The sequence below is a fragment of the Squalius cephalus genome (genome assembly GCF_949319135.1).
Source record: "Squalius cephalus genome assembly, chromosome: 21".
NCBI classification, from domain to species: domain Eukaryota; kingdom Metazoa; phylum Chordata; class Actinopteri; order Cypriniformes; family Leuciscidae; genus Squalius; species Squalius cephalus.
Genome location: NC_137142.1, coordinates 23,210,145 through 23,772,007, shown reverse-complemented (window position 1 = coordinate 23,772,007; position 561,863 = coordinate 23,210,145). Strand labels below are relative to the sequence as shown.

The following is a 561,863-nucleotide window of genomic DNA, read 5'->3' as shown; positions in this document are numbered from 1 at the left end:
ACCTATTAGCTGAATGTCGCAGCAGAAACCGAGACTCAGACCAGGCAACGTTTTTCCAATCTTCTATTGTCCAATTTTGGTGAGCCCGTGTGAATTTTAGCCGTTGGCTTTCTGTCAGCTCGAACCAGTCTGGCCATTCTCTTCTGAACTCTGGCATCAACAAGGCATTTTTGGACAAAAATCTCAGAAAAGTTTCCAGCATCTAGTTGAATCTATGCCACAAAGAGTTCTGAAGACAAAAGGGGTCCAACCCGGCACCAACAAGGTGTACCTAATAAAGTGGCCGGTGAGTATGTGTTTGTATATATAGCCTATAAACATACACTCCTTATGACTGTAACACATCCTAGATTTAAATAACAGAAGATCTAGCCTTACTCTGCCCAACCGACAGATTTATTTATATTTAATTATAAATTAATTAAATATTCACTTGGATTTCAGACTTATAGTTTTTAATCAGATAGTAGAATGTTTACAAAATGTTTATTTAGTCTCCTAATCTCAATTAATTAAATTCTTTGGCATATTCACCCACTAAGTGAAAAATCAGTTTGCAGCTCTTTATTAATAAAGAAAATGAACATGATTCCATTAAATTATTCACAGATTCAAAGAGTAGATTGAGGAAGTTGTCTAGATTTTAAGAGTTCCCTGAAGAATGATCTGCGCCCGACCGCTGATGTTGAGTCGACCGTCATCCCTGAGCTCCAGCTCCAGTTCCCCTCCACGACTGGAGCACTGGTAGGCTAGAAAAACAAATATAGAAGGGATAAGTACTTTATTGTGATGAAAAATACAGTATTTTATGCATTTTATTCAAGCTTTTGAGAAAACTATTAACTTAAATAATTTATGTGGACTAGTAACATTATCAGCTTCATTTTAATGTGGATTCTGGTTTTTATTCTAGCACAATAAAGGGGAAAAAAGGCCTTTACCCAACATTTTCTTTTTATTCAGCTTTTCAGACCAGTAGCCAGCGAGAACTGTGTGTGCAGACCCTTTTATAAAAGAATTATTAGTCTTTTAAAGCATGAATCAAATTCATATGACATTATGATGACTAGGTGTCATTGTACATCCATTAGAATTCATGGCTTTACATTCACATGTGGAAACTACTACATATTTCTCAACATGTATTGTAGTTTTTGAATTTAGAGACCTATGTTCATTTCAGCTCACCACAGACTGGATCTTCAAGGACTCCAACCCAAGGGGCAAAGTAACGGGAATAGAAGTCATATCCAGGCTGTGCAGTCGGAGCTCCTTTCATTGTTACAATGACACCTTTAAGCTTCCCAGTAGATTCACTTTTCAGCAGAGCGTCCGCTTCCGGCCTCAAAGATGTAAGTTCAGATCTGCCAACAACAAACAGTCAACGACCTTGCAGACACTCTTAGAAAAAAAGGTTCTATATAGAACCAAAGAATAGAGTTCTTGACTCCATTTTAAGGAAGCCTTTATGCCAAAAAGGTTTTATATAAGGAGAAATGTCTTAAATGATTGCATAATACTTGATGTGGGTAATTTTTTATTCTCTAGTGATAAAGTATGTTTACAAGCTGCTTAATTCATACGATTTAATTACAGCTAAATAAATCCCTAAAATTATCCCATAATTTGAACCCTTAAAAGGCTCTATATGAAGCACCTGGCTGAACCATTCAGGGTTCTATATACAGTGGAACTTTTAGATACAAAAACTTAACTTATACAGTACTTACTGAAACTTATTTTTGGAGAATGTTACCAACATACTACAAGTTCTTGTCTCTAGTTGATCGTTGCTTAAAAAAAATTGACATGTGCTTGACAAACAATTTTCAATAGATTCTCTCTTTTCTGTTGCAAAGCTGTTTGCTTTGATTTAATTTTTTTCTTTGAGCTGGTCGTCTTCTATTTCTCTCTTGACATTAATCATCTCATCTAACAAATACAATGCCATCATCAGTCTTATTTTCTTTCTTGTTATTTTCAGAAATGCCTGAGAATGTCCAGCATTACCTGTCGCAGGTGTCAGCTAGACGAATCATTAGATTCCATGTTGCTGGACAGTAGCACACATCCTGAATGGGTAAGTCTCCAACAGCAGCCTGAAAATGAACATAAAAGCTTGTTTTTCCTTATGTTATATTGGAAACCTAATATGATGCTAAATTATGCCCTGGAAAACCTACTTTCAACAGATCCTTGAATTCATGTTGGTCCTGCAAAATAAAAAATAAAAAATCTATACATTTAGACCAAGAGCAACTATTTGAATGATCATGAGAGTCTACATTAGTTTTATTGAAGAAAGGGTCCACAAGGTGTCTTTTGGTCATACCTGGGGCTTTGGTTTGTTTAAGGGGAAGTCCATTGTTAGAGATTCTTCATGCTGACGCACATATAGATCCCCACTCATCGTCTCAAACACCACAACAGGGTTGATATTCTCTGTGTGATGATATTGTGCTTTTAGAAGAGTCATCAGTCCATTGTTTTTTGGTAAAAGATTAATGTCAGGACGAGCGTTTCTTACTTTTAATGTAAAAGAGCACTGCTGCTGAGGCCAATGTTGCATGTCCACATAGTGCAACCTCAGTTTTGGGGCTAAACCAGCGTAACCCAAACTTCGCACCTTTCAAAATACATCAAATCAAAAATGTAATTAAGAGTTGTTTGAGTATTTCAACATGCATCTCAGCTGCAGAATACCTGAGGAAAAATCCATAGAATTCCGTCTTGTGATGAAAGCAGTCTGTGATAAATTCATTTCAGCGGCAATGCTTTGATAAAGCTCATCTTGCAGCTCCTAAATGTATTAGAGAGAAACATTTTATAAAACTGTAACATGCTAACACATTTACATTTTATTACTATGAATAACTATAAGTTAATATATTTAGAAGACTGTCTTGTGATAGTGTAATACTTACATTCTCCATAAGACATATTGCAGCAGGATTACCTTTGAAAGGTACATTGGTAAAAGCATCAACCGTAAATATTGGAATTTCCATTGATTACCGCTCTTCAGCTCTCTGGGGTTTTTTCTTGTACCTTTTAGGTATTCTTAGAGCAGTTTTTGAAATCAACTTAGTCTTTGAACCTTATATAACAGCTCAGGTTAAAGGTACAGACTTGAGATTTCAAAATTTCTTTTTAGATTAACTTTTCACTCTAAGCCCTATTCGGACGTGAATAGTTTAACATGGAGAGGTGGGGACGGGTAAAGTAATTACCAGAGCTTTTCAGTGATTTTTAGTCCTGTCAGAATGTGCCATCTCAGTAATCATTACACACCCAAAATTAAACAATAGAAGACTGGAAAAATATTGCCTGGTCTGATTCTCGATTTCTGCTGCGACATTCAGATGGTAGGGTCAGAATTTGTCTTAAACAACTTGAAAGCATGGATCCATCCTGCCTTGAATCAATGGTTCATGCTACTGTTGGTGGTGTAATGGTGTGGGGGATATTTTCTTTGCACGCTTTGGGCCTCTTAGTACCATTTGAGCATTGTTTAAACGCCACAGCTTGAGTATTGTTGCTGACCATGTCCATCCCTTTATGACCAGTGTTCCCATTTTCTGATGGCTACTTCCAGCAGAATAATGTGCCATCACAAAGCTCAAATCATCTCAAACTGTTTTTTTGAACATGACAATTAGTTCACTTCACTCAAATGGCCTCCACAGTCACCAGATCTCAATCCAATAGAGCACCTTGGATGTGGTGGAATATGAGATTCGCTGCATTCGCATCATGGATGTGCAGCCGACAAATCTGCAGCAACTGCGTGATGCTATTATGTCATTATGGACCAAAATGTCTGAGCCTTACTTTGCTCAACAGACAGTTTTATTAATATTTTGCAACAAAATGATTGAAACATTCATTTGATTTCACAAACTTATAGTTTTTAATCAGATAGTAGAATGTTTACAAAAAAATGTTTGTCTCCTAATCTCAATTTATTATATTTTGGCCATTATTTACCCACTAGGTGAAAAAACATGAGTTTGCAGCTCTTTATTAATAAAGAAAATGAACATGATTTCATTAAATTATTCACAGATTCAAAGAGTAGTTTGAGGAAGTTGTCTAGATTTTAAGAGTTCCCTGAAGAATGATCTGCGCCCGACCGCTGATGTTGAGTCGACCGTCATCCCTGAGCTCCAGCTCCAGTTCCCCTCCACGACTGGAGCACTGGTAGGCTAGAAAAGCAAATATAGAAGGGATAAGTACTTTGTTGTGATGAAAAATACAGTATTTTATTCAAGCTTTTTGAGAACTATTAACTTAAATCATTTGTGTGGACTAGTAACATTATCAGCTTCATTTTAATGTGGATTCTGGTTTTTATTCTAGCACAATAAAGGGGAAAAAAGGCCTTTACCCAACATTTTCTTTTTATTCAGCTTTTCAGACCAGTAGCCAGCAAGAACTGTGTGTGCAGACCCTTTTAAAAAGAATTATTAGTCTTTTAAAGCATGAATCAAATTCATATGACATTATGGTAACTAGTTGTCATTGTACATATCCATTAGAATTCATGGCTTTACATTCACATGTGGAAACTACTACATATTTCTCAACATGTATTGTAGTTTTTGAATTTAGAGACCTATGTTCATTTCAGCTCACCACAGACTGGATCTTCAAGGACTCCATACCAAGGGGCAAAGTAACGGGAATAGAAGTCATATCCAGGCTGTGCAGTCGGAGCTCCTTTCATTGTTACAATGACACCTTTAAGCTTCCCAGTAGATTCACTTTTCAGCAGAGCTTCTGCTTCAGGCCTCAAAGATGTAAGTTCAGATCTGCCAACAACAAACAGTCAACGACCTTGCAGACACTCTTAGAAAAAAAGGTTCTATATAGAACCAAAGAATAGAGTTCTTGACTCCATTTTAAGGAAGCCTTTATGCCAAAAAGGTTTTATATAAGGAGAAATGTCTTAAATGATTGCATAATACTTGATGTGGGTAATTTTTTATTCTCTAGTGATAAAGTATGTTTACAAGCTGCTTAATTCATACGATTTAATTACAGCTAAATAAATCCCTAAAATTATCCCATAATTTGAACCCTTAAAAGGCTCTATATGAAGCACCTGGCTGAACCATTCAGGGTTCTATATACAGTGGAACTTTTAGATACAAAAACTTAACTTATACAGTACTTACTGAAACTTATTTTTGGAGAATGTTACCAACATACTACAAGTTCTTGTCTCTAGTTGATCGTTGCTTAAAAAAAATTGACATGTGCTTGACAAACAATTTTCAATAGATTCTCTCTTTTCTGTTGCAAAGCTGTTTGCTTTGATTTAATTTTTTTCTTTGAGCTGGTCGTCTTCTATTTCTCTCTTGACATTAATCATCTCATCTAACAAATACAATGCCATCATCAGTCTTATTTTCTTTCTTGTTATTTTCAGAAATGCCTGAGAATGTCCAGCATTACCTGTCGCAGGTGTCAGCTAGACGAATCATTAGATTCCATGTTGCTGGACAGTAGCACACATCCTGAATGGGTAAGTCTCCAACAGCAGCCTGAAAATGAACATAAAAGCTTGTTTTTCCTTATGTTATATTGGAAACCTAATATGATGCTAAATTATGCCCTGGAAAACGTACTTTCAACACATCTTTGAATTCATGTTGGTCCTGCAAAATAAAAATAAAAAAATCTATAAATTTAGACCAAGAGCAACTATTTGAATGATCATGAGAGTCTACATTAGTTTTATTGAAGAAAGGGTCCACAAGGTGTCTTTTGGTCATACCTGGGGCTTTGGTTTGTTTAAGGGGAAGTCCATTATTAGAGATTCTTCATGCTGGCGCACATAAAGATCCCCACTCATCGTCTCAAACACCACAACAGGGTTGATGTTCTCTGTGTGATGATATTGTGCTTTTAAAACAGTCATCAGTCCATTGTTTTTTGGTAAAAGATTAATGTCAGGACGAGCGTTTCTTACTTTTAATGTAAAAGAGCACTGCTGCTGAGGCCAATGTTGCATGTCCACATAGTGCAACCTCAGTTATGGGGGTAAACCAGCGTAACCCAAACTTCGCACCTTTCAAAATACATCAAATCAAAAAATGTAATTAAGAGTTGTTTGAGTATTTCAACATGCATCTCAGCTGCAGAATACCTGAGGAAAAATCCATAGAATTCCGTCTTGTGATGAAAGCAGTCTCTGATAAATTCATTTCAGCAGCAATGCTTTGATAAAGCTCATCTTGCAGCTCCTAAATGTATTACAGAGAAACATTTTATAACACTGTAACATGCTAACACATTTACATTTTATTACTATGAATAACTATAAGTTAATGTATTTAGAAGACTGTCTTGTGATAGTGTAATACTTACATTCTCCATAAGACATATTGCAGCAGGATTACCTTTGAAAGGTACATTGGTAAAAGCATCAACAGTAAATATTGGAATTTCCATTGATTACCGCTCTTCAGCTCTCTGGGGTTTTTTCTTGTACCTTTTAGGTATTCTTAGAGCAGTTTTTGAAATCAAGTTAGACTTTGAACCTTATATAACAGCTCAGGTTAAAGGTACAGACTTGAGATTTCAAAATTTCTTTTTAGATTAACTTTTCACTCTAAGCCCTATTCGGACGTGAATAGTTTAACATGGAGAGGTGGGGACGGGTAAAGTAATTACCAGAGCTTTTCAGTGATTTTTAGTCCTGTCAGAATGTGCCATCTCAGTAATCATTACACACTCAAAATTAAACAATAGAAGACTGGAAAAATATTGCCTGGTCTGATTCTCGATTTCTGCTGCGACATTCAGATGGTAGGGTCAGAATTTGTCTTAAACAACTTGAAAGCATGGATCCATCCTGCCTTGAATCAATGGTTCATGCTACTGTTGGTGGTGTAATGGTGTGGGGGATTAGCCTGACTACGTCAGACTTCTTACTTCCGCTCAATTTCATTTCGCTTCTGTACGAAGCAAAGCGAAGTAGCAGAGTTTGGTATTACCAGGCTAGTGGGGGATATTTTCTTTGCACGCTTTGGGCCTCTTAGTACCAATTGAGCATTGTTTAAACGCCACAGCTTGAGTATTGTTTAAACGCCACAGCTTGAGTATTGTTGCTGACCATGTTCATCCCTTTATGACCAGTGTTCCCATTTTCTGATGGCTACTTCCAGCAGAATAATGTGCCATCACAAAGCTCAAATCATCTCAAACTGTTATTTTGAACATGACAATTAGTTCACTTCACTCAAATGGCCTCCACAGTCACCAGATCTCAATCCAATAGAGCACCTTGGATGTGGTGGAATATGAGATTCGCATCATGGATGTGCAGCCGACAAATCTGCAGCAACTGCGTGATGCTATTATGTCATTATGGACCAAAATGTCTGAGCCTTACTTTGCTCAACAGACAGTTTTATTAATATTTTGCAACAAAATGATTTAAACATTCATTTGATTTCACAAACTTATAGTTTTTAATCAGATAGTAGAATGTTTACAAAAAAATGTTTGTCTCCTAATCTCAATTTATTATAATTTTGGCCATATTTAGCCACTAGGTGAAAAAACATCAGTTTGCAACTCTTTATTAATAAAGAAAATGAACATGATTTCATTAAATTATTCACAGATTCAAAGAGTAGATTGAGGAAGTTGTCTAGATTTTAAGAGTTCCCTGAAGAATGATCTGCGCCCGACCGCTGATGTTGAGTCGACCGTCATCCCTGAGCTCCAGCTCCAGTTCCCCTCCACGACTGGAGCACTGGTAGGCTAGAAAAACAAATATAGAAGGGATAAGTACTTTGTTGTGATGAAAAATACAGTATTTTATGCATTTTATTCAAGCTTATTGAGAAAACTATTAACTTAAATAATTTATGTGGACTAGTAACATTATCAGCTTCATTTTAATGTGGATTCTGGTTTTTATTCTAGCACAATAAAGGGGGAAAAGGCCTTTACCCAACATTTTCTTTTTATTCAGCTTTTCAGACCAGTAGCCAGCAAGAACTGTGTGTGCAGACCCTTTTAAAAAGAATTATTAGTCTTTTAAATCAGTAATTTTTAATCAAATTCATATGACATGATGACTAGTTGTCATTGTACATATCCATTAGAATTCATGGCTTTACATTCACATGTGGAAACTACTACATATTTCTCCACATGTATTGTAGTTTTGGAATTTGGAGACCTATGTTCATTTCAGCTCACCAGTGACTGGATCTTCAAGGATACCAACCCAAGGGGCAAAGTAACGGGAATAGAAGTCATATCCAGGCTGTGCAGTCGGAGCTCCTTTCATTGTTACAATGACACCTTTAAGCTTCCCAGTAGATTCACTTTTCAGCAGAGCGTCCGCTTCCGGCCTCAAAGATGTAAGTTCAGATCTGCCAACAACAAACAGTCAACGACCTTGCAGACACTCTTAGAAAAAAAGGTTCAGTGGTTCAATATAGAACCCTAGAGTTCTTGACTCCATTTTAAAGAAGCCTTTATACCAAAGGTTTCATTTAAGGAGAAATGTCTTAAATGATTGCGTAATACTTCATACAGGTTTTTTTTACATTTTAATGATAAAGTAGTTTACGAGCTGCTTCATTCACGTTCTATATATGAAGCACATGACAGAACTCTTAAAGGTTCAATATACAAGTGTGAACCATTTAATGGGATCCCGGGGCATGCTCCCTTGTGAGATTTATTTGTTTGTTTATTTTTGCAAAATGGTCTTTTGTGGTATCATCCACACATGCAAAGTTGGTTGTTAACATAACTGCAATTAAGTAATACCCTAGTAAACAAATACTTGTTTATGTAGGATATGATTATATAGGACCTAAAACCTTCACATTTTTTTCAAATCAAAGTGCTATGGTAGGTCAAACTAACTTTACTTAAAATTTTCTCATACTGAAAATGTTGATTTCCTGTCATCTCTTGTAATATCTGAAAGCCAGGTTTTTCCTAAGTCATTATTAGCAGAACACATTTTACACATGAGTAAAACCAATTGTTTAGTTAATAATTCAAGAAGGTCCATACTTTAAAGCTCTTGATTCTAACTTGTACTTTGCCTTATGAAAAAGTAACATAGTTCTTGTAATTGTTTAACTATAGGATTTGTTACAGTAAGGATATTACAGGTACAGCCAGAGAAAAACGAAAAAAACAATCAAGAGTCAAGAGCCCAACTATACAGGAAACACTAACCACCACAATGGTGACTTCAAATGTTTGTTCCTCTTTCCTTCAGTGTGTCATCACTATTAGATTATTAAATGATGATTGACTATTAAACCCCAGCGCTGCTTCAGTGTTACAGTTAACACTATAGTGTGGACACATATGAACATTGAGAGGTGTTAATGAAACACAGGGGATTTTGCTGTGTAGCATCCAACCGTAAAGCCAAAAGTTAGTGATCTTAATATTTAACCGACAATTGAAGAATGTTGTTCAAAGAATGTTTTCTGCCAACATTATGAGAACATTCATCAAATACTAATGACAATATACTGATTTCATGACCATTGTTTTGAAAGTGTTTAGTTCTAACACTTGCATAACCTTTACATACATTTAAGAGAAAAGTTAGAAATAATAACAATGGGACAGGCTACAAAACTTTTCCACATTCCAAGGATGTTCTTTTAAAACAGCACACACAAACTTATTCATTTGAAGTTTGTTGTCATTCTACATGTTTAAAAGATGTAACAAGAATGTTGTTCTATGAACATTTTCTCCCAACATTGAGGACATTTAAAAACTCTCTACAAACAATATATAAATAATGTTTCTGTGCTAACCTTTTAAGAACATTATTGAAGACCAGACTACATTGAACAAAAGTTCTATTAACGTTACTGGAAGAGCGTTAATAGAACATCCCTTGCTTGTTTTGGTTATTGGGGGGTATAACCAAAGCAAGCAAGTACAATACCCCCACTCCCCAATATTCATCAACAATGTATTTGTAAACTACGCCCCTGCATAAGTGTTATTTCCTTTCTTGTAATTTTCAGAAATGCCTGAGAATGTCCAGCATTACCTGTCGCAGGTGTCAGCTAGACGAATCATTAGTTTCTTTGTTGCTGGACAGTAGCACACATCCTGAATGGGTAAGTCTCCAACAGCAGCCTGAAAATGAACATAAAAGCTTGTTTTTCCTTATGTTATATTGGAAACCTAATATGATGCTAAATTATGCCCTGGAAAACGTACTTTCAACAGATCTTTGAGTTCATGTTGGTCCTGCAAAATAAAATAAAAAAATCTATAAATTTAGACCAAGAGCAACTATTTGAATGATCATGAGAGTCTACATTAGTTTTTGTTGAAGAAAGGGTCCACGAGGTGTCTTTTGGTCATACCTGGGGCTTTGGTTTGTTTAAGGGGAAGTCCATTATTAGAGATTCTTCATGCTGGCGCACATAAAGATCCCCACTCATCGTCTCAAACACCACAACAGGGTTGATGTTCTCTGTGTGATGATATTGTGCTTTTAGAACAGTCATCAGTCCATTGTTTTTTGGTAAAAGATTAATGTCAGGACGAGCGTTTCTTACTTTTAATGTAAAAGAGCACTGCTGCTGAGGCCAATGTTGCATGTCCACATAGTGGAACCTCAGTTTTGGGGGTAAACCAGCGTAACCCAAACTTCGCACCTTTCAAAATACATCAAATCAGAAATGTAATTAAGAGTTGTTTGAGTATTTCAACATGCATCTCAGCTGCAGAATACCTGAGGAAAAATCCATAGAATTCCGTCTTGTGATGAAAGCAGTCTCTGATAAATTCATTTCAGCGGCAATGCTTTGATAAAGCTCATCTTGCAGCTCCTAAATGTATTACAGAGAAATATATTTCATAGTCTTATATTATATTTTAGTAACACTTTACAATTATGTCTAATTTGTTAACATTAGTTAATGCATTAACTTACAATTAGCAATATATTTGACAGCATTTATTAATGTTAGATAATTAAAATGTTCTTGTTCATGTTAGTTCACAGTGCATTAGCTAATGTTAGCAGATGCAACATTTGATCTTAAAAATGTATTAGTAAATGTTGATATTAACATTAGCTAAGATTAATAAATGCTGTAGAAGTATTGTTCATTAGTTCGTTAATGTACTTAACTAATGTTAACAATGAAACCTTATTGTAAAGTGTTACAGATATTTTTAAGTGCTAACATATTTAAATGGTAAGAAACTAGTTTGTGAAAAGAAATCAAAAAAACATGTCTTGTAATAGTGTAATACTTACATGCTCTATAAGACATACTGCAGCAGGATTACCTTTGAAAGGTAAATTAGTAAAAGCATCAACAGTAAATATAGGAATTTCCATTTGTTTCAGCTGTTTTAAAGGCAGAGTTTTGCACGTTTAGGAATTCATAGACCAGTGCTTAGAGGCTTGCTGAGACTTTGACCCCAGTAGTGTAACACCCCATTTTAAAGTTACAGGCAACAAGTTTTCAGAATGTTTCTTTAAGGTGATTTATCATTGAGTGTTAAAGCTCATTAAAAACAATTAAATGTAAACTATAGTAATTTATCGCTATTTTACTTTTGACCTTTTTACTTTTTACCTTTTTAGGTTTAGAATTAACATGAATCAGGGACAGGGTCACTTTATATTGGGTGTCTTTAATTACTATGTACTTGCATAAAAAAATAGTTTGGTACAATGTATTTATTGTGTTCATGCTGCATTGCAAGACACTTGTACTGCTACGTGAAATATGGGTTAAGTAAGGGACACTTTTATGTGTGAGTTAAGGTGTATGGTTATAGGGTCAATAGTGTAATTACACAGTAGGTGTAAATATGGATGTAATTTCATGCAGATATATTTTTTAAAATATGAATACAGCATAAACATCTATGTAGCCTACTCAATAAGTGTATTGTATCAAATGATTAATTTAAATGTTAGTACATTGTAATTAAATACCTTTAATATAAAGTGCAAATGTATCATGATTCCAGTCAGTTTCAATATTATTAATAATTCTTTCATAATAAACAATTTTGCAAGGTTGAAATTTTCACTGTCAAAAACTCATTTATTTGCATGATTTACATTTTATTTTTTTTTTTTCTGCATTACTGTGTTATGGATATTCGTAACGTATATTTAAGGGGGAAATCTAAGTGGAATTAGCTTCACTGGCTTTCTTTACTTCCCACAGCTGTATTTGTTTGTATAGAGCTGCAGATTCTCTCGCGGTAGTACACATGGCTCTATTATGAGTCTGGGGCGTTCGAATGTGCCACCCTGCAGTATTATACAGAATTAAATATAAGCCTAGTAATTATATTTGATGATTCCTAAATCCTCAATCCTCCGTGGCTCGTGCCACATGCGCTTGAAGCCTCTGCTCACACGTCAGGCCGTTCTGCGTGCCTGCAGCGAGGTCAATGTCCTCTGACAGGCGCGTTCTCGCGAGACTTCGACAGTTCGACACTATCTGGACTATCCGTCCAGGGTTACCTGAGAGGACAGGAGCTTGACGGTGAGAAGTTATTCGATATTCATGCACATATGGCTTCATATTTAACTTTGTATGTATAAGTTGATCATTTACATTTAATAGTAAATATATGTTGTGTACTTTGTATCGCGGAAGTGCTGGTTTTCGTCCTAGAAACTGATAACTTGTCGTTCGTTAATTCCTGTCAAGCGAATATCTCGCCAATATTAAAGTCGTTTTTATTAAAGTTCACATGCCAGTTTCGGTTGTCGGTTGCGGTTAACAGCTTAGCTTGACACATGACCGACCTGCTTTTGGAATGCTCTATATAACATTTGCCATATTAGCTTGCTCTTAAGTTTAAATAGCTACAAGGCAATTGTATTTTGACATACCGGGTTTGTGGTTGTCTAGCTAAGTTAGCTAACTTAATTGACGTTTAATATAAGATGCCAGTTGGTTTATACTAGTCAGTACTCCTCTAATTTCACCAAAACGCTGCATTTGTGACATGTTATTTTTGTTTGTCTTTTTATCTATTGACTGAAGCTTCTGACTTTTGACAACATGGCTGTGTCTCAAAACATAGTGACCTGCCTAACTAACGTTAGATAGCATTTTTGGGCGTGATACAAGCGTTCTAACGTGCGGACGAACTCTCCTGAGATGCCCAAAAATGATGTTTGGGTAGGCAGCTTACTGGGTTTGATACACTGTCAAGTTGTCAAGACAGAAAAAAACCTAATACAAACTATTTTGAATGAGTAGTGACTAGTTAACACAGTGCTGTCTAGCTAGGCAACTCACTAGGTTTGATACACTGCCAGGTTGTCAAGACAGAAAAAGACAAATGCAAACTATTTTGATTGAGTAGTGACTAGTTAACACAGTGCTATCTAGGTACGCATTAGGCAACTCACTGGGTTTGATAGCACAGCCCATGTTTTACATTAATTTATTTTTCAGATACAGACCTGACCAGGTAAACATGTCTCATAATGATGAAGGATATGTGGTGCGGATCCGTGGTTTACCCTGGTCATGCACACAGGAGGAAGTGGCCTCCTTTTTCTCTGGTATGCAAACACTCAAACTGAAAGCATCTTTTGTAGCGTTCTGTGTTTGAAGAAAAAGAGATACAATTGCCATTTTCTTTGTTCATTTCCAGATTGTGACATTGTAGGGAAAGTCAACGGGGTGTGTTTTACCTTCTCCAAAGAGGGAAGGCCGAGTGGAGAGGCATTTGTGGAGCTGAAGACATCAGAAGACTTTAAAAGGGCTTTGGCAAAAGATCGCAAATACATGGGTCACCGTTATATCGAAGGTACTCTCTTGTCCACAATGTTGTGTAATCCTTATTTTTTATGGAATAACATTTTTACATTCATGTACTCTTATTATTTTATCAAAACATTAACGTCCCCTCCTCCTCTCGGCTCCAGCAACCTGTCACTCACATTATTTTGCAGCAATTAGCAAATCACAATGAACCAGACAATTCCTGATAAACACAAACAAGTACCGCCCTACATTTTTTTTCTCATTTGAGAAGCAAATCGTGAAAGCAAATTTCATACCGACTTTAAATAGCACAAGTTAAACCAGATGAGATGTCTGCACATTTGTACTTGTGTTAAAATATAACATATTGTCTGCCTCTTGACCCTTCCCGTAGTGTTCAGGTCAAACCGTAGTGAGATGGATTGGGTGCTGAAACGCTCAGGTCCCACAGACTATGACAGCGGCAGCGGTTGCATGTTGCGTCTCAGAGGACTGCCGTTCGGCTGCAGTAAAGAAGAAATTGTACAGTTCTTTTCAGGTACATCTGTTGTTTCACTTCATCTCCTCCTAGACTTGAAGGTATAGTTAGGAATCTTTGAGTTGTGTTTTCTGGGTTGTGGTGTTTAAATTGTGTCAGTGCTTCCTGGAAAAGTTTATCATGCCTTTTATACAGTCAGTCAGATCATATTTTGAAGGTTTTTCTTTTTATATACTCTTCTAACTCTCATATCAAACTATTATTGAGCATGTTCTGGTTGTTTTTATGCTATTTATATATCGCCAGCAACCTTGAGACAGCTGTGCTATGATTTCTTGATTGATTGTCTTATAATTTCATGGATTTATCCTTTGTGTTGTGCTCTAGGGCTTTTTTTGTCTGCCATAGGGAATGATTTAGGGGCTCAATTGGGGGGGATGTCTTTTCTGCAGATGAGAATGTTGCGGCTCTTTAACATGTCTCCCCATGTGGGGTTATTTGTCCTTGGGTTAAAGGGTTGAAAATCGTGCCAAATGGGATAACATTGCCGATGGACTACCAGGGGAGGAGCACAGGGGAAGCCTTCGTGCAGTTTGCCTCAAAGGAGATAGCAGAAAAGGCTCTGGGGAAACACAAGGAAAGAATAGGGCACAGGTGGGGCCGGCAAGACTGGGCTGGGCTGGGTGCTAATGCTATCTCTAAATGTGGGGTGGGGGGGTCATGCATCTTTCTGCTCTGGAAAAAGATGGTTTGATCATGTTATCACTCTTGGAATGTTTAATTTCACATTACACTGTCATAAGGGGGGCAAAAAAAGGCAATCAGCAGAAATATGATTTCATAATGTCGTTGGGCAACACGTACTGCAGAAGCAAAGGAGCCTCTTTTAATAACAGGCACTTTAATATATTTTTAAGATTCTGTTTCAGTCTAAAAATGGCCTTTAGATGCAGTTAAATTTAGATACAGTTGAATGTAAAGCCCGTTCACATCAAGAACGATAACTATATTGGTGTCCACACCAGCAGACGATCGATTCTTTGTGCCGTTATTGTTATAGTTGTGATGTGGACTTGATCTTTACCGTTAGCATTATAGTTATTGTCCTTGGTGTACACGGCCCTTTATAGTACTGGCAGCATTTCAGACATTTGTTACTTTTCCCTCTGGGCAATACCTGACAATAAATTGTCAGTTATTGTGATGAAATTAGTCACTGGGCCCCAAATACTGTCTCTCCTCTCCTCATTTCTGTTAAACATTCAACAAGCCTGAAAGTTCATTAACGTGTTACATTTCAAAATAAACTCAGGTACATAGAGATATTCAAAAGCAGCCGAAATGAAATGCGTGCATACTACGAAGTACCCCGGAGGATGATGGGACAGAGGCCTAGTCCATATGACAGACCCATGATGGGACGAGGGAGCTTCTTTGGGACCGGGCCTGGAAGGGGAGGTGCCGTCCTGGACCAGATGCGCAGTGGAGGTGGTTACAGTGGCGGTATGCTACTTAATTAGTCTTTAATAATAATTAACAGATGGGTGGTAACCGATAGAAAGGCTAATTCACAAATGTTTTTTTTTTTTTAAATTGAATTAATACTATTTAGCAAGGGCGCATTAAATTGACCAGAAGTGACAGTAAAGACATTTTTAATGTTACAAAAGATTTCAAATAAACGCTTCTTATTTTTTTTATTCATCAAAGAATCCTTAAATGTATCACTCTTTCCACAAAAATATTAAGCAGCACTACTGTTTTCAACATTGATAATAATTAGAAATGTTTCTTGAGCAACAAATCAGTATATTAGAATGATTTCTGAAGGATCATGTGACACTGAAGACTGGAGTAATGATGCTGAAAAGCTTTGCATTACAGGAATAAATTAAAATGTATTGAAAGTGTTACTGTTTTTACTGTTTTTGATCAGATAAATGCAGTCTTGGTGAGCTTAAGAGACCTACTGCAAAAAAAACGTTTAAAAAATCCCCCATTTTTGAATAGTTGCGTATTTGCTGACAGGAAGTGATTATATGTGACTTAGCTATTATTGACTGTCTATTGTTTCAGACCTTAAATTAAAGTATTGAATTGTCTCTCCTTCATAAGGATATGGTGGGTTTGACAACTACAATGGCTTTAACAACTACTGCTTTGGTAACGGCGTGTTTGAAGAGCGTGCGCGTGGTGATAGAGGAAGAAGAGGAATGGGGGATCATGGTTACAGCAGCGATTCAAACTCAGGCTTTCACAGCGGCCATTTCGTGCACATGAGAGGCCTACCGTTCCGTGCTACGGAGGCAGATATTGCACATGTAAGAAACACCACAGTGTTGCCGTTTCTTATGGAAATACCCTTACAATATTTTAAAGTAAGGTTTTTATTGCCCTTGTGTAAATGTTATTTTCTTTTTCAGTTCTTTGCCCCTTTGAACCCTGTGAGGGTGCACATTGATGTAGGACCCAATGGAAAGTCTACAGGAGAGGCAGATGTTGAGTTCAGATCTCATGAAAATGCTGTGTCTGCCATGTCAAAGGACAAGAATCATATGCGTAAGTTGTTTTCATTTCCAAATGAATGGCACATCACTGTCCTTATGTTTGTTTGTTTTTTGCATCATCCCATTTATCATTGCATCCTCTTTGTAGAGCATCGTTACATTGAGCTTTTCCTGAATTCAACTTCAAGTGGGCCGTCTGAAATGGGTTAGTATGACTATGTAGAGGTTTTTATTATGTAATAGTTTTGTTGAAGTTTATGGATGAGAAGGTGTGAAGCAAACATTCAAATGTGAGTCTTTTGTTTTGGGGCTATGAAAACTGCAGGCCGCGGAGGAGGTTTCTATGGCAACTCTGGTGGCATGGGCTCTCGAGGAAGTGGACTAAGGGAAATGTACTGAGGATGCTTGCAATACATGCACTTTTCAACCCAAAGTTGGAGCTTCCAGCTTGGAAGATCTTTTTGTACGGATGTTTCCACATGTTCCTGAGAAAATTAGCTGTTGCATATATATATATGACCGGCTACTGTACATTTTGCTTATTGAATTTTATATTACATATTCTGTGTTGGTCTAAGATATACTCTTTGTATGTATTTTAACTCAAAAATGGTTATGAATAGCTTGATTCCCAAGTTTTGAGTGTGAGATTGCACTTTTAAAGCAATAACATCATTTTGGATGTTTACCTGTTTTTTGCTGCTCAGTAAAATTTCTAAATGAAACCTGTGAAATGTACACATCCATGGAATAAAACCTTTTATTGGTATATTTTATTTTTAACCAGAGAATGTTCATTGAAGACAACTGTCGTGTAAGAATAAAGTGTGATGTCTTGGTTTTGATTAGAGCTAGATCGAACAAATGGCAACAATCATTTATATATTATATTTTCCAGTACACAAGAAGATTTGTGTAGCTTGTTCAAATTTTGTTTTCTAGTTTTTTACACTACCGTTCAAAAGGTGGGGGCCAGTAACGAGTCTCTTCTGCTGGTCTTTAGTGTCACTTTTGATAGCTTTAACCCTATAAAGCCTACTTCATATTTCCAAGGCCTCTAAACGATCAACATGATCAAAATTTTCATCAAAAGTTGTTCACAATCTATTACATTTATATTATTGGGAGATATAGAGTGATAACTGATATTCATATGCATGTTATGCAAGTCTGCTATATTAAAAAAAATATTGATTTACATTAAAAGCTATCAGAATCTCACACTTTTTGGGAATATAAATATCAGCAGCTGCACCAAAGTGCATATTTTTTTCTCAGTTTGGGCCTCAATAAATTTGAGGTGTTTTTTCCTCAAGTTCAAACTCTAAATTATCCTATATCTTAGTATTTAAGCCACAAAAGCCAACAAAAAACACATACAGCTGTAATAGAAAGGTTCACTAAACTCTTACATTTAAAAGAAATAAGATTTTTCTGTCAGGCTTCACAAGGTTAATGTGTCCTTGCTGAATAAAAGTGTTAATTTCTTTCAAAACAAACAATGTGTTTTGCACAAAAAAAAAAGAAGAAAATCGTACTGACCCCAGATTGAAGGGTAGTGTGTACAGTATGTACCTCAGCACCAAAATATTAAGGTCCTATAAGATACATCACACAAGAAGTGGAATTATAATCAACTTTAGTGGTTTAAGGCATATGTACAGTTCATACATAAATCTCACATTTAAGTTAACAGTTGTATTTTGAAATTTTTTAGACAAAAGTTATCAGAAATACTCAAAGTGAGTAGTGTTCCAGTTCTGTACCAAGGAAAATCTGCAATTGTGAAATACAGAATTGCAGACGAGAAACCTGAACACCATATTCAGAACATCATTTCTGTGCTATTTGACGTGAATCTGTCTCAGTCATGCTTGAGTGGCACTGACAACATTTTTACTTGTATATACACATTTTTTGACCATCAAGATTCAGGGAAATGTGTCAAATCCCTGTTTATCAGTTTGGCTCGTTATACAGGCACACATGAATGTAAGGTTCTTTCAACTGGATTTGAAATATAGTTGCTCAAGAAATGACATCCCTTCAAATAACTGCATTTGCTTACTTTTGACTTGTGAGGAATGAAACCTGTTCACCCTTCATATATCAAAAGTGTATTTACAATGCATGGGAGTGTTATACTAATATAAATAATCTAAATCTGTCTACTTGCAGCCCAGATGGAGGGATTCAGAGTCAGTAATCCATTTGTAAACTCGTTTCTTTCATTGCGCACAAACACTGCATTGGCCATCTGCACAAGTGCCATTAAGTTTGCTCTGTGTCAAAAGGCTTTTTCCTATGTGAAATGTAAACTTCAAACAGAGAAACGGGTGCATCCATTTTGGTCACTTCGACGATGCGGGACAGTGTAGTGTCTGATTTAAAGCTGATTTTGGCCTTGTGGCGATGTGCTGTCATTTCCATCTTATGTTGCATTGGAGGAGCAGCGCTGGAGGAGCAGAGCGTGGCAGGTGTCGCAGACTCTCACGGGTTTAGGTGAAGCGGGGAGCGGGAGCTCATTATCTGAGCAGGCATTGCAGAAGATCTCCCCACAGTTCCTGCAGTGATGCTGTTCAAAGACAAACAAGAGATCATGAGGGCATTCAATTAAAGGGCCAGTAGTGTTTGGGTTTTTTTGGGATGAGACTCAAAATGAATCTTCACAAATGATAAACTGGGATACATCTAAACAGTTGCTCTGGGGAATTACTTTTTAGCTGTTTTTCATGGAAGAAAGAAATATTTAATGCAGAAGTTTTCAGAGTAAAGGCAATCACACCAAGGATAAATATAACGCTAAAGCTTTGTGAATTCTATGAGAATAGGGACATCCACACTACAACTGTAACGATTCACTAGTTCGCCTGCCCGTTCAGCCTTAAAGATGAATAGTAAACTAACTTGGCTTGCTGTCCTTGGAGGAAGCTCAAACCCAAGGCTCAGCTTGAGCTCCCGAGTTAAAAACCCCCCAAGGATAGAATTGCGCATAAGAGGACAGAGATAATTTACTGGAGGAGGAGGGCTGCCAGAAGAATTTGTCAATGAGATGGCGTGGTGTCTGCTGCTTATATAGTATGCTCGTAATTATGATTGACAGGACTGAATGTTTAGTCTCCTCCCGAACCTACGTTTTGACCTTCATTTAGTGTTGTCAAAAGTACAGACTTTGGTACCAAGTCAGTACTGAAATTTAAAAAATGTGACGATACCAGCATTTTGAGTGCTGTTGAACGGATTCTTAAAAGAGAACTCCGGTCAATTTTAACATTGAGCTCATTTTTTTGTACATTTGGAGTGCTGTCAGTACAGAGAACAACGACAAAAATCGGTGTTGCCTATACCGTGTTATCCTCTTTTTAAAATTTGCACCCTGTTGACTTAAATGGGGCAAGTTTTAAACCTGCTTTTAGCCTCTTAACATCCTTGATGTGTCATTACAAGTGCACAGCCAATGTGAATTCCTTCAGAGTGAACACGAGTGAATCTGACTGCAGTAGATGTGAAAGATATGAATAAAAGTGATGTTATTTCAGCCAGCACACATACCTGTATTTACATACTGTTTTCGGTCGAAGTCCATAGTAGTCGATTGTCGAGTTCACGCGCATAGGTTTAGTAAACTCGTGAACTCGACAATCGACTACTGTGGACTTCGACCGAAAACAGGAAGAATGTAATGACACATCAAGGATGTTAAGAGGCTAAAAGCAGGTTTAAAACTTGCCCCATTGAAGTCAACAGGGTGCATATTTTAAAAAGAGGATAACACGGTGTAAGCAACACCGATTTTTGTCGTTGTTCTCTGTATTGACAGCACTCCAAATTTACAAAAAAATTAGCTCAATGTTAAAACTGACCGGAGTTCTCCTTTAAACACCTCTGATCTGATCGGCCATTGTGTTCACGCGCTGTGATTGGCTACAATGATCAACGCTTCAAAAACCTGTCTTCACAGATGGCTTACACAGATACACAAGGGAGCGTTTAAAAGCAGGCGTCTATCAGTGGATCCATAATATAGATTCACAATAAGATCTATAACATGCATTTAAAAAAAAAAAAAGATTTTTCATTTCATGATGACATCAAGGTTTGTCAACTTAGTCTTTCATTCAAGTGTCATCTAATCTTCATCTGGAAATGTTTTCAAGTGCTTAAATCCAATATCGTCTTCGTGCCAGTACATTTCTTTATTTAGCGCAGTTGAATTAGTGTGGATGTGTGAGAACTGACAGCAAGCTGTTGTGTTTTACAGAACTGCATTTTGATTCAGACCTTTCTTCTGGAGATTGAAAATTCCTTCTCACAAAGCTTGCAATGCGTAGCATCTTTGTCCTTCAGCCAGACCTGTCCACCCTGAAATAATTTGTTTATTAATATGAACATGTGGGACAAATGGACTGATTAAACTTTGATAATTATCTTAAAAAAGAAACACTGTGGTGGTTTCAGATTACTCTGATATATAGCATGGCACATGTCCATAAAAACATTTAGTTTGTTTTATCTGAAACAATGATTAAACGCAAACCTGAAGTGCCTTGTTGGCTTCTTTTATATCTTCAATTTTCAACTTTGACCTGAACAAGAAAAATGTGTGCATCAGTAAAAGAATAACATGATTTGAAGGCTCCCAAATGGCACTGACGTTTAAATCGTACATACTCGCTGAGTTTGCAGCCCAGTTCCTCCAGCGCATGTTCCTGCTCCACACAAATCCCCTTCAGCTGTGTGTTTTCATCCTGCAACCTGTGAAACTCCTGAAAGGACATGAACATACATCAGAGCCAAAAACAGGCATCCACAAAGAAGAATATTAAATGATACAAGCACCTTAGTCCTCATACAGATTTATTGTGGCCTTAAAGAGAAAGTCTGTCATCAGTTACCCTCAAATTGTTTCAAACCTGTATGAATTTCTTCCTACTGTTGAACACAAAAGAAGATATTTTGAAGAATATGGTTAACCAAACAAAAGAAAATACTATGGAAGTCAATGGGGACCATCAACTGTTTGGTTACCGATATTCTTCAAAATATCCTCTTTTGTGTTCAGCAGAAGAAAGAAATTCATACAGGTTTGAAACAACATGAGGGTGAGTAAATGATGACACAATTGTTGGGTGAACTATCCCTTTAATGGTTATTAGATTCATCTCTCTCGCCATAATTGAGACAGGGGCAATTCATCTTACTTTTTTGAGTCCGTTGATTTGCTGTGCTTCAGTAGCGAGTTGGGTGATGGTCTCTCGTTCTCTTTCTAATTCATTCTGTAACGTCTGCCGCCAATCCCTCTCTATTTTCAAGTCTGTTTCCAGCTGCATCCTAAACAGAAAGCGTCAGCTAAAATCATACTATTTTCCACTTCAGCATCTTAATAAATGAGACACAGTGATTCATTCTAATGTGAGCCACATGGACTTAATCGTTGCAAAACGTACATTTGCTTCTCTCTCTGGACTATCTGCTTTTGAAGACTGTCAGCTTTGTTCGTGAAGTCCTGCTTGAATTTGCGCACCCCGTCTTCGGCACTGGCGCGTTCCCTCTCGGCATCCTGCAATCTGGTGTAATTCAAACCAACTGGGTAAAACTACGGCTCTGAATGTAATGGAATGGACGGGGATGTATTGGAACATATGGGATACAAAATAAAAAGATGGCCATAATTCAACAGCCAAGACAGAGCGAGAACAAAAACAGAGCCAGATGACAGAAATGTTGTGCTGCGGGAAAAGCCAGAAAGCTGAAATGAGTTTGAAATTTCATACGGGTCGAGGTTATTTTCGATTTTTAACTTTTTTTGACAAATAATTCACCAAGTAAACAGGTACGAGTAGTTGAAAACATCAAATTTATTGAAGACTGTGATAAAAGCCATGTCATATTAGTGGTTTCTTTGACTGTTAAATGTTACAGGTAAATAATTATGCTATAGAACCACAAGAAAGATTTGCTCACTAAATAGTATGTGGAAAACAGTAACCATCATCAAATAAAACTTAAAAACAGGCTAGTGAAAACGATCAACTCGTCACTTTTCAAGAACACTGCATATCGCCACACAACTAGTGTTAAGTAACAAAGAGTAAATTTATCTTAATATCAGAAGGAAATATCTTTGACAAGTTTGTATTGGTGCTCGGTATCTGTGCTAGCACATTTTACAAATGACATAGCGAGAGTTCTCGTCTGGCTGAGTAGGTTTTTGTCGCTATTCGTTGATTGAGGCGAAAACATGGAATTAGAGGAAGGGAGAAGATGAGAAAAAAAGAAATGAAAAGGGGAACAAAAAGGGAAAGAGGATGTAAATATCAGTGAATTTCAAATTCATCTCAAAGCTTTGAAAACTTGTTAAGCAGTGCAGTCATAAAACATCAGAAATACGATGGCGATAAATCAACGGAGAAGAAAGGGAAGGATGATTTATGTGGACAGAGAAGTGGACATGACAGCACCACATCACCACAAGAAAATAACACAAATGCTAAAGGATGAGCGGTTAGATGAGAGAAAGCCATTCAATGAGCCTTCAAGTCAAATCAAGCATGCAAAAGTCCTTTGGATGCTATCAGGTATCTAGACACTCAGAAAACCAGTTCCACTGATGAAACAAAAGCACTGATGGTTCTGACACCATCAGCGCACACTAATTTGATTTAGTCTGTAAAAGCAGATATCATCATATCCTGAAATACATTTACACTGGTCAAACGTTTGGTGTCTGTAAAATTTAAAAGTAATCTCTTCTGCTCACCAGTACTGCATTTTTTTCAGAAAAACAGTAAAAATATTGTGAAATAATATTGCAATATAAAAGAACTGCTTTTTATTTTTTAATACATTTTAAAATGTAATTTATTCCTGTGATGGCAAAGCTGATTTTTCAGCAGCCATTACGCCAGTCTTCAGCGTTGCATGAAATCATTCTTGGTGTTTTTTTCAGGATCAAGTTCGAAAAGAACAGCATTTATTTGAAATAGAAACCTTTTACGACATCATAAATGCTTTTACTGTCACTTTTGATCAATTTAATGTGTCCTTGCTAAACAAAAGTGGTCAGCCGCATGATTACAGACCCCAAAAACGTCTGAACGGTAGTGTATATTCTATTATCTGCAAATAAAAACCTTCATTTGAATTGAACTGAAACAAAAGATTCCTTAAACTTTAAACTGACCACAAATGTTTTGAATAAAATTTGTTATATATATATATATATATTGTATTAATTAAGGTTGGAAATCAGGCTATTTAAACACTTGAAACACTCAAAAATGATTAAAAATGCTCTTAATGCACTTCAGGAATACGATGACCAAACGTTATGCTCAACATGATCGAAAATAAATCAGGAACTGCTTCTTACCTTTGCTCTAGTTGTTTCATGGTTGCCGTTATTTGATTGGTCTTCTCCTCCAACCGTGCGATCATGTCATTTTTTTGTCTCATGCCGTCATCTGAAGACTGTTGATTATTATAAATAGCTTGATTACAACATATTTTAACCACAAATTGTGAAGAACACTTAATAAATAAACGGAGCAATTCCAATAGGGTCCTCACACCATCGGTGCTCGGGCCCCAATTATGTTTTACCTGCATTTTTTGGTACATCTCCACATTGATGGCTTTAACTTCATCTAACTGGTGCCGAAGTCCAATCAGAGTGTCTTGTTTTTCATGAATGTCCTTTTCCAACAGTTTCATGGCCATCTCCATCTCCTGCTTCATGCTCACCTGCACAACCAGCTCGTTCTCCACATCCTTGAAGCCACAGATATATTCAAAAACAGGTTTGACCTCTTTAAGTGCCACCGCACAATCTGAACATCAAGTACATTTTTATATAAACACAGACCTGTCTGAGCTGACATTCTTCTTTTAGTTGGCGTCTTGCCTCGTTGTACATTTCATCCAGGCCCTGCCTTGACTGCTTGTATGTATCCAGCTCACAGTTCAAATCTCCTTCTGCAAGCTGAATAGAGAGTACATAATATATATACATAAATACATGAATATAGTGTATGGCTTGGAGGAGTTGAAAAGGTGGGGGGGGGGGGGAGCTCATGAAATATACTTAGAAAAAAACTAAATATTTTTCAGATTTATACACATTTATAATATTCTCTATAATATGGGGTGATTTAGGGGATCATAAAAACTGAATTATATTTTTCAGGGACACATTAAATATTACAAAATGTGCACATTAACTACTATCTGCATCTCTTAATGCCCACTGTATACAATATGTATAATACAGACATATAACAATACCTCAAGACGCTGTTGTGCTTTCATAAGAATTACAGAATTTTCTGTTCTGAGTTGGTGGTTCTCTTCCTGTAGTTTAATGATGTTGTTTTTTGCTATTGCCAACTGTAATTTAAAAAAAAGTTAGTATTGAGTATTTCTATTCCACATATCAGACTTATTTTTCTGAAATCCAACAGTACCTCTTCGATGAGTTTGGAGTTGGACTTTTCTAACGACTCCACGCGTCCCTGTAAGCCGTGAACTGTAGAACTTAAAAGACAAAAGTTATAGATAAACTTAATCTGTTTTGAAAAGCAATAATCACTCATCTTAAATACAGTACATCACAAAAGCTTTAGAAATTGCATGAACTTACTTCAGCTGCCTATTTAATTCTTCGACATAATTCTTCTGATCCAAAATAGCTGCAATTTGTCCATTTCTATTCAAAACATATTTATGATGGTTATTCATACTGAATAATACATCAAGGTTATTATAATGATTTCATGTAATAAATTAATACAACTTTTATTCAACTTAAATGTCCTTTCACATTAAAATATGTTGTCTACAAAGTATACTTTTTTACCTTTCTTCACTTCTATAGTCATCGATGTCATTCTTTAAGTACATGGAGAAGTCTATTACACCAACCTGTGGATTCCAATACAAGGCATTAATATTTCTCAAACAGAAGCCAGACAGCAGGTAATCAAAAATGACCAATATACAATGTTCATACTTGTGTATCGAGGTCCTCGCCCTTCACACATAAGTTGGCATCTATGACGTTAAGTCCCACCAGGAGACCAACGATGACGGCTCCCTCCTCCTCCAGCATCACTGCTGAGTTCTCATAGAACTCACTGAACACACACATAAACAAAAATAAAGACAATTTTCTATTATCTAAATTCTGGCTCCATTTTTTCATAATCTGAAACCTCAAACCTCTGAAGAATCCACACGGTCTATTAAAACATAAATATCCTTGCCTCATATTGATCATGTGTTGTTTTTCCATTGTAAAAATTGCATTATGTTGAATTTGTTGTGTTCCTGCGACGCACAATGATATTACATTTGATATTACGATGACATTTAACTGTTTCATTATTTTAGTTCTGACAGAATGCGCAAAGGTAATACATTTATAATGAATATTTATTCTTGTCTTTTAATAAACCATTCGGGTGTTTGCAAACAGTGATAATGTATTTTGTGGGCGGAGCCTACCGGGTGGCAGAAAATGGCAGTTCAGTTCTGCAGTGGCAGTCTATGGAAGCCACGGAACAAGAGTAAAAAAGGTAATAATTTCGAGTTCATAACTCATTATTCTGAGAAGAATAAGAATTGCGAGATATAAATTCGATATTCTGACTTTTTTCCTCAGAATATCGAATTATATCCTGCAATTCTGACTTTTTTTTTCAGAATTGTGACATATTATTCGTTGCAGCAGGTTTCATTAGTCCAGTCTGTCCGTTTAATGGCTTGCAAACATAAATGTCTGCGTTTAGCTTCAAATATATATATTAATACTTTTATTTAGCAAGAATGCTTAAAATTTACTAACTGTGAGATTTTTTTACAATGTTACAAAAGTTTTCATCTCAAATAAATGCTGTTCTGTTGAATCCACAAAAATACTAAGCAGCACTACTGTTTTCAACATTTATAGTAATAAGAAATGTTTCTTGAGCAGCAAATCAGCATATTAGAATGATTTCTGAAGGATCATGTGACACTGAAGACTGGAGTAATGTTGTTGAATATTCAGCTATGCCATCACAGGAAGAAATAATGTTTTAAAATATGTTAAATTAGAAACCAGATATATTAAAAAGTAATAATATTTCACAATATTACTCTTTTTACTGTATTTCGGATCAAATGAATGCAGAAATATTAAAACATCTTAATGACCACACACTTTTGAATGGTGGTGTATGGTCGAACATTATTAAAGTTAGAGCTTATTTAGAGATATCAGCCGAATGGCTTAGTGCAGGCGCTAATGGATCCAAGGTTCTATCTCGTAAATTACCCCACTAATAATGCCCAGAATGGTACCAAACTTTTACAGTAGTACAAATAGGCTCTGTACTCATAAAACGAGGCATTGGAAAGTTTGTAAGTACATCGGGAGTTTATTTAAATAACACTTGCCTGATGGCTCATGCTACCGCTAACCCGGATGTCGAGGTAACTTCCGTGATTTGGGAAAAGCCTGTAAAAGTCCTTTGCAAAACTCACAAGTTTAAGGGAAAAGCTAGTGAATTTAACACTCCATAGAAATGTATTGATAACTAGATGAGATTCGAAATACTTTTTAAGTGTTGATCTGAAAATACAAGCATTTATAAAACTTTCACAATTCAGCGAAACGTTTTTATACTCTGGGCGTCGTTACACTACATCCTTATGCATCGCGTTCTGCCAGGACTTTTACGGGCTTTTCCCAAATCACGGAAGTGACCTCGTCGTCCGGGTTAGCGGTAGCATGAGCCATCAGGCAAGTGTTATTTAAATAAACTCCTGATGTACTTACAAACTTTCCAATTCCTCGTTTTATGAGTACAGAACCTATTTGTACTACTGTAGAAGTTTGGTACCATTCTGGGCATTATTAGTGGGGTAATTTACAAGATACAACCTTGGATCCATTAGCGCCTGCACTAAGCCATTCGGCTGATATCTCTAAATAAGCTCTAACTTTAATAATGTTCGACCAAGGGAAAAAAAGCTTCTGGGGGGGGGGGTGTTTGGCTCGAGGTCATGGTGCAAAGGACCCCAGGTTGAAATTCCTCCGAACCATCCCTTTACATCTCAGTCAGCAGAAGTGCTTTTATTAGACAGCGACATGTGATGCACACCCTCTAGCAAGCACAGCTCACTAAACTCTGATACACTGAGCAGGAAACACAAAACTAGTTTGTCTCAGGCATCTTATTACTTCTCTAATCACCAATTCTCCCCCACAACTATTGTGACAAAGGAAGAAAGAAACAATTAAGGGTATAGAAAGGAAAAAACTAACCTAAGTATATCTTTCCTGGTGATGAGGAGACGGAGGTAATCTGCCAATTTCTTCTGCATCAGTGCCAGTCTCAGCCATGCTCTGGCTCTGCCCAGTGGCGTCCTAACAAACACATACAACCATTTTCAGGATAGATAGACAGACATACAGACAGTGATATGCATGACTCTGGAAATAGGCTTAACTTGCAGTTGCAAGTTTCAGTTTTATCAAGGAACTAGAACTGAAATTAGCACTTCCCTATTTTGAAAGGCACCTCTTAGTGTACTGGAGAATGAGTGCGAGAAAGCATGTGTATATTTATAATATAGTGGACTTGATTGATAGTGAATCTGCTTTTGTATTAGAGTCTTTGAACGATTCATTTAGACTTAAATAAAACTGCAGATTTGCATGCAAACTAATCAATGTAACTGTAAGGCCGTAAATTATATTTATTTCTACACATACTTGAGGCCAGGAAGGTCCCGTACACTGGCTGCGATTTCGCCTGCTTCTGGGCACAGCTTCTCAACCATCTCCAGAGGCCCCCACAACGACTTGTTGTACCCAAGAAACGATTTCTTCACTGGGAGATGAAGACAAACGTGTTTGTTAAACAACTCAGGGCTACGATCTGGCATACAGAGCATGCAAAGATTTTGATGAAACGCCATTCAAAACAGTATTCAAATTATGTGGCAGAAATAGTTCACTGGACAAGAACCTCAGATGATCTGACAGCTGAGAATGAGTAAAAAAAGCATTTCCTCATTTAAAGCTACCATTCAAAACTTTGGGTGTTGGTACTTTTTTATGCAGTATTTAATGGCTGCTTTTGTAAAAAATACAATCAAATCAAAATAATTGTGAAACAGTATCACATTGTTAATACATTTTAAAATGTCATTTATTCCTGTTATGACAAATTACTGAATTTTGAAATTTCGGCAGACATTTCTCCAGTCTTCAGTGTCACATGATCCTTCAAAAGTTATTCTAATATGCTGATTTGCTGCTCAAAAAACATTTCATATTATTTATTTGAAATAGAAATCTTTTGTAAAATTATAAACACCTTTACAGTCACTTTTTGTCAATTGAATGCATCCATGCTAAAAAAAGTTATTCATTTGTTTTCCTATTATAAAGTTACAAGGCATAACATTAGCTGCTATCAGTAGAATAACACTAACATAGGCCTCTGGAAATATATAAGAGATATTGATAACAGAGAATATTTAACTACATCAGCAATCCTACCAAAAAGCAAGCACATAAGAACTTTCAATGATAATTGGTTAACAGATGGTTCTCTGTGGCTGGCTGTCTGATGATGGTTGAACATACCTTTGAGACCGTGCTTCAGGCAGTGCTCCATGACAACAAAGAACTGTTGTAGAGGTGGATAGTCGGAGTCCAGAGTTCTTCCAAAGCTCAGAGCCGACTCGATCAGGCCTTTGATGCTAAGCTTAGCCATATTAAGCAAGTTTGCCCGTTCCATTGTCATAGGATCTCGTAAGGCTAGAAGACACAGCCCACAGACAAATATATATCATATAAGAAACGACATCATTATAGCCAAAATCAAGTTCTTGTGGTTAAGAACATTTAAAACAAAAAACAACAGTTACACTAAACTCATCACAGCATTAACCTCTGGCTGTTTTCTTAGGACTAACATGTGACCACACTTTGAATTGTTGAGTTTAAATTTTAACAAACCCTTAAAGAGCTTTAGCTGGTTTTGACTGCACTGTCATTCACCAGGCCTTAACAGCAACACTGTTAATAAGCAGTACTTTTTATGTTTTGTGTTTACTGCACAAATGAAAGTAAGTTGTATCCTTATCAGTTTTGACATGGTGATACATTGGACCCTGTTTTTAACCATCAGGACAATCAATAATTCTTATGCAAACATATTCAGACAGGCGCTGTCTAACAAGCATATTGGCACTGGTAATCTACTTCCCGCTTATGTTGGTTCCCATTGCCACTTTATTTGGTCTAAGAGAATGAAGCTTTATTCTATCAGACTTCTGGGGTAAATAACTTAAATAATAATACATCACTTAAATAATTTATCCTCTGTTTAATAACCTCTTATAATATAATTATTATTATAATTATTATTAGTTAATCCATTCACTATCAGTTTGGCTATTTGTCATTGGGGACAAATACCAATCATGAAAAATCAACAGCATAATGATTTGACATGCCTATCTCAAAAACAAAAAAACATTCTGCACATCAAGTGTATGAATGAGTAGTTATAAAACACCCAGATTTATTATGCACAAATGAATACAAAACAACAAGGCACTCTTCATGACATCATGCCATTATGACATCATTCGGAAAATGATGTATGGCAAGCCATTTTAGCATGTTTCTTGAAAATAACTATTATCTATTTTTGTTTGACTATGCATGTGGAAATTTGGCTAATCCTTGACGCAATCAAGGAAAGCGATTTTTTTTTTTATATAATTTTTTTTTTTTTTTTTTAAATGTTGTAGATTTATGTAGCAAATGGGAATCTATAAAATTATTAGCCCCTTTCACACACCAATCCAGGTAAATTACAGTAAAACAACCAGAATGACTTTATCGGTAAATACTCAAATATGCTGTTCACACAAACAGCAACATTCTGGCTTTTTACCGGAAAGAGACCAATCACACATCAGCACCAAAATACCAGTACCAAAATATCTTTAAATGCCGCGCCGTTGTCTTCATCCGCCCGCATGAGGAGAAGCACTTTAGTTTCACTATCTGTTCAATTTGACAACATTATTTGACATCTGAGTGACACGCATAAAGGGAGGATCAAACAGAACGTGTGTTTGCTCTTAAAAACACAAGATGCGCATAATTGTATCCAACTGCAGAGCCACAACGCTGATGAATGGAAAAGAAGGCTGGGTATTGAGCGCGACATGTTGAAAAAGCTGCGAGATGTGGCGCAACGGTCAAATATGATCATCTGCCGCATATTTATATAAAAAAAACTATTAGAAAGCTTTCTGTAAACAGCACGGAGTAATCACAACATCTCCATACATATGTATGTGAGAAAGGGGCTATTGACTATATTTTGAGACAAAGATCTTGTTAATGTTTTTTTCAGTTTCATAATTAACATGATAAATAGCTGGCTGAATTTTCCATTTGGTGACAATGATTCAGACGATAAATATCATATATTAATTTGGGTGTCCACCTATATAATCAGATAATCACCATATTTCTAATGAAACCCTCACATTTAAAAATATGATATTACTCATATCATATAATAAAATATATGTTTTGTTATTTCTGTAAAGCTTTATTAAATTATTATGGCATCTCTTTCAATACTTTGAGAATCTTTACTTTTTAAAATAATTTTGTTTCTGTATAATGATAGTATATTTATTTGAACACAAATAAATTATTTAATTTATCAAAATAAACAGAAAACAGTATAAACTGCTAAAGTGATTGTTTTGATTAAGTATTAACTTACACGTATTAATTAGCAACAATTACAATACAACTGTATTAGAAATGACAACTAACTGGAAAATAATTAGTTCTGTAGGCCTATATTAATTAATAAATCAATTCTAAAATTGTATTCGAATTTTTTTTTTTTTTTTAGTCAATAAAAATAAGCACTAGAAACCAAACAAAAAAAAAAACAAAAAAAAAAAACATTTCTAAGGGTTTTTTTTTTTTTTGTCTTGGATTTAGTTTTCAGCAATAAATGTTTAAATGGCTTGCCATACACCTAGGCTACGTATGAACAACACGGGCTTTAATGTCATCTATAACCTACCCTTGGCACCCCATTCTTCTGAAAAAGGCGATGTTTTAGGCTCTATCACTTTGGGCAGGACGTGAATGCCACCCGAGAAGGTTTCTGACGCTTTTCTGGCTAAAGCGAATATGGGCGCCTGCCATCTCCCGTCTCCAGATTTCATGGCAGCGCTGCTCGCTTTCTCACCGGCCGCTTTATCCTCCTGCAATCTGAGGATACCGAACACTTGCGCTCTCTCTTTGTTGCTCTCTGCTTCCGCCAACACAAGGTCCTGTTCTGCAGGTGTCGCCATCGTTAAAGTGAATATCATACAGTTTAGGATAATGCTTCACCTAACGACCACGGCTGTGATGTGTTGAGCGGCATTGATAAACTGTTAACGACGAAATTCAAGCGCTTTCCCATGTGATGCTCCTTGTCAACGCCCCAAAGGCGACGTTTGTTTTCCATTCATATGGTCATCATATCTTTGGAGAACAAATGGCTAGATTGTAGATTTGTTTACACCCGAGCACTCCTGCACGATCCGTCTGCAGCAAAGGGGTGGTGTCATAATATTAAAAAGACGTAATTCAGTGGAAGGGTATGGATATACTACCCTCTACCGCTTGTATGTAACATTGTCCTGGAAAATTATGAAATATTCACTGGTTACCACTTACCAGTATTTCTTAAATTATTATGTTTGTCGTAATGGGGGGAATTAAGGAAATTGGTGGTGTTTCGTTCGTGAAAGAATAGGCTTGTTCTTTTGTTCTAGTTTCTAGGCTTGTGTTTTTAAACAAATCTTTTAAGTGTGGACACATTTTTCTCATCTGTGCACTTCCATGCACTGACTCACTATCAATCCTTTCTTCAAAGACAAAATCGAAACAGCATCGCTTAAATTAAGTCTCTTAGTAGATTTGTTAGCACACATATTTAGCCTAAATAAATTATAGGCGACTCGTTTCACTCGTGCTGCCTCGATACCTAGTAGGCCTACTTCTATATAGGCTATGTGAAAAACACTAGGCCCCAAGAGTAGTATTAGTGGGTTCCATTTGTCCTCAAAAGTGGGAAATTCTTTGTTCCCAGTGAAAACCTTTAACTTGAACGTCCCTCAAGTTGGAGTTGCGACTGCAACTCGGGAGGACAGCAACAACCCCAACTGTAGAATCTAATATGGCTGCTCAGAGCATAAACCATAGTGAAACAGTAGTAATATATTGTTTATTAGCACTTCTGTTTGCCTGTGTCTCAATAAACTCAGTGGTGCACACAGTAGCCTACTATCCAACCTCTATTTGTGGACATGATACTGAACATTTCTGTGAAAAAATAATTATGGGTTTGCATTCCAAAAGAGCAAGAACAACAACAGTTTGACTGGACGCATCCATCTTAGTTTTCCAACCTGTTTACTGGAAGGTCAACTCGAGTGTGACATCATTCCCAGCTCCAACATCCCTCTTCCGAGGTAAATGGAATGCAGCATATGTCAGAATTCAAATTATTAAAAAAACATGAGGCAAAAAGTAGCCTACACTAATGACGGCTCACAGAAGTCACTTTCAAACCAAGCACCTTTCTGTTTGTCAATGCTTTTTGACTAACTTGAACCCAACCCAAATTCTTCACCCTCACACAAAATTCGTGATCGTGTGGATTCCTATTAAAATGACTGGATTTAGTCCATGAAAGTTCACCAAACAACATTAAATGTGTCCGCACCTTAAAAAAGTAACCGAAAGGGCCACTGAACAAATCAATAACTCTTTTTCGTGAATACTCTCTAGTTATTCGAGTCACTGGGATGAAACAAAAGTTAATGAATATAAAAGTAGCTGCTTTTTATTAGTGCAAGTGTTCTCACACTGAGGAAATTAAAAATTGTGCTTTAAAATGAATGCTAACAACAACCTCTGCTGACCTCACTAGTGCTGAGTCATTACTATTCTCCTTGTAGACTATGGGTGTCACTATGCCAGTAACAAAAGTGTAGTTTTGCAGTTCCAGACAACTATAACTATACACTTTGTATATTTTAACTTAGTATATTAAGCTCTGGAGGCTTACCTTGACTGTAGGCCAACCGCTCCATACTTTCGCTATGTGTGATGCCCCATCGGTGAAGGCTCTGAGGGGAATACATGTCTGGATCCACTGAACACAGACAACATACTTGGTTCTGAATGGATGGATATACATGTTTAACAGAACTAATAGCACACCTTTTAACTGATTTAAATGTTGCAGGAAATAAAAGCTGATTGTAATACAGTTGCTGACCAACAATACATTACAAACTCAACATGTCTCAGTTGTTTACTGCTGATCTGCTCTCAGGGTCTGGCTATCATATGACTCTGATTTCCTGCACCACTGTCCCGCCTCACATGGAAGGGAATGTATACACATTCAGTCTAAACAGACAAAACACCTTACCATTTCAATGCACATAACATTTAGAGCTAATCACAACATGAAATCAAACATCTTCTGTTTTGTCATCTTGGTTAGACTCTGACTTCTGCTTTAAAATGTTACTGAATCACTCAGAGGTGCTGAGCAAAATAGTACACACTTACCCCTGTTAAACCTACACCCTTTGCTGGTGTTCTGCTGGTACTATTGTGTCGAGAGAGCTGACCTATGCCTGTTAGGTGAGGTGCAAGCATTTGCTGCATTAGCGGGCAGTTGGGAGGAGGAGATGTCTCTCGCTGGAACAGAACAGTGCATTGGGTGCAGGGTGGCAGGGGTGGTCAAACAAAGGGGGCGGGACATGTGAACATGCTGGCCGGCCAATAAATGTGGAGCTACAGGCTATTCAGGAAGTGGGATTCTGAATGAGACTGCACTCACTGCCAGGATATGAATGAGCACATCAATGTGACAGGCATGCCACTGGCTATTATGCATAATCCTTTTTAGCATATTTCAACTGCATTCTGTGTGATGATTTTATGTAAATGGGTGCACATTTTACAGAAAATAATGAATATATACTACTATTAAAAGTTTTGGGAAAGAAACTAATGCTTCTATTCAGCAAGGATCCGTTAAACTGATATATATATATATATATCTATATCTATATCTATATATATATATATATATATATATATATATATATATATATATATATATTAGGGCTGTCAAAAGATTAATCGCGATTAATCGCATCCAAAATAAAAGTTTGTGTTTACATAATATATGTGTGTGTACTGTGTATAATTATTTTGTATATATAAATACACACACATGCATGTTGTATATATTTAAGAAATTTTTTGATTTTTGTATAATTTATATATAAAAAATTATATTTATATATAATATAAATTATATATAAATATATAAAGTATATGTATGCAAATATTTCTGTGTATTTATATATACAAAATAATTATACACAGTACACACATATATATTATGCAAACACAAACTTTTATTTTGGATGCGATTAATCGCGATTAATCTTTTGACAGCCCTAATATATATATATATATATATATATATATATATATATATATATATATATATATATATATATATGTATGTATGTATGTATGTATGTATATATATATATATATATATATGTATATATATATATATATATATATATATATATATATATATATATATATATATATATATACATCAATTTAACATCATCCTTGCATTCTATTCATCAAATAATCCTGAAAAAAATGCATCACAGTTTTCACAAAACAATTAAACAGCACATAAGAACATAAGAAATGTTTCTTGAGAACCAAAATCTAAATATTAGAATGATTTCTGAAGGATCATGTGACACTTAAGACTGGAGTAATTCAGCTTTGCCATCACAGGAAGAAATTACATTTCAAATATATTAAAACAGAAAATGTATTTTAAATTGTAATAATATTTCACAACTATTTTTACTTTCTGATTAAATGAATGTTTTGTCTTGGTGAGCATAAAATACTTTTTTTATAAAACATTTAACCCAAACTTATTAAAGGCAGTGAAGGGGTTTCCACAAGGTTAATGCCATCTGTTATAAGCATGTTTTTTTTTTTTTTAGATTTGTCAAGATATGACTGCAAGATATCAGGGGAGAAATTCTCAGGTTGGCCTTAAACAAACCAATCTGATCTTGTACCTACACAATCTTACTCTGTTGTTAATAAATGCCATGATTTTATTAAAAGACTTCCATGAAATTCAATATTAAAATCCATCTCCTTCTATGCCTAATATTTAACCAGGAGATGGCAGTGTCCTCCAAAAACAGTAGAAATCTAATGTCTCTCAAATTAGATCTTGCAATGAACTTTATTATTAGTAGTAGTAGTATTAAAGTGAAGTGGTATTTTCACACATTTCCACACTGATGTGTTTCTAAGACATATCTACGTTTTGTTATGTCTACCTTAAAGGAGGAAAGGTCATAGGATGGCAGTGAATTATGAATTATTAGGTGAACCTTATATCTCAATGTGCAAAATCATCATTAATGATCCATCACATTATTACTTCTTCAGTTTCTTCAACTACTTCAAACTTCTATTTAAAATAAAGTTCCACTTCAGACTTGATTGAAATCTTCACATGTGGATTTAACACTTGTTATCCTCTTGACATCAGAAGGTTGTGATGAAAGGGTAAGTGGTGGTGAAGAGCTTTCATCTGATCACTGTCTTGAAGTGCTGTGCATTAAACTCTTACAGCTTGACTCTGTGGGGTTGAAACAAACATTCAGCCTCAATGCATAGGATAAACACTAAGATATATGGCAGTGGGTCTATAAAGATACTCACTATCCAGTAGATAAAAACAACTCAAAATAATAGCCATTATTCAAGGGCACTCATTCACTATATGTGATGTAATATGGTTTTTAATCTTGGATGGCTTACACTTATTCAGACCTCAGCATCTCTAAACATAATTAAAGAATGATTCAAAATTATGCATTCTTTACAATAATTAAAAAAAAAAGATAAACAATGGGTAGCCATACCTGAACAATATCAGGTATACAAGGTACACTATTACTCTTAAAAATAAAGGTTCTTCACCGGCATCTATGGTTCCATGAAGAACCTTTAACCTCCATGGAACCTTTCCACTGGAAAAAAAGGTTATTTATAGTATAAAACGTTTCTTTAGATTATTAAAATGTTCTTCACACTAAGAAAAAACTGTTCACTGAAAGGTTCTCCTATGGTTCTTCTATGGCATTGCTGTGAAACCCCCCTTTTTGAAACTTTACTTTTAGGTCTAGGAACCTCAACACCATTCATGGGATGTTTCAAGCATTAAAGTGCCTCAAAATTTACATGTAATTACACACTTTAGCTTTCCATCTAGGTAACAGAAATACAAAATCTATATTATGTAAAAGTAGTCCTCACAGACATAATTATGAAAGGTTGTCAATGTCCTTATCACACAAGCCTGCAGCATTGGTGCCTTCCTGATGTGAAAATCACAAAAACCATCAAACTGTATTATTCTGCTTTTGAACAGACTCTACCCAATGGTCTTGTTGGATTTGGTTGCATCCTTCACGACACTCGACATCGGTTCAAAGCCTCCCAGTAACTGAAAAGATGCTACAGGCGCGGAAGCAAGAATCATCGGCTCCCCATGCATATGAAATCACATCTGATTGAGTTTGAAGGGTTCTTCCGACATTAGACCAGGCAACAACATTTGATTAACTGCTGGCTCCTCTGCGCTATCTCCGGACGATTCTCACTAAAAGATTTTGTTTGGTTATAAATAGCATTGATCTTTCACAAAAAGGAATCCTCAGTATAATGAGTGCATATTTAGTCCCTCTATTTCTTTACCCTTGAAGATTTACCAATGGACAGGCACTCGATCATCACAGTGAAGCTGGTGATATGGTGAAGGTGGTCTTGTTGTTTAATATTCAAAGTTGCTGCAATGTGCACACACCATGATGATAGGCATAGTGTAACATTTAAAACCTTAGCAGAAGTGGGAACTTGTTGAGCACAGTGGTGACTTTTGATCTTAGACTTGAAATTTATATCTCACAAGGATTTGTGTGTCTGCAGATACTGATATTGAGTAGGCTAATACTTTAATTCGTCTGCCATAGGACATGCTAAATGATTCCAAGAATCATTTTAAATCAGCGAAGGGTGAAGACAAGATGTACAATCATTTTCTACTTCATTATTAACTGAGCCCAAGGAGGTAATTATGATCTTGTCTATTTTAAGAACATGCTCAAATGAGGAATGGCCTCATCTTATTAAATAAATAAAGACCTCCTGGAGAATGTGGGCTAGTCTGGCAATGCATAGCTATTGTCTTTTGATTTTCAGATACTGTGTGGGGTTGCTTGGTTCTGTGAGTCTGCTGTTGACTGGATTTTGAAGTGGGTGTTGCACTCAAAAGTGGAGGCAGATGAACATGAGCATGCAGGGGCAGGGTTAAAGCTGACTAAATTATTGGAGAAATCCTGCATGTGTCACCAGAGAGAAGTATAGCCTAGGCTATGTCATTTTTACCGGAAGGTCCAGTTATGACATTTTGATTTAACATTACGAGCAGTGCTACTCCTCCACCGGCACCTTTTTTCCCCACTTCAAGCACTGATTACGAGGTCAAAACATAAAATTCCTAGTTATTCATTTCATTTAATCTCTCAGAATGTGTATTCCATGTTTGTAATTTAACCATTGTAATACCATAAAATATTACTGAAGTCGGAACCATCGCTGCTCTCTCCCGCGAACTTGTCGAATCTGCCGCTGTAATTACCGTTCAGAAAACTGTGCTAAAGTGAGTCTTAAGGAGAGAGCTTTGAAGCTTAAAGTTAAAAAAAAAATCAAAAAGCGCAAAGATCAACTGTCTCTGTCGAATGAATTAAACATATGCAAAAGGGAACTGGAGCGCTGCTGGTATCCCTTGTATCCTCTGGTGCTCATGGAAGGGTTAAATGTTGCCAGGGTTAAAACCAACCCCCTGATGAAGGCCAGTGGGCCGATACGCGTTGGTGTTTTAATGCTTTAGCTCTTTTAAATAATAAAGGCTTTTTAATTTTTGCCAGAGGCGGACAGAGTACACAGCTTCATTATTTGAGTAAAAGTACAGATACCCCTTGCTAAATTTTACTCAAGTACAAGTAAAAGTACTACAGTCAGATGTCTACTTAAGTAAAAGTACTTAAGTACTTGTTTTTAAAAGTAGCCTACTTGAGTATCAAGAGTACAAGAGTAGCCTACATTTTCTAAATATTGCATTACTACTGCCACAGTGCTTACATTGGTAAACACAGCAAACACTTGAAGCGAAAACTATCATTAACTTGATCAGAAAATTGAAATAGTCTGGCAAGGTGGGGCCACGGGTTGGCACATTTCCGGGATGGACCTGCTGCATCTTCATCCATTGTTTCGTCCATGCTGGTTTCGTCTCTTATCTAAATCTGACCATGGAGTTGACTTTGGCGGAAAGCTGAAGGTGATTGCTGATAGGCTGTCCCAATCAGTGGCGCCTGCACAATCCAATCACGTTTGAGAGGGAAACAACAAATTGAGGGTTTCCGAGAATTTTCTTATTTCCTTTTTTTTTTTTAGAAGAAGAAGTAACGGGTACTCACGGTTATGGATAGAAATGTAGCGGAGTAAAGAGTACAATATTTGCCTTTCAAATGTACTTGAGTAAAGTCATGAGTACTCCCCAAAAATGATACTCGAGTAAAGTACAGATCCCTCAAAATTGTACTTAAGTAGCCTACTGTACTCAAGTAAATGTACTCCGTTACTGTCCGGCTCTGATTTTTGCATCCTACTGAGTGCATCCAAATTCTTTTTTATGAATGTAACATACGTTTGTGATGCCCTTTCATTTTAATTTCACTCTTTTTTTTTTTTGTTCATTTTATCTTATTTAGTTATTGCTGTTACATTGTACTTGCAAAATTTGAAAATTGTGAAATGTCTCAAGAACATGTAGGCCTTAATTTAAAAAAAGTGAGGGGGAAAAAAAGAGAGAAAGTGTGCTGGAGAGAAAGAGAGGGGGATTTTTGTAAATCTTTCAGTTATGACTGCCTTTCTGTTATTGTTCAATAAGTTTAAGTGTGTGTAAGTAAGTAAGTAAGTAAGTAAGTAAGCAAGTAAGTAAGTAAGTAAGTAAGTAAGTAAGTAAGTAAGTAAGTAAGTAAGTAAGTAAGTAAGAAAGAAAAAGAAAGAAAGAAAGAAAGGAGAAAGAAAGAAAGAAAGAAAGGAGAAAGAAAGAGAAAGAAAGAAAGAGGGGACTTTTGCCCACTTGACTTTTGGGGACTTTTGTTGGTTAAAAAAAAAACCCCAAAAAAACTAATCCTCGTGGTGTATTTGATTAATTTCAGCGGTTAGTTTTGAGAAAAACATCTTGCAGAGAATGCAGCTCTTCACTGACTTAAGACAAAACAATCTAAATAAGTTATTTGCTTAAGATCAATGTTTCGATGTCACTGTTTATCTGTCATGACCTTAAACCACAGAAGGAATGAGTTGTGATTTTCCATCACTAGGCTATATATGTCATCTCTTTTGCCAGGACATTTTTATATAACTTCGATTGTATTAGTCTGAAAGAATAATGTCATATACACCTAGGATGACTTGAGGGTGAGTAAATCATGGGCGAATTTTAATTTTTGGGTGAACTATCCCTTTAAGTAAATTATACAGTATAAACTGTGATCTAAATTACAATATGAATGGGAGCCATCCAACATTTTATCATACACATTCTACAAAATATAAAAAGACTGAATATGTATGAGTAGGCAACTGAACTGCCTTTTCACATAAAGCCTGCTTGATACACATATTTTGAAGGCGTCTAAAATATCAACATGATCCAAATTTTGCCGAAAAAACCTCTTGTACACAATCTTACCTTCAGTCGTCTGTTTGACAGTTTATACTTTTTAGCAATTAAAGGCCTTTTAGTATAGTTGTAAAAATGTGAAAGATAAAAAAAATGTTTGTAAAAAATTTTTTTAATCAAATATTTCTCAATAATCCCTATTCCATTCCACTATCCCCCCCATTAGTCCATGTTTAAAGTGCAATATTCAGAGTGACACAGTCCCCTTGCAAAGTCAAACCAGCATGACAGAGAACAGATAAGAACATCCACTGAAGCAGCAGAACACAGCGCTGTAAACATCATTTATTCATTCATTCAGCAGGACACTCACTGTGTTCAGGGCAAAACTCCAACTTTAATAGTCAAGTCAATACATAGACAGAAAAGACATCAGTAAAGCCCAAAAAAGATTAAAAAGAAAAAAAAGAAAAAGAAAAGATGTTAAGACCTAAGTCATGTTAAGTCTTAATATTCCCTTCAACCTGTTTGTTTGCAATGATTTTTCTTTAAATAATGACACTGAAACTAATGTATAATTTAGTGCAATTTACATAAAAAGGTAGAAACTTTAAATAGACCATCTAATGACTCTCCTGTCATTTAAAACAACCATATTATGCATTTATCATAAAAACAAGGCAAAATATACAGTTTAATTGGATTTTTAAATGTTTATACAAAAAAAGAGACAAAATAGAGGAGAATATAAAAGCTACAACCCTTTGGCACAAAACAAACTTTAAAAGATATACCCAAAGATGTATACCTGCAGCTCTGACTGAAATATGTTGAACTTAAAAAAGAAAAAGAAAAATATTATGAAAAGGCAACACATATTCATTAAAACTCCAAGATTAGTAGATTACAAAATAATCAGCTCATAATTAGTATCTTTATGGATTAAGAGGAATAAATGCTGTTTCGGGTAAAGGCCCAATTTGGAATGATGTGAATATGGTGGTATGGTGGCAACCAAGGCATTGGATTTACAAAGATTTTAGTGTGGAAACTCATACTGTTACTCATCTACAAACATCTCATCTCAGTGTACAAAAAAAACAGCAATCTTATGACAAATGTAGTTTTCATAGAAGTTATGTGAAACGCACTGTTAGCACAGGAAAAAAAAAGAAACCGTGCACTTTATCACCTGAGACTGACAGGGTGCCAACTGTCAAATCAGATGACCGATTCCTTGTCAAACAGAGCTAAACTGTGTAAAATTCTGACTCAGTCAACCTGATGAAAATATATAGCATCTTCGGTCTAGGATTCATGTGTGATTTAGTAGAAAGAACCTGAGACGGAAGGTCAGTCCAAGCATCAGTTAATTTCGACACACAAACTACCCATTTTCAGCTGACAGGTTAAATAATAAATCCTGAGAGTAACTGTGAAAACAATATTGACAGTACAAAAATGACTTGCTTGCATCAGTGTATCTTTGGCTGATATTACAACAGTAACAGCACAGTTGTGTGCAGCAGAGAGCTACAAAGTTATATTCATCCACAGCAGGTGATCGTACCTGCATAAATCCTTTATGTAGTATCCGACATAAGGCTTTCTGTTAGGAGTTGTCACTCAGTCCATCAAAGGCATACATCTGCAGCATTTGGCCAGCTTGCTTTGGCTCTTGGTCTCCAGGAGTTTGTTGTCTAGCAGACCATCCCTATAGTGACCGTACTCCTCGATGGCATCTTCCACACGGGTGATATAAAGCCAGGTAAAGAGCACTCCAAAAAACTAACAACAAAAAAAGAGAGCAATATTTTGTTCAACATAAATAAAAAATCTTTATGTGTATTGGAAGGGTTTATTGCATATATTGCCTAATTCAAGTTCTCCCACAGCTTTGATTGGCCCTTCCTCAACAGATGACCATTTTGTACAATTTGTGCAGCCTGTTTCTAATGGTTGTCTGATGAACACTCATTAACTGTCATCAACTGACTGCAAATGGGACCCTGAGGTTCCTTGAGGTGTCAAGTGGCTCTTTTGGTCTTGGCATAATGGTGACATGTACTTCAACGCTTATGATAGAACAAAAGCTTCTTTCAAACAGTACACTTTTGTACCTTATTTACTCCCAAAGGGTGGATAATAGTACCTTTACGGAACATATTAGTACCTTTTGAAAGGATACCTTTTTTTCTGAGCGTGCAGTGATAAACAGAGATGTAACTTTTTCCACACACAGAATTGGCCTTTCTGCTCATTGAAGCTGTACAAAACATAACAAAATCTACATTGCAAGTGTAATTTGAACAATTATATCACCTTTTATTTATTAACTGACATTGGTGAAATGCCAACCCAATATCTTTTCTCGTATCTTTTTCACAGCACTGTGTTAATCTGCGCACTTCATGCTGCAGCTACACTATTTGTGCAGTAATCTAAATCTTGTAATAAACAACTGGGGTGGCTCACAGTGTAGGGAGACTGACTAATGACTCTGAATCAACCGTGAATCACCATTTATGGAAAAGAACGATGTAACTGATTATAAAAGCTTCTCGGTTTCAACACTTTTCTCTTTAAAAAAAAGTCCCGCCGCCTCCTCCTCCAATACACATACACATTCTTGCTCACAAGCACACAAGCATAAGACTGAAGAATGTTCAACTGGAAACATTATAATCCAAAATGAATGTCACTGCTAAAAAAAATATATATATATATATTGACAGTATCCATGTCTTTCTGAGCAATACCTGTGCTTATCACATATAACACTATATCTTCTTGTATCAATTCCTGTGAAACTACAGATAGAGACTGTCTGACCTGATAGAAACTTAGCCCTGTTCTCAGCACCTCTAAGAGTAAAACCTTATAAGAGTAAAGACTGAGATTACTGTTTGTGTCCATGTGTTTTTCTCTGTGTTGGTGGGTTATCGAAGTTGCAGTATTATTATAATGGCAACATAATGGACTCAAAATGTATGTGATTATGATAATCCACATCTGCGACTGGTGTTTTTCCGTGCATCAAGGCACCTCTTTAAAACTGGTTAAAATGGGGGGACACACAGTAACAGCTGCACATTAGAGGATGCTTTTGAAAGTGAGAAGGATTTCCAGACTGCTAATTTGCTAAAAACCTGTCTATTCATGGTACTCTTTTGAGAAAAGTTTAAATTCATTTAAACCATGTCTCTCTCAACCAGGCAGCCACCTCTTCATCAGTGCGGAAAACACTTTACGGGGGGATATTATGTAAAGAGGCGATTTAATTACACTGAACTAATGAGTTGGCACAGATAATGATGAATAAAGACGAGATGAAATATCTCCATAAAGCCAAATTCTTGGCCTTTTGAAGAGAAAAATGATTGGCACTTTTTGCAACGGCAAGTTTTATCAAAGTAAATATATAAATATTAGGGTTGCCAAAATTCAACTTCTTGAGCTAAGGAATAATTTTGCTTTTAATTTAACTACTACTATTACTAACATGTATTACAACTTTAAATATAGCACATTTACACAATTAAATCTAATGTCCTACCACTCAATGACTCGTTATTGTCATAGTTTAAGCCAATTAATTACATAAAATGTTCTTATTTATACATCACAGTAGATGTGTATGCTCTTGTCACCGTTATCTCTAATATCCTATTTGAATCTGAGAAGAACTGACCAGATGAAAGTATGATATTTGTCTGCCATGATTACAGGCTTGAATGACTGTTGGATAAAGAGGAGCTCTGGAAGCAAGGTTGTGCTGTAATAACTAATAAACATGAATAGTTCTATTTGAATATATAAAACACAATAGGATGGGACATTAATACACTGCGGTGTCATTTTTAAAATGTGAAAATGAAGAATGGTTTGCCAGAAATGCTAAAATTATGGCCTACACTACAGTAGGTTGACAATAAGCACTGTCGTTTTTGAAAAGGACATAACCTTCTCATTGAGTTTGAAACATGTTTGTTGTTGTAGGCTGTCCAATTAGTTTTTCTCATCATTCAGCAAAGAAAGTGAGCAGGATGACATTTATTTCCAGAAAGATTTAATGAGTTTAAAAAAACAATATTCCCCACACAACCCCAACACACTTGAGAATAAAACATTTGAAACGGCAATAATTGCTGTCACAACTTTAATCTCGAACTCTTCAAACACTTTGAAAGGTTCTTACAACCAAAGAAAAATGTCATTTTTGTTCTTGGCAAGCTTGCAAGGGATAAGAGCATGTATGTTTTAATAAAAGTGCATAATTTGTAATATTAAAACTGACCGGCAATCTGAACCTTCTTCTCTTACCTGAGGTAGTAGGATGCCCAGAAGAAGACCAGCCATGACTGTATAGTTGTCCACGAACCAAATAAAGACTGCATCAGTGCAACCGCGGACGTAGATGACCTCTACATTTTCTAGCCTCTGTGGGCAAAGGTCAGGCCAGAGAAACAGATGTCATGATCAAAAGTCATCTTTTCACTATTCAAATTCTAAGAGTGAAAAAAACAGCCCTCTTCGCATCTCTTATTAACAACCAATATAGCGAAGTAATTGGTGTGTTGAGATATGCGAATGTAATGTATTGAGGGATAATTGGATGCTGTTATAATGCAGATCATCATTCATCTGTGCGTGCTGCATATTCTCACAGCCTGTTAAAATTCAGAGGTGGTTCTCATTGCTCTTCCCAGATGATCTGATTACAGATCAGACCTTTGACCCCTCCAAATGACTGTATTCATACCAGGTGGATCGACACAGAGAACTTTTCAAATATCAGAATGCACTTATAACCTACTCTAACTTTCTTTTTCGTTCGCAAAAGCAGATCTAACCAAAACGTCATCAGACATAGAAATAGAGTTGATCAGGGAACATACCTCGTTATTCAGGGTATTGTATCCACACATCGTATTAACAACTTCAGAAGGCTGTAAAACACAAGCAAATGCAGTCTTACAATTTTCATAGTAGTAGTAAAACATGTCCTGCATCTCTCTTAAAAACTAAGATTGCAAACAAATCTGGCAAACAGCAAAACCTATGGGGGAAAATGCTAAGAATACTAAGTTTTATAAATGAAGCTGAAATCATTCTGTGAGTAACTGTACACATTCTGATTACATTTAAATGGATGGTTCACCCAAGATTGAATATTCGGTCATTAATTATTCACCCTAATGTCATGCTAAATCTGTAAGACTTTGGTTCATCTTTGAAACATCAATGCAGTTATTTTTAATGTAATCTGAGAGATTTTAGTTCCTCCATAACTTTCAACCCATGTTCATCATATAAAGCGATCGAGTCTCTTCAGAAGATGTGGATTAAACCACTTGATTAATATCGGTTTCTTTTACAAACTCCTTATGAACTTTGTAAAGAGTCAAAGTTTTGGCTGCATAGACTTTCAGTGGAGGGACATAAATATCTCAGATTTCATTTAAACATCTTCATTTGTGTTTTGAAGATAAACAAAAGTCTTATGGGTTTGGAAAGACATGAGGGTGAGTAAATGATGACAGAATTTTCATTTTTGGGTGAACTATCCATTTAAATCAGCTCTTTAAATCAGTGCAACATGACCTCATTAAAATGGAAAAGGTTCCTTTATATAGATTTTTCAGACTGCATCAATGTAGCCTGTTTGCCTGATAACAACACAGAATAAGCTGATGACAGGACAAACTTACATTTAAAACGACAAGAACATCTGGTGACAACCCAAAAAGATAAACTGATAAGTGGATTGAATTTGATAATTTAATGCATCATTGGAGCAACAAATTCAAGGGAATGTAAAAAGCAGGGATATAGGGTTAAATTAAGCTAAACATTCCTTTAAACAATATATGGAGTTTTATTAATATGAGGTTCACAAACAAAAAGGCAGATACGTTTTCAATATCTTGTTTCATTTTGAAACAAAAGTGTATTTAAGATAAGCACACAATTGCAACTAAGACATCTTGAAGAAATTCAGCCGGAAGGGCCTGATGTGATAAAGATGTCATAGGAACCATGCCTCAAGATAATAAACTTAAATCACTTAGCAAAAATATAGCAAATTAAATATTATTATAACAAATGTTGTTATTCTCTGATATCATTATTCATACAAAAAAAAAAAAAAAAACCTGCATTGTTTGTTCAGTATATATTTGTATTTGCACTGGGATTTTTGTATTTGGAAAATACATCAGCCATATTGGTCCTACTATTTTTTGAGCTGGTTAAGTTGTATAAGCTATTCTTATATTGGAATAATACGGTTAGAAGCAAAGAACAAACAGATCTCCATCAGTCTTAATAAAGTGGGATTAAAGATCACTTAACTGGTATTAAAGTCAATATTCACCAGATTAGATTCTGATATTCAATTTCAGACAAAACCTTCTGATGTAATCTTCACATATTGAAAGCATTTTAGTGTACTACTATGTCTTAGACCGAGGTAATGATGAGGTAATGCTTGTCCATAGGTAATCTTCACACAGCTGGATGTTGGCAAACAAACTCTGTGCTTGTTCCAAAACTAATGAAAAATGAATGTCCTTTTGACTGCAAGACCTGTTTTAGTGTTGCAACTCAAAGGACCTATTTTTCAACTGTCCTATGCAACTTCAAAAAATTTGATCTTTTAATATTCAGGTGAATCTAATATCAAACTGCATTGACATGTTACTAACATTCTGTCTTATGTTTGACAGGTGACAGTGTTTGACAAGATTATAAATGTGCAAGATACAAACTAACAAACATAGCTGCCATCTTTATCGTAACATGGCGTAACAATATCTTCCTGACTAAAAATCTTGCAGATACGTCATTCCTGCTATGCAGTACATTTTCATGTCCCCATCATAAATCACATAATGCACTTTATAAGAAATATTCTACAAAGAAAATGAAAAATTCTTGAAAAATGCCTATTTTTTCCAATAGAATGAAAGTGAATGGAATCTAATGGTGTTTGGAAACCACAAATCATCAAATGATCTTCTTTTATGTTTCACAGAAGAAAGAAAGTCATACAGGTTTGGAACAACACGAGGGTGTGTAAATTATGACAGAATTATCAACATTATTTTGTGAATTATCACTTTCACAACTATCACAGGCCCCTTCCATCAGGAAATGACATCATTTTTGGCACAACAGCAGCAGCACAAACATTCCACCCTAAATTGACACTCGTGTAAGCGGACTCTCAATCCCTCATTGAACTATGGTTAACTCTAGCTCTTTATTTCCATCCTGTTAGACAGTTTGTACATGTTATTGCCATTGTGTAAATAATCAAGCTTTCAATCAGAGCTTCATCAGAGCATATTTTCGAAGGTCTGGGACCCTTTTATAGAAATACTTCTTAAATTACAAAACAAGAAAATTCACTTTTAGCAGTTACAGATTTCAAAAGGTACACAAAACAGGAATGACCCAGATAACACAGGATCATTATGAGCTCAACGTTTCCATAAATGAACAAATGTAAAGCAAAGCAACTGGCTGTTATGGAAACTGGAAACCCTGAGCAGAAAACACATCATATTCTACATTTCAAAAATATGACATGGACAAAGTTCCTGATGTAGTGGCATTATTTTTGAACCTGTAAAATTTGAGCAGAGCTCAAATAGGACAGAACAAAACTAGCTGAGGAATGCTAAAGCACATAAAGTGACAATTTTTTCTTTTGTGTGTTTCATCTTCGCCTTTTATGTCTCCTTTCAGGTAAGCAAACAGTATAAGACTTGCTTTCAAAAAATAATTGCTTTTGGTTTGAACCAGGGCTGGTCTAAATTAAAAAATGGAATTCAATTTAGGAGTTCACATAAAATACCACATAATATACTGTAGGATTTTGTTTACCCCAGGATTATATATAAAAAGCTGACATTACTCTAGTCTTCAGTGTCACATGATCCTTCAGAAATCATTCTAATATGCTGATTTGGTGCTTAAGAAAAATGTCTTATTAAAGGGATAGTTCACTTTGAAATTAAATTTTGGTATGTTTTAGCTTACCTCAAGGGCATCCAAGATGTAGGTGTCTTTGTTTCCGCAGTAGTTTCAATTTTGATATTTTTAGGTCAAACCGTTCTTGTCTGTCAGTCGTATAATCCAGGTCTATGGTCACTGTCTCAAAGAGCATGCACAGAGTCCAAATTAAAACAATTCCCCATCGTCCACATTAAACAATTCCCCATCGTAAGTACACATTGATGGCCTAAGACACCAAACGAGCAGTTTGTGTGAGAAAACGAACAGTATTTATATAGTTTTTTAACTCTTGTACACAGCCACGTCCAAGTGATCTGAGAGCGCTCGCGCATCCTAGTGTGTGACGTGTACGCAGACTGGTGCATAGAATAGATGCCGCCTTGCCTACGGCATTCGTTCCAATGAACTGCCGTAGCCAAGGCGACATCTAGTGTATATATATCTATACACCAGTCTGCGCACACGTCACACTCAGATCACTTGGACGTGGCTGTGTACAAGAGTTAAAAAACTATATAAATACTGTTCGTTTTCTCACACAAACCGCTCGTTTGGTGTCTTAGGCCATCAATGTGTACTTACGATGGGGAATTGTTTAATTTGGACGATGTGGAATTGTTTTAATTTGGACTCTGTGCATGCTCTTTGAGACAGTGACCATAGACCTGCATTATACGACTGACAGACAAGAACGGTTTGACCTAAAAATATCAAAATTGAAACTACTGCGGAAAAAAAGACACCTACATCTTGGATGCCCTTGAGGTAAGCTAAAACATACCAAAATTTAATTTCAAAGTGAACTATCCCTTTAATATCAATGTTTAAAACAATTACGTATACAATATTTTTGTGAAAACCATGATAATTGTTTTTTTCCAGAATCCTTTGATGAATAGAAAGCTCAAAAGAACAGTTTTTATTTGAAATTGAAATCTTTTGTAACAATTTAAAATGACAAACTTTTGAACTTTTGAAGTGGAAACTGCTTTATGACAAACTGGACTTGATCTGTGTATAGGTTCACACTGCAAGAGGAATGAAAAGATATTCGTAGACAAACCTTGTTAATACAGCAGGTGTATGGCACTCCACACGCTAGCGGACCAGGAGCAGAGCAATTATGATACATGTTCACCTTCCAGTCCATGTACTCCTTTCCCCCACAACATTTGAACTGGAAAAAACAAGAGTCAAAGCAGTAAAACCACTTACCAATGGAAATATCAGCATAGCTTCAAAGGAAGTCTATTATTTTTGGTAAAGCTGGTTGTTTTCTCATCTAACACTGCTGAAGATCTGTTGAGGCTATGCTATGGTAGAACACAGTGGTTCAACAGTCATATACAAGCCTACCGGAAGAATATTTGTACATTGCATTTTTAAAAAACAACATTTGTGCAAATGATTGAATTTGCAAGCATGTCATCTGCTAAATTGCACCTAGGTTGACAGGGCATGAAACAAGAGAGGTGAATGAATAATCTGAGCTGCTTTGTATTAATTGATTGAGCCTAAAGCTTTCAGAGGACAAGCATGAATAAATATTAGGCTCCCGTCTTCCCTCACTGAATAGCACAATTCATATTCTAGCACATTAGCTCATTTAAAAGGCAGTGAATAACATTTGAGGAAATTACTAAAGAAATTGGTGGATTCCCTCAAAAGAAACGCATATTCACTGATGTACAAGAATATGACAATCAGCAAAGAGCATAATTGTGTGATGATATCCAATTGCAGAAGGCAAACAGAAATTAATGCAGCGTAGGATGTCAGTAATAAAAACAAATAAATGAGGAATGACCAGGACCCCTCAGGGAATGAAGCCTCTCTCCACATCAGCCTGACAGAAAACACTGACTGTCTTCCGATACACAGGCTCCTGTGCAGTGTGTACTGCTCCTTACAATAATGATAATGGGACAACTACAATAATGATCAACTTCACTTGACAAAACCCGCTCATTTGGAACGCACTCCAATGTAACACTTAAGCCGCACAGATTAGCATTTGTTGTTACCTCATTTATGGTCAGATGTTTTGGCAGTTTGCTGGTCTGGAGCATTCAGGTGTGTGTTAACACAATGCCAAGGAGGAAAGACATCAGCAATGATCTTAAAGGAGCAATTGTTTCTACCCATCTATCTAGGAAGGGTTATACGCCCATTATATGGCCAAGAATTTGAAGTCCATCATTCTACAGAATGTGTACAGAAGTGGAAAACATTCAGAGAGTTGTCAATCTTCCCAGGAGTGAACATCCCAGCAAATTCACCCCAATGTCAGACCGTGCACTGCTCAGAGAAATCGCAAAACACCCAAGACTCACCTCAGACTCTACAGGCCTCAGTTGACATGTTAAATGTTAAAGTTCATGGCAGTTAAATTAGAAAAATACAGGACAATTATGGCATGTTTGGAAGGGTTGCCAGGAGAAAGCTTCTCTCTAAAAAGAACAAGACAGCACGGCTTAGGTTTGCAAAGTTGCAACTGAACAAACCTCAAGACTTCTGGAACAATGTCCTTTGGACCGATGAGACCAAAGTGGAGATGTCTTGCCATAATGCACAGTGCCATGTTTGGCGAACACCAAACACAGCATATTAGCACAAACACCTCATACCAACTGTCAAGAACAGTGGTGAAGAGGTGATGATTTGGGCTTGTTTTGCAGCCACAGGACCTTGGCAACAAAATTCCTCCAGAATGATGTGAGAGACTGATAAAGTCATATAGAAAAGGATTACTTCAAGTTATTTATGCTAAAGGTGGTTCTATATATAGATAGATAGATAGATAGATATAGATATAGATATCTATCTATCTATCTATATATATATATATATATATATATATATATATATATAGTATATATAAGTATATATATAAGTTTAATAAGAGATATTATTCAACTAAGCTGCCTTTAATTGATCAAAAATATACAAAATACAGCCATGTGAATTTATATAAAATATCTATTATTTTAATTCACTGTTCTTGTATTTTATATTACTGTTGTGGTGAAAATATGATTTGGTGAATTTATTGAAGGTTTCTTACATCATTTTTTATGTGACCTTATTAAATGTTACAGTAATAGCTTTTTTTGTGCAGTTTATAACTTGTGAAGAAACTACCACAGAGACAACTTAAGCTCAAGAAATAACAAAAATGACTTTTCACAGCTTATTTTAGCCAAAGATTGTGAAGTACTGAGGGGTTGCAAAATGACTGGTTTCTTTCTCTCTCTAATCTAGAGAATTGATATTTCGATGTAGACTTGCTCCCTGTGCTGTTTTTACTGCCTATCAGACTAAACACATTTTCCCTCTATGATTTGGAATCTCACTCACTTAAGATAAATATTCTGTGAAGTCAAGATCAATACCTGCTGTGTCATGTTGATTTTGGCTACTGAATGAATACTGTTTGACAGCAGCCTTTGCACACAAAAAAAAACCTAACAAAATCAAATTAAAATAATATAAAAATGAAGGATGAAAAACAAAAATCATGCAAACCACATTTGTGAAAAGGACTGAAGGTGGTTTAAACAGAAAATAATCCCTTTATCTTTACAATATACCAAACTAGAGCTAAACCTTTTCCCTTCGACCATCACACTGAGTGGAATGATTACCTGGAATTGACTAATTTTAGAGCTGCAGCTTTAGTTTATTTATTCCTATCCTAATCAAGTCAAAATATCTAGTAAAATGAAATTGCTGTAATATATTTGTACATAATTGAGCACTGCTAAAACAGCTCTCAGTAATTACTCATATTAAACAGTTTCATGCAGATGCTCAGTGTGAGATTGTGTATTTGAAGGACTAGAAGATATCCTCAAGCACTTGAATGCATGGGCTTTGACTGTGTTGCCATAAAATGCCTATGCATTGAATGTTTTGTAGATGTACTTGCAAATTACAATTAGAGCTCTTTGAATGGCCTCCTCCTACAAAGTCTAAATTCCCACTTGGTGGGATTTATTTACTGTAAGTCTTTATATCATTTCTCACACATAAAAGTAAATACAAAGGAATTTCAAAAGCAAATGGTTGATCTCAATCTCTTACCTGTGCACTAGAGTTGTTGTATCTAATTTATGGTCATTAAAACCCACTCCTTATAGTCACTGCTCTTTATTGATTTAACTACTGTATAAAAGGGACATCTGAATTGTCACCATCTGACATCTGAGTTGGATTATAGGGCCCTATCATTTCCACGATGCAGAAAACACGGATGAAATTGCGGAATCCAGACATTAAAACAAGATATACTGTATAAAGCTGAATATCATGGAATTTGGACATTTTTGGATTAATAAGTCAAAAGTAGTACTGTACACTTAATCAAATTCACTATCAACCTCCAAATTTTTCTGCAAAGGTATTCACTACAAACCATCAAAATAAATGTTCCATTTAACTTTAGGAATTTATGACAGAATTTATTACTAACAAACAATTACAAAGAAAAAAAACTGTTGTGCAGCCTATTTTGGACAAAAAAGGATTATTTACATTTTTAAAAGATTGATTAAATTGTTAGGTTTTATGATAAATTTGAATTAAATCAAAAAACATAAAATCCAGAAAAATGTTAACAGAATTTAGGACAAAAATACAATGGAATTCGGTCAAAACAACAACACAGATTTCATATGGCCCTATTATTGTTACAATTTGAATAATTATTAAATTCAATTGATTAGCTATTACTTATGATAAATCATATTTTATTAAAAATTATTTAATTCATTAATTAGAAATATTTAGTAAAACCATTAAAATGGAATCCAGAAAAACAAAAACAAAAAAATGCAAAATAAATAAATAAATAAAATGGATTTCATAGGACCCTAGGTTTCTTTTTTTGCAACAAATGAGTATCAGGAGTATAAGCAGAGAGGTCTGGACTGACATTGTTTCATATAGGATGAACTATGTCGACAGACCGAATTCAAAGATCTTCAAAAGTCAGCATACCAAATATAAATCTCTTACCTTATTCTGAACAAAGTCCATGATGTTTTTGAAATCAAGGTCATCATAGTAATTCACTATGCCTTTACGAATGTTTTTGTTGAGAAGGTCCACTGTCTATTGGACAAAGAAAGGCCAGTGTTATAACAGGAAGATGTTGTTTTTGCAAAAACATTTCACAATATTTCATATGTACGATGTCAAGCCCTTGTTGTTTTCAAAAAAGAAATAGTGCGCACATCCCAAAAACTTATGGCAGGTGCTTGGTGTTGACAAAAAACTTTTTTTTATGTATAGAAATTACTATTTTTTACAGATTAATGGAACCGCTATGGGAAGTACAATGGCCCCTAATTATGCAAATTTATATGTTGGTCATTTTGAACATGAATGTGTATTGAACCCTGGGGCTAATCCTTTTTTACCTAATATACATATATGGCGTTGGTACATCGATGATATTTTCCTTATATGGTGTGGCTCGGAAAGTGAATTACGTGAGTTTCAACAATTTCTTAATCGTAGTAGCGAACATCTTAAATTCACCATTGATTATGATGAGTGTCAAGTCAGTTTTCTTGATCTACTCATCATTAAAGATAATGATAATTAGTGACAGATTTATATAGAAAGCCCACTGAGAAATACTGGAAGACAGTATTGAATACAGAAGACAGTATATAAGAATACTGGAAGAAATACATGGTCAGAGTTTTCATACTACTCGTTTAAAGAAAAGTGTTCCAATTAGTCAGTTTAAAAGAATTCGTAGGATTTGCACATCTAATGAAATGTATGAAACACAAAGTAAAGATTTATGCCAAAGGTTTCATGAGACCCCCTCTCATGAAACCTTTGGCATAAATCTTTACTTTGTGTTTATGCAGATTATTGGATTGGAGAGGCTGCAGCGCATTTTGAAAATATTGATCAGCAAGAATGCCTTGCTAAAACCTGCTCTAAGTCTACTGATAATAGGTTATCTTGCATTATTCAATATTCTGCGTTGAGTAAGGAGTTTGCACATATAATGTGTAAACACTGGCATATTTTAAGTTCAGATCCCACAATTAGTAATTTTTGTAAAGATCCTCCACAATTTGTACATAAACGAGCTCCTATACGGCATATGGTGGTGAGAGCCGACCAAGGGTGTGATCGTCCAAGCAATCCCTTTTCAGTCTCTGATGGTAATTATAGGTGTGGACAATGTGCACAATGTAATTTCACCAAAAAATGTCACACTTTTAGCCATCCTCATTCTGGGAAACAGTTAAAAATGAAGGGAATAATTTCGTGTAACACCAAAAACGTCATTTATATGATCAAATGCCCATGTGGTTTAGCATACATAGGTAAAACGCAGCGTTATTTGAAAACGCGCATTGCAGAACATAGAAGTAATATGTTTGAATGACCAATAGAACCCCATTGCTGTTCATTTCAATGTTTTTAGACACAATTTGTCGACTCTTCGCTACTTTGGTATAGAACTAGTAAGAGTATCCAGAAGGGGTGGTGACATTAATAAGATCTTACTACAGAGTACAGAAGGAAGCCTTTTATATACATACACTTAATACTCTTTCTCCAAAAGGTTTGAATGTGGATGTTGGTTATTTTTCGGGGTTTTTTTCTCTCTTTTTTTTCAATATCATGTTGGTTATTTTTCTGTATAATTTTTTTTTTTAGTGGTTATATTTGTGTTTGATTAGGTCGTTACTGCATTGGATGATTGGGTAATTAGTTCACTAATGAGGTCACCTGTGATGGTTCACACTGATATAAATTGTACCTTTCTATGATTGTTGCTTTCCTGACGAAGACCCTTTGGTTCTTTTTAATAAATTCTTGGGAGCGGCAGTGGCAGTGTGCCGATTCTTGTTTATTTTAAGCCCTTGTTGTTTCTGATCTATTTTTGAAGCACTTAGAAACAATCTCGATAAAATAGTAGATATCAGGGACTGGTACAATTAGGTTATTAATGAATATGACTGAAATGAAGTTCACAATGATGTTAATTATGCTCTAGCATTAATGATTGCTGAAGTGTCAAGAAGCCAAACAAATTTTCACTTCCAGCTGACAATGAAATCGCACAATCTGTTACTTGGAAATGACAAAGAAGAAACACGTACTTTGAAAAACAAGGCAGGAATTTTACACATTTGTCAAGAACATAATACAACAAACAAATAAGAAAAAAAAATCTGTGATAAAAAGGTTTGTACCTGGGTCCTAAAGATCAGAGCAACAATCCCACCGACGAGCTCCAAAATGAGACAGAAAGCCAGCATGTAAAGAAACTGCAAGGCAAGAGTAAAAAGTGAAACAGAAACGGCACATTACTCGGAATCAAATGAAACAACAGTCGAACATCTCAATTTCTGCCCTACTTGGGAAGTGAGTCCATCCATGCATGTACAGCACATTTTCAGAAGGCAAAAGGACCAGTGAATACAAATAGCTCAAAACATGATTCAATTCCCATAAGTTTGTTTCCTTGCTATTGTGTGCCCCTTTACAACCTTTCTTTCTTCTGTGGAATGCAAAAGATATTTTGAAAAATGTTTTTGTCCATCCATCCATAAATGACAACACTGGATATTGACTTTCACTGTACAGACAAAAACAAAACATGTTCTTTTGTGTCATAAAGATTTGGAATGTCATGAGGGTGAGTAAATAATGACTGGATTTTCCTTTTTGGGTAAACTATCCCATTTAAGCTTATAATATTATGTTTTTTCAGTTTTCTGCTTCAGTTCAAAAAGCATTATTATAAAGTAGTATATGAAGTGTTTTGTTCAGAAAATCAATATGGTTAACAGAAGCGATATGCTGAAGTACAGCGATTGTGATGTAGGACACTACTATATGCAAGTGTCTGATGGAAAAATTAAAACTTACCACTTTGAGAAGACTCAAGTTGTCTCTGAGAGACGCCAGAACCCCGATGAAGGAAACGATGAACATGACCACACCGAGCACAATGAGGATAATGGCGGGAGCCAGGAACACTCCTTCCAGTGTTTTGTACCGTTGCCTCTCCACCTCCGCATAGATGCCGATGGCCAAAATAAAGCCCCCTATCAACTGAAACAAATCACACAAATCAGATCAGACCATTTGGATTTAAAGCAAAGATTACAGGTGGGATAATCAACACTATTTTAGTTATGTTACTACCTTTAAAAGGGAGATGGGTCAAAAGCAACACAAAAGAGTTCATGAAATATTTTAGTCAGGGCCTCAAAAAATCTAACAAGGATGGTCATTATTGAACCTAGGAGTATTTTAGTTTTCATATTTAAATGTATTACGGTTAAAAAAAAGAGCAAAGTAGAGCTATTTGAAATTGCGAGCTCCTGAGTTAATGTATTCTGACCTTGAATCTTAATGGCTCCCCTGATGCGCAGAGTGTGATTTCCATTTGGAAATATTCTAAATGATTATCATACTCTACTGATCTGAGCCGTAGTTGACTTATTAAAGCATGTGGTGTTAACCCCAAACTGCATTTCTGTGTCAGACTAAAGAGAAGTAGAAAGTAGATGTAGGAGAAGCAGATGATAGTTGAAGCTGTACAAAAGTGACATAGAACAGCAAATGCACTTCTGTAACCCAGGGAAAAAACTATGGAAGCATATGTGTAGCAATATTCAATTTGAAATGTATATGCAAAATGACAATACAATATGTAAAATGGCAATGCATTTCTGTATTTAAATTGACATTTTCCATTACATTTCAGCAACGTTTGGTGCAAAATGAAAATTCAATTATATAATTTACATTTGCCATTTCATACACTAGTTTTAATATGTAAATTGAATACATATTTTAACGCTTTATAAGTTGCAAAACTTGCCGGTTAAAGGTTTGTTTGTGCTGCTTCAATTTTTTAAATATTAAACATTTAATTACAGGTGATGGCGTCACCAGCCCCCGACCTGCTCCACATGCAATGGGCCATCTTCTAACCATATACATACTGGGAACTATATTCTCAGAAGGCGAAGCACTGCTACTTGGGCGGAGTGATTTGCTCGCAGCGCCTGAGAAGCCCCGTGGTGAGGAGCAGAGAGTTCGCTCAGAGTTGGAGTAAATCACTCCGCCCAAGTAGCAGTGCTTCGCCTGAGAATATAGTTCCCAGTATGTACACGGTTAGAAGATGGCTGTGTCTCATGTGACCTTGTTATTTGTACACACTGTGACTATACAAATCACAACATGTAAATAGGAAAATGTTGGCGTTATTTTGTCACTTATTGGGAGCAGTATGCTAGCTGGAGCCGTTTACCTCCAGTCTTTGTGCTATGCTAGGCTAGCGGTGGGTGCGTCAGACAGAGTTACGGCACGCACGGAGATGAAAAGGGTATTTATGGACTTATCTAGCTTTGGGGGATATGGTGAATAAGTCCCAAAAAGTCGCCGTGTTCCTTTAATGAAAATGCAATCGCAAATGTCTTAACTGTGAGTGTATAGAGGAAAAATAACATTTAATTATAATTTTGCTAAAGTTTTTGCTTGAACATGTTCAAATATCTAATCATTTCTGTAATACATTTTCATTTTGCAACTTATAAAGCGTTAAAATATGTATTCAATTTACGTATTAAAACTAGTGTATGAAATGACAAATATAAATTATATAATTGATTTTTCATTTTGCACCAACGTTGCACAAATGTAATGGAAAATGTAAATTCAAATACAGAAATGCATTGCCATTTTACATATTGCATTGTCATTTTGCATATTACATTTCAAATTGAATATTGCTACTCATATGCTTCCATAAAAAACCACCGAGCTCCAGTGATATGGCTTAATGGCATAATCAAATAATAACCATTATAATGCTGGGCTGGTAAATTGCAGCAAAACCACTTCATGCCTGTTAACTCATTTTGTGTGTGTGTGTGTGTGTGTGTGTGTCTGTGTGTGTGTGTGTATATGGGCTTTACAACAAATTTGTTGTGCTAATGCATTCCTTCTGTCCCTGAACCTCCCTTCTCATTCAACACCACACCAAGATGTAGTCTGTATGGATAAGTAAGTAGTAGTAATCTTCTTCCTTAAATAGAGGCATAATCGGTATGTACTAAGGGCAAAAATCATTGTCAGTGCATCACTAATATTATATTATAAATAGTGTGTAAATCACTAATTGTTCTAAAATGATACTGAACTGTTCAACAGTACAGAGGATCAAATTTCAGAGGGAGGCAGCTAGGCTATATTGTATGGGGAATGCGAGGGGGTGTAAACAGGTCAAACTGGTGAAAATGAATGGACTAATTAGAGTAAACGTCACCCACTTGGACCATTTTTATTCTCGTCCAATTGAAATGAACTTGAAACACAAAATAATCTGCAAGAAATCCGGTTTTTAGTAACAGTCCACTCAGTTTGGTTAAATTAAAGCTCCACCTCTGTGTCTGCCATCATCATTAGTTTGCAGAGAAAAGAGAAACGAACTGAAAAGAAAAGATGGATATTGTTGAAGCAATATAAAAACGTTAACTTAGTATCTTATATGCTCTCCAAAGCTGTATTTTGATCATTTATATGATCAAAAACTTTTTGTGAAATATTATTACAATTATCAGTTTTAAAAACTGTTTTCTCTTTTAATATATTCTACAACAGTAATTTATTCCAGTGATGACGAAGCTGAATTCTCATCAGTTGTCAGAATTTTTTGGTCTTCTTCAGTGTCACACAATCCTTTATAAATCATTTTAATATACTGATTTGAAGACACCTGTGAAGAGATGACTGATGCAAACTATGAATCAACATGCACTAATGCTACATTTTTTCATATACTGTAATCATTATGTCCACAACTAGTAATAATTACTTCAATGAGCTTACTGTTTCTGCCTTAAATTATACATTGTTAGCTAACTGCGTGATTTGTATATGTACATTTCTGAAATACATTACTTGGACACAGCCACCTCTGATAACATAATGCTAAAGGTCTGTAAATTTTGCCAATAAGCCTGATTTCCAATGAGGGTTGAATAATTTCAATTACAACTGTACATCCTGAATAAAAGTGTTCAATTATTTAAACAAACAAAAAAAAACATACTGATCACAAAGTGTAAGTTAATGAGACTTTGACGTGACTTGATTAAAAAAACAAAAAAAACAGCATGGTGGTAAGTTGCTTGGTGATAGACAAAGGTTGATTGTTTTCAATACCATTCCAATTCCATTAACCCGGATGTGTGAACAATAGATGGAACATGAATTTGAACAATGAAGACGCAAAGCACTCTCTGCATTTCAAAAGACCGCCACTGGTAAGAAGTCAGAGTAGCCTGGTTAACCGTTATAATTTTTGTACTTTATCCTAACGTGCGTTTTCAAAATCTGCACAAGAAAATCTAAAATATTGACTAATGTTACAACCACAGTTAGAGAAAGTATGAAACTAACATTATCACGCCACTTATGCTTAGAAATATGTTTATGTCAGTGACTAAATCCTAGCGGGAGATACTGATAGACTGGAAGAGAAACTGAAACAAAAAATGCCTATGTTTAGGTATGTCATAAGGTTTCAAAGCCTCCTGGGAAATTGGCTGGAAAGTTTCAACCAGTTATGACCTTTGGCTGACTTTAAAAGGACTGAAAGCATTAAGGTTGATGGAGTCCGAGACCAACACCACCTCATTTCAACAGAAGCCGGTACTATCTGGTCAGTATAATTCATTTATTTTCATGTAGGCTACCTTTATTCCAAACTGCATTGTTTAAACATTTTTATTACTTGAAGGTATATGAAAACAAAGATCATCCTGATAGCAACTTACAAAATGTCTAGAGGTCTTCAACTTTTCTCATGGGGACAAACTGTCCTGCAAAATTTATTTCCAACCTACTTCAGCACACCAGCCTATTTGTTTTCAAGTGATCCTGAACAGCTTGATGAGCTGCTTCATGTGTGTTTGACTAGGGTTGAAACAAAGGGGCCGTTTACACAACACCGTTTTCATCTAAAAATAGAAAACTTTATGCGTCTTGACCTGAAAATGCAAACTTTTGAGGGGCTGTTTACAGGACACTGTCTTCAACTAAAAACGTAAAACTTTTAATGCGTTTTGGCCATTCGTTTACACGACAATGCCGTTTTGGTTGCCTGAAAACGCAAACTTTTGAAAACGTGTTTCAAAGTGCACGTTTTTAAAAAAAGTCTCCATGTAAACAGCAAAAACACGAATCTCTGAAGACGACGACATCATGTACATGCGTATTACGTGTTCAGTCTATAGAGTTTCATCGCCATCTAACGGCCTGGCAGAAGAATACAGGGTTTTTAGTTGTTTTCGCGGATCCGTGTGAATGGGGATCGTTTTGACAATGGTGTCGTCTGTACGCGGTAAACTCAAAGGAAAAACTTCTCTGTTTTAAGCATATCATTGTCGTGTAAACGTGCCCTTAAAGTACAAGTTTTTGATAACGATACCGGTATCGTCTCCATGCAAACTACAAAAACGTGAATTTGTGAAAACGGTGATGTCATGCGCATGGGTATTACGTGTTTGGTCTATATGCGTGTAGTGTTTCTTTACAAAGTGACATCGCCAACTACTGGCCTGGCATGAATAATACAGTGTTTTTAATAGTTTTTGTGTGTTGTCTGTATGCAACAACAACAAAAAAAATGCAAAGGAAAAACTTTGCCCTTTTTAGTTGTTGTCGTGTCCTACATTGTTGTCATGTAAACGTACTCTAAACTCGCCAGGACAGCGGGTCCCCAGGAGCACTTATCTGCAAATATATGCAATTCAGAACCATTTCTAAACATCCCAAACTACCATTTAGCCAATCAGTAAAGTTAGCACCTTCAACCTTTTCAAGTCAAGTAAGTTGTACGCACAAAAAATAAAAGACAGAGACATGAGTGCACATCAACAGAGATGGTAAGAATAAATGTACGCCCTTGCCTTTGTGAGCAGAATAGCCATCCACACATAATAATTTACCATTGTAGTCTTGTGTGAAGCACATCCACCAGGTCTCTTGTGAAAGCCCTGATGAGAGCAGCATAAAGTGTGCGCTAGGTCAGCCAGTACTGTAATACTGCTGCCAATGGGCCACCAAGAGCCTTGGCTGGTGGCATAATGGTCTGAAATAGCGTCCTGTGGGGCCCATTGTTTATGCTGTCAGTGTGATAGGTTCAATATGTGCAGTCCTGCTCTTGACAGAAAGCTATGGGAGAAGCACAATGGTGCAGCCCATAGCATTTCAAACCCCTTTCACACAATAATCTATTTTAAATACCAAAAACAGATGAGGAAAAAAGATAGCAGAATGTCATAGTGCATACGCCATTAGAGTGCCTCAAACTTGAATAATAATGAAAAGCATTATTTGCAAATAAAAGGGTATTATCAAAGCATAAATGTCACATTAATGTCACAAATGTGAAATGTATATAAAAGATTATTATATGAGTTTATGAAAACATGACACAAATGGATGACAAAATAATATGATGCAAAAAAAATATAATAAATAAATAAAGAACATCAAATGTGGAGAATAGAAACATTTAAGAACAATTAAACTGAACAATAGGAACAAACATTGTATCGTAACTATAACTTGTAACTGAATTTATGCTTTTAATTTTAATCAGATCTGAGTCTGAACTGTTTTCAAATTTAAAACGCCAAATTCCAGGGCTTATGTAATCCCCAAATGACTCTCTAGTTTATCTTTTAGTAGGCCAAGTCACAGTTTGACAACAGTAAATAAGAGGTATTAGATAAATTGAGAACTAAAATACAGAAAGACTGACTTTATGATGTTTGCTTGATAAAGCTTGATAATGTTTTGCATTAAAAGCACTAGATTAGAATATTCACTAATGGCTTTTAAAATACAGTACAATTAGCATATGTGTGGTTATATGTATAGATAGACAATATATTAAAGGATCAAGCATTCAGGACACATTCAATCTATTTTTATCTTTCAACTGCTTTAAAGAACAAGGTAATCCAGGAAAACACACAGAGTCACACACACATTAAGGAAAGGTCTCACAACAGACTTTTATCCATAATAATTTTATATTGTAATATAGGCTAATAAAAGCTTTTAGTTAGATATTGTAATCCAATAAAGCATACCCAGAGAATTGATCTTACTATTCAGTCTTATGGTGAACAAATCTGCGCTCCGACTCTTGAATTTTCTGTATTATACTGTAATCCTGGGTTCAAAACAGGTTTGACCGTAAAAATAAAGGTCCACGGATAACAAGCATTCTTCATACTAATGACAACAAAAAGGATACTGCTCATACAGGTGGGAAAGAGTCCTCAAGTGGTAAATTCTTAAATAACTAAAAATTTATGTTGCACATGAGCGGAGTGATTATGTGCAAAATAATATTAAATTTGAATGATGGCTTTAGTGGCATTTTACTCCATGGTCACAACGATTTTTTTATTAATTTCTTTAGTTCACAGCATGATTGCACAGTACACAAAAAATGTTGGGTCATCTGATAGTCATAATGCAATCAATAACAGAAGCAAGATAACCACCAACCACTAAAATGTGTCTGTTTCAGTTTCTATCTAATGCTATTCACTTATGGTTTTGTGCCCAGATGAACATATCAGTTTAACAAGAAATGTCTTATTTAAAGCGTAGCCTGTACCTACTTTAATTAGTCATTAGCCTACCTTAATATTTCCGCTTAGTATTTTCTACAGCGACGACGTTGCATACACACATATATTTATTAATAAATCAATTGATAAACACATGCAGCTTCGTAAAAATTTTTTTAAAAAAGATGTTTTTAACAGCAAGTTAGCCTACTCTACTAAAGAGATCGGTAATTCAGTAACAAACTCTAAACTAGTAACGTTAGGTAGGAGGAGGGTGGGGTCAATAGCACTGGAACAGGTTAATGGGCGTCATAATAACATAATTAAAAAATATATGAACATATACAAAATGTTACTTCTATCAGATTTCTGATATTCAACTACATTCTTTTCTTTCTCTCTGTTCTTTCCGACTTTTTAAACCGCTCTTGTGCGCATTTGCTGACTATAGCCTCATGAATTTATCACACCGCTCTATTATATAGGAGAGAGAAAAACAATCAAACTCACCCAGAAAATTGTTGCATATACGATTAACGAGAACTTGAGAAAGATGTACGAGCACCTATCGCAATATCGGACTTCTTTTGACATGTTAAAAAACGTAAAAATGGCACGGAATACGTTCCCGTAAACACTTCCTGGTTTGTTTGTATCGTCTACCTGAGCGAGCAGAGCACGCGCTCCATCATCACTAACGCCGACATGAATTACAATATTTTGATTGATGGGTGGGTTGTCCAATGAGAGAGCGGAAGGAGAGTTTATTGTTTTAGAGATCTGAAAGACATTAGACTCTTTAACACTAGGCTACAGTTAACATGAACAAACAAATAAAATAAAAATAAAATATATTAAAATAAAATATAAATATATAAACAATAAAAATAAAGTCATCCAATTTAGAATAATTATAAACAATCAATAAAACACATAAACACAAAACACATTATTGTAATTATAGATTTACACATCGCAGAAAACTTTAGTGTTTTGTCATAATGAAGATACGGTAGGCCTACCCTTTATCTATTTTTATTTTGCACGAGATGAATCTCAACAGACTGTGCCAGTAAAGTTACTGGCAGAAATTCCAATGAAAAGTCTTTTTATAATTCGCACACTTAATGAAAATGTCAGATCTGCGAAAACCATCCTGAAATAGCCTTTGGTGATTCGAAGTGTCCAAATAAGAGTAATGTGCACTATTCACTACATCCTTCTCCACCTGCTGACCTGTCTCACTCCTCAGACAAAATGAACAATATCACCTCACACAACAGAAGAAGTCAGGGGTCTCTAAGCAACGTCTCAGCAGAACAAGTAGAGCAGACCTAACACATGCTCTTAAACTGTGACATAGACACTTCCATTAGTGTTCGCTGCATGGGGAGTTGCACTTGCAATTAATAATGACAGCAAGCTGTCCATTGGTATTAACACGTCAATTGCATGCCAATTATATTTATTATTGATATTGCCAGATTTTAGGAGAAGGAGCGCAAATTTCTGTGCGTCACAATGCGCGTAACGCGTTGGCAAAAATGTGTATCAATCAACGTCACTGCATCTGAACCGACACACCTCCAACACTTGGCACACACATTCCTTCAGTTTTCCAGTGCTCGATCGCTGCGGGCACAATAACGCACTTCAGCTGGCAGTTTGGACATGATCGGCAAGAGGCGCACTGACCGCGCGCTGTTTGGAAAATGAACTGCTGCAAATGTCCAAAATACACAGGTTTACCATGTCGTAGAGCTACAGAAGAGTGAGCCACTAACTGGAATAAGCACACTGACTGATTTATGCCCTGTGACTACGGACAACTACAATGGATATCACTTTGGACCCCCTTTCAACATCTGTTCTTTACGACGAGGAAGATGGAAACGAAACCTCCACCAATCTGTTCGAGCAGCCGGACTGGCAGGTGGCACTATGGGCGATCGCATACTCTTTGATCGTAATTGTGTCCATCATTGGCAATGTCACTGTTATTTGGATAATTCTGGCACATAAACGCATGAGGACAGTGACCAACTACTTCATTGTAAACCTCGCCTTTTCTGATGCATCTATGGCAACTTTTAACACTGTCTTCAATTTCGTGTACGCTTTGCACAATGACTGGTATTTCGGTTTAGGATACTGTAAATTTCAAAACTTCTTCCCAATAACAGCAATGTTCTCAAGCATTTATTCAATGGCGACTATTGCTGTTGACAGGTAAGCGATATCTATCTATCTATCTATCTATCTATCTATCTATCTATCTATCTATCTATCTATCTATCTATCTATCTATCTATCTATCTATCTATCTATCTATATCAACATATCTGGTGCTCTCAGTGAATATCAGTAAACCTTAACATGATGTTCCCATGGATTATGATAATAATTAATCACCATCCTATTGAGATACCATGCCATAAATCATGTCATAAAACAGTTACAGCCTGCAAGTTCATGAGAGCCTAATTGTAGCTGTAATATAACACATACATTAACTAAGTTTACCCTTCAGATGGCAGCTGGTTTTATGTGTTTTTTTGCTGGTCATAAATGGTTAAGAGCAGGTCCAAGCTGATCTAAATTCTGGGTGATGGATCAGATGGTCTTCCATCCACCTAGACCTTGATGAAGCTGGTTAGAGCTATTTATCGACCAAATTTTAGCTTTTGCCACTGTGCTTAGAAATAGCTCTAAATGTATCAAGAGTAGGCTATAAAGTAAAATCCTAAAATCCACCACAAACGGGCAAAGGCAGTTCATATTTACTATTAAAAGATGCCAGATGAATATTCATTTTCATGAAGTGATAATTTCAGTGTTGGTATAAGAACCAACACTGCCGGACTTATCACTTTCCATATTGTGTTCTGAGTGACTAACAAGTAGATGATGATAGTAATTAAGCACGCACGGGAAATAACGCAACCAATCAATTCTCTTTCTAGAAGTGCTCCAGTAAAACATTATGCATGCAGTAAATTTATCCAAAAAGCCCTCTAAAACATTGAATGTCCATAGAAGGGAGAGTAAAAAAAAAAGTGGTTTTGCATTTAAAGGTAGGTAGCCTATAGGCTACCGTTCACTTTCAATAAGATGTTGTTGTCTGAAATCCACAGATATATGGCTATAATCCATCCCCTGACGCCCAGGCTCTCCTCCACTACTACTAAAGTTCTGATCGGGATCATCTGGACTGTGGCTTTTTCACTGGCCTTCCCTCAGTGTTATTACGCCAGCACCAAGTTCTACTTCCCTCGGACTGTCTGTATGGTGGAATGGCCTGATGATTATGGAGGGAAACATCAGCTCTCGTAAGAAAACTAGACAAAAATTACTAGCAATCAAGAAAAAAATGTTAATACATTTCATTTGATTATCCAATGATGCCTATGATAGCTCAGTTTTCTTGAATTATATAATAATTTTTTTGTTTTTATTACAATATCATATTTTTTTGTGGCACAGATTTGACTTATGAAGTGATGCTTGATCTCACTAGATATCAGATTGCTGTGATTATCCTGATCTACTTGCTCCCTCTGCTGGTGATGTTGGTGACCTACAGCCTGGTGGGACAGAGGCTGTGGGGCAGTGAGATTCCTGGAGAAGCGTCAGACCACTACCAGAACCAGATGCAGGCGAAACGGAAGGTAAACGATGCCAGTATTTACTCATATAACTTTGTTAATGATATTTATTCCAGTTACTCTGCACAGTTATCTAACTAACCTATCCACATACACAGGGTCGGTGACATAATGTGGCAAAATACATTTCTGGGCTTTAAGACAGTATTGCATATGATGACTCGACGGCAAATGCTAGACTAGGACACTATTCTCCGCTCCTCAAATACATAAAACATTAGCCTTTATATATATTGGTTTTTGAGTAAAGAAAACTCTTTACTTATTCAAAGATCCAGTTCAGTATTTACCTTTGCAAACAAGAAGAGTCGGTCCAAACTGGGGGGAGTTATGAGGTCTGACGACAGTTTGAGGATCCAATGGAGTTACAAGGTTTAGTCACGAGGTCGACAGGCTACTCACTGCAGAGCAAATGGGTGGAGCTTATGCCTAGCTCCTCCTCGTTTGAGCGCTCCAGCAAGGAGGAGCTACGCTTCCAGCGAGGAGGAGCTAGCACGTAAGCGCCACTCATTTCGCCACCTAGTGGCTATTAACGTAATGAAGCTCTTCGTCGGATCGAAATTTTAAAGGCACACTATGCAGTTTCCGTTTTTCTCAAACAGCGACCCCTAGAGTTAGTTTACCATCGAAATGATTTTGAAGCTGTTATATTAAAGGTTGTATCAGTGATTTCAGGCCCCCCCAAAAAATGATCACATTCATCTAATCTTTCCTAATCAATCACCGACAGGGGGAGGGTGTTGTGAGGTTTTGAGCCAGCTTCTTCTTCAGCTCCGACTTCACGTGCAGCCGTACACGAGCACAAAAACTCACAACACCCTCCCCCTGTCGGTGATTGGTTGGAACACTATTTGTTTTGGTTTTGGAGTGGTTGGTGAAACCAACTGTTTTTGTGTGCAGTTCTCAGAGCCTAGGCTGCCCACAGAGACGCGGTTTTTTGACGGCATGCTTATGGGGCGGACAGCTAGCGGATCGTTAGGAAAGATTAGATGAATGTGATCTTTTTTTTTTTGGGCCTGAAATCACTGATACAACCTTTAAGGTACAAATCTTGTATAGTGTGCCTTTAACTCAATGGGGACATTTTTTGTATTATTATACTGTTAGTATACTTTAAAATATGTGGTGAACACACATTACAATGATTTTCTATCTGAATTGTTTGTGCAGTACACATGTCAAGTCAAAAAATGTTTTATTTTATTTTATTAATTAATACATTTATTTGTTTATTTCTATAGCACATTTAAAAACAGAGTTGCACCAAAGTGCTGTACAGTAAAACAATGAGCATATCAAGAAAGCATAAAAAGAAACCATGCAGAATACAAAATATAAAAACATTAAGCACAACACAATAAAAAATCACAATAAATATGGTTTGCCATGATTCTCATCCCAACTCACACGATGATGCTGCAACCAATGATTTTATTTTACTAAGAAAACATGAGAAAAATGTAAAAAAAGACTGAGAGTCAATGTTCAGAGATTATTAATTATTATTATGTTTTGAGCTGTATAGCTGTGTTTTCCGGTGTGTTTGTTGTCAAACTCAAAACTTTGTTTATTTTTAATTATTAAAGAAATGCCATTATTTTATATGAAAAGGTTAATAGTTGTATTGTATTGAGAAAATATTTTAGTTTGTCTTGTATATTCTTTTTATTAGATCAGATAACATTTTAAGCTGTCATATGGTCATGTTACAATGTACCCCACCTATGGGGCATGTTGTCACATTCATCACGTTAATAGCCACTAGGTGGCGAAATGAGTGGCGCTTACGTGCTAGCTCCTCCTCTCCAGTAGCTCCTCCTTGCTGGAGCGCTCAAACGAGGAGGAGCTAGGTGTAAGCTCCACCCATTTGCTCTGCAGTGAGCACCAAATGTTTATTTATGATAAAAAAATTAGGGCTGTCAAACGATTAATCGCGATTAATCGCATCCAAAATAAAAGTTTGTTTTTACATAATATATGTGTGTGTACGGTGTATAATTATTTTCTATATATAAATACACACACATGCATGTATATATTTAAGAAATATTTGCATGTATATACTGTGTATATATATTTATATTATATATAATTTATATTACATATAAATATTTTATATATAAATAACACATTTTTCTTAAATATATATGCATGTGTGTGTATTTATATATAGAAAATAATTATACTCCATACACACACATATATTATGTAAACACAAACTTTTATTTTGGATGCGATTAATCGCGATTAATCGTTTGACAGCCCTAAAAAAAAATGCCTGACAGGAACAATGTTATACATTTTTATCAATTTCTAAAGTAATTGCCGTACAGAGTTTTAGCATTATAGAGAAATAATAATTACCTTTGTGCATCAATTAAAAGAAGTTACTAAGGTCCTTAGATGGCAAAAATGTCCATGTCAAAAAACTGTCATAAAAATTTGAAGCTTTGGAGCACAGACTTAAGTTTGGTCTCATGTTAAAGAAGACCCTCGGCTGATTTTTTTTTTTTTTTTTTTAAGTTAAAAACAAAAGTTACAAAAAAACTGAAACAAAAAGTTATAGAGGTTTACTTTTATGAAAATGATTTATGAACATTATTTTATATAAAATATATAGTTAATAAAAACATGTTGAACTCAAAAACTGCTATCAAAGCCATAAATCTATAAGTTGTTTTTCAAATTTGAAACTGATATCTCAAAAATGTACCTTTAAGTAAGATTTTGTTTGGGCGCAGTGCCAAATTTTCCCCATTAGATGCCAGAAAAGATCCACTGGTTCCAGTGGTTGGATTTGTGATTTGCAGTACAGTAGAGTTTTTTTCTCTCAAATATTACACGAACACACACAAAACATTTTATTACACACATGCAAACCACACTCTAATATCCATACCAACACACCCACACAATTATAGCTGCATAATTTATCCAGTTGGCTCATGCAGAAGCAAAAAACAGGAATAAAGTGAGTATTTGCTTTATTGGCCAAACCTAAAAAAAAAAAAAAAAAAAAAAATGGCACCATCTGGTAAAAAATAGTAAAAAAAAATAAAATAATTTTGAAGCCTTGCCAACAGAATGAAAGGATATTAACAAAGACTGCATAATTTTATAGTTAAATGGCCCTGGGATGAAATTTAAAAAAAATGTAAGGACATTGAGTGTAACTATGTGTAACTAATAGTGTAACTATTCTGTGTATCTAGTGTAAAATAGATTTATTAAAGGAAATGGGGGTGAAATAGTACAATTCCATTGAAAATACACACTTGTGCCAAAATTTATGCAGTTGGCATTAACGCAGGCAAAAAAAATGAAAAAGACAAAAATATCCATCAGGACGCACAAGGGATAATAATTAAAGAAAATTGTAATTGCAATTGTAATTGTAATATATTTCCAATTCTCCTGTTTCTAAACCCTAGATAGATGCATACATTTTATTTTAAGTTAACATTTTTCTTATTTTAAAGGGTTTTTTATGTTTTTAATTTCAGTTTTAGTTAACTAACCTAGCTACATCTGAAAAAAACCTGATATTATCATGAATGAATGAAATTAAGTTCCACAAAGACTCAAAAGTAGACTCAAAGAACTCTACTGGGGACATACATCTTTTCTTCTGGCAGAACAGGACATGCGCTTTCACTTCTTTCACATTTTTCTTTCTTTTGTCAATAATAATAAGCCTCTTCAGTGGGACATTACATTGATGGCAGCAGCTATTTATGGTTTTAGATTATAGTTCTTTGTGTAGAAAGCAAAAAAAAATAAAATAATAATTCATGCCATTTTTGCAATTTAATAAAGGTTGTGAAGATGATGATAGTGGTGGTGACAACCTTTGCAATATGTTGGCTCCCCTACCACATCTACTTCATTCTGGGGAGCTTCAACAGGGACATATACAAGCAGCACTACATCCAGCAGGTCTATTTGGCCATCTTCTGGTTGGCCATGAGTTCCACTATGTACAACCCCATCATCTACTGCTGTCTAAACCAAAGGTAAATGCACATTACATCTAATGTAAGACTAAGACATTTGATGTAAACACATTAACGAAGATATTTAGTACAGCGATTGTATTAATGTCATTTAGGACTAGTCTTGGTCTGGCAATCCTAGAGTTTTACTGCAATACTATTACTCTTTGTATTTACTCACTATTAACCTTGTCCATATTTAATGCGCAAGAAGTTTGCATGTTGCATCATGCTGTCTTTCTGTAGATTCCGCTCAGGTTTTCGCAAAGCGTTCCAGTGGTGCCCCTTCATCAAGATTTCTGAGGAGGACAACATTGAACTGCAGCACATGAGGACCTTCCACATGAGACGCAGTTATCGCACCGAGACCACCAGCATGGTGGTCCGAAATCATGCCAGTGATCCAGAAGACAACACATCCAAACTAATCAAAGCTTGAGTCTATAATATTTCAGTGATGGGTAAACAGAGAGGGAAAAACACTCTCGTTGGCTATTCTTAAAATCAAGCACTAATACCTCACATTGTGCTCTATGGTGGATTCAGTGGGCTTTACAGGCGGAGAATTCGTCTATCCATATGGCATAAGCACCAAGCCTTATTTGTTTCTGTGTTGCTGCTTAAAGTACTAGTCCTAGTATACATCTAGATCAGTATGTTCTACTGTACACTACTGTTCAAAAGTTTGTGTTTAGTAAGATTAAAGAAATTAATACTTTTATTCAGAAAGGATGCTGTAAAAGTAACAATACAGATATAAAATATTACAAAAGAAACCATAAAATGTATCCTGGTTTCCATAAAAATGACAAGCAGCACAACTGATGTCAAGATTGCAATGTTTCTTGAGCAGCAAATCAGCATGTTAAAATGATTTCTAAAGGATCATGTGACAGTAATGATGCTGAAAATTCAGCTTTGCCCTCATAGGAATAAATTTAATTTGAATATATATTCAAATAGAAAACATTTTAAATTGTAATAATATTTCACCAAATTACTATTTTACTGTATTTTTATCAAACAAATGCAGTCTTGATTTTTATCCAAAACTTGGTTTCTCTAAAAAATATTACCGACCCAAAACTTTTGAACGGTAGTGTACCTTGTTGTTTTATACAAACATAGAGAAATTAATGTTTTAGACTTTCAATATTGGTTGAATGTCAAGTGGTGCCTGTAAACTAAACCAAAAAAATAAATAAAAAATCGACATTAATTTGGTCAGTGCATCTGTACCACAGGTCAAGGGTACGGATTGCTTGAGATATACCGTCAAGTGTAAACAGGACGATGACTGTTGTCTTAAATTGACAGTGGTGGAAAAAGAGAGACAAAATGAGGAGGGAAAGATGTGTTGCATATATATATACACTGTATATAGTGGTTGAATACATTATGTATATATTTATAGACAAGCTAACATATAAATGAAACCAAACAGACATTTCCACGTTGTAATTGCACTGTAGAAAAGCAAGCTCACATTTCAGTGGTACTCAATGTTTCAGCATGTATTATCTTTAATATAGCCTAAATCTGCATGTACATCCATATATTTGACTGATTAAATTTGATTTCAATGCCAAATAATATGTATTTAGTTTTCTTTCTGGTACAGCATTCAACAAATTCCAAATCTATACATAGATTCTGAAATACAGTTGATTAAATAATTAAGCTGTATGTTTTACATATAAAAATAATTTTGTTTGTAATGCTGTCACATACAGTATAATGGCAGTGGTAATACAAAATTTATATTCTTTTGTTGATTTTGTTGGTAAAATCTCTGTTAGTTTTTCTTTTGTATGATTATCTAAGATCTGTTTAAATGTATGATTGTTCTGTGTTGAAATTGAAGTAAAGTAAATAGTAAAGAAATCTGACTTGAAGTTCTTTACTACACCTTGCAGCTTCCAATTGAAGAAGATTTTATTATTATTATTTATGATTGGTTTTCAGTAGTCCAAGTGAAAATTAAAAGAGTACTGTAAGAAATGTCATAAAGGGAATATTTATTAGCCTGTGTGATTGGAAAATATCTACAATATTTAACAATTTTGTTCATGTGCTTTTTACGCATCACCTGGCAAATGAATCATCAGTGCATTCATTCAAGAAATATAGCCTATCTCCCTCTCTCTATTATATATATGTATATTTCAGGATTTTTTTTTAATTGAACATAAAATTATCACACAGGATGTAAATACTGAACAAAATAATGCAAATTTGGGCAAATAAGAAGGAAACCACAAAACACAATTTCAGTTGATCAAAATATGTTTATGGTTTTCTCCTATAGGTTTATCCAGGAACATCTATTTATATAGTGCAACTATGAAATAGTACAAAATCAGTGGATGCTAGACCAGTTACCAAATAAGGCATGCATTCATCAGAAGATCTCTGAGCCACAACACAGATTCACTCACATGAACTACACAGGATCACTCACAAATAACCAGCCAGAGCACACCAAAGGACATTTACTGGGAATCAGTACCGATAACCTGCATTCCTGCACACACACACACACACACACACACACACACTGCAAAAATCTGACAAAAGCAATACGCATGATACAATCTGCTAAAGTCTATTTCAGAAGGGGTGGATCTGCAAAGGCAATAGGTTTTCTGTCGTTCATTTGTATGGTGACAAGTATAAGGGGCTTGAATTCTGCAGGAAGGCAGCTGTGACTGCGAGACTGAACTTGTACGTCTTCTTCACTTCAGCCATGACAATACCAATGTGGAGCAAACGTTTCTCAAATGTTTCGCAATATTTACAACACAGAAAACTGCCACACAGACAAATGAAAATACGCAGAGATTTGGAATTAGCTTGGCATCTTCTTAACAAAATACCTTCTTTCCCCTTTAGGTATCCATTCCTGTTGCGTCTTCCATCAAATATAAAAATAAAATAAATAATATCTTCATATACTTGGTCAAATATCTTAACTTTAATGTTTGTAATGAGAATACATTTCTTCCCTTTTTCCAATATACATCCATAAATACTTTAACCACAGTTTAACATCTTTATATAGTTTGGGTGGACACAACCCCTAACAACACACATAGACACACACAGAGAAAAGGCTGACAGGAACATGTAGGCCTAGGATTGAATTACAAAGCAAAGGGGTCACAGCTCTGGGAATGAGTAAGAGGATGTGCCGGGTCGTGGTGAATGAGAGCCGAGTCACAGCTGCGAGTGGAAATGTATATGCTCCGAGAGAGCTAGAGAGTGGATTGAGGGCTTGTTCGATGAAGGGTTTAGCTCTTTTGTTCTTGCTGGCGCAGGCGGCACCCAACAGCAGTGATCAAGGCGGCGCCTTTCCCGCTTCCGTCTTCTGAGAGGAGGAAGGTGACGTTGCACTTGGGGGCGAGCTCCTTCACAGTTTGATGCATTATCCGTGAAAAACTGAAGAGAAGGAGAGGATAGGTCAGATTTCACAAAGAATATGTACTGTACGGAATCATAAATACATCCTTTCTGCAGGCACTTACTGTGGATGGAGCTTATACAGGGTGCCATCCACCCCAACTGTGATGTCCAGATGGTCCAGGCTACGGTTCTCCCGGATTTTGTCTACAACAGCAGCCATTCCCGCTCCACAGAGCTGGGCAGCCCGGCGGGAAACGGCTCCACACACTTCCTTGACGATAATACTGTCATCACATGTGCTGTCCAAGCCCAGATGCTGCAGAATGGACCTCACTTGCAGTAGCGCCAAGCGGTCACTAGAGGGAAGAAACAGCATGTTAAACCATGACCATTAAGCAATCTGAAGTAAACTATATAAAAATATTGGCCTATATAAACAGCATTCCAGTATGTCTGGTTTTCACGATGAAACGTGGAAAAATAATCTAAGAAAGTGCTGTAGTACCTCTCAATTTGGGAAAGGAACTTGGTTTCGAAGATACCCCTGGTCTTCAGGGTCTCAGAGATCTGTCCTCTGAAGAGGAAGCCACGCTTTGTCAAGTCAATCAAGATGTTCCGCACAATCTCACCCAGGTACATGCCACTGCACATCTTCTCATATCTAAAAGTGAAAAAAACAAACATTTAACATTTAGATCTCTTTTTCAATGATTTTGAATAATGTTCACCAAAGCTGCATTTATTTGATAAAACAATACAGAAATATTATAAACAGTAATATTGTGAAAGTATTTTAAAGTTCTGTTTAATCCTGTGATGAATTTTCAGCATCATTACTCCAGTCTTCAGTGTTACATGATCCTTCAGAAATCATTCTAATATGCTGATTTGGGAACATTTATTATTATCAAGTTTTTTTGTGTGTGTGTTGCAAACCATGATACATTTTTTCAGGATTCTTTGATGAATGGAAACGGAAATCTGTTTTAACTGTCACTTTCACTGTCACATCCTCTTTTCAGGATTTTATGGATTTATGGCGAATCTCAAATTCCAACTCTCTTGTGTGCACTAACACTGTGAGTTTTTATAGTATCTGCATTTACATTCTTAAATTACAGTAGCAATACAAACAGTAAGCACCTCATTTCACTAATTCTTCAAGACTAGCTTTCTGACATTCAAATATTTGCACCAGCTACATTTGCATCAATTTATTTTCAAAACATTTTTCTTTTCCTCACACGCGACTGGGTAAAACTGCTCACTTTTGTTTGCCGGCATTGAGGGAGAGATCATCCACAGCATTATCATACTGAGTCCTGATGTCATCCAGGCAGCCATTATCTCCAAATCCTCCCCACTCCATGTTCACACACATCCTGCCCTCCAATCCATCAACCGTCTCAATGTTTTGCATTTCCTCCATGTAGCAGGCATTGCTGCCCGTTCCTAAAATCACAAATGAAAATATCTTAGCATCCTCTGCTGAGTAAAAACACTTTTTAAAATTAATTCATTTTTATTAAAGGTGCTCTAAGCGATGTCACACGTTTTTTAGGCTGAAACATTTTTTGTCACATACAGCAAACATCTCCTCACTATTCGCAAGCTGCCTGACCCCTGAACACACTGTAAAAAAACGCGGCCTCTGTAGACAGCCCAGGCTCCACAAACGGCAACAAAAACAAACTGGGCCAACCTGGACCACGAAACATAACAAACAGTGTTCCAACCAATAACCGACAAGAATGATTTGGGGGTGGGGGTTGGGTAGTTAGTGCGCGTGCACATGAAGGGGGGTGTGAGGAGTGGAGGAGAGAGAAGCTTGAAGAGGGAAGTTAGCTAGAGGAGAGATGTCCTAGACAACGACAACGACTAACGTTAGAATTATATTCTCTTGAATTTTGATATGGCCGACACACGACCAAAGAGACGATGTTCCGATGAACAAATAGCAAAGAAGAAGGAAAAGGAGACGGAACACGTGAAGTCCCAAATTTAAATCGGAAAAGCGTGTTTCAGGAAGCCTGGACGGGATGAGGAGAAGGGAGGGTCGAGCTAGCCTCCATTTTGTTTGACAATACTTCGAACGTCAACAAGAAGTGACGTCACCCAACATCCCTTAAGACTTAGAGCACCTTTAATTCTTGTCACATTGTACATATTGTACTAGAGTGTGTAATACATAGTATAATACTGAATTTACCTGCGATTAGCCCAACCTCACATGTGGGCTCCTCATATGCACAGGTCATCATTGTACCCACTGTGTCATTCACTACGGCTACAACGTCCAAATCAAACTCCTGTGCACAATATAGCATACCATTTTTTTTAATAACATACACACATCTGTAATACACAGTCAAAGTAACAAGTATCAAATCTAGATTTAAAAACCAACAAATCATGTCACCAGTAACAGTAACTCACCTCTCTCCTTTTGATCCCATCTCTCAGGAGGCTGACAACATCTTCACCTTCACAGTCTGTGGCTTTAAAGCCCTTTGTCCAATTTACCAGAATTCCCTGTATCCATCAAAGCATGAAAAAGTCATCAGGATTTCATTCAATAGATGAGCAAAGAAAGTTTAAAGAAACAGTCAGCTCACCGCATCCAGACTAGTTTGTCTGCAGGGGAAGGAAAAGGTAAATCCTAGAGGCAGACGGGCGTTCTTCATCCCCATATAGTCCAGGAAGTCAGATATGCAGTACACAATGTGATCAAAGAGCTGCAGGTGACAATTAAAATCATTTAGGGTTGCAATATTTGCTTTATTTAAAGATGCAAATTGTACTCATTAACTATTAAAAACACACTTTGCCCATCTGTGTGTCATACTGCACAGAGCAATGTACATACACTATACTGTACATACACTACTATTTAAAAGTTTGGGGTCAGTAGGATTTAAAAAAAAGTTTTTTTTAAAGAAGTTTCTCATGCTCACCGAGGCTGCATTTATTTGAACAAAAATACAGAATAATACTGTAACATTGTAAAATTTTATTTTTTTTAAATAGAATTTTTTGTAACAATGTAAAAGTCTTTTCTTGTTAAATTTAATGCATCCTAGCTGAATAAAAGTATTAATTTCTTTCTAAATAAAAAAAAATCTTACTGACCCCACTTTTGAATGATAGCATATGCTATAAAAGAGTTTTTTAGTTTTTTTTTTTAAATCAAGTCTTTTAACTAGTTGTAAATATGCCATAGTGACTACACACCTCGTCTCCGGTTCCTTGCATTACTTCTATGGGAATGGCGTATATTTTATTATGCATCTCCACAGTTCGTCTCTTGCCACTGCGAATCTTGACCAAAAGCACTCTGAAGTTTGTACCTCCAAGATCCAGAGCCAGAAAGTCCCCATTTTCTGGATAAAAGAAAAAATACAGAAATAAGGAGAAGTCATGAATCCTGCTGCAAACAAAAATGTATTAAAATAATGATGGAAGGCGAAAGATGGATAAGAATTAGAGGAATAAAAACAGAAGAAAGACAGTTCCTGTGCCATCCTTTCATTTTATTGCTATAATTGTGAATGCAGAAGGTTGTGAATTTTCTGCTCATTTGCTCAATATTGATATCTGAACACATCTGCATGCACTATTCTTAACGGGGCTGCATTTTAAAACACTTCAGCTTAAATCATCATAATACAATGTCTGTGTTTGCCTGTAAGCCAGGGATTATACTATTATATAATGATGCTATTCAAAAAGGATAAAGAGAATTTAATTTGGTCATAGCAGGGGAGCAGGTGGTTTTCTAAGATGATGCATGACTGCATTTAGCTGAATGTGATTATGACATTGCATTTTTTTCAGTGAGGAAATTACAGATTATATCTGGGGATCACATCATATCTTGGATCTTTCCAGTTGTCTGAATATTGTCCATATAACTGTAGATTTCTTACCTGATCCATCTGGGGTACTCCGCACATAGGTGGGCAGCATCTTGACGGTGGCTGTGTTTTGAGTATTCTTGCTCAGTCCATTCTGGATCTCAGTTCTCATCCTCTTTTTCACCTCGAGCAGTTGGTCTTTGGTCAGCCGGAACTCTTCCAGCGTCTCTGCAATCTGACGTGTCTGATCGGACAACCTGTAAGCCCAGGCTGTTACCAGTGCAGCTCCTTTGCCACTTCCACTCTCAGAGAGCAAGAAGCGAACATCAGACTCTGGCACTAGACGACGCACAGTTTTGTGCAAGCGCCGGGAATACCTGGCAGAAACAGAGGATTGTGGGTTCAAATGATGAGATATCACTGCACATTCTAGACATGCACATGATAGGGCTTTAGGGCCACATTCTGTAGGTTACATTACACCAGTGGATGGCAACATGTGACTGTCTTTGATACATTTAACTATTAATTCAACTAATTCGTTCAGGGATGCAACAAGTGACTTTTTTATGAGAGGGTCAATGAATCAGTTACTCAACCCATTTGTTAAAAAAAAACACTGATTTGTTGAAGAACGAAACAAGTTCTGAGGGGCCGTTTACACGATACCATTTTCAACTAAACACAGAAAACTTTTTTTTGCGTTTTGGCTGTTCATATACACCATTATGGCGGTTTGGGGGCCTAAAAACATGTTTCAAAGTGCCAGTTTTTTTTTTTTTACACGTTGTGAAAATGGCATATGACGTTTTCAGTCTATAGGTGTGTAGTGTTTCTTTACAAAGTGTCATCGCCAATTACCGGCCTGGCATGCTAAATACACTGTATTTAATATTTTTTCCAGATCCGTGTGAACGGGGATCGTTTTGACAATGTTGTCGTCTACACAAGAAAAACGCAAAGGAAAAACTTTCCATTTTTAGTACACTGTTGTAGTGTAAACGTACCCTGAGGGAGTTATAAATCATTCACTCAACAGATTTGTTCAGAAAACTAATTCATTGAGGAATGAAACACTACTTCCGTGACTTTCTTTGAGACAGTTAATTCCTCTGTGGCCTGTGGTTTATTATAGATTAGATATTTGTTGATGGAGCAAAAATACAAAAGTATGGTATGTTGTCTAATATGTAAGTTAAGCAATATTAACTTCATTTTTTAAGTGTTGAATAAATATCACCGTTGCTCTAGCAATATTGCCTACATAAAGTCTGAAACGGGATACTACTGGTTGCCAGACATTTGCAGTTTAGAGATAATCATTATACAAATATATTTAACCTTAGGTTTTATGGAGGGCGTGGCTAGTCAGGCCAATAAGAGACAATTAACTATACTCTTATTTTTTTATTATACAAATGTGTCATTACAAATGTCTACAACTTTATAAAATTGATCTGAGTTCAGGTAAATTTAGACACTGGTTCCAGGTGTTCACTGAGATCGCCCACTAGGGTGATCCCTTGAAATTGTTTAACTTTTTGAAACGGGCATGACTTATCTAAGCCTCGTTTAATGAAATCACATGACTTTGGCAGTTTGATACATGCTCCGAACCACTGATTTGAAACAAAAGATTAACAAAGCAGTGTTTCGAAAACGCCTATTACTAGTGCTAAATTCAACCTTTAAAACAGCGCATGTTTACGTAGAAAAACAATGAAAAAACAACGCAGTGAGATGCAAAAATGAAATGTCAAGCAAAGTAATATTTGACAGTTATATGTTTTAAGGCCTTTGTATCCAAGATAATTTCACTAATATGACCATTATCGTTAAAGGCGTTTGAAGGACAGTGTTCTTGTGCAACACACTGTCCTGTAACATATCATTTGCTCTCTCTTTTAAGTTTCACTAAGTATAGAACACTGCTATGTCTTTCAGGTTTTCTATTTAAAGAGTATTCTGACATTCAAAGAGGCCTGTGAATTGTTGTAAATAGGTGCCATAGAATTGATATCAGCCTTAATTTTATCATCCACTTCTCTAATCTTTCAACTAATCTCTCTGTGACCTTTAACGTCCAGTTTAGTGTCCAGATAAGGTCAATGAGTATGTCAAGAGTGTCACAACAAACAGAGCCATAGCTGCCCCTATGGAAACCTACTCAATGTATATTAATAGAATCCTCTTTGTCTCAGGGGGCCTCAGGAGGGTTCAGTGCTCGCTCAGAGTGTCACATGCACCTACAGATTTATTCCCAAGATGCTCTATGATGACTTACTAAGCATGCTGGGAACATACTATTACTGATGAGTCATGTTTTAGTCTGATTTTAACCTGATGACCTGAATGTAATACTCACTGTGGGTGCATCTTGTATAGGGATCCATCAATGCCCACTGTGGTGCGGAGGCGCGGGGCGCTCTTATTGTCCTTGAGACGTGTGAGGATTGCACCCAGAGTGGCAGCAATTAGGTTAGCAGAGCGAAAAGAGACAATAGCGCAAACATGCTGTACGGCAATGCAGTCGTCTTCAGATGGCTCTACACCCAAGCGTGTCAAAATTTCCTTGGCTTTGGTGAGTCCCTCTTTGCTCCTAGAGAAAAAGTGGTACTGTTGTAAGGTTGGAAATATCATGATTTTCACAGTCCAGTTGTATTAGCTTTAATTTTAGTCCACTAGTGAAAGTTCTTCCATTAATAAAAATGAATCTGAACCAAATAAAAACTAATCTTATTTTAATCATTATGGAATGAATTAAAAAAAGACTGGTAATGAAACAAATGACGACTCACTTCTCAATTGCAGAAACATGCTTGGTTTCAATTTTTCCTTTTGTAAGCAGCTCTGGGGTGATGCGGCCCTCAAACAGCATGCCTTCTTTAGCCATCTTGACCAGGATCAGCCGCACCAGCTCACCCATGTACATCCCACTGACCATCTTCTCAAACCTGAAAACATCCAACACACACCTTAACCACCTCAAAAGTTATGATAAAATACGCTTTTTGAGAGCTTTTGAAATTCTGTGGCTTACAATTGCTTGCCGGGGTTGAGGGACCCGCGGTCGATCTCCCTGTCAAACTCAGTTCGGATATCCTCTAATGTGCCGTCGTCTCCAAATGCCCCCCATTCAGTATTAATACACATCCTGCCTTCATCTCCTTCCACGAGATCAATGTGTCTGAGCTCCTCCATGTAACATGCATTAGTGCCGGTACCTGAAGGGATCACAGCAGAATATGCCATCACAGATGTTCATGAATCCACAAGCTTTGATTGAGCATGTTTAGAATATAAAATATATTTATGGTATTCACTTTCCATCTGAGGGATGTTCTACAATTCTGCATTTGAAACTCATCTAACTTCTATTTAAGAGTCTATAGGGGCAATGTCACATAAAACAGAAACTAGAAAGAGATGTGTTTTTTTACCGATAATAATACCGACTTCACAGCGCTGGTCATCAAAGCCACAAGTCATCATAGTTCCAACAGTGTCATTGACAACAGCCATGATATCTGCATCATAGTCCTGTAAGTGAATCATTACACCATTAAATCCCTCATAAAAATTATATCCACCTGTATACCATCCACATGATAAAAAAGTAAAGGTTGATAAGACTCACCCCACGTTTTTTGATGGCTTTATTTAGAAGCTTTACTACATCCATTCCCTCCACCCCACTGGCCTTGAAGCGTTTCGTCCATGTCAGCAAAACAGCCTGCAATCATACAATAGTAACAAATAAGGTGTCATAAATATGTAGGCAGGATTAAATAAATAAAAATATTCAAATAAAAATTCTCAGTTGTGTAAATTGAGTTTACAAACTGCTTTGTTAACCTAATAGAATGTAATGCTACATTACCTCATCCAGCTTGCTTTGTAAACACGGGAATGAGAACGTGAAGCCCACAGGAAGCTTCTTGTCTTTAATTTTTTGTTTCTCCATGAAATCTCCAAGACATTCTGCAACATGGTCAAACATCTGCAAGAAATAATGAGCATGTACAGAATGGAGACAAGTAAGATTACAGACAAAAGCTGTATGACTTGGACCGCAGATCAAAACACCATTTAAGCCATCTAACTTACAATACACTACTGTATATGACATTACACAAAATGTTTGAATGTAAATACTTCATCTCTCAGACCCCAAACATATCGGTTGTTAAAGAAGACTAAAGAAGTTCAATATTCATGTATATACTATATTCTACACATATTTGTAAGATTTGCTATATAGTGACAAATATGGGTTGTTTATGGTTTCAGGTGGATGAAGAACTGGTGGTGTACCCGTGATCCACTGCCATGGATGATGTCCTCTGGAGTCTCATATATCTGACTTTCCATCTGCACTGTCTGTTTCTTCTCATGAGACACTTTCACCCGCAGAATCCGGAAATTAGAGCCGCCCAGATCCAGGGCAATGAAATCTCCTTTTTCTGTGAGTGAATTAAAGAAATCATCAAACTGTATGAAGTATGAAGACAAGAGTTCACAAATATTTAGCACTTAATATTCAGCAATATTACTGTTTTGATGATATATCACAGAGCTGCTTTATAGCTAAATTGAACTCATTTCATAATTGATTAACTTTACACAGTTATTGAACCGAACTGAATCAACACTGAACTGATTTCAACTGAATAATGACTGTACTATTGTCTTTTTAGAGCTGATTTACCACAGAATTGAATTTGTTATGTTCCTGTTTATCACTGTAAAGCTGCTTTAAAACAATCTGTACTGTATAAAGAGCTATATACAGTAAATAAAGGTGACTTGGCTTGACTTAAATAAAATAACAAAAGGATAGTTCAGCCAAAATGACACGAGATTTTCATTTTTGGGCGAAACATCCTTTTAATGATACTTGATAGATGTAACATTAATCTAGTAAGAATGTTTCCCTTATGGAAATTGCTTTATTAAGCAACTGCCGCTGTTATCCATATGACACCCTGGCTGAAACTTGACTGGGTATAGTTTACCATTCTTGTGATGGTGAGACTGCGCATCAGCATTTATTTTGGTCGTGACCAAGGGGGCTTAATCTGGAATGCTTTACTGAGCTGGCCAAAGACGTAGACAAATCAACTCAGGCAGCACTCTCACAGCGAGAAAACCCACTTAGCCTTGAATTCTTAGGAACAGATTCTTCACAAAATGTCTATAGTAAAATACTGATTAAGAAGTCTGTTTATGCCTTAGATTAAACAGAGAAAGAGTAATGGCAAGAGATGTTTGCATTAGGCTAAAAATGCTCTCTATAACCGTCTTTCTTGGTTTTTGAGGCTCCTCGACGTGTCAGGATTGTCGATTTTATGTGCAGTGCTTGTTGCCAAGCAACGCTGAAAATCAAATGGCTTTCTTTTTTTCTTCCGGCTGTCTTTTGTTTCTAGGCTGAATATAAGGTGTCTGAGAGTGTGAGGATTTTTAATACTGTAAACTCAGCATCAACTGGAAAGGTCAGATAACTGGAGTTCCAGGTTACTACAGTAAAATGTTAAGCGTATGAACGGGATACATATCAAAACGGTTTCAGCAACTTAAATGTATTATTTTGATGACTTTTTTTTTTATTTAATATGCCATTAAAAACATGTTTAGCCATTCCTGGAAAACTTTATAGTTTAAATGACAGATGAGTACACATATAAAAGGTTATGTACAGTAAAGCGAGACTGAAACTATTTTATGCTCTATTTCACTAGAATAGGATTAAATCTCAGATATTATTTGTTTTATAACGTGTAAAATTACAGCAAACCACAAGAAATCTAATCACAAGGATTCTTTCAAATGCAGGTGAGTGTTTGGCACAGACTTGCTATAAACACTCAGGCATTTTATCATTGAGATGTTATTAGGTCAGCCTATACAATTGTTTATACTGTACTGTCCAATACTTTAGGACCAGGGAGCTGTTCTAGACAAGTTATTCTGGACTTGATATGTATATATGCTATGCTATATACAATACTATGCTACATATTGCAGTGATGGATGGATTATTGATGTGGGCACAAAATCGATCAGATTTGTTTATGTCCATGCTGTCATAATTGCATTGAATTACTTTGTTGGTACAAGAGCAGTGAATCTGCCATCCTTAACTAGAATAAAACTGCCTTGCAAAACATCGTAGTAGGGATGCTAACAAATTGCAATGAAGTCAACTTTCACATTGCAATCTGACTGGGATTACAGCTCATATAATCTGTGATGTAACCTAATGCTTTTGATTGGATGCTGCAGGTCATGTAGAAAAGCTTGAGCAGCACACATCGATGCAGCTCTGAATGTGTTGTAGCACAGGGAACAATGGTTCAATATTGTGACCACTCAGTAGTAGATTCTCCATATGCTATGGTTAAGGCTATTTAAAAGAATGTAACCAGATTGTGATTTTAAAATGTAACCATTACTTAGCTTTGATGCAAATTCTTGGGGAATGAGTAAAAATGTGCAGTAGGCCTATACAGAATATCCATTTTAAAAATGGAATAATCAAATGGTTTATCTGAAAGTTCAATAACATCGCTAACACTATCTTTTTGTGCTATAAATCTACACTTGCAGCAATACTAGTTAAACTAGTTTTCTTGACAGCTTACAAACAGCTTTTAATGAAAGCCTTCTGAGGTTTAAAGTTACCCTAAACTCACATTATAACATGCAATGGTATATCTGAGTGCAGTACGTGAAATGAAATTAATGAAAAAATGAAATCATAAGCTAATTCAAATTTAAGCATCTGATGATTCAATGATTTTCGTTTCAAAAACCAATATTTTGGTAAAATTTATTGTTCTTCTCTTGTCAGAGCATTTAAAAGAAGTACAATGAAGGAAGCTGAAGTTTCTTTTTGAGACTGATTTGCCCTGACGGACAGAACTGTAGACACCACAGTTTGCTTGACACTATGGGAAGCCCAGGCAGATTCTTATTCCATGCTATATTTGGCATGTTCCTTTCACGTTGATTTCCAAAGCAAGCATTTGGACTTATTTGGCCATTTAAAAATCTGCTTTCGATGTGAATTTATATGTATAAAAACCATAAAAGTTGTAACCATAAAAATGATAAGCTCACCTGAACCATCAGGAATGGACCTTACAAAGGTGGGCAGCATCTTGACGGTAGCTGTCGGGTTGGTGTCTCGTGCCAGTCCGTTCTCCATTTCCCTTCGGAAGCGGGACATGATGTCGCGCAGCGTCTCGTCAGAGAACCGCATGGCATACAAGTATTTGTCAATCTAAACAAATGGACACACAATAAAAAAACTAATTTGTAAAAAAGGACTTTTATTTTGTTACAGAAATTCTATTTCAAATAAAAGGCAGTTCTTGAGCTTTCTATTCAAAAAAGAATCATGGTTTCCACAAATATATTAAGCTACACAGCTGTTTTAACATTTTGAAATGATTTGTGAGATGATAATAATGAATTCTTCAATGACACTGAATACTGGCATAATGGCTGCTGAAAATTCAGGAATAAATTCTATTTTAAATATATTAAAATAAAAAAGAAGGTAAATTTTAAATTTTGTAATATTATTTTACAATATTACTGTCATTTTGTATTTTAGGCCCTACATTTTTGAATGGCGATTATTCAAAATACCCTAAACAATGACCTTTGACCCTATTTTCCTAAAGCACCCAGGTGTTTGTTAGTAATCAATATTGATGAACATGATGAATGCGGTCAAGTCATTGCCTGTCACTTGTTAGGTCAGTGTGTCCTTGAAATATGGCCTTATTGGCCTAGACTATGCAGACATAGCCTACCTGAATATGGGAAATACAGTTTATAAACACAGATGATATTCATCAGAAAAACGGCTAGTGGAAGATGTTTCACTGAAGTCTAATGGAACGAGAGTGAATTGAAACTGTAAACATGAGCACCTTCTCTTATGCTGATTCATGATTAAGTCTTTAACTGTACAGGCTTTGAGAGATTTAGGCTGGCCTCTATGGTGAGATGCCATTGATGGAATAATTATTTACATTAGCATATAAAGAACAACACTTTGTATGCTAAATTAGCATACAAAGTGTTGTTCTTATATGCTGTAGTTTGGGATACACCCGTTGCTTTTAAATATGAAAATGTGCAATATTGGCCTATAGGTTAATAATATGCTTACTGGAAGAGATTGTACTTTAATAGGAATATTACAGGGTACTTTAGGTCTTATGCGGCCCATATAATTTAGTAGTAGTTTTGATGCTGCTGCTGCTAAGAAGAAGGTGTTACTTTTGAGGTCATTTAACATGACCTTTTGTGACCTATATTTATTTATAGGCTACAATTTTAGTAATTTAGTATAAAAATATTTTTAAATCATGTATGCTACGTACACAATAAAGTTTCAGCAATGACAACCGCATAAATGCGGGAGTGAGTCCCGTAAATTATCGTTCCATGTGACCATGTCTCGCGCATGACACGGCAGATTTGAATTTGCGCCAGTCGCGCATAGAACACAAAACTGACGGGAGCCGTTCCGGTGGAGAACATAGAACCTTCAGATGACATACACAGCTCATATCTCCGTCGATGTAAGTCACCGGAATCAAAACCACACACAAAACCTCGTAGAAGAGCGTCTCTCTAGCACAGTATGACGTGACTTCCTATTAGACATTCTCTGCTGACAACTAGTTGTCCAGTGCATTTCCGTTCACACAGCGCGGGTTTTCCGAGAATGCGGTTGTTGTGAGTCCTCAAAATGTACGGGTCTGAGGCTGAGCCCTATGTCGTCTCTCTATGAGTTTGGATATAGAATGCGGAAGTAACCGTACTCTGTTTGTGAACGTAACCGCATTAATGACTTCAGGACTGACAACCGAATTCTGATGCTGTGTGAACGTGGCCTAACGGTGCGTGTCCACTGGCACGGTTTTCAAGCGTTTTCACGCTCGCGCAGTGCATTTTGGGATTGACAGCGAACCGGAGAAAGCATTGAGAGCGACCGAGAGCGTCAAAAGGTTGGGCAGTTCTCGACTTTATGCAAATATCAAGCGAAAAACGCGGTCTGCAGCCAATTGCTGAGAGGTTCGGGATGTGACGTCTGTTTTGAGAGTTTAAAGATGTGCAAATTGTGCCGGAGTTTATGCTGGATTTAATGCGTAAATCATTTTGTTTACAAACTAGAGGCTTTGCAGTTGTTATATATGTTAAAGATTTTAATTTGGATGTGTTCATTGTGATTATATTGGCTAGGTTTATAAAAGTTTATAAAACTGAAAGGATATCTTTGCTTGGGGCTTTTGGAAACAAAGCTTTGTCTATTTCTAAATGTAATCGCGTGCATTGCTGATGATTATACTGTCCGTGTGTTGAAAAAAACTTAATTGTTGTTGATTAAACACACTCGCAACAGACACACCCCAAAGCGGAGACGTTACAGCGTTACCAGCGGCACTGAGCGGACTGTTGCCGCTGTAGTGGACACGCACCGTTGACTTCCAGGTTCTTACGTCATACCTGTGGTGGGATGGAACCACTGACCTATATAGAATGTCATTATATAGATCAGTGGATGGAACACACATAAATATACCAGTTTTAAAAGTTATTAAAAATGCAACAGGTTACAGGTCCCTAGCCATTAGGTAATTTAAGCTTGACGTTTTTGTAAGGATAGTAATTCCTTCTAATGGATTTGGTAACACTTGAGTCATTTTTAGTGGGTTACCATGGTATTCACTTGAATACTGATCCAAATGATTAGTAATTCCTTAAGAAGGATGCAGTAACACTATCCAAAACTTTACAAAAACCTCAAAAGCTTACAATGATTTCAGTCAATACTATAGAGTTATTATGTTTTTCACTTTAGAATACTGATCCAAATAATTAGGCTATTAATTCACTCTGAAGGATTTGGTAATACTTGAGTCTTTACTAGTGGGTACCATGATCTTCACTTTAGAATTAATTATGCATTATGCCTTATTTATGTTAATTATGAACCTGTATAGTTCTTATTAGTCCTCTGGGAGGTATGAAAATGATAATAGTTATTGATTAGCTAATGTTAGTAACTAGCACACTCAACTGAGCGCTATTACTCATTCATTAATCAGAGTTTATTGTTAGTTAATAGTAATTACTAGAATGTTAATAGTGTGTTACTCATTTGTTCCTGTGTAGTTATTCATTAATGACAGAACCGGTTTTTAAATGTGTTTCCATTCATTTTTATGAATCCATTAGGCTACTTCTTAAATATCCCATATTTAAGGATCATCATTTGCCAGTAAAATGTCTATGACATTTGTGCATAAAGATGACCACAATCTCTTTTAGTTCTTGAATTTGGTTTGTTAAAACACACTCTTAGGAGAGTGTGCAAAATGGGTTATTGTGTAACTGGCATGAGTATCATCCAACTTCCTCTTAAAAAATATCAGATCAGTGGTAAAGCTGCCAAAACAGTCTAAATGAGGGTGAGGTGAATGGTGGCTTTAAGTATGCTAAAAGCACTGACATTTTCTTCTGTCTGCATATTCATAAACGTCTTGTAATATATCTTCTGTTATAATCAAATTACATGTATGACATCTATGGTCATAAAACTCTTATCAGAGAGAGAGCAGCACCCAGGTGAACAGCTGAGTCACAGGATGGATTTCATTTCAGCGTGTCACAACTATTTGTCATTACTTGTCATTACTATTTATGAAAAATGGGGAATTTATTCTTTCCTAAAAATATTAGTATCTGATCATATTAATACATAATTAGAGTTAATATTTTCTGGAAATGTAATACTGAATATATTAACATGTCCTGAAAATATTATCAGTCCTTAACCACGTTTAAAATGGTATTCAAAAAGCCACCCTTTTTTACTGACACAGCGTTAAAATATAAAGCCTGCATATCCTCTAAGCGAGACACACAGACGTGTGCATACACGCAGTCCCGTTCTGTTTACACATCTTTCCCCCCTCCACAACTGCATTCAAACACTGTCAAAAGACAAGCTGGCGTAGACACACTGTCAGTCAGCTGTTGTAACCCGACACTCTTCCTGCAGGGGAGGGGGGGGGCTTTAGATGCTCATGACCACCTTCCCCCACACAGAGACATACTCTCCAATGAGCACGTTCACATAGAGGCACAAAAAAAATCGTTCCTCTGTTCATGGCAGCTCCATGACGCCCCACATCCTGCTTTCAAGGACACTGCAGCATAGACCCGACGGCCTGTGTCGTCACTCGCAAGGGTATACCTCGTCCTCTCATCCTCGCCGTCGCACGACGAGTGACGTAGAAGCTGCAGCCGGAGAGACGTGAGACGAGGCGCATCTCACGACCCTCTGATCTAAAATGAAGGCCTGTGTCACCTGTTGTCATGCGCCTCGAAGAGCTCGCAGGCGCTCGCAAAGGGCAAATGAGGATGCATATGAGAAGAAGCACTGTTTAAGACAAATGATGAAACTCACCTTTTTGACCTGATCATCCTTCAGTTCAGTGAAGTAGTAGGCCAGAAGCTGTGCCGCTATCATTCTGCTTCACCTCTTTTGGTGAAAAAGCAACAGAAGAAAGAAGATACAATCTTACGATCCTTTCCAGTGAGGCAGGAAAAACAACTTGAGCCCAGAAGCAACGGTGGTTAATTGTAAAACGAGAAGCCGGCACGTAGGGGTGTTCCCTCGCAGCGCTATAGCAATGTCTGACTCTCCTCGGCCTAGGAAGTCAAGCTGCATATAATGCGCTTGCATGAGATGCAGTAGAGGCTGGGATGGGGAACGGCTAAAGCCCTGCCCACTCACTCTGCTCCTATTGGCTGAGTTTTATGGGCAGGCTTGTGAGGCAGAGCACAGCTGACAACCGGCCCCCTCCTCCGGCTCTTCTTCTTGCTTCTGTTCCTCAGATTCCACCTCCCGCTTCCATTCTCTTCATTCAGTCCTTTTCAGACTTCCTTCTTCCTCATTCTCAGCCACTTTGAATGAAAGAAAAAGGGGATTTTACTTAGAGGCACTTAGAGCACGTCCCCAATTCGTCACATACTCAAAGCCTCAAAACCATTTAAAATAAGTGGATTTGGGTGGAGAAGCAAAAATGCTGAGTAATGCTACAGCACAAGTCATATCAGCAAACACGTGTGTGTTTCCTGTTTCTACTGTTCAGTGGCAGGACCGTTATGAAGACTGGATGTGTGAAGCTGGAGGAAATAAGGAGACTCGTGATTTGTAATTTCGGGGGGAGTCAGTCAAATGGATGGCAACAAAAAACATCAGGGGGTCAAACGTGAAATGCCCACCCTAAGATGTGTGAACAGCTGGGGAGGATTAAATATTTACATCAGAAAACAAGAGAGTATCTGCATAACGTTGATGTTAAAACGCACAATGCAAAGGAAATTAATTCCTTGTCTTACATTATCCATGTCATTATGTGATTTAATGGTCATTTAAAACGTTCATTACAATGACTGAGGCTTTAAAATGCTTATTATGTGTTACATTGTTTTGAATATTCTTCACAAACTCTTGTGGTTACATTTTGTTAATTTTCTGAAAAGTACATAAATCAAAAAAAAAAAAAAAAGACTTTAAGCTTTAGACATAAATGGTAGGCCATGTCAAAATAACTTTATAAAATGTTTCAAATTTAAATATTTTTTTAAAAATAAAATGTATAAAATATTTAAAAAAAAATTTAAATTAATTAAACAGTTGGTACCATTTTATATGTGCTGGATAGTAAATGCTTATGTACTAAAAAAAAATAAAAAAAATTGATACCCTTTTATATATGCTGGATATTAAAAAATGATGATGTGATAATTAAAAATGACCCTTTGATAGGATATTAAATACATATGTAGGCCTATTAATAAAATACATACATAAAATGTGGTACCCTAATATAAACTGGGTATATTGAATGCTGATGTAATTATACATTTTAAAAATAATAACAAATCAATACTCTTTGATGTGCTTTACATTAAATGCTGATGTAAGAAAGTAGTTTTAAATGTGATTTTAGCCATAGTGGAGCTGTTGTAGTTACATAGAGCTTATTTTACAGTCTCACAGAGGAATGTCACGGAGGGAATTTGAGGTAATTGCGAGTGAGGTGATGGTAACACAGGCCAGACGAGATTATTGTGGGTCGTGCTCCAAGGCACGCGCCATCCTCCCCCCTCTCAGAAGCGCGTGAATGTGAGAGCGTAACATCCTCTTTCCGAGCAGAGCCAATCAGAGCAGAAATTCACTGAGATGCGTCACAGGAGCAACGCAAATGACAGATTTTGCTACATTCATATATTTTAGCTCATATTAGAGCACATATCCATTACTTTACCGAACTGTGTTACATTATGATTCATGATGACAGATAAAACACACCTAAGTCCTTCATGACAATAATACTTGGAGGTGCGTGCCTTAAAGATAAGTTTTCCTGGAAGAGAGCTGGTCATATTTTACAGGATATGCATCTTACTGGCAAAAAATTTCACTGTATATGGCACACATTCAAATGTCTCCCATTCATTTACAAGGGAACAACGTCCAGCCAGTAAAGTACTTTGCATTTTGGAGCAATGACATCATTTCCTGCCAGATTTACTCACTGTGCTGGGAGTGTTTGTGTGTTTACTTAGTGTATGTTACAGCGGAAATATGAAATATAATAAATAATGTCCTACCCCGTAGGTGCAACAGTCTTTGACTGCTGAATGTTCATGCATGAATAAGCAGTCATAAAGGCAGATACCATGACAGAGCTCAGATTTGTTCAAGGACAGAGAGCTTAACTAATATAACAGAACTTTAGATCCATTTTTAGATATGTTCTTTAATATTTAGATGATTCCTCATCAGGAGTGGTTGATCCAGATCAGTAAAAGAAGAGTTTCATAAGTCAGTTCATCTCATTTTCTTTGTTTTAAGGTTTTGCTTGGAAAAAAACAGTATCTAAAAATAGAAGATATACATTATTTATACATAGTATTTTTACTAGTATTTTGAGTTATGACTAACCTTTCAGAATGCATTTCACTTTTTCATAATAATAATAATAATGATGATGATTTTTCTTAAAATATGACATTGAAGTAGATGTAAGATTGACTGCTGAGATTAGCTAAAAATTATTTAAGAATCAGCATAAAGTGTGATTTGCTCTGTTAGACAGTCCCTTGGAGCTATAATGGTGAAGTGATATGCATCATTAGTGACATTTTAGTGCAAAAAATGTTAATCCCGACATTTAACAGCTGCTTTCTAAAATGCTTTTAGAAGTAGGATAATTATACCATATCCTTAGCAGAAATTGCAGTTGAACAGGAATAAGCTGAATGTCTGGTCTTTTCTTATATACTGAAGCGGAGCATAACACATCCCCCTACCAAGGGTCAAAGAAATTATTTTGATTTACACTAACATAAAATGCATTAGGCCTAAAAGTAATTGTCAGGAATTTGCCTGTGAACATGGATACATGATTTGTGATTTTACTGTATACATATATATGTCAGGATTGACAAATAAACAATTTGTGTGATGTACAACTCAACACTATGTTAACACAGGGCTTTTGCTGAAATTTACAGGGCCTGGGATAACTTTAAGGTAACAAACTGTACAAAATATTCTCTAAACAGCTATTTTACCTGCTCAGATCCAGGATGTAGAAAGTTTCAGTCACTTTCACTTTCCTTAAAGGGATACTCCACTTTTTTTGGAAATAGGCTCATTTTACATCTCCCCCACATCTCCCCCAGAGTTAAACAGTTGAGTTTTACCGTTTTCGAATCCATTCAGCCGATCTCCGGGTCTGGGGGTCCCACTTTTAGCATAGCTTAGCATAATGAATTGAACCGGACAAGACCATTAACATCTCTCTCAAAAAAATGAACAAAGAGTTTTGATATTTTTCCTATTTAAAACTTGACTCTTCTGTAGTTACATCGTGTACTAAGACCGACGGAAAATGAAAAGTTGCGATTTTCTAGGCTGATATGGCTAGGAACTATACTCTCATTCCTGCGTAATAATCAAGAAACTTTGCTGCCGAACCATGAGTCCAGCAGGCGTAATGATATGACGCAGCACCTGATAGTCCCCAGCTCAGTAGCCTATTATCAGGCGCATGCACTGCGTCATATCATTACGCCTGCTTCACCCATGGTACGGCAGCAAAGTTTCTTGATTATTACGCAGGAATGAGAGTATAGTTCCTAGCCATATCAGCCTAGAAAATCGCAACTTTTCATTTTCCGTCGGTCTTAGTACACGATGTAACTACAGAAGAGTCAAGTTTTAAATAGGAAAAATATCGAAACTCTTTGTTCATTTTTTTGAGAGAGATGCTAATGGTCTTGTCCGGTTCAATTCATTATGCTAAGCTATGCTAAAAGTGGGACCCCCAGACCCGGAGATGGGCTGAATGGATTCGAAAACGGTAAAACTCAACTGTTTAACTCTGGGGGAGTTGTAAAATGAGCCTATTTCCAAAAAAAGTGGAGTATCCCTTTAACTGAAGGCAGGTTCTAAAAAGTGTGAGAGAGAATCTCTGTCAGCTGAACTACTTGGCTCCTTGAGATCAGGTTGGATTAAATATGTGCTCTTACATAACACAACAATGCCACCACACCGAGAAGAGTCCAGTTGGATTGTTTCTGAACTTGTCCTTTTGATATTTTACTTATTGATGTGGAACAAATTGTAAAATAAAATTCTTGCATGTACAGATGCAATATGCATATTGCAAAAACTGCATATTGCAAAAAATGCATATTGCAAAAACTGCATATTGCTTGAGAGACAATATGAATCAGCACGCCATTATTTTATTAAGATTGCTAGTAATGTTACCAGAGAAACCTCTCTTTCATTTTTATTTTGCTTAACTTAGCATTTTACCCTTAGGTGACTTATAAATTGCACTTAGTTAGCCAACTTAGCTAACCTAAGAACTTAAGTGTACACTTACAAGACTGTAAAGCTTACATGTGAAGATGTGTGCATGATATGTGCAGGTATAGTGACGTGCTGGTGTGCATGGCAACTCTAGTTTTAGCTTACTATTGTTCAGCTGAGAAGCTATAGCTAGCATTTGCGGGAAGGATTACGATGAGTAAACTTTTCCCTTCCTGCTCCATGAGGATTTGTGAGCAAGAGCTGGCCTGATTTAACTGCTTCATTAAATCCCCTGGAAGCTTAAATTAGCGAACACAAAAGGGAAATGTGCTATGTTACCCCACATGGATCTATTAAATCACCTTTTGTCAAATAGATTTCAATCCTACATAGTGATATACGTTTCCAAAGAACGTAACTAAAAATTACATATGTAGTGTTTTTACAACTTTGCTGTTGTCAATAAAGCAAAAAAAATGTTAAAATATGTCTACTTAAAGGGATAGTTCACCCAAAAATTTAAATTATGTAATTTACTCACCCCTCATTTTCCAAACCCATATGATTTTCTTCCTTTGTGGAACACAAAAGAAGAAACTTTGAAGAATATTCACTACCGTTCAAAAGGCTTGGGTCAGTACGTTCAGTTTTTTTGAAAAAAGGTCTCTTATGGTCACGATTTATTTGATCGAAAAATCCACAGTAATATTGTGAAATATTATTACAATTTAAATTCTCTATTTTAATATATTTTAAAATGTAATTTAATCCTGTGATGGTAAAGCTGAATTTTCAGCATCATTACTCCAGTCTTCAGTGTCACATGATCCTTCGGAAATCATTCTAATATGCTGATTTGTGCTCAAGAAACGTTCTTATTATAATTAATGTTAAAAAACAGTTGTGCTGCTTAATATTTTTGTAGAAACTGTGCTACATTTTTTCAGGATTATTTGATAAATAGAAAGTTCAAAGAACAGATCTTATTTGAAATAGAAATCTTTTACAACATCATAAATGTCACTTTTGATAAATTTAATGCATCCTTTCTAAATAAAAGTATTAATTTCTAAAATCTCATAATAAACTTTTTTCTAATTTTACACTAATTCGGCTCTACTAGTCAAATAAAGACATTGCTTTTGAAAGTACAGTATCAGGTCCTAATTTAATTTGGGTGTTTGGTCTCCAAGCTTCTCAGACCGAATCACAGAGCACTAGAGCAACATACGGTCATGACATTCCATCGCACACAGCCACCGCCCCCTTTAGTTTGGCCTCTGTGAGTCTTTCACTCTGACTGCCCATGCAAACTGTTCACTGAGTCCGAACAAAAGGACAACAAGAAAAAAAGCCTTCAAAGAGCCAATGTACAGTGAGAGTGAAACCATGCTGAACACAGTGAATGTGAAAGTGATGTTTATTGCACTAATTAATACATTAAAAATAACAATAACAAAAAAGTAATAAATGAACATCTCTGTCAATGCCCCTGAATGCACTTATTTTGATATGCAAAAAATAGATACAATTTCATATGCAAGCAGCAAAGTGAGATTTCATGAGTGTCATCATTTAATAAATCTATATAATTACTTATAGAAACCCTGTACTCTTAAAACCACAAATGCAACCCTCTGAGGAACCCAGTCTGAGCGTCTAGCGAGGTTCTTGTTTCTCACTATGATGCTGCCGTGCTACAGCCGTGATCAGGGCCGCCCCTTTCCCACTGCCATCCTCTGATAGGATAAAATCCACCTTACAATTGGGAGCGAGCTCTCTGACAGTGTCTTTTAAGATGGTGGAGAAGCTGTCACGAAAAGCGACATGTCAAGATTAGGATATGAATCAAACACTGATCAAATGCAAGTCAATGTTCTGCTAATTTTTACTTACTGTGGATGTAGCTTGTATAGGGTGCCGTCCACTCCCACAGTAATCTCCAAATGCTCTAGTCCACGGTTCTCCCGGATTTTGTCTACAACAGCAGCCATTCCCGCTCCGCAGAGCTGAGCAGCCCGGCGGGAAACGGCTCCACACACTTCCTTCACAATAATACTGTCATCACATGTGCTGTCCAAGCCCAGATGCTGCAGAATGCACCTCACTTGCAGTAGTGCCAAACGGTCACTGAGTAAATGGAAGAATGGAAGCATGAGTCACATTAAGTGCATTATATTACATTTATTCACTAACTTCTAGTTAGAAGTTTTTTTTGAAATGCCTATTATTAAAGGTGCTCAGTATTTTTTTCCCCTCATTAAACAACCTGATGAAGCATACATGGATAAATAAGTTACAGAGTTCACCTTTAATATGAGGTCTTGGTAAAGTTAAAAACAACAGTAGATGCCAAAATACAGTGCTATGCATAAGTTTAGACACCCATGCTAAAGTTGACTAAAAAGAGGAATAAAAAATCATCTTTTGGAAATTGAACTTAATGCCTTAATTAAAAAAATTAGGAAAAATCCAACCTTTAAGGACACCAATTTTCTTTGTGAATGAATAATGTATCGTAAATAAATAAATGTTCTTCCTTAAAATACAGGGTGCATAAGTTTGGACCCCCCTATGTTAAATTCCCATAGAGGCAGGCAGATTTTTATTTTTAAGTATTTTTTTTTTTTTTTTTTTAGGATACTATGCATCCTGATAAAATTCCCTTGGCCTTTGGAATTAAAATAGCCCCACATCATCACATAGCCTTCACCATACCTAGAGATTGGCATGGTTTTATTTCAGTTAGCCTAATAGCTAGTTTGATTTGCATTGAGAGATGATCTTATGGAAAGTACCCCATGCCAATCTCTAGGTATGGTGAAGGCTATGTGATGATGTGGGGCTATTTTAACTCCAAAGGCCAAGGGAACTTTATCAGTATGCATAGTATCCTAAAAAAAAACAAAAAACAAAAAAACTTAAAAATAAAAATCTGCCTGCCTCTATGGGAATTTAACATAGGGGTGTCCAAACTTATGCACCCTGTATTTTAAGGAAGAACATTTATTTATTTACGATACATTATTCATTCACAAAGAAAATTGGTGTCCTTAAAGGTTGGATTTTTCCTAATTTTTTAAATTAAGGCATTAAGTTCAATTTCCAAAAGATGATTTTTTATTCCTCTTTTTAGTCAACTTTAGCATGGGTGTCTAAACTTATGCATAGCACTGTATTTGGGAAGCTGAGCTCAGTCATGTGACCAATATATTTGAATGGCCTATATGTCAGAGACGGTTAATGTACCTCTCAATCTGTGAGAGGAACTTGGTCTCAAAGATGCCTTTGGTCTTCAGTCTCTCTGTGATGCGTCCACGAAACAGAAGACCACGTTTGGTGAGATCAATGAGAATCTGCCTTACAATCTCTCCCAAATACATTCCACTGGTCATCTTTTCAAACCTGTAAATGAGAGGATAACTTGACACATTGCCACAGCTTATTTATTTTATATAAATACTTCTTCCTCCTCTTATTCTTCTTATTAATAATATTAATAGCAATAATAAATTATTTATTTTTATAAAAATATTATTATTTAAAATCAATAAATAAACTATAATATTCTCAAAGCATAAAAATGTAATTTATTGCTATTTAAATGCCACTTATTTTTGCTTTTTTTGCTGTTCATTACAACAGGTTGCCAACACTGTTCCTATGCTTTGAGAAAATCTTTATAGTATACTGCCTCCATGTGGACAAATGCAGAAAACCTGCATTGCATTTGTCTTTCACAACTTTCAGATGACAATCGAAAAATAATATCACTGTCTAAATCGTCTAAAAATGGTAATCTTTACCTTTGTTTTCCTGCATTGAGTGAGCCTTCGTCCACCTCTCGGTCATATCTGGTCCGGATGTCCTCAATATTATCATTTTCTCCAAATCCACCCCACTCAGTGTTTATACACATCTGCCCTTCATCACCCTCCACAAACTCGATGTTCTTCATTTCCTCCATGTAACACACATTGCTGCCCGTTCCTGCAGAGTTAAGATTCATACGTGTTGACATGCTGAATACTGTAATGCTGCTTTTTTGCGTGTGTTGGTTTATAATCAGCAGTGATTGTCAGTTAAAATACAGCTTCACTGAAATACCACAGAAACACCTCGGAAATACATTAATACTTACCAGCAATAAGACCAATCTGACATTTAGGGTCCTCGTATGCACATGTCATCATTGTGCCAACTGTGTCATTCACAATAGCAACGATATCAAGGTCAAATTCCTAAAAGAACAAATTAAATCATAACCACGCCAATACAAACATCAGTAGCACAAAATAGTTTCATTCAAATAAGAGTATTATTAGGTACAATTTAGTTATACGCAAAAATATAAGCATTGAAGCCTGAATACTCTTATTATATGACAATAAAACATTAATATTGATGATGGTGCTTCTCTGTAAGTGGATGAGTGTGCCATCTGCAAAAACTACGTAATGTTTGCTTTCCCCTCACATTTCGTCTTTTGATGGCCTCTCTCAGCATATCCACAATATCATAGCCCTCACAATCTGTCGCTTTGAAGCCTTTCGTCCAGCAGACCAGATCTCCCTAAACAAGTAGATGATGCAAATAGCAACGACTATTAATAAAGAGTAGCATTTGTCTGTGCTTTAAGTTTGTTTTAAGGTGTTTGAAGGGTTAGTTCAACCAAAAATTCTGTCATTAATTACTCGCCCTCATGTCGTTTCAAACCCATAAGACTTTTGTTCATCTTCAGAACACAAATGAAGATCTTTATGATGAAATCTGAGAGCTGCCTGTCCCTCTGTTGACAGCTACACAACTATGACTTTGATGCTTCAAAAAGTAATTATACAAACTTCGTAAAACGAATCCATATGAATTGTGCGGTTTAGTCCAAATTTTCTGAAGAGACACGATCGCTTTATTAAGTCATTAATGACAAAATTTTTGGGTGAACTAACCCTTTAAACCTCGTTGTGATAATTATATTGACAATTGAAGTGACCTCTGATAATCCAAGGTAGATGCTTTTTTACCTTATCAATACCTGTCTGACTGCATGGGAAAGAGAAGGTGAAGCCAAGAGGTAAACGAGTGTTCTTTATTCCCATATAGTCCAAGAAATCCGAGATACACTGAACTATGTGGTCAAACAACTGGAGGGGGAAAAAATCAAAAAAATGTAATCAGTTTAAAATGTCTTAATAATTTTTTGCACTCTCTATAGTACATTGATGTTAAATATGTAATACTAATGTATTAATTTGCACCAAAATGATTGTTTTTTGTTCATAGTGCTTCACCTCCTCTCCTGTACCCTGCATGATCTCCAGTGGGATGGCATAAATCTTGTTGTACATCCGGACTGAATTCCGCATACCAGTTCGAATCTTAACCACCAACACACGGAAATTGGTTCCACCAAGATCCAAGGCAAGGTACTTTCCTCTTTCTGTGAAAGTAACAACATTCAGTGGCATAAAAAGTTTCTTAATTAGTCAATTAACATGTTCAGCCTTCAAATTTCAATTTAAGTTTCCTATTGATTATACAAATAAAATCAAAATAATAATAAAAAAGGTCTTCAACATCCCCTCAACCCAACATAGGACAAGAAGTTTGAAGAAGGAATGGATGTATAATATAATATAATATAATATAATATAATATAATATAATATAATATAATATAATATAATATAATATAATATAATATAATATAACAATAATACAACAATATTTAAAAGAGATAAAAATATCAATAGTGATAACAATAAATAATAACTCTGAAGTCCCCAAAGATGTACTGTTTACACCATGATTGCTGTAAATATGCAGTTTCCCCTTTACCTGTCCCATCTGGAGTCCTGTAAACATATGTGGGCAGCATTTTGACTGATGCGGTGGGATGGGAGTCTTTCTTCAAGCCTCGTTCCAACTCCACATGCATCTTCTTCTTCACTTCCTGGAGCTGTGTGGAGTTCAAGGCGAAGGCCGCAAGGGTATCGTCAATCTCCTTGCGTTGGGAAGCTAAACGCTGAGCCACTGCAGTCACCATGGCGGCACCTTTTGCACTGCCACTTTCAGACAGCACAAAACGGACATGACAGTCTGACACCAGATGGCGGACCACCTTGTGGAGCCTCTTGGGGTACCTTTAAAAAACAGATACAAGTATTAAACATTGTGGATTAAAAAAAAAAAAAAAACTTCTTCCATCCAATTTCGTACTAAAAACCTCCTTGGGTTTTACGTGTGAAGGTGAACTGACGTACTGCGGATGTGTTCGGTAAACCGTCCCATCGACTCCTACAGTGGTCCGAAGGGTCTTCAGCTTTTTGTTTTCTCTGATCCGTGTCAAGATGGCAGCCAAAGCGGCAGCAACCAGATTAGCTGACCTGAAGGACACGATGGTGCAGACATGCTGGACAGCAATGCAGTCATCATCACTGGGATTAAGTCCCAGGTCTTCCAGGATCTCCCTGGTGTTCTCCAAACCACCTTTATACCTGGAAACATTCTCAGTTAGAATATGTACATTTAAACCCCGTCTACACCTGCGCCAGATTATCACAAACCACCAAAATCCAGATTAAGACAGCATTTATGCTGAATCATGGTAGTGTTTTTTAGCAGGGAAAATTCCTAATATTCTTAAATAATCACTAACTTAAAACCAATAGGTTGCCATAGGATTCCTCATAGCTAGAAAAATTATATTTCTTATTTTAACCCATCTAATATCGGTTTATATTTGTGATCATGTAATCTTACTGTTCAATCAAGCAGATATGGTTGGTCTGGAATGTTCCTTTGGTCCTGAGAGCATCACTGACTTGGCCATGAAACAGTAGACCCCTTTTGGCCATCTTCAGCAGGATGAGTCTCACAAGCTCTCCCATGTACAACCCACTCACCATCTTTTCAAAACTGGTTACAAAGTTACAGAGTTAGATAATACATAGACTACAAAACGTGAAGAAAAAAAGCTGTTAAGTGCACAGATCATTTGGGAATAACCTTCAGTAAGAGTGGAATAAATCAGAAATGCCCAAACGTTTTACTACGAAGGAAGGGTCAAAAACAAAACTTGATAAGCTGAAAGTAAATGTTGCCCTGATTTGGGCATCCCTGTGTTAAAGCAATCTAATGACTTGCCCATCAATAAGGACTTACAGCTGTTTTCCTGGATTAATTGAGGCGGCATCAATTTCACGGTCAAAACTTGTGATGAAATCATCAAGCACACCATCATCTCCAAATGCCCCCCATTCAGTATTAATACACATCCTGCCTTCATCTCCTTCCACGAGATCAATGTGTCGCATTTCCTCCATGTAACACGCATTAGTACCAGTACCTGCGGAAACAGATTGCAGCATTAAATCAAGCCTTTCATTATCCTTATTACAAGAGACAGCTTCCTTGCCCTCTCACTTTTGCAGGATTCTTTTTAGGTCTTTTAGTTTGTTGTGGCTTATTTAGTTTTAGAGGTATTTTACCATATGAAGCAATACATATTTTGTGTGTTTATATTTCATTTTAAATCTATTGAAAGAAAATTGTCCAGTCCAAAAGTGTCCAATGAGGTCTTACCTATAATAACCCCCACCTCACAGTTCTGGTCATCATATCCACAGGTCATCATGGCTCCCACTGTGTCATTGACCATAGCCAGGACATCCACGTCAACATTCTTAACACACACACACACACACACACACAATAAGTTTCACATTTAGCTGTGTTCCGAAGTAAAAGTTTGATGCAGGGTTTTTACGCAGTTTGGAAAAGTATGGAATTTGATTTGAGTAATTTGCAGGTCTGGATAAGTATGGAAAAAAAGAAAACAGTGTATGGAAAAATGTTTGTTTTAAGACTATTGCCCCTATGCAGTTTTCTAACAATAAAATTAAGATTTTCTAAAAAAAATATAGTGATCGTTTAGTGATTGTCGAAAACGACTGAATGAATTCCAAGGCGCACATTTTCATGTTTGTCTTTACTATAAGCGAGTCTCGTTTGAACCACACTAAACGTATGAAATGTGAGTCTGGAAAAACTCTGAGGAGCGGTAAAAATGACCGTTGTGCTGCAATTTTTAGCAGGCGAAATTCAGTTATTTTTAATAGGAATTCACGCGATCTGGAATTTTATGTGAGGGTGAAAGATTTCCACATGAAGATTTCGCAACAGCTTCACGCGTCACGTGAATTTGCAGTGTTGGCAAATGGAAAGCTGCTTGGTTTGAAACTGATTGTGTGAGCTGTGCTTCATACATTGCTACACTATTGATAATAGACAATGGAACTTTGTTGCATGTGAAATTTTGCTAATGTGACCGTATCTTTAACTCAATTGCAAGTAGAAGTCACGAACACGAATCACCAATACCAGCTGACTACTGTGTTATGACTTCTACCTGGAGTAGCACCAGTTAGTTTCTACTTTCTACTTTTGTTCATTGAAAATGATGAGCAAAGAAAATGGTATTCATACCCCAACTTTATGAATGGCTTTTCGTAATGACTGCACCACATTGGTCCCTTGAACACCTCTCAGCTTGAAATTCTTGGACCATGACAGTAAAACACCCTGTGTCAACACAGACAAAATGAGTCAGAGGAGATCAACTGATATGAATGTCTATTTCACTGGTTTATTGATAAAGAAAATCCACTCAATCTCTCAATGACTTGAGAACCATGATCCAATTAAAACGGTTAATGTTAAATTTGATATAAACACGTCAGAGTTCAGTTGTACCTCATCTATTTTGGACTGCGCACATGGGAAGGAGAAGGTGAAGCCCAGAGGTTTTCTTGTGTGATTAATGTGGTGTTTCTCTAGAAAAGACTTCAGAGATTCTGCCACATGCTCAAAAAGCTGAAGAAAGAAAGAAAAGAGAGGCATTCAAAACATTTAATAAAAAGGTTTAAATATGACATTAGAATAATCTGCCCTCTATCCATGTAATTATCTACAGTGACTTAGATCCTAAGATCAGCTGACGTTATAAATACTATAAACAATAAGAGAACTCACACCAAAGTTTGTTCAGTCTTTTCTTGTTAACATCATAATCATAATCCACTGGAAACAACTTATAATCTGCAATGGATTCCTTATTGTTATAACTCATATTTGTGAAGCAGTAATCACCTCTGTTCCTCTGCCATTAAGGATCTCTTCAGGGATGGGAAAAGTTTCACTTTCCATCTGGACTTTCCCTTTCCCATCTTCTGAAACCTTCACCTGTAGTACTTTAAATTTTGAACCACCCAGATCCAGTGCCAGAAACTCACCCTTCTCTGCAGGAGAAACATATGGAATAGAACAGATGTAAAGCTATCATGAACATTAACAGATTTGAATTATTTAATATTACTCAGATGCAGTGATTCTACAGCTTTTTTTTGGTGTGAAAATGGTTACAAAAGTAACCATGAAGTGGCCATGTGTCATGTAAATGTACCCGAGCCATCGGGTGTTGAATAAACGTGGGTCGGGAGCATCTTCACTGCAGCCGTAGAGTTACTCTCATTTGACAGTCCTTTCTCCATCTCCAGCCGAAACCGAGATGATATGTCCACCAGCTGTTCATCTGACAGGCGCATGGCATACAGATATCGGTCTACCTGTTGAGAAACACAATTATTTTAAACACTCTCTTCTGTTGCCTGGGGTCGTTTCCTTCACACTTTCTTATTACATACATTCAATGAAACAAAATACTGGGGAATAAGTGACTGAATAAAAGGGTAAACAAAACTGGGAAATAAAAATATTAAAAATGACATTAACACATTTTGAACGATTGATAACATAAAAATCACCAAGCAAAAAATAATACTAATATTATCAGTGACGCATGCAATTATATGTCACAGTGAAAGATAATGTAGGCGTGTTTCTTGAGATAAAAATGAGACCGCTATAAAATAACAGACTCAACTATCCGTGAAGAATGTGGACATACATCTGATCCAAAGGCTTGCGTATGAAATTAGTTTAGCTTTTTTTTTGCTTTTTTTTCAATATAGTAAAAACCATAAGATTGAAAATATTATTACAAATTAAAATAACTGTTTTCTATTTGAATATATTTTAAAATATAATTTATTCCTGTGCTGGCAAATCTGAATTTTCAGCATCATTACTCCAGTCTTCAGTGTCACATGATCCTTCAGAAATTCTAATATTCTAATATGATGATTTGGTGCTCAAGAAACATTTGTAGGTGGAAATGTAGGTGGTGCGAGTGAATGAACAGCAGTCTCTTCGACTCTTATTAACCACAACTTGAGCAAGGCTCAAAGAAGCCATTTGCAAAAAAAATGGCTGCCAACTGCTCCGGGTGTGTGTGTTCAATACTCACTGCTGTGTGTGTGCACTTGGATGGGTGAAATGCAGAGCACAAATTCCTAGTATAGGACACCATACCTGGCCACACATCACGTTACTTTATGGAAAATATAATAATATTCTTAAAACGTTAGCACAAAAACGTTATTTATACATTGTTAATGGAGCATTCAGAGAACATTCAAAAGTAACATTACCATAATGTTTGGTAAAATGGAATGTTCCCTTAACGTTTGTGTGTTAACACACACCCAAGAAATTTTCAAAAACATTTAAAAATAACTGGTCATTTTGAACATTCAGAAGTAACGTTTTCATTATTTAATGGAAACATTATCAAAAAGTTTTTAGAACATGCTTTGTTAGTTACAATACAGCTTAAAAAGCATCCCAGGATGTACCTTTGCTCCCTATAATTCCCATCCATCCATTTGTGTTATTTTATCGCTTTGATGACTTAGTAAAGAGCAAGTAGGCGTGTCCAATTCTTAACTGGAAATGTGTAATAGATAACTTTATAGTAAACTATTGAAAGAATGGGGGATTAAATACAAAACAAAACATTAAAAAAAATATTTTTTAAAATGGCAAAAAAAGTCAATGGCCAATAAGCTACAACAAAATAGTCCGTTTAAATTATAGCTCACAAAGGTGTGAACTTTCATGGAGATGAAAATCAGTTCAATAAATGCAGATGAGGAGGTCAAGGTCCTTTCTTTCATGCTGTCTGTTATCTGCCCACAAAAGGCATGTGTGAGAACAGTTAATGATTCCACAGGGCACAGTGAAATCACATTCATCATCAACACTAGGCAGCATCTGACAACACACTGACAGAGTTAGACTCTTACTGTCAGCGCAGAAAAACACAAAACAGAACATCACGGAGTGAATACATCTATACTTTATCAAGGAGTACAGGGCATTATTTTGTAGATATCATATTCTGATGGAGAGTTTGTCTAAAACACATTTGAACAAGTACAGAGGTTTATGAACAGTTACCTTCTTGATCTGATCCTCCTGGAGCTTTGAGAAGTAAAATGACAGCAAATGGACCGCAAACATCTTGACTTCCTGAAGCAGGTGGTTTACCTCAGATAAAATGTGATTTATTATTGAAAAATAAAATGAATGACCAGATTTAAATGCGTACCTAAAATCCCCCTGAATCCTCAGGAGTGACTCTAGTATGAGAGAAACTTTTCTTCTGAGCTTGTATTTCACTGATCCGGAGTTGCGTGCTTGCTTTCCCCTCCCCTTTCACGGCTAAATAATTAATAGCTAAGCCTCGTCCGGCCCCTCTGCTCTCCAGTCTCTCCAAGCAATGTGTTTGGATCCACTCCAAACAGCAGGAGCACCTTAAAACAATCATGAGCGAAACAATAGATCAAAAGTTCTTTCTGTTTGGCTCGAGTTCAACATGTAAACTTCCTTCATAAGAAAGTGAAAGATACAGAGAGAAAAATATGTTAAATGCCTTATCTGCAGTCACCAGGACAGATCTGACAGGATCAATGAGAGGATATTTCTGCCCAGACGATACCAGGCCTTCTGCTTGTAACTGGAAGGTATTAAACATAACCTAAATGTGCTGAAGTTATAGCGACAATATTTTTTTTCTTTCTAAACCCAAAGGAAAATGTTCAAAGATTAAGATGTTGCTCAGGCGTTCAGCTAATGTGGTTACCATAGTAACAGACTGAGATTAACTGGGGCCTTTAGCAAACACTGAGCAAATTGATCTACCTAACATTTTGAACACTTCATTTCTTTGCTGAATCATTCATCCTGAAATAATGACCCAGCATCACCTGCAAAATCATGCTATCAGCTGTTCCATTTTAGTGGATGGTTACAATGGTAATGGTAAATGTATCAATTTGTAGACCAAACTGCCCTAATTGCCTAATTGTAATTTTCACAAATAGGGCACAAACAGTAGTCCCTTTACTTAAAGGTATAGTTCACCCAAAAATAAAAATTCTGTCATTATTTTCTCACCCTCAAGTTGTTCCAAACCTGTATGAGTTTCTTTCTTCTGCTGAACACAAAAGAGTATACTCTGAAGAATGAAGAATGTCGGTAACCAGTTTATGGACCCCATTGACTTCCATAGTATTTTCTTTCCAACTATGGAAGTCAGTGGGGCCCTAAGTTGTTTGGTTTCCCATATTCTTCAATATATCATCTTTAGTGTGGACAAAATCTGCAGTCATTTCCCATTCTGGAGCATTTTTTAAAGTTTATTTTTTACAACCTTTAACCTAGAATTACATCAATATGTTATTACATTATTATTATTAGTGGACTTTATGCTTGTTTAATTGTTATTGAATGTTTATATATAAAGTTTATAAAATGTAATAAAAAGAAAATCATGGATGATCCTTGACCTGAATCTTTTTCTGAGACTATAAATAATTAAGAATATCCATTTTGTTTTTAAAAAAAGAACAAAAAAAATTGACATCAGTTTAACTTTTCCTTATTGGTAGAAGGAAATTACTATAAATTAACCCTATTAAAGTAAATTTGTAACATATGCACTGATATTTTTAAACTGACCCTTACACAAGGCTGTTGCAGTTAGGTGTACAGTGACGAAATCACTCCATGTTTCAGCTTTAGTCATTCATTGGTCAAGTAGGTTTCCTAAAATAACATCAGACTGCATTACCCTGCTAAAAATAGAAGAGAGTAAATACAAATTATTGGTTTTTCAACAACAGGTTCAATAGACTGACAAGAACTAGGTCATGTGCAGCTTTACTTTTTTTGGGTCATGGGAACCTGAATTTCCCTCTTTTTCTGCATTTTTAAAATAACATTCTGTCAGCAAAGAAACATTTTTCTGTGGTTAGGCAACGGAGAGCTATTAAAAATATCAATATAATTTTATTGTAACATCTAAAAGTGTGGGACAGTCCTCTTTTTGACACTTGATTATACATTACTGTGAAAATTGCAACTTTTTTTAGTAAAATAGATGTCAAACCGCTCCATAACTGGAGATACAACCTTTAGATCCAGTTCAGAACATCAGCAATACAGCCACATTGTTCTCTTGATCTTCTAAAAGTAGGCTACAGAAAAAGTCCATGTTACACAGTGTTAGTGTTCACTTTTTCTTTCTTTTCCCTTTATTTGTTGAAACGAAGTCATCTCCATGTTGGCTCTGCTCTCTGACCCATTCTTTTTGCAGCTGCTCTAACAGCTCTTTTGTCAGAAGTCCATCCCGCAACAACCTGGAGCTCAGTGAAGAATCCGACGGCCTGAGCTCTTTTCTTTGATTATGGGCTTTTAGCACTCGTCCCCTCCTCTGTGGCAGTGTGTCTGAATCAGGAAGTCTTATAGAGGCTGTGGTTTCTGCAGAGTGATTCTCTGTGGCACGGATAAGCCGCGTGATGTTACGCACGCCAACCTGAATTATTCCGTCCAGTTCCTGTTGGATCTCACGGATGAGGTTAGCGTCTGGGAACATGTCCATGAAGCGATAGCTGCAAAAGGGAATCAGTCCAAGAGGATTCAAATTATGGATGACATCAGGGGAAAAGGGACACTTATTTATTGCTTTCTGATTGAATTCATCTTTAGGTTTAGGTTTAGGTTCATCTTTAGAGAAAAAAATATATATATACCTGAGCCAAAGGTAAAGATCTAGCACATCATGGACAGCCTCCAGGTGAACCAGGTCCTTGATGTTTTTGGGAGGGGCCAGGGGCCAATTCATATTTCGACACACCCAGTCGAACGTCAGAGGCTCATCTCTGCTGAACTGTCTGGCAAACTACAGAGGACAGATTTTTACAGCATTTATTAGACATTTATATACTATTAATATTTTTCAGAGTTGCTATGGTTAACTAAAACTACAACTATTAAAAATAATTTACAGTAATTGAAAAAGTGAAATAATTAAAATATAAATAAACATTAGATGAAAAACTTATTAGATTGAAACTAAATGTGTTTATGTTGAAGTACTAAAATGACTAAAACTGAAATAAAAATGAGAACTACAGAAATATACAAAAAAGGGAAACCCTTTACAATAATTCTCCATTTATTAAATGTTAGTTAACGAACTAACAGTGAAAAATACTTCTAAAGCATTTATTAATCTTATTTGATGTTAATTTCAACATTTACTAATAGATTATTAAAATAAAAAGTTGTATCAGTTAATATTTAAACAGTCTAAACTAAAAAATATAAGAAAACCCAATTCAAAATATTAATAAATATTACAATAGTACATAATACCTAAAAAATTACTATTAATATTGTTAATACTAAAACTTGAACACAAATTTGTAATTGAAAATGTTACAATATTATTAGTATAAATAGAAATAATTAACTGCTAAACATTTCTATATATTGTTATTTTCATATAAGCTACTGCTATAACTAATATAGAACTAGTATAATTTCTAGAATCTTACTGCAAAGTGTTACCACCATTTTAGATCATCAAATTTTTTTTATACACTTTAACAAAGTATGCCATTAAAAGAAAATTATATATAATAAAAGACGAAATACTTCCAGTTAAACAGAATTGCTGTTTCTACTGTGGCACAGCAGCCATGTTAGTGACAGGGTTCCCTCACCATTTTTCAATTTAATATCCATGAATTTTCAGGTTGTTTGTGATTTTTTATTCTATAAAACGTTATAATAGAAATTACCGTTTAAGATTTTATAAATTTTCATGCTGTTTGTAAGTCTGAAAAATCACCATTCACCAAAGTTTTCTGGAAACTTTGCAGTGATAATGTAAGCACAATTCCGCTGTATTATAAGCCATTTCCGCTGTATTATAAATAATTTCTAATCAAACCAAATCGGACAAATGGCTTCATTTGATATTACTCCTCAGTAATCCGTTTTCCACTGTGAGTTATTCAGGTGGTTTGCTCACCTTGAGAAAGGATGTACAAACGAAGGGCTGCTTCTTGTTGATGGGGGCCGTGCAGAACACGTAGCGGGAACGCAGATTCAGAGGGATATGCTGAATCATATCCGCCAAGAATTTGAAGTCATCGATGTTACAGACAAAGTAAAGTCCATCCACTTGTGCAAGACTCACAAATATATCCTGTACAGAGGAGCAGAATGGAAATGGAGTGTTTTAAATGGTGATTACCACCAGTCAGTAAAATTATAATGTAAAAATGTTGAATATTTAGACCTACAATGAGGTTTGAGAGAGTTGCATGGGGAAGATGGTAGGCAAACATCTCTATCTGCTCCGCAGTGGGGTGTAATCCTGCCATCTAAGAGGAGAAATTAACAAATGATAAAACCTTTTTCCAAACAACATAAATTGTTTACTTTTATAATAGATAAAACTAGCCTTACCGCAATAGGGTCAACAGGCTTCCCCAAGATCTCCTTTAAAACAAGCAAGTCATCCTTTTGCATAGTAGTGACCTCACCCTCTTTAAACACAGAGCTGAAGCGTCCCGCTCGACCAGCGATCTGCAGCGCCTGTGACGTGGAAATAGTGTCTAGCTCCTTCTCCCCCTTTTCATTCACACTGGGTTTTACCAGAGAGTTAAAGATGATTCTCCTAATACTCCTAAAGGAAGTACAGTATCATTATTAGTCCTTAGAGTCAAAAAGTTTGAGAACCACTGATTTAATTTTCAGGGTCTATAAGAAAGTGGGAGAGAATCATGAAAAACTAAAATACAAAACATGTTTACTAATATTATATATATATATATATATATATATATATATATATATATATTAGAGGTGGGCATAGATTAATTTTTTTAATCTAGATTAATCTAGATTAATTTTGAAATTAATCTAGATTAATCTAGATTAAAATGGCTCATTTGAATTCTGCCGAAGGCATTCAGAATATGTGTGCTACCAAAATAATGACTATAAAAGTAAGTCTTTGAGAACGGGTTTCTCAAGCCAGGTGGCGCATTAGACCAGGGGCTCATCTCCTGTTTCCAAAATGCATCACAAACTGCTTGAGAAAGCTGTTCTACTCATAGACTGTAAAAGGTTACTACTGTACTGTTACCGTACGTAGGCAACATTAGGTAGGCCTATGTTATTATCAACTACTATAGGCAATCAATTAGGGATGGGCGATATGGCCTAAAATCCATATTGTGATATACATTGCAGCCTCTTGCGATAACGATATTAAAATAAAACCATTTCAGAACAGGTTACACAGACCCTGCTAAACAACTGCTAAATGTGTTTATTTTTTTTTATTTTTTTTTTTTTGAAAGGGTGTATGTAGTTTTGAGAACATATATTGTGCAAAACTGTAAGTATACAACATAATTTTGCAGATAAATAAAATTTAAGTACACTAGCTGCAGAGACTTAAGTAGGCCTAGGTCTAATGTTTATTATGGCTTGGAGCTTATGAAACCCCAAATTTAAAATTAGAATATTGTCTAACTGATGTCTTTTCAGTTAAAAAGAAACACAACAACGATTCTTAAAATCGGGCGCTTTTAATAAAAAGAGATTATGTGCTACACCACTCACTAAGATATATTGGGAATAATACGCGCGCGCTGGTATTCAGTGATATGTTTCGTTTTGAATTTGAGGTGGTAGAACGGATTAGTCGTGTGTTAACTTACCGAACTGTTACCCCACACAGTCTACGTCGGACGGCTTAAATCCGAACCAAGTCCAAATAAGGGTTGCACCGATCTTTTTCACCAGCTTTCACTTTCAGCCGTGTTTACTTAAGATGACGACGAATATGATGCGTTGCAGCCGGGTGTTCCTCGCGGCCGCGGGTAGATTGCGTCATCATAGCTTGTGTAGCTTGAGCCAGCTCCCAACCCAACTTGGAGAATAGATTAACGGCGATATTTTTTTTATCGCGCGATAAGAGTCTCGCGTTAACGCAGCGCGTTAACGCCGATAACGGCCCACCACTAATATATATATATATATATATATATATATATATATATATATATATATATATATATATATATATATATATATATATATATATATATTAGGGCTGTCAAACGATTAATCGCGATTAATCGCATCCAAAATAAAAGTTTGTTTTTACATAATATATGTGTGTGTACGGTGTATAATTATTTTCTATATATAAATACACACACATGCATGTATATATTTAAGAAATATCTGCATGTATATACTGTGTATATATATTTATATTATATATAATTTATATTATATATAAATATTTTATATATAAATAACACATTTTTCTTAAATATATATGCATGTGTGTGTATTTATATATAGAAAATAATTATACTCCATACACACACATATATTATGTAAACACAAACTTTTATTTTGGATGCGATTAATCGCGATTAATCGTTTGACAGCCCTAATATATATTTAAGAAAAATGTGTTATTTATATATATATAAAATATTTATATATAATATAAATTATATATAATATAAATATATATACACAGTATATACATGCAAATATTTCTTAAATATATACATGCATGTGTGTGTATTTATATATAGAAAATAATTATACACCGTACACACACATATATTATGTAAAAACAAACTTTTATTTTGGATGCGATTAATCGTTTGACAGCCCTAATATATATATATATATATATATATATATATATATATATATATATATAAATTCAAAATATAATTAATGATCACCTTAAACCTTTATAGTTTGATTAAGTGTCAAAGTGTAAGATAAGGTTACTGGAAGGAAGTTACTCACAAGTTCAAACCCATTCCAATTGCATCCGTGGCAACAAGGATTTTGCAAGGGTCGTCCGGATCATTAAACTTTTTTGCTTGAGCCAACTTGGTGCCTGTTGACCAATCAAAATATTAGTTTAGTTTCCAGATCAAATAAAACCAATTATTGAGAAATGATTGTGATAGGAAAGCAATATGATATTAACTATCCCCGCGATTGACTAATTTACTGTTATTACCATAGTAAGTACATGTAGTAACATGTAACTACGTTGACTTAAAAATAAAGTGTTACGAAACGTTCTTGTTGTTGTTGCTGGACAGGATCGGTTCTTTCTTTTGCATGTTCAGATATTCATACGGCAAAATATTCTGGGGGCCATGAAAGTTGTGTGAAAATGATCAAAAATGCTGGTGGCGGCTGGCGACTTTTTTTTTTCTTCTTTTTTATTAACGATGGCGGGGAACAGTTAATACAGACAGTTCAAGAAAATAAAACCAGATCATAAATTTACCATGTGGAACTTACCAGGGGGCAAGCTGCCATAAATGACGGCACACTCCAGGCCACGGACTTCTATCTGTCGGCTGATTGAGTAGATGTCGTTTTTGCTGAAGCACACGATGCAGTCACCAGGCTTTAGGTTATCTAATGATTCCACTGCATGATTTGAGATTGAAAAGGGTGTCAGCCTCTTATAATTATGCACCTTAAAGACAAAAGAGCATATTATGTCAAACCACACTAATGAGCTCAATATCTTACAACATTGGGCAAACATTGAAATATTTCTTCAAATCAACAATTTCACCAAGGCAAAATAAATATCACCTTGCATTTACTAAGCAGTCAGTAACTAACTAACATAACTAAGCAGTCAGTAGTCTTTCCAACAATTCTGTATCTCTCAGACTCACCTCAACCTCTTCACCAGTGGTGAACATGAGTTCAGTGACAAAGTCAACTGCTGCAGATTCTCCACACACATGGATCTCCTCAGCACACAAACCTATTCAGAAAGAGAAATGCGTCTTTAACATACCTCATTCAACATGTTCATAATATGAAACTATGCAGATGAAAATTTGTATAGTATGAAAATAGTCGGTGAGTTTAATATTTGTAAAGTAGCAGGCATTTAAATATTATTAATAACTTGACACTAAAGATTAATATGAGTAGGCACAATCCAACTGAGAAAATAAAGTGATAAATAGGCTAGAAAAAAATGGGGTTAGAAAAAAATCGAAAACAAGACCACTGATGAAAATGCTTCTAATTTGCATTATTTACTCATTTAATACATTCGTTTTCATTACAAATTATAATATCAATTTAGTGATTTGGGTGAAAAGAACCTCGTTTCATTTTGATGAATTTCAGAATTTCTTAGTCAATGTCACGAATTTGCGTAAATTTAATTAGTGACCTAGAATATGATACATTTCTTATTTATTTTGACAAGACCAAGTTTTAAAAAAATATCCAAAACTTGTTTTTCCATTTTTCCATGCTTAAGTACCGGTAAATGCCCAATGATTAATATGCTCCCAGACTTTTGAAACCCCACTATATGTGTAAATAAAAAGTGTTTCTGCTGAAAAGTCAAAGTCAACCTACCAAGAAGAGCTCTGGTCCAAGCCCAGCCTCTGGAGGGATCTTTGATCATTTGAATCTCATCAATGACTGCCACTTCATCTAAACAAAATATTCAAACAATAATAATAGTTTTCATTTATACAGTACTTTTCAAAATCCAGTCAATGTATGATTAATGAACAGTCAAGTTACACAAAAAACTGTATATTTATTTTTAATATTTATTTATATTTCTTTGAATATTAAAGGATATTTTATATTTGTTTATATATTAAATTGCTTAAAGAGGCTATACATAAGAATTTTCATGTATTAGTCGCTTTTTTATAGACAACGTGTGAACAGTTTGTAATGGAACAATAAAAAAATAAATAAAAAAAGAGACCTTCCCCGACTTTCTAGGTTGTCTATTTTTGTCGGTAAAATCAAAAGGATGTGACGTTTGTGTGCGCTCCCGAGAGACTCTCTTCCTATGTCACATGAAACGAATGCTTACAATCAGGATAAATCGCCAAAAGAGCCATTCTGTGATTTCAATGTGTCATTCAAAGAAAAGGGATTAGTTCAAACTATAGTCTCACATTGCCAGATTTATATAGTCTATAGTCTCAGATTTAATTTATAATCAAATGATCGGAACCGTCTAATTTTGTCAACATGATGGTGGTGAATTAAAAAAAAAGTAAAAAGAACTTTGCTGTGAGTATATCGGGGCCTTGAATCCTGTTCAGTCTCTTATACCTTAGCACGAGTGCGAGCACAAGCAAAAGTTGCTGGCTGCAATTCACTTAACGGCCACTGGTGTCACTAATAACAAGGGTTTCTGAATTCTACATACAGCCTCTTTAAGATTACCATCAAGACTCAAGTATTCTCACGTTCAAACGAGCATGTTCTCCATACTCACATGGAGTTGTGACACTGCACATCTCTATCGTAGAGGCAATGTGGCCAGATGGTCTTCCTTGTGGATCAACAAATTTTCTCTCTTCTCCTGTCACCAGATCACACGGCACTCTCTAATGGGAAACCACACATAAGCGGCTCTAACATCCACGACTAATGCAATTACATTAAAAAGTCTAAAGAATGAAACTCACTGCATCATTACTCTTCTCATAGATTTCATGGGCCAGTAGCTTTAGTGGTCCACAGTAAACTCCAGACTTGGCTGCTAGGTATCTCTGGATGGCATGATAGGTCTTACCACTGTTGGTGGGTCCTGCGTGAAAAATGATCTTTCTTTGAATAGCTCTGGCCTCTGGATACCTGGAACACACAAAGTTTTGTTTAAAAGATTGTATTGGTAAAAATACTAAGAACTGTAATGACCGTTTCATGGCATGGTGTCAGAAAACTATGGTTTACACTATTGGTAAAATCAGAGAATGAAACTCTCAGTACCAGTTTGCTGGGACCCGTAAGTCACTGATCTTGCGTAAATCGTCCATACAGTCCAACATGGGAAAAATCTGTTTGGCATGTCTCATAAAGTAAGGGAAAATATCATCTATGTGCCCTGGAATGAGGAAAAGGAAGATTAATAGATGGCTTTTATTACACTGTAAAAAATGACCGCAATTTAAACAGTAAAAGAAAAATTATACGGTAAACACCTGTTCACCGGTTAACAGTCAGTTTTCTGTCTAAATACTGTAAAAACATTAATAAATCTAACAAGACATTTCATGTAATTTTACAGTAAAATACTGTCAATTTTCTTATGCACATGTTGTTTTATGCAACATCTTATGTTGTTAAAGGGATAGTTCACCCAAAAATGAATTAGCCCATGAGACGCGTGGAGCACTTTAATAATGAATAGATGTGCTTTGATGGACTTCCAAAGACATTTGATGAACTTTGATCATGTAGCTTTTACAGTGTTTTTTGGTGGTTGTTAGTGTATTATAAGGTCACAACACTGATTTTAGTACTTAAGTAGGTTGGTGTATTCACATTATCAGTTAACAAAGAAAGCATACAATTATTTTTTAGTTTTTACAGTGTGTGGATATTGTCAGTTAAAGGTCTTAAGTAAATACTCACCAGCTTCACAGCAGATGTCACTAAGAATGATGTGCAAGTCAGCATTTAGTGCGTTCATTTCCAGCACATATTTCCTAAAGCTGACAAACGCTTGATGGAAGAGACGAGCTGTTGAAGACCAAATAAACAATAATGAGACAATGATGCAACAAACCAAAATGCTTTGTAACAAACAAAATACAATAGTATCCCTGACATACTGCTTTGTGTATATAGTTTTTAGATGGGCACAATGTGACCGATCATGGTTGACCAATGTTAATTATGTAAGATCAGGTAATAATAGTCATGGGTCCATGATTCTCACCATCAAGTCCTTGGTCAGCTGCCAGTTTTTGCATCTCTTTCCTTTTGTAGAATCTATTCAGTACTTTGAGGATTTCACCTGTTAAAACCAGTAGATAAAAAGATCAGATGTACTTCTGTTGCAATAGTTCACCACATGTATAAAATCTATAAAAACACCAGGACAGAATGGCTTCTCGCCAGATCCTTAACGCGATTATACAATATTCTAATAGCATAACATACTTTTGTCCAGCGGTTGCGTCAACTCAGCACCGATTGCCGCATCCCAGACTTCTTCACTTTTGACGCTAAGCGGTATAAACAGTGATGTGTCCAGGGGTCTCGATGAGTTGTCTGAAGATGAATGTCTCCTGGAATTTTTTTCAGACGTCCTTCTTGTTGGATGCAGTGAAGTGTTGTTTGCTACTGCAACAGTGGAGAAGCTTGTGCTAGCACATACCCGGTATCGGATGTGGCAACGCGACAACAAGTAAACACAGCGATTTACTGACATTTTTAGCTTCCGTTAATCACGTGCAGCTGGATGAACAGAGTAATAAAAACTGGCAGTAGCACAACTCATTATAAACTTGATGTTAAACATAAGTTCATTTCAGCTACAGCAACTGTCCCAGAACCTATTATGACAAGGAGGTCAAGTTCCCCTCAGTGATGACAACGTGTAGAAGGACCCAAGAATTTGTGGTGCCCGAAGTAATGCCTGTTTTTTATTTCAATATTTATTCAAGTCTTAAAATCAAGATTGGATAAATTTAAAGGAAATGGATAATATGTGTATAGTAGACTACAATATCATGAGAATACGTTCGCTATAAAATGTGCAATCTTGAAGGATAATCATTTTTGGATTGTGGGTATGACAGGCATGTGGTACAAACAGTTGTAATGACTGGTGACTTTCGCAGCGCAACCGAAACTGGCTCGTTTTAATGATGTTACTTTCTCATAGCTCAATCACAGCAGCAATGAAATAACTAAGATGACAACGTGGAAGCAAAAACTGAGCACTTGCAGTCCTTTTAGCATGTTATGTGATGATGACGTGAAGGATCGTTTTGGTGCAAACTGATTCAGGAATGAATCATTCAGACACCTTTGTAAACTTGTTCAAACTTTACTTGTGCAAGGTTAACGCTACACAATACCATTATGATCCAGTTCCCTTTTAAAAATAGATTAACCATAATAATGTCCATGACATGGATTTGACGTAAAACGCACAATCGTACGACTGTACAATTTCCCCGCCAAATCCGTCCCGAGAGCTTTAAAAAATCACTACATAGGCCTATAGGGTTTATCAAAGGGTATTTCTGCAAAGACCTGGTTTGGAATATGGATTTTTTTTTTTTTTTTTTGGACCACTTATTAATAACATTGTTATTTTTTAATAAAAAAAGAAATGTAGCTGTAAGTATAAACTGGCATTTTTATTTGACATAATGGCAGATAAACAAACTATGGCGGGATATGTACAATCTTCATGATGTACAAATTACTCGGTTGCCGTAGTACAACTATTTCACTAGTTCTCCAAACACTCATTATATCTTTACCATTGGGGCACTTAATAGTTTTGTACAGACATTTTCATTTGTAACGTAGTGTGTAAAATCAAAGCAGTAGGGAAAAAAAGAATAAATGTAATGTTTAGAGTGAAATCAAAAAAGTCCAAATAAACACATTTACTCCACAAACCACATAAAATAAGAACGAGTACATTTGCGACAGTGAAATATTGTTAACATCCTTTTGTTAGAAAGCCTTAAAGCAGGATGACATGCAAATTATACAACAAAACAATCCCATCATTTCTCTAAGGTGTCTAACAATTTAGACAATATGAGATGTAAGTTTGTAGCAGAGATGATATTTAGCAGTGTATAGCGATGCTGATGAATCATCTCAGAAAGCTTATTAGGAAGTTCAAGTGGCCCTCTTTTACTACAGTGTGTTCAAAACGGGGCTAACAAGTTGAATACATGTGCCCAATATAATTACACAAATTGCCATAGTTTTATAAAGCTTCTAGTCCAAAGCCTCTTTAAATATTTTATATATAGACATATACTTTTTTTTATTTCAAGGAATATTTAAGAAACAAACAAAAAAGAGAAGATGCTAAATAAGTTAAATAGAAATGTTAAGTGGATTGCAAATACAGTGTGGCCTGGGTGCCATTCCATTTCTTGACCTTTTTTTAAAATTACCCCATAGCCTTTATTAACTTTTACTATGAACTCCAATTCACCAGCTAGCATGCATGATGAAGCTCTTTAAAATGTGTTTCTGCTCTATTATTTGGAACATAGAGGATAACAGTGAGTGCACTTTTAAAAACATTTCTTCATCTAGGGATGCGTGCAACCTTGAAGATGTGCTATATGACTTAAATGACCGTTTCCAGTGCTTTCTAAAAAGTGTCCTTGTGTAATAACAGATTGCTTGCTGTGGACAACAGGGAGGGCAGAGCCAATTCAGGCACAGTTTATCACCATAAGCTGTGAGGGGTGACCATGTGAACAGCGATCTGCATGTATGTTCAGTGGAATTTGTTCTCCTCTCCTGCGACTGGTCACTGAGAGGCACGTGTGTCCCTGGCTGGTTGCTCTCCAAACCCCGCTCACATTTCCGGCTGCTCAGCAGAGAGACTCGGCCGGTGCTCAGGTGACTCGTAGCGCTGATGGAAGTTCCTTTTCCGCATTTTCTCTGGTGCCTTCCTCCACAAAACTATTTCCTACAAAAGAAAAGGACAAATAATCAAGTCATACTGCTTATATTATTATATTTTGCATGACAAATGAGACACTGAAAGTAATTTTTTTATATAACAAGCATTGCCACTTGGGACATTCAAAAGGAACATCATTATTTATAACTGTACATTTCATTACAACTGCATTTTCATACACACTGTACCTGCTGTTTGAAGTATCTCCTATCTTCTTCATCTACAAGCACCAAGTTCAAAAAGTACCTCACAGAGAACTTCTTGTTTACATCTCTCATTGTGGGTGTAAGGTCATAACCAGCCAGGAAAAGGCGAATGGGAATGGATTCACCTGGAAATATATTGTCAGTCCAGTAACAAAAGTCAGTTTAGGAATAATGAAACTGCCAATATCATACTATGTTCAATGCGACCAGCACCACAATATTAACTACTCTAAATGCTTATAGCACATCAAATGAAGTGTGAGCAGGCTTTCTCAGAAACACTTTGGGCTTAAGCAGTTGACCAATCACAACACAATCAGAGGGCATTGTGCTTTTCAGAAGGAGGGGCTTTATAGTGTGAAGTAGTGGAGTTTCTATACAAATCAATTATAAATCAAAGTAAACTGTAGCACTGAGATACTATTAGAGCTGCACAATTCAGAGAGCATGATTCTCCCACAATTCTGAACAGACAACAACAAAATAACATGTAATTTACTAGAGGTTCTGACAAATGTTATTTGCTGCAGTCTATTTAAAATTCACTCAGATTCATTAGACAGTATCTAAAAAAAAATGTTTTGAATGAATGATTCAATGATTCACTGCATTGTTAAACAGAAATTTGTTCTGCTTGTGTTTCATGATTGAGGCCCATTTTTTATGTTCTACCTGACATTAGTACACTTTGTCTTCAGTAGTAGTAAAAAACTTTTTAAAAGACTTATCTACGCTCATATCAAATATAATATCTAACAAATAAATACAGAAAATATGTGGAGTAGCTGCTCACCCTTGACTGGTGCTCCATCCATAATCTCATATTTGGCCACAGTCTCGGTCTCAGTAGTTGTGCTAGGCCCTAGAGAGGCATGTCACATGACGCACTTCATAATAAATAAATAAAATGCAAATCAAGCTGGACTACAGTAAAACGTTCTTTAAAGATTAATAACTTAGTTTTTAATAACTTTGGTTTTTGTGACTTACAAATGATATCCTTTCAAAACAATTATTCATGAATCATACAAGAGTATAAAATCTAACATACAAGGAGATCTTACCAATTCCCGTCATTTCTTTCTTGATCAACTGAAGCTCCATGTGTTGGATTTTAATTCGTACAAGTAAGAAGTAGATTTTACCCACAATTACGTCTTTGAGGTGATACCTGAAGACAAGAAGACTTCTGTTAGCTCAAAATCAGTTAGACTGACAAACATGTTTAAGCCACTGAATCCATACATACTTAGAATTACTCAGCAGCTTAGAAACTAGGATTGAATCAGTGGCAAAGTTAAGTGCACTTACTTGGACTTATTGTATTCAAACTCTATATGCAGGCAGTCTTCAATGCCCACTTCCATTTTGATAGAGTTGTTGACGTCAGGGTAGGTGGCCAGCTGATGGACAATGAGGTCATACTCCTTTACCAAATCAGACAGCCTCCTTACAATTGTAACTTTAAGGAAATACCTGCATAGACATGAAAAGCACATGAAATGAAAGCTGAAATTAATTGTGAAAAGAATAACGTGTCTTAAGCAGCAGTCATATGACAAGTATTGGCATTTTTAACATCTCAGTGTTTGTTCCAGTGTTTGGCTTTGTCTCGATGCTGCAAAAAACAACAACTCCTCCACAAAGCGTTTACTAACCTCAGTCGCACATTCGCTCCGACATAGGACTCGTATGGCTTTTCCACCTGCATGAACTCGAAGTCATAGCTGCGGTTCTGTGTCAACTCCCCCGGCAGAGCGAGCTCCTTCACAAGGTTTACAAACTCATGCGTGTTGCTTTTATCACTGAAGAGCTCTGCATGAGGGAAAAAAAAAGACACGCTCTTATGTAGTGGATGGACAATTTTTTTTTTTTTTTTTTTTACATTGCAAACAGCAATCTTGTGTTTGTTGAGACCATCAGAATCACTAATACTAGTTAAAAATTAAGAAATAAAGTAACTAGGGCACCATAACAGATCGCCTCCCTTACAGAAAATGTGTAGAGCAGTCTAGCTTTCCATGTGACAACCACATGCTCTCCTAAGCTCTCAGCACACAAGAACAGCAACACTGAAGCCAGTTTACTCATGAACGCCTTGAGAAAGAGAATAGCGGAGTCCATTGTGTTAACTTACCGATTTGTCCGACAAACTCAATGCGGATTCCCAGATGTTCAAGCCTTTTGCTTGTTTGTTTCACATTGATATTTACCTTGGGGTGGCAGAAGACAACATGCGTCAATTGTCTTTCAAAACCAGAGACTTGAAGAAATGACTCACACGGGTCACTCACCTTTCCTGAAACCGATTCTCCATCATAAAACATATAATGCTTCTCCAATTTCCCCTCCTCCGTCTTCAGCTCTGCAGTTTTCCTGCTTTCAGCATCGTTCAGAATGACATCGATTTCACACACAGGACCAAAAAGACCTCCAAGGAAACTCTGAAAGTATTACATAATCTCATTTAATTTTTTTTCAGTTCACCGTTATCCAGGTAGTTTCAGATCTATTCTTCTGTATTGTGACATATAGCCATGTTAAACAAATTATTTATAAAAAAGATGATGGGGACTCAATTTACAATTCTTTTTTTTTTTTTATGGAATATTGCATTTTAATTTCATGTCAATGTTAATACATTTCACATACTTTATTTAATGTTATAAAAAATAAAATGCTAGAACTTAATTCCCAAATCAAGGTTTTAAACTGTCTTTTGACATTTTTTTTGCAGTTTGCAAAAAATAAATATAAAATAAATAAAAATAAATTTCAGGCATTTGTACCTAATTTGTCCGAAGTGTAAGGAAGAAACCTGCTTATCAGCAATAGTATGATAAGAAGCAGTCAAATGATCATCCCTCACATGAACAATTTGACATAGCTGGTGGTGCTACTACTTTATCAATTGGGTGAAGACGACATCACACTTTAATCTTAAAGCATTACACCTAAAGCGACATTCCTAGTTAATCTGTTTTCCACGGAGAAATCCATCACATCAATTCATAATTCAAAAATGCTTGTCGGTTAAAACATCACTCCCAATGCAAGGAAATGCTGACGCAGTGCGAAACATTTAACTATCATGTGCATTGCATTGCTCAATATCCATACGGAGCCAGGAAGGACTGCAGAAACTTTTAACAACGAGTGTAAAATTGAAACCTTACAAACAGCTTAATTTTAGTGGAAAACAGAATAAACTCGGTATCTAGTTTGAATTCAACCTTCAGCTTTACAGCTGTTGTTAAAGGTCCTGTAGGATTTGCGTTGGCTACGCAAGCCCAACACGTACAGATTCTCCATGAGGACCAATTTGTAAGGCCACAAGAATCCATTTGTTGTGTTTTATCAGTGTTTAATCGCTGACTGATAACGTTAATGACCAGCCTCCCCACCCTTATCCTTCACGACTTCCATGGCCTACTTAAGGCTGAATAAACTGCAAACATGTTTGCCGGGATTGGGGGGTTTTATTCCAGAGGGAATGAGGCAAGTGTTCCGTGAGTTCAATAATATCACCCATTAAATGTAGTCTGATTGAACGCTCACCATTTCAGCTCCGTAGCTTTAGCTTGAACACAGTTCTCCTCAGTACAACTTCCGCTGGATCCCTGTTCCTCTGAGCTGAAGAGACTGGGACTGACAGGAACACAAAGCGAATGAGCGCTGAAACATTAAGAGAACGCGGCTATCGAATTTCAAAATAAAAGTTTTAACTTTTTTTCTTTTTTTTTTACTAAATTTCATTGTTATGTTGATAAGATTTTAAACTTAGATTTTAGATATTACGATTTTAAATACAAAGTTGAGTATTTTTCCTATAGGCCTATTATGATTATTATTACATTTAAGATACGTTGTACAGTTAGTTTTAAATGTATTTCTAGAATATTAAAAAGCTAGAATTGCTTTTAAAATCCCCAAAATTAGGTTTATAAACTATCTTTTGACATCGTAAACTTTATATAAAATGGAGCAAAACAAACAAACCAACAAAAAACAGGTTTATTTAAGTGTATGGTGGGATTTTTTTGAATTACAATTAATTGCAATTTCTGCTGGCCAAAACAATTATTTGACAATTTTGTATGCCACATTTTGCATTTGTGCCATTTCATGAATTGTTCAATTTTTCTTATTATTATTTTAAAATTTTTAACTGAATAGACTATTCAGTTTAAATAGGAAGCCTTGTGGCAATGCCTCGTCACAAAAGTTTAAGGTATGTTTGTTTATCACAGGGGAAAAACTGTCTACAGAAATTAATCTACTCAGAGAAACCTATTTTCTCAGACTATGTTGTAACGTAATATTTTAAAACATGATTTTCTTTCTTCTATTTAAGTTATGTTATACTGTTAAGATGGAATATAGCCTATAAGAATCCAGAATTGTATTAAAATTAGGGCTGTCAAACGATTAATCGCGATTAATCGCATCCAAAATAAAAGTTTGTTTTTACATAATATATGTGTGTGTACGGTGTATAATTATTTTCTATATATAAATACACACACATGCATGTATATATTTAAGAAATATTTGCATGTATATGCTGTGTATATATATATAAATAACACATTTTTCTTAAATATATATGCATGTGTGTGTATTTATATATAGAAAATAATTATACTCCATACACACACACATATTATGTAAACACAAACTTTTATTTTGGATGCGATTAATCGCGATTAATCGTTTGACAGCCCTAATTAAAATCCCCCCCCCAAAAAAAAAAAAAATTAAAATCCAAAAATTTAAAATTAATTTTGGAGAAATGTTCACCCTAACGGAGTGAGTTTTTGACTTTTCCGCAAAGCTGAAGTCTGGTGTTACACAATGGATGAAACGTTGCTGATATCAGGCCATCTATTAAAATTCAGTGATGGCAGAGGTGAATGAACAAAAGGCCAGCACTAACACTACTGGTGCAGAGCTCTTTGGCTGAAAGAAACTGTGGATATATTGATCTCTTCTTGTGAGAGTGGCTACCACTTTTTACTACAAGTTTGCTAAAGCCACGTGAAGCTTATTTTTTTTTTTTATGTTCTTTTAAAAGTCAAGCCTTGACTCAAATTGAAAATCTCACATAAGATTTGTTGCTAAAACTATGGGTGTAAATGCTTTTTTACAAGAAAAAACAAAACGTACCCATTTTGGCGTCATTAATGCTTTTGAAAAACTGTTATTTAGTGTTGAACCTGGAGAAAAATATTTCAATGTGCTGAACTGTGGAGATGTAACAGGAACAAATGTGGGTGTAAAGTTTCTGAAGGGAGTGTGTGTGTGTCATCTTAACCGCACTTTTGAATTTGCACATTTGCACCTTTTGCATTGTCTCATCTTTCTCTTTGTCTTGATCTTTTCAATGTTGCTCTAAATACAGTATTAACTGTATGTCTGTGCACTTGACACTGAGAAACAGGTCATAAGAAGTGAGTCCGGAAACATACAAGATATAGTCAGCCGAAGTGTGATAATAGACTTCTGGTAAAACAGGAAGCCTAAATGGCTGACCTCATCTCACATCTAGAGCTTTTGTTGAATAGAGTTCATTCCTTTTGCTGGTTTGAAGAGTTCAAAATAAGACACAGATTGTTTTTTGTATAATTTTTTATTTAAGTTGTTTTTTGAAATTCTAAATATTATACAATAATGGCAAAAAAAGACATTTAAATGTTTACAAAATGTACTCCTTGCTATCCAAACACTTTATTTAAATTGTCTCTGTTGCATTTAATAATATTTCCATTCCAAATTAATTCAAATGGTTGTTTTAATAGTTAAGTTAGATCATGGGTCACACTATGGACATTAAGAGTAAATAAAATAATAAGTTTCAAAAATGAAGAGCAAATAAAATAGATCCTTACAATGCAAATATGGATATAATTAACTTTTGCAGAGCATGGCACAGTTTCTGAATATATTAATTACATCTGTGACCAAAAAAGCAGCATCCCGTATGTTTCACATTGTACAAAAGAAAACAGAAAAAGCACATGAGATGTTATGCAGCGCTTTATGCAATAATGTTGTCCTCTTTCAAATCCTTTGAAGAAAGCCAATCTATTTTCTGAGGTGAGGCATACTCGGTGTAATCAATGTCTCCACTGGACTCCATCCAAGTCGATGCTTCCACTTCATTCTTGTTGACTTCCTGCTCTGGACCGTCTCTCATCCACTGTTGATCCATGTTGAGAAAAGGGGCCAAGGTGTCTGAGTTACCTGAACCCTCTCCTGACTGCTCCTCACTGTCAGGAGTGGCTTCCTCTACTGGGACTCTGTTGAATACAAAAGCACAAAGTCATTCAAAAGCGCTCCAACATCCTCTCAGCCCTTCCTGTCATTTTGTTGAGAAATTAAGGGGCCAGTTCATTAAAGATTTTTTTTTTTTTTTTTTTTACATTTTCAGCTTTCAGTGTATAATGTTGCAGTTTGAGCATGAAAAAGGTCTCCAAAGTTCCAAAGCACAATGTCTACTCCAAAGAGTTACTCTCTATATCAGTAAGCCCTGTTTCTGAACTCCCTGAAATGCTTCGCTTGTAGTCTTAAAGGTGCTGTATGTAACTTTTTCACTCTACTAAAGCATACAAATACCATAATATGTTTGCAGATACTTAGGAAACATGCAGAGTTCACATACTCGTTTCTCTGAAAAACACTTCTACAGCCAGTATTAACTTTGAAATGTGCGCTCTCTGTTGGAATGTCTGTTTTTGTTTTGGTCTGGGCGATCTCGCCCACTGCCAATTCACCCAATAGTATTTCAACACCCCGGGATGCCAGTTGGCAGGAAACACAGTATTGCAGCCAGCAAACAAACTGGGTCAGAGATTGCAGATTCTACCCAACCTAAAAAGCCTCGGTATCCATCTAAAAAATCTCTATGATTGAGAGCATATTAAAATCTGGATAAATCAACTCATCATCTTACAGTGTGTAAGTCTCCTCGGCTTTCATTGTCAATTGCGCTCGTTCCTGTTGCGTGTCCTCAAACTGTAAACCCGAATGAGCTTTGAGTCAGGAGGAGGGGCGGGCAAACAACGATCTCCGATATTTTGAATTTGGACTGCAGTACCTATTTCGACCACTAGCTGTTAGGTTTTCCTCCAGGAACATCTTTCACAAATTATTTTCCTCATTTAAATAATTCCCAAGAAATATGCAAAGGGGGGAATGGAGAAGAGGGCTGGTTGAGTTGCCTCAGGAGTATGTTGAAAGCTGCGGTTACAGTAAATGTGGTGACATTTCTGAAACACACTTGAAGCAGTTGACCAATCACAGCACAATCAGAGGACATTGCGCTTTTCAGAAGGAGGGGCTTTATAGGGACCAGAACTAAACAAAGCGTTACTGGCAGACTGGAGAGAGAGGTGCTGCAACAATGTCAAATATGTGAAAAATAATGTGTTTTTGAACATTCTAGCATATACAACAATTCTACAAGACCCCAAAAACAAAATCAAGACTTTGTAAAAGGGCAGGGCATAATAGCCTCTTTAATCATCCCGCTGACCTCAACACTAAACTTAGTCAACATAAAACAGAAGTTGCAATAGAATTGCCTTATTGTGACATATATTCAAGTGACATGGCTTTTCGAACTGAAAAGAATGTAGGCAGTGACTTAATTTTGTCCATCGGGAATTGTTTGGATTGTTGTGGTTTGCTATTGCTTTGATCTCATGTGATTGACAGGTTGTCCCGTTCTCACGCCACTAAACACGTCATCAGAGAAGAGAAGAGATGGTGTTGCAAGAGGGAGGAGAAGTTATTTTGATTAAAGATTATGAGAGCATATGAATGTTTTAGAAATCATAATGTGCTCATAAATAATTTTATTATAAATACTCCTTAAATATAAAAATAAAAAAATAATAATATTTTATACATTTTATTTCATGCTGACTTTCAAAATGTCTTTTTTGTCATCCCTTTATAAGTGAAAGGAAGACATTTTGTTTCTAAGTATGTGTAAGGAAGATATTGTGAACTATAACAATTCAACCAAACAGTGAGTGAATAACAGGAACATCATTTTACTTTTTCAACATTCTAGTTATCTCATTGATCTGTAAGATATCATGTTTTCAGGGTGAAGTTGTGAAAAATTATAAGGAAGATACAGCTGACGTGACGTCAATATGATTGATGCGCGGAAGGAAATGATTCAGCATGAGAAATGCTGAGTAGAAAAAGATACAATCTACTAATTTGATTTAAGTAATTAAATAAAAAACACTTATGTTACATTGATTTCAATAAGACCATATGTGACCCTGGACCACAAAACCATAAGTCATAAGTCGCACAGGTATATTTGTGGCAATAGCCAACAACATTTTATGGGTCAAAATTATCGATTTATATTTTATGCCAAAAATCATTAGGATATTAGGTAAAGATCATGTTCCATGAAGATATTTAGTAAATTTCCTACTGCTAATATATAAAATTTATATTTGTGAGTGGATGCAGCAACATCGAGGACTTCATTTGGACAACTTTTTGCAGCCTCAGATTCCAGATTTTCAAATAGTTGTATCTCGGCCAAATATTGTCCTATCCTAACACACCATACATCAATGGAAAGCTTATTTATTCAGCTTTCGGTTGATATATAAATATCAATGTCAAAAATTGACCCTTATGACTGGTTTTGAGGTCCAGGGTCACATATTCTCATATTGTCTAATTAGCAAAATCAGAACACTTGACACTTTAGCTAGTGCCTTTTCCAGTTATATAACACACAACAATTGTAGTTCTAGCATAATGAGCACTAAAACGTGTATTTTACAGTGACAAAACCTTATGAATATATATATTGCAGTGAAAAGAAACAGTCTACTACTTTCAGCAGAAATAATCAGCACTGCCAGGAAAACGATAAGAGATTTGAATCATGTGGTGAAACTTCGCATTCAAAATGTCAAAACATATAAGCAACTCTGGAAATGCCCCTGACGTTGAACAACATCAGCATATTTTGGTGAAAATGTTTCCACGAAACCAAATTCAGTAAAACTTATTGCATTTCTTTCATTTCTTAACCCCATTTTCTATGCTATCATATCTGAGGAAGCAGTCAGTACTTCCTGTAGGTCGAAAAATGTCTCTCATAACACTTTCTCTAAAAACTTTAGCTTCCACTGCAGATAGTATTGAAATTATTGATGGATGATTAAGCTGTAACACGACTCCACTGAATATTGGTTGTGAAAATGCTATACATAATTTTTCCAAGAAAATATCAGGGATTCAGGTATGACAGGAGGGATAAGATTTTCTGCAATCAAATGTCTACAGTTTGCAGTAGTGAAATGCATCATGTTACAATACAATACATTTCCTAAACTCTTTAGTTTTCATTAATCTAGACATAAATAAACATGTCAAAGTAAGTGAACAGAAGTAAATAAACAGGCAACTTACATGTGTTTTGCAGCAGAAGGTGGAAGTCGGTTGCTTAGCCCTGACAGGGGCACCCTCGGGCCCATCTGTTTGACACAGTTTGCGTTCTTATCATCCGGGGTGCATTTCAACCACATATACCTGCCTTTGGCTGGGGCTCCTGAGTTCAGGGATAATACAGAATGACAGATGAGGGGCTTGTCAGACATTCACACTATCCTCAAACAATTTCTGGCATGATATTGTATGAACTGACCAGTGTTTTATTATGTCTTTTGTCATTAATTTGTGAGCAAAAATTGTATTTATTTATTAAATAGTTTTTTAAGTAGCCTATTTTATTTTTATGTAGCCTATTATCTTATGTAACCTACCTATTTTATTATTATTATGTATTTGTTTTTATTGTGTATGATGAATAAATCCCGCCGAAGAATAGCCTATTGCACAATATGGCACAATTTCACTGTATAAAACTATTTCCTACTCTTTATAGTGAATCAAAACCAAGCTGCGCGTTGTAACCAGTTCTCCGAACGGATCATTCTAAAGAGCCGGTTCTTTTTAGTGAATCAAAACTAAGCTGCGCGTTACAATGTAACGTTAGCCAGTTCTCCGAAAGGATAATTCTAAAGAGCCGGTTCTTTTTAGTGAATCAAAACCATACATCGCGACCATCGGCAACGGGCTGCTGAGTTCATTATAAGCAACAAGATTGTTTTTCCAAACATTTCTAACTAACAACTACTAAAAGATTGATAGAACCGTTAAATAAACCAGAGTCGTTAACGCGATTCGGAATCGAAGAGTAAGCAAATTCATTATTAGTATAGGCCTATATAAAATATTGTATAATTAGGCTACTATTTAATGGTAGTATAGGCAAAGTCAGTAGTCAGTTCATTAGCGTGAAAACTCTACTTATAGGCTAGTCTAGTGAATTAATTAAATTAAATTAAATTAAACAACGACACATAATGTAAAAGCATAACGTTACGCATAAATAGCGGTAAAATACCCTTAATTGTGTAAGAGATGGATGTATTGATATTTTTCAGTATAACGGATGATTTGACAGTCAACAATCGTAGCTGACAAGTTAAAAAAAAAAAAAAAAAAATCATAACAATATCTTGCGAAATTTTCATGAAGATACGCAGTTTTTATAACCCAGAAACACCTTCCGTGACGAGTTTACTATCATCTAGGCAACTTCAAAACCTGATTTTAGAATGCTTAAATATAAAACTTACCTTGTCCACTCTCCCCAAAAAGGCATATTATTGCCAGTGCCAAAGTTATTCTGTAGTAAAATCTCATCTTATTGGTCCTGCAAAGCAGAAGATGCGAAAGAAAATGTCTTCAAATGAACTTCTGACAAAAACTTCTCCCAGTTCAATAGCTATGTAAAAGACCCTGCCCCTCTGTGCGTCATTGTTTCCTGAAATCAGCCCACAACAGCTCGCTTTGGCAAGGTTTCTCAATCTGAACTATTACTAATATACAAACCGAATTCAACCGTCGTTTTAAATATACACAACAGGAATGCCAAAACAAGTCAGATTAAAACTAAACAAAAATGTGAAAACGTATGATGGAACAACAATAAACTCTCTGTTTTTGATTTACAGCCAGAAAAAGAAAAGAAAAAAACTATTTTAGAGCTTGTTGTGTGTCCATTAAACATATTAGTGGTAGGCTATTGGAAAACTGAACTTAACTAAAAGTGAGTGACAAAAATAGGCTAGTAGGTCACTAGACAATTACTATTAATTTTTAAAAAGTTTTATAACTGAAGTGATGTCAGGGCATGTTCCTTTAACAATTGCTAAACATACCTTTGTGTTCAGCAAAAGTGGGACATCAGCTGAAGTAGGAAAACAAAACACTTAAATAAAACTGCTGTCACACTTACTATTTGTTCCAATGTAAAAAATGTTTCAAGTGAAATCCAGGCTACATAACTAATAAATCACATGTCAGGCCTAGACTTAATCTAGAAATCATCTAACATCCTGGAAGTGACTGTCTCATATCATGGACACTGTCAGTTTCTATAATTAAATATTTTTTGTTGTTGCAACATGCCATGGGACGTTGAGCAATATTAACTCACAGAATATGATTAACAAAGTTAAGGTTAAATTCTGCAGAATCACCCATAAATCACCCCCCAAAAAATGGGAATGGATTGGTCCAGATTAATTAAAATAACGTGAATGTTAAATTATACAATAGCCTACTTAATAAAACACAATGACAGCATTAAAAAAAGACAGATGAAAAAGTAAAGAGCTACTTGATGCAGATATACATGTTTTGGATGATATCATTCTATTGCAATATGTTTTTAGTAATGTGTATTGCTATCCACATGGTGATAAATGAACCACTATAAACGGCTATCTAACAAAAACAAAATGCCTTTTTGTTAAAAAGAGGGATGGATATGTTATATGTTATTATAAATACGAACATCTAAATACAATAATGTGAAAAAAGACTGTATAGTGGAGCAGTTTTGTGTGTTAAGATAAAAAGCTGTCATAGCTTGCAGGAAGTGGGTTTGCTCAAGCAGGAAATGACAAGGTTTCTCCTTTTATTAGCACACAATATGGCAAGACAGAGAGGAGTTTTCCATTGCATGCATAAGCAAAAGGAAAGTGTGGGAAATGTTGTCTTGTACTACAAAGAATATTCTAAGTACTGTATACTGGGGAGTTTTGTTAGATTTCTGTTAAAATGGCTAATTTGGCCATATGTAGCAGTCAGACAGATAACTGTTTTTTGGTACATTCTTAAGTATGCTTATTTTAAGAACACTGATTAGTAATTCAAGGCTTGATGACTAAATAATTAATAGTGTTCCATCTAATATATGGAAATAACCTGACATCGGATTCAGATAATAAAGGAGTCCCAGGTAAAACATCACAGGTTGTAGATGAGAGTGTTTCACAACCTTCACACTTTAAACGGCACTAAGATGGAATGTACATCAAGTTTGGTGTCAGTCAAACTATACTTAACACTTGGCTAAGTTCAGGGTCTGAAGTTTGTTTGTCTCTCAGGCCGAGAGAGTGTCCCAAACACACAAGTCACACGACATTTACTCATATTTCAAGTATAATGATCAGATGCTAAATCTCAAGAACAAAAGAGTGTGTAATTTTGGCTTGGTAGAGCTTTTTTCGGGATTGTGTAATATTTTCTCCTCGCAGAGACTTGACTAAAACATGTAATGATCATGGTTACATCTTATTGCCTTTGGGAAAAACCTGCACTCTCAGCATTTGCTCTTCTTTATAGTTACTCAAGATGAAACTAGGACACCATTTCGTGTATTTCTTCTTTTTGATTGACAAATAGCAAGCTAGCAAGTTTCTTTGATTTAACTTAAATCAAACCTTTCTTTTAATTGATCACACTTACCAAATTAGTATTATAGACACTTAATAAAACTGAAAATGAATTTAATCAACTTTTTTTTTTTTTTTTAAAGCTATAATTGTTGATATCAAATTGTATCTCAGAGTAAAACTTGGCACACACCCACAGTCAGTTATGTATATGCACCAACTATCTGTGCATTTATTTGGTATTGGTTATTTGTCATGAATATAGATAGAATACAAAAAAGGGAAGCACCAAAATGGTATTACTGAAATATTTAGAGAAGGAAATGCAATAAGTTTGGGTTATACTTTGCGGGTCAACCGTTGGTTACAACCGTTATTTACACAACTGACTCTTCTACATAATGATTATCACCAAACAAGAACCACATGCTTGATTAAAAAGAAAGAATTAGATGTACATCAAACTTGACTGCAAAAAATTTCTCACCTTCCTAATTTTGCTGCACAAAGTCAATTAAATGTGAAATTGTCCTGTACTTTCAGGTACTTTCCTCTTTGCATTCAGCAGGATAATTTGCCAGCTATAAATTGCACAACCTTGGGCTGCAACTAAACTAAGCCCATTTTTGTGTACGTGTGTTTAAAATGATATAAACTGAAAATAAATATACTGTGATTTCGACAGAATAAGACAAACTAAGAACTTTTTTTGGCTTGTTTATTGGCATAAAATGCTTTAATATTAGTACAGTGTTATCTTTCATATTGGGCTTGCTAAACATACCAATCACAATATTTAAAATAAAAAAAATTGCACAGCATGAAACAAAATTGTGCATAGTACTTTGCAAATAAATTAATGACTGTAAATCATGCAGTTACATCAGTTCACATCAACGTTTTCAAAGGCTGAACGAGTTTCTTACAAGGTGGTCCTGTGAAGGCTCATTAGATACATTTATGTGTGTTATGGAACAAGGAGTAGTGTGTAGTAGTCAGTTGTTAATGCGAGGTACCACAATACCGCGTTTTCAACAGCGTGTTAGTTGGCGGAGGCCATTGTGGATTTGATTCTGTTGATCTTCAGAGGAAGCAGGTTGACCATCTCCACACTCAGCTCTAGCTCGGTTTCAACTACATTCTTGGCTTCCGGATTCTCCTCGCAGTATTGCACTACGAACTTGTACGACTCCAGCGAGAGGCTGAGATTCTCCAGTTGAGAAGCCGGGTTACTGGAAATAAGCTTGGACTGCAATCTGGCGACACGGAATTTGGCCACCAACGCCGGCCTCAGCAGGTCATCCTCGAGCTTTTCAGGAAACTTGCCCTCTGGTGAGCGGATGGAGTCGAGGAACATCTGATAATACTTAGTAGAGGAGGAACACAAGAGGTTAAACTTCTTTATGGTGTGCACGTCTGGCTGATCCTGCTTGTCGGCTACAGCTAGCTTCAGGTCCATCATCTCATAATAGGTTTCTGCAAGTTCAAACTGCAGCTGCCGGCAGATTAACAAATAGTACTGAGCATTCAAATCCTTGCAGACTGGTTCCAGCATGTCGACGCGACGTTTGTGCATCTTGCAGCGCCGTTCCAGGTCCTCTTCAAAGAAGGCCAGGACCTTGAAGAGAGCGCTATGGTCCTGCAAGATCTCAATGTGATCTGTCACGTGACCATCCATTTCGAAATACTCTTTGGCTTGAGCTACGTAGCCTTGACCCACCAGGAAGATGCCACGTGCTTCTTCAAAGTCCAGCGGAAGCATGCTGCTTACTTTCTCTTCCAGGCTGCAAATAGAGTCGAAAGTATCGCTTGAACCAAAAAGGATGGCACTCTTTCTTCCCTTCTCTTTCTCTTCCTCTTCATTCCGACGTGCTCTTTTCAGTTCTTCCTGCCGATCTGAGTCTAGTTCGCCGACGTTATCCTGTGCAGCAATGGAAATTGCTCAGATAAGTCAAAATAATAACTGTCAATTTGTGTACATAGGCTCTTGAAATGTAAAAAGAAAAAGGATGGCTACCTCAAGAAGTTTTTTCGCATCTTGCAGCAGATTAAGGCAATATTTGATCCAGCATCTAGCAATTTCGGCTCGCTTCTGCAGCAGCTCTTCACGTTTTTCAAATTCAGCCTCACCTTTGGGAAGATTAATAATAATTTATTGTAAATTATCATATACTTAAATACAGAGCTACGTGTAAACATTTGAAATAAAATACAAAGTTCTGTCATGAAACTCTGGTGGCGCAGGCTAATAGGTCCTTAACTCAATCTGCTTGCAATCACTTCATTCTCTATAGGGCACAGCTGATTGGTTCCTATCGGTAGCCAATGAGCTCGCTGCTCAACCTTCAAATACTTGGGTAGCATTGCCTTAGCAGTGCAGCGTGCTTTCAGAAACCCTCCACCTTCCCCAGCTCCACCTGTGTAGGTTTGCTACGGGTTATTCATGTACGCTATATTGTACAGCAGCAGCATGTCTCACTTGCTCACAGCAGTGTGTCATGCATGTATTGGCAGTAGCAAGCTTGCTCTGTAGTAGAAATAACCTACAAGCAGCATAGCAGATCTATTCCGCCAAGACCAAACATATCAACATTGTCATAACCATTACCATACCAAAAACTCATGACAGAACTAAAGCGTTGTAAGAAAAAAAGTATAGCAGGAAAATACTTTATTTGGGATCGTTTCTTGAGCTCACCTAGTTGGTATTTTATTTGATAAAAAAAACAAACAGTAAAAACAGTAGTATTATGAAATACTATTACAATTTAAAAGAACTTATATATTATATTATTATGATATATATTAAATATATTTTAAAATGTAATTTATTCCTGTGATGGCAAAGCTGAATTTTCAGCATCAGCCACATGAGCCTTCAGAAATCATTTTAATATGCTGATTTTCTGCTCAAGAAACATTTCTTATTACTATCAATGTTGAAAACAGTAGTGCAGCTTTATATTTGGAGGAAACCGTGAAACTTTTTTTCAGGATCGCCTGAAGGATATCATGAAATAGAAATATTTTGTAACATTACAAATGCCATCACTGTCACATGATTAATGCATCTTTACTGAAAAAAAATATTAATTTATTTAAAAAAAATAAAAATACTGACCCCAAACTATTGAATGGTAGATTACATTATTAATTGGCTCAGTGTTTGTGAACACCATTAGTCTCATGCTTCAAATGCAGCATTTAACACTTTCAAAAAAGTTTAGTATATATAAAATATATTGTCTCTGGACAAAATTACGTGGTATCTCTAAGTTAGAGTTTATGTGTAGTTGGTCAAAGACTCTCTTGCTAAATATCAGTGTGTAGGTTTGTACAACCTCCGGATCTCATGCAATGTATAACGACTGACAAGCATGAATGTTACAATAACAGACAGATTGTCTTAAATACCATTGTTTCAGTTATATTATGAGTGACACTAAGGCCTTCTGTGAACTGCCTAAAATAAGGGAGTTTTGTTTTCAATAATCAACCACCAATTAGCATTCAGTAAAGCAAATGGAAATAGGGATGCACCGAAATGAAAATTCTGGGCCGAAGCCAAAAACATTCAAGATGCACTTGGCTGAAAACGCTTTTTAAAAATTATTTATTTATTATTTTAAATGAGCTTTTTTGTAAACGTGTATTAATATTAGACTTTTTAGTGAAATTCAATAATTTTAATGATACTGAATGATTTTTTTTTTAAAAGCCAATAAAAAAAAAAGCAACACACTAAAATTGGACAGGATATATATAAATATTAAATATCAATGTGTTATTCTTTCTTTAGTTCTATGCAACAGAATCAGATTTAACAGATTTATTTTTTAACCAATTATCCAAAATGATGAATAATCCTACAAAGACATTTATCAGAGCATGTGAACGAGATCAGTGAACGAGAGGGTAGCGTAATAATAGCAAAGCAGGGCTATTGCAAACAGAAACAATTATACTAATACATAGAAATTTCTTGTCGGAGCGTTATTTGGGACTTTGTTTTTCCGATGAGCGGTACATGAGCAGTGATAACGGTTAGAGCGAGAGTGAAACCTGAGCGCTGAACACTGAGGGACGGGGCAGCATATATTTTCAGCTGTTTGACTCTTTCGGCCAAAACCCGAAAATGCTATTTTCGGACGATACTTTTCGGCTGCCGAAATTTTAGTGCATCCCTAAATGGAAATGCAGGGAAATACACAATATACAAGGACTGAACAGTCAAACACCAAAAAAACCCACTTTCTTTGGCAGCTGCCTCTGAGGGGATTTCTCCAGCAAGGGAAGCAATGACACTAGCCGCAGCCAAACAGTGACGAGCCTCCATGTACCGTGTCTGTGATACAGAGACAAGAGAGACATACCACATACATACAGTGAATTCCTCGGGCCTTGACCGCAGTCAAGATAATACGCCCAAAAAAGTACTGAAAAATAACTTATGGTTGAAAGCTTAACACACAATGAAAAAAATCCACTGAGCTTGATCATAAACTTCATGGACTACACACTGTATCTTGTACTTGCTAATTACTTTACCTTGGTGATATAGTACTGTGACAGTGTGGCTGCATTAATGGCCCACTCGAGCGGCACAAACTGCTTGTACTCCAGCTGCCTCTGTAGTGTACTGTGACAGTACTGTCCAGCTCTTTCATACTGCTGCAGATTCTTGTACACTTGAGCCAAGTAATACAGTGTGTGCGTATAAGCCATTTCAAACCTGTTGGCGCATAAGGGGATAGAGTGGAGTTAAAACATTTCTGGAACCACGATAATATTTTATAAAGCAGATTAGGGGGAGGGATATTACCTTCTTGTCTTCTCTTGCTGGGATAATTCTTCTCCCTGTGGTACAAAAAAGTCTTGAAGATCCAGTGGTGGCTGACCATCCTAATATGTATAAAGGGAACAAATGTCAGCCCAAAACATCATCGTATTTTATTAGTAGTTTGTAGAGACTGCAGAGAGACAGAGTTAAAATAGAATAGAATAAAATCTTAGCTAATGCTGTAAACTATATGGGGAGCCCTTTATTACACATTATTTGTGTTTTTACACCTTATTTTACAAAAATTGAGGTGCTATTTATTTTTAGATATAATAATAATAATAATAATAAAATAAAATAAAATAAAAAGTACTGTAAATTGCACATAAGATAGTATAAATGCAGGGGTGAGCAACTCTGTCCACCGAGATCCACCTTTTTTCTTCTTTTCACTTTTCTGCTCCAACCCTAATTAAACATAACTGTACAAGTTAATCAAAGGCTGCATCCAAAAGCTTAAAAATGCTGCCTTTGTAGGATGCATTCCAAGATAGGAAATCACTGACTGATTTTTGAAGGCAGCGTTGATGTATCCTTCCCTGCCTTTGATATCCCACAATCCTATGCATTCCATTCTGTGACCATTAAGCTAAGAAAGTTGTGGTTGGTGGTCAGTTTGTGTGTAAATCAGGGATGGGCAACTCCTGAAGAGCCACTGACTGTCCTGCTGAGTTTAGCTCTAACCCTAATCAAACACAACCGAACAAGCTAATCTCTTGAAGGTTATTAGAAAGTTACAGGCAAGTGAGTTTTTATCAGTGTTGGAGCTAAACTCTGTAGGACAGTTGAAGTTGCCCATCCCTGGTGTAAATGTTTTTGTTTTTTTACCAATGTTTTCCACATTTAAAGGTCCCGTTGCATGCGATTCCATGTTTCAAAGTTTAGTTAGTGTGTAATGTTGTTGTTAGAGTATAAATAATATCTGTAAAATTATAACGCTCAAAGTTCAATGCCAAGCGAGATATTTTATTTAACAGAAGTTGACTACAAAAAACAGCTGGATTGGACTACACCCCTCTACTTCCTTCTTTAGTGATGTCACTAGAACCGTAACCTCCGCCCACAGGAACACAGGCGTATTGATGGCGAAATGTCAACAGACGGTTGATGTTTATCTATAATCGGATACCGCAAAAGTTTAATTCGAAGTTGTTAGTTTGCTCTGTCCATTTCACCACGGACTGTTTTTCTAACCTGGAATAATATCAAGCAGACTTCTCTCAGCGTTTCATACTGACGAAGGGGGCAATTTCAACTATATTCCAGCAAGCGGTAAGTACAAGTAGTGATTTAATATGGAAGTAGCGATCAACTTCACATCGTTTCTCTTAGTAGGATGAAAATAATCTTACTTAAACTGTGATTAATATACAGAAAGCGATCACAGAACAATCCCTTTCCAATCGGCCAAGCTGTGACACACAGCGCGAGTTTATATGGACACTTGCCAAAACTCGTTATGAAATCAATGATGCTGTTACACTGCACAACGAAGCTCTTACTGTATTTATATGCCTCATGTTTGCATTGGTGAAATCATTAGTGAGAGTGCAGGAACTGCGTTGCAATGATAAGATCTTTCACGCGATCAACAGGCTGTCATCTGCTCAATGCTCATCATCACTGCAATTTTCTATGTGATTGAAATAGATCTAAATACTTAAAAAACTTCTCATGATTCGTTAATCCCGATAGCTGTAATAGTAAAAACGTATAATAGCTGTAATAGTAAAAGTTTTCCAGATAGTTCCACATGTAATGCCAGATATTTCATATGCAAGCATTTCAGCCAATCACAGCAGAGGGCGTTTACACTGAAGTCTCACAGCAGACACGCCCCTTCAAACAGGGTGTTCAAACCAGGGAATGAAATCAGGCTAGGAAATATGCCTTTTACTTCTAAATTATAAAAATTTTTGATCTAAAAAACATACTAACATTATAAGGGCACCCCTGGAAACATGATAAAATAATAAAAATAATCCATGGAATGGGACCTTTAATATAATTTCTAGTGAGAAATTAGTATTGTATTAGTAATTGAATATTTGCTTAGTTATCACCAAAGCTCTCTCTGTTTTGTTGTAGATCATTAAACCGTTATGGTGCCTCAGAAGCATGTCTTAAATTAGTTTTGTGAGGTACCTTCGTGCACAAGTGCAAAATCATTGACTGATGGGGCAGAGAGCGTGCTTACCGCGCGCCTACATTTGAAATAACAAACTTGAGTGCGCGAAAGACGCGATATGTGAACGACCCCTAAGCTTTCGGACGCAGCAAAGGTCTTCAGGATTAATTTACTAGTAAGCTACAGGCATGGGAGTTTGATCAGGGTTGGAGCTAAACTCGTCAGGAAAGTGGATCTCAAGGGCCAGAGTTGCCCAGGCCTAGCAGGGTGGCACATAGTCTATTCAATACCATTTTATAGTATAGTCTGTGTTGTGTTCATACTGAAAATTCCCAAAAAAAAACAAGTACACTTAAAAAAATGAAATATGCATTAATTAACCGGAAAAAAAGAGAGAATGTTTAATGTTGAATGCCTTCTTTACATTTATGGAGGGGGAGGGGCCATCAGACTCTGATGTTAGATGACAAAAATAATCTTATAAAATTCATACACTACACGGTTGAGTAGTACACAGTGCATGTCATTTGGGACAAAACGCTCGTGTTTTTTTTTATTAAAAAGCAAACTATCAGACCATGCAAAAAGGACACGTCACAGTGACGTCACCCGGAACTAGCATCTGATGCCCAAAGGGAGTTGTTTGTGCCAGCCAAATCCGTGCGGTACCCACACACCTCTTTCATGTAGAGCAAATACATTGATTCAGCAATCTCCAGAAATCCTTGAGCCTTTTCAATCTCATCTCTTCCCGCCCACAAAATGCCGAGCTGATTCTGTCAAAAAAAAAAACACAATACGCATCAGAATACACCATGGCGCAGAAGTCAAAGAGTAAGCTAACGTTACAATGCACATTTAGTCAACTATATGAAACTTTTAGAAGGAAATGCTCGGATACGTAGTGTATATTTACCCGGGCCTGTATAAACAGCGAGACATTCTCTCGTGTTGTTGTGCACTTGTCAATGAGTTTCATGCAGGTCATCAGATGCTCCTCTCCAGCTGAGAGCTCCTCAGTCTCTATGTGGTTTACGCCGAGATGGTACTGCACCACCGCGAGCCTCGCTACTCGCAGACCGGCTGGAGAGTCTCCAGCATACGCTTTCCCAAAATCATTCCCCGGTTCTCCATCCACCGTCTGACTGGACTCACTATCCGCTCCATTGTCAACCTCGCCCTCCTCCTCGATTTGATTTTTTTTCAAAGAACAGTGGATTTCCTTCAACAGATCTCTAGCTTTGTATTTCGATCGGAAAGGGTTATTCTCAGGATCTTTTTTCGACTCTATTTCGGAGAGTTCATGGGCCAGGCGAAATTTCTCGCACACCGCCGTCCACTCTGCGCTCTGGTTGTCAGCCATGTTTTCCCCGAGCTATGACAAGTGTCCACCAGCAGAGGTCAGTGATGAAGGCGATACAACGAACTGGTTCTAGTAGTCGTGTCTAGATTAAAGCAGAGAATGTCTTAAAGTCACCATGAAATCACGATGAATGAACTTTTTTGTTTTTAAAGGGTTAGTTCACTCAAAAATGAAAATTATTCGATAATGTACTCACCCTCAAGCGATCCTAGATATATATTACTTTCTTCTTTCAGCCAAACACAATAAGTGTTATATTAAAAAAAACATCCTGGCTCTTTTAAACTTTGTAATGAGAGTTAATGGTAGGCGTACCATGAATTTTGAAGCCCAAAAAAGCGCATCCATCCATCATAAAAGTAATCCATAGAGCTCCAGGGGGTTAATAAAGTCCTTCTGAATGGGTTTTTGTAAGAAAAATAGCCATTTTTATAAATTTATACACTATAATCACTGGCTTCCGGATGGTAGCCTAACAGCCGTACGCAAGTCGAGTTCCGGCGGAAGAGTGAACTCGGACCCGACATATGAAGTGGGATGTAGGAATAGTGTACTCTTAGGTGAGAGGAGACTAGACGCCTCTCACGTTTCAAACAAATAGGGCTGGGCAAAAAACTCAAGCTCCTCTTCTTTTATATTGAAATCCTTCGACATTTCTCTTTAAAAACTCTCGTCTTAGACTTCCAATTCGTGACTGGTGTTTTGTTTTGCTCTAGGCCTATCCTCTGCATTCCGCATACATCATGCGTTTTGATTTCATGGTGACTAACTATTGATATTTTTTATTAATTATTTTAAAATTTCAGATTTATTCTGTTGTTATGTTGCTAACTATGGAGTGGTGCAGTATTTTGTAGGCCAACCCGGAAGTTATCGTCACCCTCGACCAAGTATAGGTCTCTGCAGGACAGTAATAGGAGTTACCAGATCAGTGGGTGAGGCCATAAACAGAGGGCGTTTTTGACTGTGTTCTCTGATTTGCCCACGCCACAGTGTGGGTAGGGTTTAGGGGTGGGGTGTGTGGGTAGGGTTTAGGGGTGGGGTGGGGTTGGGTGAAGGCCATCATTTTCATTGCATGATTTATATACACCCACCAGTTTGAAAACACCCACAAATTTAAAAACGCCCACTTTTGTTCCGCAGAGACCTCTATCTCACCTCGACAAAAACCCAACTGGATTTTTCCATTGGCTTTTGCATTATTGGAGAAAATAAGAGACAAAAATAATAAATAAATAAATAAATGTGACAAACAAAAGCTTACGATTCTTACACGTTTTGTTCATCGTGATAATCTTTACAAATGAACACAACTTTTATGAATTTTGAAGCTTCAATACAGTCGGCAGAAGTTAAACGCTAAACGTAGGCCACGGTCGCATGACTTCAACGTCACCATCACTAAGCTTCCGACAACTCTTTCAGTCTTTTCCCTGAAAATTTGAGTTATAATAGTTTGCAAAAGTGTGATGACGTTTAATGCCTCTGATAACCTCTGTAGTCCCATTTAGCCACTTGTTAGCAACTGCCTTTTACAAGACAAGCAAAAGCTTTAAATAAATAACAACAGGGTATTACTGATGTATTTAATAGAACCGGAAGTGTTAAAATGTTACCTCGTTTCTAGTTTTCATCCTACAAAAATACGTCATCCCTGCACCACTCTATTTTATTCTTATCATCAACTCTTGATGTGCACGCCTTGGTTCAGTTCAGTCACTGTCGCTCTCTCTCTCTTCCAGACACTCTGGCGCTATCTACAGGTCAGTGTATGTCACAGACAAGCAGCCTTCTACTTCCTGTGAGTTGGCGGAAATGACAGGTGAATTATTTATACATGGGGCCTGTCCCAATACCCATACTTGTGGTCTTTGTACTTGACCACTGGCCTATTTATTTATATGACACATTTCCTGTATTTGGCCCAAGAGAAGTGTTCAACTAGGCATGAGGACCGCAAGTGTGTGTAGAACTTCTAAATAAACCAATGGGACACACTGCAAGTAATGTTTTTACAGAGCTTTATTTACACATTTAGATTTTCAATACTTTGCACTTTAAAATAATTGATTAGTAGTCCCCATGTAACAGACGACACAATGAAAGTGTGAGCTGTTATACAATAATACATTAACACCGTGTGATAACCCTGCTGGCAGGTTTAATGCAAGACACTATACAAGTGTTTAGGGTAAAAAAATGAACTAATAGATATCACAATAAGTAAAAAAAATCACAGTACATACAATTGTCCTGTAATACAAGTTGTCTGAAAAGTTATGTTTAAAGATGCAAATGAGGCATTATCTGATTACATATGCACTAATTTTCATACATTTCCAGAACAGAAATCTGAACATTGGATAAGTCAGGTTCAAAATCAATTTCATTTTGTTAACATTTTAGAGTTCAAGTTTTTTTTTTTACAAAGGGGATTGGATATCTCTTATTATCACTCTATAAATCAGGTAATGCTGTCAAACAAAATCATCATGTGTATTGGCATAAAATATTTTATAAATCAGGTGACAAACCCCTCTAAAACCTTCAGAATATAGATAGGAATAATCCTGGAAAGTTCGGTGTATGTAAGAGCTTCTGAAGTGGAGATTTTTGACTTGTATGCGGCAAAACTGTTTTGTAATTGAAATCTATAACTGCAAATGGATAAAGCATAATAACATTAATGCTTAAATGTTTTTTTTGGACTGTCAAAATTGACCAGACAGTTTACGGCACCTTCCATAGTAAGAAAAAAATACTATGGGTGCTGTCATCATTCTTTAAAGTCACCCTGTGGTGAAAATTTAAAATATCTATTTTGTGTTCAACAGAAGAAATAAACTCCCACGGGTTTGGAACAACATGAGGGTGAGTAAATGATGACAGCATTTTCATTTTTAGGTGAACTATCCCTTTCTAAAATTGAAAGAGAATACAAAGTATATTACAACTTGGCACTAATTGAAATTAGCATGTGGCAATTATACCTGTCTATGTGGTTGCCACTTTTTGAATATTTGGCTGGTCAAAAAGTGCAGCAGCTGTTGGGTTTTGTTGAATTGCTGAGTTTACCTTGTTGGTGTTAACAGCAGTTAACATGAAAATGACACTTATGTTTCCCAAAATTATAAATCTAACAGGCAATATTATAAGTTTGAACAACAAGATGAGCTAGACACTTTTTAATAGCGTTTGTGTCTGTTATACTATTAATATGTTTCATTCATAGATATTCTTTATAATGTTAACAAGCCTCTAATATTTGTCAGTTAAGTTTCTTGGAACTTGGAACTTTCTTCTAACACCTACTGTTCTTGTTTTATGTCACTAAACTAAAGAAGTTCAAAATTCTGAGAATAGAAAAGAGCAGAGAAGACATCCTGATGAAACCTCTCATAGGGTCAGTGACACTTGCAAAGGTTTCTGGGCACTGACCTATCAGAACTCATGTTGCCTGACTGTAGACAAATTATAGAAATGTTGCCTATATTGCCTACTTGGGAATCTTTATTCCATGAAAGTGTGGTTACTGCTTGTGTCTTAATTTATCTCCACTTCAGTCTCACAATGTATGTTTCACTTCAACATTTGGCTGTAACCTGACTCAAATGTACCTGGAACACTGCAGAAACTGCAGTGTTTTATTTCCTCCTTTTAGTCAATAATAGGCTGAATAATAACATTAGCAAGCTTTTAATAGGAACTTTAGAGTGGTTTTTCATTGCTTCTGTATTTGCATACATAGTCAAACAATTAAATGCCAGTTACAGTAGAATTGGAGACTTCCAATATCATTAACAGCTAGGGCTCCGAATCATAAATTAAGGAAACACTTTACAACAAGGTTTCATTTGTTAACATTAGTTTAATATGAACTAAGATTGAACAGTACTTATACAGCATTTATTAATCTTTAAATTTATAGGGACAATATCAGCAACACTTGTGAAATGGAGAGATCAAAATAGTCAGAAGATAGTCGGCGCACAAGCCTTCATCAGGGCTAAAAATGCCTGAAGAAGCCCCGATGAAGGCCTCTGCGCCAAGACGCATTAGCTAAAAGCCTACATTAACTAATTTGAACAAATGAGACCTTATTGTAAAGTGTTACTGAAATAATAAAATAAAACTGGTGGTTTAAACTGGTGTAAATTTCAGACAGAAGATAAAATTATGCTAAAATGAAACATTATTGAGATGTAATCATGATATTTTGCATGCATGTCTTTCTTGAAAAACTCAAGTGGCAACTTAAAAATGTAAACTGTATAGATACTACGCTGTGGAAGTTTTATGAATGGTCTGGCTGTTTTAAATAAAGGTGATACAGGAAAGTTTTACTTAACTTCTGCATTTAACTTGTCTGGGAAATTTTCTTACTGTTTTATAGAGTCACAACGGCCTACAGCAACTCTGTCTGTGATGGTTTAGGCAGTTGCAGAGTATTTTAGGAAGTGACGCCACCGCCCACCATCAGGAAATGGACTGTTTCTTTTAGTAGATGTAAGTCATCGGCTGAAGGCAAATCGGTCATGTACCACAGTCAAATACGAAACATATTTTGATCAGAAGGCTTAGACAGAGAACGTGGGTAAGTGGAAAGCCGCCGTGGGAAGGTGCAGCCACTGTACGGGTTCTGAAACAAGGCACTGTTTATTACAACCCTGCAGTCTAATCACAAAAAGCAAGGTAAGTCATTTTTAAATCAAGAGCTCATTTTATTGACATTAAAATGTTACGCCGGAACAAATAACCTACAGACCAAACTAAGAAGAAATCAAATTGTAGTTTTGAATTACATTTTTTGAATTTGAATTGGTTATTTGAATAGATTGTTGTCAGAAGGTTTCTTAATATCTTGTTTGAAAATATTAAAGATGACATGTAAGCAGTTTTGATGCAAAATAATATAGTTTTGGTGAGAGCAATAAGGAAGTTGATTAATAAATCTTCCTGTAGTTGTGCTTTAACATTCAATGTTAAAGCAATCAGCTTTGTGGGGGAAAAAAATATAAAATATATAAAGTTATATAATCACATTTCCTTTTCTGCATATTTCTATTTGAAGTGTGTGCTCTAACCCAATGCAAAGTCGACTGGATTCAGAGCAGTGCTGTACAGTAACTAATGATGTGGAAAACCTAAAGAAGTTTCCTGAGAAAGCCTATGGAAGTGAATTGATCTCAGATTACATTATAAGCAAGACAGACACACAGATATGTCGATAGTTTCACATTGTTATGCTATTTGCTGAACATTTGATTTCCTCAGTAGTGTTGATGTGGGTCATAGTGGATGGTCCTTCTTACTTTTATATGAATTCCACTGGGAAATTCTGCATTCATATCATGTCTTTTAGATTTCACATTAATTTGTACACAGACACTATGTCAGAGTTATTTATAGAGCATTTTTAGGAGACAAAAGATGACTAATTTCAATGTTGATGTGTTTTTGGTTGACCAAACCAACTTATTTCTTAATCATCATTATGACAAAATGTGTCTGGCTTAACAGTGTAGCCTCTGCAACATGCCAGGAGTTCAGTTCTGCATTAATTCATTAATAAGCAAATAAACCAGTTGTACTTTGTTTTACTTCTAACTTGTTATATTTTAGCATTTAAAAAAATTAATCAGTTTTGGTGACACACCACTGGTTTAGATTTGAGTGCAAACATAGTTCAATTAAATGAAACAGTTTTAACCCTCATGTGGTGTTCAAAACCCTATAACACCTGTGGTCTTCCCGGGTCAAAATGACCCGCCTATAAAAAATAGCTTATAAATCACTCATTATACCATATTTTCACCCAATCTTGGATTCAATCTTTTTGTCAACTTGTTCTCTTTCAATTAGGACTGGTTTTATATTTCTATTTGCATCTAATTAATCGTAGGCCTCATTTATTTGACAGTAGGGATCACATTTTTTGAGTAAAAAAAACATTATTTTTGAATAATAAAAAGTATAGTTCAATTAAATGAAACAGTTTTAAATGAGTTCCTTTCACATTTGTAGTTGATTAACCATCAAATTGTTTAAATTATGAAGAATTGTTGTGAATTTTTCTTTTGTTAAAATTAAAAGCATTTATGTGCATTTATTATCCATTCTTTTGCAGAAAAACCTGGATACTCCACGATGTGTGAGGTGTTAGTTGTTCACACCAGTGAGGCCAGCGAATGGGCCGAGTATCTACAGCAAATCTTGGCCACATCATGTAACTTTCTGGAGGGCTCCGTCATTCTGTATGATGTTAATGAACAGATTTGCCAGAAAAATGATGAGCTGTTTGGCTCCAGCAAGTGTATCATGCTTTTGCTGTCTACTGCGTTCTTGGACATGCAGCATGACCCAGACTTGCAGGACATTTTCCGGGATCTTCTTCAGCCTCCTCACAAAGTTGTTGCTTTTTTGTGTGGTGTATCAGAAAGGCAAGTGTCATCAGACTATTTTGAACACTGGGAACATTGGAGAAAGCTCAACTCAGAAGATGAACCATCAGTATATGTGTCTACTGTCCTTGAGTGCATAGATGATGGTAAGTATAAGTCTCATTCAGCATAAGAACATATTAATAATTCCACTTTTGTTCACCTACAACAACAACAACAACAACATCAACAATACAAAGATGGCTTAAAAAGATTTTTATATTTGAACATTAACATAACTGCAAAAGAAGTGCACATGAATATAATTTTAAGGATTATGTGTTGTATTCAACTGTAATTTTTAAATATTTGATTTATATTTGTGTATTTACATATGATTTATTTATATTTTAATAACTTAATTTTTTTCTAATACATTTATATTTTAAGATGGTCCACCATGCAAAATCTTACTTAACATAGAGAGGTTGGCGTAAATGAACGTTTACTCTGTGGTCAGTATGGAAGCTTGTTTCCGCCACAGAATAAAATATAGAAAATGTATTTGTGACTTTTTATCTCAAAATTAGGACTAAATCACAATTTCAAGAGGTAGAAGTCATAATTGTTAGATAAAAAAAAAATCGCAATTAACTATTAATTTTTTATTCCGTTGCAGAAACAAGCTTCCTGTGGTTTATTTTATTTTTTATTTTATCCATGGTGGTTCATAATTTATCTTACTAAACATAAAGAGGTTGAACTGAAGTAAAGTTTAATATATATTTTTTCATTTTAGAATCCATTAGTGAACATCATTGCCAGAATACATATGAAATTGAACTTGAAGAACGCATGGATGAGTTCACAATATCTGAAATTCCTGACACCTTAACTTTACCCGATGAGACTGAACATCAGCAGATGAACGGGAATGATCTTTGTCCCACTGAGCAGACTTGTTCAAATGTGGTCGCTGAGCCACAAGACGACCAAATCTGCCTCACCGTCCAACCGGACAGAATACCATGTGGGGTAAGTGCATGGCATGCGTTGCATGCAGAGCCTAAATGTGAACCTTTTCTAAGAATATTTAGTTGTTAATGTCAGCATGAAGCTCACATGGTTTGAGATCACACTTTTTTGTGTTTTTCAAGAGAGACAGGAAGTCCGTTCTGTATGAGCCCCATCTAAGCTTGATTTAGATTAAATAAGCCATTTTTAGTTCAGTGGCATGATGAAATAAGGATGATGTAGCAGCCATGAGGGATATGACTGAAACAATTGCTGCCGATGCTGTTCTTTTTAAATTGTGTATTATTTTCCAGTGAATTACGTTTTCTTCTTTTGAAACCTACAAAGTTTGATCCTGCCCGTTGGGTGTTTTTACTAAACACTTAAATTCTCCGTTCAGTAATTTTGTACTTTTAAATCAATCAATTTGATTATGTGAGAACATAATGAATCAAATTATGCCTAATTTAATTTAATTTAATGGCTGAAGAGACATTTTATATAGTATGCCTCATGGTGTGGACATTTCAACATTTTAGTGTAGTTATGGCTTGACAGATATACTGTCAGTGTTGTTCATATTTTAAAACTATGTTTTGACTCACTATACTCTACATTGTAAACTATTGTTACTTTTGAAATTTGTGAAATCTGTTTACATTGTTAAAAACTATAGTTTCAGCATTTCATTCAAAAACATTTGCTGACATTTGCGAAATCAACACCAATCATCAGCTAGCATTACTCAATGTCATTTACAGTATTTAACTTGGTGTCATGACTTTCTCACCGTTTGTTTGTTCCCATAAAGAATCGTGTGAATATTTATATAATTATGGCAAAGAAATTTGTGGATGAGGGCAGCCTGGAGGTGGAGTTTCACTCTCAGCACTCGACACCGCAGCGAATGCCTGGGACTCTTGTAAACGACTGTATTGTTACTGTACAGTCACCTGGTAAGACAAAAACGCAGAAAGAGGAACTTTTCATGTCAGTTCCTCTATGCCTTTTCACTTTCAACTGAATTTGCATATTGTTTCCTGTTAATGTGCTCATTTATTATAAGAGAAGCTTTGTCTTTGAGGTTTTGTCAAAAGTTGTTTTCTTAACTATTTTTTTTCTCCTAGATATGCCTTCTGGGAAAGTCTCATTGACTCTTTATAATAATGAGTCTGTGGTCTATTCAACAACAGTGACATATTTCACAGAAATGGAGGAAATCTGCAGGTATCTAGAGAAAGCAACGGATCCAATGCAGTTCATGTGTCAGGTAATGAAAAAAACAATCGGTTAAAACAGAAAAAAGCTTCATACCAATAAAAGAGATCACGTACACTGAAATGAATAAACGTGATAACGGAGTTAAGTCATGTCATGTTTATTTCTTTAGTGCTTTTCACAACATGTATCATTTCAAAGTAGCTTCATAGAAATGTACATCTCATATATGATCATATATAAAAAGGATAAACTATAGAGAAAAGCTTGATATTTTTAATTCCTTTAGGATACATTATGGTATTGTGAAAACTGTAATATCTCATAATTATTTAATATTATAATCTATTATATTATTTAATATAAGATATATTAAAATATGCAGTCATTTAAAAAATGTCAAATATCTGTGACAGTGTTTCAGCCCCACTAGTGGCCTGATATCGTACAGATGCCTGAATAGCAGCCCACAAGCCTGAACTCCGTAATGCAAGATGCTTGACGTAATTTGTTGATTAGTCGATAACAATAAGAAACAAAAAGTCTATTATAGACATTTTAGTTTGTGTGAGGCAACAGGAGAAGTAAACTTTTCAGATCAACAGAAACATTTCATTATCATTCACAAATTACAAACAAGCAGACTACAATGTTTGCTTTTTTAAAAGTTTAGTTACAGAAAAGGACCTTTCAATTAAAGACAAATATTGAGCTGATTTTTTTTTTTAATTCAATTTTCAGGCATTTGATATCACATCAAAAGTGCCCGAGTCACTGGATCATTTGCTCGCAGACTCTCTGGAAGAACATATGCCTATAAATGGACTACAAGTATTTGGAATTAGTCAGATTGCAGATAACACAGAAGCAAGTACGTGGTCTCATATATATATAGTTTATAAAAAGTCTAGCTTATGATTAATATCTTTTATGGTGGTAGATTACTTAACACCAAGTGGTGTGGTGTTTTTCAAAGACAGGAAACATTAACATTCAATTGAACAATAATAAGAAGAGATCTCTTTGTTTTCAGATAACCGTAATGTGGAACTCCCAACACTGCTTCACTTCTCGGCCAAATATGGCTTAAAAAAATTAACGTCCTTGTTAATGCGGTGCCCCGGAGCCTTGCAGGCCTACAGTGTGATGAACAAAGATGGGGATTACCCTAACAAACTGGCCGAGAAGAATGGCTTCTCTGATTTAAGACACTTCATGGATGAATATGTTGTGAGTTCATTGCGTAAATATTCTTGATGACTTTTGTAACTGGCTACGAAGTGTAGTAAACAGAGCCAGCCATCATTTCCTGAAATGCTGTGGGCACACGGATTTATTAATGCACGTATAACTAAATATCATTGCACTGTAAAAGTGATATGGGCAATATCATTGCACAGAACATTGGTAATGGAAATGCAATGATGTAATTATGTTATTTAGGCTATGTTAATGATCAGCATACATTTGTACAGCAGTATTGCCTTCATTTCCAAATAGCAGTGATGATGCTGATTATTTATGTAAACTTTCTTTCTTTCTTAAAACCAAACAGGAGACAGTAGATATAGTGAAGACCCACATGGAGGAATCTCAGAGCAACCCAGACAATGAGGATATTTATGAGGATATGTTGACAGCTTCCCAAAATTTCATCACAAATTTCGATAATGAGGATATTTACGAGTCTATGATGAAACTGAATCCTGAGATGGGTTTGTACATGGCATTTTCTTTCAAAACTCTAGTGTATTTTTTCTTACACAAAACGGTCGTTATTACTGAATAAAGTTGAAGCATTTCTATTGTTTTTTAGAGGTATATTTTTTACTAGGGCTATCCTATAAATATATGAGAATGAAGTTACAATTGTAAGCATTTAAAGACTTGTTTTACTGGCCTATTTCCAGATGTTGAAGATATAAAATATGTATACAAAATCTCTGTTTCTACAGATGATGATTTGGAAGGTGCTTTGGAGGACTCCAACACGGAGACAATGCTGAGAAAGTTTTTTGAAGGTACATTGATGAGAAATGAAAGTAAAATATGAAAGAATGAAAGAAAATAACAGTTATTTGTGTGACTGTGACTTTTTGTCACTTTTCCCCATGTGATAACAACACCCTTCAGCTATCTGTCTTTATGCATTTATGCCAAAGCTGTCTTTATTAAGCCTTTTATTAAGTGTGCAACATTTCTGTAAAATTTGTAATGCAAAATAGATAGATAAATTAGCTATGCCATCTTATCTTACTCTGCTAGTATGTGTATTTGAACCTGCGATCTCTGCTACAGGATGTAGCATGTTTGCACACTGTGAAAACAGAGCAGCTTGCTAATATATGACGTTTACAAAAATGTAAGCTAGTATACAAGCGTTGTATATTTTGCAGTTGTCAAATAATATGAATCCTTGGTTTTCGTTTAGCACAACCTGACAAGCATTTACAATCCTTGCAACATAATTCAACCAATGGTGGATTCCCTGAAATGGATGATGAGGATTATCATGACATGGGCATTCATGCGGATATCTATGGTGATGTAGAAGAGGAGGACCCGTATAACCCGTGCTGCCCTGATCAGATTTATGACACGGTGGAGGCACATTCCAACCCTGAAGTGATGAATCGCCCACCTGCACCGATTCCCCGGCCAGCCAACCTGCCAGAGCCTGAAGAGAACACAACCTACATTTCCAAAGGTTTCATTACGGTTATGAACATTCTTCAAAATATCTTCTTTTGTGTTCAGCTGAAGAAACAAATGCATACGGGTTTAGATGTGGGCATGAGGATCAATAAATGATGACACAATTTTCATGCCTTAATTGCAAATCTTAACAGTCAGTTTAATTTGACCTGTTTTGCAGTGTTTTGCCTCAAGGAACCTTTATACTCACTCAGCCAAAAGGCAGAAATGGATTCCTCTCTAGGTACCTAGTGACAGTGTCTTTCTTGAGCCTAATTGCGAACCTTTGGTGTATATGAACAGATAATGAATGCATTAAATTGAAAGTATTTCCTTGCTGGAATGATCTATTCTTACAGCACCTGTACGGCTGGTGAGAGACAGAGACATGAGCAGTCACCATGACCCCTTTGCAGGCATGAAGACCCCTGGGCAGAGGCAGCTCATCTCTCTGCAGGAGAGGGTGAAGGTGGGAGAGCTGACTGTGGAAGAGGCAGTGCAGGAGTTCAAGGCTTGGCAGGTTGATCAAGATAAAAGATGCCGCTCTCTCCGCTTTCAGCAGGTAACAAGTAACTCCATGATACTTCGCAAAACAGAACGTTAACAAATGAAATGAGTGTCTCTGAGGTTTCTGTAACCATCTCTCCATTTACTTCTAGGAAAACTTGCAAAGATTAAGAGACAGCATCACACGACGCTGTAAAGGCAAAGGGGCAACTGGTAATACCACAATATGGTTAACATGCCGTGCTATTAAAGTGTACAGACCAATGGTCTGTGGAAAGTGTAAAAGTTTCAGGTCCCATCACATACCATTTATAACCGTCATGAAGTTACTTAACTGTATAGTTTCCACCTATTATTGCATATAATAATGCAAAAGAAAGTTACTTTTGTGTTTTTTAACTTACAAATATACAAACAAATATATTTAAAAAATAATATAATTTTGTTTCAGGCACATACAAAAATAATACATTTATGGTGGGGCCATTTAAAAATGAATGTTACATCTTGTGACATTTAGCAAGAATTTAGCATGTAGCTAAACGTTTTTTTTTTTGTTTGTTTTTTCATTAGAGCTTATGATTACAGCACCGATGCAAACAAACGTTCAGTGGGGTTCTCAAATGAACGTGAATTGCTCCGTGTACGAACCCACACCTCATTCGATTGCCCAACCCCCTCCTGTTAGTAGACCGCTGCAGAGAGGAAGCTGGCAGACAGGAAGCACCTCCAGCACTTCTAGTATGTTAAAAAAAAATTACTTCTTTAATATCATGCAATAACATGCCTTGGAGTGTGATCTCAGACATTCAGTTTACTATGGAACTTCCATAGGATGTTTTGGGGAATGTTAGCATATGAGGTCTTCTTAAAACTTAAGTCTTTTTGGGGTGATCCCACACAAATGTACACTTGAACTGATGAAGTCACTGAACTATGTTTACAAGTATGGTTGCGTTTAAACAATGAAATTGTAAAGGTTTGACTTGTGCAGGTAGCAGCAGTCACAGATTGAGTATTCAGAGCACCATTAGCAACAGCAGTGGGATGGACGGTGAATGTGAGGTTAGTTTTTTCCTTTAATCATTTTTTAATTTGGGTTATAATGATCATTATCGGCTCCATCCTGTCATTAACAACACTTGTTCTGAATCAGAGTCCTATAATGTATACAAATTTGGGATTATTAAGATTCTTGTTTTAAAGAAATTAATACTTTTATCTGCAAGGATTAATTAAATTGATCAAAAGTGGCAGTAACGACATTTGTAATGTTACAAAATATTAATTTTTCGAATAAACACTGTTTATTTCTATTCATCAAAGAACCCTCAAAAGAAGTGACACGGTTTCTACAAAAATATTAAGCAGCACATGTTTTCAACATTGATTATAATAAGAAATGTTTCTTGAGCACCAAAATCAGAATATTAGAATGAATTCTGAAGGATCATGTGACACTGAAGACTGGAGTAATGGCTTCTGAAATAAATACAATTTTTAAATATATTAAAATAGAAAACTATTTTAAACTGTATTGATTTTACTAACTATTTAATTGTATTTTTGATCCAATAAATGCAGACTTGATGAGCATAAGAGACTTCTTTCAAAAACATTCAAAAACAAAAACCTCAAACATTTGAATTTTAATGTTTGGTTGTAACGTTAAAATTAACTGGTTTAAAATTGAAAAAGTGTTTAGATTGTGTCATAGTAGAGACTAGTAGAGTATGTGTCATAGTAGAGATTTTGCATCAGATAATTTTATTTAAAGGCAAATAATAAAACCATGTAAAAAATTGTTTAATGGTTCAGGAGCCTCCAGACATTCCGCTTCCTCCACGGCCTATCCGGCCTACAGTGAACACTCCACCAGTACTCCCTCCACCCCGGGTCCCGCCACGTGTAACGGAGAGGTACGTGTTTAAAATGCATTGGTAAAACCAACTGCATTGAAATCAATAAAGACGGTAACACTTCATTTTGATGGTCCCTTTTGAACATTCTGTTGACTAGAAGTAACTTTGCAACTACATGTCAACTTATTCTAACCCTACCAGTCTACTAATACTCTACTAAGACTCTAATGAGAGGAAGTAGACCAGAGACCATCAAAATAAAGTGAAACCATAAAGATGGGCATGGTTTCTGTTTAGCTCTATTGCGAAGTACATTTCTAACTCTAAATAAAAAATACATTTAACACAGTTATTTTACACAGCTAGAATAGAAGGTGTACAGAGAAAACATGTACATATTAGGTTTGTGGCTTCAGCTAGTTTTATTTTTGAAAAGTTCACTGCAAGAATGTACCAGATGACTGGATAAAGGTATGTAGATGAGGCAAACGTGGTTCATGTATGAAACTCTACGCCTCCCCATGTGACAAACCACAGCATCAATCGCAAAACACTCTTAACCACAATGCCGAAGTTTGTGAAGCTTAACTTTCCATCAGTAACTTTATCGAATGTAGAAGTATGTATCAACCTTTAAATCTGGAGTGTGGGTTCAGAATGCACTACTTCTTTACCAGCTGATATACACAAACACCAACGCTTTAGTAAGGCGTGAAGAACATCTGCCCTCTGATGTGGGCTCCACATATCCTCATCCAATTCTCACCTTATGGGCACTATTTGAGAGGTGTGCACATCCAACCCAACTCAAGAACAAGATTTGCATTTCTCTGGAACAAAATACCAGTGTTTGCAAATCAGCAAAGAATCATACAAAAACATTTACGCTTTAGTTTAGTGCAATTTCTTAATTTTAATGTAATTTCTGCTTAACATAGTCATTGTGGCGTTAGAGGTGGCTATAAATGGTGAAATATACAGTATACAACAGTATGCAAGGAAGACCAAACCAATCACAATTCAGTTTTCGAACGTTACGTTATTTCTGGCAGTTACATTTTGAATGCTAGCAAACTTTTTTATTTAAAATTTCTTAAAAAGTGAAAAACAAAAAAAGATGCATTCTGTAATTGTTTATTACAATTCAGCTTTGCCATCACATGAATAAATTTTAAATTTAACCCGCTGTGTCTTAGGGTTCCAGAGGTACAAAACGAGCGATACGTATCGAGTCCATCCCGTCCGGTTCCTCAGAAGCCTGCACAGAGGTCTATGCCAGCTCCACCTATACCAAGACGAACATGGTGATGGCCTGCTTCAACATGGCTGGCTTTCGTTCTTTTTGACTGTGCACTTTTCTTGTTGAGCCTTTGAGATTTGTAAGTCTCTTCAAGATGGAGGAAAAGATACTGGCTGTGTCTGAAACAGAAGACATGTGCTTGGCTGTACTGTGATCTTACAGAGGTTCGTATGAAGGCGTCTCTTAAGGAAGCTGGTTTGCCATCTATATTATTTTTACCAACTGCCAAATCTGCACAGAATTGTGCAGCATATGCAGCAAAAATATATATATGCTCAAAAACTATCCAGTTAGCACACAGGATAATATGCAAACATCAGATTCAGAAGTCTTGAAGCTATCTTACCTTTTATATGCTTCCTGTGAATACAGTATTTTTTTTAGGTCTCTGTTACAGCCAGTGGATCAGTGATTTGAATTGATCTAGACTCAACTTGCAATGCAAACACTCACCTTAATTTATAGGTTTTAAATGATAAATTTACCACTGAAGATATGTAAGGGTCTTTTCATATGGTCACTTGTTTGCAATTTAGCTATTTGGTTTGTACACTCTGAGTGCCGTTAAAGGGGACATATCATGCTAAATCCACTTTTTTCCATGTTAAAGGGGACATATCATGCTAAATCCACTTTTTTAGCCCTTAAATGCATTTAGTTGTATATTTGGAGTGTTTAGAAGTACAGAAAAGTTGAAATTATTCTCTTCAGGTGCTTCGTTGATATCTTTATATTCTGTTTTGGCCTTATTTTTCAACCTGTTCAGATTTTTCTGTTCTCTATGACGTTTTGTGAACTATTACGTCACAGTATTTGCAGCGGAACTGCCAAATAAGGACATTGACTTCCAGCCCAACACTTCGAGCAATCCGCCATTTTTATTTCTCGCTGCAATTTTGTAGTCCAAGCTAAAAGATGCAGAAGTTACGAGAGGGTAAGTTAAAATGTTCGGTTGTTGGATGTAGTAACCCACACGCTTCATTACACCGTGTAATTTAGATGAACTGCCACGCTTGTGACAGGGCGCATGTTTAACTGAAAGAACGAGCAGAGAGAGAGACCCGGTCGCGCGCACGCACTCTTTCTCTTCGGAGCCAGGCGAATGTGTAAACAAGACACCGTCTCCAAACTAGACGCTGTCTTGCTCTCTCTCCCTCGCACATATTAATCAAAATAAATCGACACGGTGGTAAAAGGTTGGAAGACCAAAGTTTCATGTGTAAATACAGTAACACACCATTGCGATACATCCATATGAAGACGTTGTTCTGCAGGTTCGTCGTCTTCATTTTCATCTCGCTCCGGCTCCGACTCTGGCTCGAACATATAAGGCTGGCTGGACAAGTCTTCAGTTGTTGACATTATTTTTGTTAATAACGTGTGAATAAAAAGTTTCTGTGCCGCTAATCATATCTCTGCTATCAAACTACAAAAATGGCCGAACGGGGTGGAGTTGAACCGAGTGTCACCTCTGCATCCTGGAGAGGGGGTGGGGTATGAAGTGTCTCAATTGTATTTAAAGAGACCGCACCAAAACGAGTTGCTCTCAGACGCACATCAGAAAAGGGGTAGAAAAGGGGCCTGTGGAGCTATAATAAAGAGGAATTCAGACCCAAGCATTGCAGTTCCGCTTTATATAGACTACAAATGTATGATTTATATGTAAAAAGGAACAATTTAAAAGCATGATATGTCTCCTTTAATTATAGCAAATAGCAAGCTCAAGAACGTGCCTACTTTTTTAATTAGAACTTTTTTTCTGTTTAAAACTGCAATTAAGTGTAGCTTGTGTTGGCTGTGATCAATGCACATAAGATTTAAAGTAGCATATTTGTCTGGATTTTAAAAATATTTATTCACTTTTCACTGCTGGCTACGATATATGGAAACGGTGTATTTAAGTGTGAAAGCACAGTGTGACAAGGGCAGATGTGTGTGTGTGTGTGTGTGTGTGTGTGTGTGTGTGTGTATGTGTGTGTTTGTTTTGTCAACCATGACGACAACTGATTAAAGTCCCAATGAAACTGAAGTAGTGAGATATCTTTTCTTCCGTATTGTGTCATACAACTGAGTGTAAAGGGGTATCGAATAAGAATAAATGTAGGTCTGGGGACTTTTGACTGGATTTTGCACTCAAAAGTGAAAGCAGATGAGCGAGTGCTTTCATATGCAACTTATGCTTGCATTTGCTTTCTATGAAAACTTCAACAGCAGTATGAATCTGCAGCGGTCACATGGTACAAGTTGGAGCTCTCCAAAGATTCAGTTTACAAGTTGTAATTACGAGTTCTACGAGGATGTGAAAGTTGGGAACTCATAATTACGGTAATTACAACATAATGTAAAAACACCTATATGTGGTTTTGAAGATGATTATATGATTGGAGAACTCCTGCATATGCCACTCAAAAATGTATTTTCACTGGTAACTGAAACATAAACAGTTATGATTGTTACGAGGTCAAAAAATTTTACTTTTTTTTTGTCTGGAGTGGAGAATGGATAAACTTAAACTTTTTATAAATTGATAAAACAAACAAATAAATAAATGTTGATAATACTGTAGATCAGAGGTTCTCAATTCTGGCCGTCAAGTTCCACTTTTCTGCATAGTTTAACTCCAACCCTAGTCAAACACACATGAAATGTGGGCCTTTCCAAATACCAAATACCTGCGCTTGCGGTCTTTGCACTTGACCACTTGTTTACTTGCATCACAGTTGGCTATTTCCTGTATTTGGCCCAAGTGTTCAAGAAGGCGTGAAGACTGCAAGTGTGTGTAGAACTTTTAATTACCCGATGGGACATGCAAAAGTTTAGTGTTGCAAAAAAAAAAGTGTTTAGTCTATTTTTTTCTCTTTTTTTTTTTTTTTTTTACAGTCTATGGTGTTTACGGAGGGTTTTTTCTTCTTTCAAATGTTGTACAAAATACACAGCCTACTCATCTTTGCACCAATAAAATGACACTTTAACAATTTGTTTTACTACCAAATTACATATAAAATCTAATTAATTTAACTTCCAGTTGAAAGTTTTCCTCGCTATCTCGCGATTTCCCTAATGCATGATGGGATACACTCCCCCTCCGATGCTTTTAGTGTGCATTCAGGGCACTGCGCTTTGGCTTTTCTTTTTTTTTTTTGACATGGGAGTCTCTTGCGCACTTACTTCCTGCCGCGTGCACGCGCTTTTAAGTGGCCAAGACCGTAAAGTGTTGGTAATTGGAAAGGCCCAAAGTTAAAGGGAGGACAGTTATCAGGGTTGGAGCTAAACTCAGGAAACTGCAGCAAAGTGGAGTTGAGAACCCCTGCTGTAGCTCAATATGCAAAGTTCTACGTGTAAACATTGGCCTCTAGCGGATGTTTTTAGTAAGTTCATATTACCTGCAGACAGTGCACATTATACCTGCTAAGAAGAAAGTATTTAGTAGTGGTGAAACGATTCACTCGTTTTCTCGATGCAGCGATTACAAATTTCAGTCAATAATAGATTAAAAATCTTAAGAGTCAAATGGATAGCGATTCAAATATTTAAAATATATAAACATTATATTATTAATTGGAGACGTTGTGCGGCGTTTTTCGCGCCTTCAACAATGTGCGGCTCTCTTTACCGCGTTTTTCTTTATCTGTTAATCATGCGCATGAAGCTTGTTCGTTTGTAGACACTCAGTGTTTATAAAATGTTCTGTATAAAGCGGTATAAAGAGAACAAAGAGGGCTTTTCTTACTGGGAAAGTGCATGATATTCTAGGGTAGTCTATCCATGGAAGCATATGTTTAATACACATGGAACACTAATAACTATAGGTCCTTCACAATATCTCTGACCCTGAAAGTCGCAGTGTAATTCGCACCCAGACGAATACATTAGGGGAAGCATTTAATTAATCCTATGAATGCACTTAAAAAAATGCAGAATCACATCGTTATTCGAATCGCATTGAATTTTATTGCGAATCGAATTAGCAAAAATCGCTCGTCTTGAATCAAATCGAAAACATGTGAATCGTGAATCGAATCAATTTGCTGTCTACCCAAAGATTCTAGTATTTAGCCTACCTAATGCACATGAAACGCGTTTTATTTATTTTTTTGCTTTGATAATATGCTGAAAATTCCAGTCATTTATTACTATTTAATACCCTGTTTCTCACAAAATCATATGAATCTTATTTATTTGGAATATGGTTATAATTAATAAACTTAAGTATGACTCTTTTACTTTAAAATGAATCTATATTTTCTGTCAATTCGTTTTTGATGTTTAGCTTCTCTATGTTCTCAACAAGGGGGTCGACGTAGCCTACCGCTAGGGGGCCTCAGCAAACTTCCCAGGGTTGGCTTAAAATTATTTAAAATAAGTTATATTAACATAATACAACTTAATTAAAGCTCAGAAACTGAAGTAAAATATGCCTAACCTAGGCTAGTATAGTTTGTTGTTGCAGTTTAAATGAGGAAATAATTAACGGAATGTAATATGTTTTATTTAAATTTATTATTATTCATTCAAATGTGGAATGCAAATGCTAAATTAGAATATGAGTTTTATTAAACGTCTGTGGCTCCACGGAACGCCCCTCTCTCTCTCCACCCACCCCAGTGATATTGTGATGAGAGCGTGAGAGGCTCGACGCACAGGCGAGCGCGTGCGGTGACCGTCACTGAATTGTGCAGCGTGCAGCAGCCTTATCAATACGGAAACCTGGACTGCTTCCTTAGAAAGGTGAGTATTACACAACGCATACTACATTCTCCGTCATATCCACGTTATTTGAATACCTCAGTGATATTTCACATCAAACTAAAACGTAAAGTTTACGTGTTTACTTCGTTTGGAGGCTATTATTTGGCTCAGGGTTTATTACAATAAACCGCAGCGGCCATCCATTGCAGACAAATGTGCAGTGCAGAAGTGCGGCAACGTGTGTTAGTGTTTTAGTTACTTCAGCACTATTGATATTATTATGTAGCCTAGTGTCACATTTATGGCTATATTGTAAAGGGTGAAACTATAAATTGCATTCTTATTGAAGAGCTCAGGCGTTTATAAGATGAGATGAAGGAGACGGGATGGAGATAATTTGTATTCCGCAGGAAAAGAGCCCTCCTGACTTCGACTACTCTTGACATCCAAATAAGGAATAGGATTGACTGGATATGCGGAGGGAGCAGGACAGTGAAACGAGACTTCACGAGTTCAATCCACTGCATTGTAGATGGCTTGAAAAATGAAACGGGACACATAAGACAGTTTATCCAGATTTTAGTGCCAGAGTGCAATGATATAACAGCCTGTATTTACGAAGATGAATGTTAGGATGAGTTCTAATGCAGTGCGATTTATGCGGCTAAGTGCCTTTTGTATATTTAAGTCTTCAAGTATATCAAAATAATATTTAATGCAATTTCTAAAGACTTTAGAACACCGTTAGGTAGCCTACTGCTTTAACTTTTTTAAGTTAGGACATATCAGCAAGAGCATAGTGATTTTATGTGCTTATGATTGTATAGCAAATGTGTTTGCTGCAGTTGAAATAATACAATGATGCATTTAAAATTTTATTTTATGAAAAGTGGCAAAAGGCAAAGTGGCTTGGCAAACCATGCATGTTATATCAGCCTAAGATGTTTTTTGGAACTTGTCTAAGGCTTTATCAAGGTCTACCAGGTCAACCTCGATCTCACCAGCTGGTAGTCATCATCTCTGGACCATAAATGACAAGGGCTGTGTTTCTCAAAAAAGCATTGTAATCCTAAGTAGATCGTAGAACCATGGTACCAATGGTATACTATCAGCTTAGGTCACGATACTTTTAAGAAATGCCGGCCAGCATCGTCCAGCTTTAAAACAGACAGTTTTTCAGTAATATATTTTGTTAGTAACTGACCTTCCAAATAGCATTTTAAAGATCCCAGTAAAAGTATAATGAAGGTGATTTCTATTCTTTATGCAGGCTTATGTTTAAGAAGAGCATTCTCAGTTCTCAGTTATTCAATTGTGACATTTATTTGTCCCATTTTTGCTTAACCCTAACTTGCCATAATAAACCGTGCACCATTACAGTAACCAACATTTTATATTCCCTGGAAGAGTTCTTAAGAAATTATATTATTTAAATTGAAGATTTAAGCATTCTTAAAATGAATGTTATTCCGTTATTAGTTAACCCAGTTAAATATAGGATTTGTTTTTAGAGATTTGCTTAAAAACCAAAAAGATCTGTGCAAATACTGTATTATTCACGGGTTAAAAACCCTGTTTTACAATATTATTCTAAGACTAAAAATTGAAGTGGAGCACTACACTTTTAGTTCTAGTGCAAACTTTGTTTGGTGTATGAGTTGTCTTGTGGCCTTTGGAAGGCTATCCAGGTGCATAATCTTAAACTTTTAAACTTAATTACTTTTCCTGATTTAAAACTATAGTTTATTGGCATTAGAGACTAAAGTGATATGGGCTGCTAAAATGTCAACTTGATAAATGTTAAATAAATAACCAGCAGGTTTTACTGCAATTGTTAACACAAGCCAAAATGTGATAACTAGTCTGTAAATTCTGTTATATTCCTTATTGTTGCTGTAATCCGATTGAAGTATTCACTCCTTAAATCTCACACCCTGTGAAAAAGTTGTATCTGTGTTTATAGATGTTTCAGCTCAACACTTTTGCCATACATATACATGATGTTATCATTGTATTCTGGCACAGGAGGTATATAGTATTTCAGCGAAGAGGAAGTGAACAGCATTAAAATCTTAAGTAGGTGAGAGACTGCAACATTCGGGTGAAGTTCCTGCCAGCATCTTTGGAAGCCGTCTCCTTACAAAGATAATGAATAATTTGTGTTGGGTGCTTAATATTTTATAAGCTTTGTGTAGAATCATGTTACTGTCTAGTGTGGTGAACAGGCACCTATAAGATTGGTGGTGAGACACTGTTTAAATTAGTTCTCATTTGAATTGACAAATGAACAGACAAACTATAACACTTTTGACATGGCTGATCTTAAATAGCATCCTCAGGTTGATACATTATACATATTTCAGAATAGCCATGATACCTCAGGATTTCTTTTTAAGTAGCTCTGTAAGCACTGATAATGGCATAAAAGTTGTTGTTTTTTTGCACATTAGTCATGCCTTTTTGTAGCACTGCAATTATGCCCAGACATGCTTTGACTGCTAATACATGTCCATTATTCCATTTCTCCCAGTGTCATTTGCTGCCACTTCACATTTCCCTGCTGTTTCAAGCACTTGCTAACCAAAAATTAAGCCTTTATATTTCTCATTGTATGCTTTTAAGGCACGTTCTTAATTTTTCATCACTCAAATTGGATGCAAAGAGCCAAGAGAGAGCGGGCAGGCGTATGACAGCCGATGGAATGAAGCACTGGGCTCTGGTAGTGGAGAGAGGAAGTGCTCTGAGGGGGATTAAAATTGCAGGCTTCCCATTCATTCACAGAGCCCCTGAGTCACCCACATCCATAGGATTGAGGGGATTACCATATTAATAGCATCCCCTGTTTTTTTATTTTTTTTAACAAGTGGTTATAAGTACTTTGGCCATTAAAAAGTCATCTGTTATGTTGTCTGAGTCGGCGACACAGATGAAATTTAATGGTGTTGAAAATCCCAAGCAAATGTATGTAGATTTTTTTTATCTCTGTTATATTGTATTTTACAACTGGTAGTCATGTACATGTACAATTACAAATACTTCAACACATATTCATGTCCAATGTCCAGATAAAGCTTTTGATTGAGTTGCCATTAACAACAGCATCTATTTTGCAATATACAACAATTCATCCAGCCCATAACTTGATTGGTTGAGCAGCATTTCAGAAGATACAGTCCAACAGCGCTGGGACTTTTCACTGTATTTTTCACTGTTCGCATTTCGCATATAGTTACAGTCTTAATGGCATGGTAACACTTTATAATAGCTTTCATTAATAAATCATTGACAAACATTAAATAATGATTAACAGATCATTATTAATATATATTCACATAGCTAGAAATATGAGATAATTTGCTTGTTAATGTTTACCATTGAACTTATTAAACATTACATAATGCAAATTATTTTGACAGATGGTTAGCATTATCATTAAATGAATCAAATCATTTACAAACATATAATGCTTAACGAATCATTAGTTAATATATATACAAATAGCTATTAGACAATATGCTTGTTAATGTTTAAATAAAATTAAACTTTACATAATAATTAACAAATCATTATGTAATGTAAATATTAGTTAAATAGTAAAATAATGTTTAATTGGTATTTTTAAGCACTTTACTCACTATTCATTTGAACATATTATTCATTAACTTTGTTGTTGTGTATACAGACTTCTACTATTTACACATAATTATTTGTTCATGTTTTTGCAGTACCCAATCTTAAGTTAAATTTGTAGATGTTCATAAACGTTTACTGAACTTTTAGTACCTTGATGGGCACTAAATTTACACATCTGTAAATCATTTATTAATTATTTATTCATGTTTTTGCAGTCAAATCTAAAGTTGAAACTATTCATTATTTGTAAATGTTTATTAATGTTTACTATTAATCATTTTGTACCTTTTAGTACTATTAGCACCTTAGTACGTTTTAGTAAACATTAACAAGTACATTTTCATATTTCTAGCTATTTTAATATATATATATATATATATATATATATATATATATATATATATATATATATGAACTAATAATACATTAAGCATTATATGTTTATGAATGATTTATTATTGAAAGTTATTATAAATTGTTACCTCCTTTCAAGTTTAACAGGAAAATTATTTAAAATCATGAAAATTAAATATTTATTTGGTAAAGTCAAGTAACCCTTTCTGCAAGTGACATTATGTACAAGTGACTAAATAGATTTCACTAAATAGATTTGATTTGTTTGAAAATTCTGAATATTCATGAATGAAACATGCGAGTGAATCATTGAATCATTCACTCAGCTGATTTGTTCAAAAACATTGATTCTTCCAATAACGAAGCAACACTAGTTTGTTGCTTGATGTGGATGGAAGTCACGAAAAGTAGCTATGGCATTACTGTCTAAAATGTATGTAAATATTAACATATTATTTATTTAATGTTGTATAAAAGCAATATTACACTTGCAATTGTGCTGTTGGTGTGAATGTCTGCATGTTTGTGGTTATGGTTGACAATGATTTGCTTGAGGCATCTTCGACAGATGTCACATAGCATCCATTCCCATCCAAATTGTTTCAATGTTTCGCCATGTTGCTTAGCAACCTTCATCTTACCCCATACTTTCCTTCTACCCCATTGACTGCAGTGTGGCTTTGAGTGGCACTTAAAGTGTGTGCGAGTCTGTATGTTTTGTTTGCGGCGCTACAAATTTCAAGGTCTGTGTGCACAAAGCATCACATTATTGCAAACAAGAAGTTGAACAGACCGTCTCTGCTTTAGATTGTGTTATGCTGACAGATTTTTCTTTTCACCTCTTGCTGCTTTGACAGATTGTAGACCAGCTGGCTTGAGGTCAGTGTTGGGATGATGTTTGTCTGATGATAGTTATTGTGACAGAATGTGACAATGATATGTCAGAGCTTAAACGCTATTTTAATTCATTTGCCATGTGTAACACATAGCTGGAACATGGTGGATCTTCAGATAATGTAATTATATTGTGTTTTTTAGATTGCTGTGAACTGTTCACCTTTCAATAGAGTGTGAAATCCAAGTGTGTGTGTGAATGTGCATGGCTTGGCTTGCTTTATAAAGGCCGTGCCTGGTGGTGTTGCTCAGCACTGAGATTTGGGGTCCTCCATCATTAGGGAAGCACTTGAAATGTCTGGATTATCATAGAGCTGTTTTTAGGTGTGGTTAAATAGTCTACATCACCCTGACAAAATTATCAGGCACCAGCCACATAACTGAGAGGTCTGAAACAGTTGCCTCTGTCTGCATTGCAAGTGGGGTGCCTAAATTCTCTGTTGGTTGGAAAAATACTGACGAGTTGTTGGCCAGTGAGATTTTCTTAGTGCTTAATATCTTCACTGTAGAAATATTTGTTTTCTTTTTAGAAAAATGGATAATGTCCCGGCAGAAAATGACCAGTATTGTTGTTAATCTATACGGACATTTTCTTCAACCCTTAAGCACAACACAATGGAATATGTAAATCAAAATATGGGTAAAACACCTGTGAAATATCAGCACAGAAAGTTCCTTAATATTAACATTGTACTTTTTTACCATATTTTAACAGACTTGTCTTAGAGCATTTTGCATTGTACACTGTGAAAGCAGTTTTTGCATAACATAAAGCAACTAATGTAGAGTTATGGCTACTGTACATGCATTTAAGGGACAATGACACTTGCTGCTTTTATGTCATGTTTATTATTTTAACCCCCCCCCCCCCCCCCCCCAAAAAAAATACAATTGATCCTCTTCTATGATGACCATGGCAGCATCCGAAATCGCATAGTCGGCGAAATCTGTATGTGACAAAAGAAGCATGTCCGAATTCTAGGGCTGGGCGATATATCGCATGACATTGTTAGGCGCATCTCATCAGTAAAGCCAGTTCCTTGATTAGTAGTAAATCGCCATCACCTGCTTTCAGATGGAGCGGCATTCACTACAAAGAGCCGTAGTTAACTGACAAGCTGAGCCATATCGCATTAATTATCGGTGGCGATTTACTACTAATCAAGGAACCGGCTTTACTGACGAGATGCGCCTAACAATGTCATGCGATATATTGCCCAGCCCTACCGAATTCACAGTAGCCTACTCATAAAAGAGTTGGCAAAAAGTTCCCGGATGAACTAATACTACTGGTGAGATTCTTAAGTGTGCATATGATGAACACTTTACTATCCCATGAGGCCACAGGAGAGGATTTGTGAATGACATTGAAGCGATGCAACTGATCATGATAATGAAAACATGGCAGATGTAGTAAGTCGGGATTACATAAAAATTATATGATCAATAAGTTATGACAACATATGTTTTTACATTGCTTAAACTCATTAAAATAAGTCAAACAATATTCAACTTTTTTTTTAATAAGTTATACAAGATTCAACTAATTTTATTAAGTCAGTTTAATGTAATTTAAGTTGAAATGAATTAAACATCCAAATTGATTGTACTTAATTTAAGGCAGCAACTTTTTTTTTAAAGTTGTACACACACTCATACTATATATAGAATATACTTTCTAGCGGCCGTGACGTAATTACTTATTCAAAATAAGTACTTACTCAAAAGAGTATGTGATTTCGGATACAGCCCACATTTTTAACTTATGAATTTTTTTTTTTCTGTGCATAAAGTCAAAAATGTCATGGTGATACAACTGTATAAAGCCTCATTAGATATAAGGATGCGCTTATATGTCATTGACCCTTAAATGTCACATCCTGAGCTGTTCACTTAGGCGCCAAAATTCAGTATCCCAAAGCTCAGTCTGGTCCATTTTTATTTTTATTACCTACAAAATAAATCCCTCATGCCTTATGAGCTTTGTAAGTCATTTGATATCAAAAGCCACCTCATTACGCACTGCTTTGAATCTCAAGTGTGAAACTCATTATCATTTGCCCCATCTGTCCTTCTAGAACATCCATGCTGCGCACAAAGCTCTTTTTTTTTTCTGGCTTGTGCTGCGGTTGATGCTGTGCATGCGCCGTGTGCCCCTCCCTCTGTCAGCCTGTGAGGGCCAGGCCAGGAGACTTTGACTCATTTATACACAACTGTGCACTAGAACATCTTCCAGACATAATAGGCTTCTGTATTCCGTGACGTAATGTCAGATGTTTTTTTAAGTATCACTCTATTTTAGATGGCATGATCTCTGTTTTAACGGTATGTTTGTGATGATAGCTCTCAGTAGCCATGCTAATAGTGTGTTATGAGCTACCCGACGGTAGCGGTTTCTGTACCGCTACCAATATTGAATTGGTAATAAAACCAGGTGATTTTGGTTGTAATATTAGTAATTGGTAGTCTCTGCTGAGAAACAGTTTTGTTAATCAAGGAGATCTATTTAGTGTAAATATTATACTGTAAAAAAATTACATTAAAAATTATACTGATATATTATTACTCTTATTAGCAATAAAATAGTTATTACTGTTATGATGTCACAGAATATGTATTATATTATTCGTTTACAGTTGAGATGCTTAAATAATTTAAAGGAATGCTGCAGTTTGCATGGCTTTTTAATGAGTTTTAAATTAGTTAAATTAATCTACTTATTTACTTTGTATTTTACTTATAATTATTTATTTATAATCATTAACTAATTATTAGTACTATTATTAAGTAAATGACCTGATGATGTTAATCTAAATGGTCTAGCTGCCAGAACACAATTTGCTGTCATTATAACAGATATCCATTTATGAATATGACTGATGAACTAATCGTTCAAAAGGTCAGTAAGATTTTCTTTTTGAATGTTTGAGATGTTTTTGAAAAAAGTCTCTCATGCTCGCCAAGGCTGCATTTATTTGGGAAAAATGCAGTAATAGAAATATTATAAAATATTATTAGAAATTGAAAATGATCTATTATTATATCAATGTTGAATCCAGTTGTGCTGCTTAATATTTTTGTGAAATCTGTAAAACGTTTTTTGGTGAATGGAAATTTCAAAAGAACAATACGTTTTTAAGTCTTTATTGTCACTTTTGATCAATTTAATGCATCCTTGCTAAATTAAAGTATTACATTCTTTTAAAAATGTGCTGACCCCAAACCTTTAAAAGACAGTGTTTATCACTTAATATAACAAGGTACTTTAAATGTGTACCTTGAAATGCAATGTAAGTCGCTTTGGATAAAAGCGTCTGCCAAATGCATAAATGTAAATGTAAATATAAGTTGCATATATATTCAACTGTAGAGCATGCAAGATAAACCTAAAAGTATGCAAAGTTGAATGTTTCCCCTTATGTGCATTTTTTATTATTATTAGTGTTATGCTCTTTTATTTATCAATTAATGTACTTATATAAACACTCTTGATGGGGAAAAACACTCAATAATCAACTAACTGTTCATTTTAATAGAGGAACAAACTTCTGATGCTGCAAGACAAGAAGTTACTAATAATATAGGAACAGAATTTACGTAAATAAAACTGGCAAATGGTCTATTTGAAATGCATTAATCCAACTCAACAGCTAAGCAACTTCAAAAATCAAAGTATTTCATAATTTAAAAGAAGATTTGAGGTGCATTACTTATGTTCCTAAAAGTTGTAAGTTCATTGGAGGTCAGAATAGTAAGTAAAAAGAAAGAAGTGCACAAATCTTTGGCTATTTTTAGCATTATTTACTTCATCTGAGCATCATTTTACAGTGAAACCAATAGACACTATGTAAATCATACACAGACTGTCCCTTTGTGCCATATTTGTTTTTTTGTGAGCTATTATTTCCCTGTCTGCAATGCATGCTCTTTTCAGTTGTTCGGCATCTTTCCCAGAATATAACTGAGAGGTTTCACTGACAGTAGCTATGTTTCCATCCACCTATTTTTGTGTGCATTTTGGGATATCAAAAAATAAAATAAATACGCTGGATGGAAACGCCAAGATGTGCATAAATTGTAAAAATTGCATTTACAAACACCAGGCATCTGAACATAAGATTACATGACAGCGTTTATTGTGTTTAGTCTGTGCGCTCTGAGACATAAGTCATTTATGATATAGGAGAAAGATTACAACAAATTCCATTTTTATTACAGGTATTTTGCTCCAAATTCCTAGGAAGTGTCTATTTTGTTCTCTTGAACACGTGGGATGGAACCACTGCTTTATTTGCAAATGTTTTTTATGCAATATTCCAATTTGTGTGCGCAAGTTAAATTCGCAACTTTGGTTGGAAACCGCTAGTGGTGTCATGCTCTGAAATAAGACATAGGCAATAGATGAATAGTGGTTGAGACAAATACCACAGTTAAATACATTTCCTTTTATGATGCCATTGTTTAAATGTGTTGAGAGTGTGACGGTCTAGGCCTCCGTCCAGTATGTCTGCTGAAGATGTTTACGGTACTGATGGGATATTCTCTATTAAACACCCACGGTTGTTCTTCTACAGCGCTGCTCTCGAGCCATGTTTGGAGCTGTTTGCTGTGATCCTGGTGAGCTCTCTCTCTCTGTGCCCCCCTCTGCCATTTGTTGACAAAGCAGAAGTCAAACTGTGTTATGTAACGGCCCCCCTCCCCTCCAGTCCCCTCGCTCCGGCTACAGCAGGCCCCTTGTAGATCTCCTTTGTGTATTAAAGCTGCGCTCTTTAAAAGCTGTCATGGAAATAGAATTAGGCAATCCCCAGAGATTCTTGGGTGGAATATCATGGTACTTTTTCTTGTGTCACCCTCCTTTATTATTTTAATGGGGCTGGCATAATAGAATGGAAAGCACCAAAGGATGTACATGATGACCTTCTGCTGTGCTTTAGAATCTAATGCTGTGACTTTTTAACTTTTATGGATATTTTGATGGTTGAAGAGTTCTCACAGATTTTATTTGAGATGTCTTTTTGTGCCAGTAGTTATCTGCCATCAAAATCCACAGTAGCCAAGTTCAGTTTTGCCAAGTTCTTAAATCAAATGCTTCCAGCAGCTTTGCTGTCATGCAGAAAATTGTGGTGAAAACCGTGGAAGGGAAGTCAGTAAACAATGCCTACCAAAGGGAACACTCTTTTTATGTTTTCTACACACAAAAAATACAACTACAAATGTGCTTAATGTCGGAATGTCTTATATATATGTATTTCTATCAGACAACTCTTTGTTAGAAATTTTTTAGCATGGTAATTGAAATGACCATGTTAATGTATTTGGTCTTGGAGGAATAGATCTTCTATGCTGCTGCTGCTGATTATTGCTGCTGTTGTTGAAGATTATTGTTGCTGCTGCTGCAGAGCAAGTACAGGAACTTGCTACTGCCAATACACACGCTGATTTGCTGCTGTGAGAGTAAGACATACTTCTGCTGTACAAATAGCATATAAATGAATCACCCATTGTAAATCTGTACAGGTGGAGCTGGGGAAGGTGGAGGGTTTCAGAGTAACTCTGAAAGTGTGCTGCGAACTGCTATAGTGAATGCTAGCCAGCCATTTAAATGTTGAGTAACAAGCTCATTGGCTGCAGCTTGTGCCAAGTAGTTAACTGTGAATATTATCAGTTTGCGTTAAGGACCCAACACACACACACACACATTACTGAATCAACCAGCAACAACAGTTACAATTTACCACATTACTTTTTATACAGTTTTTGTGTACAGTTTTTGTTAACATTTTATTATTAATTAAAGAATTATATATTATAAATGCTATTATGATTTTATTGAAATTACTTTACTGTGTTGTCATATTTATTTTATATATATATATATATATATATATATATATATATATATATATATATATATATATAATGCAACATGTAAATGCAATGTTATATTTAATAATTTATAATTTAACATTGCTGAATTAACCTAAATACATTACAAAACAAAAATGTAAGGGTTAGGTCAGTTAGAAAAAGTAATAAGTTGACACTTATTACAGTTTGATATATATAATATTAAAATAAAGTGTGTTATAGATAATATAAAAAAGCTAACAAAATGTGTATTGACAGCATGAGGGATTTTATTAAATCATTTTACACTGTAAACAGAAGCCGTGGTTGCATAAAACCCTAATGTACATAACTGATAACAAAGAAGATGAAGAAACATATTATTTAAATGAAAAACCATAAGTGTTATAGGGAATTCTGGATATGTCAATTTATGGCTTTTTACTGTAAATTATAAGATAACTTGTTTTTCACTTAAAAAAGCTATATTTAACAGTATTTCATTTTACTTAAAAATTCCATTAAATGTTTTTACCGTATCATGTTTTACTGTTAAAATTATGCTGTTTTTACAGTGTACAATAACTGTAAAGAAGGATTTTCATTATTGTCAAAAAATAATAAATTAAACACTAATGGTTTGTATTGGGCTTTCAGTGCGCTGAATTGTTCAGAAATGTAAGAGACTCCGTGGATGAATTGATTTATTGAGCTATCAAGTGCCCCTGCAGGAGGCCCCTTTTCTCACTACATGAGCCAAAGTTGTAGACCTGAGATTTATAGCCTGGCCTTGACTGAGGTTTAAGCCAGTGTTTTGATTTTGAAACAAAGATTTGGACCCATGTCTGACATGAGCCTTTCCACTGTTGCTCAGTTTTACAGCTTTGCCTGGAGAAGGCCTGCTGGACTGAGTACAGCAGTTACTAGGCACAATGCAACAAGATTCCAGCAATTTGTTTGTTCACACGATTTGCCTGTTTGTTTGTTTTTTTGCTGCACGAAATGACAAAATTACAGCCGATTAAAGATGAAGATTTTTGACTAATAGTGGTCATGGTCATGGCTGGCCTGGACAAATATTAAGATTTAGATTTTTATTGTTTCTTGTTTTTTTTTTTGTGTTATTCGGATTTGAGGCTGAATCTTGATGAAATTTAAAAGTTTGTGGTTATTTCTTAGGACATTTCTAGCATGCCATTTAAATCTTTTGAATTACTTTGTTAGAAGTATTTTATTTTTAGCATGATGTAGAAGACTGTAATCATCATAAGTGTCTCTAATACACTAGAGTGGCCCGAACGGTCAGTGTTCATGCCCTTGACCATGATAAGACCACTCAGATGACTGTTTACTGTGAGAAAAAATGTGTCTGGTCCAACCAATATGGCCCATGCCCTGTTCTGATACTTCTTAATATAAACCACAATCAATAGTCTGTCAAATATGTATGACACCAGATTTATAACATATTTGGTCTATTATCTTAGTTATCTTAATATAGTTTATAGCCTCATGAGGTGCTTGTCATGCCAGACAGGGATGGAGAGGTGGATGGAAAGCAGGATGGTGTAATTCGTTCATCACAATGCTAAGTGGGTGCAACATTCCCAGGTTGCTGGTGCTGACAGGTCCATCTTGGTAGTTGAAAGAGGTAAAGCATGGTTAAGGTTCAATTCTTTGAAGAGAACAGGACATGATAGTCTGGATTTGTATGATAGGCCACAACAAAGGACATTTAAAAGGGCACCCTCCCTGTTTAGGTGTTTGTTAGGACTTTAAACCAAGTTAAGCTCAGCTGAAGGTCCTCACAAGGTAAGCTGCAAAATTTGAGTCGGTATAATATTATTAAGATTAATATGCAGAAATAAATCTGTTGCATATGTTTATTTACTAATTTGGCTTTGGATGTATTTACTAAAACGCCACAAAGCTCAAGCTAAATCAGGATTAGTAGCATAACTTCAACACAGGCTACATATTGAGCAATCCAGAGTATTAAGGATCCTCAAACCGTGTGACTCTTGACTGATGTATTGATGCGTGCAGCTGTTATTGCTGGACCTGTTTTTAATTTTACAATGGAAAATGATTCCCACTTATCTAATTCAGTATGTGGTATAAATGTTTATTATAAACAGCATATTTGTGTATTATAGAATTACAAAATTGCTGTTTCACAACTGCACAAGTCTTCTAAATTTAGAAGGATATCCATTTTCAAGGGGATAAATCCAGTTATGTTTCTGTATATGTTTCAGTACTTTATCAATATTTTTTATAGATCACATACTTTAATTCAGATATAGGCTCTGTTAAATGTTCTAAGTTTACTTAGCTGGCTAATTAGCGGGTTCTGATTTGTATAGACTGTAACTGTTGGCTAAAATAAGTCAATGAGACATGAGCCATTGCATAGAGACAGATGGTTAATGTTTACAGTGAGATCCATTAGAAATGCAACAGAAATATCTGCAATTATCCACTTTGATGCTATTTTGTATCTCTAAAGAAAACTCTGCTTTAAAGTCCCTCACTTGGCAAATAGTAATTAGCATTTAAAATACTACCCAGCAAGCAATTTTGCATTTAAAAGATGTCTAATAGGCGTCCAAAAACAGCCCTGACGTCTAGGCTAAAAAAATGCAAAATTTGGGCTGTCAGTGAAAATATAATAGACATCTAACTAGCCCAAGAATAGACTCACAGGCTATGCATAGAACATGTCAAAGAAATGAAACCAAACACAAACAATCATGTAACCAAATTCAAGGTTATCTTGGCTAGAAGTGGGTTACTCATAGCCAGACTATATTGGGTCTATAGTTAACCTAGACGGTGAAATGACGGCTATTGCTTGCTGGGTAATCACTATCAAATTAGTTATTTGGAAGATACTTTTATCTAAAGTGACTTACTTATTACTGGGCAGAAACATCTGTTCAAGGGAGATATCCATTGGCAGCTACTGAAACATATACATTTTCATTGACCCATATTTTCTTACTTAGTCAATGTTCTATAACAGGTCACTTTGTATCTTGTTTCAGTGAACCACAGCCAAAGGTGTGACACGTTAGTTAGAGGGGTATTGAGTCTCCTCATGCATCAGCACCCTCACGCTTACCATATTAGAAGGATTGTTTGTAACATTATTCCAGTCAAAATTTCACAATCCCGTTAATCAGATCTTTGTCAGATCTTAAATATGAGTTCAGGTCTAAATATACTTATACCAAAGCCAAGCCAAGCAGGCAAATAAACAAATAGGCCAGTTTTTTTTTCTTTTATGTTGGTGACTAAGGTTGTATGGTAGGATTTATTCAGATATAGGCTCTATTATACTTTAATCAGCTGGTACTTATTTCCTATACACAGTAACTGTATCTATCACCCACTCCTACTTTTTGCACCAGCTTTTTTGCAATTTAAAGACCAGTTGTAAACATGCTTAGGAACATGTAATAGAGGTGAGTAGGATGTGTTGTTGTTGAGTTCTCTTGGATTGCCAACCATTTGCCTATTCTTTGTTCTCTTTCCTAATGACATTCTGAGCAACATTATGTCTTAGCATCTCCCTTTATCTCTCCTTTCACCCATTCTCATTTGCAGGGCTCTCCAGCAGAGGGCACAGGGAAATTTGATGCAGGCCCTGGTAAGCATGCCACACTTTCAGTATCTCCTATCTCCATCAAGTTTTTTTAGGTTACACCGGCCTGGCTAGCCTTTATTTACAGTTACATGGGTATGAATGAAACTTACAAAACAATTGCAACACAGATATAGACAACAACATCAATTAAGATAAAACCGCAAAACACACCCATTTTCTCAGCATGCCAGTTTTAAATCTGTGCTTACAGCCTCATATAATGCACAACTATATGATATCGTTTAAGCCTGTCAAATCACCTAGCCTAATCAAAACACTGTAGTAAATACTACATAAGAATAATAGCAGTCTAATGTCTTGATGCAGGAAGCTCATGAGTAAGCAATCACAAACAGACTCCCTCTGTTTTCCTCTCTGGCTTGAGTCATTGTTGAATCAGTATTCTTACTGCCAGGCCCCCTATTTCCTTCCGTTCATCCATCTTTCCTTGATATTTGTGCCAGCCAACAGAGAACACTGTGATTATAATCTTCCTAGAATTTAAAAAGCCCTCGGGTCTCTATGTGACCATTATTAGTGCTGTTGTTCTCAATTTCTAACAATAACTCAGTATGTCACAACCCAAAATGTCACAGACGATGTGAAAAACTGCAAATATGCAATTATAATAGATTTTTTTTTTCTGTTCTCCCATCTCACTTATGGTTGTATGTGTCTTGAAGCACGTCCACCCTGTCGGCGCACTGTATCTGCTGTGCGAGTAACACCATTGAGGATCATGAAAAGTTCACCTGATCTCATGCCTACTGGTAAGACCAGTATTTTTAGGATTTGGGGGTCTAACGTTTGAATAATGTAAAACGAATATGGTTGTTGGCATCATGTACACTTTATTTAGTGCTTTGAAAAGATAATCAATTTAGTTGCTTTGTATTTTTGCAGAGTTGGACCCTACCCGCGTTTGCAAGGGCAAGGGTGCTGTTACTTTGAGGGCCACACTAGTGCACATCGATGATGAGGACGGCACGGGCCAAGAGCTATCAGTGAACTCTGCCAAAAGTGAGTTGGAAATGGAGGATGTGTCAATAGGAGAGTGCTCTGAATATATTGCACCAAGCAGTACAGTGCCAGATTAATTGTTGTGTGCTGAAATAATGTTACTAATGATATGTGTAGCTAATGTACACTAAAAAGTGTTCTTGTTTTTTATGAGCGATCATTACCTGGAAAGATCTCTGTTTACAGGAATGGTGCGTTCTTGAGTTTCCTCTTCACATGTTATTTTGACCGTCAATGAGTATGATGTGGTTAGTTGCTAGTAAATTATAAGGAAAAAAAAAGTATGTTTTTGTGAGGAACTTTTACAGCATTGTCTGACAGTCAACTTCATTGTTCAAATAACTTTCAGTGAATGCTCATACTTACAGAGGTTAATCAAAGACGTCTTTTGTTCACACCCACTTTGAGCTCTGGAAACGGAGACCTTCAGCGTGGACGTTTTCACCATCTCCATGTTGGAACTATCCTGGCTAACTGCCAGCACTTGGGAGAGATGCCTTAATTGTTGTTGTGCCTGAATAAAAAGGCCATTGGAACAAACACTTCTTACAGTGGGTTCAATGGTCTCCTTGTTCTCATGACAAAGTTCAGAGAATGGTTTTTTTCCCAGTCATAAATTAGCATCTCTGTGGATGAAGACTTTCTGTGGGGTTCAGTTCTGACAGATTCTGGCTGGTGATTCGTTTAATGGAGGATTAAGGAATCTGTTGTGGCATAAATTGTGGTTAGCGCTGGAAACAAACAGGTCTGCTGCCAAATGGTTGCAGCTCTGTTTCATGTTTATGCCTTTTTAGGTTTTAAAAAATTCCATGGAGATTCCCTGATCCTTTGAGAATCTAAACTGTTTGGATTTGTTACAGGTGGATGGCTTGGTGCAGTCAATGGAGATGCCACAGAAACAAGTCTGCCCGAAAGAAGTGTAAACAACACCAGAGCTGATTTAAATTCAACTCAAGTCAATGAGACACCAACAAAGGTGAGTCACCATGTTTGAAGCTCATTACATTTTAGCAATGCTTTGCTTTCTTGCGAAAATATAATTTAGAGATCTATATCAGTGCTAATTAAACAGCTCGATCCTAAGATCTCTGGAGACAACAGTGAGGAAAATTCTGAACACTTCACTCTTAAATGAGTGTAACGACTGAAATGTTGTCAGTATTTCACAAGCAAGATGACATTTGTAGATCTGTTTTACATTTACATTATCTTCTGTAATGGTATATAGATCCAAGGGATTCATGAAGGTATTCTAGGGCGTCAGTGGAGAAGATACTGTAAAAATGTATGACATTTTTACTATTAACTAATTTTTAACTAATGATTTGTTGAGCCAGTTTTGTATTGTTAACTAAAACTATTAAAATGTTTTTGCTAAGCTGAAATAAAAATATTAGATGAAAAACTTAAACTTAAAAATAAGTTTAAGCTGAAGTACCTAATTTACTAAAACTGAAATAAAATAAATTAAAGCTAAACAAAATTCTAAAATAATTTTAAGCTAATAAACCGAAAAATGCACAAAGTATTATTATTATTATTATAACACTTAAACTTAAATGAATTCCAAACCTAAAAATACTAAAACACTGCAAGCATTGTAAAAATATTCTTAATAAAAGTTATTATAAAGTATGGGTTGAATACTCCTGGTTTAGATGGCCTCTTCAAGACCAATGACACACAGTAATTAGAAGAAACCAAAAAAAAGTGCTGTATTGTTGTAATTGTCACTATCTTCAGCAACATCACAGAGGAATGCAAGGAAAGTGAATGCAAATTCCATGCAAATTTCTGAGAAATTCAAAGTTGTCTGTATTTCACAACCAATATGTGACACCAGAGTCAGTGCTTTTGTGTGTTCTCCTCAGGTGGACTCGCCTGTAAGTGAGAGTCAGTCTCAGCTCACATCCTGCCTTGATCAACCGAGTGCTATTACCTCATCAGCCAAAGTGTCCTCTTCATATCCCCGCACCAGCAGTGTGAACCCAACAATCGTCTTGCTGCAGCACAGCAGAGGTAAATACCAGCAATATTAATACTTTCATGATATGGAAAGAAAAACTGCATAGAATATTCTTTCACATGCGATTAGTTTCCAAAGTTATGTTTGAGTTCAAATTAATATCAGACGTTTATGATCTCATGCACTGATTTGGACAGAATCTCAGTAGTCATTTTTAGAGTGCCTCTGTTATGTTTTTTGGGGTATTACCTTTCAGGTAGTGTGTAATATAGCTGTTTGGGAAGGTAAAAGGACTGCAAAGTTTCAAAGATCAAAGTGCACAATACATTAATTTATTGTCCCAAAAAAGAAAGAGTCAATTCCGAACTGCCAGAATCGATTGTCTTATTTCATGAACAAACCTATATAGGTTTATAACAAATTTGCTTTAGAGAGCAAAACTTTGCTTTAGTTTCGTTTAGAGAGACTGAAACCTTCATCGAACTGTTTCAGACACTGTGAGAAAAGAGGTGACGCAGCAGTGTATGTTATGAGAAAATTAAAGTGTTTTTTTACTCTTGGATGCATGTAAACCTATTGTAGGAGACCTATAAAACAAAATTAAGAACATTTAAAATTGCATAATAGGGGCACTTTAAGGTGGGAGTGTCTGTTGTATGGTTGTGGGCATTGTGTATATTAATTATATAAAAATGACACTACCATTCAAAAGTTTGACCTTAGTATGATTTTTTTTTTTTAAAGAAATAAATACTTTTATTCAGCAAGACACATTAAATTACACATTAAACCCACTGATCAAAAGTGACAGTATATTCACAGTATCACCGTTTCTACAAAAATATGAACCAGCATAACTGCTACCAGAAAGATTAGCAGCAGCTTTTGAGATTGGACTTACTTTTTCTCTTTCTGTCAGATAGGATGTACATGTCAGAAATACTTGAAGCATCAACTGTCATTTTACCCAGAAAACTGGCAAAACGGTCTAAATCCATAATAAAGGTGCATCAGTCAGTGCCACGAGAAACATTTACGGTATTCAACTATGGTTAAAATAAATGAGAAGTGTTGCAAGAAATGCAAATCTATCTGACCTTCCTAGGAAAACGGTCTTTTCTAATAGATCTGTAGCCATGACTTATTCATTTAAATTGAAACATTAAATCGTTCAGTGATCCCTTTGAAGGTATTGTCCTAGATAAGTGTCGTCTGAAAGTACCAGATCAGTGTGTTTTTCATCTTGTGTTCAATGATCTGACTTTGTGGTCGTGTGTTTCAGAAGCTGTTGCGGAGCAGGGCAGTGGCCCTAATCGGAGCCCTGCTGTCAGCCAGAATAGATCTTTCTCTGAGAGTCCAGCAGACATGGAAGGAAAGACAATGAGACTGTCTGAATATTCAGCTGTCCCGGTACCCAGAGTCCCAGTACGGGTAAATAAATGGGTTTTTCTCAAGATTCACCTGTGTTTACTTTGACTAAAATAAGTACATCCAAAAACGTATATAAATAAAAGACCATCTGCATATTTTTCTCTTCTAGAACACAGAGCTATCAAAGGACTGGTACAGAAACATGTTCAAACAGATTCACAAAATCCCAGGTAAAGACGCTGCTTGAGAATTACATGCATTCAGCACTTTTCTATGCCATCTTTTTGTGTATCGATTCCAAATCTGAATATGTCCAGATCACATCTCACTACAGTATATGTGTGTATTCATCTTTGTCAGTGTGTTTTGTCTTTCACCCACCTTATACTCAGAGACTGTCGAAGAAAATCCATATCGTCCCACCTACATATTTCCAGAGAGCAATGACAGGCCACTGAGAGCCAGAGGTACCATGGTTATAGTTATAATCAGATCTTTAATTAAACATTCCTCCATGCCACTCTTTTCTGTCCTTTAGCAACACCTTTTAACCTTTTGTATGTGTTAGGTCATTTTATATCCAGTTCATGAAAAACAAATGAAATGGATATGCACTACCAATGAAAAGATTGGGGTCGGTAAGATTTTTAAAAATGTTTTGGAAAGAAGTCTCTAATGTTTACAAAGGGTGCATTTATTTGATCAAAATAACAGTTCTATTTTAATATATTTTACAATGTAATTTATTCCTGTGATGCAAAGCTGAATTTTCATGAATGCTCAAAAGAACAGCATTTATTTGAAATAGAAATATTTTAACAATATAAATGTCTTTGCTGTCACTTTTTATCATTTTAATGCATCCTCTCTGAATAGAAATATTAATTTCTTTTTTAAAAATCGGATTTTACTGACCCCAAATTTTTAACGGGTGGATAGCCGCAGTGTATATAATATAAGGTGTTAAATATGTGGGATAGTTCGCGCCATCTACAGTCAATTCTTTCACAAATCCCAATGTGCAATAGATGCTGCTTTATATGCACACAGTGTCAACACATTGGTTGTCCTAAAGAGGAAATCATAACACTCAAGGTGAGCTGTGGTAATGAAGCTATTTCCAAGACCACACCACCATGTATTTAAAACTCATAGATTGATTACCTCCATTTTAAAAGCTTTCATACCTTTGTGATGTGTTTCATGGCTGTGCTTTTAGCGAACGATTCTGCTGAATTATTAAAGCAGCCACAACACAACTAATGGGCTTTGTGTATCCATTGGATTCTTAAGAATGCAAAGTTAGCAATGCCATGGGCTGGTCTGACTCTGAAGTATTTATTTCAGCTTTTATTTGTTGCATAACCACTGAAATGCCTAATTTCTGTAGATTGTGGTGAAAATGTTTTATTTGTACTGTAACTTACCAGCTAGGTAGAATATTCCAGCATCAGAAGAACACACTGATGTTGTTATAGCGCCATCTACTGGTTAGTTGTCTTGGAGCTGCTCTTTAGTTGATCATGACTGCTACATCACACTAATCTAATCCCTGTAATTTTCACATTCTATACATTAGATGTTTAGAATCCCCCATGGAGTTGCTGCTTTAGAGCACAGGCTACACTAAGTAGAGCACAATAAGAAAATGGGTTACAAACTACCGTAGGAATACATTTGATATGTGAAATAAATGCAATATGTTGTAAGTTCCACTGTTTTCTAATAGTTTCACAAAAATATGTCAGCTGTATTGCTTCATCACTGATTATTATTTACTATTTGCATCTAACAAGTATTTTCTGACTCTTTCAGATGACAGGCCAACACATGGTGGTGAGGATGGTAAGTGTTTGTGCGTAATTTAAAAAAAAAAATTCTGTCATTTACTCACCCTCAAGTTGTTCTAAACCGGAAGAAAGAAAGAAATTCAGGTTTGGAAGAATTTGAGAGTGAGTAAATGATGACAGAATTATCATTTTTGGGTGAACAATCCCTTTAATTTAGCTAAGGGATAAAAACGACATTATGCATTCTTATTTAAAGGAAAGCTGTGTTTCAGTTCTGTTAGTGTCTGTTATTTGCATTTATCCTGAAGTGCGGCCAGTCCCTCGCTCCAGGAGTGCAGTAGACATGGGGAGCTCAAGAGGACAGCTGCCTGTGCCAACACGCACATCTTCCCTAAAACCTCAGAGGTGAGCCATGACACTATGAATGAAACAAATATTATGATTTATGGAGATTCTAGCACATTTATTGACTGAATTCTGAAACTTTCATATTAGAGTGTGAATTCTTGCACATTGCTAGTGTTGCTCAACATAGAGATGATGACATTTCTTCACAGGACCTCAATATGTGAAACACTGTATTTTAGCATTTGTCATGCTGCTTAACAAGCATGTGTTGGGTTCGAGATGTTGCTGTTTGCTGCTAGAAATCATAATGGAGACCTGTTTTTTTTTTTTTTTCAGCCATCAGTGTTCACCAGCAGAAAATAAATAAAGTGCCTTTACTTATATCCTTGTAGATCATTTTAGGTTATAAATATACAGCCCAAAAGACTGAGATCACACTAAAAATAAGGGATTTAAAATGTAAATTAAAACTGGAGATTAAAATGGTTTTAGAATTTTGAAAACAAAACATTATGACATTTAATGAATAATAAATATTTAAGATTCTTTAGATAATATCAGGATCTGCACAATAAAGAAATACTGAAGTTAATGTAAATTTTTCAATTAATTAATATTAGTCAATGACTAACAAGTTTCTGTAATTACAGCATTTATTTATCCAGGTGAATTTTTATTTCCTTTAATGCAGGTAATTAGTTTATTATGAACATGAATTAATACTATGAACAATAGTATATAATAATAACAATATCATTATAATAGTTGTATACATTTACGGAGATTAATAAATGTTAAAAAAATCGTGGTATTATTTATTAGATAATTACAGTCGAAGATTTGAGCCTAATTGTAAAGTGTTACAATAATTTGTAATGAAAAGTTTGTATTAAATCAAAATTATGCAAAATAGGTTAGTGAATATGTATGTATAACACTGCAGAAAACACTTCTCCAATTAGATGATTAAAGTGCTTTTATGTGAGATTTTATATATACTCAAGCTGCATGTATGGGAACGCTTAACTAAAACTTGCCCTTGTTGGTTGCCATGGCGACTCTCCACCTCCCTTGCTGTATCACTCCATCTCTCCCCCCATGCATCCCTGCAGGAATGAGTGGGAGCCCCCTGACAAGAAAGTAGACACCAGGAAGTACCGTGCTGAGCCCAAGAGCATATTTGAGTACGAGCCAGGAAAGTCTTCAGTGCTGAAGCAGGAGAGAAAGGTATGATGCTCTTTATACACGCATGTTTTCTGAGTGCTGTTGCCGTGCATGCCGTTTGATGCTGCAAGAGCTGGTTTCTGCCTGTTTCACTTAAAAGGACACAGCACACTCACAGCTTGGTAGGCTTAAGTGACCTCGGTAGGTGACTTGTGCTAGTGATGTTGTGATATACTGTACTGTGCATAGCATATATGACATGATCATTGCGTGTGTTCATAGCAGTGCACACACTACAGTAAGGTTAAGTATAGAAGATAGAAAGTAGGAGGACCTTTTACTCAGCTATAAAAAGATCATCAATAAGTGACACTTGCAGTGTCCAGACCCAGTTAAGAATAGAGACTCCTGCTGGGGCTTGAGTGTGTCTGCAGTCTGGTCATTTTCATGGGAGGTTTGTTACCATGACATTCAGTGATTCAATCTTTTTAGCATGACTCATTCTGGGAGCTGCTGGTATTACATAATGTCTTTCTGATGACATACCGCTGAAATAGGTTTATTGTAGAAGCCAAGCAAAGCACGTTGGATCCTGTCAGTGAAACAACTGAAGCAGAAAAAGTGCGAGCTGCATTAGTTCTTTCTCTTTCATTTTCTGCTAATTGTTAGGGAAAGTAATTAAATTGGCTCCAGGTCAGGTCCTATCTAGGGCAGAAGATAATGTGCTGCCTGTGTCTCTTCATTGATTTAGCTCTGCAGAAACAGTCCTTTTCTTTTGGAAAATTTTGTGTCGTGGAATATTTTAATTATTTTTAAATGATATGTACACTACTGTTCAAAAGTTTGGGGTCGGAAATATTTTTGAATGTTTTTGAATGAAGTTTCTTAGTTTCTTACGAAGACTGCATTTATTTTATCAAATATACAGTAAAAACAGTAATATTGTAAAATATTATTACAATTTAAATTGTTTTCTAATTAAATGTCATTTAAAATAAATGTAATTTATTCCTGTGATGGCAAAGCTGAATTTTTCTTCAAAAAGTCTTCAGTGTCACATGATCCTTCAGAAATCATTCAATATGCTGATTTGCTGCTCACGAAACATTTCTTATTATCAATGTTGAAAACAGTTGTGCAGCTTAATATTTTGATATGATGCATTGAATATGATACATTTTTCAGGATTCTTTAAAGAATAGAAAGTTAAAAAGGAAAAAAAGATTTCATTAGAAATCTTTTGTAACACCACATGTCTTTATTGTCACTTTTGATTAACTTAGTACATTCCTGCTGAATAAAATAATTATTTCTCAAAAATAGTATTCATTTATTTAAAAGAAAAATCTTACCGACCCAAACTTTTGTACAATAGTGTAATATCATGTTAAATATAGCGTAATTATTGTTATTGATTTTTAAAACAGTGTTGAAAATATTTGGCAGGATTTTATAAGCAAACAATAATGCAAAAAGATTGATATTCATATCAGAAGTGTGAAATTATGGATTTTGAGTATATGAATATGTGTTTATTTTCCTTGTTCGCTTGTTATATACATTAATGTATAAGACCTATGATCTATGGATCCCTTTCGATCATCATTACTTTGTCTTTATGAGATCTTTATTTTCTAATTCCTGTTTCTTTGCTGAGATCAACCAGACGCTCTTGCAACAAGTCATCAAGCTGGAAACAAATCCAATTCATGTTTCCTCTGCTGTCTCAGCCTGGAGCCTTTTTTAACTTTACTGTCTGAGATCATGACATTAAGAGAGAGTTCATGTAACATCATCATTCAGTCTCATTGTCTTTGTATTCTGAAACTTCCTCTTTCTCTTTCTCTTTCTCTCTCTCTTTGTCCTCCTTTCCTTGTTGCCATATTTCTGTAGACTCAGGACGTAAGTCCAGAAGATGTAGATTTAGTGAATGAGCCTTGGTATAGGTTCTTTTCCGAGATGGATTTTGGCAAAGCGGTAAGTTGGCAGTATATTAAAAAAATGCATGTCATCCTTTTTTTTTGTGTTTAGGACCCTAAATATATATTTTTTATGTCTGTCTGTTAGAACCATTGTTATGTCACTTCCTTTCTGCACTGACCTTTCATATGTATGTTCCTTATCCATCCCATTTTAGCTCAGTGCATAGCAATACAAAAGCAATACAGAAAGTAACATTACAGTGAGTGGAATAATTCTTCTAAATGTGCATCAGAAGCCACATCAGAGAGCGATAGGTGATAAAATGGTGCAAGCACCTCCTCTCAATTTCCCAGATGCTTCCTGATCATCTTCTGAAGCCCTTTTTCACCAACTTTTCCATCTCATATTTGTTTTTTTCTGACTGTAATTCAATTTGAATCTCAATATATTATCTTTTGCACTGTGATTAAACAATGAATTGCCATCTGATTTGTAGTTGGGGTTCGTCTGACAAAAAAGACTTCAGTCTGTGCCTCGAAAAATCTTTTTTGAGTCTTTTTTTTTTTTGAGAATCTGCCACTCATTCTAGGTGTTGACACAGATGACTTTGAGAAAGTATTCATTTTTATGTAGTGCCAAGACTGGAAACAGACAGCAAGCTGTGATGATGCAACTAGTTTGGTAAAGATAATGCTCAACATTGGCCAAACTGTTTCTCCTGTGCTGTTGCCTGTTTTCAGCAGCATTGCCTGGCAACATTGACTGAAAAATTGGCCTCTGCATCATCCGCTTCTTGGTTGTCAGATTTGCTACATGCACCTTAACTAATGCGAAAGTGCATAACATCCTGCTGGTAGCTATCCAGTCATGGCGATTACATTTTTGTAGTGTAAACTTGTTTTGTCTGACCATGACGCATTAACTAAGCACTGTAAAGTACCACTGGCCTCCTGTCACTAGGTTCAGTGAGGGATAGGAAGGCCGTCACTATGTTATCAGTGGCACAGAGCCTGTGCAGTGTTGTCATCAACTCAACACCTGTGAGTAAATAGCACATTCGTTCACACTTATTTTCCTAGAGACACGTACCATGATACACCCCTGGGTGATCGGTTGTTTAACCTTTCTTTTTCCGAAACTCACTCTGATTGTTTCCATGGGCGACAGTTGTAAAATTAGCCAATAGTAGTAAAATTGTTAAATTAAAACTTTTATTCAGCAAGGACGCATTAAATTAATCAAAAGTGAAAGTAGACATTGTTACAAAAAAACTTTTAAATAAATGCTACTTTTGAACTTTCAATCCTGAAAAAACTGTACCATGGTTTCCACATAAATATTAAAATGTTTTCAACATTGAAAATAATAACAAATATTTCTTGAGTAGCAAATATTAGAATGATTTCTAGAGGATCATGTGACACTGGAGAGTGTCCAGCTTCAGCTTTGCCATCACAGAAATAAAAAATCTGGTAGTGAATATATAGTATAATATCAGAGGTTGTATAATATATAATATAGTGTAAAATATCAGAGGTTATGATACTACATTGCAATTTCTCGTAAAACATTGTTGCAGGTCAAGAAGGTCTCAACACTAGTCTAATGACATGCTTTCTAGAGGAAAAAAAGCACAATAAAATTATCACCAGAAAAAATCATGACAAATATTAAATATATGACCCAGTCCTACTCTTACTGCCCATGCATGGCTTTTGTGTATGACAAGTCTTTAGAATTAGTTCTTCTGACAGTGAAACCAAACCCTTGAGTATGAGTCACTGAGTCACAGGCTGCATTCCTCATGGGTAGACTCATAAATCTGAACATCAACGTCATGGCACCAGTTAATAGAAGGTTCCTGTCTCTTTCCAGATTTCCTTGTTTAGAGATGAAAGTGAGGAGTCACCTCCCTTGAGAGCGGGTGTCTTGAGTCAACTGATGCGGCCCTCTCGCTGTGTTGATAAGGCAATGATAAAATACTCATGGAGTTCTAGTTTCAGGAGCCAGTGTGAAATTCTCATTGGCTTAGTAAGATTCCCATAAAAAGTCAGATGCAAAAAGTCAAATTAAACACATTTCTAAAGCTATGTAAACACTCTTGCAAAAAGGGTTGAGATATTTTGTTAGTGTTAGAAATATTAACAACAGTATCCATCATATATCCATCCTGCTTTGTGTAGACTGATGCATACTGTCATACCTGCGACTCGGTGTGAGAACGCTAGGAGCGCTTGTGCTGCCGCTTCACGCTGGTACCTGTCTGTCTGCTATGGTTGACTGTTACGTTTGTTTTTGGATATGTTTTTTCTGGGAATCGACGTTCTTGGATTATTTCCTGGACTACTTTACACACTCAAAAAGTTTTGGATAACTGACCCGGCAGTCTCCGTGATCCTGTCACACAGATCGGCTGCAAGCCCTCTCCGTTCCTATCCTTATATCCCTCTCGACATCTGATACAGCGAGTCTCCACTCTCTTTATCTTTTTGTGGTGTCAATCCTTGGTATGGTTGGGTAGCCTTCCCTTCTGTGTAATGTGTGGATTGTGGATCCGATATAGTTCTGGCTAACATAGTTAAACCATTAAATTGATGTATGGGTCACATTAGTCATCACTGGTCATGTCATTGCGTATCCACTTGTAGGTTTTGTTTTTTGGTCTTTTTGTGCTGTTTTTGGATGACGATAATCAAATTACTTTTCCCGAGATGGCTTTACAATTTTCTACTTGAACCTTTTAACACCACCTGGGTACATCTATTTCTCTCATCCGCGTCTTCATCATAGAGGTGGAGGGCTGGCTGTAGTTTGACTATTAAAATATCCAAGATCGAGTTTCATGATGTTGCAACATTTGAATACCTAGTGCTGAAAATGACTGGCCAAACGTCACTGGCTGTAATCTTAATTTACTGACCTCCAGAATTTCCCTCTGACTTTTTACTCTGAGATTAGTGAGTTACTTACTCTTGTTAGTCATTCATCTGTTATTTTGCTTGGTGATATTAATATACATGAAAACACTGCACAATGCAAAGAATTGATGTCTGTGCTGGACTGTTTCAACTTAACTCAAACATGTAACTTTTGCTACTCACTCCAGGGGTCATATACTGGATGTCATATGTACATCTGACTTATATAATATTCTTGTTAGTGGCTCAGATTTTGCTTTCTCAGATCACAAACTCATAAACTTCAGTTTTAGTTTTCCAATATCTATATCACCACTGAAGAAAATGCTCACCTATCGTAAAATCAATTCTGTGAATCCATCTTCTTTCTCTGTTTCAATAAGGGCTTCAACCTTGTCAGAATGTTTACTATCTAACTCCATCAGAAATCTGCTGTATTTACAATAATGCTTTTTCTCAAATACTTGAGAGTCATGCTCCTGTTAAAACTAGACTGGTTCCATCTACTCGTGCCTCACCCTGGTTCACTCCTGAACTTCGAACGATGAAAAATGAGGGTCGCCGCCTAGAAAGACTATACAGTAAAACTGGACTCATTGTGCACTCTCTGGCTTTTAAAGAACATTTGCTCAACTACCGTACAGCCCTCAACGATGCAAGATCCTCTTATTTCTCCTCTACCATTAGGAATTCCACGTGTGTCCTCGAGGTTGCACCCTTCATAACACAAACTGTAGTTTGGCTTCCACCATTGTCCCAGCAGAATTAAAAATGGCTGCGGTGACCCCCATTCCTAAAAAAACACGCCTTGACCATCTAAATATGGACAATTATAGGCCAATATCTAATTTAACATTCTTAAGCAAACTCCTTGAAAAGGGTGTGGCTTCGCAATTGCGATCATATTTAGATGTTAATGGTCTTTTTGAACCTTTTCAGTCAGGATTTCGCCCATCTCATAGCACTGAAACTGCTCTTCTTCGGGTGGTTAACAACATTCTTTTGTCCGTGGATTCAGGGTTAATAAACATCTTGATGCTTCTCGATCTAAGCGCTGCATTTGACGTTTGCCAAGAAATACTGATCTCTCGGCTCTCTGATATTGGCATCACTGGTTCCTCTCTTTCCTGGCTCATATCTTACATCAGCGACAGAAAGTACTATATCACCATACAAGGGTATAGATCTGCCACTGCTTCGCTTACACAGGGTGTTCCTCAAGGTTCAGTTCTTGGCCCACTATTGTTTATCATCTATATATATCCACTTGGTGACATCATACGCAGGCATGGAATTTCATTGCTATGCTGATGACATTCAAATTTATCTTACCACCAGCTCCGATAGGCCATCCCTGCCTGACTCACTCACTGCTTGTATAAGGGACATCAAGCATTGGATGCCCCTGAATTTCCTCAAATTAAATAATAAAAAAACTGAGATATTGGTGATTGGCTCTGCTGCCTCAGTCAAAAGGATGGACCTGTTCTTTGATATTGATGGAGTTCATGTTAAGCCTTCGTCATCTATTCGAAACCTTGGTGTCTTAATCGACTCAACTCAGTCTTTTGGCTCTCATACTTCTTCTCTTGTTAAAAACTCTTTTTTCCATCTTCGTAATATTGTACGTCTTCGATCTTCTCTCACTTTAGCTGATGCTGAAACCTTAATTCATGCATTAATCACATCACGTCTGGATTATTGCATTGCTCTATTTCTTGGTCTGCCCCCCAAAAAATTACAGTATGTTCAAAACTCAGCAGCAAGAGTTCTCACCTCCACCAGGCGTTCTGCTCACATTACTCCTCTGCTTCATGACCTTCACTGGCTACCTGTGGCATCCCATATTCACTTTAAGGTATTACTTCTAACGTTTAAGGCATTAAATGGTCTTGCACCTCCATATCTGTCTGATCTACTTTACTCTTACCGCCCTGGTCCCTTTGATCAGCTGAACTTGGTTTATTGTCCATCCCTCGTTTCCGGTTGTCTACTGTAGGTGGAAGGTCATTTAGTGTTAATGCTCCTAAATTATGGAATTCACTACCCCTTACACTTCGTAATATCTCATCTGTGGCTACATTCAAGACTCAGCTAAAAACATATAACATGTATTTTGGATAATGTGACTATATGTGTCCTTATGTGATTGTAATGTGTGTACGGGTGTGTAAATGTATTGTAATGTACAATGTAAAGCGCCCTTGAGCTACGGAAAGGCGCTATATAAATAAAACTTCTTCTTCTTATATATACCATCTTAAGTTATGAGACTGTCACAAAAAGTTCCAGTAATAGACTTGTTGTGCTTGTTGACTCCTATCTGGGAGCAACTTTAAGTATGAAGCTGCGTGTGTGTCCGTGTCTAAGTGGGTCGAAGGTTATTGGAGACTGCATGTGACCTGGCTTCCTCAGTGATTAGCACACCATACTCTATGACAGTGACAAACACAATCAGCCCATCTCCTATATCCTATGTATGGAATGAGACATATGTACTGGCCTAGCAGTCCGTATCCATTATGTGTTTGTTTCAATTAGACACAACAATGTTCCTATGTACAGTAGAAACAGTTTTTTGATTATAGCAGTTTATCAAAGAACGAAGGAAAAAGGTTGCATATAAAGTACTTTCATAAGACTTTCGTAAATGAGCACATAAGCCCCATTTGCTCATGTGGTTAAGTTGCACAGCACCCTCACTCACATTGTATGCTATTTATATAATAGAAAAGTTGTAAATTTTCTTGAGTCATCTCCTGCACCTGTTAGGAAACTAGCACATGAAAATGAGCAAACATTATTAACACACTGTTCCACTGACTAGCCTTAACAATCAGGGGAAAGGAATTTACATCCTAGGAAATACTGTGGTAAACATCTCTTGATCTTTATTGTGGCCTCTTTAGGAAGAGCATTTAGACCATTGTGACTTATCTTAAAGGGACAGTTCACCCAAAAATTATCATTTACTCAGCCTTATCATTCCAAACCTGGATGATTATTTTATTTTATTTTATTTTATTTTATTTTATTTTATTTTATTTTATTTTATTTTATTTTATTTTATTTTATTTTATTTTATTTTATTTTATTACCTCAACATTCATATCTTCATTTTTGTTTCAGAAATAAAAGAAAGTCACATAATGACATAATGGTTTAATGACAGAATTGTATTTTTGGGGAAAACTGTGCCTTTTAAGGATGGATTCAGTCTGAATTCAATAAATTTAGTGTTGTATTTTAATTGTTCATATAGTCCTATATGCTGAAATTAGACCCTGTAAACCCTGATGTGACAAATGGACGTGTACCAGACGAGACGATGGGAAATTCTCTAGGAATACTGTCTCAGCATTATTACTTTTAAGACTGAGATGTCATTTCCTTTAAAGTTAATCACCTTATATGAGAAATTCTATTTTGGTTGGCATTTCATATAACGTAAGGCTTTGAAACGGTATCCTCTGTGACATACTGTGCACGTCACTTTCACCCACCGTCTCCATGGGTCATGTCAAGAATCTCAAATACCCAGCTTAAATCTCACTTACAACAGTCCTGACTTTACTGCGGTGGCTGTTTGTAAGTGTATTTCCTGTAAACTCAAGGGCCCTTTAGTCCTTCTCACATACAGTTAATGATAGACATAACAAAATCATCTTTTTAGTTTGTTTACACAATTTTTTTACACCATATACTTTTTTCTTCTGTCAGATATAGTATATGAAGCTTCCTGTACTTTATAATGCCAGCAACAGTGTTCTAAATTCATTGCATTATTTCACTTTCTTATCTCCTCATTTTAACAGCTGCATCACACTAAGGTATTGTACTGGCTGTCACAAGTATTTAGATTAAGATTGCGTGGCACTTCAGATAAGGCTTTCATGCATGCTTCCTGTTTGCTTATTCTTCGCATCTGAGCCAAGTCTGGTGCGAAAGCCTCTTGGGATGCTGTGCCGGCTGTTTTCTTGAGAGGAAAAAAAATGGTATGAATGGAAAAAAGGGACAAAAATACTAGAGGTCGCTTTGCAGACGTAATAGCAGCTTATGTCACTGGGTGTTCCTCAGGAAACAAAACTTCTAGAACATGACGCTGTATAAATAGAGCGATATTCTCACACAAAGCCTGTATTCATTCGCGAAGGTTATTCGTGATCCTCTTTACCCAGCAACCAATGGGATGAGCATGTTGCGGTCAGGAGCTGAACTTTTCTTCTGTCGGTCAGAAGAGGGGGCCGTGGGGTGCTGGCACGCATGTGGCATACCTCTAAAGGGACAGCAGCAGGCTGGGATTGTGCAATCGTATTTGCAAACACCACTTGTGCTTTTTTTTTTCTTTGGAGGTGTGCTGTCATGCTATTTTTACCATCTGTGACGTGCACTTTGGGAAAAGCAACAGAAACAGCAGCCTAAAATTAAACTTCTCTAAACCATTCCAAATGCAAGGGGGGCACAAGCCGTCGCAGTGAATGGCTCTTTCTGATCTGCCGTCGGGAGTTGCTGCCTGGCAATAACAGCTCCTTATTGACTCAATGCTTGCAGTGCTGGGTATTTACTTACAAATTGTAGTCTGTTACTGATTACAAATTACATGATGAAAATTGGTAATTAGTTACGAAATCTATTGGATTACACATTTTATGGAATCTAATCTGAGGACTTTTTTATTACTTTTAGGTTACTTTTGACCTAACTCGTTTATCACATCAATTTGAATTAGATCATTGTGCACCGCATTGATATAAAAAAATACAAAGAGAAAGAAAATGTATTCTATTCTTTATTATCAAAAACATTAAGTGCATTAAGTTGTGAAACATTAAGTTGTGAAGGAACTGCAGTGGATATGCGAGTTGAGTGGAAATCTAATTAATTAAATAGTAAAAATGCAAGCTTAATGAAAACATAATTGCTTAAAAAAAAAAAACAATACCTGAACACTAGAAACTTCATTTGTTTGCCTGTGTAGTGAGAACATGTGAATGTGTTGTTAAAATGAAATAATACCTTAAAAACTCAGGGAGACTTCAAGTAGATATTTTAGTTTAAAATAATATGTGAATAATATTTAATCATATAATTCATTAAAAGCTAACTTTAATGTGATTAAAAGCATTTTAAAATGTACTACTTCCTTTTTGGAATCTGATTACATAATCCAGATTACATGTAATCAGTTACTACCCAGCACTGGACGCACGTTATGTGAACTTCCTTTGACGTACTAATAATATCAGTCCTGTGATTCTGTACAGCATGTCCGATCCGATGCTCATGATATTCTTAATATACGTGTGATCCGTTTGTGTGTGTTTATGTGTATGTGTGTCTGTGTCTGCCCATGTAATTTGGCCCACTTCCCGCACCAGCTGGTTAATTGTCTCCCTGTCTGGCCGGCCAGTAATGAGAGTGACTCAATAGAAGACAAAAGAGAGCCTCGGTGAGAGACAGCAGCTGATTGGTGGAAGCGCTGACAGCCCCCTCCCAAAATGGGCGCCCCTCACAGCCCCTGCTAATCCCACCCCTCGCTCCCAGTCGCTTGTTTTCCCCCCTAACTTGCATGCAGGCCAAAATACTTGCTTACTTCTCCACGCTACGCTTCGTCCAGAGGACTTAAGAGTTTCAGAGCTTTGGACACGGCAGACGTTCGCAAGCCTGACTGACTAATGCGCCTTCTCCCTTTCCAGCTGCCAGAGAGTCAAGCCTTTGGAGCTATCAATGACTTCTTTGTTTGGTTTGTTGCAGAGTGCCCCCTCTTTCAGCCCATTGGAAACATCTTCCGACCTCCAGCAATAGTAAGTCCATGCTTCTTTTTCCCCTCACAAATGTTCCTTTCCACCATTTTCTGATGGTGTATGCCTTGTTGTATGTGGGTGTGTTTGTGCGCCTGTCTTGCTCTCCAGTCATCTATTATCAGGCAGAGCTGTCACGGGGCTCTGGAGATTTCCCTCGTTTCCTTTTTCTGTTTCCTCAACGACCATTTGCAATGCAGGCTGCCCAGTGTAGGCGTCCGTGTGATGTATGTTTGTAAGCATGTGTGCGTGCGTTCGTGGAGGAGAGGCCACGGATGGTTGTGATGATTTGTTTCGTGCTGAAACTAGTGTCTGAAAATAAAGCCTGGATGTCTTTTTAAGAGAGATAAGAGACCTCGAACATCCACCCATTCTGTTAGCAGAAATCCCCCAAATTTTAATGTGCTGTTTGTGAAGCACACAGTAAAGTGTCTTTTTTTTTTTTACTGACAGCTTTCACTGTGGCATTTACGTGATCATGCCTTCACAATAACTGACATAACAGTCATATTATGTCTTTAAATTTGAAGACTAAATTTAAAGATTTTTTTAATGTTTTTTTATCCAAAGCAAATATTAAGGAATACAATAAGCGATTCTTCTTAAGGAGCCAATATGATACAAAGTTTCAAACACTGTCCAGAATAGTACAAGCTAGAACAGATATATATACGATATAGTGAAAGCATAGAAGAATTTAAAAAAAAAAACACATTTATTGATTTTGTATTATTTTGATTCAGAAAAACATCTGAAGTATCGTCTAAAGCATGCGCAACAAAAATAGAATCAATTTAATGTCATGTAAGCTTTCTTTAAAAGCATTCTTTAACATAACTCGTTTTTTTAAACAGTAAATAAACGTATTCATTAGTTAAATCAGTTTAACATTTTTTCCATGCTTCCTTTGCCAAAAATGTAACAGTAAAACATACAAAAGAATGAATCTTTTGTGGTATTTACATCTCTCTTAAGAATCTGTGGCATCTTTAAGCCTAGCGGTCTTCACTTTGGTGTGAGGATCTTTGTGATGTTTGGATGTGGTGTTTATTGTTTTATCAAAAGCCACATGGTTTAGTGATAAACCAGGAGGCCAACTAGTGTTCAGCCAAAACACTAAACCAAAAATATGCTCTCATGACTTGAGGAATGTCTGAGAGACAAGCCCTGTGTAAGTGTAATCCTGAGAGAAACATAGTTTTGCCTTATGGCTAACAGATCCTTGAAAAGGAGCTGAACAGCATGAACATACTTCAGCTTTACTGATGGTCAGATAAATCTGGTAAGACCATCTCCGCTCCAGCAGTTGTCAGGCAGCTGCTCAGGTTCCTGAGTTTGGAGCCAGTGGCGTCTGGAATGACGTGTGCTCACTTCTTCTCCAGTGGAAAGCATCCCAATGGTCATGTCATTCTTGGGGACTTTATTAAGTGTACAGTATAATGGAATAATTCACAAGAACAGTGTCTTGTACGCACACATCATTTTTGTTGAATAATGGGTATTTTATTGTTTCCAACTATGAAAAAGTAGGAAAGTATTCTAGGGCCCTTAAGATTTTATTGGCGAGTTGGCTGTTACGGCCCAAAACTGTAACTGTAACTGTTAATATGATTCCCTCCGAAAAAGAGCTGCCGATGTATAGGACGATTGTCTGTGCATTTAAAATCCTTGTCATGGATAAATTCCCTCTCAAATCACTTAGCATGTAGGCCATGTGAGTCTGGTTTGTTAACCCTGTTGGAAAAACAGTCTCATTCTGGTCAGGCTGGGCTGGTTTGGGGTTTTGGACACTTGTAAGCTGGTCAGACCAGCTGGACCAATTTAAAACAACTAAGACCATCATGCATTTTTGTTTTTCAGCAGAGAATAGTCTGCTGAAAACATAGCATGGCCTTACTGGACTCAATATTATTGCTTTATTGCATACAGCAAAGAGTCATAATGATAAGAAAGCATGATATACTTTCATTTTCCCTATACCAACATAGACTACAGCTCATTATATGGGAAGACCTAACAAAGGACAACTTATTAAAGGTGTGCATCCTTAAAGAACAACTTACTTTCATGAAAGCACATACTTTAGGTTTATATGACTAACTGCTACATGTGGAAATCTTCAAGCATGTTTTTTAAAGGATGCCACACAGGCCTCTGAGGAATGCTCTGATAAGGGCCAGAGCAGCTGGCGCTGTCCCATTTATATCAAAGAGCAAACACTGGCTGACTAAAAACGTCCAAGTTTTAAATTGTTTAGCAACATTAAAAGTAAATTGAATATTATAATTTTTTTTATCATGTATTCATTCTTTTTTTTTTTTGTAATTAGTAAAATAATGTAAATATATATCACTTTAAAGCATGTAAAAATAATAACAAAAATAAACACTTTTTTTCCACTAGATATTTCAAAAGTATGAGCAGGTTTAGTTAGTGTGCTCAATAAATCTTCAATTTACAATTTTTAAAAGAAATCCAAGGCAAAGTATTTTCTGTAGTATTGTTTTTCCATAATATTTTATGTTTTCTATATCTGCTTTTAATAATAAAAAAAATATTTCATATAAACACGACACTAGAATTCTGTTCAAACATGTTGCGTGAATATGATGATTTATGTAAGTCACAGCCTCATCTCTATTTGTGCCCAGCTCGACCTGTAAAGCAGGCGACAGTGAAGCGGAGAAGGACAGCTTGTCTGCCAGCGGGCAGGCAGCTCCAGAATGTGATCGACACACTTACAAGAGTGTCCTGGAGGGCGGCGACATCCCTCTGCAGGGCCTGAGAGCGCTTAACAAGCGCCACCCCAGCACTTCTTCTAAAGGTAGGCTTCCACTCTGTTTTTATATAAGTTTAATTCAGGTTTGAATTGATTTCTAATCGAAATATGATTAAAATCATACTACATTATTGTAAAGCTGGCTCATTTGTTGCCCGTTGAGCCCTCTTCATCAGCATTTTCTACATTCCTTCCTTCACAATACCACACAAATAACACAGCTCATTTGTCTTTCTGTGTTTTGTTAAAGCTGGCCATTTTTCACAGTTGACACATAACAGATGTCCGGTTTGACCTTTAGTCATTCACTTGACGCCGGCCTGTTAGACAGAATGGGCACATGAGGTTCGGCTCAGTTGGGTGTCCAACTGCTTTAGAAGTGGGCCATGGTGTGCGGAAAGGGGGTGGACGTAGAGATTAATAGGGGGATCTGATGGTAGACACTCACCCTGCAGAGGAGATAAACATGCAGCATGTTCAGGGGTGGTCAGGTATGAGGGGGTCAGCTGTCAGAGTGAGGTCATGAATGGAATGCTAGCACATTTGACCCGGAGGATGGGCCGCTCGGGTCGGCAGGGGGTGGAAAGCGGAACGCACAAGGGTTGAGGATGATGACTGTATCCGTTAATAGTTAACATGACCCACATGTTTAGACAAAGGCTTTGTTGACCACTGTGTGAAGATCTTTTTTTAACTCTTGTTTCTGTCTGCTTTGACTTTCCAAGGCAACATGTTTTGCATACAGAATATACAATGCAGTGTATCTTGTTGTGACTTCATAAAGTTATGCTTCTAAATGCATAATTGAGTATAAAGAAATCAAATTAAAGCACATTGCAAAATTTTGTTTCATCCAAATTATGTGAGTTTCCCTATTTCCCCCCTGCTTTTAAGTAATCTTTACTATCTATTCCATGTTTCTGCTGCATTTTTGGCAATATACTGTAAATATCTATTAACATTCTGCCTGTAATTCCTGTGGATAGCAGCTGGTAACTTCACAGCACACTAGAGGTTTCTTTGGTGAGAATTCCCAAGACTTGTAGTGCTTACATAAGTTAATGACCACAACGTGAGTAAGTGCCTGTCTTGGAGCGGTTTGGGGGAGTCTGCGATAGATCAAAAAGAAAAGCATATCGGCACATTTGGACAAACCTTCACAATAGGAAACAAATGGTGCATTTGGTTGGACCAAAAAACGTATTGGAAGTCAGAACACAAGTAAAGGAAATGCTACATTTTAGATGCATTGTCTTTCAGCGCATATGACTTTTTAAAACAGTTTTTAAACATAAAAGAGTTACTGAGCAGGTCAAATGAATTACTATGGATGTCACATGCATATTGGAGGAGACGTTCCAATTAGCAGTTTAGTGGTACAGTATTTTGATTCATTGTCAGTTGTAAGTTAAAGCAGAAAAAAAATATTTTCTTCCTTTTTTTTTATAACAAGGCCTATACTAGCATTTATGGATTTGAAACTTTGCTCACACAGGACTCATTGAATATTTTTGTTTTGTTTTGCAGTTTGCCAGGAGTAAAATATCTTAGTTGTTATATGATTTATTAATGACTTTAAACCATTTAATACTGATAGATTTGAATCTGAACTACCACAATAACATATTCCAAACATACTATTCTTTTATATGTTCTTTTTAGTACAATTAAGTTTATTTGATAAATGATCAAAATTATTAGATTATTTATATTTAATATTTTTAGTTTTTATAGTTTCTATATTAGCTGTTAAATTATGAAACTAGCTAATTAAAGTAAATATTTAGTTTCATGCTTCATTGTAATAGTGATGTTTTATAAGTACTTGATGTACTGCCGTGATTCCTCCGAATATAAAATAAGGCAATGTATTGCCTTCAAGATTAGTTAAACTCAGAGTTGAACCTGCTTGAATGCTCTAGATAAAATGGACTGACAAAATAGACTTAAGTTGGAGTATTTATTTAGTAATTAATGTAACATTTCTTACATTATTTGCCAGTTGTGTGATACTGTTGTGTTCGTGCTTGTTGCAAGTGTAATCTAATGCACTCTTTGTTCTGTTACCCTGCATGCCTGCCAGTGGATTATAAAGGTGGGAATGGCTGTATGATTTCACCTTGCTCTTCTGTAAATACTCACTCAGTTCTTGCCACTAATGCACTAGCTTCTCAATACAAGACTAAAAAGTCCTTGTCGGCCACCAAAGCCTGCATCCCTCAAATCCTTCCTTCCAAGTTTAAGCCCAAGTTATCGCCCTCTACCGATGAGAGCCTGGAAAGACGGACCGAGCAGACGCAACAGCGGCCCAAAGCGCACAGCTGCGAGGATCTGCATCCGGAGGCCTGTGGCTCACAGAATGGAGATACACAGAATGGCGATCACAGGTTAAATTCAGCCTGCAAGGGCAATGGTTCACCTGAGAGCAGGAACCTTCATAAAAATGGACCTGTTGTGGGATCTGTGAGGAGCACTGCTGAGTTCTCTGCCCTCTATCGAAACATGCATAACATTCAGAGGCCGAGCTCCTTGGGCTCTAGCCCCAACGGTAGTGTCCGCTGCCTGGCTTCATTTTTCGAGAAGCCGGGGGGCGACATTACCTTGGATAGGACTGAGTTCATCCCCCGGGAGGCCGTCACTTTTCGGGTGATGGAGTTTGAGCGTATCATTCAGCGTTCGAACTGTGCGCCCACTCGCTCTGCCTCGATGCCCATACTCCCTAGTAACCCAAGCCCTTCCCACAGCCCTGCGCCGGCCTGCTTTCTCCAGTCTGCTCTGTCAGCTGAGACTCTAGTCATGCCAGAGCCTGCACATACTGAGGACTGTCCAACCATGAATACAGAGGCCCAAACACCCAAAGAGGAAGCTTCTGTGTCAGACGAGTTCCTGAACACCTCAAGAATTGACTTACCTTTGGAAAATGAGGGCAAATCGGAGAAAAAAAACAGTTGCATTCATGATGCTGCCAAAGAGACGCCCTCCAGCTGTACCTCAGAACCCACAGGTAACCATCACCATGATCACTTCCCCTTCCACACCAAACAAAGCAAGTGTAAAGGCACCTGCCCGGCTTCCTACACACGTTTCACCACAATCCTCAGGCACGAGCGGCAACAGGCCAACACCCTGCAGGAGAAGAGATGTGCTCCCCCAAGAAACTTTCTTCTGATGGGACCAGCCCCTTTCTCCTTACGGAGGTCCTTACACAGTCAACAGGCCAAAAAGACTTGCGCTCTCTCCGCCATGAAGCCCGTGGCCGGAGACCTCTTCTCGGCCAGGCCGAAGCCTGTGATTCCCCAACGCCTGTCCTCTTTGGAGGTGCTGGAGAGGCTCAGTAACGGAGAGAGCTCTCCCTGTGAGGGGTGCAACTCGGATGACCTCATGGATGTGGAGGGCTCAGAAGCCAGTAAAGATCACTCTGAAGGTGGCTATATTGAGAGTGTCATGAGTGTCAGATTGTCCACACTCATGTTCGGGCATGACTATGTCTGTGATCACTCATCTTCCTCCAGCCTTTCTCTCTCTTGTCTGCTCCTCTGTCATCACTGAGTGACTTTATTTTTTCCATTTCTTCCGTGTGCACTGTGTGGCCAACTTTGTGTGGTTTGTAACCAGATTGGCATATTTCTGTTGTGTTGTGTTTAAGTGTGTTATTTCACTTTTTTTTTTTTTTATTCTCAGACTTTCACTTCAGCCATTTAGTATTATTTTTTATTGCCTTTGTAATACATTGTCCAGATAACGATGACCAGACATAAATATTAAAAAAAGAACAGAACAAAGTCAAAAAGTACCACCCATCGAGTGCAACAGTGACTGAACCTTTCAGCTGCCTGGGTTCTGAAATTGTTGTTCCAAAGGGATTTCAAGGCATTCTTCAATAAAGTATAAGCAATTCTTATGTGTTTATTTTTAATGCTTAATTTTAAGCAAAAGTGTATTTGAAATTTAAGTCAAAACAACAAAGGTACTGCACTTAAGTTGTTTTGTGAGGGAATGATCTTCTACGCATTCCATGAAACGTTGAGACTTATCTAATCGAATCATAAACAGTGGTATAATATAAAATGATTGACTTACAGTCAGATTATATACATATACAATCATGTATATATAAAACAAGTTTAGATATACAGTGCAATGCATAAGTTAATACACCCATGCTAAAGTTGACTAAAAAGAGGAATAAAAAATCATATTTTGGAAATTGAACTTAATGCCTTAATTTAAAAAATTAGGAAAAATCCAACCTTTTAGGACACCAATTTTCTTTGTGAATGAATAATGTATCGTAAATAAATAAATGTTCTTCCTTAAAATACATGGTGCATAAGTGTGTACACCCCTATGTTAAATTCCCATAGAGGCAGGCAGATTTTTATTTTTAAGTATTTTTTTATTTATTAATTTTTAGGATACTATGCATCCTGATAAAGTTCCCTTGGCCTTTGGAACTAAAATAGCTCCACATCATCACATAGCCTTCACCATACCTAGAGATTGGCATGGTTTTATTTCAGTTAGCCTAAAAGCTAGTTTGATTTGCATTGTGAGATGATCTTATGGAAAGTACTCCATGCCAATCTCTAGGTATGGTGAAGGCTATGTGATGATGTGGGGCTATTTTAATTCCAAAGGCCAAGGGAATTTTATCAGGATGCATAGTATCCTAAAAATTAATAAAAAAAAATACTTAAAAATAAAAATCTGCCTGCCTCTATGGGAATTTAACATAGGGGTGTACACACTTATGCACCATGTATTTTAAGGAAGAACATTTATTTATTTACGATACATTATTCATTCACAAAGAAAATTGGTGTCCTAAAAGGTTGGATTTTTCCTAATTTTTTAAATTAAGGCATTAAGTTCAATTTCCAAAATATGATTTTTTATTCCTCTTTTTAGTCAACTTTAGCATGGGTGTATTAACTTATGCATTGCACTGTATATACAGTATAAACAATTTTACAAAGTTTATTACAAAAATTTAAAGGACAGTTCACCCAAAAATGTCATAATTTCCTCATCCTCATGTCATTCATTAAAATTTCTTCTTTGGAGCATAAAAGAAGAGTTTTTGAGAAATGTGTTCCACTTAAGAAAGAAAGTCAAACAGGTTTGAAATGACATGAGGGTGAGGAAAATGACAGAACTTTGATTTTGGGGTGACTATCCCTTTAATGTTCTCTATAATGTTACTTTTGTAAAAGCCAGATTCCATTAATCCATTATCAAGTATTACTACATACCAGAAGTTCTGTTTTCACCCTACCATAGAATAATGATAAGAGTTGAAACTGAGAGGAATTTTGGCGCAGGATTCACCCACTTGTCATTTAGCTTCTTGTCAGCTTGAGAAAATATTTCAGGCCTCAAACGTTATTGAACAGATGCATTTTGTACATTAAACAGACATTTAAAATTGTTTCATGCACATACAACTTTCATCATACTGCAAAGCCTTTCACAGATTTGATCTGAAATTAAAAGACACATTTCATAGAATAGTGTAAACGTGAGTCAGTTTTTACTCTGTTTAAGGATCAGGACCAGTGCATTCAAATGGCTATTATGTTTTTTGTTTTGTTTATTATTATGTGGTTGTCACTCAATTTTCTATTTTTTAAAACTGCATTATACATATTACACTAGACATTTTTGAAAGGAATGTCAAAATGTGTATTTTTACCATACTTTTTCATGATATTAAGTTTTGATGCATGCAACTTTTTAATTTTGACTGACCATGGCTTATGCTTATCCTGCAGATCTCAAAATACTTGCTTTATGCATAAACTATTCTAATGTTAAACTGTAAGATGTGTAAGCCATTTTATGTTCATGTAATTTTATTTATATATTTTATATAACATCTTTTATATTTGAATGTCAGAATGTCTGTGTCTATATCATCCCCATTGACATGCTCTATAAATGGAAATTTCAGAGATATGAAGTGTTGTGGAATGTTTGAACCAAGACTGACTTGAATCATTGCACTTACTCTTACTTTATGTAATTTTGGCAACAGAAAGTGAATCCTATGTTTTTTCAAACAGACTCCGATTCTTCACATCCATTAGGCCACGGGGATCATGGAGAGAACCCAGACGAGACTGCCCGGAAACGCTATGGAGATAAAGAGGTGCCATATCTGTTTTGACATTTTCTTCACACTGCAAACGAATAAACATCCTTAAAACAAGATAAATTTACTTGAGAAGGAAAAATTATAACTTGTTTTCAGAGAGTATATCTTAAAATAAGTTACATTTTCTGCCCCGTGGACATAGTTTTTTAAGCATATACCTAACACTAAAAATAAATGTGTATATATCCCTAATGTATTAACATTAACAAAATAGATAAATATTTATTAATTTGTAAATTTAAATAATATAATGTAATATAATATAATATAATCTTCTGAATATACATACAAGTGCTGATCTATGGGTCCTCTGGTCATGAGTAATTTAACAGACATATGGTGGATTTTAAAGCATGTTTTTTGGAGACTTATTTTGCTGCTGTACAATGTGGTGAATTTGTAATAGGCATAATGAGTGAATTAAAAGCCTGTTTCTTTTTAAAGAAAATTCTGGAAGAGCAGAGACGGTTAAAGCGAGAGCAAGAAGAGGCAGACACAGCCGCTCGGAGACACGCTGGGCTGGTTGTGACTCATCAGCAGTTCATTACTAATGACCGCTTCGGCGACCTGCTGGTTATTAATGAGAAAGAGAAGAGAAAAACCATAGAGGTGACATATTTTCTCTCGTTATGCTTCAAACGATCTTGTTTGATGCTGACTGTCTTTTTATGTGACAAAGAGAGTTGCTGTGATTATAAAAGATTCATTACTGTAGAAATGATGCTAATGGCCTCTTATTGTCTGCAGAGAACTCCTGCTTTGGCGCGATTTGACTTCAGAGCAGAAAGTTTAAAGTAAGTGTCTCACAATTCAGTTCTAAGGATGCTAATGAGATCATCATGTGTTTGTAAATATCCGCATGTCTCTTGACATGTAGAGTTCTACATTATACAAGTCTAACCACATTCTGTTTCCCCTTAATCAGGGAACTACCATTTCAAAAGGGAGATATTGTATACATCTACCGGCAAGTTGATCAGAACTGGTTTGAGGGAGAACATCATGGAAGAGTTGGGATTTTTCCACGCAGCTACGTTGAGGTACATTATTTTTATCAAATTTTTTTGATTCTAAAAGAGTTTTCAGGTGTGAAGTAACATGTCTTACTTCTGTTATGCTGTTTTTCCAGCTCTTGCCGCCAACAGAAAAGGCTCAGCCCCAAAAAAGTGCTCCGGTCCAGGTGTTGGAATATGGAGAGGCTATGGCTCGATTTAATTTCACTGGCGACACTGGTGTTGAAATGTCTTTCAGAAAGGTAATTCACACTGTTTCTGTAATTTAATGAAGATGACGCTTAAGTCCAGCGGTCAACACTGTTGATATGCGAACAACAAGAGATAGAGAAATCAGTATTACCGTATATGTTTTATTTAGCTTTTTATATTAGAAATATGGAATAATCATTCATTGTCCAGCAGCCTGTTTTATGTATTTATGAGCTGAATGTGAAGCCAAACGCTTTTAAAAGTGTGATGAAACAAGACAAGTAGAAAGCTTTCAGAAGAAGAAAATAAAAATTAAAGAAAAGAAAAAAGTCATCAGCCAGTAGAATAAAATAATGGTGTAACAATACATCGATATGGATCGATGCATCGATCAAACGTCTAACGATACGATGCATCGATACCACACTTAAAATATTGATATACGGTACCTTTATTTTGACACACTCCACATTCTCACGTAACTTTTCTCAGCTGAAATAGACGCCTGACAAGATTGACTGAACCCTTTGTCACAAAAGCCGGTATTTTCCACTGTCAAGGCATCGCAAGTTCATGTTTTACAGCAGAAACGACAAGCCCCGAAAAGTCTGTTTTAGCGAATCAGTGCGCAGTATTCAGGTCAGGTGACAAGGCTGCTTGCTTGTCACTTTGAAAAGTTTCGTCAAAGCTGACTAAAAGTGATCGAGGATGGATTTCAGCGAACTTGATGAACCCGTGATATCTTCTTCGGGGTGTAAAAGGAAAATAAAAGCATAAACTTTTTCACGGAATCTTGCTAAAACAGCACGTTAGTGGTGAGGGAAAAGCTCTCTGTATTGGGTGAACGTTGATCACAACAACAAAGTTTGTCAGGCGTCTATGTCAGCTGAGAAGATTAACGTTACAAAGATTAACCAAGTGTTTTATTATGTATCATAGCAATTACTTGGCTTTGTTTAACTCTGAAACATGAAATGTGGAGTTATCTGCTTTTGCCCCCCCCCCCCCCCCAAAAAAAAAAAAAAAAAAAATATATATATATATACTTTCAATGAACTTTCATTTTATAAGTTGCCTGTATTTTTTTTGTTATTATTACTTAATCAAAACAACCCAGCTGCAGTTTGATTGATATTCAAATGCACAATATAAAAAAACATGATATATGAAAATGAACAAGAACGGAGTTATCTGTTTTTGCAAATGAACTCTTCTGTTATAGAGTTCATTTGCATAAACAGATAACTCCATTCTTGTTCATTTTCATATATCATGTTTTTTTTAAAACTTGTAACAAACAACTTGTAAATGTCCCAATTGGGAGAGGGTGTGCAATTTTCAAAGAGTTTAATTAAACTTTCATGTTATATATTTTTGCATGTATTAGTGTGAGTTAATAAATGTAACTGGTTGTGTACACTTGGCACATAATATCTAAATATCGATTAATCGATCGATATAGCCCTGAATCGAATCGTAATCGTATCGTAGAATTTTTTGAGGTATCGGCAAATATCGTATCGCTGGCTGAGAGAATCGATATCGTATCGTATCGTGATTAACTGTCCGATTTACACCCCTAGAATAAATTATGCTAAAACTGCAGTGAATATAAGTAATTAATCAACAAAATTATTATAGATGCAGGTGGATTCACATATGCATGTCTGCATCAGACTTTGTTTTGCCGATTTTGTTACATGTAAATTAATAATAGAGATTATGAAAGTGAATGTCAGAAAATGAAAAAAAAAAAACGTATTTTTAATTAAATAAATATGTGTGTGTTTGTTGTCTATGTTATGATTGCAGGAGCTAATTCAAAATCTTTTGTCTGCCTGTAGGGGGAGCGAATAACACTAATTCGCAGAGTAGATGAGAACTGGTATGAAGGCAAAGTGTCTGGCACTAACCGGCAGGGCATCTTCCCGGTCACCTACATAGAGGTGCACAAAAGACCCCGGGTGAAAAATGGAGTGGACTACCCTGATCCCCCTATCAGCCAGTCACCTCATCGGAGCACAAATGCCTCTCCACAGGTAAAAACTTGACAAAATCCGTGTCCCTTAGATCATTTTTATTCAACTTATGTGAATCGCTTTCATTTTCCCATTTGTTGTTTTTTGTTTTTATTTATTGATTGTCTCATACAGTGTTTTCATCATTTCACCTCTCCCTTTCCTCCTTCCTCTTTATTGTTTCCTATTATTCCTCCTGACACCCGGCCTTGCCCTCCAAAAAGCCCATTCGTAATCGGCTCACCACCTCCCCTCTCCCTCTCCCCCGGTCTCCCCGCCGCTCGATCTCCCCCGAGGTCCATGCCATCTCCAACGAGTGGATTTCTCTCACTGTGGGCGGAACCAGCAGCAGCCCCCCAGCCGCCCCCACTCCACCCCTCCCCCCTCTGCCAAGCACTTCCTACCGCTTGGGCGAATATCTGCCCCCTTCCATGTCAGCCAGTCCTGTGCCTCCCATCAGCGGCAGCCCCTACTGCATCTCCCCCATGGCCTCTCCTTCCTCGTCTCCTTTACCCCCGCCCTATCCACCCCGGCCCTGCTCGGCCACCCCGTTCCTCACCTTCACTCCACCTCAAAGCGAGGACTTCCTTCTTTCTCCACCATCTCCCCGCCTCTCCCGCAGCCTGAGTCCCTGTGGGGGTGCTGGGCTTGAGGGTTGGCTTACTAGGGGCAACAGGCTGGATCAGGAGTTTCAGGAAGGGGATGGGTCTGAAATAGACAGGGCTGGCAGCCTCCGCAAGGCTCCTTACAACAGGAACTATAGCCCAGCAGAGGTATCTTCTGCATGGTGTGGTGTGTTTGTTCAAGGTGCCCATCATAAGATGACTAAGTTCCGTTTCCATTGGCACGAGTTATAGATCTAGCAGGCTGCAATAGGGGACAATATCTGACCCATCTGATTATGCTATTGAGTTATACTTTTGAGGCTTTCACACTGTTGAGAGAAACACAGTTAAAAAAGAAACCGCTGCATGAACCTCTAACATGATTAGCATGAAGCTTGGTTGTTGATTTTTTTTTTTTTCAAATGATGCATGGCTGATACAAATCTAGAGATTACACAGTGTGTATACCGACTTGATTACCTGTCAAACCCAAACGGCATGTTGAAATTTATTAACATTTAAGAGAGAAATGTAAAATTAACAGATTTATTAAGATAGTCAATGTAACTTGTTAATTTAGTAAAATAAATTAAATAAAAAAAGAATTTGAATTTAATCGTGCATCCCTACTCTTAGAAGGATGCATTGCTGTGGACTGTAGGCCAGTGAAAGTGTTATATTCATTGATAAGAAAATAAATGATACTTTGACTTCTAAAGCCACTTTCTATAATGTCTATTTGGTGATTTATTTGGAGGTTTTTCTTAGCAAATATTGATATATGGGATTAATTGCGGTTTTACTTGATTAAATGTATGTAATTAATCAGACAAATCTTTTTTTTTTTTTTTTTGATTGACAACCCTAATTTATGTTAATAGTATTTGGTTAATTCTATGTAACTGCTTGAAGAATTCCAGTTTTGTATCTATGTTCAAGTGAAAATATGTGTTAGCTTATAAAAAGTTATGTTTAAAGTACCATTCAAAATTTTGGGGAGATTTTTTTTTTTTCTTTTTTAAAGAAATGAACACTTTTATTGAGCAAGGACACATTAAATTAATCAAAAGATTGATAAAATTTTTAAAGAAGCTTACCAATTCTCCAAACTTTTGAATGCTAGTGTATAAGTTACGTTTAGAATTATAGAAGGAGCATCCGAGCATGATGTGACACTGTTTTAATGATTGTTTGATGTTTTATAGGAAATGTGGTGACTGCTACTAACTCACAGTCTCTTTCCCGTGCATTATGTGTTTGATGTACTGTAAGGTTGTACTGCCGTCCTCTGCACAGAGGAAAATAGAAATGGACTGATCAAATGCCAACTGTACTGTTGTTTGTGCATACTTATTTCAAACTTGAACCCAAACCTCATGGATGAACATGAACCGTTGTGGACTGACATGTTTTAAAAAGAGGCAGATTATTTCATCAATGTTCTTTTTTCCCCCACAGCCATTAAGAAATGATGTAGAATATTACGGGCGATCTTCAAGAAGTCCTGTCATGCTGTTTGACATCCAAGACAACAACATGAATGCCAATTCATTTACGGTAAATTAATTTTCGTGACATAATTACTCTTAGATGCACATACTGCTCCATACTTTTTTTTTAAATGTCATTTGTATTGATTTTGAATGGTGAATATCAGCAGTTTCATATTCTGCACTTATTATCATACCCTTATGAGACGCATCACAGTCAATCATTAGGCTCACCTCAATGTTTTATTTTATGTAATATCTAATCCTGAAACTCACCCACATAATGCATGACACCTCTGTACCCTGCAAGTGAACCTGTCCTATATGATTGTGGCGTATGTTTCACTCCTTCCACATGCACTCACTCTGTTGTCTCACTCTTCCATGCTTATCCTCTGGACACTACCATCCCTTCCGGCTTTCCTGGTATTAATGGACATTCCCTCCTTTCTGTCCTGTTACTATCTTCTCTAACCACACTGCCCCTTCCTCAAACTCAATTTCCATCTGAATGACTGACCCTACTTCCTGGTTTGTGGCTACATCTTGTGCCGACCCACTTCCACCAATAGGAGGCAGTGTGTAATGAGATCATGAATATTGCAGAGACCTCAGTGAGGTACTGCAGCACTTTGTCACGCCCTATAGACTCCGCCCACCGACTCCTGCCTCCTCCCAGTAAACACTCTCTCATCATTTCCCAGCAACCCCTGTCCCAGAGCAGCAGTCCTGAGCCTGGACGCATGAGCTGTGGGATGTAAGTATGATCTACAGTACCTCTGTGTATTTCTGTGTGGATGCACCTGTGCTTTTCACTGACATGCACCTAAAAATTAGGCAGGACGTCCCTGCACTATAAAACCATATTTACAGATGCATAACACTGAGTTTTGAATGATGCTAAATGTTAAGCATTATAGTCTTCAAAGTACTTGATGATGTTAATTTCAATCTCACATTGAAAGAATACAATTCTCTCAAATAATTGTACTATGCTCACCAAGGTTGCATTTATTTGATCAAAAATACAGTAAAAACAGAAATATTGTGTAACGGTATTACATTTTAAAATACCGGTTGTCTATTTTAATATTTTTTATATGTAATTTATTCCTGTGATGGCAAAGCTGAATTTTTTCAGCAGTCATTACTCCTGTCTTTGGGATTTTTTTCAGGATTCTTTGATAAATGGAAAGTTCAGCATCTATTTGAAATCGAAGTCTTCGGTAGCATTATTTACTGTCACTTTTTATGAATTTAATGCAGCCTTGCTTAATATATATATATATATGCTACCGTTCAAAGTTTGGATCGATACGATTTTTTTATGTTTTTAAAAGAAGTCTCTTCTGCTCACCAAGGCTGCATTTCTTTGATGTAAAATATGGCAAAAACAATAATATTGCGAAATATTTGTACAATTTAAAATAACTGTTTTCTATTTGAATCTTTTTTTAAATGTAATTTATTCCTGTGATGGCAAAGCTGAATTTTCAGCATCATTGCTTCATAGTCTTCAGTGTCACATGATCCTTCAGAAATCATTCTAATATGCTTATTTGCTGCTCAAGAAACATTTATTATTATTAATGTTGAAAACAGTTGTGTACAATTTTTTTCCCCAGGATTCTTTGAGGAATAGAAAGCTTGAAAATTGTACACAACTGTATGTACAGTGTGTATATATATATATATATATATATATGAAGCTTTCATACTGTACACACAAACTGTATTTCATGTTACTGTGGAGGGTGTCTGACTGCAGGCACACTGAACCCTAACTATGGTGCTCTGCCAGATGTGCAGTGTGACATATATAGTGTCAGACAGACAAAATTGTGTGTAGTGCCATTAACTTCATTTCCATTTAAACTGAACTGAAATACGTTTTTACATTTAGTCAATACAATGTGATTTGTGCAGTCGCTTCCTCTTCCATGTGTAATGATGTTTTGTGTTCTTGTGTAGATTTCAGGCTCTGTACAATTACATGCCTCAGAATGAAGATGAGCTGGAGCTACATGAAGGAGACCTGGTCAATGTCATGGAGAAATGCGACGATGGCTGGTTTGTGGGTATGTGTTATTGATCGATGTGTTAAGTCATCTCTCATACTAAATCCATACATACAAAACTACAGCGCTACTAAATCAGTGTATTCTCAGCTAGTGTTACAGAGTTTTCCTTTTATTTGCATCCAGACTCTTATGCACGTATTGGTTTCTCTGTGCAGGTACATCTAAGAGGACGAAACAGTTCGGCACGTTTCCAGGAAATTACGTGAAAGCTGTTAATTTGTGACATGATACAGTTAAAGAAATGATGGTTTATATGAAGAGATTCTAGCACTATGCTTAAGCGGCCTAATCAGCCTGACTTTTCCTCCCCTCCAAAATGTGGTCTTTCCCAGATGAATGTCCAGGTATGTGATCAGTAAGGTGTGAGGCATGTCAGTGAAGCTGTACTACAGTGGCAGCATTTGTTGAGTCACTGAAGGATTTAAAGGAAGAATTAATGTTTTACCATTTATTATTTCACATTGTTTTTGAAAATGCTAAAAGCCATTAATATATAATATCAGACTGGGAAAAGGTGTTTAAGTTTACAGCTGCAAATTGTACTGAAGTACAGCGCAAAATACTTTAACTTCATCACATACCTGACATTACTGAAAAACATGAGATTCTACAATTTATTTTTGCTATAAATGTTTGATGGACTTTCAGTGTGGCAGTAAGAGACGACAGTTTATTGAAAGCACCCGAAGGTGTCTGTGTTAAGGGTTACAGGTCAGAGAAACTGTGAAAGGATCCTAAAAGTTAGGTTTAGCCATTTTAAAAAGTGTTTATATTACCATTTACACTCCCGTTTCGTTTAAAAAGAAATGCTGATTTATGGAGCACTCTTATAAAGAGTATGATTTCAGTTTCTATCCAATGAGGGCTTAAACGATGAGACAGCAACATTAGTATTTGCAAAGCCATTCGTAGGATATCTTCTTCACAGCACTTACTGTACTCTCAGATTTTTTACATTTTACAATAAGCTCTAATTTGTTAACATTAGTCAATGCATTAGTTAACATGAACTAACTGAGCAATATATTTTTTCAGTATTTATTAATGTTCTTTGTTTGTTCGTGTTAATTCACGTTGCATTAACTAATGTTAACAGATACAACTTTTGATTTTAATAATGCATTAGTAAATGTAGAAATGAACATTAACTAAGGTTAATCAATTCCGCTGAAGTATTGTTTATCAGATCACTTGTTAACAAATGATACCTTATTGTAAAGTGTTACCAAAATTTCTGGTAATTAAATTACGATTGAGTGACCAACTCAAGAAACTCCAGATCTAACAAGCTTAGTAGCGAAAAGAAACGAGCTTTGTTTGAACGCTTCGCAGTGAGGTGAAGGGCTACAGCTAAACCCCACTAAACGGATCAGAACTTATGTTGATGCTTTGACTCAAAATGTACTATTTATTTGCTTGAGTGATGCATATTTTTCTCTTTCAGTCATCCATTTTTGAATTGGTTGTTCTGAAGAGTGTATTATTAGTCTGAGGCGAAGTATTTACCTCCTTTAACATGAGCCTCGATAACATCTTAACCCAGGTACCATTTGACAGTGACATTTATGACAGGTAAAATGGTTGCGTGTTGGGAATGGATGATCCATATATAAGATTGCCGTACCTCATTTTCAAAGTGCCATTCACAGTAGAGGATGCTACGTTACACGTGGACCGTTGTGTTCATTTCATTAGCTTGTGGTCTTCCTTAACTGAATGTAGTTCACATCTACTCCAGGTTGTAGACTAGCTTTTGCTTCCGTGTGAGAAGTAGAACGGCAAATTTGAATTTCTTCTGATGAAAATTGTGTCTTTTTGAATCTCCCCTTTAGTTTTATACGGTCCATTCCATATAATGCCAGAGAACGTGCTGCTAGAGAGCATGAGGGTCGCCTCGTCTGCGACTCGCTTTACCAGCCTTCCCTCAAAACAAGAATTAGGAAAAGATCATTTGGACAGAAATGAGTAATTAAATGACATATTTTTCATTTTTTAAACCAGTGGCTGTTGCTAAAACTTTTGTCAAGAAGTAATCACATAGAAGATCGACGAGGAATTGAAATAGATGCGATCTCTATATGGAATATGAACTTGAAGATGTATGTTTTGGCCTTTTGAACCATTATATAATAAATAGCGTAGCATATCTGAATGTAGTGCTCTGAGAAACTTTTAACTTGGATGTGAACAAAGTCGAAATTCACACACAGTTTTCCTATTCTAAGTTGTAAATATGTAAAGTATAAATGAATGAAAGTGATTGAAGTTACAGCAACCTCTATAAATATTACAGTTTATATTAAATGAAGAATATTAGGAAAGCACAGAGACTTGCGTAACACAGGCTGTCTCATATGAATGAACGAGCGATTCTGACACTGTGTTGGGATTGAAATGCCTTTCTGTCTCATGGCTTCATTGAACTGTGCCTCATTTTATTATTATTATTATTATTATTATTTTGCCTTGAGGTAAACATGTTACTTTTTAAGGACGTTTAAAGAGTACCATTTTGGCCCAAGTGTCACACAAGACAATTACTGAGTTCTTTACCGCAATCACATGATTGATTGAAGAGTGTGAGATGACACCTGAGATGTGTAATGTTTAATTATTACTTTGTTGTCTGTATGCAGAGGCGAATTTTGCATTTTTTTGGTTTGTTTTTGTTTATTTGCAGTGCTGTTACAATTACAATAAATTTAAAACACTATTTACTGCTGTGATTGCCTCATTATGCAATATTTAATAAACAATATTACAGCTTTTGCCTGATCCTGTTTGTTTATTGTCATGACGTGCAAATGCCAGCCGTGACCATTTCATGTGGACACTGTTATTAGTCTAATATTTCCGTTATAGGCCTACCTAACCCTATATCTTCTCATCAGTTCACAACAAAACACTTTACAATCATTTTCTAAAAACGATCAATACATTTGTTACAGTACTTATTCATCTTTATTAATGTTAGTTGATAAAAGTACAACTGTTCATTGTTAGTTCAATGTTAGCTCAAGTCCACTAAATAATATTAAATGATACAACTTTTTTAATTTTAATAATGTACTAGTAAAAGATTAATAAATGCTTTAGAAGTCATTTTTTTTATTGTTAGTTTATGTTAACAAATGGAATCTGTATTGTAAAGTGTTGCCACAATATCCGGGTCAATGTCACAAAGTTTCTTAGAATGTATGTGAACGTTTTTCCAAAATAATAATGATAAATATAAAACTTAAATGAATCCCAGGCTGCTTTCAATCAATATATTTCTAAAAATGAATAAATATGCAAAGCCCACAGACAAACTTGCTCCACTCGCTACCTATTTTTATACATTTATTGCAATACCGCGTAGTACCACTAAGTGGCAGCACAGGTAAGGGAAAATCTTTTGTCCTTCGTTAAAATGCACAGCAGTGCAAAAACAAGCTCATCTGACTGCCTGTCATATAGGCCAGCGACAACATTCTAATGAAAATCACACAAATTACAATCTAATAGAAACACAACAACACCATCAAAAAACAATAATGCATTAGGCTACCAATAACACAAAAAGTCGATCCAAATAAACCATAAACACGAGTGAAGTGCTATACTGTAAAAGCACCTGCAGTCTAAGATGTTTGCAATTATAGATCTATTTGAAAAAGAAAATTGGGATGAGGGAAAAAACACTCAGTAGGACGTTGATTATGTGACACTGAAACACTAGCGACTAATTTTACCAAAACACAGAAGGTAAATTCTGTTTGTTTAATTTAGCCATTTAACTCCAGTTGTGATTCTATTGTTTGTTAACGAATGATTCTGTTGAAACAGTAGAAGGCAACCTGTATAAACCTGTATGTTGGTTATAAACTAGTGAACTGTTAGCTACTGAACTAACAGTCATATTAGGCGACTTTTCTCTTTTTCTTTTTTGTAATTCTACATTTAACACACTTGTTGGAAAGACAACATTATTTGAGTGGGGTTTTATTCCTTATGCATATTCAGGCATTATATATATAAGTAAATGAGTGATAAAGTAAATAAATTGTTTAAATAAAAAAATAAAACAAATCTATTTTTACATTGTTTAATCAAGTCTCGAGTATAGTGACCTATTATGCCCATTTTCACATGACGTAATATAAATATCTGGTGTCCCCAGAATGTGTCTGTGAAGTTTCAGCTGAAAATACCACCCAGATTTTTTATTATAGTTTGTCAAAGTTGCCCCTTTTTGAGTGTGAGGGAAAACACTCTTTTTTTGTGTGTCCCTTTAAATGCAAATGAGCTGCTGCTTCCCTCCCTGTTCACAAGATGGTCGATCCTTTACACTGCTTCGGATACAGCAACAACTTAACAGCCGAATTTCTCTCAGGCAAAATGTCAATAATACCCAGTAGGCTACTATAGCTTTTTTTTTTTCAATGAATTTTCAAAATGACAGAATTCAATATCAAGTTCTTGACACATTTCTTTTAAACATTTTCACAACTTGAAACACAACAATAAAAAAAAGGGCATCACAAGATACAGATCTTTGGGCTTTTCGATTTTCTTAAAAACTTACCCAGTAGCTAGTGCGGCCTTACATGTTTGAACCAGATTCAGACACAGATGGAGAGACTCAGGAAGAGGCTGCAACTGTTAGACTGTTAGACTATACATGGACGTTTCTGAATGGTTAGTGGATACATTTATGTAACTTAGTTGTTGTGGAGTTACGTTTATTCATTTCATCGACTAGCCTGTACCGTCATGTTAACTGTATTAACACGACGTCATGTTAACTTGTGTGTGAACTGTATTAGGATGCCCACAGAGCCAAAAAATATATGCTGCATGCATATGCATGCTTCTCATTTCTTATTTGTGCATTCTCGCTACCTTTCCTCACGCCTTTCCTCCCGTCTCAGCTCCACCCCCTTCAGGATGCGAGGGAAGGCTGCAAGGAAAGAAAAGGAGGACGGAGGAATCGAATGAAAGCTTTTTTATACATTGGAATACTTGATCACTCGAGCGTCACTTCACAGCGTCATCAGCAGTGCTCAAAAGATCTGCCCTTATGTTGTTGAAGTTTGGTTATTCAAGAATAATAATAAAGCAATATACGCTGTTCAAATATGTGTGATGTGTGGTTTATATAAACTGCAAAGGTAAAGTATAACTTAAAATTATTGTGACCGATGTGAAGGTGGAGGAGAATTGATATGTGCGTCACGTTTAGTCGATAAAACACTTCCGCAAAGGATACACCCTTGTATCCTTGCTCATGACTCCTCTGGAAGCCTCCTCACTCCTCGATCCTCGCCTCCTCGCGGTGCAATTAGAGAATTGAGATGTCCTTCAAGATGGCTAAGCTCGATCGGTGTCCGGGTCATAGGATGGAGGAGCGAGGAAACGAGGAGGGATATTGAGAAGCACCCCCTGTAACGTTTAGTTTACAGTTATAATGCTGCTGCTGCTTCTTAGGGCGGGAACTAGTGCAGATCGTCACCAGTCATGGATGGGATTTCCTTACTCTTAAGTAGGAGTAGGGGGAAATTTGAAACAGCTTGCTGTGAGAGATTGATAATGATATATGGGGATTATAATAAAAAGTATTGAGTGGATTTTTACCATTATAGTCTGGTTGTTTACACACACTGTGGACACACATCTGTGTTCAAACACCTTGTAACAGTGAATTTTACATAATAGGTCCCCTTTAACAGAGTAGACTAGCCCAGTGGCGGATTAAGACTCTTTGGTGGGCAAAGACTCCCCCTTGGCACTGACACTGACCATTCCATTCCGGAGACGTTGTTGTCTGTGCCGGAGACGGTGGGTGGTGTCCGTGCCGTTCCGGAGACGTTGGTGTCCGTGCCGGAGACGGTGGGTGGTGTCCGTGCCGTTCCGGAGACGTTGGTGTCCGTGCCGGAGACGTTGGTGTCTGTGTCAGAGACGGTGGGTGGTGTCTGTACCGGAGACGTTGGTGTCCGTTCCGGAGATGGTGGTGTCCGTGCCGGAGACGCTGTCCATTCCGGAGACGGTGGTGCCTGTGCCAGTGTCCATGCCAGAGACGTTGGTGTCTGTGCTGGAGTCGTTGGTGTCCTTTCTGGAGACGTTGGTGTCCGGTGGTGTCCTTTCCGGAGACGTTGGTGTCCATGTCTCCGGAGATGTGCCGGAGCCGTTGGTGTCCGTGCCCGAGACGGTGGTGTCCTTTCTGGAGACGTTGGTGTCCGTGCCCGAGACGGTGGTGTCCTTTCCGGAGACATTGGTGTCCGTGCCGAAGACGGTGGTGTCCGTTCCGGAGATGGTGGTGTCCTTGCCGGAGACGGTGGTGTCTATTCCGGAGACGTTGGTGTCCGTGCCGGAGACGGTGGGTGGTGTCCGTGCTGTTCCGGAGACCTTGGTGTCTGTGCCAGAGACGTTGGTGTCCGTGCCGGAGTCGTTGGTGTCCGTGCCGGAGACGAGGGTGTCCGTGCCGGTGTCCGTGCCGGAGACGTTGGTGTCCATTCCGGAGACGGTCAATCACGTTGATATCCATTCCAGAGACGTTGGTGTCCGTGCCAGAGATGGTGGGTGGTGCCCGTGCCGGAGACGTTGGTGTCCGTTCCGGAGAGGGTGGTGTCCGTTCCAGTGGTGTCTGTTCCAGTGGTGTCCGTGCCGGAGACTTTGGTATCCTCCAAAGATTTGAATTTTTGCGTAATTTTTTCTCTATACAATGTTGATATGGCATCTAGTAAATACACTAAGTTTCGTCAAGCTAGCATGTGTCGGAAGTATTTAAAACAAGGGTGTTACAACTAGCCCCGCATTAGGTTGTGCCCCGCTCTACCCTATCCCTGGGGGTACGTGAGGTGACAGAAGGGGGTATGCGAACAAAATGCTTTTTGCGTTCATTTAATTCTACCCCATCTTAAAATAACATTAAAACTGAGCAATACTCTAAAAAGTTTGAGAACTTAATTGTACAAATGGTAGCTAATGTTTACCCCCCAATTTTTTTTTTCGTTTTGGTTGTATTGTGTTTTCATTTGATGCATTAGAACAAAGTGTGAAGAAAACAAAAATGTTCGTTTTGAAGACAAAACCGAGAACACAAATTATCTGACCTGGTCTGCGTTCAGCCCCAACAAAAAGTTTCAAAACGTATTTTAAACTGAAACGGTGGTGCGTTGAACACCCTGTTCTGATGACGCAAGAGTTGCAACTATGGCAGCTGAGACGGCCATTCTTTGTGTTCTTTTTGAAGAATTTTCGGAGCCTGATGAAATTGGTATAAACATGTGTTTAATACTGCATAATACTGCAAAATTGATGTTACAGTCACTGCCCTTGCTGTCCAGAATAAAAGAGAACATCACAATCGAGTGAAGGGATTTGTGGAAACTGACAAAACAAAAACAAACAAACTAATAAATAAATAAACAAGGAGGCGTTTCTCTGACTGGATGTTCTTCCTCCATTTTTGGCCTATACTGGTGCTAAAAGAGGAGTATGGGAAATCCAGTTCTCATTAATATTCACAAACTCATTACCATAGCTATTCTTACCTGTAAAAATTACATTTCTAGATATCTGTACTACTATTTCCTCTAGTTAAAATGTTAATTCTTGACATCAACAACTGAATTTCAACTAGCAGAAACTATAGGCTAATTCTTGATATCTGTAATTGTATTTTCACTATACAGTATATATATATATATATCCTATATATATATATATATATATATATATATATATATATATATATATATATATATGTGTTGGCGTCAGTCTAAAGTTGGGTTCTGAGGTCAACCCAACTTTCATTTTCAACCAAAATCCAACATCTGTCCGACGTCGGACATTGACGTCAATCTGACCTTGGATGTTGACTGAATCTGACGTTGGGTTCTGACGTAAACCCAAAAACTGAACTAAATCTAGACAACTGAAAAATTAAATGCAAACATGCCAAGGTTTTAGACTGGTCTTGCAATAACATCTCTATAGCTACATGGTTTTGTGAGGTTTTGAACTGAAAATAAAATGTAAAAACTCACTAGTAGTTTACACTCAGTAAAGGACGCAAAACCGCACAGCACATTCCCAGAATCTGTATGGTGGGTTTCCACTACCCTAGCTCGGAGCAGAGTGAGCGTTTTCAGTTCAGAAGTTTAGCTTCACGCTCACGTGCGAGCTTAAAGCTCAACTTCCATTGGAATTAATTGAAAACACTCGCTCTGCTCCGTGCCAGTGGACACGCTAGTGTAATATGGCCGTTGAAATGAAACGCTCGTGCTCACGCAGTAGTGTGAATCTGGCGGTAGATCGCGCATCCACAAAAAAAAAAAAAAAAAAAAAAAAAAAAAACTGATAAAATAATGAAAATAATAAACTTTCAACAAAACATTCAACGAATTTAGAACGTTCTGGTGAAAGGGTATATATAGGCCTAGCCTAGGCTAGAAATACGTTTGAGAATGAATCGCTTGTTTTAAAAGAGAAATAAATATTTGCATGGTGCCCCCCTCGACGGTGTCCCTGGACACTTGCCCAAATGGTTAATCTGCCTATGGCCTAGCCTAGGCTACGTCTCGGCATCTTGGAAAAATGTTCACTTGTCAAGTTTTAACAAGGAATCCCAAATACTGACCTACTTCAGCTCTGCTGGAGTCAGAAATGTTCATTTAAACCTCAGAGGGGATGCTCTCTGCATAATGTTTATCTTTTTCAGTTGAGGAAGCACACTTTTGTGTTAGTGCTATCTCTCCACACTTTTTGCGATGCTTTGATCTAACAGCACTGTGCTGATCAAATACAGAGAATGCATCCAGGCTAATAATCTTAACTTAATTATTTATTTTTTCTTTTGTAGTCTGAATGATTGATCAAACATGTCAAAATGTTAATTGCTGTAGAGGTGCTGCACTCAGCGGGGGTTCGGGTATCACCATCCTAATCAGCTCCCTCTACGATAAAAAGAGGAGAGAAACTTTTGCTTTTTTGGAGAGGCAGAAAACTCTGTCCCTGAGATTCCTCCATACCATTTGTTACAATGGGTTTTTACTGTTTTATAATGCAGAAGAACTACAGTAGGCTAATTTATTATTTTTGAGGATACATCAATCTTGGAAGTTTTTGATGATGTTTAAAATTAATGGTGTTTAAAATAAAATTGTTAAAAGTGTGCAAATTTCTACTCATTCAGCTTATATTTCAGGTAAGAGCGGGCGCGACCATTTAATTTTAATGTCTGGCTTCCGGTTTCATTCGCTTCTTTTTAGCTGTTCAAAACAGCTATTTATGCTGCTTGATATTGCAAACTGGTATTTCTTACCATACTATTTGAATGTAGCCTATTGCCTTATTAATAAACTCGCTGGTTTGTAGTGCAAACAGTTTTACATTATACTGCACTAATATTCTTCTCGTTCCCATAGCGGCTAATAATATTCTCTCGCATTCACAGTAAACACTTCCGTGTTGAAAAATAAGGATAGCATCTGTATAGTTCTTTATACTGTAGGTCTAGACAGCCAGACCTTAATTTGAAACAAAATGTAAAAATAAATAAATATATAAAGGAGAGAAGGACAACTAAGGAGACACTAACTAGGAGCAGTTGCAAAAACATTTCTAATTTTATTACTCATGCATCAATTCCCATGGCTGGAGTAATTTAACAGCTTCCGCCTCATTTCCATTTCATAATATCGCCGCTATACTTTATTCACAAACAAAAGAGAAGCAAACAAAAATTCAAGCATATTATTCACAAATCAGTGGGAATATTGTGAACTTTTTAAAACATACATAAATAGGTCTATAATTTTTTTTATCTTCAAGATCCACCAATTACCCTTTCACATAAAAATCTGAAATGAAGCAACTGAAGACATGAAGGGGTAGCTGATATCCATCTTTAATAAAGTAAAAACAGCACAATCAACATTATATTAACCAAATACATCCATGTTGGGGGTATGCATTACAAGTAACGTGAGTTATGTAATCAGATTACTTGTGTGCGCTGTGTAAACATGGTGCTTATTAGACTACAATAATGTGAGCATGCATTTACTCATTTCACTTGCACAAAAACAGATTCAGTATTCCTTAAAATGAATAAAAACAGTGAAATGAAAACTCAGAATATTAAGAAAACCTGCTATAATTAATTATGTAAAATAATACAAATAGTCTACATGTATTTATTCTTACTTTATTAACTATGTTTTTGCTGCTGGCATTTGATGATCCAATTGAATCATACCAATAAGAAAAATGACTTTTACTCAAACACTTTTTTACTCAAAAAATGTTTTTTTTTTTTCATTGCTTAAAGGGGGGGTGAAATGCTATTTCATGCATAGCCTACTGAGTTTTTTACACTGGTAAAGAGTTGGATTCCCATGCTAAACATGGACAAAGTTTCAAAAACTAAGTTGTACGTTTGAAGGAGTATTTTTGTTCCAAAAATACTCCTTCCGGTTTGTCACAAGTTTCGGAAAGTTTTTTTCGAGTATGGCTCTGTCTTACGTAAGATAGGGCGGAATTTCCTTATATGGGTCCTAAGGGCACTTCTCCGGTAAGATCGCGGCCGCGCGCGCACTCGTAGACTAGAGCAAGAGAGTGAAAGCAGTTCGCCATCAAAGCGCCCTGCCCGGCTTTTGGGAAGTCAATGTCACCAAAGAAGTGTGTTTTTGGTTGCCAGGGCAAGACAACCCTGCACAGATTCCCAAAGAACCCAGCGTTAAGGAACCCGTGGATGGAGTTTGTTTTCCTGAGCATAAACGGAGTTGTGTAAGACTGTTGTTCCCTGCATTTCGACGATGATTGTTTTCAAAGCCCAGATCGACGGATTTGCAGATCGTCTAATGCTTAAGGATCGAGCAGTCACAATGATAAAGGTTCGCGGTCGTGCGTTGGAACCGGACGGTGAGTAAAACTGTTTGTTGAACAAATGTCTCTGTGTGTTGTCACTAGCTTGGCGCGTTAGCACAGCTAAGCTTCGCCCACAGGGCCCGCCTCCAGCCGCTCGGTTTTTTCCGGAAAGACTCGGTACAGCCTATCTTTCTGTTAAAAATGTAATAAAACAAAAGACTTTTTGGAGATATGAAGGATGCAATATTACTCTATAGGTACTCAAGATTAACAGGAGATTGAGTGAAAATGAGCATTTCACCCCCCCTTTAAAGGGGTCATGAACTGGATTGTTTTATTATTTTATAATGTTCCCTGGGGTGCCCTTATAATGTTAGTATGATTTTTACATAAAAAATTGTCATAATTTATAAATAAAAGCCATTTTTCCAAGCCTGATTTCTGCCTCAGATTTGAACGCTCCGTTTTAAGGGGCGTGTCTGCTGTGAGACTGCAGTGTAAACGCCCACTGCTGTGATTGGCTGACATGCTTGCAATGAAATAGCTAGTATTACAGGAACTCTCTCGAAAACTTTTACTACGTTTTTACTATTACAGCTATCGAGATTAACAAATCGTGAAAAGTATCGTTTAAAGCATTATATTTAAATCTATTCCATCACATGAAAGGTTGCAGCATGATGAGCACTGAGCAGATGACAGACAGTCTGTTGATCGCGTGAATAAAGATCTTATCATTGCAACGCAATTTTTGCACTCTCACAAATGCTTACACCAAATCACAATGCAAACACGATGTGAGTACACAGTAAGAGCTTCGTTGTGTAGTGTAACAGTGTCATTATGTCATCACGAGTTTGGTAAGTGTCCAGATAAGCTCTCGCGGCTCGCGGCTCGCGCTGTGCTGTGCTGTTTGATTGACAGCTTGGGCGAAAGGGATCGTTCTTTGATCGCTTTCTGTAGGCTAGGCTATATAATTTAATAACAGTTTAAAAAAAAGATTATTTTCATAATACTACGAGAAATTATGTGAAGTTGATCGTTTAGTCACTGATGCATAAACAGTATTGAACGATTTTAAGAGAAATATCTGAACTTGAATAATTACACCGAAATCACTGATCGCAGATCAGGCATTAGAATACACATGGTTACTTACATGTTGCTGGCAGATCCGTGTCGGGAAATTGTGATTGACTGATTTAATAAAGTTTAACCATGCTGGAATCCGAAGGAAGCTTAGACTGTCTTCTTCCACAAACAGGAGCTGCACAATATAGTAAACAGCATGTTTATTGCTTGGAAGTAGCTCGATCCGGTTTAGCAATCATCATGTCGTCCTATGTTATTTAGCATGTTTGGGCGAATCGGTGGGCGGGGCTAAACAGGCCGTGTTGAAGTAGGCGTTGATCTTCTTTTGTGGAGGCGGTGTTTTATCCTCTTTGACGTCATAGTTCCCCACTTTGAAAAACGAGTCGTTTGCTGAGCCTGATGTCTATAAAAGCTTTTATTGGACTAACAAGGAAGTTTTCAGTTCTGAAACTTACAGGATATTATTATAGTATGATGATCTCTTATATGTCAAAAGCTCAAGGAAACTTTGATTTCTCAGTTCATCACCCCTTTAAATAACCATAGAAATAACAGTGTTGAACTTTCTTCTCCTGTTGAGATCCAGAATGGGAGCACAGCTGAAAGGTTTGTTTGAGCTGCACCCTCTACTGTTCAGGCGTGCGTTTCCTTCAGCCTCAGGCTTATTCATTTCACTTTTGGAGGGAAATGGCCTTTACATTTGCCCAAAGTAAATGTATTACTTTCCATAAAATGTAACTAATTAATACAATTAGTTACTTTAAGGGGGTAATGCAATATTGTAACACATTACTTTTAAAAGTAACTTTCCCCAACACTGGCTGTTATACATTTGTCTGTTACATTTTTCACGATATATCTGATGTCCATGCACTAATTTGTGGAAACATACATACATATTAGATAACTCTTATCATTATTCATTAATTGTGGGTTAAGCTTATCAAAACACTAGATAATTTCTACATGTACTTACACTATACATGTTTCAACACTATATTTTATTTCTATTGTTTGTTATACGGATACTGTTATAACAGTAGGTGACAACTTGTATAAATGTTATTAAAGGGATAGCTCACCCAAAAATGAAAATTCTGTCATCCTTTACTCCCCCTCAAGTTGTTCCAAATCTTGTTGTCTGCTGTACACAGATAAAGATATTTTGAAGAATGTTGGTAACCAAACAGATCTCTGGCCCCATTGACTTCCATATTAGGAAAAAAAATACTATGGTAGTCAATGGGGCCAGAGATCTGCTTGGTTACAAACATTCTCCCAAATAGCTTCTTTTTTTGTTCTGCAGAACAAAGACATTTTGAACTTGGAACTTGAGGGGGAGTAAAGGATGACAGAATTTTCACTTTTGGGTGAGCTAACCCTGAGTAAGAGCTAAATGGTACTAAAATGTAAAATGTTTTCATACGTCAATAGTGAAAGATAACTTTTTTAAAATCAATGAATCGAGGAGTATTTGTTTCCTTGATGTGAAAAAGAGCTCATAACTACCGAGGTAAAATAACTTTTAGGTTTACAGTGCAGTTTAGACACCCATGCTAAAGTTGACTAAAAAGAGGAATAAAAAATCATCTTTTGGAAATTGAACTTCATGCCTTAATTAAAAAAATTAGGAAAAATCCAACCTATTAAGGACACCAATTTTCTTTGTGAATGAATAATGTATCGTAAATAAATAAATGTTCTTCCTTAAAATACAGGGTGCATAAGTTTGGACACCCCTATGTTAAATTCCCATAGAGGCAGGCAGATTTTTATTTTTAAAAGCCAGTTACTTCATGGATCCAGGATACTATGCATCCTGATAAAGTTCCCTTGGCCTTTGGAACTAAAATAGCCCCACATCATCACATAGCCTTCACCATACCTAGAGACTGGCATGGTTTTATTTCAGTTAGCCTAATAGCTGGTTTGATTTGCATTGAGAGATGATCTTATGGAAAGTACTCCATGCCAATCTCTAGGTATGGTGAAGGCTATGTGATGATGTGGGGCTATTTTAGTTCCAAAGGCCAAGGGAACTTTATCAGGATGCATATCCTGGATCCATGAAGTAACTGGCCTTTAAAAATAAAAATCTGCCTGCCTGTATGGGAATTTAACATAGGGGTGTCCAAACTTATGCACCCTGTATTTTAAGGAAGAACATTTATTTATTTACGATACATTATTCATTCACAAAGAAAATTGGTGTCCTTAAAGGTTGGATTTTTCCTAATTTTTTTAATTAAGGCATTAAGTTCAATTTCCAAAAGATGATTTTTTATTCCTCTTTTTAGTCAACTTTAGCATGGGTGTCTAAACTTATGCATAGCACTGTATATAAAGGATAAATGAAATTAAACCGGACTAACTGATCAAAGCAAACAAGACAAACTAATGAACTAGCTGAATGTCAATTCAATTAAAAATATAATTAAAATACAAAAAAAAGAAAACGGCATTATTTCAGCATCTCTGTAAACTCTTCTTTCGGATTCAACCCATAGTGCAGGACGTCCTCTTTAATGGAGGCCCAAGCCATGCGTGGTGTGGTGAAGCTGGCGGCCCAGTCCCCGGTGGAGGACAGAACAATGGCACCTCCACATCCCTTCACTCTCTCACACATGTACTGGAGTGAGGCGGCGGCGGCGGCGGTGGAGGATTTCCCTGCATCACACAAAGACAACACTCAACTATGAGGCACTATGGAGTTAATATTATGCCATAATTAAACAAACAAATCGAAAGAAATAGATTCGTTCAGTGTAGACATAATCACTAATTTAGTCATTTCGCACATGTCCGATGTAGAAAAAATGTAAAAAAGCAACATATGATGGCAGACCTTTCAGCTTATAGATTCCCCTATCCTAGAGAGAGTGAATTGCTACTAAGTGCTAATGTGGATTTCTGTCTAGATATGCAATAAACATTTTAGAAAAGAAAAACTTAAGAAGGTATAGTTAAAGTAAGTCAGAAACACACCTGTTCACCGGTCATTTTCCTCAGCTCTGGCAAAGGCAAGTTTCAAATCAGTGTTTCTCCCAGGAGACTAGTGCTAAATTAATCCCATATCTTAGCGCCATCTACTGTTGAAGAGGAAGTTAGAGGAGGAAGTTGCTCAACTGCATTTGTGAGAAAATCTGCCTTGACACATTTGTGAGAAAATCGAGCCGAGAGATCTCATAAAAAGCCAGAGACAGATATGCATTTGTATGCACTAGATTTAGTATTTGTTCAAAGGTTACATGCAAATTGGTTTGTATTTATTTGTGAAATATTATCTAGGCTCATTTATTTATATTTGTAAAACACAATACATATTTGTTACTCCACTGCATTTTCGCTCAAATTGACCTTTGTACTTGCACATTGCTTTCTGTTTGTTTGCAAGTCGAGTTTTCTTTTGCAAAGCAGATCGAGTTTGTTTGCAAGTCGAGTTTTCCTTTGCAAAGCAGATCGAGTTTGTTTGCAAAATGCTGGATTTGTTTGTTTAATTATGGCACAATATTAACTCCATAAGGCACAAGTTTATCTAGCTGGGATCAGCTGAACATTTATTTTTGCTGTACTTCATCAGAAGCAAATTCTGTCAATGTTGTTGTACAATGTGAATTGCATTAATAGGATGAACTGCAAAATCTTCAAGGTTACCCAAGTCTGTGAACATCTATTAATCTAACACCTGCTATTATCATACACAATGTATTATTTTCCATCCTTCTAATGTTTGACTATATTCTCTGACACTTACACTACCATTCTAAAGTTTGAGGTAAGTAAAATATGTTTTGGGAAAAAAAGGATCGATACTTATATTCAGCAAGAACGCATTAAATTGCTCAAAAAACACAATAAAGACTTTCACATGGTTGCAAAAAAATATACTTCAAATAAATGCTGTTCATTTGAACTTTCTATTCATCAAAGAATCCTAAAATAAAATATATTGTGATTTCCACAAAAATATTAAGCAATATTAACTGTTTTCAATATTGATAATAAAAATAAATGTTTCTGAGCATCAAATCAGCACATTTGAATGATTTTTGAGTATTGGCTGCTGGAAATTCAGCTTTGCCATCACTGTAAAAAAAAAAATTCATGATTTATCACAACTTATTTTCTTTTGTCAAATCAACTTAGATAATTAATGTGGTTCAGATATCATAATATTTAGAGTTTCTGTTTACTTCAGTGTATTAACTCAATTTTAACTAAATTTTAAAGGGGACATTTCATGCAAAATCCACTTTTTTAGCCCTTAAATGCATTTTGTTGTATATTTGGAGTGTTTAGAAGTACAGAAAAGTTGAAATTATTCTCTTCAGGTGCTTCGTTGATATCTTTATATTCTGTTTTGGCCTTATTTTTCAACCTGTTCCGATTTTTCTGTTATCTATGACGTTTTGTGAACTATTACGTCACAGTATTTGCAGCGGAACTGCCAAATAAGGACATTGACTTCCAGCCCAACACTTCGAGCAATCCGCCATTTTTATTTCTCGCTGCAATTTTGTAGTCCAAGCTAAAAGATGCAGAAGTTACGAGAGGGTAAGTTCAAATGTTCGGTTGTTGGATGTAGTAACCCACACGCTTCATTACACCGTCTAATGTAGATGAACTGCTGCGCTTGTGACAGGGCGTATGTTTAACTGAAAGAACGAGCAGAGAGAGAGACCCGGTCGCGCGCACGCACTCTCTTTCTCTTCGGAGCCAGGCGAAAGTGTAAACAAGACACCGTCTCCAAACTAGACGCTGTCTTGCTCTCTCTCCCTCGCACATATTAATCAAAATAAATCGACATGGTGGTAAAAGGTCGGAAGACCAAAGTTTCATGTGTAAATACAGTAACACACCATTGCGATACATCCATATGAAGACGTTGTTCTGCAGGCTCGTCGTCTTCATTTTCATCTCGCTCCGGCTCCGACTCTGGCTCGAACATGTAAGGCTGGCTGGACAAGTCTTCAGTTGTTGACATTATTTTTGTTAATAACGTGTGAATAAAAAGTTTCTGTGCCGCTAGATAATCATATCTCTGCTATCAAACTACAAAAATGGCCGAACGGGGTGGAGTTGAACCGAGTGTCACCTCTGCATCCTGGAGAGGGGGCGGGGTATGAAGTGTCTCAATTGTATTTAAAGAGACCGCACCAAAACGAGTTGCTCTCAGACGCACATCAGAAAAGGGGTAGAAAAGGGGCCTGTGGAGCTATAATAATGAGGAATTCAGACCCAAGCATTGCAGTTCCGCTTTATATAGACTACAAATGTATGATTTATATGTAAAAAGGAACGATTTAAAAGCATGATATGTCTCCTTTAAGACAACAAGGTAACTTACTTTTTTAAGTTAAACCAACTATAATTTTTAACAGGAATAAATTATATTGTAAAATATATTAAAACAGAACAATGTTGTCTTAAATTGTAATTATATTTCATAATATTACAAAAAAGAAAATCAAATAAATGTAGCAATGGTGAGCAAAAAAGACTTTTTCCATACAACATTTTCCATTGTGCTATTATTTTCCTGGTATTTTCCAACAGAACAGGAAAAAAACAAAATCAAGAGCATTTGATCTCTGTGTGCCGTAAAATGAAACACTGCACCCACAGTGTATGTGTCCTTGGTGACCCTTTCCAGGTCACACAGTGAACAATACATGTTTCTCTCATGGTTTGCTCATTCCATCAGTCTTAGAGTTGCAACTATGCGGTAAAAAAAAGTCTAACATAGAAAACATCAGTCTAGCAACAACACTGCAACAGTATTAACATATATATTTTTAGTAGCATTATTATGTAGCACATTACTTTTACTATATGGACTAGAAATAACTGTTAGCAACAATGCAATATCTTTTTTTAGTTAAATATTTCATTCACCTCACTCCTTGAATTCATTTCTTGCTTTAACTGGGGACTCATGGGCTTCTAGCAACCTATCAAAGCTTTTACACTCACTATATTTATTAATAATGAAGTAGTGGTAATGAGTGCCAAATGTACCAATTATTTATTCTAACTTGCATTGATATTAAAAAATATATTTTTTTATATGAAAAAAAAAAAAAAATCTAAATAAATTTGTCAACCTCAGTAAACAACTACAGAAATGTTGGACAACGAGTCAAGACCCTAATGGCAAGCCTAATAATTAATAAAATAATGAATATAATATAAACAGAGTGGCTGTACTTGCAGTATCATTACCGCAGAATGCTGAAGCGAACAATAGCCTGCTGACCCCTTCACACTCTTTCTACAGACAAACACACACCTCATTATCATCTGCCTACTGTGGCAGCGCATCCGATCCTTCCTGTCTCGCTCGCTCGCACGCACGCACGCACACACAAACACACACACACACACACACACACACACACACACAAACCAATTAAAATGACTAGCAACAGCAGCATCCAGTTTTTGTGTGTTTGGACATTCTTTCTGCTTGGTTATACACAATCTGATAATAATAGCAACATGTGGGTGAGGGTAAAGGAGTAGAGATGATCGAGACCTTGCAAGACAAAACAATATGAACAAATTGCATTATAAAAAAAAACTAAAAAGGGAATGACATATAGCTGGGGTAAAACAATATTTTTCATTCAAAATATACAAGTAAAACATATTGAAAAGTAATACTTATTTAGCCATCGTTGTATAATGATTTTTTATGTCATTTTTATGTAATAATAAAAGTTATATTGATTAACCTGGCATCTGGAGTATTCAAATATTATAATTGACATCAGTGTGACAATACAGACTCCATCTACACCTATTTTGATTTTAATAGCTATAATTGTTTTGCACACAGCTTCTGTGACTTCTGTCTTGATAAGGTGTATGATTATACTGTAAATAGGATTAATTAAAGTATAAATAGTGAAGACAAAAATTTAAGATTACAAATGCTGACACTTGCTGATTAGTTACAAGACCTATACACGATCCCTTATACATTCATATAAAACAAAATTAATTTACTGTTCAAAGGTTTGAGGCCTGTCAGATTTGTTCATGTTTTTGAAAGAAGTCTCTTATGCACACCAAGACTTCCTTTATTTGACCAAAATTACAGTAAAACAGTAATATTACAATTTCAAATAACTGTTGTCTACAAATGTAATTTATTCCTGTGATGGCAAAGCTACATTTTCAGTATCATTACTCCAGTCTTCAGTGTCACATGATCCTTCAGAAACGCTGATTAAGTGCTCAAAAATCTCTCTTATTAATGTTGAGATCCTTTCTTTTCTTGTTTTTGGAAACCGTGATACATTTTTTCAGGATTCTTTAATTGGAAATTATATTTTTTTTGTATCATTATACATATCCTTATTGTCACTTTTCATTATACGTAATTCATCCTTACTGAATAAAAGTTATCTTTTTTTTTTTTTTTTTTTTTTTTTAAATCACACTGACCTCAAGCTTCTGAAAGGTAGTGCGTATTGAATTTTCTCTTTTGCAAAATGGATTAGGCACAGAATTAATTAAGCAAATATGGACACTTTTATAGCCCTTAAAGGTAAACGAGCACGCATGCACACTCACACACTCATCAGGATTAGTGTAAAAGTCTCATACCTTGCTCCATATGAAAGAGGATTAATCTGGCTAAGGTGACTTTGAGAATAGACTCTCCATGACCAGTACAGGAGACCGCGCCACTTCTATTGTCTGCATATCCACCAGATCCTTATCGCACAGGAAAAGACAGCAGCGCAGAGAGAGTCGGACGTTAATGTGTGTTACCTCAGGAGAAAACACTCTGACAATTGAGTATTGATCAGAGCTGACACCTTCAAACCGAAATGGCTCATTCAATCAAGGCTCTGCTTCAAAATGAATGTTGGTGTGACACTGAGATTATCTCTGTCCTCTATCTCTGATCGGACTCACCTATAATAGGAGAATCTCCAACTCTTCCCACCATTTTGTTTCTGATTCCTCCTGTGGATGTAGCGCACGCCACATTACCGAAAGAATCCAGAGCCACCGCTCCAACAGTATCATGGCCCCTACAATTATACAAAAAAAAAAAGTTCTATAACCTTAAATAAGAAAGATTAGCTCTGATATTTTCTTTTCTCAGATCTTTAATTTGATGGTTTCAGACATGGTATTTTAAAAATGTGCTTTGAAGAGAGAGCATTATTATTCATCACACTCAGAGATGTGCCTCTATTAGCTCCTCTTCATCAAACAGACTTTTGTCCCGGAATTCAGCTTAATTCATTCATAAGCCTCCCTCCCTTTTAAATTTAGCCTCTGTGCAATTACTATTGTTGTGAACTTCAGTCCCGAAACAAATGCATGTAGTTCTGTTCTGGTGATGTGAGAGATGTCTGAAAGGGAGCGTGCTAATGACAATCTCTCACATGCTTTTAAGAGTGCCAGCACACCTGAAAATGACTCATCATCATCTGCCTGTCAACAAAGGAAGAGAGTAAGAATAAGTGGCCTTCGCCACTCTGAAGCACAGCCGCTAGTCTAGCAAAGTACACTCAGAGAGATTGCTGGGAAAGTGTTATATCAGTCGCGATATTTCTGTAGACACATGAGAAAGTATGCATTCTTCTTCAAAAAACAAACAAAACACAATTCTTATGATGTGCACATCAGTCTTCACTGCTAGTTCACTTTAAAAGAAATAGAATAGAGAGCATGCAGAAAGTGGGATGAACAGAGACCCTTGTATTTCACAGGCTGCATATCCCATGAAACTCTGATTAAGGCAGCAGGGCTGTGGAAAACAAGCGTGTGTTATGAGTTTGAAGCCACATGGAGGACAATGCTTCAAGGTTAAATGAAAGAAAACAGCCTCCATGTCTTTCTCCCCAGAAATTGGAGAGCAAACATGGTCCTCGTGGAGAATATTTGTCTGAAGCAGCTGGCGAAGAATCACTTGCAGGCTCCAGATTCGAGGCATCAATCATTTTTGGCAGGCGCTTGATTGCTCTTTTAAATCACCGGCGATGGCTGGATCTTGCTCATCGGTTCAGGTGAAAATGGCTTTTAAAAGCAGCTTGACGGAGGACTGTATTTCACACTTCAAAGTGATCACAGAGTTTTGCAGTAAATCTTCACACATCCATAAACAGCCTAATGAAGTGTGCAGATATTGGAACAAAAGTTCCAATAGAGTTCTCATTATGAAGAACAAGTGGTTGTCTTAACTTTTTGTTGCAAATGTATTTTCTACATACTAATCACTAAAACTAAATGACAGAATACATTTGTATATTGAAGCTAGTTTCTGTCTGAGTGTAAAAAATAAAGGTAATTGTTAGAAGTTTCAAATAAGAAAGTCACACCGTGAGACATAGTCACTCACGCTGTTGAAAAATATTCACAATGTGATATAAAATCACAATTTCAAGATTCGAGAAGTCATATTGCAAAACATAAAATCACATAAAATTGTGAGAAACAAATTCGCAAGTTGAAATTAGGGATACAACAGGGCTTCCATAAATGTCAGTTTTTCAATATTAAAATTCTTTCTCCTATCTATCCCATGTTAATATTCAGAGAAATCAGTAAGCCATTATATGTTGATTATGACACACACACACACACACACACACAAAACACTGTGGCATAGAGTGGTGCAAGTATGACATCACTTTGTAGGCCAAACCACGGAAGCGAGTTAGCATTTTAGCACTTCCAGTTGCATCGTCCCGAAGTCAAAGAGTTTTGGTTAAATGGCTGAAATAAGGTCTGTGGTGAACACAAGCTCAAGACACTTTCACATTTCATTCTACTACATAAAATACATCAATATTACACCACTCGTGTAACGTTTTTTGAAGCTGTTACGTGTCTTGAAAAAGGTGGTTGCTAAAAAGTGGCTAAATGGGACTACAGAGGAGATTAAATGCCATCACGCCGAAAAGGTAAGCTCAGTCCGCTTTAACAGCATCGTTATGCTTATAATTGTGCTCTTACAAACGATTCTAACTCAAAAGTTCTGGGAAAATGTTTTTAGAGTTTAGTGATGGTGACGTTGAAGTTGTGGGACCGTGGTGTAGTTCGTTTATAGCCTACCTTTAGCTTTTTACTTCTGGCGACTGCACATAGGCTTCAGAATTCATAAAAGTTGTGCTCATCTGTGATAATTATCTTGATGGACAAAACGTGCAAATATCATAAACTTTTGTTGATCACAAAGCTTGTTTTTAACGATAATCCAAAAGCCTATGGGAAAATCCTATTGCCGATTGGCCTACAAAGTAACGTCATACCTGCATTACTCTATTATGATCTACTGTTTGTATGAGAATACTAACCACCCCAGCACAGCATAGCAACACTGGCTCAGCCCCGCCCCTTCCGCTAATCCCCCTGGACCTCTAGGTTGAAAAATCGTCAATGCAAGTGAATGGGAGAAAATAATTATTTTCTGGTCCCGTTTGAATTTTGCCATGAATGTGAACATATGTTGTCTGTGAATTTTTTATATAACTTTTCGTGTAAAGAATGCTACAATTTAGCGGGTAGAAGTTTGATACGGGTAGACTTTGTGTGTGAGCACTTTGTGGACTACAACTCTTCGCTGCTTTTGACGTGTTTGAAACGTCAACACCACTAGCACACGGACACTAGCTCACGGATCCCGCTAAACATGGCTGTGTCTTTGGTGCACTTCACCTCCTTCTTTCAGGGAGAGGACAAAATCGTTGAGGTTGGCGAAAACCACGGGTAAGTCAACTTTATGGGGTGACGTCACATAGGCGACATGTAGTCTTTCTCGTTATGTCTTTTCCACAACTGCTAGCCGAAGAATCATACCATATACTGTCAAACTTGTAACATGAAAAGTTATATAAAAAATTCACAGACAACATATGTTCACATTCATGGCACAATTCAAACGGGACCAGAAAATAATTATTTTCTCCCATTCACTTGCATTGACGATTTTTCAACCTTGAGGTCCAGCGGGGTTTTACGGAAGGGGCGGGACTTACCAGCTCTATAGGTTGTTTGCATATGACATCACGTTACTGCGGTTCCATGGCGCGAAATGCAGATGGAGGGCAGGAAGTGATTTGCTACATTTAGGAAGCAATATAACAAACTCAAAATGCCTATGTTTTGCGTCGTTTATGGTTGCTCAAATCGATCAAACCGAGAAACCACGAGGAGTTTTTATCGTGTACCAAAAGTTGTTGTTCATAAGAGGGAAAAATGCAAGAAATTGACCGAAAAAAAAAACGCCAGAAAAATGGCTTGCAAACCTACGCCTGCGGTCGGGAGGAGCCGAATCGGAAAATGCCCGTGTGTGCAGTGATCACTTCGTCAAAGGTGAGTTAATACAACTTATGTGGCTATGTTTGTGTAACGTACCAGTTTCCAAACTTTGTAAAGTCAAAGTAATTGTTTCTTCTTTTCTTTGAGTTTGTAAGTTAACTTACCCCTGTAACTGAAGACAAACGCGTAACGTTAGCAAAGCTACCTACAAAGTGTTTTGAGGGTGCTGCCTTCAGTGGTTTAGTGGTGTTTCGGCGGACCTTTGAGAGTGGTTAACCTAATAACGTAAAGTAAACAGCCGTAAAAGTAACGTCGAGAAGCGCCGCAGCGTTGAATGGTTGTTAGGGTTAACGTTACGGATTAATCCACAGGACAAAAAAGAAAGAATGACAGCCTCAATGACAAGCAAATCTTTCAATTCAGTTGAAAAATCACTCCTCTTCATAACGCAAGGATCACATCCAACATATGTTTAGATTTTTTGTCTATATCTTTCTCTTGTAATAGCGTCTAAAGTAGTACAGTACAGAATTTCCTCCATCTCGTCCATTCCGCTCTTCACTTCCTGCCCTCCATTTGAATGTCGCGCGTCATAACAATCACGTGACTGCAAACCACCAATAGCGCGAATTTGGGGCGGGGCCAAATTAACCAACCAAAACAACGAGCTTATGCTGTTCATGTCATGTCATAACCATAATTACGAGATGGCAACCCATCATGACGTTCTACTCGGAGCTGTTCATGTCCTCAGACTCAGATTTTGCGTTTCTATGCCATCACATCAACGCCGAATGAATCTGAAGCAGTCAGGTAAAGCTCTGTAAGTTGTTTACATTCATTATTATTGTAATGTTATGCGCTTTGAGACATGAGGTAATTTAACGCCGTCTCTCGTGACACTTTGCAAAATGCGTTAATGTTTTTTGAAGGAGGTGTTGCTTTGGAGAACTCTTTGAAGGGAGGGCGGGATCTTATGTTTTCAAAGCTAGCTTGCTATTACTAACCTCTCCAAAAGTGCCTACCCTACCTTTAAGTATAGAAATTTGCACATTTTTTTTTACATTTGTAACCACCATGTGATCACCATGGCGTGAATATTAAGTATTGGCACATCTGTGGTTTTATAAAAGCCTGGTCAAACCAGCAGGGCAGAGGTGTGCCATGTAATCCTAAATAAAGGTGGAGGGTAATTGAATTCTAGGGCCTGTATGTTAAAAAGCAGGGCGAGCAGAGGGAGGCTATCAATAATGAAGCCACAGCGGGGTGGGATGAAAGGCAGTAGCTCAGCCAACTGTCACTTAGCACCTCCACAGCACTATTTTTACAGACTCCCTCGGGGGCTGAGGTTACACCCCGCCATGGCCCTGACTCCACTACTTCTCAACACTCAGCCTGGGGAAGTGGAGGTGGCAGGTAAAGCTGCTTTGCTGGAGCCCACACAGCTCTATCTGCACTGCCTGAAGGCCTCAGTGAATGACCTGAGCTCTGTGCAGCATGAGAATATGCTGCCATTATCAACTCATGGCCTCAATGCCAAGGAGAACCACTGTCCCTTTAAAACTAAACGATTAAGAAAGTTATAGACATCATTAGAATCAGTATAATAAAATAAAGGTAAAAGAATAAAGAGGGTAGAGAATGATTTATAACAGTATACATTCCACAATATATTCATGCAAAATGGTCACAAAATTAGGTAAATTGGACAGCAAGTCAAGTTCGTTTACCATTAACTATTAAGACTGGATGGATGGGCAACTCGTCAGTCAAAATCACCATGAAATCAAAATCTACTATTCTTATTTTTTTCATGGAATATTGCAGGATTAATTATACATTATGTATCCATGCACATCATTATTTCTTTAATTCATATGCCCTTGTGATCCTAAAAACTTCCCCTCCTTCCTGCAACAACATCTCATCTCTTCTGTGATGATCCAATCGACTCCTGTTAGACAAAATCAAGTCCCAAGCTACACGTTTTCTTGTTTGAGAAGCAGTTTCAAAATAGGAAAGAAAAGACTATCGCAACTTTCGTTTCATGCCAACTTTAGTGTTTTCAAGAGAGGAATCATTCAAGAGAAACAGTCATTTTATCTTTCTCTCCAAGCACACAAAACACTTCTTTCCAAAGATGCTGTTGCCAATAGACCATTTGTGTGTTTGCAAACAGTGATGAAGTGTTATATGGTGGCAGCAAATTCTCCTGCAATTCTGACTATTTTTCATATTTGTGATATAAACTCTCAATCGTGAGTTTTAAAGTCTGAATTGGGAGATAAAAATGTTATAGGTTGAAATGTTAATATGTAGAATGTTATAGATTTAAATAATATTACAGAAAGCTGCTTTGGTTTGAAAGTGACTGCTCTGTGAGCAGAGCTTCATTCATCGATTCATTACTGACCATGGAAAACAGACCTTTTATGTGACCACTCTGTAACTATATGGACATCAAAATCTCTGAAATCAAGTAGGCTATGCCAAGAAATTAAAAACATTTTGGCGCATTAAGAGGGGGAAAAACGACTAAATTTGGCAACAAACATGAAATTACCCACCATTGTGTGTTGAAGAGCATTTTGACTCCGGCGTTATAGCTTCTGCCGTGTTCCCACTCTTTACGTTCTGGCTCAGTCACCAAATCATGAGCTACTGGAGTACCAATGCGCTCTGCAAACATGCTCGCGCCTCTGTCTGTCAACATGACATGATCTGTCTGAATAAAAAGCACAAAAAAACGTTTCAAAAAGATAATTAGTAGTCTAAATGTTTACTTTAACCAATCCAGTTAAGTCTGACATCACATGTCACCATTTCTGGGTCCAAACGCTGCATCAGATCCCAAAAGCATACAACAAATGGTGCTAATATGCACTCACAGTGTGCTATATTACTGAAGAATCATGATCCTAACCTTTATCTCCGTACTTAAATCTCAGTTGGATAGACAATGATTCATTTTTTATGAATAGTTTAAATCTTGGTGTCGGGGAAGCCATGAGTTTTTAAAAGCTTCTGCTCATAAACAGCTGCTGGGTTATTATTCTCAGTTGAAACAGTAGAGCAGGGGTTCTTGAGATACACTTTCCTGCAGAGTTTAGATCAAACCTCGACTGAACTCATCAGCCTGTAGCTATCTAGTAATCCTGAAGACCTTGATTAGCTTGTTCATGTGTGTTTGATTAGGGTTAGAGATAAACTCAGCAGGAAAGTGGACCTCGAGGGCCAGAGTTGAGAACCACTGGAATAGAGACTTGGACCTCGAAAGAGTATTCAATAAGTCATGACTTAGAAAGCAGCTTACATACTAGCTTTTTCAATTTATGGGTTCTCTATAAAAAATTCATGTTTAAGGTATGACTTACAGTATGTTGTAGAACAGGGCTTCTTGTCATAAGAAGTAACATTGTCATATAATGTAACTTTCATGTCGAAGTCTTGTCATCATATAATGTAACCATGCACCTTATTTTACTCATAAATCATGTTTTGAAGGCATAATTGAGTCTAAAAATCCATTCAGTATTCCAGAGGAAACCCAAGGAAAATTACCCTTAGGGTTGACCTACAAAACATCTCTATAGCAAGTGTCCAGCAGTGCCTTAAGGCACATGATAAAAATTGAGTTTAGCCTTGTTTGACATGGTGTGACATGTTTTGACATGGTTAGTTCTTTGTGCTGACTAAATCAGTACTAGTCTTTCTGTTGTATTCTGATTTCCTTGGGTGTGCCATCATGTGTTAATCTCCCACATAAACACCACAACAAAAATGATTTATCATGATGATATGATTACAGCATAAAATGCACTACAACCTGTACACTTTTGCATTATTTCCATATTTACTGTGCACATCTCCATGTGGAACTGCTATAATATATTGAGACAATACCCTGCTGTCTCAATAATAATGCAATTTTATTTCTCTGTGTAACTTTCTGTACAACATCACAATGGATTAAACCATAACTCTGACTTAGGAAACTTTTAAATATTAACACGTTATTAATGTCATTTTTCTTAGTCAAATACTAGATTGCAAAGCAAGAGCATGAGGTCAGTGAAGCTTGATAGCAGCATTGATCAAGAAGACCTGATGAATTTTTAATACTGGCTATTAAGGAGATCTGCCAATCCACTGTAAGGCCAAGGTCTTTTGGGGCAGTCAAGACAGGTGCTGCAGCTAATCGATTATCATGTATTCTCTTTGGGTTTTGTTTCCTCCATGTCCAACGCCTTGCAAGGTGAACTCAGTGAAAGGGAAAATCTCTTGGACATAATAATTATTTGATATAGCATATCTCCTACCATATATCATTTGTATATCAGCAGCTGTCTACAATCTAAAAGATTATGACCGAAGCTACAGTATGTGTTTATTAATATTTTTTCTTTGTGTGGATCATTATTTAAATCTAATGCTGTTAGTTAAATGTGCTGTAAGAGATTTCTTTATGAAATGGTATGCAGAAAACAATCCTACCTCCTGGATATCTCTGAAATAACTGACCTGAGATGTCAGGCCGATCTCAGTGACAGCCTCATTCTCTGTTAAGTTAAATAAAGATTTTTTGTTGTTTTTGTTGTTATTGTTTAGCCAATCAGAGGCCTTTTGGGGTGATTTTTGCTAAACATTTTGCGTTCACCGCGAGTTTTACTGCAGCTTTTGCTCCACTTGGTGTCTGAATGCCTGTTTAAGTCACCATGAAATCAAAATGGACATCATTTTTTTAAAATTAATATTGCAGTATTTAGCCTACTATAAATGATTTATCCGTGCACATCATTATTATTTTTTTAATTCATGGGCCCTCGTAGTCTTAATCAAAATAAGTTCCCCGCTCTTGCAAAGTCATCTTTTTTTCTGATGATGTGTTTACTGGCGTGAGGGCGGGACAACCTGTCACTCACATGATATCACAGCAATAGCAAACCACAACCATCCAATGATCAAAGCAATTCCCGATGGACAAAATCAAGGCCGCCCTACATTTTTTCATTTAATGCCTACTTTAACACCAAGAATGATAACTAACAATATTTTTTTTACTATAAAGTTGTAATAAATGTTCTAATTGTATGCGAATAAAGAAGTCCACACCACAGCTATAGCAATTTCCACACAGTGGAACGATATCGTTGGAATCACTTTTAGAATTTTCTTTTTTTTTCTAGTTGATGAAGGATAAAAATATTGACAGCCAATCAGAATCAAATCAGTGTGCACTTATAATAAACTGAACATTATCATCTGTTAGTGTGCATGCTAATATACAGTAGTTATCATTATTATCTTTATAGTTATCAATGTGAACAGTCCTTAATTCAGCTAAATCTGGTGGAAGTCTAAAATGCCTAACATTGCTAATCGCCATTTATGTTTTACTGCAGTTTGCTTTTTCTCTTAAGCTAATCTTAAAACAAAGTGAATAAAGGTATCTTGCTCATATCTGTATTAAGGTTGTAGTCGACTTTTGGCCGGTAAAGTTTGCCTATTGATGTGGCCAGGACTAAATTCGGCATTGGGCGGAAATTGTGATCGTCTATTTCGATACATGTAAAACAGCTTCTCGAACAAGACAAAATGCAGACAAGACCTGATTTTGTCCATCAGAAATTGATTGGATTGTTGGATCATTGTCGATTTCAATGTGATAACTTGCCCCATAGATAGTAGGTTAATGTTCAATAACCTATACCTTATTTGGGCAATAATATCTGTTCAATGTTTAATATAGGATATATATGTTTGTAGCTAAGATTTTAAGGTTCGTGCCTACATTCATTTTTAAAAATAAACCTACCTTCTAAACCTGAGAAATAAGTAGAAAATCCTGGCTAGGCTTTTGTCTTTTAGACATGTGGAGATAAATCATTGTATAAGACTGCTATGTCATTACAAAGAGCACTGATTGAAATCAATCAGAAAATCATCTAGCATTTATTTCCCTTTGAGCCTGCCTGTCATTACAAAGCTGCTGATGAAATGACCAATGAAAGCTTTGCAGTCATTGGAAAATCCTTTTTTATTTATTTTATTTATGGTGTCATATAATTTCACCTTTGAAGTCAACAATATGGCTAATTTTCCTAATATCCTTTTACAAGAATATAAAAAATTGGGTCCAATTCAAATTGCCCAATTCTGAGTTTTACAATAATCTTCAAAGTGATCCACATATAGACCTCCTTGATAAGGGCAGGCATTAAGAACTAGCACTCAGATCATTTTCTTAACCTTAATAATTTTGAATACCATTTTCAGATGTATACCGGACATATTTTATAGCAACTATGTGATATTCTTATACACTGGAGAATTAGTGAGTTGGACAAGTCTTTATGACAGAAAAAATTATAAATAACCCTAACCCTAAATGAAACAAGCCTTTATGATTGAGAAATGGTTGTTGAATTTAAAATTATGTATTGCAGTGCCGTATATAGAAATGTACTGAATGTATGTCAATTGTGTGTGAAATTCAGTTTTTGTATCACATCCCCTACACATAAACACTTAAGTAAAATATTCACTTTTGTATCCAGAAAAATGGCTTGAATTAAATGGGTTGGAGGAGAGATATTCACCAGAGAGAACACTGTACTCAAATTAAGTGATATTTGAATTTGAGATTTGCTGTAATAGTTAATGACAAATTGTGAAGCGAAGCATTTTGAGAAGAAAACATACCTTTTCCATCACAGCACGAGCAAGACTAACAGGATTAGTAATGTTTCTAACACAGGCCACAGCTCCAGCGGCAAGTGTTTCCCCATCCATGATGATACTGTCCAGCTCCACCTCTCCATCAGAATTCAGCACTGCACCATGACCTGTACATGAAACATTTTACAGTCCCATCATGAAGTCCATATGTCTGAAAAGACCACATTTCCCGTAAAGAGTGATAGAAAGGCATAGATCAGAAAATATGATGCATTTTTTTAAAGACATCACAATAAACATTAACGGTGACATATTATGCCCCTTTTCACAAGATGTTTCAGCTCAAATTTCAGCACAAAATACTCATTTATTATAGCTTGTCAAAGTTGCCCCTTTTTGGGTGTGAGCAAAAACGTGCCATTTTTGTGTGTCCCTTTAAATGCAAATGAGCTGCAGAACAGTTTGCATGCAAAAACCAAATGACGGCGCCATGGTTGGAAACGTAGAACAAACGTAGATTAAGGGGCGATAATATCATAATAAGATCCCATTCCTACGTCAGAAGGGGAGGAAAATCTGATCGGCTTATTTTTTGACATGCTTGCAGAGAAAGGCTTACCAAAACAAAGTTACTGGGTTCAGTGGGTTGTCACTTTTCACGTTTTCTGGGTTGGTAGATGCACAGGGGACTCAATTATAGCACTTAAACACGGAAAAAGTCAGATTTTCTTGATATGTCACCTTTAAGGTGATTTAGCATTTGTTTATGGTGAAAATATTTTTTTTAAAGCCAAGAAAAATCTTATATTGACCTACATTAAATAACATTTTGGCCTAAAGAAATGGATATATGTCTAAAGAAAATATTGATTAAGTATGATCTTTGTAAAAAATAACCTTTTGACTTTGTGTGAATGTTTTTTTTCCACTGTCCTGCAGAGTTTAGCTCCAACTTGCCTCAACACAACTTCCTAGAAGTTTCTAGTATGCCCAGGAAGAGCTTGATTACCTGTTTTATGTGTGTTTCATTGGGGTTGGAGCTGAACTTTGCAGGACAGTCAAAGAGCAAGATTGGATGCCCCGGTTTAATTCAACATGATCTCATTCTCACACACATATCTCATTCTTATCTCTGTCATGGCACCCTGACATACTCCAGACTGTTATCCACTCTTATGTCTAGCTCTCAGTTCTCTGAAGAGGATTGCATTAGTCATCTATTGATCAGACTGTGCCTCTGGCTACCCCAGTGTATAAAATGATCCTGATGAGCCGCTGAATGTGCAGCTCTGATATGAGGAGGATTAGCCATTTCACTCATGGTGGCAGTTAGCCATCACAAATGAGATTGGCACCGACAGGCCGGGTGTGTTAATGAAGTGTCTTGTTTTACCTCACTTTCCTCCTTGTAATCTGATAATTATTGGAGAAACTCTCACCTTACTCTCGAGGTGATTATTAACAAAGTGTCAAGGGTATGTGCTGAAATACTGTCCCATTCAGAGCCTAGATGAAGTCTCTCACAAACTACTGAATCTGTACTTCCTCTGCTTGAAGTCTTGAATAGAAAAAGTCAGTCAAGGTAAAAAATAAAACAAAAACACTACCAGTCAAAAGTTTGGAGTAATGTGTTTGAAAGAAGTCTCTTATGTTCACAAATACTGAATTTATTTGAATACAAATACAGTAAATACTATTGTGAAATATTGTGTTCTCTGTAATTTACTCCTATGGTATCAAAGCTGAATTTTCAGTCTCACATGATCCTTAAGAAATCATTCTAATATACTGATTTGATGCTCAAGAAACATTTTCTTATTATTATCAATGCTGAAAACAGTTGTGCTGCTTAATATTTTTTAATTTAAATGTATTAAGATACATTTTGCAGGATTTTTTTTGATGAATTGAAAAAAAAAGTACAGCTTTTATATGAAATAGAAATCTTTTGTAACATTACAAATGTCTTTAATGTCACTTTTGATCAATTTAATGCATCCATGATGAATAAAAGTATTAATTTCTTATCTATTTATTTTGAATATCTTTTTTAAATCTTACTTATCCCACACATATGAATGTCACCAAATCAGCATATAGAATGATTTCTGAAGGATCATGTGACACTGAGACTTGAGTAATGATGCTGAAGATTCAGCTTTGCCATCACATGAATAATTACATTTGAATAAAAATAGAAAACACATTTTAAATTGTAATAATATTTCACAATATTACTGTTTTACTGTATTTTTTTTATCCAATAAATGCAGCCTTGGTGGTGAGCAGAAGAGACTTCTTTCAACAACATTAAAAAAAATTGTAGTATTACAAATGTTTGTGTGTTTGACCAAAAATTCTTGATGGAAATAAAAGAGGTGCATCAATTTTTGATCAAGAATTTGTATTGACGACGCAAGAGTCAAGCACTCTGTAAAGTCTACTCTAGCACATCCCAAATACTTTCAATGAATTTAAGGTCTGGACCCAGAGGTGCCAATTCACGTGTGAAAATTATTCTTCACGCTCCCTTCCAACCATTCTTTCACAATTTGAGCCTGAGGAATCTTGATATTGTCATCTTGGAATATGGCCATGATGTGTCTTCCTACATGGTTGTTTAAGAACTGAAAAGCTTCACTCTCCATCAGTTAGGGTCAGAAGGACTGTTGCCACACATATAACATGCTAGAAATATAATAATCACTGCAATAATGATCCAGTCATGCACTTTAAATCAAAATAGTGACTTTTTTTGGGCCGGGCAGTGTGTGTATATGTATACCTGCATCAAACGTTGGGTCATCTTCCAAAGACCTCACAGCTTTTTCTACAGCATCAAGTGCACTCCCCCCATTATTCAGAACAGTATCCCCTGCCCGCACAGCATTCTTGACTCCAGCCACTGATGCTTCGGCTAACTCATCCGGGATGGCCCACGCGCCACCATGCACCACAATCACAGTCTTCATCCTCGGTCTTCCTCTAGCCCAAAGGAAACAAACGTGTGTGGTGTCAGGAGAGAGGATATTACTGAGAGCTAACATTTTAATATATTGCCCTTGAACTTTACTGAGCTGTGTAATTTATTCAGATGAACACTGACAGAGTGGGTAAATGCAACTTTCACAGCTCATCTCCATGAGAAGGGTGTCTGGGGTTGTTTACAGGAACCAGGTTCTCAGGCTCCTGTCATGTTTACTCAAGCTCTATTAAAGTGAGGGCTCTGTGAGATGAAAGGAGCAATTCCATTTGGTTTACCTGAAACAACTTTCATTTGTTCTACTAACCAAAACCACGCCATGACTAAAATGAACACCACTACAAAAATGTACCATGATAACCAGGGTCTTTGCCAAAATAACCATCACTGTCATCAAAAAAGAATGGAAAAATGCATAAAGATTCTGAATGCTTAGTATATTTTTTGTAATAAAATTAAATGTTCACCTATTTTAACCAATTTAATCCCAATTTTTTCCCAGAGATGACATCTATTTGCAAGTATATTAAACAATCAATGTCAATAATGTAAAAAAATATTTGAAAAGTCCATGAAAAAATGAGTTTTATCTCTGGTCACAATTGTTACCGGTGGTAGAGCACAGGGAGTCTATGGCGTATATAAATAATTTAAAAAAAATCTCCAGAAATTAGTTTAAAGACTGGATTAAATTGTTGAAGTGTTTTAATTGATTAACAAATAGGTAAACATGGTCTGGCTCAGTTTCAAAAATGACAAAATAGCAATCCTATGCAGCAGCATGGCACAAATATTTTAATAAAATTATGATAAAATAACAAATTATAGGAAATTTCTTAGAATGTAATCATAAATGACACAAAATACTTAAAATTGCAAAATGAAAAAAACTTACAGAAATAAAATAATAAATTAAAACAAATAAATAAACAAATGAAAATAAATAAACAAATGATTAAATATGAGCCTATGGTAGGAAACATGTAACAATGCCAAGGAACATGTAACAATTCATTAATAACAAGAAATCATCACAAAAATGATCAATCAACAGTCACAACTGCGTGCTGGTGTGGAACTCATGGAACTCATAGATTAGATATCACCTTCCTAAAGACTTAACAGTGGAATTATAAAAAAAAATAATAATTTAACTTTTAATCAGCTGAGCAGGGGTGCTTTCTGTTCTTGTTCGGATTGTGAGTTTTGGTTGGTCGCCGCAGGAAGGTTCAGGGATGTTTTCTGCCAAGGGCACTGGTATGGTGGCAGTAGTAGCATCTGAAGATGGCAATAAAGATGATGAAGCAGCAAGTTTTTTTGAGAGATTTCTTGTTTGAATTGTGAGTTTTGGTTGGTCCTCGCATTCAGGTTCAATTTCCTCAAAATGATCAGATCCAAACAGTTCTGCAGTACAATTCAAAATTCTTGATGGTATGTGAGCTGAGTCACCAGTAAAATCCATGTCAGATGCATCGCTATCACAGTCGCTTTCTGTTGCATCCTTCTCTATCTTAGGGACCACTGCTGTATTAAAAATTGCAGGCTCTGGATCATCAGTGTCAAGTCAATCCAAAACTTGACTTAAAGTCAGTCTGAAAGAGCGTTCATAAAAATAACAGAGAATTACATATGGGGAACATAGACTCCCTGTGTTATACCACCAGTCACAATTGTAACCGTCTTCATTTATCTGCAGTTTGACAACAGAATAAAGCATGTATTCATTTAATTTCAATGTGTATGTATAGATAACCCTTTCATGATGATATGTGCAAAAAATGTATGAGCTATTCAAAAAGGAACTTAGTATTCTTTACCTGTCCTTTCTGAGCTTTGATGTCATCCTTCCGTTAAGATGAAAGCACCAGGAAATACAGTATATGTGTGTGGTCACATAACCAAACAAACCAATCATGTTAGACCTGCCATAAACTCATATAGACATCTTACATTTTCATTATATATGAACATGTGCTTCATAATATGAGTTGCTTTTCAGTTTCACACTAAAATATGCAAGGAAAAATTGTGGTCACAATTGTGACCAGTGGGATTATAGAAACAGTCGCAGCACACTGTAAAAAAAAGTTAACCCATTAAAATATTTTTAAAATTTTTTAGTGCTGTTTGCCATTTTGGCGGTAAATACTGGTAAAATAACGAAAATAAAATAACTTACAAGATATAGGGCCCTATCTTGCACTCAGCGCAATTGACTTTGTACACCGACGCATGTATCATTCCTATTTTGCACCCGCGCAAAGCGCGTTTTTTCCTCCACAGAAGCACGTCGCTAAACTAGGGAATGAACTTGCGCTCCCTGGGCGGTTCAGCGCAAAAAAGGAGGCGTGTTCCAGCGCAAACGTTCCTTCATGCTATTTTGCAGGTTTAGAAAACAGTTGCGCCACTAACCAGGAAAAAATGGTTTAAAGTCAGTGGCGCGTTGCGCATGTTATTCATATGCTATTTTAAGGGCGCATGCTTGGCCATAATCAATGTAGCGTGTGCACAACGCGCATACACTTTGATTCTCTCATCTACACAGAAGCAGCAGTTTTCATTTTTGCAAATCATACATTATTACGATAGATAGATTATAAAAGCATACATCTAGCTTACACATTTACCCAAATTATCATACGCCTTTTTAACCGAAGTTAATTTGGGTGGGTTTCTCCATCCCCAACGTCCCTGACGAGAGCGTTGCTCTCCTCGGCTGTGAACCGCTCCTCGCGTGCGTCTGGCAAACCCGCCGTTATAATAGGAATCCGCTTTAGAACAAGCGCGCCTGTTCTTAAAGGGAATGTGAGATGACGCTCTGATTGGTTTATTTCACGTTACGCCCAAACCACACCTATGAATAATGAAGCTCTTCAGACCAACCCATTTTAGATTTGCGCCTGGCGCAAGAGTCATTTATCCCGCCGGGAAAATAGCAACAGCGCCAAGACCCGCCCACAAAGTTACTTGCGCTTTGCGCGTTGACACTTGCGTTTCAGATCGTTAAAATAGGGCCCATGATATTCATGTGTGGTTTTTGTTATGGGTGTTATTTGTTGTTGTGCTTGCCTAGCCCAGAGTTACTAGCCTGGTAATACCAAACTCTGCTACTTCGCTTTGCTTCGTAGACAGAGTCTGGCATGGCATAATTGAAAAGCGTTTTCTTTCTGGGGGGGGGGGGGGGGGGGGGGCGCTTGTCTGAAGTTTAAAATCATTGGTTACCCGTAAGCCAATCACATAACGTTTGGTTATGGCATGTGTTATGCGCATGCTCAGCCGCATCTAACTTCCACTGTAAACACATGTATGATGCGAAAACAAAACCATCGCGCGAAATACCGGAGTGAACATGGCTGTGAACGACTTTTGCAGATTATGTGAAGTAAATCTACGCATCCACGGTACACTCAGCGTCTACGTCACGGCTCTCAGCCCGCCCTCTGTTCGCTGATTGGCCGGCTGTTTTCAGGCCGGAGGAAAACGGGGAAAACGGTCGCTATCTCAGACTGAGTACAGAAGCGAAATGAAATTGAGCAGAAGTAAGAAGTCTGACGTAGTCAGGCTACAGAGTTACAACACTCTTATAGACTTAATTGACGAATGTGGAAGAAAATATTAATTCTTCTAATATTTTTTTTTATTATTAGCACAAAATCACAACTGGCTCTGGTCTGGTCAGCAAATTTAGTGCATAATTAAAGGGTAACTCTCGCCAAAATGCAACCTAGGGTCTTTTTGTTAATCTACTCGATAAACTTTCGTTTAAAAGCATAATTAGAATGGAAACGGCACTTTTAAGTTTGACCGTATTTTCGTTTTAGGTTAAATGCCTTGTGAATGGGGCACTTTTATGATAGCATCAAAAATCTTTATTTTTAAAACACTAAGAAGGTTCGACACAACATGAAACTTTGCTCGAAGTATCACCAGGGGCACTACGCAACTCGAGCATTGAGTACATTGTTTGTGTACAAAGAGTTTACTAAAAAGAACGATTTTGAACAACTCACTGTGTTTCCATCCGCCGGCATTTTGTCAGTCAAAAATAGTCTTGTGATAACTTCTGTATGATCTGGCAATAAACATTTTTGTAAGTGTGTCTATAATGTGATAGTCTAAACTTATTTTATTTCGGTTGCGGGTCGGGTGGTCGGTTCTATTTTAAGCGGGTCAGGTCGGGTCGGGTGCGGATTTTAATTAGTGTTGCTGTCGGAAAACGGGTCGGATGCGGCTTTAAGCACTGCGGGTATGGGCGAGTGCGGATTTATAAAATCGACTCTGCTACATGACATTTCTCCTGGGTTAATGACATCACCAACCCTAAAATTTACATAAACCCCACCCCCGGAAGAATGCGCTAATCAATGACTAGAAGATAACTACACATAAGCTACATAAATTCATCAACTAACCATTCAGAAATGTTGTCTACATGTTGTCACTTCTTCTTTAGTCTCTCCATCATTGTCTGACTCCGGTTTGAACATAAAAGTCTAAAAGGTTTTGAAATTTTCAGTGCATGTCTGTGTGAGGTAAAAGGACACAAGCTGATGAAGTGCCCTCCGCCCTCAGTGCCGGGAGCAGCAGCTCATTTGCATTTAAAGGGACAGACACAAAAAACGTGCGTTTTTTGCTCACCCTCAAAAAGTGACAACTTTAACATGCTAAATAAAAATATACGTGGGGTATTTTGAGCTAAAACTTCACATACACACTCTGCGGACATCAGAGATTTATTTTACATCTTGTGAAAAACGGTTTATACCACCCCTTTAACCCTTTAATAAGGCCTATAATAAAAAGACTAATAACATCCCCCCTCCCGCAATTTAAAATAATAATAATAATAATAAAATAAAGAAACTTTGGTCCCCCCCCCCCAAAAAAAATGGGTGGCTGCCTATACAGCTGGAAGGCGAAAAAAATGTATTTGGTGCTACAGAGAAAAAAAAGGCTGTTGAAAACTTCAACACCCATATTGCACTGGGAATGTTACCGCCCAAAGCCCCTCCCACCTGTCTGCTGAACCGGTGTTGTGCCGAATTCCTTCCTGCAGAGACCGATCGGTTTATGACATCAAAATACTGCGAGAGCAATTCAAAAGCATAAGGAGCCGTCTGCTCTCTATTCGCTCTCGCGGTATTTTGATGTCATTCACCGATCGGTCTGTGTAGCGCCGGTTCAAGTCGAACAAGCCTAACGTTAGCAGTCCGCCTTGCTTTAGTAGGAAATGCTTTTTTTAGCAAACTTGTAGTCATAATGGTGTCGATTTGTATTGTTCCCGGTTGCAAGAATTTAAAAAGTAAATGGGTTTCCAGGATCCAGCGCGTTGTAGGCAGAGGCTGTCGCGAAGGCCGTGTTTCTATTCAACATTTCTAACTGGATTATCACGAATACAGTGTTTTAGGCCAAAATGGAAGGGAAAACGGCCGTTCTTTCAGTTCGTCTGAAGCAAAAGGCCGTCGCGGACAGGTAAGCACATAGCATGTTTTATCAGGGGGGTGCTGGGGGCGGGGCTTGATATTGTGTATTTTAAACAAAATCCTAATATTAAACAGCTCAAACAACAAATGAGGACAGAGTTATGTGAGAACGCTCAGAACTCATGATACATTTTGAAAACACAGCACAAAAATCTGCTTCTTACCTTATGATACTCGCTGGACTTAGTGCCAGTACTTCACACAGAAAGCAAAAACGTTTTTTTTTTTGAGGAGGGGGGTGGGTGATGTAATTTTTTTTTTTATCTTGCATCAAAATAAGTGTATTGTGATTGTCAAAACATTTTAGTAACTAAACTGAATTTTATTAGGTTTAGTGACAACATGTTACAATGTTTAAATGGTACAATTTCTGGTAAGCTATATGTTTTTTATTATTGCTTGACACAAATTTCACGATTTCAATTCAATTCAATTCTTGTGATTTGATTTAATATTGACTCATTTGGATAAATATTAGGTACACAAGGTAGGCGTTAATTTTTCTCAAAAAAAAAAAAAAACTCACCTAATGCTTTAAACATACCGGGTTGGGTAGTATTATTTAAAGTCCCCGTGAACTGGAAGTTGCAAACGACTTTTCTCCAGTGTTATGACGTATTTCCAAGTGAAACGGAATATTGAACAGAGGGCAGGGTTTTACTTAGCGCTCCTCCTCTCAATCTCTCGCTCATAGAGCTGGTAAGTCCCGCCCCTTCCGCTAACCCCACTGGACCTCTAGGTTGAAAAATCGTCAGTGCAAGTGAATGGGAGAAAATAATTATTTTCTGGTCCCGTTTGAATTTTGCCATAAATGTGAACATATGTTGTCTGTGAATTTTTAATATAATTTTTCGTGTAAAGAATGCTACAATTTAGCTGGTAGAAGTTTGATACGGTTAGACTTTGTGTGAGAGCACTTTGTGGACTACAACTCTTCGCTGCTTTCGGCGCGAATCTGAAGAAAGAACAGCCCATTTGGTTTGAATGTTGACATTTGGGTACAAAACACACAGGCATCTCGATCTGTCTCCATAAATTATCGCAGCATTAGCACCGTGATTTGACAAGTGGAGGGAAAATGTGTTATGGGGTGACGTCACATAGGCGACATGTAAGGCTTGTTCGACTTGAACCGGCGCTGCACAGACCTATCGGTGAATGACATCAAAGTACCGCGAGAGCGAATAGAAAGTAGATGGCTCCTTATGCTTTTGAATTGCTCTCGCGGTACTTTGATGTCATAAACCGATCGGTCTGTGCAGCGCCGGTTCAAGTCGAACAAGCCTCTAGTCTTTCTCGTTATGTCTTTTCCACAACTCATAGCCAAAGAATCATACAATATACTGTCAAACTTGTAACATGAAAAATTATATAAAAAATTCACAGACAACATATGTTCACATTCATGGCACAATTCAAACGGGATCAGAAAATAATTATTTTCTCCCATTCACTTGCATTGACGATTTTTCAACCTAGAGGTCCACTTGGGGTTTTACGGATGGGCGGGACTTACCAGCTCTATAGCAGACTAACGGTTTGAGGGGAGTGGTTAAGCGTTTTCAAACCAAGCCGTCAAACCTACGTCATCAGAAAAAGACGCCATTCCAGACCGGAAGTAACTTTTCAGATTTTGATTAAAGATTACCATGGTAATTTTTTTTATATTTACTTGCACAGATTAATTGTTCACCACAAGACTAGTAATATGCGCTAACAAAGTAAATAGGGTCAATTTTGATTTCATGGGGACTTTAAGGTTAAAAATAACTCAAATTAAATACAATGCGTTTTTTATTATAATAACAACTTTATCTAATTATAGAAGTAAAAATATAATAAATATGTAATATAGTACACATATTTAGCAAAAAACTCTATAGCTCTTTTTTTTTTCTCTAGCCAACTAGCCTACTATATTATAGCCTGGCAAGCCAGACCTACATCAAGATGTTTGGTCTGGCAACTCACCATAGACACGGCTCAATCCGAGGGGCGGGATAAACGGCTGTCTTTCAAATTCCCTCTGCACGCAATAGGACAGCGCTTCAACCAACCAGAGCGTTTTCCCAACAGCGGAGCTAGTTGATAGATTCAACTTTTGCCATATCTGGCCGGCAAAACTACGAACACATCTTCCTTTTTTAAAGAATGACTTAAGTGCCGTTCTATGCTCTTTTCTCAAAGAAAAACTTAACTCCAAGTCCTCCAGAGTCACGGACAAAGCCGATTCGAAAGATGTTCGCCAGCAGCAGCCGCCATTCTTTGTTTTCAAGTGGCAGGTAACCGTCGCAACTCTGTCGTCATTAAGCCCGCCCCGCCTACTCTATACACGACGTGATTGGCCTGACCCAATTTAGGTTTTTGCAGCTCGAAAGTCAATGGAGAGTTGCTAGACTGGCCTGGCTGCAAAATACATTTTGCTGCCGCTAGGGTGCGTCTAGATTTCTAGGCTAACTATATGGTATGGTCATTAAATGGCTTTCCTGAGGTAAATGTTATGTGACGACATTTTTCTCCAGCTGTTTTATTGACCCTTTCCTCGGTTGAAAAACACTGATTGATGGATACGAGGAATATACATTTCGGTAAGTTGTACTGTTTCTTTCTATGTTCATTCGTGTTTATTTACTATTAGCTAGAGATGATCGGTTCACGTGCCGCTAGGGATCTGTCACGTCACATTTTCAAGCGCCAAAACGGTATTTATTGTTTGAATTTCGAAATAAAATTGACAGAATCTGAGAGCTGAGATTTTTTTTATATATATCATAAGTAACCTGCTCTGTCTAGTCTGTCGGTCTCCGTGTCCTCTTTGCTTCGCGATTTTTCTGTGCGCGTCTGCGCGAGAAAATGGATGTGGCGTAGGAGCGTGTGAAAAGTGTCAACTGCCTGAGTCTCACGGTGAATGCGTGAGAGTTGGCAGCTCTGTTATGTGCACTTTCATGTAAGGCAAAGCACAATAGGTTAAAATGAGTTATGACCAAAGGTTTCTCTCACATGTTCTGTGACAACTGGACAATATGTGAAAAATGTGTCAAAATGATTAAAAGTGTCACTTTTTTCCCCGCAATTGTTTTCTTCACTTTTTTTTTATTTTAGTCTACACTGTGTTTTGCCTTCGTAGGGCAGGATAAATGTAGGCTACTTATATCTTTGTACTATACTGTATTTTCATAAAAGCTTTTACTCAAACAAAATATCCATTCAATTCATTTGACTGTAAATCAGTCAAAGCTCTTTCAACTACACCAAACAAACTAGAACAAAACTTATTTACACTCGTTTATTATTGCCAGTAGGCTACTTTAAAGTTCAACAATCGCTGTTTTTAAAACATTAAAACGAAATAAATGCAGACTACCGCTTAATCGTTATATAACAATAGACCGGTTCTGGGCAGTTTCCTTTCAAATGGGCTATTGGCTAATCTGAATTAATTGTGTGGCGCTGTCAAATAGCCTATTTTTTACAGACTACGAACATTTAAACATTAAATTAAATGTATACTCACTGTTAGGGTCTTCGTTGGCTGCAAGTCTTTTGTATTATCTGTTCTTCGGATGACCAAACAGATTTAACGTTATCTGCTTGTCTTTTATTGTGCTGTTGTGTTATATAATATTGTGGACAAAGGCCAAGTCTGGTCTGAGACATTCATTAAAGGGCTGGTGTAAATGATTTATCCATTTAATACTGTTAATTCATGAGTTTCTATTTAGCACAGGCACACCATACTTGTTGTAGACAAGTAGCCTACATAAGTTTGAAAAGGACAATTTTTTTTTTTAACATAATGCAAGGAGGCTGGAAATAACCCAGAGATCAGGCATTTTAAAAATATCCAGTGAATAAAACAATGTTAACTGTTTGTGTTAAGAACAGTGGAAATAAGTCTGGTAAGGAAAATAACTATTCCCTCATATCAGATGTCTTTTCTGTTAAATCTAGTCCAGCAGGAAATATTATGTTTTCATCTGATATTTAAATCAGATATTTAAATATTATCGCATATCCTGATTTACCCTTGCAGCATTATTTGGATTTGATCAAATGTCTACTACACTATAGGTTAATCCTGTCATTTTATTGTAAAGAGTGAACTATTTAAGTATTTTACTAAATAGAACTCAATATAATGTTTTAATCTCTCAACCAATAAAATATGCACCATAACTCATTTCTTAACTGACTGAAATATTCTTCAAGAATCCAAGATTATTGTGTATGATAACAAATGGTGACTGAGTTGAACAGATGTGTTCATTACAAGCGGTGGCATGAGGAAAACGAAAACATTATTGTGATCTATTTTTCATGTCTAGAAGTGAATCATCAGGCAATTCACGTCTTTCAGATTGAGCTTGACAGATTTCTCTAGTGAAGAAAAAAAAAGAAAGAAAGACAATGCATTTTAGAGCCAAAGGGCAGGTATTAACCCAATCTCATTGGGTTAATGATGAATTAACGTATCATATTTCTCCTAGTAGGCCTTGCATATTGATCTGAGCATTGCTCATGCATTTAAGAAGACAACTGGGAGATCAAACACTTAAGCTATGGATTCTTTATTTAGATGTGGTTTGCGACTAATGAGTACGAAATACTAGCTGTTGTTTGTCCCTGAGAAAGCTCATTTCCTTTCCTGCCACACTGCAAAACTAATGCCAGACACTCCCAATGACTTGCACTATGATGTATGTGGAGGGATATACTATGTGATGCATTGCTCTCCTCCACTTGCACTTTCATTTGTACATTAGAACCATTTGTTTCTTAAAATCAATGCCACATATTTCTACAAACATTCTGTATGTTGTGCATTTGTGGCAATTAAATGTATTAGATCCCCCCACCACAAGCGAATAAGAAAAATGGCTGACCGTACCACTTCTTGACTCCATTGGTTTAAGCTGCTGTGATTTGTAATGTCATTGCATTGATTATGTCCATTCATCATTTTTTCGACCTCTTCGTGCAGTAAATTTCACTGTTATTTTACAGTATAGTCCATTCGTCATTTTCCCTGGGCATTATTCCATGTGTAGCACCCAATATGTCACAAACTGTACTTATGACTAGTGTGATGATGAAGCCTGAAGCCTCAGCTGAAGGGTCTGATGGAGTTCATCTACGTTTTATAATCACTTTTATCATTAATTCTAGCATTCATCTAACAGGTGTCCACACTAAACAGATGTGCTTATCACCATTTTTACATTTTTTACATCTATTACAGCCTCAATTATAACATCTAATATTATCAGGAAATGCTTTTCTATATAATTTTGTAAATATACTCATAAAGCTAGATCAGTCCTTTTATGTTGTAATATTTTTATATTGTAAATTTACATTTTGAAACTGTATGCTACAACACAAAAGTTTGGGGTCAGTAAAATTTGTAATTTTATTTTTTATAAATAAATCAAGATGGATTAAATTGATCAAGAGTGACAGTAAAGACATTTATAATCTTACAAAAGATTTCTATTTAAAAGTTAAAAAATCATACCAGATCCAAATATTTGAATGGTAGTGTATGACAGATGATTAGGTCTCTTTGAAAACACAAATTGTTTCATATACAACAAACTTTCAGCTATTGGGGTACTGTTTTTCTTTTTCTCAGTAGTGGTCCTCAAAAGACAAGACACGTCCAGCACTGTTTACAAGTAGCCCGAGGAGCAATAAAATGAATTATGGAGAGCGCCCTCAGTAGAATAGGCAAACTGTAATAACTGCTCATATTAGGATGCCCTGTGGGTCAAAAAAGCTATTTCAATTAGTAATGTAAGGTCTTTTACATCCACTTTTTTTTTTTTTTTTTTTGCCCAGAGGCTCTTATTAAACTTTCCTTTATAAGGGAAATTATTGTGGATGACAAAGGGTTTGGGCTTGTCAGGATACTGCAGACTCACTTTTTAACCCTGCTGGCTGCGTGGACTCTTATGGCCCGGGGCAGTGCCAGCCATTATCTGCTCTGGCCTTCGCTATCACAAGCCTGTGTGCGCTGTCCTAACATTTCCTTAACACGTTTTGCCTGAACGCTGGACTTAATGAATCATAATCTTTAAATGAACACTACCGAACAACTGTGCCGACCACTCACACATGTTCTACTGCTCGATTTAGGCCTAACATATTGTGCTGTAAGTGAATGAAAAACCAGTATGACCAGTGCCTTTAGGCCCCTGACTGCCACAGGCTTTGACCTGGGAAAACAAGGTTTAGTAAAATTGATAGATAAAAAAGTTCTTGAATGTGTTCAGTTAACAATGCAGCCCTGCATCAATTTGAGTTTTATCAGCCAGACAGCCACTTGACTAAAGATGCGATCACAAAAATAAGGTCCATTGTCAAAACAATTGTAGAGATGTATGAAGCAACTCTCACACAGAAGTCACGTTTAAACCAAGTAGGGTTTTTTTGTTGTTGGTCAGTGCAGTGAATTTGCATGACTAACTTGAACACGAGTCCTCACGCGAAACTCACGGTTGTGCAGATTCGTATGGGAATGGCTTGTGAAATTTCACTAAGTAACGGTAAATGTGGCCGCACATTAACATTTGCAAAATATACATTTGGAATTATGGTAATATCAGGCATACAGTTAATTCTGATAGAATTCTTGCTTGCTTTAGTTCATAACCTTTATTATGTTAAAATAATGTTTTTACTCACTTGTTAAAACCTCCAAAGGGTTCACAGGGCCATATGCAGCTTTGAAGTAAACCAGAATGAATCAAACTCTACAAATAATATTTAACTTGATTTATTGGTCTTGTGTCTTTAGACTGTCATGAGATCTTTTCGTACCAAAATTGTATTTTAATTTTAGAATTTGATGAATGTTTGATTGCATTGGCTCCTATTAAGATTATGTCACCTGACCTCTATCAATTTTAGTGGCAACAAAGTTTTATACTACAAACAGAACGTCCTACAAACTAAGACAGTTACCAGCATATGCTGTTTATAGCATTGTCTCAATAGCTCTCTCCATGGATATGGGTAGAATGGATTGCTTTGTGTGAAGCAGAGAGCTTGTAAAAATAAATAAATGCATAAATCTCAAGCGAAGAGGCAGGAGGTTGATGTGACACAAGGACCTGAGATGTCATGTGAACCCTTAATCCTCAAATTGAGCAAAACTTAATATCCCATTACCCCGTTTCCTCCCCTCTCCCGATTTCTCTCCCAATAGTGCTGCTTAATAATTCACACTGTGGGCTATTGCATTTCCACAATCTGAGACTCTGCTAAAATACCAAAGCTGGTTACATTCACTCACAAGTGTTTGAGAAGCACAAAAATGCTTCATGAAAGTGCAGCTCACTACTAAATGTGATTTGTTTTTACTAGTTTTTATAGGGAGCTTGCTCTGAGGTGTAAAGGCAATGTACCATAGCTCTATTTATTTTGACTATATAATAAAGATTGATTATTCCTAACACATGGTGCTGTCACAGCCTTGCAATTCATCATGTATTTTCCTTCAATTATCCTTCAGTGCTTAATGTGTCATCAATCCATAATGAATGACTGGATCGTTTAAATGTTGTTGTTTTTTTCTGAAAAAAGTGGCAGAAAAACAACACAGGAGACATATTTGATGGTTGACAGTCATATTTTGAATATTAAAGGTTTTCTCTAAAGTTTTAATGACTGATGTTTTTATTTTGTTTTTAAAAGATTATTTATGAAAGCTAATATTTGTTAAATGCATCACTTTGCCAATTAAAAACTGTCACATCTAGTGTTGATGATACACAAGGCAAAGTCACAGAAGGGAACAAAAACAAAATAGCAAACAACAAATTGTGTGCTTGCCAGAGTTTGTTTTGTACTGTAAATTATTGTCTGCCAACATGAAACCTCTGAATTTCAAGTGATAATTAGAATCCAAAACGATCAGGTTCCTGTTCAGCTTATGGCATGTGTAATAAATCTGCATAATGTTTGACCTTATAATATTAAGTATTTTTTAATTTTTTAAAAATGTTTTATTTATTTATTTTTTACTTTTATACGATTGACACTTTTGGTGATGTGTTGCATCACTGCTCATCCAATGTAAAATCTGGGTGTTGAAGCAAAACCAGTTTAGAAGCAGTATTATCTCCTGTCATGTTATTTTTGGCCACTAGAGTGCTGCAGAAATCCATTCTTATTAGTTGAATACATGATGCAAAAGAGTAAATTATGCCTTAAGTCTTAAGTGTAACTACAGAGGTTGCTCTAATTGTATTTAATTTAATTTAATTTAATTTATTTATTTGTTTATTTAACAGGGACAATACAGAAACATTGCTATAATTTCAAGCAGCCGATGCTCCACACACAGGCTTCTAACCAAAGGCTAATTTGCAGCCCCAGATAGGCTTTTTTAAAAACAACAATAAAACAATAATCGCGCACAAAACTAAGCAAAAAGTAAAATAATCTAACAATTTTCTTGACCAGTTGCCAGTTCAATATTAGCAGCATTCATTTATTTATTTATTTCTGTCTGGTATGAACATAAAAGTGATAGGAAATGATTGATGGTGTGGTGCTGTATAATAAATACTACAATATCATCATAAATTGACATCCACTGATGTTCTCTCCAACCTATAACAAAATAAAGACTCTCATTTTGTAAAAACGAGGACACAATCAACAAATTAGCCTAAGTGAGAGACTTTTGATGTATCACAATCTTTTGATGAAGCAATAAACTCTTTTTCATCTTGTAGAAATGCGACAAAAGAGGTGTATGCCATAGCAACTGATAGCGTTTGCCCTTCAGAAGCGTTTCATTATGTTGAGTGGTGGTGAGTGATGTATAGAAGGTGTTGATCCTCCACAAACCCTTATTTCTTTTTCCTTAATCCCTTCCCATTCACTACCCTCAGAATCAATATATAAAACCCCCAAATCCATTTGATTATCCTATTGCCAAACTGATTCCGTCCGGAGTGTTAAATCGTAAAATGCAACATGGACCTGTCAGCTATACATGATTTGGAAGTCACTTGAGAAAACTAAGATGTGAGAATCCAAAAATGTCTGCAGGTATTTTTGTCATTTAAAATGTTTTATAAATGTACCTGATAGTAGTGCAACTAATCAGAAAGTGTCTCTTTGGTGTTAGAAATAGCCCTTATATAGAAACACTTCAATTTATATATATAATTTGTTTATTTTTTGTGACCATATATTTTTCAGCTTGCATAGCTTGTTTTGTGTGACATATTACATATTATTTGTGCATACATAAAATATTTTATATATGCATGAGCATGCTTTATTTAAATCCATTTTATATTATTAATTATTTTTGGATAAATCCGTATTCACATGAGACATTTTGATGTTTTACTTTTTGATTACTTATTCCAAATGTTTTTTTATTTTTATTTTTATTTGTAGCACTACCGCTCAACACTCTCTGTGTGGACCGGGATTCTGTAATTATGTTCACAGTTCACAGGCAGACAGTAAATATGACACTTGGGGTGCAGATGTTTGCCAACAGCACTGTAATCCATTCAGTTATTAATTAGGCAAGCTGGTCCTGTCCCTCTTCCTCCTTTCACTGCCTCTCTCTCTCTCTCTGCATCTTCTCTCCCCTTCTCCTCTGTGGCTATCTCTCCTTCCCCCTCATACGTGCTTAGCTGCTTGGCTAAGTGTTAGTGTGTGTGTTTGCGAGTGTTTGCACTATCTGTGACTGTCTGTCACAACAGCTTAATCCATGTTGGCAAACTGAGGCAAATGGGAAATCCTCTGATTAATATTCATGGCCGTTACCAAATTTCCCTTCCAACTCTGTCGTCTGCAATGGAAAACTTATGTTTGTCGTGGATATAATTATTTTGCATTTCCAATTAACAATTTTTTTACCACTTTTTTTTACTATGAACCACATGAAGAATGATCTCCATCATTTCATGTTGATTTCAGGAGCCAAATCATATCAATACTTGCATATCCTGTTCACATACATTTGTTGTCTGATGTCTTTCCAAAGCAAATATGCAAAGGATATCCATTGTAACTACTGGCGGAGAGTAAAAAAACCCAAAACAGATTAGGTGTTCAGAACCATGGACAGGGGTGACAGATCAGCGGTTAGTTTACGGAATGTCCCCAAATTCAATCCTATACACAATATCTGACATTTGCATGCAGTTTGCTCTCTGCCATGACCAATCCAGATGTAGATGGGCGGAGTGAGAGTACAGATTCGGAGTCTGAGGTGGGAGGTTTTACATGAGAGACTCGAGGAGATGGGTACTCTGCATTGATATCTTCCACGCTGTGCGCGAAAACCACACGATCCCTCCCAGATATTACGCAGTCTATTTAAACTCAACAACCACACACCCATTCCATCACTCACCTCTGTGGTCGTCTCACCTGCACTCGCGGTGTTCAGGAGAGGAATCCAGTGATGGATCAAGACAAGTACCTGCCAGAGCTCATTGCCGAGAAGGAGAGCTTGGACACGTCGTTCGTGCACGCGATGCGCCTTCTCGCAGAAGGTAAACTATGCCTTCTTCTGCCATCATTTTTAGGCTCGTGTCTGTTTGCTGTGGTGTCGCTGCTGTACATTGTTTGTCTCGCTATCGCGTATACAATATTCATTAATCATATGGACGCCCGTTGTTGAACCATGTAAGAATGAATCAGGCGTGTCAGGTGTTTAATTTATGTGTTCAGGTGATCATTTAGTTAGTAAAATAAGGGAATTGTCCACAGACACGCTTGGTCTTTATAAATATTTTGTGTGTGTAGGGTTAGTGTTTTCCAGTTATTGGTAGGCTATGCTCAACTTCGTCCGATCAGAAATTAGAAGCAATACCTTTTCAAGCACCATAAACCACAAAATATATTAGGCGGTTGTTCTTCAGTTCATGCCGTTCAAAAAGTTAATGTGCTTCAACGATGTGTCGCTTCTTACTTAATCACAGAAATGAAACCCTGATTTCAAGCAAAGGCAAACGTGTAAAATAGAAAGCGACACATCGTTGAAGCACATTAACTTTTTGAACGGCATGAACTGAAGAACAACCGCCTCATATTTTTTGTGGTTTATGGTGCACGAACAGTGTTAATAATACTAATTATTTTTTACAATTGATCTGATGTTATCTCTCATCTTCATTTAATTGCCTAATCAATATGCTAATTATATACATGACTTTCAGGGAAGTCTGATATTTTAAAGCAATTTAGTTTTTTTAGTTTTTTTAAATAAATGAAACGTACTAAATTATTAAATGTAAAAGTAATTTGGATGTTCGTCTCGACCAAAATCGTCACATCTTAAATACAATTTGATCAAAACATTAAATACAAAACAATCACAAAATTATCGACTTGTAATGCTTTGCACGTAGCCTACCGCCCAAACCTGCGTTTTTTTTATTTTTTATGATTAGCCTACCTCTGCATAACGAGCTTTTTTGTTGTTGTTGTTAACGTTGTATTTGGCTATGCCTAATTTTATTTAAAACTCTGATCATTAGCTACTGATATGTTTGAAAACCAATTTTCCTCTTATGAAAAAACTGTGAACTTGCATGAAAAAAGAATAAGTTTTACTCCCCTTGGGGTAGTTCTGGCTTTAATTCACTTCTTAGGTTATAAATATGCTGCTCTGTTGATCAAATGTTAGGTTAGCCTATCTCTATTGATTTAATGTCCAGCACTGGGAAGTTGCTTTAATATTGCATTGCCAACCCCATTTTTCATGAGTGTAAGGTTATGACGACAACCAAACATGGTAGCATTGCTATGATCTGAAAATATTATAGTTGGGTAAGATAAAAGCAGTCCTTGACAGCTCATCAGATAGTAAGCAGAGTAATTAAGAGGCAATTACAGCTATTACAAAGTACTCACACTGCCTCAGATTATCTCAAGTGCAGGGGAGCACAGTGGGGTGCGTGCGGTTGAATAAGCATGCATATAATTAAACGACAACCGTTTTAACTGGTCCAGGTTATCAGGAAATTGTAAACATTTTCAAACTGTAAACTTCAGTTTGTTTCGCAGCACATGCATCTGTTGTGTTGTATTAATTCATGAAGGTTAGATTCATCTTCTATCAGAAACAAAAACCATTATTCAAGCTCATGATATGGCATTGTCTAAAGGATTATTCATATCATTCAGATGAATTTGATCAGGCTAGTAATCTATTCCATCTGAGAGTTAGAAAAAGAGTGAGCTGATAATTCTGGTTCTGAAGAATTGGAAACTAAATCTGTCTGTGCATTCTCAAGAAGGGAAATGCTACAAATGTAACAAATGTATCCAGTAACAACCTCAAAATGGTGCAAAAATAATTAGCCGTAATCTTAAAAACAAATCAAGATGTCTCTTCACAAAAGGGATAATAAGTCATTTGTATGCTATCTTTCAAATGAACTAAATTGGCCATGGTTGTGAAAGCCTGCATATAGCTTATGTCACCATTATTCAATCTGAATATTTTGCCTCTGCACAAAAAGGCTTATTGAACTGGAATTAATGGTAATTAGTGGCAGTCTAGTAAAGATACATAGACTTCTGTGGGTCATATTTAATCTAAGTAGACACCCACTGTCTTAAAAGACTTAATTTGTAGTGCTTTGCCCCAAGACATGCAGAAAAAGAGTTTGTGTATTTATTTGAATCTGATTATCTTTGTTATATTTAGCTATTGTCATGTTCAGAGTTATATAATTACGTCATAATATAAAGTATGCTATTTACTCCAAAATACATATATATATATATATATATATAAAAAAGACTATTATCTCTCACCTTGGTAGCACATTAGTAAGACTGTTTCAATAGTGGCAAGGATTAAAAAGGCAAACCTTGTGGTTCGTTAAATTTCATGCTGAGCTACTGGTAGCCTGCCAGTGTTTATTTACCCAAGCACATATTTTATTTATTTCAGAATGTCGAATGATAGTCAGGCCTCTTGGCACTGCATGTACCTTTAGGGCCAGAGAACAGTACAGCCGACCAGAACATGGGTAGGAAATGATTCTGGCCCATGCTCAGGGAACATTTTAACTTGTGTTCATTGTTAAAGATTTAAAACTACACTGTTTCTGTTTGCTGTACATTTTGGGATATTAAAGGAATTTATATCAAATACTTTCACTCTCAAAGTTTCTGGGTTTAAGAAGAGTTCAGGCAAGGAGTCTCTGCAGCTTAGTTATTTTGGTACAAAATTTGTCACACCCTTTAAGAGGGAAGTGATTAATATTACAACGGCGATCAATACAAGCGTAACTTATCCTAAACACCAGGCGGCCTGGAAACAACTGACGACTAAGCACTTTAGCTAATGGCCCGTGCCTGCTGTGTAACTCTAATGTCTAGACCTCTCTGAAAAGACACAATTCCAGTGCAGTATATTCACCGTGAAAGAACTTGTACAAATGATTAGAATAGCTAATTTTAGAGTTTTTTTTGTAATGTGAAAAAAGAACTGATACTTATCAGCATATATTTTAGTGCAACAAAGCAAAGTAATTTTTTTTAGAGCTACAAGAAAAAAAAAAAAAATTTGAGATGATAAAGGGAAGCTTTTGATAATCTGCTCGACTTTTGGCTGTTATCCAGGAGATCATTTGTGACCCTGGACCACAAAACTAGTCATAAGTAGCACAGGTATATTTGTGGCAATAGCCAACAAAACATTGCATGGGTCGAAATGATAGAATGTTCTTTTATTTTAAGTAAATATTAAATAAATCATTTGGATATTAAGAAAAGATCATGATCCATGAAGATGTTTTGTAAATTTCCTACCTTTTTTTGTGAGTGGATGCAGCAAAATCGCCAACAGAAATGGACAATTTTAAAAGCCATTTTCTCAATATTTAGATTTTTTTGCACCCTCAGATTCCAGCCAAATATTGTCCTATCCTAACAAACCATACATCAATGGAAAGCCTATTTATTCAGCTTTCAGATGACGTATACATCTCAATTAAAACAAATTTACCCATAAGACTGGTTTTGTTCTCCAGGGTCACATTTGCCTTGCAACCAATATAACTGTGGATCACACAATAGGGGATGATTTTTTTCAGTTAATCTGTATATTGGTATCTAATACAGTAGTTAAAATTAAAATGTCCTACTCATTATAAAAAAAAATGCATTTATGAAATCAAGCTCCAAAAATGGCTCGTTTTAATATTGTGGGATCTGTGATGTGACGTGGGCAAATAAAGGTCAAGTCACTGACAAATAATTTTACATCATCGTACCATAGGCCAAGTCAACTGGCATTCAGTCAATGTGCACGAGCATCGCGTCAATAGCAAATAGAACCCATTATAATCACTGACTGTCTACACTGGATTCAGTATACAGGTGCCCGTTCAATTTCTGACGTACTCCACGTGTGTCTGCTGACAACAGGAAAAATGGAAGAGTAAAAAAACATTGACTTCGTTTTAGGTCCTGTTTAAACGGCTCGTTTGCCTCTCTGTATAGACTTCAGAAGGGATACCTACATGAGGAACAAGTGGATGGTTTAGTTTTAATTGCGTCCTGGATTGAGTCGGAGGGTTATATGTTGGTTCGTAGGATTTGACTGCAGATTGTTTTCTAAACGAGGCACAGTATAATGAAAAGTTCGCAAAGAAACATTTGTTGAAAGACAAAGCCAATTGTATTGGATCTGACTGTAGCTACATCACAAACTTCAAGGAACATTTTATAATAATAAAAAATGTGTCATAACCCCTTTAAGTTCATAATATATCATGACTTATAAGTGATATAAGTTGACAGGGTTGTCTCAGAAACTGCAGAGAGATAGGGGAAGTGTGACTGAAGGAGACTGTTTAAAGTTTATGCATCGTCTCCGTCCAGATGCTTTGATTTCCAGGTTAGACAGTCCTCTTCAGAAAACCACCAACCTGGAATAAGCTGTTCCTCTTGGGGGAACAAAGAGAATGCTTCAAATTCCAGTCTGTCATTTTGATCTTGTAAAGCACATTGCTGAATTGCTTTTATAGAGGTGACTTGATGCAAACTACTTACTTTAGAAAAGGACAGACTGCTACTGCATCCACTTCAGAGTCCGTTTTTCTAAAATAGAGCCTTTTGCCTCATAGGGACAAAAAGTGAGGCACAAAAAAAATCTGCTTAGCAACTAATTTTAGGAATGGATATTACAAGGTGGCTTTAAAGATGAGGCAGGATTTTGCGGAAATGTTTCCTCCCTTAAGAACTTTTCAATACGGAGATGAAAACAAAATATTTAAATCAAAGTGCTTTTATTTGATTTAAACAGCTGGTTATTCATTGCTGGATAGATGTTTGTGGTAGATGGTGACTCAAATGAAAAGTGGTACAAAAAACATTTTTTAAATCAGAGAATGCTTTTACAGTACATATATTATATTATGCTTTTCCACAACTGTAGTGATTAAATTGTGGTTTAGACAACAGTAATATACGACTCTTAAAGATTGCTGTGCAATCATACTCTTTCATAACCAAGGACATAATATCTACAGAAAGCTATCTGTTAGTATTTCTATTCATCTCAATGGCAGTTGCTCGGCTGGTGCATCACTAAGTGGTAGTACGAGATTTGGAATCCGTTTTTTGCTCAAACAAGAATACAAACAAGATCTTCACTAGAAAGTAAGGTGTGATGTCAAAGAATGCTTTCGAGAGCCCTCAAAAAGTGCACTATGTACTAAAGCGATTTGGGGTTTATATGTGTTTGCATTTTTTTGGGTGCTTTTTAATGCCAGATGGTGTAGTTACAACATATACCAGCCGAGGCTAATGGGACTATGGTAACCAACCATTTATAAACCATTTTTGCTTCTGTCTGTCTAATAGAGATTCATAACCCATTGCTTTGAGTTTAGTGGTTGTAGAGTAACTACATTTTTGCAGTCCGAATTAACCAGGATATTCAAGTGAATCTATTTCTGTTTGAGGTTTAATGCACACATATATCGCAGGTCAAATGCTTCCAGATGTCTTAAATTACTGATAATGAATACAGTTGATCAAATGTGTGATCTAGCAGTAACCTTGTACTGACAAAATGAAATCATTAGGCCAGAGAACGTGTCTAAAGATAAAATGAATGTTGAATGATATGTTTCTACTTTCATAAGCAGCCTTTTAACTTGATTTAGTCCTCCTGCAGAATAAATATGACCTGCGGATTGCATAGTCACAGACATTGATAGACTAACTATCGCAATCTTCCGGACATTAGTATGTAGAGTGCGAGCTATTTAAAATGGGTATGTTGATAGGATCAGCTGTTCCTAACAGCTTCCCATTTGAAACCTTATCAGGCCACAGCTCTCTATCACAGAGTAATCATGTGCAGGCTAATAGGTTAATGCCAGCTACCTTAATATTTTGATAAATATGTTGATGTTGTTTCACAGCTGAAATTGATAGATGGCTTGATTCCCTGTTCTAAATAATAAGGGACGTGCCAGGTCTCTTTTATGGTTTGTAGGCATTGGAGGCCACAGAAAGACCTAGTGTAGCTGTGAGCTACTAGAATTGTGACTCTACTAGAAGTTTTTATTTTTATTTTCCATACCTTCTCTCAGGCTTATTGATGGAACAAGCGATTGCCAGTCACCTCACTGTATATTTGTGCCTCAGCATCATGATTCTTTAGCATGTTGCCTTCCTGGAGTGGTTGGCTGTGAAAACTGAATAATGATGCCTTCGGAGGCAGTATTTGGAGGTAAGAAGGCATCAAGGAACAATGAGTAACAGTGCCTTTATCCAAGTTGGTTTTTGAAGCCAGTGTAGATTTAGATCCTTTGCAGTCTAAAATATCCCCCAGTCTTGTGCGGTTCACGGTTGGTGGAAAGAATAATGGAGTGGCTGAAAATAGTTCTGAATTTTCTTTTCAATGTTTGAATACATTTCTTCAGAGAAGAAGGTACAAAGCTCAATTTTCAAGTATTACTTATGAAAGGTATTGTCTTTATAAATTCCACCAGGATATTTTTACCACGATTTTTATTTTTCCTTGGATTTCTCCGTAGCATAACTGGCACAGGCAACTTGTGTTTGCTGTGAGATATACGTACAGTGAAGTGCACTGTATAGATTGTGCCTGAAACTCCAGCTGGAACAAAGGGTTCCCAAGTGCCTTTGTTTCTCTGGCTGGATGGCAGGTTTCTTTTTCTTCTTGCTGTTGCAGCAACACATTCTAAAAATGGGATGCCTTTACACTTGCTCTGAGAGCCAGTGAGTCGCAGTCTCATGCGAGCGTGTTCGGGGACTTGATGAAATACTATTCTTTGGGGAGAATGGGAGAAGGCTGACAGCAGATTCGGAATGGACTAGTCCTTGTGCTCCTGGAATAATTTGCATGTGTTTGCTAATTTTTAAACATATGGCAGATGTTAATGTGCACTTGAAAATGGATTAAGTGTGTGATTTAATTTTTTAATATATTGGGGGCTTTACACAGGTGAAGCAAATGTGTGGGATCTAAAAGCTTGCAGTCTCTGTCCCTGTGCTCTTCTCAATGCTCATCTGTAGTGCTGTGTGAAAGGAGACTGAGCAAAGCTGGAGCAGACATCATTTTGTCCTTTTAGTGCATGACAACCACACACTCAAATTCTTATTCATGCATAATATGAGCCCCCCGGCAAAAGTTCAATTAAGGAATCTTCTTATGATTGGGGAGCCATTTAAATTGTAATGGAGAAAAGAGATTTGCTAAAAAGCATGTCAGAATGATTTTAGGCATGTTTGTGTTTTTGTCTCTGTGTTACAGTTATTGAGATGTCCAAAACTGCATGAATACAGTTCAACTGTCTGCAGTCTGTAATATGTGCATACATGTATGTTTAATGAACAAAGTCAGTCTTTTCTCAAATTAATGTATGAACATGAGAACACTTTGGTTCTCTCTCTCTCTCTCTCTCTCTCTCTCTCTCTCTCTCTCTCTCTCTCTCTCTCTCTCTCTCTCTCTCTCTCTCTCTCTCTCTCTCTGTGTGTGTGTGGGGGGGGGGGGGGGTGTGTGTGCAATATATCATTCAAAAGTTTGGGGTCAGTAAGATTTTTGTTTTTGGAAGAAATTAATGGTCGTATTCAGCAAGGAAGTATTAAATTGATCAAAAGTGACAGTAAGACATTTATAATGTTACAAAAGATTTCAAATAAATGCTGTTCTTTTAAACTTTCTATTATGAATCCTTGATAAGATAATACTGCAATACTGAATTGTGTTCTTTTTCATGTCATCTTGGACTTGAACAGGCAAATTCATACAAAATTGTCAAAATTCCCATCTTTGAAAGTATCCTAGCAAACCTGGTGGTTAGCCTATGTCTTAAGCGAACATAAACAGTTTGGGGTGGGGGGTGGGGGAACGCATTTGTACAGCATCAGTATTGGTTCCATGCATTGTCTTAAATTGACAGATGCAAAAAACATTCGGGGCCAGTGGAAAAAATCCTTGGCGTTGAGCCCTGAAGAATCATGTGACACTGAACACTGGAGTATATATATAAAATACATTCTATCTGCTGGGTGAAATTTGACATTCTGGTGTAAACAGGTCTGTTTATTATAGCTGATATTTTTAAAACATGATTAGATGATAATTACATTTAAAAAACCCTTTGTAATACATTAACTCTCCTGATTCGTTTAGCGGCACTCTAACTTTATTATGGCCCCCCGAAATGTGCAGAAACCAACTGTGCTGGCATCTGTCAACCAGCTATCCTTTAGACCTGACAGTTTATTTTCCTACTTATTAGAAGTTCAGAGAGCAGGGGAGAGGAGTGATGCAGCACACGTCAGGCTCACTTTTATTCTAATTATGAAGCAAGACAGGATGTTCTTTACTGTGGAGGTTAAACATTACCATTTGGTGTCTTTTCCTGCCCCCTAAGAAACATCCTGGGAAAAAACATTATCATTCACCCTGAACTGTTGTTCAACCATTACAACAAATTTGTTTCGGAGACATGAATGCTTAATGCCAGCATTAATATTTGACTTAGAAACATCTAATTGTGTAGAAGTTTTTGTGTAAAAGATTAATGGTCCAGTGTGTTGAGCTGTACGACATGTAAATATTACCCTATAAAGAAATATCTACATTCCCGCTGGGCCAGTAAGGTTAATTAAGTAATGTAAATTATGGTGATGGATGATGTAAGGTGATGTATGATGGGGAAAGAAATGAAAAGAGAAGAGGTTTCTAGTAATGTCTTGGGTTTGAGATCGGCAGAAGATGGAGCCATCATAATATTAAGAAACTGAAAAGAGTTTCCTAAACTCATCTGAAACAAATATTATGAAGCCTATTGTAAAATACCTAGTGCTGGGAAGTGACATGTTCAAACATGTCAAATTATAAAGTTTTAAATGGCAAAATATTACATTTTGATCTCTGTTATTCGTTGACTGCATTTACATGCACAAGAATATTGATATTAATCAGAATATGATCCTATTTTGACATTTTTCAACCAGCTTTGTGTTACGGTAGAACTGTGTACACTTTTACATGTTACCTGCGCCCACATCTCCCAGTTTATTTGTCAGCTAAAGACTTTTTACAGCTCCATGACTGAAAGTGTCCAAATTGGGTTTTTATTACAGATCAAGCATATCCTTCAATGTGGGATTTTCGTTATAAACTTATCTTGTCTTTTCTGAATGGGATTGGTACTCTGATTATTACTAGTTTACACAATTTTCACTTTTGTCAGTTGCCTCCTCCATATCCTGTCAGTCATCACTTTTAGCTAGATTTAATCATTCTTAAAATACAACTTTGAAGTTTTGTAAGAGTGTGTCAGGAGAGCGCAAAGCAATTGTGCACTGATTCGGTTACAGATTACAGAGGAAAAAGTGAACACAAAGGAATTGTAACGAATAACCTTGAAATGATTTTAGGTTGAAAAATGCATTTTACTAGAACAAAAGGGTGATTTTCCTCCCTTTTTCATGGCAGTATTATTTTGAATTTCCATGTTCCACAGGGTCCTGATCAAGAGGTCAGATGATGTATTTTACCATGTGAAAGTCATTTTCAGTTAAAAGTTTCATTTTCCAGCCAGCAGGATGTTATCTTCAGATTTTCAAAGTTCACTATGGTTGTCTTTTTTATGGATTGCAAGAAAAAGGTGAATCAAGGGATGCAAAATGTATTATATAGGGAACAATACTGTGGGCTGTGGCACTAATACCGGTAAAATTCGGAAAACCATACCAGCCTGGTTTTTTTTGGTCAATTTATGGTAATGGATCGACCTCAGATTGTTTAGGCCCAAAGGTCTTTTCGCATTTTCATTTGTCTTTGAGAACATTATTATTTGGATGGATCCAGCATTCAAAAATTGGTTCAAGCTGAACAAGGATCATATAATTCTTGTGAACTACAACCAAAGAGAAACTTCACAGAGCCCTTAGATGAGTGAATAAATTTGACAAGTTTCATTCTGTGATGTTTCATTTCATTTTTCCTGCTTATTGAAATGTCAAGAGGATGGAATTTACAAATGAACAAATTCTGCAGTGAATAGATTTTGCTGGCTTTTAATAGATTTTTTTTATTTGTTTTGGATTCGAATGTTTGAAGTTTTCATTTTATTTTTAATCTTTGTTCATGCGTCGGTGACCGTATAGGGTACTTCTTAAGCTGGGCTGAAGTGTTTTTGGAAGTGTGTAACAACAAATGCCAGAGAAAGATGCCAGACCAGAATTTAAGCCTGAATCTTCTCTATTATGCTGTGATACTCATTCCACAGGGCCACTCACCCTTGAAATTGTTATATGTATCAACTAAAAGCCCATTTGTGGACTTTTTGGTCTTTGGTATTTTAATCACTCAATAAGATCAGATGACCATCTCCTAAATAGCACCCAGAGATTTTTGTTAGTTAGGGTTGTCATGCATGCTTGCATGGCATACTCAAGAGATGTCTTTTTATAGTTTTTAAGGCCATCCAAAATCAATGAAATCCAAAATCACATGAGGTCTTACAGCACTGTTGTTAGTTTCATGTTGAATTTGTTTGTTTTTCAGCTCACTGGCAGTTCTTATGATGCAAAAAGTCAAAGGAATACAGCAGCTTTGTATTTTGAGTGATCATATCTTTTCTGTGCAAATAGAAAAGCATTCCCTGTGCATTACAATGAGATACATTTGCAATTACTAAGTCTGCACTGAAGTGCTTTTCATGTTTCAAATGCATATTGATAAGCAAGAGGACAAAGAGCTTATACTTTCCTCACATTCCTATGCTACAATTTATGTCTGTTTTTGCAGAAACAAATATTATTTCAGGAAGGTGTCCATATGCACTTTCCCTAACATAATTTCTCAGCATTTCATATTGTTAGGTCTCCCTTTTAAGCTTGTTTCCGCCACAGAATAAAACATTTAAACAGATAATTGCCACTTTTTATCTCACAATTGTAAGTTTACATCTCACAATTTTGACTTTTTATCTCAGAATTGCTTGATATAAAGTCGCAATTGCGTGTTATAAAGTAAGAATTGCGAGATATAAACGTACAATTTTGTGTTATAAAGTCAGAATTGCGAGATATAAACTCACAATTGCGAGAAATTTTTTTCTCGTTTATAAGTTTATATATCTGACTTTTTTCCTCTGAATTGCGAGCTCACAATTCTGACTTTACAACATGCAATTGCATCTTTATATCATGTATTTCTGACTTTAAATCTCACAATTGCAATTGCGAGTTTATATTTCACAATTCTGACTTTAACAAGCAATTGCGACTTTAAATCATGCATTTCTGACTTTATAACACACAATTGTGACTTAATATCATGCAATTCTGAGATAAAAAGTCAGAATAGTGAGATGCAAACTCACAATTGTGAGAAAAAAAGTCAGAATTGTGAGATAAAAAGTCGCAATTACCTTTTTAATTTTTAGTTTTGTGGCGGAAACAAGCTTCCATTTCCAAATATGCTTCATTTTCAGCCTGGTTTGATTTCTTTCATGCCTCTCAGCTAGAGAAAAGAGTAAGACGACAGGAAGAATGGCATCCTCAGGGCAAAAAAATAAAATCAATCATCAGAATCAGGCGACTTTTACTTAAATCACATTATTGTTTACTTTTGTGATAAAAATTTCACCCTTTCTTGCTGTTGTCCTTTTGCAGATTCTTTGCTATTAGTCACTTACAGCCGCCTGAGAGTAAGTGTATGGGTACGACCTCTTGTTAGTGCTAGAGAGTTAGAAAGAAGATCTTCAAGAGAAAATAGGTTTGGTTTAAAGCAGTGGTTCTTAACCAGGGGCTGGCTGAAACCAGGAGTCCAAGTGGGCCCCGCAGATATTTAAATTGATCAATTTTTTTTAATATGTTAAAATAATCGAAATAAAAATGCTAAAAATAAATACATAAAATCAAGATAAACTGAAATCAAATTTCTTTTTATTTTCTCTTTTTTGAAAACAGTTCTGCTATACAGAACATCTTCTGGAACCACAAAATGAATCTTGGTTAATTAATTTTAATATATCAATAAAACGTTTGAAAACAAGCAACTTATCTCTGAAATATCTTTCAAAACTATAAGCAGCTGAGAGTCTCACCAGAGGGGAGGTGAAAAATAATGGTCTCCCTTCACCTGCTGACTTCCCTTCCCTTTCTTGCTCCATGTTTTACACGACTTGTACAGGTTCATAATTCTCAATTCTGCTGAGCATTAATTTAGCAGCGACAGAAGGGGTTCCCTGGAGGAAGCCAGGTGACAGCTTCATTTCAAGCCTCTTTAATGTTGTGTGGCTGCTAAGTCTCCGGCTCAATTCTCAAAAGCACCATAAAATTCCTCAAGCACAAAATATTACAGTTTTGCGCAGCAGCTTTTCAATTTGTGTTTGTCATGCGAATGAGGGCTTAGAAGGCTTACGCCGTCAAGTTACGTTGATACGTTGTACGCTGAGTGTTTATTTAATTGTTGTTACTGAATGTTCCACTGGAAGATGAGAAAGATTTTTTTTAATTTTTTTTTTCTGATTTTCTGAGTCGATCAAGGCAAATCTTGACATTATTTGACGGCAACACGTTGTTTTTCTTTCATTTAGAGATCGAAAAGTTTGAAGGAGACGAGTTGAGGAAAGATGGTGAGGTGAAGAAATACTTGGATATCATCAGCAACAAAAACATCAAGCTATCAGAGCGCGTGCTGATCCCGGTGCAGCAGTATCCCAAGGTAAGACCTCGGTGTTCCATGCAACGTGCAAAGGAGTGATGACGTGAGTGCCAAATCAATGTTATAGTCATATGGAGATCAGAGAGGATCGAAAGCAATTCATTAGCTTTATGGGATCGCTGTGCTCTTGGTAATGACTTAATGCGTTCTGTATCTGGCAGGAGCAAACTAGATGGTGTCAGAATCTGATTTGTGCTGCACTGCAGATCTGCTGTTATTTACACCTTACATTTCTGTCCTGGTTCCATGGCTTTCTCAGAGTAACAGGCACGCCACAACTGCTTCTAGCTGTTCAACCATTATTCTGCCTAATCTTGTAATCAGGAAATTAATCTTGTTTTTTTTTTTAACTTATTACCAGCTGGCATCTCATGCATCTATTAGGAAATTTCAGCTTCTCAGTGCCAATAGAGTTGCATTTTATTTAGCAACATGGTCAGTTTTGGACCAAGTCTGTTGATTTATTGAACATCTTGTGGGGCTTTGACTTTGTAGCAATTGTATTTATGTTGATCAGTTTTATTCACATTTAATAGCTGAGGTATTTAAATGTGTCATAAAATAAGACATGTAGTGTATTTGGTGGTTAAGTTTGATTTCCGCTGATAGTTTGATTATAGTGATTCAGTCATTAAAGTTCCAGAACTGCCTGGTTTGATTCATCTGGAAACAATATTAGGCTACATGTTGCACAACACAGTTTTGCCATTAATAGTAAAGTCAGTGCTATATTTTAAATGGAAATGGTTTGTATTTTAGGGAACTGGTTATTTACTTCAGACTACTCTATCGTTATCACGTTCGGTGCACACGGCACTCTTTTATTCAGTATTGTGCTGCTTTAAAATGATGCTTTGAAAATGAGTGGAAAAAGCCCATGAGCATCACACAGACGGATCCATAAAGCTTCTGAGCTTCTCATATGCTCTCTCGTTTCTTACTGTTTCTGCTTTAGGAAATGAATCCCTGGAGCACTAAAATGCGCAGACTGTTTGATGGGTTTAGTAGATTTGTGCTGTCGAAAAAGAGTACAAAGAACACGCCTTAGGTTTAGATTTTACATGTCTTGTTCGAGTTGTAACACTGGCTTTTTGTTTTCCCAAATCCCTCTTTCCTGAGGATCTTGGCTGCTTTGTAGTTATGGTAATTTTATGGGAAAGTTCTCTTGTGATATTCCTGGAATGTGAGAAATATCTGTAAAATGTCATCGCATTGATTAATATTAAGTGTAGTTTATGTAATTTTTTAGGATTTTACTTTACATATTGTTTTTGTTACACGATAAGAGGGTGTATTTTTCTCGCACATATAAGCAGATAAAAGATGCGTGAAGAGTTCGAATTTTCAGATGCAAGTTTTGTTGCGAAGCGTGACTGCACAAAATAGTGTCAATGCATGCAAGATATTTTTATTTTATAATAATAATAATAATAGTAATAATTCGTTACATTTATATAGCGCTTTTTCTGAGACCTCAAAGCGCTTTACATAGATGGGGGAATCTCCTCAACCACCACCAATGTGCAGCATCCACTTGGATGATGCGACGGCAGCCATATTGCGCCAGAACGCCCACCACACATCAGCTTACTGGTGGAGATGATTAGGAGGCCATGATGGTCAGGGGCCAAGGGGCAAATTTGGCCAGGATGCCGGGGTTACACCCCTACTCTTTTTCGAAGGACATCCATTTTGGAATCTAATCTTAGCATCTTAGGTTATTATTGATCTGAGATAAAAATATCGGTATCATATCGGTTATCAGCCAGTATATGTTTTTTATTTATCTGAATCTAAATTTTCTGAAAATTCTCCTAATTTTACATTTAGATGACCTTTGCATTATAACTCACTTAATTATTAAAAACACTAATAATTGAATAACAATTTTTTATTTTATTTTGAGCAAATCTCAGATTAAATACAGTTTTTCTTACTTTGTTATAATGTGATGCTAAATTCACTTGCAGTTAACCCCTAATGCAATACAAATTTACAATACAAACTTACAAATTTACCAAAATTTGTAGAATTTTAAAAATATAGAATTATAATATCAGCCATATATCGGTTATCTCCCATAACATGTATCGAATAACAAAATATAATACACAACAAAATAATTATCAGCATATTGTGTCAGCACATTTAATATCGGCTCATCCCTTAAAATAAGTCCTGCTAAGAATTTTTTTTTTTTACTTGTCATTGCACTTGATACAGAGCTTGCATATATAAGCCATTTCTCTGGTGTAGACACGGCCAAAAAAAGGTTAGCTTAACACTCAGAAGCCACCTCACCTCAAAATCAGTTGATCAATGAACTTGTGGACCATAACAGATAATAGCTTATAGAGTCTAGACTTTATGTTATGCTCTCTGTTACAAATCCCCAGGATTTATCTACGTGCAGTTAATTAATCCGTGTGTGACGACAGCCCTGTCTCCGAGTTTTGTTTAATCATGCTTGATGAGACCGTCTCCAAGGAAGAGCATCTCTGCTGCAGCTCAGAATAAGTGCATGAGCTGGAGTCGATATTGGGTTTCTTTGATCCTCAAATTAAATCAGGCTAACTTCAGTTTATATATTTGCATAATGAAGAATTGGCCTTGTGGACCTTGAATGGCCCTTTGTTTTGTGCTCTTTTTTCCTTTTTGTTCTAATGTTTATATTGACCTTGACATAAATTCCTTTTTCTGAGTAATTACTCCTCTGCATCATTTCAGATTGAGACTTTTTATGCGTTGCTCCATTGCTTTGAAGACCTTTTGTTTAACATGACAAGATATTAATTACACATCACTGTTGTGTTATAATGCAATGACGTGTTCAATATATATTCATGGCACATTATTTTTCCCCCCAAATTATCACATATCACTTTATTTATCTATTGAGAGATATGAAAGAACAATTCACGCATTTACAGAAGCACTGACAGCAGGCTCTGTTTAAATGATTTTATTCAGTCAGTGAATATTAAATTCACAGGCTTCTCTGTGCTGAGAGAGTTTGACAAGGTTAGAGAAGACAGGGGAACTAAAACTTAATTCTAATTAAAGAATGCTGTTTGTTTTCTATGATTTGCAGCCATATTGTCCACAATGCCCTTTATGAATTACACAATTCAGAGGCATCATGTTCCTGAAAGGAGAGGACAACTTGGCTCAGTCTTATTTATAGATAGATAGATAGATAGATTGATTTACTGATATGCACCTCACTGATTAAAACATCACATTATGTATGGGAATTGGGAAACATTGGGAATTGGGTAATTGTAACATTTTTAACATTTTCTTTCATAATTCTCAGATCATTACTAATGTCTGTTTTGGTGTACTAAACATTTACATATTAAACAAACAAAAAAAAAGTGCTATTAATACATTTATAATGTGAAAAACTATCACTATACCTTTGCATGTACACAGTTAAAGGGATTGTTCACCCAAAAATGAACATTCTATAATTTACTCACCCTCAAGTTGTTCTAAACCTGTATGAGTTTCTTTCTTCTGCTGTTTAATGTTTCATAATCACGATATTTGATAATACTTCTATCGCATGTTTCTGCCTTTCCTTCGCCTGTGTTTTTATCAGGACATTTCATCTGTACTCTTTCAGAAGATGCGCAATAGCGCCCCCTTCTCTATAACAATGGAAATATGGATTGTCGGGAAAACAGTTAAATACAATTAACTTTCAGTAATATTTGAGTGAAATGAACTTATGAGCTTATTTTCGTTTTACAGTGATATGGAAAATTCACAACACGAGCACTATCACGTCTCATCCCACGTGATAGAGAACTTTTAGTGCGTCACATTACCCCCAGTCTCCTCTACATCTAGTTTGGAGTACAGTTTCTGCTACTGTATTGAAAATATCAGCAAATATGCTTAGTTGATGTGGATGGTGTCCACCAGATGTTGAATCACTGGATATTTTTATCCTGGCTACTATTACTCATACAACTCTTCTTCCTTATATCTCTTTGCACAGACCTGTATATATTTCATTGTGACATCACAAAACTACACTGTTTTCCTTTTTCATCAGTTATCTGAATGCAAAAGTGTTTGATTTACCATACTTTGCACAAAAGCACAGTCAGTGGTTTGCAATGAAATATAGTCCCTGCTGACATAGACCTCTGATACCTGTGAGCACTGATAGAAATCAAGAGAGTGTCACACACACACACACACACACACACACAGAGAGAGAGAGAGAGAGAGAGAGAGAGAGAGAGAGAGAGAGAGAGAGAGAGAGAGAGAGAGAGAGAGAGAGAGAGAGAGAGACCAAAAGGGAGGCCCAAGAGATGAATGGGGTACCTGCATCACCATCTATTAAAGTCAAAGACACGGTCGCCATGGAAACCACTGTATTTAGATTTAAGAGATGGATTTGGGCAATCTATCAAAGGGCATATCTGCACATCTGAACATCGCTGCAAATTTGTGGATTTTTTTCCCATAGGTAATAGTGTGTTTTTGATCAACAATATTCAGAAGGTATAACTGGGACATGTGCATAAACATTTGGGACATCTTGCTTTACATTGTAGTCTACTTCATTGTGTTTGCAAGGGTTTAGAAGGTAGCCAGACTGCCTTGGCGTCTGATTTGTCAGAGGATTGTAATTAAGACTTAGCAAATGTCCTTTGGGCACATCTGTTTGTGCAGACTCATTAGAGGCACAGTTGATGCTATGCTTATTTGGTGCAGTGCACACTGATGAATCAAAATGGTACTGAGTGTGTGTTGTGTAGTTATGCTATGCTATGCTATCATTCACCTGATTCCATTGGCTGAACATTAAATTGACAAACACATGTCCAGGCAGCAGCACATGCTAGTGGTGCAAAAAACAAAAACAAAAAAAACTAGGCGGTTGCTGCATTGCCCATATTTTCAACTGTTTTCTGATTTTTGTGCTGCATTATTTCAAACCCATGTCAAATCGTAAGCTAGAAATATTGTTGATCATAATTGAATGGAGTAACATGACAAATATCTAAAGAAATATTATAGGTAATAGACAGAAGGATATAATAATGTTTACATATACATAATGACGTGTGTGTGTGTGTGTGTGTGTGTGTATCAGGGGCGTGCGGTCCATATGCTGTGGATGCTCTTCATAATTAATATTAACAGTTTAAATTACTATAAAATCCATTGTTTGAGGTGTACCATACAGCCTACATTGTAAAATGTTGGCAATACGTATGTAAATGTATGTCATTTATTTATTTGCAGAACTACGGTAATTTTTTTCAAATCTGCCAGTTACGGTGGGTTTTAGGTAAGCGGATCCACGGCAGCTTTGGCGCCTAATATATGCTCTGCTGTTATGCATCATCACCATTTTCTTGCGTTCTCATTGGTTTGCTGGAAAATGGGGGATTTCATGCGCAGGGAAAGCTGTGCGTGTGAATCGCTCACCCAAGAGGTAAAATGTGCTGTTGCTGCTAGATCTTGATCAACAAAAATCACATTATATATATGATACAAAACTAACTAGACTATAAATCAAAAATGAAAAAAAGAGTGTAGTAGCTAACACTCTGTCTAGAGCGAACGGGAGCGTCTCTCTTTTAAACCTCTTTCAAAGTATCTGCACCGGGGACATTTTTTGACATGACGCGCCACCCAGCATCGCACACCACTAGTGTGTATGTGTGTATATCAAATATCTTGTAACACTGATTATTGGATATATTATATCTAATTTAGCATAATAATAATAATAATACTATAGGTTATGTTCAATTAGATGTTGTTATATCTATTAATCAATGTTAAAAAAATGCCCAGGTTTCAGGGCTTTGTTTCTATTTTACATTAATTCTACAGTATGTTGCTTATCATTTACAGTGTTGTAAAAAAAGTGAACACATGAGAACATGTTTTTAAGCATTAAACAGCAAGAAATGGTGTGTTTCTGCATTATTGCATTGAAATCTTGCATTCCGAATTCACAATGCTGTTTTATTGTTGTGGTAAACTTCCAGCTTTACCTAAACCTTTCGTCAAATCCAATCAGCAACAAAAAAGGCGCTTGCAGATCTACCACTAAGGTTTGCCTTTATAGTTCTGAAACACAACTAATCCGTTGAGTAGTAACGCCGGTGGTTGTTGTCCCTATAGATTGTGGCTTATCTGTCTCCAGTTTTATGACCTTTACATGGAGGTGTAGGCAAGCTCTGCACACAAAGATAATCGAATTGTTGTCTTGTTAAAGAATTCCCTAGTTCCAAAGGCCGACCAACCTTGTCAAAGGTGTTTAACATAGATAAGCTGCTGAACAGATTCAAAATCAAACCGAATACAGAGGGGAAACATAAAAATCAACAATAGTGAGGAAGTTGTATCTTCTTAATGAATTAAAAGCCTGCTGAGACACGTTTATTTGTTTTCAGGAAGGTTATTTATATAATTGTAAACATGAGGTCAGATAAAATGGTTTTCTTGCTGTGCACAGTTGTTGGTTCAAGATTTGGAGAGACAGGAAGTCATGGAAAGAAACACTGAGCCTATGGGAATATGGCTTCTTTCCTAATCGGTTTATAAGGCTTATCCCAGTATGTTTCAAATGACCAACACCCCATGGGATAACACACTCACTAAGCAGCCAGCGGAATGATATTGGTGCCATAATCTTTAGCAAACAAATATTTTTGCTCTTGGAAAATTGTAAATGTGTGACTTTCCAATTTTTGGACTTTTCCAGGGCATATGTTTGTTTTAAGAGCTAACACCAAAGGAACATGGGAAATGTAGTCTGGGGAAGAGAGTGGATGCTTCTCATCTGTATGGGTAGCAGTCTTTTAACTTGTCAGCCTCCTGACTCTGAGATGGTCTTAATTCGTCTGCATCTGTGCTTAAACCCTGCATCTGTGCTGTCAATATGGGTTCTTTAATGCAGGGGATCCATCATTAACTTTACCTCAGGCTATTACCTTTTCTCAAGCTGCACTGAACACAATGTTCAGTACGTTGGAACATGCATTTTTAGCTTGATATCATACGTATTTGTTATGCATTCTGTTTATGTTCATCTAATTTTCCTCATAAATATGCTTAAATATTTATATAATAACGTTTTAAAGTAAGTCAGATATAGTTTTCTGCCTTCAGGCAAATATTTATAGTTTTTTAAGCAAGAGCACATTAAATTAATCAAAAGAGACAGTAAAGACTTTAAAAAGTTCTATAAACTAATGCTATTGTTTTAAACTTTTGAATCATAAAGCATATATAAGCAGCAGAACTGTTTCCAACATTGATAATAATAAGAAATGTTTCTTTAGCATCAAATCAGCATATTAGTATGATTTCTTAAAGCTACATTGTGTAATTTTTTTAGTTGATTCTTAGCAAAAAACACTTAGTTCTTTCAAAAATATGTGTATGTGTGTATTGTATATATGTGTGTATATGTGTGTATATGTAATGTGTATGTGTGTATATGTATGTATGTGTATGTATGTATGTATAGAGCTGGTAAGTCCTGCCCATCCGTAAAACCCCAAGTGGACCTCTAGGTTGAAAAATCGTCAATGCAATTGAATGGGAGAAAATAATTATTTTCTGATCCCGTTTGAATTGTGCCATGAATGTGAACATATGTTGTCTGTGGATTTTGTATATAATTTTTCATGTTACGAGTTTGACAGTATATTGTATGATTCTTTGGCTAGCAGTTGTGGAAAAGACATAACGAGAAAGACTACATGTCGCCTATGTGACGTCACCCCATAACACATTTCCCTCCACTTGTCAAATCACGGTGCTAATGCTGCGATAATCTATGGAGACAGATCGAGATGCCTGTGTGTTTTGTACCCAAATGTCAACATTCAAACCAAATCGGCTGTTCTTTCTTCAGATTCCCGTCTGAAAGCAGCGAAGAGTTGTAGTCCACAAAGTGCTCTCACACAAAGTCTAACCGTATCAAACTTCTACCAGCTAAATTGTAGCATACTTTACACGAAAAATTATATTAAAAATTCACAGACAACATATGTTCACATTCATGGCAAAATTCAAACGGGACCAGAAAATAATTATTTTCTCCCATTCACTTGCATTGACGATTTTTCAACCTAGAGGTCCAGTGGGGTTAGCGGAAGGGGCGGGACTTACCAGCTCTATATGAGTATATTTATCACATATCTTGTAACACTGATTATTGTATATATTATATCTAATTTAGCATAATAATAATAATAATAATACTATAGGCTATGTTAAATTAGATGTTGTTATAAATTAGATGTAGTTTGATATCATACGTATTTGTTATGCATTCTGTTTATGTGCATCTAATTTTCCGCATAAATATGCTTAAATATTTATATAATAACGTTTTAAAGTAAGTCAGATATAGTTTTCTGCCTTCAGGCAAATATTCATAGTTTTTTAAGCAAGAGCACATCAAATTAATCAAAAGAGACAGTAAAGACTTTAAAAAGTTCTATAAACTAATGCTATTGTTTTAAACTTTTGAATCATAAAGCATATATAAGCAGCAGAACTGTTTCCAACATTGATAATAATAAGAAATGTTTCTTTAGCATCAAATCAGCATATTAGAATGATTTCTTAAAGCTACACTGTGTAATTTTTTTAGTTGATTCTTAGCAAAAAACACTTAGTTCTTTCAAAAATATATGTGCTCATTAATGTATATTTACTTCTTTCAAGTAATAAAGTATTCTCTTAAGTTTATAATCTGCCATTGAAAGTACATACGGGTGAGCGGTTCGAATGCCGGTCGCCATGTTGCCCCTCCATCTTGAAACTACATTAGCCAAAGAGGGACATACCTGTAAATTCAAGCTTCGCCTTTCGCGCTTTAGTGACACAGAGACGAATGCGAGGGGGAGATTACTCGCGACTGCCGGCAGATTTGAAAGATTGCTGATGGAGGATCACGCCTATTTTCGAGGACATGTAGCAGAGTCGCCAAGGAAGCGAAAGAGAGAATTAAAACGTCAACGCAACAGGCAAATCAGCAAGACTAAAGTCAATACTGGAGTAACTTTTCCCAGATGGAAAGAGCTCATGAGGAGCAAAGATTTTAAAACGGACGCAGAAGTTGCCTGCTTTCTTCTCGACAGGTAATTCAGCCTATTTGTGTAAATTCGAAGTTTTATAGTTGCTTGTCTAACCATAGCATGGTTGTGCATAACGCCAGAACGACCTCTAGTATAACTTGCGTTACTTTTCCTCGCGTCAATGGTGAAAAAGTATTGTTTACCTTGTAACATAAATCTGTGCTGCGACGGATCACAGGTGATAGTTTTAAAGGCGCAATTGGACGAAGTCGAACTGGAAGCCATGTTAATCTTGGAATAATACGGCCACCGTAGGAGTTAAAACGCCCTCGAAATTGAAAGGAACAGAAACTAATATTCACTGGGTAGTCATATACATAGATGGGGGAAAATATCACACAGTGTAGCTTTAAGGATCATGTGACACTGATGACTGGATGAATGACTGCTGAAAATTCATCTTTGCCATCACAGGAGTAAATTACATTTCTCAATTTTTCAGTAGAGAAGTTTTTTTTTTCTTTTCAGTTGTAATAATAATTCACAACATTAACATTTTTACTGGATTTTTTATCAAATAAATTCAGCCTCAGTGAGCATGAGACTTCTTTTAAAAAAAACCAAACATTTGAACAGTAATGTAAAAATATTCAAATATTCTATATTAGTCATTATTGCGAAGCCTTTTGGCTTATTCTGTTGTTAGAGGTGAATATTGATGAATATTGCCCAGTATTAAAGCTCTCCCTCTTCCTGCTAGCTCATTAGCCTCCTCTAACAGCCAACACTGGCTCTATGACTCTCATCTCTATTTAACACCATAGCACTCTGCCACTGTTTAAACCATTCTCTGCTAATACCCATGTCCATTGACTGTGGCCAAGCCATCTCTCCTGGCCATTATTACATCTCTCCCAGTCCTAGTCCCCAATAATAATCCTGCTATCAGCCAGTGCTAGACCTCGCTAGGAGCACAGCTGGCTTACACTGGCAGTAGTCATCTAACTCCATCTGTGGATCTTATCTGGTTTCACAGCTTATGGGAAGGGTGCTATGTTTCAGCCTCCAACTCAAACTGCACTAATGGTTATGTTAAGTGGTCACTTCGCCAGCTTTGGCTGGCAGCACATTTTGTTGTGAAGCCTGAGCAGTTTTGTGCCATTTTTTTGCTGAAACAGCCTTGAGGATATTTAGAAGTTTATTGGCTCTAGACATCATAGTCATTTATAGTGGATACGATGCAGACTGTAGCTGTTTCTGCAGTCTATAATTGCAAGTTTAATTGCCACAGTCTGAAACCTAAATCCGTAAATAACACAAGATGGCATGTGTCTTGTGCTTAAAGAAAAATGCTTTTTCCCTCATTTAAATAATTCCCACCCAAGGCATATGCAAAAACAAAAGGGTAAAGTCTGGTTAAGTTGCATTAGTACTGTGTTGTCACAATGTCCAAAAGTACCTGCACAATTTGTGCTTGTTAAGGTGTTTTGGGTTGATCAACTTGTTCTTCTTGACTGTAATTTTCTGGACTCGAACCGATATGGCAAAACTGATACCATAATTAGCGTAGTTACAGTAGTGTTTACAGCACCTCAGGAAGCCTCCGCAGCTGAAACTTGCCGATTATACTAAGGGCCGTTACATTTCTGTAACACATACTGTAAGTGGTAGTAGACCAATCACAACAGACTGGGGCCGGTCTACCAGTCAATACAGACTGTGGTTTTTGGATGGCGGGTTTTAAAGAAACCAAAACATTAAATGACACAAACATATTCTAGTAGACTGCATAAACCAAAATCTATGAACCTGTAAAGTAGCAAAATTAGACCCCTTTAATCTCTCTTTAGCTCAGTTGATTATATTCAGTCATTGTAAATTGGCAGCAGATTGAAACTTTACCTGTGTCCCTCAAGATCCCCTGTTCCAATGTTTTGGATGTGATGTTCATCAAAAATAGATTAGTATACTATTGTTTTTTCATGACAGATAAGAATATGTACTTTTGCTGAATGAAAGTGCAGATTAAAATAGGACTTAGATAACTATAGAGGAACAATTTGCATTAATTTGCATCTGTTGAGATTGGGAGAAGAGAAATGTTCTAGAACAGCACTCTTAGTGCACCACAAAATGAAATTCAGCATTAAGTTCACAATGCATTAGAGGGTAGGAGACAGATTTTAAACTCCTAAGACTCTTTCTGAAGAAGTTTGAATTAACAAGCAAAGCTGGTCTTAGTGCAGGGATTCTCAACCTTATTTGGTCTGTGACCCATTTTTAAGTTCCAAAATTCTTAAAAAACTCCACGTCAGAAAACTTGATGATCTCGCAGGCTTAATTCCTGGCAAAAAAAATGTCTATGGCAACTTCTCTTCTCTTCTCTTCTCTTCTCTTCTCTTCTCTTCTCTTCTCTTCTCTTCTCTTCTCTTCTCTTCTCTTCTCTTCTCTTCTCTTCTCTTCTCTTCTCTTCTCTTCTCTTCTCTTCTCTTCAAACCAAAATAACATACCAAATTTCATCTATGCTTATGCAGGGTAATTAAATATTAGTGATTATATTTGTTCCTTGAAAGAAAGAAAAAAGAAAGAGAGGAAATTTCATGAGCATGCATGGTTACGTTAATCCTCAATGGCGAAATATGCTTTTTGCCTGCATATTGTGTAGTTACAGCAGACATGACGAGTCAACAGAAATGTCTCCGATGGGATGTCTGTCAGTATGTGATGATGGTAAAATGTGTCTGGCGGCGATCATGCCAATATGAAGCTGATCAAGAGCTCAGTGGTCTTGAATGGCTTCTGAAAAGATTTTGACAGAGAAATCAATGTAATGCACATCAGCGAGCGCTGAGCGCAGGTGAAGGTCCCTGTCAAAGGGACTCAAGTGTGAAAAGTCATTTGTTCAGCCAGCCACACACACACACACACACACACACACACACTCTCTCTAAACTCACTGCGGGCTCCAAAAATAAGTGATTCTGCATGACAGCACAGTGAATAGCCATCCGGGCTTTTTAAGTCATCAATGAACACCGCAATGCATGCTTTCCCAGGATTTTTGCAGTGATTTCAGACGTACACACTGTTCCAGGCTCTAGAAGTGTGGGTTAGTGATCTATTCTCCATCACAACAGCACACCATGTGTACTTTCTTAGAAGTCACATTTGCTCATAATAAGCCAATGCGGTTTGACACTTACGCCTCCGGTTGTCAGGTTTATCATCCTCAGCCTGTCAGTGCTGCATAATGCCCATCATTCTGCGGCCTGCCTCTGCCGGGGACTGCGAGGGACAGCTTGCATCACTTCAAACCTCATCCAGCACTGAACTGTGCCCCCTAATAAAGCCTAAATTGCCCACCATGGAGCAGGAGAGTGACTCCGGACATTCATTAGCTTAATGAAAACAGGCCACTCCACTGCAGCCGCCCAGTGAGCATCTTCACACTGTAGCTGAGGCAACCATCTGCTCCGAGGCACCCAGCCAGCTGCAGAGTATTCCTGTCATACACACCCCACTGGAGGGGATGCAAACAGCACACCTCCACTCTGAGAGAGTCGGTCAGCACGCTTTGGCGCAGTGCTGCGGTGTTGCTAAATATACTGCCCTACCCACACCTCACCCTTTCACCTGAAACTGTTTGCATTTGCTTTGTGGCTCCAGCCAAATTCAGTGACAGTTCTTCTGCGTTCCACCAGCTAGAGTTCCCTACAGCTGCTTCTACAGCCTGGCTGGGAAGAGCATGTGTTGAGGAGTTTCCAGCAATGTGCTAGGCAGGGTATGTCAACATGTGTTATACCCAACTGTTTCATTCTGGCCGCCACAAATCAGCTAACCTTTGCAAATATTTGAAGGGCAAATTCTCTTCCCTTAGTAATGTCTGACTTACTGGTCTAAAAATTAACAGCAACTAGTAAACAGCAATTTCTCCAAAATGATGCAACTGTTTATGTGTTCCACACAGAATGCTTCATGTCTGTTATAGTTATGGATTGTCACAATTGTTGACTAGTACAACCTATATTTATTTATTTACACATTTTGCACTATAAAATTTGGCAAAACTCTTGCAGAGAAACCCATTTTAGCCATTTCTGGAAATGTTTTATTCTGTTTCTTAATGTCTTTTCCCATTTAGCGTGTGTTTTGTAAAATGGTGTGTCAAGTTAGTGAAAAATAGTGAGAGTGTATATTCTCTCTCTCTCTCTCTCTCTCTCTCTCTCTCTCTCTCTCTCTCTCTCTCTCTCTCTCTCTCTCTCTCTCTCTCTCTCTCTCTCTCTCTCTCGCTCTTTATGAATATATATCTGTGATATATATTTAAATCATGACAACAATAGTCTTGTCAATAGTCTATGAATATGACAGTGTTAATGTATTTGCTCTGATGTCATCTTGCTGCTGCAGAGCAATGGGCTTGCTACTGCCCAAAGATACACTGAAACACTGCTGTAAGTATGTAAGTAATGCTGTTGCTGCATGAATATGCATACATAAATCCCACAGCAGATCTAGACAGGTGGAGCTGGGGGTGGTGGAGGGTTTCAGGGGAACTCTGAGAGCTCGCTGCAGGGCTACCCTACAGCAACCTGAACCAGACTATTAAAATGTTAGGCAAACAATCTCATTGGCTGCAGGATCAGCAGAGGCCAATCAGTTTGTACCATGCAGTAATAATGTGATTGCTTGCAGTACCTATCAACCATCTAGAGTTTTATGACTGAACTAGATACATGTGTATATATATAACTGATATAGTGATCAGAATCTGATGACCAGAAACAACAATCTGTTTAGATGCATTTTCAACATCCAAAAGATCACTATCTTATTCTGTTTTATTGTCCTTAGTAAAGACAGTGAAAAATGCCTTTTTAAAAGGTTTCTCAAAAACATATTAAATCTAAAGTGAATTTAGAGGGGCTGCTGGCTAAGGGGATTGTGGCAATACATCAGAAAAAGTGATGAACACTGAACATGAGCAGACAGTGATGAAGTGACACTGTTATAAAGGGAATTTGATGCACCATTTTATACAAGGGCACTTTTTCTTTCAATGGCAGCATTTATTGACTACTTACAATTTGTTTTTATCATGGGCATTAGACAATCCTCAGCAGCCCAAATCTGATTGTAATGTATAAGACTCTGTAATTCTTTGAAGATACAGTTGTATGATGCACAGATGTGAGTAAAAAATGGTGATGACCAAGTGTTCTCAATGACCGCTGATCTGCTGTGCAACTGAAATGTTAGTTGCTGCCTCAAGGCAGTTGCTGGATAGCTCATCATCTGGGTAGTATTACTTGAATCCCCATTGGAAATGAACTCATTACATTATGCCTCATTCAAGCATGGACTCCTGGATCGTTTTGAAGATCCCTTTTGGCATTTGGTACATGTTATAATATCTCTGAAAGCAGTGGAGCCCAACCACTGACCCCAAACATCGATTAGACACATGAGTGGCTACAGTGCCCTACAGAAACAGGTGTAGACTCTCACATCTTTTTTAATCGTTTCTGACAAACTTTTACAAAAAATGTGCAAATGGCAGAAAAATACATTTGATCGACGACTGCCACAGATTTAATTTTAAACCAGAAAAGAATTTTTCATTCTCTCACTGTAACTGGTTTTGTGCATGATGAGAAAAACCAAATGTTTTTTTTTATTATTGACTGTGAGGTAACTGAGGCAACCGTCTAAGAAGCAGGCAGTGTGAGAGACCAACCTATTGCCTTTTCTCTCCTTATTACAGTTTAATTTTGTTGGGAAACTGCTGGGGCCCAGGGGCAATTCCATGAAAAGATTACAGGAGGAAACAGGAGCAAAGATGTCCATCCTCGGCAAGGGTTCAATGAGGGATAAAGGCAAGGTAAGATGACTGGCAACAACTCTCTTTTTTCGCCATGTGTACTGTATAAATTTAATGTTTCATTAATGGTTTGGGAATTATTATTAATGACATTGATATGTTTTTTTAAACATAAATGCCATAACTAAATCAGCATATTTACTAACAGCTTGCGCCAGCGCAAACCTTCTTTTGGCTTTAAAAAATACTGTCAAGATTTACTAAAGCCACGCAGTGAAATATTAGCGCTGAAAAGGCGTGGACAGTTGTTTTTGCGGCTGACCTTATTGCATATGCATTTCCATTTAGACACAAAATTTATGGGAGGAGCGTATTTAAATGGATGACGCAAGGTGATTTCCTAAGGTTTGCTGGTCAATTTACTGGTATTTGCGCCATTATTTACTGACCAAAAAAGCATGTCTTAAACCAAACGCTACTTTGTGCTGCTCTTGATAGATTGCATTGGTCATTATGGAAATGATCCGGCTGTGTCTGCGTTCTTTAATTTGTGCGTCATCAGTAGATCTCATACAGAACTTTCCATTCCCATCCCATCAGCGCTTTTATGGGATTGCGCTCTCACGCTAATTTGCCCTGTTTAGTAAATCTGACCCTAAATATCTAAGCTAACTACAGTACTTATGGCAAAAGCAACTGCATTTATTCCAGTGCAGAGTGTTTTATCCCTTAAATCCTGTAAACCTTTCATTTCTGTGAGTCTAACAAGCATCAGAGCTGACAGAGCAAAGTGTGAGAGGACGCTGAGACTGAAGATCATTACCTGCACATATGCCCCTAGATAGAGGGGGAACTGCTGTTTTAGCATTTACTGACGTTGTACACATTCTTGAAAAGAGAAGTATACATCTCAAACAATACACAGGTCAGTGCGCTATTATTTGTGATAAAGTAATGCACATGGTAGGACTTGCACAATAACTGAATGATATTTGCATAAAAGAGCAGTTTACTAATTTCATTGTCAATGTTTTTCGCCCATGAGTGAGTGGGTAAATGATTAAACATTGACTCACAAATTGTGTGATTTGGCTGAAAATAAAGCCTGTTCTCTCTCATTCAGCTCAAAAGCTGTCATGAAATGGTTTGATTAGCATAGTTTTCTTTCTAGTGTTGACATATTTCCTATTGAAACAGAAAGTTGGGGACATATAGACTTTAGTTCGGACATTGCAGTAAGGTTTCTGATAGGCTGATGAAGATATAATGAGGATATGCCTGTTAGTGGAACATGTACATTTTTTTTGATGATTTTCCTGTGCATTTTACTACATTTAAAAAAATGTATCTGTAAAAAGATGACTTTGTCTGTGAATTAGCAAATACACATGGATTAAAATCCACAAAACTCCTATTTTGATTTCATGGGGTCTTTGAATGTTGATATGACAACTCCTCAGACTTAGGGTTAGGGTTAGCTAACCCTAACAGACTTATGTTTGGTGTTTTGGAAAAAAATGATCAGTGTTTGTTTGGAGGATCAACTATATCCCTGTTATAAAGGAGCTGTTGAGGCTATTCACTATATGGATCTTTCTCAGTGGAACTATTTTATACGTGCTTTGGATTGAGCGGTGGTGAGTGAAATGTTCAGCCAAACAGCTGCCCTAAGAGACATGCTGGTCATTTGCCTAGCCAGAGAATCGTTCCAAATTTAATAGTTCTCGGTTTGCTGCTCCTATCATCTCATGATAGGCCATCCTGAATTCCCCAGTTCAATAAATTGTTCATTTTAATTAAATTTTTATTGAATGTGACTCCATTGAATTAAAAACATTCATATCAAGCAAATATTCGTTTTCTTTCATAGTGTATGAAATAGAATAATTCAATAAGCAAAGCGAGGATGTGTGCTACAGCGATTTTTACTGCTGTCAAGGGGTGTAGTTAGGCACAACTGAAGCATGGAGACGTGACATTCGGTTGATGTGTGCATGTTGAATTTTGTTCATCCAAGAACAAAACTTTTTTTTAACGACGCAAAGATGAGAATTAAACTGAAGAATTGTTTTCTACAAAGTCACCAGTAAATTTCTGTTTGTGCGATCAGCAATGCATCTACAGTTATCTGAGATGAATTATTTACACAAAATCTGCTTTGACCTCATTTGGTCTCTGAAAAGTGTTCAGAACTTGTTAGAGGAATGAAATGTAGTATACAGTGCAAAATCCTGTGTCTTGTTCACATACCACCTGCAATCTATTTTTACCAGGTGCTGCAAGTATGCTTTAGCGCTGTGATTCTTTTCAGCTAAAAAAACTCCTTTCTATTTAAATTAAGCTCTATAATTATTTTTTTTTTTATCTCCTCTTTTGCATGCACACATACATACATGTGTTTCTGTGTATTTGTGGCCTCGCGTCCATTTCTACATTTGCATCGCCGCAAACTGGAATCGCGTTGTGCACACAGCCCCAAATTTACCATTATCTGATTTACATAATTCCTTAAGTGAATTGCGTTCTCAAGCAATACAGATAGCATGCAAATAAAAGATTATTTTATGGCCGTAATGCTTTCTTAATTAATTACCCCTCAGACTTTAAACATACATTATGCATTTTGTTTAAAATCTGTCGTCATTGCAATAACTTCATAGAAACAAACAAGACCAGTGTCTTACAGTATGATCTTATTGACAAATGCCTTATATTGTTAAATGCTAAAAAGGTGTCCAAAGAAACAAATGAGACCGGAATATGCATTGTTTTTTTCCAAATAGCTGTGTGGGGTTTCTACAAGCAGACAGAGTGTTCTTTTTTACGTTTTATAAACACACTTTTCACTGGAATTTCACACTCTTGACAATGCAGATGAACCGTGGTCTGAAATCTATTTAAATTTATGGCAGAACTCAAACAAGAGCCTGTTGGATTGTTTTAAATCCCAAAGGCAATCATTAATGCAAACATATTCCATTATAAAGAGTCACCTTGAGCTAGTACAGGTTTGTTATACATATGAAATTAAGAGTCTGCCTTGCATCTTTATGGCCATAGATTTGTCTGTGCAGTATCTGAGAGTCCTACTGAGGTCTTCGTATAAAAGACTCTCCTCATCCAGGGTTTAACAAAGCGAAAAAATATTGCATTTGGAATAATTCCCTCGGCAGGTAGATGAACAGCATGTGTCTGAGTGCAGCAAATTGGCAGGAATTTGGACATTACATTCACCACCATGCAAAAAGACATTTGTGTATCACAAATCTTAATCTGGGGATAGACACAAATGTTATAGCAGAAACATTTAACTCATATCCTTAATTTTTATGTAAGACAAAAGTAGATGCCTTTTAGGAGTAGATTTTATTTAGCTCTATAATATTTTGTTCGAATGTTTCAAAACTGAGCTCTTTAACTCCGTAGGGGTACTGGATAACTGTCAAGCTTATAAGTGTCAGATTCGCTATTTGTACTTTACTGGGAATAAATATGAGGAACCCTTCATTTTGTCATATTTGAAGAGGATTCTGCTGTGCTTAGACATGCTTACTTGAGTGCCTTTTGAAATGAATCCTGGGAGACAGGCCTACCTTTTGAAACAACAGAACATTTTCTTCGTGGATTGACATGAAAGGAAAGTTAAAGCTTTCAGACTTGAAGCCGAACAAATGTCATCTGACGAACAGTTTTCCAGGACTGGAAATGAGGCGGCAGCCTTTTCACCGTCTCCTGCCTCTACTTTTGTCTGTCTGTCCATTTTTAAGTCAATCTGGAGACACCCACAGTGCCAACGCCTACACACATATATTTGTGTCTACTCACAAAATTACCATCTGAACCATCTCATCTGCACAATTCGTCAGCTGGCGTATACCGGAGCCCAACAAAATATGATTACGCCTCTCAGAAATGTTGTGAAAGCTTAAGTGTCTCCTGACCTTTTGTCCATGCAAAGCATGATGGAAAAAGTGCTTGGGTCACTTTGACATGATACAGAGATGACATCAGTAAGTGTTTATTAAAGCTGAAGGGGCTACAAGGGCCCGTATCAGTGATCAGGCTTCTATGTCATCAAAGCCCTTCTGTCTCAGCCACAGCCGAACGGTAATCAACATAAAACAGAAACGCTGTCTGCCGTAATTACAAGCTTTCGGAAGTTTCAAGTTTTGTGAAGAGCCACAGAACACCTTCAGCAATCAGAGAGAATTGAAAAACTGAATACCTCTGTTAAATATCACCCTTTTTTTGCTTTTCCAATGGCAGGATTTAATCAGAAAGGTGACAGTGTAAATTTATTTCTGACAAAAAGCCCTCAGGCAGATTTAAGCTTAATGATTTGAATCTACGTTCCCATTATCTGTGTTACAGAGTAAAGGTGTTGATAGGTTCCATTGTTCACAAAAAAAACATTTTATGTTTTAAAAAACATAAAAAGAGCTTCTTTCATAAGGGGATAATTCACCTAAAAATTTCCATTCTGTCACTTTCGTGTTGTTCCAAACCTATATGATTTCATTTCTTTTGTGGAACAAAAAGATGTTTTTTTTTTTTGTGCACACACAATGAAAACCAATGTGGTCCAGAGTTGCTTCAATAAGTCAGTCAGTCAGTCAATAATTGTTCCACAAAAGTCATACAGGTTTGAAAAGACATAAGTAATTAGTAAATGATGACAGAACTTTCATTTTTGGGTGAACTATCCCTTTAATGCCTTTCCAGTTCACTCTCAGTTCAAAATATGCATAATACGGTTTGGAGGAAGAAAAGCTCTCTTTATCTAATTCATTAATGATATGATTAATTCTTCACACAGAATTCCTGACTTGATGTTTTTCCATCTCTAGGAGGAAGAGCTAAGAAAAAGTGGAGAGGCGAAATATGGCCATTTGAGCAACGATCTTCATGTTTTAATTGAAGTTTTCGCACCACCTGGAGAAGCCTATTCCCGCATGAGCCATGCCCTGGAGGAGATTAAGAAATTCCTTGTTCCAGTAAGTTTATATACTTGAATTCCTTGAAAGAGATGGGGAGCTGGAAGCCAAGATGAGATGAGTACACTAACCAGTGCTGAACTCTAGTGCTCTCTCCTGCATGCATAAATTTGCCTATGTTTAGTGCAAGGGGAAAAAGAGATTATAGAGTTATGCATATGATTATATATAAAAGAATTGGATGTTGAATATGTTGGAATTGGCTGAAAATACTGCTAGTTTCTGATAATATCTTTTCAAAATTAACTTAATTTTCGGTTATGAATTTTCTTTTTTTTTCTTTCTTTTTATATGTATATATTACCACTGTTTTAAAGTTTTGCTCAGTATGGGTCAACATTGAAATTTTTTATATAATTAATACTTATATTCTTCAAGGACACATTCAATTTTTCTAAAAGGACCGTCAAGACATTTACTGAAGATTTTTCCAAAAGATTTCTATTTCAAATAAATGCAGTTCTTTTGTACTTTCTACTTATCCAAAAATCCTGAAAAAAATTTATATTACACAAAATTGTTTCCACAAAAATATTAAGCAGCACAACCGTTTTCCACTGTGATAATAATAAGAAATGTTTCTTGAGCACCTAATCAGAATATTTGAATGATTTCTGAAGGATCAAGCAAGTTGCTGAAAATTCTGCTTTGCCATCACAGGAAACATATATTAAAATAGAAAATTATTTTAAATTGTTATAATATTTCACAATATTATTGTTTTTACTGTATTTTTGATCAAATAAATGCAATCTTGGGGAGCATGAGACTTCTTTCTAAAACAATAAAAAATCATACCGACCCCAAACTTTTGAACAGTAGTGTATACTCACTAGCTTATACTTGTTAGTAATATTAATAATTAGTCATATTAATTTGACACATTAATCTCCTTTGAGAGCTCCAGGACTGACCTTGTCTATGCACTATAAGCATGGGTATTCATTTAAAGTTACAAGGGGTCTGGTCTCTATCTTTCCCAGCTGAGGTCTGGACAATTCTTTTTTGGAAGAGTTATACATTTCCATCGGGGCAGCCGTAGTATTTTGTTAAAGAAAAAATTATTAAACACTCAAAATAGTCATCAAAGAATATAATCTTGGGCCCCGAGAGCCAAAGTAGTGATGAAAAGTATGGACCGTTTTTATATTTTGTTCAAAGTAATAAACTATTAAAAATAAACAACGTACTTAATCTACTGTAATAATCAAAACTCTCATCATGAGCACAAAACAAAGTTAACTAGTAATTTCAAAGTTTTTTTGTCTTCCCTTGCCATCTTTAAAGGAACCGTATGTAAGAAATGTATTTCAATTAATCATAAAATGGCCCTGATATGTCACTAGACATTAAGAAATCATGTTCATTTCAAATACTTATATCACTGACAACAGTAGTCCGGCCAGGATATTGTCATTTAAAAGTGAAGTTGCAGCCCTCAACTGATGTTGAAATTGTCATGTTGTGTTTTGGCCTGATGCGCCTCCCTCCACCTATCTACTAATCACGAAGTCAGTAGTGTTTTGGCATCCGGGTTGCCAGCTCTGCTCTAGTTACCACAGCTGCAGCTACAAACGTGTCGGATAAAAAATGTCTAACGTTACGAAACCTAAAAGACCTCGTTATGAATCTGAAATACGTTGTGACAAAGTCCGAAATAAAACAAGGATTTGTATAGGAGATGCCTCTGAAAGATGGAGACGGCTGAAAACGGAGAAGAATTTGAAGACAGACGCCAACGTTGCTAATTTTCTCCTCATCTCTCATGAAGCATAAACATAATTAACAGAAAAACGTACTGTGTAGGACTCGTCACTTGCCATTGGAAGCTCCTTGTAGCAGCCTACGTTCCTGCTAGATCCTGCAGCCTAGCTGGCAACCTCGAGTCAGGGGGAGGGGGAGGGGATACACCGCTCTACAGTAATTTGAAAGTGATTGCAGTACCAGTTTTGGCCACAATCTTACATACGGTTCCTTTAAATAATTTTCCAAATTATAGCATTGTTTATTATGAAATGCTCCTAAAACACCTGCAGCTCTTATTGTGCTGCTTTACATCTTTAGCGAGAGAGAGAAGCAACGCACATAGAATGGAAAGGGCTTGAATGAAGCACGTTTTCTCTAGATAAAAATATCAGAGGATGTAGCGCTGAAAGATCATGACCGTAAACGACCCCGAGCACTTGTGGTGTCAACCGCTCCGTTGTTTTGACACAGTGCTCACTTTAAATTGTTGAAATGGTAAAATGGCGCAATTACTGTATGTCCCAATTATGGAACAAAGCCGGGATCCGTTTCGCCATTTGAATACCACTCCTATAAAGTCTAGACTATAAATATTAATGAAGCAGTATGAAGTGTTGGCCTCAGGAAGGAAGTACTCAAGGAGAGATTCCCTATATTCGCCTCTTGGGCCACATCTTTGTTAGCCTGACGTCGTCATACTCAGATTCTAGTCAGAATATGAGTCTGATACTGCTCCATTGGGCTGTGATTGAGGGGCGTGTTTCAACCGAACCAGGAAAGAAAACGCCTCTGCACTCAATTGGATAGACCTACAACCAATCAGAGCAACGGAGTAAGTGACGTATGTTCTTCATTCATCTTTCCGATCTCAATTCTCCAGCGGCAGTCATCTTTGTTGTAAACAAATTCAACCCAAGCGCTCTTTGGTGACGTGGATGATTACGTTGCTGTTGATCATCTGTCCATCATCGTATAAAGCCCGCCCTGACAATTTGATTGGTCCGAACAGCTCTGGTTCGAGCATTGTTGCTCCTCAACGGATCAAGTCCAGACTGAACTTCCCGACCTCAAATGTTGTGGGCGGGGTTAAGTTCGGCTGGCATCCAGGTTACATCTTTGTATCTTTCAGAGCACTGATCTGGTTACATCCTCCATATGTATTTCTGTCAGTGGTTAACCATGTTTTATCTTTATGCCCACTGCAGAATACCAATTAGATAAGTTTTCAATCTCAATAGCTCTGTTCCAAAACATAGTGAGCTAACTCTGTAGACACGCTTCTGACATAATTATGATGCCTCCTTTTTTCAGCCAAATTCTAAGGAACTGCGTGTATCCATTTCAGTTAGCATGCTGCAATAAAAGCAGCTGCGTATGTAGGCAGCTCATTAGGGTTTGAAGCTAATGTCTTTATGTCTTTCCTTCTTTGAATGTGTTTATACATTTATCTTTGTCAGAAAGCTTGATTCCTGTCAGGATTAAAGGACTGTGCTGACATCTCAAGATGGTGCACTTTGAAGTGTTAATTGTATCCAGGCAGCCATGTGAATTAAAATATTTCTTGATATTTCACAGCATTTGTTTTATAGAGACATGACATTACAAATTCACTATGGCCCATTTGTAATTAACAATTTTGCTATTTGTGTAATTCCATTGAAAACAAACCTTAATGCTATGGCACACATGACATTCTAGAGAATTGTGTGCTTCTGACTTTGTTGCAATAGTTTCAGGAAGCCCTTTTCTGTTACAGCATCACAATGCCCTTGTGCACAAAGCAAAGTCTATTAAGAAATGTTTTACTGAGTGTAGAGTGTGGAAGAATTTAACTGACCTGCACCAAGCTCAGACCTGAACACCTAGCCACTGTGACTGGGATGAATTGGAACGCAGACTTTGAGCCAGAACACCTCACTCAACATTATTACCTGTCATTGGTGATGCTCTAGTGTCTGGATTGGAGAAAATCCCAGCATCCATGTTTTAACATCTGCTGGAAAACCTTCCCAGAAAAGTGTAAGCTTTTAGCAAGGGGAGACTCAACTATACAATAATGCCCATGGTTATGAAATTAAATGCTCAACACTACAGTTAATAAGATTTTTAAAGGGGTCCTATTATGCTTTTCCACTTTTTCAACTTTAGTTAGTGTTTAATGTTGCTATTTGAGCATGAAAAAGATCTGCAAGGTTACAAAGCTCAAAGTCCAATCCAGAGGGAGATATTATTATATTAACAGAATCCCCTTTTCAAGAACTACAAAGCGATTTTTCCAGATCTTATGAAGTCACAATTGTACTAATTTAAATAATCCCCACCCTCGGAATACACAAAAAAGGGGACGAGGCCTGGTTGAGCTGCATTAGAGAAGACATTGTTCAAAGAGACACTGTTTTTTCCAAAACTCATTTGTTTGACCTTCCTAAGGCTGACGAACTTAGATTGGTTAAAACTTATTTCCCGAACATTATAACCCCAACGTTTATTTTATGGAGAACAACTTGTTTTCTGTTGCTTTTGTAAGCTCTCACTTTTGTAAGACGGTGGCCACTCCTTGGGACAATTAACCATGGTTTTGTGATCGATTACTGTTTGTATTACCTTAGTTTTCCGACAAATATCACTATTAAATGGTGGATAACATCGTATCTATAATGTATAACAAAATTACAAAAAACATACCACTTTGAAACGTCCTGTGAAATCCGTGCTTGTAAAGTCTTTGCATGAAATCCATTCTGCATGATCCTCTTGTTCGTTAACATTGTCAGGGTCTGAATCGGCTCGAATTAGTTTGAAATTGACGCCATCCTCAATATTTACACTAGAGAAGAACTTGCTGTTATGGAGGGCTGAGACATTTCTCGAACACGCGCTTAATTTGTTTGTAAATCTATATTATTCTCATACAATAAAGCTGCACACATATTACCTTTAGCTCTGGATTAAATTGCACTATGAATTGTGAAGTTCCATTGAATGAATTTTATAATTCCAGCTAAGCAGTGGTTAACATAGTATAAATATGTCTTTAAAAACCAAACAAACAAAATGCCTTTGCAGCCTGGACTACTGATAGGCCCAAACCTTTGTTGATAAGGCCTACAGAAAGCCCATTATGTGAATACGATTACGCAACCTCACACATTGCCTCAGAAAAAGAGTGAATCATGCAAAACGCAGCATCTTTAGTAGGTGTGAGTGGGTTCTCCTCAGCAGCAGCACTGTACGTCTATTGACTGTAGTCTCATTAAGAAGGAAACTGGGTAACTGATTTTGTAGGAGGAAGTCTTCTTCATTTACCATTAATACATGAGAGGATGTAGACACTCGTACAGAGACTGAGAAGCAAAAAGAAGTTCATTCTATCTTTTTTATTCTGACTGTACGCAATTTGACCTGGTGTTTCTAAGACTCACTGTTTATATCCTGAATCAATGCATTACCTCTGTTATTAAATCTGATTCAGAACATAATCAGCTTCACCACGAGACACTCTACATAAGGAATCCATCAGAATTCTCATTGCATCTGATCAGTATAAAATACATTTCTGTCAGTCTGTGTGTTGCCCTAATTTCTCAAGGCAAGGAATGCAGTCAGACTGTTTAGGTGCTACGACATGGACTTCTCTGGCAACAGCTAATGCTGATCCAAGCACAAAATCCACCTCACTTACCCATACCCTCCCACCTTTCAACCTGGTATAGAAACTCTAAAAATTCCTAACACTGGGTCTTGGATTTCTTTGGTGATTGTTTCTGTAGCTACTAAGAGGGTCTTCAGAGGACTGTGGACGGATCACCCCCTTAAAAAATCATTCTCAATTATCCTGTTTTACCAATTAGCACTGTGGCTGCTTTGTCAACAGTAGTGGATGGATATTTGTGTGGAGTTTTAGTAAATGCACTACCGTTTAAAAGTGTGGGGTCAGTAAGATTTTTGAGCATCAAATATTAGAATTATTTCTGCAGGATCATGTGACTGAAGACTGGAGTAATGGCTGCTAAAAATTCAGCTTTTTCACCACTGGAATAAATTACATTTTAAAATATATTCATTTTAAATTGTAATAATATTCACACAATAAAGCTGTGTTGACTGTATTTATAATCAAAGGCAGCCATTGTTAGCATAAGAGCTTAAGTAAAAAAAATCTTACTGACCACAAACTTATGAACGTTATATTTTTTCTTTTCTTTTTCCACAGTCAGGTATTTGTTAATGGAAAAATCCTAACAAAGCAGTCAAAAGTTTGTTCTTCTGACCATTGCAGTGTAATAGAGTCTTCAGTATTAAACTCTATTTATGCTCCATTTCTAAATTTTCTCTACTATACTCTTAATATTATAATGTTCAGTGGACACAGAAGCAGCTCTAATGCGGTTTTTATTGATTGTTGAGCATATCTCTGTGGAAAGGCCTTTCTCCTTTAGCTGCCATGTCTGATATTTGCCTGTACACAGCAGTTGTGCCAAACAGGATGGGAAATAAGTGGCTGGTGGAAATGAGGCTCCGTTTATCTGCCTGTGGCAGCGACATGATAATAAAATAAGCGCTATCCACTCTGTAATCGTCCTTGTGATTCAGGGCCCTGTCATGTTCAATCAAATGAGAGAGGGACTTTATAAATGCAGAAAGTGGAATTATTCTTTCACAACAATGCACTGATAGCTGATGTCAAACAAAGTTAATAAGCCAGTGCTCTATTTTTCTCCTGCCTCTATCATTCCTCTTACTCTAAATGAAAGATATGTGTGCATCACGGTACCTCATTTTACACCATATTTTCAGTGTGTGTTGGAGTGCGTGCCATTTTGTTAGTATGTATGCTAAAATGTTTATTGTCCTCGACATCTGAAAAACACTGGTTTCATTTTTTTTTTACCCATATTTTTTGTTTGAAGTCAGCAAAACTTTCTGGCAGTATTTTTAACATTCCCGGCCAACATTCTGGTTGTCTGGCAATGCATTTAAAGCTCAGTTGCTTTGATGCTGGTGTCTGCAAGATGTGCATCCAAGTGGATCATTTCTTTTTGCAGTGGTTGAAGAGAAGCATGTCAGATGAGATTCACAGGCAACACCTTTGCCTAGGTATATAAATGTGTTTTTTTTTATGGCAGGTTTGTTTTTTCCTCCCACAGGATTACAATGATGAGATCAGGCAGGAGCAGCTTCGTGAGCTCTCCTATTTAAATGGTTCAGATGACCCAAGCCGAGGAAGAACCACGCGAGGACGTGGCTTACGTCTGACCTCCACAGCCTCCACCCGGTACAGTCGCTTCACCCCATCACCCCTCTGAAGAATCATAGAAACCTTATAGCTCACCCAAATATGACATCATTTATTCACCTTCATGTCGTTCTAAAAATGATTTCTTCCAAGGAACACAAAACAAGAAATTCTTAAAGATATAAACATCTGATTTCATTTAAAATAATATGATAAAATATCATTCAAAAAAATCTCAGTTTTGACTCCGTAACATCTGCGCTCTGTTGGATCATGAAAGTGCCCTGAGGCTCAGTGTTATTAATCAGGTTAGCAGGTGAAGCTTTAATGGTTCTCATCAAAAGCATAACTTATATATACCATCATACATTATTTATACCATCTTTAATGTTTATTTCATAAATTCCACACTGCACTTGTTCTGGCTTGCTGGAGCCTCTGAAGATCCCTTTAGGATTCTCCCACAACAACGACAGCTTGCGTTACCTCAGGTAGTAATAATAGATTCAAAATATGATATTTCTGTTTACCGTTCCTGGCGGATAAAGCTATAAAGTGCTTCTTCCACTTGATGTGCTCCTTGTGGTGCCCTGAGAAGTCATTACCACACATCAGCATGGCAAAAACAACACTGACGAGGCCATTAGTCTCTGTAGGGTCTTTGGATTTGGATAGACTGAATGTGGATCTGGACAGACCGAAACATCTGCCATTCACCAGGGTTGCCAACTCCATCTGCCATGTTGCATCTGTAATCAGGTCGAATATTACTCTAGAAACAAACAACTTTACCCCTTGATTCATCCTAAAAACAGTAGCAGATCAAAATAAAGCTGTCTCTCATCGTAGTGAATGAAACAATGTGTTCTACAGGTCGGTTTTTGATGCCATGCTTCACTGCCACTGTTATAGTGTGTAACCAGAGCAGTGCTGTAAAAGAAAAGAGCTGAGGCAGTGAATATCACAATAGCTTTGAAAACTCATGGTTCACAGGGCTTTAATAGGCTGTCTGTGATGAAAACACTAGCTAACAGCAACCCACTATTATTGCACTGCAGCAAATGACTTCACACAAAATGCAAATTTTTCATCTGTAAACACTGGAGTTGTGCTGCACTAATTTTGCATAGTGCTGTCACTGCATGTGGTTCTGCATTACGGTTATATTACGGTAATGTCAGACAATTATGGGTAAATTTGGTGATGGACTGGAGACAAGTTAACACTTTTACTGAAGTGCCTAAGATAATGGCTACACTGTAAATTGCATATTCAGAAGAATCGAAATGGTTACACATTACATTATAGCTAATTGTACATAGACAAACTGTTTTGAATATGAAATTGAGATTTTTTTTTAATGGCATTCAATTATTGACATTATTGGAATATTGGTTCATGAATAATCTTTGTTGTATTTTAGCTCAATTTTAAATGTGCGCACACACACACACACACACACACACACACACACACACACACACACACACACACACACACATTTTTATTTTCATAAAAATAAAATAAGCAGTTAAAAAACAGAAAAATGCTATTTTGTGCTTAAAATCATATCATTCCATTTACTTTGTTTTTAGAGGTCGAGGAGGGGCCGCTCCACCCACTCCTCCTGGACGAGGAGCAGCAGCACCCAGAGGAACTGTGAGCACGCGCACCTCCGTCACCACACCAACACTAGCCAGAGGAGTCTCTGCACCCCGGACCAGAGGAACTACAGGGACCCCTGGATACAGAGCCTCTGTACTGCAGGCCACACACAAATCATATGATGACTACGTAAGTGAAGATTCAGTGTTTTAAATTTTTTATTTTGTTTTGTAGTGTTTACGTGTTTTAGTTAAATGGGGTGCATTTTCTACACCAAGAAATTGGTGAACATTTGCTGATGTTCTACTGTACATGACCAGAGTGAAGTTGATGTTTATTACTGAAAGTATTGCTTATACACCCACACAAACACATATAAACACACTCACAAAATAAAAGGCTTGGCAGAAGAAAGGTTTATGAATCCTTAAATCAAATCCACCAAGGTAAATGGGCAAAAACTCACAGGAATGGCCTTTCTATTTACCAAAGGTTGATGAATCAGTGGAGACAGAACCCATTTTGACAGATTGAATGCCTTAAGATGTTAGTCCACATGTTCACATACTGTAAAGAACAGCCATGTGGTACAAAAAGGAAAGCATCTGCTCACTCCATTGACTATTATTTGAAGGTGGCAATGAGTTTGACTAACATTTTCAGTATTATAATTAGGATTATTATTATTATCATTGTTATTAAAAAATAGTGGATCCTTTTCGCCATTTGTAGGACAACACCTCCACATTGCAGACGTTTCGCACCCAGGTGTGCACAAGGTTAGTTTTGAGAATTCTCTGCCAAGTGAACGTCAAACTCCAACCTAATGAAAAAAGCAATATCTCATGGATTCGATTCCCTCTGAGCTTTTGCCTAATGCAAAAGTCCTATATGTGCAGCACTGTGGCAGATTGGTCTGTCTGCATGGGGAAATGTTAGAGTACAGACTCATTACCAACGTGAATTGAGTTCTGCTGGAGAGCCTCTGTATTACTGGAGACATGAAAAACGTGGAAATATTTCTGAGTAATTGGGTCTTGGGTAGGCAGGTGGAGGAAAGTGGACCAGGAAATGAGTAGTTCACTAGGAACACTATTCCAAATCTAACCTTGCCCATCTTCAACCTCAGGGAGTTTTCCCTAGAAAATTTGAGAATTCCAATAGTTATTTGTGGAAATATGTGTTTAATAGTATGCATATCTTCATGTCTTCTATAATTTTCTATACATAATACACACATAGAGAGAGATTTGAATCTGGAAATTGCATCTTGTATTAACTATTCACATTTCATTGATAAGAATCATTTTATAGGATTCAGTATCTTTATGAATCATATTAAATGTGCACGATTAACGCAACAGCAGAAAAGTTATATTACAGTAATATCAAACAATCATGGGAAGGTTTGGTGCTGATATACTAACTAGATAATGAAAACACTTGTCGACTGCATAATCATAATAATGAAAATTATTCTACATTAAGCTAAAGTCACAAAGACCCAACCTGTTTTAAATAGTAAGTTGAGTTTTGTTTTGAATGCCATTCAATTATTGACATTGATAAATACTTTCTGCTGTATTTTATTTAAATATTAAATAAATAAATAAATAAATATAACATATATTAATAATTATTGTAATATATAAATAATAAGCTTGGTAAACTTGGAGACGATTTTTTGTTGGATAAATAAAAAACTGCATTATAGAATAATATCTAAATCTGTGCAAACTAGGATATTTATCCAAACCCTTAAAATAATACGCACTGCCAGTTATATTCTTTAATGAAATAGAAATTTATTCACAAGCTTAATAGACTAAAAATTACAGATAAGGTTGAGAAAAGAATATAATTCTATGGGTGTATGTGTGTGTATATATATACTATGTACTGTATATTCAATAGAAAGAGTCAGGCAGTTTTTTTTATGGATTTGCTGTCTGCTTTTATACAAACTTTGCTGTCCTGTCATCCAGGTTTAAAATGAATAAAATGAAAGACGCATGAATATCCACTGCTGTGTGGCAATGTTCTGCTCTTTTTGTTGGTGAGCATTTAAATCCAGTTAATCAGCTCTTATGCATCAGCCGAGCCGTGCCAGACATCCTCCTCTCCCTCTCAGCACAACAGCTTTACTTAAAGATCACAAGTGCTTTCTCAGAGGGCTCTTCACTCTTCTACAAACCAGTCCGACGCTCTATGAGCTGACGCCCCTTTTCTTACCACAAAATAAACAAACCTCTGAATGTGGCTAAGTAGAAAACTAGTGGGATATCTGTGCTCTAACTTTAAAATAATGTTCAAAACTGCTTGTTGATTTGCAATTATCCAGTTTTTCTTATGTGTTTGCTGTTGTTTGTATGTTGCTTGATGTTAAAATACTTTTTCCTATCCCGTCTTAATATGCAGAGTGGCCATAAGTCACTTGTAGGTGAGTATGCTGAAAAGTGTCAACACTGAGGATCAGTGGCGTTATCAAACATTGTTTTGTTTGTTTGATTATTCTGACCAGCCCGGCATAGCAACAGGGTCTCAACCAATGGTGTTAGATTGGGGGTGGAGCCATCTGCTTATCTTGATCAATGGCAGATGGGGAAAACTGTTTGAGAACAATAATTACTTTTTCAATTCGGTTGGATAAAACTAGAGTTTAAAGGGATAGTTTGTTTAGTTTGCTGATTGCCCTTGTCTTTTATCAGGTGTGAAGGTTTAGGCTATGTGAATTTAAAATCCCTTGATATATGTTGTTCTTATTGCCTGACGAAGACCTTGTTTGATTGAAACATTGAAATTTTTTTACGTTTCCTGGGAATTTTTATTTTCCATTTCTTTGATTTTGACTTTTTCCTGACCAAGCACCTTCCCAATTTTGCATATGCACACTACTACTTTTAATAACTTAAAAGATATCCATATTAATCAAGTCTTTGGAAGTCAAGCAAGCATGTTTGATCGTCCGTTTACCATTATTTGGATATACATGGAATGACATGAGGGTCAGAGTAAATGATGATAGAATTGTTTTATTTTTTTCATTTAAACTAACCCTTTAAAATAGGGACTATACGCTCCCGAAAACACCCTAGAATTTTCCATCCATAATGTACTGTTTAAATGTACGAACTGTTAAAAAAAAACCAATTAAAAACCATACAGAAGGTCACAACCAGCACAGTGTGGATAAATAAATGAAAAGGGTCTATGACTGTGAAAGAAGACTTTGAGTGTCTCGTATATCACAGTAAACCTCTTAGACACACAATCACACACCACTTCACATGGCAAGAGCCGATTCAACGTGCAGAATAGAATGTTGCAAAAAGGCTTCGCTCGCACAGTTCTCACAAGGTTCTCACCATGGCTGTAATTGTTTTTTAACAATGGGCTCGCTTACGCCGCTGACTTGACATTTTTGAGGTGAACTAATTATTGAAATGGAATTCTTCATGCAGAACTCCCTCGTTTAATAAAACAGATGTACGACATACACCTCGAGAAGAAGTTTAATAATTTCCTGCTGAAGAGAAGCATGTGAAATGGCTAGAGGCTCTGCATATTATTTCAGGTCTAAGAGCTGCATAAAAAATAGCACAGAAAAGTAGAACTTCTGCTTTTGCTGAAAATATCATGAGCTATGTGGCTTGCTGTGGTGGTTAAATTGTTGTGTACAGTGCATGCAAATATCAGGCCTTATGCTTTCTATGAGCAATGTTATATTTACTGGTCAGTGATTACTGAATCAGAGCTCCTTGTCGTGCATAAATAACTCCTATTAAAAATTATTGCGACATGATTTGCAAATGCGAAATAGATTGCTCAGTTACACGAATTGCAGCATCTGAAGGTTAGAAGTAATAGCCTACTAGTCTGTCATCAGCTTACTGAATTAGTTATTTTATTTGGGTGATTGTAAAAGTTTGTGCTCCTATATTTCTACTGTGAGATCTTTGGCAATAAACAGTCTTAGTTTATTACAGAGCTCCCTGCATACATTTCTGCTGCCACCTTCTTAGTACTGGCAAACGACTGTGCTTTCAGGCAAATCCTGTGCTTTCAGGCTTTTCTAAATTGTTATTTTAGCTCTATAAATATTCATGTGGTTGTTCTTGAGTTGGTGGAAAGTGTCTTAACAATTCAGTGAGCTGTTATCATATATGAATAGACATATCAATTATTTGCATTTCCAGGTGGTAAGTAGTAAGATATTTTAATTTTGTGGGGGGAAAAAATAAATTAATTAAATTAAAACCTGACTCCTGCCACAGACAATAATTTGCTTGATTACATTATTTGGTATATTATTTGCGTAAAGTAAGCACTGTGTTCTGTGAAATCTGTTCTCTTGAAATCTTGTGCTCTTGAATATGTAATGATTTCTCCACATATGGATCAACACATGGTAATTGACATATTTGCATGGAAATGTATGGGGGAACTCAAGAGAGCAGCTAGCTGTTTAAAAAAAAAAAACTATTCAATCAGATTGTCGTCAAATCGCAATTAAATTTAAAGGGTACATAACATGCACAGTTTCACCTAATCTCATGTTAATCTTGAGTACCTATAGAGTAGTAGTGCATCCTTAATATCTCAAAAAAGTGTTTAGTTTTATTAAATTTATAAAAGAAAAATACAGCTTTCCGATTCTCTCCGGAAAAAGCCGAGGTCCTGGAGGCGGAGCTATAGAGTCAAGCGGTAGTGCTTGATTTCCAGCAAAAGACAGAAATCTGATCCAGTTGTACTTACATGAATGGGGTCTTTTATCACTGGGACCGCTCCACGTTTTAATAGCAAACGATTTGCAAATCCAGCGTCGACCTGAGCCTTGTTAATAAAACATTCGTCACTGAAATGGCCAGAACACACAACCGCACTTCCTACACTCCGTTGCTGCCCCGGAAAAACAAATGGCATCCACTGTTCCTGTAACACTGGGTTCTTTGGAAAGCTGGACACGGTAAGCTTTCCCTCACATCCAAAAACACACTTTTTTGGAGACATTCTTGAACAAATCCTATGCAGCGCTGGCTGCCGATGATTTCCTGTTGAAGTGCGTTGATGTGCGCGGTCTCGTGCTCCTCTGGTCGACGTGCGCGCGGGCGCGCTTTTCCGAGAGAAATGAAGAAGGAGTTCCACTCTTATCTACGTCATTAGATCCACGATAAAAAAAAACCCAGCCGAAACTTGTACCAACCCGGAAGTAAGATTTTCAGCACAGAAATTCTCCGTTATTCGTCCAAAATATTTTTTTAAAACTTTGCCCATGTTTAACATGAGAATCCATCTCTTTAACACTGTAAACAACTCTGAATACATGAAACACCATGGTACCCCCCCTTTAACATTGCACATGTTCATATAATAGTTATTTTACAAAGAATTTACTTATATTAGGATTATTAAATTTCAATGATACTCATGATCCAAGTTTATTTATAATTCGTTACATTTATATAGCGCTTTATCTGAGACCTCAAAGCGCTTTACATAGAAGGGGGGAATCTCTTCAACCACCACCAATGTGCAGCATCCACTTGGATGATGCGACGGCAGCCATATTGCGCCAGAACGCCCACCACACACCAGCTTATTGGTGGAGAGGAGACAGTGATGAAGCCAATCAGTATATGGGGATGATTAGGAGGCCATAATGGACAGAGGCCAAGGGGCAAATTTGGCCAGGATGCCGGGGTTATACCCCTACTCTTTTTCGAAGGGCATCCTGGGATTTTTAATGACCACAGAGAGTCAGGACCTCGGTTTAACGTCTCATCCGAAGGACGGTGCTCTTTTGGCAGTATAGTGTCCCCGTCACTACACTGGGGCATTAGGACCCACACAGACCACAGGGTGAGCACCCCCTGCTGGCCTCACTGACACCTCTTCCAGCAGCAACCTGGTTTTCTCAGGAGGTCTCCCATCCAGGTACTGACCAGGCTCAGCCCTGCTTAGCTTCAGTGGGCAACCAGTCTTGGGCTACAGGGTGATATGGCTGCTGGCTAATTTAATATGGTACTTAATATTTCCTAAAGGTTGATCGTGCTTTTTTGACTAGCGAATGTTTACCGTAATGCCATGAATCCAAACACAAACACAATTTGACACCAATGATAAGAGCAAATACCAAAGCTCTAGTTGAGTCGTTGTATATTAAAACATGCTGCCTCTTCTACTGTATACTCTGCTGCTTAAGATATGCATAGCACTCTATCAAGAGGCAATGTTAATATTTACAAACCGGTCAATTAGTGGAAAAGGACAGACCCCTGACCCTATTAGCATGAGGAAAAACTATCAGAAGGAAACTTGTATTTCTGTTTTCATTCTCCTTATTCTTATAAACTGTGGTTGACTGAACATACTTAAAAGTAGGGTAGGCAATTTTCAGAGAGGCTAGCAATAGCGAGTTAGCTTTGAAAGCATAAGATGCCACCCTTCCTTTAGAGCGCTTTCCAAAGCAACGCCTCCTTCAAAACACACGAGTTGAACGCGTACAGCAGGGGGCAAACAAAAGCGTCACGAGAGACTGCGTTAAACTACCTCATGTCTCAAAACACATAACATTATAATGAACATAAGCAACTTAAAGAGCACTGACCTGTATCACCTGACTGCTGCAGATTCATTTCACTGTTGATAATGTAGCCATTGAAACGCATGAATTCGAATCACAAACTGCTCCAAGTATAACGTCATGGGTTTCCATCTCTTGCAAATTACAGTAGTTATGGCCTGAACACAGCATAAGCTCTTTGTTTTGGTTCAGGTGGCTGTTTCAGTTTTGGTGTTTGCGCTGACATCTGTCTAAATCTGCATACTATGATACACGCTGATGGCATGTGATGTCTGTGCAAGCAGGGTGTGCAGAGGTATGGAAATACATACGTTGACAGGCAGGTTGGACATCATATTTGGACAAACATTTGATGTGCAGTTTCCCTTTAATATAAAATTGATGTGCAATGAAATCCCATTTTGATTATGTTTGAAAGAATTATGTGTCCTTTCAACGTTTGCAACAATCAGAACGGACCATTAAAAATATATATATATGGCCTGTTGAATGTCAGTATATTTCAGACTGCTTCATCCTTTCTGGCCTTAAGCCCATGTTTGCTCATACTTCAAGCTGAAAATATTAGGCCTGAAAAATTGGTTGATAAATAAGGGGTAGACAAAGAGACTTCATTCAATAAGCAGACGGAGCCACAGCCAAAAAGCATTTTCAACCATTCATTTCCTTTTGCTGCTCTCCAGTGAGGAATCATATTCAGCTGCAGTCCCACACAGAGATCAGTCACTGTCAAGAGGTGTTGGTGGTTGTCAATTGATAATGAAGCTGAGTATTGAAGACCTTTGGCTGTCTGCTGTATTAATTACTCTTTCAGTGCTCTCTACCACTTGATTTATTTCCTGTTAGCTTGCTCAATAGGACCAGAGTTAATTGCTCTTTTAAATGAGTGTTGAAATGTAACAATCAAGCACCATTAACTAGAGCTTGCTCAAATTATGTGCACTGGCTTGTAAGTGCATGGTAAAGTCAGGAAGGTCAGACACAATGACCTTTTAAACAGCACTTTGTTATTATACTAAGTAATATATTGTAATTATACCCTGGTCACACAATGTTTGCATAGATGTGCAAGGCCTCTGCATACTGTAAGATCCAAAATAGTTTTAATATCTGAAATTTCATGTAGGTGTTTTCATGCGTTTTCATGTGTTCATATCGTCAAGTTATTTTTGGCTTGTATTTTATAGTAATAGTTTTAAAGGAATAGTTCACTCACCCTCATATCTTTTTTTCTGATTTTCTTTCTGGAACAAAAAGTTCATTGCACAGATCGTAACATGACATGAGGATGAGTAAATTATGATCGAATTTTCATTTTTGGGTGAACTATTCTGTTTGGTCATTAAATGTCATAGCAGACAAAAAGGACACATCTTCATTTTCATGAGTGTTAAAATAGAAGCTACCCCTTCTGCTCTTGATGAAATGACCCTATTAAACGGGTAGGTCAGCCTCTAACTCTCACTCTTCTGCTAAAATGTATTTCCTCAGAGAGCTGTTGGTATTAGTGTGATTGACATGTTCTGAAATATGCTATTAAATAGTACAACATGCTGCCTCTTCTGCTGTATACTCTGCTGCTTAAGATATGCATAGCACTCTATCAAGAGGCAATGTTAACAAACTGGTCAATAGTGGAAGAGGACAGAACCCTGACCCTATTAGCAGGAGGAAAAACTAATTGAAGGAAACTTGTGCGTAAGATCTCCTGAACAACTTAATCCCTGGCATAATCCATGATTTTCATTTAGTCTAATCCTTCTTCATACTCATAAAAGCAGACTGTTGTGCAGAATTTGAATGCAAAGGGAATAGGCTGGGTCAAAATAGCTTGCAGGTTTTTTTCTGACAGATTAGGCCTAATAAAAAGGAAGCATTTTCAGTTAGTCTGTCGAACAAGAAAATGGAAACACGAAACTGTATGTTATGAGTTTGCATTTATGAATAATTTGGAGTTTACCTAATAGATAGTTACTTTAATCAATCCAATATGGTGTCATAGCGTCATTGCTGTAATATTGTGTATTATTTAGCATGAATGAAACGCTGTGTTAAATCAGAAACAAGGAACAGAATTATCATTTTATCATTTATATTACTTCACAACTCTCTGGAATACTTCGTTCTGGATTTCCATCAGACCAAAATTAAAGCACAGGCAGACCATAAAATATCTGCACATTCAGTATATGAATGGTAATGATAATAATTCCTCTCAATATCAGTGATGGCTCAAGAGTAAGAACAAGTGTATGGATAACACCAGTCATGACTCATGTAGGATCTCTTGGACATGTTATTATGAAGTTTTAATCTGTTTATTGTTTCTTTTGTCTATAATATTGAATCGACCTAGGCATTATCCACTTGTCTTTAGACATGGCAAATGAGACAATTGTCGCTTGCTGATCAATATTTTCTGTTGGACATGATTCAGCTGTGCCAGTCCACCACTCTCTGAGTATATTTATTAGAGAAATCCTATTGCAGTGTAATTAAACATTGATTTTCCAACCCTAAACAATTAGAGAACTGCTATGAGATGGATTCAGACCTCTTACGTCTCCCTCTGTGATTATTCTTTTGTGTTTCTTTTATTTCAGGGATATGATGATGGTTATGACGGGGAATATGATGACGAGAGTTATGAGGGCTATGATGACAACTACAGCAACCAGTCGAAAAGGTGCACATTTCATTTCTTCAAAGACATTTTGTCACAACATGAGCTAATTAATGCGTATGTCTCATAAGAAATATTTTTTCTCCTACAGTGTCTCAGAATATTATGAATATGGACATGGCAATAATGATGAAACCTATAATAATTATGGTAAGGAATTTATCTGATCTACAGTTCTGCTAAAGCATCATGACGGTCATTGCAAACTTTTATTTTTATTTTTTTGCTCACTAGGGAAACTATTAGCATTTTAGGTCAACCATTTTGAATGGTGCACCACAAAGAGAAACATCCTCTTTGCATAGCAGTATTTCACTTAGCAGGCGGGCTGAAACTCAGTCATGGCACATTGCCCACACCAGTGAGAAACCTCTTTGCCTCATTCATTTTCCATATTGCTGTTAAATGTTTCAGAGCTAAAGGTAAGGAAAAACACCTAGCGGCATTCGCCAGTTGTTAAATCACAGAGGCCCAGAGCACAGCAGCTGCCATCTTACCTTACTAGTCTGCTTCAGGGCTGGGTTTTAAGATGCACTTGAAATCATGGACCAGAGCCAGTAGAGAGCTGGAGGCGTTGCTGAGGCCCACCAAGAGAGTCAGAATGGCCTTTCAGCCCATACTTTGCCTTTGAATATATGCCCTCTCTGGATTATATTTGATGCAGGATTCCCTCTGTTCTTGGCATAGACTGTTGTGTTCCTCTGATGCCAGTTTCCCGTTGTATACATACCTGCTCATCCATTTTGCATTGTGTCAAATTGTGCAATGGAGTGTCTCTGTGAAAAGGAATGATTTGATATTTTGCCACCTTTTGACTTGAAACCAAGATTTTATTGTGTTACAAAAGGTTTTGCTTGTTCGGCATTTAGGATCATATGGATTTCTGCTTCCAGAGTAAAAAAAAAAAGAAGGTAACTTGTGACTTTATATCTCACAATAGCGAATTCGTCTTGCATTTGTAACTTCATATTGCATTAAGTCTCACAGTTGCACCTTCTCCCAATTGTGACATTGTTTGCAACCTTATATATTATACAGTGTATTATATCTCATAATATAACTTAATCGTTTGCAATATGATGTCTCACTCTCATGATGTCTTTATATATCACAATTGTGATTATTTCAAGCAGTGTGACTTTATATTGCAATTGTGACTTTATATCTCAAACTGTGACTTTATTTGTGACTATTTCTAGTAATTGTGACTTCTTGCTACTGTATGTGATTTTATTTCTCACAGTGTGACTGTATTTCAAAGTGTGACTTCTTGCAATGTGACTTTATATAAATCACAATGTGATTTTATTTCAAATATTTAAAGAGTTAGTTCACCCCAAAAACGAAAATTATGTCATCATTTACTCACCCTCTTGTCATTCCAAACCCGTACGACTTTTGTTCATCTTCGGAACACAAATGAAGATTTTTTTAATGAAATCTGAGAGCTTTCTGTCCCTCCACTGACAGCCTACGCAACTACCACTTTCAAGCCCCAATGAAATGTAATAAAGACATTGTTAAAGTAATCCATGTGAATCCAGTTGTTTAACCTCAATTTTATAAAACGTTGCGAGTAAGCATTTGGAGTCGCATGGATTATTTCAACGATATCTTTACAACCTTTCTGGGGCTTGAAAGTGGTAGTTGCGTATGCTGTCAATGGAGGGACTGAAAGCTCTCAGATCTTCATTTGTGTTCTGAAGATGAACGAAAGTCTTATGTGTTTGGAACGACACAAGGGTGAGTAATGACAGAATACAATTTTTTGGGTGAACTAACCCTTTATCTCACAATTACATGTTGTATTTTCTTTTTCTTTTCTTACTCAAAGGCAGAAGCAGGCTTCCATAGGATCATTGTAAGTTGGCAAGATCAGTTTTTCACAGTGAGAAGGATGTAAGCGGAAAACATATTAAGTATAATGTGAGTAAGGGAGGGCTGTTTGTGTGGTAGTGATCATTACACAGAATACTGGAATGTAAGGGATTTTGTCATGATGTATAATGGTTTTTCCTTCTTTCTCGGTGAAACTGTAGTTAGCAACAATGAAGGTTAAGGTTCTTTGCCCTGAAGGCGGGCTGATTGTTTCCTCAATGGCCCAGCGATCACACTCCGAGAACCTAATGGAACATCGGCTCCCAACACATACTGTATTTAAATGACAGCAGGGTCATGCTGTGAGCTCAGCCAGGATTTCATGCCTCATCTGCTCAGCCTTTGGTAACTGATAATTAGGGCAAAGTGACATTGTATATTTCTGAAATCTATGATAATGGACCGAGGCGAACACAGCCCAAGATGAGATGTGGGGAACGGAGCTCTAATTATTGAAATGTATGTGTAAGATGATCAGCTGGTGCTCAGTTTATCATTTTGTAATGCTTAGATAAAAAAAAAGCATTAAAAATTGCCAATGTCACATGGAATTACATGGCCTTAGGATATCCATCCCTTGATGAATCTTCATAGCATTGCATTTCAGACATTTAAGGAGGCTTCTCTACTTCTCTACATTTCACTTGTGTTAAATTCAATTTTCAAATGAAAATTGTTTTACCTGATTATTAGTTTTGCATTTTTTGTTTAATCATCTAACTTTTAGCAGAAGAGGACTGGATATCATCCCGGCCCAACCTCAAAGCTCCAGCATCAAGACTTAATCGAGGGGGCTACAGAGATCACCCCTATGGTAGATATTAAAGGTGCTCCAGATCATGTGACCTCCATACAATGCAAACCGCATTTACTAGGCCTAAATAATATATAATAATAAAGGGATTTTTAAGTGATAGGTCAACCATGTTTTTAAACTCATCCTAACCTTGGGTGGGGGGGATGGGAGATTCATGGTCCCTTCTTTTCTTATCTGAAACTGTTGACTTCTTTGTAAAATACCATATGAACATTAGTTCTGGCCAGAATTTGGCAGTGTACTTTTGTCATTGAATGCTCCTTCCTTTAGTTTTCCATTGTTTGTCCCCCAAATGTAAAGCATGGAATTAGCTACACATTGTGCTTCCCGGATTTTGGGAATCTTTGCGTTAAGGAAAAAGTGTATCACCACAGTGAAAAGACTCATTTTGTACATAACATCTTTCTTAATACTTCTTGATTTGATGATGGTAAATACTGAGTTTGTATATTTAATTTTGATATCAGTATTGGGTTTGAAAGCAATTGGCTATGTACGTAGCCACATCCAAGTGCTTTGCTTTGTGTGTAGCTTGTATTTGTACATAAAAATGTAATAAAAAGGATGTAAAGCGCCTTGTGCAAGCTTCTCTAAATAGGTGATTATAATTGTTAAACTTGTGTTGCTATAATTTGTTAATAAGGATGAGATCATTTTTTTGTAAAATTAGATTAGGTACGTACTTGTTTCTAGTACTAAATGCCTGTTTGACCTGAAATGGCTAATATGTTGTTTTTATATATATTTAACCAAGAAAGCCACAAAAAGGAACCGTAGAGACGTTGTCAAGTCATTTTGTGTAATAATAGATAAGCTACATTAATAGAATTAAACTTTGTTAAATAATTTTTAACATTAGCTCTAAATTGTTCATTGACTCTTAAATGTTTAACATGTTAATGGAAATCAACTGTTTAGATCAATAAATTGAATCTTTTTTAACACACTCTTTAAGCTTCAGCTTATTAAACAATAAGTCGGACTGACTTGTCTGCACTAACGTCACTCTGAGAATGATATGGAGATTCAGGAGGTAAGAACGTCCCCATATTCCAATAAGATGTTCTAAGTGCCTTCAGCCTTTGGTGTTAACCACTGTAGCAACACTCATATTTCATCACTCACAGGAGTGAATGGGATCCATTTAAATTGCTTTATCTCTGCTACCTACAGTATATTTTCTTCTGCTATTTATGTTAATGAACATCAGAAGGCTGCATTTTTGTTGTAATACCAATGCATTTAAATATCAGCACTATTGAAAGCCCCATAGAGACCTAAACTCTTTTTTGTGACTATTAGAACTGAATGCTGACTCGTATTAAGACTTCGAAAGGATGACTAAACGTTAAGCAGGTAACCCTAATAATAACTCTAATGTTGCGAATGCCAGTCATAAATTAAGTTATTTATACTTCAAAAAGTAAACCTGCCCTCACTAACCCCAAATAAATGGCTCGGCCCTCTAAATCCGCTAATAAAGTTAACTAGTGACACCAAAAATGACTTACTAACACATAAGAAATAAAGAAAGAAAAAGCAATTAACAATCCATCTTTTAAAACAAGCTAAAACTGATCTTTAATACCTGACCAGCTAAACTAAGCTTTTTAACCAGAAACGCTGAAAAAGATGGTTGCTCTCAAATCATATTCTGCTCTGACAGCTTTTGTCCAGCCCCACAAATTGGTTTACTTTTTTGATAGTAACATATGCTTTGTCAAACTGTTTTCAATCCATCTGTTAATCGTGCATGCGAGTGTACGTTTGTTTTGACTTGTAGTCTCACTCATTGTCTCTTCTTCATTTTGTGTATTATACTAATAGCGCCTTAAAATCTGTATCTTAAATATGATTTATCCTTCCAACAGGTACCAGTCTCTCTGTGAGCTGAGATGCAGTGGATTGAATCAGATTAGGTAAGATGCAAAAAGTGTCTCTACATGACAAGTACATTCGGTTTAGTTGTATATGTTTGCTTTTTACTGGGGTTTATTACAACTTCTTGCTTTGACACAAGTCCATCCATTTTCCCAACGTCCCGGGCCTTAAAAAGGGTCATATGATGCCATTTCTTGTTTTCCTTTTTCTTTAGTGTGTTATGTAGCTGTTAGTGCAAGTATAAGATCTGCAGAGTTAAAAAGCTCAAGGTGTTAAACCTAAAGAGATATTCTTTGTAAAAGTTAAGGCTCAGCCACGCCTTCCTAAAACGCTTCATTCAAACATGCCCCTTAAATTGCACTTAAGTATACTTGACTTATACTAACAGAAAAGTCTAATTATATTTGGCCTATAATTGAACTCAACCTTTTGATCGAGATATACTTAAAAGTATAATAAAGTATTATTATTCTTGGCTTGTAGTTGAGTAGCCTATTAAATACTATACATTTTTTCACTTAGATTTACAGGTCAAGTCTTATAAACTTACATTGTTTGAAAATATTGATTTATAAAGAAAGCAGATATTTTTGTGTAGGCTAGTCCACTGGTAGTGTACATAGGAATTTACATCAAATCTACTTAACTCTTTCCTGCCATTGACAGAATTTTCCGTCTATCCATGTTTTCACTGTTATATGGTAGGGGGCGCTATTACGCATCTTCTGAAATAGTACAGAATCTCCTGATCAAAAACACAGTTGAAGAAGCAGAAACAAGTGATAGAAGGTTGCTTACTTAAATGTAAAATAACATGATCATCAAACATTAAATAGCAAATAAATCAAAACTGCCTAACGTTACAGAATGAAATGTTGAACCCATGAAGAGGAAACGACTGTGATGTGATGCTTTGGGGGTGTTGATGAACTCGATCTATTCCATCTGTGTTTTGATCATCATTCTAAATGTAGGATGTAGTATTTGACAAAAATGGGATTTTTCTCAGCTTTTTGTTTAAAATATTGTTTCTTTTGTGGTGATAAAAAAGGATGCATGAAGCTATAATAAAATGTTTTTTAAAATGGAAAGCGTTAAAGTACAGTTAAAGGTTTGAATACCTAAATAGAAACATAGTAGTATACTTAAAGTGCAAAAATAATATAAAAATAGTAAACTATAGGTATGATGTTATGTTCACTTAAAAAAACTACTAAACTAGTATTTTACTGAAAGTATACTTCAAAAATGTATTTGACTAGTAAACTATCAGCGTACCTATAAGTTTACTTGTAGTATAGTTGCAGTACATATTAAAAACAAGTTGTGTACTCTAAGTTTACTACTGTTACACTTAAAGCATACTAAAAGTGTACTTTTATATACTAAAAGTGGGCCAATAGTATTAAAACAGTACACTTATAAGTTTACTTCTAGTACATTGATATTAGTATGCTTAGTACATAAAGTATACTTAATAATATACTTTAACTTAAGTACTAAATAAGAATACTTAATAAAATGAACTTGAAGTATAGCCTACTTATTTTTTGTAAGGGTAGGCAGGGAAACACCCTGGGCATATGGATTATGGAAGTCATTTAGCATCTGTCATGCTTCATCGGAAAACATCAAGACAGTACCTATATGTAGTGCAGAGCTGTCTTAGAGCAAGAGAAAACAATAAAGCAAACAATTTTATTTCAGAGTTAGGAGCATGTATTAATGTTTTGTTGTGACTGTACAATTAATAAGCCATTTAGCAAGCAACACAAACATCCCTTTAGGTTAGCTTGAAGACAGAATCCCTCTCAGTATGAAATAGACTTGTGAAACTGCACAGATTAATTGCACACACCACTAAAATATTAAAGGTGATAGTATGACCTCGAGTGAAATGTGGCCTTCAGGAACAGTGCTTTGAACATTTGGGTAATTAACAACTTTTTGTATTAATTACGATGCAGGCGATCCCAACATGTGGAGCATAACAGCAACAAGAGACTAAAACACAGTGTTTTTTTGGTTTCATTTAGTTTTTTTTTCTTTTCTGCTAGAGCAGAGCAATTATGTGCTTTGGAAACAAAAAAAAAACAATCAATTAACGCAACCTTTTCATTATCATTTCAGCGAAGATTCAAAGCTTGGAACTAGTTATTCTATTAATTTTGACCATCGTCACACTGTTTTGGTTCTCTTGATGGATGGAAGTCTATTGTAGAGGTCAGTCATGTTTTATAGTCTAATTAAGGACAAGACAGGGACATGCTCAAACAGATGCGTTTTTTACTCAGATAACCATTTGTAAAGCAACAAAGGATGATTAAATCACTGACGCCTATCAGATGGCTTACTTTACAATGGAAAGGTGATAGGAACGGAAACAATGACGAAGATGTTTCAGCTGCATTAACACTGCTGTGGTTTTTGATCGTTAATGGTCTGCTTGAAATAAACTATTCAGCTGCTACATTTAATTTGTGTAAAATAGCATGTCATTAAATATAATGAAAAGTGGATTATGCATTATTTAAATAATATTATGGTATTTTTGTGATTTGAGGACAGGTTTGACTGAATGGCTTTAGGCTTGCTGATTAAAATCGGCAGTGTCTTCTAATCAGTGGCACACAGGTGGCGATTTTGCAGTAGTTCCTGCGGCTTGAACATGTCAGCAGTGGATTTTGAAGCTTTAATGTATAGCTCATTTGTCCTGAAACACTGTTCCCTAGTGAAAGAGAGTGCAGGAGGTCTGATAATTCGACTGTAGTGCAATGAATTGACACTGACTTGTTAGTAACAAGCAACTGAACTTTTTAAACTTTCTGTTAATCTGGTCTTGTGTGATGCACAATGCATTTTTTTTTTCTGTGGTGAGGAAGAATGCATTTATGATGACAATAACAGATTAATGTATGATATTTTCAGCTGGGAGACTGTAATTCACACACAACACATTCAATTTGCTGTCAAATACTAGTGGAATTTCCATCACTGTTGAAAATCACTGTTGTTTTCTGTGACAGTTAGTCATCATGTAGAGAGACTGAGATGGGGAGTCGTTCGAACAAAAAGGCTTTAGACTTGTCATTACATTTCTTTTCGCATAGTTGTTTGTGTAAAGTCATGGCCCGAACAGCAACTTTTAATATAGCCATGATATTAAAAACGAAGGGCACTTGCACAACAATCCAATAACAAAAATGGGAATTGCTATATAAACACCTTCCTTATATTGGCAATTTTGTTAAAATGTATTTTTTTAAGATTAGCTACAGTACATTTTATTAACCTCTATAACTTGTCTGTAGCCCTTTAGCGTTCTGCATAACCATCCGTAGCATAAAGATAAAAATATCAGCATTAAATCAAACACATAAATATGCAGATTTAACCATCTTAAACACAAGGATGAGTTAAAATGACTTTGTCAGGCAGCATGGTGCTTGAAGATGTTGAAGACGTGCTGGTCCTGTAATTCAATTCCTATGGGTTTTTAACACAGCAGGAGAGCCGACAAACAAATTTTAAGGACACAGAGTTTTTAACTGTGCAAAAAGAGAAATCAACAAGCTGTGATTTTTAACCAGTGTTCAGACCTTTGAGATGTTAGATGAGCAGTCTGTTGGGCCTTTCATCTTTTCAAATGTAGTCTTATTTTATGTGATACCCTTGTGATGTTGATATCCCACAACGTCACTGAAAGCCATTGTACGAGAATTAAAAAGACTTGTACAACTCGGGCATGAAAGGGTGTGCGAGCCTCACAGCCTAAGCCTCTTCAGAGGATCCTTTTGGAATGAACGTGGATAATGGGAAGAGATCAGTTAATCCAACCTCCATTACTTTTCCATAATCAATGATCAGTGCAGACGATGTCGAGATTTGAAAATAAATCCACTAAATTCTTTTAAATTAAGCTTGTAGCTTTTATTTTAAGCCTGGGAATGTTATGTGAGATGTAATCATTACCTACTTTAAACCTTCGGAGAGTCAGTGTGGAGGAGAGTGAAAGAAGATACAGCTTTTTCTTCAGTATGAATCAACAGCAGGGTTTCAAAATCTTTTACGAACAAAACATCTGAAACAACCTCATGATGTAGATGGTGACTAAGAGACCTCTGAGGCGTTTTAGGCTACTCATTTTTTGACAACTACCAGAATGTCAGACAGAATACACTGGTCATATTCCTGTTGTCTTCAGGCAAGATTTTAGTCAGAAATATTATCGCTGAGGAGGGTATCACTATCATCAGCTGCTTTCCCAACCCGAGTCCTCCCACGTATCCAGCTCTCTGCCTTTTATGCTGCCAAGTGTAGGATATCCCTTCTCAGCCTCCCCTTAAACGTTGTGTTTGTTTAACCCGAGTAACATCTATTCTCTTCCTTGTCATTGCAGGCGCTTTGTAGTCGATATGTGGAGCATATTGATAAGACCAATCAGTGAGAAGTGAGGGGGCTCCGTCTCATTTGGCCGAGGAAGTGCTCCTAAACAGTCTGTGTGCAGATGCTGTAAGCCGGGTAAGTTGAGTATTGTTTTAACTTGCCTCTTACAAGTGTACAGAAAGCTTAGTGAAAAATAAGCAGACTGCCTTTACTTATATAGATAATAGCAGTAGTAATAGCGTAGTGTATATCAGATAATACAACAGTTTAAATATCGTTAATGGTGTTCATCCACACCAATGCACAATAACGTTCTGTTAAATGCTCAAACTCAGTCAGGGGGATTCTGATTGGTTGTCAAAGTTCTCATCGTTCATCAGCTGGAAAAATCGTTCTAAAAGAGATTCCAATGATATTGTTCATCTGTGTCATTTTCATTATTGAGTCTGAAAGAATTAGAATGATTATTGAAACGTTATAGTTATTGTTCTTGGAGCCTTCAGTTCCGGTCTTCGAATTTGATTTGCTGAGAGTCATTCCAAGAAGGCTAATAAACATGGGACTTTAAAGCACTCCACTTGTCCATGTTCGGTGCAATAATGGTGTGAGTTGTTCAAACACTACTTTGACTTCCTGTGTAACTCTTTTAGTTGTCGCAGGCAGCAAGAATAGACAAATTAACCGGCAATATTGTGCACTGTTGTAAAAATATCACACCCGCAATCATTCTGTCGGCCTGTATATCAGCGCGACCCACGGCCGAATCACAGCTGTGCTTCGAAACCACAGCACTCTTGATGGTGTGTTAATGAAATATTCTATTCAGCATGCTAGACACAATGTAATTATCCTTTAGTTTTTAATGAATCTCAATTAGCAGTAGTCCCACTCTTCTCATTATAGAGAACCTTGCTCTTCATTTAATAAAACACTCCATACGCTTTAGGAAGACATGAATTTGTGGCTTATCCTGTCTTCTCTAGTGAAAATCACACTGCAGAAGTCCCTCTTGAACACAGCACCTGGAAAATACAGCCATGTTTGCATAGCTTCTGTTTATTTTTGGTGTTCAACTGATTAGTATTATAGGAGTATAATGGATTCCAGCATTATTGGTGCTGTTTTGGCAGACACATTACACAAAGCCATTCTCATGCTGAGCTTATAACTGTGTGAGCCAGGGGCCACATTCCCAGAGTGCCTAGCGCCTGTTTATGAATTCAGAGTGCAGCGAGCCTTGCCGTTTTCACCTGTTTTCTTGTAATCATTTTACCACTCACCCATTTCTTCATCTGTTTAATTCTTTGCAAATTACAGCTTTTTTAGGAAGTTATTTGTTCTGCAGTGATTCAAGGACATTTGAAAACAAGACAATCAGTGATTAATTTCAAATCTGAAATTAAAATGAAATCGATCCATATAGCATTTCAAAGGCAGTTGCATGTGCTGTGCTATAATCAGTCCCTCCAGGATTTCACGATTTTTTTGTGTGATTTTTGCGATCAAAATGACTGATTTTGTGGTGGTAATTTCCAGAAATTTGTGAAAAAATTTGCGATTTTTATATTTTATAATTAGGAGGACATCACATTTACCATAAAAGTATTATGTCAGATGCACAATAGTCATACATGACACAAATCACAAACAAAATGCATAAAGCTTGTTTATTTTGGTCTAATCAAATTCTCATCAAATTAACTTTTAAAACAACCTATGGGCACAACCAGGAACATCCAAGTAAACACTCAGTAATGAAATAAGAACAAAGGAACAAATAACAAAAAGAAACAAGACAGGACAAATAAATACAAGGATACAGTTACAAACAGTGGATAATTTACGTTTTTTAAAAAATTGTGCTGTACTATTGTTGTTGCTTGATTAACATTAACAACACTGACAACAGCAGGTAAATTAGGTTACTGTCACTTTAAGACCTACTACAGTAATGACAAACGTCCCAATCAGTTATTACTGATAGTTTTACGTAAATACTCGCCAAGATTAATATTTTGAAGTAATTGTTGCTATGTGTATTTGTTCAAGCGCTATAAAGAGAATTTACCCTGACAGGCGGTGACACGCAGTCAGTCACACACACGCACACGCACGCACACACACACACTGCAGTCAGGCAGTCACTCGGTCAAAACAAAACAATTTACCCCCACTCTCGTGCAATATATCAGAATATTGCTTAGCCCGCTCCTTGGCGCTTATGTGAGAGGGCAGGTGAGACTAATTTTCTTTCGCCATGTTTCTGACAGACCGCTCACAGACATAACGTTGCGTGCGCAACATCTGTATCCACGTAAAATGCATTGAAACTTTAATTAAACTAGAGATATTTCAATTGGGTGATTATAATTTAATGTTTTGTGAGGTCTTTTTCATTTTTGTGATTATTTTGCGGTTAAATTAGGAATTATGCAGGATCGCAAAAAAATGCGACAATTTGTTGATTTTGCGTTGTATTCAGCGATCGCGGAATCGCGAAAAACTGGAGGGACTGTATAATGAAGTTATACTATACAACATGTTGCTTTCAGCTTTTTAATTTAGTCAGAAAATGCTAATCATTTTAAAGTTAACATGAAACAGAAGTTGCGATAGTCTTTTCTTCCCTGTTGTGACGTACAGTATATACGGTTGTAACGGCTTAAGAACAATGAAGGGCAGGACTTGATTATGTCCATCAGGAATTGATCGGATCGTTGGATCAATGTTGTTTGCTATTGGTGTGATCTCATGTGAGAGACAGGTCGCCCTCACTCCAGCAAACACGTCATTTTGATTGAAGATTAGTTTCCTTTAGACATTCTGTTGACTATAACATGACGTGTGTACTGTATACAAATCTCATTAGATTATCAGTTGAGTTTTAGTAGACTGGTAGGGTTAGTAGAATAAATTGAGATGTACTTGCAAAGTTACCTAAATCCAGTAGAATGTCTGTTGGAGGAACATCACAATAAAGTGTTAGCAGATATTAAGCAGACAGTCTACGAATACTCTTGCATAGTCATCAGAATGTCTAAAGAGGACCATCAAAATAAAGTGTTACCTAATGATGTGCAGGGAAAAATCATTTAAAATAAATACTGCAATATTACATTAAAAAAAAGAATTGTCCATTTTGATTATATGGTGACTTTAAACGGGCACTGGTACGGTAGTTACAGCATCCCTAACATGTTAACCAGCCAAACCATGGCGCCTTTGAATAAAGTGCTCGAATAATACTATTTGTATTCATGATTAACTTAAACAAATTTAATTTAGTCTCATGTAGGTATTTTTTTTTCTTCTTCTTTTTTTTCGCACCAAAAGCAGTGAAGATTGTGTTATGATTGAAGAGTCAATTAATGCAGTCGGACTGAAAATTCAGAGGTTTGACAGTGATACAATGACACCATCTGCTTGCAGGAGTGCACTTGCACTCTCTTATTCTCTGCCATTATGGCAACGCTACACACTTGGCAAGTCGACTGAGGGATTTGTTCTGGAAACCAAAGATAATTGCAGGGCTGTAGAAAACAGCTTCCAACTGACAGACGTTTGTCAATATAACTGTGCTTTCTCTAGGTCACTGCCAACATTGCTCGAGATTGTGTTTCCGCCCACAGTGTTCGAGCTGTCTTACTTGTATGTGATAATGTTCTTCTATTGGGAGGTGTTAGTCAAAAAACATAAGTGTAAAAGTGTACCAGAATTAGTGGTGTTTGGAATCCATGAAATATATTACTTCTCTCTATTTTCTTTCCCCAGCAGTGGATCCCACAGCCCTTCAATAGAGCTGATCTCGACAGAACATCACTGCAGGGCACAGGTGACCACTGCGTATCCATCTTGTGTAAGTCACTGTACGGACACACTTGGTTTGTGACAGATGGGAAAGGACGGCATGAGAGAGCTTTAAGAAATTACAGTAAAATAAAATAAAAAGCACAGGTACTGTCTGGTGTGTATTGATAGAGAATGGTAGAATACAGCGCTGATCTATTTGCGTTTCTCTATATAATTTTTCCCTATTAGAAATCTACATGTATGTCTTTTGAGTGACACTAAGTTAAGACGCATGTTTTTATTGTCTTTTTCAGCTAAATGAAAGCTGAACAGTATCTTATGAGGCTGACCTCACTCCTGGATTGGTTCATACAGACCACCGTAGAAGGTCCAAGAAGATTAAATTTCTTAAGCTGTATCACATCTAAAAATCCAGTTTGAAATCTTCAGAGATATGGTAATACAGTGTTAAGATTAACATAGCAACATAAGCCATGCCATATATTGTGGTGTAATATAAGGCTATGTTGATCCTAACATTGTTTTCAGGTTTAAATAACAGCTAAATCCTTTCTCATGCATAATGTTGTGCTGTAAGGTCTTGCATTTTTTGGTCATATATCCGCTTTTCGCTTAATCTTTTTATCCCACAGGACAAAAAAAGGACATAATTGGATTAAATGGTTGTTGAAGATGGAGTATATTTTGTCTACGCTATGTCACCTCTACGACAGCTAAATGGGAGGGTTTAACATGGTGCATTAAATCTTGATAGATATACAACTACTTGAAAATGAATACCTATAAATATCTTTATGCCACACAAACAGTTCTGCTTGTTTTGGGGTTATAGAAGCAGCTTGTTTCTGTGCTTTCTGCCATTGTGACATCTGTGAGCAGATGACTCAGTTTGCTCTGCGTATGTCACTTCTAGCAATGTCGAAATACTACTCATCAGAACCTGTGCTTTCAAAGCCTGAGGCTTCAGAAATTATTTAACAGTTAAACAAAACATAATTTCACACAACATCCAGCCCAAAACTCTTTAATGACGGACACATATTCTCATTAATGCTTTGGGTTCCTCAGCTGGATGTGTTTCTCCTTGCAATGAAAATGTCAAAAGATCCAATCATGTTTTTCTGAGTGGCATTTTAACACCGTCTTAAGTGCCCTTGAGGTTATCAGCACAGCTCAGACAGAATTTTAAAATTCAATTTTCTTATGACTACGAATGAAATAATATTTTGAAGAATGGGGAAAGCAGAATCGTTTATAGGCTTAAGATTTTACATGCATTTCCACTGATGAAATAAAACTATAATTGTTTTTATAGTCATATATAAACACATTTTTTTTCATCCTTTTATTGCCAATTTCACTCAGCTGTTGTCAGCAAATCTAGCAGTTCTCTCTCATCATCTCTGTTATGTGCTGATAGAGACAATAAAGAGATAAAAAATGATTTTATTTCATTTATTTTGATCACTTAGCAGACCGGGTAATCAGACTCTGTCACTCTGCCACCAATAATGGGGCATATGAACCACAATCAAATTAAAACTCTTCATGATAATGCTACAGTAAGAGAACATGTCCTATTAAAAAGTGAATTCTCTCATGTAATGTAATGCGTAGAAGTAACACTGATAAAATCCTGACCAGCAACACAATTTTATACTTCACAGTACATAATAAAACTTTACAACACACCCATGTATAATGTCTTATGACGTCTTTATTTCAGTTCTATGGTACGTTTACACGACAACGATGTACTAAAAACGGAAAAAAGCAGGGGGGTTTTTTCACATACAGACGACAACGTTGTCAAAATGATCACACGGATCCGCGAAAACTACTAAAAGCCCTGTGTAATGCATGCCACTTTGTAAAGAAACACTAAGCGCCTATAGACTGAACATGTAGGCTAATAAGCATGTCACAGTTTTCACAAATATGCGGTTTTGTTAGCCTGATCTCAAGACAATTCGTACGAATTCGACGAGGTGGCTAATTCGTACGAATTCGTACGACCTCACTCGTACGAATTAGTACGATTTTTCCTGAATCGTACATATTTGACGATTTACCCAATTCGTATGAATTCATACGAATGACCTACCCCTGACCCCGCCCCTAAACCTACCCATCACGTGAGTTTAGGCAAATCGTTCAAATTCGTACGAGTGAGATCGTACGAATTCGTACGAATTAGCCAATTTTCCCACACCCGTCGAATTCGTACGAATTGGTCGTGAGATAGCGTTGGTTTTGTAGTTTACACGGAGACGATAACGGTATAGTTTTAAAAAACTTGCACTTTGAAACCCATTTTCAAAAGTTTGCGTTTTCAGGCCCCCAAAACGCTGGTGTCATGCAAATTAACGGCCATACATTTTCCGTTTTTAGTTGAAAACGGTGTCGTGTTAATGGCCCCCTAGACATGGGCTTTGGGCTGGGATCTTTACGCTTTAACTGTTCCCATCATGCATTGTTCTGCTTCAACACTAATAAAACACACCTGAACCCCATCAGACTTTACAGGTTCGCATGGAAATCACTGGCAGGTGTGCTGGAGCAAGATGTAAACTGCATGAAAGCAGATCCCAAGGCCTTATTTAATATTTGCAAATGCATGTTTTCAGTACTTTCAATTTTGGATCAAAATTGTATCCAAGGGTGTAGACAAATTAACAGATGTTTAAAATAATCCCAGGTTTAATATTAAATGTATGCTGGGTTTTGTGTGCCAATTTGTGTGAAACCGTTACATTCACGCAGCCCTCCACTTTCAAAATGATTAAAAGTGGAGTGAAATTCTGAATAGTGAAATGGTTAACATGCAAAAATATGGAAGAATACTATAGTTGACAATAATTGTTTACTCGCATATAGGAATACAGAGAACGAGGCAAAGAACTGCTGGACAAAAAAAAAAAAAAATGAAAGAACTTCTGGAATTGTTTATTCATTGAAAATACTGAATAATTTTGCTATTAAAATTTGAAATCTTACAGTGGATCTATATTTTGAAACGATTTTGAGATCTAGGAACAAATTTACACTAGCACTCAAGGACAGGGGAGCATGTATGAAGTGTAAACTGGTCTGACAGGACTAGCTTTCTCACACAAATGCTTGCGAACACTGTGAGCTTGAGTGTGCCATCATTAAAGTGTGCAGCAGACCCTGGTGTGACTTTCTCTGACGGTAATAAATGGTGTGTAGTGCAGTGCCAAGCACAAGCATGTCCCTTCATTAGGCAGCCAGGCCCACCGTCGACATAAGGGCCAGATGTCACAGGGGTTCTTTCCTGCACAAATCTGTCCCCAGCAGCAGAGATGCGGACAAAACGCGAAGCCCCTGTCTCACGCCGCATATGAGGGCCGTTGCTGTGACAGTGAAGAAGCGTGTCTGATGTCTGGCATCTGGCAAGTTGGAGCTAACACATGGAAAAGGCTGCAGTGATGCTTTGAGAGGTGCTCTGTCAACTGCAATGTTCAGGGATTTTCATCATGTCTGGATTATTACTGCAAGGGGGGAAATCTGTGTCTGAATGTCTAGTTATATTGCAGTGCATATTCACTGTTTAAATGGCTCAGCTTTATATGCACCGCAGCCACCATTCATGAGTTTTCCAGTGTATAATATCAACCCCATCACTATAGGAACCATTTCACTTATCATTTAAGTGAATAATGTCCCATTAAAGAAGTATATATATTTAAAAGGGAACATATCACAGCGCAGAGCTCCTTACCTAGACGCATAAAAACACAAAAAATTGTGTTTTAAGAAATCATTATCCCACTCATCTTTCTCACACACACAAACACCTTTGGCACTGTGATGCTGAGGCAGAATAAATCTCACTGAGTTTGATTTTACAGTTGCACAACGCAGTTTTTTTTTTAACCTTTTTGGCTTTTGCAGTTGGACTACTGTATTTTTACAGTATACAATTGCTGAATATACAGACATTCAGTAATATTCAGTACGATACATTTATTCATTTAGCATAGAATCTTTCTTTTTATTTTTTTTAAGTGCTTACGGAAAAGATGAGTTTTCAGCTGTCCATTGAATATTGTCAAGGATTCTACATTCCGGATGTGATGGTACCATGAGCCGTTGCTCATTTACCAATCGTAGGCTTCTAGTAGGGATACTATACCAAACACAATTTATTCACCCCTTACTACTGCAAGTTGTGATTACTATACTTTTTTCTGTAAATGCATGCATTGGATGCTGTGTTCTCCATTTTTTCTTTGTTCTCCATTCTCCATTGTGTCTAATGAATGATCTGAAGTGTTTATATTTTGACTGACTGTGTGTAAGATCTGAAAGCATTATTTGAATTTGAGGGTTCGAAAATGGGTTTGAGGCAATTGTTTGATTTTGCCAGGAGGGTCAGATGTTCTCTGAATGTAGTTTGAAGATTTGGTTTTGTGTTTAAGCTTTTGAGAAAGTGGGTACTGGTTTCGAGAAATGTGTTTTAGCAATTCAGAAAAACTTTAACATTATAAAATGGGCTAAAAACAAAAATGCGGTGAGGAATATGATACCTTCAAAAAAAAAAAAATCACGTTTGCTGTCATTGTGCTTTTGAGCAAACTGCTCCAATGATAATGTTACAATACGGCATGACGGGAGATAATCAATTTTAGTAAATACATTTTTTATTGATTAAAGTGAGAACAGAAGCAATAGGATAAATGTATCCAGCTCCAAAATATTGATAAAAAAACTGAACTTTTAGGGTGTGCAGTGAAAGAGCTCTGAGATTAAACAACAGTGCACTAGATCAAACAGTGTACTTCCTCCTGCATGGAGACAGCTAAACAGTCAATGTCATTTGATGAGCTGTAGTCTTATCTCAAAACAGTCTAAAATTAGAATTTCAATGATGAAACAGTTCATCAGAATTCATCTTATTTTCTTTTGGGGGTTCTGGCAAGGACCAGGCTTGTTGTGAGGATGTAAGGATGAGCTGACAGCTCAAACAGGTTCATTCCTGCACACGGTCTGACAGTATCAAATTTAAATCTGTCTTTCCAGAATTTGTACTATTTGCTACCAGCATAAATGTCAGCGATTTATAACGGTTGAGCTCAGTGTAAATCGTAATGTTCCAGACTGCAGCGTCCTAAGCAGTGTTTCACATTCCATCACACTGCAGGACTATTTAGAATAATATAACTTTATTACAATCTTTAAAGATGGAAATCATGTTGGAGAGTTTTCTTTCATTAGTTCACAATATAAATGAAAGAAAATGAAATGGCAATTTATTAGGAAGTATTCCATATGTTCCCTCATTTTATACTTTCTCAATGTTTCAAGTTTTGGAGGGAAATATTGTTTTAATTGATAATCAATTTCACTTTCTATCTTATGTAATAATCCTTTAATTAACAACATCCTTCTTCCTGAGGGATGATGCCATTAAGTATATCAGTGGATTTTATGAATTCTGTGATGTTTTGTAGTGAAAGTTTGTTTCTCTCACTTTAAAACCTTCCATCCCATTTGATAAAAATGCTGAAATGGTTGTAATATCAAAACTATTAAATCTTCAAGAAGACTAATTTTCGGTCAGTGCCTCACTGAGCAACTTTAGATCTTTTTCCATCACCTTAAGCGTCTTGTTCATTTTATTGTCACTGTGTAAATAACCACACTACACATACAGATAAATGCTTATTTCAAAATATGTATTGTATTATAATTTGTGACATGAATGCTAGTTAGTTTTAATGCCACAAGCTTGTCTAAATCTCAAATACAGACATCAGAGCTTTAACATTTCCTCCTCCAAATCTCATAAAACTCTTTCACACTCTCATGCATTTATCTTCTCTAATAATGATCTACTCAGCCTTTTTCCTTTTGAGTTAATCAAATAAATGAATTATTTAGTAGGTTTCAAACCCAGGACAGAGATTTGTTTTAAAAATGCATATAGCACTTTATTATCAGAGTTGTATTAAATCGCTTTTGAACACGTAGGGGTTTAATACAACAACACTTCCCCTCTTCCTTTAAATATCCCAGAGCATACAAAACATGTTTCACATCATCCATTATTAATATATTAGTCTTGTTATTTTCTTTCCACATGATAATAAAACCCACAAATGGGAGACATTTTAGAGCCACCCCAACATGGACTTCCTTCCAACACTACGTTTCTTGCAAATTGTTCATATGGAGAGCACTTTCTGAGCAGTTAGCACACGAAGGAAAACCTTCTCTGGTTTGTGGTGACAGCTGCTAAAAATAGATCTCACTGTAGTCAAGGACACTCCAGTGATTTACATAAAATCAGAACTTCAAACATGTCACTGACAGGGGTAATTTCAAAAAATTTCTAGAATTTTTGGCTCACCTTCTTACAAGCAATGTACTTTTCTGTGAGAAGAAGATAAAAATTGAAAAAGAGCTCGGTGTGTGTTCCAACACACTGGCTAAATTTGAAGGCACGCTGTTATCTTCTAAAGCCATTGCAAAGTTTCCTGAATGGAATATTTTATAACACATTTAGGAGAGCTGCATGTGAAAATCTTCGCTTTTTCCTTAGGTTTATTGCTCTGTTGCACGTCTGAAGTGAGAAGAACCTTGTAATAAGATTCAGTGAGATTTTCACCAGCTGTTCATCATTAAGAATTCATTCTCATATGCAGCAACACAACATGAACCAACACTCACACACGTAAGCATCACTCATTAACATGCCTTTATCCATCGCTAATTAAAAGCCAGTTTACTTGTCTGCCGTCTGGATTGTTTTCTATTATTTCAGTATATTTTAATGAACCATTAATGGTTCTGTAGTTCAGGGACATCCACTATGATGAATAGTTCCAATCCAGTTATTATAAAAAGAATTTTTAAATTAAAAGTATTGTTCTTTCATTCATTTGAACCCTCTTGTGTTGTTCTGTCATTTTAGACCGAAAAACAAATCTTACTTCACCGGAATGGTACAAAACTCTGGGACTTTTGTGACAGTCGCTATGTGACCACAAGCAAAATTGTGGACTTGATTTGAAAAAGCTAAATTATGATGTTCGCGGTCAGAAATGACCACCATTGGAAATGAATGGGAAATACAAAAAAAATATTTAAAAAAAAGAGTCATGATGAAGAAATAAAAAAAAGTGACACTCTAAAATATCAAGAGTGCAAACACTAATGTCTTTCTCTGTTTTTCTCTGAAGTTAATGGAAAAACCAACACTTCAAATCAACATTTCAAACAAAAATATCTAAACCGTGACAAAAGGTAGTCTTTGAGAATGTCTAAAGCGTGATTTTTGGATTATTTCAAACACAAATATAATCGCCAGAAGTAAAAAGTTAAATGTAGACTTTATACTATTAAAGACTTGAATGAAAATTACTTTAAACAGTGAATAATTTAACAGCATCACAGTTTTTGACTTGTAATTTAGAGAATGAGACACATTTTATGGAGCTTAAAGGGATAGTTTACCCAAAAAGAACATTCTGTCATCATTTACTCTCCCTCATGTTGTTCCAAACCTGTATGGATTTCTTTCTTCTGCTGGACACAAAATAAGATATTTTGAAGAATATGGGTAACCAAACAAGCCCAAGGCCCCATTGACTTCCATAGTAGAAAAAAAAAAAAAACCTTTTGACTGGAAGTCAAAGGGTCCCATCAACTGTTTGGTTACCCATATTCTTCAAAACATCTTATTTTGTGGAGAAGAAAAGAAAGAAGAAAGAAATGAATACGGGTTTGGAACAAAATGAGGGTGAGTATATGATGACAGAATTTTCATTTTTGAGTGAACTATCCCTTTAATAGACATGGTCACTACGAACTATACTGTATATTAAAGGTACTTGAAGATTGCTCAAAAAATCGTTTGTGTTCAACAGAAAATATAAAAGCAAAAGGGTTTGGAACATACCCCTCTTAGTAAAAAATGATATACTATCCCTTCAATGAGAAGACTCAAGTAGCTTAAAGTTTGTAAAAACACATTTCAGATTAAGATAGTTGACAGAAGCATCAAAAAACTGAGATTTGGGTGCATGCACCCTTCAAGAGCCATGCCCTCACCAAAACTTCTGTTTCAGTGGAGCTGCTCTCAACATTTCAACATTGTCTCAGCTAAAAGTGTGTTGCAGCATAACTGGGTTTGATCCTAATGCCTACGGACTGCAGTGTCAAAACATAGAGGGCAAATGAATTCATGAGATGTATAGAAGGGCAAAAATAATGATTTTATGAGGTCTTTATAATGAAGGTTGTGTACTTTTTCTCTTGTCACACTTGAGTTCTGTCATGAGGGATCAAAACACATGACAGCATGATGTATATTCCTCATGTCACACCGCAGAGTTCATGATCCATCACAGTGAAGTGTCCTCTGATACACATGCCTTTACTTACTGTTTGGCAGGTGGGATTGTTGAATTCATGCACTGAATCAGCTTGAGGCAACATATTTTACTGAACAATCAATGCTCAGTTGGAGCGATTCCTGCACAGTCATTATGATTTAGTTACAATTACAAAAGTTTACACAAGACTGTTAAATGTATTTCAATATAATCCTTTTTAATGACATTAACACTGCTGAATAGAAGCAAGTGGGTCATGGACAACAAAGCTGATTTGACACACGTCAGTGGTCATTACAAATGTTGACATGTCATTTAAGTTCACTTTGAGTTATTTGCGAATGCATTCATTTATTTTGATTAGAGACCATGGAGCTTTGAATGTGACATGAAGAAGTGTGCACATAGAAACCAAAAAGAGCACCCATGCCAGTCAGGATGACCCCAACTACAGACATTCCAACTGCAACTATGAAAAACAAAACAAAAAAAACTGTAGTTAAGCAGAAATGCATTTCCAGAAGATTTCAAAAAGATGTAGACAAAGGCCTCATAGAGTATAGATAAATTACTTAAAGCACTCTCTTCTCTTTTTTTTAGAGGGAATTTGTTTGGAAACCATTTCGGAAAGCCTCTGGCGATGGTAGTCCCATGCCACAGTCCAGATATCAGCAGATTATTACTTGCTCCGCCGAGCTGCTTTTGTTGATATGTGGAAATTCCCAGAGGGCAAGCGCCATAAGCTGTTGAAGTCGATTATGAGCTTGCATTGACCTCGCCTTATCAACGTGGCAAGCCCTGCAGCCGTGTTTGCTTGGCTTTTGTCTCTTCTGAAAACACTGCACCTCAATTTCTGCAAGGAACAGAAGTGAAACCTCAGGGACTTCCAGACAGAGACACTTTGACAATTTATAACGTCTCTTCTCTCCTTTCCATTTGCTCATGGACTTCAGATCTCTCAAAAACCCATTTACTTAGCAATATATAAATGAACAGGAGGTCAGGGGGTTTTCTTTGTGTGATGAAACTGCTGATGGTTGGCCATTTGGTGAAGTAGTTGTCCTTCATGAATCTCTACATTTTGAACTTAAAAATCTAATCTGAAGAGTCAAATCAAAGGACAAGTATTTGTCACAAGACTGATGTAATTCACCTTAAAATTAAGTGGAACCATTTTCTGAGGCAGAAATTCCAGTGATTGCACTGGAGATAACTTTATTGAAGCTCCTTGAGGAGGTGCTTAGGCAAGTTAAGACTTCAGATTTGTCAACCTAAAAACTGGCCTGAAATAGTCTTTACAAAAACAACAACAACAATGTTTTAATCATTATTTGTGCTCCTGGAGTGAGAAATTGTGCTCTTGGTATATCCCTTATTCTGTGGCTTAATTTCTCAGCATACCTCTTATTTTAAACTTGGAATAAATGACATGGAGAAATGTCTCCTTAAAAGCTGAAAGAACACCTGCAAGGGTGAACGATAGCTCCTTTGGGGGTCTCGTTTTGTGAAAGAACTTGAGAGTTGCGCGAGACCAGGCAATGGGAATAATCGACTCATTTTGAACAGAGCGAATGGAACTCAATTGACCGGTAATCATTTCTGCTTGAACTATTTCTTGACATTACCAATGTTATTCATCTAGCAATGTCAAGAGGACAATTACCGCTCATTGCTCGGTTATCCAAACCGCCGATGAGGACTTGAGAAAAGTGAGAAGAAACTGAACATGCAAATTGCAAAATCACAATCAGAGATTCTGACAGAAAGAGGGATGTGGATAAGTGCAGAAAAACATACAGATGGCAGGCTTTCGTCTGTCCAAAAATATAATGATATAGAGGGTCTTAGCTTCTTAGCTGTTATACTTTTTCATCAGCTTGTGTTACACAGGAGGACAAGCTTTTCTTTAGCTAGCCAAGTTCCTCATTATAATTCTCCATACCAGCGCCGCTGAAGTCCTTGTGTTGACACAGAACACATGTCAGGACAGAAGTGATACAGAAGTCCACCTCCCAGAGAACGTGAACATGAGATCCAGGGAGAGAAAATGTTCATTGCGGCATATACACCACAGACGGCGCACAGGAACAATTGCTGTTCAACAAAAGCATATAATGACTCGCTGATTTTTGATCCGCTAGACTCAACTCCTGTGCTTCACTCAGAGCATATTTAAGGAGATCTTTAAAAAGTCATTTTCCTCTCAACAAGATTTAATACGAAAAAGATTTCTTGAAATATGCATTCATATTTCAGACTATACACAAGTCCCTCTGCACATGTTCCCATAGTAACGAGAAAGGGATAATGAAGGAAAACAATTCAGATACAGCTTCTGATATTTAAATTATAGGCAAGAATAAAGCAATAGGGTTCCTTTTCATTTTGCATGGCGGTTATAAAGATGAGCTGATTTCATCACATAAACCAGTAAGGTTGTTTAGAAACGGCGTTAGTAGGTGTATTAGCATTAGTCTGCAGACTGACAGCATGATGTGCATTAATACAGTCCACAATTGAATTAGTGAGCCTGTTTTAGCCAACCTAAAAAAATATGGAATCAGTCATTTTACTTTTTAGTGCGAGTTTCATGATGCTGTTTTTGACATAGATAAAATGTCATTTACTTTGGCAACTAGATGGTGCACATTTCTCCTAGACGAGGGGACAAAATCCAAATGTGGTTATTTATCTTGTTAATTGGAGCACTGGCTCTCTTCTGCAGTGCCTGTAATGCTGCTTTAATTGGTTGTTGTAAAGGTCATGAAGGTGATGTTCTCCATCTGTAATGTTATATGCAGCTTTCAAATCAACAGCAGTTAGTGAAGATTTGGTGTATTACAATATGCTTTCTTAAGTCTGTTTTCCTCATCCTCACAATGTCTGTTTCCAAAACTTTTCTAAAAATGTCTTGTAATTATTTGCTTGAATCTGTAGAATTAAACAGCAGAATTAAAGAAACAGTCCGGTTTGATACATAATGTTGATTACTTTATCAAATAAATTGGACTCGTCCCTCGTTTTCTTTAAGTAAAAAAAGCAAAAAGTTTGTAGTTTTATGGAAAAACTTTTTTACTTTTCACATTATTCTCAGCGCTAATTCGCCTGTTAAACCTTTGTAAAGTCGTAAAGTTCTTTTTATTGTAGTTTTAGGGTTTTAAGGATTATGTTATCATGGCAACAAAGTTTGGATATAACTAAAATAATGTTAACATGCTGTTTACGTCTTGAGGTTGTACTGTCTTGTGGTTATACTTGTGATTGAATAGTACTTTAATGTTTACGGATTACCCACACTCACTTCCTCAATTTAACCCAGACTTTGCTTCTTTTTTTTTTCTTTTTTTAAAGAAAAAAAGAAAAGAAAGGGAAAAACACATCAATCAAAATAATATTTGTAGTCAACATTATATTGTGGATTATAGAAGCTTGTTTCTGCCACAGAATAAAACATTTTAAAAGATAATTGCGACTTTTTTATCACACAATTGCGAGTTATAAAGTCCAATTTTAAAAAAAGAGTTGCGCAATTCTGACTTTATAACATGCAACTGTGACTTTATATCACGCAATTCTGACTTTATAACTCACAATTGCTATATCACGCAATTCTGAGATAAAAGGTCAGAATTGCGAGACGTAAACTCACAATTGTGAGAGAAAAAAGTCAGAATTGTGAGAGAAAAAGTCAGAATTACCTCATTTATTTTTTATTCTGTGGCAGAAACAAGCTTCCACGGTGGACTGATCTTAACTTGTATTGACCTAAGGTAACTTCTAAGGTATTTGGTTATAAATAAGTCCTTGAGGGGAAGGTAGAATTAGGTTGATATAGTAGCAGAAATCTTTTCATCAGTGTATCTATACCTATACCTGTTGGTCAGATGGGCTTATTACAGTTTTATTTAAATATGAAAATATCAAGAGGAGTCGTCAGGTTTGTGATCATTGAATATTTTTGTGTTTTGTTATGGTTTTATAATTTTGGGGAATTTAATTTGCATCATTTGTATCATTGTGTGATGTCTTGTAGTATATTGGGAGATATTCTGTAGTATTTTGGATTGCAGTTTTTATTGTTATGTGATGGATGTCGTAAATATTTTATCGTATGTAATGATCTTTTGCTATGTAATGTGATTTGGTACTCTCCCTCCCAGGGACAGCAGATGAAATTTAGCTTTGTAGCTAATTCTGGGACTGTCCATTATCCCTGTCAAATAAAGAATTAAATTAAATAAAAAAATAAAAATAAAGAGGAACATACCATAATATATCACAACATATGCTCTCAGATACCACCTCCGTTAAAACTGTTGGTTTCAACATTCTTCCAACACCATAAACGTTACACATATTTGCAATATTGTATCCTGTGATTATAATATCAAAGCTGTCAGTAGGATGGTGACCTTCATTTAACTGGGGATGTGGACATGTTTATGAGCGTTCCATCATGTTTTACATGTCATAACAAAATTAGCTGGAGATGTTCGTTTTCTTTTTTAATGAGGCTTCTATTCAGATATGCAGTGGCTGTGACGTCTATTGAAAAAGCTGAACGTTTGCAATGTGCACTGCAATCAGATTCCTTCAAAGAGATAAACAAGTAACCAGAAAGAAAAAAAAATCTGTTATTTACTTTGTTAAAGGTGCAAGGTCTGAGAGAGAAAAAAAGCAATCACACCTCCATCCGACAGAGCTGTGACGGTCGCCGTCTTGCCATGGAACTGTTTTTTTAAAAAAAAGACTTATATTGTGATGTATTAATTTACGCACACAACAAGCTCAACGCTGAGCTCTGAACATATCAGCACTGATTTCCTTTTTTTCTTCTTTTAATCTATCAATGTCACAGGGCAGTCGGTGGGATTATGGGTAACTGGGTCTCCACACGGCCTCCTGGTGCTTATCTCTGCTCCACTTAAGTCGAGCTGACTCCCCGGCTCTGTGTCGGGTTCAAACAGACACAGACACAGGCATCCCCAAATCCCAGCCGATGAAAAGAGAACGAGGAAGGCACTCAGCCAGTTGATTGTCAGAGCCATTATGTCTTCCCAGCATCCTCTGAGGACTTGAAATTCACTCTATTAAAAAGAGCCTTTCCGCCCTCCATTTTCTTCCTTTTGATATGTCACGCTCTGATGTAGACCTGTATTAATACATGTGACGGTATTCACTTCACTACAAAAAGGGAAAGAAAATTTACTATACTGGTGTTTTGAATGGCAAGGTTGTGTGCACGGAGAGAAAGCATCTACTCTGTGTACAGTTTTTTGAACTGAATCATCACCAGGGTGGGAATTATTCAAAGGAACAGCTAAGAATCGGGGACAGGCAGGCCGCTGCTACATCGCCCGCTCTTCCACTGCTATTTCTGTGTGCATCACATCACATTCCAATTAAAATTAATTACATGCCCAAAAGTGAATCTTAAGGGAAAAGAGCCACTAACGGGAAAATGTAATCAATTTCACGTGTCCTTTCTTGAGCTGTGGAACTCCAGGTTATAAAATGAAAGGAACTTCCCTTGGTGTGGCGTTGTATTGCTGACTGACTGTAACAAATTAGCGCATTTTCATTCGGATTAATGTCAAAATATGGCAACGGCAAAAGAAGAAAAAAGCAGTGCATTTTAATCTAATGTCACTGGATAGCAATATGGCACAGGGGAGCAAAAATAGAAAGGATTTAGTCGACAAAAAACTTTCTGAGGTAGAAAATGAATTTCAATTTTGGGTTATAATCTGATTTGGGATCAGGTTAATGGATGTTAAAGGACCGATCTGGTACCAACTGAATCAGCAGATTCTCTTGTTTAATTTGATATATAGCCTTACATTTACTTAACACTACTTTGGAAGCCCATTTGCTTTCATTTATGGACCCACAAAGACTGAACAAAAGTGTGTAAGTCAACCACACACACACACACCTTCTCTAATGCTTTTAATTCTTAGCCCATGTTTATGTATTTGTTAAATTCATTTAAAAACTTTTTTTGTTGTTTTAGTGAAATTTAGTGAAATTTAATATTAAAATTCTTAAAATTAAATATAGGGTTGAAGACGGGTAAAGGGTTTGATGGGGGTTGGTATAAAAAATATGTTGAATAAGTACATTTGAGTATGAAAATGTAAACTGATATCCATGTTTTCTATAATGTTATGATTACATTACATATACATTCAAATATGATAAGAAATAACAGCATAACAAGCTGTTTTGTACAGGTAAGATAACTGGAAGCAGGTGACATCGGAAGCCTTGCACTTTCAAGATACAATTAGCCGTGTCCACTCTTACATAAATACTAAGGTGGATATATACAGTTGTGATTTTCCCAATTATGAAAACAAACCGAACCTTTCCTTTAAGTTTGAGTCCTCTCAAATCTCTGTTCCAGATGTCTTCTCCTTCTGCAGGTTTAATGGGTTCTGACAGCAGCGTTGCAGGTGAGGCTCACTGAAATGAGAGAGTGAGGGAGTGAAGTTAATCAAATGTGCCGGGTAGGTCATATGGTTGAGAGGTTAATGAAGCGAACCCCTGCGGAATAATGAACAGTTTACATACAGCCTCAAGAAGTCCACTCCCACTTTTACTACCAGCAGGGGGTTTTTTTTATAAAAAAATTTAAGTGCCGGGCTGCCCTCTCTAATTATGTCAAGTGGACTTCAGTGCTATGAGCGTTTCATGCAATTTGGGAGTCACAATGGGATTTTTGGTCCTTGGACTGTTATCAATCAATTAGCACTTCCATTCCACAGAAGAGGAAGAAGACATGTGAACAAACCTGTGCTACATGAAGATGCTCCTGCAGTCCTGGACAGAGGCGATATGTGAAAGAAATGAACACTTTTATTCAGCAAGGACACATTCAGTTGATCAGAAGTGACAGTAAAGACTTTTACATCGTTATAAATCTTACAGATTCCAGTTGAACGGTAATGTGGGAGGAAGGAAGGAAGGAAGGAAGGAAAGAAGGAAAGAAGGAAGGAAGGAAGGAAGGAAGGAAGGAAGGAAGGAAGGAAGGAAGGAAGGAAGGAAGGAAGGAATACATTTTAGAAAGTGCAAAATGAAAGTAAGAAAGAGACATTTTAGAAAGTGTAAAATAATTGAGAGAAAGACAATTATAGAAAACAGAAAGACTTTATAGAACAAAAGAAAGAAATTCTATAATTTAAGTATGGAACGAATGAATGAATATTAAAAGAAAGAAAGAAAGAAAGAAAGAAAGAAAGAAAGAAAGAAAGAAAGAAAGAAAGAAAGAAAGAAAGAAAGAAAGAAAGAAGACGTGTGTAAAATAATTGAAAGAAAGAGAGAAAGTGAGATTTTAGAAAGTGTAAAATGATTGAAAGAAAGACAATGATAGAAAACAGACAGGATTTATAGAGCAAAAGAAAGAAATGATAGAATTAATTTAAGTATGAAATGAATGAAAGAATAGAAATTAAAAGGAAAGAAGAAAGCCACTTTAGAAAGTGTAAAATGATTGAAAGAAAGAAAATGATGGAAAACAGAGCAAATTTATAGAGAACAAAAAAGAAATGATAGAATTAAAGTATGGAATAAATAAACGAAAACAACGAAAGAAAGAAAGAAACAAGGCTGATTTCTCAGGTGAACTGTAAAAGCAGGTGATCTTGCAGGAGGACACACAGTAACAGTCATTAATCTGAATGCAGCACAAACATCTGTTTTGCTAGTGAGGATTATGGCTGTGCTCTTTGGCTGGAGCAGTTATTCATTTCTTTATCCTTTGTGTTAAATCACAGCAGTCTGTCTCTACAGCACAGAGCGGTGTCTAAAGGTGAGCAGAATGGATGAGCAATGTTATTGGTCCGTTGGGCTTGAAGTGATCATCTTCAGAGCGGCTCACAGGCACTGTTTACTCAGGGTCACTGAAGGGTTTCACTGCCTTAGTTATACAGTATGCATGCACAGTTGCTGATGCTAGTAAAACACTATATTGCTGTGTGTTCATTATTTGGGTTTTAAAACTCTTTGCTAGTTGCTTTTAAGTATTAGCAAAAAAAAAAAAAAATGCTTTAAAATGTATCATCAAAACCTAATTTAATAATTTTTGCTTTTAATTAGTTTTCCAAAAATGCTTTTCGATCTCCCTTCATGACCTCTTATTGTGTTTCACAACGATTGACATGCAGAATATTCTTTGCCGTATACTGACAGCTTGATCTATTTTTGCAACATGCGTAAAATTTCCTTAAACCACAGGCCACAGACTGGAAATTGTGCTGTCAAATGAGAGCTGTTTAAAACAGCCCCACCAGCTCCTATAATGAACGATACAGAGATGTCGATTAGCAGACAATCATACATAAATCAGCATGAGCGAGCATACTTTAGCACATCAAATCAAGGGCAGAGATAATTAACCTTTAGATATGGAATACAGTAAAGCTCAGCAAAAAACTGTGTTTTTAGATGGAATAGATTAATAACAGACCTCTGCTCCTGTATGGTACTGAAATAACCATTCAATGCACTCTATTCATAGTACAAGAGGAACAGCCTCAAGTTGAAATATGCCTCAACTATGGGCTTTTTCAGGCCATAGGACAACTGTAAAAATGATTTCCTAATTTTGGCATTGAAAAAGCTATTGTCTTTTAGTCAACTGTACTTAATTGTAGATGCATGCTTTTGAGCATCGTGAGTAGAGTTGGGAAATATTTGTTATATATATTATTCAAATTAAATTAAAATCGGCAGCCCCATTTCAACTGAACTGGCCCCAAACCACAAGTTGAATTAAAATTGGAATTTAAATGACATCTATAAACATTCGAATTTGCTTTTTACATTAAAGATTACAGTCATGAATTTCAACTAATTTTAATTTGGCTACATTCAAATTTGAAATGCAATTCTGCATACTGTTATTGCATACTTCAATCACATTTTAGGCCACGCAACATGCCATTTTTTTAACAGTTGCACCACAATGACTGAGTTTTAACATATTGTTTCAATTAAAACTAAAGCTTAAAAAATATGCTTCTTTGAGTTCTGAATTAAAGTGGCCTTTTTATTGTTGTTTCAAAAATGACATTGTTGGTAGCTGGGTCTGATTTCACCTGGAATGTCCTTGTTGTAATTTGTAAGTGATAAGCACAACCTTGGTGGATTACTGTCTCTGGTATTACAGAGAACTCTATTAAAAGTACTTTTTTCCCCAGACATTACACCTTCACCTGAGGGGAAACTTGGATTTGATGCAGAGAACAATACAGACAAGGCACTGCCACATTAATGCATGCAAAACCTAAAGTTGGATAAAAATTTAAAGAGCCCCTAAAATGCTTTTTCAGGTATTACCTTTCATTCAGTGTGTAATATAGCTGTTTGTGCATTTAAAAGGTATGCAAAGTTTTAAAGATATATAAAGTTATTGTCTCCCAAAAGAAAGAATCAATTCTGAACTGCTGAAACAAGTCGTAAGTAATTCCAGTCTCACTTCCTGTTACAAACCTATATAGGTTTGTTACACATTTACATAATGGCATCCTATCGTCTTCATTGGCTGCTCATGAACAATGTCTACTTTGACTCACCCTCAAACACTGTTGTTGTAGCAGAGGCATGGAGGAGTTTGGTTTGTGTTGTTGCTATTTTCTGTGCTCTGAAAGCAAATCCGCTTTGTATGCACTTCCAAAGGATGAGGACTCATGCTGAAACTGATACAGTAAAACATAATTGTTACTGTTCGTTCGTATCTGTGTGGATATGTGGCTGTGTAAACGTGTTCACTATAAAAAACTCAAACACAGCCAGACATCTAAAAAAGGGATTCTTTATTTCCGACAGCGTATAAGAAAGACGCGGCGTTAACACCTGAGGTTTCCGTTTGTGGGTAGGTGTATGAACAAAATTTAGACAGCGAAAAAACACAAAAAGAAAACACGTTCCAATAAATGTACAGAAATGTTCACAAAAATAAACCAAAGTATACAAAACTAGGCTATCTGTAAGAATACTTAAATCCTGAATAAACAACGGCAGTGACTTTTTATGCTTTCTGGATAAAGGACAAAACACAGAAACATTATTAAAGAGACATTATCATAAGCCACACACACTTATAAGATCAGAAGTAAACACATTTTACACTCTTCACATTACCAGTGATTTTACTATATTAATTTCCATCTCTTAAGACAGAGTATTAATAAACTTGAATGAACACAGACATCAAAAACGGTACATAGCTCTTAATCTATTTTCTTTGAGTGAATATAAACAAATTAACAATCAAGAATAAAATAAATTAGCCTAGAAATCTAGACGCACCCTAGCGGCAGCAAAATGTATTTTGCAGCCAGGGCAGTCTAGCAACTCTCCATTGACTTTCGAGCTGCAAAAACCTAAATTGAGTCAGGCCAATCACGTCGTGTATAGAGTAGGCGGGGCGGGCTTAACATAATGACGACAGAGTTGCGACGGTTACCTGCCACTTGAAAACAAAGACTGGCGGCTGCTGCTGGCGAACATCTTTCGAATCGGCTTTGTCTGCGACTCTGGAGGACTTGGAGTTAAGTTTTTCTTTGAGAAAAGAGCATAGAATGGCACTTAAGTCATTCTTTAAAAAAGGAAGATGTGTTCGTAGTTTTGCCGGCCAGATATGGCAAAAGTTGAATCTATCAACTAGCTCCGCTGTTGGGAAAACGCTCTGGTTGGTTGAAGCGCTGTCCTATTGCGTGCAGAGGGAATTTGAAAGACAGCCGTTTATCCTGCCCCTCGGATTGAGCCGTGTCTATGGTGAGTTGCCAGACCAAACATCTTGATGTAGGTCCGGCTTGCCAGGCTAAAAATAAATGTCACTCACTCTATGAAGCGCTCTCACGCTGTCAACTCACGTGTGCACTCACGTGTCCTCATTCTCCCCTCTGATATTATTTTATCAAAATAGAAAGAAGTATTGTTTATTTTCTCCTTAACACCACCACATGAACTGCGATACAAAGATTCAAACAACATTCAATGATCACACGGAACAATTTCAATCTGTCACTGCTGCCTGTTACCCTGGAAATCCAGAGTTCTCGTGAGAGCACTAGTTGAACTTGCTCAGCGAGTTTAATCTTTCAGATTTAGGTCTGGATTTCCAGGCTAGCAGCCTGTACGATCTCGTCACATCGAAATCTCTTGCATTCGAGAGAAATAGAGAATCGTGCGATCGAACTGCTCCACAAACAGACTCAAACACCTGAATGAGGCTTTCCTCTTTTCTTTCAGAAAACTACATTATTTCTGAACTCACACACTGCAGCTCACGGGCGCTCAGGGATTTCTATCGTAACAATATTCAGTTATTCTTCCTTTTACAACTGCAAACACATATGCGCAAGGGCGCCATCCAGAGGCGAGTAGGCACAACTACAGTCTTCTTTTGCCCTGGTTACATACAAGTGGTGAGTAGATGAAATCCAGATATGGTAATAGGAGTTTTGTTTCCGACACGGAAACCAATCACAACAGACTGGGCCGTCTGACCAATCAGAGCAGAGTAGGCTCTCGGAAAGGAGGGGGTTAGAGACACCGAATCTTTTATCGAACCGTTTCAGACACTGTGAGAAAAGAGGTGATGCTGCAATGTATATTATGATAAAATCAAGTGTTTTTTGACCTTGGATTCATGTAAACCAATTGTAGGAGGCATCTAAAACAAAATTAGGAGGCAATAAAATAGCATAATAGGGGCACTTTAAAGCATATATAGGTTGTGTAATTGTAATTTAAGCAAGCTAATGTTTGTTTAGTTTATTAGACTAGAACTGCAGGAAACATGCAAAAACCTGTTTGTTTGTGCCACACTGAATGAAAAATAGTTAAAACCAAGACTCCCATGGGAGAAATGTGTCTATGCAGGCCTGGTTTTGAGATGACACATAAACCGAACCTCATGAGAAAGAAAGATGAGGGAAAGAAAGACAAACACAGAGAGAGAAAGGAAAAGCACACGCTCCTGATGAATGGGGAAACACTGAGTAGCTCATTTGTTTTCTTGTTCCTGCAGCAACAGAAGGGCATCTTTGGGGATTCAGGCCCGTCACAGAAACCCCCTATTCTCAACGTAACATCACAGTGATACCGGTACAAAACTTATTAGAGGTATTTGAGGCATATGCAACTGGCATAATGATGCCAGTCTGCAATGAATTGCCAGTGTCTATCTCGGAGCCTGCAAGACAGTTTTAGAAAGAAACGAGTGGGAGGATAGAGAGAGGAGACCACTGCCAGCCTGATGCATCGTGGGTGCCAGGGGGTAGGTGGATCTGTGGCTGTTTGTTTTCTTTCCTAGGAATACACGCTGTGCCCTATTGACCTCTGCTCATGCCACTCTGCACAAAATATGCAGAAAATAAAGGCTTATGGATGAGGAAATCTAATTACATCCCTTGATTATTTTATTGCAGCAGTAATTTCAGACATAAATCTTATTGGAAAACTTTGAAATATACCTCTGAGGATGAAATGAGAGTCTTTTATGTTTCTGAAATCTGCACTATCATAAAGTAACAAACTACCGTCAGAATCTGAATCGTTCCATTCAACTGGTCCTGTGAATTTACGACTTCCTCCCTGTCATTTTGGAACTAATTATTTCATCATTAGCATATCTGAGCCTATAATTGGGTGTTAGCTGCCTATTAAATGTTGCACATGAACATTACCTGTGATGAAAAATAACTGCTATATATCTTTTGTCACTCATCACACAAAATATAAAATTGTTATGCTGTTTGTCGTCATGAATGCCTGTTCAGAACAACAATAAATAAATTACAGTGCTAATTAATGCAATTAACAATTCTAAACAAGCTATAGAAAGTAAATTTGTCACCGTACATCATAACACTGCAGAAATTTTCAGACCTAAATGCCACATTATATAAAAGTACATTTTACATGTATTTGTGACATGATCTTATGTTATTTTAAAACTAGCCTATTAGATAACCTGTTGGATTTCAAATTAACCTTATATTCTGCCCAAAATTAAAGCAATATGACATACATCAACAAGACATTATGTTTAGTATGCAAGCTAATGCATGTAATGACACACTTAGTGTTGTTTATTCAGATACATACATTTTCACATTGACAGCAGAGGCTGCATGCAATAAAGGTAATTGCAAAGTTCTCCATAGTAAAAATAAATTGAATCAGGAATAATGATATAGACATACAGAAAAGACACTGTGAACACAGTCATCAAACTAGTCTAAAAAAAAGATCACACTATAGCCCAGAAGCCAATGACCCCCTGCTGAACAGGACAATCACTTCCTGTCCAATGGCACCATTTCTTAAAGGTCTGAACAGGAAAGGTAAGAGATTGCCTTCTCAAACTGGTATTTTCTTATTTGGAAATTGTTAAGCAGTGTTTCTTATTTCTGAAACACAGTGAATCTTACCATTAGCATTCTTAGCACAAGTTATTGCAAAAATGAATATTCATTGATTCAACTTTTTTTCTTCAAACATTCTCTTCACAAAAGGCGAGTGTGCCAAAAACAGCCCGGTTATATTATATATTAATATACTAGGTAATATTGAGGAAATGTCCCATTTAAAACTGATGAACTCATCGTCCCGGATGTCATGAAAAATTGAGTGTGTTACTTGGAGGTGCCGGGAGGGAGTTGGAAGGAACGAGGCAGTAGCTCAGAGCTCTCCCATTAGACGTATAAGTGACTCATTTACACCAGTACAGGTTACTGACACTCTACTCTTCTGTCTGGACTACTCATTTGTATCCTCTGAGATATAAAGAGGGGGGGGGGGGGGGGGATCCAGGGCGTTAACAAGTTCCCAATGCCCCTGTCTCCCAAGTTCATTTGCATTTTTGGAACGAAAAATACACAAAGAGGACTGAAGTATTACCAAGGCTTCAAACTCCCACTGGCTTTTTTTTTGTCAGGGAAAAAAGGTATCCACCATAATGGCCTACTTCCTACATGAGTGCATGCCGTTCATTCACTTCACAAAGTAGAAACAAGTGCAGCTGAGAGTCAAGAAATGCTCAGGTTCACAATGACCAGAATGGCTGGTCTCTTGTAAAGTCATTTAGTTTTGTTTAGTACAATTGTTTGTAATTGGAGAAGGATTTTGCTGAAGTTTGGATGACCATAATGTACTGTAGCTGCCATTGTACATTTTTCTGAAAGTCTTTCTACAACATCTATAATCAAGCACTATGTTACATTTTTGGAATAAAAGGACAGAGTTTTCTCTTGCCAAGACTACATTCATACCCATTTTAAGTATCTGAATATAATATAATATAATATAATCAAGTAAGTTAATAGTCTGGGTCTGGCATTCTATGGTAAAAAAAAGTCTATACATAAAAGGCATTTGAAAAGTATGGTAACCAATAATGGTATGGTAAAACATTTCTAAGACAGATTTTATGTGATCATACAACAAAATAAAAAAATCTGAAATCTTTTTGCTTAAATAAATCAACTCCTGATACATAAAAGTGCACAAAGTTGAAAAAACACCCAGATATTCTTTTACAGTACATGTAAAAAATGCACTTCAAATCACATGAGGAAAAAGAGATGCATCTAAGGATGGTTGGTTTTGTATAAAACCTTCAGTTGCGCTTCGTTTGATGGAGGTCACATATCTTGAAGTCTGGCCTTGTGAAATCTACTCCTCCTTTATTCCATAATTCATTATAATTTCAGCCATATTTTTCAAAGACAAGGAGTGCCATGGGAGATGGTGAACTTTGCTATTGGCACGTATCTCCGCCCTTCTAAACAAACACACTACCCCCTTTCTTGGCAGGCAGTGCAATAATCTATCAGTCCAGGCCTAGATTAAAAAAGAAACACATGACAAGGTCAAAAACTAATTTTCAGAAACAGTTGGGCTCCAAATAGAGACGCATAATCTGTCCGTGCAGCGCTAAAGTTTGGCTGCCATTTGTCCGTTGAGCTGAAGTGTGCTTTAAAGGGAAAAGGTCATGACATTGTACAATTAATAAATTGGGGCGACTGCAAATTTGCACTTTTCTCCCTCATGAGAGTTTGAACTGCCCATCCGGTGGGATGGCACCACATTAGCACGAGCTAGTGTGATTAATGAGTATGGATGGCTACGGCACTGTGGTTTTGAGAGACATGGTGTTTGAGAGGGAAATAAAACCTTTCACCAACATCTTGGAGCTCATTTTAAATGGAATGTTTAAATACGGGGTAAACGCAATCACACATTTGTTGACATACTTGGACAGGGACTTCGACAATAATTGCAAAGCATGTTTGAGAGCTAGTTGGCATGCAAGAGAATCAAGTCCCAAAGCTCTAGCCCTGACAAATTCAATTCATGAAGAGTGAATGCACTATATTTAGTTGACCATTTCCCATGTGATATGGGGGTCTAAGACATCAAGCAAACTTCAGGGACCATTCAATTTATGTAAGACTAGTCAGTCAGTCAATGCAATTTTAAAACGACGCACAACAAAATGAAACCAATACGTACGGTCGAAAGCAGAAATTTTCAGAAGCCGCAGTAAAGCCTTGTCCATATTATAGACTTGATGAAAAATGACCCCCCTCCCCCCCAGGCTGCTATTCAACATAAGAAATCCAAAGGAAATCACTACAACTGCTTGTCTTTATGGAAGACTGAGACTTAGAAATGAATAAATGGGGTAAAACAAATTCACCTTCTGTTTGGATTTTTGTTAAGCAGAACAATACCTTCTGAATAAAGGTAAATAGAATGTTATCACTTCCCCAGTTTTCTAATGGGAAGATCACACATTGTGTGCTTGAAGGAACCCATTAATCTCCTTGCATGGATTTTGCAATCTAACTTTGTTTCTTTAGGACCGCCGATGGAATAAGCTGATATGATTAGGTAGAGAACCAGTTGATCCTCTTTGACATTAATTTACAATGTTTATTTAAATGAATTTAATGTACAATCTGCTTTATATAGTCGGACAGAACTCAGGAATCAGGAACGAATGAGTAATGACGGAAAAGATCCTAAAATGACACGGTTGCCATGCTTGCATTTCATTCAGTTCTATTCAGTCTCTCAATGGGCATTATTATTTCACACGTACACATTCTGTTTTTCAGCTACTGTACACAGCTGCTTATTACAATCCCTGCATCTCTTCTCAATAACTATGGTAATAAAAATACGTGTGCATCCATGGATAATCACACCAAACAATAAAATTCATTATGCGCTTCATACAGTAGATCGAAGTAAATGGATATTCTTTGGGCATGTATTTGTTTTGAGGCAGAGAGATGATGATGCTGCTGCTATTGAAAGAATGAGGAGGATCTGAAGAGGACTGATCACTCTTCAGGAGGAAACAGATTAGAGAGAAGTGTGTAATATGCAGCTTAGTATGAGCATGTCATTTAAACTGCTCCATTGTAGTCACATTACACGTAGCTGGATATTCCTCTAATTGCTTGATATCACTTGTTTTTTCCACAGCTCTCTGGAATACTGATTGACCAAGTGTGACATTCGCAGTCAGGTGCTGACACTCACGGCAGTTCATAACTTAGACATTTTGGTGAATTGGTACAATCTCATCAAAAGATCTGCTTACACCCCTCTGAGGGTTAGGTTTAGGGGTGGACCTTCATGCTTATTTTTTCTTTCTTAAAATCTTGTCTTCATATAAATCCAGTTGAACAAATTCATACAAAATTGCCAACATTTAAAATAGCTCACGAGATGGAGTTGGTCAGATATCAATATAAATATATAATATATGCCGTTGTCAATGGGGAATAATGTGTAACACTCTGCTCATGTACTCTGGTCACGCAACAAACCGGCGCTACTTTCATGTGTCTTGTATCACATCATAGCCTCGCTCTCCCTTTTTGCATAGAAACGAAGCTGGAACCATCTTGTGCCTCAGTTATCGATTGTAGTGAAAATGACTTCAGTGTTAATATTACTGTAATATTGTTGCAAAGTCAGTTTTGTACATAACGGATTATATTTTTGTGGAAACTTTAAGATATCAAACAGGTCAAATTAAAAAACAGTTACATTAATATTTCATGTCCATTCATTTATTTTTTTGATAAGTAGACATTAAGTGAGATTCGCTTCAGGGTCTGTATTTCTTTTGTATTTCTCTGTATTTTAGGGTCTGTTTTTCTTTTGCAATAATTACCTACTTACATTTCATTACTATAGCATGCAAAAATACAAAATTTGGTCATACTCGTAAATAAGATGTTCTAAAGTAAGAAAAGATGAACAATTGGACTGCAGCACAATAATTTCTTATACATATTGGATTGTATTACTTGCAGTAGCTGTAACTTGCTCAATGCCTCTATAGTGGTTCAGATGTAACCTTCAAAGTCCCCCTGTGGTGAAAATCAAGCTTTTAATGTTGTCTATATGTCTATGTGGTGTTTTTTTTATATGCTTTAAGACAAACCATGTGCAAATTCATAAGTCAGCACCATTGCTGAGTATTTTCTCCTTAAAACTGCAGTGAACCAAAGACAGTCTCAAAATCGTGGTTTGAAATCGCTGGTGTTTCTGACGTCACAAACTACCTTGTAACCAATCAGGTCAACGTGTGATCGTCAATGAGTGGATCTCTGAGCTGGTGTGAGTAAGTGGAGGCGGGGCTAATTTGCATATTCATAGAACCGTGCATACTAAATGAGGCAAGGGTGTAGAGTTAAATTTTAAGGCAAAAACATTTAAATATTTAATTTTGGTGATCAAAGATGAGTTTTAAGGGATACAATTATTGACTACAGGGGACTTTAAATACCTAGACTCTATGGATGGTTAGGACTTCAGTGTGTGGCTGAGGAAATGGGCAACAATACATTTAAGCTCGTTCCAAAGATTTAGACTCATCATCCATCTGCCGTGCAGATCAGAGCATCACGCCTAACCAACCACCCCCAACGCCAGGCAACGACAACTGCTGGCAGAGGCTCTAGTCTGACTGGCTTTTCTACCAGCAGTGCAGGCTGTCACTGTCACAGGCATTGTCAAAGACATGATCAAATACTCTTCCACTCTGCTGCCTGAAACACACACACACACACACACACTTCTCTTCCCAGCACCCACATACATTGAAACTGTCAAAGAACCAAAGATTAGTAGATGCAACTCACAGCACACTTATTGTTATGCATGGATTCTGAGCAGAGAAAAGGTGAATACATTTATGAGGAACCACAGGAAGAGAAAGAACATCAGCGTGATGCGTACAATTCATTCAAGACTGGAAAATGCACCGGAGGCCCGTGCTAATTAGTCAATGTCCAGACAGATTAGGTACAAGGTGGAGTGTAGAAGTGGCTGCAGGATATTTCACATCAGTTTAATAGACCCCCCCCACCCACCCACCCTCCACCCCCCACAATCTACCACTATACAGCATATATGGATACATTTGGCCTCAGATCCGACAAGGCAGGATTCGTCTATAAATTTCACGCACCAGTAAAAGCAATTTAGCTGTGAAAATACACCAATGTAATGAGGACAAAAAATGGGCCTGAATCTGTCATCTGAAAATTTCTGTTTGTTCATTTTTTTCTTTTTTTTCTTGCTCCTTCCATACCCAGAAACTGTAGATAAGAAAAACACGGCCAAATACATCCCAGCCCATTCCAATTTGGAAATGTTTACACACCCATATTTATTATTCATAGATAGGACGGTTTGTTTAAAAAGACAAAAACACAAAAACCTACATGATAAACTGCAATACCCTTTTCCGAATATCCTATACCTGAGCACGTCTAAAGCACAGAAAATCAAAACACTTCAGTACAAATGCCGGTCTCTATACTTCATCGCTAACACCAAGGTGGAATGCCTGAGAATACCAAATTATTCCCTCTAGGCCACAAACAACTTCCAAAAAGTGCTTATCTATGACATTTCAAGCTTACTTTCTGCAAGATTAGAGGTGGAGAAATTGCACTTCGAGTCGATAAAAGCCACCACAAAGAGTCCTACACATCAAGATAAGGGAGGTTGCTGTTGGCAGAGCACAGGAAACCATTGAGGGCTTTGTCCATGAACACAACAGAATGCTAAATTATATTTTAAATAATGGAGCCACAGTTAGAGACTTTGTGGTCATGAGGTCAAAATAAACAACTGCACAGACGGGTTTAATCATTATAGTGTTACACCCCTTCTTGAGCTGGAGAAAAGAAAAAAGTTTTTAAAAAAACAAAAGCCTTTTCAAATGATATAACACAACATGAGATTCCACTAAACCTAAATTAATATTTAAATATTTCCAAACTTGACAAACCCCCTTAGGCTTAAACAGTCACCTTTTTGTCTCATGTAACACGCAGTCCTGTCAGTAGGCTATATGGCTCAAGTATACCCAGTCATCAACAGAAATGTCTCTTAACTGATATCATGCACAAGATTATTAAGCAAGCACAGCTGTGACTCACCAAGTACATTCCTTCCCTTTTAATAAGACACGGACACCAGAACTATTTTGTCTAATCACAAGTTTTAACAGTTTTGGATACAGAGATACTTTTTACAGAAAGACCTAGGCCTAACAGTGAATTTTGCAACACAGGCTCATTGGAAAAACGTTCCTGTGGCAAAATTTTTTGCAAAACGCAAAATAGGCCAACGTATCAGTACATAGGCCTACATATCACTGCAGTTTAAAAGAAATGAACACTAAAGTCAGTAAAACAGCAAGCACTTTTAATCGTTTTCACACACAATTATTAGTCTACAGGGGCAGATTTTTGTTGCTCTTAGCACAATTATGTTATGACCTCAAAACACTTTTTACCATATACAGGTAGTGCATGATTTGTAAACTAATATATTTTTGAGTATACATCACTCAACCAGCTCCATATGTTCAGTTGTAGCTCAGTAGCCTAGCTCAGCTGGTAGCCTACAGAATGGAAAATGTGATGCGGAAAGCTCTGGTACGAACCCCGTGAAAGACAAGTTACGATGCAAGAGCTCAAAGTTTAAAAACAAGCTAAAATGCCATGGTACTATGTCGCATTTGCTTTTGTTAACACTATCGGGTAGGTTTTAGGGTGTAGTGTATGTTATTTTAAAACGTGATGGAGCATTAATCTTTTAGCGCCGCTGACCGGACATTTCAATTCAGAACTGCAGTAATGTACAAACCCCGACGTAATGAAACTTTGCCATATTCACGTTCATCTTTTCCGGAAAAAAACTAAACACGCTTTTAACGCCACTCACTGGACATTTTGAAACTGTCGCGAAACGTGCACGACGCAACGTATTTAGCGTTTTGCAAAAATGTTGCAACAGGTACGTTTTTCGAATGATTTCGAACAAAATTCTTGGTAAGTACGTAGTACGTACCGCCACATACTTTTTGATATTTAATGGGACAGCTGCACCCAAAAATCTGTTATCATTTACAGAATTTTTTTTCTGCTTTCTACTGGAGAAGTAAGGCATACAGGTTTGGAATGACATGATGAGGGTGAGTAAATGATGACAGCATTTTTATTTTGGGGTAAATTATCTCTTTAAAGTTATTGAGATAAAGGTTAAAGAAACATTTCGTGTTCCAAATGTGTAGAGCTAAAGTAAGTAGGCTACTTCTGTTACCTCATGTAGCCAATTGCATCTGTCCCAGTCTCAGGCTGGCCATTCTCAGATATTAACCTCATGAAAGACTGACAAATGGAACTAATTACCATCCTGTGGCAGGAGACCATTTGGTGTCCACAGAGAAGGACCGCATGCTCTGCACCCTTCAACTCATCAAGGTCATGTTTTATATAAACCACTGGGCAGGGTTCATTACAGAAAGTTCCCTATCAAATACAGCAAGTCCGTCGCTAATGCACCCAAATGAGTGGCAACTGACTTAAATACCTGCTTAAAAAAATGCGAAAGCATAGGAGAAAGAAAGTGCTTCTAAAAAATTAGCATAAAAATTAGGCTACATTTCACTCTATACACTACACTAAATACATGTAAACCAACGAAACCCATTTATCTCACTTTCCCAAGATGAATGGACAGAAATGATCCCTATATGCAGGCAGGTAAAAAGCATCACCGCTTCTAAGCACGGACAGGCACGTCATTGAATACATTAGGCTTTCTTTTCCTCCATCAAATGCACTATCCTCAACTGGCCTCACTTCCACAAAGCATATTATGTGCAGAATATAGGCTTGATAATGCAGGGTTCACGGTACATTCACCATTCAGAATTAAAACTAAGAATGCCTTTTCAATTTGAATTAAGTTGAAATGAGGTTGCAAACAGGATGTAAAAATGTATTCATATACACTGCTGTAACTATTTTCTTTTTCTATAGACAGCATATTCAAACATGTTATATTCAAAAGTTTGGGGTCAGTAAGATTTATTTTTTATACAGCAAATATGCATTGAAGGGATAGTTCACCCAAGAAAATTGTCATAATTTACTCCCTCTCAAGTTGTTCCAAACCTGTATGAATTTCTTTCTTCTGCTGAACACAAAAGAAGATATTTTGAAGAATGTGAGTAACCAAACAGTTGATTGACTCATTGGCTTTCATTGTACGGAGAAACAAAAATGCTATGCAAGTCAATGTGTGGCGACAACTGTTTGGTTTCAGCAGAAGAAAGAAATTCATACAGGTTTGGAACAACTTGAGGGGGAGTAAATTATGACAGAATAAACGGATAAAATTTCAATGTCAATATTTATCTAAATACAATATGGTGGACAGTTTTGTAGCAAAATGAAAATATTTTTGTTTTAATGGATTGTTTTGTCAGTATTAATACATCTAATAAGTAGAAATAAATAGCCTTTTTTTTCTTTCTACAAAACCTGTTATAATTAGATTCTTCTGTTGTGTGACTGTTGAATTCAACATCCCGTGGTAAATTCCAGCATATCAACGAACAGGAAATACATTTTGAATTTAGGTCAAATTTGCTGTAATATACGGCTAATGACCGCAATCTCATCGGCTATAGTGAAAGCAGCACCAGTGCACTGATGTAACATAGCTTTGTCAAATGCAGTCAAGCTCTACCAAATATAAAACATGAAGGTCTCTTGCTGTCAACACCCCAGATGTGCACTGCTTATATCCAGATGCATATTATTTTGCACTAATCCCTTGTCTGTCAGGCTCCATTTTTAAACTCCAAAGCTAATTTAATTCCGCTAGTGTGCCGTGGTGAAGGATTGAAGCAAAGCCGGCAGTGCAGCTCCACTGTCACTACATGCTTCACAGCCCAACACTATGGCCCGAGGTCGGATAAAATAAACCTCATATCTAATCAGTCTGTCATAAAGCATGGGAATGAAATTTCTTTTGCTTCCTCCATTCAACATCATTATTGTTGTTTAAGACTGTGAATGCAGCAATACAATGTTTTCAATGCTTGAGCTTTTGTATTGCCTGCAATTCAAAATGAAAGGGGTAAAGATGTTACACCATTAATCATTATGGTTCGACATCCATTGAACTGGAGAGGAGTTATTCTTTTGAAAGCAGATTGTTGGTCTCATATAATAGACGATTACGTCAAGATAGAGAGACCACGGGACGTTTTAGTGATATATATATATATTTTTTTTATATTAACAACCCAGAATAACAAAGAAGTGCACACACATTTGGGGAATAACAATTGGGCTGAAACCATATGCACACTCAAAGGTAAGAGCATTCATTAAATTTGTCCCTTAATGGTACTATTACTTGTCTTTGCCCTACCAAGGGGACGCATTTGCATTCACAATGCAGGTCTAACTCCACGGTGCATCTAATTGCCTCTAAATTTAGCATGTTGGCTTGTCCAGGGCACACAGTAAGAAAGAGAAGGCAAGAACAATTACCCATTACGGAGGGAGCGAGAAGTAAGGCAATACGAGGAGGAGGGTTTTGATCATGTGAAGGACATATTTCAATGTTCAAGGACGTTTTCAGAAGAAAACAATGTGACACTGCATAGCAATGGTACTGCCACAACAGACATTTAGAAACATCGTTTGTGGCATGCAAAGAACAAATGCTGCTCCACTTAATGATGCTTGACATTCAAAATAAATGTTCATTTCAAGCGCAATTATGTTTAAGAGTCAGAAGTTAGGATGAAGGGTTTACAGATAGCTTTAATGTGAGCGCTGAATGGAAAGCACCTCCTGTGAGGCCAAAATCAACATCCTTCATGTCCTTGAGGATTTGCTGTAATAGAATATAACTCCACTTTACTTCTTCCTCCAGCATGAGCAAGGAAGAGGAATCAAGGTTTTATATTTTATATTCAGGTTTGTCATTTAAATGAGAAAAGTGCAGCTGGTTCAGTCTGAAAAACCCAAAGTATTTGGCACCTAAATTTCGCCCACCTCATCTCATCCGCCTACTGTATTGTTTTTATTTTCTACACGGACGATCAAATAAAGCAGTACCATGTGGCCATATGAGCGACTGCATACTTTTGACACTGTAGATCAATTTCTGTCTCTGTAGTTTAACTGGTACGGCATAGCCCTAACAACACCAAGGTTTGATTCTCAGGGAATGCATCCTGATAAAATGTACTGATCACTACCGTTCAAAACTTTGGAATCTGCACATATTTATATATATATAAAAAAATAATAAAAAAAAAGGAAATTATGCTTACCAAGACTGCATTTATTTGATCAAAAATACAGTAGAACAGCAATATTGTGAAATATTACAATTTAAAATAACAGTTATCTATTTTAATTTTTTTTTTTTAAATTTAAATTTTTCTTGTGACGGCAAAGCAAAACATTTTTTTTAGCATCATTACTCCAGTATTTAGTATCAATACATATCACAATATTTTAGATTTGCTGATTTGTTGCTGAAGAAACATTTCTTCTTATCAGTGTTGAAAACAGTTGTGGTGCTAAATATTTACTTTTTTTCAGGATTTATTATAACAGCATTTATTATACATGTCTTTACTATCACTTTTAATTAATATAATACTTTCTTGATAAATAAAAGTATTACTTTAAAACTAAAAACTTCTTAAACTGACTCCCAAACTTTTGAAGGATAATGTATGAAGACACCAGCGCGAAGAAAGAGACTGAGCAGATGATAATTACACTAATTACTAAATAGGTTGAGGTGAGTCATCAGTGCTGGTTATAATTAAAATGAAAAGTAAAAACAGAAAATGCTTTTATGAAAAATGAAAATGATTTTTATTTATTTTCTTCAGTTTTATAAAAACAGGTAATTTGAAAAAAGATCTCATCACCACAAAGATAAGGAAAATACAACCAGATCAAAGTTTTTGAACATTGGAAACAATTTATATCAAATATAGTGAATGCAAGTAAGGGCCCTATGGTGTATTCATCCCAGATTTTAAGTTCTACAAAATCATTCATCCTGGAAGAAGGAATCTAAATCCCCCATCTCCTCGTGGGCCTGTTTGGAGCTTTCCTGAGATGGACGGGACATGTTTGATGGATTTTCTTGGCTTCTTTGTGACATCTCAACTTCTTTCTTGATGTCCCGGCCTCCACCCAGAAGCTTCTGACTCTCAGTGAAGTACTGGTTAGGGTGATTAAGAGAAAACCCAGCATCCTCAACCTGTAACAAGTAACAGAGTTTAGTATGCAAATTACTATAGTTACATTTGTGTAATAATGTGTATTTATTTTGTAAGCCACGTTTAAATAACTGCATTGAACCTGGAACATTAAAAGGGTACACAGGGAAATTTAAGTAGCTTCTATTTAATCTCTCCTCTCTTTCAGCCTTGTTTATGGCAAAGCCTCTCACTGATGGATCCCTGAAAGCTGCATTGCACTCAAACGCTGCACAATCCATTTGTTTCTAAGTGCAGAGGATATGGCTGTTTAATTATGCTTCAATCACAGCACACCCCTGATACTCCTCATGAATCAAAGTTTCAAACCCATCTCTCTGAATCGAGTGCACAGGGGTCTCTGCGGTAGTTAAGCTGTGGACAGAAAGATACATTACACGGATCCATCTCAGCGTTAACACATTACAGTGGACTACCCTCGCCCAGCGACTCCGTGCCAAATGAAATATGCATAAACATGAAACAATCCCAGCCGAGGCCTAGAGACGGATCAATTCGGCGGATGCGCAACAAGCTCTCCTTCTAAAGTCCACCTCTCTTGCCTCCCCTCCTCTTTTTCATTATTGTTTCCTTTTCTCTATTGTTTGATTTATTGCGGTTGTGTAAATATTTCATCAGAGAAGTATTACATTTTGACCTTTAAATAAATGCTGCCAGGGAGGGAGGAATGCGAGCGTCTATTTGTTATGTGTCGCGGATGTGAAAGCGGAGGGCACATATGGCAGTGATTAAAGTCTCTTACGCTGGAGTTCAACAAGCGTGTTTTTGCAGCCAAGATGGTTGCGCCATCGCGTATCAGATGCAAGGAAGGCGAGGTGGTGCGGACCCACTGATGCCCCAACAAGAATGTTTTATTGTGCCTATTAATGTCAGAGGTTTCATCATTCACCGACCCTAAAATAAGAGTCATGAATTTCAGTTTATCTTTCAAATCCTGTTATTGCAGGTTGTTCATCAAGGAAGCCATCTTATTCATTTTCCTGCATCATAAACCGTTCGCACTGTTTGGCTCGGGGCTATTAGTCATCAGCAATGACCCTAGTCCCAAGCGCCCCGGGGCCAGGAGCTAAATGATGCCCTTGGACTGCAAAGGCGCTGCCGTTTCACCGGGAGCCATTAAAAGCCATTATATCCTATCAATGACACTTTGAGTGCATTACTGCATTAAAAGAGGGGTGGCGCAGGCACAAACACTGTCATAAAGCTTTCTTATTGAGGGAATAAATCTAGACGTGCAAGAGATTAGAAATTTATACACGCTCTTTGATTTACTCATCTCGGCATTGAGCTAAAGCTTCAACAACAGCAAGAACATCAGCAGATTTGAAGTGCTTACGCAGATGTGGAGACTGTTGACTTTTACTCAACAGTGTTATTATTAATGAACTAAAATAATGAAATCTAACACAACTGACTCAAATTAACTACAGTTTACTACCGTTCAAACGTTTTTTTGAAATAAATCTATAATTCAGCAAGGATGCATTAAATGTATCAGAAGTGTCAGTAAAGAAATTCATAATGTTACAAAGATTTCTAGTTATTTTGAACATTTTATTCATCACAAAAACAGTATTAAGCAGTACGACTGTTTTCAACGTTAATAATAATAAGAAGAAGAAGAAGAAGAAGAAGAAGAAGAAATCAGCATATTGGAAGGATTTCTGAAGGATCATGTGACACTGAAGACTAGAGTAATATATTAAAATAGAAAAACGTTATTTTAAACCATAATAGACCATTCGGGTGTTTTGTGAGCAGAGCCTAGTGGCAGAAAATTACAGTTCTGCATGGAAGCCACACACACAAAAAAAAAAAAAAGAAACAAAAAAAAAAGGCAATTTCAACCTTATATCTCACAGTTCTGATTTTTCTCACAATTGAAAATTGAAAAACAGAATTGTGATATATATAAGCTTGTTATTTTATTCCATGGATTTTGCCTGTTTTCCCACACTTGTTACCACTGTTTTTCTGCCACCACAATGCGCAGCTGCAAGAGACGTAACTATGACGTGACGTCTGCTCCCAAATCATCTATAATCTTACGGTTTTTAATGTTTTTTGATAAAATAAATGCAGAGATGCAGAAATGCTTTTAAAACATTTTAAAAAAATCATACCAAACACTAACTTACTTGGTAGTCTATATTTAATGTGGTCCCAAATTAATTAAAAACATGTTATATTTTATATCTAAAAAAAAAAGGCATAGATGGCACTGGAGTGTGACGTGAAATGTAACGACATTAAATTTTTTTTTTATGATACCATCCAGCGCATTAACTTTGGCAGATCTAAAATACTGATACTAAAAACAAAATAAAACTTAAAACTAGAGCTAGAAAACTAAAAAAAAAAAAAAAACTAAAATCAACAACGATCAATTAAAACCTACTGAAAATGAAAAACCTACTGAAAATTAGTGAAAAAGTAATATATATATATATATATATATATATATATATATATATAATATATAAAAAATATATATATATAAAAAACACCTATAAAATTGCTTCTGGTAGATGTTGAGAAATGGCTTCATCATGACTTTACCTGTTACTAAAGCTTCCCCATTTAAAATCCATCTTGTTACACATTGCTGACAAACATCTGAAAGGTTTACCAAGCTCTCTCATATCCAAGACGGTCTCTTCCCCCTCTTCACATTAACCTGTCACCTAGCAGATAGCGTCTGTTTGCGTGGCGTTGGTGTGTGCACATTTTCATTCTCAACCTGACAGCTGGGCTGCTTTTTTAGTCGAGGGACGGGGCATAGGTGTCACACAGGTAATCTTGACTGACATAGCTCTGAAATATTTCTCTCTGCTTGGCAAAAAAATAAATAAAATAAAATACAGAAAGGTTGCTGCCAGAGTCCTATCCACCCCCTCCAATTTAAAACTAGGAAGAAGAAATGAGAAGAAATCTATTAGATAACCATTTAAATAGAGCTGTAATCATTTGCTTTCTGGTTGCTTTCAGCTCTGACACACAATTATGCCCCTGTCAAAGAAAGCATATTGAAACTGCAAAGCCCAAAGTCCAATCTGAAAGGGCAATCCAAATAGAAAAAGCAAAGATTCAGCACATTTATCATTTGATTTTAAAAACGAGTTTCTGTCCATTACCTTGAAAATATGACTATAATATCAGCTTTAAACATGCTGAGAAAATGTTAATTACCCTGAATAGACAATGTGTATCTAGCCTTCACCAAAAAGCTTAGATGATACAATTTGTATATGTATCTTCTTCAACAAAAAATATAAATTAATTCCAATTTGTCTGGTTTCTGAGAGAATTACACATCTGTCCAATGTAGATATTATAATATATGTATTTATATATATATACACTCTACATATTCCGGAACAGAGATTGGCCAAAATAAAACTAAAAACCAATTGCCAGTGGTGTGTGGAGAAAAAAACAGCTGGTTTTGATTTATGGCGGGTCGACCTGTGCATCTCTAGAAAACACCATAAGAATTATTTGCACTCACACATATGCTCCCAAATATATTTTGAGGTCGCACAGACTCAATTTCGAGAGCATATGCAACCAAAATGGTTGCAATTTCGAGCCTTGTTGGTGCATTACCATTTCCATCAGCCATGCTGAATTGATGTTATAAATAAAGGAACACTGAAGCATAAAGGCCCTGTCCCAAATGCCACCCTAAGCCCTCAAATGTCAAATGGGACACCCTACGGGACTGTGGACTTCACTGACACAAGCAGCGGTCGCCGCAAATCTGCAAATTCACATCAAGTGCGGCATTTGGGACAGAGCCAAAAACGACATCATACAGATTTATGGCTAAGTATCAAATGTAATCACCCATGTTGCTCATAAATAGTTTAAAAAAAAGAGAGATCTGTGCATTGTAGTGGACACCACGTATCAGAGGGAAAATTAATCTTAAAATTGCTTTGCAAAACACTACAAATTAAGATTTTATTAGAGTTCAGCTAAAGGCAGATGTGACTACAATGGTCAGGCTCTGTAAAGACTTCTCAGGGCTATCCCTAAGCTGACAAAAGCAGGTCCAATTACAGCAGGCCAAAATGAAAAGCATCCTTACACTGTGTGTCAGCTCAAAGTACTTCTGGCAGGCCAGCTGATAGTGCATTCCCTTGACCAGCTCCAGAACCTGTGAAAAAACAGAGAGAGAGAGAGAGAGAGAGAGAGAGAGAGAGAGAGAGAGAGAGAGAGAGAGAGAGAGAGAGAGAGAGAGAGAGAGAGAGAGAGAGAGAGAGAGAGAGAGAGAGAGAGAGAGAGAGAGAGAGAGAGAGAGAGAGAGAGCCGCACAGTGAAAAAAAAAAGTCTTAATTATTTATAATACATTTACATGTATGCTCTAAAAAGGTATCTGCTTACATTATTAAAGACAAAATATTAAGAATAGAAAAAAACAACAACAGTGAATAGCATCAAATGTCAAGAGCACATTGAACATGTGATACTGTATTATCATGTGTTTCATATCCAGAGAGTACCTGGATATTCTTTAGCTGAGATCTTTATTTACACCTTCATTCTAATGTGTCTCTAGCATGATTAGATAGAGATCAGCACAAAATGGAAAAAGCCACTTACATATTGCACTACAGCTTGTGTAAACCAAAATAATGACGGAGAACTCGAAATGAGTTTTGCCATTCTGACAGATAAAAAAATGTATCTGATCTAATGTGCTTCCATACTTTAGAAACATCCCCAAAGTTTTTTAAAAAGATATCAATGGTATCTTAAGAATTAAAATAACATAAAAATTCAGCCTGACAGAAAATGTTTAACTAAGCCCATCAAAGTGAGGGATAATGGTTATTTGCAGCACAAACAGTGTCTGTATTACATATTACTTGTGTAGTTAGATAACATTAAGGTTTACATTTTGTTGAACGTCAGAAACTTTCCCTGATCCGATCACGAGTCTGGAGGCGCATTCATATCAGGCTTTTAATGTGGTCATGTGTCATCCAACTTGCGTGACAAAGGGGGCCAAAATGTCAAATCAATATCTAAGAAGTCTTTGATGAGCAATAAAGATGAATAACACCGTTAACAACGCATTGTGCTATTTTTGCTGAGACAGCACAAGTTTATGAGGTTTCAGGTGAGGAACAGAGGCAAAATGGCATCAAAGAGAGATGGAAAAGTGGTTACAATCTGCTTCTCTTTCCTTTTCTTTTCTGCTCAGACCTCCCCTCAGGTGATGCTTTTAACACCATGTATTCCCTGTGGTAAAGTATGCCATTCCACCTTAGCTAAAATCGGCAAGAGCAGAAATGCATAATACATGGATTTAAAGGTGAGAGACAACACCATCCAACACCTAACTCGAAGCTCTGGAGATGATCGCTACTAGGAAGCAATGGTAACATATACAGCAAGACACCAGCTAGGGGTTTGACATATGCTGTGAAAAACAAGATAAAATCACTGGTTTACATATTGCCTGCAGATAACATAGCCAAGAACAGCTAATAACATGCATTACACATTTTAAACTGCACTCTTTTGACTTGTGGAAATGTGTGAGTTTGTCTTAAAATATATTTTTTAAGGTAGCTGATTTTCGGACTTAAACATTTAAAAAACAGAGCTTGTTGCCAATTAGATTTAAAATGATTGACAAATGGAACTAAACTTGTTTCCCCACAAGGTTTTCCACTATTATCAGGAACATTTATCAACATAACTCAAACATTATAATATAAGAAAAATGAACTGATTCACATAAATGACTTGAACATAGCACCCTCTTTGAAACAGAAGTTTAAATCAGAAACAATACGAAAACATTTGAACACTTTATATGTGTGGATCAAAAAGGCTTTTCAATGTTAAAAAAAGCACATTAAAATTGCAATATTCAGGATGTTACTTAAATTTATTATAGCTAATAAAACCATTGTTAATATAACGTGAATATTCAACACATAGCCAATATATCATCCAACAACCTACGCAAGTAATCATCACACTTAAAATGCAATTCCTTAATGTAAACCTTGGAACTCAAAGCTGCACCGTACACAGATTGACTTTGTTCTGACTGCTTTATCATACATTACACTTAGTAACTTAACAGCAAACAATCACACAGCCACAACAAAAGGCTATAATTTCAGGGGATTTTTAAGTATTACGAAGTGGCATGAAAAATGCTGGGATTAAATTCATAACATGCATGCTACATGTGAACTCTACGTTCTCACTGCTTCTTGCACTGTTTGAACTGTGAACCAAACATGCGATCCTTTAATCTGCACTTCCTGAGGTAGGAGCCACGCTGTGAAGGGCGCTAACTGTGAGTGAGAGAGGAGAGCTGAGTTTTCTAAAGTAGCTCTCCTCCAGACTGAAGTCTCGCCCTTTTGACTGTAATGTCACTTTGTCAATAGACAGGTTGACTGAGAAGGTTGACGTTCTGCATTTTAATCACCCTACTGCCCAGGCTTTTCACATTTTCTGAGGTTTTTAATTATCCAGCGCACTGGGCTGGCTCTGCAGCGAGAGGGCCACGTGCTGCGAGAGCTCCTAGGGTGAACATCAAGCTGTTGCTTCACACGCCCACAGGTCTAAGACTATGAACACTGAGAGTGTATAAGGACACTGCTTGGGGTCTCCAATGAAATTATGAATTTAATTGGATTGGAAATGTGCTACCCTTGGGCTGGCATGTCGGACTGCATTAGGCAGCCATCAGCCATTTCCCTCAACCGCACGATGGGTGGTAGTGGATGAGCCATGTGAGAAAAAAAACTGAGCACACCTTACAGTGGAAACATGCAAACGATTCTCAAATAGCTAAGAACGATTTTCATGCACTTCAAACTATATGCTTCATATAACTGAAGTTCAAAATATATAATAGCACATCAACATTATGTTAAGTACCAATTATTTTTTATAATTTTCAGTTCAAACGCACCCCACCCCCCAAAATAATAATAATAACAAATATGTAATATAAAAATATAATATTTTGATTGTATTTATATTGATATCATATTAATATGATAGCTACCTTCAGTCATCCACTAGAAATCTTAAGAGCACAACCAGAGATAGTACGCAACATTTGACTTCATGAATATATTCTTTTTAAGAGCCTTTTAACATTGAACTTAATGGCCTTATTAAAACCAGCTCGTTAATTACATTAGCGTCAAAGGATTATAACTCCATGAGAACATTACAGCAAGGCTGGTCCATCTCATTTCACTGCCTGGCCCGTTGCAGCTGCTTTAATGTGTAAAAAAAAAAAGTCAGCTGAAATGACTTTTAAGAGTACTTTAAAGAACGCATCAAATCACTGGATACAGCAAAGGTCAAAGTAATCAACACAGAGAGCTGAAGCTGTCATTACACTGGAGAATCCAGAGCGTTATTTCTTTTCGTCATTAATATTCCAGAAGTACAGCAGATTCATTAATATTCCAAAAGTACTGCAGGATGGGGCTTTCAGGGATGCCTTGTTAAAAATTAATTGCACCATTTTTCTATGATTATTATACAATCGCATCATTTTAATTGTCAAGGTAATGTCCTTTCTACACAATATTTGGTAGATTTTGTTTGGTCTGTGGTAATGTTGAGGTGAATTTACACAAATAATTTTGAATGCCAAGTTGTTTTAAAAAGCCCTTTACACTCTCGCCTAAAGGGTAACTCTCGCCAAAATTGAAGCCTCTTTTTGTTAATCTACCCGAGTCAAACTTTCGTGTAACGTAACATGAGGGGAGTAAAGATGGAAAGCTCGTTTCCATATAAATTCACGGATAATTTTTTTATCTAAGTTATCATGACATTTCCTCATATGGAGTCAGTTCATTACATTGCATTCGGAGATCGACTTTTGACTGACAAAATTCCAGCCACCGGAAACACTAACTGATAAAGTGAGTTGCACAAAACCTTTCTTTTTAGTAAACTTTGTGTACACAAACAATGTACTCAATGCTCAAGGTTCATGTGTAGAGCCCCTGTTGATACTTCGAGCACAGTTTTATGTTGTGTCGAGCCTTCTTAGTGTTTTAAAAATAGCGATTTTGATGCTATCATAGAAGTGGCCCCATGCACTCCCATTCAAAAGGCATTCTGACCTAAAACTAAAATACGGTCAAACTTAAAAGTGGCGTTTCCATTCTGATTATGCTTTCAAAATTTGACTCGGGTAGATTAACAAAAAGAGCCTAGGTTCAATTTTGGCGAGAGTTATCCTTTAAAACAGACCCCCCTTGACCCAGTGGACACCCCTCTGTCTTTGCACATTGTGCTGAGCCTGCTAAATAGTGTGTTTTAGGTGTCGGACAAACCTGATTGATCCCACTAGGGGAGATTTTATAGGACTGCAACTTCTGTTTCAGTAGCTCAGGGTCGCTGTGGCGGAATGGACACCCTGTGAGGAAGAAGGAGAAAAGATGGAGAAAACGGGTTTACAAGCATCACAAACAGTCCAAACCAATATGTTCTACTGGAAAGTAGGAACATGACCCACATGTTTTTTGTGCCCTTGGGGGTACTACTTGTGGGGTTGTTTCCAAAAAAGGGAGCCATACTGTAAATTATCCATACTGTATGATGGTTCAAATAAGTATTTTTGCAGTTATGATCATGTAATCCCGGGTGGAGATTCCAAGCAATTGATTTTGAAAATTGAGAAAATGTAAGATCTTTCCAGGGATTGATAACCCTCAATTGAATTCATGCACCCAAAGACTACAAGCAGGAAATATACACACACATGAATAGAAGGTTCAATGAACAACATTTATTTGAGATAGAAATATTTTGTAAAATTATAAATGTTTAATGTATTTCTTGTCATTTTTAAATCAAATGAAATGTTGTTCATTGAACCTTCTATTCATGTGTGTGTATATATTTCCTGCTTGTAGTATATATATATATATATATATATATATATATATATATATATATATATATATATATATATATATATATATATATATTATATATATATATATATATATATATATATATATATATATATATATATATATATATATATATATATATATATATATACATACATATACACACACACATATACATACATACATACATACATACATGCATATATATATATATATATATATATATATATATATATATATATATATATATATATATATATATATATATATATTATATATATATATATATATATATATATTAAGTTTACTGTCTATTATTAATATTAAGTTAAGTAATTTCACTTAAATGACAATTAATATGTAATTTGCATTTCCATTTAAGTGAAATTATTGAACTTAAATATACAAGCTTGATAAAAATGATCATTCTAGAAGAAAATTTCAGATGGCACTTAGAGGCTTTTGCATCTGAACTCTATACACACACATATACACACAAATATACATTACATACACAAATATATATACAGAGGAAAAATGTGAGTTTTATTTAAATAATTGATTTTCATTTTTAAACATCATATGGAAGTACACAAGTAGAAATAAGATATTTGACGTTAAAAAAGGATACAATTCCATCAGTCTTAACAGCTAGAATTTTTTTTGTTATGAACAAAAATAAATTGATGCTACATTATCAATGGAGCATTTCACTTTTAAACAAGGTGTCAGTGATGTATAGCTTTGTGACAGTGTATTCTAGAAATGAATGCCCTCCACCATTTGGCGTACTCAACATTAAGTTCTCCGGCCTTCATAGTAAGCCGAACAGTGATGCTCAATTTTTAATGGATTTCACCTATTATGTGCATTGCGAAAAGCAGGTGTTATCAATTAGGCAGCGTGGACTTGGGTATTTTTTAATAACTAATTCAAGACCACCTGCGTACTAAACAGTCTTTTAATTCTCTTCACTACAGGACTAAACATGGGCCTCGGGGGAACGATCGCATATAAAACCAACAGTCTGGCTCAGTATGACTCACCGTGGTAGTCGCCTTGGCTGGGTGGGTTTGACAAAATCACCTTCATGCAACTGAAGGGGGTGTAGTCAGTGCGCTTGCCTTCCTTCCCAAACATGTGGCGGACGCTGTAGGCATATGCTTTATCAAACTGCAGAGCAAGACAAAGACGAGAGAGACTGTGAGTTTGAGGGAGAGGACAGTAAAGCATGCAAGAAGAGGGGTAGGAATGGTGGGGAGGTTGTGGGTGAAACTAAGACATTGTCGTACATCAAGTGGGTTGTGGCAGGGTGTTTTCCGCTATGAAATATAGAGCTATTAGCAGGGACCTGCTGTAGCAGTGTCGCCAAACCGCAGACAGCTGTGACTGGATTATGGATAATGTGGCTGCTCTCTCTATCTTTCCCATCCCCCATCTCTATTTCACTCTTTACACACAAATCTCGTGTCTCTGAGGCATCGCCATCAAACCAAATTAAACAAATTAATGCATGCAAAGGAAAGCCATTCTGTTGAAGAGCTACTACCTCAAGCAGAAATATAAAATAACAGTGTAAAAGGTTCAGAGAGCAAAGGAATTAACATTTATAATAACATTCTAATGTGCAATTTTCAATACATTTTTTATTACAAATAAACTACCGTTCAAATGTGTGGGGTCAGGAAGAATTTGTATGTTTTTGAAAGAAATCTCTTATGCTCACCCAGGCTGAATTTATTAAAGGGGTCATATAATGGTACATGCACTTTTACAAGTTGATTGCACTGAAATGTCTGTTGGCAGTGCCTGTACACAACCATCCTATCATGATTAAAATCCATCCAGTGGTTTTGTTTTAATCTCCATATATGTTTGACCATCTATGAAATCAAGCCGTTCGATATTGTGACGTCATAAGATCGTACGCCCCTCCCGCGATTGTGATTGACAGCCGTGTTTCAACACAAGACCCGCCCTGAGCAAGCTGTGACAGCCGTCGTCATAGTAGTCCGCCATTGTTGATATGCTGGAGTAGAATGGCGTCTAAGCGATTGTGGTGTTCTGTTCTTAGATGTAATAAGGAACACAGCAGTCATTTGGATGTTCCTAAATCTGAGCCGTTGAAGATGCAGTGGCTGAGTTTTGTTTTTGAAGCGATATGCCCAAAGGATTGACGCGGGGATTCCCTCACGGGGATTCCCCACGATCGTCCATGCTTTCATGTTTACGCGAATCATTTCACACCAGACAGCTTTACAAACGAGAAAAAACGGATCGGTACCAACGTGTTACTGCTGAACCTCCAGAAGATGTGAGTGTAATGTTTTATTAACCTTTATATTAGTATTTATATTAATCTTTGCGAAATTTGCTAACCTTGCTGCAGGCTTCACAATGAATGCGTCTAAGGTTTACACTCAGGGTACATTACTGCATGTTTTCTATGTACGACGTTCTCAATATAATTCATAATCACACGTTTATAACGAATAACACGTGGTTATTGTGTTAGATACGGTGTACCCACAGAACAGAGGGGCGGGGTGAGCAAAGCTCATTATCATTTAAAGACACATGCACTGAAACGGCGTGCTGAAAACAGAGCTGTTTTTGACCAGGTAAAATTAGTGTTTTCTTACAATACTAATGAGAATTTTTAATTAAAGTATATTACAAACTTTTAATTTAGACCCTAAAGAATCATATTAGCTTGTACAAAAATGGCATTATATGACCCCTTTAAATACAGTAGTATCATGAAATATATACATATATTTCCTGTATACTCAACTCATCTTTATTTATATAGCACCACTAAAAACAACAATTATTGACGAAGGTGCTGTACACTATATCAAATATCATCAACATTTAACACAAATAATCCATTCACAGATTTAAAAACCAGCAGCAAGACTTTAAAATCAATTCTGTAATGAATTGGGAGTCAATGCAGAGATATCAGAACTGGAGTGATGTGCTCTCATTTACACACACCAGTAAGGAGCCTAACAGCTGCATTTTGTACCATTTGCAGACGGTTAAGAGATGCTTGGTTAATACCCATATAAAGGAATCACCCTTTCAAAGTCCTTAAAATAAAAGAAAGAAATTATTTTACTTTAGCTAGGACTCTGAGATGAAAAAACTGGTTTTGACTACCGTACAAATCTGTTTGTCAAATTTGAGACCACTATCGAAAAACATGCCCAAATTCTTCACTAGGGGTTTCACACATGGAGACAAATGGACAAATTTTAAGCAAGGACAGATAGCAGCTTCTGAAGATTCAAAAACTATAATCTCAGTTTTGCCTTCATTGAGGTGAAGTAAATTTAGGGACATCCAGACCTTTACATCCGCCAGACAAGCCACAAAATACAAAAAAACATGTTGTTTGATCCCAGGAGCAAATAGATTTGGGTATCGTCAGTGTAACAGTGAAATGAGATGCCGTGTCAAACACAACACAACGTGGGAAAACAACCCCAGGGGAAGCATTTACAAGGAGAATAAAATCGGAGCAAGAATAGAACCTTGAGGGACCCCACACTTACAAGAAGCTGCATCTGATGTAAATTCACCGATATTAACAGAGAACCTTCTACTATTAAAATAGGATTGAAACCATTTAAGAGCATTTCCCTGAATGCTCATCCAGTGCCCCAAACGAGAATTACAATAGTCAAGCCTAGTTGAAATAAAAGCATGAATCACCCTTTCAAAGTCCTTAAAAGTCCTGAATGCTCATCCAGTGCCTCAAATGAGAAACAGAGTGGTCAATCATGTCAAATGCAGCACGCAAATCTAGCAGCACTAACACAGCAGACTTGCCAGAGTTGAGAGTCAGTAAAATATTGTTTAAAACTTTTACCAATGCTGTTTCAGTGGAATGGTTTTTCCTGAAACCTGATTGGAGCACTTCAAAAATCTCGTTTTTATTCAGAAAGCTCTGTAGTTGGTGAAACATTATTTTGACTAAAATTTGTCAGAACTATCGGGTCTAAATTTGACTTTTTGAGAAGTGGAGAATCATGAGATGAAGAGGAGATATTTAGCCTAATATGCCTCATCTGATCCACAAAAAATGTATAAATTTGTCACACATAGCCAGAGACTCTGTGGGGAAAAGACCAACAGAGGGGTTAACATTAAAATTGCTTTTGGATTGTGATAATTCTTTTCAATCAGATCTGAAAAATACTTAAACTTTGCTGTTTTCACCACTTTCTGATATTGTACCAAATTGTCCCCAAGTATTTATACACACACACATATACATATATATACATATATACACACACATATATACACACATACATATATATATATACATACATGACATATTACACCATGCCATTATTTATTTAACAAAAACTAGGCCAAAATGGAAAAGCCATGGGTGACAAACTAAGTACACCCTTACTGATTCTATAGGATTTAAGAGGGTAAGTAGCAGTCAGGCACTGCTTATAGAGTGTGATCACGTCTATAAAAGCAGATTTTTTGGTAGTTTGCTGGTCTGGAGCATTCAGTGTGTTAACGCAATGCCGAGGAGGAAAGACATCAGCAATGATCTTGAGGAGCAATCAACTGCTGCCATCAATCTGAGAAGGGTTATACGCCCATTATATGGCCAAGAATTTGAAGTCCATCATTCTACAGAATGGAAGACTATTCACAAGTTAACAAAACATTCAGAGAGTTGCCAATCTTCCCAGGAGTGAACATCCCAGCAAATTCACCCCAAGGTCAGACCGTGCACTGCTCAGAGAAATCGCAAAACACCCAAGACTCACCTCAGACTCTACAGGCCTCAGTTGACATGTTAAATGTTAAAGTTCATGGCAGTTCAATTAGAAAAATACAGGACAAGTATGGCATTTTTGGAAGGGTTGCCAGGAGAAAGCTTCTCTCTAAAAAGAACAAGACAGCACGGCTTAGGTTTGCAAAGTTGCATCTGAACCACAGTGCCATGTTTGGCGAAAACCAAACACAGCATATATGCACAAACACCTTATACCAACTGTCAAGCACGGTGGTGAAGGGGTGATGATTTGGGTTTGTTTTGCAGCCACAAGACCTGGGCACCTTGCAGTCATTGAGTCAACCACAAACTCCTTTGTATACCAAGGTATTCTAGAGTCAAATGTGAGGCCATCTGTCCGACAGCTAAAGCTTGGCAGAAATTCGGTCATGCCACAGGACAATGATCCCAAGAACACCAGCAAATCTATAACAGAATGCACTGGCCCGGTAAAAGTCTATACCTCAACCTGACTGAAATGTTGCAGCGCGACCTTAAGAGAGCTGTGCATAAACAAATGCCCGAGTAGGACAAGAAAAAAAAAAAAAAAAAAAAAAAAAAAACATATGAACATCTCATGTGGCTATTATCATACAAATTAAAAGTGACGTGAAATCTCCTTTGAGCATTACTGGGTCTTATTTGTGCTTTGCGCAGCTCTTTCTGTGTGAGAGCTGCTGTGTACATCACTGTCCACCTTGAGAAATATGCTGTATGCTTAGGAAACCATTACACTGCTTGCATTTGATGAGGGTCAGTGCATTCAATCTCAGGGCTGAACTCAATACACCAATCATGTACACTCTGGTAACTATCCAAAAGGGTAACCTAGCCCCCTGAGCTGGTTATGTCTCAGCTAAGAGATGGAGAGAGATGGAGAGAGATAGAGTAAAGACAGCAAAGAGGGGAGACAAAGAAATAGCAAGTAATAATCATCCACAGCGCTAAGATGCCATTACCATGGTAATAAAACCTGTGAACTTGACAAGGTGACTATCTACAAGGCTGCAATTAAACAGGCCATAAAATCAACTTACCCTATCACAAATTAATGACATGATGAGTCTATAGATTGAGGCAGCCCCTCCGGTTTTGATGATATATCCATAGCCCACAACTCTTCTTGTGATCTGTTTTGTCCAAATGAAATTTATTTTTAACCTGAAAATTGTGTCTTGGTTGACTGAGATTCCATCCAGGTTTACATTTCAATATTACTACAGTTTGAGCCATGCCTGATCTGTGCTGAATGTGAGCTCTAAATCTAATCTGCCTTTACAGAGCAGAAAAACTCCCCATTTGCACTTAAATTTAAATAGTAAATGGCCTATTCATAACTTTTTTACTTAAAAAAAAAAAAAAAATCAACATGAATTGCAGTTTGAAACCTGCTTATATAATGAGACGTATTTCTGAGTGAAACAGGATATTTGATGGGGGGAAAAAATGAGTAGAGCGGGACTTGATTTTATCTGTCGGGAACGGATTTGGATGATGAAAAGTGGCAGTTATACTGTCAGTAATTTTTTTTTGGAAATTGTACCTTTATACAATAGCTCATCACTGGTGCAGTACCCTTAAAGAGAAAACTTTGCACCTTATCTACCCTTAAAAGGTGCATTAGTACCCCTAAAGGTATATTTTTGCAATGTTTGTTTGTTTGTTTAAGAGTGCACATACAGGAAGTGGGCTATATACAGGAATTGGGCTAAATGGGAGTTTGCTAAAATAACAAATTTTCTGAACAGCTCTTTGACTATTGGGTAACATAATCCAACTGTTCGCACTGCGCAAGCATCAAGCACATCCCGCACTATTTTCTCATTGATGCATGTCCAAAACCAAAACATTAGACTCAAGCGCTTTGCTTAAGACAGACATACGCAACTTTTTTTCATTAATGTAGCCTATAATTAGAGTACTTCATTTACAATATAAAGGTACTTCACTGTCATTTTTAAGGCCGAATCTAAAGATAATAAATAAATAAATAAATAAACATTTTGTGACGGAACTTTCTGGGCTAAATGCGCTCGTTGTATAATGGTATTTTCACCAGCTGAGAACTCGTGAAGAGTTTATCAAATGTGTAAAGGAGTCAAAACAGAGGCAGGAATTCCACCGTTGCACACAAACCAAGATCTGCTGCAAGCCAGGGAGGAGCCCGATGGAGCTGAAGGTGTGGAGGAATAAGTCCGTAGCAGAGGTAGAGAGGCAAATGACGAAGGTGGAACCGGAGGGACCAGGGAGCCCGTTAGAGCCGGAAGGACGACGGTTCCAGGTGGGGCAGAGGGAACGAGGAGCCAAGGTTGAGGCAACTGGTCGATGGGCAAGGTGGAGTAGTGCGCTCGGAGGCCCGAAGCATTGAAGCATCGCTGGGCTGGGTCGGCGGAGGAGCAGAGGGGCTGGATGGGACCAGTGGAGCAGACACTCCATGGCTTTCTTGGAGGAGGAGAGTGGGAGGCTGGGTGGGACCATCAGCGACAAAGAAAGTAGTGTCGCCAGCGGCGATGAAGAAGACTTGGAGCTGGGCAGGACCGGCAGGAATGGAGAAGATGAAGACGACCTGGGGCTGGACAAAACCAGCAGAGGAGACAGGGCTTGGGCAGAGGAAGTCATCAAGAAATCGTTCAATCCAGACTGGGGAAGAGTTATTGTCGATGCTGGAAGATGAGTATGGTGGGCATTAGCTCAGGCTCAGTCTGCAGTGGGCCACAGAGATGGTCATTGGTGAGGATATCAATAAGGGATATGCACATTCTAAACAAATGCGAATGGCTTCTCTCCAAGTTGAATTTCCCATAGTAGTTTGCTCCCATCTAGTAGATGGATTTCTAAGAAGCATTATCTTGATAGGAACATTGTGCTATAGCTGACAGAATCTGGCAGAATAATCCAAAAAAGGGAGACCGAGTGCAATGAGAAACAAACTAAATGTCCATGAAAACGGAACTGAAACAATAACAGAATGTGACAGCTCAAAGTGCATTGCAAATGGCATAGGGAACATTGATACATCAATTCACGAGTAGTGGAGAGGGACATTTACACACCAGTCACTGTGCATCACTCCAACACTCGAAGTTTGAATAAAATAAAGGAGGAAAAAAACCTGTTTGCGGATATAAAGTGTGCAAGATGTGACAGTTACTAGTGCAAATCCTATGATTACAGTTAAATAAGATAAAAAACACTACTAATATAATATTGCAGGCAGTGTTGTAGCACAAATCCGTGAATGTAAAGAGAAGAGAAGTAAACTTCAACTAATATCTCATGCTCAGTGAATAGGGAGCAGTGAACACTGCATAGGGTCCCTGTCAATTGGAAGGCAGTTCATGGAGCTCTCTTCTAATGACCTCATGATCTGAATCAGGTGCGTTAATAATAATAGAGATATACAAAATATGCAGAGCGGGGAGCAGCAGCTTCAGGATTGAGAACCACTGGCCTAAGTGATGTCAGCAGAAAAGTTGTAATGAATGTGCATTAAGAAAGTAAATGGGGTCAGTTTTGATTTCACTCTGACTTTAAATGTTCACACACAGGAATCATCATAGGGTTCCCCACCTCACAGAACTCTGGTGCTGCTCCCACACTGTCAGGCAGTAACCTGCAGGCTGCAGCTCATTAGAATGCAACTAATTACTGTATTAATGTCAACTGCCTCTCCTTTATGTATGCAAATGCACATCTGAGCCATTTCATATCCGTTCCAAAGTAAACCTGGAGAAAAATCTGTACCAAAATAAACTGAGTTAATCAGTCATCATTTGCTGCAGATTATACAACAGACTCCTGGCGTGACCTGTTCCTCAATGGTTTCAGGCTCGTCTCATTCCAGATGTTTTCTGGAAATTGACTGCTACATTATTACACTTGAAAGCTCCATCACTTCATAATGCTGTTCACTGAATGCAACAGGGAGAGGAATTTGAAATGTTTCGGTCCTGCATTTTCTTGCTAATTATCATTTGATTCCTCTGTAAAATATGAATTAAGCATATTTTAAATACAAAAGGTTCAGGTAAATGTTTCATTGTACCTCTCACATTGAAATGTATTAAATAAATTTAAATGTAAATTTATTTACATCCTTAATTATTATTTTGGTTGATCCCAAGATTTTTTTTTTTAATTACAATTTACAAAATATATTAAAAATATATGTAAACAATATACTTTGATTTAGTAAAAAAAGTCAAGTTAAAAACAAAACAATAAAAATCTGAAGTATGGTTATGGTCTAACACTATTTTTCAGTTTTCTCACACATACAAGAGTGAAAGATCCTGGATATGGTCATAAAGGCACTGAGATATTGCAGGGATTTTTCTACAGTCGATCAGCACCTAAAAATTGAACTGGCCAAACAAAAGGAGTTTAAGCACTTTGCGACAAAAGGCTAGTAAAACTCGATTTAAGCTGTGACAGTCCACCCACTGTATTGAAGAGCTCAGGAGAGTGTCGAGTATTTAAAAAAAGAAAGAAAAAAAAGACAGTCTAGCAAAGCTGCTAAAACACAGCTCACTGAATTCATTTTGTGTCCTGTGGGACTACAGAAAACATCACAGGAAATCTCTCTCTTTTTGTCACAAGCACACAGATGTATGTGCAGCAGACAGACGCGGGATCTAAGTATGACCACCGGCAAGGTGGTTTTTTGTGACCGTAGTAAAAGTCCATATTAAATTGACGCCATTGATGCCAAAAAGTGGCAAGAATGATAAAAGATACTGATTTGCTACAATGAGATAATCTCTGAAGTGAATGTGAAGTCTATCACAGCAATGACAACAGTGAAAAATGTATATAAACCTATTGAAGTCCAAAATCACTGCTCAGGGTGATACAATCAGAATTTCATATCTCTGACAAAAGGCAATACTTTATATTCTTAAGAAATGGAGTGTGGAAGGGGGTGAAAACCACTACAATTTCTTAAGATTGCTCTGTAAAGGGAACAGGAAGACGAAATGTGAGTTCAAAAGATGGATGTCTCGGCAGATGCATTAGGCACAAACCCAGATGAAAAGAAAGGTTGGGACTAGCTCTGAATCTCAATGACAACCATGACTAAAGTGCCATAGATCTACTGTTGCTGTACTTGACAAATGTGCACAATTGCAATTGTTTGCTGTCCCATACAATTGTTGTGTGTCTTATTGTACGATATTATATTATATTATATTATATTATATTATATTATATTATATTATATTATATTATATTATATATATATATATATATATATATATATATATATATATATATATATATATATATATACATACATACATACATATACATATACATACATACATATACATACATACATACATATATATATATACTGAATATTACGGCTGTTGAGATTGTTAAGTGAAATGTGAAAATTAATTAAAAGTGATGATTTGATTGCCGTATTTAGATCGGCTCAAGTTGCATTAGATTACTTTTTACATGGTTTTTTTTTTTTTTTGCAGAAGCAGCAGCACTGGGCAGTATAACCAATCACATTGGTTTATGTTGAACTTATGAACAGCTAATCATGGGTGTTTAGATTTCATTGCTAAAAACGCCAGAGTTTTGTTCAGTGCGCATGATAATTTTCTCATTATAAACAACAAAGCCCAATTACAATACAAGTAAGAGATTCATTCTGCAGTGTAGACAGCCTCAGTGATTATAATGGGAGTTTTTGCGTTAGTGCATAATTAGCGCTACACTAAAGTTATAAATGCTTCAGTGATGGGAACTGTTCTTTGCTCACTTTCTGTATATAATTTATTCTCATTTTTAATAGCCATTTTGTTTTTCATGCAACTAAAATGGGTGTCCAATCATGCTCCTGGAGGACCACTGTGTCCTACCAGGGAAAGGTGATCCACTGCATGATCTCAAAAACCACTCCCAAAGCCTGAGGGGGGAGTACGTTTGTTTAGTCTTGTGTATGGCCCCATTTACCCAAACTGTCCACTCGTATTAAACCCCCTTGCTCCCAAAATTTTCAACAGTGTCGAGGCCTGAGATATCTCACAGGGAACGAACAGAGCATCATCCCAACCAATAACTGTTCTCTACTGTTTGAATGCATGCATAATGATGTCTCTTCACAGTTCCTGTCCTGCATGTTCCTCTGTTACTCATTAGCTTTTTTCTGTGTCAATTAGCGCAGTTAAGCTATTGTGGCGGGTGCATTCTTGACTGAGTAAACAGCATGAACATTTAGGGGCCTGAGTGATTGAGAGGGTCTGGTTTTCTCCAGACAGCGTGCAGGAGGAGTTGTGGGTCCCTTAGGGGCCCAGCACTCTAATTAAACAGGCAGATGCTGGGGGGGGGGGGGGGGGGATTTTCCAGACAGCCAGACCGGTAAACAACGCAGCCACTTTTGTCACCATCACAGTTCCTTGTAGAGCAGTTACCTTTTTGACACTAGGAAGGAGAATCAAATTTTCCCCATAAATTATGCTCCTCCGTCTCCCTGAGGGAAACATTAAGAGACGGAGGTGAGGAAAAGAATGTGAGAACGTAAAGAGGCACTGAGACAGGTTTGAGAAAGATTCTCATTACTCCTTGACAACCCTCTATGCACACCTTGGCAATAGAATTGCCATTGTCTAGTAAATTTTTTAGTTTACTCGCCAGACTGATATACTATACACATATATATATATTATGGCTGGAACGGTACATGTATTCGTATTGAACCGAAACGGTACAGGCGTCACGGCTCGTTGCATAAATTTACACGGAGAATACACGGTATAAAAATAAATAAAACTCGTGTGCAAATTAATGTAATGCGGAACTACTGTTCGCGGGTTCTTTAGGGACACCTAATCTGTAGCCCCGCCTTAGCTCTGAAGCAAGCTGCGATGTAAAAATTGCAATGCACTGGAATATGTTGTGTGTGTGAAAGAGAGAGAGAGAGAGAGAGAGAGAGAGAGAGAGAGAGAGAGAGAGAGAGAGAGAGAGAGAGAGAGAGAGAGAGAGAGAGAGAGAGAGAGAGAGAGAGAGAGAGAGAGAGAGAGAGAGAGAGAGAGAGAGAGAGAGAGAGGGGGGGGGGGGGGGGCGCGATCGAAAAGTCACAAAGTGTTTACTTATATTTGTGTGCGTGTGAGGCGCGGGCACGATCGAACAGTGGAAACATAAAAACATACTCCGTCATTTCGTTTAGGACATCATTCAAACTGCAAAGTGTTTAAGTTACTGTTAATTAAAATTTTAAGGAAAACAAATATATTAATCTGAAATGTAGCAAATTAATTTTCAATTCATTCAGGTACAATTACCAAACATATCTTAAGGTCTTTTTTGTCTTTTTATTAATTTATTTAATAAACTAATTATATAAAACTATTGTCAGTGCACTACAAATAAACTGGTTCTATGCCTTTACTTACTTAATAAAACTTATGTAAAAAATACAAGGCTTTGGATTTATTTTCCTTTGATAGTACAGCCTGAGACATGCACAAGCCTTCTGCATTTTTGTTTTGCTTTTCCCTCCATTGTACCGAACTCATACCGAACCGTGATGTCTGAACCGAGGTATGAACCGAACCGTGACTTCTGTGTACCGTTCCACTATTCCGTTCCATATATTTATTTATAAAAAATATGATTCCACTAAATCAGCTTAAATTTGTAAAATGGCACATCTTTTTAAATATCTGAACGTACACTCTTAACATCAGTCAATCAAGCATTATGATATTATGATAATCAAGCACTATTTAATGATAGAACTTTAGTAATTAGAACTAAAACTTGGTAACCATGTATGAATGCATATTTGTCATTTTAGCTGAACTTAGGACTGGTGGTGGTGTTTAAGATATTGTTGGTCATTCAGTGTTTCTTTAAAAAAAATAGATAATAGTAATAGATAATAGTAATTATTATTAAGAATAACAAAGTGCAGTAAATGGTAAAACTGTTTGTGCTACACACCAGCGTGTTTACGCTACATTAAAATAATAGGGTAAGAAATACCAGTTTGCAATATCAAGCAGCATAACAAGCTTTTTTGTACAGCTAAAAATAACTGGAAGCGGATGACACTGGAAGCCAGACACATTAAATTTACAAATGACTGCACCCACTCTTACGTGAAAAATAAGGTGGATAGAAAAAAAAACTGTCGCATTGACATGCAGATGTTTTTGACGGTCAGTATCGTTGCATTACCAGCTGTTTATTCGAATTAAAATATTTATCGCACTGAACATTTGTCTTGGTGTGAATTTTTTTGTGAATGGTTACCAGGGCTGTACTTTGCGATTTATGGGGTATTCTGGGTGATTTTAGTGCATTTCTGTGTGGTTTCTAAGGTATTCTGGGTGGTTGCTAGGCGGCTGCTCAGTGGCCCAAGTTCCTAAGATTATTCTGGTCTCTAGATACATGTTTGGGTCCAGTCTTTAATGTGATTTTATAGTGGGTGGGACTATCCCGTGTAAATGTCACAGAAATAGTCTAAACTTGACAAAATGTCCTGCCAAGGCTGGTTAGGACAGAAACTCAGATTTACATGCAAAAATCTTTAATCTCGTAGCTTTACTGCATTGAACCTGGTTATGATACATTTAAGGGTGTTGTTTTTATTTTAATGCTCCCCTGTTAAGGATGATTAAAGAACTGTCCCTTATTATATTTATTTATTTAAGTACCCTAATTGAAATATTCATTCCCTCACTAATTAGCTAGTTTCAAGTAGGTTTGTTTGTATTTTATTCAACAAACTTCAAAAAGGAAGGACAAAAGTGAGAAACTGAAGATTTAAAACTGGCTTTTGTTTTTCTCCAGAGATCTTCTGTCTTCTGATTATAGACTTTAATCAATAACAAAAAGCTTTTGCTTTCTTAAGAATCCAGCCATGAGTTGCTTTAAGGATGCGTAACATTTAAAATAATTACATTGCAGGTCATTTCGATTCTCTCTAAAGTACGTCTAGTCATTTTTAGTCTTTACACAGCGCTGAATCATTTAACATTCACATGGGGTGAATAATCTGCTTTAAAAGAGCATTAGCATGCAAAATATTCCACGAAAAGACAAAGGTAATTACAATACGTTTGAGCATTTTGCCAGTAACCTTTAATGCGCATGAATCACTGTTTGGCTTATTCACCCATGCTGAGGGGGCTTAAAGGATGGATGCTGGGAGCGGGGCATCTCGCACCTCCCTATTTCTATTTAATTGAACCATGATGCCTTTTTATTATTATTCTCCACCAGTGGCCTCAGCACCAGAAAGTCCAGCTTGTGGATTTGCACCACATGGGAACAATATCAAACCCGCAGATTGGCTCTTGTGGGTCATTTCTATCCTGCAAACATTTGATTGTATTGTTTTTGAGTTAAACCGGTTTATTGTAATCGTAAAACACAAGAAATACTGTGGCTGGAAGTATCATTTAGTCTCAGTCTCAGATTGTGGTTTGCATCGAGGTGTTTTGTCAAGGAGCAACCCTCTACATTGCGAGTAAATCTTCAACTAAATTGGCAAATGGCAATCTCATTGGCTGGCGCTCATCCCTGTTTTGATTTCAGCAAATCAGTTCCAGCGAAAGCTGACAACGTGATATTCATGAACCCAGCAGTTCATCAATCCTTAGTGCATTGTATGTATATTGTTATTATTAGTAGTAGAATCAGTAGTAGTACTATTATCTTTATTTCCCTATAGCGGCTAATGAACCGGAAGTCTCGCACATTCACAGAAAATAGCTTACTTCCGCGTTTAAAAATTAAGGTGGATAGGGAGGAGTGTATGACTATGACTATTTTTCCAGCTGACAGTGAATAGCAGAGAAAGAATCCAGAATCCAGCTCTCTTTTCTATGTACTCTTGAATTTGGTATTGATTAATAAACACCACAGCAAATACAAAAATCTGCACAGCTGTTTGAAAACATGTAAATACAGTTTGACTTCCCTCCTCCATGACAAGTAGCTGTCAGAAACAAAGCTGTGCAGTGCTTTGTGTTTCAGGGTATTTCTGCTCTTCTATAAGCGATGCCTACTGTTAGAGAGTGAATTGCATTCAGATTTTCAACCAAATTTTCATACTGAACATCTGTGTTGGTGTGAATAGACCTTAAATATGACAAATATAGTTTATATACACACATTATAAGCCAGTAAAGCCACATGTATGTGTCCAGACTCTTCCTCATGGCTGAACAGTAGAATATCTTGTGCTCAAGATGTGTCCCTCGGCAGTGGAGAATGGATGTGTGTGAGCAAGTCTAATGAGCGTCACCCTGGTGCACCTCACATTGTGCTCACTCAATCAAAATGAATGTTAACAGCAACCATTTAGCGAGAGAGGAGCATGGAAGGCCATATCTGCTTGCCCTTAGCTGGCCCTGGCCCTCTGCATGAATGAGACACCAAACAAAGTCCATGCCACTGATATGTAGCAGGTGCTATAAGGCTTCCTCGCTCCAAGCAGCAATCAGATAGATCAGCCACGGGGTAAACAGTAATTTATTCATCCAAAAATCAATGACTCGTGACAATATTTTGTGTGTAAACCATTTTGGTGCTGCATGCAGAATGCTGTCAGGTGAATACGCAGTTGCTTGTACTATAATTATAATCATAATTATTTATCATGATTACTATTGCTTTACTGTCAACTGAAGTGCGAAGCAACATACTGCACATTATTAACCCTGGACCAAAGGAGATAGAAAAAAAATCATCAGGCCCAAAAAAAAAAAAAAAAAAAAAAAAAAAAAAGGATTTTATCAAACCACCAGAGTTCTTTTTTACTCATCAGGGAGTGCATAAAAGCTGAACTGGATATACAGCTACCGTTAACAAGAAGTGTATCTAAATGGCAGCATCCCTTCACGCATGCTAAAGCAGAAAGGACCAGAAAGCTGTGAAAGGCAAAACAACATTGAACAAACTGCTTCATAAAGAAACACATAGATTAGTCTATCTGTGACCACCCACTACCAAAACAAGTGGTACGGACTGAGATGTTGCCACGGTTGTTTATTTGCTAGTGAAAGTGGAATGCTAATGGGAGCTTTGTGCAGTCTGATATCCTTGACACCTCGCATACATCACTCATAGAGCTGTGACCTGCATCCCACAGACTCCGCCATCCGCTGGTTCGTAAGGAAAGCTGCGTTCCTTGTGAGTGGGTGGACTGAGTTCCACCTGAGAGGGCAGACTGAGGGGGACGCAGCCACCCTGGAAATGGGGCACTTTTGCGAGTGGCGGTGCGTGACCACCAGAGAATGTGTTTGTCTGGACCTTTTTTTTTTTTTTTTTTTTTTTTAATTCACCTCCTGACTTCTTCCAGAGGAATGGTTGGCGGCTAAGAGAAAGAATATTTGTAAATGGACACCCTCTGACTGCTTTTGAGTCTGTGAAAGTGGCTTAGCAGTATTAAAAGTAAAATCACCTCTTTGAACTCGAGCATGTTTGGTGCTGGGAGTGTAGCATGGCAAAATGTCCTGTGCTTCATCTTTAAGCAGAGGCAGCACACTGAAAGGTTCTTTCTTACACAAGGACTGTTTCCAAAAAGATTTTAACAATTTGCACCATTACAGTAATAAAAAAAAACTATTTGTCTAAATAAATAAAAATAAAGCACTACAAATCAATTTAAAATTAGCAATTTATTCCTGTGATGGCAAAGCTGAATTTTCAGCATCATTACTCTAGTCTTCAGTGTCACATGATCCTTCAGAAATCATTCTAATATGCGGATTTGGTGCTCAAGACACATTTTTATTATCAATGTTGAAAATGGTTGTGCTTCTTAATATTTTAGTGGAAAATGTGTTTTTTTCAGGATTCTTGGAAGGTTCAAAATAACATTTATTAGTAACATTTAACAATTAATTTGAAAAGATAAAATGAAAGAAATGCAAATGTCTAATGCATCCTTGCTGAAATGTTCTTTAAAAAATAAAAATAAAAATCTACTGATCCAAAACTTTTGAACTGTAATGTAAATGGATGCTGGATCCTATCACAGCAACTCGGGCCACAGGCAGGGAAACATCCTGGACGGATAGCCAGTCCATCGCAGGGTTAAACTACTTTGGCATTCCCATCCAAATTTACTCATCCATTTCTATGCTCACTATATCTCTACTTGAATTTTGCTTTAGGGAACATGTTAAGAGCAAGGACAAAAACAAAGAACAAGGAACAGAGGATATGAATATTAGATTTCCCCACTTGACTGAGCACAGAAATTTCAGATGGTCTTGTGCCACAGCACTTTTAATATAACAAAATTGGCCTGGATTTTGATTTTCTGAAGGCCAGCCATTGCTAACCATTCTTGTCCTGCGAGTCCTATTTTAAGCTACTGCTGTGGAGGCAAGTGTGGAAGCGAAGCCACAAGAACTGGGATAGCGCTTGAATACACAGCTACAGGGCATTATATCACAAGAAAATGTAATTGCTTTGCATGGGGGCACTGGTCTTTACATGTAGGGTGGCATGTGTCCACTAACTTCATCTACATACTGGAATGGGATAAAAAAAAGGGTGTGTAAAGGTCAGTAAAAATGAATAAAAATTTTTTTTAATGAATTTAGACGGAGTATATGAAATACAGTGGGTATATACAGTGGGTATATACAGCAGTCGGGTTCTAGAAGCAAAATTCCCATTCATTTTCTCCATAGGGGAATTTATTTTTAACAATACCAAAGATAAACCTGCCATTAGCTCTGAGGTTGTTATTCAATATCCTTTGCTTTTGTTGAAGCCATAAGTCAACATTATTTCTACTTTTTATTAAAATAATTGTTTAACAGCGGAATTCCTTGGGTATAGGCTATAATTAAGGGCCAAGCACTGAAAGTGCTCTGGAAGTCTATTGGCAGCCCATAGAATCGTTTGCGGGAAAGTTATGAAGTTTGGCACACTGATAGTGGACAGTCTGAAATGTCACCATAGCAAATTTGGAGTCTCTAACTCAATCCCTCTAGCGCCACCAACTGTCCAAAGTTGCACTCATGTTTATGCTAATAACTTTTGAACTGTAAGGGCTAGAAACAAAATTCCTTAGTTCGATTCCCACGACGATTCTTTAGCTCATGATGATTCGTGCATTTTCCGTCATGAAAATTTTTCCGCCATTTTGAATTCTAAGAAAAACCTACTTTTTCTAACTCCTCCTAGGTCGTTGCTCCGATTTTTACGAAAATTTTATCAGATCTTCTTCAGATCATGCCAACAAAAAGTAATGTAATTCATGTCGATTCGTCAAACCGTGCTCAAATACCGCGCGAACTAATTTTACATCGTGCTTTCAAAAACAGACGTAAGGCTGTATCTCCGCAACGCTTTATCGTATTCAGACCAAACTTCGTACATGTCATCACAACGCTCACCTAGTGGTACATTACATTTTTAAAATGCTTATAACTCTGGTTGTGGTTGACTTATTTTCACAAGTCTCATCTCCTTAGGTTTCTGAATCCTTGCCGAGTCCAACGATACCAAACATGCTAGGTTTCGCTATATGGTTTGTGTAGCGTTGTGATTTAGCGCTTACAAAACATTTGCCAATAGCAAAGTTGAGGCATGATGCCAAAATGACTATTCAGGCTTTATCTCTGCAATGCCTTGACATATTGACACCAAACTTTGTATGTGTCATTTCCACCTCACTCTGACCACACCACATAAATTTCGTAATTGCGCCACCTGTTGGTCGAAAGTGATAATCAATTAAATCATATTTTTAGTTACTGTATTATTCAGCTATTTTGCCTTAAATCACCTTAAAATTTCTTTAATTGCTCCTTGCTGCAGTTGGTCTGACACTCCCAGCCATGTTGGCATGTCTTACTGTCTTCTTGCGCTTGGCCCCGATAATTGCTGTTTTCAACTATAATTTGTGTATTGTTTCTACATCTAAAAATTTACATTTTAAACGAATAATTACATATTTCTCCATCATTTTTTATTTGATAAAGTCATTTGCATGTAATTTTGCGTCATGGGATTGTAATTATTCATTTCATTTAAGATGTTAAGTACACAGTCCAGAAGCAAAGAATATTTGAAAATCAAACAAGTTTGTAATGTTGTGATCCGCCTTGTAGCTGGCTGGTTTGGTTCATGGCTTATAAAGCTTTAACCAGTGCCGTTTCCTCCAAGGAGGCAAGGGAGGCAGTGCCTTCTCAAAACATTTTATAAGAATATAATCCATAGTACAAAATATAACAAATATTATGAAATATGACCCTGAAAAATGTATAAATCCTTCGTTTTTCTAAAGTGAAACTGTCCAACAGTGCCACAAAGCAGTTAAAGTTACAGCGGGAGGCAGGGTGTCAATTGCCTTCCCTGAGTTTTAACAGACCCCATCCATGGGTTTGAAATTCTCATAGCTGAGAAAGAATGGGGAAAAGTCAAGTGATATCACCAGTTTGTGTCACATCACATTCAAATTTGAAATGACTTGAAAACATATGTGAACCAGTGAGGATTTTGGCACCTCATTTCAGAACATTTCATTTCCCCTGTACACCACTGGCTTTAACAAAGAATTGTTTAAAATCTAAAGGCTGCTGAAAAAGTGGATGGGAACTGTTGCACTCAATTACATCTTGCCAATGGAGTTAACATTTGAAGAAACTTATTTCAGTTATTTTCTTATGTTTCGCTTTGGTGAAGGTATGAATACTCGAAAAGATTGTTCAAATGTTCAATAAACGTCAAAATTCAACATGACTGGTTGAAAAAAAAATTACTATTTAAGAATTTCGCTCTAAAATACGAAAGTCCAGCTATATGTGGATTTATTGTTTGTGGTTATTTGTGGACTTTTCATTGCAGAGGTGTTTGGTAATACATTTCCCCTTTTGTCTGTCCCTCTTTATCTTCTTTCACTGCTTTTCAAAGTAAACTTCAACATCTCTTATTTCCTCCATTCTACCATTCTATTGAAAATTACCTAAATTTTCTCTCGTTTTGCTACACAATGATGTCACAGAATACTGCCCACCATTCATCTGTGACCAAGTGAATGCAGAAATGGACAGATCCATTGTGTGGCTTTATCGTTTTAGATTACTTCAGAAGCTGATATTCACCTCAATTGCAAAAGAATCAAAAACTATCATGTTGTTCCAAGTACTGTATTGTTCAACAGACAAGCTGGGCTAAACTTCACCCACTGTGTATCTACCAATGAATAATGCATTCATCAGAACACGGCAAAAACCGTTTCAGGGTATTTGTTTGCACTCATTGTAGTGGTAAAATTTAATCATGTTGCCTTAGTCCAAACATTTACTGAATATTAACTGCTAATATTAAAGTATAGATGATGTATAGCATAATCTGTAAAATTGAACTACATTCATAACAAAAATCAGTCCTGTAACAGTCATGAACACTTTACATCCTTCCAAAGGATCCAAACCGACATAGCTTGTAGAGTTGAAGGAGATTTCACTTGAAGTACTGCCATTGACACAAAAAATATGTCAGTGCTTAGCAACACTCCATCATTTTACAGTCATACACGTGCACAAAAGTAGATCAATTGTATATTTGATATCTGAGCTGCTGACACAAATACAGTCTAATAAATACTGTTATATTTTGGGGGGGAAAACAAAGGAAAACATTTAGGCACAAATTCTCAATGGTAAGCATTTCATCAGCTCGATAACAGGAACAGTAAGATATTCCTTGTTCTCAGATGAGAATAAATAAGAAACAAGAACCATAATATTAAAATGTTCACAAACAATCAAAGCAAATTTACAGACCTTTTAAGACCTGCACAAATAAACTGAACACCTTATGTCCATACAGAACAAGGACCAGTGAAGACCAAGTTGATCAGTTTGCCAATATGAAAAGTTCATTGCCCGTTTGTACAAAGCAGTTTTTTGGAAATTTTCCCTAAATATCGCCCTTAGGTTTCCCATAAACTTAAAAGAGTGTTGCAGAAAATAACCCTTACTTGGTTTCTTTAGGTTAGAAAAAAATACATAAACCCTTCTATTTTTATAACTATATATATTTATAAATGTATATATTTATAAATGACTTAACTGTCATTTTCCTAAGAATATCATAAGGCTTAAAAAAATTCACCTTAAGTGTTAGGTGGAGTGAACCGGTTTAATCCAAGTCTTCTAACAAGACACGATTGGTCGCTTTATATGACAGATATGCCAGGGACCGGAATCGGATGATTTTCTGCATGAACGCCCCAGACTGGTGACCGGACGGAGTCTCCCTGTTTTGTTGCCAGAGGCAGAGGTGTAAAGTCCAGGTTCAGGAAGCAAAAGTCCTCCTCAGTATTTTGTTCCAATCACCTGGATTTGCTAATTAGCACAGTTTTTCAGCCAGGAGATAGAACTAATTAGTGAAATCAGCTGTCTGAGTTCATGGGTGGAATAAACATGTGGCAGGACTTTTACTTTCTGACCCCTGGACTTTACACCTCTGGCCAGAGGTGCAGGCAATAACGTCAGCAGCGCATTCTCGCTCTTTTCTCTCTGACGGCGAAATAACACACACCCTCTCACTTGTCTCATTTGCTCTGGTTAAATAGTGCTTGTATTGCACACAATTTTACTAATTCCCAGGGGTTTCGTGCTCACACAAAAAGCATGCGCACAACTGATCTATATAAGCGGTGCATACCCACATTAGACTGCCTCTTAAACAGATCGCAAGTGCCAAAATGAGTGGTTTACTACGCTTAAACGGTCAAATACACACAAAATTATGTCATAATTACCGTCTTGGCGAGTATTCAGTTAAATACAGTCAGTTCTGGAAAGTAGATAGTTCAGAAAGGTAACGCATGTGTAAGAGTATTTTGAATCCGTGCATAAACTCTTAAAGTGAAGATAAAGTAAAGATAAATACAATAGAACAAAGATACAAATAACATAAACAGTGCTTTATTTTTTTCAGGTACGTTTAACAGTATTCAGGTACAGAAATTGAATAATGTATATTAACACAGCATAGTCTTCACTGTATACATTAAGTATAATTAATCTTTGTTAAAGTTACAAAAAGGATTTTCTCTTTGTATTTTGTTGTATGATTAACATTAATGACAGACAGCAGCAGGAATATTAGGCTACTGTCACTTTAAGACAAAATGCACAGATCCAATATAATGACACACATCGGTTTTCTTTCTCAATTGTTTACGTTCACGTAAGCCATAAGCGACTGTTTATGAGGATACTCACCAAGACAGGCATTTGGACATAATTGTGCTGGTATGTGTCCGTTCAAGCACAATAGATATGGAAGAGAACGGAATTCTGTGTTCATGTTCTGTCTGTGCATGCCCACAGAAAACAGCACTCAAGTTCCAAATTGAGTTTTCTTTTGCATCTTTTCGCACTAGAATGTTTCAAAATCACATGCTTTTCTGGTCTGTACGGATCAACTACGATCCCTACTTTTGACATAGCACATCCAGCGATGTGACAATTGCGGATGCACATCGCGATATCGATTCTAAAACGATATATCGTGCAGCCCTAGTAATAAGTGATTCTGAGCCGGTATTGAGTGAGCTCTCATGAGACTGATGATTGCATCAAAACCTTGCCCGAAAGGGCAGCCATTCTCAGGTAAGGACATGAAATTCATTTGTTTCTCCTTGATTGAGCATCAGTAGGGAATAAGCATTCATTTTCAGAGCACAGGGAGGAGGGAAACATCGGTTTAAGATTGGGAGTGTAATTTTCTTGTTTAATGTACCATGCGCAAAAAATACGATCTGGCATGTTCCTCTAGAATTGTAATTAAAGACACGACGGAAGGGTGGCAAATTATCTCCAGCATCAGAATAGGGGAGCTGAATAACTTGGCCTTCTAATATCTTCTCTCGTTCATTTGAGTGACCCTCTTAAGAGTTATTGAGGGATGAAGAAGAGAATGACATCAGCAGAATCAAAAGTGCAATACCAAAGAATTGCTACAAACAAAAAAATATTCAACTAAAGTAACTGTCAGGGGACGAAAGCCAGCGGAAAACCAGGACAATGTGAAGAAGTGCGAGCTGAAGTTGAAGAGTTACCTTGTCTGCATCAACTTTCCCTTTGCCAAACTCTGACCTCCAGAACTGCAAGGTCTGTTCTAGAGTAAGACCAATGCCCTTGAGGAAGAGGCCGTACTGCATGCGTCCACCGTGCCGCAGGTGGTGGTTTTCTTTCAGTGCCTTGTGGAGATGCCTCATACACAGAGGAAAGGACTTGCCCGAGAGCTGGTGGAAGTGAAGAAAAGAAGAGTGGTTATTGCAAATGGCTCATTTTATAAATTTGCCAATTTTAATATGCAGACAGCAATCAATCACCTAAAATACAACAAACACAGAGATCACAAGTCCACTGTGAACACGAAACGACCATGACACAATCACAGTCAATCAAAAGAAATTGTAAATGTACAATTATGTGTCACAAATGATTAGGACAAAAAAACTCACATTTACATGGAATAGCTTTATCGAACCTGGTTAGGATGTGGTAAAATACTGATATGAGGATTCAAAACAGAGGCACTGATTAAAAACGCCTTTGATTTAATGCAAAGGCTTTGATTACAAGAGATTTCAATGCATCCGATAATGTTCAAGTAAAAGCAAAAAATGAAGGACAAAATTTGCATGTGCTGATGAGCCACTTAATTGGAACAGCAACTGGCCCTGAGATGACATCAACAATACAGAAACACACACACACAGAGCAGATCTTTCCACAGACAGCTCTCTTCCTTAGAAACATCTGTGCACATGCACTCCAACCACTAAAGTAGGACATGCTCAATGTCCTAGTAACTTGAGAATTCCAGAAAAGGAAAACTTTAACTTGAGCACAAGTCTCAAGTGCCAAATATAAAGCAAACAGCGGTACAGGCTACTGAGACCAAATACATTTTATGCATCACAATTTTGCTAAATATTGCTTTGCATACATATACATGCATATATACAGATAGAGAAATACATTTAGAGAAATAATGCAACTTTGTCAATAACTTAAGTACTTACTGAATCAATCTGCTCCAGAGAAATTTTCCCAATGTTCTTCTGAATGCTATAGTCCTGACCCAAATAGGCATGGCTACAACAAAGAATAAGGGAACAAATGAAGAGAGCCAATCACAGTGGAAATCACAAGGTCAGATTAGAAAACTGACTAACACGCGCATTATTCAAATGGATTCCTGTTTTCTGGTGAAGGAACATAAAACACTGCACTGCAAAAGACATACCTTGAAACAATACAGATTCTGCAAGATGCAGACCTGACGCCTGCTTAACAATGATATAAAACTGATGCCGGGGCGGGGACACACATAACGACTTGCTGAAAATATTCTAAGACTGAACTGAACACACTTACAGACTTTTTTCAATGACTTGAACAGATTTTAAACCGACTGAACGCAACTGTCTCTGACTCGATGTGTTTGGGCACGATCAGTCGTAAGTATCAAATTACATTCATAATCGGCCTTACAGTGGTTAAGAGAGTCCCCGACTTTAGTTGGAGGCAACTTTGTTAAAGGAACATATATTTTTATACACAAAAAATGTGAACACACTGTAGTAGGGTTTTTTAGGCAAGCAAAATTTTAAACCACTGAAACAAATTTCATATAATTTGAATGATGCAATTTTTTTTGAGATGCCCTCATCTCACTTTCATAATACAGGAGAAAAATTACTAGACATTTGTATTCCCAACACATTTAAGATCCTCTATTTAAAACCAAATGTAGTGTTGACAAAATTGCAACAATATTTCACAGTATTACTGTTTTACTGTATTTGGACGGCATAAAGGCAGCTTTGGTAAGCGAGAGACTTAAAAATAAGTAAATAATAATCTTACCACCAATCTTAACACCACTTATGAACAGTAGTATTTATCTTAATACTGGGGACAAAAATAGTTATAAGTTAGTTAAAAGTTTGTTTCTGCTGTACCTGGTGTAAAATCTAAAAGAAAATAGCATCATAGTCCAGCTTAAGTAAATTCAGAGATGGTTCATTTTTGTTGTAAAAAGTTATTTAGTTCATATATATACATATATATATTTATATATTTATATTACATGGCTTGGTTGAATTCCAATGTAGAATATATATATATATATATATATATATATATATACACATACATACATACATACATACATACATACATATACATATATAGCTGCTCTGGAGAAAACAGTGATGTCATCCAGCTCAGTTCAGTTCTCATATAATGGTGTCAATGCAGGCAGATCAATAATATTGTTGAATATTAAGTGTCCCCATCTAAGCAAGCCAAAAGCCAAAGGGGACAGTGGCTAGGAACCAAAGGCTGGTCCTACCAAACAGTGCCTCATCCACTGAGGCTGTGTGTGATGGTACGAATAATTAAGCATTTCCAGGTCCTGCTCTTTGCACATTCCTTCACTGTTCAGCTCCATGCCGGCCCTTCACACCCTCTTATCTGGCCTGCCCAGTGCTGACATAAAGTAAAAGAGTCTACTAGCCAATCCTCCGCAGCCACAACTGTCGCCTCTAAAGACACATCCAATTAAATGCTCTCATTCAGAGTCCATCAAAAAGCAAATGAATTGACTGCTGGGAATGCTGCCATTGTTTCCTTTCATGCGAGCAAGTGGAGGGACACGGTTGCCCGTGCAGGCGACGTGGCCAATGACGGAGAGGCCCAGTATTTATCTACATTGGTATCCCCGCTTGGCTGCAGCCAAAATGCAAGCCCAGGTTCACTTGAGGAAAACACTTGGTGCATCATAATGGGACTGTACCAAGACCATTAATGAAATAGACTGAATAGAAACGAGCAAGAGATAAAGAAAAGCAGTTGGAGTCACTTTGGGTGCCGGCTGGCCTCGAGTGGGCCGTTTGATCTGTCCTCAGTAGGCCAAGGAAATTGAAAAACAACTGTGTGAATGTTTTCAATGAAATTATTTTTCAAAGAAACAAAAAAGGAAAGCCCCATGTGGATGTGTGCAAAGTTACTGCCTTAAATTGTAGCAGCTGTATTAATCACAATGCCATAAAGAATATAGTTTTATGTAAGAAGTGATGAACATTTTCTAATGACGTCAATTACCTGAGGTGGCTCAAAAGAGGCTGGAGTCGTTCATCAGACTGTACCGCTGGCAAGGACCGTGCAGTCATCTACAAGAAAAAAATATATAATTAAAAATAAATTAAGGGTCAGAGTTTAAAGTAATTTTACAGCAATGCAGTAAAGTAAAAAAAAAAAAACAAGTCAATAACTGGAGCATGAACTATGAATTTATCCAAACAGCATAACACATAATATTCCTAGGGTAATAAAAAGTACCCAATGGACAGAAAGACTTTTGGATGCCCAAAAGATACAAAAATAATAATAATTACTTCCAAACCAAATGAACACAAAAGAAAAAAGTGAAAAAGTCTTCTTAAGTAGTTGAAATTGTGTCAAAACAAATCTCAGGGTTTTTTTGTTGTTGTTTTTTTCCAGTAAATAATGTTTTTAAACATGTCTACCACAAGATCATAAATCAACTTCGCCGCTAAAGTGGCAGGATATCGGTTAACTGAAGCAAAACGGAGACAATGATGAAGAGACGTGGAGGTCTGAGGATGATCAAGCTATCGAGACTGCAGTGAAACTGCAGCGTAGGCAGCAAATGTTCCAGTCCAATGACCACAGACACACAACCTTTAAAACTAAATCATCCACCATCCAACTCCACAACACTGTTTCATTAAAACAAATGTATCAAATGACGACATTCATGGATTTAGAGGAATAAAAAGGATGAAAGCTCAGCAGTGTAGAAAAAAAAGACGACGAAAAAAAAGCTCAAATAAAGAGTGCCAAGACTTGTGCCAGGGTTTTCAGAACGGTCATGTGGGTAATCCTTATCAAGTAGGCCAATAAAAGTAGCTTGACCATTTTTAGGGCCCGAGCACCGATGGTGAGAGGACCCTATTGTTTTTGCTCCGTTTATTATTAGGGCCCGAGCACCGATGGTGAGAGGACCCTATTGTTTTTGCTCCGTTTATTATTATTCTTCTTCTCCAAAGTGAATCGCTTTTTAGAGGGCCTAAACATGCTCGAAAACTCATGAAACTTTGCACACGCTTCAGAAGTGGTGAAAATTTACGTGTGATATGGTTTTCAGAATTGGGGGGGGCAAATTCGGTAAATTATTGCCCCCACATTTTGCCCCGGCTCCTGGTTTCACGTACAGGTATGAAATTTGGTACATACATGTAATGACCCAATACCTACAGAAAAGTCTCTTGGAGCATAGCCCTAAACACAACAGGAAGTGAGCTATTTTGAACTTCCTCCTGGATTTTGGGCATTTTTCGTAATTTCCTGATGTTGTACTTTAACGAACTCCTCCTACAGATTTGATCTGATACTCTTCAAATTTGGTGAGTGTAATCTTAAGGCCTTTGTGACGTTAAATTGCGAAGATCTAGAGTTTTCGTCGAAGGGTGTGCCCTCGGCGGCCTGACAAACATCTATCTATAAATTACAGGAACGTCTGTCTGTCTGTCTGTCTGTGTGTGTGTGTGTCTGTTCCTCGCATATCTCTCGAACCGTTAGTCCGATTGATTTCAAACTCGACAGGTGTCTTGCCACGGGCACGAGTAAGTGCAGTGCCAAGTTTGACATTGTTTGGATGAGAAATGCAAAAGATATCGTTAAATATATCATTTTTAGAAGGTTGTGGTTTAAAAATAAACATTCTGACATTAGAGAGTTGTATCGGTCAAAGAAGCCCCAAGAAGGCTGTGGTTTAAAAATAAACATTCTGACATAAACACTCAGTCAGCTACACTGTTTACTTCTGAATATTATAGTTTGGTTCCCGAACGTGATAAATCCATCTATCTATAAATTACAGAAACGTCCGTCTGTCTGTCTGTGTGTTATTCGCATATCTCTCGAATGTGAGATAACCACTAAATGTGTGAAAACCACTATTTTCTGTTTCAAACTTTCACATAGCATCTTTAGGTTATAACAACATTGAAAATCAAAATCTGGATTTGAATTTTTTAAGATTTATTATAAAAACGGATTATTTTTTCCCAAAAATGCAATAAATTCATGACTTTTTTTTTTTTTTTTTAAATGCTATTAATCCATTGAATCAATATAAAGTTATTTTTGATCATATTGCCATCGCAAGAAATATCTCCTGAACTTTTTTGACGGCGATCAGCTCACAAAAACTGATTTTGCACGGGCACTTTGCACTGCTCCCTGAATCGAGGTGCTTATTCATTTGTGGATGTAAACTGAATCTGTAAGTCAGCTATGCTGTTAGTGTTTACTTCTGAATATTATATTTCATTCTGGTGCGCTTAACGTTGTCGCTACTGTGTAATAGTAGCCTATGCTATTCACCAACTAAACATATCCTATTCAATGCGTTCACAGTCTCTTTCACGGGCATCATTTGTAGTTGCCTATTCACAAACTGTTTGCTCAAGCATAGCGTTTTCTCGGAGTTCACTGTGTGCTTTTTACCATGCACAAATAAAAATGTCACTGAACTTTTGCTGTGTAATTGTAACAATGAGCACACACCAAACCAACAATTACTAAAAACACACACAAAAACTGATTTTGCACGGGCATTTTTTGCACTAGTTCACCCAATTTCGGCCTTTTGGTGATATATGCATGATCAGATAAGTTCAATATTAATGTTGCTTGCAGTTCTGATGTTGCTAGGCAACCACAGACAGCCTGCAGTAACTCAGGCATACAATTTTCAATCTGCCACAAACTTCACATGTTTGATAAGAGTCCTGTCCTGAACACATGCCAATGCTCATTATGATTATAGCAATAGCACCACCTGCTGGTAGCAGGAAGTGTGGCAAATACAAAACGTGCTCGAAAAATCATGAAACTTTGCACACGCTTCAGAAGTGGTGACAATTTACGTGTGATGTGGTTTTAAAAATTGGGTGGGGCAAAATGGCTTACTTATTGCCCCTACATTTTGCCCCGGCTCGACGTTTCACGTACAGGTATGAAATTTGGTACACACATGTAAAGACCCAATACCTACAAAAAAGTCTCTTGGAGCATAGCCCTAAACACAACAGGAAGTCAGTTATTTTGAACTTCCTGTCAGATTTTGGGCAGTTTTTGCCATTTCCTGATGTTGTACTTTAACAAACTCCTACAGTTTTGATCTGATCCTCTTCAAATTTGGTGAGTGTAATCTTAAGGCCTTTCCTAAAGGTGCCGGGTGGCGGTGGCAGGGGTGCGAGGGCCCTTTTCATCGCTGCTTGCAGCTTTAATTAGGGCCCGAGCACCGATGGTGAGAGGACCCTATTGTTTTTGCTCCGTTTATTAGGGCCCGAGCACCGATGGTGAGAGGACCCTATTGTTTTTGCTCCGTTTATTATTATTCTTCTTCTCCAAAGTGAATCGCTTTTTAGAGGGCCTAAACATGCTCGAAAACTCATGAAACTTTGCACACGCTTCAGAAGTGGTGAAAATTTACGTGTGATATGGTTTTCAGAATTGGGGGGGGCAAATTCGGTAAATTATTGCCCCCACATTTTGCCCCGGCTCCTGGTTTCACGTACAGGTATGAAATTTGGTACATACATGTAATGACCCAATACCTACAGAAAAGTCTCTTGGAGCATAGCCCTAAACACAACAGGAAGTCAGCTATTTTGAACTTCCTCCTAGATTTTGGGCATTTTTCATAATTTCCTGATGTTGTACTTTAACGAACTCCTCCTACAGATTTGATCTGATCCTCTTCAAATTTGGTGAGTGTAATCTTAAGGCCTTTGTGACGTTAAATTGCGAAGATCTAGAGTTTTCGTCGAAGGGTGTGCCCTCGGCGGCCTGACAAACATCTATCTATAAATTACAGGAACGTCTGTCTGTCTGTCTGTCTGTGTGTGTGTGTGTCTGTTCCTCGCATATCTCTCAAACCGTTAGTCCGATTGATTTCAAACTCGACAGGTGTCTTGCCACGGGCACGAGTAAGTGCAGTGCCAAGTTTGACATTGTTTGGATGAGAAATGCAAAAGATATCGTTAAATATATCATTTTTAGAAGGTTGTGGTTTAAAAATAAACATTCTGACATTAGAGAGTTGTATCGGTCAAAGAAGCCCCAAGAAGGTTGTGGTTTAAAAATAAACATTCTGACATAAACACTCAGTCAGCTACACTGTTTACTTCTGAATATTATAGTTTGGTTCCCGAACGTGATAAATCCATCTATCTATAAATTACAGAAACGTCCGTCTGTCTGTCTGTGTGTTATTCGCATATCTCTCGAATGTGAGATAACCACTAAATGTGTGAAAACCACTATTTTCTGTTTCAAACTTTCACATAGCATCTTTAGGTTATAACAACATTGAAAATCAAAATCTGGATTTGAATTTTTTAAGATTTATTATAAAAACGGATTATTTTTTCCCAAAAATGCAATAAATTCATGACTTTTTTTTTTTTTTTTCAAAATGCTATTAATCCATTGAATCAATATAAAGTTATTTTTGATCATATTGCCATCGCAAGAAATATCTCCTGAACTTTTTTGACGGCGATCAGCTCACAAAAACTGATTTTGCACGGGCACTTTGCACTGCTCCCTGAATCGAGGTGCTTATTCATTTGTGGATGTAAACTGAATCTGTAAGTCAGCTATGCTGTTAGTGTTTACTTCTGAATATTATATTTCATTCTGGTGCGCTTAACGTTGTCGCTACTGTGTAATAGTAGCCTATGCTATTCACCAACTAAACATATCCTATTCAATGCGTTCACAGTCTCTTTCACGGGCATCATTTGTAGTTGCCTATTCACAAACTGTTTGCTCAAGCATAGCGTTTTCTCGGAGTTCACTGTGTGCTTTTTACCATGCACAAATAAAAATGTCACTGAACTTTTGCTGTGTAATTGTAACAATGAGCACACACCAAACCAACAATTACTAAAAACACACACAAAAACTGATTTTGCACGGGCATTTTTTGCACTAGTTCACCCAATTTCGGCCTTTTGGTGATATATGCATGATCAGATAAGTTCAATATTAATGTTGCTTGCAGTTCTGATGTTGCTAGGCAACCACAGACAGCCTGCAGTAACTCAGGCATACAATTTTCAATTTGCCCCAAACTTCACATGTTTGATAAGAGTCCTGTCCTGAACACATGCCAATGCTCATTATGATTATAGCAATAGCGCCACCTGCTGGTAGCAGGAAGTGTGGCAAATACAAAACGTGCTCGAAAAATCATGAAACTTTGCACACGCTTCAGAAGTGGTGACAATTTACGTGTGATGTGGTTTTAAAAATTGGGTGGGGCAAAATGGCTTACTTATTGCCCCTACATTTTGCCCCGGCTCGACGTTTCACGTACAGGTATGAAATTTGGTACACACATGTAAAGACCCAATACCTACAAAAAAGTCTCTTGGAGAATAGCCCTAAACACAACAGGAAGTCAGTTATTTTGAACTTCCTGTCAGATTTTGGGCAGTTTTTGCCATTTCCTGATGTTGTACTTTAACAAACTCCTCCTACAGTTTTGATCTGATCCTCTTCAAATTTGGTGAGTGTAATCTTAAGGCCTTTCCTAAAGGTGCCGGGTGGCGGTGGCAGGGGTGCGAGGGCCCTTTTCATCGCTGCTTGCAGCTTTAATTATTATTCTTCTTCTCCAAAGTGAATCGCTTTTTAGAGGGCCTAAACATGCTCGAAAACTCATGAAACTTTGCACACGCTTCAGAAGTGGTGAAAATTTACGTGTGATATGGTTTTCAGAATTGTGGGGGGCAAATTCGGTAAATTATTGCCCCCACATTTTGCCCCGGCTCCTGGTTTCACGTACAGGTATGAAATTTGGTACATACATGTAATGACCCAATACCTACAGAAAAGTCTCTTGGAGCATAGCCCTAAACACAACAGGAAGTGAGCTATTTTGAACTTCCTCCTGGATTTTGGGCATTTTTCGTAATTTCCTGATGTTGTACTTTAACGAACTCCTCCTACAGATTTGATCTGATACTCTTCAAATTTGGTGAGTGTAATCTTAAGGCCTTTGTGACGTTAAATTGCGAAGATCTAGAGTTTTCGTCGAAGGGTGTGCCCTCGGCGGCCTGACAAACATCTATCTATAAATTACAGGAACGTCTGTCTGTCTGTCTGTCTGTGTGTGTGTGTGTCTGTTCCTCGCATATCTCTCGAACCGTTAGTCCGATTGATTTCAAACTCGACAGGTGTCTTGCCACGGGCACGAGTAAGTGCAGTGCCAAGTTTGACATTGTTTGGATGAGAAATGCAAAAGATATCGTTAAATATATCATTTTTAGAAGGTTGTGGTTTAAAAATAAACATTCTGACATTAGAGAGTTGTATCGGTCAAAGAAGCCCCAAGAAGGCTGTGGTTTAAAAATAAACATTCTGACATAAACACTCAGTCAGCTACACTGTTTACTTCTGAATATTATAGTTTGGTTCCCGAACGTGATAAATCCATCTATCTATAAATTACAGAAACGTCCGTCTGTCTGTCTGTGTGTTATTCGCATATCTCTCGAATGTGAGATAACCACTAAATGTGTGAAAACCACTATTTTCTGTTTCAAACTTTCACATAGCATCTTTAGGTTATAACAACATTGAAAATCAAAATCTGGATTTGAATTTTTTAAGATTTATTATAAAAACGGATTATTTTTTCCCAAAAATGCAATAAATTCATGACTTTTTTTTTTTTTTTTTTAAATGCTATTAATCCATTGAATCAATATAAAGTTATTTTTGATCATATTGCCATCGCAAGAAATATCTCCTGAACTTTTTTGACGGCGATCAGCTCACAAAAACTGATTTTGCACGGGCACTTTGCACTGCTCCCTGAATCGAGGTGCTTATTCATTTGTGGATGTAAACTGAATCTGTAAGTCAGCTATGCTGTTAGTGTTTACTTCTGAATATTATATTTCATTCTGGTGCGCTTAACGTTGTCGCTACTGTGTAATAGTAGCCTATGCTATTCACCAACTAAACATATCCTATTCAATGCGTTCACAGTCTCTTTCACGGGCATCATTTGTAGTTGCCTATTCACAAACTGTTTGCTCAAGCATAGCGTTTTCTCGGAGTTCACTGTGTGCTTTTTACCATGCACAAATAAAAATGTCACTGAACTTTTGCTGTGTAATTGTAACAATGAGCACACACCAAACCAACAATTACTAAAAACACACACAAAAACTGATTTTGCACGGGCATTTTTTGCACTAGTTCACCCAATTTCGGCCTTTTGGTGATATATGCATGATCAGATAAGTTCAATATTAATGTTGCTTGCAGTTCTGATGTTGCTAGGCAACCACAGACAGCCTGCAGTAACTCAGGCATACAATTTTCAATCTGCCACAAACTTCACATGTTTGATAAGAGTCCTGTCCTGAACACATGCCAATGCTCATTATGATTATAGCAATAGCACCACCTGCTGGTAGCAGGAAGTGTGGCAAATACAAAACGTGCTCGAAAAATCATGAAACTTTGCACACGCTTCAGAAGTGGTGACAATTTACGTGTGATGTGGTTTTAAAAATTGGGTGGGGCAAAATGGCTTACTTATTGCCCCTACATTTTGCCCCGGCTCGACGTTTCACGTACAGGTATGAAATTTGGTACACACATGTAAAGACCCAATACCTACAAAAAAGTCTCTTGGAGCATAGCCCTAAACACAACAGGAAGTCAGTTATTTTGAACTTCCTGTCAGATTTTGGGCAGTTTTTGCCATTTCCTGATGTTGTACTTTAACAAACTCCTACAGTTTTGATCTGATCCTCTTCAAATTTGGTGAGTGTAATCTTAAGGCCTTTCCTAAAGGTGCCGGGTGGCGGTGGCAGGGGTGCGAGGGCCCTTTTCATCGCTGCTTGCAGCTTTAATTATTATTATTATTCTTCTCCAAAGTGAATCGCTTTTTAGAGGGCCTAAACATGCTCGAAAACTCATGAAACTTTGCACACGCTTCAGAAGTGGTGAAAATTTACGTGTGATATGGTTTTCAAAATTGGGTGGGGCAAATTCGGTAAATTATTGCCCCCACATTTTGCCCCGGCTCCTGGTTTCACGCACAGGTATGAAATTTGGTACATACATGTAATGACCCAATACCTACAAAAAAGTCTCTTGGAGCATAGCCCTAAACACAACAGGAAGTGAGCTATTTTGAACTTCCTCCTAGATTTTGGGCATTTTTCGTAATTTCCTGATGTTGTACTTTAACGAACTCCTCCTACAGTTTTGATCTGATCCTCTTCAAATTTGGTGAGTGTAATCTGAAGGCCTTTGCGACGTTAAATTGCGAAGATCTTGAGTTTTCGTCGAAGGGTGTGCCCTCGGCGGCCTGACAAACGTTCACCCAATTTCAGCCTTTTGGTGATATATGCATGATCAGATAAGTTCAATAATAATGTTGCTTGCAGTTCCGATGTTGCTAGGCAACCACAGACAGCCTGCAGTAACTCAGCCATACATTTTTCAATCTGCCCCAAACTTCACATGTTTGATAAGAGTCCTGTCCTGAACACATGACCATGCTCATTATGGTTATAGCAATAGCGCCACCTGCTGGTAGCAGGAAGTGTGGCAAATACAAAACGTGCTCGAAAAATCATGAAACTTTGCACACGCTTCAGATGTGGTGAAAATTTACGTGTGATGTGGTTTTCAAAATTGGGTGGGGCAAAATGGCTTACTTATTGCCCCTATATTTTGCCCCGGCTCCTGGTTTCACGTACAGGTATGAAATTTGGTACATACATGTAAAGACCCAATACCTACAAAAAAGTCTCTTGGCGCGTAGCCCTAAACACAACAGGAAGTCAGCTATTTTGAACTTCCTCTCAGATTTTGGGCAGTTTTTGCCATTTCCTGATGTTGTACTTTAACAAACTCCTCCTACAGTTTTGATCTGATCCTCTTCAATTTTTTTTTTGAGTGTTACTGGTAATGCAAAACCACAATTTTTTCATTTACTTGGTTTAACACGACTGAGTTACCCTTGAGCAAGGCACCTAACTCCCAATTGCTCCGAGTGTGTGTGTTCACTACTCGATACTCCTTGTGTGCACTAACTTGGATGGGTTAAATGCAGAGGACAAACTCCGAGTATGGGCTGTCATCCTTGGCCTTCACGTCACTTCACTTTTCATTCTCTCTCAGTGTAATGCCTAAGAGTAGTGTTTATAAGCGATGCTTTGTTCGCAGAGGTTACCAGGGAAACAGCTCTATTTCTGCAGTTCCATAAGTGCCACCTACTGTGTAGTACCCCAGAGTGCAGTCTGGACGATGGGGCGGGGCGACACTTTTAGGCGGGGCGACACGTGTCGCTCCGCCCACACCCAATTTAATTGGTTTATAATACAGCAATCTTATTAGTGTAGACGATTCAGGTCTGAGCATGCGCATTCCTTTAAGTACGATTTTATGAATGATTTGGCCGTATTAAAGAAATATTAAATGCTAACTTTAATCGTAGGCTATATGTTGTCGGTTTACTATGGTAATTTTAGTTAAGATCTATTGGCTAATGTTTTATTGTACTTAAGAAACAGAATGGATGAAGTTATTGTTTAAAAACGAACGCAGGCCTACTTCAAGGAGATGTTTTACAAACTCGGGATTTTACCCAAAGGATGATAATTCACTGTAAGAATGTAAAAGCAGCTGATTTTAATTTTTAAAGCACGACCGTTTTTTGTTGTCATTTTTTTAGCGAGATGTTGTCCAATGCGTGCGTTATTTGGTAGGCTACAGTGCAAATAAAATGTTTAATGGCAAACTCACGTTTCTTTGTTAATAAAATGCGGGCCTGTTGGTTCTGTAAAATCCCTATGTTATAGTTTTAAAGATTCATGTTTTCTATAAGTGTCGACCGTAGGCTACAATTCGACTATCTGTTACTGTGACATCAGGCCATTGGGTTTTGTGCGTTGGCTACAATAGAATTAAAACCGTGTAGTGCTGAAATGTGAAAATAAATAAATAAATAAATATGTATTTACTAAAACAGATTTATTATATCGATCTGGGCTTGTATACTATTTGGTAGGCTAGCCTATTATTGTCTTATTTGTCACTGTGGTTTTGCTTTAAAATAAAATAAAACAAACTTTCGGATTTATCCGATGTTTTACTGAAATACAGTGAATTATCATAATTTGTGTAAAATCCCGAGTTTGTGTTTATTCACTGATCCTAATGGAAAAACGAAGAAGCATTTACGAATGATTTGAAATTCCGGAGCCCTGCATGACATGCGGAAAAATATTGTCTAGCCTATATCAGCCTATAGAAATGATCTCTCCTTTGATAGCCTATATGCCAGTAATTTCATGCTGTCATGATCATTGCTCACTAAAAGTGGCACTGACTTACCTGCAGGGTAAATTAATAAATATAAGAGTAGGCTATCTAAATTTCAAACAGTAATTTATCAGCTACATATTTCGTGATATTGCCTAGCCCTAAAACTGCTCAATATTAGCCTAAAGCTTACAATATGATTTTTTGTAAAGCTGCTTTGAGACGATGTGAATTGAGCGCTATACGAATACATTTTGACAGTAACTTCATCTAACATGATTCGTAAATTCAGCAAAATATTATCCAATTGATCATTAGGCTACTGAAATCGGAAATCCCCATGGTTATCATCACTTAATATTTCTGTAGTATGGCCAAACAGCGTCGTAGTCGTAGATCATTCATAAACTCCTACCATAGACTCGTACATAAAGGAATGCGCATGCAATTAGATTGCTGTATTATAAACCAATAAAATCAGGTGTGGGCGGAGCGACACGTGTCGCTCCGCCTAAAAGTGTCGCCCCGCCCCATCGTCCAGACTGCACTCTGGGGTTACTCCCTACTGTCGGAGAGTGGATTTACATTTTCATTCAGCTTGTCTGCCATTTTTGTTCAGACCAATGCGAAAATCAGACCAAATATTTTTAGTAAATTCTAAACAGTATATGAAATTCTACAAATCTCAACATTTCGGATAAAATGGTAGCCTATGTACAATTGTTTATGCTAGCAGATAAAATGCCTATCATTTTAAGTGATTCTATTTATTTAAAAAAAATTAAAAATTAAATGTGAGGTTTATCATTTTAAAAAACTTTTTTTGTCAAAACTTTAAGAGCATGCAGTACCCTAACATGTTGTTGCAAGTCTACCATCCAATATATTTGTTTGTTTAAAATTCGTCCATTGCTGTTAATGTTATTTTAATGTTTATGCAAACAAAAAATCCATAGTGTTGCTAATTTTATTTGTTGTTGTTGATTTGCGACATAAAACTTGGTGAAATGATTTCAGTGAGTGTATCAGTATTCAGTACTTTTTGAAAATTTCCAGCACATTTTAACAATACCATGATATTGATATCCGTGATCATTTTAGTCAATATAATGGTGATATGAAATGTTCATACCGTTTCATCTCTAGTGGGGACACTGCAAATGTTGGCAGGACCAGTAAAAAAAAATCCTTATCAGTAATGGGTGACTTAATATTATTCCAAAAGCCAGAATTTGACAAATATCATTAAACAGCCAGAAAAGTACTCCGTTATTTATTTATTTATTTTTGCCTTTTCTGGGCAATTCTGACACTTCTGAAAATCAAATCGACTGAACATACAAACTCTATAAAACAATCATTTTGTGCTTTTGTATTATCAAGTGAAATCCAAACCACATATCATTGGAGATAAAAGCTCAGTGCAAACTCTTTGTCAGATGGGAAGCAGCTTTCAATTTCATGCTCATTTAATGAGACACTCCCAGTAATGTCTCATCTCTGTCCTCCATGGCCATGAGAAGCCATTACAGAAACACACATCGGCCACGACAGCTCACTAACGGCAGAGAGAACGAGGCACAGTCATTACGCCACAACAGCCATGTTGGTGATCCAGATAATTGGCAGGAAATAGAAGTCAGAAGCAGGAAAGTGGCGTAGAGAGCTGCCGTGCTGAGGGTCAGTGTACAGCGCTGCAGAGAGCCAATAGAGAGATGAGAAACATGGTGGCGGTGGCCCTGAGCCAGATCCCTTCTGTCCATTCCTGAGCATGACAATCACTTTCAGTTGAGCTTGTCAGGTATATAAGACGCTGATAGAACGCTAGATTGGAGCCTGATGTGATTTTCACAAGGTCATACCCATCACTTTACTACTGCAATAAAATAATTATAATTTACTAAATACTTTTCCACACAGAATATGTACACAAAATGTGTAAATTAATAAATACAAAATTTAGCTTTATTTTATTTTGGGAAAAAACAATAATAGATATGCGAAACAATTCAATATACACAATTACATGAATAATGAGGACATAATGAACGGAGATGACTAACATGTGGTTTATGAATATTCTCGGGACTAAAAGGAAACGGACTAAACATATGCTTACCATCTTTCTGTCTGGATTAAACACGTCATTTGTTACGGTGTTGCTATACTGGATAAAGATATTATTCTATGACAATAGAAAAAAAAAAAAGTGCAGACATTCCTCCACAGAGAGATAATTGCAGCATCTCCATCTTCTTCGAATGGAATTCTTAATAACCATTACAAGGAAATCAGGACATCATCTCAAAGAAAAAAATTCATGTCAGTCCCCTTAAAACGAGAATCTAAATTGTTAATTTTCTGTTACTTGAGTCTAGCAATTCAGAAACACAATGTGTACAAATTAAACACTTTGTGGAGAGTATGGTGAGACTTCCTTTTTAACAGATTATCATGTTGGTTGCTTGAGACACATTACTAGGGAACAGATGTCTCTAAATATGCTTGCTGAGACAAATAAGGGACAACTGGAAAGACAACTCCCCCATCAGGTCAAAGCAAGCAATGCAAGGACATCCTTACAACAAACTCCAGCTGAACAAATACAGTACAGTGTGTCATTTCATATAGGAACAGCATATCTGTAACTTTCCATTTATGTTTGGATACAACATCACCATCTGACAGAATGCTGAAAAAACGTATCAAACATGCCAACTTGAAGCTTTAAGTTTGATATGCAATTTTTTTTTAAATTTACTTGAGATGGTGTCACTTCAGCATAGAAGCTGGTTTCCACTATGGAATAAAAAAAAATTAAAAAGGTAATTGCAACTTTTTCACAGAATTGTGTAATATAAACTAGCAATCGCGAGTTATAAAGTTGCATTATATAAAGTCACAACTGAATTCTGACTTTTTTTCTCAGAATTGCACTTTTCTAAGTCTGGCACACAATTGCAGCTTATAAAGTCAGAATGGTGAGATATAAACTTGCAAAGTACGGAAGCCCTAAGAGGCCATGGATTATATATTCTTGTTTTCTCGTGATCTCGAGATAACAAAAGTGGTTTTCTTGTTATCACGACTTAAAATAAAAATAAAACCTAACTAACTGCAAATTTATCTAATGAACATCAATATTAGTTTAACAATGAACTAGTATTAGAATTAACTAATATGATTAAATATCAGCAAAAACGAATTATATCGAAATCGGTAAAGCATCTCAAATAAGTATTGTTAAATCAAAATTGGTATCACAACCGCAAAATCAATTGACTTTCACCAATAAAAATATAAAGAGTTATTTAAACAAGCCTCCTCTCTGAACATGTCGTACTGACACATGAGCTGGCAAAGGAAAATGTGAAATTGTCCAGACAGGAAAAGCTAATGAACGGACTGGTCCAGATGGTGATTCAACTGTGATGAAACATACAAGACATAATTGAGAGGCATGCTATGCAGGGACTTTATCTCCTGGATCGCACTTGTGCAAACTGTTAGAGGTTACGCAAAATGGCGAGAAGACGATACGGTTAATTGGCATCATTGAGTTCCTGCGAAGGCTTGTTGGGCTCTCTGAGGAGTGGCTAGTAACTGGATTTTGCTTGTTAGCAAAAGCGCCAACAGCTTCTCTATGCGTAAGGAGTCTGGAGATCTATAGTGGAGGGAAGGTACAGTGCACAGCATCATGAGCTCATGAGGCCAATTTAACAAGATTAGCAGCGTGTACATCGCATACTGATATACTGAGCAGGTTTTGTCGATGTAAAGATTACTGTTGGGATTGTCCCAGGCTTAAACATACTGAATAAGTGTACAAATGAAAGAGGGGAGAGATTTGTGTATTGCAACAAAACCTACAGCAACAGGTTTAATTTTACCATGCAAAAAAATGCTTAGAAAAAAAAAAGCTCACAAGAAAAAGCATACTCTGATCAACAAAATCAGTTATTAATATATTGTTGGCGCAAACCAGGTAACATTGGCAGAATAGTATCCTCAGTATCAGTAGCGATTATTTTTTTCTTAAATTTATGGATCAATATGGACAAATGTGTTATTAGAGGAGAAAAACGAAATGAGGAACATACCAATGAAGGAACATATGCAAACAAGAAGAGTCGTAGCATTAGAAGCGAAGGAGAGTAACGTTAAAGGGGGGGTGAAATGCTCATTTTCACTCAATCTCCTGTTAATCTTGAGTACCTATAGAGTAATATTGCATCCTTCATATCTCCAAAAAGTATTTTGTTTTATTAAATTTTTAACATAAAGATAGGCTGTACCGAGTCTTTCCGGAAAAAAACGAGCGGCTGGGGGCGGGCCGTGTGGGCGAAGCTTAGCTGTGCTAACGCGCCAAGCTAGTGACAACACACAGAGACATTTGTTCAACAAACAGTTTTACTCACCGTCCGGTTCCAACGCACGACCGCGAACCTTTATCATTGTGACTGCTCGATCCTTAAGCATTAGACGATCTGCAAATCCGTAGATCTGGGCTTTGTTTATAAAACAATCATCGTCGAAATGCAGGGAACAAAAGTCTTACACAACTCCGTTTATGCTCAGGAAAACAAACTGCCACGGGTTCCTTAACGCTGGGTTCTTTGGGAATCTGTGCAGGGTTGTCTTGCCCTGGCAACCAAAAACACACTACTTTGGTGACATTGACTTCCCAAAAGCCGGGCAGGGCGCTTTGATGGCGAACTGCTTTCACTCTCTTGCTCTGGTCTACGAGTGCGCGCGCGGCCGCGATCTTACCGGAGAAGTGCCCTTAGGACCCATATAAGGAAATTCCGCCCTATCTTACGTAAGACAGAGCCATACTCGAAAAAAACTTTCCGAAACTTGTGACAAACCGGAAGGAGTATTTTTGGAACAAAAATACTCCTTCAAACGTACAACTTAGTTTTTGAAACTTTGTCCATGTTTAGCATGGGAATCCAACTCTTTACCAGTGTAAAAAACTCAGTATGCATGAAAAAGCATTTCACCCCCCCTTTAACTTTACTGGAAGAACGGAAGAATCAATGAGCGAGATGGGGAGTCTGTTTGCTCTATAGTAAAGTACTTGGTCTATGCAAAACATACAATGTCAAAAAAACATGTCAATTCGATGCGCTTGTTTAATATACTTGCATTTTAAATCGATAAAAATAACAGCATCGGCGCACGTGCGGCTGGAATTATGCTCACTTTGATATGAAGTCACACTTGCACCGTCATTTAAACACACTGTGAAACAAAAACAAATTTCTTGTTGTGTTTGTTGATTTTGCAGAGTGTGACAGAAATAAAATACTGTATGTGCCACTAGAAAACACTGCCTCTTCTGTATAATAATAATAATAATAATAATAATATTATCTGCTAATACCATAACATTAAATCTGATTAGTTTGCATTGGTGACGTCATATGTAAATGATATGGGGAGACTTGCACTTGGACCATTGTGCGGCCCAGTGGAGAAAAAGGTTGAGAACCACTGCATTAGAGGAACTCTGTCTGTCTTACGTGTTGTTTCTGTTTTTCAACAAACCATATTACTGTAGATGCGCCTTCAGATTTGAGATTTTTTTACAGAGAATCTTTACACCCCTAATATATATATACACAACTTGCATTTGATTTTGTCCTCATATTAAACTCTGGGTTTAAAGGGGAGAAATTGGACGACTGCCATTTCATACAATTTTATAAGCAGCTTACAAAAATACATTACTGAGAGTAGAAACTCAGAGCAAACCTTATGAAAGAATCACATGGTTCATCACATGAGAGAATGGCTTAATTTTCATGTCCTAAACGTCTTTATGTGGCACAGCTGAAAGAGTCAAAGACCTTGGAGAAGACAAACCTCTTAAAACCCATAAACCTGCAACAATAACATTTATGTGAACGGGCAGGCTACTCTGTGCAAGCTGCTTAAATCCTGAACCACCACGCTATGAGCTTTAAATGTTTGGAATCGACGATAAAATATTGAGCAGACCTTTCCGCATGTTCCTGAAGATGGATCAGTGTAAAGCCATAAATCAAAAAGCCCACTGTTGCTTTCATAAATCTCCAGATAGGCCAAATTGAGTGTTGGATTAGCATAGTCTGGAGCGAGGCTGCAAAAGTCCTCTCCCCTTTGTTGTTGGAGACATCCGCATCTTGATAAGCAATCAGCAATACCCAAACTGACAAGATTAACTAGAACCACTGAGGGGAACCTGATCAGCAAAGATACAGAGATGAAGGATGCATGTCTAACACGAGGCAGCTTATAAGATTTAAAATATATACTAATATAATATATATATAATATAGCCTTCACCATACCTAGAGATTGGCATGGTTTTATTTCAGTTAGCCTAAAAGCTAGTTTGATTTGCATTGAGAGATGATCTTATGGAAAGTACCCCATGCCAATCTCTAGATATGGTGAAGGCTATGTGATGATGTGGGGCTATTTTAATTCCAAAGGCCAAGAGAACTTTATCAGGATGCATAGTATCCTAAAAAATTTTTTTTTAAAAAACTTAAAAATAAAAATCTGCCTGCCTCTATGGGAATTTAACATAGGGGTGTACTAACTTATGCACCATGTATTTTAAGGAAGAACATTTATTTATTTACGATACATTATTCATTCACAAAGAAAATTGGTGTCCTTAAAGGTTGGATTTTTCCTAATTTTTTAAATTAAGGCATTAAGTTCAATTTCCAAAATATGATTTTTTTATTCCTCTTTTTAGTCAACTTTAGCATGGGTGTATTCACTTATGCATTGCACTGTATATATATATATATATATATATAAAAAAATTAAAGCATTGTTACTTAAATGTAACTTATATTGAAATATAATGCTGTAGCTGTCTAGTACTTTAAAATGCATTTGAGAAAATGCAGAATTTGTTTTAGTCCCTGCACTCTTTAGGTACAGTCTCATTTACCATTATCTAGCAAAATTTTCATGGGTGAATTCCAGTAATTGAAAAAAATGTAATGTCCGCAACACTGCTTTAAACTCTCATTTAATATAAAGGCAACGTTTCGAGCCTGCTGGGTCTTCTTGAGGCAATAAAAAAAAATTATAATAATAATAATAATAATTAAATAAAAAAGGAATTCCAGTAATTTCAATAGGAATCTACTACAACCAATCAGGAATTTTCACGTGAAGTTGAAAAATTTCCCACCGCAGATTATTCAATGGGTTCAATTGCCGCATGGATTGAAAGCGCCTTCTGTGTGAGCGGAGCGTCATATATATTGACAACAGACAATGAACCTTTTCACTAGTGTGATCGCACCTTAATGCTGTAACTTTTCAATTCAATTATAATAATGACAAATAATGGCTGAATCTTTCTATCTTTCCATTCTCAAACAGTGATCAATTTTATAATTTTTTTAAAATAAAATATAATGCAACAAAACTAAAAGTAATATGATTTGTTTACCTAAGAATCTTAATAGACATTTTTGCTTTCTAACATTCAATCCCGAAACTTTTGCGGTTGAAAAACCTTGTAACTCCATTTGAGCTGGATTTTGGAATAATGTTAATAATATAACGATAGACGCAAGTGTCTGACCATACATAAAGCCACAATACTAACTTTGACAACAAGGTGTTTAATCTTTTTAATCAAGGTGTTTTTTTCCCCCCTGAATAGTAGCGGATCTACACTAACCTGAAATTTTTGCTGGTTTCAAAACGAGCTGAATAGGACCTGTCATGGAATCATATCCTTGGATAAACTCCTGCGATCCACAGCTAATGCGAACACATTGTCTTGCGACTTGCATAGCATGACTTGACAGCTGAACGTGGGCATTTCACTCATTTTGGATGCGTCAACGACACATTTGCATAGGCCGTACTATCTGAATTCATGATTGGTTGACTGCCAAATTAAAATCTTAAACGGAACGATAAAATAACATTATTAACCGGTTAAGGGTGATTTCAAATAACCGTTTCTGTTCAGAACGTTAAAACTTGATTTCGTTTTCATTTGAGTGTTCCTGTTAAAATTTCGCTCCTTTCCAGTTTTTGTTTTTGTTCCTTGAACCGGTTCAGAGCCCTCATTGAAATCCAGCTTAATACCAGTCGAGTTCTAACAGCATTTAGATGAGAATTTTGCTTTAAGGGCTGACAGGTGAGCTGAGGATTTTGCCATCTGCTTCCCCATTCTGTTAAAAAAAGGCCTAAAAGAAATAAAACCACACAAACACTGGAAACCCACAATGCCTCCAAAGATCGACCATTAAAGGCTTTTTTTTTTTTAAGAATTACTTTACAATGAGATCATTAAATGAGTTGGTTTAAATGAGCAAGGAAACTTTTAACCCAAACGGCAAGCTCCAAAATTACAAGTTGTATATCTTAATAAACCTCGCAGGGTTCTTGAGACAGATGCATATATAATTCAGCGGTAACCTTGGTGACCAGCTTCACACTTGCTGTGTAAGCACAATAATCTCAGGGACTTTCAATAGAATACATGTGCTGACTTCAAGAGCCTTTCACAAGCTGATTGATTGAAAACACCGGCTTCTCTTGTTAGCGTTACAGCAAAATGTCATTCGATGCAAATTCACTGGAGCTCAGGGACAGTGGCAGAGTTGCAGAGTTGGCGTTAAAACTTGGCAGACCGCACAGCCGGCTGACTGCTGTGAATTGATGCATGGTACTGGATCATTTACTTTCCTTTGGTCCGCATAGATCACTGACTGACTTCCCAAAAAGGATCCAGAATATTTCAACACAAAAGATACTTTGTTGACACTTCAAGGTTTTTAAAACTTTCACATTTTGTGAGGAGACCAGCACTGCTATCTGAGCACTCAGATCAAGGGGTCATTTCTCTGATATAAAAATCTGAACCGGCCTGACTGGTCCAGTAGAAAAAGACCTTAGCATTGAGCCCTGATATATAAAAAGCACAGCTAAATTTGACATTTATTACATGGTGTATATGAAGATTGTTTTAAATTCACTTAAATTAAAAGTTGTTATATTTTTTAAAGCCTATTAAATTCTAAAAATGAAAGCTTTCAATGTTGAATGTCTATAATTAATGGATAGAATTTAGAAAAGAAATCAATTTAATAGAGACATCAGTATCAGTACTGATATCAGTGATACTGAGCTTCATTCAGTGCTTAGTAAAAAGACGCCATTAAACAAGTATTTCAAATACTGTCTGTTGTTTCTACATTGTTTTGGGGATAGAATGTGAAAGCATTACAATATAAAAATATATTAAAAACTTCAAATGTTAGGTGCAATTAATCACGATTACAGAAAAGTGTGATTGATTAGTTAATTTTTTAACTAATAACTTTTTGCACTAATAAAGACATTTATATGTAACAAGAGTAATGTCGACAGTTAAATAGAGATCGATGACAAAAGCCTGAAATTTGAGGCAAATCGGTGCTTGCTCACTTGAGTGATGATTGCTATGTGTGAATTTCAGTTCACAGATCATAGTTGACGATTACAGCATTTCACCAGATTTGTAATGAGATGCGTTTGTAAACTTGTATTCCGCCACAATTAAAGCTTGTGTTTTCGTCAAAATTAAAGCTCACGGATTGATCTCTTGCATGTATAGAAATTAGGAAAAAAATTATTAAAAAAGTTTCTTTCTTTTTTTCATGTTGAACCCAGATGGTCCCAATTCACTCACTCTACTCGACTACTCGATCTGTCCTAGGAAAGATATGGGCTGTGTCTGCATTTTGTACACACTGGCATGTACTCTAGAGCAGTGGTTCTCAATCCTGGTCCTGGGGACCCACAGCTCTGCACAGTTTGTATGTCTCCCTCATTTAACACACCTGATTCAGATCATCATCACGTTAGGAAAGAGCTCTGAACTGAACTGGGTGTGTCAGATAAAGGAGACATATAAAATGTGTAGAGCTGTGGGTCCCCAGGACCAGGATTGGGAACCACTGCTCTAGAGTTTGTACTGAGGTGAGTTAGTGCGTTTATCTAACATCATCATCATCTTCTGTCCTTAAGCATATTGATATGAAAAGCAAACAGTGATCCAATTCCAGCCTCCTTACACTTTGCAGTTCAGTGGCCTTGACTCAATGTGTGACCAGAGCCATGAGGTACTTGAGGAATGAACAGACTGAGCAAACTCAAAGGTTATGTCTCACTGGAGGTCAGTTTTACATTTCCCATGATGCCATGATCTGACATGTTCACTTATGGAAAAACAGACAGGCTGAAGTGAAGGAAGTTAGAGCAGTGGTTCTTAATCTTTTTGACTCCGATAAAAAAAAACTAAATAAGAACAAAAACTATAAAACCACACTAGATATAGCTGCAATCAAAATTATTCAACCCCCTTGACCTTTTGCTGTCAAGAACAACATTTTATGAGAACAACAAAGGCATCAGTAAACTATTATAGAAAGAATATTACTACACATTTGAATAATTCTGATAATGTTTTTGATGAAAAATTAAAATAAATCAAATTGGCTCTAAACATTCATGTCCAAAATTATTCAACCCCCAAAAGTCAAATTTTGTGCAGAATTGTTTATTCTTTATAAACTCCAGAAAACGCTGCCTGTCAGTGCTTAGAAGCTTCTGTCACCTTTTTACTGAAATCTTGGCCCATTCCTCGCTTGAAAAAAATTCCAGATCACTGATAATCTTTGGTTTTCACGTTACCACTGCTTTCTTCAAATTCCACCAATATTTACAATGAGATGTAAATCTGAAGACTGTACAGGCCACTCAAGAACATTCTACGGCTGGTCCCTGAACAAAGCTTCAGTAGATTTGGATTTATACTTTGGGATGGCTATCCTGCAGGAAAGTCCATTGATCACCAAGCGTCAGTCTCTACACAAAAGGGATCACCGTCTTTGCCAAAATGGCTTAATACTTCAAAGAATTCATTAGGTCTTTCATACAGTCAAGATTGCCACTTTCTGCAATAGCAAAGCACCCCCATTACAGACTGGACCGCCTAAATGTTTGACCATAGAGATGGTGTTCTTCTGCACAGAAGCTTTGCCTTTTTGCACCAGATATACTGCTGATCCATGGGTCTGAAAAGTTGCAGTTTGGTCCCATCACTCTATAAAATATTCTTCCAGAACCCCACAGGTCTATCCAAACAGATTTTAGCATATTCAAGTCGGCCTTTTGTGTTCTTCTTGGTCAAGAGTGGCAGTTGGCAAGATGTCCCAACATGAAGACCATGCTTAACTGCATTGAAATGTTTTTTCCTCCTTTCATCAGGTCATCTTGCGAGTCTTTGGCAGTAAATTAAGGGTTTTTCTCAGTTGCTCTGATCAAACATTTTATTCCCCTTAATATACCCTATAATATACTCAAAGCGGTTTGTCACCAATGTTAATTGAAAGAAAAAAAAAAAAAAAGAGAAAATGACTTTTGCTGCTTTAACAAAGATTAAACAATTATATTTAATTTATTCAGTGAAGACTATCCAGTGTTATTTTACATTTGATCATTCAATGTCTGTGCCTGAATAGTTAGATTTACCTGAAAAACAAAGCACTGTTTATTTCATTTGTATCTTTGTTCTATTGTATTTATTTATGCTTGTAATTTGTGTATTTGTTTCTATGGAGATGCACTTCCCTACAAAATCACCCCAATCATCCTAGAATGATTCATTCTTTACAAATAGAGCTATTCAAGTCATCTGGGGAAATTGTTTTCAAATCGCAATATATACAGCGGAAAAACAAAATATTGCATTGTACTTTTTTTCCAATATCGTGCAGCTCTAATACACACACACACATACATATACATATATATATATATATATATATACACACACACGACACATACAGCTATATTTTCCAAAGCGCCAAAGCGATTTTTTGTCCCGCCTAAGTCTTATTTGATCGGTGAGTAATGTAGATGGACTGACAGGGCGCATATTTAACTGAAAGAACGAGCAGAGAGAGAGAGAGAGAGAGAGAGAGAGAGAGAGAGAGAGAGAGAGAGAGAGAGAGAGAGAGAGAGAGAGAGAGAGAGAGAGAGAGAGAGAGAGAGAGAGAGAGAGAGAGAGAGAGAGAGAGAGAGAGAGAGAGAGAGAGAGAGAGAGAGAGAGAGAGACCCGGTCGCGCGCGCGCGCACTCTCTCTCTTCGGAGCCAGGCGAAAGAGTAAACAAGACTTCACCGTCTCCAAACTAAGCGCTGTCTTGCTCTCTCTCCCGCGCACATATCAAAATAAATCGACATGATGGTAAAAGGTCGGAAGACCAAAAATCTACCTTCGGGTACAAATAAAGTAACTTGAACCTGAACTTGAACTTGAACACCAAAGTTTCATGTGGAGCATTCGGAAATGTTTTTTTTTTTTCTGAATTACCGCTGGGTGTGAATTGTGCTAAAATACGTTGCCTTATCTTCTCTGAAATGCATTCAGCTGCCATAAAATCACACTCTAAATAAACGAAAAAACCTATCCAGTGATGTAATGTTTTCTGTGTTGACACAAACCTTGTGGGATGTCCATGTCCATGTCCATGTCCTAACTGCTGGGATAATCACACAAACGCGTATGACACGTCCAATTCGCGAACTAATGACTCCTTTGAACCGGTTCATTTTAATGAATAGGTAAAACAACTGATCTTTCCAACACTGAACTCACGAGATGTCTGAATCGATGTATAACTAATCGGTAACACTTTACAATAAGGTTCCATTTATTACATAAATTACATAAAAAGTACAGTTTGCTTACTCAAGTGTAAGCTTTAAAACAAATAAAATCACTTGTTTTTTTGTTTTGTTTTTTGCCGAAAAAGCATATGAATACTTTTTTCCACACAGTGCTATCGGGAATCGATAAGAGAATCGTTAAAGAATCGGATCGATAAGCAGAATCGTCAGTGCATTGGTATTGTAAAATCTTATCAATTCCCATCCCTAATCCTTGCTATGTGCCCTTTACTGCTGAAACATTTACATCATATTTAGCACTGTTTTTGCCCTTTGGAAATTAAAACCAGTCGTTTGCAAATTCAGAGTTCGTAAAACGATATTGCAATATCACACAAGCAACACTTCTTGGTAAACAGGAATTTCATCTATAATGAAATTCCTATGACTTATTCTGAAATGGCAGAAAGATAATACAAAAAATATATACAATTCTAAAAGCAATCTTCTTGGCTGAATCCATCAATATGAGTGAAAAAAAAAACTACATTACATGACTATCCTTTCATCAACTAAAGGCAAAATCCTTCCATTGAAGTGTAAATAATGTCAAGCATGTAGATCCAGCATCAAACCAGAAATAAAGATGCTAATAAAACAGCAAAAAAATACAATTACCCATTCATACTTGAGCAATAATCTGATGCTGTAACAGACGTATGAGACTTTGTGCAATAAGATAGTTTGAGAGCCCATCTAAATACTGTCACAGCATACTGAGAGATGAAGCCTTTAATATTTAAACATCAATGCTTCCCCCTCAAATAATTACAACCCTAAAATATTTATATTCCAGTGCCTTTCAGAAGCCCTGGCTTTTTGTGAGAGGAAAATTGGAAAATTGAAGCGGCAACCGCATTTCACAAGTGGGTGGTGTTGAGAGGCGCACAGAGTGTGTGAAACGTTCTTCTTGGAAACATTTCACCTCCACAAAAAGAGAAAGACCTAACTCTTTTGCTGCCACTTCATCATTCTTTAACCATCCATTATGCGTCACATTAACATCATCTCAAGGATTAAGTAAAGAAACTATCTGTAAAATGCATGCAATAAAAAACTTAAATGTTAGTCCAGTCCATAAAAAAAATGAATAATTCACACATGACCATTATCATCTAATGATGGGTCCCTTTCATAATTCAAGGCACATTATACTGTATAATGGCACAAACATAAAATAGGTGGATCATTTTAAAACATTCCCTCATTTCCAATGGAACATTAAGTACATCACACAAATAAAAGCCTGTTAATTGTCTAAGTGTGCTTCTCATAACATCTGTGATATGAGACTGATGCCTGTGCACCAGAGATATTTATAAAATAATTATTGATTTTGCACTGTGGATCTGTTTGTACAAAACATGCCTGAAGGCTCCATTCTTCCCTAAAGATGGGAAACTACTTAAAGTGCTCCCTGTTCTGCATTTAAGCGAGATGGGAGACACAAAAGACTACAAGTGGAGCTTTGATAAATGCATGGAGCGCTCACATCATTACATACAAGACAAGACTTGCTGACAAGAAACCCAAATCAATCTTGTTATCTGGATCCCACGAGGAGGTCATCTCTCTCCTCCAGCATTCATCAGGACATTTGGCACAGCACAGAGTGGGAGAGATCTCCAGCCTGGCATTACACAATCATAAATCAACTGCAGAGCCCCACTGGACTGCGAGCTTGTGGGTAGAACGTGAAAGAATTAAAAATATAGAACTTGATGTGTTTTCAATTACACATTTCCTCCACAATGTCTCATGATGTTTGGTGGAAAAAGCCAGTCTAAATGTATACAAGTGCTGCCTTTCCAGTTTGATGCCATTATACAATGCAAAACCTTCTTCTTAGTTTCTCATCAATGTTATTTGGCTGGTGCTCCAGATGGGCAGTGCACAATTTGTACACTTTTTACCTGCAATACGAATAATTGCTGCACGACCTAGCAGAAAACGGCACAAGATTTTAAGGTTTTTGGAAGATGTTAGCAAAAGCTGAATTTTCAGCATCATTACTTCAGTCTTCAGAGTCACATGATCCTTCAGAAATCATTCTAATATGCTGATTCGCTGCTCAAGAAATATTTATTATTATTATCAATGTTTAAAATAGTTGTGCTGCTTAATATTTTGTGGAAACTGTGATCATTTTATTACGATTCATAAATGAATAGAAAGTTCAAAGGAACAGCATTTATATGAAAAAGAAACAGTGGCTGTTATAAGCGTCAAATAATGTAGATTTTAATATAGAATTTTCACTTCAAGTATATTTTTCTAAAATATATTTTTAGAAAATATACTAAAGTACAATTACTTTAAAGTGTGTTAAAAGCTGTATTGTGAAAACAGGTAAAAGCATGATGCTAATATATTTTTAATATATTTAAAGATAGTAAAACATTTTGTTAGTATATTTGCGATGTACTATTGAAAAAGGGAATATATTTAAAGTACAATAAAGTATACTTTTTTCATTCGGGATTGTTTATTCTTAGCTGTATAAAAACTTTGATATTGTCTTGATGGCCTTTTTATTATTATTATTTGGGAGGGAGGATTGATTGTCTCACAAAAATGTTATTTACTTTTAAAAACAGATCCTTCAAAATGTTTTTCGTTAAACAAAAAAAAAAAAAAGAACACAATGTGTAAAACTAGCACCTAAACTTTTATTTTACAACTATTATCTGTTCTGTACATGGTAGATGCCCTACGCGGATTCACTTTTTCTCTTGAGGTAATTTAAAATTTAGAAAAACTTTGTCCATCACTGGTAATAGAAATTTTTCTTCTGTTAAAAAGCTCTTATTCAATACAAAATCAACAACACATACAATTCAACAGTAAACATAAACATACAATTCATTATTAAAACAGACATCTAAAAAATTTTAAATGGAAACTACAATTGTGCACAATTCTGCAACCCACACACATTCACTTTACCTTGTTTAAAATAGTCACTGCTTTAGGCACAAACAAATTCCTATAAGCCTTCTTCCTAGCTAAGGGAGTTCTGAACCGGCAACCTGATGGAAGTAGATGAAAATAATCATAAAGAGGGTGTGTGGAGTCTGTAATAATAGAAGCTACTTTCCTCTTTACTGCCATATTATAAAGGTCTGAGAGGTGAAGCTGCGAGACCCCAGTAATCTTAGATGCCTGCTTAATAATTCTTGATAATTTTTTCCTATTTTCAGCTGAAAGTAAGCTATACCAAGAAATAATGTTAAATGTCATGACTGATTCCACAAGTGACCGATACACTGTTGTCAAAATGTCCTGTCTAACATTAAATCCTTTCAACTGTCTCAGAAGAAATAAATGCTGATGAGCCTTCTTGCAGACACAGTTCACATGTTGTGCAAAGGACAGTCGGCTGTCAATCACAGTACCTAAATATGTAAAGGATTCAACCTGTTCCACTTCCTGTTCCCCTAACCTAAGTGGTTCAGAAAGAGAAAAAGAGATTTTGGATGGACGAAACCCCCCACAACACAACTCTTTGGTTTTTCTTGTATTTAACTTTAGGGAACTGTCATGGAACCAGCCAACCATGGTTTCAACAAATTGTTTGTACATAATCAGGGACTGTTTATCTGTCATACAAGCCACCAAAGCCATGTCATGTAAGAAAGAGTATGCGCACTCTCTGTGACATGAGATAAAGACAATGTTTAAAGCATAGCATAAACTGATGCGCTGCTTTAAATACAAATTCAATCTTTGTGATTAGTTCATTTAATTATCAGTCATGCAATGTACCATGCATTTTCCATGTGTACTGTATGTGAAGTATAGAGACAAAGTGGAAGAGAAGTCATGTGGCTCATCTTACGGTGTGCGTAATATATATGCCTAATAATAATAATAATAATAATAATAATAATAATAATAATAATAATAATAATAATAATAATAATAATAATATCTATAACCGCTAGGAAGAGCTGTGCACGCGCAAGCGATGGGATTTCCGGTGTACGAGCACCATGTACTGTCTTCGCCTGTGATTTGCTGCGGTGTCTCTCATTGAAAATGAACTATGACGTGCTTTCGGCGTCCCGTGTGAAACTGCATTTATATAGAGGTGGTACTACCGGCCCAATTTATGAGCTGCCCACCGGGAATTCTCCCGATGACCACTCCGTGCCTGATAAGATTACTATATTATTAGTTACACACCTGACCTTCTGTAGAACTTGGTGGCATCGTGTTCACTCTTGTATCTGAAGCCCTGACAGGGCTTTGACCACAGTACTTAACGTTATAAGTAACATACAAACACGCTCTGCACACTCCATGTATAGTCCAGCAATGTCTTTTGTGTGTGCATAGATACACATAGATTTACACAATTGATGCTGATTTGCACTTAAGTTGGATCCTTTCAAAATCATTAAAATGCATTTATCCATCCATTAACAGTCTTGTTATAATTTACTGCTTAATGCACTAGCAGACAGCATTATCACATGGCTGCATATATAATTTAAGTTAATTTACAAGCCAGCTGATTAATTTCCATGAGGGAATTATTTCATTGCATTTGATTTCAAATACTTGCCTTAATTAAGATACAGTGAAATATTGGTCTAATCAGAGCGAAACAGATACTCACTGGTGTGAACCGTAAAAACACAAACACACACACACTCACACACACACACAAAAAGGTAAATCAGAGCCAATCCCCAAAGCTTTATTGACTCTAGTTGTTATCAGAGTCTCTTCCACATTGATCAGATAATGAAGCGAGGAATGCATCAGCCCTTCGTCTGGACACACAACAGCCATGCTTGCTCATTAATCACCCGAGAGGACAAGGGGAAAAACAAACCTTCAAACTGTTCGAGATGGCCTTTCTGTTACGGAAGGACTCAGCATGATTGAAAGTTCGACATTGCCATGTTTTCAGCATGTGTCCATCCATCCATCGACACCTCCACAGCCCTAGCCAGACACGCCAGCTACAGCCAAATGGCTAAAATTAGCCTCTAGATTGACAGCTTCAATTGAATTGTTGGTAGGCAGAGTGAAAGTGCCTGTGTTTTTCTACTCTACCTTGGTGACACTCAATTAGGTCAAGCTTTGGTTTCTAAAAGTGTGTGATGCCTAGCGACAAGGTATTATATTACAACCTGGTGATAAAAGAAACACTTCACAAACTTAAACAGAAGAACCTAGAGTCATCTTAGGAGGCCATTTACAATCATATCACTTGTGTCAAAGGTATTGAAGGAATAACATTATTGTGTTACAGTAAATACAATTAATAATAGTAATACAAGTAATTCAATTAGTAAATACAATAGTTACACAATTCTGACCAACAGAAATTAACAATGACATTTTGGTTGATAGTCGAAAGAGAAAGCAAGCTGAAAATCTGTCTGACAAACTGTGTGATAAATGATCTGTTTTAATTTAATCTAATGTAAATGCAAATCATGTTAGGTGATATATTAACAGAAAAGAGGTCACATTTATGGCTAATACAACAAACACACCTCTGTACGCGGCGTGTTAAGGCTCTCAGAGAAAAAGTCTATGAAAGAATATTGTAGTCACAATGCGCGAGTATTGTACTAAGTCAGGGTTTTTTCTGGGTCAAAAATGGTCTTTGGTGGTGGCGGACAAACACTGTCATCCACACACACAGTTTAAGTACCCATGTGAACTGCGAGCCCATTATTACTGTCATTTCACCATTGTTTTGAGGCCCTCTTTTTTTTTTTTTTTTTTAAGTATCGGTTCAGGCATCGGTACCGTTTTAAAAGTATCGATTTGGCACAGGTATCAAAAGAGAAAAAAAAACGATACCCAACCCTAGCATACAGTATCCATCGCTATGGTTATCACTGCCAATCGGGTTCAATTGCGCATTTAAATACGTTTGCCAATCCAGAAACTTTGCATTGTGAAGTCAGAACTCGGAAGCATGAAAAATATATATTTTATACAGAAAGCGAGCAAAGGTCGCTGCCGTTATGATCATTGAAGCTGTCAAATTCAACGCAAGGTTGAATCTCTTACATAGAGTTTAAACTTTGTTGGTTATAATGAAAGAGATCGCGAGCATGCAGAACTCGCGCTGAACAAAAACAAAAAGCAGTGTTGAGCAGATTCTGACTAATTAAACATCTGATTGGCTACTGCATTCACACGTTCAACAAAATGTCTGTGATTGGCTACAAAGCTCAACACCGCAAAGACACGTTGCAAATAGAAACCATTGACACTTTTCACAGATTGCTCACACAAATATTCAAGGGAGCATTTTAAAGCAGCTGGTTATTAGCGGGTCCCTGTACTTCAGAGTGGCAGGTATCGTCACATTAAGTGATTAAATAAATCTTTGGCTGAACAAAGACTAATTTTGGTGGCCGCCAAAATATTTTGAAGGCAGGAAAAATATTAATATATTGCAAAAATAGTATTACAGTTTAATATATCCGTTTTATATTGTAATATACTTAGATTATTTCTGTTGTGGCAAAAGAATAGCATTTATTTGAAACAGGCTTTCTGTAAAAATGTTTTTACAGTCACTTTCAATCAATGTAATGCATTCTTGCTGAATCAAAGTATTATTATTATTTAATTTTTTTTCTTACTGACCCCAAACTTTTGAACAGTAGTGTATATCAGCTAACAGCAACCCGCATGAGAGCTTGAGAGACTGAATGAGGGGGAAAAAAAGTTAATCCTTTTCTGTCATCCCTAGATGACAGAATTGAATTCATCCAGCAGTCTTCAGTTTGTGTATAGTTTCTCTTTGTTTTATAAAGACAAAATTTTTATATATATATATATATATAAATAAAAAAGGGGAAAATATGTTTTATAACTTATTTGATTTCTTTCCAAATTATTTAAACAGAGTTAATTAAGAATGCATTAACCGTGCCAAATTAATTAAAATAATAACTCTCGGATGAATCCACAATATTAACTTTCAAATAACTAAAACACTTGTGTCAGTTTCCCTCTCACAAACACTTCTAACTATGAAAGATTTTTGCATGCCCCAAATTGCCAGTATCTATTTTTAAGATGTGAAAATTCCCACTGTTTCAGTGAAAGACAGCCTGTTGTCTCAGTCTAAAAGTAATGAATTGTAAAAAGTTTAGTTTCAAAAACATGCAAAACAAGGTAAACACACAAGATCAGACCGCAGAGAAAACTTATGCTATTTTTAGATTCATAATTAAAACTAGCTCTGTTTAATGAGAAAAGAAACACTGACATGACCAAGTCAGCAAACTTGGCTAGTGATTAAATCTAGAAAACATCCAGAGAAAATAACTAACTAATTACCAAATATTTTAACATTTTCTGGAGTAAAAGCACCAAATTTTAAACTTTTTAAAGAAGCAAAACTCAACAATATGGACGGCCAATGGCTATTGTAAGAGATCTTCAGGCACGTTGATGGAACTTTGACTAATGTGACTACATCGTCCATTTGTTGAGAATATAGGCTATGCGTGTTTTATGTCATACAAGTTTAAACATTTGGTTTCCTGTGATAAAGTAAGCATTGTTGTTGAAAACAATGGTGATTTAAATATCACCAAGATAATGTTAACTGGCTAATGTAAGTGAGGTTTTGTTGAAAGAAGAGGGTTAGCTAGAGGGTTAAAAGTTACAAGTTAAAAGTGCTGCACAGTATGAAATCATTTGCCAGCAAAAGTGTGGTTCGTTACTTTCATTCATTTACATTTGTTTAATTGCACCTATTCACTAATTGTTGGTAAAATGTTGGTAAAAATCTGAGCTACTGGCCTGACCAGCCAAAAAAAAAAAAGTATTATAGAGCCTTGAAAAACACACAAAAAAGAAATCATAGGAACAGCGAGAAAGTCAAAAAGCTTTAAACCAAACCTCATTACCAATATGACAGAAAAAGAATTAGTGAGATGGGGAAGTCTTTAACATGCTTTATAAGGCTCAGGCTAATAATAATTTACGTCAATGGACAGTCTCATTATATTAGAGAGGTCTTATTTTCAAAGTGTTGAAAATTTGCCAAGCGAGCCGCTTCATCCATGATGGCTTTTGAACAACGAGAGGGAATTACATTGACTTTGATGGAAATAGCGCTTTAAATGTCGGACCATAAGCTGCAGCTCAGCTTTGATTAAGAACGGATTCCCATGCCAGACGTTCTGTTTGTTCGTCATGGACACAATTAACTCTACATGACTACCTTTGTATTTCACCACGTTTTGCAGGCTGGTGATCGCTTTTTTGAAAATCGAACATGACCCATGGCTTTTGCCGTAATTGGCAAGTTGCCGCTTAACCGCCAGGGGAACCTTTGAAACTTTCAGACAAAACCAAGTTTCAGCAGTTTTTTTAATAAGTCAATGAAACATGAGGAACAAACACTAAAATTGCAATGTCTACCATCGAGACACAGAACAAATTCATTTACAGAGCTATTTATAGGCCTTTTAGATGTATTAGATACAGAATAGAGAGAAAGGATAATGATCAGGAGAAAAAGAAACTGCACCCACTGCAAAAAAAACACTACAACAAGCTGGCCATTTAAGATATAGAGTGTATGCATTGACGTCACTTTCCCGCCGGAATGCGCCCCTTCAGCCGAAATGAGTGGCAAAAGGGCCTGCTGCATGACTGGATTTAATAAGGAAAACTGCGAAAATTTGAGTAAAGCAAACTCGAGTAAAATTATCAGTTTAAACTAAAGGTTCGACTCAATATAGTGTTCCTTACAACTTACCAAAGATCCAGTGATCAATGGATATTGACATGCAGCCAGAAATCGTGTTTCCTGACATTTGTGTGTGCCTGATTTCGACGCCAGGGAAATCCATAATGCAAATTTGCCCGTGAATGCTTTATATAAATACAATATAGGTAGGTCTAAATCAAGGTGATTACCTATATCAATGTTATATACTGTATATATCATCCAGCCCTAAAACTTATCCTTATTAAAAACATCCAATTATGCAGAATATAAGATGGTAAATATTTAATTGATGAGTTGTCAATACAATATATAACAATACAATATATAGGGTATGATTTTACCCCAAAACTGCTGCCAGTTGTTTCTGTGATTTGCAGCGATCCATTTGCTTCTCTTTTCTGTAGCTTTCGGCAGTCTGTAAAAATATACCTCAGATTTTTAGTCAAATCTATTTGTACAGTCAATCTCAAAGTTCTTTCCCCTTTTAGATGCATTTTGTGTGTTTTTCGCAGCATTCACGTTGAAAAATAATACTGCCACTCAGTCTTTTTGCCACTCAGTGGGCATAACCGCACTCACTCACATGCATAGTACCCTCTTAAAATTTAACTACACACATTTATGGCTTGTAGTTTTCAACAATTTTACTGATGTTTCCAAGATTATCATAAGTTGGTTTTTTTTCTATTTTGACAGAACCTCATCCACTGTATGTTAGCCTGCTAAATAACATTATCTTGCCAATATGTGCAAAACAACATAAAACACATCATAAAAAGTATAAAAATGGTTTAGAGTCAAAGTTAGAAAAACCTGATCAAGTCCAGTCATCTTTTAGCTCACATAAAAAAGTAAAGAAGAAAAAAAAAAGAAGAGGAAATTAATGCATTTTCTCACTTTTGCAAATATTCACCTGTAACAATTGCTGGTCAATGGCAGCTCTACTTAAATGGTCCTTCAGAGCTACACTAGGTGATGCCAGGTAAAGGACTTTCAACTAGGCAATTGATTTCAGAGAGTCTCTCTGGAAATGGTTTCGAGTATCATAAAAGACTCGTTCCAGGCCCGATTTATGGAGTCAGCAAAATATGAAGATTGACACATTTCATTTTCTTCCAGCGTGGCCATCCCAAACGCCATCAAAAAGAAAATGTGCAGGCAGCATATGTTTTCATTAGCCAGGATGGATTAATGCGCAAGCTTATAGAGCTTCAATGTACTGGCAGGAGAGAGATTGTTTACTTGCTGTGTCTGTTCACTGCTTCGGTCGGACAAGAGCTTACCGAATAATAATTCAAATGATTTTTCTCGGAGAACATTCTGCCGAAATAAAACCCATCCCACCAGCTGTCCAACTGTCTGGCAGCCTCACTCTGATGGCCAGCCTTGACGAGATGGCATGTAGATGACAAAAAAAAAAAAATCTGCCAAGCTGAAAGATAATTTACCATGCTGAGAAAAGCCTCTTAATTTTGCATCATCCATCTATGACAATCATAATATCCAACATTCAGGTGTGACACAAAACTCAGAAACAGTACGGTACAGTTCCTATAAAACATTTTCAACTAACACAGTGTGTTCAATCCCAGAAGTGCAAGAACAATTTATGCAAACTACATGCCAGAACTAAATGCACAAAGCCTGTCTCTTCTCCACTTACCAGTGATCAACCGAACACAACCGCTCCCCGGTTTCAATTAAAATGCCCAATTAAACCCAAGCTGGGCAGACTAATGTTGTTAAGTAATTCAAGTTCACAAAGCTGCCCGATTTATTATTGTTCCCAATATCCTGTGCACATTTTAATTTCTCCAGTTATAGCAGCAATTAAATATGCTGCAGCATTGTTTACCATCACAGAGACTCTCATTCGAATCTCAGATATTAATGGAGTGAAGATGACAAACAGGCGGATATTACCTTAACAGCCATCACACTGTTCTGCACAACGGATGAAATATTTAAGCTGCGCTTCATATTTAGAGTGTTATTTTATACATAACCTCAATGAGATAATGGGTGAACTCATGCTCATCAAAACCTTTATGGAAAAACAGAGCACTGTAGAGCTTTAAACTGCTTTACCTTCCCAAAGTAAACAAACTGAAATATTTTTCCCTCTCTTATGCTCAACAAGGCTTGGATTTATTTGATCAAAAATACAGTAAAGTAGTAATATTGTGAACTTAAAATAACTGTTTTCTATTTTAAAATCCTGTGACGGCAAAGCTGAATTTTCAGCAGTCACGTTCCTTCAGAAACCACTCAAATTCATAGTTTTCAGTCACGTGATTGGCACGCACAGTGACCTAGAGGGCAAAGCATCCAGAGAACTGCAGCACATCTCAAAAGAACAACAAAAGTGTGTGAATGATATGCACATTTTTGAACTTGTGATCCATATACAGCACCTGGTGCAGTATTAAAATCACAAACACAGCAGGACATTCTAAAACATTCGACGTGAAAACCACTTAACCACACCTTATACTGAATTTGGTCTTTTGATATCGCTGTCACATTTGGTTAATTGAATGCGTTCTTTCTTGCTGAATAAAATATCTTACTGACTCCATATATACAAATGTAGCATATTCAGTGCAGTGTCTAACTATTTTCCTTTTCAAAAGACTAAGCCAGTATGATCCTGTGTATTTTTTAATGTTTGTGCTTGTGCTGCTGAACAAAAGACAACAAGTAAGCAGCAACCCTCACGTTCCACATCAAGCATGAAAAGACCTCAATGTGCGGTCTACTGGGAATCTCCTGACACACATTACATTTACATGTGTTATAAATATGATGCAAGGGGAGAAACTCAATGGCAGGAATATAAACACAAGCCTTGTTTTTCAAAGGATAATAGCATATCGCAGGGAAGCACATTTTGCTGCCATTTGGCAGGGTTAAGGAAAAAAATTAAATCGAGTCGCCTCCACGGTGGGTACAGCAATCTTGGCAGGAGCTAACAGAAAAGCTGCTTTTGATTTCCTGACCAACAACCCTCCCCGTGACCTCCTCCGTCTCCTAGCTGCCTTTTAATCTCCGTCTGAGGGTGGAAATGACCCATGACTTCTCAGTGTGTGCCATCAAGCACTTTACGCTAAGCCTCTCCAAAATATCATCTCTGACGCCCACTCTTCTACACCTTAAAAAAAAAAGCAATCTCATGACTGCTATAACCTCTCCATCGCGTTACCTTTCTAGTCATCCAAGACCACCTTAATGCAGCTCCCCCATCAACTCTAACTGTGAGCTACAAGCTTTATTTCTGTAGCTTACAATAACTCCCCATGAACCCTTCAAAAATAGGAAACCTTTGAATTTTAGGAAAGGAACACTAAATGTGGGGTTGTATACATCAATGAATTCTGAGTGAATCTCAAACTATTCCCAATCTGGTATAAAGTAGCATCCCTCACGATAATGCGTTCCTTTGGGTCATTTTGACCCAAAACTCATTTTATTTTATCTTTTAAAAAATCAGAGTGGTCCAAGACCTTAGGACATTTGTCGCACTTGAACCATGAATACAAAATAAATAAATAATAATAATTTTAAAAACTGCTCAATTAAAACTAAAACTGCTAAAACTTTCCCAAAAAAGATTTTATAATATCTACATGTGTATTTGAATGCATACTGAAGAGAAAACCTCAAGAACTGACTTTAGGACCCAGCGGAACAGCTCATTTGCTCTTCATACAGAGCTATAAGGCCATTAGTGGCAAGAGTTATGAAAAATGTTCTATTATTTTTTTCCACAAGAGGTCGGCAGAGACACCCAAATTGACCCAATGTGAGATATTTTGAGTTGATTTGAGCTGGTTACTGCATGTATTGCAAATTATTTTGAATTTAAGTTGAAGGTGAAGAACATGCTTAAATTATATTATTTATTGATAAATCTAAAAATTCAAAAGGTACATAAACAAATTAACAAATAGAAAAAATATTATAAAAATGGAATGATATAAGCTTTCTGGACTAAAAAAGAAAAGAAAAAAAAGTATCATTTTAGGCCTTCGGGTCATTTTGACCCGCAAGAGAAATATTTGTTACAGGATGCGTGGAGTGGATGAAGGGTTAAAGTAACATAGCATAGGCCCTGTTTACGACATCCATCTCGGTCAGCTTAGATAAACTGCCACGTACAAATGAATCTCTAGTGATCACTGATTGTTGTGGAAAAGGTCTCAATTTTGTGACTATATACATTATTTAATCCCTTAGTGTGTCTGTGTCATTGCACCATTTGAGAAGCATCGATAACATTGAACTCAAAATAACCAAGTTACTTACCGCAAGGGCTTTGGACAGTCTTGTGCGGAAGTCATTCAGAACAATCGTGACAATTTCGTGGTGGGGAATATAGGCATTGCCAGCCAGCAAGTAGACTTTCCTTGTGCGCACTAAATCCAGGGCATCCTGAAATGGGACCTTTGACACAGAGAAATAATAAGTGAAATACTGTTAATAACAGATATTTTAAATCTATTGCACATCCATAATATTGAAGTGTTACAGCTTATGCTTACTTCAAAAGATTCACAGGCAGGTCAATGAATAATGTTAATACAATTTTTGTTTAAACACTTATAACCCATAGAACATGCATTATAAACTTTAATGATTTGTTGAAGTGGGTCTTTCAGCATGTCGTCTTTTACAAAGTTTCAGAGACTCGGCATGAAATGGCTTTTCATAACTCTGTACCACTTTTATAATTAGAAAGTTATAATTATCTTACTTTGTAGAAATCATATTCTTCCACTGTGATTCCACTTAATCCATAACTGGAGTTGATGAGCTTGTCTTTTAAGATTTTCTTTTCCTCTGCACTAACCTGTTAAGTGAAAGGAAAAAAAAAAAAAAAAAAAAAATAGCACAGCTGACAGACATTAGTTTCAAGAAACTAAAAGAGATAAAGCAATGACAACATTTGGCAAAGAAAAAAGCATTTATCACCACAATTCAGAAAGCAACTTGAAAGAAAAACAGATAATTGAATTATCATGTAAAAAGGTTATGACAAAACATATCATTTAGCATTTATTCAGAGACATAATAGCATTAGCATTTATTTACAGCTAGAAAATAAGCATTTAGGCACCGCTCTGAAATCATATTAGGATTGTTAAGAGAGTGGAACTGAAAGATGAGCAATGTTTTAAGTGTAGAACAACTGCCCCCTACAGGACTGTGTGTGAAAACACATTTAACTTCCACTGGGCCCTGTACATGTCTAAAACATCAATGAACATGATGGGATCTTTCAAATTAGAAAGTTAAATCAAGGTTTTAGCAGGGGCATGTACTAAACAATTCCCATGTTTCAGTTACAAGACAGATGGAAGTGATCTGTCAATATGTTGGGAATCACAAGAGTTCTGAATCTGATTAGGACAGAAAACACTACATACAATACAGATGAGAGAAATAACTATATATTGTGTCTGTAAAAATACACACTTCGAACAAAAAAAACAAATAGATTAAGAATAGATAAAGTTAGTTATTGCAATTACTTTTCAGGTTTATAGTTATCTAATAATGCAATCTAAATTAAAGGGTTAGTTCACCCAAATATGAATCACTTGTCATCATTTACTCACCCTCATGTCATTCCAAACCTATAAGACTTTCGGTCATTTTCAAAACACAAATGAAGATATTTGAATGAAATCTGAAAAATTTCTGTCCCTCCATTGACAGTCCACACAACTACCACTTTGTCATTTCAAAAAGTTCATAGAGAGATCATAAAAACTAATCCATATGAATTGAGCGGTTTAGTTCAAATTGTCTGAAGAGACACGATCACTTTATATGGTAAACAGATTTAGGCTTTTAATTGCAATTGACGTTTGTTTTTGTTTTTTGGGTGAACTAACCCTTTAAATGAACAGATTTTTTTCTTTTCTAATAACATCAAAGTCAAGGAAAAGGCATTGGTGAGGTTTCAACAGTGAGATTAATATGTTAAATAGCCTCACCGTCTCATACTTCAAATTATTTTTATGCAAAAAGTCAGTCTTGTGCTTTGAAGAAAGGTAATTGAACCGGTAACGGAAAAGATCCATTTCCTGTTGGATAAACCATCGCCTGAGGTCCTCCCTAGAATGAAATAAAAGTCTAAGGTTTAATTTATACCTTAATTAACACTGCCAATGTTAATTTAAAAATTTGCCTATACATGATCTTCAATATATACATTTGAAATGAATAGGGCTTGGGAGCAAACCCCAGCATAGTTGAAGCTATTATGTTTGGCTTTAACTAAAGGCAAACTCACACTACACAACTTTTGGACTGATTTTGCTGCCGCAGACAGATTTCTATGGCCTGCGACAAAACCCTTAGATCGCGGCCTAATTGAGTATGAGGTCTCTACAGAACAAAAGTGGCCTTTTCTAAATTTGTGGGTGTTTCTATATCATGCAATGAAAATTATGCCCTTTACCTGACCCCATCCCTAAACAACTGTAACCGTGACGTGAGGAAATCAGGTAACGAGGTTGAAAATGGCCCTCTGTTTTGGCTTTGCGCACCGATCTGGTAACTCCCATTAATGTCCTGCAGAGCCCTATACTTGGCCAAATCGGTGCCTCTTGGGGTCGGCTTCGCTTGTTAAATATGAGATCTGCTATGACACGAAGATGACAGATGACCAGAAACCTTGTTGTGTAGTGTGAGCACATCGTAGTCTTACAGCCCTGTAGTGTGAGCTTGCCTTAAAGGGGACATATCATGCTAAATCCACTTTTTTAGCCCTTAAATGCATTTTGTTGTATATTTGGAGTGTTTAGAAGTACAGAAAAGTTTAAATTATTATCTTCAGATGCTTCGTTGATATCTTTATATTCTGTTTTGGCCTTATTTTTCAACCTGTTCCGATTTTTCTGTTATCTATGACGTTTTGTGAACTATTACGTCACAGTATTTGCAGCGGAACTGCCAAATAAGGACATTGACTTCCAGCCCAACACTTCAAGCAATCCGCCATTTTTATTTCTCGCTGCAATTTTGTAGTCCAAGCTAAAAGCTGCAGAAGTTACGAGAGGGTAAAGTTCAAATGTTCGGTTGTTGGATGTAGTAACCCACACGCTCGACACGGTGGTAAAAGGTCGGAAGACCAAAGTTTCATGTGTAAATACAGTAACACACCATTGCGATACATCCATATGAAGACGTTGTTCTGCAGGTTCGTCGTCTTCATTTTCATCTCGCTCCGGCTCCGACTCTGGCTTGAACATGTAAGGCTGGCTGGACAAGTCTTCCGTTGTTGACATTTTGTTAATAACGTGTGAATAAAAAGTTTCTGTGCCGCTAGATAATCATATCTCTGCTATCAAACTACAAAAATGGCCGAACGGGGTGGAGTTGAACCGAGTGTCACCTCTGCATCCTGGAGAGGGGGCGGGGTATGAAGTGTCTCAATTGTATTTAAAGAGACCGCACCAAAATGAGTAGCTCTCAGACGCACATCAGAAAAGGAGTAGAAAAGGGGCCTGTGGAGCTATAATAATGAGGAATTCAGACCCAAGCATTGCAGTTCCGCTTTATATGGACTACAAATGTATGATTTATATGTAAAAAGGAACGATTTAAAAGCATGATATGTCTCCTTTAAGATTATTAATGTTTCATATACACATATTCATAGCATTAATTTTAGCACACTAACAAAGACAGATTAGAGTCAGACAAATTGGCCATTTTAATTTTAGTTTGTCTGTATCAGAACCTCCTAAATTAAGAATACTTACGTCTGGCAATAAGCCAAGCGTAGAATGAAATGGGAGATATGGTCTTTTCTTCGTTTCTCATATTCAGATGTTCCCCCTTGAACCTTTTGGTCACCCTGGGTTATTAGGAGATTGTTGAGGGGGGAAAAAAAGATATCAAATACATGGAGTGCACTCATTTAAATTAATGAGTCATTTAAGTCATCATAAAATTAATAATTTTTCTATGACCAATGACCAAAGCATAATTAAATGAAAATATATTCCCTCTTTTTAATTTGAGGAGGTGTAACAATGTATTGGGTGTGGGATAGTTTCATTATAGACTCGTTAAAAGCTAACATCAAAGAAGTAATGCCTGTAAAGAAGAAAACTATTTTTAACAAAATGATTAACGATTAATTCGGCTGGCACACACAAGTGCTGAATGTCCGGTGTAGTGTTGCAAAATAAAATGTATGCAATAAACATTAAAAATAGCACCACAAAATCTCAGCATCACTGTATCCCCATAGGTAAATAAATAAATAAATAAATACAAGTGTATATGAAGAATGTGTCCTCACCAATTCTGTCCTGAGTGGGAAGTTCAGACTTGATAATTCCGTTTCCAATTTCTTCATGTATAGATCTGTATTTTTCACATAGCTCACACCAAGATTTTCCACAGTCTTGAGCACTTAAGTTAATCATATAAATATATTAGTAGAATATTAAAATAATTCTCATTTAAAAACACCGGTCACATGCAGATGACTCACATTTCAACCTCTCCACTGCTAAAGTTTCAAACTCAGCGAGAGAGATGTTGTCCAGCGGAGGCTGTCCATAGAACTGAAGACAGTGATCATACAGATCATTCTGAGAGCTGCCGATCTTCTTTCTTCTGCCTGAAAACAGCATTGCAATTCTAGACACAGAGTGTTAACAGTAAGTTTACAAAATCATGTGACATCTTTTAAAAACATTATGATCTGATCAATATGAAAATATTAATAGACCTAACGTATAGCAATTTAATGAGAAAAGAGGTTGACGATTAATACACACACAGAAACAGACCCACATTACAGTACAGCTCGCATGCCATAAACTGCAACAATAATTTACTTAAATAATGAATTATAACTTGATTCATGCTAAGTTAACCAGCTATCATAGTTCATAGTTAGCAGGCAATACAATCTGTTGTCTGTCAGCAGTCTAAGTCCTCGTGCGTATTTAACGGTAAAATACGTGCATGCCAATATTTTCATGTTGTTTTACGAAAAACACATATTTACTACACGTAACTGACAACGAATAACAAACTCACACTTTAAAAACAATCGCTGCTTGTCTCTTCCTGAGCGTGAATCCCGCCAAAGAGCTGACGTTCCAAACAAAGCGCGCCTATATGACGTCACTCTCAAAATTCACCAATCGTGTTCTGCGAAGGGCTGTTTCCGGGGGCTGTTTTGTCCTGTGCTTTCTGTTGGTTATGGAAAGTCTGAATCAATTCCGCGAATCGGTTCTTTCGAACAAACAACTCGATTCAAAGAATATTTTATATTATTCAAAGATACATTTTTTTCCGCCTCAAGCTACTACTGGATCAACCATCCTTTTACATCGTGACGTATTACTTTTCCACGTGGTCACGTGGTCACTGACGTTCCAATAAAGCCATATTTATGGCATAAAACGGTCGTATAATAAAGTCGTAAACACATTAGAGACGTTTTATTTGCAACATTCTTGTCAGTAACTTACGCACCACCAGTTACATTTTCGGTTCAACCCAAATGCTCACTTTCGATTCTCTTTTTTTTTTTTTTTTTTTGTAACAAACTCAATTGATTCATTGAAAAGATTCTACTCAAAAGAACGCGTTTTTTTTTTTTTTTTTTTTTTTTTTTTTTTTGTGAACCCGTTGAGTGAGACGTGCATGATTGACATCTAGTCTAAATTCGTAGTTTATGTGACTGTAATTTAACTGTTATCGTCTTGTTGTGAGCAACAACAACTACACTTTGACCAACAATTAAGTGTTGCCTGTTTTATGCACACACTTATTTATCCTTTACTTAAAATGGTACGTTTTAAAATACCTTTTTAATTCTCTTGGCTACTAATGTCACTAAGGAATACCTTGCCACTAGCTATAGACTATGAAAAAGGTTTATTTGAAATGCATTTGTTTCTTTGTTTTTTTCTGAATAGAAAACCATTTTAATTATTTTAATTAGTTATTATAGAGCATACAATTGTCCATTTTACATTTTGTTTTGTTTTATCTCACTTTTTTTGTGGTCACAAAGTTTTTTCTAGCTCTTTTCATCTTCATGTCTCTCTAACATGTTTTTGCTCAACTTTCCATGATGCATAGTGTATCTGCTATCATTGTAATCAAATAAGAAAGTTTGGGCATATTTCATAAATGCACTCCATAATTGTACTGAACAAAACTCCATAATTGCACTGAACAAAATTCCATAATTACACTGAACAAAACTCCATAATTACACTGAACAAAACTCCATAATTACACTGAACAAAATTCCATAATTACACTGAACTAAACTCCATAATTGCACTGAACAAAAATATAGGCATACCTATATGACATATAACCTTGTTGCTTCAGGTTCTACACACAAAAATACACTAGTGGCAGATTGTTCATTCTGATCAAAGAGATACTTACTGTACTTCCTTATCCCACCCACACATGCCATTCTGTAAACATGTGACTTATGTGACCAAACCAGCTGACTGTATCATTCTTATCAATGGTTCTTGTGAGAGAATGAGTTCTTTCACCTCAGACAGAACGGCTCAATGCTTTCTTCCAGCAGGCCCTGCTCTAAATCGCATTATTTGATCCCTCAGCAGTTTTATGTCCAGAAGTTATTTGTTTAGATGTCCTTTTAATATTATTGAAGATCCAAAAACAAATAGATCTGTATGTTCATAATTTGTACTTAAAATACCAGCATCTGCCCAAGTTGCTTGATAGCATGCAGAAACACTTACTCAGTGGGATGTTGCTTTTGGCCTAGACTGCCCTCCATTGGCTATAGAGTAGTAGTGTTTATTTTCTTTAAACAGTCTCCTCTTGAAAAATAAATATTATTACAAATGTAGCATTATGTTAATGCATAGGAACTAAAAGAGTTACTGGTATTGTTGGAATATTGACAACAATGATTACATGGATATTCAGCAGGCTGTTCAGAGCTGGTGAGAAACTTTTTGACACTAACGTTCAAAAGTTGGAGTTTGTAAGATTAAAAAAAAAAATTAAAAGTCTGCTATGCTCACCAAGGCTGCATTTATTTGATCAATAATACAATAAAAACATAAATATTGTGAAATAGTATTACAATTTAAAATAACTGCTTTCTATTTAAACATATTATAAACTGTAATTTCTTCCTGTGATGGCAAAGCTGATTTTCAGCATCATTACTCCAGTCTTCAGTGTCACATGATCATTCAGAAATCATTCTATGCTGATTTGCTGCTCAATAAACATTTCTTATTATTATCAATGTTTAAAGGACAGTATTTATTTCTTTTTTTTTTATTATTATTATCAATTTTATGCATTCTTGCTGAATAAAAGTCTTAATTTCTTTAAAAAAAAAATAATAATAATTTAATGGTAGTGTAAGTTTAATGTAAAAGTAAAGCAGATCCAAATGAGACTAAACAGCAGGGGTGTAATTGAGTTATACGTCATGATACTCCACTTCATTTTAAAGAATTAAGTCATTTACTCAAGTTCTATTGAAACCGAAGACTGTGCTAATACTCAATTCCATTTCCATTTCAGATGATTTGTTGAAGGTCATCGTGACTAAAATCTTTCCTCTTTTACTAAGCTAACAATCTGATCAAATTACACTGCGAGCTGAACGTCTACAGCCAATGACATCAATTGAATCCTAAACTGCATCTGGACACACCTGGTCATTCATCATTCCTCCTTGTACATTTAATTAGTCATCACAGCACAATCTGACCGAAACCTATATGTTTTAATTGCAGACTTTGTTGAAGATGGACAAACTTAACTCAATATGAACACTGTCGACAATCAGTACTCAACTCAAATCTTAACTAAAACCATTTGCTCAGTTTAATATCTGGTGTGTCCTCGATCCCTAAAGTCATGCAGGATTTTTTGCGAGACACTTTTGATACTATATATTCATACTTTTAGCTATCTGATTTGTCAATATTTTTTTTACACCTCTGTGTGTCAGTCAGTGTAAAAGGGCATAGAACAAGGAAGTTCAAGCACACAAAAAAATCTAAATGTCAAGCACTGCGAAGGCCTTTTATTATCTGCACATTCATTATTCATGGGAAAAAACACATGCATTTTATTAAAGAAGGGAGGATATGCAAAGATGCAAAGGATGTTAATGCAAATACAGCGTACTATTATAATAAATGACATAAATTTATTTGAAAATCACTTGGTTGATAAATGCATGCAGATAAAGAGATGTGCTTACCTTCACTCTTTTGTTTGTTTATTTGCTCATATGGTAAATGTAAATCATAAAAGTAAAAGTGTGAATGAATAAAATGGTAACCAGATTGCTTCAATATGATCCATGCACGATATTTCCATCAATCACATAATTATCCGTTGGCTCACTGAACTTTGTGAACTTTTGGATTTTTGGATTATGGTTTAGGGAAGTAACAGAACACATGACACGAGTGAGGCGCATTTCTGCAGCAATTTCACATAATGCAGTGACTCACAAGCAGTGTACAAATCATTTTTTGCCAGTTCTTTTGAGATTTCTTTACCTAAAGCCAGGTGAGGGGACATATAAGTGCTCACCGTGAGTACATTAGAGAGGGGGGTAAATCAGATGGGGAGAACAACAGCGTGGGGCAGGGTTGTCTGAACAGAATGATAATGAAACCATGGCAACTGGGTCAAAGGTAGTTTGATAGACCAACAAAAAGAGTCTTGACCCTTCCCATCTGGAAGCCTTTAGATTCCCAGTGAATGAGCACATGGTGAGCATATATACAGGAGCTGAAAGACACCTGACATCTGAAGGCAAATGTTCCCTCAGTCTCGATTAAAGTATAGCATCATATAGCAAGGTGTATGTTATTTGAGCATAATTTGTGTTCTGATGGTCAGTTAGTGCTTTAATCTAAATTATATAAACTTTCAACATTTCTTCACCTTTGAAACAAAAGAAATGTTTAGTTGTATTGAATGTACTCTTGTAGTGTATTTCAAATCTTAAAAGTCTTATCTGCACCTGCAGATAATATTAATAAAATGAAATGCCACAAGTGTAATAAAAACTTTCATGACAATGTTCCCTAATACACTTCAATACATTTTTTAAAAAGGTGTGCTTTGTTATCAATTCTTGTTAACTGTCAATTCCCGGTAGTGGGAAACTTGGCATGCTTTTCTTGCAATTTTAGGTTCCAAATTATTTTGTAAAATATATATTTTCTAAAAAATGAAAATGTTTAGTTCAGTGCATTTGCTTTACAGCAAACTTAAACTTCTATAACCTTTTTACACTTTCATTTTTTGAAGTGAGTTCACTTCTGCAATAATCTGCTGAGTGTCTTCTTTAAAAAGAGACCAACCTGAGGTCTGTATTTCATGAATTACAATTTAAGTTCAGATCTATGCTCAAAAAGGATGGAGACATGTAACAGGTTAAATCATTATGTTTTAATAATCATTTTTTGTGCCTTAAAGAAGTACACTTATTTTGATGTGTGACTAACATATTAAAGCTTACTAGGAACTTGTTTATATATACAGGTGAAACGCGAAAAATATCGTGCAAAAGTGATTATGATTATGGCTTACAGCTTATGAAAACCCCAAATTCAAAATCTCAGAAAATTAGAATATTTCATGAAATCAATAAAAAACGGATTTTAAATACAGAAATGTCAGCCCTCTGAAAAGTATAATCATGCAGCATGTATATAGTTATATAAACTAAATATATTAGTTTCACCTTTTAATTTGAATTATTGAAATACACAAACTTTTGCACGATATTCAAATTTTTTGAGTTTCACCTGTATATATATATATATATAATGTGTTTTTTGATATTATATTTAGTGCTGTCAAATCGATTAATCTCATCTAACATCAAAGTTTTTGTTTATATATGTGTTATATACTACACTCACCTAAAGGATTATTAGGAACACCATACTAATACTGTGTTTGACCCCCTTTCGCCTTCAGAACTGCCTTAATTCTACGTGGCATTGATTCAACAAGGTGCTGAAAGCATTTTTTAGAAATGTTGGCCCATATTGATAGGATAGCATCTTGCAGTTGATGGAGATTTGTGGGATGCACATCCAGGGCACGAAGCTCCCGTTCCACCACATCCCAAAGATGCTCTATTGGGTTGAGATCTGGTGACTGTGGGGGCCATTTTAGTACAGTGAACTCATTGTCATGTTCAAGAAACCAATTTGAAATGATTCAAGCTTTGTGACATGGTGCATTATCCTGCTGGAAGTAGCCATCAGAGGATGGGTACATGGTGGTCATAAAGGGATGGACATGATCAGAAACAATGCTCAGGTAGGCCGTGGCATTTAAACGATGCCCAATTGGCACTAAGGGGCCTAAAGTGTGCCAAGAAAACATCCCCCACACCATTACACCACCACCACCAGCCTGCACAGTGGTAACAAGGCATGATGGATCCATGTTCTCATTCTGTTTATGCCAAATTCTGACTCTACCATCTGAATGTCTCAACAGAAATCGAGACTCATCAGACCAGGCAACATTTTACAGTCTTCAACTGTCTAATTTTGGTGAGCTCGTGCAAATTGTAGCCTCTTTTTCCTATTTGTAGTGGAGATGAGTGGTACCCGGTGGGGTCTTCTGCTGTTGTAGCCCATCCGCATCAAGGTTGTGCGTGTTGTGGCTTCACAAATGCTTTGCTGCATACCTCGGTTGTAAGAAGTGATTATTTCAGTCAAAGTTGCTCTTCAATCAGCTTGAATCAGTCGGCCCATTCTCCTCTGACCTCTAGCATCAACAAGGCATTTATGCCCACAGGACTGCCGCATACTGGATGTTTTTCCCTTTTCACACCATTCTTTGTAAACCCTAGAAATGGTTGTGCGTGAAAATCCCAGTAACTGAGCAGATTGTGAAATACTCAGACCGGCCCGTCTGGCACCAACAACCATGCCACGCTCAAAATTGCTTAAATCACCTTTCTTTCCCATTCTGACATTCAGTTTGGAGTTCAGGAGATTGTCTTGACCAGGACCACACCCCTAAATGCATTGAAGCAACTGCCATGTGATTGGTTGATTAGATAATTGCATTAATGAGAAATTGAACAGGTGTTCCTAATAATCCTTTAGGTGAGTGTATATATATATACATATGTGTGTGTGTGTGTGTGTGTGTGTGTGTGTGTGTGTGTGTGTGTGTGTGTGTGTGTGTGTGTGTGTGTGTGTGTGTGTGTGTGTGTGTGTATTATTTCTATATATATATGTGTGTGTGTGTGTGTACACACGCACAGACAAGCACGCATGCACACACACACACACACACACACACACACACACACACACACATATATAATTCTCAAATAAGTATATTAATATATGTATATTATTTAAACAAAAATGTTTATCTTAGATGTAATTAATCGTGATTAATCGATTTGACAGCACTATTTACATTTAAAGTTAATATATTTTAAATTTACTAAATTGCAACTTTATCTTAACAAATTAGCTTTTAATAGAAGTATTAACTATAACATTTACTTTTAATTGAAATGAACATACATGGAATTACATACCAATTGATATTATTTTCCACTGTCAAACTGAAATACCTTCCATTGCAAAATGGCAACAGGTAAAATGTGGTATTTAGCTGGTAATACGTGACACTGCTCGTCATATCAGACATGCAAATGCCCTTTTAACAATAAAAGTGAAGTGAAAAAAACAAAGGCTAGGGAACAAAGTGAAAGGTCAGGGTCTTATAGGTCTTACAAGCAGGTAGATACATTTCAAAATATACATGAAAGAGGAAATGTGGTTACACCGTTTCCAAAATTCATGTAGGTATCAACTGATCTTGCCTTGGTATCTGATCTTATTAAATTTATAGTACATGTATTTCCCTTTCCTGTTAAGAGCTGCACTGTCAGCGTGAGTAGGTGTGAAAGCAGCAGTGTTGTGATGAAGAACAGACGAGCGTCTCAAGCACAAGATAAAACCACTCTTTTTGTTTCCAGGCATGTTTTCTGTATGACTTTAATATGACTTCTGCATGATGTCCACACCCATACACAAAAGTAATCTATTTGAAATCTATTTTCAGAATATATTTTGAAATATATTTTTGAAATATATGCAAATATTCGAAATTGGCCCAATAAATAGCCTATATTTTAGTTATGTCAATATATGTTCATATATGTTTTAACTTTTGCAAATTGTTTCATTTGAAATATATTTTGAAATTTAAAAAGTTAACATTTTCACAAACAAACAACACATTTTCAATTTATTTTTTTACATTTTTATTTATTTCATTTTAAATCTGAGTTCAGCTATTTTTGAGTTGACAGCTGTCCCCAGTTGTCCCTTGGTGGCCTGTGGAAATTTCTTCAACACTGCGTCTGGGGGTAGAAGGATAGACACTTTGTTTAGGTTTAGCTATTAGATGTGATCAGTGTTTCAGCATAGTTAGCAACTGCATTTGTTTCATTTTACATTGCAGTCATTTAAATGTAAGTACAGTATTTATTATAGCTGTGTGTCATAATACAGTAGTACTGTTGTGTATAGGGGAAAAGGTAGAGGAATTACTATGATCAAAATACATTTTCGACCCTTCTTTAGCAAGCTAAACATTTTATGACCATATATTTTGTCAGATATTTTACATTACATATTATAAATGTAAATATATTTCACACTTAACATCATATATTTTTGTTATATTTCAGAATATATTTCAAAATGATAAATATAAGTGAACAATAATGCAAATATATTTCAATGTATTTGGAATATATGCCACATATATTTTTTGATACTTTAAATTATATTTAAATATATATTTTTTTTCTGTATGGGCATCCTTACAGAGGAACTAATTAAAATGAAATGAAAACATTTTTTTTTCAATACAATAGTTTTATGAATGTATTTTGGAGCGTCATAAAACATATTTGATCAATGAACAACTCTCATCATGATATCTAATATTGAATATAATTTACAAAAGAAATTCATTTGTTTTACATATTTAAGTATTTGAAGAGTTTAGATGCAAAAACCTCTAAGTGCCATCTGAAATTTTCTACTGGAATGATCATTTTTATCAAGCTCGTATATTTAAGTTCAGTAATTTCACTTAAATGGCAATTAATAGGTACTTTTCATTGCCATTTAAGTGAAATTACTGAACTTAAATTAATGTGCTTGATAAAAATGATCATTCTAGAAAATTTCAGATGGCACTTAGAGGCTTTTGCATCTGAACTCTTCATTTAGACATCATTGATTCAAGAAAATAAAATAAAATAATATACACTGTACAGGATGACACACATTACGACATATATGGTAAAGGGTTGCCCTCGGAAAATTTACTGACGTGTGTTGGCCGAAAAGAGGAAATGGGGAGGTTTAAAGGTCTCAGAGATGAACAGCCAAAATGCCTTTCATCATGTTTGCCCTGACTGAACCTCAATGGCTGGACCTTGTTTTAGCGATGTCCCTTCTCTGTTGGGCAGACTGTAAGTTCAATAGCTTGTCTCTTGCACTGAAATTGAGCGTTTTTAATATTATCTGCAAACTTTTTATACAAACAATTCTTTAGCTTCAAATTAAAGTCATTGGCAGCCTGCATGAAAACAATGAACCATCCGTGTGAAGTTTCACTTGTACTGTCTTTAAGGTAGCCCTTCTCAGCAGGATGATTTGGCTCCCCTCGAAGTACAATTCCATTCTTTGGACTTCAGAAATGTCTTGCACTGGAAACATCCAAACAAATCTACCAAAAACCTGAAATATTTTGTTCAGTATAAAATGTAAGCGTGCACAACTTTCTTGTCAAAAATTTGAACTTCTGTTTGTAACTTTAACTTAAGATAAATGGTATGGTGAATCCTTTTCATATTGGTGACCTCTCTTGATTTTAGATACGGAGACAAGGAGTGGACTAATTCTGATCACTGTCAAGGAATCCACAAGCTGGAGTGTGACCTTAGCCAGGCGACATCAGATCCCAGAGAATGGTACTACGCCAGGGTCCGTTCCCTCTCCCCTGAGGGCTTCTCATCATGGGTCCTTAGCCACAGGTTTTACCCTCAGTGGGAAAGTGAGTATACTACATTGTTTTAATTCTAATTCTAGTTTATACATTGTCTATATCTGAAATGATCCTCTATATGGTTGATTTTGGTATATTGGTATTTGCTATCTTTGTGATGGCAATGGCACACAAAATGTTTTTTTTCTGTGGAAGTCCTCACCTAATAACTTTCTCCAAATTACAGCCAATTTCAGCCCACCCCAGATAAAGCTGACTGTGACAGGACAGACCATTACAGTTCAGATCCGACCCCCGAGGACACCACTGCGAGGACAGAAGGGCAGAATACGAGTGACAAAACTACAGAAACTGACTTTCAGAATATTCTTAATGCACAATGGCATAGAAGAGGTAAGAAATTATAGATTTAAACATAGTCAAGAGCGGTGTTGTTCAGATTATATACACAACTTCAGTTCAACAAAAAAGATAATAATAGTGAATAACATTTTATACAGTATTGGCAGTTACTTTGTCTGATTTGCTGTATGACTTGCTTTCTTCTGTGGAACATAAAAAAATATTTTAGGAAATTCCTAATATTTTAGGAAATTTTTCTGTGATCACCAAATGTTTTGGTTCTTCAAAATATAGTTTGTGTTCAACAGAAGAAACAACTATTTCATATTCTGAGAGAGCAAATGATAGGAATTAGTTCATTTAGCTTTTTTTTTTTGCTACAATTTTGTTGCATTGTAGCAAAAAAAATAAAAAATAAAAATAAATTCTGCATAGGAAGATTAACGTGCAGAGCAAATTGTGCTTCATTTAGCCTATTTACAACCTGGGAATTTTCTGGCAGCCCAGATATTATGGTATTATAATTATTATGAATGACTTCAAACTCCTTAAATTCAGCATGCTAAACCTTCACAAAAATCGTCTTTCCCCAAATAGGAAGTTCATGAAACAGACAGTTGCTCCAAGGAGCTTGTGATTGAGTCGCTACGTCCGAAAACCACCTACTGCCTTCAGGCTCTGTCCGTTACTCCTCGCTCAGGCCGCAAAAGCTCACGGAGTTCCAGCACCTGCGTCAACACTCATTGAGGGTTTAGTGTCTCCCACAGGTAAGCCTTACGTAACATATGATATGGTTTCTTTAGTAAGGGGAACACCTGGGATAAATGATGGTGCCCATGACAAGTTTCCGCCTTTGTGCTTTCTCCAAGTTGCCTTCTGGGCATTGATGGTTGTTAGACAAAAAGACGACAAAGTGAGCACAGACACGCTATTTGTTATTCGAGATAGAGAGTGCACCCTTGAGACCCTCAGATCAAGTTCCAACCACCTTAGGATAAATTAGAGTGATTGTCTACTTTCCTAAGAGTTTCAATCCTGACAATTTTGAGTGTTCTCTTCTGCCACATACAAGAAGCACTATTATTTTTGATACTATTTTTAGAGTATTCATATTATTTCCAGTTTCGATTATAACATTTCTGTTTTATCTGCCTGCAGGGTGAGGCTGCTTCTGGACCTTTGTTCAACAAGAAAATTACACACATGCACACTACATAGTGGAATGTCTGCAAAATGTTCACCAAGGTCATGTTGGCCTGGCTTAGCCTTTTGGTTACGTTAAAGCTGAAGTGTGTAATTTCTGTTCCACTAGCACAAACAAAGGCAATGTCAAAAATAATGATTGTTTGCATACGGGTTTCCTGAACACTCATCTTTTATTGGCCGGACAAACGGATTGTCCCGCCCCCATCTCAGTGTGGAAGGTGTTTGCTCTTTTTTACCCTTTTGCTCTCTCAGGGAAATCAACAAATGACTTGAAGTATTTTATTTTTAAGTTAGGGAAGAAGGCAGTATTTTAAAGGGTTAGTTCATCCAAAAATAAAAATTCTGTCATTAATTACTCGCCCTCATGTCGTTTCAAACCCGTAAGACTTTCGTTCATCTTCGGAACACAAGTGAAGATCTTTTTATTGAAATCTGAGAGCTTAGTGTCCCTCCATTGACAGCCTATACGCAACTACCAATTTCAAGCCCCAGAAAGGTAGTAAAGACATCATTAAAGTGGTAAATTATGTTTGTTTTTTTATGCACTCAAGTTGCTTCATAAAATTGAGGTTAAACCACTGGAGTCACATGAATTACTTTAATGATGTCTTTCCTACCTTTCTGGGGCTGGAAAGTGGAAGTTGCATAGGCTGTCAATGGAAAGCTCTCAGATTCCATTAAAAATATCTTCATTTGTGTTATGGGTTTGTTCATAGGGTTTGGAAGGACATGAGGGTGAGTAACTAATGAAAGAAATTTCATTTTTGGGTGAACTAACCCTTTAACATAAAAACATACACACTTCAGCTTTAAGGCTAATGACTGTTGAACAATATACAACAAATGAATGTTTACAGCACATGACAGAAAATAAAAAGTAAAGCAATGATGAAAGAGAAACAATGCCTAATGTTGTATAAAGGTTTTATTGGTCACTTGTGTAAAGTAAAATAGTAGAATTTGATATAAATGAGATGATTCTGGGCTCAGCCCTTTTATTGAGCCCTCCTGGAGCAAATAACCAGTCCGCATTTAGAACTGAACAGCTTTTAACATTAAATTGGTCACATGGGTAAAACATTAGATAAAAACAGAGCTCAATACAACATACACTGTGCAGACACTAAAAGGCAAAGCCAGTAAAACTATTTGCAGTGCATGTGAACCATGTAACAATCTCTCAAAACCATTTTACAATCCAAGACTTCAACTTTGGTGAAAAATGAATATTCTGTTGCTTAATTCCAAACTTCCACTCTTCCAAAAGGTTTTCTGTCTTTTACACATCTGTGTCCTTCATGTTTGGGAATCAGTCCAAATGAAACTGCTTTAAAAGTTTGATCTCTGCAGTTCTCCGATAACAGGAGAAACTATTGTGCTTAGACAATAACACCAAATGAATTCCTCAAAAACGGGCATCATATTATTGTTACTTCATCATAAAAGTAATGTTCATTGCAAGACATAAAAAAGAGGCACCACAATGTCTCTTGAGTCCTTTGTTCTGATAAATCTTAATGTGCAGTTGTATATCTAAACTAGCAGTAATCATTACGTCTTTATATATATATATAATACCAGCATAAATGTAATGAACAATCATCATTACATGACTCGGAAATTCCAGTGCTACACAACATTTTGTTCTTCCTTTAAAACATCTCCACATAATGGGTATTTTTAAACAGTCAGAGTCATTGTGAAACCCTGTGATCATTTATGAACAAACAGCACATTTACTCTGAATATAATTACCGTAAATACAGTAAATAATTCTAGTTCACACTACCAGGAAAAGCTTTTCAATACTGTATGCAACACATCTTTACCAACAAACTAAGGGTTTTAGTACTCTTCCATGTGACAGGCTATAACCACAAAATAATGTTTCAATTTGTTCAATAGTGCATGTTCCAAGTCACAGTCTCCACATCTTGAAGATACAAAACAGTATTTTTAAATGTCACACAGAGAGAACAGAAAAGCAAGAAACTGAACTACTTAAGTCCACAACAGACAATGAACAAGATAATAATTCAGTCTTCTACACAGGGTAATGATTGAGAAAACAGTTTGAAAGACTAGCAGCTAGAAGAGCATTGGGGTTTTGTGGCAGCAGTATAAATCACTAAGATACAGTATAATGCTTAAGTATATTTTAATAATAACTAAACATTCTGTGAACCTACTGCAGCTTAAACTCAAAATCAAGCTACTCAGATGGTAACAGTTTTAAGTAGCATCCTGGTGCTTCAATTAATTTATTAGTGGATTTATTATAGTATAATGTGATATTTAACAACAAATTAAATTAAGGTTTTTAAGGAAAGGAATGATCTTGAAATAAAAAGCAATAATGATTGACACCATCAATATAATTCATTCATCACTATTTGGCAGTATAATGCATGTTTATATATAAATATATATTTATACTGTATATTTTTGCTCCCCATTGGGTTTGATCAACAATACTTCCATAATTAGTTATGCAATCTAAAAGATATAGACATGTATTCACTTCTAAAAGACATAATTAGTTCAAATGAATTTGAATTAAAGCTAAAAAAGGAGAGAGTCCATTAGGTGGGTATCCAATGTAGCTTTAAGGGGGAAAAATAAAAGAAGAATGTTGGGAAAAACTAGCAGAAATAAATTGATTATTGCAATGCTGACCACAGCATGGTTCAGGAATCAATTTGTTAGTTTGGTCAATCGCATCCGCGATGGAACTTCATCTGTACAACTATTAATAATTATACTATATAAACACTGTGGGCCCTGTTTATGCCTTTCATATGACATCACATGATACAGAATCAAACAATACAAAAAACGTCTGAACATAAAAAAGAAAAAAAAAGAAATCAGTAGTTTCTAACAGAATCTGAGATTTTGTTCATGTGTACTGATCAAATCACTGCAATTCTACTGCAAGTTCAGTGGAATGTTGATCATTCACTTCATATACGTCACTTCATATTAAATTACATATCAAAGTAAACAGCATATAAATAAAGGTACTACAGAATATCTCCAGCAGCAATGGCTCAAATATTGGTCAAAGGCCATGATGTTAATCTTGGAAAAACAAAACTAAATGTCATGTGGAACAGATTCAAGACGAAAGTAATTGTGTTCCAGATGCAGCTTATTTCAGGATAAAAACTCTTTCTCCAGTTCAAAGACAGATAGCCGACCTGGTGTGCTCTGTATTCGACAGAGGGGAACCGTGCAGTCTCGTTTTTGACCCTCTGTGTCCATGTCCAGTAAAGAGCAGCCCGTTTTGACCTCTGAGGGGAGGACCACGTCCAAGTTTTGGGCACTCTTCTCCCCAGAGTAGTGCCCGAGTGAATAGCTCTTGTTGCGACTCTTTAGAAGACCCCAGGAGTGAGATTTGCTTCTTAGAGAAAGCGGTCTGGGTCTAGATACTGGTTCCTTCTCTTGAGCAGGCTCTCTGTCAGACTTCTTTTTTGCGGTAGTGGTAGCGGAATCAGTTGGACTGGCCTGGCAGTTACTGCTGCCGTTAACTAAAGCAAAGAGAGTAACATGGTTAATAAACAATATTTGAAAACAAAATTTCACTGATATGGGTTGATGCAGTAATGAGCAAATCTGTATCGGCCGGTATTCAGTTTAATTGTATGTACTAATTTTCATCTGTTTTTATATTTAGATAAAATACAACCGATATAAAACCATTTTAAATAGTACAAGTGAAATACCTCACAATTTTATGATGTACAGCATGGAAAATGTATATTGTAGATAACAGTGTTATTAAATTAGCAGTGTTTTATAAGATGACAGCAATGGTAAAAATAGATGCTTGTCTGCTAATATTCGATATTTTAAAGTGTATCGGTATCTGCCAACATCCAGTAATTTTACATACTTGTTTCCATCTATTTTTATCTAGACAAAACACTTCTTAAATATATAATCGTTATAAAACCCTTTTAAAAGTGAATTTAGACCTCACAATATATATATATATATATATATATATATATATATATATTTTTTTTTTTATGTTATCTGAAATATACATTTTTCATGCTGTACATATACATATATATATATATATATATAAAATATGTACAGCATGAAAAATGTATATTTCAGATAACATTTAAAAATTAAGGGGTTATTAAAAGGTATATGTTTATTATATTTTCAGCTTTCTTTAGTGTGTAATGTTGCAGTTTGAACATAAAAAAAGGTCTGGAAAGTTCCAAAACACAAAGTCCACTCCAAAGGGAGTTATTATCTATATCAGTAAGCACTTTTTCTGAACTCCCTGAAACGCCTCGATTGTAGTCTTCAGTTTTCTGTCAGGATTATTTCTAATTGAAATAATTCTTGCCAAAGGCATACACACACAAAAAAGGCGAGGCCTGGTTGAGTTGTGTTAGTAGTGTGTTGAAACTTGCAGTTATGGTAGGTGACGTGACATTTCCAAATTTTTCGTGAGAAGTTCTCCTGAGCATACAAATACTAAATTAATAATCTAAAATAGCCATTTTACATTCTGTAAATAATGTTATGCGGTCTAAATTAACTTGTAGCTTTTAAAACAATCAATTTTATATTGATAATATATATAAAAAGTTTCATTTTTTTATTATTTTTAGACAAAATAGAAAAGATATTTAAAATTGGCCATTTATCGGTTATCAGAAATAATTCCAATATCGTGATCAACACATGACTCACTGGTCTGACACACAGCAGGACTGGACTTCTTTCTCCTAAGCCGAGAGCTGGATCCAGAAGTGAGATCTTGCACAGGGTTTGAGGGGAGAACTTCACTAGTGCCTGTATTCTGATGTGTCCGGGAATTGCTTGTTGGAGTCTCATTCATTAGGTTGTGCACAGACCCTTCACAATCAGACTGCAGGAGGCACTTGGTGGAGTTGCACTCAGAAATCGATGACATGGCGAGCAGGTTTACGGGCCCAGCGGTAACCTCGTCCTTGCGTGAACGGCCACCAGGGGGGCTGGTGCTGCGGCGGAAGCGAGTAGCACGCTGAAACAGGCCCTCTCGTTTCTTCTTCTCCTCGCGTGGCTCCGGTTCCTCATTGGTAGCACCCTTACAGACCTCTCGCAGGTCAAAGCCGAATGCGACAGATGCCAGGATGGAGGCACAGCCATAGAGAACAGAGTCTGTGCGCCGGCATGTGGTGCTGCGCTTTAGGCTGTTGGTGGGTGTGTGCTGAGGTGTGGTGCTGGTGGAACTTGTGGATGTTGTTGGATCGTCCTGGCTCTCACCTCCACCAGCCGGCCCCTGGCTCTCCCCCTGTTCATCTTTCCACAGAGGTAGATCGATATACACCTGGTTGGGGAACTTGAGTTGCTTTGGTTTGTTGTCAGATCCATCAGCAGAGCATACTTCATCTTTACTGGTTCCTGGGGGGGAAAAAAGACAAGTATAACTACAGATGTTAGGTTAGAGACTATGCTATGTGATTCATGATCTGTTAAGTAGCTTCAAAATTCCTAAATACAATCTATTCCATGATGTTCAATTATTTGACTTTGCCAAAGCACACTTTGCTCCCTTTCCTCACCAGAAAACTTTGATTGAAGGTTGAAGATATTACGTAACCTCCGAAATCACATATAGACCTTATGCACCAGAGAAACAAGCGCGCAGCCATCTTAAAAATGTTGTCTTTGAACTTACGTTTTTGCGGTAGCTCTGTATATTTCTATGGCATCACTGTCAAAGTAATTAGCTGGTGAAGTGGATTTACTTATTGTAGAGGCAACGAAAGGTATCATGAGGATTGTAATGTTTGAAGTGGATGTCATAACAAATGTCAGTAGACCAGGCAGGTTTTAAAATGAGCTATTCATTCATAAATACGTAAGATCTTACCATCATGCTGTGGAAATACAAACCGGAAGATGGAACACAACGAGTAGTAGTGTTTCTTGAGCACCAAATAAGTATATTAGAATGATTTCTGAAGGATGGCTAGTAATGGAAGTAATGGCTGCTGAAGATTCACATCATTTATTCACAGGAATAAATTACATTTCAAAACACTTAATACATAATGTATTTTTTGATAACCTCAATAAAAGATGCTAAAAGAAGAATGCAGTGAACAAGCAATAAAACTTTAGATTCTGAACTGTGCAGACAGTGATTAATGTCATGTCAAGAAGGTGGTTTCAGGGAACTTGTTCTTTGTTACCTGATTTAAAGATCCAACAAAGAGCGATGAAAACTGAGTACATGGAAAAAGTAAATGGAAGATGAGCTTTCTTTACATACCCTGCTCTGCAAATAATGCAGCCAATGGAACAGATTTCTGGGATTTCATAAGACTAGTGGACCAGGGACTGCTTCCATCTGAGAGAGGTCGAACTCTGAAGACAAAATGACAGTGGCACCCACAATAAATAACTCATGAGAACACACTAAAGTATGCATACTAAAGCAACTACATGCATTTGTTGAATAATTAAAATGTAACAAATGGTGCTTAAAGATAATATTTTTATCGAGGCTTTAAGAAAAGGAACACACAAAAATAAACACTGTTCCAACCTTTCAGCACAATTTCCTCTTTCCTTCGTCTGCACAGAGCTCGGCCCCCATGTGCGGCCCTTCTTCTTGAACCCTTTCTTGACATCTTCAAACTCCTCAGGTTTGTAATTGGTGCTTCGACCCCATGTTCTGTTGCTCTCGTCCAGGGTCACTAGAGATGAAGATACATGGAATTTGAAACAGAATTGCTAATACCAATGGAAATGTTCTTCAACTGACAGTCCCAATATCTGCCACACCACAGACTGAGATTCAGTCTATTAGTCCTTCACAGCAGAACAGAAACAGCGTTTTTAGACAATTAAGGCAACCTCCACCACCCAGCAAAACAAGTGTTAGATCATTACAATCATTCTCGAAAACAGTTAATGGAGCTTCAGGAAGAACATCGTGAGAACATTAGCTTTAAATCTTTTTGGATTTCATACACTGAAAAGTGTTACTGTTGATGCAATCATCAGATCGAGTTTGGCAGCACCAGCTCAAGGTCTACAATAATGTCCTTGATTCCCAAAGCAAAATCATTACAATACAAACAATTGAAACTTCATCAAGCAATGCGTTAAGACAACCTTTTGTAACCTAAAGGCATCAAAACAAAAAGAGATGTTGTGAAGTAAGAGCCATAGTGATCAGCAATCACACCAACACACAGTTAGATGGGGCGGCTTTGTCTCACAGGACCACAGTGTCCTTGCCTTTCTTCCTAAACCCGCTAGGTGGTTTACACTCGCTTGAGATATCCACATCCTGGTGATACACAAACATACTGCTCCTTTTGCTAGTCTCACCTGGGTGGCTCACTGATGGGAAAAAAATAAGTTATACATGTGTGACAAACACAGGATTCAGCAACCACTGGTAATGACCTGGATGCCACTTTTTTGTCACACTGAGCTACTCACAAATGGATTGATTAGTGTAACTGCCCTTGGTACATAATGTTTTTACTGTATTGAAACGGGCAAAACAATTAAACAGGAATGATATGCGCTAGTCCTGATATTAGCTATTAACAATGGAATGGAAAGACAATGGGTCTGTTATTTCAGATCCTTGTTTAAGTACTTTAAAGATAATTTCTTATAATTGGAAGATAAATGGTGGAAATTCCCTTTAAAATAAATATGATAATATTTAAACTTCTAAACCTACTTGGAAAAAAAAAAAAAAAAAACTTTTTACCAAAAATCTCAAAAATATTGGTAAATTGTAAAATAACAATGTGGCAGATGCAGTACGGATGTGTAAGAGAGCGGGCACTTACACTGAATAGCTCGGAGGCGAGGGATCAGTGTAGGGCTGCTGGGAGGGCTGGAGTTAGTGCTATTGAGGCTTCTCCTCTTGTCCATAGTTGGAGAGGCCTGAACTGTGATTTTATGCTGAAAATCTGATGAACAAATAAGGTTACCCATAAGTAATATTTAGTAAAAACACTTTAAACATTACTACATTTTACAATAACATTTTGCACATCAACCTTCTTTACAACTCTAATACTACAAGAAAAAAAATTCTGTTAACAGTAATAAGAAACAATTTACTGAGATTAATTAATGTGACACAACAAATTCATATGTAAACTAATAAGATAATACGACTCTAACCTGAGGGTAAGCTGATGCGGTTGCCATCTTTGAGCTTGAGGCGGCTGCGTTTGAACTTTCCCTTCCGTTTCTTAACATTGGGCTTGTCCTTGTTGAGTTGGAATATGAGGATGTTGAGTTCACGCTCAAGCACATTAATTTCCCGTTCGGCCAGCTGCTGTTCTCTCCTCTTCAACAGCTCTTCATGAGACTTCTGTTGAAGGGCTGCTCGCGTCAGTTCCTCCTCACGAGAACGTAGCTCCTGTTGGTGTCAAGAACATTTGTGATCAAGCACATTTTGCAAGGAATCTATCATTGGAAGAGTTTATCTAAAAACTACACGATGGTGAGTGAATGATGACAGAAAAATTTTTTTGGATGAACTATTCCTTCAAACTATGACCAAATAGAAATATTTTTATATACTGAATTACTGCCTAAGGAAGCAAAATCGATAGTTCTCATGCTTATGAAACAACTCTTTGTCTATGAGCAAAAAATACATCACTGGTATGAATGGCAGTTTCACTTCCTTTGGCCTTGGAGAACAGAGCTCAGATTCCTCTCTATCTTGAACTGCTTAATTCAGATCAGCCTTGAGCACCATAAACGCAACAATAATACTAGACCTGTGAGTGAGTTATCCACAAAACAGCAGCACCATTTATAAGCTAGTAAATAAAAAAAAAAATACACTTACACTTCAATCTTAATACTGTGAATATGGTAATGGAAATCCTGCCTTTTGGTTAAAAGAATAAATCATCTTTGTGATAGTTAGTTTACTCATTCTCTTTATCTCTTGAACAGAATAATCCACATGTATAAAACTTGCAGACAGAATTGTTAAGCATTAATCAAAACCGTTTTCCGCCCACATGGAGTAAAGCCGTTTGGCCTAATCTCTTATGAATAAGTTCTGTAAGAAGCTTTGGGGCACTCTGCCAAGAAACACACTTGGGCAGATGATTTAGACAAATAATTAATGAATTAACAATTTGTTTATTTACAATCGAGTAAAAGTTTACTTGGTGCATCACTTAACAAGGAAGATATTTGTGTGACAGAACTGTTCCTAAAGGAGTGGAAAAATTCACTGATCAAGAATGACTTGCATGTGAAACACAATGTCAGGATTTCTACATGAAGTTTTAGCTGACTTGCAGGAAAAGGCATTCTTGATCAACCAATGGCAAACCCTTTCCAACCTAACAAGCTGCTAAGATCGGAAGCAGCTTATCATATTAACTTCATTGAACACTTAAGGCCATTTCATTGCTAACAGCTAGCTTTGTTAAGAGGATCAGTACAACCAAATACAGCTAACCTAATAAAATCTGAACCATATTTGATAAGAAAACAATATAGGCCCACTGTCTCATAACAAAACAAATCAAAACTATATGTAAAACAAGCTCAGAAATGAAAAGGAGTCAAAATTTTTAATCAACAGACCTTTTCTTTAGTGCGTAGCTCATCAAACATTTCCTGGATCTCCACTCTCCAGTCCTCCTGCATTGAATGGAAGGAGTCCTGCGGCATGGTGGCCATCACAGCCTCTTCTATGGCAGTCAGCTGCTCCAAAATGGAAGCAAAGGACGGACGGATATGGGGATCCTGCTCCCAGCATTCTATGAACAAAAAATATGTTGGAACTCTTGTAGGTTATCATTACAATGGCCATGCGTTTTAATTCATTGCAGATTGCAGTGGGACTGGTTTATACTTAAACCCCATTCATATAACCTACCATTCATTTCAATGAGTTTGCATAAAGTTAAACATTTCTCACAATGGTCACTGGAAATTGCAAAGTTAATTCGGGAGTGAGATCTGTGTCAATAGAGCTCACATTCCTCGAGTGCAGTCAAGACAGGACAGATAATTCACTCTTCTATATGATTGGTCTGTAAACACATGTATTATAATAAAATTATACATTTTATTCAACATTGATCGTTTTTATTGATTATCCAATTTATTTTAACATAGCGGACGTGGCCATTTGTAACTTGAATGTGTTACCATAGTTTTACCATCAATACACATAATCTGTGATTGCCTTTTTTAAAGATATATCCAGATGTGACAGCACTAGGAATGCCCATGAGCAACTTGAGGTATGGAGACAAGCCACATGCAGCGACAAAGTCGCTGACGGTGTGAATGGGGCATCAGTGCCAAAATGTCAAAAATCTCATGGAGTGTTGATAACATATAATGATGGGATAAACAGAGCAATATCAGTAAACCACTATCAGACCTACCCTCCATGAGCTTGGCAAAAGGCTCGGGGCAGGTAGAAGGAATGGGAAGGGTTAATTTGTTGACAGCAACTCCATAGGCAACTGCCAAGCCGTCAATGCCACGGTAAGGAACCTCTCCAGTCAGTAATTCCCAAAGGAGGACTCCATAACTAGACAGAGAACAGAACACAGGGAAGTGTCAGTGTGGTATGGGATGGTACTAATCACACCAATTGGCTGAAAGAATAGTTCTTATGTATAATATTAACCAGGCAGGCAACTTTGGGGCCCTCTGTACTTTTCCCTAATCAAAGGATGTAAACTGATTGCACTTTTAAATTATTAAATTACGTGTGTATACATAAAGCATCTCAGATGCAAATTCTTAATGGATCCCAAAGCAAACATTGTATGATCACTAAATAACATTACTTCTCTTAACCTCAAAGAAAGGCAAAGAAAGGAAAAGACAAAGTTCTAGCAATGTTAGGAAAGAAAGAAGGTAGAAGTGAAACCAATCATGTGTCTGAGCAAAGTAGCATGATAAATAAAATATAAAAAAAAGATGAGACTTCACATTTAGCTTTCACAAACAAGGTAAAAGGGCAGTTGGAAGACCACCAAATGCTGTACTGATTAAAACTGACCCAAAGATTCTGTGAACCTAAAAACTAAATCAAACACTAGGCATTACATTTAAGCTCTGTTCTAAAACTTAGGCCCTGTTTACACCTGGTATTATGATGATGCGTTTTGGTCGACCAGATCACAAGTGGATGATGCTAAATACAGGTATAAACGGGGTCTAAAACGTTTTGAGCTTGTCTACTTTCGACCACATCCAGTGATAGTCGAAAATGCGTTCGACTGGATTGCTTTCGTAGTGTAAACGCTCATGTGTTTGAATGTGTTCGAACAGTCACAAAAGACCACCTACTCTCTGCCCACTGACTTAATGCGTAAATATTATGTGAAGAGCGCTAGCCAGAGGGGATTTAACTTTGTTGGCTGAAGACCCAAGTTTGGTTTAAAGACGAAAAATGTATCAAGCACAATGTTCTCTCACCATTCCTGATTTCTAACACGCACTCACAGCTTTCAGTGTTGCGGCTATCAGAGCAGAATTGAAAGCTGATGCTCACTGTATGTTTTTCTGTCATCTCAGTCTGTGTTCATATGTAAATTGCACAAGCTTATTTTGTCCATTAGATCAAAAGATCTGAAAAAAAAAAACCATAAATTACCCCCCCCTCTAAGAAATCAGTAGTTGAAAGTGGACAAAAGAAACAAATTAAAACATCAGTTGTAAACGGGTATGTGTCTCCCTCATCTACTTGTGATCTGATCGACCAAAATGGATCTTAATACCAAGTGTAAACGGCCCTGGTGAGCTACCTTGCAGTGCAGTCTATCGCCTACATATAGAGCAGCATCCAAACTGAAACTGATTCTCTTAAGTGACTGATTTGGAACACTTCCAATAGCATTTGGAGTTTGCAAGCTACATACATAATATTCTAATGCATTACACATATATTCAGTCTGTAATTATATTAAACTATGTTGTATCCATGAACAATACGTTACACTGACTTAGAATTTGGCCAAAATGATGCGTCATAGAAGTATAATTATGCCTTTTGGAAAAGCTTAAAATGATGCCCAAGCAATTGTGTCTAACCTCAAGTAACCAATTCAGTTTAATAACAGGCTTTGATCCAAACATTGCAATTAACTTAAAATAACAGCTTACCTCCAGACATCACTCCCTTTAGAAAACAGAGAGGACTTGATGACCTCAGGAGCCATCCAGGAATAAGTGCCAGCAGCACTCATTTTGGTCGTTTTGTGCCACTCACGAGCAAGGCCAAAGTCAGTGATCTTCAGGATTTTTCGACCAATGTCATCATTCTCAATTTTTTCAAGTAATAAAACTAAAAAAAGAACAGAGACAGGAGAAATGTTTTAGATATTCGTACTAAATTACTTTTGAGTTGAAAGTCTGCAGTATTTTCAAGATTAATCATATTTTAAAGTATGATGGGAATGTTTTCAACACGTGAGTCTTAGCAGTTGAGCATTTATGTCAATGAATAACAATACAGGAATGCTAAGAGGGTAATCATATTTCCACGCTTTTATCATGAAGTGGAATCTTCAAGGACACAGGTCTACATGAAGAACTCAGAGCGACATACAAGTCGCTCTAGTTTACAATACAGCCTCGTACCGAATGACAAATAACATGAGAATGTAGGCCAGCTGTCTTTGAAGTCCGGAACATCCTGAGGTCAGGAGTAGTGTTTCTCACCGGTTCTGTCCTAGACAATATTCCAACTTGAGACCTTTATCAACATCAGTATGTAATAAATAGGGAGGCCCTCAGTTGATAACTACATGTCTGATTAATCTGACCTTGACTCCCTTGCCATTATCATGATCTGAGGGGGTAACTAAGTAGTGTTATTTGTGGACACATTTCATTAAACACTTAACTTTCCCAGGCTTCATCCAGCATACATTGGAGAGTACCGGCCTTGACTACACTCCCAGTTTATGCAGTTGTTACAATTTAAGACATTTAGTATAACTGTAACATTCGTTCAGTACAAGAATAGTGCACTAAAAATCATCATTTTTATTTATTAAAGCAACAAGCCAGAGAAAGGTAAAACTATCAGGAGTTAGATCCTTTACTCTTGTCTTAAAGGGTTAGTTCACCCAAAAATGAAAATTACCCCATGATTTACTAACCCTGAAGCCATCCTAGGTGTATATGACATTCAGACGAATACAATCGGAGTTATATTAAAAAATGTCCTGGCTCTTCCAAGCTTTATAATGGCAGTGAATGACCGTTTCTGTTTTGAAGTCCATCAAAGTGCTGATTTGCGTAGTATGCGTACGGTCGTCTGCCGGAGTTTTAAATATGATATTTTATTTCATGATATAAAATCTTACACGAACATCAATTCACTTCAGAAGGACTTTATTAACCCCCCAGAGCCGTGTGGATTACTTTTAATTAAGCCATTCACTGCCATTATAAAGCTTGGAAGAGCCAGGACATTTTTTTAATAAAACTCCAATTGTGTTAGTCTGAAAGAAGAATGTCATATACACCTAGGATGACTTGAGGATGAGTAAATCATGGGGTAAATTACATTTTTGGGTGAATTATCCCTTTAGTTTCTTTTAAACCCATAAACATGCTGGACACTGGGAATAAAAAGAACCAGACTGTTTTACATGTGAACTTTTATAAGTCTCTTTTTAAGATAAACGGCTTGCATGTTAGCAAGGTCTCAGGTAAAATTGTCGACAAAACTATCATTTTGGGACAAACATGAAGATTGGAATTCCATTTCGAACAGGTTGCACCTGTTTGATGCTTTCAGGTTAATCTCAGCTGTTGGTTTCTAGCCATTAAGTAACAACACAACACCAAACAACAGTTTAAGTATAATTAAATAATAGACAATTTTATATACCCACAACCTATTATACAATCAGTTTTAATATTGGATACATTTTAGCAAACCAAAAAGCCAAGTTGGATATGAATGTGGTCTTATTACTAAAGAAAAATCCACTTTTCTGACAAAGATGTTCTGGTCACATGTGAACCTGAAATATAAAATAAATTAACTTCTAAACTAATAGTACTTTGCTACAGTCTAGCTCTCATTCATTCCCACTTTTGTAACATGTCTTTTCTTGGCTCAGATTTCTATGGTGTCCATTTTATGGAGCAGAAAATCACCTTTAGATCATGAGACAATAACCTGTTTGCCACGGTCCTCTATCTCTCCAAAAAGGCCATTGGGTCTCATTCACTGAGCATGCGTACGCACAATTTTGTGTGTGAAATCCACATACGAACGTTTTCACGAACAAATCATGATTCACCAAAAACTTGTGTACTAAAATGTATTCAACATTTACGAAAAAATACAGGAACTTACAGGAACACAGGTCTGTGTAAAAGTTGTTTGAACTGGTTTTGAGAATGACACACTTGGCATTGCTCGAGGAGTGCAATATGTTTGACGAGAGTGACGAAAGGCTGTAAAGGAAAGGTTGTGCGTAAAGCCCTTATATGGAGATGGTTTGGATGTGGTTTGGACACAGCCAGTAATTTATAATATTTCAAATTCAATAACATGAGAACGAGATTAAGAACAAATTCATGTGCGTATGAACATGTTGTGAATTAGGTGGAGATCTGTTGTGAGAAATTCCACTGTGCGTATACAAAATCCATGTAATTATTAGTGAACAAGACCCATTATTCTCTACACTGTCAGTCAGAGTGTGTGAGAGTGTGTGTGTGTGTGTGAGTGTGTGTGTGTGTGTGTGTGTGTGTGTGTGTGTGTGTGAGTGTGAGTGTGAGTGTGAGTGTGTGTGTGTGTGTGTGTGTGTGTGTGTGTGTGAGAGTGTGAGAGAGAGAGAGAGAGAGAGAGAGAGAGAGAGAGAGAGAGAGAGAGAGAGTATTTTGGAGAGCACACATGCTTGAGATTCCTTAACATTACACTTCATGTGCCTGAAATTGCAAAACTGAGTTTTGAAGTGTGGCACAGTGCCGAGTTTCACAGGGACTGCTGGCAACAGTTCTGCAATATTCTTTACCCCCAATCAAGGGAAGCTCCCCATCTTGGAGAGAAAACAGCAGCCATTGAGGAGATTAAAAATAATGAAAATAAGCCTTTCAGGCCCAGGAGTCGGGGCATTCTCGGGTTGGCAGTCACCTAGCAACCAGTGCTTGACCATTCCATTGTGCAAACTTATGTTAAGCTTTTGCCCCCTCGTTAGCGACATTCCTTTGAGTGAGGTATTAAAAGATTAGGGCACAAAAACATCATTTCACTCACTATTTGCTATATCTTAAAGATAATCATTGATCAGATAAGCAAGACTGGACCAAAGCAAATCTTATTTCATTTCTTATTTTTGAGAGAGAGTATTTGACTTTGCTGTTTGTGCCTCCCTAAAAATGTACCCTCCACCTTTAACCTGCTAAACAATGTACCGCCGCAACCTGAATGGGTAGGGAGTCCCCCTCAAAAACACAGCAGAAAGGGTCTGGCTCATGATGGGTTGCTGTTCTGCACTGAGCAAACACACGTTATTTTTTCAATTAAGGTCAGCAAGCTTCCAATGTTGTTTGTCACAATCCTGTGGAGAGATGAACAAACTGAGTTGCGTTAACAGTAGCACTGCCATGCTGAACGGGGGCAGGGTGCCACATTGCGTCTATTGTTGATAGTGGAATGCCGTCTATTTTATTGCTCTAGAAATACTCTGCTAATTTAACAAAAGGTAGAATGCTATAGAGAATGACAATAATGGCAATGCGTTTGCAGACAGAAATCATCTACACTACCGTTCAGTACTATTTTTTCTAAAGCAATTAATTTATTCAGCATTAATTTGATACAAAGGGACAGTAAAAACAACAATGCTCCAAAAAAATATTTGAAATTTTTATTTCAAATAAATGCTGTAGGTTTGAACTTTCCATTCATCAAAGAATACTGAAAAAAAAGCATATCATGATTTCTAAAAAATGTTTAAACAGCTCAACTGTTATGTATCAGCATAATATAATGATTTCTGAAGGATCATGTGATGCTGAAAACTGGAGTAATGAAGCTGAAAATACAGCTTTGCCTTCACAGGAATAAATTACACTTTAAAATATTAAATTACAAATGAATAGTTATTTTATATAATATCTAACAATAATACTGTTTTTACTGTACTTTTGATCAAATAAATGCAGCCTTAGTGAGCAAAAGTGACTTTTGAATGGTAGTGTAGCTATTAGAAACAGCTTGTTAATAAATGAATGGAATTAAGAGAGCCGCTGAATGGATTTACATTATCATGGTACCAAGCTGATCAAATCTCTGCAGCACTAAGTATTTGAGTTACATATTTTTTGTGAGGATTAATCAGAAAGCTAAACTATTCTGTTAACAATTTACTTAACTTCTGAAAGCAATATCTGAAATGTCTCTTTTAGGTATTACCGGTAAGCATACCTGAGGCAGATAAGTGTAAGGGTCTTTCCCAACTTCATATATGACTGAGAAACATGATAGCACAATCTCTAGTCATGCAGTGTCCCCTGCAGCTATAGTAATGTTTTAAAAAATCCATTTGCATGAAAGAAACTCTTTCCATAAACTTCTGTAATACGTGGTGAAGGGCAAAAAATAAAAAAAAACTCTACACCATTTCAAATGGTCTAATAATTGTTCCTTGGCAGCACAAACAATACAACTAAATAATACTCACCACCAGTGTATGTGAAATAGACTTTATAACACCAATTATGTAATCATCAAAAAACATTTATATACAGACTTGGTGCTTCTTTATGCAGATGTATTTTCAGACCAGAGTTTTCTGAACCTTGTTAGCAGATAGCCGGTTTCTCAAGGACACCAGCTGTTCAAACTCTAACCTCTTAACTTCACAACCTGCCTATGGTCACACTCATTCAGAAACCATCATTCCCACAGCTCTTTTCAAAGGTTTGAAGATAGCCAGTGTTTTTTTTTTTACTTGTTGGCTGTGTAACTCTAGACTTAAGACTTTGGTGAAGCACATGACTCAAATCCACTGTTGAAATGCAGGTGCAGTTGTCAAATAGCCTGCTCTTTAGTCAGGGACAATTGGGGTGTGGAGAAAAAAAATGCAACCTTAAATATCTCTTGATGACTGAAGGGCCGCCAACATTTACAAATGTAATTTTATCTTAGTTTAGTAGCAAAGCATTTTCACCCAGATGTACACATTGTGGTTTAACCACAGATTATTTTATACTTGGCACATTTTCAAGAAAAAGAAGAGTGTATTACCTACTGTATTATATTTGATGCACAAAGGCCTCTATTTTTAAATCGTCAGCATGATCAAAACTTTGCTGTTGTAAAAGGCTTCTGTCATCTGATTGATACTTTATACATTTTTAGCAAGTAAAAGGCCTTTTAGTATAATTGTAAAAATGTCCACCTTCAGGTCCTGGTACACATACCTTTTTGCTGTGAACTCTTTAATGATTTTTATGGTAAACAAACATAAGAATAACTTTTATTTTGTTAGTAATATGTCAAGATGAACACTTACTGGACTGAACCAGCTTAGCTTTACTTGATTATCCATACATATCTTTTTGTGTGGAAAATCATATTAAAATGTAAGTATCAAATATGATACATCAGGCTTTTAAGGAATGTTTATTTATACATATCTCAGTCATCATGCTATTGCATAACATTATAGGTTATTAAAATACTGAGCTTCTTTGATAATAAAACTAAGCATTTAAAATATCATCTCACTAAGACATTTTTTTGAGATATAGATTGACAAGGGATATTTATAAGCATTTTAAATATTCTGCTATACTATTAGAATGATTTCATTGATTTACATTACAAACCATCATCTTTCATCTTGTTAGACATTAATAACCTTTTTTCAAACAGTTCAATAAACTGTTTCATTACAAAACAATCATATGTCAGGCTTTACAGGATTAATGAGAAATGCTGGCAATGTTTCAAACACTTTCTAGAATAGTACAGGCAAGAACAGGAAGGAAATGTATGCTTTCCATAAGGTGTTTTATTTTATTTTTTTTGTGTAAAGCCAATGTTGTACTCTGACATAAACTAATGCTGAAGTTGCTAGAAGGACTTCCAGTGTCTTAAACATTAACTACAAAGGCTCTATTCAAATCTTAGGGCATCCATCAATTTTATAGCTTTTCTTCTTGGGTTAGATTTCACTATAGCCAGTGGCTTCCTTTGAGAAGCATATTGCTTTTAGAGAGAAGATACAGCTCCTATGGCTTCATATATAGGCAACATTAAATACAGTTAGACTGGCAGGATATTCCATGATGTCCTAGGTTATAAGGTCTTTCAAGAGCACGTGGAGTTCTGTTCCCCTCCTTTCAGGTACAAACACAGGCATATGGGAAAGGTTGATGTGCTAATGATAAAGCTTTGTAAAGGAGGGTGGGGATTAATAATTAACGTGCTAATTGCGAAAGGAAATACCAATGTGACAACCAAGTGTGTGTTTCTACAGTAGAGCAAATACCAGCAATTCTTGGTCAAGATAAGGAGGCATTAATGAGTGTGTGGTGATTATCTTACTGTTGCTGGACTTCAGGTCTCGATGAATAATGGGAACCACGGCCTCCTCGTGGAGATAGTGCATGCCTCTGGCGATCTGGACGGCCCAGTTCACGAGGATATGAGGGGGGATCCTCCTGCTCGTCAAGGCGCGGTTCAGAGTCCCTCCTCGGGCATATTCCATGACAAGACACAGGTTGGGCTCGTCCAAACACACCCCCTCCAATTTGATAATGTTGGGATGTTGAAGCATCGAGAAAAGTTTGGCTTCTTGCTTAACACTGTCTGCAGTAGCTGTAATGTCCTCGTCGGGGTCCTGTCGAGCTGCCTTCACCGCGACCTCCTGGTCCTTCCAGGCCCCCCGGTAGACTTTGCCAAACCCTCCGACGCCGATGATTTCTTGTAGAACGAGTTCAGAAAAAGGTATCCGAACAGGGGCGGGCGGGTCACTCTCGCGAGCCCCTACCGCTCTGTAAATAGCTGGTTGGTAGGTAACATAATTAGATGGGAAGATGCCCACGCGATGGTTAATTTTTCCAGTCCACCAGCCTTCGTCTCCCGAGATGGCAGCGTCCTTAGACAGGACCTCCACCACGTCTCCTCGCCGCAGGCTGAGCTCGTCCTCCCCGCTGGCCTCGTAGTCAAACACCGCCGTCCAGAGCGAGCGGGGACACACGGGGGCAGAGTGAGCCCAAGCCCTCGAGTTGGAGGACTCCGTCCAGACATGGTCTTGGAGGCTCAGGCGCCCCTCACCGTTTGGGAAAACGGCCTGGGGAACATCCATGTCTCGGTGCCTGCAGGAGCACCATAGGGTGCCGTGATGTCAAATCAAAGTAAACTAGTCCAGTAGTCGTATTTCCCCAGTGACACACACACACGCAAGCAAGCACAAAAAGTTCCTAACAAACCCAGCCAGGTCACGTTATACCAGAGTGGGTCAGGTCAAGTCCGGCTTAATAGAGGTTAAGAGACGCATTGCTTTGTTTCCACGTAAGCCAGCTAAGTTAACCAATCTGGGAATGAGAAATGTCTCTGAAGCACGGACATCAGCTATAGCCTAAACACTTGCTCCACGAACTTTTTGTTTACATTATAGAGTAACGTTAAAAACTACATTATCAGCCTGTCGATTCGTGCGTCACCAAAAGCACAAATACAAGTAAAACAACATACCTAACCAGGAAAGTCGATAGAGTTTTCAAGCCGTGAGGCTACAGGTGCAAAGTACCTGCTCATCCCAGACGAATGAATCAAGCTAAATATACACACGATTATTTCACTACCCAAAATAAGTTACTTATTAACTTACGTGTCTACTTGTACAAAACCCCCTCGTAGCCATTCTCTGGCTGGTTAAAACACATTGCACGAGCAGGATAAATAGCTGTGCTAACGCGTTAGCATTATCTCTCTCTCTCTTCGAAGTTCACAAACTAGTAACCGCGGCTCCCAAAAATTCTTCCGTCGCCAAGTACAAGTCGCGCGCGCACAGCAGTAAGCGTTTCCTCAGGCTCCCGAGCACTTCAGTCGTCCGCCAGCTTTCCAAAAATTGATGGCTTTTTCCCTCTCCTGTGGATCTAAATAGTTTTTCTGAGCTAGGAAAACTTTGTTCGGTCCGTTTATGTGCGCACCGCCATCACTTCTCCGCTTCTCCGACACAACTGACCCTAGAGGAGGAGAGAAGGAAAAGGTGGAAATCGATTGGTTAGAGGAGTTCACGTGACACTATGCGTGAGCGCAAAACAAGTGGGAGCTGCGAACCTTTCTCTTTTTTTCAATCTGCGATGTAATGGTACTTCTCAAGATTTGCTTTACCCTACAGTTTATAACATGCAGCTTAAATATATAAGATATAAAGACTTATTGGCCGTGTTAAACAATTCAGGATTGTTTATAGACCTACACCTGTAATGATACACTTATCAGATGATTTAAATTGAGTAATAAACAAACATACATAAAATTCCAGGAAATCCTTAAATATCATAGGCTAATGAGATATAAAGAGTAGGCCTATAACTTTTATGTTATATTAATTCACTGACTATTAGAAAGGGAAAATGTAGGCTATATAGCCTACCTCTATACAATTTTTACATTAAACTCATAAACACGCATTTGGGTCAGTGAAGAACCTTTAAAATCCATAAAACCTTTCCATTGCACCAAAGATTCTTTAAAAAAGTAGAAAAAACGTTCTTTAGATTATTAAAATGTTCTTCACACTAACAAAAAAGACAGTCATGGCCAAACTATTGTGAGCCATGATGTTTTTCTAATATATACAGTCGTGCTCAGAATTAATCATACCCCTGGTAAATATGATCAAAAATGGCTGTAAAAAATAAATCTGCATCGTTTATCCTTTTGATCTTTCATTCAAAAAATTGGCAAAAATCTAACCTTTCATTGAAGTAAAAGAATTGAAAGTGTGTGTGTGTGGGGGGGGGGGGGATCACATTATGAAATAAATGTTTTTCTCCAAAACACGTTGGCCACAATTACCCCTAGAATCTTTTATGAATAAAATATCTCTGAAGTATATTCCCATTAATATTTACCTTTTTTTAGCACACCACGGTGACTAGGAACATGAAATTGTCCAGCTATGACTTCTTGTTCCACAGGAGTTTAAATATGAGGAAACACAAAGGCCAAATCCCCTGAATCATCCATCACAATGAGTAAAACCAAAGAACATCTGATGTGCAGCAAAAGATTGTTGAGCATCACAAAATAGAAAGTGGCTGAAAGAAAATATCTAAAGAATTGAAAATCCCCATTTTGACCATCAGGGCAATAATTAAGAAGTTCCAATCAACTAAAGATGTTACGAATCTGCCAAGAAGAGGACGTGTGTCTATATTGTCTTAATGGACGATGAGGATGAAAGTTCGAGTGGCCAAAGACTCTTCAAGGATCACAGATGGAGAATTGCAGAGATTAGTTGTGTCTTGGGGTCAGAAAGCCTATTAAAAAAAAAATCAAACAACCCCTACATCCCCACATGTTTTTTGGGAGGTTTCCAAGAAAAATGCTCCTCGCTCCTCCAGAAACAAACTCCAGCATATTCAGTTGTCAGACACGACTGGAACTTCAAACGGCACATGGTTCTGTGGTCAGATGAAACTAAAAAAAGAGCTTTTTGGCAGCAAACACGCTAGATGGGTTTGGTGCACACAAGGATAAAAACTACCCCATGTGTACAATTTAATATACCGTTGGATCTTTAATGTTGTGGGCATATTTTTCTGCTGGAGGTCCTGGACTTCTTATTCAGATACATGGCATCGTGGATTCTATCAAATATCAACAGATAAAAAATCAAAACCTGATGGCCTCTGTTAGAAATCTTATAATGGGCCGTGGTTGGATCTTCCTTCAGGACAACGATCCAAAACAAACATCAAAATCAACACAAAAATGTGTTAGGGGGCACAAAATGAAACTTTTGCCATGACCGTCCCAGTCCCCTGACGTGATGAGTGGAGTGAACTGAAGAGAAGAAGCACAAACATGGATCTGGGAATCTGAAGGATCTGGAGAGATTCTGTATGGAGGAATTGGTCTCTGATCTCTTGTCAGGTGTTCTCCAAACTCATCAGGCATTATAGGAGAAAACTCAGAGCTGTTATCTTGGCGAAAGGAGATTGCAAAAAGGCATTTAATAAAAGGGTATATGAATAATTGTGGCCAACGTGTTTTGGAGAAAAACATTTATTTTATAATGTGATTTCCCCCCCCACTTTCAATTCTTTTACTTCAATGAAAGGTTAGGATATTGCCAATTTTTTTAATGAAAGATCAAAAGGATAAACGATGCAGATTTATTTTTTACAGCCATTTTTGATCATATTTACCAGGGGTATGATTAATTCTGAGCACGACTGTATATATATATATTAGTGCTGTCAAATCGATTAATCGTAATTAACTGCATCTAACATAAACGTTTTTGTTTACATATGTGTGAATATATTATTATTTTTATATAGATGATATATATGTCAGACTGTGTGTGTGTGTGTAGGCTATATATACTGTACACACACACACACACACACACACACACACACACACACATTGTAGCTCCATATTAAAAACAAAACAATACTGCAGGCCCTAAAATGTGTAGCCTACATTTAAGCCAGTGAAAAAGTGCTGTTGATGCTGGTTGTGTGTTAAAACATTTTTAATTTTTAACTTATTGTACATAATCAATATTTTAAACATTTTAGCTAGGCCCACTTGAACTTTTCTGCTATTGGCTCCATCTCAGAACAGTTGATTTTCCATGGCTCTCGTCTTTTGACTGTATCCTCACACACACAGGGTGGGGGCGCATGACTCAGTGAGCAGAAGAGCATCGCTATGAATCAGTCCAGTCCTCCCTCCTATCCGCTCATGTGAAGCAGGCGCAGAAGGATGCTGCTGCTGGGAGCCTTTCACCGCACAAAACCAATGCTTTTATGTTGGGAAATTGGGAGACAAGGCGTGGACGATGAAAAAGAAAAGTAAACGGCTTCAAGGAAGGATGTAGAGGCAGCTTCTGTAAATATGTAATCGCGCGTTGGGGCAGCGAGTCCAGGACGGCAGTGGTGTGAATTCGCAGCTTGCAGCATGATATATTTGTAGCGACCATTATTGAAAATATGGGCTCTCAAGTCGTGCAAACGCTACGCCAAGGAGTCTGGGCTTCACTGACCGGTGGATGGTATCACGATCCAGACCAGAATAAATTCAACAATTCATGTCACCTGTATTTATGGATGTTTTTGCTTATGCTTCCATTATCTCTTCATTTGGTGAGTGATACAATGTCGCAGGCCGCCGATAATATTGTGCTTTGCTGATATGAAGCATTGAGTGCGTTATACTGTAGCTGAAGAAACCTCACGCGAAATATTTATCTAAATGAATGAAATGTATTTACGCGTTAAATGTTATTGAATATTATATGAATTTAGGTGTTTATGCTCCTCGTAGCTCCTGGAACTGTCGCATTTTTCTTCTGCATAGCTTCCTGTACAGGTGATTCTCGCATGGCAGCCTGGATAGCATTGTTGTGCTTTTACAGTAGACTAAAATATCATTAGGCCTATATGAAGTGTTTTTTCTAGTGGTCATGAAATTATTATTTTTTATTGTTATTATTATTTATTAAGAAAAGACATCATAATAATGCAAATCCAATAATCTAAAATTATATTTTACTGTCAATTTATCTATTGCTCCAGAGATGTAATGTAATGCTCTAATGTATTTTCCCCCAGGCTCTTCCACCCACCACTACTACCCTCAGTATCTACTGCACCTCAGTGACAGTTTTCTTCATTGTCATTAAGATGGTAAATTATCGCCTCCATCTGATGTTCGATCAGGGCGACATTGTAGCCCAGAATAGTGTGCCTGACATCAGCAAAGGTGTAGACAAGAAAAGCAACGCATCTGATTCCGGTCTTCCATCCCTAAGGTAAGATCCAAAATCAGTTGTGCCATATATTGATTTCAATATCGTTTTGCAATATTATTTCCCCAAATTATGTCAGAGGCTATGTTTTGCCTAATTAAACAAAACATATGCTTCTTGTTCTCAAAGCTCATAAACTCTACTGCCAAAAGTGTTTTTAATATTTGTCTTGTAACCAGGCTAAAGTCTGAATTGTTTTAATCCAAAGGAAGAGCAGCACAGTTCCTGACAGTGTTGCCACATCAGTATTGACCAAAAACAGACCAAGTCCAGTAATACAGGTCACAGTGAAACAGACTGAAACAGACCCTGGACTGATTGGAGTGAGTAATACTTACTAATTATCTATACTTGAAAAAAGAAAATGGTAATTAGTGTAACATATTGAATGCAGATCTTGCACAAATCTAGCTGTGAATTTTGTTATGCATAAATTATGTATTACTTGTGTTTTAAATAATAATATCATTTTTTGGTTAACCTGCTTTGCAAAACTGTGAAGGAGTGTCCAAAATCCGAGGAGCTGAAAAACATAGAGGGTATGTACCAGCTTTAATTATAGCACTGGCCTGGTTTCACTGCAGTGGAAGAGATCCTCACAAATCTGGGAACATGCTGTGCAGATACACTACTGTACGTTTCAGTCACAGAGCCTAGCATATGAACTGAGGAATAACTTGACTACTCTCTATCTTGCCTCAGTCACACGTCACACCGAGTGTGACGTCCTGCCAGGACCTCTCAAAAAAAGCTGTCAGACAGCTTTGCATAAACACAGCTTTACACTTACATTGTGAGGGTCTCTGACTGCATCTAAAAAAACAGACATTTCAGAATATTTTATTGAATTTCAATTTTTTATTTCATATAATTTAATAAAATACATAAAAAAAATGATGTAGCCTAATGTTGGTCAGCCCTGGAAAAAAAAATTGTGGGATGAATACGTGTATCATTACACCCTTAATTACTATCTAATCAAATGTCAAGGAAGAAAAAATGAGTGTATCATGGTTTTTGACATAAACCAACAGGATTCAGCATCTAGTAGCTAATTAATTTCAAATCTATCATAAACCATATGTCCATCTGACATTTTAAATATGCTGTTTGTATACTGACTGACATTTGCAGGTCAGAGTGATGCTGTCTGTAATGAACGGCCTTGGCCAGACGTGGAGGAGAGACTCACCCCTGAGGATGTGTTCAGTCCCAACACTGACCAGTCTGCTCCACTCCTGCAGGGAGAGCAGATTCCTTCATCCCACAGAGACAAAGCTGACAATGATCTTCCGCCTTCCCCTGTGAATGAAGCGGATGGTTTAGAGGAGAAAGTCAAACCCCCCACTGACCCCAACAACAATAATACCTCTCTAGAAATCACACGAGATGCCGACGATGGAGAAAGACCTGAGGAGAACTATTGCTCGGATGAAATTGCCGTGGTGCTGGTTGACAACTCGAGTCCCTTGTCCCACTTGGACGAGAGTGATACGGTGAAGATCATTATCACAATGAGCTGTGACCCACAGACAGCAGCTGAGCTGGAGGAGTCTGTTAAACTGAGCATCTTAGAGTCAGCTCAGTCCCACCAGGGAGAATCCGACTGTCCTGTCAAAATTCCTGTCATCACATTTGATTCGCCTCACGAACTGGAGGAACCCTCTGCGGATGATGAGAAAGAAGATACGCCGGTTCCAGAAGACAACTCGGTTCAGGAGAAGTCCGAGCATCAAGACAGTCTTCTTGCCAAAGAGCCAATCAGTTCTGACTCTGCTCAGGAATGCAAAGAAATAGAGAGCAATGAGCATGAGATACCCAACCTGAGCCCCCAACTGACCAATAACAGCTCTTCAGGCATTGATGTCAACTCCCATCCTGATGAAAACGACCCTCCTGAGCTTAAACTGGATGCTGATGGATTCTTGCAAATTCCATCAGCATATAAGAGATGTACTCAGAGTGGAAGAACACATGCTAGGGGACTCAGTATCGACAGTGGACGAGATGCTGTCCTCATTAGCCATAGAGCTAAAGATAAGCTCAGTACAATGACCTCCTCTAAATCTGACCTAGAAGCCAAGGAGGGACAGATACCCAACGAGTCCAACTTTGTTGAGTTTGTGTCTTTGCTGGAGTCAATCAACAACACCAGATTTGGGGGTGGAAATGAGGCTGAGGAGGAGAAGGAAGAGAGAAATGGTGAGTGTTGATTAATGCATGAGACTGCATTGAATATCTATACTCAAGTTAATGGTCTAACTCCTTTCAGAGCAAAGCATGACAGCGGAGAATAACTCTGACGTGTCAGAATCTACAGGACAACAAGAGCGTCCAAATCCCCCAAACAGTCTGGCTACAGATACAATGAAAACTATTCCAGGGACTCTCATTCCTATCGTCTCTCCAGAAAGGTGGGTAAACTATAAATCTGAACATAAGCATGATATTTAAATATATAGACAACAGATTAAAATAATAATAATGATTATATATATACAGTATAATACACTAACAGACAATACCGTTCAAAAGTTGTGAGCAATAATTTTTTTTAAAGAAATGTATGTTTTTATTTAGCAAGGATGCATTAAAGTATGGAGACCCTAAAGGGATATAGTGATGGGAAAAAAATTGAGATGGGAGGAAAAATGTTATGCTTTTGTGTTGTCTCGTAAAACTTTTGTGCTTCCACGAGAAACTATGGATTCACTCGCAAAACTTTTTGTTATGGAGATAATATGAGTTGGGAGGAAAAACTGCTTTTGCAAATGAACGTTTCTTGGGGGAACATAATACTTTTGCAGCATTTCTCAGGGAATGCTACACTTCCGCAAGAGAATGCAAAAGCTTTGCGAGTGAATGCAAAATAATTTAGATATAATAAGCATAAAATATAAAAAGAAATAAAATATAACTAAAATATTAAGCAGCACAACTGGTTTTTATGGCTTATGACAATTCAGCTTTGCCATCACAGGAATAAATCGCATTTTAAAATATATTGAAATCAATGATCAAATAAATGCAGCCTTGAAGAGCATAAGAGACTTATTTCAAAAACATAGCACCTTACAGACACCAAACCTTTGAATGGTAGTTTGTGTGTACCCTCATGAAAATCAAGAGTTATTAATACAGACTCACTAAACTACAAACATACCAAACTGAATTCCAGGGATGTTCCACTCCATCTGGAAAAAGTACACATTTTAGGGTACATTTTCTCCTTGTCTTCACAGTCCGCAGACAGATAAGGAGAGGGACCCTGATTATGATTCTCTGCCCTCACAAACGTCCCAGTCAGAGAGCTCTATGCTTCAGGTCATCTGCAGACCAGAGACTACATCCAAAGAGGAGGTTTACACTTTTCACACTGTTCACAGTGAGTACAGTGGACAGAAATGACCGTGCAATGTCATATACAGTATATATAGGAGGACTAGTAGGAGGAGCATTTGTGATGCTTTTAACATGTGCAATATATACAGGAGAGAGACCTCGGAAACTGTACAATGAAAGAGCTCTAAACTTACCCCTTGGTGCCGAGCTCATCACCGGCAACATATGGTATTGTATCCTATTTCTCTTTTACAATCACAAAATTAAGTGAAAAATAAAAACAGTTGTTATAGATTTATAATGTTACCATCTCTTCATTAGTGATCTCCTCTCCACGTCCTCTAACTCTGAGTGCCAGGACGGGTTGGTGGGAGGACCCTCTGAATGCCCATTCCAGCGACGCATCCTTCCAACTCGCCGACTCCGGCCCAGGAGAACCCATCCGGAAATCTTCCAGGTGTGGAATCCCTCTTTCCACATATGTGACCCTGGATCACAAAACCAGTCTCATGTCGCACGGGTATATTTATGGCAATAGCCAACAATACATTGTAAGGGTCAAAATTATCGTTTTTTCTTTTATGCCAAAAATGATTAGGATATTAAGTAAAGATCATGTTCCATGAAGATATTTTGTAAATTTCCTACCATAAATATATAAAACATTTATTTAAGTGAGTGAATGCAGCACAATCGCGAACATAAATTAACAACTTAAAAGGCGATTTTCTCAATGTTTCGATTTTTTGCACTCTCAGATTCCAGATTTTCAAATAGTTGTATCTCAGCCACATATTGTCCTATCTTAACAAACCATACATAAATGAAAAGCTTATTTATTCAATTTTCATGTGATGTATAGATCTCAATTTAAAAAAAATTACCCATGTGACTGGTTTTGTGGTCCAGGGTCACATATTAAGCTTGCTCTCACACAACAGAACAAACAAAACACATAGAAAACATGGTTGGTTGGTTTTGGTTAAAATACTGTATCTTAGAGGATAGTTCGCCCATAAATGAAATTCAGTCATCATTTACTCACCATTTGAGTGCTTGAATATTTCTCACGCACAGGAGGAAGACTCCTTAGATGAATCATCTGAGACATCAACACAAGAGAAACCCTCAAGAAAGCTGTACTACAAATTAAAGGTTTTTCCTGGGAAATGGGTGAACATATTGTATGATCGGCTAACCTTGCTGGCATTATTTGACAGGTGAGTGTGACAATGAAAGTTTTAGACATTGCAGTGCTATTCAAATACCATAAGCACAGAAAGATGCTAATTGTTTTTGCAGGAACAAGGATATGACTGAGAACATGGTGGCTGTATTCTTAGCCGTCTTGGTGGCTTTTCTGGGGTTTGTGCTTCTGAACGAGGGCTGCTTCAAAGACATCTGGGTCTTTCAGTTCTGCCTGGTCATTGCTAGCTGTCAGTATTCCTTACTGAAGGTACCGCATTCCTCATTTTATAGCCTGTCTTTGCTGAAAATGAATCTACTGCTAGGCTGCCTGCTAAAGCATCTTGTGTTTTATAGAGTGTTCAGCCAGATGCAGCTTCACCTACTCATGTGAGTTTACTAGAGAAGCATTCAAGAAAATTTCATGTCATTAATGTGTTTAACAGGATGAAAAAAGCTGTCTTTTTTTACAGGGCCATAATCAAATTGTCATCTACAGCCGTGCTGCATATTTCTGTATGTTCTGTGGCCTTATTTGGATTTTGGAGATAGTGTTGAGAAGACCAGACCTCCCTGTGTCCACCATCTATGGCATCACAATAGTAACGTCAGACACCCTTCAGTACGTGCAAGACATTTTAGTCGGTATGTTGTAAGTTGAAAAGTATGTTTAAAACGTTACAAATGGAAAGTGTTGCAGAGTAATTTTAAATTTGATGGATATGTTGATCTGATCTTTTCAGGGTTTACGTACTGCTTTCCGGTAACGTTTCTTCTGGGCCTTTTTCCGCAAATCAACACTTTTTTTATATACTTTTTAGAACAAATCGACATGCACTTTTTTGGAGGTACAGGTCCGTATTCATGATAAATCTTTTTTTAACTGTTTTTTTTATTATAAATGATTAAAGGTCAATTGGAGGAAACTCACGTTTCTCTTTTTTTCTGCTTAGCTGCAACTGGACTCCCATCTGCAGTGTACTGTATAGTACGGAGTCTTATAGCGCTGGCTTTACTCTATGGATTCTGTCTTGGCGCTTTGAAGGTATGATCTGTTGGGAATGGGAAAAGTATTTTCAATGACAACATGCATTTTATCTACTTGAATTAAAGGGTGCAGTATACTCCAAAAATTAGTAGATCATCAGTAAAAGATGTACTTTATTTTTTGAACGCAATACGAGATAGATTATAAGTTTGTGATGGCATTGGGATCTTCTGTGTAGGAGCCTTGGGATGAACAGCATATTCCAGCACTTTTCTCTGGTTTCTGTGCCCTGCTAGTGGTCCTGTCCTATCATCTTAGTCGACAAAGCAGTGACCCATCTGTGTTATTGTAAGAACATTGTGCACTTTCCACAGATCATTTGGTTAAGAACATTTTGAACTTCGGCCATATTTTGGACTAAAAAATATATTTGTCTTTGATCTTAGCTCATTGATAAAGTCCAAGCTGATGCCATCACTTGGACATGGTGAAGAGGAGGAGGATGAGGAGAGCATAGACCCTCTTCCTGAGAAACTCAAAGGCTCAGTGGTGGGTGCCTTTGATTTATTTAGTGAATATTCAAAAACGCTTTCATTTCACTAGAGAAGAATAGAGAAGAATAATCAGATGTACACTACCATTCAAAAGTTTGCAAGCCGGTAAGATTTTTAAATGCTTTTTAAAGAAGATCATTATGTCTCTCATTTATCTAATTAAAAATACAGTAAAATTGTGAAATATTATTACAATTTAAAATAACGTATTCTGTTTTAATATATTTAAAAATTTCATTTATGCCTGTGATGGCAAAGCTGAATTTTCAGCATCATTAGTCCAGTCTTCAATGTCACATGATGCTGATTTGCTGCTCAAGAAATATTTTTTATTATTATCCCTTATTATGTTCTGCTTAATATTTTTGTAGAAACCGTGATAAAAAAATTTGTTCAGGATTTTTTGATGAATAAAAAGTTCAAAAGAACAGCATTTATTGTGAAATATAAATCTTTTGAAACATTATACATGTCTTTACTGTCATTTGTTATCAATTTAATGCATCCTTGCTGAAAAGTATTAATTTCTTCAAAAAATGATAAAATTTTACTGACTCTCACAAACTTTTCAACAGTGGTGTAGTATTTGCATCTGAGGATCCATGTATTAATCTTAATTTATTACTTAAAATACATGTATAATTTTATGTTGCAGAAAGAGATTTTACTGTCAGATCTGGTTATCTGTATTCTCGCCTCAGTTTTGACCTTTGCTATTACTGCCAGCACGGTGTTCCTGTCTCTAAGGGTGAGTTTTTCTTACTTTTAATCTTCTTATACACGTCATCTTAAAAATCATAACCAAATCTAAACTATCATAGAGAGACAGGAGTCAATGATTACATGTTCAATTCAGTTTTCAGCCTACATGTCAATTAACACTTTGTTTTTGTCACATACAGCCATTTGTGTCCATAGTGCTGTATGCATTAGCAGCCACTGTGGGCTTTGTCACCCACTATATCATCCCTCAGTTACGGAAACACCATCCCTGGCTGTGGATCTCTCATCCTGTGCTGAAGAGTAAGGAATACTCACAGTTCGAACCCAGAGGTCAGTTAACTGCACATCTGTGACATGTCTACTGTCATTGACATTCATATGAATATTAATGTTAGTTTACTATCTTTTTAGAGGATGCTCACTTGATGTGGTTCGAGCGTCTCTATGTGGGGCTGTTGACTTTTGAGAAGTACATTGTCTACCCAGCCATTGTCCTCAGTGCACTTACCAACGATGGCTTCGCCCTCAGCCATCGTAAGAAACTAGGAATACAGTAAGTATCCTTCCCCTAATTCTTATCGGCATTTCAATACAGATATTAAAAAAATATTGTACATTTTTTACTCTTCAGTCAATCCCATAATTTTTTTTTAAACTAAACGTTTTGCGTTTCTGCTCACCAAGACTATATTTATTCAAAAATACAGTAAAAACAGTAAAAGTGTGAAGTATTATTACAATTTAAACAGAATTCCTGTGATGGCCAAAGGCCAAAACTGAATTTTCAGCATCATTACTCCAGTCTTCAGTGTCACACGATCCTTCAGAAATCTGATTTGGTGCTCATGAAACATTTCTTCTTATTGTCAATGTTGAAAACAGTTGTGCTGCTAAATATGTAACTTTGCCGATTTTCAACCCGCTTTGTATTGTTACAATGTCTGTAGTATATGTAAATGAATAATGTTTACTCATTCTCCGTGTTACCTGGACCGTTTATTTGTCAGCAACTTTGACAGCTCCAGGGCTTTCGTAACTACAGATTATACTTCCGCATTTTTGTATCCCCGCCCATGGACTGTTGGATTGACAGTGTTATTAACAGAACAGTTATTGTAAGGGTAGGTTTATCACTGAAAATTGTATCGCACTTTGTCTACACTTTAAACAGCATCATAGTAAATATGTAACACTATTGCAGCAGCTTTCTTACCTGTACCCTGACAGAACGGCAGTTTAATTTATTCCCCCCCTCTGTTTGGCCTAAAACACTGTTCGTGGTCATCCAGTTTTTGAAATGTTGACTACAGTACAAATATGGAGTTTTTTTTTAATTTTCCGTCACAACATTCTCTCCATATATATATGATAATATACATATATGATGATACTAAGACATTTTTCTTGAGCACCAAATCAGCAAATTTCTGAAGGATCATGTGACACTGAAAACTGGAGTAATTGCTGCTGAAAATTCATATAAATAAATTCACTTTAAAATATAGTTCAATAAAAAAGTAGTAATAGTTTGATTGTCTAATTGTGTATTAAACACAATATTTGTTTTTTATACACACACACACACACACAGGTATATAGAAGCAGTATTGGTAGAGTACTTTCCGACAACACATTCTTCTGCTCATTGTGGTGGTTTTAGCAGAAGTTAGCATCAGACCTGTGTCAGAGCCACCTGATTAGTGTTTGCTGTGCTTGGCTGTGTGCTGCCTCTGCACCTGAGTGGCTCAGGTGTCTGTGTCTCGCTCCAGCTGTGATGTCTTGTTGATGACAGTTGCTGGGATGAAGCTTCTTCGTGCCTCCTTCTGCAATCCCAGCTACCAGTTCCTCACGCTCATCTTCACCCTCATCTTCTTTGAGTTTGACTGCAGCAGTGCCTCTGAAACATTCCTGCTCAACTTCTTCCTCATGTCCATCATCTTCAACAAGGTCAGTGCTATGTGGGTTGGATGGACATTAGTGCATTGAAACGCTCATCATTCCCTGCCCTTTGTGTTCATTTAGTATTCATTTTCCAAAATTGCATGTCAATATTGTGCCAGACTATCATCTGAAATAGCTCTTAGTAGACAGTACATTTAGTAACTAGTCCCAAAATAACTGCCTTTGTTGTCTTGCTGTCTTACAACAGCTCTTTGTTTTGTCTACAGCTTTGGGATCTTCTCCACAAGCTGCACTTCATTCTGGTGTATATCGCCCCCTGGCAGATAGCATGGGGTAGTGCATTTCATGCATTTGCACAACCTTTTGCTGTACCTCATATCCTTACAGTCTGTCCAGCCTGAGTGTGTATATTGGTAGTATAAACCTTGTGCTATGTTTACTCCCAATTTTAATCTGATCAAGTAAAGGTGCCGCAAGCCCGTTTTCAAACTTTTTTAAGCCACGGACTCCCAAAATATAATGATCCCCTGCGAGGGACCCACTTTCTAAAATACTATAGCACCTATATATTTATATATTCATATGTTTAAAAAACTAAATTTATGCAATGAAAAAAAAAAAAATCGTAAATATTGAATAGTTATTATTATTTCTATTACGTTTACACTTTTTTATGTTTACACATCTTTTTGTCAACAGAATTAAATATTTTATGAGTAATCTCAGGATTTTGAGCCAGCTCCTAGAAAGCAGACTGAAATGTTAATAATATCAAATTCGGTTAGATGTAATTTCTTTATTTTTTCAGGTGTGATTTCTCAGGACACTTATTAGAGTGTCAGGTAGCATGAAAAGAAATGGCTTATAGCACCTTTAAGAACTATTGCAATATGGTTAAAGCATCATAGCTTCAAATGCAGTGCAGATATTTCGTTTTTTCCTTGACGGAGCAGCTCAGACTCTGCCATGCTCCTGCTGCAGACGTTAATCACGACGCTCTTCTACACACCACTCAGCCCTTTCCTCGGGAGCGCTATTTTTATCACCTCTTATCCACGGCCTGTGAAGTTCTGGGAGAGGAACTACAAGTAAGTTGTCTGTTTTTTCCACAAGCACATGAAACATGCATGTAGCTTCAGAGTGACGTAATGCGCTGTCAGCCAACTGTATACTTGAGTGCAGGTTTCTGTCTTTAAGAGCACTTGAAAGAACAAATGCATATTTATTGATATGAAAACAGCTGTTGATGCAAGACGTGTTTGACATTGTTTCCATTGGTACTTGTCTTGTTTCCATTGGGACAAAGTTCCTTTATGGTTGATGGGCTTTATCTGAAGTCCAACAGCCTGTAGTAGCAGAGAGAAAGCCACACAATGTTGAATTATTGATGTAGATTCCAACCACAAATGTGATGACACAGAATGTTTCTGTTGTTGATATTAAACATGAATGTTGGCACAGGCATCAGATTAAAGGGGTTTTTTGACATGACTGTGAATATTTCACTTCATGAACATTTGATTTGACATTTTCAGCACCAAACGAATTGACAATTCCAACAGCCGACTGGTGTCTCAGGTTGACAAAGAGACTGGTAAATACTGTCTTTATCTATTCATGTCTTACCACACACTTAATAAACAGTCGATTTCAGTGCAAAACTGTTTCAAAAATGCATGAAGGTTTAAACTTTTTTTTAAGTATGTCAGACATTGTTTTAGGATGCCATGTGTCTACTGTTGCTAAAGACACAATGGTGTCCTCTTACATTTTTGAATAAAAATGTTGAGAGATTATATGCTCACCATGTAGGCTGTGATGACAACAACCTCAACTCAATTTTCTATGAGTACCTGACGCGCTCCTTGCAGCATTCTTTATGTGGAGACCTGATGTTGGGCCGCTGGGGGAATTATTGTGCTGGAGATTGCTTCATCCTGGCTTCTGACTACCTTAATGCACTTGTTCACCTCATTGAGGTCGGCAACGGTCTGGTCACCTTCCAGCTACGAGGCCTGGAGTTCAGGGGTAAGTGGTTTTAATATTACATTGTTATAAATGTTCCTTCTCCTCACTCTGGCCTTCTCATTTCCTCAGGTACTTACTGTCAGCAGCGGGAGGTGGAGGCCATCACAGAAGGTGTAGAGGAGGATGATTCTTGCTGCTGCTGTGAGCCGGGTCATTTGCCCCATTTGCTGTCCTGCAATGCTGCTTTCAATCTACGTTGGCTGGCCTGGGAGGTGACCACTACTAAGTATCTGCTGGAGGGCTACAGCATTAGCGAAAACAACGCTGCCACCATGCTGCAAGTTTATGACTTGCGCAAGCTGCTCATCACTTACTACCTTAAGGTACCAGGAACACTATTATGTGACCTTTATATTTTGGAAGAAAGAAAAAGTTGTATTAGTTCTATACAGTTCCAATTCGCATTCCTCTTAAAGGTGACCTAAGTAACTTTTTTACCTTAACCGAACAGCTTCGGAGTCATTGGAATAGTTATATGACTTTTTTCGGGTTGAATGGTGGTCGTCGCGCAACCCCCAAGCGCCTGTGAGCCGAAAAACCACACTTGCAACTTTGGGCCGGCGGGCCGCCGGACTCAGCGTCAAAAAGTATCGCGTGATATCAGGTCTCGCGATGTAACGAATTGCTTTACGGCACTGCACATATACACAATAGGGATAGCTCACAGATGAAGTTATTAGAGGCCAGACAGACTCACGGAGGCGATTGGCATCTCACAACTTGCACTTTATTCCCCAATCGAACTCGTATAACTGTCTGTCACCCGTTCTACCGTCCACAGCTTTACTTGATAAACAAAAGTAGGATAAGAACGAGCATCAAACTGAAATAACCCGCATACACGGGGTGTTCGAGGTGCACATATAATACAGACTGCCGACAGTTCAACAGGGCGCGCGCAGCTCTTAAAGGGGCCACACCTTATTTCCACTCATTACAGCTTCCATCCTACTGAACAGGTACCGGTATAGAGGGCGGAAGGGATCAGGCCGTGAGTGCAGAGACGGCTCTGCGCGAGTGGTATTTACGACAGTAACATTAAATACAAGTACGCTGTTTGACAAAAACGGAAAGCTGCATAGTGTGCCTTTAAGCAGGTTAGATTGTGCTTCTGTTTATGCTCGCTGGTCAATGTTTATGTGATTATTACACAGCTCTGTGGAATACTTGATTCTGATTGGTCAATCGCGCCATCCAGCGGTATGTTATTCCACAATAACAACCGCTGAAAACAGATAATGCAGGCTCATCCGGGTTACTTAAGTCAGCAGCGCTATACACTTGCTAGGAATGGTTTTTCTTTGTGGAAGTTTTGCATTTGGTGAGCTAATAAAATATTTAAACTCAGTCAAATCAATATTTTGTGTACAGAATTTTATTTAAAGCTACACTGAAGGATTTTCTCCCATGTAGCGGTGAATTTGTATATGACTACCAACTGAATATTACTTTCTAGCCCCTCCCATTCCGAGGTTGTTTTAACTCCTACGGTGGCCGCATTATAATTTTTTTGGCCGTATTACACACGGTGCCACTGAGTGTGAAAACGCGAAAGGCGAAGCTTGAATTTCCAGGTATGTCCCTCTTTGGCTAATGTATTTTCAAGATGGAGGCGCAACATGGCTTCCGCCATTCGAGCGACTCGCTCGTATGTATTCTAAATGGCAGATTCTACGCTTACGCGAATACTTGATTAGTTGGTAAAGTAATTACACATTAATGAGCACATATAATTTTTAAAAGAACAAAGTGTTTTTAGCTAAGAATCAACTTAAAAAATTACACATTGTAGCTTTAATTATGTCATCCAGTATCGTGGACTGGCTCTCTCTTGTTTCATACAAACGCAAACACTGTGTTTATTCTGAGTTAACAACCGGCTGGATGTTCATTATCCCTTACATAAAGGACTAAAATTCAATCTGTTCATCATATGAAGCGATCGAGTCTCTTCTGTCTACTTAAATTTCATATTCTACATTTCCTCAAAGATTGAAATAGCTACAATGTTCTTGATTTACAGTGGTAGGTTTATTTTTTGATAAAGTGACATTAACAACACTCACATCTCTGTATTTTCAATTATTTCTATTTTTAGAGTATCATCTACTACCTGGTGATCAACCCCAAGCTGCAGATATGGATTAAAGACCAGTCTACGCAGGAAGTCCTTCAGTCTTACACTAAATGGCATCACATTGAGAAGGATCCGGCTGTGTTCAGCATGAAGATTGATGAAGACTATGTCCACTGTCTGCAGGGGGTCACCAGAGCCAGCTACTGTAACGTCTACCTGGAGTGGATTCAATACTGTGCCAACAAGCTGGAGGAGGTGAGGAGACACAAATGGCATTCATTAGAGTGAGTGAAAGCTGATGCACTAAAGGACGTCTTTGAGAGTGCAATAAAAAACAGTTTCTGGCTGATTTTAAAATGGTGCATAAACTTGGGACGTACCTTTGGTAGGACAGTTGAACTCTTCTTTGCATTTCCACAATGTTAAGGTGATCTAAACTTGCATCTTATACCTAAAGTTTTGTTTTTTCGTTCTCAGCCAGTGGACAGCGATGAAGATTCTCCCTTGGTTACTCTGTGTTTCGCTCTATCTGTGGTTGGACGGAGATCCCTCAGCACAGCAGCACATAACAGATCCAACAGGTACACTTCCAACATCAGCGATGTGCACTTAAATACTCGAAAGATAATAGTTTGTATGATGGATGCCAATCAGAATCAAGAATACCAAATTAAATGTGTACCGACATAATAAGGGCTGGTTCACACAGAATGCTGTTTTGCTTTGAAAAACGCAAGACACCGGCAAATGGAATGGGGGAAAAATGTAAGGTTTTGAGACACGTCTTTTAAAAGTTGAGCTTATTTTAACTTGAACGCCACGTTTATGTCCATCTAGCGCGTTTACTTAGAAAAACAATGGTAATGTAGTGCAGTGGAATGGAAAAACACGTTCTCTGTGAGAGATTTTACATTTTAAAGTCGGCATGAAATGGATGTTTCGATAGTCTTTTCTTCCCTATTGTGATGTACATCCGACTGAAACGTCTTTTCAAACAATAAAAATGTAGGACGGGCATTTTTTTCTATCCGGGAATTGAGAGAATTGTTGTGGTTTGCTATTGCTGTGATCTCATGTGAGTGACAGGTTGTCCAGAGAAGTGAAGAGATGTCTCTGCATGAGGGAGGGGAAGTTATATAAATGAAAGATTGTGAAGGCACATGGATTTTAAATAATAATTTGCACGGATAAATCATTTATAATAAATACTGCAATATTCATAATTTTTTTTTTTTAAATTGTCAATTTTGATTCATAGTGACTTTAATGGTTTCCACCACAGTCTGGAGTCATTCCTCTATGGCTTCAACACGCTGTTCAAAGGTGACTTCCGCATTGCCGCTAAGGATGAATGGGTCTTTGCTGACATGGACCTGCTGCAGACCGTTGTGGCCCCAGCCGTGAGAATGAGTCTGAAACTCCACCAGGTGAAATGATTGGACAATGTTTGGATATTGCACAACCTGACGAACTATTCACAGCCTATTTGCCTTTTGGTATAATTTCGCGTTATACAGGACCACTTCACGAGCCTGGAGGAGACTGAGGAGCCTGCCGTGCTTTACGAGGCCATAACCAACTACAGAACCAGTCTAGTGATCTGTCATGAGAGCGACCCCGCCTGGCGAAGAGCAGTGCTGTCCAGCCAAGACACACTTCTCACGCTTCGACACATGGTGGATGAAGGCGCAGATGAGTATAAGATCATCATGCTCTACAAACGACATCTCAGCTTCAAAGTTATAAAGGCAAGAGAGCAAAAACTATATATACGTTTTTTTTAGTATGTAGTGTAGTTTGTACATTTATTATGTTTTAAGACTTATTGTTATTCATTTATCTCATCATCTTACCATTCAGATGAATAAAGAATGTGTGCGAGGGCTGTGGGCAGGTCAGCAGCAAGAGCTCGTCTTCCTCCGGAACCGCAATCCTGAACGCGGAAGCATCCAGAACTCAAAGCAGGCTCTGCGAAACATGATTAACTCCTCCTGTGACCAGCCCCTGGGTTACCCCATGTTTGTGTCCCCACTCACCACCTCCTATATGGGAACTCACAAGCAGATCAGGAACATATGGGGCGGCCCTCTCAGTCTGGACAGCATTCGCACATGGCTGCTCTCCAGGTTGTTTCGGTATGTATAAGGCATTAACAAGCTCTTTTTCTGTTTCTATTCTATAATTTTTTTAAAAACCTTTCTTGCATTTTCTAGGGTGAGGAAAGATAACCTTACCAGCTGTAACAGTGGCATGAACATGGAGGATGTGGATTGCGCTGGTTCCTCCTTAAGTCAAAATCATAACTCCGCCACATCCCAGAGCCTAAGCCTATATCACGGCCGTCCTCGCAGCTCCCAGTCTAGAAACCACGGAGGTCAGAACAAACCATGGACACTTTATACATTTCTGTACAATTTGTTGCCCTAAAGCCTAGAAGAAAATTCAAGAGAAGTCATTAAAAATATGAATGAAATAAAAACTAAACTTAAATTAAAAACCAATTTGGTTTACTTTTACCTAAATTGAAAACCATACAAAATTAAAAATGTATAATTACCTTCCAGTTCAGCACAAAATGAATTTTATCATCTTGAAATGAATGTTTCAAAATGTACATTGTTCTGTCTGTGCTGACAGTCTCCTTTCCCTGCAGCTCACCGGGAGTATCGCAGTCGCTCAGTGCAACCTCATGGCCAGCGGCCCCCCGTCACCAGCCGATCGGGCCCCATCCTAGACAGCCAGCACGGCTCGGGCTCTGGAGGCCCCGGACTGGTGCAGCGCCTGTCCAACAGCCAGCTGTCCTTCAACACTTCCTCCATTGCCTCCGTCTTTTCCCAGGTGCCTCGTTTGTCCACAACAGGGCCTCTGGCTTCAGCTACGGGTCACCATCGCTCCAGTCAGGTGTCTTCCTCCAGCTCCACGCTGAGCCTGCTGTTTGGCAAGCGCAGCTTCTCCAGCGGCTTGGTCATCTCAGGCCTCTCTGCGGCTGAGGGGGGAAACACCAGCGATACGCAGTCCTCAAGCTCCGTCAACATCGCCCTGGGACCGTCCTGTCGCTCCAGTCGCGCAACACAGGTGAGAGGACGTCTTTTCAGATGATTTTACAATGATATATTAAACATTTGGTTTTTAAAGCATTTTCAAGAAATGATCTAGCCTTCAGATGATATTAAGCAGATTTTGTCCATTTTCACCACATGCTAATTCCCTATTTTTGTCATTAATCTACACTTACAAAGCAGAGGCTCATAACCTTTAAACATTTCAAGTTTATTTATGACTTAATAAAGAATATTTACATAATGCTTCACACTATTATATTTTAGCTTCAGAAAAAATACATAAATTCTATGTTCTGTTTGATAATATTAATTTGCAGTGTTGTTTAATTTCTTTGCCTTAATTAACTCTGAAAATGGTTGTTGAATTCAGAAAATGTATTGAACCTTAAATATTTCATATGCATTTATATATCCATTCATTCACTTTGGTGGCTTAATTTGTTATTATACGCTACCATTCAAATGTTTGGGGTCAGTACGATTTTTTTTTTTAAAGAAATGAATACCTTTATTCAGCAAGGAAGCATTAAATTGTCAAAAGTGACAGTACAGACATTTATAATGTTACAAAAGATTTTGTTGCTGCTCTTTTGAACTTTTTTTCAACTTAATAATAATAATAATAAGAAATTATTCTTGAGCACCAAATCAGCATATTAAAATGATTTCTGAAGGATCATGTGATACTGAAGACTGGAGTAATAATGCTGAAGTTTGAGATTTGCCTTCACATAAATAAATTACATTTAAACTATAATAAAATAGAAAACAGTTTTTGTAAATTGTAACAATATTTTAAAATCTTACCAACTTTTGAACGGTAAAGTTCTGGAGAAAATTCTAGATAAACCTTTCATGGTAAAGGTTAGACGTGCTGTTGAGAAAAGTGTTTTCTTTCTAGTAGGTTTTCACATCTTTTATTTAAATAACATTTTATGTGTTAATTCTGGACCCAGAATGCACCTAATCATCCTAAAATGTTTTCCTCACTCACCTTTTATTCTGTATTTTTGTTCCATTCTGTATCTTTGTACTATAAATAAGCTTCCCAATGATTTTGAGTCTTACAGATTTGGAATCTATCATCAAGTTACTGCTGAAATTTTTACAAACCAAACTGCATTTTTAGCTTGTCCTTTCTTTTCAGCAGTGGACATCAGAGGCGTACGAGAGCATAGATGCCACCTCCACCATTGCCACAGAACCCAAGTTCCACAGCACAGACAAGAGCCAAGACGACTCGACTTCAGCCTTCCACGACGCTCCGGAGCAGAAGACCATATGAGACCACAATCACCTAATGCCTCAGCCCAGCATGATCTCCTGAGCTCAAGTAATGTACATTACAGACGTCTTTTTGTAAAACAAAACATCTGCCATGTGTAGAAAATGCAAGTATCCTATTTAAGGGAAAAGAACCGCTCTTCCAAAAAAATTATATAATAATAATAAAGAATACAGGCAAAAAAAAAAAAAAAAAGTGTTTGAGAGTGAACAGAAGCTTGTTACTCTCCATCTATGAGATTAAACAATGGAATTTGATGACTAGAAGAATTTATGTTTGCGCCTTGAGTGCACGCACTTCATGAACACCATCACTCACAAGCGGAGATTATTTTTATAGACTTGCAAAATAAGAACTGTTGTTCAAGTATAAGTAATGTAAGATCACATGACTAAAGAAAGTGTCGGGAATGATTGCATAGTAGATTTCTTGCACACTGCTGTTTTGAAATGTGTTGTGATCCAGATGTGTCATTGTTTTATATTAACATAAAAGCACTACAAGGATTCTGAACTGGTTACTGATGCATTAAAAGCAGTGACAAGAAAATGTCATTTCTGTAAATCTACTAAAAACAACTCAAAGTTGCCATATTCACTCTTTGGCACATATTGTGTATACACCTTTTTCCTCCAATATTTTACCATTAGTAAGATGATTAATTGGCCCTTGGAAAATTGTTGTAAACTGATCTTTACATCCCTGAGTATGGCAAGCACAATCTAAGAGATAAAGAGTGTGTACTTTATAAAGAAATTCCTCCAAGAACTAAAATGAGTTTCATGGATCTGGAACTATACAGTAGTTGCCAAAAGCAAAATGTTGTGCGTTTCTTTTTTACTATGGGAAATGTGGGGCTTTCAGTTAATTTATTATGTGACATGGGGGTCTGTATGATGTGTTGTAATATCAAATATTTCATGGTAAGTCTAGAACTATATTTGCATATTATAATGCTCCCAGAAATAGGGAGACATCAAAAACCTAAAAACCCACTCCATAACACAACTTGAATAATTAAAACAAGTTAAAAAAGAATCTGAATTTTGTCCTTATTCATCTTTGTATATGTGTACAGTACCAGTCAAAAGTTTCTCATCCTTTTTGATCAAATATCTTAGGCACAATTTATATTTGTTTACAAAATTTAAGCTATGTATGAATTTCACGAATGTGTTTCTCATAATCCTTTTCTGTCTAAAATTGTATGCTTAAATGATTGAAAATGATTTTGTACAGAAATATAAATATAGTCTCTACTTTACAGTATGTATGAATTTCTTTACAAAAGTACAATTTTGTTTTAATTGATGAGGATTAATTATCAATCTTCCATTTGTGTTATTTCATAGTTTAGATGACTTTACAATTATTCAGAATGTGGAAACTAATAAACGAGTAGGCGTCTCCAAGCTTTTGACTGGCACTGTCTAATTATCCCTAATTTAGCAGAATTTGAAAACATTGTACTGTACCAGACTGATTCTCCAAGCAACATCACTGGAAACAGACCTGCAGTTAGAGTCTAAAACATGTACAGCTTTTGAAACAACCATTCAATGTCACTTTGTGTTCAAAATGCTAACTAGAAAATATACTGTGTGGAATATAGCTAGCATTTATGAGACATAAATTCCTTTGAACTCTTCATTGGGAAACATGCTGCAACAATATTCAAAAATTGAGTGCCAGGCTGCTGTTACTTTATGGAACATGCTATTATATCATGGAGTTCACAGAAAAAGACCCATGACTTTTTGAGGAATTTGTGTCTGGACAGTTTGTATTCATAAATCTAAGTATTTTAATAATTTTGGCACACATTAAGCAATCATTACAGAAAACACGAGAATGCCAGTACTTTCATTGACTCCAGAGCTTATGATATTGTTGTCTGGGGAGTAAAGACAAAAATAGTTTAACATTGCACACGTTGCAACCAGAAAAAAATGAAGAATTTAAGCGAAGAGCCTGATGTGGAGATCTTCCAAAAGAAACCATCAGAGCTCATGAGAATCCTCCGAGGAGAACGTGATAAGACTTAAGAACAGTTCTCATGCGTGCGAGGCTGAAAAAGTCGATTACTTTGTGTCATTACTGTGATCTATGAGTTAAACTGCAAAAAACACTATTGCAACAATATGCTAGTGTCAGGAGATATTATCTTTTAAACTTTGCACAAGACATTACTGCTAAGTGAGTATAAAATCACTTTTTCTTGTTCGTGTCAAACATTTTTTCCACAAATTACACAGTTATTTTGCTCTCCAGCTATTTGGCACAGTATGTTATTATGTGTTAGACAGACAGAAGAAGCACCATATTGTAAGTCACTTTATTTGATGTCTACAAATACATTTGTTCTCTCTTTTAATAGTGTTCATGCAGGAGTACATGTGATCTGAAAGATGCCCATCCGCTTGGGCTCAATTCTTAATAAACCAGTACTGCTGTTCTTGAACGAAACTGCATCACTTTACAATAAACTAATTTCATTACTAGAAGTCAAATTTCAGTCATTCCACCAAGTTTTGAGAATTCAGCACATAATACTGTATTTAAATACAATTGTAAAGAAACTGCTAATATTTCCAATATATGTCCATTTCCAAAACTCTTCCAGGAGATTCAGTGTTACTGTCTGCAGATTGCAGTACTTCTATATATACTTGTACAGTATTGTGTTAACTAAACTATTTTGAATAGCAAAAGCATGCCAAATATAAAATATTCTTTTTCTTTTTTCTTCTTCTATCAGTTATAATTTACAAAGGCATTATAGTTTGTCCTCTGGTATTAAAAACAACAGAATTATAATTAAATATTAGATCATTTTAAAACAGTTTATATTAAATCGGTGATAGTATTTATGAGGTCTCGTATCAGGGCACAGCTCTAAAGAAAGCCTTCAGTGAAGGTCTGATCTGTGTCTGATCTGAGAAGAAGAAGAAAAAACAGGGCAAGCCTATATTCTGTAAGGAAAACAATATTGTGACGATGGGACGAGAGGTTTGAGATTTCATTATGTGACATATAATAAGCACCAAACACTTGATGATGATGATGATGATGATGGTGGTGGTAAAATAAAAAATAGTTTTTTGTTTGTTTTTGTGTGTGCAGAGGACAATGACAGAAGCTGAAAGGCTACAATTTCTCAAATACTATCAGTTCACACTTATTTCCAAATCTTGGCATTAATAGTTTTCTGCATGTGCAAATGTCTTTTCTTACAGCGTGCATCATGCATTCAATCATAGAACGAGCACGAGATTTTCCCTTGGGATATTAACTAAATCATAGATCATGGCCTAAACATTCAAGGCACTTCAGGGTGACTGTGATAAACTGTTTTACAGGAGTCAGTTTGCCTCCAAAGCCTGTGAAAGATGCCTTAAAATGATCAGTTAATAATTCTTACTTTTCCTCATAACATAAACGCGCAGAGGGCTTCTCTATCCCTTTTTGAAATAGTTTGGAATCTTTACATTTAAATATCTGACAACTGTAACTGGCAGGTTGTTTGTGATATTGGAGCAATAAAAAAATAACACCATGTTTTGTTAAAATATGTAAAGTGACAAAATTTGAGGTACACAATAATCCTATAAGAAATACTTCAGTAGCGCTCTGCAGAGTCAATCGTAGTCAGGCTGTTTTATCATGAAAACGGTTGGAATGTAATTGTGAACTTGTATAAAGACAAAACAAGTGAGAATGACGAGGTTATAGAAACACAAATACTATGAATTATGAATTTAAAGTCAGGCATCAAATGTTTATTACCTGACCTCTTTCCAATTCCATGTGATGTCAAAAAAATGATTTAATGAAAGAAAAAAGCTGATATACATGAAGCCTTCCTCCTTGTTGCAATATTCATACAGTATATTGAGGGTCACCGCAAGGTCATTTAAATTCACATTACCCTGCATGACCCTTCAAATCAATGGCATTAATGTCTTATGAATGTAAAGAGCATATTTCATGTAAGCACAATGAAGAATTGTAAAGGGTGTGCAGCGCAGCACACAGAGTATTACTTTTTTTTTTCTATAATTACAGCAATCTGTTATATGTTATGTTATTTAGATCACATAATGCAAGCACATGCAGGTAACAGACACTAGAATAAATGAGTATTATTTTTTAAACAGAAAATATATATCTTTGCTTGGGCACAAACTGTCAATCTTTTGTTTAAACAAAGAAAACCAACAGAACTAAAGGATGAGAAGTTTAATCGATGGGGTTGAGCTAAAAATTCGCCCGCCAGTTCCCCTGTGGCTCCAATCAGAATCAAAACAAACAAAATGTGTGCAAGCTACGTTGTTTTTCAAGGCTCGATCTTCTATTAAGCATATGGAGAGAACAGAACCAAGAGGTAGATATTCTTGTTCTTGAAAAGCTTGTTTAAAGTGCCCAAAGTAGCCCTTCAACCTTTGCAAAAAAGACTGAAGCACCCTTAAAAAAACAAGAATAGACACTTGCTTCATCTACAAATAATTCAATTACTTCCCTCCTGCCCTGTGTGGCTCCAGTTATCCATCACTTGAACAAATAAACTTTAGCATGAACAGTGTCTTACATTCAGTGTGCAGTTTACATCAATAGTGAACTGTCAACCCACAGTAGACACAACACAGATTTATTTCAATCTTAATGAGTAGCTTTTTCATCAAGAAGGATTATATAGCTATATATATATATATATATATATATATATATATATATATATATATATATATATATATATATATATGACATATTAAGTGACCGAAGAGACTAAGGAATATCAGAAAAGGGCAAATGTAAACCAGTGTCCCACCCGATTTCAGGAAAACATTCCTCAGTCACTAATTATTCCAATATGACAATTAAGATATTTGCATAGGCAATATGGGATTAGCCCTTAAATAGTATGTTTCCTGAATTCTTTATGAGTATATATATATATCATAATTATGTTGAAAAGAATTCAACAAGCAAACAAACAAAAAATGCTACTCTTCTTCATAAACCCTCGGTATACCAGCATACATCTCAGTTACAGTATTAGGCTTCAAGTAGATCAAAATAAACATTTAACATTAACAAATAGATGAGAAAAACTAAGAATAACGAGAGGTAGTGGAAAACCGATGAAAACGAGAGACAGTCCGTGCGGATGGCGCTCCTACAATAACATAGCACAGGCTCCACTTCATTTGCTTAGAAAAGGAGCCTTTTGGCAAGAAAGATTATTATTTTTCCAAGTCATACCATGCTGATAAAATCATTATCAACAGCTGTTAGCCATCACTGTGACAGCCGTCAAGTGAAAAACTCCTTAACTCTCTAAATCTGATAAAACATTAGCAGCAAAAATGTAGTTGAGGCAGAGATAACTACTCTCAAAAATGATGGTTAATTCTAAATGGGACCAAATGTGACATGGCATGTTGTTGGAATGATCTAATTAATGAGTGAAAATGTCAAATTTATTCTAATTTACAGGATGATACTTTGAATAATACCTTTGTCTGGGAAACTTTCATATTTTAAAAGTTTTTTTTTACTTTATTTATTTAATGATTCCGCCTGCAGCAAAATATAGGACACAATACTTTTCTAATTTCCTTGCTTCATTTGCTTCCATTTTTGTCAATATTGAGAAAGAACTTGTTACCTTTGAGTGATACACTTCAAAGGTATGATTACAATTTCTCATCATTTAAATCATGATGATGTTCTATTGTGAAAACATAAAAAATATCCATATATATATATATATTCACTCTGTTCCCTGTCCAGTAGTTTCAGTGACCTCTATGATGTTGGACTTCCCAGATTACTGGCTTTGTACGGATTGAAATATTCATACAGATGCATTGCTTTTCATTGACACTTCAGTGCCACTCAATATGTCAACATCTGATTTCTCCCCCCTCAAAGATAGTAAATGTCCATGTGTCATGCAGGGTCTTTTTTTGTTTTTGTTTTTTAGAGCAAGACAATTTTGATTTATTGCTCATTTTTTTAATGACATGATTTTTCTTTTAAAACAAACAAGAAAAATTCAATAGTTTTGATTTATAAATGTGGGAAATCCAAGCTTCCCGTGATGGTTCGCTGCTTCAGTAAGTAAACTACTAGGTAACACCTATTTGGTTCGTAAAACAACATAAATGAAGGACCTACTCACATTGGCTGATGCTCAAACACACAAATACTTCAAAGAAGGATATCTATGCACTCAGTAAAGTGACAAAGGTCTTCATTTTAATGTGGTAAACCTGCAGAGTGAATGGCACTTAACTCTCAGAGCACCAATAAGAAAACCCAACAACAACACACTTGATCATGATTTACTTGACAAACGTTCCTTCATTCATTGGCACAAGAGTTCAGGGTAAGTGACACTATGAGGTTGGGTATGGTGACCAAAAAATGTCGGTTTAAATGCAATTCACTCTTGAATTACTCTGCTAAAAGGTGAGAGAGTGGTTTAACACACCGGCATTTTAAATATGGTGTTCTCATGCACTGGCTGCTGCGATTGCAATAGCACATAAATGTCTAGAAAATTTAACAGCAACATTCAAGTTTGAATCCAACAACACAGAGCTGAAAAGCTGTCGTTCTTGAGGGACACGCGTCTAAACCTCTAAAGAAACAAAATCATCTTTATAGTATCGTCTTCGACATGATGCTTCCCACAGAGGTTCACATCATATCTGGGTTGAGTATTGCAATGTGTACATGACACAACAGAAGAAACGCATGCTGGAAAAAAGTATTATAAAAAAGACTGACTTGTTTTCGTTTCCGATAACCTGCAGTTTTCCGAGCTGTGAAAATGACCGAGACCGCTCCACGTTTCAAGTCGCAAAACAAACATTTGGACTCGGAGGCAGAGAACAATTTCCCTGATGGATCCGACTCCGTCGCACCACCTCATCGAGCGGGTCTCGGCGAGCACAGTTATTTTAAATAGACCTAGTGTAACTCTCAAAAACAAGGCATAGTGTTCACTACACTTTTGTTTAATAAAATACATTTCTTTAATGTGTAAGACAATTCGAAGCTCTTTTAAGAACGTCCAGAACGTTGGTGAGTGATTTTCAAGCAATTCTCAGTCAATCCAGCGAAGCTTACAGCCCATGATATACAGTACCTGTGCTTCTCTCTGTTAGTAACGGACTGGGAGGGGCTAGGAGGACTCGCACAAAAAAACGGTGTCATCACCAGCATCAGCAGCTTTTGTGCCCTTACTCAGTGTCGAGGCATTGTGATTTTTGCAGAGAGAAAGAAATCTTCATGATTCGTTTAGCTGCCCAATCACAACACTAGCTAGCCCTTATGTTTCCCAGTTAAAGAACTGTCGACACGCAAAGAAAGAGTTTGGACGGCAAGATGGCGATTACGCTTCCCAGCTTCTCTTTTACAAAACAATTGGCACAGCTAATTTTCCCTTCGCTTACGAGAGCTTTACAATGTTCTCTCCCCGTGACAGCATAAAAAACGTTTTTTTAATTTTTTTTATTCAAAAAACATTGTAGACCGGGGCTTGAATGTCAAACTGGAGTAAATTCCATAACCTTGTATCATGCAAAGGTTTTCTAGCCCAACATCTACCACTTATCCGTTTGTTTTTTGATTTTCTTTAAAAAAAATAGCATTATTCAGCTGTCCTCAGACATGTGAGGCATAAAAGATGGAAAGGATCAGGTAGAAAGAACATGAGAGAAAGAGAGAGAACAGGTGAGGTAAACAGGAAAATAGGTGAATGAAAAAGACAAGTTGAGACTCGAGTAGGAAGTATGGGTCTGTCGGTTTTCCTACACGTTTTTTTTTTGTGTCACAGTTGCCTGAGCAGCTCATATTGGCACTTAAACAGAACTCAACTTCAGGGTCACTAGTGGATGCTCAGAATTGCTTAACTACTCACTCTTGAAATAAGAAACATCACACCTTTTGAAAGTGGCACCTTGGGGCTTTTTTGTCTCAAATGTTCTTGCTGAAACCTAGGTGTCTAAGCAGGCCCTCTTGCTGTTAAGGAGATCCCTGTAAACAGATGAGTTGAGAAATCGGGGGTAGGAGTCTCTGTGCATGAGGGTGTAGATCTGTAGCTGGGCCTCCTCATACATCGTACTGCTGGGTTCTGCCAGGCTTTGGTTGATGCCTTCCCTCACTCGTGAATCCAAGCTGACCTGCCGAAAAAAAAAAAAAAAACATTTATGTGAACAGATGTGATGTCATGACATGCTCTTCTTCAGACTCAAGTTGCACTGTACATAGAAAAAATATACCCTTATTATATACTCATGAATACCATTTTTTAATTGACAGATGACAAAGAAAATAAAAAAAACCCATTCAGAGAATTTACATACACAAAAAATGCTTTCAAGTCTCTTACATTATTTTTATGTTTTTGCTATTTTTATATGAATGAACAATCATTATCTTAAAGCTTTGTGTGAAATATTGTACTGCAAAAATATTTTTTATTCAGATTCTAGATTTTTTTTTAAATGTAGGAGAAAAAAAATGCACAAAAAGATTGGTAAAAAACACATGTAATGAGCTCAGCAAACAGATGTGATGTTTCGAGCTACATGCTCTTCATCAGATTCAAGTTGAACATAGAAAAAACACACCCATAACAAAATTGCACACAAAATGCTTGAGAATATCCTTTGTTTTGGACATTTTTAGATTAATTATGAATTTAATATGTATTTCTTATATTTTTATGTTGCCATGTTTTATTTATGAATTTATTCAAAGACTATAGATATAGAAAGACGGTTCACTCCTATTACTTATGAATGGGAGAAACTGCGACGAGCAATATGGCTGAATACGTCCCGCCTTGCAAGTAAAAGAGCCAATCGCAGATTGGTAAAGTCATTGCGTCACTGCAGCTGCCGTTAGAAGCTCCGGTTCCCATAGAAACCTGAGACTCGCACTAGGACTACACATGCGCATTGGCACGTCTAGCCTGGAAAGTAATATTTTTTAACGCTATATGAGCATAAGAAACACTTATGGGACAGTTCACGTCAGATCTTGTTGCTGATTTGAAATATGTTATTTATATTATTTGTGAGTTCGGCAAGCAGTTTTTGAGTTTTCAGGATTCCGCCATTCAAATAGATAGGATTTGGTCTTGGATGACTGAAATAGCTGCCTGGAGGCGTTGCAAATATGGCGAGTGAACAGACTTTCCTTGAAAGGGATTTTGATGCATTGCAGCCACAGACAGCATTGTTTATTTTTCATGCACCCCATAATCTAACCTCTTTTGGTGAAAGAATGGAGACGTAGTCTTCATAAATGATCCTGGCTTTTTCATCGATAACGGATGGGTTGGTTTCTTTCTTCAGCTCCTCACAGGAGATCCAGAACATCAGGTTTTCTTCACTGTACTCTGACCGTAAAAAATTCCGGAAAACATCCCTCCCCTCTGGAGAGCGCATCATCATCTCAAAGCTCCGTGACCAGGCAATCACCTCATCCAGTGTGGGACACCTTAAAATTTGAAACAATGAAAAAAAGCAGGAACTACCCATATAAAATAATTATTTCAGGTGTCAGTAAATAAAGTGCATGTAAATGTTATTAAAGGATTGATTAGAAATTCAATTGACCCAAAAAGTAATTGCTTTGTGAGATTTTTAGATGATTTCCCTCATTTTTTTATTCTGTTAACAAGACAGCAGTTCCATTTTAAGGGAATGTAGCTCATTTTAACAGGACGATGGAGAGGTTTCAACAAAAGCACTATAAAAAGCACCAAACATCTTGTTCCTAAACAATAATAGATATTTCTAACAACTCACTGTTCCTCTGTTGCTTCTATGCTATCCATCTTTGTACATGTTTGCCTCTCTGAACGTTCCCTTCTGTCTTCATTCCTAGGGTAAGGAGAGAAGTGTTAGACAGGGCAAAGTCTCTGTGGCATTTGAAACATGTTGTGTTGATCGTCATGCAAGGTTATACAGTTATGGTACAACTAGATATTACACTACAAAGCCATTCAGGTGTTTAAAGGGTCATATCATACATTTGACAAAAAATTATATATATATATATATATATATATATATATATATATATATATATATTCTGAGGTTGCCAGAATAGTTCTGTAAAAAAATTGAGCAACCTGTCAATTTCTACAATTTAAAACTGTAATTTACAAAAAAACAAAAGGTAAACCTTTATCTGCTGATTTATCAAGGCCATCAAACCTGTTTTGTACTTGTAACATACTGACATCAACGATAATAATACAGGTGGCAATAAGAAAACCATGTGATGAATCAAAGTTTTATATTAATATAAAATATTAATAAATAGAAATGCACTCAGTCATGCACACAAATACAAAACACCATCATGGTAACACACATGACACTAAAATAAGGCAATAAACATTAAAGCTGCAGTCTGTAACTTGTGGCGCTCTAGCGGTTAATAAACAGAACTGCATGCATCCTGAGGAAGAACATTGTAGCCGGAGCTACTTCTCTCTGTTTATGTCTATTACGAGTCACACAGGTACTGGGCTACTCCGCAGTGGTACGACCCGAACCAGTCTAAAATAGTCAGAATATAAACAATTATTATAGGAGTACCGTAGTGATTTAAGATGAGACAAAAACACAGTTTGGAAAATGGATTCATGATGTTCTCGATTATTATATACATTTTGTAAATTTTGAACACAAAAAAGTTACGAACTGCAGCTTTAATTTAACAACATAAAATAGCATAAAACCCTAATGCACATAACTGATATTAAAAAGCTAAGAAGAAACGTAATTATTAAGATTAAAATTCATCAAAACAATGTTAAAATCTAGGGCCATTTATATGTAGAAAAATAAGTATAATATTATAAAGACAATATACTGTTTCCAAAATTAAATTATAATGAAATGGACATTTGAAAATGAATAATATATAACAGCAATAAATAACTATAATTTAAAATTAAATAGAATAGAATAGAATAGAATGAGGCATTTATATAGCGCTTTCATATGTACTACTGTACACCCAAAGCGCTTTACAATCATATCAGGGGTCTCTCCTCAACCACCACCATAATAAATAATACCCTAATACCATAATAAATAATAATAGTCACCAAACTATATGTTTTTCTTACTGTCATTTTTTTTTTTTTTTTTTTAAAGGACCCCCAAGCACCCCCTTCTGGCACCCAATTTGAGAAGAACAGCACAAGTCTAACCATATTCTGAGTAATAACATTTCTCCTCTAGTCCAACAACAGCATTTACTGAAACTAAGCTACAAATTACAGGTGAACATCCATTGCGTTTCTCAATCCAAGTCTCTGTAGAGCAAGTATAATTGGGTTTGTTAGCCATGGGGTTCGACAAGCTGACAAGACGCTAAATATATAACATGTACTACACAGCTGTTTTGCATGTGATGTGGGACAGAAATAGCCGTTTACTGAGCAGATAATGAGAGTGTGTGGGGGGGGGGATGGCTGTGGAAACCCGAGGTTACAGAGTAGGGTGCCTCTTCAATGTTTGCTTTATTTCATGCAATATTTGTATTCATTCATGTTATTTTTAGTCCCCCTGCAAGCTGTGCTATGGCCTTTCCAATCTTTCTTTGTTTTTCCACAAGCTAATTTAACTCTTTAAGGAAGACTGACTTGATGTGTTTCTATGTGTTTCTAAATATATGAGCATGCTTAAAAGTGCACTCAGTAATTATCAAATAAATGCACCATGTAAGTTTGCAAACTGAGACAAAGCTTCTTCCACATAGGCTATGCTAACCAACAACAATGCCAACACAAAACAAACGAATTTCACTGGGTCATTCCTGTTACGCAGTACCTTTTGAAATATGTAATGTTAGAAATGTAATGTTACAGTAGCTTCCTGTGTGCATGAGTACTTTGCTCATTGCACCTAATAACATTAAGCATGTCACACGTATAACAGTCATGTCTCCAGTCTATTCTCTGTTGTCTGCAACGACCTAAAACTTGGACTTTCTGTAATCTTTTGGAGTATTAAAATCATGCAGTTATCGCAAGCCGTTGCAATATGCAAATCGTGATATGTACATTTGCGATATTTCGATATATCGTGCAGCCCTATTGATAATAATAAAAAAATGTTTCTTGAGCAGCAAATCAGGATATTAGAATGATTTCTTAAGGATCATGTGACACTGAAGACTGGAATAATAACTGCTGAAATTTCAGCTTTGTCATTATAAGAATTAATTACATTTTAAAATATATTAAAATAGAAAACAGCTATTTCAAATTGTAATAATATTTCACAATATTACCGTTTTTTAATATATTTTTGATCAAATAAATGCAGACTTGATGATGAGCATAAGAGCCTTTTCAAAAACCTCATTGACCCCAAACGTTTGAACCTGTGTACCTGAGGCAGGTGATGGTGATAAAATACTCTAAAACTAGAGCTTCACGATTTTGGATAAATTGAAAATTAAAAATTTTGTTTAAAATAGAGATCATGATTCTCCCGCGATTCTGTACAGACAACTAAACAAAATAACATTTTATAGTATAAATGTTTAATAAATCAAATCATTATTTAAAAAAAAATCCATGAATGAATGAATGATCAAATGACTCACTTACTGGATGAATCAGCGTTTTTGAACGAATCTCTTTAATGAATGATTCAATGACAAATACATCTTTTTTAACAGATACTTGTCGCCACCTACTGGTGCAACGACGTAATTGATACAATCTTTATTCGAAGCGTCAAGACTCAAGTTCCTTTCAAAAGGTGATTTACTCTATTTTGATTGCTACTGTAGACATCAGTTTTTATAACCAAACTATAAACTTTTATCCAAGTACTTCTGTGATAATCTGAATTATTGGAACAGAGATATAATGAAAAGACCTATACCTATACATGACAACAGGTCTCTCTGGCTCAGCGGCAGCGCCAGCGCCAACGCAGATTTGAATGTTCCACTGTGATCGTACTTGACAAAGGTTTAATAGACTTAGCCAAATCATTGTCATTTAGGAATAAGAAAGCATGGGTGTTTGAATTGAGATTGCGATCTTTTAGTAATTAATTGCGCAGCTCTATGTAAAACTCATTTCTAAGCAAATATCTACATACAATTAAATCTTTTCACTGACAGAAAAACATAATGAAAAGATGTGGCGTACCAGAGGCATTTGCAGCATCCACACCAGCAAAGACAGCAGGTGTTGGGCCTCGGGTGACCAGGCGCCTGTGGGGGTCCTTCAATACGTCCCTGCTGCCTTTTCCTCATTTCAACTCCACTCACACTCTGAGGCTGTGGACAGACACATCGGATTAGAAACAAAGCAGTGGGAGCTTGGGAACTGTGTTAGCTGAAGTATCTTGTTAACTACATATGCTTCTAAATCTAAAGTAAGCTTGAAAGGCATGATTAATTATTTGGAGTTTCTAGGAGAGATATTTATGGTAGGGTTGTGGTAGCTTTTCCGATGTAAGCAATCATAAGGATGCTCAGAATCTGGGCATGTTGGACTCCGTCCTACTCTACTGTCGGAGGCTTATTCAGCTCAAATCCATGTGAGAGCGCGTCTGTAGAGATTGAACAAAAGAGAGGCAGACAGACAGAAAGTAAAGAAATACCCTCTTCAGACTACACATTCATTCCTCTGGCAAGATGCTAAATTAGCTTGAGCTGTAAGAGAGTGAGAGTGAGAGAGAGAGAGAGAGAGAGAGAGAGAGACAGTCACTCCCCCACCCCTGAACACAAACAGGCTGTAGTAGTGTGGGATCTCACATGTTCTGACACAAGTGCAAATGCAACGGATTTCCTTTTAGGAAGTAAACGGTTTATAGAAATGCAATGGCTGTCACTTCCTGTTTCTTAAATACACTAAATAAAAGCATATTCCCTCCCTAAAAGATGTATTCTATAAGGGAAAACTAATTAGGTAAATAGATAAGATACATTGTCAAGGAAATATGTATTCGAAATGAAACTAGTATTTGGTCCGTTTTCCAGGAAAAAGAAAAACGATACATTTTAAACGTGTGATTATTGTCAACATTTAGGAGCTCGCATGTACGTTTGATTTTAAAATTCTCATTTTGATTTTTATAATGTCTTTACTTTAAAAGCTTGGCTCCAAACACAAATAAATATATGCAATCTGTGCTAATCAAAATTTTTACCAGTAAATAGACAACTAGGGAGCAGAGGTGAAATAAAATGGTTTTCAATAAATTCTTCCATGTTGGGTTCCCAATATCACTGGCTTGTTAAAAACAACATCAGAGCACAGATCGTGACCACAAACATTTTAACGACATGCGTTTCCAAGAAGCCCTCTATCAGGAGAGGAAATAAGCAAGTGTTTTTCTCTGAGCTCTGCTCTACTCTAACTGTGATCCATCAACGTACCATTAACATGTCATTGAAACACATGGCTGACTATTCTGTTTGACAGTTTTATTAATAGTGACCACAGGGTCTTGGTAGGTACTATAGAAGCACCTTACCTGCATAAATATGAACATTGTGATTCAAAAGATATTTTTTGTCATATGTGATTCTGATCACTGATAAATAAACAAAAAAATTTAATAAAATGTGTTACTATAATTAATTAAAACTATTAAAAATAGTTGTTAATTGAAATCAAGCTAAAATCAAACAAAATATAAATATTAGATGAAAAACTAACAACAATGAGAAATGTTACCTTGGCAACTAACTGAAATACTAAACTGAACTAAATAGACGTATTAAAAAAAAAAAACGAATAAAAATAACAAAAGCACATAGCAAAATTACTAAAAATTGAAAAATAAATATAAAATATGAATAAACACTATAATAGTATATAAGTGATACAAAAATCGCAGTAGTTCTCTACGTCACAATATCCAAATAACCAATCCTGTCAACGTGCGGACGGCCTTTAGCATAACATTAACTATGCTGCGAAGCAGGGGAGTCTCAAGAGAAGCCAGGTTATCCCGGCATATGTTTCTGTTGATATGAAAAGTCGGGTACATTTAGCAGTATAGACGGTTAATTGTGTATGATGAATATTACGATGTTATGATGAACTACAGTATATGCCTTTCTTGGACAGATGAAAAAATAATTTGCTTTTTTGGCAGCAGACACTTAAGATGGGTTTGATACACAGGGATAAAAAAGTACCCCATTTGTAAAATGAAATACTCTGCTGTATCTTTAATGCTGTGGGCCTAATTTTCTGCCAGAGGTCCTGGACATCTTGTTCAGATACATGGCATCATGGATTCGATCAAATACCCACAGATAAAAAATCAAAACCTGACAGTCTGTGCTATTAATCTTATAATGGGCCATGTTTGGATCTTCCAACAGGACAGTGATGCAAATACAAACATCAAAATCAGAACAAAAATGGGTCACTGAGCACAAAACCAAGCATCTGCAATGGCCATCCCAGTCCATGACCTGAACCCTATAGAAAATGAGTGGGCTGAACTGAAGAGAAGAAGCACCAACATGGATCTGGGAATCTGAAGGATCTGGAGAGATTCTGTATGGAGGAATGGTTCTCCAAACTCATCAGGCATTATAGGAGAAAACTCAGAGCTGTTATCTTGGAAAAAGGAGGATGCAAAAAGTATTTAAAAAAAGGGGGCAAATAATTGTTCCCAACGTGTTTTGGAGAAAAACATTTATTTCATAATGTGATTTCCCCCCACTTTCAATTCTTTTACTTCAATGGAAGGTTAGATTTTTGCACTTTTTTAAAAATAAAATATCAAAAGGATTAACAAGGATTACAGCCATCGTTGATCATATTTACCAAGGGGGCAAATAATTCTGACCAGCACTGTCTCAATTTGCTTTCTCATGTCACTAGCTTTAAATATGCAACTTTGTTTGAAAACTAATGCATAAAAATGACCAGCTGGATATAAACTAATGCAAACAGATGGTAACAATTGTGACATTAAACATTTGGGTTAGACTTGCATGTATTTTTGTCACACTGTTTTAACTATTTGAGGTACTGCTAACGTTAGCGTCCTCTCAGCCTTGACGGCAAACATACTATTGTTCTTTCTCCACTAATGCAGCACCTAGTCAACAAATTAATTACTTTATAATGATATGAAAACATGTAGTGTACTACTGTATACATACGTTTCATTGTCTATGTTTTAAATCTGCATCTTAAGTGGCACGCTCTATGAGGCGCGCAGTCTCGTGTCAAAACAAACACCACAAGGCGTCAGTGATAGTTTTTATTTCGCCTTTAGAGGCCGCTCTTGTACTGTATAATGACAGCGGACCCTTCTTAGCCACTCTAGCAACTGACGCAACCCAGAAAAACTATCAGTATGGATTTAATAATTTTTTTATTAAGATTCATAAATACTAGTTTTGTAACTTAATTCAATACCACGATAAAAGCTTCAGCAATTATCATGATATGAAAACAGCACACTATATAAAGCCGGTGTACACGCACCATCCGCGTATCCTCCTGATAGTGAAAATTACGTCACAGGTACCATCGCGGAACGGGGGTGGCCGAAGTATACTTTGGGCTTTATTATAGGTTTGAAGATCAGAAAGAGTTAAAAGTCAAAACGGTTTCAAAAGACATAAGGCTGAATAAATGATGGCAGATATTTCATTTTAGGGTGAACTCTCGCTTTAACCCCAGCACTAGGCCTATACTTCAGACGTTTTTTGGCCTTTATAACAAATAAATGGGACTTGCTCGATTACTCTATTCAACAAATCATTTTAAGCTCTGCAAGTTGATTGCGTGAATCACAAATGTAAAAAATGTGACAATATACTGGAAACACTGGTAAACATGATGAACCACACTATGACCTCATCAAATTTGTTGATTTTAGCACAAACCTTATTAGAAAGGGATCTTTTGCCAGGGTTTGACAGCACAAACACCATATCACATCACCTAGATATCTGATCCAAATATTTAGGGACAAACAGTCTGGCCACTAAACAGACAAGCTGGAGGTCTGGGATGGTATCAAATTTTCATTTCCCAGTATGGTATTGGTAAATATCCCATAACCACATAACCACGGGGCATTTGGTTGGCTGACTTTTTGTCGCAACGTGTGGTGCATAATTTAAAGATTACTGCTGATTGAAATGCATTGCGGTGATAAAGGACAAAAAACACATAACAACCTGTTTTGATGTTCGAAAACAGCTTTAAACATATTACACATAATTTGCTCTCTCAAATAAATATATAAAGCACACTGCATATGAAAGTAAATATTTTGTTCTAATCTGCAATTAGTATTAGTAGTATTTGATTTGTACCAGGGTAATAGTAGTGTACTGTCTCATTACATAGCATCAACATTAACTCAACATTACTGATATTACATATTCTATATTTTGTTTGTGAATCTCTAAATCCACTCTGATTAGGCTATATATCTATGATAATATTATAGTTAAACAGAGACCTTGAAACAGAAACCTTACCTCTAAATTCATCCTTTCACTTAAAACATGTGTTGTGATAAACAGTCCTTCTACCTGGTGATGAAAACTCAGTGTGTCAGGGATGTAATGTAACCCTTTGATAGTTTACCATAAAGGAGCCAAATAAACCAAATATGCAAAACATAACTATCGGTTATTCAGTGCCAGGCAATGGAAAACATGCATCCTGATGCAAAACACACTGAGGAGTCCCTTTGTTCACATCTAGAGCGCTCACCAACAACTCTGCTCAATATGTAAAAGAGTAAGTTGTGTATTGAGGAAAAAGCAATTATACAACCAGACTCAGTTCGATTTCGTAGGAAATCATATATTCAATTTTATTACATGATAAACTAAAAAGAAATAAACTAGCTAAAAACTAATATGTGTATCAGCTAATATTTCACTATTTTTATATTATTGGCTAATAAATCTGCCAATAACTGTCTTGGCTTTTTAACAGATGCATTAGCTCTACCTTGTGTCAGTTACAATAAATATTTGGTGAATTTCAAAAATGTTAATTTAATACAAGTTTATATGTGTGCATCTCCATGGCTTTAAAGGGATAGTTCACCCAAACTGCACATCTTCAAAGAACAATTAAAATTTAACAATTGAAATAACAAAAGAAGTTTCTTTAATTGTGCATAATTCTAACAACAAGCATTTGAGTGCTCATTCCCTCACTTAAAATACATCAGTATGCACTCGGGAATTACATTACAATGTGTGAATATGCCTCTATGTGTGAGCATGCTCAGATGCCGCAGTCGTCCCTCCCACTGGAAGTCTTGTGTGCCCTTGTGCACTTCCCCATACACATTCCAGGGCAGCAAGTGATGCATAACACAGGCCATGGCTGGCTGCACAACAGAAGCCTCCTAGAGCCATTACCCACAAAGCCTAGCTCGAGAAACATGTCACACCACACTTCCGATACATGCGATAATCACACCGGGGCCAAATTCGCCCACATTTCTCACCTTGCGCTGCATCACATCACCGCTCGGAAAACACGTCTTGTGATTTTCCACATCATCTACACACTTGCAATCAATCTAGGAGAGAACCACCTCTAACTTACCATGCAAATTAGCAGCGATCCATCCGAAGATCAGGTAAGAAAATCATGACGGTAATGTCAAACGTTGAGACGGGCAGAGTGCTGGAAAACAAATTGTGGCCTCTTGTATCTTCTCTTATCATGCCTGATGAAGAACGCAGGAGGTGGGTGGAGGTAGGTTTCAAACACCTGGTATTTGCAGGCACTCCCTTTCCTTGAGTCACGGGCTAAATGATCCAGGATGAGACATCTGAGAAATAGATCAAAACACAAAGAAAGCATCAGAACTGCTTTAATCTTGGGCTATAAATTCACTCTGTCCAGATAAAAGATTAATGGGAATAACTCACACTCTCACAAACTGATTCAAAATTATATTATTGAAATTTGTAAATCTTTTAGATTACACTCAATGTCTAATCTTATCTTTTTATCAATTAATTTTCATTTAATTAGCATTTGATTAGTATTTTACTAATAAATAAATAATGAAAAGAACCTTAAAGTCCTACTTTCTAAATGCATGATGTTAAAAAATCTTATTGTAACGATTCATACGTGTTTCATTTATTTAATCGACCCTTGACCTTTAATCATGCTGGACCTTCTGGTGAAAACGACAGATTTCTCTCTGGTTAAGTGTGCAGGACTTAACGCCGCCACTTAAATGCCGCTTCGTTCATCCACCTCCACTTTTGAGTGCAACGCGCACATCTCCAAATCCAGTCAACAACTCATATACGACTCATATAGAACCAAATCAAACCTTTTTTTTTTGTCGATAATCTGTTTCACTCAGACGTATGTCACAATAAGAAAGAAAAGATCTCCCACTACTTCTATTTCATCGCAACTTCACATGAATTACTGCATGTGTTGATGAAAATCAAATCACTAATTTAAATGTTTTAAAGTACTAGGCTAATTAACAAGTAAATACTTCTGCAAGGCAATAAACCGCAGTACCAATTAATCTTACATTATCTATTACAGCAAATTGCAATACACCTGACTATATCAGCAAAAGAAAATAATCCCAAGAATAATAAAGTATATGGTATACATTTACCGACTCATTTTCTGTGCATTTTAAGTGTTTAAAAGTAAAACAACATTGTTACTATCTGTGCATTTCATTGTATAGGACTACATCTTTTGTGACACCCAGAATGTTCCCCATATTAGACAGAATGTTTCACACAACCAGCTGCATATTAAAACCAGAAGCACAAGTGAATGGGAGGAACTTCAGAACTTGTATGATGATGAATGGTCGAGCAATCAGCCCTCCTCCGGAAGGAAACTCTTAATATCACGTAGGCTGTCATCAATAACCGAATGCAAGCAAAATAACTACTGGCAAGACCGAGAAATAAAAACAAACTCAGACCTTTCGTCTTATTTTATTTAAGGTCAACCGTGAGGAAATTGTCGGCTACGATAATCGTAAATGTAAAAGATAAATTTGGACGAAAAGTCACAGTTTAACGTCTGAAATATAACAAAATAATATAAGGCTCCGTGATAATAGATATAGACGTCTGTCATCCCGCTTTTCGCCTTCATTCCCCGTTGCAGTGGAATCAAAACGGCTGTGTGTCAAAACCTACAGAGAATCCTACCTAGACAGCATTTTTAGATATCGTTGAAACACCAACGATCGTTTGAACGCCCATTTAAAGCCCCTAAACGCTGTCGAGCGTTACAAATGCTGTTGGAACGTTCCAACCGCTCGAATAATGTCCAAAAATGCTGTCTGGGTAGGCATCTCGCTAGGTTTTGCGACACAGCCAGCATCTTTAGTACTAAAGTCATCGCAGGTAACGTTAAAGCCCAAACCATTTCTATCACAAAACAGCGCAGTGCAATTGAAAGTAACCGGCAAACTGTTCGCTAAAGCAGGGCCTTTTTAGACAAATGAAGTGTAGCTTCCACTTTATTACTTTTTCGCTGAGGCTCTTTGATTTTCTAAGCGCAAGGAGGCAACGGCTAGCGCGTTAGCTGGCGAGCTAGCGGTACCGCCGAGACCGTTAAAGAGCATATGTCGCCTTACCCCTTTTGTTCTAGATGTCAGTCTTCTAAAAGGGTGTCGTTACACGTGTTTATGCGGATATCGGGGGTATCACGCGTTGAGATTGCATGCTGCCGTTTTATCTCCATCAGCGGTGTTTTCCGTCCATCCGCCCAACTTCAGCACCGAGCGAGCCAGTGGAGACGCCCTGCGCATGCGCGGCGGAGCTGTCAGCTCACGGAGCTCGAGCTGCGGACAGGGTGCAGAGGCAGAGGTGCAATGACAGGCTGAGATTCTGCTATCTCACAATAACTGCCTGGCTGCACTAATAAATATACATGCACAACACATAGTATACGTAAAAAGCTCTATGACTTACTATAAAATATTGTCAAAAACAACGTCTTTTGTTGTAAAAAGAGATATCCTCCAATTGCGACTATAATTTAAGCTTTTGGTTTGCTAATGGTTACCTTGAAAATAATATTACAACTTAAATGTTTTATCAATAGAAGATTAATACAACATTAATAAAATACAACTAAAGACCAATATATATATATATATATATATATATATATATATATATATATATATATATATATATATATATATATATATATATTCTTAAATAGTCTTAAGCTGCTAGTAGGGTATACATAAAATAAAATAAAAAAATGGTCGAGCAATCCAATAAAAAATATAGGCCTACAACATAGAAAATAACATGGTACAATACAACACAATAACTTTCAGCAAAACTGTATATTTTAGACAGTTTAAATGTATACCTTTTGATGTTTAAATTAATGTTATTTGTTTAATGCCATTTTATTTGAATAGGTCTGATTTTCATGCAAGGCTATTAATGAACAATACAATACAATACAATACAATACAATACAATACAATACAATATTTATTTATAAAGCACATTTAAAAACAACCGAGGCTGACCAAAGTGCTGTACATCAGAGAATAAAATGCAGAGCAGTACAGGAAAAAAAAAAAAAAAAAAAAATTAAGCAGCAATTGTATCAGAATCAAGGAGCATCAAAAGCAAGAGAGAACAAAAAAGTCTTTAAAGAAGATTTGAAGATGGAAACTGAAGGAGCCAGCCTGATATAAAGAGGCAGACTGTTCCAAAGTTTTGGGCCTGCAGTCGCGAAAGTACGGTCGCCTCGTTTTTTAAGTCTGGATCTAGGCACGATGAGAAGGCAGTGATCACTGGATCTCAAAGTACGAGAAGGAGTGTACAGACAGAGCAGATCGGTCAGATACTTAGGGGCCAAATTGTTAAGAGCTTTATACACAAAGAGTAAAATTTTAAAATCAATTCTAAATTTGACAGGTAGCCAATGGAGTTTGAATAAGATAGGGGTGATCGACTCATACTTGCGTGTCCCAGTGAGGAGTCTACCTGCTGCGTTTTGCACTAGCTGAAGGCGAGAGAGAACAAGGAAAATATCCACCTATCCAGTACTGAAATTAAAATACAGACTGCTTCTGCCTAGTGAAATGTATTTTTTAAATTCCACAAGGTTTAATAAAATAAAGTAAGCAACAAATAAAAATAAACAAATATGTTTATGCATTTGTATCGTATTATGGTTTTTTTCCTGACACTTTACAAATCTCTCAGCCTATTCAAATTCAGTTATAGAGATGAGTTGCCAAGATACATACAAATCAGAAAATTATAGAAGACTGCATAATTCTTCACTCTAAATTATATATACACACACACACACACACACACACACACACACACACAAGCCACGTACAAAGAATAGACGTTCATTTTTTCAACGATGAATGTTTTAATGCATTTCTTAAAGAACAGATAAGAGTGAACAGACAAACCACCATTGCAACACTATGATATCCACTAGGAGGCACTGAGACCACAGCACTCTGGTCATAGTCCTATAAGCCTTAAGTGACCACTTCTATCAAGCTTTCTCATGCCTGTGAGGTCCAGATACTCTTTATAGTGGTTGTTATGTTAGACTGCCAGCTGGGAATTGTTGTTAATGACAGATGATTCGTAGTGCTGTTTTCACAATATTATTTTTGTAATATTATCAAAGCTGACATTTACTCAGCATTTTCCTTTTCATGCTTTATCTTACAAATCTTTTGTAGTGCCTTGTGTGAGACTTTTAAACAGCATCATTTCAGATCTGGTTTTGTCATCAAAGTCATCATTGATGTTTTCTATTGTTTAAATATTCTGTGTTTAACAACAATATGCAACAACATCAATAATGTATATATATATATATATATATATATATATATATATATATATATATATATATATATATATATATATATATATATATATATATACAGTATATATATTATCGAGTCCCCCCTCTGCTGTATGATTAAAGAAATTACATGAAAGCCCACCTATCCCTTGGAGCAAGAGCTGGTCCCCTGACTATAATAAAACTCGCTTCTTGCAACTGTAAAAAGATGCTTAAGTTAATTTCCAGTCTTAATAGCTGTTCTACCCCCCCCCCCCCCCCCCCTTAACATCCTTGCTTTCCTTTTTTTTTTTTTTTTTTTTTTTTTTGGTACAGCAAATAACTCTGTCATGTCAATAAATTACATCAGATAATAAAATGTACAATAAAATGTAAACAAAAGATAAAAGCAAGCAAGTTATGTTTCCATGTTGCTTGGCTCTGTGGTCAATCATGTAGTCATGTATCATCATAATCTTGTTTAAATAAAAGGTCTGATCTACAGTATAACGAAATACTCTTGGATCACACCTCTTCTAAACATTAAAGCAACTGCTGCCTGGACACGCTGAGTCCTGGGATTTGTCCCCCCTTCAGATTATTTGGGATTAGCTTTTGTCTCAGTTTTGGTTTCTTTCAAATTTTATTTATTCGTGCATACTGTATGTTTTAGATGTACGGAATGATTTGCTGTTATAGGGTTTTGTCCTTGACAGCTTCAGCAAAATCTCTCATGTTCCCTCTATTAATATTAATACCTGACTTGAGTCATCTAAGGAGGTCTATCGCAGTGCAAGTGTATTGCCATTATATTAGCATTTTTATTAACACTTGAGGTTTAGTATTTGACTTACTACTTGACTTTTAGTATTAGACTTACCACTTGACTTTAGCATATCCTTGGTTCCTTGCATTGTATAAATGGTGGGTACAAGTACAAACAATCTCTTGGTGAGAACGCAAATGTGACAAGAATACAAATGTGAATTAATGTATAGGAGAATTTTAAGATAGAGGTTTTTATGATTCATCAGGGTTGGAACAACAAATTTGCACAAGATTCGATTTGAGCTCCAAATGTGACACACCTCACATTTACAATATTCTTTTCAGAAAACATCACAAATACATCAGCTATGGGTGATCATATGTATGATCATGATAATGTCATGGCAGAAAATTACCCATACATTTTCCATTTTATATATAAAAAAAACCTTCTTTTTTTTTTGCCAGGAAAATGTTTTTATTTTTATTTTTATCAATCCAGTGATTATACAGAAATTTCTATTAACCTATTCTATTCTATTTCTATTAAAATTCCTTCATATTTGTGCCCTATTTTTACGGATTTATATAACCAAAAACAATATTTTACGTGTTCACATAAAAAAAAAAAAGGTTTTGTTTGAACCTTCAGAAAAGGTTCTGTTATTCACAAATTCTGTACAAATGATGACTATAATCTACAATCAAAAATACATTTAATGTCTTATATTATCTCAAATAAATATCAATAAAATTAAAAGCTGTAAATAAAAATTTTATTAACATTAACATTTTATTTATTTTTTATTAATTTTTTTAACATTTAATGTTAAAGTGAATAAAATGATCTATTTATAGTAAGCTTGTTTTATTTTAGGTTAATTTCATTATTTCATTTACACCCCCTCCCCCCATCTTTAGTTAAATCTCTCAGATATTAGTTTTCCGCTGCTGTGCTGAAAGTCCCTCATTTTGCATCTACATTATTGCTCTGTAGTTAATATACTGCATTGATTTAAGAACAGACAACTTTCAAAATGTAATAGATTTTATCTTGTAATATTGTAGATTTGTTAGGGCCTTGAGTATGTACTTTAATTAAATGTTAAGGCCTTTTGGCTTTAACTGCCTTATCTCAACAGCTCTACATTGCCAATAGAACAACTGGTGTAGAATGATTATAGAGTCATATCCATATACCTTGTGGACATACAGTATACATGATGGTTCAACCTTAAAGGGGGGGTGAAATGCTATTTCATGCATACTGAGTTTTTTACACTGGTAAAGAGTTGGATTCCCATGCTAAACATGGACAAAGTTTCAAAAACTAAGTTGTACGTTTGAAGGAGTATTTTTGTTCCAAAAATACTCCTTCCGGTTTGTCACAAGTTTCGGAAAGTTTTTTTCGAGTATGGCTCTGTCTTACGTAAGATAGGGCGGAATTTCCTTATATGGGTCCTAAGGGCACTTCTCCGGTAAGATCGCGGCCGCGCGCGCACTCGTAGACTAGAGCAAGAGAGTGAAAGCAGTTCGCCATCAAAGCGCCCTGCCCGGCTTTTGGGAAGTCAATGTCACCAAAGAAGTGTGTTTTTGGTTGCCAGGGCAAGACAACCCTGCACAGATTCCCAAAGAACCCAGCGTTAAGAAACCCGTGGATGGAGTTTGTTTTCCTGAGCATAAACGGAGTTGTGTAAGACATTTCGACGATGATTGTTTTATAAACAAAGCCCAGATCCACGGATTTGCAGATCGTCTAATGCTTAAGGATCGAGCAGTCACAATGATAAAGGTTCGCGGTCGTGCGTTGGAACCGGACGGTGAGTAAAACTGTTTGTTGAACAAATGTCTCTGTGTGTTGTCACCACTAGCTTGGCGCGTTAGCACAGCTAAGCTTCGCCCACAGGGCCCGCCCCCAGCCGCTCGTTTTTTTCCGGAAAGACTCGGTACAGTCTATCTTTCTGTTAAAAATTTAATAAAACAAAAGACTTTTTGGAGATATGAAGGATGCAATATTACTCTATAGGTACTCAAGATTAACAGGAGATTGAGTGAAAATGAGCATTTCACCCCCCCTTTCGATAATGTATCTCACAGTAGAAAAAACATTTCCCTTCGCATATTCGTCACACAGAAATTAGTTTCACACATTTTTTGTTTCTAAACATCTCTTTCGAAATGTTAGAAGAATGTTTAACAAAGCTTGTTGAGAGATTTCGGTCCAATCAGTGAAAACAGTTTTGAGTTTTTCTCATACATTTTGATGAAAATGGTCTCTCTCTGGCTGCTTATTAAGTTGAAAGCATTTACATTTTAAATTTTATATGCTCATTATAGTGTGAAAGTGCCATAACCTTGATGAAATATAATTATGACATTTATCACCTCTGTAAAGCCTTGTTCAAACTGTTGTGAAGAACATTAATTACTGATCAGGAGAGATTTTAAAATAGGTTTAAGTTCAATCCATAAAAGGACATAAAAAGTCCTTTGTCCTTGGCACATTTTGTAGCTGAAACATCATGTTATGGCAGAGTGCCAAGCTGTTTAATACATAATTCTAATTTTTGTCTGCCCTTGAGTTTCCCCCCTATATAATTTTCATTTTTACATTCACATTTCATATTTTACATTTAACAACCAGAATCTCATTACAGAAACAAATTTTACATTAAAGGCTAACTGATGTGCCTTGAAACGTGCAGCATTTTTCAATGTTAATGTAATTTCCACTGAAACAGGAAGACAGGGCAGGACGTATTGAAAAGTTTTAAAATAGCCAATAGCGTTTAGTTTATATCACAGCTCGGCCAGAGCTGTTGAGCTCGGTAAAGCTGCAGTTTCCTCATAATCTCTAACCGTTTCTCCTCCTAACCTCCTCCATATCGATTTAAAATACAGCATTCTGTGCAGAATTCAAACGGGTCCGATACATTTTGTGGTCTGCGCCGACTTGCTCATAAAATCCACTCTGTGTTATCGTCTCTCTGGACCAGAACAGAATGTGTGCGGTGCACGCTGCGGCGGTTCGTGTGACACTGTGAAACCCGACTTCATTCTCCCCAATGGAAACGTCTAGGTTACGACTGTAACCTCTGTTCCCTGAGAACAGGGAACGAGACACTGCGTGATGATGCTTTGGGGAACGCCTTAGGCATGACAGGTCTCTGAAATCACAATCAAATCACGGCAATCACATTGACCGGCTACAGCTGCTGACATCATTAATGTGCAACCCTGGAAGTATATAAGGCGCCTTGCACAAATGACAATCACCTTTTCGTCTGAAGGGACTGTTTGGAAGGCAGGCCCCGAGGCATGGCGAAAGACGCTATGCCGTCGAATTCTGTTCCCCCATGTATCTTACAGAATGAAGTTCTAATATTTAAAAAACTTTTGCAAGCTTCATGGTCCTGATAGCCTTGTGGTAAGCATGCTTATATGGTGCTGTTGTGCTTCAGGTGACTTGAGTTCGAGTCCTGATTCATACACTTTTCCTGATCTGGTCCCCCTCTCTGTCTCTCCCACTATTTTTACTGTCTACATACTGTCCTTTCATGATCAAAGACAAAAATGCCAAAAAATCAACCTTTAGACTGATACTGATTAAGCTCCATCTACATAGAGAATAGAATCAGCATATTTTAAGCCACTACATCAACTTCTCTCATCATGGGGTTGGGGGAACGAATTCGGACAGCTGGATATTATGCCGTCGAATTCTGTTCCCCCCATGTTTCTTACAGAATGAGGTTCTAATATTTAAAAAACTTTTGCAAACTACATGGTCCTGATAGTCTTGTGGTAAACATGCTTACATATGGTGCTGTTGTGCTTCAGGTGACTTGAGTTCAAGTCCTGATTCATACACTTTTCCTGATCCGGTCCCCCTCTCTGTCTCTCCCACTATTTTTACTGTCTACATACTGTCCTTTCATCAAAGGCAAAAATGCCAAAAAATCAACCTTTAGACTGATACTGATTAAGCTCCATCCACACAAAGGATAAAATCAATTTCTTAGAAGATATTACATCAACTTCTCTCATCATAGGGTTGGGGGAACAGATTCCGACTGATGGATTTTTTGCCGTCGAATTCTGTTCCACCCTGTTTCTTACACAATGAGTTTCCAATCAGACTGTTGCTGGTTAAAGGCCCCCTAAAATCAAAATTGAAGTTTTTTAGCTCTTCGAATGAATATGTTAGCCTTAAGGTTATGAATAAGCTGCTGTGTTCCAAAACAATGACAAAATTCACATTTAGGAGATATAAGCATTCAAAACTTACAGTCTCTCGCTTCCTCTAAAATGGATCACAGATTTTTATGACATCACCACGGACTTCAGCTTCTTATCACATATTCTGTCCAATCAAATGCTCTCTAGAATCTAAAGCATCCCGGCCCCATGCTATAAATACCACCTGGCCAAAGCAACCTTGGCTGTCCTGTCCCTGTACTTTCGGAAGTACACGCATGCTCAGTATCAGCTGCTCGTGCTCATCAGTTCTCTCAGCACAACATGTCTCAGTTCAGTGAACTGTTGGAGTTACTGTAGTAATATATACTCCTGGATATTGGTTTATTTCGAGTCGGAGGGACTGTGAGGCACGTCCGAAAGCAAGTAACTTTAGAAAACTGTGGATCAGCGCTGACTTGCGCTTCAATTTGGTAAACTGGTTCGACCGGTTCACTAAAAAAATGATTCGTTCACGAACTGGACATCACTACAGTTGACACGTCACAGAGCAATATGGGTTGGAGATGTGATTTTGGTTGCTCAAACTCTTGAGTTTTATTCCGTTTTCCAACTGTATGTTGGTTAAGAATGAAATGGATAGAATTTATTCACACCTCTACTATTGAATCCAACGTATCATCAGTGCTCGGATTCGCTTCCATGGTGCTGTCAAGTACAACTTGCAGTCTGTGAGGTAAACTAAACACTATTGGCTATTTGAAAAGGGGGAGGCGCCATTAAATATGTCCCGCCTTAGCTTCCTGCTTCAGTGGAAATTACGTCAATGCATCATACAAAGCTACGCGTTCCAAGGTATTTCAGTGGGCCTTTAAACTTCTCGTTCTCGCTAGAGATTCCCGCTGCAAGCTCAAAATACTGACAGCTTGTTAAAGTAAACATTTGTCGGTCTCTATTGCTTAATTTTAATAAAGTGATAAAGACCTTAAGAAAGCGTCAGTATTTTTATTGGCATATTAAAAAGAATCTTAACATTGACAAAGCATAGGCTTCTCATAAACACACAGTAAAATAAAAAAAGATATAAACTTTTATGAAAACCATGTCTATAATAATGTTTAATAGGTTGTGACATTTGTTTGTGATGGTTAGTTGAGCAGCAAGATCACAGCACATCTCAATTCTCACAAATATGAGTTCTGTGTCCTCGCGTCCTTCCGAGTTTGTTCTTTAAAGGTCGCCTGAACACAAGTCCATTCTTTGCATTCTTGGAATTGAGAAACAGCCACAGTTAAGTAATCTCAATTGCCCATTGGCTCTTGCATGCTTCGTCACTGATTGCAACATGCCGTGTTTCGGGTGGTTGTGCATTTGAATGAAATGTGCGCCCTCACGGAATGGATCAGGATACGGATCATTGACGGGCCAGGCGATGTCTCGGTCCTTGATTGATTGTGTCTCATAATGGGCTTCTGAACCGCTCTTAGTATGACCCGTCACCTAGGACCCGTTTTGCCTTGGGAGACCCTATCAGGGACATATAGCCCCGGACAACATAGCTCCTATGATCATTCGGGTACTCAAACCCCTCCGCAGTTCCACCCAAACTCAAAAGTGTTCATTATGCCATGATGGGGTAGCTCAGATTGTACACGTTCTTTAATTAGATCAGCAGTTTAAAGCATAAATGTCACAATACAGAGAACATCTGAAAGGTAATTCCAGGCAGGCAAACCTGAGTGATCTTTTTTTGCCAGGTACTGCTTAGTCACATCTAAATGAAATGCATGAGACACATCTTCAAGCTGTCATGACATTAACACAGCCATCTTTTTCTCAGAATTTGGCAGATAACCTTTTCAGACACCTTCACCCGAAATGTTTCATGCCATATGATTCATGGTCTGTTGGCCACACCTCATGGCAGTGATGCCTCCATGAGCCTTCATTGAATCTTAACAATTCAAATGTTTTTCAATCAATGTTGTTTTTGAAAACCAACTTTGAGTGAGAAAGACTGATGGCTTTAGTTCCCAGCTGAAGCATTTTGAGTCAAATACCAATTATGGATTGTGTGCCTCATGTCTCGCTGTGTCTGAAGTATCATCAGCTGTGATTTATACGTCCCTGTGGGAGAATCATTCTTAATCACGGTGTCCAAATCTCTTTATGATTGCTGGTGGCACAACAGGCTTTTCTGGCTCATTATGTCTTTCGCCTGCAGCAAGCTTCCCTTCTCACCCCTTCAGTTGTTTGAGGACACTTTCCAATCCGGACTGAGAACTTAAAATGATAAAATAATGATAAAGTTTTGAAATAAGTATTTTATGCTCACCAAGGCTGCATTTATTTGACAGAAAAACAGTAATATCGTGAAATATTATTGCAATTTAAAATAACTGTTTTTTTTATTAAGTAATTTATAACTTAATAACAAGGTTCCAATTGTTAACATGTCATAACATAAGCAAAAAATGAATTATACGTCTAAAACATTTATTAATCAGTTAGTTAATTTCAACATTTAATAATACATTATTAAAATGAAAAGTTGTCTCATGTTAATATATAATGAACCTGAATCAACATGTTCTTAAATTGGATAGTTGCATTATTATTAACTAACGTTAACAGTCATTAATAAATAATGTAACAAATGCATTGCTCGTTTTAAATTAAAGTTAGTTAATGCATTTAATGGGACCTTATTGTAAAGTGTTACCTTTATTGATGGCAAAGCTGAATTTTCAGCATCATTCCTCAAGTCTTCGGTGTCACATGATTCTCCAGAAATCATTCTAAGGCTGATATTTGGTCCTCAAGAAAAAACAATTTGTATCAATGATGAAAACAATAAGTTTTTGTAGAAACAGTGCTAAAAAAAATGTGAGGAATATAAAGTTCAAAAGAACAGCATTTATTTGAAATAGAACTTTCTTGTAATATTGTAAATGCCTTTACTGTCTCTGTCGACCAGTTTGATACGCCATTGCTGAATAAACATAAAAATATAATACCCCTTTTTTTACTGAAACTTCCATGTGGACACTCTATTCACATTGGTTACTTATGGGTTGTGTTGTAAGTTTGCAGTTGTACTTGCAACAGCTTTTAATGACACAACCTTTTTGCAAAACTTGCACGACATTGTGACAGGCTGACAAAACAATCCAACTTGAGATGTTCTGAACAAACTAATAAGGTCCGACTGGCAGTACAGGGTCAAAAAAATGCATTATTTTGTTGGAACACTGTACAGTCAGAAGGTTATAAAGATTTTCAGATGCTACCAAAGAAAGAAAACATGTTTGACAAACTTCCCCCACGATATCTTTATTACGGAAACTTCCTATCTCAATTTTTTACTTAAGATTTGAAAATCTTCAATTTCCTAAGTGAAATCACCATTGATAGGATAGGATTCTAAGTAAGGATGTTGCCCTACTGTCCTTTTACTTTCAAATGTTTATTTATTCTGAAAGTATGTTTACATATAGTACATCAAACTCTGAGAAGTGCAATGGAAATGAGATTTTTCATGATATATGCTCCCTTCAATTATACGCCTTAATTCATCATGGATGCATGGGTTATTTTATGTGAACGCGCTCCGACAAAAAACGTCCTTATGCTTGCAAACAAACAGAACACTTATTCCACATGTACCTGAAATTATTGTGAAAATCACTGATGTACATCCCTTTTAGTGGTCACAAAAACTCCCAAGTAGACACTCACGGGCAGACACACACCCACATGTGCACACAAAAATCTCAGATGACTCACTTTTCCATCAGTTGCCATGGACACCCAGCTTTCCCCCAGCTTGAGAGCACAATACAATTACTAGGCTCTAATTATCTGCCATATAACCTTCCCCTCACCACTAGAAAGAAAAAAATGAATCTTAAATTCCCTCTCTTACTACAATCCCACATATTATGTCTCTAATACATCTCATGTTTGAATTAAGAGACGGAGGAAGCTGAAAGCATCAGCATGGGAGCTGGTGTGTGTCAGTTTTATTCCACGGTGTGACATTGCAGGATACACACAAAAAAGATTTTATAGGCTGTCATATGGTGCAGGGCAGAAGTGTTACTGTTACTGTTTATGAGTTTAGAAAGAGGTTAGATATTGCATTCAAAGCTGTTTAAAAAGCACATTTCAAAAGAATAAAGGCTTTTTTTTTATTCCAAAATGATGGATTTTGAGGTACAGTATATATTTTTTAATTTTGTCCACAGTGCATTGAGTGCATTACCATGCATATATGGGCCTATGTATGTATATGACTTGTTATGCCTCAGTCTCACTAGAACTTGTGTCTATATTTGTATGCTGGTGGTTAGTCCAGATAAGGAGAAAAATATTTCAACCCTTTTTATCCATTTGGCATTTCTCAAGTGAGTGGTCACTGTAAACATCTGCCTGCTGAAAATATTGAAAAAGATTAAAGTCTGAATGAAGGTGGTAAATGTGGTTTATTGTAGACTGACCATTACAGTGCTCTGCCATGCAATTTATGTTTGAAAGGATGAATGCTTTTCCATTTACTGGATTTGATGAATTTTCTTTGTTATTGGTTATGTGGAGGCGTGGTGAGTTGGGGTTATATTAAGGAAATATTTACAAAATGACAAAATGTAAGAATTAAGGAAGTTGTTCTTTTCCAAAGTAAAGTGGAAGATTGCCACCACATATTGGTTTTCCCTTTTTGGTGCTCTTCTGTCATTTTTGACCGCAAACATTTTTTTTATTTTTATAATTTACTTCATTGGAATGGTACGAAATTTGGTAAAGGTTTTGGCACTTGCTATGTGAACACACACCCCCCAAAAAAATAATGAACATGATTTTAAAAGGTTAAATGGTCCTGAAAAAAATAGTCACACTTTTTTATAGTATCACTCCGCCCAAGTAGCAGTGGTTCGCCTTGTGAGAATATAGTTCCCAGTATGTATACGGTTAGAAGATGTCTGTGTCTCATGTGACCTTGTTATTTGTACACGCTGTAACAATACAAATCACAACATGTAAATAGGAAAATGTTGGCGTTATTTTGTCACTTATTGGGAGCAGTATGCTAGCTGGAGCCGTTTACCTCCGGTCTTTGTGCTAGCTAGCGGTGGGTGCGTCAGACAGAGTTACGGCACGCACGGAGATGAAAAGGGTATGTATGGACTCATCTAACTCTGGGGGATACGGTGAATAAGCTAAAGTCCCAAAAAGTCAGCATGTCCTTTAACCTATTCTCAGTGAGTGACATTCTACGAAAAAAAAGTAATTAATAAGACAATATCTAATTAAAACACAAGAAACATGCCTGTCCACAAAGGTTAAGTTAAATCTGTGGACAAAACACACAGATAGATGAGCAGTCAAGGAAAACTGGAGAACAGGGAATCATCAAAGCACTGACAGCAGACATTCACTAGAGAGCAGATATCTCTGCTGAACACACTAATTAGCTGAATCTAGTGCTAATTAGTTGATAAAATGGTGTTGAAGAGTTCTGTGAATTGTAAAGTTCTAACTGTTACACTAATAATGAAACCAAAATTACACAACATCAGGGTCAATGTTTTTCATATTGGATTAATTACCTTTTTTTAATCTAGTTCCCTACAGATGAAATATAGAATCTTGGAGAGTTCATTAGACAAGTACAAAAGCAACAGGTCAAAGTTAAGATCACATTTTGTTCTTGGAAGTCAGTTTTACTGGAAAGCAGCATCAGTCAATTGAAGCCTGCCTTGATGACTTCAAAATGATGTACCAGATTAATATAACAGGAAATTAATTCATTGGATAATGTATCGTAATGTAATTTGTTTTTGTCGTTACCTTAAACTCACCATTCTCCATTCTCACATCTAAAACCATTAATGAAACAGATAAAAAAATACTTTTTTTTCTGATTTCTGTTTATAGCCTACATCATTTGGTACTTCACAGAGTTCACAGTGCTTCACTTTCCAGGAAATTACTTTCATCCCCTAGAAATTTAAACCAATTGGAGAGCATTCATCATCCAACAACATCAAAAAGTCTAATTTAGGAGCAAAACATTTCTGGAAATCTTTGAAAAGATTTCCCTTGGGCAGACATTTTTCAGAAAACTGCCAATGTCATTGCCTCATCTTCATCCGAAAATAAAAACAAGCCTTACTCTTATACGCATGAAGAAAACAAGCAATCTCAGTATTGCACACGGGTGAACTTGTAACAAATGCACTATATCCTTTCTTGGTGGTAAGATAAGCCTGAGCATTATCGGGGTTCCAGTGGTTGGACAGGAGACCCTGAGGGACCCTCTGTCAGTCTGCATGGAGCCGGCGACATGATTCATCTCACACCTCTGTGCCCCTGGGAGTCAACCCATTAATTAACCTGCAGGCAAAGCCTTGGCAATCTTAAATAATTGAAGAGCTGAGAGAAGACTAATTAAACACATGGCTAACTGTGTGTGCTGAAGCTAGGTCACACAAAGTGTTTGATATTAAACTCTTTTTTTCTTTGATGGTTATTAATCATTAGGGTAGCCTGAATACTGGATGATTTCAGCAAGACGTTTGTGAGACATATGGTCCAAAAAACTATACAGTAAAAAATAAGAGGTAACATAGTAATTAACTTTTGGTGGGCACTAATTTTGCTCTTCTTACTCAAACTCTGTACCCTTCTTTTAAACATTTTAAACATGTATGCATTTAGCAGATGCTTTTATGAAAAGTGACTTACAAAAGAACAAAGCATTCATCAAAGAGCCAATCGTTGTAATACACAACGCCAGGTTTATTAGACAACTAGATTAGGAAACTGGCTAGAGAAGAGAAGAAATGCAGAATACTTACACAAACATTGTAGCTTTATTGATTGAAGATTCTACAAGGTTCACTCTAGATTACAGGATCTCATAGGATCTCATGAGGCAGATCAGTAAATGGAGCCCAGTAAACACCATTTATATCAAATACATTATATTTGTATTTATGTACTTGTTTGTGCTTAAAACTGTTTAATGAATGTTTGAATAAATCTCCAACATAATAATTGCAGTATATCAACACATAGCAAAATACCTCCAGAAGCTTGTGTTCTGCAAGTGACCAGCGCCATATGGTGCTATCATAAAGAGGCACAAAATCACTTTCACAGACCTTTACAATGACTGTTGCCTGCTGGTGGAATGACTTGCCTAACTCAGCCCAAGCTGCTGAGTCTTTAGCCAATTTCAAGAATCTTATTTTGTCAACACTTGACCCATTAATACTAACGCTTACTATTCTATATGTATTTATTTTAAAAAGTTAGTACTGTACTTGACTAATTGTGACTTGTCACAGCACTTACATATTGCTGCCTTATTGTTGGTTTGATTGTATCTATTGTTCCCCTCATTTTTATGTCACTTTGGATATAAGCGTCTGCTAATTGGTTAAATGTAAATATATTTCCAAACTCCAAATGTGTTTCTGATTTTCTCCCCCTTTCTTCTGATGACTAGGGCCTGTTATGACCATTTAGACTGTCTCCCCCTTGTGGGAGAGTTGGAGTGCTGTCCACTGAAACATTGAGAGATGTTTACATTTCTGTTTCTCATTTGTGTTGAGGTAAATATAAGTGTTGCTGTAAGCAGACAGTACCGTAATGCGTAAATGCATGTGGATATGCAGGTTATGTATCAGTGGCCATGCAGAATCATTATTTCCTAACAGTATAATCCCCTTTTTCCTGGCCACGATGAAAGCATTGGACTACATGATTCCATTGCCAGCGCATTCTGAAATTCAATTACACTGGAAGCAGTTAGAATTAAGTCGACAAGCCTTTTAGTTTAATCCTTTTGCCTCTTTAAGCCACTTGCCTTTCCAGTTAGTTTCTACTTTCTAAATACTTTTGGTTAATTAAACTCAAGCCTAATAAATATGTATAAACAATTCCCCATAAACAAAAACTATAGAATGGTTGTTCTAATCACCGTCACCTGTTCCTCATCACTGCAGCACCAGTACTAAAGTGCACAGCTCTCATAGACGGTCAGCTTTATCAGCCACTCATCGTCTGGCCTCGAACATTGAAACATACTACTTACCTTGGTGGTTCTACCAGTAAGCCTCTTTTGTTGAATTCCTGTGTTTCCTTCATCTCTCCAACTATCCCCTTCATCTTCATGTCTGAAACCTGTGGATTACCTGTATAAAGATTACCTGTCTACTCAACGTGTTCATCAAGAGGTGCGTTTCATCCAGTTCCTCTACCATCACCACCATTTACAAGCTGCAAGGAAAAGAAACGCGAATTATCCACAAACATTCACTCAGGAACTGTTTATGTGTCATTTACTCACCTGAACTGTGCCATTCATACATTTGTTCAATAAACAACTGTTTGGATTGTTTATCTCTGTTTGAGTCTGGTTTATCCTGGCAAGGGGATGCATGATGACTTGTTATATAAAACTACTAATTGTGAACCAAACAAATAATGCATTGTAGTTAGCTTCTAGGCTATGTACATGACTTTACTGCTAAGCCCAGTGTTTAATATGCATGGCTGTTTCCTTTCTTCTTGTTTAAAAGTTTGGTCTGAGATACATTTCCTGAGGTCAAATTAATAACAGTCTCTACCTTGGGCACTGCTGTTATTTTGGAAATTGAATGGCTTGTTTTATAACCTATAATCTTTTTTATTTTTATTGAATCCACTATAATTTATTTATCACCAAACATGTGGGGCTCTATTTGAACGATCTAAGCGCATGGTCTAAAGCACAGGGTGCAATTAGTTTATTTTGCTAGTTTAACGACGGGGAAAATGGTCGGTGCATGGTCTAAAGGGGTTGTTGTTATTCTTTTAATTAGTAATAGGTGAGTTTTGGGCGTAACATGAAATAAACCAACCAGAGTCTCATCTCATCTCATCTCATCCATTCCCTTTAAAAGCCAGTTGCGCTCGCGCCATGGCGGATTGCTATTTACATGACAAAATCAGCCTATTGATCAGTTATACGATTGGTTACTTAGACTGAAATTCCGACTCAACTCTGGAGTTTAGCAGTCATCATTGTACAAAAATATCTGTCCACAGAATGTTGCAGTTGACCAATCAGAATCAAATATTCCAGAGATTATAAACACAGATAGTAAAGGGTCTAAAAGTCAAACCACATGTAAAAATGTTTCTACTATGAATTTTTAATTTATTTTAATTTATTTTTTTGTAATTGATGTACATTTATAACATCATACTTTGTATTATATTACCTTGTCATTCAATTACAAATTAAAAATGTTAACACTCTTGCAAGGGTGTTTTTATACGTAAGGAAATGTCAGTAAATTTGACTTTCTCTCTTTTGACTGTTGTATTTTTTTTCCACTTTTGGAAAGTAATGGGAAAGCCTATCATGGATTTTTTTTAAATTTTTTTTTTTATGTTCATTACTGGAGAAAAAATGGGAACAAAAAAGTCATATTTGCTGTATTCTCCTGCTCACCACTATAAAAGTTTACCCAACTATGACAACTTTCACTTCGAAGAGTCTTGGAAATGTCTGTTACTTGAGGGTATATTTAAATGAAAAGTTGAATGGACATGAATTTGTTTAGTATGGCTCTCTTTTGCTTCATATCATAAAACATTATTTGATTCTGAATCTTAGATTTTAAATGTGGTCTCACACTTTTGAACCCACATGCTACAACAGAAGTTGTTAACCTTCAGAGCAAATGGACATTAACAGGTACCACTTCACCTATATTTAGATTAAACTCAAAGACCGCATGAAACTGAACAGCCGCAGCTGGGAACTTAACAACCATAAACTGAATTCATGCTTGACCACTGAACATAGTACATCATCCGATTCCTCTCAGCCAGGGCACTAACAAACGCAGCTGTCTGAAATGTGTGTGATTGGTGTACTGCAAAGCACAACCTTTGCTGCAACAAATCACTGGCTCTCCATTCTCCAACACAGCGCTCGCTCACATCATTTGAAAGAAGGGTGAGGAAAGGCAGTGAAGTTTCAGTCCAGACAAATCCATCTGGGATTGAGCCAATGGAAAATGAAGGAGCATTTATGCTGTAAGAAATCAGGAAGCCTGTACTCCATTCCAAACAACTGTCATCACCACCGCTCCCAAACATCATCATCCTTTCCCTTTCCGGGCCTCTAGACATCTCCCTAAGAGCAACAATTTCAATAAAATTTGTGGTTGTACTAATGTGTCGTGCGAGCAGCGCTGGATGCACTTTGCAGACTTGCATAACAATAAACTCAATATTGTATAAGCATAATTGCATGCTTGAAAAAAAGCAATTTTTGGTACTCTGCATCCGAACTTGTTTGGCTTCATTGTTTTGCTATAATCTCAGACAGGTAAAATGGACAACAGAACTGTTTGATCAGCACACACAACAAAATATATGTTTTCAAGAGATAGATATACTCTAATATCACATTATCAATAAATCACTTTATATGCCATTATCATCCACAACACAGGCCTGCAATCACAGCTAAAGTATTTATCCAAACAGGATAAAGCTTTGGCATTGGCTTAACAATACAATCCACAATCTCATGATGACTTTTGGAGCTCTGTGCTGCTGATACACATTCTTAGTTTTATAAAGTAGATAGAATGTGAGGAGCGCACACATAAAATAATCAGCTACGAAGAATCATTTCAAGAGAACAATAGAACATTGATTGAGGTTTTCTTATTCAAAAAATGACTTTTTTTTTTTTTTTTTTTTAAAGGGTCGTCATTGAATGACTGAATGTAATGTCAAGGTACTGTTGAAAGGCACAGTTTAAAGCGATTTCAGCAAGCTTACAATATGCAGATAACATCTGCTTTGTTTGAATACTTAAAAACACATGTTGATTATTACATAGAGGAGGCAGAGTGCTCAAACCATTATCGTTTATTGTACAGATTCAGAAACAATATTGCACGTGCAAGACTGATGTTGTTCCAAATATAGCAGTCATTCTTATATCCAGACCAACAGCACGATTGAACAATATGATAGTTCAGTAAACAAGACACTGATATAAAGTGACTCACATTTTAGAGACATTGCCAGTTTCTTTATCTATTTTCACTGCAACAACAAATATATTCCCAAACAAACCAAAAACAGAAGCAGGCGTTATGCGTCTTTGAGCAACACACATTCAAACTATATAGGTAGAACAAACTTTTTAGCGCTCGCAATGTAAGTACTTTGTTTTGAACAAAACGGTTTAGTGAGTGATTCAATGACTCATTTGTTTCATTCCTGTATTGTACAAATCGGTTGCGTGAATGATTGAAATGACATATAGTTTTGATCCTTAATTAATCAGTGTTTTGAAAAAATTGGTTGAGTGAATGATTCAATGACTCAGTTGTAAAGATAGAACTCTTGTTTCATTCCTGGACAGATCAATGTTATTAAGCAAATCGGTTCAAATGACTCGCTCATAAAAACCTACAGGAGTCAAACCACCAATGCAGAGATTAAGTTTATATAATTTTCATATAAACATTTGAATCAAACCTATTTTTGCACAAAAAGAAAAGAATGTTCTCTTGTAATTAGTTGTCCTCAGGATCGTGACCAGTACTGACAGCAATGGAAATCAATGTCTCTGGCAACAATTAAATCCTGACACGGACCAGCTTGTGAATATGAAGTAGAATGAACCTTTTCACCTGATGGGTGCCATCTGATGGACATTAAAGAAGAAGATAAGAGCACCGCATGGAGGGCCTTTTACGGCCACATTTGTCAACTCCATGACTAATCCTAAACATGTGCATTAGAGCTTTCACTGACAAGTATAATTACAAGCACAAATACATCTGCTATCTCCATAAAAGTCATTTATCAATGCAGCAGCAGACAGTATCCTGCAGTATCAATAAAACTTTTGACTTCCTTCTTTTCCTTGACATTCAATACAGGCTCAACTATAATGTCAGCCTATCTCAGGAGATCTAATATTGGCTGTGACGATGACAAAGTGGTGGCTCTTCACAGACTTTGATAAGTAACACAGTGAAAGCCTGTTAGCCTCTTGTTTATGTGAATCTTGATGGAATTCAGATTGAATCTCCACAGGGGTCTCATAGTTGTAATAGAAATATCTAGACAATTGTTTTTACATTTCATTGACCTGCCTTTACAAGCATGGTCGCTGTTGCATAACCTCAAATCTTTCTCTGAGGATATATTCTCTGAGGGCACAATAGTTATAATAGAAATTGATAAATTAGCACTCTTCAAAATATGAATAAATTGAACTCCCTCTGAAATGATCCAGTATTTAAAAAAATACAAATTTACAAGAAAGAACAAAAATGACATTTAGGTTTCCATCAGTTTAAAAATGTGGGTAACACTTTATTTTAAGGTGACATAGTCACATGTTACTACATGTACTTACTATAGTAATAATAGTAAATTATGCATAATTACAAGTCTAACACTAACCCTAACTCTATAGTATAAGTACAAGTAGTTAAATACACTCAGTACTTATTTGAGTAAATACAATCACCTTAAAATAAAGTGTGACCAAAATGTAATTATTAGACTACCTCTTGTCACAGTTGTAATTGTTGTATTTAGTGATTGTGTTGTTTGTGGATTTCTAACTAAACTAAAGGATCACGGTACATACTGCATATCATTATTAAAAGTTTACACCTGCACTTTAGTTATAGAAAATATTCATATTCCATGCTTGAGTGCTTTCATAACATATTTATTCTGGACAATTTTTTTGTGTAGAAAAATCTCTAAAAGACGAGCATGAGCAGTGACTCATGTAAACACAAAGTCAAAGCAACTCGGGCATGCAAGTCTGTCTTTTCTCAAACAGACTGTAATGAGAAGGTGAAAAAGTCAGATGGATGCATCCAAAATGAGTGTTTATGGTCAGGGGAATAAAAACATGTTCTGTAATGTGTTCAATTATTCAGGATGTGCAGACCTACAAATGCAATACCCTTGCCCTCTAATTTCCTAGGAACCATTTGGAGGTATTAAATCGCTATAGAGGAGATGAGCATAAAAAATAGGTTGCAGGGTATGATTATTAAGTTTTCCATCATAAGCTAAATTCACGCTATATGATCTTTGCGAGGCTTAAAGTAGGCCTAAGTGTAAATGCTTCAAGGCTTATTCAAATTGGCCATGTTGAAAATGTTGTGGTCTATTTAACATGTCTTTTGACAAGTTTGCTCTCTCATACATTTCAATAGATCAGAAAATTGCAAAGTAGCTTAAGAGGGGAAGATTCCTCTTGTGCATTTACTTGGAAACATATTTAGATACAAGTTTATCATGTACAGGATGATAATGCGTCATGTGTTATTAAAAATAAATAGAAATATTTGTCAATTTAGTTGTCCTAGCACAAAATGTAAAAATATTTAAAATGACTATTCACACAAAAAATCTTTTATATTCAACATATTAAATCTCAGTCAAAGATCATTATTTTCCAGAGACACACAATTAGATTAATTAACATCAAAACTGTTTCGACTGACTAAATCTCAGATGAGATTTTCTCTGGTCTTGCCCCAGGGGGCATCTTTCCCCATCTTGCTCTAATAATCGTTATAAAACCACACATCTAAAAGTCTGTATATTTAACCATTGGTGTTTTGATTTATTGTGGATGATTGCAGTATACCTTCTTCAACAGTCCTCTTTCTGTTCAACAGCTTGTTTGCTGGAAGAGTTGATAAGATAGGCCTCCATGGAAACAACCCGAGGAATAATGACTAAAGCACATCAGTGCTGCTTTTAAGAGTCATTCAAGTCTCACTGCTGAAATATGAGGTAAATATTTTTTTTCTCATCAAAAACAGCCATTCCATTAATATTTCATTTATTCCCAAATGTCTAATAACACAGAAGTCAAATTAACTCCCGGCAAGTGCTATAAATTTGTCCCCCAGGCCAGAGACACTAAAAGCCAAAGGGACAAAGGCATTTTTAAATAATAAATGCTTTCAATACGATGAGCATTAATTTACTCAGGTAAAGTGTTATATTTCACTATAATCTACATTGACTAAAAGACTCAATTTATCTTATAAGAAGGCACTAATCCTTCCAGTTTTTGTTTCACATCGCCTTTCCCTCCAGCGTTTTTTTTTTTTTTAACATTGCCAGCCAGCGCCAGCATTTTTGATCATTTTCACAAAACTTTCATGGCCCCCAGAATATGTTGTATGAACATCTGAAGATATAATAATCAAAAGAAAGAACAGAGCCTCGATCTGCTTAAAAAAACAAACAAAACATTTACATTTTTTCGTTTTATCAACACTTGAATGTGGGTAAAAATAAAAGCAACATTTTGAACAACAATCTTATAAAATCATGTTTTTTGTCAGATTATGTTCGTCCAGATTGGATTCAGAACGATGATCAAAACATAGCAGTTGTGTACTTACAATATCCCAAAAGTTCCCAAAGATTTGTAATTTCAGAGAAATTCCAATTTTAATTAATGGCTCGTCCCTGTTATCATAGTAACCATGGCGACAGACGTGGACAACTGCGTTACGTCTAGCGGCACGCTCACACTGTTGTTGTTTCGTTCAAACATTATGGACCATGGCAAGCAGACTTTGGGACAAAAGGAGAGCTAAAACGAGGATCAATATCAGCGTGGCGTTTTCGAGATGCCGAGAGCTCCACGTCCGTGACAAACTTCGACTTGACAGACTTTGCTCCTGCATGTATTTTATTAGACAGGTGAGCAAATGTACATAAAACTAATCAATGTTATATACTTCAACATGATGAAATGTTAGAATATGATCAGTATGTTATTCTAATGTTGATCTAGCTTACTGCTAGTCTCATACAGACAAACTAGCACATAGAATAACATTATAACTTTCAACACACTCAAATGCAGTTTAGTGTGATAGTGTAGACCAAGTGAAACAGTGCTACGTTACCTCACAAGTTTCATTCGTCTAATAAACTGACCTGTGTGAGTATTAATGCAGCACTTGCGGGTAAGTTAGTTCGTTAGAATGAAATGTCCTTATTACTTTATATCGGCGGGACTCGCGTGTGGCGCTTATATCTGTCTCTCATTAGCAATCGTGACCTGCTTCATACCAGTCATGTTAAAAACATCAATGTATTCACTCATCCATAAACATTATTAGATCCTTCGGCATGACGACAAGTTCCATAATTCCACTTATGTGTCATCAACATACGCCTTTGTTATTGTAAGAGGTTAGCGACTAGCAGCGAAAAAAAAATTACATATTGTAGCTTTAATAATTTCCAGCAACACCCCCAAAGCTTCACAGTCCTTTACCTCTCCTCTTCCTTTCATTCTATAACATTAGGAAGTTTTGATTTAGGCTATATGCTGTTTAACGTTTGATCGCGTTATTTTACATGTGCATAAGCAATGCTTCTATTCCTTTTTCTGCTTCTTCTTCGCCTGTGTCAGGAGATTCTGTACTCTTTCAAAAGATGCGTATTAGCGCCCCCTACCATATAAGAGTGAAAACTTTGATTGCCAGAAAATTCCGTCAATGGCGAGGAAAGAGTTAATGTGGGCATGTTCAGGCTGTAAAATTAAATGGCTTTGTTTGATCAGAAATAGCGTCAAGATAACACAGCAACTTTCTACATGGTTTTTCTTTGAATTCAGGAAGTAATCAGAATTGTTTCCTTTTCCTTTCTCCTTTATTCGGATAGCTGAATGAATACAATTTTAGGATGAGCATTATTTAGTTAGTAATAAAGCAGATCACATTATGGTAAACAACAAGAAAACACAACAGAAAAATGAAAACAAATGACCTGTAAATGCTATTATTTTCTTTTTTCTCTCTCTCTCTTTATTTGAATAAGTTGTGCTAATATACCTTATTTAATTATAGAACGAGATTTTAAAAGAAAACGATTTTAGATAAAAGATTTTCTTTTTTTTGGTATGTGGCTGAATTTAACAGTATACAGGCTAATAAACAACACATTTTGGGGGTCAATAAGGGCATTCCTCATGATGTTGTTCATAAGGTGTTTCATAGTCAAAGTTAAGAATTCATTGACAGAGAAATGGTTTTGAAAGCTTGCAGAGGTAATGTAATTTTCCTTGTTTTATGGACATTTGAACAAATTATCTCTAATTAACAGGATTTTAAGCTTTGCTTGGGTGCTCTCATCTGGGATGTTCTCATCTCCATGGCAACAGAGATACTCCTCTACCACTCATGAGAGCACAACATTTCGCTTGTGTTCAGAGCAACTCTTCATTGCCTTATTTTGCTGTACACACCACAGCAGCAAAATGGTGCTGCCAGTTACTTCATATGTGATTTGTTAGATCTGATCAAGCATTTGTATATTTAACAAGTGTATTTTAACAGCTATTTGACACATAAAACTGAAATATTTGGAAAACTATCAGTGGGACCATGTATGCACGCATTCATACATGTTTGCATTGTATCACTCTTAAAATAAAAGGTTCTACAACCTTTCTTTCGTTATTTCTTTTATGGGGTTCCTATCATGAGATCATTTTGTGTATTTTATTTTAGTTAATTTTGTTTTCATTTATTTTCAATTTTAATTACATTTTATGAATTAAACAACTCATAAATATACTTTATCACTAGAAAAAAAAAATAACTCTTTAAACATTAAAGTATTATGCAATAATTTAAGACATTTCTCCTTATAGAACATTTTTGGCACGGAGTTTAAAATATTAAAACTGCCCCCCCAGCATAAAGCCTAATTTATACTTCTGCGTCGAACTTACGCCGTAGCTACGTCGTAGGCTGTGTGTAGCGCGCGTACCCTGATGTGCACCTCTCCAAAAATGTAACAACGCGTCAACTCTACGCGGACGCAAGCGCTGTGATTGGTCTGCTAGGACCGCTCCCTCGGGTTTCGCATGCTCCCTCTGCGCGCGTGAACTCGGACAACGACGCAGAAGTATAAATGAAAACCAACGCGTTGCCTACAGCAGAGGCTCCGGCGTAGGTCTGACGCAGAAGTATAAATCAGCCTTAAAGGGATACTCCACTTTTTTCGGAAATATACTCATTTTACAACTCCCCCAGAGTTAAACAGTTGAGTTTTACCGTTTTAGAATCCATTCAGCCGAACTCCGGTTCTGACGGTACCACTTTTAGCATAGCTTAGCATAGTTCATTGAATCTGACGAGTCCAATAGCATTTCTTTCAAAATGACCAAAGAGTTTCAATATTTTTCCTATTTAAAACTTGACTCCTCTGTAGTTAAACCGTGTACTAAGATCGACGGAAAATGAAAAGTTGCGATTTTCTAAGCCTATATGGCTAGGAACTACTCTCATTCCGGCGTAATAATCAAGGAACTGTGCGGCCGTACCATGGGTGCAACAGGCGTAATGATATGACGCAGCGCCTGAAAATAGTTCTAATAGGTTAGACAAACTTAGTCCCGGTCACGTTGGAAGAAGTTACCGAGCTGGGGACTATTTTCAGGCGCTGCGTCATATCATTACGCCTGCTGGACCCACGGTACGGCCGCACAGTTCCTTGATTATTACGCCGGAATGAGAGTAGTTCCTAGCCATATAGGCTTAGAAAATCGCAACTTTTCATTTTCCGTCGATCTTAGTACACGGTTTAACTACAGAGGAGTCAAATTTTAAATAGGAAAAATATTGAAACTCTTTGGTCATTTTGAAAGAAATGCTATTGGACTCGTCAGAATCAATGATCTATGCTAAGCTATGCTAAAAGTGGTACCGTCAGAACCGGAGTTCGGCTGAATGGATTCTAAAACGGTAAAACTCAACTGTTTAACTCTGGGGGAGTTGTAAAATGAGCATGTTTCCGAAAAAAGTGGAGTATCCCTTTAAGTTTTTCAAGGCGACCGTTATTTACCACTTTATTGTTTCCATGGTGACGCGCCATTGCTTGTCACGTGACACACCGCAACCACAACAGCGCTGAATGAATGATGATCTGCTTTTGTAATTTTTCCTTTTTTATTCAATTTACAAATTCATAGCGTGAAATATCTGATATTGTCAAATATGTACAAGTGGATGTGTTTTGTTGTTTAAACACCTTTATAACAATCGCGTTAGTTGAGCTGTATGCGCGCGATGGGCACCGCCATGTTAGTTTGTGCCACATTTTAGAGAATCGGATCTGTTAGATTTACAACATGTCAATTTATCCACTTACGAAATACATGAAAATAAGTGGCCGCTGAACTGGGAGAAGAATAGGTAAACTTTAAAGCTAACGTTACTTACACAATGTGTATCTGATATGAATAAGAAGTGTCGTATAATGGAAAGGATTATTGCCGCTAGACATCAGTGTATTTTACAAACTCAAATTCATTGTTTTTCAAGTATTTATGTGATTTTAAATGTCTGAAACCTAAAATAAATATAATGTGGTTGAACTTCCATCTCTGGCTCAATGCCAGGCCAGCCAATGCGCGAAAGCACATTTAAATTTAGCAGTTGATCACGTGATGCACTGACAGTTCTAATCACACTGGTGTGATTGTATGTGCGAAAGGGTTAAACCCATAGATATAGCTTACATATCTATGTTTAAAACAGTCAAGAACAGGGTTTTATTTAGAACCCCACTGATATTTTTCTTTTTCTAATTTAGATGAACCAAAGAGATTATGCCAATTTTGAATCAACATACACAACTGACAGATTTTATAATTATGATCAACTTATATTATCAACTTTATTATTAAAGTAATAATTCTGCCTAAAATGAATGAATAGGCTACATAATGTTAGCTAACTGCATGATTTGTATTATCTTATAATTTCTGACATAGGCTATGGACATTATTCTGATGTTGCACAGATTACTTTAAATTGTAATGTAAACATGCATTTTCTGTAAAGCTGCTTTGAAATGTATTGTGAAAAGCGCTATATACAAATAAATGTGAATTGAATTGAACTGAATTCTAAGAGTGTACAATACAATATACATATTCACACACAAAGTAAAGACACCTGTTATTTTGATAAATAAATATACGAATTACAAGTTCACAACATTCATTATTATAATTTCACTCTGTAACAATATAAAGCTTCTAAGTCAGTTTTAAATAGGTTCAAATTGCACTGGAAGCATGCCTGGCAGATCAATGAAAGATCTTAAATAAGATAAGATGTCAGTTGAGCATATTTAGAATTTAGTGCACCACTTTATTGGCTAAAAGACCAGGAATCAATGAGTTCAATATCTTATTTTAAAAGGCATATAAAAGACAGCCCTGCTGTGAGAAATGAGCATTTGAGCAATAAATTGGAGATCAGGGTCAGCTCCTATAAACTACAGTAGCTACTTTAAGGAGACAATGGTGTTCAACTCTAATTACAGACATAGGACATTGTGGTCTTGGATCTCAGACAATAGATCTACAAACTGAAAAAGCTAAGAGTAATTTCTAAGAACATAGTGTCCTGTATAATCTTCTTAGACTAAGCAATTTGCAATATGCAAAAATCTGCTAAATCTTGTAGGTTAGCTGAAGTGGGCTGTGCAAGGAAAAGTATTATTGAACTCTTATAGGGACGAGATGACTCAAAAGATGCATTGTAAAGCCAAAATCTCAGGCACACCTCAAAGGCATGAAAAAAATGATTTTATGTGAACAGTGTGTACTTCTGTAAAACATCATTTGTGCAAATGCTGTTTCAGCAACCCAGGTGCCAGAATATATTTGGATTAAATTAAATTATCACATCTCTTTTGCACATTTATGCATACTAGTTTCTGCATGATGAATCATACTTGATATTACGTTAAAGTAATGCTTTGGTAATGCTCACCCAACATGTCCTCAGAATATAATTTCTTGCATTTAACACTTTCAAAGGAAAGTGATGTCACAGACATTTACATTAGGATAATTAAAATCAATTACTATTGGATTAGTTTGGACTTTGCAACACCTGATATCTGACACTAATAGAATTACATGATAACATAAAACATTAAAATGAAGGAGTACTCTGAGTCCTTCTTCTCTTTGATGGAGGGAAACTAATTTGTATTAGTCATTTGTACCTTTCATTGGATTCAAAAGATTCAGGGGCCTGTGGCAAATCATTACAATCATTAGAGACCATCAGTAAAATTGGTATGTCTCTCAGCCCCAATATATCAATAAGCTACATTGTTCAGTTCAAAGCAGAGTTAAGTGGCAGTTAAGTCATTTGAAGAGACTATTGTTTTATATTGAAAATCCAAGGGCCCTGCATTATTATATTTTATTTATATATAAATATGTTCTATTAATGCAGGGTTCACCAATCTCGGTCCTGGAGGGCCGCTGTCCTGCAGAGTTTAGCTCCAACCCCAATTAAACACACCTAAACCAGCTAATCAAGGTCTCATTAGGCATACTAGAAACTTTCAAACAGGTGTGTTGGAGCTGGTTGGAGCTAAACTCTGCAGGACAGCGGCCCTCCAGGACCGAGATTGGTGAACCCTGTATTAATGTTTTATGTCTTAAAATATTGTTCCTGAGTAGTTTTTTTAATTACTTTTAATATTGATTATTATTAATTATTCAACAGAACCCTCGAAATGAAAAAAATTAACTGTGTTAGTTGTGTAGGAAAGGAATTGTTTTTCCTTCCGCTCATCTGAACGTGAGAAGAAATTATGAAAGACACAAGCAATCACAAGACAGGGCTCACTGACAGCACTCATTACATTCAGACATACAGAGACAGAAACACATCAGACAACTTATTTCACACCAATGCAGGCACAGCTAAATGTGACATTTATATCAATGTTTAAAATTGATCTGTTTCTGTAATTGTTAAGCAATTGTAAATGATAAGCAAAATCATAAAGCAGATTATTTACATGCTGAATCTCCATGAAATATTACAACTATAATCTTAAATAATATAATATAAAATCAAATGGCTATAATTACTCATTTTATCCTTAACTGGAAAAAAAAACATGTAATACAAGTGTTGGTATACAATCCATATTTGACTTACAGTAAATTAATAATATCATGGTCAGTTTGGTGAAAGTAAATATGCCACATGTCTGTGTGTGTGTCTGTTCCTCGCATATCTCTCGAACCGTTAGTCCGATTGATTTCAAACTCGACGGGTGTCTCGCCACGGGCACGAGTAAGTGCAGTGCCAAGTTTGACGTTGTTTGGATGAGAAATGCAAAAGATATCGTTAAATATATCATTTTTAAAAGGTTGTGGTTTAAAAATAAACATTCTGACATTAGAGAGTTGTATCGGTCAAAGAAGCCCCAAGAAGGTTGTGGTTTAAAAATAAACATTCTGACATAAACACTCAGTCAGCTACACTGTTTACTTCTGAATATTATAGTTTGGTTCCAAAATGTGATAAATCCATTTTGATTAATTTGAGTAAAAATGTGTTTTCTTTACCAAGAAACCAACAATTACTAAAAACACACACAAAAACTGATTTTGCACGGGCACTTTGCACTGCTCCCTGAATCGACACGGTTAACTGAATCTATGTCAGCTATGCTGTTTACTTCTGAATATTATATTTCATTCTGGTGCGCTTAACGTTATCGCTACTGTGTAATAGTAGCCTATGCTATTCACCAACTAAACATATCCTATTCAATGCGTTCACAGTCTCTTTCACGGGCATCATTTGTAGTAGCCTATTCACAAACTGTTTGCTCAAGCATAGCTTGAGCGTTAAATATCGTTAAATATATCATTTTTAGAAGGTTGTGGTTTAAAAATAAACATTCTGACATTAGAGAGTTGTATCGGTCAAAGAAGCCCCAAGAAGGTTGTGGTTTAAAAATAAACATTCTGACATAAACACTCAGTCAGCTACTCTGTTTACTTCTGAATATTATAGTTTGGTTCCCGAACGTGATAAATCCATCTATCTATAAATTACAGAAACGTCCGTCTGTCTGTCTGTGTGCTATTCGCATATCTCTCGAATGTGAGATAACCACTAAATGTGTGAAAACCACTATTTTCTGTTTCAAACTTTCACATAGCATCTTTAGGTTATAACAACATTGAAAATCAAAATCTGGATTTGAATTTTTTAAGATTTATTATAAAAACGGATTATTTTTTCCCAAAAATGCAATAAATTCATGACTTCTTTTTTTTTTCAAAATGCAATTAATCCATTGAATCAATATAAAGTTATTTTTTATCATATTGCCATCGCAAGAAATATCTCCTGAACTTTTTTGACGGCGATCAGCTCACAAAAACTGATTTTGCACGGGCACTTTGCACTGCTCCCTGAATCGACGTGCTTATTCATTTGTGGATGTAAACTGAATCTGTAAGTCAGCTATGCTGTTTACTTCTGAATATTATATTTCATTCTGGTGCGCTCAATGCTATCGCTACTGTGTAATAGTAGCCTATGCTATTCACCAACTAAACATATCCTATTCAATGCGTTCACAGTCTCTTTCACGGGCATCATTTGTAGTTGCCCATTCACAAACTGTTTGCTCAAGCATAGCGTTTTCTCGGAGTTCACTGTGTGCTTTTTACCATACACAAATAAAAATGTCACTGAACTTTTGCTGTGTAATTGTAACAATGAGCACACACCAAACCAACAATTACTAAAAACACACACAAAAACTGATTTTGCACGGGCATTTTTTGCACTAGTACCTTAAATCTAGGCATCAAAAAAGCAAATAAACATTTCCCTAAATTTTGCACTAGAAAAACAACAAAAACAAAAGCCAAATCAGTAGTTATTAATTCATATTTAGTGTAAAATGTGCAACACTGATGTAAGGAGACTATAAGTGTTGTTATAATGATATTTAAATCTATAATTAAGTGATAAATAATGACAATACAGGTATATTGCAATATAGTTTTTTCAATGTTCCATGCTGAAGATAACAAAAATAATTCTCAAGCTTCTACTGTTGCCATGGTTACCACAGATTTTCTGTTTATCTCCAGGTGAAAATATGAGCTTTGTTTAACTTTGTTGAACGGAATATTCTCATAAAATAATATGTATTTTTAGGACCTCAACCATTTGTTTTCACTTCCTTTTTTATAGTTAAATCCTAATTCAAACTCTCCTATAATTCGCATCCTGTAAATGTTGCATTAAGCCGTAAACCCAGCTGGAAATGCAGATGCAGATGCAGAGAGCGATTGTAAATTCATACAGCTTCACCGATGAGAAAGTGAAGTGCTGGAATCATTGGAAAGCCGTCAGCGACTGCTGAAAAGCCTCTAGTCATGTGAATATATATGTGACGTCATTTTGTTGAATAAAATGCGAATACGCGCTATGAGCGACGCTCGATACAATTTCACGAGGGTAATGTAAGAACAGCGGTGATAGATTTAACATAGAGTCATAAACAAAAGGGACTGTTAGGTACACTTGCAGCAGACTGCCTCAGTAGAACGGTTGAGAGTTGAGGCTCCGAGGATTTTGAAGTCGGACAGGTATCGATATCAGAGAACGTGACTGATAAATCGCGCGCGCGTAAAGAACTTGGGCGAATCTCACCCGTACAGCATTTGCCATGGAAACCTCTGGCAACATTTCGGACTTTCTCTATGCGCTTTCTAACCCAGCCATGTCGAATAGCAGCGTATTCTGCCGAAACTTCAGCAACAGCTCCAGTCTCGTGAACATGAACAGCTCCAGATGTGACAGGACGGCTGAGCTGGACAAAAGCGCAACTCCTCTTATAGTGGCGATCATCATCACTACGTTATATTCTATAGTGTGTGTGTTGGGACTAGTGGGCAACGTCCTCGTCATGTATGTTATTATAAGGTAAGGTATTACATGTAGGTAAATTGCTTTACCTGTTGCCGATGCATAAATACATCTGGCTTCACCTGAATAGCACATTTAAGGGATAAATAGTTGCTTTAAAAACTATGCTTCTTGTTAATTTCAAAGAGAACCTGTTGAAAGAGATGGTGATAGTGTTTTTCCTGCCATTAACGTTCATTGTTCATTGCATTACTTTACAGAAACATAACTGCCTGTTATGTTGATATCAGTCATTCAGTCACAAAAACGGCCTGTCAATAATACAATTAAATAATCTCTTGCCATACTTCATGTTTTATATAAAATATGCGTGGTTCTCATTTGTAAAATATTAATGCTTCTCGGCTCAGCACTAGCATAGGCTATTTCATATCCACTGATGAAACAGATCATTGAGTGCGTACGCGTTTCTGTCAGCGTGTAAGAGAGAACAACACATTACGTGTCATTCACATTGAGTTGGCACTTAATATTGTTAAGTACTCATACTTTTCTATCACGTGTATGAAGTAACGTTCATTTTTTTATGTAAGAGCAAGCAAATGGAACAAAACTGGGCGGATGCTTCACATGAATAATCCATTAAAATGCAGCAGAAAGTGAATGGCTTTAATAGATAGATAGATAGATAGATAGATAGATAGATAGATAGATAGATAGATAGATAGATAGATAGATAGATAGATACATGCCCATGCTGTTTCCCCAAATACATGCACCTACAATTCACAGCTGTAAACTGCTAAGATGATTCAGAACCGGTTTCTGTGACTTGCCTCATCTAACCATACATGGCAAACACATCTGACCTGATCCTATAAACCTAGGATCACAGTATTGGGCATAAGGGATGGATGCAATCAATACAGTAATTAAACAGATAGTGAATGAATTTCAATGAGAAGGGTGAGGACTTGTTTGTCTTTGAATTGATTAAATAGGTGGCACTGTATTTCAGATCATCCACACATACTTAATTCAGATATGCTATGTATAAGACGTTGAATACAACTTTTATATCCTTCTTAAACAGAATAATATTTGGTCAGCAGATATATAAGGCATATGGAGCGTAAAGACATACAGGAATCGGTCGATTTGTTTTTAATTGCTAAAGCATTGACCCCTGTGTAAGGTCACTTGATTTTCTTTGCTTTGTGGAGCCTCAGTGCTTTCCGAGAGTTTATGAGCAACCAGTCAGAGTTTTAGAGGCAGCTGCCTACAGTGGGAAGCAAAAGAAAGATATAGCTCAGTAGGTGCAATCTACTTCTGTGAGTAATGAGCCGATTACAGTCAGGGATTGGTTTATTGACCCCATCATGTGGTAATAAAATCAGCCTTGGGAGAAATAAAAAATATTGAGTAATGACATTGTAAGTCGATTTAAAGGTGCATAGCAGGTTTCCTCTCACGCAGTTATCTAAAGACCTTAGGAACGGGTCTAGCAATTCTCTTTTCTTTAATAGGATAATTCACCCAAAAATGAAGAAATGTACTAATCCTCATGTTGTTCTAAACCTGTTTGACTTTCTTTCTTCTGTGGAACACAATATAAAATATTTTCAAGAACTGTTTCTGACCATTCACTGAAAGTCAGTTGAGTCCTAAACAACACTGGATCCAACTAAGTTTTATTGTATAGGGGGAAAAAAACACTTAAAAAAATGTATATATATATATATATATATATATATACAGTATATATTTTGTGTTCCACAAAGAAAAGTCATACACATTTGTAATGACGTGGTTGAGCAAATGATGACAGAATTTTTATGTTTTGGGCTGAACTATCCCTTTAAGTTGGCATGAAACAGAAGTCACTCCAAACTCTTCACATATTTATGCTTTGTCAGGACCCTTTGGCGTCACTTTTTTTTTTTGGCTTCATTTTCGACATCCATGGCTTTCAGTTGTTTGCCTTATGTGTCAAATCAAGATGCATTTGTTTCTTTGCATTTGTAATAGAGGAAATAATTTTATAAATATGTTTATAACTCCACTTCTACCCTAAACCTACCCTCTTCTCAACGATATAAAACACATAACAGGCAAATATAAGTAGGCTACAGGTATTGATTGCACTGATAAACTGATAAAAAAAAAACAGTATAAAATATTACAAACAACTCGTATTGCATTCCAAGATATCTTTATATGAAAAACAGAGTAGAACTTATGCTGCCTTCACATAATTAAAAATTGGACATGAACGCTCTCTCAAGTCATATTTACCACTGGGAAGCTCGAGGGATAATTCTGATATTCAAGTTCCTTAGTTGGGCGTGCCTTAAATTTTAAACATGGCGGAGAGGAGAATGAATGCTGCTGTGACTGCTATTGTTTATTCTTTTTTTTCCACCACAGCTACATCGTATGCAAAGTAGTGCATATTTATATGAATAATTGTTTAAAGCCTATTGTTTTATCCACAGCGATAGCCTATATTTGACTCAAATTCCAGAACAATATAGATAGCTTGGTCTGTGAATGTTTATGCTAGTCAATGAATGGAACGCTAAATATGATTTTGGCTTTAAAGTCGTCTTGAAATCAAAATTGACACTATTTACTTTGATAGTGCACATTATTAGTCTTGTGGTGAACAATTAACCCGAGCAAGTGAATACACAGAAAAAATGGTTTGTCGTGGTAAACTTTAATCAAAATCAATGGAATGGCGTTCCCTCTCTCTTATGACATCAGTTTGACGGCTTGGGTTGAATATTCTTAGCCACTCCCCTCCAAACGTCAGTTTGCTACGAGCAAGAGATGGAGAGGAGGAAATACATCAAAACACTGAAGTAAAGTCAGTTGCAACTTCCAGTTCACACAGACTTTAAAAAGAGTTTCCCAATAAATAGGCAAGAATAAACCTGGAGTCCTCCATGATTCCTGTTCTTCTCATAATCACAACTTCAGAAGTGGGAATTAGGACATTTCCAATAGGATGTGAAGGCAGCATTAAGGTTTTAGTCCTTGAAAATGATCCCGCTCCGTGAACGCATGCACTCAGTCATATCTCATTCAAAATATACACCCAAACATTAGCATGGCGCAATTAGTGACAAACACACAATGGCATTTCACAATCAAAGCTGACAATTTTTGGATGGGTGTGCAATGGAGCTTGACGGCGGATGGAGAAGCTGATAGTTTTTTAGTCTGTTCCTCACACAAATCAATAATTTGGCCTCAGAACATGATGTATGATGCCAAAAGTTTCTCATTGAAAGCAATGAAATACTGATAGATTATGCTAAAGAGGTACCCTGAAAGTTAAAAAGTGACGCTGGGGGGTCCTGACAAAGCGATATGTGACGAGTTGGAAGTGAGAATGAATTGATATCCGAGTGATCCGGCTTCTTGTACAAGATACTTAATTGGGACGAGACTTGATTTTGTCCATCAAGAATTGATTGGATCATTGGATGGTTGTGGTTTACTATTGCTGTGATCTCATGTGAGTGACAGGTTGTATCGCCCTCACGGCAGTAAACACATCATCAGAGAAGAGATGTTGTTGCGAGAGGAAGAGGAAGTCATTTAGATTACAGATTACAAGGGCATATGAATAAATAAATAAAAATTGATGTGCACGGATAAATCATTTATAATAAATACTGAAATATTCTAAAAATAAAAAAACAATCAAGAATTGTCAATTTTGATTTCATGGTGACTTTAAAGTCAGCATGAAACCAAAGTTATGATAGACTTTTCTTCCCTTATGTGACATATATCCGAGTGAAACGGCTTTTTGAACAAGAAAAACTGTAGGGCGGGACTTGATTTTGTCCATTGTGAATTGGATGGTTGTGGTTTTCTATTGCTGTGATCTCATGTGAGTGACAGGTTGTCCCGCCCTCATGCCGAAAAGCACGTCAGAGAATTTTGATTTCATGGTGACAATAAGGTTCCAAACTGAGGTTTTGTCCATGGAATGAAAAGTGGTGCTTGTAGTTGTAAACAAAATGAAATACAAAAAAATATGAGGCAGTATAAATATCCCACTCCCCTCACCACTGCTCAGATGTTTCACCTTTAGTAAAAATTGTACTTGTCACTTCCATTTGCACTTAGTGTAAAGATGCTACTTCTTGCTATTTATACTTGGTGCAAACATCTACCACTATCAATGTAAATAGAATCTAACTTTTTTAATACTAAGTGTACATATTCACTAAATAAATAGTAAATATGTACACTCTAGTTTGTTTATAAGTGGTTGCTAGTATTGCAGAATTCAAATATCTCAATTTCAGATCACTGTCTAAAACACACCGGAACGGACTACTTACAAAAAGATCAAAAGTCAAGATCAAAGGCACTTCTTGCAAGTCCTGCCTCTGCAAATTTGGTGTCACACTTGTACCAAAACCAACCCCCTTACACTACAGCACTCATTTATGGTTTTTTTTCCCTCTTATTTATAATTTCCTCAGAATTCCCTTGATACAAAGCATAGATGTTCATTAGAAAAACTTTGTCTTTTAAATTGTTTTTCTTGTGGTGTCAAAATGATAAATAAAAACAGGTATGTAATCCTGGTTGTAAAATGTGTTCTAAATCAGTCTGCTTGACATTTTAACTTGCGTCTCCATTTTATGACAATGTGAAAATTGAACCTTAGAAGTAAATGGCCAGAAGCCTTTTTAATGCATTGCATTTTGTTTTAACCTGTTGAGCATCCAGTGTTCAGACATTCTTGCAAGTGATAAACAGTCACAGCTGTGCGGAAAATTAGTTTCAAGTGCTGAAGGTAAATGCTGTGAGTTCAAATAACATAAGCTTCTTGTTGTGATGGAGAAGCTTATGCGATTGTTTACAACAATTCGGCTCTGGGAATAACCGCATCCTTTACATGTGTCCTGCAGCTACAAACAAATGAGAAATAAATGGAAAACATTCATCAATTATATATCTGTAGGCAAAAGGATACCTGAATTAGAGTAAACATTTGTACATATCAATTCATTTTGGATTAGTTTCTCATACACATCTTGAGGAAAGGTTAAAAGCTGTTCTTGTTTTTACTACTGTTCCACAGGAAAGTACACAAGAGATGAGGCAAAAAAATCAATACTGACCACAGTTTCTCTCATTTGTTTTATTTATCAAAAGCTTGCTGATATCCCTCCCTTATCTCTGCATATTTTCCCCTTGATTTGTGCCAAATGAACCTGAAACATTCAATTATTATGATAAAAGTAAAAATCACATTGCATTCGCCATTACAGAGACAATCAAACGAGGGCTTATTTAGTTTATACTGAGCTCTAATTTGACTGATTAATGTCTTCAGGTTTCACAGCTTTACTCAATCCAGCCCTGGCTTTTTGCACCCTTTTCACTTTATAGCATTTTGAACCCGGCTTCAGAATGTTCAGGTAAATATACCCATGATGTATACTGAGCTAACAAAAGGTACAGTAGCCTAGCCACAAATGTTTATTGATCCTTGTGCAATCCTAATGGTTCTTATGATCCATTATATCATTTGTGTAAAAAGAGCTCCTGTCTGGAAGGAAATTGTTTCGAGAGGTTGTATCCAACCCACCCCCAGTAATGTTTTTGTCACACAAGACAAAAAATATATATTTGTATTTTTCTTTTCTTTTTCCCCCTCTGGTCTTGTTTGTATCTTAGATAGAATAAATAGGTGCTTCTATCACCCACACCTGAAAACCATCACCCTCATTATCACACCCTATATCTTCAGTCACTTTCTTCTCCATCTTGGTCATGAGACATGACTTCAGTCCTTTCCAGTCCACTTTTAGACACGCGCTTGCAAACTTTCCTAAGCATTTCCCATCGGGGGGAATCCCTGCCGCCATTTTGAAGTGCTTTCCATTTTGTGAAGTGGACGAGGGAAGTTTATATGGACAGACCCTCGATCCCTCGATTTTGACCGAGGGAGCGAGTCTACTTCATATGTACACTTAAGGCAGCTCCATATACCAATGCAACACGATTGTGACGTCAATGCATATTGCGTTTAATTTACCCCACCATAAACAACTCTATGATATTAATTATTTAAAATAAAAAATTAAACAACTCAAACACACCTATATACATATAGAATGCTGCATTAAACAATTTTGTAAGGGAAAAAAATAAATAATAAATCAACCCCATAGTGGATTCTAAGTGATCAAGGGCTTAGCACGTTCCAATTCAGCCTATTGCCAAGGTTCCGCCAGTAGTGGGTACTCATGCAACGAAAGCAATGACGTACATCCGAGTGAACGAGACGGTGGGAATTTAGCGAGTGAAGGGCATGACAATTTTGGACTGGAACGCAGCCCTGGTGTCGTCTATGCTCAGCGACATACAGACTACTCATCTTTCCTCACCATCTACACAGAAACTCCACATCAATCTGCAGCTAGCTAAGTCACCATCTACAATCTTCATCGCCTGGTCTCTTCCCGCTCTTCGTCTCCTCTGCTTTTCAACAAACCAGTTTTACATTACCAATAGTCTGTTCCCTGCTGTGTGTGTGACCCAGAGGTAGTTGAAAAGAGTTCGACCAGATTGCTTTAGGCCCCGTTTACACCTGTTATTAAGATGCGTTTTGGTCGATCGGATCACAAGTAGATCAGGGAGATCATACCTGTTTACACCCTCTTTTGTCTTTTGCACTTTCAACCACTTCTGTCCTGATTTCTTCGAGGGGAGGGACGAAATAAGCTCACACAATTTACATATGAACTCGACCAGAGAAAACAAGTGGAAATCATACAAAGAGCAGTTGCTTTCGTTTCTGCTCTGATAGCCACAAGACCACGCCGAGTGTGTGTTAGAAATCAGGAATGGTGATAGAACAATGTGCTTGGTACGTTTTTTCATCTTCAAACCAAACTTAGGTATCTGGTTTGTATCCCTAACCACATGGACGTCTACACTACGAAAGCAAATCGGGTCAAATGCTTTTTCGACTCTGGATGTGGTTGAAAGTGGACAAGCTCAAAACGTTTTAGAACCTGTTTATACCTACATTTAGCATTGTCCACTTCAGCATTGACCAAAACACATCTTACAGTTTTTCTGAAATGCTAAAACACTAAACCCCATTCTCTGAACCAAATTCTCAATAGCCTAAAGCAGTTGGTCGAATAAATCACTCTTTCTGTAAAACATTACACAAGTTCAGGTAGTTAAAACTCTAAACACATTTTCACTCAGTAAAACACATTTCGCACTGTGATACACTTAAGTTTCAAAACGCTAAACACAGGCAGGCAAAGGTTAAACACAACTACAACACAGTTGTCGTCGTTTACACGCGCATAGGTTTAGTTACCTATGATCACGCGCGTGAACTCGACAATCGACTACTTTGGACTTCAACCGAAAACAGGATGTAAATACAGGTATTTGCGCTGGCTTAAATAACATCATTTTTATCCATTTCTTTCACATCTACTGCAGTCAGATTCACTCGTGTTCACTCTGAAGGAATCACTCACATGACCTGTGCACTTGTAATGACACATCAAGGATGTTAAGAGGCTAAAAGCAGGTTTAAATATTGCCCCACTGAAGTCAACAGGGTGCAAATTTTAAAAAGAGGATAACACGGTGTAGGCAACACCGATTTTTGTCGTTGTTCTCTGTAATGACAGCACTCCAAATTGACAAAAAAATGAGCTCAATGTTAAAATTGACCGGAGTTCTCCTTTAATGAGAAATTGAACAGGTGTTCCTAATAATCCTTTAGGTGAGTGTTTTTCTAATTATGTGGTCAAACCAACTGTACATAATACAAGTCAATTCAGAGTCCCAAAATTGACTCAAAATGTTGCACTGAATGTTGATACCAACAATGGATGGAAACAATATAAGAGGGAGAGGAGGAAAAGTATGTGCGTAAGAGGTGGTAAACAAGGAGGAGGACGACGAGAAAGAGCAAGGTGTGGAGAATGTTGTCGAGGCTGGATCTGGCTTTAGGGTTTTTCCCTTTGCCTGCAGAGACGACATTGTCTGCGATGTGGACAAAGTCCTCAGGCCGGACCCGACATGAAGACGTGATACTGAAGCAGAATCAATCTCTCTCAATGACCTTGATTCTGCAGTTGCACAACTATTCTAAATGACTGTAACATGCTTTTCATTTAGAGTATTTTACTGTAAACTTTTTGGCTTTTGCAGATGGGTCACTGTATTTTCACAGTATGCAAGTGCAAGTATACAGACATTCAATACTATACAATATTTAGTACAATATTTAACAATGTTTAAGGTTTTGAGAAAGTGAGTGATGGTTTCAAGAAATGTATTTTAGCAATTCAGAAAAACTGTAATATCAGGTGTAAACAGGGCCTTAATACCAGGTTAGTAGTGTAGATGCTCATATGGTTGAATGTGTTCGAACAGCCACAAAAGACCACCTACTCTCCGCCTCTACTGACTTAATGAGTAAACATTATGGGAAGAGCGCTAGCCAGAGGGGATTTAACTTCGTCGTCTGAACACCCAAGTTTGGTTTGAAGATGAAAAACGTAGCAAGCACTCATTCACAGCATTCGGAGTTCTCTTGCGGCTATTAGAGCAGAAACGAAAGCTGATGCTCTCTGTATGTTTTTCCTTCGTCTCTGGGAATGATCATATATAAATTGCACACGCTTATTTTGTCCATTAGATCGAAAGGTCTGAAAAAATAATGGTTATTTTTAGGTTATTATTGTGCAACCATAAAAGAACATTCCCAGAACATTGTAAGGTGATTATTTTTAAATAACCTTAAAACAACTTATACAGAACATTCTATAATGGTTATTATTCTGAAACCATAAAATAACTTGCAGGGTGGTTATTTTTGCCCATAGTTCCTTTGCCCATATAATCTTTAAGCTAATAAGGTTAAGCGTATTTGGCTGGCCCGCTAAACTGCACAATTAGTGAAACGTTATAATAACGTAAGAGCAACGTTAGAAATGTTAAAGTAATGTTAGAATAACATTATACAAACTAAAAACTAACGTTCTATTTCCGTTAAGAGAGCTTTCCTGGCTAATTGAAAACAAACCTTAAAAAAAAAAACGTTCTGGGAACCAAAAATTGTTAGCTAATAAACTTGTGTGTCTCCTTTGTCTTCTGATCCGGTCGACCAAACAATCTTCATATAAGTATACAGGGTATATAAGTTACCTATATTCTAAGTATATAATATATGTAAACAGGGTCAAAAAGTGGCAGAAGATATTGATGAATGAAATTCCAACAAATGGATATGCAATAAAGTCAGCCGCAAAAACAACTGTGTCCACGCCTTTTCATCGCTGATTTTTCCCTGCGTGTCTTAAGTAAATCCTGGCAATTGTAACGCTAAAAGAGAATTTGTGCTACATGGCGCAAACTTAGTGATGCACCGATGTGAAAATTGTGGCCGATACCGATAACCGATATTAATATTGCTGTTACGGCCGATACCGATATTTACCGATGTCGATATCTCTGTATAGAAAACACATTTTTATGATAATCAAATAAAGAGCTATTTTCCAAAACAATTTTTTTTTTTAACTTTTGTAATTTATTTTCAGAAATGACTGATATTGGGCTGTGTGATATTGGGCACATATACCTGTGTGCAAAATATGTCATCAGATTTTCAGAAGAAAAAATAAATAATTATATAAAAATTATTTTTTATAAAGGATACAAGTGTGTCCTGAATTCACACTATGAATAAGGATGAAAGGGCAATGAATAGGCAATGTCAATGTCTGAGAGTTTTAACATGCTCATTGGGTTAAATGGTGAGATTGACATGTGCTGAAAAACTGTGCTGTTGAATTTACGCCTCCAGCCTAGTTCAACGATTGTGTACCTAACCTCTGTCATTAAGAAACATTAAGAAACATTAAGAAACATCCCGAAATTTCCCAGATATTTATAAACAAACCTCAGCAATCTCTGATATATTAAGTGAATCCCAACAAAATCCCAGTGCATAAACTTTCAGTTATGTCCATGGTTCACGTCAACACACGCTGAACACTTGCTACGTGTACGTGCTACGTGTAGGCTAGAATAAAGTTGGGCTGCAGCTACAGTGGATATTTTAATTGTAAGCGTGCTTTTCATCCATTCAATAGTGAAACGAAACTCTTCTTATCACTCAAGAAAGATGGTTTTCCACCTCCACATATGCTGTTTTTTTTTTTTTTTTTTATTAGGGTGACAATACATCAAGACTTTAGAGTAAAAGCAAGCTGCAGCCGATCGATACTGTATACTGACCCGGCCTGGAAGTGTACGTGCATAGCCCGAAGGACGTTAGCTTAATTTCTACTGTCGCCAAATATATGGATTGAGCCAAACTGGACTGTTTGGCAAGACGACTTTTCTTTACAATTCCTGTTACGACCATATAACTACATTCTGCCTGATACTAGGGCTGTCACTTTGGAGAAAAATCTAATTTGAACGGGTATCAAATATCAAGCAATGTATTCGAATATCTACGAGTCAAAAAACGATCAGTCAAAAAATGCGTCATGAAGAGGAAAAAACATATATAAGTCGCACTGGACTATAAGTTGCATTTATTTAGAAATTTATTTCACACAAATAAAAACAATGTTACGAATGGGACAGTTCTCCGTTACCGACATGAGCGCTCTGAAAGCGGCACTAAAAGATTGCTTTAAAACTTTCACAGAGACCTCAAACAGAAAGCACAAAGCCTGTCTTTAAATTTAATTTCGTTTTGTATTAATTGTATCTTAATTTTAATCAATGTTTCATCAACCAGTTGCCTGGATTTAATATATAAGAAGTAAATATAGTAGAAAATATTTAATCACGACACGGAGGCGCCGGCGCGTGAACCTGGAGCTTGTCTCATAAATGAACCAAAACTCAGCGTATAAGGTAGCCTACTTGCCTCACAGACCTGAGACATATATAGCAAGCTTGAAATGTCCAGTTTTAAACAGAACAATTCAAAACGAAAGAAAACAGACTCTCTGCTTATGTCATCCATATGAAATGTGCATTTCTCTCAGGCGCGTTTACTACTGCGAAGATTGCGAGTCAGCATCGTCAACTTCATCTTCAACTTCACACGTCAAATACACAGGAATGATTATCAGCCTGTTCACATCGGCCCTATTTTGACATCGGAACGATACCGATGTGTAAAAAAAATGACCATATCGGACGATATTAGGCTATATCGGCGGCCGATATATCGTGCACCACTACGCAAACTGTTAATAAATCTGGCACTATGTCTTATGTTAGGCTTTTAGTTTTTACTATTACTGTCAATAATCTACAAAGTGCAGTCAGTGTGCACAAAACACAGAGACTCAATGTGGAACGGATGTTCACAGGAGGATATAGAGCTCTGTTGACCAATCTTGCGTGACATTGGAATGGAACTGTTGTGCTGCTGTGTGAATGGACTAAATGAGAATATTTGTAGGGATGCAAGAGACAGACCAAACTGCTTTGCACTGCAGAATCATTGAAAGAACATTATTCAGTGTCAGATAAAACCACAGTGCTTGCCTTGGCTGATATGGTGAAATGAATAATAATGGAATGGTTAGAGAAATATTGCTTTATTATTTTGACTTCTAATTCGATGTCTTTGGCATTGTCATGTTTTATCAGGGTTATTTTTTGTCTTTTAATACTCACATCACTGGTTTTGCCACCTAAAGAGCAAGTGCAGGTGGACAGTAGCAACAGAGAATATAGTAAATGAAAATTGTTGTTCATAGCCTAAGCAGATTCCTGGAGACATTTCAGCATCTCATAGCCATAGATTGACTTGAAAAGTGCTATTTTTCAACCATACCCTTATTCTTTTTAATGAACCTGACAGATAACAAGACTGTACTTGACATCCACCTAATTGGCATAGAAACATAAGGACAAGCTGACTGGTTGTTGCTGGGACTCCAGCCGCTGGACTGGACCGCAGCCTTGCAACCGAGCCTTAGGTAGACCATGTCTGACATATTAAATGTAAACGTCACCTTTAATAAGTTTTAAATCAGCATAGGCAATTCATGCATGACTCATTCAGATTAGTTTGGTTACATTATCATATTTTCCTCAGCCATTCGGGAGGCTTTGAAATCAGAAGCGCATCATGAAAAAAGAGAAAAGAAGCCTTTGAGTGATTCATCTGTTTCTATCCCATTTTCTTCTTTTCTTGCTTTTAAAGATGAAAAAGTTTGCTGGTGCTCATTTTAAAAGCTTGTCATTTGGATTGACAGCTGTGCATTGGGTATTTAAATTTAGATTTTTTTTTTCATATAGCCTTCATTCTATCAAATCAAATAACCAATGAAAACCAACATGTAATTTCAAAGCTTTGAATATTTTGAGTCATCATCCTTTTTTTGTGACGCAAAATGGCCTAGTTATGGCAATTATATTTTAATTATTTTAATGCAGCATCTAATTCACATACACCATAAAGTTAATTTGTTCCAAGTATTTTCTTAATGTAATTTAACATAGCATTATGTCCATATCTATGAGCAGATTGCACAAAGGTAGATGGTATAAGAAATCTGCACATGTTCTGGTGTTCCCTAGCAACAAGTAGTCCTTGGTTTTTTCACAACAAAACCTGATTTGCCTGGTTACTACACTCTTCCTTCAAGTTCATTGTCTTCTTTAAAATGGCGGTTAATGTTAATCTATTATGGATTGTCATCATTCAAATTTAACAGTATTGTTTATTTAAAGACATGACCCTCAGTTTTAAATGGTATCCTTTAAAAATTAAGCTTTTAATTTGTAATTTATGAAAATAATAATAATAATTCTCATATTTTACAGTTAAAATGTAAGAGATGCAAAAATGTATTTAAACAAATAGATTTTTGAATGTTAATTTAAATAAATAAACTTGTGTTTTTAAAACAAGTTTCTTATGCTCACCAAGGCTGCATTTATTTGATCAAAAATACAGTAATATTGTGAAATATTATTACAATTTAAAGTACATCATTTTGATTTTAATATATTTCTAAATGTAAATTATTCCTGTGACAGCAAAGCTGAATTTTCAGCATCATTACTCCAGTGTTCAGTGTCATTTGATCCTTCAGAAACCATTCTAATATGCTGATTTGTGCTCAAGAAACATTTCTTATTATTATCAGTGTTGAAAACATTCATATTTTAATGTTATAGGAAACCGTGATACATTTTTTTCAGGATTCTTTGATGAATAGAAAGTTCAAAAGAACAGCCTAATGTTAGTGAAATGGCGCTATTATGGTTTCTCTTCATACAATTTTGAGAGTAATAGCCTATTCTTTATTTAACATAAAGACATGATCTCTGATTTTTAAACAGTATTCTTTAAAAGATTTTTCTTTAAAAGTAAAAGTAATTTATTGAGAATACAACCGTAACAGAAGAAAATTGATTGTCTTGTCACAAATATTCTTACCATCAATGCCTGAAGGTGCACAAGCAGGGTATTTAAAAGCCCTATTTTCACAAGATGTTTTCCCTATTTTCACCTGTCATGTTTCATCATTGAGCACTAGTTTTTTCTGCCAGTTTCTGCACTAGTTTTTCTCTGCCAGAGGCAGAGAAAAAAATAATTATTCTCAGAAATTTTAAATCAGTTCGGCTTCACTCAAGCAAACTGACATGAATAAAGACCACCTTGTAAACGACAGACATTACATTCCTGTTTTAACTTTTGAATAATTGTTACTTTTGACAGCTCTCTGTAGAAAACATGTTAACTAGAAGACATGTGTCTGTCTTCATCTCGGAGTTAGCAGGTCAATGTCCTTTCTGAACTTATGGACTCTGCTGAGGTGTTGGCTGACAGTCCTAATTCTTTCCATAAGCAATACTGCACACCTTCCTCTAGGTTAATCAGAGGTATTGGTTGCCAGGCATGTTGTCCGAAATGCATTTATTCTCTTGGTAAACTTCCCTTGGTTGATTTACAAAGCTTCAGGGAGGACATAGATGTACTGTAATCTTGCTGTAAAAAAACTGCTCACCAGCATCCAAAACACAACATATACTGTATGCTGCTAACCATCAGTGTTGATTCAGCAAGGAAGATAAATACATTTTTAATGTGCTTGCCTTCCAGTAAGTGATGTTCACAACACCAAAGAGCAGCTCCTCCACTCAGTGAAAAGACTCAAAGGTCTGGCACTTCACCTCTGAAGTCTTTAATGTGGAGTACAGAGGAGCAGTGCGTCCCTGAGATGCAGCCCTCATAATTAGTCAGCGCCCTGTGGGAAAAATAAACGGTGTGACCATTTGTCTGGTGCAAAGAGCCCTGGGATGACAAACTAATCATTAGTAATGGCTGCTGGCCTAAACCCTTACATGAGACTTCTAGTTAGTGATGAATGAATCCGTCCACCTCACTGTGGGGAAGGGTGTTGTGTCTAGGCATTTTCACAAATGCTTTACAGCTGTTGAAACATTCTGAAAAATAGAATTGTTTTCAATGCTTTTTAAATTTTAATTTTAATTTTATCTGTTACAGAGAATATCATGATCAGTGTTGGGTGTAATGCATAAGTACTTAATTACTGTAATTAATAATAATAAAAAATCCCTTGAAAAATTAAAGGGATTGCTCTTAATTTTTCTGTAATTTAATTACATTTACATCTGATATAATTGCATTACTGTACACTCCAAAAAGTGCTGGGTTGTTTCAACCCATGTTTGGGTCAAATATGGACAAACCCAAAAGTTGATTTAAATTTTTTCAATTTATTTTTTGGCCACACTTTAGATTAGGGTTCAGTTCTCACTATTAACTAGTTGCTTATTAGCATGGATATTAGGATATTGGCTGGTATTGTTCAGCCTGTTCAAAGTTGATATGGGATTTAGAAAGTAATTAGTAATGAGTAATGCAAAACTATTTAGACAGAGTAATTAGTACAGTAATCTAACTACACTGTTGAAGTAAATAACTTTTTTAGAGTAACTTACCCAACACTGGTCATGATGGCCTTTTTACAATTCAGTTTAACAATTAAAATAAGATCAAAGTTGCAAAAAAAATTTAGAAAAATAAATGTGAACATTCTTTTATATAAATAGACTTTCGTTCAGAAGTTTGAGGTCTGTAAGATATTTATTGCTTTTGAAAGAAGTCTCTTATTCCCACCAATGCTGCATTTATTTGATCTGAATACAGTTAAAACAGTAATATTATTACAGTTTAATATAAATGACTTCTAATTTATCCTGTTTTAATTATTCTTATTTCTTTTTCTTATTTTAATTTCTTCTATGTAAAGCACTTTGAATTGCCATTGTGTATGAAATGTGCTATATAAATAAACTTGCCTTGCCTTGCCTTGCCTTATAATATTTTAAAATATAATTTATTCCTGTGATGGCAAAGCTGTTTTTTTTTCAGCAGCCATTCCTCCATTCTTCAGTGTCACATGATCCTTCAGAAATCACTAGTCTAAATATGCTGATTTGTTGCTCAAGAAACATTTCTTATTATTATCACTGTTGAAAACATTTGTGCAGATTTTTTTTGGAAACCATGATACAGTTTTTTTTTTGTTTTTTTTTAATAGGCTTAGCCTGTCCTTATTCATGCTTGAGACCTTTTGTGTTTTCTTCAGTTTGGCCTGTGACAGCCAGCTAAGCGGAACTGTTTTTTGCAGATGTCGTTTGGTCCACACACTGGCTATATTTCTAGAACTGACTGTATATATTTGGATGGACTAGACTGTGTCCTGACTTGTGTATATTTCTGTGAAAGTCAAACATTGGATCTCTGACAAACCATAATCGTTTTTACAGGGATGGTAGTTTACATAGTGTAAATGCTCTTAATTTATCATCTCTGCTGCTATTGCAATAAATCAAAAATTGTGTATCTTCATAGTCCAGATTGCCGCATGACTCATCTTGCTTATTATCTTGCCCAGAAGGACGGTAAGGAACATAGTCTTTAAAGTATGTTTTTCTTTCATCTGGACTGGATGTAGAGTTTACTACAAAAGAATACCAGCTGTATAAGTGTCTCTAAATAAAAGTCCCCAGCATTCCCAAGAAATTATGCTTAAATCCAGTTAAAGGAATAAACCAGATAGATCTGCAATTTCTTGATAAAGTAAGGATGTGATTTGATATACAGTCTCAGAACGCCCCATTACGGAAGGAACAGAGGCCTAAAGACAGAAAAGAGGTGCTAAATATCAATATATTTCATGGAAATGAGCCAAGTATCCATTGATTATGCATTACTCACAAAAAGCTTATGTATTTAGATTGATGCAGGCAACCACTTTGCACTCAGTTTTTATTATTCTAGACTAAATTATTGTTTAAATCAATATCTTATTTTTTTCAGCGATTGAAAGATCCCCCTGTTGCTCAATTATTCATGAGGTTCTCTATCAGACAATAGCATGAAAATTACCCTCCATTTTCTACACCAAAGGTATTTGGAAGGGACGTGCAGAGAGGTTTTTTTTTTTTTCTTAAAGGGTTAGTTCACCCAAAAATGAAAATTCTGTCAGTAATTACTCAACCTCATGTTGATCCAACCCCGTAAGACCTTCGTTCATCTTCGGAACACAAATTAAGATATTTTTGATTAAATCTGAGAGCTGTCTCACTCCTCCATAGGCTTCTAAGGGATTGAAACTTGCTGGCCCAGAAAAGTTATTAAGGAGATCGTTAATATATAGTCCAAGTGACTACAGTGGCTCAGTCTTAAGTTTATCAAGCAACGAGAATACTTTTTGTGCGCAAAAAACAAACAAAAATAACGACTTTATTCCACTATTCATTTCCTTATCTCTGGGCCTCGAGTTAGTTCACGTAGTGTTTTTGCGCAGCGCGTCTGTGTTGTACGTCACCACGTAGGCTCACTATTGGCCGACGCTGGTCATGTGTGTGATGTGTGTGACGTACAACACAGACGCGCTGCGCTAAAACACTACGTGAACTAACCTGAGGCTGAACGAAGATGAACAAAGATGAACGAAGGTCTTACGGGGTTGGAACAACATGAGGGTGAGTAATTACTGACAGAATTTTCATTTTTGGGTGAACTAACCCTTTAAAGTATATTAAAATAGAAAACCGTTATTTTAAATTGTAATAATTTTGTATTTTTGATCAAATAAATGCAGGCTTGATGTGCATAAGGGACTTCTTCTTTAAAAAAAATTGCAAATTTTTGACCAGTTGTACTGTACTATTGCTGCAAAATTATCAAAAATGTTAAAATAATAAAGTCACCATGACCATTTCGTGTGTTGTTGTCAGCCTACACTTCACATAATAGGCCTGGGTTTCATTTAACAAATTATGATAGTTTCATCAAATGGTAAACGGTGTATCAAAGTGACTTGAATACTATACTTGCCATTAATGCTGCTTTTGGTGCTGTGCAGTGCTTTGTAGTCAATTAACATTTATCAACGACGCAGATTCAGGTCGCTTCATAAATGTAAATTCGTCTGTCCATGTACTTTTCAAACGATTTATTTATAAATGACCGGGAAATTACCGCTCCACTTCACATTGTCCAATGAAATTTGAACTTATTGTGCCAGATGACGATTGGTCGGTGTATTATACATGACAAACAGGCTTCAATGAATTATGTAATATTTCGAAATATGTGATATGTGGATTTTTAATTGAATCGACACACAGCCTTTTATTATAGAAAAAAAAAAGTTTAAAAATTGTTTGGTTTATTTTTTTTCCTGCCAGAACCATATTTGGCTCGAGAGCATCGGTTCCCGAGCAGACTGTGGATACCTTCGTTTACATTAGTGCATTTCCTTTTAAAACGCATAACTTTTGCTACGGTTATGCCTGCCGTCCACACACTACTCCGGTGTTTAGACCCTCGAAAACGGAGACTGACCCCGTCAGTCATGGTCAGTCAAGACCGAAGTAAGACAGTGGAGTGCGGCACGAGTTGTGCGCATAGACGGTTGTGCGACACAAAGTTGGACACGCAACTTGACGCAAGTGACGCAATCCATAGCAACGACATCTCAGACTGACAGAAACGTAAAAAATAAACGTGAATTTAGGCTACTTTAGTTTTGTAAACCTTGCCATGTTAATTATAATCAAATGCATTTTGTTTTATTGGCCACAATATTATCATTGATATTTGTTTGAGAAGGGCACTTTTGATTAATTTTGAAAAAGGGAAGGGGCTCGAGCACCCAAAGATGGATCTATCCATCCATCCATCCATCTCTTTTGAAATTAAAGTACAGAAAAAAAACAGAAAGTATTCTGAAAGTTCCTAAACTTCAAGTTTAAATCATCCCTTTTTGTAATTGTACTTTTCCATTTGTCGGCCCTCATCTATGTTTTACAAGAGGACTTTGGATTACTTATCCTGTTAAAATTTAACCTGTGTATTTCTGAATAGACAAGTATATGATGTAATACATAAAACAACATCGCCGTAAATATCTACACCTCAGCACATATTCCTATTTTTAAATTGGATTTTTTTAAAAAGTGCTGAAAAGCTGGTAAAATATGTCTGCATAAACATTACTGCAGTGGCATTGTGGAGAGTGCATTTGCATAATGGTGTAGATAATGGTGGTTATCTGGCCTCTTAAATTAACATTTCAATGAAGCTCATAGTTGCATTACAAGATGCACATGGTACCGTACTTAATGGCTTGAAGCACATTGTGTATTGTAACTGAAATCATAATATATAATACAATATGTGGAAAGGGGTGTTTTTTTTCCCGTTTCTATAGTACCTTCACATACCCATTACTCGCCCTGTTCAAACTGGTTTTCCGATCTATTTTTATCTTTTGCAGATACACCAAAATGAAAACTGCGACCAACATCTACATCTTCAATCTTGCTTTAGCAGATGCCTTGGCAACAAGCACTCTGCCCTTCCAGAGTGTGAACTACCTAATGGGTACATGGCCTTTTGGAGACTTGCTGTGCAAGATTGTGATGTCCATTGATTACTACAACATGTTCACCAGTATCTTTACCCTCACCACTATGAGTGTCGACCGCTACATCGCTGTTTGCCACCCGGTTAAAGCCCTGGACTTCCGAACCCCCAGAAACGCCAAGATTGTCAACGTGTGTAACTGGATCCTTTCATCTGCCATTGGTCTCCCTGTCATGGTCATGGCCTCCACCACTACCGAATACCACGGCAGTTGTATGTTTACCACCACATTCTCCTACAGTCAATGTAAAATGAGAAGAAATATCTTATTTTGTTTTCCACAGAAGCAAGAAAGTCACACAGGTTTAGCAAGACATATGGGTGAATTGATAATAGAATTAATTTCATTTTGTGGTGAAGTAAGCCATTATTTGTTTTTATTCCTCTTCTAGGCCAATTACAATGAAAAACATGTAATAATTTTTATGTTTTGAAATGAACTATTGCCTTTTGACTAGTTTCCACAAAGCGAAAGATGATGTTGTGCCAAAATACAAAATTCCGATAATCTGATTAGATGCAGACTTTCCTACAACAAAAACCTATGACAATAATTTAAACCTAGTCAACACTGGCGGCAGTTGGGTAAATGTTTGGTTATGAACATTTCTAAGTCAACAAAGAACCATTACCAATTGGTCATGCAAATGTCATTAGACAGTTTTGTTTTTAGTATAAATTAATAATGGTATTCTATAAAACAATAATAATCATATTTAGAAAAATAAACATACAGTGCCAGTTTTTATATTCTGTCTGCAAGACCTGTTGCGCACCACAAGGAGCGAACCACTGCATTCTCTTGATGCATTAAAGGAGAACTCCGGTCAATTTTAACATTGAGCTAATTTTTTTGTCAATTTGGAGTGCTGTCAATACAGAGAACAACGACAAAAATCGGTGTTGCCTACACCGTGTTATCCTCTTTTTAAAATTTGCACCCTGTTGACTTCAATGGGGCAATATTTAAACCTGCTTTTAGCCTCTTAACATCCTTGATGTGTCATTACAAGTGCACAGGTCATGTGAGTGATTCCTTCAGAATGAAGTCCAAAGTAGTCGATTGCCGAGTTTACGCGCGTGATCATAGGTAACTAAACCTATGCGCGTGAACTCGACAATCGACTACTTTGGACTTCAACCGAAAACAGGATGTAAATACAGGTATTTGCGCTGGCTTAAATAACATCATTTTTATCCATTTCTTTCACATCTACTGCAGTCAGATTCACTCGTGTTCACTCTGAAGGAATCACTCACATGACCTGTGCACTTGTAATGACACATCAAGGATGTTAAGAGGCTAAAAGCAGGTTTAAACATTGCCCCATTGAAGTCAACAGGGTGCAAATTTTAAAAAGAGGATAACACGGTGTAGGCAACACCGATTTTTGTCGTTGTTCTCTGTATTGACAGCACTCCAAATTGACAAAAAAATTAGCTCAATGTTAAAATTGACCGGAGTTCTCCTTTAAGACGGTTTTCTCAATACTGGAAACGTTCAGTTTTGTTACTGTGTTGACACAAATTTTGCAGACACGAGAGAAGTGAGGCAGAAAATTTTAGATTAATGTCACTCCTAGACATTTGTTGATAAAATCATAAGATGGTTTAATATCCTGTGTCTCTGAGGCTCCCTAAACAATGCCTTGAGGAAATAATGACTAGTGGTTTAACTGTCATCTTTGCAAATTAATTGATTTTCACATGTCTCACTGTGTTATTGTACTGAGGTATATTATTATTTTCACAGCGTTTACAGTCACTGACTGCAATTTGCTCTTTCCCCACCCTCCCTGGTACTGGGAGAACCTCTTGAAGATCTGCGTCTTCATCTTTGCCTTCATCATGCCCGTCCTCATCATCACCGTCTGTTACGGCTTGATGATCCTCCGCCTGAAGAGCGTGCGCATGTTGTCTGGCTCTAAGGAGAAGGACCGCAACCTACGGCGCATCACCCGTATGGTCCTGGTGGTGGTGGCGGTTTTCATCGTCTGCTGGACGCCGATCCACATCTTTGTGATCATCAAGGCCCTGGTGACCATTCCCAGCTCACTCCTGCAGACCGTCACCTGGCATTTCTGCATCGCTCTCGGCTACACCAACAGCTGCCTCAATCCGGTGCTCTACGCCTTCCTGGATGAGAACTTCAAGCGTTGTTTCAGGGAGTTCTGCATTCCCAGTCCCTCCGTGCTGGACCTGCAGAACTCCACGCGCACCAGGAACCCCCAGCGTGAGGGCCAGTCCAGTGGCAACACGGTTGACAGGACAAATCAGCAGGTATGACTAGTCCTGGAGATGTCATCACTGGAGTCCCACTGCCAACCCAGTGTTGACATGAGCTCGGAGGTCACGCAGGTCACTACAGGTGTCTAACACCCTCATCTATAGGAGTTGCCGTAGGTTGAACCTCTTTATGCATCTTGCTAGGCCTCCCCTAAAGAGCTGTTTTACAATTTTGGTATGGAGAAAGACTGTTAAAGTAGATATCGGTGTGAAATATGATATAAATACTATATTATTGACCCCAAATTACCCCGATAAGCTGAGCTTATTTCACTATCTGTGATGTTCACAGCCATGCATCTGATGTATCTGTTAGATTGGTCCAGTATTCAAGAAGTGTATATATATATATATATTCTCTGATGGTTGCCTCTTAAGTCCCCTTTAACATTTAAATGTTAATAATTATTGTATAAGTGATAACATTGCTTTATTTGTAGAAAGAAGAAAAAAGTATGTATTCACTTGTGCTCACAGAAAATGTAAATTATGTAAGATAAAATTATGTTTTCTCAAAATGTTCAGCATTCAGTGTCTTTCCCTTGAATCATATTGCAATTTTAACCTGCTTTCATGGACAACAAAGCAATTTGGTAAAGCTGTCTGATTCAATTATATTCCTTTGGAGTGATTGAAATGAATCATCAAATGACTGCTGGAAGTGACGTGGGCACTGTTTTTCTGATTTACCATGGACTTCATAGAAAAGCCGAACACAATAAGAAACGCCTCTTACAACAATGCATAATTTTCATGCTTTGGTGGTGACAAATGTATTGTGCTTGTACGCTGATGCAAATCTCTTGTACTAATGTAAATGTCCAATGTAATTGTCTGATTGTCACTCACACTAAGACCTTCTGTCTGAAAATGTTTGATGCTGTAAAATAGAAGATCTGTGTGCTGGTGTTTCTGTACGTTTTTATATATGCAGCATTATAAATAAATAATTCACAACAGAATATGTCTAAAAATTCTAAAAGTACAGTCACGTTTACCATAGTTTGGCGAATTTTCGTGGAAATTTCGCGAAATCCAGTCATTTCAAAAAGAATCCAAACGATCTGGAATCTGACATTGACCAACAAAAAGCTACTTGGTTTGAAAGTGACTTCTTTGTGAGCTGTGCTTCATACTGTACATCATTACACTATTGAAAATAGACCTTTGTTGCCTGCAAATTACTGAGCCTTATATCATAACACCTCACATTTTTGAGTTACTAAACTTTTCAGTTACAGTATTACTTGTTTTGTTTTTTTTCTTTCGAATCAAAATCTCTTTGGATGGACATATTTCACTTAACAAAACTCTTTTTAGTTCAAGAAGGAGAGAACTCTTTGAAAACACAAAATATGAGACTGCTGCAGCTGTTTTCAGTTATTACCAGAATCTCTTATCTAGTTTGAGACTCATGCCAGCTGTAAGGGGCCAATAATTTGGTTCTGTAATACTGTGAAATCAAATAATCATGGTCTTTGAGCAGCCATTTCAGTCATTTTGTAGCAGAGTTTCCCCCCACATGCAGTCTTGCTGCAACACCCTGGGGAAATTAAGGAACAGAGAGCTAGTATGTTCAGGACGGCTCAGCATACAGTAACCTAAGGCGAGAGAAACAGCAGAGCAGCGGGCGGGAGGGAGGCGGCAGTCATTCAGGTCATCATTGTAGTTTGCATTTAACTGTGACCTCAGGGTGCAGTATTTTTACAGCAATGGAAGATTGTTTCTTTTCCTCTCATGTATGATCATGTATGAAACCTAATTAAAAAGATGAAGTCCATAACATGAAACCAAGGATGAACATTTGAGTTGATTGCTCCATGTATCTTTACTTAAAGCTACAATATGTAAGATTTTCGTAATAAAATATCCAAAAATCACTTGCACAGTGTGATATATTTCCTGCAGTTGTGTACTTACAATATCCCAAAAGTTCCCAAACATTTTTAATTTCAGAGAAATTCCAATTTTAAATAATGGCTGGTACCTGTTCACATGTCGCCTGCATGACGTAATATCCGCGTTATCCCTGGTTTCCTGGTACTGCCATAGTAACCATGGCGACAGATGTGGACAACTGCGTTACGTCTAGCGGCACCCTCACGCTGTTGTTGTTTCGTTCAAACATTATGGACCATGACAAGCAGACTTTGGGACAAAAGGAGAGCTAAAACGAGGATCAATATCAGCGTGGCGTTTTCGAGATGCCGAGAGCTCCACGTCCGTGACTTGACAGAGACGCGCAAATGTAGAGGTGAGCAAATGTACATAAAACTAATCAATGTTATATAGCTTAACATGATGAGATGTTAGAATATGATCATCAGTATGTTATTCAAATGTTGATCTAGCTTACTGCTAGTCTCATACAGACAAACTAGCACATACAGTAGAATAACATTATGGGCCCTATCTTGCAACCAGCGCAATTGACTTTGTACACCGATGCATATCATTCCTATTTTGCACAGCGGACTTTTCCCTCCACAGACGCACGCCGGTAAACTAGGGAATGAATTTGTGCTCCCGGGGGCGGTGCAGCGAAAAGAGGAGGCGTGTTTCGACGCAAACGTTCCCTGATGCTATTTTGCAGGTTTAGAAAACAATTCCGCCCCTGACCAGGAAAAACCTAGTCTAAAGTCAGTGCATACACTTTGATTCTCTCATCTACACAGAAGCAGCAGTTTTCATTTTTGCAAATCATACATTATTACAAGGAAAAATTTTAACACACAAGGGAAATCATTGTTGTGTCCATGAAGATGTGAAAAAATAGGCATCAATCTAGCTTACACATTTACCCAAATTATTATACGCCTGTTTAACCGAAGCTAATTTGGGTGTGTTTCTCCCATCCCCATACAATGTCACTTCTCTGTGTTTTACGGCCCTGACGAGAACGTCGGTCTCTTCGGCTGTGAACCGCTCCTGGCGTGCGCCTGGCAAATCCGCCGTTATAAACAGCAATCCGCCATGGAACAAGCGCGCCTGCTCTTAAAGGGAATGTGAGATGTCGCTCTGATTGGTTTATTTCACGTTATGCCCAAACCACACCTATGAATAATGAAGTCGGTATAATAGCAACAGCGCCCAAGACCCGCCCACAAAGTTACTTGCGTTTCGCGCTTGATACTTGCGTTTCAGATCGTTAAAATAGGGCCCTATAACTTTCAACACACTCAAATGCAGTTTAGTGTGATAGTGTAGACCAAGTGAAACAGTGCTACGTTACCTCACAAGTTTCATTCGTCTAATAAACTGACCTGTGTGAGTATTAATGCAGCACTTGCGGGTAAGTTAGTTTGTTAGAATGAAATGTCCTTATTCCTTTATATCCGCGGGACTCGCGTGTGGCTCTTCTATCTGTCTCTCATTAGCAATCGTGACCTGCTTCATACCACAGTCAATATCAAATTTATTTCTAGAACACAGTTCCAGTAGTGGGATTGAATGTGAGATTGAGAAGAGAGTGAGAAGTGCACTCAAGGCAAGGCAAGGCAAGGCAAGGCAAGTTTATTTATATAGCACATTTCATACACAACGGTAATTCAAAGTGCTTTACATACTATTAAAAATAATCAGAAGAAATAAGAATATACAAAACAGTTTAAAATAAAGAAACAAGAAAGAACTAAAAATAATTAAAACAGTTTAGAATAAAGAACAGTTTAAAATAAAGAAACGAGAAAGAACTAAAAATAATTAAAACAGTTTAGAATAAAGACTAAAATAAGACACAGTATAAACAGTCGGACAAACAGTGACACAGTGCTCATTCATTAAATGCAAAGTTAAACAGATGCGTTTTGAGTCTGGATTTGAATGTGACTAATGTAGGAGCACATCTGATCTCCTCTGGAAGCTGGTTCCAGCTGCGGCTGGCATAATAGCTAAAAGCAGACTCTCCTTGCTTAGAGTGAACTCTTGGAACTTCTAGCTGATGTGATCCTAATGATCTGAGTAATCTGTTGGGTTTGTATTCCGTGAGCATATCTGCAATATATTGAGGTCCTAGGCCATTAAATGATTTATATACTAGTAATAATACTTTAAAATCAATCCTATAAGTAACTGGCAGCCAGTGTAATGACCTGAGTACTGGTGTGATATGATCATATTTTCTGGTTCTGCTCAGAATCCTGGCGGCAGCGTTCTGTATGAGCTGCAAATGTTTTACTCAATAATGTCAACAATGGTTTCAGACACCCAAATGGCTGTTCCCTCAAATAGTGCCCTATTTAAAGTTTTTTTGTATGAATATGTTAGCCTTACTGTTATCGATAAGCTAGTGTGCTCCAAAACAATGACAAAATTTGCATTTAGAAGACCAAACCCAACGTTGAAAACGAAATTCAGGTTGATGTCAGAATCCAACGTCAGATTGACAATAATCTCCAACGTTGGACAGACGTTGTAGTGTGGTTGAAAATGAAAATTGGTTTGACGTCAGAAACCAACATCAGTCGGGTTCTGACATCAACCCGACTATCATGTCCAACCAAAATGTAACCCCTGCAACCAAAATCATCCCCTGACTGACGTTACTACTTTCTACTCAAGGACTTTGACAGAAATGTAGAGTAAAAAGTATGATATTTGTCTTTCAAATGTAGTGAAGTTAAAGTAAAAAGTTTCCAGAAAAATATTACTCAAGTAAAGTACAGATGCTCAAAAAGTGTACTCAAGTAAATGTACCTTGTTACTGTCCACCTTTGAATGCATAATTAAAGTTTGACATGGATTCTGTAGATTGCAGAGGAAAACCTCTTAGAAAACTCTTTTCTTCTCTTCTGTGTCAGTCTCCGACGCTGTTCACGTGAGAACCACGACACATGCATGTGATGCTGATGCAGGAGCAGGCCAATACCAGCATTCTGACGTATAACCTGGAAGCGCTGCACTATGATTAGAACATGAACAGCATCAGAGACTGACACTGAAGAGAAGAAATTGAATCGTTGCTTCATAAAATTAAGTTTGAACCAGTGTAGTCACATGGACTATTTTAACAATGTCTTTACTACCTTTCTGGGCCTTGAAAGTGGCAATTACGTTGCAGTCTATGGGGGGATCAGAAAGCTCTCGGGTTTCATCAAAAATATCTTCATTTGTGTTCCGAAGATGGACGAAGGTTTTAAGGGTTTGTAACGACATGAGGGTGAGTTATGATGACATAATTTAAATTTTTGGGAGAACTAACCCTTTAAGGTTTAGGGGTATGTATGAATTCATACAAATTAGCCACCAATTTGCCAAAACATAACATAGTTTTATCGTCAGAAGTCATTTGTAATGTACTGCAGTTGGAAAGCACAGATCAGTTCTTTTCCTCTCCAAACCTGTGGTGTACTGTACTGCTAAAATTAATGAGGCTGTCAGAAAGCAAGAGACTGGTGATTTTCACACCACCTACCATATGTTATTATGAGGACAAAAGAAAAACGGTTAACTTTGTGCCAACAATGCTATTTTTATGTGTACGGTTCTCAGCTATCACATATCCATGAATGCCACTGACACCTGGCATTATTAAAAGACAAGTGCTCTTACAAGCCTGCGCTCCTATCTCTCCTTTATAAAATTTTTTTTTTTTTAAATCACAATATATTGGTGATTCATAGAGCCAATCATATCAGAATCACTGTTTTTATAGTAGACGACACATGGTTGTAAATACAGTAAGAGAGAACACAAATATCCCTGATAGCACATACTTTACAGAGATGTCTTATTAATGTGCATGTTTTCATCTAATAGATGTATAGACCATTGGCTGATCTGCAATCAGTCCCATAAGATGTTTCCTGTTAGAGGTCATTAGACACTCTTTAAGGTATTTATCATTTATAATGTAAGTTAAACAGCTTCTTAAAAGATGTTTAGTAGATGTTTGCACGCAACAGATGACTTCCAGCTGAAGTTCTCTTTAACAGATAGCTCGTGCTGTGATCCCAGAAAATCCCAGAAAAAGACGAGTTCTATGCACTTGCAGCATTCTCTCTTCCACTGCTGCTGCTAGTAAGATAAGGGTTTGACCACTGATATTGTGGATGGCAAACTCCATTAGTGACAGATTGTTGAAAAAAATGGGCTGCAGAAGTGAGATCATGTCATTTCCTTTAAATTAGCTACAGTAATGAGATCAAACATAACCCATTCAAGTGTCTGATTCCATCTTTGATGACTCACACATACTTTTTTTTTGAACGTTGAAAATGAAATGAGGTCTGCTTTCTAAAAGTATTTCCTTGCAGAGCATCTGTGTGATGTGACCAGCAAACCCACACTGAACATAAGAAATAAAGCCATTGTTTTTTAATGTAGTCAAAATCAGTGCAGTAAATCTGCCGTTTCTTTATCATTATACAAACAAGATCAGCATATTTCCTTCAAAAAGCAATCACCATTCATGTTTTAGAACACTTGATTCTGACTGGTCAATTACAGCATTGAGAAGTTCACATTTTTTATAGTCTGTAGAGGGCAACAGTTTGGTACTGGAAGTAAAAATCCCATTCCATTTCTCGTGAATTGATTTTTAACAATAACTTATAAAAATTAAGATGAGACAATATACTGAAAGCTACAGGGTTGTTAATCAATGTGCTTTTGTTGAAGCCATCATGTTTAACGGTGGTGTTCCGGGTGAAAACAACATTACCCATGATTCTGGAAAAATCTCCACCAATCACACAATTAAAACAAGCAATCACACCAAGAACTCAATAGCGCAGAGTTTGTAATGTGATTCACCTCATACATTGTGTGTTTGGTTCATGGCTTATAACTTTTTAGATTTTTTTTTTTTTTTAAACCTGTGGGGAAAAATGACAAAATATTTCCTGAACCAAGGCCTCTGAAAAACACTGTTGGACTCTGACCACCTTACTTTGCAAAACAGAAGTAGGCTATTTTCTGTGAATGTGACTTCTGAGACTTCATATTCATTAGCCGCTAGGTAAATAACTGAAAGGATAACAAAGTGCAGTAAATGGTAAAACTATTTGCTCTACAAACCAGTGTGATTATGATTTTGATAATAAATTAATATAAATAATGAAATAATTTTATAACAAATAGCATAATGGGCTGTTTTTGTACAGGTAAAATAACTGGAAGCGAATAACACTGAAGCCTTGCACATTCAAGTTACAAATGGCCGTGTCTGCTCTTAAAAATAAAAAAAATGTGGATAATGAGTAGCCTACTCTTATGTTTCTTGTATCACTCTGAGGTCTTTTCAAATCAAGGTAAGTTAAAATAGTTCATCAGCTTTCATGAATCAAAATAACTACTGATTGTAATAAAAATTGCCAGGGAGGGCATACTTTTAATATAGGCTATATGGGGAGCATGCAACCTTTGTCAGAAGCTGTCAGAAGATGGACAAAATAGAAGATTTGTTACCTCGTAACCTAATTATGCTAGATAACTAATCAACAGAAAAAGTAAACCGATTTGAAATAAATGATAGGCCTAATGTAT

General features: G+C 36.7%; 23 protein-coding genes and 2 long non-coding RNA genes across 53 annotated transcripts; 8 read left to right on the top strand and 17 right to left on the bottom strand.

Moving 5' to 3' along the window:
* Positions 1-558: 558 nt before the first annotated feature.
* LOC307148861 (phenazine biosynthesis-like domain-containing protein) lies at positions 559-3,008 on the bottom strand (the record flags this gene model as incomplete). Its single annotated transcript, XM_079854765.1, has 9 exons — positions 559-749; positions 942-1,004; positions 1,189-1,364; positions 2,011-2,099; positions 2,184-2,213; positions 2,333-2,442; positions 2,528-2,626; positions 2,704-2,800; positions 2,925-3,008. The coding sequence occupies 9 exons, from the start codon at positions 3,006-3,008 to the stop codon at positions 637-639; spliced, it is 861 nt and encodes a 286-aa protein (XP_079710891.1). The 3' UTR covers positions 559-636.
* Positions 3,009-3,889: 881 nt separating this feature from the next.
* On the bottom strand, positions 3,890-6,509 carry LOC307148862 (phenazine biosynthesis-like domain-containing protein). The gene is made up of 9 exons (XM_079854766.1): positions 6,373-6,509; positions 6,152-6,248; positions 5,975-6,073; positions 5,780-5,889; positions 5,631-5,660; positions 5,458-5,546; positions 4,636-4,811; positions 4,388-4,450; positions 3,890-4,205 (listed from the first exon to the last, which is right to left on the bottom strand). Exons 1-9 carry the CDS (start codon positions 6,454-6,456, stop codon positions 4,093-4,095), a joined length of 861 nt encoding a protein of 286 aa, XP_079710892.1. The 5' UTR covers positions 6,457-6,509; the 3' UTR covers positions 3,890-4,092.
* A 948-nt stretch (positions 6,510-7,457) lies between these two features.
* Positions 7,458-11,458, bottom strand: LOC307148859 (phenazine biosynthesis-like domain-containing protein). The gene is made up of 9 exons (XM_079854763.1): positions 11,282-11,458; positions 10,751-10,847; positions 10,575-10,673; positions 10,380-10,489; positions 10,231-10,260; positions 10,058-10,146; positions 8,218-8,393; positions 7,966-8,028; positions 7,458-7,773 (listed from the first exon to the last, which is right to left on the bottom strand). Exons 1-9 carry the CDS (start codon positions 11,363-11,365, stop codon positions 7,661-7,663), a joined length of 861 nt encoding a protein of 286 aa, XP_079710889.1. The 5' UTR covers positions 11,366-11,458; the 3' UTR covers positions 7,458-7,660.
* Positions 10,049-17,540, top strand: hnrnph3 (heterogeneous nuclear ribonucleoprotein H3 (2H9)). 5 transcript variants are annotated; one of them, XM_079854756.1, is made up of 10 exons: positions 10,049-10,127; positions 13,458-13,567; positions 13,660-13,815; positions 14,167-14,310; positions 14,766-14,904; positions 15,563-15,753; positions 16,366-16,571; positions 16,674-16,809; positions 16,906-16,962; positions 17,083-17,540. In XM_079854756.1, exons 2-10 carry the CDS (start codon positions 13,480-13,482, stop codon positions 17,154-17,156), a joined length of 1,191 nt encoding a protein of 396 aa, XP_079710882.1. In that variant the 5' UTR covers positions 10,049-10,127; positions 13,458-13,479; the 3' UTR covers positions 17,157-17,540. The 5 variants fall into 5 exon arrangements, with proteins under 5 accessions (XP_079710882.1, XP_079710885.1, XP_079710884.1 ...); XM_079854758.1 differs by lacking the exon at positions 10,049-10,127 and adding an exon at positions 12,464-12,533 and having other exon boundaries at positions 13,675-13,815; XM_079854755.1 differs by lacking the exon at positions 10,049-10,127 and adding an exon at positions 12,464-12,533.
* Positions 17,541-17,673: 133 nt separating this feature from the next.
* On the bottom strand, positions 17,674-34,574 carry rufy2 (RUN and FYVE domain containing 2). Of its 7 annotated transcripts, none has more exons than XM_079854734.1 (19): positions 34,426-34,574; positions 33,914-34,000; positions 29,392-29,565; positions 28,513-28,630; positions 28,063-28,164; positions 25,765-25,888; positions 25,612-25,676; positions 25,396-25,461; positions 25,220-25,289; positions 25,041-25,142; positions 24,622-24,738; positions 24,360-24,527; positions 24,130-24,227; positions 22,205-22,324; positions 21,959-22,088; positions 21,429-21,523; positions 21,295-21,343; positions 21,039-21,119; positions 17,674-19,332 (listed from the first exon to the last, which is right to left on the bottom strand). In XM_079854734.1, exons 2-19 carry the CDS (start codon positions 33,987-33,989, stop codon positions 19,189-19,191), a joined length of 1,899 nt encoding a protein of 632 aa, XP_079710860.1. In that variant the 5' UTR covers positions 33,990-34,000; positions 34,426-34,574; the 3' UTR covers positions 17,674-19,188. The 7 variants fall into 7 exon arrangements, with proteins under 7 accessions (XP_079710860.1, XP_079710858.1, XP_079710859.1 ...); XM_079854732.1 differs by having other exon boundaries at positions 33,914-34,025; positions 34,426-34,572; XM_079854733.1 differs by having other exon boundaries at positions 33,914-33,991; positions 34,426-34,486.
* A 1,436-nt stretch (positions 34,575-36,010) lies between these two features.
* Positions 36,011-64,047, bottom strand: tspan15 (tetraspanin 15). 2 transcript variants are annotated; one of them, XR_013819492.1, is made up of 9 exons: positions 63,856-64,035; positions 56,609-56,794; positions 55,930-56,004; positions 53,720-53,815; positions 49,767-49,880; positions 45,580-45,630; positions 45,005-45,121; positions 42,252-42,469; positions 36,011-36,562 (listed from the first exon to the last, which is right to left on the bottom strand). XR_013819492.1 is itself a non-coding variant. In XM_079854762.1 (8 exons), the coding sequence occupies exons 1-8, from the start codon at positions 63,937-63,939 to the stop codon at positions 42,308-42,310; spliced, it is 885 nt and encodes a 294-aa protein (XP_079710888.1). In that variant the 5' UTR covers positions 63,940-64,047; the 3' UTR covers positions 40,841-42,307. The 2 variants fall into 2 exon arrangements, 1 of the variants encoding a protein (XP_079710888.1); XM_079854762.1 differs by lacking the exon at positions 36,011-36,562 and having other exon boundaries at positions 40,841-42,469; positions 63,856-64,047.
* Positions 64,048-64,956: 909 nt separating this feature from the next.
* Positions 64,957-72,883, top strand: tacr2 (tachykinin receptor 2). Its single transcript, XM_079854761.1, has 5 exons — positions 64,957-65,574; positions 66,480-66,674; positions 66,863-67,013; positions 70,827-71,023; positions 71,249-72,883. Exons 1-5 carry the CDS (start codon positions 65,180-65,182, stop codon positions 71,439-71,441), a joined length of 1,131 nt encoding a protein of 376 aa, XP_079710887.1. The 5' UTR covers positions 64,957-65,179; the 3' UTR covers positions 71,442-72,883.
* A 1,317-nt stretch (positions 72,884-74,200) lies between these two features.
* On the bottom strand, positions 74,201-90,257 carry hk1 (hexokinase 1). Of its 2 annotated transcripts, none has more exons than XM_079854717.1 (18): positions 89,750-90,257; positions 85,378-85,540; positions 82,573-82,721; positions 82,139-82,258; positions 81,896-81,991; positions 81,699-81,798; positions 81,299-81,482; positions 81,057-81,212; positions 80,624-80,857; positions 78,331-78,635; positions 77,636-77,784; positions 77,020-77,139; positions 76,841-76,936; positions 76,614-76,713; positions 75,673-75,856; positions 74,910-75,065; positions 74,527-74,760; positions 74,201-74,440 (listed from the first exon to the last, which is right to left on the bottom strand). In XM_079854717.1, the coding sequence occupies exons 1-18, from the start codon at positions 89,810-89,812 to the stop codon at positions 74,293-74,295; spliced, it is 2,757 nt and encodes a 918-aa protein (XP_079710843.1). In that variant the 5' UTR covers positions 89,813-90,257; the 3' UTR covers positions 74,201-74,292. The 2 variants fall into 2 exon arrangements, with proteins under 2 accessions (XP_079710843.1, XP_079710844.1); XM_079854718.1 differs by lacking the exon at positions 89,750-90,257 and adding an exon at positions 86,835-86,906.
* A 5,325-nt stretch (positions 90,258-95,582) lies between these two features.
* Positions 95,583-105,738, bottom strand: hkdc1 (hexokinase domain containing 1). Its single transcript, XM_079854715.1, has 18 exons — positions 105,538-105,738; positions 103,643-103,805; positions 103,330-103,478; positions 102,934-103,053; positions 102,667-102,762; positions 101,764-101,863; positions 101,344-101,527; positions 100,942-101,097; positions 100,443-100,676; positions 100,018-100,322; positions 99,472-99,620; positions 99,205-99,324; positions 98,657-98,752; positions 98,322-98,421; positions 97,987-98,170; positions 97,430-97,585; positions 96,077-96,310; positions 95,583-95,990 (listed from the first exon to the last, which is right to left on the bottom strand). Exons 1-18 carry the CDS (start codon positions 105,598-105,600, stop codon positions 95,840-95,842), a joined length of 2,760 nt encoding a protein of 919 aa, XP_079710841.1. The 5' UTR covers positions 105,601-105,738; the 3' UTR covers positions 95,583-95,839.
* Positions 105,739-106,759: 1,021 nt separating this feature from the next.
* On the bottom strand, positions 106,760-116,886 carry supv3l1 (SUV3-like helicase). The gene is made up of 15 exons (XM_079855248.1): positions 116,440-116,886; positions 116,216-116,293; positions 115,909-116,016; positions 115,264-115,378; positions 114,960-115,128; positions 114,767-114,878; positions 113,881-113,958; positions 113,178-113,269; positions 112,789-112,969; positions 112,279-112,372; positions 109,900-110,119; positions 109,734-109,814; positions 109,460-109,636; positions 108,174-108,322; positions 106,760-108,032 (listed from the first exon to the last, which is right to left on the bottom strand). The coding sequence occupies exons 1-15, from the start codon at positions 116,708-116,710 to the stop codon at positions 107,654-107,656; spliced, it is 2,304 nt and encodes a 767-aa protein (XP_079711374.1). The 5' UTR covers positions 116,711-116,886; the 3' UTR covers positions 106,760-107,653.
* Positions 116,887-117,632: 746 nt separating this feature from the next.
* Positions 117,633-122,815, bottom strand: vps26a (VPS26, retromer complex component A). Its single transcript, XM_079854983.1, has 9 exons — positions 122,713-122,815; positions 121,449-121,598; positions 121,292-121,367; positions 120,813-120,969; positions 120,466-120,630; positions 120,219-120,325; positions 119,948-120,016; positions 119,137-119,279; positions 117,633-118,954 (listed from the first exon to the last, which is right to left on the bottom strand). The coding sequence occupies exons 1-9, from the start codon at positions 122,713-122,715 to the stop codon at positions 118,841-118,843; spliced, it is 984 nt and encodes a 327-aa protein (XP_079711109.1). The 5' UTR covers positions 122,716-122,815; the 3' UTR covers positions 117,633-118,840.
* Positions 122,816-124,789: 1,974 nt separating this feature from the next.
* srgn (serglycin) lies at positions 124,790-130,004 on the bottom strand. The gene is made up of 3 exons (XM_079854912.1): positions 129,840-130,004; positions 128,608-128,746; positions 124,790-125,453 (listed from the first exon to the last, which is right to left on the bottom strand). The coding sequence occupies exons 1-3, from the start codon at positions 129,904-129,906 to the stop codon at positions 125,192-125,194; spliced, it is 468 nt and encodes a 155-aa protein (XP_079711038.1). The 5' UTR covers positions 129,907-130,004; the 3' UTR covers positions 124,790-125,191.
* Positions 130,005-132,661: 2,657 nt separating this feature from the next.
* On the bottom strand, positions 132,662-140,310 carry kifbp (kinesin family binding protein). The gene is made up of 7 exons (XM_079854738.1): positions 139,830-140,310; positions 139,591-139,689; positions 136,768-136,847; positions 136,494-136,677; positions 136,197-136,290; positions 133,963-134,075; positions 132,662-133,866 (listed from the first exon to the last, which is right to left on the bottom strand). Exons 1-7 carry the CDS (start codon positions 140,274-140,276, stop codon positions 132,988-132,990), a joined length of 1,896 nt encoding a protein of 631 aa, XP_079710864.1. The 5' UTR covers positions 140,277-140,310; the 3' UTR covers positions 132,662-132,987.
* Positions 140,311-144,775: 4,465 nt separating this feature from the next.
* Positions 144,776-157,815, top strand: pik3ap1 (phosphoinositide-3-kinase adaptor protein 1). 2 transcript variants are annotated; one of them, XM_079854728.1, is made up of 17 exons: positions 144,776-144,968; positions 146,404-146,823; positions 147,456-147,691; positions 148,482-148,626; positions 148,798-148,940; positions 149,630-149,759; positions 149,922-150,118; positions 150,444-150,603; positions 150,844-150,909; positions 151,320-151,595; positions 151,764-151,826; positions 151,942-152,144; positions 152,242-152,302; positions 152,663-152,830; positions 153,084-153,154; positions 153,908-154,008; positions 155,148-157,815. In XM_079854728.1, exons 2-17 carry the CDS (start codon positions 146,424-146,426, stop codon positions 155,257-155,259), a joined length of 2,532 nt encoding a protein of 843 aa, XP_079710854.1. In that variant the 5' UTR covers positions 144,776-144,968; positions 146,404-146,423; the 3' UTR covers positions 155,260-157,815. The 2 variants fall into 2 exon arrangements, with proteins under 2 accessions (XP_079710854.1, XP_079710853.1); XM_079854727.1 differs by having other exon boundaries at positions 153,069-153,154; positions 155,148-157,278.
* Positions 157,816-159,882: 2,067 nt separating this feature from the next.
* On the top strand, positions 159,883-211,718 carry sorbs1 (sorbin and SH3 domain containing 1). Of its 9 annotated transcripts, none has more exons than XM_079856304.1 (27): positions 159,883-159,979; positions 174,278-174,320; positions 175,001-175,087; positions 175,221-175,337; positions 176,198-176,313; positions 177,209-177,356; positions 178,586-178,734; positions 178,844-178,904; positions 179,067-179,141; positions 180,490-180,519; positions 180,773-180,869; positions 181,925-182,039; positions 183,870-183,953; positions 190,633-190,647; positions 192,572-192,621; positions 195,270-195,442; positions 201,460-201,545; positions 201,996-202,160; positions 202,299-202,345; positions 202,477-202,591; positions 202,681-202,806; positions 204,601-204,795; positions 204,999-205,547; positions 206,838-206,936; positions 207,574-207,626; positions 208,841-208,947; positions 209,106-211,718. In XM_079856304.1, exons 3-27 carry the CDS (start codon positions 175,057-175,059, stop codon positions 209,171-209,173), a joined length of 2,871 nt encoding a protein of 956 aa, XP_079712430.1. In that variant the 5' UTR covers positions 159,883-159,979; positions 174,278-174,320; positions 175,001-175,056; the 3' UTR covers positions 209,174-211,718. The 9 variants fall into 9 exon arrangements, with proteins under 9 accessions (XP_079712430.1, XP_079712427.1, XP_079712431.1 ...); XM_079856301.1 differs by having other exon boundaries at positions 207,442-207,626; XM_079856305.1 differs by lacking the exon at positions 190,633-190,647.
* Positions 211,719-223,333: 11,615 nt separating this feature from the next.
* LOC307148834 (isoaspartyl peptidase/L-asparaginase) lies at positions 223,334-257,805 on the bottom strand. Of its 4 annotated transcripts, none has more exons than XM_079854709.1 (7): positions 257,728-257,805; positions 241,643-241,842; positions 238,882-239,024; positions 234,747-234,904; positions 228,823-228,941; positions 228,508-228,618; positions 223,334-223,563 (listed from the first exon to the last, which is right to left on the bottom strand). In XM_079854709.1, the coding sequence occupies exons 2-7, from the start codon at positions 241,827-241,829 to the stop codon at positions 223,358-223,360; spliced, it is 924 nt and encodes a 307-aa protein (XP_079710835.1). In that variant the 5' UTR covers positions 241,830-241,842; positions 257,728-257,805; the 3' UTR covers positions 223,334-223,357. The 4 variants fall into 4 exon arrangements, with proteins under 4 accessions (XP_079710835.1, XP_079710833.1, XP_079710834.1 ...); XM_079854707.1 differs by having other exon boundaries at positions 257,711-257,791; XM_079854708.1 differs by lacking the exon at positions 257,728-257,805 and adding an exon at positions 246,253-246,309.
* Positions 257,762-322,738, top strand: khdrbs2 (KH domain containing, RNA binding, signal transduction associated 2; the record flags this gene model as incomplete). Of its 2 annotated transcripts, XM_079854704.1 has the most annotated exons (14): positions 257,762-257,852; positions 270,417-270,544; positions 285,374-285,490; positions 290,278-290,424; positions 297,318-297,445; positions 299,002-299,200; positions 308,198-308,280; positions 308,369-308,427; positions 310,883-310,969; positions 312,844-312,891; positions 317,253-317,374; positions 321,011-321,095; positions 321,343-321,416; positions 321,682-322,738. In XM_079854704.1, the coding sequence occupies 10 exons, from the start codon at positions 257,762-257,764 to the stop codon at positions 312,864-312,866; spliced, it is 1,062 nt and encodes a 353-aa protein (XP_079710830.1). In that variant the 3' UTR covers positions 312,867-312,891; positions 317,253-317,374; positions 321,011-321,095; positions 321,343-321,416; positions 321,682-322,738. The 2 variants fall into 2 exon arrangements, with proteins under 2 accessions (XP_079710830.1, XP_079710831.1); XM_079854705.1 differs by lacking the exons at positions 310,883-310,969; positions 312,844-312,891; positions 317,253-317,374; ... (1 more) ...; positions 321,343-321,416; positions 321,682-322,738 and adding an exon at positions 308,512-309,047.
* Positions 322,739-330,213: 7,475 nt separating this feature from the next.
* On the bottom strand, positions 330,214-340,745 carry LOC307149776. 2 transcript variants are annotated; one of them, XR_013819618.1, is made up of 5 exons: positions 340,691-340,745; positions 340,256-340,316; positions 338,985-339,107; positions 335,776-335,874; positions 330,214-330,262 (listed from the first exon to the last, which is right to left on the bottom strand). It is a non-coding gene; the product is annotated as an uncharacterized lncRNA (long non-coding RNA). The 2 variants fall into 2 exon arrangements; XR_013819619.1 differs by lacking the exon at positions 330,214-330,262 and adding an exon at positions 334,273-334,593.
* A 12,352-nt stretch (positions 340,746-353,097) lies between these two features.
* Positions 353,098-429,836, bottom strand: prim2 (DNA primase subunit 2). Its single transcript, XM_079855986.1, has 14 exons — positions 429,722-429,836; positions 429,168-429,316; positions 428,973-429,085; positions 428,428-428,522; positions 426,655-426,775; positions 425,409-425,504; positions 424,961-425,098; positions 388,906-388,973; positions 386,820-386,892; positions 385,848-386,033; positions 364,026-364,152; positions 362,398-362,480; positions 358,158-358,226; positions 353,098-354,048 (listed from the first exon to the last, which is right to left on the bottom strand). Exons 2-14 carry the CDS (start codon positions 429,307-429,309, stop codon positions 353,836-353,838), a joined length of 1,524 nt encoding a protein of 507 aa, XP_079712112.1. The 5' UTR covers positions 429,310-429,316; positions 429,722-429,836; the 3' UTR covers positions 353,098-353,835.
* Positions 429,837-438,118: 8,282 nt separating this feature from the next.
* On the top strand, positions 438,119-441,175 carry il22ra2 (interleukin 22 receptor, alpha 2; the record flags this gene model as incomplete). The annotated part of the gene is made up of 6 exons (XM_079855987.1): positions 438,119-438,200; positions 438,362-438,494; positions 438,606-438,784; positions 438,963-439,129; positions 439,676-439,845; positions 440,237-441,175. The coding sequence occupies 5 exons, from the start codon at positions 438,119-438,121 to the stop codon at positions 439,823-439,825; spliced, it is 711 nt and encodes a 236-aa protein (XP_079712113.1). The 3' UTR covers positions 439,826-439,845; positions 440,237-441,175.
* A 1,339-nt stretch (positions 441,176-442,514) lies between these two features.
* On the bottom strand, positions 442,515-460,484 carry map3k21 (mitogen-activated protein kinase kinase kinase 21). Of its 2 annotated transcripts, XM_079855984.1 has the most exons (11): positions 458,847-460,484; positions 452,429-452,609; positions 450,697-450,845; positions 449,885-450,060; positions 448,451-448,691; positions 448,111-448,233; positions 447,542-447,646; positions 446,844-446,994; positions 446,568-446,662; positions 445,001-445,693; positions 442,515-443,814 (listed from the first exon to the last, which is right to left on the bottom strand). In XM_079855984.1, the coding sequence occupies exons 1-11, from the start codon at positions 459,607-459,609 to the stop codon at positions 443,441-443,443; spliced, it is 3,051 nt and encodes a 1,016-aa protein (XP_079712110.1). In that variant the 5' UTR covers positions 459,610-460,484; the 3' UTR covers positions 442,515-443,440. The 2 variants fall into 2 exon arrangements, with proteins under 2 accessions (XP_079712110.1, XP_079712111.1); XM_079855985.1 differs by lacking the exon at positions 447,542-447,646.
* A 2,713-nt stretch (positions 460,485-463,197) lies between these two features.
* pcnx2 (pecanex 2) lies at positions 463,198-482,534 on the top strand. Its single transcript, XM_079854703.1, has 34 exons — positions 463,198-463,630; positions 464,099-464,298; positions 464,504-464,618; positions 464,798-464,834; positions 465,430-466,497; positions 466,568-466,709; positions 467,538-467,680; positions 467,787-467,865; positions 467,959-468,094; positions 468,715-468,857; positions 468,940-469,093; positions 469,180-469,212; positions 469,296-469,467; positions 469,566-469,676; positions 469,776-469,867; positions 470,049-470,158; positions 470,257-470,359; positions 471,020-471,112; positions 471,267-471,417; positions 471,499-471,640; positions 472,857-473,034; positions 473,256-473,365; positions 473,949-474,077; positions 474,525-474,583; positions 474,802-475,017; positions 475,087-475,340; positions 477,116-477,349; positions 477,572-477,675; positions 478,377-478,521; positions 478,612-478,842; positions 478,955-479,229; positions 479,308-479,468; positions 479,748-480,169; positions 481,304-482,534. Exons 1-34 carry the CDS (start codon positions 463,478-463,480, stop codon positions 481,439-481,441), a joined length of 6,033 nt encoding a protein of 2,010 aa, XP_079710829.1. The 5' UTR covers positions 463,198-463,477; the 3' UTR covers positions 481,442-482,534.
* A 4,891-nt stretch (positions 482,535-487,425) lies between these two features.
* Positions 487,426-502,264, bottom strand: rgs17 (regulator of G protein signaling 17). Its single transcript, XM_079855247.1, has 6 exons — positions 502,087-502,264; positions 500,055-500,283; positions 494,646-494,776; positions 491,269-491,343; positions 490,726-490,957; positions 487,426-489,633 (listed from the first exon to the last, which is right to left on the bottom strand). The coding sequence occupies exons 2-6, from the start codon at positions 500,055-500,057 to the stop codon at positions 489,448-489,450; spliced, it is 627 nt and encodes a 208-aa protein (XP_079711373.1). The 5' UTR covers positions 500,058-500,283; positions 502,087-502,264; the 3' UTR covers positions 487,426-489,447.
* A 30,343-nt stretch (positions 502,265-532,607) lies between these two features.
* Positions 532,608-555,590, top strand: oprm1 (opioid receptor, mu 1). 2 transcript variants are annotated; one of them, XM_079855982.1, is made up of 3 exons: positions 532,608-533,125; positions 551,944-552,305; positions 553,846-555,590. In XM_079855982.1, exons 1-3 carry the CDS (start codon positions 532,869-532,871, stop codon positions 554,376-554,378), a joined length of 1,152 nt encoding a protein of 383 aa, XP_079712108.1. In that variant the 5' UTR covers positions 532,608-532,868; the 3' UTR covers positions 554,379-555,590. The 2 variants fall into 2 exon arrangements, with proteins under 2 accessions (XP_079712108.1, XP_079712109.1); XM_079855983.1 differs by lacking the exon at positions 532,608-533,125 and adding an exon at positions 551,100-551,158.
* On the bottom strand, positions 546,633-550,596 carry LOC307149591. The gene is made up of 3 exons (XR_013819590.1): positions 550,500-550,596; positions 547,472-547,573; positions 546,633-547,374 (listed from the first exon to the last, which is right to left on the bottom strand). It is a non-coding gene; the product is annotated as an uncharacterized lncRNA (long non-coding RNA).
* Positions 555,591-561,863: the final 6,273 nt, after the last annotated feature.

Excerpts from the sequence above, each read along its gene's own strand:
- LOC307148862 (XM_079854766.1), bottom strand. The coding sequence starts at position 6,456 with ATGGAAATTCCAATATTTACTGTTGATGCTTTTACCAATGTACCTTTC. Across the intron at positions 6,249-6,372 it reads CAATATGTCTTATGGAGAAT|GAGCTGCAAGATGAGCTTTA; the intron begins GTAAGTATTACA and ends TAATACATTTAG. Across the intron at positions 4,206-4,387 it reads GAATAAAAAGAAAATGTTGG|CCTACCAGTGCTCCAGTCGT; the intron begins GTAAAGGCCTTT and ends TTGCTTTTCTAG.
- LOC307148859 (XM_079854763.1), bottom strand. The coding sequence starts at position 11,365 with ATGGAAATTCCTATATTTACTGTTGATGCTTTTACTAATTTACCTTTC. Across the intron at positions 10,147-10,230 it reads AACTCAAAGATCTGTTGAAA|GCTGCTGTTGGAGACTTACC; the intron begins GTACGTTTTCCA and ends GTTCATTTTCAG. Across the intron at positions 7,774-7,965 it reads GAATAAAAAGAAAATGTTGG|CCTACCAGTGCTCCAGTCGT; the intron begins GTAAAGGCCTTT and ends TTGTTTTTCTAG.
- hnrnph3 (XM_079854756.1), top strand. The coding sequence starts at position 13,480 with ATGTCTCATAATGATGAAGGATATGTGGTGCGGATCCGTGGTTTACCC. Across the intron at positions 13,816-14,166 it reads GGGTCACCGTTATATCGAAG|TGTTCAGGTCAAACCGTAGT; the intron begins GTACTCTCTTGT and ends CCCTTCCCGTAG. Across the intron at positions 16,572-16,673 it reads CGGAGGCAGATATTGCACAT|TTCTTTGCCCCTTTGAACCC; the intron begins GTAAGAAACACC and ends TTTCTTTTTCAG.
- rufy2 (XM_079854731.1), bottom strand. The coding sequence starts at position 32,165 with ATGATATTCACTTTAACGATGGCGACACCTGCAGAACAGGACCTTGTG. Across the intron at positions 22,089-22,204 it reads GTCCAGAGAGAGAAGCAAAT|GATGCAGCTGGAAACAGACT; the intron begins GTACGTTTTGCA and ends CTTTCTGTTTAG. Across the intron at positions 19,333-21,038 it reads TTTCAATCTCCAGAAGAAAG|CATCACTGCAGGAACTGTGG; the intron begins GTCTGAATCAAA and ends GTCTTTGAACAG.
- tspan15 (XM_079854762.1), bottom strand. The coding sequence starts at position 63,939 with ATGTCAAAAGAAGTCCGATATTGCGATAGGTGCTCGTACATCTTTCTC. Across the intron at positions 56,795-63,855 it reads TATATGCAACAATTTTCTGG|TTGATAGGGGGCTTTATTTT; the intron begins GTGAGTTTGATT and ends GATTTGTTTCAG. Across the intron at positions 45,122-45,579 it reads ACAATACCCTGAATAACGAG|AGGCTAGAAAATGTAGAGGT; the intron begins GTATGTTCCCTG and ends CTTTGCCCACAG.
- tacr2 (XM_079854761.1), top strand. The coding sequence starts at position 65,180 with ATGGATATCACTTTGGACCCCCTTTCAACATCTGTTCTTTACGACGAG. Across the intron at positions 65,575-66,479 it reads GCGACTATTGCTGTTGACAG|ATATATGGCTATAATCCATC; the intron begins GTAAGCGATATC and ends TGAAATCCACAG. Across the intron at positions 71,024-71,248 it reads TACTGCTGTCTAAACCAAAG|ATTCCGCTCAGGTTTTCGCA; the intron begins GTAAATGCACAT and ends GTCTTTCTGTAG.
- hk1 (XM_079854717.1), bottom strand. The coding sequence starts at position 89,812 with ATGATAGCGGCACAGCTTCTGGCCTACTACTTCACTGAACTGAAGGAT. Across the intron at positions 81,213-81,298 it reads CTCAACCCCGGCAAGCAATT|GTTTGAGAAGATGGTCAGTG; the intron begins GTAAGCCACAGA and ends GGATGTTTTCAG. Across the intron at positions 75,857-76,613 it reads TGAGGTTGGGCTAATCGCAG|GAACGGGCAGCAATGCCTGC; the intron begins GTAAATTCAGTA and ends TTGTGATTTTAG.
- hkdc1 (XM_079854715.1), bottom strand. The coding sequence starts at position 105,600 with ATGTTTGCGGTCCATTTGCTGTCATTTTACTTCTCAAAGCTCCAGGAG. Across the intron at positions 101,528-101,763 it reads TGAGGTGGGGGTTATTATAG|GTACTGGTACTAATGCGTGT; the intron begins GTAAGACCTCAT and ends CTGTTTCCGCAG. Across the intron at positions 95,991-96,076 it reads CTATACAAGCTACATCCACA|CTTCTCCACCATCTTAAAAG; the intron begins GTAAGTAAAAAT and ends TTTTCGTGACAG.
- supv3l1 (XM_079855248.1), bottom strand. The coding sequence starts at position 116,710 with ATGTCAGTAAATCGCTGTGTTTACTTGTTGTCGCGTTGCCACATCCGA. Across the intron at positions 115,129-115,263 it reads TTACGGGTCCCAGCAAACTG|GTATCCAGAGGCCAGAGCTA; the intron begins GTACTGAGAGTT and ends TGTGTGTTCCAG. Across the intron at positions 112,373-112,788 it reads TTATGGCAGCTTGCCCCCTG|GCACCAAGTTGGCTCAAGCA; the intron begins GTAAGTTCCACA and ends ATTGGTCAACAG.
- vps26a (XM_079854983.1), bottom strand. Across the intron at positions 120,017-120,218 it reads GAAAGAAATGACGGGAATTG|GGCCTAGCACAACTACTGAG; the intron begins GTAAGATCTCCT and ends ATGCCTCTCTAG. Across the intron at positions 119,280-119,947 it reads GGATGGAGCACCAGTCAAGG|GTGAATCCATTCCCATTCGC; the intron begins GTGAGCAGCTAC and ends ATATATTTCCAG.
- srgn (XM_079854912.1), bottom strand. The coding sequence starts at position 129,906 with ATGAGATTTTACTACAGAATAACTTTGGCACTGGCAATAATATGCCTT. Across the intron at positions 128,747-129,839 it reads TTTTGGGGAGAGTGGACAAG|GAGCCCCAGCCAAAGGCAGG; the intron begins GTAAGTTTTATA and ends CCCTGAACTCAG. Across the intron at positions 125,454-128,607 it reads CCTTCTGCTGCAAAACACAT|AGTCCCAGTAGAGGAAGCCA; the intron begins GTAAGTTGCCTG and ends TGTATTCAACAG.
- kifbp (XM_079854738.1), bottom strand. The coding sequence starts at position 140,276 with ATGGCTGACAACCAGAGCGCAGAGTGGACGGCGGTGTGCGAGAAATTT. Across the intron at positions 136,678-136,767 it reads CAGCAAGAGAAGACAAGAAG|GTTTGAAATGGCTTATACGC; the intron begins GTAATATCCCTC and ends ATGCGCCAACAG. Across the intron at positions 133,867-133,962 it reads ATGCGAAAAAACTTCTTGAG|GATAACGTCGGCGAACTAGA; the intron begins GTAGCCATCCTT and ends ATTGCTGCACAG.
- pik3ap1 (XM_079854727.1), top strand. The coding sequence starts at position 146,424 with ATGTGTGAGGTGTTAGTTGTTCACACCAGTGAGGCCAGCGAATGGGCC. Across the intron at positions 147,692-148,481 it reads CGGACAGAATACCATGTGGG|AATCGTGTGAATATTTATAT; the intron begins GTAAGTGCATGG and ends GTTCCCATAAAG. Across the intron at positions 150,119-150,443 it reads ACTTCATGGATGAATATGTT|GAGACAGTAGATATAGTGAA; the intron begins GTGAGTTCATTG and ends AAAACCAAACAG.
- sorbs1 (XM_079856301.1), top strand. The coding sequence starts at position 175,057 with ATGAAAAGTTCACCTGATCTCATGCCTACTG. Across the intron at positions 175,338-176,197 it reads ATCAGTGAACTCTGCCAAAA|GTGGATGGCTTGGTGCAGTC; the intron begins GTGAGTTGGAAA and ends GATTTGTTACAG. Across the intron at positions 178,905-179,066 it reads ACAGATTCACAAAATCCCAG|AGACTGTCGAAGAAAATCCA; the intron begins GTAAAGACGCTG and ends CCTTATACTCAG.
- LOC307148834 (XM_079854709.1), bottom strand. The coding sequence starts at position 241,829 with ATGAAGACTGTGATTGTGGTGCATGGTGGCGCGTGGGCCATCCCGGAT. Across the intron at positions 228,942-234,746 it reads ATGCTCTTCAACACACAATG|GGGCCATGATACTGTTGGAG; the intron begins GTGGGTAATTTC and ends GTATAATTGTAG. Across the intron at positions 223,564-228,507 it reads CCTCTTTCATATGGAGCAAG|GGAAATCCTCCACCGCCGCC; the intron begins GTATGAGACTTT and ends TGTGTGATGCAG.
- prim2 (XM_079855986.1), bottom strand. The coding sequence starts at position 429,309 with ATGCTGTTTTCAGGCAGAAGAAAGAAGATCGGCAGCTCTCAGAATGAT. Across the intron at positions 426,776-428,427 it reads CGCTTGGCTTATTGCCAGAC|GGAGGACCTCAGGCGATGGT; the intron begins GTAAGTATTCTT and ends ATTTCATTCTAG. Across the intron at positions 362,481-364,025 it reads CAGCCAAGGCGACTACCACG|GGTGTCCATTCCGCCACAGC; the intron begins GTGAGTCATACT and ends TCTTCCTCACAG.
- map3k21 (XM_079855984.1), bottom strand. The coding sequence starts at position 459,609 with ATGGATGTTCCCCAGGCCGTTTTCCCAAACGGTGAGGGGCGCCTGAGC. Across the intron at positions 448,234-448,450 it reads CCGCATCAGCTTACCCTCAG|ATTTTCAGCATAAAATCACA; the intron begins GTTAGAGTCGTA and ends TTTGTTCATCAG. Across the intron at positions 446,663-446,843 it reads AGAGGAAATTGTGCTGAAAG|AGTTCGACCTCTCTCAGATG; the intron begins GTTGGAACAGTG and ends TTTTGTCTTCAG.
- pcnx2 (XM_079854703.1), top strand. The coding sequence starts at position 463,478 with ATGGGCTCTCAAGTCGTGCAAACGCTACGCCAAGGAGTCTGGGCTTCA. Across the intron at positions 469,213-469,295 it reads ATGCAGCTTCACCTACTCAT|GGCCATAATCAAATTGTCAT; the intron begins GTGAGTTTACTA and ends CTTTTTTTACAG. Across the intron at positions 473,035-473,255 it reads TGTCCATCATCTTCAACAAG|CTTTGGGATCTTCTCCACAA; the intron begins GTCAGTGCTATG and ends TTTTGTCTACAG.
- rgs17 (XM_079855247.1), bottom strand. Across the intron at positions 490,958-491,268 it reads ATAGAAGCAACAGAGGAACA|GTGTCCCACACTGGATGAGG; the intron begins GTGAGTTGTTAG and ends TCAAATTTTAAG. Across the intron at positions 489,634-490,725 it reads CCATTCTTTCACCAAAAGAG|GTCAGCTTGGATTCACGAGT; the intron begins GTTAGATTATGG and ends TTTTTTCGGCAG.
- oprm1 (XM_079855982.1), top strand. The coding sequence starts at position 532,869 with ATGGAAACCTCTGGCAACATTTCGGACTTTCTCTATGCGCTTTCTAAC. Across the intron at positions 533,126-551,943 it reads GTCATGTATGTTATTATAAG|ATACACCAAAATGAAAACTG; the intron begins GTAAGGTATTAC and ends TATCTTTTGCAG. Across the intron at positions 552,306-553,845 it reads TACCGAATACCACGGCAGTT|CGTTTACAGTCACTGACTGC; the intron begins GTATGTTTACCA and ends TTATTTTCACAG.